The 576,716-nt window shown below is 35.3% G+C and overlaps 1 protein-coding gene and 1 pseudogene across 5 annotated transcripts; both read right to left on the bottom strand.

The window, feature by feature from the left end:
* Window positions 1-162,867: 162,867 nt before the first annotated feature.
* TUSC3 (tumor suppressor candidate 3) lies at window positions 162,868-450,698 on the bottom strand. Of its 5 annotated transcripts, none has more exons than XR_007402703.1 (11): window positions 386,502-386,840; window positions 298,733-298,902; window positions 271,209-271,326; window positions 266,162-266,302; window positions 263,167-263,307; window positions 250,308-250,397; window positions 194,231-194,294; window positions 177,421-177,495; window positions 173,934-174,029; window positions 173,749-173,839; window positions 162,868-164,020 (listed from the first exon to the last, which is right to left on the bottom strand). XR_007402703.1 is itself a non-coding variant. In XM_025474441.2 (11 exons), the coding sequence occupies exons 1-10, from the start codon at window positions 450,681-450,683 to the stop codon at window positions 169,222-169,224; spliced, it is 954 nt and encodes a 317-aa protein (XP_025330226.1). In that variant the 5' UTR covers window positions 450,684-450,698; the 3' UTR covers window positions 162,868-164,020; window positions 169,178-169,221. The 5 variants fall into 5 exon arrangements, 4 of the variants coding, with proteins under 4 accessions (XP_025330226.1, XP_025330005.1, XP_025330069.1 ...); XM_025474441.2 differs by lacking the exons at window positions 173,934-174,029; window positions 386,502-386,840 and adding exons at window positions 169,178-169,240; window positions 450,639-450,698; XM_025474220.3 differs by lacking the exon at window positions 173,934-174,029 and adding an exon at window positions 169,178-169,240.
* A 22,702-nt stretch (window positions 450,699-473,400) lies between these two features.
* On the bottom strand, window positions 473,401-475,562 carry LOC112670940 (synaptotagmin-17-like; annotated as a pseudogene).
* Window positions 475,563-576,716: the final 101,154 nt, after the last annotated feature.

Below are 576,716 nucleotides of genomic sequence, written 5' to 3'. Positions count from 1 at the left end.
TTCTATGTCTCCAGTGCAAGTGAAAGTCCCATAATATATATCTTTAGAGGTATATATTGAAAGAAATGTTGATGAAATGACATACCTGGGAATTGCTTCAAAATGTTCTAGTGAGGCAGTATGGGTAGGATATATATAAAACAGGTATGATCATTGTTGGTATCATTGTTGACATGAGTATTAGGTCCATGGATATTCAATAATACTGTCTTTTGTGTATGTTTGAATATGGTTTCCATATTAAAAAGATTGTTTAAATGAATACTGTAAAATTTTAATGCCTTGATACCAGGTCAGAAAAGTATTTCTAAGTTTGCAGCAATAACAAAAAAAGAATATATATATTCTGTCAATTACAGAACTCAAAATGACAATATAGAAATGGGGGGGGGGAGTTCATTTTATTCCTTGTTTTAGGGCCAAATAGAAATCTTTCCTGAGGGTTCTCATAAAGGAAGCATTGGAAAAAGTAGCAACAAAAAGTCTACAACAACCTTTCAACAGAAACAATGATGAATCTTTTAGAACTTTTATTATACCATCTTTTAATAAAGGCTGATGACATCACACAAAAGTATGAGTCAGCAAAGACACTTAATTGCTTAACGATAGTAGATATCCAATCAGTCAATAAATGAATAGATGTTTATTAGTCACCAGGATAGTGCATATTAAAAATTAAATGAGATACTGTTTCACACACACACACACACACACACACACACGCCTATACCGAGAGTTAATAAAAATAACAACAAATGCTGGTAAGGATCTGGAATAAATAGAACTCTGTATACTGTTGGTAGGAGTATATAAGTTGATATAACCATCTTGCAAAATTTCTTGGCAATATCTGTAAAGGCTGAAAATGTATGTGGTTTATAATACATTGGATAATGTATTCAAATATTGCACATGCATGAAACAGAATGGTAAACAAACAAACATAAACTTGTCATGGTATTATTTGTAAGTGAAAAACAGAAAATAGCCAAGATGTCCACAAGTGGTAGAATGGGTTAATATAGTGTGTTATATCAACAGAACCTTATAGAAGAAGGTCATATATGTGTGAACTACTATTACACTCAACAAAATGAATGGTTCTCAATAATCATAATGTTAAAAATAAGAGAAGCCTACTGCAAAAGGTCACATATGACTCCATTCGAACTATAGTATTTAGGGAGATAAACTGGGAGATAAAAGTGTAAAAGAAATACAGGAAAAGTAAGCATTGTGATTACTTTTGTTGGGGAAGAAGGACACTAACGATTGGAAGGAGGCACAGAAGGAGTTTCTTTGATGCTAACAATATTCCCTTTCTTTTATTTATTTATTTTTTTAATAAATTAATTTTTTATTGGTGTTCAATTTACCAACATACAGAATAACACCCAGTGCTCATCCTGTCAAGTGTCCCCCTCAGTGCCCATCACCCACTCACCCCCACTCCCCGCCCTCCTCCCTTTCCACCACCCCTAGTTCGTTTCCCAGAGTTAGGAGTCTTTATGCTCTGTCTCCCTTTCTGATATTTCCCACATATTTCTTCTCCCTTCCCTTTCACTATTATTTATATTCCCCAGATAAATGAGAACATACACTGTTTGTCCTTCTCCGATTGACTTACTTCACTCAGCATGATACCCTCCAGTTCCATCCACGTTGAAGTAAATGGTGGGTATTTGTCATTTCTAATAGCTGAGTAATATTCCATTGTATACATAAACCACATCTTCTTTATCCATTCATCTTTCGTTGGACACCGAGGCTCCTTCCACAGTTTGGCTATTGTGGACATTGCTGCTAGAAACATCAGGGTGCAGGTGTCCTGGCGTTTCATTGCATCTGAATCTTTGGGGTAAAACCCAACAGTGCAATTGCTGGGTCCTAGGGCAGGTCTAATTTTAACTCTTTGAGGAACCTCCACACAGTTTTCCAGAGTGGCTGCACCAGTTCACATTCCCAACAACAGGGTAAGAGGGTTCCCTTTTCTCCGCATCCTCTCCAACATTTGTTGTTTCCTGCCTTGTTAATTTTCCCCATTCTCACTGGTGTGAGGTGGTACCTCATTGTGGTTTTGATTTGTATTTCCCTGATGGCAAGTGATGCAGAGCATTTTCTCATGTGCATGTTGGCCATGTCTATGTCTTCCTCTGTGAGATTTCTCTTCATGTCTTTTGCCCATTTCATGATTGGATTGTTTGTTTCTTTGGTGTTGAGTTTAAGAAGTTCTTTATAGATCTTGGAAATTAGCCCTTTATCTGATACGTCATTTGCAAATATCTTCTCCCATTCTGTAGGTTGTCTTTTAGTTTTGTTGACTGTATTCTTTGCTGTGCAAAAGCTTCTTATCTTTTTTTTTTTTTTAAAAGCTTCTTATCTTGATGAATAGTTATCTTGATCCCAATAGTTCATTTTTGCTTTTGTTTCTTTTGCCTTCGTGGATGTATCTTGCAAGAAGTTACTGTGGCTGAGTTCAAAAAGGGTGTTGCCTGTGTTCTCCTCTAGGATTTTGATGGAATCTTGTCTCACATTTAGATCTGTCATCCATTTTGAGTTTATCTTTGTGTATGGTGCAAGAGAGTGGTCTACTTTCATTCTTCTGCATGTGGATGTCCAATTTTCCCAGCACCATTTATGGAAGAGACTGTCTTTCTTCCAATAGATAGTCTTTCCTCCTTTATCGAATATTAGTTGACCATAAAGTTCAGGGTCTACTTCTGGGTTCTCTATTCTGTTCCATTGATCTATGTGTCTGTTTTTGTGCCAGTACCACACTGTCTTGATGACCACAGCTTTGTAGTACAACCTGAAATCTGGCATTGTGATGCCCCCAGATATGGTTTTCTTTTTTAAAATTCCCCTGGCTATTCGGGGTCTTTTCTGATTCCACACAAATCTTAAAATAATTTGTTCTAACTCTCTGAAGAAAGTCCATGGTATTTTGATAGGGATTGCATTAAACGTGTAAATTGCCCTGTGTAACATTGACATTTTCACAATATTAATTCTGCCAATCCATGAGCATGGAATATTTTTCCATCTCTTTGTGTCTTCCTCAATTTCTTTCAGAAGTGTTCTATAGTTTTGAGGGTATAGATCCTTTACCTCTTTGGTTAGGTTTATTCCTAGGTATCTTATGCTTTTGGGTGCAATTGTAAATGGGATTGACTCCTTAATTTCTCTTTTTTCAGTCTCATTGTTAGTGTATAGAAATGCCATTGATTTCTGGGCATTGATTTTGTATCCTGCCATGCTACCGAATTGCTGTATGAGTTCTACCAATCTTGGGGTGGAGGCTTTTGGGTTTTCTATGTAGAGTATCATGTCATCGGCGAAGAGGGAGAGTTTGACCTCTTCTTTGCCAATTTGAATGCCTTTAATGTCTTTTTGTTGTCTGATTGCTGAGGCTAGGACTTCCAGTACTATGTTGAACAGCAGTGGTGAGAGTGGACATCCCTGTCTTGTTCCTGATCTTAGGGGAAAGGCTCCCAGTGCTTCCCCATTGAGAATGATATTTGCTGTGAGCTTTTCGTAGATGGCTTTTAAGATGTTGAGGAATGCTCCCTCTATCCCTACACTCTGAAGAGTTTTGATCAGGAATGGATGCTGTATTTTGTCAAATGCTTTCTCTGCATCTAATGAGAGGATCATATGGTTCTTGGTTTTTCTCTTGCTGATATGATGAATCACACTGATTGTTTTACGGGTGTTGAACCAGCCTTGTGTCCCAGGGATAAATCCTACTTGGTCATGGTGAATAATTTTCTTAAAGTACTGTTGGCTCCTATTGGCTAGTATCTTGTTGAGAATTTTTGCATCCATGTTCATCAGGGATATTGGTCTGTAATTCTCCTTTTTGGTGGGGTCTTTGTCTGGTTTTGGAATTAAGGTGATGCTGGCCTCATAGAACGAATTTGGAAGTACTCCATCTCTTTCTATCTTTCCAAACAGCTTTAGGAGAATAGGTATGGTTTCTTCTTTGAACGTTTGATAGAATTCCCCTGGAAAGCCATCTGGCCCTGGACTTTTGTGTCTTGGGAGGTTTTTGATGACTGCTTCAATTTCCTCCCTGGCTATTGGCTTGTTCAGGTTTTCTATTTCTTCCTGTTCCAGTTTTGGTAGTTTGTGGCTTTCCAAGAATGCGTCCATTTCATCTAGATTGCCTAATTTATTGGCGTATAGTTGTTCATAATATGTTTTTAAAATCGTTTGTATTTCCTTGGTGTTGGTAGTGATCTCTCCTTTCTCATTCATGATTTTATTAATTTGAGTCTTCTCTCTCTTCTTTTTAATAAGGCTGGCTAATGGTTTATCTATCTTATTAATTCTTTCAAAGAACCAACTCCTGGTTCTGTTGATCTGTTCCACAGTTCTTCTGGTCTCGATTTCATTGAGTTCTGCTCGAGTCTTAATTAACTCTCTTCTTCTGCTGGGTGTAGGGTCCATCTGCTGTTTTTTCTCTAGCTCCTTTATGTGTAAGGTTAGCTTTTGTATTTGAGTTCTTTCCAGTTTTTGAATGGATGCTTGTATTGCGATGTATTTCCCCCTTAGGACTGCTTTTGCTGCATCCCAAAGATTTTGAACGGTTGTATCTTCATTCTCATTAGTTTCCATGAATCTTTTTAATTCTTCCTAAATTTCCTGGTTGACCCTTTCATCTTTTAGCAGGATGGTCCTTAACCTCCACGTGTTTGAGGTCCTTCCAAACTTCTTGTTGTGATTTAGTTCTAATTTCAAGGCATTATGGTCTGAGAATATGCAAGGGACGATCCCAATCTTTTGGTATCGGTTCAGACCCGATTTGTGACCCAGTATGTGGTCTATTCTGGAGAAAGTTCCATGTGCACTTGAGAAGAATGTGTATTCAGTTGAGTTTGGATGTAAAGTTCTGTAGATATCTGTGAAATCCATCTGGTCCAGTGTATCACTTAAAGCTCTCGTTTCTTTGGAGATGTTGTGCTTAGAAGACCTATCAAGTATAGAAAGAGCTAGATTGAAGTCACCAAGTAGAAGTGTATTATTATCTAAGTATTTCTTCACTTTGGTTATTAATTGATTGATATATTTGGCAGCTCCCACATTCGGGGCATATATATTGAGGATTGTTAAGTCCTCTTGTTGGATAGATCCTTTAAGTATGATATAGTGTCCCTCTTCATTTCTCACTACAGTCTTCGGGGTAAATTTTAGTTTATCTGATATAAGGATGGCTACCCCTGCTTTCTTTTGAGGACCATTTGAATGGTAAATGATTCTCCAACCTTTTATTTTCAGGCTGTAGGTGTCCTTATGTCTAAAATGAGTCTCTTGTAGACAGCAAATAGATGGGTCCTGCTTTTTTATCCAGTCTGAAACCCTGCGCCTTTTGATGGGGTCATTAAGCCCGTTCACGTTCAGAGTTACTATTGACAGATATGAGTTTAGTGTCATCATGATATCTATTCAGTCCTTGTTTTTGTGGATTGTTGCACTGAACTTCTTCTTAAAGGGGAATTTTAAGAGTCCCCCTTAAAATTTCTTGCAGAGCTGGTTTGGAGGTCACATATTCTTCCAGTTCCTGCCTGTCTTGGAAGCTCTTTATCTCTCCTTCCATTTTGAGTGAGAGCCTTGCTGCATAAAGTATTCTTGGTTGCATGTTCTTCTCATTTAGGACCCTGAATATATCCTGCCAGCCCATTCTGGCCTGCCAGGTCTCTGTGGAGAGGTCTGCTGTTAATCTAATATTTCTCCCCATAAAAGTCAGGGATTTCTTGTCTCTTGCTGCTTTAAGGATCTTCTCTTTATCTTTGGAATTTGCAAGCTTCACTATTAAATATTGAGGTGTTGAACGGTTTTTATTGTTTTTAGGGGGGGATCTATTTCCTGGATCTGAATGCCTCTTTCCCTTCCCAGATTAGGAAAGTTTTCAGCTAGGATTTGTTCAAATACATATTCTGGCCCTCTGTCCCTTTCGGCGCCCTCGGGAACCCCAATTAAACATAGGTTTTTCTTCCTCAGGCTGTCGTTTATTTCCCTTAATCTGTCTTCATGGTCTTTTAATTGTCTCTTTTTTCCTCAGTTTCCCTCTTTGCCATCAATTTGTCTTCTAGGTCACTCACTCGTTCTTCCACCTCGTTAACCCTCGTCGTTAGGACTTCTAGTTTGGATTGCATCTCATTCAATTGATTTTTCATTTCTGCCTGATTAGCTCTAAATTCTGCAGTCATGAAGTCTCTTGAGTCCTTTATACTTTTTTCTAGAGCCACCAGTAGCTGTATAATAGTGCTTCTGAATTGGCTTTCTGACATTGAATTGTAATCCAGATTTTGTAACTCTGTGGGAGAGAGGACTGTTTCTGATTCTTTCTTTTGAGATGAGGTTTTCCTTCTAGTCATTTTGCTCAGTGCAGAGTGGCCAAAAGCAAGTTGTATTGGGAAAAGGAGAAAAAGAGAGGAGAGAAAGAAGGAAAGAAAGGAGAAAAAGAATAAAGAAAAAAGGAAAAAAGAGAAGAAAAAGAGAAAAAGAAAGAATAAAAAAAGGGGTGGGGGAAGCAAACAGAAATCAAAAAGCAAACAAAACAAAACAAAACAAAACAACAACAACAAAAAAACCACGGGGGAGTATCTTCTGATTCTGTGTACTTTAAGTCCCTTGACTTCCCCTGGAACTTGTCCGTCTCCTGGTCTTCTGGGGGAGGGGCCTGTTGTGCTGATTTTCAGGTGTGAGCACTTGGGGGAGCTGCTCTGCCCCCTGCCTGGTGCAGGGCTCAGTGGGGGTTGTTTACCTCGTGAGGGCCCAGGAGGAACAACCCCAGTGGCGGGGCCAGCTCTGCAGCCCTGGATTCAGCCCCCGCAGGAACTCCGGAGCTCTCCGTCTGCAGGGCCTGGAGGCTCCGGGGCGGGGCCGCTGATCTGCTCAGCTGGGGCAGGAGCGTCCTCGCTGTCCTGGGCCCTCCCGGCCTCTGCCTGTCCCGGGGGGAGGCCGGATCCTGGGCTGTGTCCCCGGCGCCCTGGTCTCTGGGGCCTGCGCTGTTGGATTCGCGCTCCCGCCCCGCAGCCCCCTCCGCAGAGCCTCTGCCCGAGCACCCCCGAGCTGCTCCCGCCCCGCAGCCCCCTCCGCGGAGCCGCCCCCGAGCCCCCAGAGCTGCTCCGGGTCCCGCCGTGCGCGCTGCAGCCCTTAGGGAGCTCGGCGCACTCTCCCGGGGCGCAGGTGACTGTTAGTGTCCCCGGGAGCCCGAGGGCATCCCCGCCCTCCTGGGTCCTGCTCCACCTCCCTGCGAGCCCCTTTCCCCCGGGAAGGTCGGTGCAGCTCCTGCTCCTCCGGGACGGGGCTCTCCTGTCCTGGGGACCCTCGCCCCGGCCTCAGCCCGGCTCCTCGCGGGGCCCCTCCCCCTTGGAGGCCTTTTGTTTCTTTATTTCTTTTTCCCCGTCTTCCTACCTTGGTAGAAGCACGAACTCTTCTCACTGTAGCATTCCAGCTGTTCTCTCTTTAAATCTCAGGCCGAATTCGTAGATTTTCAGGATGATTTGAAGGTTATCTAGGTAATTTGGTGGAGAGAGGTGATTTGGGGACCCTACTCTTCCGCCGTCTTGCCCCTCTCGCAGCCTTTATTTTTTTTTTTTAATTATTTATTAATTTATATCTAGGCAGACTTTGCTTTAAGTTCTCTTTATGCCATTCACTGGATGGAGGCTAGATGAAATAAGATGGACAGATTGATGTCACTCGACAAGATCTGGTCTTCTGATACAGTAAATTGTGAATAAGTCTGCTCTCATGTGAGTCCTCATTGCCTAAAACCCAATATTCCCTTTCTTGACCTGTAGTTATAACACAGGTGTTTGCTTTGTGGAAACCTACTGGGCTATGCATTTTTGATTTGTGGATTTTTCTGTATTGGAGTTGTATTAAGCACACACACAGATGATTAACAGAAAAACTGCATAGTTGAATGAGCCTTTATATCTTGATGGAGAATTTAGCAGAGGGAAATTGAGTGGGAATAATGAAGTGAAAATAATGCAACCATTTATAGGAAAGTGTATAATCAATTAGCTGAAAGTTCGATGAAAACAAACAAATCTTCTTTACCACAGTAGACTATAATTGAGACTTGTTCAAGTATGAGTAAAGCAACTGCTATGGTTTATGCCGATGTTAAATATATTTGTGTTATTATTAAAGGAATTAATACTACAGTGAAAGGAAGCATTGAAACAAAGGAATAGCACTTTAGCTTGGAGAATAGATTCTATGTAGGCTTCTCCCAATGTCGGTAACAATGAAAGGAAGATGGGAGAACATAGTAATAAAATAGAACCTTAAGAAGGAGTTTATAAGGCAAATCCAGAAAAACTTTTCAAGAAAAACATGTCAATCAAGAAATTAAATATTAATTAAGCACCTGCTTTCTGTAAAATTATGCTAAATGTTAATGGATGGAGTGAGATACTTTATGTATGATGGAGAGAAAATTTAACCACCATAGAAACCAAAATATAAATAAATAAAATCTTTAAAAAGGGAGGGGCCACCTGGGTGGCCAAGTCAATTAAGTGTCTGCCTTCAGCTGGGGTCATGAGCCTGGAGTCCCAGGACTGAGATCTGAATAGGGCTCCTTGCTCAGTGGGGAGTCTTCTTCTCCCTCTCCTTCTCCTTCCCCTGCTCATACTCTCTTCCTTTCTCTCCCTCACTCTCTCTCTCAAATAAATAAACATTAAAAAAAAGACACCAAAACTAATTATTGTGTTCCAAATATAAAAGAAATATGCTTTAGTAGGACTCATCTGAGGTAAGCCAAGTGAATTGGTGGAGGAAGTAGGATTTTTCCTGGGCCTTTAAGAGAAACAGAAGAGAGGCTGAAGCATGAAGGCAGAAAAGAACAAAATGACCTTGAGATTCAGTAAGGCAGGGGTTTTGCTAGAGTACATCTTAATCTAGGAGATTGGCGAGAGATAAGATTGGAATAGCAAATCAGGAACATACATGAAAGGAATTTAATGCCTGCCTGCCAAGCAGGGGAAACTTCTTGTGGGAAGACATGCAGTTTTTGAATGGAACAAAATTCTTTTTTGTTTGCTCAATGTTATAACACACTTTTTTTTTCCTTTTCTCATATGATTCTTAAAAATCATACCTTTAATTATAGTTCTTTGGGTATAAGTAGCTTTCTTCTCTACCTTGATTGTAAGCTCTCTGTAAGCAGAAATAGTTTTATTAATCTTATATGCCACAGAATCCAACATATCTACCTGGTTTACTGTGGAATAACAAGACTGGTACTTTTATAATAGTTGACAAAGAATTTGAACATGAAGGAACCAGTAAAAGAAGTGACTAATTTTTTTTTTCTGAATTTAAACTAGAGTGGTAGCCATTAGAATAAAAATTAACTGATAAATGAAGAAGGCATTGTGAACATATAGTTAGTCCTTGAATATATGCATCAAGAAATGATTCCAAAATGGGTAGCTTGTGGAAAATTTTGGTATCACTACAATATGATATTTTCTTCTATCAAAGATAGCATGTATTAATAATGGTGCACCTGAGAAATATCAATAATTAGAAAAATGATGACACATCTCCAGTGCCTAAAATATTTCTTGGCACTTAGACATTATTCAATAAGGCTATGTAATGAATGAATGCATAAGCAAATGCCAATTTTAGTTTCCAATATTATTTTATTTAGTAGCTGGTAAAATTTTTAATTTATATTATTTATATTTATATATTTATATTATTATAAACTTAGATCCAAAAAGCAAATATAAACATTTTTCTTCTTATATAAATGAAACATGAACATTTCTTTTTTCTTAAGGAATTAAATTCACTGTTCTAGAATATATTAGGTCATATTTTATGTTAAGTATATTGGTAAGTTTTATTATAATCTATATAACATATACTTATGATATATTTGTGATATATACTTAAATTTAAAGCCCATAAGATCTTATATACTAGCAAAACAAAATTGATGCATGGTATGTGTTTTCTATGTAATGTATCCAATAATCAATTTTTAGTTTTTATCCATACTGCCAGAAATAACCAGCCAAATGTTAGGGGGGCAGAAATGGAATTAATAGGCTTCCAAGAATTTAAAATCATACTATCTATGCATTCTTCCTAAAAAGAAAATTCAAAGAAATATTTTTTATCAATATCACTGGTAATGATATTACCATTATCTTCCATAGGGAAGATATGACTTAAGAACTGAACCCCACTAACAAGTAGGATTAGGTAATCATTTTATATTTAATGACTATAAAACTCTATGTAAGTGTTAAGTAATAATCTTGACAGAGAAGGTAAATAATGTAAACACAATAATAATCTGGATCTTAAAATTTAGATTATTTAAATAAAAATAGATGGAGGAAGGATGAAAAATGAAAAGATTTTCATTAAATTTCTTATCTATTATAGAGAGAATTGATATGTTTTGTTTTAACCTTAATGTTGAAATTGAGATAAAGACACTATTTAGACATAAAAGCAAAGTCTAGGAGAATTATAACACTATATTGTTCTAATTTTATGTAATTGTATTTTTTTATTTTCAGCATCTTTCCATATCTTTAGGAATATTTTTTTTTCTAGAGGCGTGAGGTATAGACATATTTAATTTGATATCCTGCATTCTTATATAATAACAACAAACATTTAGAGCTAGAAATTAATCTCTGTCTGTGTAATCTAATAGTATTCTCATACTTCTTAGTCCCTATCTTATGTTATTTTTCATTCAATAATTAGAAACACAAAAGCAATTACTATTCAATGCAATGATGCAAACCATACAGAAGCTTTCAAAACAAAATTTTATAGTTCCCATTCTTCTTTATTGAACCATTGTTAGTATTTTGATGGGTATCAGTTCATAATACCATTTGCTTACAAGTGCAAATATACAGATTTTTTTTCCAAAATTTTATATAGCATATTTACTGATTTATTTTAATTTTATTGATTAAGAATATAATGGCAAGATCTAATCCATCAAAATGCTGCCTTATTTTAACAAGTCACTGCAAAGTAATTCATATTATACACAAACCATATACAATTTATATTTATTCCCTGTACCATCATTTATTGAGTCTTTCTACAATTGATAACCAACCAAGTTGTTTCTAGGTTTCTGCTATTACATTGTCTTTTGTTTCTAAATAGTCTGTAGTTATAGTTTTAAATGCTTATTTGGATCCTGAGTTATTTTGGATATTTAAAAAATTGTAAATGGTTGAATAACTTATTTTTGTTAGGAAATAATTCCTTAACATTTAGAAATAGGGATCCCTGGGTGGCGCAGCGATTTGGTGCCTGCCTTTGGCCCAGGGTGCGATCCTGGAGACCCGGGATCGAGTCCCACGTCGGGCTCCCGGTGCATGGAGCCTGCTTCTCCCTCTGCCTGTGTCTCTGCCTCTCTCTCTCTGTGTGTGACTATCATAAATAAATAAAATTAAAAAAAAAACATTTAGAAATAATATTCATTCCCTGTGTATAGTGTATAAAAGTAAGCATAATTTTCTAATATCAGACTCATGAATTGTTTTATCTGATTATTTGTATACCACTAGATCTATTCAAAGACTGAGAAGTTATTCAGGAAATTTTCTTTGTTTTATATATTTTGATGCTTTGTTTTATAGTACATAAATATTTATAACTGGTTTGTCTTTACCATGATTAGTGTATTTTACTAACATCAATATATCTCATTTATAATGCTTTGGTCAAATTCTATTTCATCTCATATATTACTGTCAACCCAATTTACTATATATTTTCCTATTACATATTTGCAGATACCTTTACTTTTAAACTTCATTTCAAGAGTATTTCTTTAAACAGTATATAGCTGTACTTGTTAAACCACATCTAAGAACCTTCATCATTTTTTTCAGAAAAATAACTTTATTTTTTTATATCTTGTTTTATTTAAATTCAATTAATAAACATAAAGTGTATCATTAGTTTTAGGTGTAGAGTTCCGGTATTCATCAATTGCATATAACACCCAGTGCTTATTACATCACATGCCCTCCTTAATGCTCATCACCCAGTTTCCCCATCCCCTCACCCACTACCCCTCCAGTGACCCTTAGTTTGTTTCCTATAGTTAAGAGTCCCTTATGGTTTATCTCCCTCTCTGATTTCCTCTTATTTTATTTTTCTCTCCCTTCCCCTAAGATCCTGTTTTGTTTCTTAAATTCCACATATGAGTGAAACCATATGATAATTGTCTGTCTCTGACTGACTTATTTCACTTAGCATAATACCCTCCAGTTCCAACCATGCTGTTGCAAATGGTAAGATTTCATCCTCTTTGGTGGTTGAGTAATATTCTACTGTTTATATATACCACATCTTCTTTATCCATTCACCTGTTGATGGACATTTGGGTTCTTCCCATAGTCTGGCTATTGTGGACATACATCGCTGCTAAAAAATTGGGGTGCAGATGCTGCTTTGGGTCATAATGTTTGTATCCTTTGGGTAAATACCTAGTAGTGCAATTGCTGGGTCACAGGGTAGCACTACTTTTAACTTTCTGAGGAACCTCCATAGTATTTTCCATAGTGGCTGTACCAGTTGGCATTCCCACCAACAGTGTAAGAGGGTTCCCCTTTCTCCACATCTTTGCCAACATTTGTTGTTTCCTGACTTGTTCATTTTAGCCATTCTGACTAGTGTGAGGTGGTATCTCACTGTGGTTTTGATTTGTATTTCTCTGATGCCAAGGGATGTGGAGCATTTTTTTCATGTGTCTGTTGGCCATGTGTATGTCTTCTTTGGAAAATGTCTGTTCATGTGTTCCTCCCATTTCTTGATTGGATATTTGTGCCTGGGTGTTGAGTTTGATAAGTTCTTTATAGATTTCGGATATTAGCCTTTTATCTGACATGTCATTTCCAAATATCTTCTCCCACTCTGTTAGCTGTCTTTTGGTTTTGTCTACTAATTTCCTTTGCAAAAGCTTTTAATCTTGATGAAGTCCCAATAGTTCATTTTTGCTTTGTTTTCCTTTCCTTTGGAGATGTGTCTAGTAAGAGGTTGCTGCAGCCAAGTTTACAAAGGTTGCTGCCTGTGTTCTCCTCTAGGATTTTGATGGATTCTTATCTCACATTTAGGTCCTTTACCCATTTTGTGTCTATTTTTGTGTATGGTGTGGGGAAATGGTCCAGTTTCATTCTTCTGCATGTGGCTGTCCAATTTTCCCAACACAATTTGTTGAAGAGACTTTTTTTTTTCCCTGTGGGATAGTTTTCCATGCTTTGTAGAAGATTAGTTGACCATAGAGTTGAAGGCCCATTTCTGGGTTCTCTCTTCTGTTCCATTGATCTATGTGTCTGTTTTTGTGCCAGTACCATACAGTCTTGGTAATTACAGCTTTGTAATAGAACTTGAAGTTTGGAATTGTGATGTCACCAGATTTGGTTTTCTTTTTCAGCATTCCTCTGGCTGTTCAGGGTCTTTTCTGGTTCCACACAAATTTTAGAATTATTTGCTCCAGCTCTGTGAAAAATACTGATGGTATTTTGATAGGGATTGCATTGAATATGTAGATTGCTCTAGACAGCATAGACATTTTAACAATATTTGCTCTAATCCACGAACATGGAATGTTTGTCCATTTCTTTGTGTCTTCCTCAGTTTCTTTCATAAGTGTTCTATAATTTTGGGAGCACAAATCCTTTACATTTTTGGTTAGGTTTATTCCTAGGTATCTTATGGTTATCGATTATAAATGGGATTGGCTCATTCATTTCTCTTTCTTCTGCCACAGTGTATAGAAATGAAACTAATTTCTGTGCATTAATTTTAGATGCTGTCATGTTGCTGAATTCCCATATGAGATCTAACAATTTTTGGGTGGAATCTTTTTGGTTTTCCACATAAAGTATCATGTCATCTGTGAAGAGTGAGAATATGGATGCCTTTTATTTATTTTGTTGTTGTTGTTGTGTGATTGCTGAGGCTAGGACTTCTGTACTAGGTTGAACAACAGGAGTGAAAGTGAACATCCCTGTCAAGTTATTGACCTTATGGGAAAAGCTCTCAGTTTTTCCCCATTGAGAATGATATTCACTGCGAGGTTTTGGTAGATGGCTTTTATGATATTGTGGTATGTTCCCTCTATCCCTACTTTGAAGAATTTTAATCAATAAAGGATATTGTATTTTGTAAAATGCTTTTTCTGCATAAGTTAAGAGGATCATATGGTTTTCTCTCTCTTTTTTTTTAAGATTTTATTTATTTGAGAGAGAATGAGAGCGAGAGCAAGAGAAAGAGAGCACACATGACTGGGTTGAGGGACAGAGGGGGAAGGAGACTCCCTGCAGAGGAGGAAGCCAGATGCAGGGCTCAATCCTGGAACTCCATGATCATGACCTGAGCTGAAGGCACATGCTTAATTGACTGAGCCACCCAGGTGCCCCAGATCATACGATTCTTGTCTTTCCTTTTATTAATGTGATGTATAACATTGATTTACAGATATTGAACCACCCTTGCATCCCAGGGATAAATCTCACTTGGTTGTGGTGAATAATCCTTTCAATGTACTGTTGGATCCTATTGGCTAGTATCTTGTTGAGAATTTTTGCATCCACGTTCATCAGGGATGTTGGTCTGTAGTTCTCCGTTTTGGTGGAGTCTTTGTCTGGTTTTGGGATCAAGGTAATACTGGCCTCATAAAATGAGTTTGAAAGCTTTCCTTTCATTTCTATTTTTGAAACAGCTTCAGAAGAATAGGTATTAATTCTTTAAATGTTTGATAGAATTCCTGTAGGAAGCCACCTAGCCCTGGGCTCTTGTTTGTTGGGAGATTTTAGATTACTGTTTCAATTTGCTTGCTGGTTTTGGGTCTGTTTAGATTTTCTTTTTTTTTTTCTCTGTTTCAGTTTCAGTAGTTTATATGTTCCTAGGAATGCACCTATTTCTTCCAGATTGCCTAATTTTTTGGCATATAGTTGCTCACAATATATTCTTATAATTGTATTTCTTCACTGTTGGTTGTGATCTCTCCTCTTTCATTCATGATTTTATTTATTTGGGTCCTTTCTCTTTTCTTTTGATAAGTCTAGGTAGGGGTTTATCAATCTTATTAATTCTTTCGTAGAACCAGTTCCCAGTTTCGTTGATCTGTTCTACTGTTCTTTTGGTTTCTATTGCATTCATTTCTGCTTTAATCTTTATTAATTCTCTTCTCCTCCTGGGTTTAGACTTTACTTGCTGTTCTTGTTCCAGCTCCTTTAGGTATAAGGTTAGGTGTGTATTTGAAACTTTTCTTGTTTCTTGAGAAAGACTTGCATTGCTATACACTTCCCTCTAGGGACCACCTTTGCTACATTCCAAATGTTTTGAAAAATTGTGTTTTCATTTTTGTTTTTTCCATGAAGTTTTAAATTCTTCTTTAATTTCCTGGCTGACCCATTCATTCTCTAATAGGATGTTCCTTAACCTCCAAGTGTTTGAGTTCCTTTCCAATTTCCTCTAGTGAATGAGTTCAAGTTTTAAAGTACTGTGGGGGATCCCTGGGTGGTGCAGCGGTTTGGCGCCTGCCTTTGGCCCAGGGCGCGATCCTGGAGACCCGGGATCGAATCCCACGTCGGGCTCCCGGTGCATGGAGCCTGCTTTTCCCTCTGCCTGTGTCTCTGCCTCTCTCTCTCTCTCTCTCTGTGACTATCATAAATAAATAAAAAATTAAAAAAAAATAAATAAAGCACTGTGGTCTGAAAATATGCAGGGAATAATACCAATCTTTTGGTATTGGTTGAGACTTGATTTGTGATCCAGTATGTGATCTATTCTGGAAGATGTTCCACGTGCATTTGAGAAGAATGTGTATTTTGTTGTGCTTTAGGAGGAAATGCTCTGAAATATCTGTGAAGTCCATCGGGTCCAGTATGTCATTAAAAGCCCTTGTTTCCTTGTTGATTTGCTTAGATGATCTGTCCATTGCTATGAGTGGGGTGATTTTGAGAGGGGTTCTCTGTGCTTCCTGGACTGGAATGTTTGTTTCCTTCCCCAGATTAGGGGAGCTCTCAGTTATAACTGTTCAAGTAAACCTTCTGCCCCCCCTTTTCCTTATCTTCTGGGACCCCTATATTCAAATATTATTGGGCTTTATGTTATGACTGATTTCTCAAAGCCTTTCATGATCCAATAGTCATTTTACTCTCTTTTTCTCAGCTTCCTTACTTTCCATCATTTTGTCTTCTATATTACTCTCTCTTCTGCCTCCTTCATCCTAGCGGTTTGAGCTTGCATCTTTTACTGCATCTCAGTAATAGCATTTTAAATTTTGGCCTGATTAGATTTTAGTTCTTTTATTTTTGCAGCAGGGGATTCTCTAGTGTCTTTTATGTCTTTTTTCAGTCCCAGCTAGTATCTTTATAATCATTGTTTTGAATTCTAGTTCTGATATCTTACTTATATCCATATTGCTTAAATCTATGACAGAGAGTACTCCCTCTGGTTGTTTCTTTTGTTGTGAATTTCTCCTTCTAGTCATTTTGTCCAAAAAGGAAAGGAGGAAAGAGAGAGAAAGAAAAAAGAAAAGAAACCAGCAAAAACAGCAATAATATCAACAGCAACAACAATATCTTTAGGAAGTGATTCTGGTGTGTGCTGTGTACATCCTGCTGTTGTATTTTGGCTGCTTTTCCCTGCTGGTCCTTCCTCTACAGAGTTCCTCCTTGTTTGCAGTAGGGAGTGTTTATTCCTTTAAGTAGGTATGCCTTGATTTGTTTGTGAAGTTAAGCCAGAATCTTCTTTAATCAGTAGACTTGTTATAAGCAGGGGTTTGTGTTGATCTTCTGAGGGATAGGCCTGTCACGCTGACTCACAAGCTGATTTGTCCTTGTAAAGATGCTCCTGCCAGGTCAGGGGGTGGAGTTTGGAGTAGGGGACTCTTGCTTCCACTAGAGGCGCTGTGTTTCTCTCTGGAGTCTGACTCCTGGTGGGCGGGAGGAGAGAGGTGTTGGAGGAGGTAGACTATGGCATTACCTCACCCTTTTGTCCCTTGGGAGCAGAACTCCGGGCAGCCGCTGCCAGGAGGCCCTCTAAGAAAAGGGAGCAATAACCTGTGACCCAGCCTGTCATCAGTTCCCTGCCCTAACCTGTCTGTGTCCAGTTTGTTGGCATGCCCACCGCCACAGATCTTCTGCATTTTATCTCTGGCTGGTGCCTGGGATTCAAAACTCCAAGTTTTAAAGGGCCTGGCAATGTAGTGCCCACTCCTGTACCCTGGCCGGGAGACTCAGGGCAGCACCGCCCTGTCCCCAAAAAGCCTTTGCTCAGTGTACCCGCAGAGGCTAGAGTTTACTGTAATGCTCAGCTGCAAAGCTGAAGTCAGGCTGTAGCCATCTGCACTTGACTCAATCTACTACTCCCCTTTGTCCCAGAAAAACCTTCACAGAGACTTGAATCTATTATAGCAGAGAGCAAAAAGCAGCAGCCAGGTTATCTGCAGTCTGCTCCAGTCTCTGCACTCTGCTCTGTCAGTCCCAGAAAAGCAGCTTTTTGCTGTGCAGGCACAGAGGTTTAAGCCTATTGAAGCTCACCGGAAAAGTTAAGAGGTTTTCTTCCCTCCCTGTGCCCCTCTGACCCCGCTGCTGAGCTCCCTCCCATATGCCTCCGCAAATGCCCTGCGGGAAGGGGAGCAATCTCTCCCTGAGCAACCCAGGGAGCCAGTCACCCCAGCTCCCTGTGGGGTCCAAACCCTTGCAATCTTTCCAACTTTGTCTTCTTCCCGACTTTGCTCTGGGAACCAGGCTTCCTTCCCTTCTGGGCCAGTGGCTTCCCAAGCCCCCAGTTCAGGGCTCCCAACCTGGCTTCTGCCAAATTCATTCCTTCCAACTGTGCAGATTGTTTCTGTCCTCCTCTGATTCTCTTCCTAGTTGTTCAAAATCATTGAAGGCTGATCTAGTTGTACTTGAGGATAAGGCAGGTTCAGGTCCTCTTACTCTTCTGCCATCTTGGACTGCCCCCCCACCCCGCCCACCAATCTTCATCATTTAATATGTAATAAAAATGCTTATTCATGTGGATTGTTATTACTGAAATGTTTAGTCCAATTATTTAAAAATATTTTGACGTTTCTGTTTTAAGACTCCTTTATTCTTTAATTAATTCAAATTCCTTTTCCCCCCTGATTTTCAGTATACTCATCAACTTGGTTTCCTTTTTCTTTAAATTTTGTATATTGATTAAATAGAGAGAAATTTGAATGGATGGGTGGAAATACTTAATGTCATATATATTTTTAACATTCCTTGTGTTGATTTAAAAATAAAATACAATCTTAATAAAAATCACTATGAGATAATCTTGGCAGGATGGCTCTTGATATTTTTGAAAGGATATTTCTACTGCCTGGGGAAAAAGCAAAATGAATGTATTAGTACAGAACAGAAAATGTTGAAACAGAGGAAAGATGCTTTACTAATTATAACATTAAATGTATTGTATCTAAACATTTGGAACAATAAATTGAGCTCTATAAATATAATTCCCAGGTAACAACTAATCAACTTTCTCTTTCTATGGATTTATCTATTCTTGACATTTCATGTAAAGGAGATCATTCAATATGTGGCCTTTTTTGTTTGTTTGTTTTTGTCTTTTTGATACTAGCCATTCTGACTGATGTAAGGTGATAGCTTTTGATTTGCATTTCCCTGGTGATTAGTGATGTTGATCATCTTTTCATGTGTCTGTTGGCCATCTGTCTGGCCTCATGTGTCGGTTGGCCATCTGTATGTCTTTGCAAAACATCTATTCAGATTATCTGATTAGATTATTTGTTTTCATTTTTTTGATGTTGTGTTGTATGAATTCTTTATATATTTTGGATATTAACCCTTTATCCTATATATCATTCGCAAATATCTTCTCCCATTCAGTAGCTTGCCTTTTTATTTTGTTGATGGTTCCCTTCCCTCTGCAAACCTTTTTAGCTTGATGGATTTTCAATTGTTTGTTTTTGCTTTTGTTTTCCTTCTCAGAGGAGACAGATCCAAGAAATATTTCTAAGATTGATGTCCAAGTGCTTACTGCTTAAGTTTTCTCTTAGGCGTTTCTTAAGAAGTTTTTAGTTCATTTTGAGTTTATTTTTGTATATGGTGTTCTAACTGGTCCAGTTTCATTCTTTGCATGTAGCTGTCCAGTGCACCATTTGTTGGAAAGACTATCTTTTCTCCATTGTATATTCTTGCCTTCTTTGCTGTAGATAGATTGAGCATATAAGCATGAGTTTATTTCCAGGCTTTCTATTCTGTTCTATTCATCTACATGTCCATTTTTGTGCCAATATCATACTGTTTTGATCATTATAACTTTGTAATATAGTTTAAAAACAGGGACTATTATGCCTCTACATTTGCTCTTCTATCTGAATATTACTTTGGATATTCAGTCTTTTGTGGTTCTATACAAATTTTACTATTTGCTCTAATTCTGTGAAATAATGCTATTGGTTTTGATAGAGAATACACTGAACCTGTAGATTGCTTTGGGTAATATGGACATTTTAACCATATTCTTCCAATCCATGACACAGTGTATCTTTCCATTTGTGTCATCTTCAATTTCTTTTATCAGTATTTTGTAGATTTCAGAGTATAGGTCTCTTACCTCCTTGGTTACATTTACTCCTAGGTATTTTATTCTTTTTGATGCAATTGTGAATGAGATTGTGTTCCTAATTTTGTTTTCTACTAGTTTTGTATTAGTGTATAAAAAAGAACACAACAGATTTTTGTATACTATTTTTGTATTCTGCAACTTTACTGAATTCATTTATTAGTTTTAGTAGCTTTTGGTGGAGTCTCTAGGGTATTCATCTGCAAAGAATGACAGCTTTACTTCTTCCTCACCAATTTGGATCCTTTTTGTTTGTTTGATTGGTGTGGCTATGACTTCCAGCACTATGTTGAATAAAAGTGGCAGGAGTGGGTACCCTTATCTCATTCCAGACCTTAGAGGAAAAGCTTTCAGCTTTTCATAATTGTGCATGATGTTAGTTGTGAGTCTGTCAAATATGGTCTTTATTATGTTAAGGTACATTCCCTCCGTACCCACTTTGTTGGGAATTTTTTTATCATAAATATATGTTGAATTTTGTTAAGTTCTTTTTCTACATCTAATGAGATGATTATATGGTTTATATCCATCATGCTGTTTTAAGTGGTGTATCACATTATTTGACTTATATGTATGGAATCATCCTTGCATCCCTGGAAACAATCCCATTTGATTATAATGTGTGATCCAATTTAACGGTAATATTTTTTGGAGGATGTTTGCATCTATGTTTTTCAGGGATATTGACTCATTATTTATGGTAGTTTCTTCATCTGGTTTTGTTATCACATTAATGCTGGCATCATTGAATAGATTTGGCAGCATTCTTTGCACTTTAATTTTTTGGAGTAATTTGAGGATACACACTAACCCTTCTTTAAATTAAATGGTAGATTGATCTGTGAAACCAGCTGGGCCAGGACTTTTGTTTTTTGGGAGGTTTTTGATTACTGATTTAATTTTATTACTAGTCATCAGTCTGTTCAGATTTTCTATTTCTTCCTGGCTCAGTCTTGGAAGATTATATGCTTCTAGAAATTTATCTATTTCTTCTAAGTTTTCCAGTTTGTTGGAATATGATTGTTCATAACAGTTTCTTATAATCTTAGTATTTCTGTGGTGTTGGTTGTACTTTGCTTGCCTATCTAATTTTATTTATTAGCCCCTCTCTTTTTCTTGGTAAGTCTGGCTAAAGGTTCATCAATTTTTATCTTTTTTTTCCCTAAGATTTTATTTATTTACTCGTGAGAAATACAGAGAGAGAGGCAGAGATATAGGCAGAGGGAGAAGCAGGCTCCCTGTGGGGACCTCAATGTGGGACTCAATCCCAGGACTCCAGGATCATGACCTGAGCCAATGGCAGATGCTCAACCAGGCACCCCTTGTTTATCTTGTTATCAGGCTCAACCTGAGCCACCCAGGCATCCCTTGTTTATCTTTTCAAAGAAACAGTTCCTAGTTTCATTGATCTTTTCTCTTTTTTTAATCTCAATTTATTGCCATTTTAGTCTTTATTATTTAATCTTTACTTCTTTCTCATAACTTTGGGCTGTATTTGTTTTTCTTTTTCTAGTTCCTTTAGGTGTAAACTTAGATTATGTTTTTGGAATTTTTCTTGTTTCTTGAGATAGGCCTGTGTCACCATAAACTTCCCTCTTTGAACTGCTTTTGCCATGTGCCATAAATTCTGAAAAGTAGTGTTTGCATTTTCATTGGTCTCAAGGTAATTTTTGATTCTTCAATTTCTTCAGTGACTCACTGGTTGGTTAGTAGTGTGTTGCTTAATCTCCCTTTGTTTATGTTTTTCCATTTTTCTTTTTGTAATTGATTCTCAGTTTCATACCATTATAGTCAAAAAAGATGCTTGATATAATTTCAGTCTTCTTAAATTTATTGAGATTTGTCTTGTGCCCTACATGTGATCTATCCCATGACCTTGAAAAGATTATGTATTTTGCAGTTTTTAGATGGAATGTTCTGTATTTATCTATTAAGGCCATCTGGTCTAATGTGTCACTTAAGGCTTTTGTTTTCTTACTGACTTTCTGTCTGGATGACCGTACATTTGGATGAGGTAAATGGAATGTTAAAGTTCCCTTATGCCTGTTAACATTTGTTTTATACATATATAAGAACTGCTATGCAGGTGTATGGGTATTTATAAGTATTATATTCTCTTGTTGGGTAAATCCCTTTATCTTTACCTATTGCCCTTTTTTGTCCCTTGCTATGGTTTTTGGTTTAAAGTCTAATTTGTCTGATATAAGTATTGCTAACACCCAAATTTCTTTCCATTTCCATTTGCATGGACTGTCTTTTCCCATACATTCACTTTCAGCCTCTCTTTAGGTCTGAACTAAGTCTCTTGCAGGGAGCAGGAGATGAGTCTTGTTCTTTTTATCCATTTATTTACCCTACATTTTTTGATGGAAGCATTTTCTTAATCTACATTTAAATTAATTATTGATAGGTATATATTTGCTGCCATTTTGTTAATTGCTTTCTGGATGTTTTTGTAGTTCTCTGTCCCTTTCTTTTTCTCCTTTTTGCTTATGATTTGATGATTTTCTGTAGTATTATGTTTGGATTCCTTTCTCTTTATTCTTTGTGTATTTATTATAGGTTTGCTGTTACCATGAGGTTCATATATAACACTCTCTATGTAGATAGTTATCCATCTTAAGTTGATGGTTGCTTACATTCAAACACATTCAAAGAGCATATTTTTACCATCCCCACAAACACATTTTATGCTTTTGATGCCATTCTTTTGCCTATTTTAAAATGAAATTTTTTGTAAAAAAAAAAAAAAAATCAATGAATCAGATGATTTGTGCTTTTATTGGTGAGTTGCAGGAGATCTTTATATATTTTGGACACAAAGCCTTTGTCAAACATATGGTTTGCAACTGTTTTTTTTTTCTATTTCCTGAGTTATTATTTCACTTACTTGGTAATTTCATTGAAGCACAACTTAAAAAAAATTTTTGTTGATATTCATTTATCTATATTTTCTCTTGAAACTTGTGCCTTTGGCATCATATAAAAAATGCCAATTCCAAAGTCACAGAGATTTACTCATAATATTTCTTCAAAGAATTTTTCACTCCAAGCCCTTACATTTAGTTCGGTGACCCATCTGAGTTAATTTTTGTATTTGGTGTGCTAGAGGTCCAACTTCAGTTTCTGGTATGGGGATATCTAGTTGTTCCACAACTATTTGTTGAAATACATTTTTTTCTTATTAATTATTGGTACTCTTTTTGAGAAAGCAATTGACTGTAAATATAAGTGTTTATATCTGAACTCTCGATGCTCTTCCACTGGTCTGGGTTATTTCCTTTTCTTGCCAGTACCACACTGTGCTGATTATAGCAGCTTTATATAAAGTTTTGTAATTGTGAAGTGTAGGCACACCAGTTTCGTCCTTCTTTTTTTTTTTTATTATTTATTTATCTATTTATGATAGTCACACAGAGAGAGAGAGAGAGAGGGGCAGAGACACAGGCAGAGAGAGAAGCAGGCTCCATGCACCGGGAGCCCGACGTGGGATTCGATCCCGGGTCTCCAGGATCGCACCCTGGGCCAAAGGCAGGCGCTTAACCGCTGCGCCACCCAGGGATCCCCAGTTTCGTCCTTCTTAAAGATTGTTTGGCTATTCTGGGTTACTTGAAATTCCATATAAATTTTAAGATCAGCTTATCAATCTCCGGAGAAAAATAAACTGGGATTTTAACAGAGATTGCATTGAATCTGTAGATGAATTTAGAAAATATCACCTTCTTAAAAATATTGTCTTCTAATCCATATATATGAAATTTCTTCTATTTGTTCAGATCTTAATTTCCTCCAGTGATGTTTTTTGATTTAATATATAATTTTTAAACTACTTTTATTAACTAATTCCTAATAATTATTCTTTTGGATGATATTGTATAGGGAATTTTTTCCTTAGTTTTATTTTTGTATCATTCATTACATGTGTATAGAATTATAACTGCTGTTTGAATATTAATCAGAAACATTGCTAAACTTATTAGTAATCATGTTTTCTTTTGTTGCTTTTCCATTTACTTATGATTTTTCTGTACATGATCATGCCATTTGTGAATAGAAATAGTTTGACTCCTTCCATTCCAGTCTGGGTAACTTTAATTTCTTTTTCTTGCCTAATTTTCCCAGCTAGTTAGAGTACAATGTTGAATATAAATGGTAAGAGAGAATATTCCTTTCTTATTCCTGATTTAAGGGGAAAGCATTCAATCTTTCACTATTAAGTATGACATTAGCTATGAGTTTTTGTAGATGGCTTTATTAGATTAAAAACTTTCCTTCTGGGATCCCTGGGTGGCGCAGCGGTTTGGCGCCTGCCTTTGGCCCAGGGCGCGATCCTGGAGACCCGGGATCGAATCCCACGTCGGGCTCCCGGTGCATGGAGCCTGCTTCTCCCTCTGCCTGTGTCTCAGCCTCTCTCCTCTCTCTGTGTGACTATCATAAATAAATAAAAATTTAAAAAAAATTATAAAAACTTTCCTTCTATTTCAAGTTTGTTGTGTTTTTATCATAAATTTTGTCAAATGTTTCTTCTGTCTCTATTGAATCACTTGTGTAGTTTTTTCCTATGTTCTATTAATGAGGTGTGTTACGATGGTTGATTTGTGTATGTTAAGTTAGTCTTACAGTCTTGGGGTAAATCCCACTTGGCCATAGAGTACAATTCTTTTTATGTTACTGTATTTTTGCTAATGTTTTGTTGAGGATTCTGTCTCTATATTTATAAGATCATGGTCTATGGTTTTGTTTTCTCATGATTTCTTTGCCTGGATTTGGTATCAAGGAGATACCAGCCTCATGGAATAAGTGGGAAAGTGTTTCCTCCTCATCATCCATTTGTAGGAAGAGTTTGTGATGGATTGATGTTAATATTTCTTAAAGCTTTTAGTTGAATTCTCCACTGAATCCATTTCGGTTTAGGATTTCTTTGGAGAAGTTTTTTGTTGTTGTTTTATATTACTAATTCATTTTCTGTACTTGTTTTATGTCTATTTAGATATTCCTTCCTTTTTTAAAGTATCTATTCATTCATGAGAGAGAAAGAGGCAGAGACACAGACAGAGGGAGACTCAGGCAGAGGAAGAAGCAGGCTCCATTCAGGGAGCCCCACGTGGGACTCGATTCCGGGTCTCCAGGATCATATTCTGGCCTGAAGGTGGCGCTAAACGGTAGAGCCACCTGGGCTGCCCTAGATACTCCTTCTTAAGTCAGTTTTAGTCTTTTTAGCAATTTATACATATCATATAGGTTATCTGAATTTTGAAGTACAATTGTTAATAGTGCTCTAATAATCTTTTCTGTTTTTGTAAAGTCAACAATAATGTCCCTTCTTTCACTATTGATTTTAGTATCTGGGTCCTTTTTGTTCTTAGTCCAACTAAAGTTTTGACAATTTTGGTGATCTTTTCAAGTACCAATTTTTAATTTTGTTAATTGTCTTTACAGGGTTTTTCTCGTTTTTTGTTTGTTTTTGTTTTTGTTTTTTTGTTCTAATTATTATTTTCTTCTTTCTATTTGCCCACATCTAGTTTGCTTTTTGTGATTATTTAAGGGAAATACTAGGTAATTGATTAGAGATATTTCCTTTTTTATATATGCATTCATTTCATTTAAAAAAAATTTTTAAAGATTATATTTATTTATTCATGAGAGACACACACAGAGAGAGAGGCAGAGACAAAGGCAGAGGTAGAAGCAGGCTGCATGCAGGGAGCCTGAGGTGAGACTCAATCCTGGGACCCCAGGATCAAGCCCTAGGCCAAAGGCAGGCACTCAACCACTGAGCCACCCGGGCATCCCTAGACATTCATTTCTATAAATTTCTCATTAAATACTGCTTTTGCTGTATCCCATAATTTTTGGTATATTTTGTTTTTATTTTTGTTTTTCTCAAAAGATTTCTTAATTTACCTTGTTATTTCAATTTTGTTTCATTGGTTATTTAGGATTGCATTTGTTTAATTTCCAAATTTCTCATTTTTTCTTGTTACTAATTTCTTAATTCCATTGTGTTCAGTGAGCATACTTTATGTGATTGCAATAATTCTAAATTCACTGATACTTGTTTTATGGCCTAACAGTCTGTCCTGGGAAATGTTTCATATATTTAAAAAATATATAAATATACGTATTCTGTTGTTGTTGGGTAAAGCATTTTAGAGATGGCTATAGTTGGTTTATAGCATTGGTGAAAGCTTCTTGTTTTATTGGTCATTTCTGTCTAGTTCTGTTATTGAAAGTGGAGTATTAAAGTCACCAACTATTATTTTCTTGTCTATCTTACCCTTCAATATTGTCAGTTTTGTTTCATGTATTCTAAGTTTATATTATTAGGGGCACAGATATTTATCATTTTTGTGTCTTTCTGATTAACTCTTATAACATGATACCCCCTTTGTTTTGTCTCTAGAAACCATTTTTGCCTAAAAATCTATTTTGTCTGCTATCAGTATAGCCACTTAAGTTCTCTTTTGGTTACTGTTTGCATCCTTTTATTTTCAACCTATTTGTGTACTTGAAGCTAAAGTACATCTCTTATAGACAGCATATGGTGAATTTTATATCCATTGTGCCAATCTCTGCCTTTTGATCAGAATGCTGAGTCCATTGATACTCAATATAATTAGTTATAGTAAGGTAAGATTTACAACTGCTATGTTTTGTTTTATGTTCTGTATCTTATGCTTTTCTATTCCTCCTTTCTTCAACTACTGACTGTTTTGTATTAGATAAATATTTTTAGTATCTAATTTTTAAAAAAAATTTATTTATTCATGAGAGACACACAGAGAGAGAGGCAGAGACATAGACAGAGAGAGAAGCAGGCTCCATTCAGGGAGCCCTATGTGGGACTCAGTCCTGGGACTCCAAGAATCATGCCCTCAGCTAAAGGCAGGCGCTTAACCATTGAGCCACCCAGGCATCCCTTTAGTGTATTATTTTGGTTCTCTTATTTCTTTTACTGTAGGTTTTGAGTTATTTTCTTAGTCATTGCCCTGGAAATTATAGATAGCATTACTTTCACAGAACCTAGTCCATATTTACAATTTAATTTCAATAGCATTTGAAAATTTTACCCCTATATAGATCCATTCCCTTCTCACTTTTTCATGTTATTATTATCATACAAATTTCATCTTTATACGTTATAAGCCCATCAACAGTTTTATAATTCCTAATTCATGTGATAGTCTATTACTACATGGATCATTCTTCCTATTTCTCAAACTAGATAATTTCCGTGATTGAAGTTTAGTTTTTTCAATTTTCTCTTCAGTCTGCTCAAACCTATTGTATCCTGCATTAGTTTGGTAGAGCTGCCATTACAAAGTATCATAAACTGAATGACTTAAAAACCACAGAAATTGTCTCACAATCCTGGAGGCTAGAAGTCTGAGGTAAGTGGCACCTGGGTGATTCAGTGTTTGAGTGTCTGCCTTTGGCTTAGTTCAGGATCCCAGGGCCCCGGGATCTTGGAAAACAAAAAAAAGTCTGAGGTAAGATGTTGGCAAGGTTGGTTTCTTCTGAGAGTTGTTAGAATTTGTTCCATGTGTCTCTCATCTGGCTGTTTGCCAGCAATCTTTGAAATCCCTTGGCTTGTGAACATATCACACCTGTCTCTGCTTTGATGTTCACATGGGTTTTATATATGTGTGTCTATCTCTAAGTGTGCTTTTTCTATAAGGAAATCTATTGTGTGTATATATGTATTTTTTTGAAGATTTTATTTATTCATGAGAGACACAGAGGCAGAGACATAGAGGGAGAGGCAGGCTCCCCCCACCCCCAGGGAGCCTGATGCAGGACTCAATCCCAGAACCCCAGGATCATGACCTAAGCCAAAGGCAGATCCTCAACCACCGAGCCACCCAGGCGCCCCAGGAAATCTATTGTGTTGAATTAAAGTCCAACTGAATCATTCTTTTAAAACTTGATTACCTCTGTGAAGGTACTATCTCTAAATAGCGTCTCATTCTAAAGTATGGGAATTGGGACTACAGCAATAAATGGAGGGAGGAGAGATACAATTTAATCCATAAAAGATGATTTTCATATCATTATTGTGCTTTCAACTCTAGAATTTCTACTTGTTTTGTTTTTACTAATTTCTATCTCATTAATTTTCTCTTTGGTGAGACATCATTCTCCTATTTATTTAAGTCTTTAGACATGGTTTATTTACTTTTTATTTTTTTTAAGGTTTTTATTTATTTATTTATTCATGAGAGAGAGAGAAGCAGAGACATAGGCAGAGGGAGAAGCAGGCTCCATGCAGGAAGCCTGAAGCAGGACTTTAGCCTGGGACTCCAGGATCATGCCCTGGGCCGAAGGCAGGTACCCAACCACTGAGCCACCCAGCGGTGTCCATAGACATAGTTTAGTTTATCTATTTGAACCTATTTATAATAGTGATTTAAAGAGTTGTCTAGTAAATGATTGCTGAGGGATAGTTTCTATTGATTACTTTTTCCTCATGTATGGGCCATCAATTTTGACTTCCTTGTGTGCCTAATAAATTTTTATTGAGAACTAGATATTTAAAATAATATGATAAACTTTGAAAAACTCTGGACGCACTTGTAAGCTCTGGAGATCAGATTCCTCATCCTTCTCCACCAGATTTTGTTATGGGTAGTGCTATTTATTCAGTGACTTTCCTAGATTAATTCTGTAAAATCCTCATTCCTTGTCATATATAGCATTGCAGTCTGTGCTCAGTTTAGTAGTTAGCTAAGGATTGGATGGAGATTTACTTAAATGCATCGACAGAGATTTACTTAAATGCACTGAACCAATAGGTCTCCTTACTTTGCCAAGGGACTCCTTGTGCCTCTGTGTGTGTGTGTGTGTGTGTGTGTGTGTGTGTGTGTGTGTGTGTGTTGGGACATGTCTTCAATACTTCTGCAGGCAATTCACAACTCCGTTTTAGCCTTTACTTTCTGCCTGTGCAGAGCCCCATAGTCAATAATAGTTGAAAGTTTAATGCCTTATGAGGTTTTCCTGGGCATGTATATAGCTTTGCATGTGTGTAGCATTCAATACTTTCAGGAATATGTTGAAACTTTTCAGAGCCCCCTACAATATCTCATTCCCCAGGTTTTCTTTTTAAGTTTTTTGGTCAATCTTTTGTTAATCTCAACTGATATTACCATGTTGGGCAGCTATAATATTAAACAACTGACATTGATATTTTTCAACAAATACTCCGAGGATAAGATTGGTCTCACAGAGTGAGTTCTGAATTAGATCAAATAGAATTTGAGCTTTTCCAGAGCTGCCAAACAGGGAAAATATAACAAATTTGTGGATATGGCTTTTTGGAAAGCTGCAAACCTATTCCGTTCCACTCAGTAATTGCTAGGCTGCTAGTTTTCATAGCTACTACGGTTGAAAAACTGCTACTTTTCAAAGCTGAGGCAGAGCTGGAGAGAGGGGAATGGGAATGGGTCAGGTCAAAATGCTGTGTTCTTATGGAGATTCATCTGTTTTTCTTGAATAAATGCTCCTTGAATTGATGCAAACTTCTGGTTAATTTCCAGAATCCTTAAAAGATCGATTTTTCAGTTTTTACAAGTATTTTTACTACTTTTATAGAAGAGTAGATTTTCATAGGTCTTTATTCCTCCAGGCCAGAGTGTTCAAGCAGAGCTGTTCTAAATTAATTTTTCTAAAATTAATTGTTTTGCTATTACAGTTTTATATAATCATTCTTGAGCCACTTTTAAGATAAATTACATATACTTACAAAATTCCATAATATAGGTTACTTTCTTCTTCTGAAATCTTTCATTGATCTTTTTAGTTATTTGGCTAAAAGTGTGTATATATCTATATAAATGGCTGCAACAGAATAATCCCTTAGCATAGTGTGCTAAAAAAATGGTGGTGTCATTTGGGAGATAAGTGTCATGTTGATAGACAAAGTAGTAGTATTTTACAGGGCTTTATTTTTGTATGGATTTACTGCATATTACAGAATAAGATTTCCAAACTACTATATTTTGTGAAACTGTTTAGGATGATTATAACATTTACCAAGGATTCAAAATTATTTATCAGATCTGATCAGATTCAATAAATCACCATATTTCATGTAGCTTAATAGTAGAATTTATTATAAAGGTAAGATATAAAATATAAATGTAATATCATCATAAGAAAAACAAAAATTAAAGATATTGCTGTTTCTACAAATCTTCATCTAGTTGTAGAGATATAGTTTGTCCTTGCTTCTGGTCAGTTTTTGGGCTCTCCACTCTTACTTTATTTAGCAAACTGTCAAATTGGAACATCAAAACAAAAATAACAATGTAAAGATACCATCATCATATCAAAGCCCCAATTATCCTATATGGAATTTTTAGGTTAGCTACACCTACACACATTCTACATACTGTATATTGTAATTCCTTGTCTACTTCCCTATGCTATATTCTACCCCTTGTATTACATGTACATATCTCTTTTCTAAATTCTAAATTTCTTTGATTGTAATTAATGTGTACCTAACACCTATTTTACAAAATTGCTCATCTAAGAACTTCCCTTAAATATAAATATGTAAAAACAGTTTACTTTTGAGGCTAATGTCTCAGTTAAGTTTTTAGCATTAATAAGAGTAGATATACACAAATGGTCAACAGACACATAAAAAAAATGCTCAATATCACTCAGCATCATGGAAATACAAATCAAAACCACAATGAGATACCACCTCACACCAGTCAGAATGGCTAAAATGAACAAGTCAGAAAACAACAGATGTTGGCAAGAATGTGGAGAAAGAGGAACCCTCTAAAGCTGCTGGTGGGAATGCAAGCTGGTGCAGCCACTCTGGAAAACAATATGGAGGTTTCTCAAAAAGTTGAAAATAGAGCTATCCTGTAACCCAGTAATTGTGCTGCTGGGTATTTACCCCAAAGATACAAATGTAATGATCAGAAGGGGCACCTGCACCCCAATGTTCATAGCAGCAATGTCCACAATAGCCTAACTATGGAAGGAGCCCAGATGTCCATCAATGGATGAATGGATAAAGAAGATGTGGTCTGTATATACAATGGAATACTACTCAACCAGCAAAGAAAATAAAATCTTGCCGTTTGCAATGATGTAGATGGAACTAGAGAGTATGATGCTAAGCAAATAAGTCAATCAGAGAAAGACAATTATCTTATATCTCACTCATATGTGGGATTTAAGAAACAAAACAGAGGATCAGGGGCAGCCTGGGTGGCTCAGCGTTTTAGCGCCACCTTCAGTCCAGGTCGTGATCCTGGAGACCTGGGATGGAGTCCCATATCGGGATTCCTGCATGGAGCATGCTTCTCCCTCTGCCTGTGTCTCTGCCTTTCTCTCTCTGTGTCTCTCATGAATAAATAAATAAGATCTTAAAAACAAAAAACAAACAAACAGAGGAGCATGGGGAAGGAAGGGAAAAATAAAAAAATACAAAATCAGAGAGGGAGACAAACCATAAGAAGCTCTTAACTATCAGAAACAAACAGAGCTGCTGGAGGAAAGGTAGGTGGGGGAAATAGGGTAAATGTGTGATGCACGTTAAGGAGGGCATGTGATGTAATGAGTACTGGGTGTTATACAAGACTGATGAATCACTGATCTATCTCTGAGACTGATAATACTCTATATGTTAATTAATTGAATTTAAATTTAAAAAATTACTCAAAGTGTGGAGAAAAGTATAGAGAACAAAATAATACTCATATTTCTATCACCCAGTTTTGGCAAATCTCAACATTTTTCTATACTTACTTTAGATGGTTTAAAAGTAAAACATAGTAGACATATTTGATGCCCTATGAACTCTTTCCTGATTGTATTTCTGTCCTTTTCTCCTCAGAGGTAAACACTCTGTGATTTATTATCTCTGTGACTGTTTTTATACTTTCATTATTTACTTCTGTAGCTATAAAGTTTAAAGTATTGCATTTTTTTACACTTGATATAAACAATAACATTCTATAAATACTGCTGCTACTTGCTTTTTCTAGTTCTGTAGTATGCTTTTCAGGTTTATTCATATTGGTCATTAGCTCTACTCATTTATTTTAATAATTTGGCTGGATTACACCATAATATTTTTTAAAAAGTAGGGATGTATGTATCATGTAATTCATATCTAATTAATGCAAGATATTTTTCTAAATGATATTAAATCAATATCCCTATTACCTGACACAAAGCAAATGTGTTTTTTATCTGACTACTTAAAGATATTGGCTTGAAAAAGTATTATGCATATTATAATAGTCCTCAATTCTGAGATTCTTTTTCAGATAGTTTTGTAACTTTGTGTAATTGACAATACTCTTCATGTTTCAGTTCATTAATCTAAAAAATGGAAAGGATACTTAAATGGATTTCAAACTGCTTATAAATTGAGAATCTTTGTCAGAAAACCACATAATCTAGCTTAACAAAACAAAAACATCTAATTGAAAGTATACTGTGGTATATCATGAAATAAAATAGAATGTTGAAAATAGGACTCAGGAATGAGAAAAACCAGAAAGTTCTGGAACCTCAGGAGCAGACACCTATGAATCTGTATTTTATTGTTTTGCTATTAACATGACTTCTGAATCTCTGTACCTCTCAACTCAAAATTGTTGAGAAGGAACCTGTTTTTTCTCATCTTGTGTCTACATCAGTATTGCTACTGGCACCTACTCCTGTTGGGAGTGGGGGATGATTTTTAAAGGAGAGTTGAGAAATGAATAAACAACTCTAAAAAGTTATCTTCTACAGTCCACTTGTTGGATGCCAAAACCGGCTCTTCTTTTCTTCACATGTGCCAAAAATGTGCTCATTTGTCATGATTTGATTTTCTAGTGCACAAACACAAATGCACACATTTCCTCCCCATTGAAATGCAATAAAAGGACATTCATTCAGTGCATCCATACGAGATGTCATTGAATAATTATCTTTGGAGTCTTTGATTCCCAGGTGATGTTCATTCTCCCTTAGTTCCATTGCCAACGCTTTATTATTTTTGGAATCTATGAACTAAATAGTTAATTTAGTTGCAGTAGAAGAAAAATAAGAAAGAAATATATGCATGGTTTATTTGTGAAGGCAGTTCCTTTGCTCCTTTAAAATCTATTACATTTTCCAATGAATAAAAAATAAATACAATGTTATCCATTAAGAATTTATACAAAGTTTGAGTTTCCAGGTTTTTATAAAATAGTGAAAAATGCATTTCTTTGTTTATATTTTAATTTATCCCATTTAAAAATATTTTTAAAATATACTATATATAATAGTTATAGGAAATATCAATATTAGAACAATTTAAAATAAAACAATACTTAAAATTCAACTGTTTTCTTGCCTGTCTCCATCCCTACCCTCATGGAATATTTAAAGGATAAAATAAATTGAAACAAAATAGGTGGAGAAAAAATGTTGACTGCTAAGAAACCAAGCAGTAACAATTAAGAGATAATTATCTGAAGAAAATCAATTATTAATTTTTCAAATAAACCATCCCACTATCCATTTCTCATGGATAGAATCTTTAGTTTCTCATAAATTAAATTTAATTTTTTCCTTCATAGAAGCTTATTATCAACATTATTATCATGATCAATATAAAGCATAATAGCTAATATGTATTATGCCAATATATCCAGCATTCATATTTAAATGCTTTTTGAGGTTTAAATGATAATCAATCAACAAACCAATGTTCTTTTCCAATCATCTTCAATATTCCTTACTTTTCTAAACTATCATCTATCCAAGTTTCTTTTTTTTTTTTTTAAGATTTTATTTATTCGTGAGAGACAGAAAGAGAGGCAGAGAGACACAGGCAGAGGGAGAAGCAGGCTCCATGCAGGGAGCCCAAGGAGGGACTTGATCCTGGATCTTCAGGATCATGCCCTGGGCCAAAGGTGGCGCTAAACACTGAGCTACCTGGGCTGCCCTGTTTCTTTAAGCCTTTGCAGAACTGGTTTTTCAGAGAGCCTAAATTCTACACCCCTGGAGCAGTAGCTCTTAATATTGGCTAAACATTGGACTCATTTGGGAGCTTTAAAAAATATTGATGCTTGGGTCTATTCCTGCACATTCTAATTTAATTGACTTAGAGTGCAGCCTGGATGCTGGAATTCCTAAAAGATCTTGAGATAATTCTAATATAAAGACAAGAATAAGAACCACCATGTGTTTGCTCTTGCTGTAACAAAAGAACACTGGGTAAACCACATCATCATTCTTTTCTTTAAATCCATCTAAGAGCTATAGATGCAAAGAAGTCAAAAAATGAACTGAATTCTGGAGAAGGATGAGAACTTTTTAAATAAGAAAGCAAGCTGTTCACATAGCTGGGAGTTGTAACCTAGTCTGTTTCAGTCTGTTTTGGGAAGGACAGAGGATGAGTCTTGTCAGAGGCAGGGAGACTTTCTTAGGACAAAGAAGATCAGCTGGATTTTTAATGAACATGTGGGCTATCATAAGGAACTGAAATATGGAAGAGCTCTACAAAACTAATAATCTCAATATTCCAGTTCTCTCACAGAGTATGTCAAATAAATAAGGAATATGGAGGGAGCTAAGGCATGGAGGAAGATATAGTGGTGTTTTAATCCCAAAGTCTTGCTGGAAGAAGGCATCTGACCTCAACCTCAAAATAAAAATTTCCTTAATAAAATGAATGAAACTCTAACTAAAGCAGCAATGCAGTCTCTACCCATTAAATTTTCTCATAAGATCAAAGATATTAACACCTTTTTTTTTTAAAAAAGATTTTATTTATTTATTCATGATAGACACAGAGAGAGAAAGAGAGGCAGAGACACAGGCAGAGGGAGAAGCAGGCTCCACGCTGGGAGCCCGACGCAGAACTCGATCCCAGGACTCCAGGATCGTGCCCTGGGCCAAAGTCAGGCACCAAACTGCTGAGTCACCCAGGGATCCCCAATATTAACACCTTTTAAGTGCAGAAAGCTGACTGCTTTCTTAAAATTGGTGCTCAGACCCCAAAGACCTTTTGGAGTGACAAACCTAACCAAAATCTCAATATATTTGAAATCAGAAATAAAATAAAACTAATCAAAGTTGCAAATAACTCCTACTAGGTTCAGTGGCTAACAAAGCCATAAGACCTCTCTGGGGGGAAATATATTTCTATCTATATGCTACATTAGACTTCAATATCAACTGTTATTTCATATATAGCATCTAGAATACTGTAAAACATTTTGAGACCTTTGAAGACATATGAAGAAGCCAAATAAAAACACATAAGCAAGAAAAAAAATCAATAGAAGCATTATCAAAAGATGAACTACTATGTATGCTGATAGATGTTAACTAGATTTCCTGTGATTATTTTGCAATATAAACAAATATCAAATCATTATACAACTGAAACTAATATTATATGTCAATTATATCTCAATAACCAAAAGATGAGTTTTGAGTTAGCATATTAGGACTTAAAAATACTACTATAAATATGTTACTGGGTTTAGAAGATACACAAAATGGATCAATAACTGTGGCATTGTTTAAAGAAATGGAAATTTATAAAGAATCAGATGATTTAAAAAAAAGAATCAAATGATTATAGCAATGAAACATACAATTTTTAAATGGAAAATTCATTAGGTTGATGTAAGAGGATGTTACATGGTTTAAGAGAGGATCAGTGAATTGAAGTCAACTGAAATTGACCAAAGTCAAGTGAAATGATCCAAACCAAAACAAGCAAGAAAAAACAATAAATAAAATAGAGAATCAGTGACCTGTAGACTAATAGAATAATAATAGAGCCCTCGGAGAAGAGATAAACAATAGAACAATGAATTGTTCTTTGATTGACTTTTTTACAAAATGTGTAAAGATATCAATCCACAGATCCAAAAAGCCCAGTGAACTTCAAGCATTTTAAATACAATGAATACCACAAGAAGGTATATCAGAGTCAACCTATTGAAATATAAAATCTTAAAAGCAAAGAAGGAGGCTAAAAGTGTCCAGAGAATAAAGGCACATTACTAAATGTAGGTGAACCTTATTAAGAACAATGACTGACTTTGCATAAAAGACATGGAAATCAAAAAACAATAGGATAGTTTTAATGTGTTTTAGAAAAGATATCAACTCAGATTTCTATCTCCAGCAAAAGTATTTTTCAAAACCAAAATCAAAACTAAAACCAAGAACTTCTCACAGAAGGCCCATAATATTAAAGGAAATCCTTCAGATTTAAGATAAATGATTCCTGATGGAAATCCCTATTGTCAGAAAGGAATGAAGAGCACCCATAAACAGCAAATAAGTTGGTAAATGTAAAAAAATTATGTATAAAGTTTCCTTAAAAGATTCTTATTAGATGTTTGAAGCAAAAATAGCAATAATACATGGCAAAGTTTTAAATATATGTAGAAATTAAATGTGAAGTAGACAAATAATAAAAGAAAATAAATGGAATTATACTGTCATACAGTTTTTACAGTGGACTGTGATAAATTGAGGAGACATAACTTAATCCCTGAAGAAACCACCAAAAATATTTTTCTTTTAAAAAAAGGAGTAACTTGGGATCCCTGGGTGGCGCAGCGGTTTGGCTCCTGCCTTTGGCCCAGGGCGTGATCCTGGAGACCTGGGATCGAGTCCCACTGAAACAAATAGAAAACAAACAAGATGGTAGATTTAAGCCCAACCATGGGCCTCTTTGAAGTAAAAAAAAAAAAAAAAAAAAAGAAAAAGAAAAGAAAGGAACCAACATACCCAGTTCAAATTTATATCAATACAGTGGTATTTTTTTTATGCATATAAGATCAATAATCAGTAGTTGGTGCTTTTCCACCCACATTTTTACAAAAATATTTTATTCTACTAATACATTTGTACCTGTGTATTTCTTCAGGCAACATCTCCCCTCATTGTTATCATTTGGGTAGAAATGCTGCTGTGAAAATCCCATTGGTTATGTTGCACAACTTTTTAGAGATATCATATTCTGAGCCTTAAATTTGAGAAGATAGAAATGAAAGATTTCAGTCTACTCTAGCCCTAGGTACAAGAAAAAATTATTTGACTACTGAAATATTTCTATGAATCAGGTTTGCAGAAACCAAATGTTAAGCTTCAAATTATAAGTTACCTTCCAAGACACAAACATGAAAAATAGGGATGCTACAAGTATCTGTGAGAAGAATAGTAGCTACCATTTCTCTTATGAGAATAAAGTAAAGGATAGGGTAAATTTCAGTGAAGATATACATAATTTTAATCATGCTATCCTAATATTTATTAAGCATTAATAAGTTTTTATTATATTTATTCAGGTTGAGGCTGGTAATTTTTTCTACTGTAGCAAAAAGTGTGTAAATAATTATTAATCAAAGGTCAAACAGAAGACAATCAAGCTTTCTTTCCTGGTTAAATATACTATAGTCTGAATACATATTTACTTTTTATACCTTTTAGATCTTGCTTGATTATATTGGACTTTATGTAAACTACAAATGTACTTTATTGTTTTTAACCCACTGAGTTTTGGGGGTTATTTGTTTGAACAGTTAGTTCACTCTAATAAGCCTAGAGAATGTTTGCTGAGGGAGATAACTGCACTTTTTAAAATATAATATTAATATACATTAACTTGATTGAATATGAATTATTCATTTTCATAAATATGAAATAGGTCTTGAAGAAAAGTGTCATCTGTGTTCTTATAAAACTAACATGAATGAGAGTAACAAAGGGAATATGTCCAGTTTTGATGGATACTTTCTATTTCTTTATAAAATATCAATTGAAATCATTGGAATATGAGGGCTCCTGAGTGGGAAAGAAGTGAAAAGATTCTAATTTAATAAGAGAACTGTTTTTCGTGATCAGCAAAAGTAAAAGCAACAAGGTTTACTATGAGCATTTCTAAATAAGTGGGTGACAGTAGCGTGTGAAAGACTCAAATGCTAGTTGTGTTAAAAAGCATAGCATTACTGTGGCCAGATGGGTTACCAAAACTTGCTCCACCTCTGCCTGGACCACAGCTCACCTTTCTAACAAGGTGAATTGGAAGAATTAAATCAGAAGCTGACCACCATTAACAGCTAGTTTGATTAACTGGACGGCTTTTCATGGGGCAGGAAGACAATCAAGTGCAATGCCACATAAAGAAAGATAGGGCATGTGAAACAGGCAGAAAATGGTAGTGTTTTTCCTAAAGAGCTGAATCTCAACTAGACTGACCAGGGAAATATTGTTTATTCAATCTGACTTTAGGCTGTTTGTCTCAAACAAACAAACAAACAAAAACCCACTTGTTTTGTTCTGTATGTTTATTTCACCAGTAAACTAACATGCCTTGATGTACTATTCATACAAAAGAACCCTTAGGTACAAAACTCTACTCTTGTGGAAAGAATTGAAATTGACCCACAGCAAAGAGTCAATTGATTGACAAAGAGACAGAGATGTTGGTTATGGCCAAGTCGTCACACTGAATATGAGAGAAGAATGAAATGCAGAAGATGACAGATAAGAGCCAGGCAACAGAGACAGTGAAAGTGATTTCTGATTGCCCCTCAGTTAACAAATGTTGCCCCGGAAAAGAAAGCCAGACCCAGAAATACTCAAGTCTCTGATTTTAATCTCAATGGGAAAACATGACTCTTTCTTCTTAGCTTTTCTTCTTTTTTTTTTTTTTTAAGGTTTTATTTATTTATTGGAAGAGAGAGAGAAGCAGAGGGAGGCGTAAAGGCACAGGGAGAGAGAAGAATCCCAAACTGACTCCATGCTGAGCATAGAGCCCATTGTGGGGCTCAATCCCAGGATCCTAAAATAATGAGCTGAAATCAGAGTCCATGGCTTAACCCACTAAGCCTGCCTAGGCATCCCTCTCTTCTTGGCTTTAATACATGACTATCAATATCCTAAATGATAAAAATAATAAAGTGTTAAATAATACCTCTCAGATTTACAGCCTTCTTGACCATCCAGCTATTCATTTTGTTTTAAAAACGTTCTCTATGGGGGCATCTGGGTGGCTCAGTTGGTTAAGCATCTGCTCAGTTCATGATCTCAGGGTCCTGGGATCAAGCCCTGAATTGATCTCTCTGCTTAGCAAGGAGTCTGCTTCTCCCTATACCCCTGTGCTCATTCTCTCTCACTCTCCCTTGCTCTGTCTCTCAAGCAAATAATATATATATATATAAAGTTTTCTATGTTAGGCCTTAGGAAATCAGAAATGAATGAGCCCCTAACGTCAAGTGGCTGCAGTCTACTAGCAGGTAGCAGGCATGAAAAGAGATCCATATAATGCATAATGCTAATAAATATGGAGCAGGACACTCTGTCTACATATGGAATGTGCAGGATGGAGAGATTAATCCCTTCTGAATCAGGAATATAAATGCTAGAGAAAATTGTATCTTCACAAAATCATGTTTTGTTCTTTTGCCTTTGGCTACTAATTCCAGCTTTATTCTCATCTGAGCTGTTTCTGAAAGTCAAATTATTAGGAAGATATTCTAAATATAGTAATATAAAAATCATAATCTGTTGCCAATGTTTAAATCTCTGGGGGGAATATTGAGATCATTTATACAGTTTCCTCCTAAACTCTTCTCCTGAGGAGTGCTATTACTGGCACTGCTATTCCCCAAGCCCTGTGGATTTTGTTAGGTATCCTAGTCGTAAGCAGCAGAGTAGCTTTGCACAAAGCCACTCGACTCAGGGCTCAGAAAGTCAGATAAAGATGCTGCTCAGAATCATGCCCAAATGTGTGGCTGTGGCCAGGGGTGAGATTTTTATGCATTGACTTTCATCACAGATACAGCTTTCTCTTGGTCATCAAAAAACCAGGAAAGGAGAGGAAGTGGGACAGAAATAAGCTTTAAAATCCACAAATGCCTGTGCAAAAGTGGTATTGTTATCCCAGTGCTCCAGAGAGGAAAGCATCATTTAAGTAATAAATAATTTGTAAGTGACATAGATTAAAGAAGTGGCAAGGGAAAAACTGGAATGGAAATTCAATGGAATTTGACTGGAAGCCTCTTCCTAAGACCTTGGCACCACCTTGCCCCCAAAGTGGCAGTAGATCTATGTGAAGAGATCAATTCTGCAATGAATCTGTGAAATCTGTCAATAAAGTGTCCTGTCAATGCCATTGCCAGCCTTCTACATTTCCATGTATTTGTTTTTAGAAAAACTCTGCTGATTGACTTTATTCCAATGACATACACTTTTCATAGTAAAACTATCCATGAATATCTAAAAATCAATGCCATCTTGAGTGTCCAATGCCAAAATGCCTTTGTAGCCTAATGAAGAATAATGGGTTGCTAAACTGTTTTAGGTGATTCAGATAAGGTTTGGAAAGTTTAAGTACCTTGTTCAGGATTACATAGCTGCTAAGTGAAAGAACCCACAAAATATTAGATTCCGAAGTCTATATTCTTACCATGATATTACACTTCCTCATTCACTACAGCAAAGACTACAAATCAATACTTAAGCCAGTTATCATAAATAATAGAATTACTAATAGCAAATAAATATCATAAATAATAGAATTACTAATAGCAAATAAATTTTAGCAAATAAAATTTAACAAGTTTTAAATAATCCTTTCATTTTCTTTTTTTTTAATGATTTGTAGTTTATACATAAAGGGTAAGTGTGTTTTGTTTTGTATTTATCACCAACCTGGGTAGGGACCATAGAAGCTTGTAGAACACATTCAGAAGTTCAAAATCTGGGACTCAGAGAGGTGGATGAAAGGAAAATTTTGATCCATGAAGCAGCTTATCCACATTCAAGGACTTATAGTAGGCATGACTGTTTTTGCTGACTGATGAAGTTATCTGTCAGGTGAAAGAATGTGAGCTTCCCTTGCACCTGGCTCTTTTTTGGAGTTCTGCCTGCTTGGAAGTCCTCTCCAAACCAGAGTAAGGAAATAAATCCTACACATAAGTCAATCTCTGGACCTTACTAGATAATTTTTGTCTTTGGGTTCTCATATAGCATTAGGAAAATTAAAGCAGCTCAAAACCTTATTTCTTTTCAAATAATTTACATTTTAAGCTGATTCAGAGAATTTCCTTGTGCCAGTTCAATTAGTGAGGCCCAAGAGCCAAAAATGAGAGTGTCAGGGACATCTTCTCTCATGGATCAGAATGGATAGGCAGGTAGGGATTCCTGAATCACAAATTTAGTCTGCCATCCCACTAAGGTAGACTATGCAGAGTCAATCTTAACATAAATTTGAGTTAATAAATCTCAGATTAATTTTTCTTGTGGCCTATCTAAAAACGCCACAGAAATTTGTATTTGATTGTATAAAACAAAGAAGTAGGGAAATGTACAAGCTGTTCATATATTAAAGTTTAAATCTCCCATTTGTTGTAAAGTGATGTTTTCTGCAATCCTTCTATTATAATGGTGTTATTACTCTAAATGAAGATCATGTGCAGCAGCAACAAATGGTAAAAATGACTACATATACTATTTTTTTATCCTTTTTGTTCATTGGGAAATTTTGCACTAAATTCATCCATGTCCATTTATTTTTATATAGGTAACATTAATATGATCTATTACTCCATTAATGAGGGACACTTTGTTCAGAAATAGAACTCCATTATATATCTTTTCTTTAGCTATGCAAATTCCAACAAAAATAATTTGATGTTTTTTAATTCTCACTATTACATTTACAAAAAAGAAATAATTTTATTCATCCATGAATATGTATGAATAAAATTATCTTTTCCTCTCTGAAGAATAAGGGTGGCTATACTATTATTTATTTCAAGGTCCTTCAGTGCATCTTTTTTATTTTCTTACTAAAACATCTGTTATTAGATGACAATTCAATTGCTTGCTAACTACTTGAGGAAAAGGCCATGACAATATTTTAAGTGAATTTATACTTTTACAACCTAACATGAAGAAGCAAACAATTATAATTGTGCTAATGAGGAGACTGTGTTTTACTTGTTCCTCTTTCCCTTCTCCTGCCAACTCAGGCAGTCTAGGACATGGTAGGCAGTGATAGAAGGAGTCCCATGGATTGACATGAATGAAGCTCCAATGATAAGAGGTGTTCTCTGTGGAGCAGTTAGAGAATTCAGAATCTCACATACTTATATTTATTGTGTATCTTTGTTCAGTGAGGTTGAGGACAAGCTCTTACTTGACCCCTAGTAAACTATGGCATCTGTCTATGAAATGGTGGCCAAATTGGAGGGACAGAGGGAAGTCAACTAAATCGTGGAGGAGGCATCTCTCAATCAAATTGAAAGCCTCTAGCAAGGTTTCATTGAAGTCAGCTGTGTTTAGAGTTGTGAATGAGAGGGAAGAAACAAAAGTATTCCTGACTCCATTTTCTAAAAGCCTTTTTAGAATGCAAAGGCCATTAACTATAGATTTCTTGTACATAACAAAAAATAGCTTATTTGGTACATAAATTGCGTGAAATAAAATGTCTAGATGAAGAGTATTAGAAGCCTAAACTATCACAGTTAACACATCGGAGCACTTTTTTTTTTTAACAGAAGTGGAATCCTGTCCCCCCAAACCTAATGGTGACTCCAATGGCCTGAGGCAAGGACCCTAGATGGGAAAGGATCAGGGATGCACCCCCAAAGGATCAGAGGGTAAGAAGCTGTACAAATAGCTAGGAACATGGTTTGTTCTAGCAGCTACCTAGATGTATCATTCCTTTTCTCATAAGGCTCCATGATGGACTTGGCTTCCTCCCTTCCTGCTGGCAGTTGTAGCAGAAAGCCATAACAGGATCAGAGAATTGCCTTTGGGGCCAGGCTATCTGAGTTTTTATCCTGTTGCTTAGTATCTGTATAATTTGGGGCAAATTTTTTACTTCCTCTGTGCCTCAGTTTCTGCATCTATAAAATAGGAATAATAATAACACCCACTTCATTAGATTATTGCAGTGATCAAATCATATCTAGAAAATGCTATGAACATTATTTGGCAGATTCTTAGCAATTCCTATCTTGTCATCTCAATCAATACCAAAAACAAATATTTAATTCTCTTTGGTTTTTTTTGTTAAGATGACATGGTAGATAAAAACAAAGCCATACATGGATAATTTACTTATTTTCTACATGGATTTTTTTTAAAGACAAATTTTTACTGTATTCTTAGTGGTAAGAAAATGAGACTTGAGCTGGAGTACTGGCAAATCTGTTGTAAAAAATCAGATTTGAACTGAGCCTAGGGTCAGGAGAACAAGGGAGGATAAGACAGTATGGGGCTGGGGGTCATCAGTCGAATTAGAGAACCAATGGCAAAAGGAAGGATAAGGAAAAAAATAAATGAGGGTTTTGAGTTTCCCTTCTGTTTTCCTCACCACCACCTGAATTGTCAGCACATCTTCCTAAGACAAATGTTGGGGTGAGGGGAGAAAGAGGAACCCAGGTGGTAGGTTCCAAGGCAAAGTAAACAAGGGGTGAAGTGGAAGAAGTATAAATTGCCACATACTGAAAGGAAAATGGAAGTATAGGGGTGAGAAGGGAACAACCATTCAGAGTCCAAGGAATTTGAAGAGTAGTTGTAGTGATGAGCAAAGAAGACAATCCTATGGCTGTCTGCTATTCAGGTTGGTTTTTTATGCATAAGAATCACAACCACCTGGATTATAAATGTTGGAACTTACTATTCCTAAAATAATATCTTGCAAAGGAAGTCACAATATATAATGAGTTACAGGATAAAGTTTGAGACAAGAGATTGCAATATGAACCAGGATGTTTAATGGAATGGTGGCTTTTAAGATAGGTTGTAATAAAAGAATTCTATATGTGTGAGCCAGACTCAAAAGGTAGGATTTTCATGTTATATTTAGGAAGACTGAGAATGGTAAACATTGAATGAAAATAAGATAGATCAGCATGACATTGAAGAGATTCTTGAAAACCAAGATGAAGGTTTCAAAAGACAATTGTACACAATGAGAAGTTGCTAAAATATGAAGAAATCATAAATGCACTGCCTCAAGGACATACTCATTGTAATGGAAAGGCTAGACCATAAGAAGGAGATGTTAGAATTATATGTAATGAGGGAGCAATCAGGAAGCTAATAATGGAATACGAACTACAAAAATGGAAAACAAGGGTCTATCCAAGTTGTTGGGAAAGTATACAAATGAAGTCAGTTAACCTTGAACTCTTACAGTAAAGGACTGTAGTCATAGTCTTAGGATATGGAGTCAGAATGATGAAAGTTCAGTCCCTAATCAGGCTGCTCACTTGTCCTTTGTCTTTGGAAAATTATTTAAACCTCTCTAGGCACAGTTTCTTTGCCTAGAAAATGAGGATAATCATACCTCATACTCATGTGTATGTTAAAATATACTTTTAAATAATTCACTATTGTCTCTGACAATAATAAATTACTCAACAAATATTTATCATCACATCACTATAATTTCCATAAAAGAATTCTATTGTATATGATTTCTTTTCTCTACAATGTAAGATCTAGAAGAGCAGGGATTTTGTCTGCTTTTTCACTGATGTATCCCCAGCAACTAGAATAGTGTCAGAAACATAGCAGATGGCACTAAATAATAAGTTCAAGAAACTATCATTATGATTTGATATTGGGAACTGAAAAAAATAACAGAGCTTTGGTCAAGATAGATAAAATAGAAAGAAGAAACTACGCTGGAGGCCAGATGATGAAACATGGTTTTAGATAATGACTTTTGAGGTGTTATTAAAGTGTTACCTTCCAGCAAACACCATCCATTGCCTTATACATGTTACACTTGTTTACCAGAGACAATAAGTGAACCCACTTTAGTCACTAAAATGAAGACCTAGAATGTAGGATGAGTATGCTTGCCGGCTCTCGGTATTCAGAAAGGAAAGAGCTTTTGCAGTGTATGGGAGCACAGTATTTGATAACAATAGGAACACAGAGAACAGAAATTCCAAGAGGGTTTCAATTCAGAGAAGATAGAAATGAAAATGACCTGTTTCTGAAGATTATCTGGCCTTTTCTGTTGCTCACAATATATAGCGCAATCTCTCTTTTATTTATTTTTGTCTCAATATTATCTCAAAACCTTTATTTAAAATTCTTTTTACAGTATCCTCTTAAAATTAGTTGGTTATCATTCACTTCCATTCCTTGCTAAGTCATTTCATTTCATTCTTTTAATTAATAGTGGTTGACAATTTGGGGCAGACAAATAAAAATTTTTAAAGAGCCAATAATAATTCATGGCTATGGAACTGAAACAATGGGAAAGAGTTAATAAACACAAACCTCTTCATATGGTGAGAAGGTTGAAAACAATATGTGAGAAATGATCAAATTAAAATAATGAGTATGTTAATAGAATAATATCACTAGTGAGCTAAATAAGTAGGAAATAATTATATAAATGTCAGCAAACAAAATTTATTATATCGTGAATAACACAACTCCATTGGAATAGCCATTTATACCATCAACTATGGAAAAACAACCCAAAATAGAAAAACTTACTGAGAACAAATATTCCCTTTGAGATTGTAGATGCTGAAACAACATTTCTGAGTGAAACATAACATGTTTATGTGGCTACTAACTCTACATAATAATAACTGATTTAATATTTAATTTCATAGCTTGAGAGTACCATAAGCCTTATATATAGAGAGACAGGTTAAATTGGACATTTCAGAGACGTAATGTTTGAAAAACAAGCCATCACACAATCGGATAAACAGGATCTAACAGTTTGATAAATCACCACCAGGGCTACAATAGGACAAAGAAAGTAGATGTAGAAATAGAGACCCCAAGGAGACAGAGGAAGCTGAAGATGAATGGTATCAAATGTTACCTTTAATGGAAAACAACTTGGACAGAATGCTTTAAGCACTCCTACTTCTTTATTGCCTCCTTGAAACTCTTGTCTCCATTTTCTTTACGACTCTGAAACTGATGCACCTGCATGTGCCACTTCTCTGAAGGTCAGCACTGTGGGGAAACACACAAAGTGTCTTGTCAAGCTCTTTAGCTTTCCTTCCTTAGGTTTCAATCCAAGAGAAGGTCAGAACAATTCCTTGTGGTGGGTGGACGGCTGAGTCGATGAGCTGACAGGCACTATGCAGGGCTCTTTAGAGCCAGGTTCAGAGTTGACTTTGTCCTGATCTGTCAGCCCTCCAGCAGGGTCTGTGAGTTTGAGGGGGAGGATGAAAGACACAGAGTACTATATTGCATCTACTGATATCAAAATATTTGGGAGTGGATTTCTTTGATTTAGGTTTTATATATATATTTTTATTGTACTTCATCTCCTACAAATTTAACATAATTCCGTTTCCCACAACCAAGTGTGCTTAATTATTAGGTTCACCATGTAGAAACGTTCTTGCTTGGAAACAGATGGATCTCTAAAAGAAAGGTGTATGTCTTTCATAAAGTGAATTCCAGGGTGATAACATTTATACATGAGTGAGTCCCCTCTGTGAAATAAATATTATTCTTAATGCATGATTTTAGGTGTAATGTATATAATATAATCACCCCCAAATATTTTGATATAAGTAGAAAACAATATAGTTTTTTAAGTGTCCAAACTAAATATTCACACCTTGATTTTTGACTACCACCTCTTTGATTTTTAAGTCTTGGAGGCTGTTACATAAATCTGAAATATTCTGTATTCCCATTACTATTTAAGGAACAAGGATTTGAACTCTTCATTAAAAAGAGTTCTGGGCATGTAAGGGATATAGAAACACTTGTGATAATCTCTCCCCATAAGAAGCTTTCCACTGAGGTAAAGAAGTATGACTTGAAGTAAAAGAAAATACTACATGACACTCAGTGAGATTAAGTGCCAAGTAAGTTCTGGAATTTAAAACAGGAAGTATCCTAGAGACCAATCATTCAACCTCCTTGTTTTATAGAATATAAATATTAGTCCCAGAGACGTTATCTCCAGAGGAACACAGAAATCTACTCAAACCAAAAGCTACCCAATTCTGAAATGAGGGCCCTTCCTCTGCTCTCACTATCGCCCTGCTCTAACAGCAGAGGAGGTTTAAAGCGTGTGCTCAATCCATGACCCCTGAGGTGTTGGATAAATTGGCTTCCTGTGGTGGACCACAAACAGGGCATGTATTTAACTCTGCTTATGGAGTGGCTAAGGATGACCACACAAGAGGCCAGGATTGACACTGGGAAGTAAAGGGAATGCTCCCAGCACCCACATACAGTGCGTTGTGGAGACAGTAAAGGAAGAAGAAAGCAACCTAACAAGTATTGTCTGTCTTCTGCATTCCACCACACTGACTGGTGCTTTGTACGCAGCAATTCATATTTGGTGAGTGAAAGGCTCAGTGTTCTCGTTTATTTATCATAATTCTGCAAGGTGTGTTCATTCTAGCTTCAATAAGGACATGGAGGCTATTCACTCAGCAAATGTTCACTCATACTCTGTTGAGTAAAAGGTCTTGTGTTAGACACAGGTATAGAGAAGCCTCTAATTCCCTACTCAATTAGAAAATCGATATGTTGGAGATTGAACTTTGATATTTGTACATGCACTTTGCCTCTGAGCTTTGTTTCTACACACTCAGAGAAATTATCTAACTCCTTAAAGATCACAAAACTTAAAAGTGGAAGGTAGCTTTCCTTTTAATAAAAAGCTTTTAATAAAATGCTTTAAAATTCCTACCCTCTCCATTACAATTCACAGCCTGCCATGTGAGGATGGCAGGGAAAATAGTGGTGTCCTCTAGGTAGTGTCAATTTTGGTTAGAAAATGCAGTTGAGAAGAACAGAAGTCAATGGGGATAAGAGCACAGAGCACGAGAAAGAGGTAGCCTGTGCTCAAGACAAGGACACAGGGACAGCTGTTTAAATGGATTCAGATCCAAGTACCTTGAGTGAAAGATCTGTGCCAAGAGAGAGAATGTTAGAAAATTAGGAACAACCAGGAGAAGAATGGATACTCTTTCCAGCAGACCAAAAGGAATTAAAGAGATATGAATTGAGTACACCCAAGATAATTTTGTCTTTACTGCAGAATCCATATAAAAACACACCCTCTTTTCCCCCATCTCATACATACCTTCACATACATACCAGTATCCTGTGGTTTATAATTCTTTCTCTGCTTCTCCCTCCTACCTCCAATCCTTGATGATCTATGCAAACTTTCCAGAAATCTCTTTGAAATCCATGCAACAGAATAGTGATATGAGAATTTATGTAATTTTCAAAAATTATGGGTCTTACTTTGTGCTTAATGTAGGTGGGGGTTTACAATGAGGTAGCCCAGAGACCCTTTTTAGGTAGCAGGGCTCTCTCCTGAGAGCTGGGCCATGTGTGTGGTCTCTGGGGATCAGGACACACTATTATGGAATCTTTTTTTCCTCTGGCTTAAATTTGTGGGTTTATTAGCTGTCTGCTGATATGTACCATGATTGATTAAGTGAAGCACTCTTTTTCAAAACTGAGGCATATGAACTTGTGTTGCATAAGTAAATGTATGAATCTCAATCTCTATATCTAAAAGAACTACCATGAAAAAGTAGATGAGTCCTAACAACATTGACCTATAATGTTTGCATTATAGGTATACACATACCTATAGTAAAATAAATAAAATGGGAAAGAGTAAAGGGCTTGTGATTATTGTGTTTACTTTTCCAGACTCCTAGAGCAGAGCAAAATACTGCTCCCCCCTAAAAAATGACAACTCAAGACTTCAAATGGATCAGTTGTTTAAGGGATCCAATTTACTCCAAACACTGCCAGTGCCAAGAAAATGTTACTAAAATATTACACTGTAAAAAAATCACAGAACCTTTAAATGTTTTAGACGATGTTCAAAATGACCTGGTTCGGTGGTTATTAACCATTCATTGAAGAGAGAAGAGAATCTAATATAATTTGGAATTACTCCCTAAAAAAATACACATGCATATTAATCTAGTTTGCATACAATTTTAGGGAGTGCAGGAATTTTTTTTTTTTTAATTCATGAGAGACACAGAAAGAGAGGCAGAGACATAGAGAGAGAGAGAAGCAGCAGGCTCCCTGTGCAGAGCTCTGTGTGGGACTTGATCCCAAACCCCAGGATCACCCCCTGGGCTGAAGGCAGATGCTCAACCACCGAGCCACCCAGGCATCCCAAGTGCAGCAATTTCTTTATCAAACTAAGAACTCTGAGCTAGCAGAACCCTCGATTAACCTAAAATTTCATTTTTCAGCAATCAAGTGCTTTTCCCAGGATCACATGGCTAACTGGTGTTGACATAGGGCAAGAACCAAGTAGTTCAACACTTAGCCCACATCTGATTAGAGATACCACTCAAATTACAGGAAGTCATTACCTGAGGGACTTAAAATTACCTAATAAAGTTAGCCATCAGGTTTTTATTTCTTTTTGTAATTCAAGATTATGCCCTAATGACACCACTAGTAACATTCTAGAGGAATTCAAATTAAAGGAAATTTATAATTAGGTTGTACTATTTCCATTTCATAAATTGCTTTTTCTGATCTGCTGTTTCCCTGATACTTTAATTTTTTTTCTTATTATTTTGAAATGTCAGGGTAATATATCACTTTAAGGGATGGTAGAAAAAAATTTAAGACCACTCAAGATATCCCAAGGGGAGTTCTCAGGATATCAGGTATTCCTACTACTTGATAATTATGTTAAATTAAAATTAGATTCTAGAATAAATAGGCTTTAAAGTATCTGAGCCAGTGTCACTTCTATTGAAATTCATAGGATGGTAGTCTAAAGTTGATATTGTTAGATTTTCTGATGAGGTAGGCATATTTTATTTTAGCACAGAGATTCCGAGAATGACTTTCTTAGAACTAGTAGACAAAAAAAAAAAAAACTAGTAGACAACTGGAGGTTTTAAACTTATGTGTCGTCTAAATAACAGAGATTATCAATATAACAATATGTAGCCATTATTTCTTGGTTATTTAACAACATCATCAAGTAGAAAAGAAGTGACATAGTTCTCAAGTATGGGCACGTGGTCTTCCTCAACTACACTCCTGTCTTCTCAGACAGCACTTGGGTTCATCATACCTCTCCTGTCCTTTCCCTGTCATAGAGGATTCTGTCACAGAGGATTCTGCTGCATTAACAAAGAAAAGAGAAGAAGGGATCCAAGCTCCTTAGAGATAGAATAATTTGGGCAGATAATAAACTTACAGATTCACTGAAATTGATTAGGACATTTGAGAAGGTATATCTAATGGATTTGCTAGATACTAGATGTTCTTTCTATTCCCCAATAAACCAGAGATTGATTTACTAAACACAAATATTTCACATAGTGCTTAAGATGGGATTATCCTGAGACTTTATGCAATATTTATGAGATTTGAGTAACAGTTCAAGACAGATCTTATGTAGACATCCAATCTTCAAGGGCAAAACCATGTCTCATAAGACATTTCTGTGTCCTCAATAGTCAATATGAAATCTGGCACATAATAAAATAAAACTTTTTTTTATATCTTTAAGATATGTATTTTATGTGTAAAATACATATCTAAAAATTGTGTTGAATTGATGTTTACTTATATGTCAAGTGATTTTTGAGGGGTTCTAGGAAGGCCCTGCTGTCAAATTTATCTCTTCTGTGCTTCAGAATCTTCTGTGCTTCCCTTAAGTTATGTTTCTTGCACTTGGAATTTTGGAAAATTATTAAACACTTCTGCAAAACTTCTCAAAATATACACCATGGTTTTGTCTTATGACTGGCCAATAAAGGAGGTACATGCCACAGCCTTTTCCAAATTTATTTGGCCTGGAGTCTTTTTTCAAGAAATCTATTTCTGGACTAGTGTTGCAGTAGTATCATTGGTAATGGGTACTATGAACTTAGTCACACATGCATTATGGTTTTATTGCCACAGATAAAGTTAGGGTGGGGGGCCCTGGTGTGTAGACAACCCCCATGATGAGGTATTTAAAATAGAGAAAAAGAATATCATGAGAGTTATCATTTTGCAGATGATGGGTCACTTCTCCAGAGCCCTTTCTCCTGGGTTTTTATCCTGCAATTGCTGCTAATAATGTTGAAAATGGTAATCATTAGTGGTTATGAACATTGTCAAAAAAAACCATGAATACTTTTTTGTTTCTTCATGGTCAAAGCTTTCCAACCAAAAATTACTGGCAACCTAGCTAAAAGGATAAGTAAATGGTAAAAGCCCTGAAAGTTCAAGATCGTTAAATATCCTACAAAGATGTACAGATTTCTCTCTCTGTAGCCATTTGTTTACATTCCAAAGGGTTCTCAACTTTGTCCTTTTCTTCCTAGAGAGGACCTGTTTACATTCTACATTCAAGAACAAAGGCTTTTTTTCCAGTCTTTTAGGAGGGAAGCTGGGGCAGTGGTCTTGCTCTCCATATAAGCTCTGAGATTCATAATTTCAGGGCTTCTCTTGTATGCACAAATCCCACTATTGCCTGCACAAGATCTGCCCTCCTCATGTTGCCCTGTGAGGGATTAGGGCATAGAAAACTAATGCTAAAATCACCAGTAAATAAATAATCAGTTTCCCTCTGATGCAGAAAGCTTGTGGTTACTGTCAGAATATAATAAATAAATGTAGATATTAAAAATATGTCAAACTTTATTATGTTCCAGTGACTGTGCTAAGTGATCTGCATACAACATCATATTTAATCTTCACAATAGCTACATGAGGTAGGTATTAGCATTGATTGATAGATGAAGAGACTGAGGGTCAGAACCAAAAAATAATCAGCCTAAGTGCACTCTGCTCTTATTTAGTTGGGACCAACTTCTACTGTAAGTTAGACTAAGTTTTACTCACTCTGCTAGGATGTAGCATCTTGAGACCAAAGATTTTGTCTATTTCATTCATTAATGTATCTCTAATGCCTAGAAAAGTGCTTGACGCTCAGTAGGTGCTCAGTAAACATTTGTTGAATACTGCTCTCAGGGGTTCAGAATGTGGGTGACATTCTTATGAGTTAAATCTCAAGTGGCAAGTCACTGACAGAACCTTCTTATGGGATAATAATTTAATTTAATTATGCAGTTTTTACAGTTTTTAAAGAATAGATTGTAAAATATTTAGGACCTTAAAATAAGCCACAAGTAGAAAATGCTCAGATTTCATAAGAATTCAGTGTAAACTGAATTCACTACAATGAAGTACCTGAAAAGCATTTGTGTTACACACCTAACAAAAGAACAGTGTTGTCTACTAACAGAGTAAAGATGTGTTTAGTTGTGTAATGATCAGTTTAACAGTTTCCTAAGAAAGTAATAAAATTTAGTTTAGTTTGGCTGATGATATTAGAATACAACTTTGAATAAAATTTACATACAAACAGAATGAAGAGAAGATTCTGACCTTGAGTAGTACCCATATTTACTGCCCATTTCCATGTACTTCATTAATTACTACAATGAATTGTGTTAAAATATGTAATCCAATCCCCACCCTGGTTAACCTATACAATCCTGAGTTTGAACCTATATCTGTGGACATACAGACACTGAAACAAACTGATTTTAAATTTTATTTGAATAACAAGATAGCTCTGTGCAATTTTAAGATTTGCAGAAGCTGGAGAGCAGATGAACAATAAATTTGGATACTGGCTACATGGCTATGATAATTAATGCCAAACTAGGGAACAACTCCAGCTAATGGAAAATATAAACAGAGGTTTTAATTGGACTAAAGGGACTCCTAGTGATGTTAATAATGGATTATGAAACACAAAAAATAAATGTCCTCCAGCAACCACTTTCAATAAAACAGTGGACCAAAAAGAATGTTCTGCTTCAACCTAATCCATATACGCACACTGCATTTGCCATTAAATTAGTGACTTTACTTCTTGTTTATTATATCATTAACTAAGCTCAGGGACCCACATACATTTTTAATTATCACTTTACCAGTGGCATCTTGTTGGATGTACAATTAATTTAGAAAGACAGAGACATGATTGTTTGTTTCACATAGAGGAAATCACGGGCTTGATAGAATTTTCTCTGGAAAAACAAACAAAAATTATGACATTTGTTCTGATTCTTTCTGAGCTGGTCTTTTTATCCTATATTGTTAAAAAGCTATAGAGTATTAACTAGAAATTAACCTTAAGGGAATTCGAAAAGTAAAAACATTTTTCACACTTCTTCTCTTTCATGTCTTATTATTATCTTCTTTCTATTTATCACCATCTTCTGCTTTCACTACATTTGCATTTTTAAATATAAAAATTTTAAGCTCTTCACTCCTGGACTTAAAGTTTATATCTTACCAAGTCTTTAATATTTTTCATTCTTTGCTCTGTTCCCCTGAATTTTGTTGTTAAGTAATGGTTCCCACTGAATAACATGTCAGCTTCCTGGAGCTGGAAATGGTCAGACTTTGGGTCTGAATATGGAGGAGATTTTACCACTCAAAAATCTGGTAAAAGAAGTGATGGAAGAAGGCTGTTCATAGTCATGATATATGGTTAAGTCTGGAAATTGAACATCTTTACATTATAATTGTGGCTTTGATTAAAATAGGAATTATCTAAAACTGAGATGGCTTTGGGATAATCTAACCAGGGTGCAAAATGAACTAGACTGACAACACGTTGGTTGTGTGATGCTGTTTGATAGCATTTTACCCACAGTAGAACTTGTTTCAAATTTGAAGTCAATCCTTTCAAACCCCTTTACTCCTTTATCAACTAAGTTTATCAAATATTCCAAATTCTTTGTTGTCATTTCAACAATCTTCACAGCATCTTCACTGGGAGTAGATTCCATCTCAAGAAACCACTTTCTTTGCTCCTCCATAGAAGCAGCTCCTCATCCATCCAAGTTTTATTATGCAATTGAAGTAAGTCAGTCTCATCTTCAGGCTCTATTTCTAATTCTAGTTCTCCTGTTATTTCTGTCGCAGCTGTGGTTACTTCTTCCACTGAAATCTGGAACCTCTCAATGTCATGAGGGTTGGAATCAACTTTTTCCAAATTCCTATTCATGTTAATATTTTAACCTCTTTCCATGAACGGTGAATGTTCTTAATGATATCTTGAATGGTGAATCCTTTCCAGAAGGTTCTTGATTTATTTTGCCTAGGTCTATCAGAGGAATCGCTGCCCACAGCAACCTTATGAAGGGTATTTCTTAAGTAATAAGACTGGAGAGTTGAAATTACTCATTGATCCATGGGTTATAGGGTAGATGTGTTAGCAGGCATGAAAACGTTAATCTCATTGTACATCTCCATCAGAGTGTTTGGGTGATCGTGTGCACTGTCATTGATCCATCACCGTTTGAAAGCGACTTTTTATTTCTTCCTGAGCAGATCTCAACTGTGAGCTTAAAATATTCTGTAAACCATGTTGTAAAAAGATGTGTTGTCATTCAGGCTTTGTTGTTCCATTTATAAAGTACAGACAGAGTACATTTAGCCTAATTCCTGAGGGCCACAGGATTTCTGAAATGGTCAATGAGCATTGGCTTCAAGTTAAACCACCAGCTGCATTAGCCCCTAACAAGAGAGTCAGTTTGAGCTTCAAAACTTTGAAGGCAGGCATTGAGTTCTCCTCTCTAGCTATGAAAGCCCTAAATGGCATCTTCTTCTAATAGAAGGTTATTTTGTCTACATTGAAAATCTGCTGTTTAGTGTGGCCACCTTCATTAATTCTCTTAGTTAGGTCGTCTGGGTGACTTTCTGTAGCTTCTACATCAGCACTTGCTACTTCATCCTGCACTTCTATGTCATGGAGATGTTCTTTCCTTAAACCTCAGGACCCAACCTCTGCTGGCTTTCAGCTTTCCTTCTGCATATTCCCCATATCTTTCAGCCTTCACAGAATTGAAGAAATTTAGAGCCTTGCTCTGGATTATGCTTTGGCTGAAGGGAATGTTGTGGCATTTTTGATCTTCTATATCGACCATTAAAATTTTCTCCATGTCAGCAATAAGTCTGTTTTGCTTTCTTATCATTCATGTGTTCACTGGAGTAGCACTTTTAATTTTATTTAAGAATTTCTCCTTTTCATTCACAACTTGGCTCTTTGGCCCAAGAGACTTACCTTCCAGACTATCTTGGCTTCCAATATACCTTCCTTGCCAATATTAATCATTTCTAGCCTTTAATTTAAAATGAGAGACATGCAACTCTTCCTTTAACTTACACATCGAGAGACCATTGTAGGGGTTATCAATTGTCCTAATTTCAATATTGCTGTGTCTCAGAGGATAGGGAGGTCTGAAGAGAGGGAAAGTGATGAGAGACCGGCCAGTAAGTAGGGTAGTCAAAACACTCCCAGCATTTATTAAGTTCACTACCTTACATCGCTATGGCTCATGGTGCCCTTAAATGATTACAATAGTAACAGTAGAGATCACTGATCCAGATCACCATAAAAAATGCAATAATAATTAAAAAGTCTGAAATATTGTCAGAATTACCAAAAGTTACAAGAAACAGGAAGTGAGCAAAAGCTGTTGGAAAAATGGCGCCAATAGAATTGCTCAATTCTGAGTTGAGAATTGCTCAACAATTGCCACAAACCTTCATTATGGTTGCCACATACCTTCATTATTTAAAAAAAAAAAAAAAGGTAATACTTGCCAAGTGCAATAAAGCAAAAATAAAAATTGGGGAGAAATTGATTTTTAAAAAGCATGAGTTGGAAGGCTGTTATGGTTTCTATTAGAATTGGATGCATCCTGCTCTTTTGTCAACATGGAAAGCTACCATTTAAATGTTTAGTGAATTTGTGTATTTCCTCTCACTCCAACTGCTGTTTCTTTGGCTTCCCTTCCTCCCTCAGTGACAAAACAAATGGCACAAAAGATTTAATACACAAAGAAAGAAAAACAAAAGAAACAGTTTCCAGCCTTAATGAGTTTGTTAGTCAGCCAGCATCTAGCATGGTCACCACCAAGATATAATAACTGGCAAAAATTGTTCTGGCTTCTGTCTCTGGTATTATAGTTTAGCTAAAAAGTCAAATATTAGATATTACTTTGAATACTTAAATACCTTTATAAGGAAAATATTTCCTGTTTGCTAACATGTCATTCTTTTTTGATCCAAAAGCAATAGTAAATACATGCCTTTGTAATTCAGCTTCTCCAGTAAAGATGTGAAAAAAAATCACAATTATCATCTCTGTTCACTATTTAATATAGTAAAAGTTTGGTAGCACACTTTAAGAAAAATTTTAAAATTTTAGAAAAAAATTTAAGAGTAGCTTGTGAAAAATTTAAAAAGAGTACAGTCAGAATCTTGAGTCAAATAGCAGTCTGTTAAATGGGAAGGTAACTAGGACATTAACCGAAAGGTCTGAGTATAAAGGTACCTATAGATGTTAATATAAAACCTAATGGCACAAATTGCAGATTAAAAAATGGTTTCAAAATCTGTATTAGTTTCCTAGGGCTACCATAACAAAGTACCACAAACTATGTGGCTTAGACCAAAGAACTAGTCCCCCAGTTCTGGAGGCCAGAAGTCTCAAGTCAAGTTGGCCCCAGGGCCACATTTCCTCTGAAGGCACTAGGGAAGGATCTCTCTAGGCCTCTTGCCTAGTTCCTAGTAGCCTCACATGCTCTTTCATTTGTAGATGGCTGTCTTCTCCCTGTGTCCTTACATCATCTTTTCTCAATGCACATCTGCCTTTGTGTCTAAATTTCCCCCTTTATATAAGGATAACAGTCACAACATCAGATTAGGGCCCACCCTCATGACTTCATTTTAACTTGATTAAGTCTATAAACCCTGGTTTGCAATTAAATCACATTCTGAGGTATAAGCACTAGGATTTCAAAATGTTTTGAGGGACACAGTGTAGCCCCCAGTAGTCTACCCTCTGGCTCCCCAAGTCATGTCCTTCTCACATGCAAAATATATTCACCATCCCAACATCCTGGAAAGCCTCTGACGTTCTAGCATCAAGTTTCATTTAAGCATTATCAACAAAATCAACTCAAAGTCCCAAATCTCATCATCTGAATTATTCCAATTAACTATGGTGAAAATTAGGGTATGATTTATCCTGAACTAAATGATTAAGTTTACTGATAAAACTTATAAGAAGCATTCTGGCTCTGAAACATCTAAGTCCAAAAACCAAAAGCACAAAAAATGGGGTGCAAAATAGCAAAATCTGGGGTAAAATATTTTTTAAGTGCTGCAGTGGTAAAAACATAGCAACAATTTCCAGCCAAAGCTCTAGAAATGAATGATTTTCATTTTCTAGTTCTCTGAAGCTATTTGACTTATATTAACCTAGAAAGAAAATTTTATCTATATAATAATAAGAAAGTTATAATCTATCTTTGTATCACATAGCAAAGCCCAATTGAAATTTACCACTCTTCCCTGAACCCCTCTTAGTACACCCTACCCAGTCCGTTCCAAATTTATACCCAGTTGTCGTCAAGCTTAGTTGTAGAGGAGATTTCTCTCCTCCTTTTGTTTAATAGAATATCCGTGAATATCATATATTATACTAAGGTTGGTGAAATGTGATTTAATAAATATTTTTCTAATGTAACTTAAGTAAGATATTATTTCCCCATAAACGGTATTTTTTTCAGTCTGACACAAGTTAGAATTTAGTGTTACACAGGAAATATCATGTTTATTTTACAAATGCTCACACTGAAAAGCCCACTGGTACTCCATCAGTTATGGAGAATCATACAGAAGCATGTGTTCAGGATTCTTAATTTGCCTTTTCATCAGGTTGAGACAATAGACAGTAGCAATCTAATGTGAGAAATGTGGAGAGGAATTCAAAGAGAGAAACTGAATATACAACTGGATAATGAGAAGATCATATGTAAAAACAGAACTCTGACCGCAGCCTCTGCAGCAATCAAGCCTAGAATGGTCAGGACCTGATCAAGGCCTTGGACTTCCCTAGTTTTCACCCCTTCTTCCAACTCAGGACAAACCAGAAAAGGCTCAGTATGATCCTCAAACCAATTAACTAAGATGTGTCCTTTCTAGTTAATGCATCTCCAGCTTCCCCATGCCAACAACTTTTAATCAGTATATCCACATCCTTCCTTTATTTCACTATAAAGCTTTCTTGCTTCTTTGCCTGTCTTTGAATCTCTGCCAAATGCAAGTGATGGTAGCTGACTTCTGTGCTATAGCAGTCTCTGAATAAATAGCCTCTTCTTGTTCTCATTTGGGTGGTCTTCATTTATTCCGATAGAACACTTCATGTTAAAAGCAGAAGAAAATGGCTCAGATGAAATCCCAGAGCTGGGATCGTTTACTCTTAAGTGCAGCAGGACACAGCTGCCCACACTGGTGAGTTGTGTTCACTAAACAGCACTGCTATAGTTTGTGTACCATTATAAAGCTAAAAGAGCCTTATCTTTTGTATCTGTATTTTCAGTAAAGAAAATGCTGAAAAAGAAATTAGAATCATTTTAAAAGCATAGAAGGAGCTAATTGGTATTCCACTTGTCACATATTTGCTGTTTGAAAGATGAAGGGTAATGATGGTTGACTGAGGTGGGCAGGGCAAATTCTATGAGTGCTCAAAATAATCTAAATGATCCAGAGTAAGTTTATAAATTTCAAAATGCCCACTGTAGCTAAAAATGCCATCCTTCAGAATTACATTCTTAAGTGATCTCTAAAATCTTTTTCAAGGATGCATGAATTCTGTTTAAACTCATCAGTCATGTATCACGCTTATGCACTACAGGCTCTGAGCTCAGTTCACAAGCCAAGATATCTGTACACAGAAATACGATATGAGGTGGAAAATGCCATGCTGATGGCATTTTACCGAGAACTAAAAACTGAATCACATCAGCAAATTTTCATTTTAATGTGTTCAAGTTTGTGAATTTTCCAAGGTAAAGAAACTCTTTAAGTGTGTTGAATGTTTTTGAAGAATTTTTTTAAACTCTTAAATGATTCAGTAATTGATTACTATGGATTATTTTATCAGAGTCCTTAAAGAGAATGAACTTAAGGTAAAATAGCTAAGGTCTTACCAATAAAATATTTGAGTAAAAGGTGCATAGGAGGTTCTTTCTGCCTTGTAACCTAAATGTATATATCTCCCACAGGATCTATAATATTTCAAGGTATATATTTATATACACGCCTACCTTTTCCTAATGGGTCTCAATTTCCTCAAGAATAAACATAGTGTCTTATTAGCGCTTGAGTATCTCAGCACCTTTTTGCCACACTGAAACACAATAGGCATTTAATAAATGTGAAATGAGTGAATAAATAAATGAAAGAAATAACTATTGTCTTTACTTCCTGCCCTTGGCATTGACTACGCTTTCTGGCAGTAGATACCATGAGTATCTACAGGAGATAAAAGTGTGGCCATAAGATTTGGTAAAAACTGAGTTACCAGTCCAGTGAATATTAGCTTTGAAATCTTAAGTGAATGAACACAAAAAGGTGACTTCTGTCTTAAGTTTCTAGTTCCTATGGAGAGGCAAACATACAGTTGAGCAAGGCAGAAATGGCATTCTAAAGCAAATTTTGCCAACAGGTACTAAAACCGTTCCTTCCAATTCAACAGAGGCAGGAAATACTGTACTTTGGGAGAATTAAGAGATTGGCTTGAATTTGTAATAGAAATTCTGTTGACAATTACATAGGAAAGATACAGGAAAGTGTACAGGTCCATAGATTTTAAAGAACCCTAACACAAAGATTGTACATATTAAGGCTCTTAGTTAACATTTATGTTTTGCTGATAAATAGAACTACTTTAGGAAAATGCTGCTGGGTGTTAAGTATGTTTACTTATACTCTATATATGAACAGATATTTGAAAGGGCCTTATGGAGGAGAACATGAGGGTGATTCATGCATCACATAATAGTTGGACATTAGTAATAACAAAATATCTTCCATTTATGTGATTATTATATTTTTTAATTTTTGGAGGACAACAGAATGGTTCTTAATTCAGTGTTGCCATGAGTTAGGATCACTCCGCTGATTGAATCTTGTCTTCCTCCTCTTTCCAAAAGACAAGGTCATACTTGTTGATACCTTAAAATATTTTCTTGCTCTAAAATTTTAAATTCTTTGAGAACCAAAGCTCTAACATAATAGAAAACATTGTTTCTTGCATCTAATCTTCCTAATGCTGAGCCAATATAGGAAAGGCATCCTTCAATTCTGAATTATATTGTCCCTTGATGGAAACCAAATAATAAATAACACTGGGCAGAAAAGATTTATAATAGAAAGATTATTGTTATTTACTGCTTGTGTGCCAATAACATGGAGTGGTTTTTCTTTAAAAAGCTGAACTATCCAGTCACAGTTTGATTTGACTATAGGATTAGAAACCTGATTTCTACATTGTTATTTTAGATCCAATTATTAATAATAGAAATGTTTACATCAGTTTTACAATTAACTACAAACATTTACATGGATCTTTGTCAACATTTTTAAAAAATATTTTATATATTTGCCTAAGAATTGTGTAAATTTTTATAAGTCAAATACACAATGGTATCTTTTATTTGAAAACATCTACAAAAATGAATAAGTAAAGCTCCCTAAATTCTATGATACAAAAATATCAAAATTTAGAGAAAGAAATGTTGTCAGGTTTCTTTATAAATAGTATCCTAATGTAAAGGCATAAAATTATAGAACTTTAAAGATGAAAGTAACTTGAAATTACAACGTCCAAAATTCTTACTTTTCATAAGATAAAACTGAGATTGTGGCTACTTGAAAAAAAAAAAAAAGATAAAATTGGACTTCAGAGGCAGTATGATACCTTGATGGCGTCTCAACTATTCAGTCCGGTCTTCTGGAGCTCCAGATACCCTATTGTGTTGCCAGAAGATCAGGATTTATCAGGATCAGAGAAACTGGCTCAGACTAGCCTAACTTTTAAGAGACTGATGCCCTAAAGCAAAATCTAATATATTAATTTGAACTAAAGATTTTGTAACTATAAAGCAAATGGAAAAATCACACTGGTTGATCTGCTTATTTACTTCCTTTAGAAAATCTACAATACCTGTTGAGGATAACGCTAGAGCAAAGGATTTTAGTGACTGGTGTCACTGAGCTACAGGAACAGTAATCTTTACGCTATTAGGCTATGACTTAAATCTGCTGCAAACATGCTATTGCCCCAATTCTCCAACAAATCTGATACTGTAAAGGTTACTAATAATTTTCACATTGGTAAATACAATAGTCAATTCTCAGTTCTTGTTTTACTTGTCCTATCTGCAGCAAATAAAAGCTGATAATCTCTCTTCAATGAAATAGTCATTACCAGCACACCATTTTCCTGCCTTGCAGACTGCTCTTCTATGCTGTTTCTTCATCTTTTTTTTCTTATTTCTTAGCACAAGTTCCCCCAGAGCTCAGGCTCTGAACTTCTTCTCTTCCATATCTACATTCACAATAGGGCAGTAGTTTCCAAAATGTGGTCCTCAGACTAGCAGCATCAGCATGACCTAAAAACTTGTTAGAAATGCAAATTTTCAAGTCCCTCCAAAGACCTAATTAATCAGAAACTCTGGGATTGGGGCCCAGCAATTTAGTTTTAATAAGCATGTCAGGTGATTTTCCTGAATGCTAAAGTTTGAAAAACATTTCCCTAGGGAATCTTATAGATTTTTAATTTACTAATACCATTTGTAAACTTTGGATTCTGGTTGTTTTAATATATGTAGCTTAGTCTTCTCTGAATTCTAGGTTTATATGTCCATTGCTAATATGATTTTCTATTTGTATGTATGATAAGTGCTTCAACAGTTTTTTGCTAAAGCTAAGCTTCTGATAATACAATTTTTCCCATTTATGGTATTCTCTATCTCAGCTAATGGGCAAAACTTCCTTCCAGTCTTATAAGCCCAAATTCTTGAAGTTGTCAATGATGTCTCACTTTCTGTCATGCTTTATATATAATTTATCAGAAAGTTGTGTTGGTTCCACTTCCAAAATATGCACTGAAAAAAGACCAGATCTCATTATCCCTGTTACTACTGGCCTGGGCCAGTCAGCAGCAGCTTTCATCTGGATGTATGCAATGGCATGCCAATAGGCTTCCCTCCATGCCTATCTGTTTGCAACAGAGCAACTAGAATGATCCTTTTAAAATAGAATTTGGAATTTCAGTTCTACTTTAATGATACAGTACAAGCACATTAAATCCAATCTGCCTCATTACAACAAAGATCTCTGAACAAAATATGAAAAGAAAAAGAAAACAAAGCTACCTATAGACTCTCAAAAGCAAATAAAAGGGAGCAGGTTATGGAAGGGAAGATAAAATTTAGAGAAGCAACCTGGCTAGGGGTGTTTGCTTTTGTTTCTTGTGTGATTTTGCTTCAATTTTGTGGCAATTTTTAATCACAAAGAAAACTACCAGCATGGGCAGACAAAACTCCCCCCAAAATCTCATCTTTCAGCGGAAAGGGTAAGAAGGTAATCTTGTTAGAGAGAAAAAAAAAAAAGAGATAGGACTAGCCTAATTCTGTATATGAACCTGAACATAGCCAAACCTTGTCTCTGAGTTACTGAGGCATGAGATGAACCTGAAACAGTATGTCAAGGGCTTTGAGAAGTGATGTAAAATTTGAACTATAGCCAAGAGAAGGCAACACAGAATTCATGTTTGAACCTAACTCAGTTGATTGACAGGTAAAACAACAATGTAAATGTTATACAAAGGATTATAACAAGACTTAGAGTATTTATTTTTTAAGATGGTATTTATTTATTTGAGAGAAAGAGATCATAAGCATAGGGGAAAGGCAGAGGGACAAGCAGATGCCCCACTGAGCAGGGAACCTGATGCAGGACTTGATGCTGGGATTTTAACTGTGCTTCATAATATAAATAGAAATACTCTTGAGATGAATTTAAAAAATGGAAGGTCTCAGCAGGGAAACAAAAAAGAGTAATGAAAAACACAATATCAGAAATAAAAATAATGCTGGATGAGCTCAATGTAAAGATGAAAATGAAAGCAGAGTCAATGAACTAAAAGATATATGTCAATATAAACTCTCCTATCTAAAGAACAGAAAGAAAAATCTTAAATAAAGATTCAAGGACATATGTGACAGTTTCAAAAGGTCTAATATATAGGTAAGTAGAGTCCCAGAAGGAGAAGCAGATGGGGAGAAAAATCTTGAAGAAATAATAGTAGAAAACTTTCAAATTGTGTAGAAGACATACATTTACAGCTCAGTAAATCACAAATAACGGGATCCCTGGGTGGCTTAGTGGTTTAGTGCCTGCCTTTGGCCCAAGGCATAATCCTGGAGTCCTGGGATTGAGTCCTGCATCGGGCTCCCTGCATGGAGCCTGCTTCTCCCTCTGCCTGTGTCTCTGCCTCTCTCTCTCACTTTCTCTCTCTCTCCATGTCTCTCGTGAATAAATAAATAAAATCTTTTGTAAAAAATCACAAATAAGATTAACTGAAAGAAAACTTGCCAAATTATATCATAATCAAACTGCTAAAAAACAAAAATAAAGAAAGAAATCTCAAATTTCTCTAGCAAAGAGAGACATAGCAAACACAGGAATTTGAATAACTGAAATTTCTCATCAGAAATCATGGAGTCCAAAAAGCAATGAAGCAATATCTTCAAATGAAGAAAGGAAAAAACTACCAACCCAGAATTGTATATTCATAAGTATCCTCCAGAGATAAAGACAAAATGAAGATATTTTTAGATGAAGGAGAACTAAGAGACCATCAAATCTGAACATTCAGATTTCTCCAATAAAGAAAAAAGTAAGGAAATACTTCAAGTTGAAGGGAAATAATATCAAAGAGAAATCTGGATGTTCAGAAAAGTTTGTAACAAAAATTAACTCTTGTAACCAAAATGGTAATAGCCTGTGAGGTTAAAAGTTACATAGATGTAAAAAAAGTTTACAGAGATGAAATATGTTATAATAAAATTATAACATAAAGGTGAGTGTGAGGATGTTGCAAGTTTCTAGATATTACTTAAGTACAATATTAACTCTGAGTAGATTTTGAAAAGTTGGTATGTGAACTGAAATTCCAAATCACAGCTATAACTATGCATTTTAAAACATATAGTTAAAAAAAATAAGAGCCAAGACATAAACTAAACTGAAATATGGGGAAAAAATTAAATAATACAAAATATAGCAAGAAAGAGGGGAGATGGAGGAACAAAAAAAACAAAAAATTCTGAAGATAAACAGAATACAAATAACTTGATAAATGTAAATCCAAACATCTCATTAATTACATTAAATTTTGGTGGTCAAAATATTTGAATTGAAAGGCAATGTTGACACAGTATATCAATAGGAAGGCACTATTTTATGCTACCAACCAGAGCTTAAGTATAAAAACACAAAGAATGTGAAAGGAAATGGATCAAGGATGTCAGTATTATGGTGGCAAAAGGTATCTCTTTTTTCCCCTCATCAGCAACAAAAATTCAGCGTCCAGCCACACACAAAGTGCCTTTGAGAGAATTGTGGGATTCACTGCCACATACTAAGGGACCCAGGAAAACCACCAACCCCCCCCCTCCACACACACACACACACACTGCCCAGTTCATTGGGTAATAGGCAGAGAGACTTTGAATCCAGTTACAGACCCTAAATGTCCTATGAAATATCTCCAGCTCTCTCAACCACAGTCAGAGTCCTTGCAGAACACTGACTTAGACAGTCACCCATGGATGAGAGAGGCTTATCAATCAAACAATTACTGTGAGTGTAAATGGATTGAATTATTCAATCAAAAGGCATAAAGTATTTGGATAGATAAAAAATAAGACCGGATTGTATGCTGCCTAACAAGAGATTTACTTCAGCTGTAAGGACAAACCTTGGCTCAGAGTACAAAAAATAGAAAAAGATATCCAATGCAAGTAGAAATTAAAGGAGAGCAAGAGTAGTTATACTTATGTCAGACAAAATGCAATTTAAGCCAAAACTGTAACTAGAGAAAATAAGATCATTATATAATGCTAAAGGGATAAAAACACCAAAGAAATATAACAATTTTAAGTATATGCAGCCAACATCAGTACACTTAAATATTTAAAGCAAACATTAACATATCTGAAAGGAGATATAGAAAACCCAATATAGTTGAGAATCCCATTACTTTACTTTCGATAGTGGAGAGACCATCTAGTCAGAAAATCAACAAGAAATTTTCAACTTGAGTCATAATTTAAACCAAATGGACTTAAAAGACATATACAGAACTTTCCACCCAATAGCAAAATACATAGTCTTCTCAAGTGCATGTGGAACACTCTCTGGGATAGACCTATGATAGGTCACATGACAAGTATTACACAAATTTAAGAATATTGAAATCATACCAGGTATCTTTTTTGAATATAATGGCATGACACTAGAATCAATAACAAGATAAAAGCTGTAAAATTTATGAATATGTAGAAATTAAAGAACATACCCCTGAACATTTAATGGGTCAAGAAGTAAATAAAAGTGAAATAAAAGTTGTCTGAAACATCTGAAAATGGAAACAAAACAAAAAAACCTATACAAGGGCATCTAGGTGAGAGAGTCAATTAAGTGTTTGACTCTGGTTTATAACTCATGTTGTGATTTCACAGTCATGAGATCAAGCCCCATGTCAGGCTCCATACTCAGCACAGAGTCTGCTCAAGCAGAGAGTCTCTCTCTCTCACCCTCTACCCCTCCTACTTGTGTGCTCTTTATCTCTCTAAGATAAATAAATAAATCTTTTAAAAATGTAGAATGCTGTAAGCAGTTCTAATAGAGAATTTTATAGCAATAAATTCCCACATTATGAAAAAAGAAAGAAAAAGATCTCAAACTGTACACCTTAAAGAACTAGAAAAATAAAAATAAAATAAGCTTCAAAATTAGCAGAAGGAAGGAAATAACAAAGATAAGAGCAGAATTAGAGATTTTAAATAATAGAAAAGATCAATAAAACTGGCTGCTTTTTTGAAAAGATAAAAAACATTGACAAAATCTTAACCAGACTAAGGGGGAAAAAAAGATTCAAATCAGAAATAAGAGAGGAGACATTAGAGCTGATACCACAAAAATACAAAAGATCATAGAGACTACCATGAGTAATTATATGCCAACAAATTGGATAACCTAAAAGAAATGAACAAATTCCACAAACATACAACCTACCAAGAATGAATCATGAAGAAATAGAAAATCTGAGCATAACAATTACTAGTAAAGAGATTAAATCCATAATTAAAATGATCTCAACAAAGAAAAGCCCAAGACCAGATGGTTTCACTGGTGAATTCTACCAAACATTTAAAGGAAAAATAAAGCCAATCCCTCTCAAACTTTTTTGAAAAATTAAAGTGGCAAGAACACTCCCAAAACCATTCCACAAAGCCAGCATAACCTCATACAACAGCCAGATAAGAAAACTACAAGAAAAGTAAGTTACAGACTAATATCATTGAAGAATATAAACCCAAAAATTCTCAACAAAATATTAGCAAACTGAATTCAACAATACATTTAAAAATCATACAATAGGACAACCCAAATAGTAGGATTTATCCCTACAATGCAAGGATGGTTCAACACATGTAAAGGAATAATAGTGCTATGTCACATTAATAGGTTGGAAGATAAAGTCATCTGAACATTTCAGAATAATCATTTCATATAATTCTTCATCTTTTCCTGATAAAAACTCAACAATTGGGTGTAGAGAGAAAGTACTTCAACATAATAAAGGCCTTATGTGACAAGCAGTAATACTCAGCAGTGAAACATTACAAGCTTTTCCTCTGAGTACAAGACATAGGTGCCTATTCTCACCACCCTAATGCAATATAGTATTGGAAGTCCTAGCCAGGTCAGTTAAACAAAAAGATATCCAAATTGGAAAATTAAGAAGTAAAATTGTTTGTGTTTGAAGATGATCTGATCCTATATCGAGAAAATCCTATCTATTCCACCAAAACACTACTAGAACTAATAAACAAATTCAGCGTAATTGCAGGATACAAAATAAAAATATAAAAATCAGTTGCATCTATACACTAAAAATAAAACATGTGAAAAAGAAAGAAAACAATTCCACTTACCAGGGTATCAAAGAAATAGAATTAAATTAAATAAGGAAGTGAAAGATCTGAACACTGAAAACAACCAGTTTTTGATTTAAGAAATTAACAAAACATAAATAATTGGAAATTATTTCACGTTCATGGATTAGAAGAGTTAATACGGTTAAAAAGAGATTCAATGACATCCCTCTCAAGATTGCAGTAGTGTTTTTCACAGAAAAAGAGCAAGCAATCCCGAAATTTGTATGAAACTAAAAAAAGACCCTGAGTAGCCAAAGCAATCCCGAGAAAGAACAAAGGTGGAAGCATCACACTTTCTGATTACAAACTATATTACAGTCCATAGTAACCAAAACAGTATGGTATTGGCATAAAAATAGACACATAGACAAATGGACTGGAACCAAGAGCCCAGAAAGAAACTCAAGCATATTCATCAGCTAATATTTAACAAGGGAAGCTAGAATACCCATCAAGGGAATGATAGTCTCTTCAATAATGGTATTTGGAAAACTAGATAATCACATGCAGAAGAATAAAATTAGACCCCTACCTAACACTATTCACACACACACACACACACACAAAATTTACTTGGAATGAAATAAAGACTTAAACATAAGATCTCAAGCCATAAAATTCTCAGAAGAAAACATAGAAGGAAAGCTCTTTGACATTGGTCTTGGCAACAATTATGTGGATAGGATACCAAAAGGATAGGTAACAAAAGCAAAAATGAGTAAGTTGGACAACTTCAAACAAAAGCTCTCTGCACGGCAAAAGAAACAATCAACAGAATGGAAAGGTAACTTACAGAATTAGAGAAAATTTTTGCAAATCATATATCTAATAAGAGAGTAATATCCAAAATATATAAAGAACTCACACAATAGGAAAAAGAATCTGATTTTAAAAATGGGCAGAGGAACTGAATAGACCTTTATCCAAAGATTTACAAATGGCCAAGAGGTACATAAAAAGAGTTTCAGTATCACTAATTATCACAGAAATGCAAATCAAAACCACTATGAAATATTACCTCTCAGCTGCTAAAATAGTTATTATTGAAAATGACAAGAAATAACAAGTGTTGGTGAGGATGAGAAAAAAGGGGTATCTTTATGCATTGTTGGTGTGAATGTAAATTGATACAACCACTATGAAAAACAGTATGGAATTTCCTTAAAAAATTAGCATATATTATATATAGTGATAATATATGTTATATATATTATATATATTATATATATGAAGATCCATCTGAATTCCTATATTCTATATTCATTACAACATTATTCACAATAGCCAGCATGTGGAAATAACCTAAATGTTCTTAAACAGATTAACAAATAAAAAAGATGTATTATATATATTATGCACACATACACACACACAATGGAATACAGCCACAAAATGGTAGATGGACCTTGAGAACATTATGCTAAGTGAAATAAGTCAGACAGAGAATGACAAGTACTTATATGTAAAATTTATGAAAGTTAAAAAGAAATTATGAAAGTTAAATTCATGGAGAGAGTATAAAGGTAGTTTCCAGGGCCTAAGGTATGGGAAAAACGGGGAGGTATTTGTCAAAAGGTAGAAATTTCCAGTTATAAAACAAATAAGTTCTGAAGATCTAATGTACAGCATGGTGATTATTGTTAATATACTGTATTTTATCCTTGAAATTTGCTGAGAGTAAACCTTAAATGTTCTCACCACCAAAAAGAAATGTTAATTATGTGATGTGTCGGAGGTGTTAGCTGAAGGTTTATTGGCAATAATTTTATAACATAAGTGTATTAAATCAGCATGTTATACACCTTATCCCTATACATTTTATATTTTGGTAATATCTCAAAGCAGAAAAAATCCAAAACAAAGAAGAAAAAAAAAAAGAAATAAATGGATCAAAAACATATGGCATGGAAACTGTAATAAAAAAGCTAGAGTTTCTATTTAATATTATATAAAATAAACACAGAGAATATTACTAGAAGTTATAAAGAATATTTCATAATGATAAGAGACAATTTATCCACCATGCATAGCAATTTTAAATCCATCTGTGTCTCAAAATACAAAACAGAAATTGATTAACTAAAGGGGAGAGATGGACAATTTTGCAATTATAGCAGAAAATTTTTATACCCCTTCTCAGCACATTACAGAACAATAAGAAAAAATTAGTACATACATAAAATATCCAAAAACATTATCCATAGTGTTTATTTTTTTTTTTAACTTGGTCTATCTTGTTTTCTTTTTTTTTTTTTTAATTTATTTTTTATTGGTGTTCAATTTACTAACATACAGAATAATACCCAGTGCCCGTCACCCATTCACTCCCACCCCCCCGCCCTCCTCCCCTTCTACCACCCCTAGTTCGTTTCCCAGAGTTAGCAGTCTTTACGTTCTGTCTCCCTTTCTGATATTCCCCACACATTTCTTCTCCCTTCCCTTATTTTCCCTTTCACTATTATTTATATTCCCCAAATGAATGAGAACATATAATGTTTGTCCTTCTCCGACTGACTTACTTCACTCAGCATAATACCCTCCAGTTCCATCCACGTTGAAGCAAATGGTGGGTATTTGTCATTTCTAATAGCTGAGTAATATTCCATTGTATACATAAACCACATCTTCTTTATCCATTCATCTTTCGTTGGACACCGAGACTCCTTCCACAGTTTGGCTATCGTGGCCATTGCTGCTATAAGCATTGGGGTGCAGGTGTCCCGGCGTTTCACTGCATTTGTATCTTTGGGGTAAATCCCCAACAGTGCAATTGCTGGGTCGTAGGGCAGGTATATTTTTAACTGTTTGAGGAACCTCCACACAGTTTTCCAGAGTGGCTGCACCAGTTCACATTCCCACCAACAGTGTAAGAGGGTTCCCTTTTCTCCACATCCTCTCCAACATTTGTTGTTTCCTGCCTTGTTAATTTGCCCCATTCTCACTGGTGTGAGGTGGTATCTCATTGTAGTTTTGATTTGTATTTCCCTGATGGCAAGTGATGCAGAACATTTTCTCATGTGCATGTTGGCCATGTCTATGTCTTCCTCTGTGAGATTTCTGTTCATGTCTTTTGCCCATTTCATGATTGGATTGTTTGTTTCTTTGGTGTTGAGTTTAATAAGTTCTTTATAGATCTTGGAAACTAGCCCTTTATCTGATATGTCATTTGCAAATATCTTCTCCCATTCTGTAGGTTGTCTTTGAGTTTTGTTGACTGTATCCTTTGCTGTGCAAAAGCTTCTTATCTTGATGAAGTCCCAATAGTTCATTTTTGCTTTTGTTTCTTTTGCCTTCGTGGATGTATCTTGCAAGAAGTTACTGTGGCCGAGTTCAAAAAGGGTGTTGCCTGTGTTCTTCTCTAGGATTTTGATGGAATCTTGTCTCACATTTAGATCTTTCATCCATTTTGAGTTTATCATTGTGTATGGTGAAAGAGAGTGGTCTAGTTTCATTCTTCTGCATGTGGATGTCCAATTTGCCCAGCACCATTTATTGAAGAGACTGTCTTTCTTCCAATGGATAGTCTTTCCTCCTTTATCGAATATTAGTTGCCCATAAAGTTCAGGGTCCACTTCTGGATTCTCTATTCTGTTCCACTGATCTATGTGTCTGTTTTTGTGCCAGTACCACACTGTCTTGATGACCACAGCTTTGTAGTACAACCTGAAATCTGGCATTGTGATGCCCCCAGATATGGTTTTCTTTTTTAAAATTCCCCTGGCTATTCGGGGTCTTTTCTGATTCCACACAAATCTTAAAATAATTTGTTCTAACTCTCTGAAGAAAGTCCATGGTATTTTGATAGGGATTGCATTAAACGTGTATATTGCCCTGGGTAACATTGACATTTTCACAATATTAATTCTTCCAATCCATGAGCATGGAATATTTTTCCATCTCTTTGTGTCTTCCTCAATTTCTTTCAGAAGTGTTCTATAGTTTTGAGGGTATAGATCCTTTACATCTTTGGTTAGGTGTATTCCTAGGTATCTTATGCTTTTGGGTGCAATTGTAAATGGGATTGACTCCTTAATTTCTCTTTCTTCAGTCTCATTGTTAGTGTATAGAAATGCCACTGACTTCTGGGCATTGATTTTGTATCCTGCCACGCTACCGAATTGCTGTATGAGTTCTAGCAATCTTGGGGTGGAGACTTTTGGGTTTTCTATGTAGAGTATCATGTCATCGGCGAAGAGGGAGAGTTTGACTTCTTCTTTGCCAATTTGAATGCCTTTAATGTCTTTTTGTTGTCTGATTGCTGAGGCTAGGACTTTCAGTACTATGTTGAACAGCAGTGGTGAGAGTGGACATCCCTGTCTTGTTCCTGATCTTAGGGGAAAGGCTCCTAGTGCTTCCCCATTGAGAATGATATTTGCTCTGGGCTTTTCATAGATGGCTTTTAAGATGTCGAGGAATGTTCCCTCTATCCCTATCCATAGTGTTTAAAAACAGCTATTTATAGAACACTATACCCAACAACTGTAGAATACAAATGTTTTTCTTTTTTTTTTTTTTAATTTATTTATTTATTTATGAGAGAGAGAGAGAGAGGCAGAGACACAAGAGGAGGGAGAGGCAGGCTCCATGCTGGGAGCCCGACGTGGGACTGGATCCCGGGACTCCAGGATCACACCCTGGGCCAAAGGCAGGCGCCAAACTGCTGAGCCACCCAGGGATCCCTCCACAAGTTTTTCAAGTACACATGATGTACTCACCAAGATAGACCACACACCCTAGGCCATAAAAAAAGTCTTAAAAAAGTTATAAAGGATTAATATACAAATTGTATCCTTTGGCCACAGCAAAATCAAATTATAAATCCCTACTGCTACTAAGATATCTCAGAAACCAGCTAACTAGATCTGGAAGTTAAACAACATACAGCTGACCCTTGAACAATACAGGGGCTAGGGTTGCTAACCCCTCACGTAGTTAGAAATCCACGTATAACTTTTACTCCCTGAAAACTTTACTACTAATAGCCTGTTACTAGAAGCCTTACCAATAACATAAAGTTGATTAACACATATTTTATATTTTATATGTATTACATATTGTATTCTTACAATAAAGTAACCTAGGGAAATATTTTAAGAAAACACATTTACTATACTGTATCGAAAGAAAATCTGCATTTAAGTGAACCTATACAGTTCAAACTGAGGTTGTTCACAAGTCAGCTGTATTTTTAAACGATTCATGGGTCAAATAAGAAATATTGAGGGAAAAAAGGAAATATTTTGAACTGAGTAACAATGAAAGTACATCACACAACATTTGTGGAATCTACTCCTAAACCAGTGCTTGGAGTTAATTCTAGCATTTTAAATGATGACATTAGAAAAGATTATTGACCTAGAATTACACATTACAAAACTAGAATAGGGAGAGCAAAGTACATTCAAAGTAAGTAGAAGGAAAGAATTCATAGAAAAAAGGAAATGATAAAACCAAAAATCAATGAAATAGTAAGAGTGACATCAGCAGAATAGTGGGATAGGATGTTCCAGGTCTACCCTCCACCAGAAACACTTATTTCACAGCCATCCACAGAATAAAGCACCCTCACGAGAGCTCTGGAATTCAAGTCAGTGGTTACAACACCATGGTGGAGCACAGAAATGAGAAATAATGCATTGAAAGGTATAAAAATGGTTTCACTTTCCTGGCATTACCCCTCCCCCATGCCAGCACAGTACAGCACTGAAAGAGATCCCCTCTGCCAAAAAGCTGTGTAGATTAAATAAATAAATACATACATAAATAAATATTATTAAAGTAATTGAAAAGACATTAACATAGAAAAACAATAGCAGAAAAAATGAGCAAAGCTAAAAATTGGTTATATGAAAAGATAAACAAAATTAATAAATCCTTTTTAGATAAATCAAGGAAAAGAGGAGAATGAGAATCATCAATATTATGAATCAAAAAATTGTTATTAGTACAGTTAGCATAAACACTAAAGGGAAAAATATGAGTAGGCCATTAAAACTGCAAGCTAATAAATTCCCTAATTTTGGTGAAATGGACAAATTTTCACCAAAATACCACTTGAGAAATTGATTCAAAAAGAAAAAAAATCAGTTTAGATCTGTATCTAATTTAAAATTTGAACTTTTAACCTGTAACGTTCCTTGAAGAAAATTCCAGGTCAAATGGTTATGTGGTTCAAGGAAGAAATTGAAGACCAATATTCTCCATGAATTTACATGTAAAATTCTTAAGGAAATATCAACAAATTAAATCCAACAATATATAAAAAGCATAATACATCATGAACTAATGTTTATCCAGAGAATGTGAGATTGGTTTATCATTCAAAATTAATCAATGATATTCAACATATTAAAAAACAATGGAGAAATACCATATTATCTTTCAGTAAATGGAGAAAGAGCACTTGACAAAATTTACCAGCAATTCATAACAAAAACCACAGCAAACTAGGAATAACCAGGAACCTCCTCAAATTGATAAAGTCCATGTAAGAAAAACCCATAGCCAACATCTACTTGGTGAAAGTTTGAATTGTTTCCGCCTGAGATTGGGAACAAGTCAACAATTCCACTTCCATCCAACATTGTAGTGGAGGTCTTAACTATTGAGTAAGGGGTAGGGGAGGGAGAGCTGGGAAATATGCAAAGCATAAAGATTAGGAAAAAAGAAAACCTTTCCCTTTTTAGATAAGTTGAGTAAGCAGAAATAACTAGATCTAATAAACTGAGCAAGTTCAAAGAACATAAAGTTATTTTTAAAATATAAATTTTAATCTTTTCTAGAATTCTTAATATAGAAAGATATTATTAGAAAGGCAAATCTCAAATTGATCAATAGATTCAATTCCAGAATGTTTTCAAAAATTGACTCACTGATTCCAAAATACATATAGAAATGCAAAGGACGTAGAAGGCCCAAAAACAATTATTAAAAGAAGAATAAATTTGGAGAACTACCTTACATAATTTCAAGACTTATAAAGCAACAGTATTTAAAAATTGGTATTGCTTACAGTTAACATGTAGATTAATAGAACAGAATAGAATATCCAGAAATAGATCCACACGATATGGTCAGTTGATTTTCAATAAATGCAGAAAGGTGATTTAGTGGGGAAAGAGAAGTTCTCTCAGCAAATACTGAATCAACTGATAATGTATATTTTTTAAAATCAATCCTTATCTAACCCATACACAAAAATCAGTCAAAAAAGATCACAGACCTAAATGTAAAACATGAAACTATAAAAAGGTTTAAAAGGGAACACGGAGAAAATTTTTCCAAACTTGGGATAGGAAAAATTTTCTTAGAACAGCAACATACTCACATACAGTCATACAAAAATGATAAATTGTTCTCCATTAAACTTACAGGCTTTTAATCTATAATAGGTAAGATTAAAAAGGATAAGGTAAGCCACAGACTGAGACAAAAAATTTACAAAATCTATATTGATAAAAGTCTCTTACAGATATATAATAAAACAATAAACTTAAAGTGGAGAATTGATTTGAGTAGATTTTGCATAAAAGACACAGGAATGACCAATACAAAATGCTCTACATCGTTCATCATAAGAGAAATACAAGTTAAAACCACAATGAAGTATGATACACTTCCGTTAGAAAAGCAAAATTACAAAGATTGACCAGACATAGCATCTCTAAGGACATAAAGCAATTAGTATTTCTCCTATACTGCTTGCGGGGATTTTGAATAAAGCCATTTGAAAAATTAGCAGTTTCTTGAAAAGTTTAACATACAACTTCCTTGCATCTCCAGCCTTCCCATGCCTAGGATACAAAAAAACAAATGTTCATACAAAGACTTAAATCTTCAAGTCATCTCAGTAAAACCCAACATGGCCACCCTATATAAAGGTTCAGTCTTCCCTTCTTCCCTGCAGTCTCTATCCAATGTACCCATCCTATTTATTTTCCCCCAGGAATTATTGTCTTGTAACATTTATTATGTGCATTATCTGTCTAACCTTATTAGAATACAAACTTCATGAGTATAGGGATTTTTCTGTTTTATTCATTCCTGTATCTCTAGAATCTAGAATAGCATTTGGTGTATAGAAAATGATAACTAATATCTGTTGAATTAGCTAGTATGGAAATAAAGGAGCTGATGGAGTGTCATCATGAGAAGCTGATGGGACAGTCAAGTAGATATGCCTGTGACAGTTAAAAGTGAAGACTAGCACTCAGAAAAATTTTGAGATGTAAATATAAATGAGGAATAGCCTGCCTCGAGGTAATGTTGAGAAGGTTGAGATAAATTAGTTATATCATGGATGATGGTGATAAATTAGTTCTAGAGAGCTCAGCAAAACCAAGAAAACTGGAAGAGGAGTCAGAGTGGAATAGTGAACAGTAGTACTTTAATTTTATGAAATTAAAGCATAAGAAGAAAAAAATAACAAATACATCAAATGGTGCAGAATGGAGATGAGGTTGACAATGAATTAAAGATAATGATTGATGTTCAGTCTGTTGACATTACATCTGGGAGAATGCTAATTTAAACATAAACTTCCAGAAGAACCATCAATGAATTTTCAGGATGGAGGATGAAATAAACTCTATCATCAAGAATGCTCTGAATTTTCACCAGGTAAAAGAAATTATTTCATTCATATTGACTTATCTTAAGAAAGACAAGGTGACCATACTACATATTTAAATAAAGTCTTCACCATTAAGTTATTATTGACACAAGAACCACAAATAGATGATTCTACTGAATTGGAACAGCAACAATTTCATTTTGATAGTGTTTAAAAGAATAGACAGCATGAAACATATGTTTCAGTTGTCCGACATCATTGTGGTTGCCCTTCATATCTATATACCTAAAAGGTAAAATAGTCTCATTTGTAGCATTCTGCTTAAATTTCATCTTCAGATCTTCAATGTCAATCAGAGAAGATTTGGGAAATTAAAGATTTTTGTGCTCTTTAAAAGCTCGTTCTTAATGACCTGTCAAATGTAAAGGCTGTGGGGTAAGAATGAGGAAAATGATTAGATTCAAGCTGTACGATCAATGATCTAAGAACATTCAATTTTGCCAATTTTATGAAAATTAAAAATAGAGTACATTTGAAGGTATTTTAAAGAGGCAAATGAAAGTACAATAATAATTTAAACAGGAAGACAGCTCTAAAGAAAGTCATGAAAAGCTGTTTGAAAAGATTTCTATTGAAGTTGTACAATGATACGTGAAATCATTGCTTGATGTTTGCTCTGAATACATCTTCTCTCAATCATTGAAAAGGATAATGAACAGCATATGTCATTTTTTTCTTAGCATATCAACTGAGGAAAGAAAACTTTTTAAAAGTTTGTCTTGAAATCATCCTGTGACTGGATCTCCTGATAATCCAAGTTCTTCCACTACTGAATCTCCCTCATCTCATCTCTGCTCCTCTCCAATTTCTGGAAATTGAAAGCTGAAATTTTATGCTCCCTGTGAGCCCCATCCCTGTCCCTCTTTTCCCACTTCCGTAACATTCTGTTCAGCTGCCTCTTCCTTTTATTCCTAGGGTCTCCAGTGAGAGTCATGGCTTCTGACAATTCTAGCCCTAGTGGCAGCCTGCTGGATCTCTCTGTGCCTCATCTTTTTTGTTTGCTTTCAAAGGTCAAATCCTTTGGAAGAAGATCCTGAGACAGAGTTTGGGGGCAAGATCTTTATTAGGGGTCAACATCTGTGAAAGAAAGTTCAAAAATGCCAGAGTGGAGAGGAAGGAGGCAAATCATGAGAGAGGCCCTGCAAAGTCTGTCCCAACTACTCAGAGCTTTCCAGAGTGTTAGCTCTGAGAGTTTCCCCATTGGGCTTATATTACACAATCCACACATCACATTCCATCTAGATCAGTGAAAAGACATGACCTTGGGGAGACAGCTTTTTGTGCTGACCAGACCTTGAAAAAGGTGACAGTTTAAGACTGAAGACTATAGTTTCTACAGTTGGGCAACATTCATGTCTGACATATTAGACATATTCGTTTCCCAAAAAATATATTCAAAAAAATTAGTCATTTCAGTAACATGGATTTAGGAAGCAGAAAACAAGAATGTGAGTCCCCAAACTTTCCAGTTACTAAAGGATTTACTCTGGGTGAATTATTTAATTGCTCCAAGTGTCCCTCTGTTCACAAGTCAAAAAATGATTACACATACTGTTTTTAGTTGTTATGTAGATTCAATGAGACCAGGAATGCAGATTTCATTTATTATTTTTTTTAAGATTTATTTATTTATTTTAGGGAGAGAGAAAATGTGTGTATACACACATGAGTAGGGGAAAGGGCAGAGGGAGAAGGAGAGATAGAATCCTGCTTGAGGATTCTATCCGTCGAGCATGGAGGCTGACTTGGGGTTTGATCTCAGGACCATGAGATCATGACTTGAACTGAAATCAAAGTTGGCTACTTAATTGACTGAGCCACCCAGGTGCACCAGGAATACAGATTTCTTAGAATACTGCTGTCATATAATAGATCTTAAATCAATGTCTATATCCTCCTTGGCCATCTTAACATATTAAATACCGGGAATTAGCCTCTCTTTCTCAGGATATTATAATATCACCCCTTTTATGAAAATGCAATTTCCTGGTTCTCCTAAAACATCACCGAATTCTTCTCCATTATCTTTTTTTTTCAACCTTTTTAGCTATAATCAATATGTAACATTGCATAAATTTAAAGTGTACAACATAATGATTGATACACTTACCCATTATGAAGTGATTACAATAGAGTTATTTAACACCTCTATCAGCTCACATAATTAATTATCTTTGTGTGTGTGTGTGTGTCTGTGTGTGTGTGTGGTGAGAACATTTAAGATTTACTCTCAGCAATGTTCTGACAACTACCATTCTACTTGCTGTTTCTAAGTTTCATTTTTCTTTTATTTCCACATACAAGTGAGATTATATAGTATTTCTTTTCCTCTGACTTATCTCACTTAACATAATGCCCTCAAGGTACATCCATGTTGTCTCAAATGTCAGGATTTCCGTCTTTCTCATGGGTGAATAATATTCCATTGTGTATATATATATCTATATATTTATGACATCTTCTTTATCCATTCATATATTCATGGACAATTAGCTTGTTTCCAGATCTTGGCTATTGTGAATAATGCTAAAATGAACATGGCAGTGAAGATACTTCTTCAAGATCCTGACTTTATTTCCTTCGGATAAATACCCAAAGTGAGAGTGCTGGCTCATATAGTACTTTTACTGTTTTCACAGTGGCTGTACCAATTTATATTCCCACCAACAGTGCACAAGGGTTCCCTTTCTCCACACCCTCACCAGTACTTGTTATCTCTTGCCTTTTTCATGACAGGCATCCTAACAGTTGAGAGGTGATATATCATTTTGTTTTTGAATTGCATTTCCCTGATGGTTAGTGATATTGAGCATCTTTTCATATGCTGGGTGGCCATTTGTATGTCTTCTTTGGAAAAATGTCTATTCAGGTCCACTGCCCATTTTTAATTAGATTGGTTTTTGCTTTTAAGGTGTAGGAGTTCTTCATATATTTGAATATTAACTCCTTATCACATATATGGTTTAAAATATTTTTTGATTTTGTAGGATGTATTTTCATTTGTCGATTGTCTTTTGCTGTGTGGAAGCTTTTCATTTTGGTGTAGTCTCACTTATGTACTTTTGCCTTTGTTGCTTGTGCTTTTGGTGTCATACCCAAAAAATCATTTGCACAACCAATATCAAGGAACTTTTCCCCTATGTTTTCTTCTGAGAATTCTACAGTTTAAGATTTTTATGTTTAGGTCTTTAAGTAAATTTCTGTGAATAGTATAAGACAGAGGTTCAATCTCATTCTTTTTTTTTTTTTCAATCTCATTCTTATGCACATGATTAAACAGTTTTCCAAACACCATTTATTAAAGAAACTATCCTTTCCTCATTGAGTATATTTGGCTACTTTGTCAAATGTTTATTAATTGTATATGTGAGGGTTTGCTTATAGGCTCTCAATTCTGTCATTTATCTGTCTTTTAATGCCAGTAAATATACCATATAAATTACAATTACTGTGGCTTTGTAGTATACTTTGAAATCAGAAAGTGTGATACCTACAGCTTTGCACCACTTTCTCAGGATCCCACTATCTGGGATCTTTTATGGTTCCATATAGTTTTATGTTTGTTTGTTCTAGTTCTCTGAAAAATGCCATTGGAATCTTGTTAGTAATTGCTGTAAAACTACAGATGATGGCTTTGGGTCACAGTGACATTTTACCAATATTAATTCTTTTGATCCATTAACACAGGATATCTTTCCATTTATTTGTGTCTTTAATTTCTTTCATCAAAATCTTATAGTTTTTAGTATATAGCTTTTTCATTTCCTTGCATAAATGTATTCCTAAGTATTTTATGTCAATGTTACTATAGATGGGATTGTTTTCTTTAATCCTTTTAAAATATTTGGTGGTTAGTATGTAAGAGACACAAATGATTTTTGTATGTTGATTTTTTATCCTGCAATAATACTCAATTTGTTTATTGGTTCCAACAGTTGTTTGGAGTAGTCTTTAGGATTTTCTATACATGAAATCATATTACCTGCAAACAGAGAAAATTATACTTCTCTCTTCCCAATCCATGCCTTTTATTCCTTCTTCTTGCCTAATTTCTCCAAGTGGGACTTCCAGTACTATGTTGAATAGGAATGATGATAGTAGGCACCCTTGTCTTGTTCATGATCTTAGAAGAGAAGCTTTCAAATTTTGTCATTGAATGTGATATAGTTGTGGGCCTTTCCTATAAGGCCTTTATTATGTTGAGGTATGTTCCTTCTACATCTAATTTGTTGAGATACTTTATCATGAAAAGAAGTTGAATTTTGTGAAATGCTTTGTCTGCATCTATTGAGATGATCCTATGATTTTTATCTTTCATTTTATTAATGTAGTGTATCACATTTATTGATTTGCATATATTCAACCATCCTTGTGTCTCAGAGATCTATCCCCTTTGATCAGGGTGCACATGCTAATAGTGGACTACTGAATTTGGTTTGAAATAGTCTATTGAGAATGTTTATGTCTATATTCATAAAAGATATTTTTCAATAGTTGCCTTCATTGTAGAGCCCTAATCTCACTTTGGTATCAGGATAATGCTGGCTTGGAAAAATGAATTTGTTCCTTTCTCCTTAATTTTTTTTTTTAAAGTTCAAGAAGGATTGGTACAGTTCTTCTTTAAATGTTTGCTAAAATTCACCAATGAAACCATGTGGTGCTGAAGTTTTTTGGTGGGGGGAACATTTTTGATTACTGATTCGATCTCCTTACTAGTAATTGTTATGTTCAGATTTTTCATTTCTTCATAAATTCATTCTTGTCAGGTTTTGTGTTTCTAGGAATGAAATATATCCATTTCTTCTAATTATCCAATTTGTTGACATATAATTACTGATAGTAATGTTTTATGAGCCTTCCTATTTCTGTAGTATTAGTTGTAATATTTCCTCTTTTATTTCTTTGAGTCTTCTCTCATTTTTTTTTTTTTTAGTCTAGGTAAAAGTTTGTCAATTTTATCTATTCTGAAAGGAACTCTTAGTTTCATTGATTTTTTTCTATTGTTTTTCTGGTTTCTATTTCATTTATGTCTATTCTGATCTTCATTTTTTCTTCCTTCTACTAATTCTGCACTTAGTTTGCTCTTTTTTGAGTTCCTTGAGGTATGAAGTTAGGTTGTTTATCTGAGATCTTTTTTTTCTTAATGCAGGCATTTATTAGAACTTCCTTCATAGAACTGCTTTTACTGCCTCTCACATATTTTGCTATGTTGTGTTTCCTTTTTCATTTGTTTCAAATTTCTTATTTTCCCTTTGTTTTCTTCTTTGATCTTTTGTTTGTAAAGGACTGTGTTGTTTAATTTCCATACATTTGTGAATTTTCCAGCTTTCCTCCTATGTTGATTTCCGGTTTCATACCATTGTGGTCAGAAAATATATTTGGTATGACTTCAATTTTCTTAAATTTGCTGACTTGTTATGTGACCTAACATATGATGTGTACTGGGTAATATTTCATGTGTGCTTAAGAAAAATCTCTATGTTCTGCTGCTGTTGGATGTGATGTTTTGCAGATGTCTGTTACATCTATTTGGTCTAAAATGTAGTTCAAGTGCAATGTTTCCTAATGATTATCTGTTTAGATGATTTATCCATTATCAAAGTGTGCTATTGCAGTCCTCTACTATTACTGGGTGGTTGTCTACTTCCCCATTCTAAATGGCTGGCATTGGCCTAATATATTTAGAGTTCCAATATTGCATGCATTCACATTTACAATTGTTATATCCTTTTGATTAATTGACTTCTTTATCATTATGTAATGACCTTATTTGTCTCTTGTTACAGTCTTTGGCTTAAAGTCTATTTTGACTAAATATAGCTATCTTTTCCCTCTTTTGTTTTCTACTTGCACGAAATATCTTCTTCCATCTCTTTGCTTTGAGCCTATGTGTTCCTCAAAGGTAGAGTGACTTTCTTGTAGGCACTATATAGTTTGGTCTTTTTTTTTTTTTCCTTCAGTAATTCTAGATTGATAATCTAATCCATTTACCTTTACAGTAATTACTGTTTGGTAAGAAGTTACTAATGCCATCTTATGTTTTCTGGCTATTTTACAGTTCCCTTGCTCCTTTCTTTCTTGCTATCTTCCTTTGTGAACTGATGATCTTCTACTGATACGTCTTGATTCCCTCTCTCTATCTTTTGTGTATCTACCTTAATTTTTTTCTTTGTGGTTATCACGAGGCTTATGGAAAAATCTTATGGACACAACAGTCCATTTTGCACCAATAACAATTTAACTTCAGTTGGATTAAAACTACCCTTTTATTCACTTCATTTATGTTTTTGATTTCACAATTTGCCTCTTTTTATGTTATATATTTATAAATTATTATAGCTATGGTTATTTTTCATATTTTTGTCTTTTAATCTTTTTTCTAGAGTTAAGTTTTTAACACACCAACATATTACAGTATTTAAATATTCTGAACTTGACTCTACATTTACCTTTACCATCATATTGTATATGTTCACAAGTTTTTATGTCACTAATGAGCATCCTTTCATTTCAGCTTAAAGAACTCCTTCCAGCATTTCTGGTAAGGCAGTTCTAATGATAATGAACTCCCTCAGTTTTTGTTTATCTGAAAACATCTTCTTCATTTCTGAAGGACAACTTTGCTGGATATAATAACATTCATAGTTGGTATTTTTGTTTCAGCACTTGGAATATATCATCCCACTCTTTCCTGGCCTGTAGGCTTCTGCTGAGAAATCCACTGAGAGCTTTACAGAGGTTCCCTTACAAGCTTTTCTCTTGCCACTTAAGATTCTTGCTTTTGCTTTGATTTCTAATAGTTTTATTATAATATGTTTTGGGGAGATCGCTTTTGGTTAAAGTTTTGGGGAGACTTGCTAACTTCATGACTTGATTGTCTAAATCTCTACCCACATTTGAGGTGTTTTGGCTATTTTTATTTTGTCTAAGTTTTTTTGCCTCCTTCTTCCTCTCTTCTCTAGTAATTCACTGATTGTTTCTTTTCTTTCTGTACGACTTTTCTACTTCTCCTGTCTTGACCTGATCAATACGCTGGTAGAGATGGTTTGAATCAGGTCATCAGTTACCATGTACCACTATTTAGAATATCAGGTATTATGCTAGGCTGCAAAATGATGCTCATAAACATGTTTCTAGGTTAATCACTCCATTAAGTCATTCTCTAATGAACTTCTTGTTTATAAATATTGTGCTCTTTGTGTATTTTTATCCTAACTTGTCTTTTTAAACTCTATCTATTTGATAGCAACCAATTGCCTACATTCTTAGAGCTATATCAGTCAATTGCTCTACAAGAATGGATTTGTCATCCTGGATTCCAGATTCTGCTTCTCTCTCAGTTCCCCATTATCACATCCTGACTGTCATAGTCCATTGGAATGATTTAGATTGCTTTCTCAGTCTTAGACCATTATGACTAGACTCACATTCTTGCTGGCCTGTGTCCAGACCAACAGCTCTTTGGATCTATGTTTAACACCAAGAATTTCTCTGGCTTCTTGGTTCTGTCCTTCAAAATTTTTCCCGTCTAGAAGTATACAAATCAGGATAATTATAGACCCAATTGTAGCCCAGGGAGCCTAAAAGTTGCCTCCTTGTTTTATGTAGCTTTTTTCCCCCAACTTGAATCTCTCCTACATATTGCTGTTGGTTTGAACTTCAAAAACAGAATAGTCACCATGATAGTGCCCTACTCAAAAGTTCACACTAGAGCCTATTAGCTTCTTGCATCTAGTAAAAATATTTCTACTATTTTAAAGGTCTCTAAAATCTGGCTTTGTCTTATCCATTCAATACTAGATTTTTTTGGTGATTTTTCTCCATAAAATCCATCTAATTCAGCTCATTGCTTTTTTATACTCTCCCCAACCCACCACCATAAATCCTGTGATCTTGTCCAAGAATACATTCTTCTCTTTATTAAAATTCTCTTCCATCTTCTATCCATTTTTCAATTTCCTTCCAAGCCCAAAGACACAGTACCAGTTCTTCCTCCTGTGTATTACTTTCCCTGTTGCCTCAGCTTACATAATCTCTGTTCTGATAAGCATTTTTTGTATTAAGCATTTACTTACATTTGTCATATGATTAATATCTTTTTATATATATATTATTATCAAAATGTCTACATCAGTAGTCTTCTAATTATAGCAGCATTTTATGTAGGTGTATATATATATGTGTGTATTGTATAATCTTATTTGTTTCATATATTCATCTTACCATTAACTAGCTTCTAAGCATTTTATGGATAGCCAATATTTCTCATATTATTCTTATGCTAAAAAGTACTTAGTGAAGACATAACTTTATCATTAGCATTGAATATGTAATATGCACTCAAACACTTGAACCATATGCCATTGGGTTTTCAGTACATCCCAAGATATTCATGAGTATTTTTTGTACAATTAGTTATATGACACTATTTATCCTATACTTTTAATCATGATATGATTTATTTATCCTGTACTTTTAATCATGATATGATTTATTCATTCTCTGACAATAAATTTATAGGCATGAACATGGTATAAAATCTTTGATTTGTGCTGCTGATAGTTAGCATACTTTAAAATTTCCTGTTTGGTAGGTTCCTTATATTCTAGCCTTTGCCATTCATGTAAGGCAGTGGTTCTCAAACAGCACACATTTAGAATCACTTGGAAGGCTTGATAAAGCACAGATTGCTAGGCATACCTGAGAGTTTCTGATTCGGGGGGTTGGGGATGGCAGCTGAGACTTCACAGATTTGACAAGTTCACAGATGATACTGCATCTGCTACTCCTGGGACCACACTTAAGAACCACTGATCTAAGAAATGAGAAATCCAGGTATAGAACCAAATTCTTTATCATTGAAGGGTATCATAAAGAAATTTGGGAAAAATGCCAAAACTAAAATGCTAGAAGCAGAACACATTTCAAGGAAGAACATTGCTCTCCTATATTAAAAGTCTACATCTATTAATTTTTGGATCCTCTCTTTGCAGCCTATCTTCCCAGCCTATCTGCAGCTAAAAGTTTGCTACTTTTAGCTATGTGTATGTTTGTCTATGTTGTGTCTTTGTTGTCTATGTTGTGTGCTTTTATTGGAAGGGACTAATTTTATACATTTTTTGTAGCAAACATTTTCAAATAAATGAATAAATATTTTCTTATTATAACACTTTAAAGTAAGTGTGATTTTGGTTAAAATAACTTTTCAACTTTATATATTTGATATATCAAATGTTATCAAATGTATTATTTATTTGGCATCTGTTCGTAATTTAAAACAGCAATAATTTTCCTGGAGGTACAATATATATATGTATCTTACATGCATTTAACTATGATTTCAGCACATATGCATATATACTAATATACACACATAAACATATTAGTGCAATCAATAGAAGAAAACAGAGTGTATGGGATAGAGTCAGTATTTGGTTTTTGAGGTTTCTTAACCTAAAGTTCAGCACTGTAGTTTGTAGGCTATGAAATGTTAAGCAAGTTACTTCACCTCTCTCAGCTTCTATTTCTTCATCCATAAAATTCAGATAATAATATTTTCTTCATAGACAATCTTGTAAGGAATAGATGAGGGAATGTACTTAGCCAGTGTCTGGTACATAAAAAGTATCTGAGAATTGATAGCTATTATTATTCTTACTATTAATAAACAGTATCTGTGGAAGATGCTCAGTAAATGTTTAGTGAGTCAGTGAATGAAATAATTCATCTTAGCAGGATTTTAAAAAATATAATACAACATTCAAGGGAAATAGATGATAATTATTTACCCCAATATGTTAACATATATCAACAAGCTAAAAAAATAAAGAACATTACGTGATAGCATAAATGTGGAAACTGTGGTTTGTGATGTTTACTTTTAATGTTTTAGTTCATGTTTGTGTTTTGCATGCATTTGTATTTAATCATGGCTAATATAATGCTTTCCATGTGATAGAGTTCAGTGAATGTTGGCTAATTACCTATAAGCCGTTTGGAACATGAGCATATTTTCTGCTTCTTTTATTTCAACTCATTTTTTGTGTATGCGAAATCTATCATATTGCTGTCCTTTGAGCATGTACATTTCAAGACTTGATTTCTTTGTTCTTTGGTTGTATAGAAACCAAAGTGCTAACCTGGTGGAGAGAACAAGTAGGACAATTACCCTTACCATGAACAACCTAAGTCCTGATGAATATTTTCACAGTTGCACTTACTTCACTACCTCATGGTTCCAAATAGCAAATGGAAAAAAACCTGACAAGAGTTCTTAAAAGAGAAATTCCATAGGTGCCTTGGTTAATAGTAGTAGTCAGCAATGAGTGGTGGTCTTACAGCTAATGATGACTTTATATGGGAATTTTTGCTGAATTTAATATGTTTCTTGTAACAGCAAGGTCTAAAATACTAATTGGGAATTTCATTTCTGGCCTTCACATTTAGATTTCATTATTTAATGAGATAAAATACAAAGATATTTTGGAGCAACAAAAATAGAAATAAAAGATTAACTTTTTCCCTTTCATGTGTAACTTTAGAGATCTAGTGTTCTTAGGCACAGTTTCTTCTATAAACACAAACTCAGTCTAAACTATATGACAACTCCCCAGTATATCATTTGATGCCACTGAATTATGGACAGCTACTCTGTGAGGGCTTTTACTTATTGGGAAAGCTCTAAATTGTGAGTTTGTGAACAAGTATTTATGTTCCAGGCACTAGAGGTTAAAATGTGGATGAAAGCCTTGACCTAAGAGTTGTACTAAATGAACTGTTATTTGTGAGAAATCACCATTTGAATTAAGTTTCCCAATAGATGGCACCAGAAAACTGCACAATCCTTACGATAGAAGAGGCTGCCCTTCCAGGACTCATTGCTGAGAGCTACCCATGCCAGGGTACTTCGAAGATCTATCTTGTCCCATTATATCTCCCTTCTCATTTTATTCCCTGAATTTTCACCATAAGCATTATTACTGTATCCAATGACACAAAATGGGCATTTGTTCTCAGGAGAATAGTTAAAATGCATGTATTGCTATTCTGTCCATTATATCATCAGTATTCAAGTATTCCCAGAGTACAGTTATACAATGGGTGGCCCAAAACAAAGAATGAGGCCTTCTGTTATCTCTCTCCAAACTCATCTTCAATTCTCTTCATTATCTAAATCTGTTGAGATAATTTAGGAATCTGACCCATAAACTAGGGCAGAGCCAAAGATTGAACCTTGTAAAAGCCCCTAGAGACCTTCCTCTGGGTTATATTTGTCCAAAGATGGCTGCTAACTGAGGAAATGCAGTCCCTTGTCCTAACTGCCATTCACAATGAAAGTTCACCAGATACACTGGGTATACCGCCTCCCTGAAATTTAGATTCAATTTATCTAACATCTCTTCCTCTTTCTTCTGAAAATGTTACCAGAAGAGGCAGAGAGGTTGTCCTGTGACTTGTTACTTATGGGCTTGTTTTAGCACTTCCTCCATATTAAATACTGTAAGCCAATTTATTCTGGAATTTTCCCCCAGAAGCCATGCTAAGTTTGCTATATTATAATTTGTAGCACTTGTTCTTAGAAAACATTAATGATGCTATCTACAAGTTCTCTAAGAAGGGGCTGAGATGTAATTTATCTGAATCAAAAGATTTGAACTCATTGCTCAAAGGATAAGAAAAAGAGAGGCAGGATGCCAAAAGAAGTGGAATTTGCTGAACCTTAGAAAGGCATGACTCTAACATTTGCTCTGGAATAGGTATAAATTATCTTGCAGAAACTGCTGAGACTCTTCTGTTCCCAGTTCTGGTTGCTCTTCCTATGCTTCTCCTGTCCTTGCTACAGTTTCTCCTAGACATTGCTATTGGTTTGAGCTTCAAATCGACTTTTCACTTTTTCATGTGACTGCCCCATTCAAAAATTACAATCATTCCTAATAGTCTACTGTACTCATTGAAAATAATTTACCTCTTTTAGGGATCTCTGAATTTTGACTCGATCTTTAATATAGTTGTCTCTTGAAGAACACAGTGGATAGGGGTGTCAAATCTGTGCAGTCGAAAATCCACATGTAACTTTTGACTCCCTAAAAACTTAACTACTAATAGCTTACTGTTGACCAGAACATAAACAGTTGATTAACACATATTTTGTATTTGGTACATATTCTCACAATAAAGTAAGGGTAGAGAAAGGAAAATTTTATTAAGAAAATCATAAGGTTTACTCAGCTGTAAAAAAGTATGAAAACATGGGGCACCTGGCTGGCTCAGTCAGAAGAGAATGTGACTCTTGATCTTAGTTTTGTAAGTTTGAGCCCCACATTGGGTGTAGAGATTACTTAAAATCTTAAAAAAAAAGAAAAGAAAAGAAAAGAAAAGAAAAGAAAAGAAAAGAAAACTTGCCACTTGCAACAGCACAAATGGAGTAGAGAATATAATGCTAAGTGAAATAAGTCAGAGAAAGACAAATACCATAGAATTTCACTCATGTGGAATCTATGAAACAAAACAAATGATGAAAAAGAGACAAACAGACTTAATTATGGAAAACAAACTGGTCATTGTCAGAGGAGAGGTGGCTGGGGGGATGGGTTAAAATGAAAAAAAAATCATAAGGAAGAGAATACATTGAAAGTATTGTACTATTTAAAAATCCATGTAAAAGTGAACCAGCTCAAACCCATTGTTCCAGGGTCAACTGTACTAAATATTGTATATCATTATTTCCTCCAGAAACTCCATCTGATTCAGGACGCTGACTTCTTCCTATCTCTCCCTACCCAACCCCCAAGAACCTTTCATGATTATGTCCATGGGTTTGCTCCTGCTCTTTCCCCCATTAGAATTCTCTTCCATTACCTCTCTATTTACTAATATTCTATCCATCTTCCTGACCCACCTCTTGCATGATACATCCCTTAAAGGTTCACAGTCACTTTCCTCCTAAGATCTTTATGTGCAAATCATTTACTGATTATGTAGTTTATTATTCCATTAGTATCTTTTTATGCCACAACATTGTCTCATTATCTGTATTAATTGTGCTTTAATTATTGCAGCATTTAATTTGTGTGTTTGTGTGCATCCTATTTGTTTCTTGATGTATTTTCTTAGCAACTAAATGATAAAGAATCTGTAGATAAGCAACATATATTTTCTTATACTTAGTAACCAATATATCATACTTTTTTTTACATACCTAGTAACACTTTACACAGAGAGAACTTTACTGTTATTATTAAGCATTCTCTGTATACTTGAATTCTGGGCCACTGGGCTTTTAGCATATCTCTAGGTATTCATGAATATTTTTATGCAATTATTTATTTGTTAATACTTAACATTGGTGAATCTCTTAAATACAGAAGCCATCTGAAATCTTTGGTTTGCTCAAGGCAAGTCTTTAGATAATTGAAATGAGCAAACAATAGAACACATTATGTATTTGGGTGTTAACATACATGCAAATTTTTCATTCAACTTCTGGGCAAATGGATATTTATGGACTTGAACAAATTCAATCACTTAATGTATATCAATAACCAAAATGCCCTAAACAACTAACTGTTGAATTAAAAGCATATTTCCTAGCAAAACATTGCATGGAGGTGGTTAAAAATGAAGCATCTATATTTACATCTTAGTAGAATGAAAACTACATCTTTCTCACATCTCCAATTTACTACTCATATTTCAATATGAATTTGTTCTTGCAAAGGGTCAATAAAACAAACAAACAAACAAAAACACGTTAATTTATTTTGGTCAGCTTGTGTCTGCATCCTCCTAAAAATTTTTGTTTTGTTTTGTTTTTAATGGAACTTGGTAGGAATACCACACACATACTCTGTCATGGAAAGACCAAACATAGCTTAAACCAGACAAAAATTAAAATGGGTTCTTAATCCCTTAATTCTGGCAGGAGATGCCTGCTGATGTTAAATTAGACTAAATAACAGTGATAAGTAAATTCTTTTAAAAAGTCCTAAATTGGGACGCCTGGGTGGCTCAGCATTTGGGCATCTGGTCATGATCCCGGGATCTGGGATCCAGTCTGCATTGGGCTCCTCACAGGGAGGCTACTTCTCCCTCTACCTGTGTATCTGTCTCTCTCTGTGTCTCTCATGAATAAATAAATACAATCTTTAAAAAAAAAATAAAAGTCCCAAATTTCCAGATAATATGTAGATAGTTTTCTAACATAGGACTAAAATAATACAAAATCCTCCTATGTTTAGGCACTGTTCTAATTATTTTATGGATACTATCTCATGTAGTCCTCACAAGAACCTAATGAGGTAGGTACTATTATTATGAGAGAACTGAGACACAGAGAGGTCAAGTAATTTGCTCAAAGTCACAAAGCAAATAATGGCAGGGCCAGATTTTAGACCCAAGTAGTCTAGCTCCAGAGAGATTGTACTCTTCACACTTTGTTAGACTGCTTTGACATACTGCTTTTTCAGCATTAATGTTGAATGACCAAAGAAAAATATTGAATGACTAAAAGGTAAAATCTCTCACATCAGGGAATAAGCTATTTTGATCTATTCCAGGAATATATAGATATCAGTACTTAATATAAACTTGTCAAGTGAAAAGAATTCCACTTTCCCACATATCATATTTCATAGGTTCTAAGAAACATAATTTTTACATTTCACTCATTTACATTTTTGTTTGGCATCACTTTTAATGTAAACATTAAAATATGCCTTAAAATCTACAGCATTTTCCAATTACTGCCAGCAAGAAAATAGTTGTAAGGTGGTTGCTATTATCTGATACATTCTGATAAGCTCAAGGAAGAATTAGTATGAGAATTTGTAGGATGGCATCAGAGGCTCAGAGAAAAACCCAAGACAGGAGTGATATATTTTGTTTTTTCAGTTTTTAATTTTTTTTAAATAAATGCTGCAGCATTAATACTCTTAAAGGTGCAGAGGACTTAGCTACCTTAGGTTGAAAGCTATTTCAGATGACTCAAATTGGAAGAATTTTTAGGAACATTTTAACCAATCTAGTTCCATTACATTTTCTTTTGGTTGCGTGTACAATGTCTAAGTCTAAGCAAACTCTTCCAGCAGGTATAAATTTTAAATTCTGTGAGAGAATCATGTCCTGTATTAATGGCAGCACTTTTTTCTTTCTTAGCATTCCTGAAATTCGCAGTCCATCTTACTTTCCATGGGATTTTGGAATCAATGGAATAAAGCAAAAGATATTTTAAATATCACCATTCATATACTTCTAACAATAGTTATCTGTTGATTTTCTACCACCAGGAGTGATTTGAACACCTACGGTTCTTCTAAGCTCAATAAGCTGCCCTTCATGGGACCAATGACCGCTATTGAGGTGTAGATGGCCAGGAATACATTATTTTTTCAGTAAGAACCTAATGGAGATAGACGAAGCCTGTGACCTAACTACAACCTCGCCATATTTCTATAGCGGTCACATATCTACCTATTGTTATCTCTGAGACTATTTCTTTAAAAAGCAAGTGGACATATTAGAACCAAGCACAATTTTTCAAAATTGTGCTACTAGTTGTATCAATGTGTACACTATCATTTCCTTCAGATTTTGAGTCCTATAGAAACAGTTAAAATACAAAAAGTTCTTCAGAATTGTGTTACTTTCCACAACATTTACTGTTTGTGATTCTTTTGAAACTTTGTCTACAATCTGCAGAGTGGAAAAACTCAGATAATTTTACATTGAGTATTTAATTGTTTATAAGCTTTATATTCATGGCAGCAAATACATTTCAACTTAAGATGCACTTTAATGCCTGCTGACAATACAATTAAAACTTCGCATCTAAGTTGGATGTCCCCAAAACCTTGACAAGAAAACCAATAAAAGTAGTCTTGCATCCTGCGTCCTATTTCTTTGGAGAATAAAAGGAATGCAAATTAAGTCAATAAGAAACCATGGGCAAAATATTTTAATGGATCATCATCAAAGAGAACATAAAATCCTCTGTTCTTCAAATACCTATTACTGGATTTTTTTTTTTCTTTTCTATTTTTAATCTTGCTGAAATCAGCAACTAGAGAATGGCTCTGCCATTTTATGCAGGCTTTTGTGAATCAGTTAAATGTGACAGCCCTCAATGAAACTTGAAAACATAATTAACGTCAGATAGTTCTTCTAACCTTTACCCCATTGTCAAGACACTATATGCTTTTTAAAAAAAGTCCTCGGACCCTGCCACCTGTTTACTTCCTCCAGTCTCCCTCCTCACCCGCTTTCTTTTTCAACTGAAATTCAAAAGCCAATTATAATAGTCATCTGGCTTTTTCCTTGCCTCTCACTTGCTTCTTTGTGCTTGTCCTGCAAACCCCAAATGCTGGTCAAACCCAACTCTGTATATATGCATCACACCATCCATGCAGCTGAATGTGTCTGGAAAAACACAACCATATGGTCTGATTTCACTCTAAATTCATGTCTATAGCCTACACTTCTGTGTCTTCATCAGATTCAGTTTCCTCCTCCTTCTGGGCACATAGCTTGACCACATCTCCTAATCTTCTTTGCAACTGGCAGAAGCCCTGGGATTTTATGCCCAGCCAGTGGAATGTGGAAGAACTGATGTAAACTATTCCCTGGTAGGACTCCTAAAAACCTGGGAACTGTTTTTTCCTTTCCCTTTCTTTCCCTCCCCTCCCAACCCCTCCCGTCCCCTCCCTTCCCCTTCTCTTCCTTCCCTTCCCTCTTTTGATCTTCTTTCTCTTCCTTTCTTTCTTCCTTCCTTCCTTCCTATTTCCATCCATCCACCCATCCATCCATCCATCCATCAGATCCATGAAGAAATTTTAGGGAGGACTTTGAATTTAGGAGTGGGTTGGGAGGAATTCTCAATGAAAAGACTGTGTGGAACAGAGCACCTCTTTCTCCCCTTAAACCTTTCCAGAATGTAACAAGGTAGAGGGAATAAAAAGCCTTTAATTAACTTCTGAGACTTGGGAAGTGTTTGTTAGAGTCACCTCCTTACCCTTATAATTACAAAAAAATTAGTCCTAAGGCCTCAAGACAACCATGCTGAATTTCCCAAGCCCTTTCATAGGTTTATTCTCCTAAATGATTATTTCACACTTTTTCTTCTCACCCAGTGCTCACCCAGAGCTCATGTCTAAGATGACCCTCCAGTATGCACTAGCCCCCAGGCCTCTCAACTGCTCAAGCATATTGCTCCACTGAGTCTCCCATCTTTTGCAAAATCAATTTCTCTCTATTAAATTAGTCTTACCAACCAACCAACATGCTATTATTTCTTTCAATAATATAAAACACAAATTGGGGTGCCTGGGTGTTTCAGTCAATTAAGTGTCTGCCTTCAGCTCAGGTCATGGTCCGAGGGTCCTGGGATCGAGTCCCATTATAGGCCTCCCTGCTTTTGCTTCCCCCTCTCCTTCTGGCCCTATCCTCCACTCATGCTCTCTTTCTCTCTCCCTTTTTCTCTCAAATAAATAAAATCTATTTTTAAAATCATGCAAATTATCATGACAGAAACATGTCTAAAAGATCAAGAATTACAGTAAATATGATTGACTGATTTCCAGTTAAAAGTCAAAGAGTAGGGCAGCCTGGGTGGCTCAGCAGTTTAGCACTGCTTTCAGCCCAGGGCCTTATCCTGGAGACCCAGGATTGAGTCCCACATCAGGCTCCCTGCATGGAGCCTGCTTCTCCCTCTGCCTGTGTCTCTGCCTTTCTCTCTGTGTGTCTCTAATGAATAAATAAATAAAATCTTAAAAAAAAGTCAGAGTATCAGATTGAATGTTTTAAATTCCAGTTATACTCAAATTATCAGAAAAAAATCCTAAAAATACTTACATTTCTGATTTTTATTTTTTATTCATGCAGATTTTCTTAAAACTGCTCCTGTCAACATTTTCTCCCTTCACTCCACTGAAGCTGCTCTTTCCTCTGACCCCCATATTACTAGTGTGTGGTCAAGTCATTCATATTAGCTAGAAAAGAAGCAGCATGTAATGTAATTGGTTGGCTCTCCCTTTTGGCTTCTAGGACACTTCAATCTCATGGTTTTCTCCCTATTTCACCGTCTTCCCTGCTACTTCATCACCCTGATCTTTTTTGTAGGTCACTCAGGGACTAAGTCCTTGGTCCTCTTCTATACCTACACTCACTCCCTTGGAAGTCCAATCCAGTCATAGTTGTAAATACTCTTTTTCTTCTTAAGATTCCATGTATTTTTTCATGAGAGACACACAGAGAGAGGCAGAGACATAAGCAGAGGGAGAAGCAGGCTTCCATGGGGAGCCTGATGCAGGATTTGATCCCAGGACCATGGGATCACAACTTGAGCTGAGGACAGATGCCCAACTGCTTAGCTACCCAGGTACCCCAGTTGATGGCATTTCTATCTTTCCCACTTGTTCAAGCCAAATTCTTTGTAGTCAACCTTGACTCCTCCCTTTTTCTCAGACCTCATGTTCAGTGTGTCAGCAAATCCTATTGCTCTGAAGTGGACTGCATCTCACAACTCCACCAATAACCTTTTGGAATACAGATAAGAATCACATCTTGCCTGGATTATCCTAAAGACCTCAGAACAAGTTTCTCTGCTTCCCTCTTTGCCTCCCTGCATCTATTCTCCAAATAGAAGGCAGAATGGTCATTTTAGTGTATAAATCAAATTGCCATGCCCTTTGTTCCTAATCCTACAATATCTTTCCATTTCTCCCAAAGTGAGAGATTGAATATATAAAGACAATGGCCAGACTGTTTATGACAATAGAACTTTGACCTACAACCTCTGCAGCAACTGGACAAGGAGGATGAACCACAAGTTTTGCAGTAACCAATCCAAGCAGCCATACCACAACTTCTGCAGCAATTGATTCAGAATGGTCAGGATTTGGTCAAGCACTGAAAATTTCCCTATTTTTTTTTTTTTTTTTTTACCATTCCCTTCTACCTCTGATTCCAACTCAGGACCAACCAGGAAAAGCCAAACATAATCCCCAAACCAATTACATAAGGTGTCCCACTCCTACTTAGCCCACTCCAGCCAATATCCTCCAATCAGATCATATCTGAAGATATCTCTATTTTTTTTAAGAGTTTATTTATTCAAGAGCAGCACAGAGAGAGAGGCAGAGACATAGGCCGAAGGAGAAGCAGATTCCTTGCAGAGAGCCTGATGCGGGACTCGATTCCGGGCCCCCCGGATAACAACCTGAGCCAAAGGTGGATGCTCAACCACTGAGCCACACAGGTGCCCCCTTTTTTTTACTGTAAAGTTTTTCTACTCCCCTGGATACCTTTGGATCTCTGCTAAATTCAAGTAATGGTAACTGATTCCTTTGTTACAGCAAGCTCTAAATGGATCACCTCTGCGTACCCCCCTTAGGGTGGTCTTTGTTTATCTTCATAAGAGTAAGTCCCCAAATTTCTATGGCCTTCCAGGCTCCCACTGATCAAGAATTGGGCTACCACTTTGACTTCATCCCCTGTGCCTCTGTTTCTGTTCCATCTTCACAAGCCACACTAGTCTCTATGCTGTTCCTTGAACACATATGGCATGGTCCTGCCTTAGGGCCTTTCCACTGGCCGTTTTTCCATCTTTGAATGATTTTCCTTACATCTCTCATATCCACTGGTTCTCTCATTACTTCTTTCAAGTCTTTGTTCAAAGTGACTTTCTCAGTGAGGTCTTCTCTAATTACCCCCACCCGTACTCCTACATTTAAAGTATTATTCTTTGTTCTACTTTGTCCCATCTTGATTTTTCCTGTCTTTACTGTCTTCTAATATAATTTTATTTATGACATATTATCTTTATATATGAATTTTTAAAAAGATTTTATTTATTTATTCATGAGAGAAACAGAGAGAGAGGCAGAGACACAGGCAGAGGGAAAAGCAGGCTCCATGCAGGGAGCCCAATGTGGGACTCGATCCCAGGACTCCAGGATCAGGCCCTGGGCTGAAGGCAGGAGCTAAACTGCTGAGCCACCCAGGGATCCCCTATATGTGAATTTATATATGCCATTATATATATACACAATAGAATATATGTTGTCAAATATTTATTTTGTATCTACACACAATATGATGAGCACAAGGAAGTATTTTTGTCCGGGGTTTTTTTTTTTTTCTTTTTTTTTGCCATCATACCCTAGTGCTTGAAACAGGGGACATTTCATTTCATTGCATGTGCTAGGATGGAAGACTTTCCCTTTATCTCTTCTAGGTTATTTGGCTTGTCTAATAATTAAATTGAAATAAGACAGATTCACAGGAAAGAAGTTTAATGTGTTTGGGAGTCCCAAAAACATGAGACTCAAAGATGGTCAGCAGTGTAGTTTTATTTATAGGCCATGCTGAGCTAAAGGGAAGCCAGTAAGAGTCTTGGGCTTCAAAGAAGATGAATAGAGCAAATGTTTGGTAAAATATGCTTGCCATGTCATGCAGATAGGTCTTTCTGATTATCTTTGGTATTAGCTTTCTCCTGGTATAAAGGGGCCCTCTATCTAAATTATTTTAGGCAGTTAGGGAAAGGTAAACAGGTCTTTCTGAGTCTGATGGGTCTTATCTTCAAATCAAAATAATGCACATGCCAAAATGTCATATTTTAAGGTGTGTATTCTGTTCTTCCTCACTTAGGTACCTCATACCCTATTTGCACGGAGTGATTCTTGAATACTTTGGTCTATTTTCATAACATGGGAGCAAAGTTAGCATTCAGATATCAACTCTCCATAAAGAAAGTGACAACTGAAGGTAGTCAAATGGTACACATTTACAGTTATGAAATAATCCTGTACACACACCAGAAAAAGACATTTAAGGCAGTCATACAAAAATATATCCAACATAGGAATGAAGATGTAATGTACAGCATGGTGACTTTAAAAAGAATGTTTTTAATTTTAAAAAAGAAAATGAATGGGTTCCTGTGTGGCTCAGTTAAGCATTTGTCTCTTGATTTTGTCTCAGGTAATGAACTCAGGGTCCTAGGACCAAGCCCAACGTCATGTTCTATGCTCAGCACAGAGTCTGCTTGTCCCTCTCCCTCTGTCCTTCCCCCGATTTGCTCTCCCTTTCTCAGTCTCCCTATCTCTAAAATAAATAAGTAAATAAATCTTTTTAAAAAAAGAAAATGAAGATTGCAGATTATTTTTATCTGTTCCACATTGTAGTCTACTGTTTGAATATGAGGCATATTTTGGTTTCACACTGCAATGTGAGTTTTGCTGCGATATTCAACATCTTGTGTCTAATGACTTTGTGTGGAAGAAATACTTTAATATATAATACTCAAAGCCAGAAATCCTCAAACTATAAGAGTGCACCAGAATCACCTGCAGGACCTATTAAATTACATGTTGCTGGGCCCCACGCCCAGAATTTCTGATTCAGTAAATCTGATGGAATTTGACAATTTGGAGTTCGAACAAGTTCTCAGGTGCTGCTGCCGCTGCTGCTGGTGATCCAAGGACCACATGTTGAGAACACTGTTGCAAGGTTTGCTACTGAAAGTGTGATCCATGGGCCAGCAGGATAGACATCACCTGGGAAAAAGTTAGAAACTCAGAAGCTCAGCCTTTCCCCAGTTCTATTTAATTAGAATTTGCATTTTAACTAGATGATTTAACAAGGTGCATTCTCCAGATGATTCGTATGCATATTAGAGTTTGCAAAACATTAAGGTCTAAAGAATAGGAAGGAAGTAGGGTCAAATGTTTTCCCTCAGGCTGGATGAAGGCCAGAGTTACCAGGTGTAAAGATAGCCAAGTGGTGGGAACCCTTAAATTACATATGATTATATATATATGTTTGTAGTCTACAAAAACATACTTTAAAAAGGCAATTTGTTGCAGGTGGAGGAGCTTCAGGTTCAACACACAACCAGCAGCAGGCAAATCAGAAATAAAGCTGAGGTTTCTAGGGGCATTAACAGGCCCAACCAAGTGAACATCAACACACACTTGAGCCTAGAAATTGTTTAAAACTAGGAGCCATCAGGCAAGTTTCCATCTACTATCTCCAGTATTCTAACTCTTGGAAAGTATGAGACTTTTATGTGAACTCCTTCTGTTTTCCATGTTCTTAGTTTCATGGAAGAAGTAACAATGACAGGTCTGAAGGCGATAAGTTAAAGAGTAATCTGAACAATCAGGAACTCAGGCTGGAGGTAGAAATGGCCAATGAAAGGCATATATACAAAGAAATTACCTATCTTCTCAATTTTTCTTTGTCTAACATCAAAACTTTTATGTGCAGTGATAAAATGCAAAGGAATATCAAGGAAGGCTTACATCTCAAAGTAAATGTATTCATTTTATTCCCCCACTGCTCATGATATAGCATTTTTTCTAAATGATTATGTTCATTTTATGTTTAATATTTTAAAATAAAACTCAGTATTAAAATGGTAATGGGATAAAATTTGTGACAAAAGTCTGTGCAATGCTAGTGTGTTTCTTAGGGAACATTTATTACCAGGTAAAGGAAGTATGCACTGAAGATGGTAGGTAATTGTTATGCAATCAAATCTTTTCTAATACAGATCAGAACATAAAGCATTCCTAACCTCTACAATAAAATGATACGGGTAGTGCATTCATGATATGTTGATAAGCTAGTATATGTAGGAGGCTTTAAGAAGATACCAGTACAACTAGGTACTTACCCAAAGATAACAAAAACACTACTTTGAAAAGATAGTATGTGCCCTTATGTTTATTGCAGCATTATTTACGATAGCTAAAATATGGAAACACCCCAAGTGTCCACGGATAGAAGAATGGATAAAGAAGACATGGTACACAAACACACAAACACACACACACACACACACACACACACACACACACATGTACGTGGAATATTACCCAGCCATATAAAGGACGAGATCTTGCCATTTGTGACAATATGGATAGACCTAGAGGGTATTATGCTAAGTGAAATAAATTAGAGAAAGACAAATACCATATGATCTCACTTATATGTGGAATCTAAAAAACAAAAGACACAAACAAAAAGCAGAAACAAACTCCTAAGTATAAAGAACAAACTAATGATTGCCAGAGTGGAGGGAAGGGTGATGGGCAAAATGGGTGAAGGGGATTGGAAAGTACAGGCTTCCAGTTATGGAATTAGTAAGTCAAAGGGATGAAAAGTACAGCATGGGGCACGTAGTCAAGAGTGCTGTAAAGGTGTTGTATGGTGACACACTGTAGCTACACCTGCGGGGAGCACAGGTAGCCTAAGATATAGAGTTTTGGAATCACTATGTTATACACCTGAAACTAATGTAACATTGTGTGTCAACTGTACATCAGTTTAAAAAATAGTACTGTAAACATTTTTAAGAGTACCTGTTTGGTCTCTTATGCTACTGAAGTTTCCTATGGATTTTTATTTCAACCTGGTCTAAGGGAATATATTTGGCTATTTTAGTAAATTGCTCAGTTCTCATTTGCTGAATGTGACCTTTCTTATCTTTAATTAGAAATGCTTGATGTGATTACAGAAATTATAATGTTGAAAGAAGTTAGATTTTTACAGTCATATACAGGCTTGTAAAGTTAGTTTATAGCCTTATAACAGTAACAGATTTCATAATGGTTTAAACTGCCTTCTCTGTGTCAAATTAGGATAATACTAAATTTACTAAGACATGCAAGCAGTTCAATGTAATACTTCTCATTAAGCTTTACCTCTCTTCCCTGGAAAAGAATTGTCAAATGTAGCCATGAGAGTATATTGCCTAAAAGAGAAAGCCCATTTCAAAAAATGAAGTGCTTTTTAAACAATTTGAAAATGACTTGTCCTCATTGTTTATTTGCTGCCATGATTATGGTGCTGTAAGGAAAGTAAACTTTCAGAACAAAGGAGTGAAACTCAACATCAACCGTGTTCTTAAATTTTTTTTCTGTCTTCTCCTGGCCATCACCGCTGTGCGTTGTTTGTAAGGATCACACACTTCCTTAAAGTGAATACTGTTTTTATCCAGCGATTATTTGCAGGTGACATGGTACATACATAATAATTGCTTATGTTTATTAATCTTTAAAATTGTAATGCTGGAATGACCACTGAGCGGGACTATAATTAGCAATTTTCTGCTACATTTAGCCAAATTTTGGGTCTGTGGCTACACAAATAGCTTTTCTTTTGAGAAGATATGCTTCATTTGTGTTCCCTAAGAACTCTGTCTCCTGTCTGATTAATGGTTCCCAGACTGACCACACTGTGGGTTATATGACAGAGATATATTTCTGGGTCACAAAAAAAGTGATTAACCCTGTGTTTATTCAGTAGATGCAATTACAGCCATGCCACACATGAGGAACGATGTGGCTTTCCATGTAGGTCTACAAACAGAGGAGATACCACTTACAGAGATGCCATCTCTCTTCTCATCCAGTACACCACACAGATGTCAGGCTCTATGACGACAGGAAAACCAGTGTGTTTCCTCCTCAGCAGCAGCATCTCTAGATGTCTCCCATTCATCAGCCTAGGGCTTCTGCTCTATGAAAGTTCATCAATTCTTTCAGACACTCCAAACACCACCACGAAGAGGCCATGTGAGGACATAGTGAGAAGGTTCTGATGGAGAGTGAGGAAGAGAGCTTTTGCCAGATCCTGACCAGGCTCGTGCTTTGGTTTTGGGCTTCCAGCCTCCAGAACTGAGCAGAAGGAATGGTCTGTTGTTTGAATCCTCCCAGTTCATGGTATTTTGTTATGGCAGCTTATGCTGACTGAGACCGCATCCGGTCAAAATTCTCTAAATTTGAAGTTCAGTAAAGATGTCCAATCTCAAGCATTTTTTAAAATATTTTATTTATTTATTTATTCATGAGTGGCACAGAGAGAGAGGCAGAGACATAGGCAGAGGGAGAAGCAGGCATCCCTTGGGGAGCCTGATGCAGGACTTGATCCCAGGACCCTGGGTTCACAACCTGAGCCAAAGGCAGATGCTTAACCACTGAGCCATCCAGGTGCCCCTCAAGCATTTTTTTAACTTCATTTGAAGCTTGAAGGATCAGTTCCTCTGTAATCTAATAAAGATATCTTTAAATAAGCAAGTTTAATTTCTAGGCAAAGAAAATTATTTTATAGGAATTTGCAATTACTCATATTTCTTCCCATGTTACAATGTGCATAATTAATATTTGGGAAGGGGCACTTGAATCTTGGAATTTGCTTGAGAACCATAAACCACCAGCACGGTTTATTAATGCCATGTGTTTTCACAAGAAAGAAGTGTTAATTACCTGGTGATTTCTGAGGCTCTTCATGACGGCAATGTGGGATTTCACCCACTGTCTTCCAAACACCCTCCCACTCTCTATTATGGATTAAAATATGTGTAATGAATGTTGTGCTTTAACTGAGAACTCAAGCATTCCTCATTGTACTCCTGGATGGTAGGTCTTCAGAAAAGAAAAAAAAAAAAGTGCACTACCTGGAGTCGCCTTGAACAGCCCTACAGTTTTTGGGCTCTAATACCATCTCTTATGTGGGCATTATCCAAGATTTTTTTCTAAGGTGAACAGTTGTCAGGTTTACTAAAAACCACAAGATCTATGGAAACGGAGAGGTCATTTTGTTTTCTCTCCTCATGAATGCTAAAGGATTTAATAAGAAATAATAGCAGAGCTCAATTATCCCTACAGTAAAATCCGTGATGCTGTTTTTGCATACAAACACTATTTCTTCAGCAATTATGCTCTAGCAACTGCGTGAATTGTTGAATTCTCTGAACTGTCCTTCTCCCCCTGAACACATCACCGGTCTTCTGGAATGTTCTCAGGATTTAGAGCACGAAGATACATAGTAAAAATTTATCCCTGAAAAGTTTAGAAACACAACAGGCATCAGACTCACTGAAGGGTTTAATGGATAGAGAGATTGATTTGATATCCTCACTAAATACTTCTCTTTGCAGCAACGTGGGAGTTTGTGACTGTTTTGTAAACCATCAGGAATAATTGCAGTTATTATTTTATTAGTAGCTGAGGGATACTGTTATACTTCTTCTCATCTTGATTTTTTCAGGGAATTTGTTGTGGAGTTTTCTGCATCTTAATTTAGTAAATGAGCTCAGAGCACACCCTTGCTATCATCCATTAACAAGCACACACTGGTCAACTAGGCATTATTTACGGGAAATTTTTGATACTCCTCTCATGCTTTCAAGATCTTACCAGCTAGGCTTAATGGGCCTCTTTTAGTCATTCTCTTCAATGTAAAATGTAAAATTAAAATTTAGGGCAGCCTGGGTGGCTCAGCGGTTTGGCGATGCCTTCAGTCCAGGGCCTAATCTTGGAGACCAGGGATCAAGTCCCACGTCCGGCTACTGCATGGAGCCTGCTTCTCCCTCTGCCTGTATCTCTGCCTCTCTCTCTGTGTGTCTCTCATGAGTAAATAAATAAAATCTAAAAAAATAATAATAAAAATAAAATAAAAATCTTTTAAAAATTAATTAAATTAAATTAAAATGTATTTAAAATTTTTTATTCCCCTCACATAGGAAGTCAAATGTGGACAGAGATATTCTTACATGAATTAAATCCTCGTAAAACTGTGCTTTTCAACTTTATAAATTTGGCAAGTGTATCTTTTGTGCCTTTATTGTTTTGTTTTGTTCTGTCTCTCCTGTGAGTTGTCCTCCTGCATTCTGAGGCCCTCCAGGTTAGATTGTGGACATGTGGATGACACATCTCAGTTTTAAGCATCTCTCAAGCACTGGAGTATTGATTGATTTTTTTTTGTTTTTTTTATTTTTAATATTTTATCCATTTGAGAGAGACAGCAAGAGAGAGCTAGAGTGGGGGAGGAGAGGGAAATGCAGGCGTGTCATGAACAAGGAGTCCAATTCAGGCCCCGATCCCAGGACCCCAGGATCATGACCTAAGCCAAAAGCAGCAGACACAACTGACTGAGCCACCCAGGTGCCTCTCAAGCACGGGGTTTTATTTTATTTTATTTTATTTTATTTTATTTTATTTTATTTATTTTATTTTATTTTATTTTATTTTATTTTTTTGATTTTCCTTATTTTTATTTTTATTTATTTTTTTTAATTTATTTTTTATTGGTGTTCAATTTACTAACATACAGAATAACCCCCAGTGCCCGTCACCCATTCACTCCCACCCCCCGCCCTCCTCCCCTTCTACCACCCCTAGTTCGTTTCCCAGAGTTAGCAGTCTTTACGTTCTGTCTCCCTTTCTGATATTTCCCACACATTTCTTCTCCCTTCCCTTATATTCCCTTTCACTATTATTTATATTCCCCAAATGAATGAGAACATACAATGTTTGTCCTTCTCCGACTGACTTACTTCACTCAGCATAATACCCTCCAGTTCCATCCACATTGAAGCAAATGGTGGGTATTTGTTATTTCTAATAACTGAGTAATATTCCATTGTATACATAGACCACATCTTCTTTATCCATTCATCTTTCGTTGGACACCGAGACTCCTTCCACAGTTTGGCTATCGTGGCCATTGCTGCTATAAACATCGGGGTGCAGGTGTCCCGGCGTTTCATTGCATTTGTATCTTTGGGGTAAATCCCCAACAGTGCAATTGCTGGGTCGTAGGGCAGGTATATTTTTAACTGTTTGAGGAACCTCCACACAGTTTTCCAGAGTGGCTGCACCAGTTCACATTCCCACCAACAGTGTAAGAGGGTTCCCTTTTCTCCGCATCCTCTCCAACATTTGTTGTTTCCTGCCTTGTTAATTTTCCCCATTCTCACTGGTGTGAGGTGGTATCTCATTGTGGTTTTGATTTGTATTTCCCTGATGGCAAGTGATGCAGAGCATTTTCTCATATGCATGTTGGCCATGTCTATGTCTTCCTCTGTGAGATTTCTGTTCATGTCTTTTGCCCATTTCATGATTGGATTGTTTGTTTCTTTGGTGTTGAGTTTCATAAGTTCTTTATAGATCTTGGAAACTAGCCCTTTATCTGATAGGTCATTTGCAAATATCTTCTCCCATTCTGTAGGTTGTCTTTGAGTTTTGTTGACTGTATCCTTTGCTGTGCAAAAGCTTCTTATCTTGATGAAGTCCCAATAGTTCATTTTTGCTTTTGTTTCTTTTGCCTTCGTGGATGTATCTTGCAAGAAGTTACTCTGGCCGAGTTCAAAAAGGGTGTTGCCTGTGTTCTTCTCTAGGATTTTGATGGAATCTTGTCTCACATTTAGATCTTTCATCATTTTGAGTTTATCATTGTGTATGGTGAAAGAGAGTGGTCTAGTTTCATTCTTCTGCATGTGGATGTCCAATTTGCCCAGCACCATTTATTGAAGAGACTGTCTTTCTTCCAGTGGATAGTCTTTCCTCCTTTATCGAATATTAGTTGCCCATAAAGTTCAGGGTCCACTTCTGGGTTCTCTATTCTGTTCCATTGATCTATGTGTCTGTTTTTGTGCCAGTACCACACTGTCTTGATGACCACAGCTTTGTAGTACAACCTGAAATCTGGCATTGTGATGCCCCCAGATATGGTTTTCTTTTTTAAAATTCCCCTGGCTATTCGGGGTCTTTTCTGATTCCACACAAATCTTAAAATAATTTGTTCCAACTCTCTGAAGAAAGTCCATGGTATTTTGATAGGGATTGCATTCAACGTGTATATTGCCCTGGGTCACATTGACATTTTCACAATATTAATTCTGCCAATCCATGAGCATGGAATATTTTTCCATCTCTTTGTGTCTTCCTCAATTTCTTTCAGAAGTGTTCTATAGTTTTGAGGGTATAGATCCTTTACATCTTTGGTGAGGTTTATTCCTAGGTATCTTATGCTTTTGGGTGCAATTGTAAATGGGATTGACTCCTTAATTTCTCTTTCTTCAGTCTCATTGTTAGTGTATAGAAATGCCACTGACTTCTGGGCATTGATTTTGTATCCTGCCACGCTACCGAATTGCTGTATGAGCTCTAGCAATCTTGGGGTGGAGGCTTTTGGGTTTTCTATGTAGAGTATCATGTCATCGGCGAAGAGGGAGAGTTTGACTTCTTCTTTGCCAATTTGAATGCCTTTAATGTCTTTTTGTTGTCTGATTGCTGAGGCTAGGACTTCCAGTACTATGTTGAACAGCAGTGGTGAGAGTGGACATCCCTGTCTTGTTCAAGCACGGGGTTTTAATACACACTCAAGCAAGCCTCATGTGGAAATGGAAGTAAATTTTTTGCTGGGGAAAGGTATTTCCTAGCAAGATAGAATCAAACTATGTCTTTTCTGCAACATATAAATGCAGCCTCATCTTTATAATCAGAACAACCTGACTGTGAAATTATATTGAAATCAAACTAGCTGTGTATTAGGAGAATGAGAAATACTAGTGTTAGATGCTCCTAAAACTAAGCCATGCCCTCTAACTTAGTGCTAACATTAGTATTTTGGAAAAATGAGAAATTGTTAAAAATAAGACAGCAGGTTCAAAATGGAGTCACTAATGCTAAGCCCCATGTCACCAAACTGACTTAATTACATTAATTACTTAATTAATTAGTTTCAAAACTCCCAGAAATAAAGTCTTAAAACCATCAATCAGGACTGTCCTATGCTAGTCACCTGATCAGCATTAGTTAGGTAATCTGTCTGATGGGCCCCTCTTTTCCCTACAAGGGAATTAACCCTGCAATAACCAGTGCAGTTTTTGCCTCATACAATTTCCTCATTCCTACTTCCTCTGCCTATAAAATCTTTTCTCTTGCATACCTCTTTGGAGCTTCTTTCTACCTGCTAGCTTCGGTGCTGCCCAATGATTCATGAATCATTGAATAAAGGCAGTACAATTTTTAAAATATTCTCAGCTGAATTTTTTAACAAAATGTAGTGGTTATGTCCACAGATTGTGAACCAGAGGGATCTGGGTTCAAATCTAAGTGTAACAACCCTCATGACATTGAGTGAGCTCTCCTGCCTTTCTTGATCCCTTTTTTGCTATTGTTTGTCTGTTAAGTGGAAACAGGCAATAAGCATATCCACCTCAAAAGGCTTTTGTGAGAGGTGAAGGTGAGGAAATGTGCAGAGGGCCTAGCACAGACTCAGGCTCGGGCTGTGGAATATTCCTGCAGACCCAGGAGCAGCCACAGGTTAAGCACCTACGGCCACTCTGGAACTCTGGATCCAGTCCCCTCTCACCCTCTCAGGACACTGCTTCAGCAATGGTACCTCTCCTACCGCATGACTGCATGAGGTCTCTCTTATACCATCAAACATATGGTGATATAGCACATGTTTTAAAAAGCTCTCTCTTGACCTCATGTCATGTTCTAGGTACTTTTAGGCAACTTCCTTGAGCAATGGAAAGCTGAGTAAGGTAAAAGGGCCCAAGGGATCCCCAACCCCCCTAGTTGAATACAAACAGGGCCATTAGGCGACCCACCAGTTACTTACACCTGGACACAGTGACCAAAAAGGAAAATCCCACAGGTTCTAGTCGGAAGAAAGGCAGGCAGGGGCAAGGCCCCCCTCCCCTCCTAAGAGGAAACTACCCTACAAAGGAAAAAGACCCCATCCTGTTGTTCTACACCACCCTGGAAGGATCCCTCCACCCTTTCCCATGTGAATAACTCCCTGATCAGTAGAGAAGTGTGCGGCAGAACCTGATTGGGAGACAGGTGCACATGGTGGGGATCAATCAGATTAAAACAGCCCAAACCAAAGAGCCAATAGAAACTCCTAGATTTGGATGCCAAATTCGCAATCCTCTCAGGTCTCTTCCCTCCGCCCAATAAACTTTGCTTTGCTGCCCACCACTCTTCCTCTGGTCTCCCTCTTCATTCTTTGAAGCAGCAGGACCAGAATCATGGGCACTACAGGGAAGGAAATCCTGCGGCCATACCTTTACCTCTCCCCTTAACTACAGCACCCCCACCCCCACCCCCGACACTCTCCTGGCAGACAGTCTCTCTTCTGCTGTCCCACCGGCTGCTCCTTTGTAGTGTATTCAATAAACTTCTATTTTCTTTGCCTTGGGTGAATTCTTGCCCCCACGCCCACTCTGTGCTACCAGCCTCCACCTGAGCAGAATGCCCCACAGGTACTACCTATTTCTTTGCATCTTTCAGCAGAAAAAATCAAAACAATTGTCTAATTTCACTGCTTCCAAATACTCTGGCATTGTTCCTTGAACTAACTTTAGTCAAGGTTTTGCCCAAGTCACTTTGCTGAACTTGCTTTTGTCAGAGTGACCAAGAGCCTCACATCAGCAAACCCAAGGAGCAGTATTTAGTCTTTGCCTTCTTGATCTATCGGCAACATTTGATTCAGCTTAGGACTCCTTATTTTCAAAATATTTCTTTCACTTGGTTTCCCGAACACCATTTTTTTGGTTCTCGAACAGTCCATGCTTGAGAGCTAGTTTGTGCAAGCATACCCAGAATGTCCTTGTTAATCACTGTCTTGAGAATGTGGAAATCCTGTCCTCCCTCTATATTCTTGTCAAGCAGAATGTGTTATTTGGTGTTCAAGGTCAGGAGTTCTGGGGGTGGCCTGCCTGGAGCATCTCTCTTGTAACAAAGAGTTTTCAAGTGCCACACCTTCATCTCCTTAGCAACAGCAGTGGATGCTCAGTCCAGTCAGAAGCTCCTAGACTCCCTGTATGTAAGTTCCCTCAGTAAACCTATGTCTCAGTTGCTGTCTCCAGATCTTTTCTTTGTCCTCACTGGACCATCACTCACCCTGGGTGTGGCTTCATGGTTCTCTTGCTCACTTGAGTAACAGCTGATACCAGAAGGACAGTCTAAATCCCCTTTGACTCCCTGAAAGTAGGAGATAAATCTCTCATGTGACAGTACCTTCCTGTACAGGAAGGCATAATGCATCTTTACCGGAGAGAGGGAATTTAGGACCAAGGAGACTGTATAAACAAACTTGTTACTTCTTCACCAATTTACTACTCCATGCCCAAACCCCTCTGTCTTGTCAATTCTTCACAAAGTTATTGTTTCTTTCTCTAAAAGTTTTAAAAGCTACCTGTTTTGGTCACTTCTTTGAGTTCTGTATACCTATAAAATTATTTTTTTTCTCCTGTTAATCTATCAGTATCGATTTAAATATGAGACTGGCCAAAGAACAAAGGAGGAAAGAAGGAAAATTTTTTTCACCCCTACAGTTTCTCCTCTGATCTCCAGATTCACTGCCCACCAGATATGGCATCTCAAAATTGTCATACCTAAAACCAGGCTCCTGATTCCTCACTCACCCTACCTGCCCATCTCAATTCTGGCAATTGTCCCCAAATCCAAATCCATATATGAAAACTCTTGGCAAGCCCTCAGCAAACCCTCTTGCTTTACACACAGGGTTCCTCCTCCCATTCCAGCCTCCATCATCTCTCATCTAATTTAATGAAATGCCTCTTTATTGGATTCTCTGTATCCACATTTTTCCTCTTATTTCTCCCTTGACTCCTTTTCTATCTCCTTACAATAGCCAGTAATCCTTTTAAAATATAAGTATGATTATGTCATGCTCAAAACCCTCTGTTGACTTTTCACTCAGTAAAATCCAAAGACCAAGACAAGCACCTCCACAAGCACCCTGCCCCCTGCTGCTACCTCCTGCACTGCATGTTCTACTTCCTGTCTCAGTCCTCATTTTGCTCCAGCCACACACTAATATGTTGTAACTCAAAAACACCAAGCAAGCCCAGGTCCCGAGGCCTTTCATTTGCTGCTCCATTTGCCTGAGATAGCAGGTGACATGGCTTACTTACCGTTACCTTAGCTTTGCATTCAAATATCACCTTACCATAGATGACTTCTTTGGCCATCTTATAAGATAGCCTCTATCATCTAATTCAGCTTCCTTATATTGCTTTATTTTTTTTCCATTACACTGGCCCTATATTTATTTGATATTCACTCCCATAGAATGCACACTCACAGTAATAAGAATATGGCTGGTTTTCATAGTTTTATCCTCAGTGACTAAAACAGTGTTAGCCATATATTAGGAGCTCAGTCAATATTGTATGGTTGATTAAATGACTGGAATAGTCCCTAACTGCATTGTTTGGAGTTTTTAGACTAAGCATGTAGGAATCTTAGGGTGTATGGAAGAATTCAGCAGAAACCAAGGAAAAATGTATTAAATTAAGAATAAGATTGTGCATGGTTTCTTGTGTTAAAAAATGGTAGTTTTTGGTATTTACCCAAAGAAAACCAAAACACTGATTCAAAATGATATATGCACCCCTGTGTCTGTGGCAGCATTATTTATAATAGCCAAGATATGGAAGCAACCCAAGTGTTCATTGATAGATGAATGGATAAAGAGGATGCAGGGTGTATATATGTAAAATATTTCATTGTATGTATGTGTGTGTGTATATATATGTGTATATGTGTGTGTATACACACACACACATACAATGAAATATTAGTCATCTATTAAAAAATGAAATCTTGTCATTAGCCACAACATGGATGAATACCTAGAAGGTATTATGCTAGGTGAAATGAGTTAGACAAATTCCTTATGATTTCACTCATATGTGGAACCTAACAAACTAAACAAATGAACAAATAAAAAGCAGATAGAGGCCCATAAATACAGAGAAGAAACTGATAGTTGCTAGAGGGGATGGGCGAAATGAGTAAAGGGGAATGGAAGGAACAGTCTCAAAGTTATAAAATGAATAAGTCATGAGGATGAAAGGTAAGAGTGGTGTTACTACAGCTATGCCATGGGAATGTCAAGATGTGCATGAATTATTGAGATGGCACCTTTTGTATGTCTACATTCTATGGAGCAGGTTGGCAAGTTGGCAGCTGGTAGAGGCTAAGGATCAGTAGTCATATAATCAGCATGATGTTAAAGAAGGTTCATCTCAGAAGAACGTGTTATCAAAGCAGTTTCCAAGTGATGTTGTCAGGGAAGAGCTACAAAGAGCTGATTTTGACTCTCCTGGTTTTTTTAAAGCAAGGCACTAACTGCCCTTTGTTGTGAACTGCCTATTCAGGAAATAGCCATAGAGATATGTACAGCAAACAACAAATTTTCTTACAACCTTGGAAGATACTGTGTCTCCCTGGAACAAAGGTCAAACATGCCTACTGCAGGTTATAAAAACTTTGGTTTTGCGGGTCCTCTTTTGCAGTACAATCTACCACATTGGCTGGTGTCATCTGGTCTTCTTTGTGTAGCCCTGTGGGAACTGGAGCTCAGGAAACTGGCACAAAAATGCGAACACTCTGGCTACTGCTATTACTTTGAGTAATAATTTATCTTTCATCTCTGACCCGAGAATTCATGTCATCTGCCAATATCTATAACACTGTGGCAGGCTAACTTGTTAGCTTCAAGTAGGGTAATATTTCAGACCATTCATAGTCCTTGACAGTTTTGGCAATGAGAGTGGGATGCTGACAAAGTTTTGCCTTGCTAGAAGATAAGGAACAAGGACCTCATGGGCTGATTAACAACACCTGAGGGGAGTCTGTGGTAATTGGTACATGGAAATTGAACATGTTGACCAAATTGTGTGATCGGTTGGACAATAAATGGTTCTCCACCACTGAGCATTACTGAGGGGAAACTGGGGAAGTGGTCATGGGCTAAGCATACCAGGAAGCAGGCCAAAACCAATTGCCTATGTGGTATGTCATCATGGTTGACTTTCCTCAAGGCAGAGGAACTTCCTTGAGAGCCTATTGGTCAGCCTAAGTCCATTGCATTGTAACAAAGAGGGCAAAGACTCATCCCAGGCAGACAGAAGTTTCCTACCCTTTTCAGGCAACATTTAAAGAGTTGTGCATCTACAGTGAGTGTGAGAAGAGGAAAATGTGGGACTACTCCAAGGAGAAACTAAGCTAATTTTTAGAACCTTGGCTGGTTCCCCTGGGATGTGAGAGCAAGGAGCTTATATACAAAGACTGGCTTTCTATATAAAGAAAAGGGTGGCTCAGTGGTTTGGCACTACCATATCGGGCTCCCTGCATGGAGCCTTCTTCTCCCTCTGCCTGTGTCTCTGCCTCTCTCTCTATCTTTCTCTGTCTCTCATGAATAAATAAATAAAATTAAAAAAAACAAGAAAAGAAAAAGAAAGAGGGGCAACAGCTGGGCCATTTTATAGCCCAATCTCCCTGCAGGCTGTGATGTCAACTGTAGAGGACAACAGTATAGACCATACAAGTTGGCTTGTTTGTTGGGGTGGGGTGTTTTTGTTTTTTCTTCTTTGCAGTGGATCCTGGCTGTGATAAAGTGTTAGTCCTTTCAGGCAGGTCTCTCTGAGACAATTAAAGTCCTGGGACAAACATAGAAGAGACATTGACTAGTATTCTCAATCTTGCTGCCCTGGATTAGATTTACAATGCCAATAAAAAGGACCCACTGGGGAATGAGAAACTGACCCAGTGAAATTTAAGTAAATATCTGTGACTAGCCCCACCATGTTGAAAATTTCCTTAGCCCTTTTGTTGGGCAAAAGCTTGAGATGTTATGTGTGGAAGTAGGGCCCCAGGTGTCCCACAATAAAGTGGGCACATTTAAAAAGTGGCTACATCTGAGCCAAGCATGTATCAGCTAGAGTCAAGCTTGGGGGTGCTGCTGGGAAGCTGTGCGATGATGACGCGGGAGCAGAAGGTAAGCTGAGGGCAAAGTACAAGCTAACATCTCCCCAAACCCCCACCCCCCAAACACCCTGGAGGTGGGATATGTGTGAACTTCTTCAAGAAACTGTGGCTGCCTTAATATTAATGTTTTGCTAGAGAATAAAAACTTTATCTTGACCAAAGCACAGGCATCCTCTAAGTCGTCTTTAAGGTGCAGAAGTCCCTTTAGAGGCCTAGGTTATCTCTAACCCTCTCCCTCCCTCCACAGGCTTAATGGTATGTAATCAGTCATTTCTCATAATTCCAGTGCAGCTTTTTCTGCCCACAGGGCTGTAATAAAAACACCTTTTTCACCAAAAACCTCTCAAGAGTTCATTCTTGGACTGCATTTCGAATTCCATCTGTGGTGCTGCTGAGTGGAGGGGCTCCCTGCTATGAACAAGAGGTTCTCACCCACCCTCCCCCACATTATCTCCTTCCCCCCCATAGAGTACTGGGTGAGGTAAGAACACTGAAGTTCATTTGGTGGAGTGAGAGCTGCTGCTACACCTCTCAAAGCTACAGGTAAATGCAAAGACTTGGTGAATGGCCCAGAGCCCCGCTCTCAGTGTTGCCCCTGCCCTCCAGCTGCCTCCTGTGCTGACCTAGGCTACTTTGAGGAAGTCATCTAGGGGTATACTTGAGGTCTTCCCAGCCAGCGGGGCTCAAAGACTATATGTACCCACCTGAGTATGGTTGGGAATTTTGAATGGGGAAGAATTGAAACGTTCATGGAATTTGGATCTAGTTGCCCTGGGTATAATCATAAGCAGACCAATGGAAGGAAAAGGTGCCTAGATGCAGCTGCCCAGGTTTGCTGAGACTTAAAAGCAGGGAAAGGAACTAAAGTGACCTTGTGGGCCTATCCTATGTGCTCTTGTTGATGTTTCTACATCTGTTTGTATAGAAGAAATCGATGTGTGAACTTTGTAGTTCCTGGCCCATAAGGTTTTTCACATGTAGAAAACCACTAGTGGAATGTGAAAATTCCTTCCCCCTTTGCATCCTCATCTTCTCCTGGCTGGTCTAACAGAGGACAGCATCTCAGAATGGGGAAGAAAAATGGCAGGCTTGACGAAGGGCTGAAAAGGAAAGAAGTAAAATAAGAGCTACAGTAGCTGAATACGACAGTCTTGTACAGTCGTAGGAAATGCTCCCTGGAGCTAGAGGTTTGCAGCAGATTATCACCAGTAGAATTCAGTTGTTCCTCCCACAGCCTCAGCAGATGCAGACTTTGTAAGAGTAGTTGACTCCATTACACAGATCGAGAGCCCTTGGTATGTCTTGTTTCTCAAACATCTGGGCCTGGTTCATTGATGGTTTGGCCGAGCTGAACCCCATAAGTATACCTGGGCTGCTGGGGCTCTTTAATCTCTGTAGTAGCTATGCAGAAAAAGCAGGTGGGGGTAGCCCCCGTGGCTCAGTGGTTTAGCGCCACCTTCAGCCCAGGGCGTGATCCTGGAGACCCAGGATCAAGTCCCACATTGGACTCCCTGCATGGAGCCTACTTCTCCCTCTGCCTGTGTCTCTGCCTCTCCCTCTCTCTGTGTCTCTCATGAACAAATAAATCTTTAAAAAAAAAAAAAAAAGCAGGTGGCTCCCTGCAGTCAGTGGACATAACTCCCAGTCCTTCATCTAGCTCTGGCTGCACCAATCCTTGGTGAACTCATCTTGTTTTTACTGAGTCTTAGGTTGTTCCCAATGGCATGGCTGTTTGGTGTGACATCTGGCAGGCTGTAGACTGACAGATTAAAAATACCCCTTTTTTGAAGTCCAAAACTGGGCGACTAATCACAGCTGCTAATCAGACTGTCTGGGTCACTCAGGTAGACACATACTAAGAGCCCTTTCTTGATGAGACTAAATGGAATTAGCACCAAATTGTCCCCTTTGTTTCCTGAACCTATCATGATACCGGGTATGGAATCACATCTACAAATATACCCTTGGGTACCAAGGAAGAGCTTCTGTGTTTCTGACACAGAGACAATTAATACAAGTCAGACATGTGACTCTGGCTGAAAGTTTGTCTCTGGGTGAGGGATGTCCCATTGTTTGGAGTATTGGTCCATTCCACTCCTGATAGATTGACTGTATTGAACATTGACCCCCATCTCAGGACTGGTGATGGTGCTTCAGCACTGTTGATGCATTTTCAGTTTGTGTTGCTGCTGTTCAGTCTGTTCATTTGACTTTGGGGCATTCTTTGAGGTAGACAAATAGCACTCAGCTGGTGGTATAAACCCAAAGGATAGGTTGAAACCACTGACCTCAAGCATTACCTCCCAAAGAATAATTGATTACATTATTCGAACAGAACTGGAAAACTTGGCATTCACCAATCAGTTGGGAGGCCAAGTAAAAGGCCCTGTAACCTTTGCACAAAAACTGGTATAGCTATTACTAAGGGCACTCTAAGGTAAAAATAACTCTTTCCAGAGGCACTGTCTTCCAACGTCCATGCTGCTTATATAAAGACAAGCATTTCTTGCCTCCCTCCTGAAACTATGGTGACTCATACCTTACAGGTACACTTGAGAGTTCTCAGATGACCTCAGATCTCTCCAAAACGAGGCTGCCCTTGGTTAATGAAGGGTGTAAATGACATTATTTATATGCAACCTGCAGGCAGTAATCTATACACAGGGAATCCTCCAATTAGAAGTGATAAAATTTATCCCTGACTTTACCTGAAGTGATCAGTGATGGCCCTGGAAGACCATCAGATCAGTTTCTGCTCACCGGTCAGGGTTTTTATGAGGACAGAATTGCTCTATGCTTTCTACCTGTGGGCCAAGGCAGAGTGTTGTGCAAATGCTAATACATCCTGCTGTGTATGGATCAATGTTTTCAGCCAGATAGAAAAATCAGTACAGAAACTTAGAAAGCTATCTGGCCTCTGTGGTTAACCCTGATGGCCTATGAATCTGTTTAAGTGATTGGGTCTGGCATTCCTGAGGCCGTGATTAGGATCACTACTGCTGCTTGGAGTCCTGTTGCTAATAGTCTCAATAAAATGCTACATAAGATGAAGGATTTGTCCCAGCTTCTGTTAGATGGAAGAGTGGCTATCAGAGAGGCATATGGAAGGTTTATCAAAAGCCAGGATGGGATAGAAATGAGGAGATAATTCTTCATGGGCCTCACATTTCTGTGCATTTTGTAAGGCACTAATTTCCCTTTGTTCCAGACTGGCTTCTAAAGAATGTTTGTACAGACAACAGCCATGGAACACAGAGACAGATTGTCTTTCTGGAGCAAAGGTCAGGCATATTCATATATTTATCAGTAGAATAAAGGTAACATCTTCCTCTGGAGCAAAGGGCAAACATGATCATTGCCCATTATAAACATTTGAGGTTTCGAAGCTTAGGGTTCCTCTCCTGTAATTCAACCCACGTACAGGCCTCCTCTGGCCCTCTTTTTGGTGCTCTCTTGATATTGGAACTTAAAAAACTAGCAGAAAAGATATAGTTGATCTGGCTACAGTTACTGCTTTGAGTAATAAACTGTCCTTTATGATGAGGAATCTGATGTCTTCTACCTATATCCATGAGAATATGTCAGGCTAACTTGTTAGCTTGCAAGTAAGATAAAAATCTCAAATTCTTTACAGTTCTTGATGACAAATTTCAGTTAATTCAAACATGCTAGAACTGTTCCTCTATTGGGAAAGGATCATCAATTTTATATAATAAAAATGTAATCTTATTTTCTAGTTAGAAGGAAAGATGGAAGACCCAGTAGTGACCTCCCTAGAATAGTTTATGAGAAAAATAAGATGTTTTATACTGGCTATGTCATTGTAGGAAAAAGTTCACTCTTAAAAAATGCCTAGGTTTTCAGAAAAATGTGACGAGCAAGGAAAGAAAGGCAGAACCCAGGAGGAAGTGATTCTCAAGGGCCAGGGTAGTATTGTGTAGTCCTGCAGCAGATTCTGTAAGGTCCCTTATGTAGTAGGATGTATGGTGTTCCAAAAGTGCCACAATTGAAATGAACAGTTCATTCCATACTCAACAACAGGAGGCCCTATCTAGTGGAGGGGGAAAAGCATCAGAAATGGCCGCCAATGGTCAGGGTCTAAGAAAAACCAGGGTCAGGTTTTTTTGACACTTCTTCAAGAGGAAGTACACTAGACTACTCTGTCCCTCTCCTCCTCTGCTCTAGCCATGTTGGCCTTCTCTAGTTTTCTCAAACACTCCAAGCTTTTTCTCTTCATTGGGACCTTTGTTTGAGCATTCCTTCTGCCTATAATATTCCTTCCCATGATCCCTGGAAAACTAACTGCTTCTTGCACACATGCAATTAATATAATAACCACTTAATGAGACACTATGCATGCCAGGGATTTTTTTCTATGCTGCGAGGATAAAGTAATAAAACTAAACAAAATGATATTAAAAACCCTGCCTTCAGGGTGCTTGAGGGGCCCAGTCAGTTGAGTGTCTGACTTTTGACTTTGGCCCAGGTCATGATCTTAAGGTTGTGAGATCAAGCACCTCATCAGGCTCTATGCTGAGCATGGAGTCTGCTTAAGACTCTCTCTCTGCCCCTCCCACTTCTCAAAAAAAAAAACAAAAAATCCTGCCCCCATAGAACTTATATTCTAGTGGAATGTGTGAGGGTAAACTGTACATAATATAAATAAATAGAACCTACTCTGTTTCAATTAATGATAAATTTGAAATGAGAAAACTAAAACTGGCAAGGAAGATAGTAAATGCCAGGGTAATAGTTTTAAACAAGATGTAGGGCATATCTCACAAGTAACATTTGAACAAAGAACACAGGAGGAGGGGTTGAGTCACATAGAAATCTAGAGGAAGACAGGTCAAAGCAGAAAAAAAAAAAAAAAAAAAAAATCCAAAGTGCAAAGGCCCTAAGATGGAAGTGTGCTGTGCCATGTTCAAAGAAGAGTCAAGAGGCTATTGTGGCTGGAACAAGGTGAGACAGGATGGCAGAGAAAGAGCTAAAGTCCTCAGGTACCAAAGCCGCATCTTGGTGAGCTTTGTGGTCATTGTTTGGACTTGGGCTGCTACTGTGTGTGTGGAAAAGCAGGTTCCATTTTCAGACAGGCTGAATTGATGATTGGATTGATTAGAGAGAGAAAGAAATAGAACAATGTAGAAGAGACTGGGGAGGGGAGCTGAGGCCATCTTAGGGAAAGCTGCAAGGCAAAGGACCCAGTGCAGAAGTGGAAGGAAAAGCCTTGTGTGATAGGCCAGAAGGCTCATGCAGAGCAACGGAAGAAAGGCAGCATGAGTGGGCAGATGTGGTGTGGGCACCTGGAGAATCTCTTGTTCTCCAAGCAGTTTGTGACTGCTTCTATCTTCTCAGTGAAATAAGCAGCTGGGGTCTCAGCAGAGCATGAGGAAGGGAGGTATTAGAGGTTTGGAAAATAGTAGGTACATAATGGAGTAGAAAAATGTGATCTCATCACCAGCAATGTCAAGGGTCCTGTAGAAATCTGTGATCATGAATTTTAAATGAGGCTCCCTCAGCATGGTCATGTGTTTTTCTCTAGGCTAAATTCAGCTGTAGGTACAGCCGTGAAATGACCTAGTCTTTGCTCATATCCCAGCTTAAATGTTACCTCCTTGGAGATGTCTCTGTCCCTTACTCCACAGTGGCCACCCAGTGACATCCACTTTAATTCCCTGCGTAGCATGTGTCATTGTTTTTCTTGTTTACTTAGTTGTCTAAATTTCCCACGTGGAAATGTGAAAACAGATGTACCTTCTACCTCATTCCCTGCTAAGCTTGGAAACATTGCTTGGCACATATTAGTTGTGCAATAAATAATGAATGAGTGGTCACTCCCTTTATGTTGTGTGTGCATGAATGTGTGTGTGTTGAAGGTGGGTTAATAGCAGATTCGCTTGATTTCTAAATCCTAAATCCAGACTGGAAGGTGCCGACAGATAACCCAGGAACCACGACACTCTCCTTCCTCATCCAAACAGGATCAATAACCCAAATGGAAACATCTATAGCCGCCTTATATTTGAGAATGGAAAGTCTTGGGGACAGTTCAGTATTTCATTTTTTTCCTCAATAGGTGAGTTCTTCTACTGGAAAAAGGGATAAAGCTTGGCCACAGATGTTGTCACAGAATGAGATTTGTTACTTAAAGCAGTTTATAAACTGGAGTGGAATAGCATGTATACAACATGAAGATAAAAACACAGCTAACAGAAGACTCGTGGTTTTATCAAGAGGCCAGACTAGCAAATTTCTAAAACTATAAATGGCAGAGCTCTTTGACTTCTTACCCTCAAAGTTTTGTTTTTAGTGTGTAAAATAAAAATGATATAGTTTTTTATTTCAGCATTAGCAATGCTGCGAAATTTATTGGGAGAAAGTAGGTCTAATGTAAAGGGAAAAAAATTCTAACAAAGCTGGCCAATAGTGGGACAGTATTTCTCAAGAGTGGATTCCCTTGTTCTGTTATCCAAGCAGGAATCATATTAGGTGATCTCTAGTCCAGGTTTACAATTAAACCTGTGTCATGCATTCAGGTTGGATGATCTGTACATATAAATATAAGAACAACTTCAAGGGTATGTTCTATTTTTGTTCCTGAATGATAGGATTGCCACTATTTACCAAGACACATATTCCTATTTAAAGGCAAACACTGGGGCTGAGGGGGTGTCTATGTGTGTGCATGTGCATTTGTATAACCAACACCAGACACTAAGAAGGGGCTGGTTATCCAGTTAGCCTATTTTTATCATTATATTAGTATCTATCCTGGCAAATGGACAAATTAAAGACAAGACAGATTCAGTAAAGGTAATTCTACGGGAGGTTCTCATAAAATATTTGGTTGGGGTAAGGTTGGTAATTTTTTCTTCCCTAAGATCTGTTTTTTTTTTTTTTTTCTTCCATCCCTACTTCCAACACCCAGGTTGAAGTTCATCAATTTTTTTGTCTTTGAGTATTCCAACTTCTTCCATTCCTGCCCCGATCCATTCTCTGTATGGTAGGCAGGGTGCTGTTTCAAAAAAACAAAAAACAAAAAAAAACAAAACAAAAAAACACCTGTGCTTCTCTCTTGCTTAAAATTTGCCAGTAGCATGCTGACAGACTCAGCATCAACTCCATAAGAAGGCTTTTCAGGTTCCTGTGTGATGGGAACCCCATAGAGGCTTCCAAGCACGTTCCTGCCCAACACCCCCTTTTCTCATGACTTCTCAGCCATGTTGAACTAATCTCAAGTCCTCAAATACACCTTGATTCTCCTCAGGTTCCAATTTCTACCAGGAGTTCTCATTTGTGTGTTTTTTCCTGACCACCTCCTTGTATCACAAGGCATTTGTTTCCCCTGCCCTTCTGGAGGTGGGTGTCCTCCCTGCATGCTCACTTAGTCCTACCATTTTCTTTTTCCTTGTCATTTGTAAGCTCATCAGAGCAGAGACTGTATTTGTCTTGTTCCTTATTGTAGCCCCAGTGTATGTCCTAAGGCTAGGTTGATGGTAAATGTGCAATCCATCTTTGTGGAATGAATAAATTTTTGTTCATGATAATATATTTAGCACTGATTATATTTTATTTCTATATCTGCATATATAATTGATCTGTACAATCATAAGTGATGTTTATTTTTGTTAGAAGCATTTGAATTTTCAGAATGTTTTTAATTCATAAAATTTCATGGCTTCGTTATGTTAATGGCCTTAATTAGGCATCTGCAGGAGATCCTCTGTCAGTAAACTTGCGAGCTGTCTCTTAAGACTGGCTGATAAATCAAATGAGCCCACCATTAAAGAGTAAACATAGTGTTACCCAAGTGGACTGGGTTCAGACAATAGGAAATAGTATTCTTGGAAATTATATTTCCTGTTACTTCCTTGTGCAGAGACTTGAGACTTGGCTGCTCGTGTTCAGGTGACAACATAGGGCATCAGATCCATTTTACAGTCTGCTGAACACAGCAGACAACTCCTGAGACCCACACTTTCTTCCTCTGAGCCAGAGACAGAGGGTGCCTCAGTGGACTCCACTGTGGCAGGTGTGAGTGACACGGAAAACATCAAGAGGTTTTTATTTTGCCTACCAATCCGGGAAAATGCGGATGATGCTATTAGTTCACAGTTCTGGGCATGCTTGAATGATGACACTGATTCTCCTTCCTTGAAATGGCAGGAACTTTATTAAACAAACATATGTGAAGCTAAGCCTGAGGGTAGGAATTCCTGGCAGCGGAGGAAAAAGGGGAGCCGTGGTTTGCCAATGCCATCTGCTTAATTTTCCTAATAATCGAACACCTGCCAGTGAGACTCATCTTGTATCCCAAAATGGCTGAGCATTGTGGAAGCATCAACAATAACTTCTTTCAAGGCCCTCACTGTCATTAGTAAGACAGTGGTTTTCCAACTTAGCCCTTTTGCTCTAAAACGAAAAGGATGCTGGTATCTCACGGCCACACCATTGCTGCCATTAAGTCCAGTTTCCTGAGTGCCTACAGCACTCTTGGAGCACTCTGGGGTAAAGCACTGATTAAATAAGAGGCACCAGAGAGAAATTAACCTTTCACCTGATCATATTCTTCATTAATGTTTCCATCAGCTTCCAGACAGACTGCCTGGAAGAAGGCCTGATTTTTCTTTTAACCAGCATTAAAGTTTGACTCTTAGGTAAACACTTGCCTCCCCTACAAGGATGGAAGAATGCCTATATTCTTTTTTTTTTTAAGATTTTATTTATTTATTCATGAGAGACACACACAGAGAGACAGAGACATAGGCGAAGAGAGAAGCAGGCTCCCCATGGGGAGCCCGATGTGGCACTGGAGGGCACATGTCAACCACTGAGCCACCAGGTGCCCCAAATGCCTGTACTCTAACGTAGAAGTTACCAGGACTTAGTTTTCTTAATGTCTATTTTATTTAGTGATTTTTAGACCAAGTTCTTTCAAATAAGAAATTTTCCCCAAATATTCTTGGCTGTTTTCCAGAGGTCCTCGCAGCTACGGTCTGTGAACACCCAATGACTCTGAAATTGAGGACTGACTACTGAGGGCAGAGGGGGTCAGGCCAGGCAGTTCAGGGGAGTTTGGAAACCCTTCCCTGAAAGTTACATACCCCTCCTGAGTTACTCTTGATGAAAGAGCCAGAAAAGGAACATTCAAGAAATAAACATGGATCTGTTGTGACTACATAACTCCACTCACTACTCCAAATGAAAAATGGTGACTTTGCTTAGCAAACAGCTTCTGACTAAAATCAATCTGGCAAGCATAAACTCTTTAAAGCATGAGAAGGAATGACTATGTTTTTAGTATTAACCCTGGGAAGTGGGTTCTATCTTCAAACATTTCAGTCTAGGATAAAGGGGAGTAAGGAATCTAACAATAGATGGATTGTTGCGATTGGCTTTGTTACATATGAAGATTCAGTGCAGGAAAGGGCTCTTAGGAGGTGAAAGCATCAAATTTTAATCTGGTGGAATATGTATCACAGGAGAAAGAAGTGACTTGGTAGAGTGAGAAAATAGCAGTCACTAATATTGGTCTTATATTCTAAGAAAGATTTTCACTGGCAATATAAAATCCATTCAAATGTAATTTTCTTCGAAGTTTTACAAGACTTTGACCCAAACACTCCAAGAAATATGATCAATGATAAACACCTAAGCTATTGGCAGGATTTTACACAGACCAAGTCATCATCTGCTTTGTCCATTGCCTTTCATATTTCTTGCCTAGTTTCATTATCAAAGATTGGTTCTAATCCGCTCTTAACCAGCACATTGATGTTTTCACGCTATAGTGTGTATGATGCTGATAGTAAAAGCAACTTACTTACTTTACTTTTGAAACTATGTTGAAAAATATCTCTGAATGTAACACTATCTGTATACAAAGATAATTAATTTCTAAGGTAATTTATTTTTCTGAAAAAGGTATAACTGATAGCCTAATTTTAGCCACAGCAAAATTATATATTCTAGGACAGAAGAAAACTAGAATAATATATGTATCTGAAATATCTGGAGAATGCCGCAGTTCTAAATTTTGAGGTGCAGTGTGATGGGGTAAATGAATAAGAAGACAAGAAAAAAAAATAAGTAACAACACAAATCAAAAGCCGTGAAGCTTCATGACTCCATTTCTACCTTCCCTAACCCCATTTCTCTCATTCTACCCTAGTCTCATTTCTGTTTTCTAGTATGTTCTAAGAGTGTCTGCATTTGTGTATATGCAAGTGTGTTTGTGAAGACTAGGGGTGTTAGAAATGTATTCTTTCCCCCCTTCTATTGGACTTACCTAATTAGTTCCAGTTTTTTCCAAAAGTGAAGAAACTACTGCAAATTCATGTCATGGAATAAGAACCACTTTGCTTTCTGTTCTTTTAGCTACTTTCTTTTTACCACGTTCTGTTTCATTTTAAAGATGCATTAAAATGTTTTATCCTAAAAGTGGTCTGTACAGGAACATATTGTGTCTTTAAGACAAATGTTTCAATAAAACATCTTTGCAGATGTTAAATTATAGCTCTGATCATCTTTAAATGAGTGTTGTTTCCAAAGCTAGACTACTTGAGGTAAACTTCAGAGAAATGGCTTTTCTATTTCTGCACAATAGCTCGTGTACAAGATAATCTATATGCTTTTTATTCTATGGGGATAATAACAGGACCCCATGAATATATGATTATTTAAACAACAAGAAAATGGGATTAATTCCCCAGCAATTGTATAACTCAACTAGCTCGTAACCAATTCTGTATGGCTGGAATGACAAAAATCACTCCTTTAAAGCCAGAGCATACCTTACTACATGGAGTCAACTATGGGTTTATGAAGATAATGGATAAGCATAAAGTGAGGTCCACTTTATAATTAGATTGAATGATGTACTTGGGAATGCCCTTATCTCTTGAGACAAGTTTTCTCTTAATGCTAGTGATTCCTTGTAATTATAATACTGTTCAGGCTAGACCTCAAAGAGGATTTCTTGGTGTTTTCCTTAGTCATATTTATCCTAAAAGACACCTCTACTGAGGTACAATTACAAAGACTATAGCTAAGTAAACACTGGCCCTCATGGTTAAAAACAACAACAACAACAAAAAAAAAAAAAAAAAAAAAACAACCCTCAAAGCTAACTATGGGACTTGCAGGACTTACGTTAGGACTGTAATATAAAATAAGCAAAACTATTTGTTTGCTCAGCAGAACCTTAAATGACACATCCCAAGCATTAGATACTCTATATCAAGAACTGAGTGAAGTTAGGGCAGGATTTTTAGAAAATAGAGCCACTATTAATTATTTACTTCAACATCAGTTAGGTTGTAAAGAGTTTCCACATATATGTTGTCTGACAATTCTCATAAGGTCTCACAATTAATAAATGACATTCGAGCTCAATTGGACAAAATCAGAGTCTCTCCAGGATTCATTGGTTTGGAAACTGGGGTCAATATTTCAGAGATGCTGTTTTATTCATAAATAATTGTTGGATTTTGTGTTTTTCTCTTGTTTACTGGTGACTGTGTTGCTTCATGCCTTCCAACATCTCTCCAGAGTCATACTATCCTCTTGACCAACCTCTGAGAATGACTGCCATTCCTCCCCCCCCCGCCCCCCGCCACCAACACCATCCCTTTTCAGCTTGAAGCAGCCAGAGTGGTCATCATCACATTCCCTAATGGCAATTAGGGTTACTATTCCAGGGGGAGGAACGATGTAGGAATGATTTAGGGGCAGACGGGGCTAGGGAGGGAAAGATAAAGGCCCAGTGTCAGGCTCCCAGAAATCTGTGAGCTCCCATAAACCCGAAGGACACAGAAAGGCCCAGAGTCAGGCTCCTACCCATCCCAGAAAACAGAGATAAGACAGTAAAAACAGAAAAAAATAAGTCTGGCTCCCTAGCTTCGAAATCATAGGGAGTATCTCCCTTTAATGGCTACTAAGTAATCAGAGAAACTCCCCAGACCACAAAGAAATATGTCCTTCAGGTGTTATCAATAGTCCCTGCTCAAACCAAGACTGCACAAGAATCTCAAGGCCATGGGCTCTCTGGTTAGGCTCTCAGTAAGAGACTTCCACTAAAAGCCCTCAGTGGCAACCCTGTCAGGACCCCTGTCACTTCTGAGAGCTTTCTCTGTATCTCTGCTTAATAAACTTCTGTTGCTTTGCTCACTCTGTTTTCAATTCAAAACGGTTTTAAAGGTAACCTTTAGTAACTTTCTACTTCACTAAAATAGTGTCATAAGGTCTAATAAGTTTGGTTACCAAACATAGTTAACTTTTATCCTAGCCTACCTTGGACCTTGCCAAAACCTTTGAAAGCTATCTTAACAATATCTATAAACACTTTGAGACGGACAAGATAAACCATCATGTTATTTTTTGCTAACAAATTGCAACAGAGATAACCCCAGCTTATTTGACCTTTGGCAAACCTTGATAAAATTAAAAGTTTCATATTTAATGCTGATAACCTTCAAAGATATGCCTATCTTAATTAAACCAACAAACTTAAATTAGTTTACTCAATGTTTCACCTGGGCTCACTTTTAAAAGTCAGTGTGTTTGCCATTTGTTAATTTTTACCTGTGACCCTGGTGGGGAAATCTGAAGTGAACGTTATATGCAGGCGGCACCCAAGGTGTTGCAGAGACAGGAGCAGGGGAAGGGGGGAGACAGAAGAGGAGAAGTGCAGCCAGAAAGCAGAGAGAAAAAGGTTCCCAGTTTTAAAGCTCATCCACTTGGACAGCTGAGCAACGCCATGTTTTTCCACCAACAAGTGGAATTAGGCAGTCCAGGCCAGGCCGGAGAAGACAGGCAACTTCCCCAAAACAGAGAGTTTCAGCAGCTGCTTGAGAATGTTCCTTAAAGTCCCCATCCTGAGGTAGACTAACCACAGTTGGCTCCATTATAACTATTAACCTGGGAAATGAAAGGGAGAAGCCCCCACATCGATTAGGAGGAGGAACAGTGAGAGGGAGAGTGTCAGCATCCCCTTTGCTAGGGAGGGCCTGTGTTTCCTCCAGCAGCCTGGGTTTCTTCAGAGGCCTATTTAGATAATCATCCAATAGGTCAGGAGAGAGTTACAGGAGATCAGTCCTTCCCTAAATTTTGCAATCCATATTGGTTTCCGGTGAGTTAAAAGGTCCCCCAAGGGAGAGTCCTTGAGAACTGAAGAAGAGACCATGCCTTGCCGCAAAGGTCATATCTTATTTTACCTTGCCTTGAGGAACCTGACGTTTTTAACCCATGGAAAAAAACTAGAAAAGTTTTACAAAATGAAATTACCCAATCCAGAGGGTCTCCATGGAGGATGGTTTGTTCCCCATCTTGTGATCCTGGTAGGAGTCTCTTACCCTATACCTGTTACAGAGAGGTGACCATTGAGGGCATCCCTACATGTCAACTCTCACCTAAACCAAGGCATCCCTTGGTTTGCTGCCTACCCAAGGTAATAGAGTGGCCTAATATCTTGGGATGAGGAGGCATCAGGCCAGCTGGAGTAGCCACTCTTACCCATCTGCCACTTAATCCTCTTGCCTCCTCTGGGTCTTCTGAAAAAAAGTCTGGCCTAATCATAGAGCTTAGCAAGGTTAATAATTTAAATGGTGATATTCCTTTTAGAAGGCTGAGGAAGCAAGCAAAACACCTAGGGTCTCTCAGCGGGAGGCATGTGCTGCTTGTGGATGAGGCTTCCCTGGGGTGTGACCCCCAGGGCCAGTCTCCATCCTTTTACACATCTCAGAGACCCCAAGGCCACCAGTGGAAACCGAAGGGCAGGTTCAGAGCACTGGATTGCCAGTCCTTATGTATGTCCTCTGGATGAACCTTAGGCTAGCAGGGAATCCTATAAATGACCTTATTCTTTGGAGCTCTCTTACATGAGCCCTCATCATTTGGTCATGTAAATTCGCTTGCATTCTTAGCTCCACGGTGCCGGATCGGTCAGGCTGGTTATTAGCCGATTTCAGTTAAATTTCCTCACCTCATCCTTGCTGCTTTTCTGTTCCAGTACCTGAGGTTCCATTTGCAAACATCACCCCACAGTAAGCAAAGCCCCTGAGGCAGGGCAAAGCCAACTAAGAAAGCCAGAAAGAGGAACTGGTTAGGGTTAGGCCAACATTCCCTTCCTTTGGGGAAGGGGGTTGACCAAACCTTTCTCCAGAAGCCTGTCACCTGAGTCTTAAGACTGGCAGCTGTGCTATTCGCCTTCAACGGGCTGACAGGTGCCCAGTTTTGTTGTTTGTTACATGAAGAGGTTATCCGAGGGAGAGCCAATGCCTAGGAAAGCAAAAAATAGAGTCCACTTTTACTCACCCTTTGGTGGTAGTAATCCAGGTTTCAACACCAAAATGATGCAGAAGAGGTAGGTTCTTGTCCCACGGAGTCAAAGAATGGATCTCATGGACAGCAGAGTGAGCAAAGCGATAGAAGTTTATTAAGCAGAGATACAGAGAAGTGAGAGGGGTCCTGACAGGGTTGCCACTGAGGGCTTTTAGTGGAAGTCTCTTACTGAGAGCCTAACCAGGGAGCCCATGGCCTTGAGATTCTTGTGCAGTCTTGGTTTGAGCAGGGACTATTGATACACCCGAAGGATGCATTTCTTTGTGGTCTGGGGAGTTTCTCTGATTACTTAGTAGCCATTAAAGGGAGATACTCCCTATCATTTTGGAGCTAGGGAGTCAGGTTTATTATTTTTCTGTTTTTACTGTCTTATCTCTGTTTTCTTGGGATGGGTAAGAGCCTGACTCTGGGCCTTTCTGTGTCCTTCGGGTTTATGGAAGCCCACAGATTTTTGAGAGCCTGACTCTGGGCCTTTCCCTTATCTTTCCCTGCCTAGCCCCATCTACCCATAATCACTTTTTTTTTTTTTTTTTTTTTTTTACCTAGCAGACTGTGATGAGCATATTTCACATCTTTATATCATTATATTTTCTTTTTTAATAAAAAATTTTTTATAGAAATTTTAAAAGTAACATGAATATACATTAAAGAAAATTAGATACTCAACCATCAACAAAGTTTGCCTAGTGCAGAGGAGCTATAAGCGGGAGAGGACGTGGACTCCCCACTCTAAGTTCTTCTGAGTTAACTGGACTCTACATCAGAAAGAATGTAATACTGTTGCAAAAAGACTACTTAGGAAAGTAGGTAGAAATTCTTTTCCTTGTATTAATTTTAGCCAACTCAAAAATGGATGCAAGTAACCATTATCAACTACATGTATGTGCCTACACCTTCCTAGACCTCTGAAAAGTGCACTTAGGTATAGTATTTCAGTTATTACTTTAGAGTAATAGAAGAATTTAGCAAAAACCTACTAAAACTATGATGGCATAAAAATGTAACCCCCTCCTACTTGCTTTCCCCTGTAAACCTCCACTCTGTGTCTCAGGTGTCTGTCTCCTAGGCATACTTTATTCATTGCTTTTTGAATTATTTCTCTAATTACCAAGTTTCTAAAGGAGTTTTTAATTTTCTGTGTCCTGATTGGTCAACTTGAGGTAGCATCAGACAGAAGCTGGAGGCAAGGACAGTGATAAACAAGTTACACATTAGGAGTCTAGGGGTACGACCTCCTGACCTTGTGGCTTCCAAGGCCTTAGGCCTAATAGACTAAAAGCCACAGGTGCAGGACATGTGATCTCCCCTATCCAGGATATCCCCAGGATAACCCTAGTCCCATTATAATGCATTTGCTTTGAGGTTTTAGCTCCCATCCCCCACGTTGTAGAAGGCTGCCATGGTGGTTCTGTACAAAATTATAACGTCAAAAACTCTCCCTCTCAGGGCACCTGGGTGGCTCAGTGGTTGAGTGTCTGCCTCAGCTGAGGTCATGATCCCAGGGTCCTAGGATCAAGTCCCACATCGGGCTTCCCGCAGGGAGCCCGCTTCTCCCTCTGCCTATGTCTCGGCCTCTCTGTGTGTCTTTCATGAATGAATAAATAAAATCTTAAAAAAACAAAACAAACTCTCCCTCTCAATGTGTGGGAGGAGTCTGTCAAATTATTAGAAACAACCTCCATTAGAGGCCACCCTGTCCATGACCCAAGACCCCACACACATAAAATATTTCCATAGCCTTCAGGGCAGTTGCCATCTCTGGGCTTGCCTACTCCCTTCTGGAGAGAGTAGTGCCCTTAATAAATTTCTTAGTGCTTGATACTTTCCTTCTGGCTGTCTTCATTGGAGCACAGATCCTCACATATATCTTTCATGGGGAATCAAAGAACTGGGACCTCCATTTACACAACGCAGAATCTCCCACAGGTAACACAACCTCCCCCTCCTCCTAATTGTATCTGCTCTTGTTAATCTGATAAGATCCCAATAACTCTGTGTCTACTGAAATCAGTTAAAAATTAAAAAAAAAAATTTTTGCTGCTGTTGATTAACTACTTGTGGTTATCAAGCCTGTTTCCACTTTTCTTTTTTTTTTTTTTGCATGTAATGAAGTTTCCATGGCGTCTTAAGAGGTGTAGAAAATACATGCTTAGTGTCCCATGTTAAGTACGATATTTTTTAAATCATTTTATTATACACAAATGTTATTAGCACACTAGTAGCCAATGTAACTACAGAAACAATACATTAATACATCAAATTAATTATTTGGACATGGAGATTTTTAAACTATTATTGAAGTTAAACTGCAATTCATATTGTAATTTAAATATTTTAACAATGTTGGAAAATCATAACTTACTAGATTAACACATCTTTTTTGAAGCTGGTATAAAATAATTCTACTTTGTGAGATCAGAAGATGAAGAAAATTCAAGGAAGTTTAAGGCTTTTCTTTTTCTTTAAGAAAATTCATATTTATCTTCTAAATGTTTCCTAGATGTTCATAGTCTCTCTTTAGAAGGTAGAAGTTATGTCCTTTGTAATATTAACCACAAAAAATTTAAAATTATACATAACATTTTACATTTTCTATGCAAAAAGATAGATTATTGGTCAATATTTTCTTTATCTTGGTTATACTACTTGAGATTGCAGAGGGTTTTTTTGATAATGGGATAAAAATGAATATAATTAGAGGCAAATTCCATAAAGATAGTAATTTTAATTAAACTCTCCTTTTGTAATATCTGGGGTAGAGGAGTGATTAAACTTCACAGTAAAAATGGCAATCAAAATTGCTAGGTAAGTCATATGGAAAGTTTTGTATTTGAATTAAGAAGATACTCCTTACAGAAATTGAGATGGTCATATTTTAATAGCAACTTTTCACCTGTTTTTTAGATACAGATGAGAATGCCAAAAAAAAAAAAAAAAAAGATGGTACATAATGAAATTGAACAAGCTGAATTCTGAGTTTTAACTAATTTCTATGTGCCAGATACACAGAAATCACAGTACATGCTATCATGATAAGTAAAAACATTTTTACAGAGATTGGAAGGAACGGGCAGTGACAAATAGTTTAGAAAGCCATTTGTCAGGAGGTGTGTAACCAGCTGGATGTGGCTGACCCATCTGCTTATCTAATGGGTAAAATGGTGATATTTGAGCAATAGAATCATAAGGGGGATCCCTGGGTGGCGCAGCGGTTTAGCACCTGCCTTTGGCCCAGGGAGCGATCCTGGAGACCCGGGATCGAGTCCCATGTCGGGCTCCCAGTGCATGGAGCCTGCTTCTCCCTCTGCCTGTGTCTCTGCCTCTCTCTCTCTCTCTTACTGTGTGCCTATCATAAATAAAATAAAATAAATTAAAAAAAAAGAAAATAAAAAAATAGAATCATAAGGATTCACAGACTGAAATGTGTATTTTGAATATTTTAATGTATATACATAATAAATGCATACATAAGGACAAACAATATTTATGTTAATACCTAACCTTTCATTAAGAAGAGTATCATTCTAAACTGTGTCAGAATAGTTTATTTTCTTGTTAATCAAGGAAATTTTTGGTTGTACATTAAATACTTGCAATATACTAATTTTGAAGTCTATATTTAGGTGCCTTCTAGAAACAACATCTAGTAAGTCTATTGAAGTAACTTAAAACAGGAGAATTAGTAATCTGTAGATCAATAAATTATCAAAGAACTACATTCAAAGAGTTTCTATAATAATGTTCAACTGCAACAACATACCTGGGATCTTAAAGGCCATTGTCTTTTCTTTCTTATTCTTCAGTCATGGCTTTATTTCTTTTTCCATGACTGCATTCCTTCATTTATTTTATTTGCCTTGGTGACGTATTGTTAAAACACATGGGTATGCAGTATTTAGCTCAGATCCCAGCTGGGGGCTGTGTGGACTGCAAGTAAGAGACCACAGGACTTTTAGCACACTTCAGGGCCATTGGTTTTCCAGCATACAGTAGCTTCCTAAAGGAAAAAAAAAAACACAAAACCACCCTAATTCTACTACTGTATGGTAATCATTTAACATTTTCATTCACTTTCTTCTGGTTTCTTCCATTTGTATATAAATATATGTACAATTCTTGGGCTAAATTATTTTAATGAAATTTTTAACTATTCATAGAACTGAATAGATGCTGCATAGTGACATCTAAAAATGGTACAATTATAATTTTGTTGGAATTAGAAATAACTGACTTCTCTAAATTGCTCAGTTTTCTTGTCCAAAAGTGAGGGATCTCCATTTATTCTTCTATAATTTCTTTCCAAGAAACCCACATAATTCTGCTTAAGGTCAATTCTAAGTGTTCTGTTTTTGTAAATGAGCTTTCTTGCCTTTCATATTCACTGTGGTCGATCTCAATAAATAGCAAAGAGTTTTTTATATTAATAAATACAAAGACTTCTGCAAATGCAGTACAGCTGGACACTATATAAAGCTCCCAAATTGTTGGAAGCTTTTTACCTGATTCTAGATGTTTAATCCTTTCACGTATCCTCTGCACACATTCATACTTTCAAATAATTATCAATGGTATGAATTTTCAGGAGAAAGTTAATAATTATGAAAACAATTTGTAAAAATCCAGAATGGGTACTGCCCTAACAAAGATCTTTTCTACAAAAAAAAAAATTGTCATATTGTACATGCACTAATAAGCCACCTTAAATTTGAGATGAACTCTATTATTCTGTATTGAACATTTTAAAATTTGCCTTCCTATCTATTAAAATATCTGTATTACCATGTGTAGTTTTGCTAACTCCCTCCCCACAACCTGATTTGGTCATTGTTCACTGCTTTTTTTGCTGTTCTTGTTTTATCACCAAAAGAATATCTCTATTTGTTCAGTTATTATAGGTCTGTAGTTTGTGCTTTCATTCTTCCTGTTTTCTTTATTCATCTATTTCAATTTCTTCAGTTGAATTGATTGAATGATTTCATAGTTCTTTGAAACTGAACAGGCTTAAGGAGTATGGTTTCACTGATTATAGTAAGTTTTGGATTCTAAAGCTTTTATATAAGGAATTCTAAACACTTGGAATTTTTTTAAGATTTTATTTATTCATGAGAGAGAAAGAGAGAGAGAGAGAGAGGCAGAGACACAGGCAGAGGGAGAAGCAGGCTTCATGCAGGGAGCCCGATGGGGTACTTGATCCTGGGACTCCGGGATCACACCCTAGGCCAAAGACAGGCATTAAACCGCTGAGCCACCAGGGATCCCCACACTTGGGAATTCTAAAACAGATCTGTAATTGTAATTTATCTTTCATAACTTGACATTTTTAAGTTGAAATATAGTTGACCTGTAACACTATAAGGTATCCAACATGTTGATTTGATTAGATTTAGATATTGTAATACAATTATCATTGTAGCAATACATAGCACCTCTATCATATCACATAACGATGTATTCTTTTTTTATGGTGGGAATACAGAGCAAGTTTGATAATTGTAATAAGCTATTATCTATATTTACTATAAGGTCAATTTTTTACTATATTTTGGATTAGATCTCCAGGGCTTATTTGTCCACTAGATGCAGATTTGTACCTCTTGCATTGAACAACAGCTTTCCTATTTCCCTACTCCCCACACTCTACCTTTGGTAATCACCATTTTACTCTCTCTTTAGGAGTCTGGCATTTTTAGATTCCATATATAAGTGTTGCTATGCAGTATTTGTCTTCCTCTGACTTATCTTTGCATTATGTCCTCAGGATCCATCCATGTTGTGGTGAATGTGCAGGACTTCTATCATTTTTATGGCTGAGTAATATTTCACTGTGCATATATACTGCATCTTTATTAATTTATCTGTATGTGGGTACTTGGGTTGTTACTATTTCTTAGCTATTGTGAATAAAGTCACAATGAACTTAGGAGTGAATGTATCTCTTGAAGATCTTGATTTGGTTTCCTTTGTGTATATACCCAGAAGTGGAATTGCTGTATCACATGATAGTTTTATTTTCCATTTTTTGAAGAATATATTGTTTTCCTTAAAGGTGAAATAAATTTAATCCCTACCAAAATTATACAAGGATTCCTTTTTCTCCATCTTGTGTTCTTGATGATAGCCATCCTAATAGGTGTGAGATAGTATCTTATAAAGGTTTGGAGTTAGATTTCCCTGATAATTGGTGATGTTGAGAGTCTTTCCATGTACCTGGTGACCATTGGATATTGTCTTTGGAAAAGTGTCCACTTAGTTCATCTGTCCACTTTTTTTTTAAAGATTTTATTTATTCATGAGAGACAGAGAGAGAGAGAGAGAGAGACAGGCAGAGGGAGAAGCAGGCTCCATGCCTTATGAGGAACTCGATCCCGGGACCCCAGGACCACGCCCCAGGCCAAAGGCAGGCGCTAAACCGCTGAGCCACCCAGGGTTCCCCCATCTGTCCATTTTTTAAGTCAGATTTATGTTTATTTTTTTTGTTATTGGGTTGTATGAGTTCTTTATATATTTTGAATATTAACCCTTTCCCAATATATGGTTTGCAAATATTTTCTCCCATTCTTCAGGTTGCTTTTTCATTTTTTAGTTGTTTCTTTTGTGTAAAAGCTTTTAACTTCGAGGTAGTCTACTTCATTAATTTTTGCTTTTGTATGTGTTTTTGGTACCTTACCCAAAAAGTAACTGCCAAAACTGATGTTGAGGAACTTCTTCCCTGTGTTTTCTTCAAAGAGATTTGGTCTTCTATTTAAGTCTTTGTTCTATTTTTACATAAATCTGTGAGCAGTGTAAGATAAGGGTCTGATTTTATTTTTCTGCATTGTTTATCTAATTTTCCCAACATTGTTGAAGCAACTATTTTTTTTCCCTGTTGAATGTTCTTGGTTCCCTTCTCAAATGCTATTGGATATATATATGAGGGTTAATTCTGGGCTTGCCAGTTTTGGTCTATGTGATGTTTTATGCTGGTACCATGCTGTTTTAATTACTGTAGTTTTGTAATATAATTTGAAATCAAGATTTGTGATGCTTCCAGCTTTATTCTTCTTTCTCAGGATTGCCTTGGTTATTTGTCTTTTGTGGGTCCATACAAATTTTAGAATTGTTTTCTATTTCTATGAAAAATACCATTGGAATTTAGATAGGAATTGCATCATATCTAGAAGTGGATTTGGGTAGTATGAACATTCTAACAATATTTCCAATTTATGAATACAAAATGTCTTTCCATTTGTTAATGTCTTTGATTTCTTTTGACAAAATTTTGTAGTTTCTGTTGTACAGATCTTTAACTCCCTTAATTAAATTTATTCCTAGGTATTTTACTATTTTGATACTGTTACAAATAAGATACTTTTCTTTATTTTCAAATGTTTTATTAGTAGTATATAGAAATGCAACAGATTTTTATATATTGATTTTTATATCCTGCAATGGTACTGAATTGATTAGTTACAGTGCCTTTTTTTAGTTGATTTTTTGGGATTTTCTGTATACAAAATCATATCATCAACAAACAAGGACAATTTTACTTCTTCCTTTCTGGTGTGGATGCCTTTTTTTTTTTTTTTTTTTCTTGAATTGCTGTATCTAGGACTTCCGATACTATGTTGAATAAGAATGATGAGAATGTGCATTCTTGGCTTGTTCCTGATTAGAGGAAATGTTTTCAATTTTTGAATGTTAACTATAATATTTGCTATAGGTTTGTTGTAAATGGCCTTTATGTGTTGAGGTATGTTCTTTCTATACCCAATCTATAGAAGGTTTTAATTATGAAAGAATATTGTATTTTGTCATGATTTTTCTACATTTAGTGGGGAGCTCCTATGACTTTTATCTTTCATTCTGTTAATGTGGTGTATCACATGTATTGACTTTCACATATTGAACCATCCTTGCATCTGGGGCATAAATCCCACTGGTCCTGCTATTCAATCTTTTTAATGTGTTCTTGAATTGGGCTTGCTAATATTTTGAGTATGCTTGCATCTATATTCATTAGGGATATTGGTCTATAGTTTGCTTTTGGAATCCGATATTATCTTGCTTTGGGATCAGAGTAATGTGGCCCAGTAGAGTAGGTTTGTCAATGGTCCCTCCTTTTCATTGTTTTCTTCATTGTTGTTGCTATTGTTGGATATGTTTGAAAAGAAGTGGCATTGATTCTGCATTAAACGTTTGGCAGGAATCACCAGTGAAATCCTCTGGTACTAGGATTTTCTGTGTTGGGAGTTTTTTGATAGTTGATCCCATCTCTTTGGTGGTTGTTGGTCTTTTCAGCTTTTCTTTTTCTTCCTTATTCAGTCTTGGTAGGTTTTGTGTTTCTAGGTATTTAACTATTTCTTCCAAGTTATCTAATTTGTTGATATATAAATGTTCATAAAAGTCTTTTTGATCTCATGCATTGCTATAGTATCAGCTATAATTTTCATTTTTAATTTTACTTGAATCTTTTTTTTTTCTTGGTTAATCTGGCTAAATGGTTGTCAATTTTATATTTTTTAAAAAGGAGCTCTTAGTTTCATTGATTCTTTCTATTATTTTTCTGGTCTCTATTTCATTTACTTCTATTTTGATCTTTATTATTGTCTTCCTTCTGCTAAATTCCAGCTGGTTCTTTTCTTAATTCCTTGAAGTGCAAAATTAGGTTGTTTATTGGAGATCTTTCTAATTACTTAATATATTCTTTTATCACTATAAACTTTTCTCTCAGAACTGTTTTTGCAGCATCCCAGAGAACTTGGTATGTTGTATTTTCATTTTCATTCATTTTGTGATTCTTTTTTTTTTTTAATTTCCCTTTTGATTTCTTCCTTGACCCACTGGTTGTTTAGAGGTATGTTGTGGAGTTTCCACATATTCGTAGATTTTTCCAGCTTTCCTCTTGTTTTCTGATTATATACCATTGTTCCCAGAAAAGATGGTATGATTTCAATCTTCTTATATTTGCTAAGACTTGTTAGTGTTTTATTATATAATCCTGGAGACTGTTCCATGTGTACTTAAAAAGAATGTGTATTCTGTTGCTTTAAATGCAATGTTCTATATGTGTCTGTTATGCTCATTTGGTATAAAGTATGGTTCAAGTCCAATATTTCCTTGGTGATTTTCTATTGATTGTTCAAGGTAGGTTATTGAGTTCCCATTACTGTATTGTTGACTATTTCTTCAGATTTATTAGTTTTTGCTTAATATAGTTAGGTGCTCCAATATTGGGCACATATATATTTATCTTCTTGGTGTAGTGACCCTTTTGTCATTATATAGTGATTTTTATCTGTTATAATTTTTGGCTTGAAGTCTATTTTTTTCTAATCTAAGTATGACTACTTCTACATTGATTTGATTGCCACTTGAGTGTTACATCCTTTCACTTTAATCCTGTGTGTCTGTAGAGCTGAAATGAATCTTTTAAGGGTGGCCTATACTTGGGTCTTGTCTTTTTTAAAATCCATCTAGCCACTCTGTGCTTTTTGATTGGTGATTTAAATCCATTTACATTTAAAATAGCTATTGCTGTGTAAGGATTCCTACAGTCTTATTGATTACTTCTGGTTGTTTTGTATTTTTATTTATTTTTTCTTCTTGTTTCTGCCTACCTTCTATAAACTGGTGGTTTTCCATATTGGTATGCTCTATTTCTCCTATGTTTCATGAATCTACTCTATACTTTTGCTTGAGGCTTACAGAAAACAGATCAAAGAGTCAATCTTATGATGATAGCAACTTATCTTCTTTTGTCTATAAAGTCTCCACTATTTTACACCTCCCTTTTATAATTTTGAGGTCACAATTTACTTCTTATCTGTGTATTGGTTAAGTTATAGTAGCTTTGGTTACTTTTAATATTCTCTTCCTTTAACCTTTATATAATTAAGTAGTTAACACACTATCCTATTAAAGAATTGGAGTTTTTATGCTATATATTTTTCACCTTTACCAGTGTGTTGCATACTGAGTCTTATTAATTTTAGCCATTATACAGGATGTGTAGTCCTATCTCACTGTGATTGAACTTGCATTTCCTTATGATTAATGATGCCAAGCATCTTCTCATGTGCTTATTTGTTAATAACATGTTGTCTTTGGTGAAGTGTCTCTTCAAATCTTTAACATTTTTAAAATTAGGTGGTTGTTGTGAGCTCTTTATGTATTCTAGATACAAGTCCTTTACCAGATATATATATGCTTTGTAAATATTTTTTCCTAGTGTACAGATTGTCATTTCATTCTCTTAACAGTATCCTTTGAAGATGAGACACTTTTTATTTTAAATGAATTCTAATTTATCATTTAGGGTTCTTACAAATCATATTTCTGGTGTAATATCTATGAAGTTGTTTAAGATTACAGACATTTTCTCCATGTATTTTAGGTTTTAAATTTAGGCCTTTGACTTAGCTTTGACCCTTAACTCATGTCATATATAAAAATTAATTTTTAGGGATGCTTGGGTAGCTCAATGGTTGAGCGTCTGCCTTGGGCTCAGGGCATATCCTGGAGTCCCAGGATTGAGTCCCACATTGAGCTCCCTGCATGGAGCCTGCTTCTCTCTCTGACTAAGTCTCTGCCCCCCGCCCCAATCTGTGTCTCATGAATAAATAAACAAAATCTTTTTAAAAAAAATTAATAATTAATTAAAATTAACCTTTATGCATAGGCTATCCAATTGTTCCAGCAACACTTGCTGAAACTGTCCTTTCTCTATTGCATTGCCTTTGCAATTTGTTGCTTTTGACTTCTGTAGAAAATCAGTTACCCATATCTTTGGCCCTAATTATGGGCTCTTGTTCTGTTGATGTATATGTTCATTATTATGCAAATGTATTTGGTTACTGTAGTTTTATATTGTTTTGGAATTAACTAATGTAATTTCTTCCTTTTTATTAAAGATGTTTTAGCTATTTTAGGTTCTTTGCATTTGTATATCAACTTTATAGCCAGCTTGTCAGTTTATATCTCAAGAAACAACAAAACAAAACCAAGTAAAACCAACTGGTCTCCTCGGATTTTTATATTATGAATCTATAGATATATCTCTGGGGAGAGGTAAATTCTTAATGATAATGACTCTTCCAACCACAAACACCATGTATCTCTTGGCATTTAGATTTTCTTGAATTTACATCCACAATGTTTTATAGATTTCAGTATACAACTCTTTTATCAGATTTATTCCTAAGTCTTTGAGATGTTTTGAAAGTATTGAAAATGGCCTTTTTGCCTCAATTTCATTTTTTCTCCCCAGTGCTTATATGTAGAAGCATAACTGATTTTGGTGTATTGGTTATGGTATATTCATCTTATATCCTATAGCCTTGCTAAGTTCTTCTAATAACTTTTGTTGGCAGTTTCTTTTTTTTTTTTTTTTTTTTGGCAGTTTCAATCAGATTTTCAACATAGACAACCATGTCATCTGCAAGTTGAGATGATTGCACTTAATCTTTTCTAATCTAGGTGACTTTTATTTATTTTTCTTGCCTAACTAGAGGGTAAGGCTTCTTTCTTATAATTGACTATAAATAGTGGGAAATACAACTTTCAACATAATGTATAACATTGGCCATAGGGTTGCCATAGATGTTCTTTATCAGTTTGAAGAAGTTCTTTTCTGCCTAGTTGGACAGTTTTTAATCAGAAATAGATGTGATTTTTCTCCAGTGGCTTTTTGAATTTATGATGTTAAAACAATTTAAGGTCACTACAATTTTTAGGGTCACTACGCTTTGAAACTATAGAATGATAGTATTTAAATATTACTTTTTACTTGATGTTAGCTGGAGAGAGTTTAAAGAAAAACCTGATTTCTGTTCCTTTTTTAAGTTGCTTTTTCTAGGCTACAGAATTTTCCCCTTTTAGTCTTGAAATTTAATGATTTCTTTATATCTTAGGATCACTTTACTAGCATATTCTATAACCTGTTGAGCTATTTGGTCCTATATATCTAGATTACTTTAGTACAAGAAAGCTTTCTCCTATGATATATTTGGTTATTCTTTTAATATCAGTTTTTTTATAGTCTTCCTTAAGGATGGTCATTATTTTTTTAATATCCTTTTTTAAAGTTTTTATTTATATTCCAGTTAGTTAACACACTGTGTAATATTAGTTTCAGGTGTACAATTTAGTGATTCAGCATTTTCATACAACAGCCAGTGCTCATCACGAGTGTCCTCCTTAATCTCCATCATTTATTTAACCTATCCCCCTGCCTACCTCCCCTCCGGTAGCCATCGGTTTGTTCTCTATAGTTGAGATTCTGTTTCTTGGTTTGCTTCTCTTTTTTTTCTTTCCCCATTTGCTCATTTGTTTTGTTTCTTAAATTCCACATAGAAGTGAAATCAAATAGTATTTGTCTTTATATGACTGATTTTGCTTAGCATAGTACTCTCTAGCTCATCTACATTGTTGCAAATGGCAAGATTTCATTCTTTATGGCCGAATAATATTCCATGGTGTCTGTATACTGTATCTTCTTTATCCATTCATTAGTCAGAGGATATTTGGGCTCTTTCCATAATTTGAATATTGTTGATAATGCTATGAACATTGGGATGCATGTATCTCTTTGAATTAGTTTTTTTTTTTTTTTTTGTATTCCTTGTGATACTAGTGCTATTGCCAGATCCTAAGGTAGTTCTATGTTTAACTTTGTGAGAACCCTCCATACTGTTTTCCAGGGTGACTGTACCGGTTTGCAATCCCAACAGTCCAAGAGGGTTCCTTTTTCTCCACATACTCACCAATACCTGTTGTTTCTTATATTGTTGATTTTAGTTTTTCTTACAGATATGAGGTAATATCTCATTGTACTTTTGATTTACATTTGCCTGATGATGAGTGATGTAGAGTATCTTTTCATGTGTCTGTTAGCCATCTGTATATCTTCTTTAGAAAAATGTCTGCTCATGTCTTCCATCCATTTTTTAATTGGATTGTTTTGGGGGTTTTATAAGTTCTTTATACATTTTGAATACTAATCCTTTATTAAATGATGTCATTTCCAAATATCTTCTCCCATTCCATAGGTTGTCTTTTAGTTTTGTTGATTGTTTCCTTCACTTGTGCAGAAGCTTTTTATTTTTAGTCTCAATAGTTTTTCTGTTTCCTCTGAAGAATGTCCATTATTTTTTGACAGAATATTTGCATATTTTATGTCTTTTCTCAGTGTTCTAATTGTCTTAATCTCTGCTGGGACTTCTTAGTCTCAAGTTTTTCTCTACCACATTGATTTGATTTCCTGTAGATTCGCTTCTATTTGTTAATCTCTTCAGTTTATAATTCCATTTTGCTTTGATTTTCTGTGCTGTCTCAGCACTACCATCTCTTTTTAATATTATCTCCTATCTTAATTATGTCCCCTTTCATCTTAATTTACACTGCTCCAGGCATGGTCTGTTTTGTTGTCCACATTTTTTTAAAAACACAAAGCAGATTTTTCTCTTTTACTTTTAACTAGTCAGCCTATTGGATAGTGTAGCATCACAATTCAATGAATAAATCAATGACCAATCAATTGAAATTTAGGGCATTTGTTCATATATATGGACAAATTTCTTCAGCATGTTAAGGGTCTCACTAGTGTCATAGGATAATCTCCAAAAATATTGTGAGGACTTTTCTTACCACTCCTATATTTCAGAAGATCTACCAACATGTCACTGAAAGAAATGGTTTCCCCATTTAAACAATTTGCATCACCACTTTTGTTCTTTATACTTCTGATCTCTCTATCTCAAAATCTTTCTAGGTGGATGCTGAGATTCCAGGCTGCATACCTTATACCTGTTGATGTATGAAGAGACAGAAGTCTAAGACTGATGGAAAAACATGGAAGCTAAAGGTAATGTTATCTTTTGAAATTTATCCAAACAGGTATCCTCTCAATACCTCAGATAAACTCTTGGCCTATACAGATAATTAATTTCAAAGCAAAGTTTGGTTCTCACTGAACACTTGGATTGAGATTAGATATAGATATGGATAATAGACAAAAGAAAGAGCATTCTAATCCATTTAAAAAACTAGTAAACTTAAGGAAAACAAATTATTTGTGGATAAAAAAAGACTGGGAGGGAAGTTAATATTTAGAAAGAAATGACTCATTCTTTTTTACTTTGAGAGCAAGGTTAAAAGAAATTAGCCAGGCTCCCTCTTCAGTGGAGATTCTGCTTCTCCCTCTCCCCTTGTCTCCCTCCCCACTAAAATCTCCCCCCACCCCCCTCTCTCTTTCATTCTCTCTTAAATAAATAAAATTAAACAAACAATTTGGCTTAGAGAATGAAATATATTGTTTACATATTGCAACACACTTTTTGATGTGTGGCTTTTGTTACATCTTTTATTTTTGTTTTGTTTTGTCACAACTTTTAAATATACAAGTGACTCTCTAAATATCTTTAAAAACAGATGATAGTTGTGTGTGTTTGGTGTGGCCTATCTAAGTGTTAATAATAACACCTTAGGCAAACTATTCCCAAGGTTCCATTCGTTTTTTACTTTCTAAAAAATAAATATACTATTTAATATCAGATTTTTCTCTGTAAATTTGGTCTGATATTATTTTTTGTGTGTAACACAAGCTATTCATAGGCTTCATGATATTTTTATTGTAAATATTATTAAATTATGCATTAATAAATCAGGAGTCTTTATTGGCAATACATTTAATTCCAAGGTCTCTAGGATCATTCTCCAATTTTTCTCTGTCTTCACAATGCAACCACAAAGGCTTGATCCAAGATCCTGGTTCCTTGTGTTGGAGATACATGGACTTTTCCTTTTACCCCATTATAATAGTATTTCTTTCCATATAATCTAAAACCATGTGCCATTACTCTTTGGCTAAAAGTAATGTGAAAAAAAGGTAATGGTGGGGACGCCGGGGTGGCTCAGCGGTTTAGTGCCTGCCTTCCGCCCAGGGCGTGATCCTGGAGTCCCGGGAACGAGTCCTACATCAGGCTCGCTGCATGGAGCCTGCTTCTCCCACTGCCTGTGTCTCTGCTTCTCTCTGTGTGCCTCTCATGAATAAAGAAATCTTAAAAAAAAAAAATAGGTAATGGTAAGGATACACTACTAGTAGTAGTTTTCCAGGATGTGTATGAACATAACTGAAATAGGATATCCCAAGTCCAGCTCTACCAAAGTATTATTAAACTTACATAAAAATGATGTTAAAGTGAACTAAAAAAAAATATCCGGTGTTTAATATTCAAAGAGAAATAATACAAATTCAGAGAGACAGAAAACTTTTAAATGTCTTATTTTATATTAATTGTTGTATATTTAATAATTCAAGGCAAAATGCTGGAACTTTCACTCCCAGATAACTTCATTATGTGAAAACTGCCTTTTTTTTTGTGACCAGTTATTGTTTTTTCTATGAGGAAAAAATCCATTTTGGAAGAAGTACATTTGGAAATATATCCTTCCATCTAGGTAAATAATGATTTTAAATGAATAGCATAAGGCACCTTTTATATTGTGCTCAGCCAGTGATGATAAATTTTAACAGCAGGATAAAAGAAGATGCTTGCATTTATAAACTCTTTGTTAATAGTTGCCTTTTTTTGAGTTAAGCTTGAATTTTAGTCCCCTGGCATGGTGGATGCTGATTAGTTGAAAACCCCTAATATTAAAGCCCAAAGATGTTTGCCTGTCTTCTTGTCTATGTTATTTCCCGGACCCTACATCATTATTGGAAAAATGATATCTGTTACTTTTAGCACGTTCTCTTTCTCACTTTATGTTGTTACCTTAGTGCTGATTAGTTTCCAGAATGAAAGTAATAAATTGGTCCTTAGAAAAGGAGGTGGGAGAAGCAACTTTGGTACCTGAGAAGCAGTTCCTCGTTAGTTGAAAACAAGGCTGGTGTTAGCCACTTTTCCCGCCTGACGATATGGGGTCAGAATCTCTGATATGAGGGAGCATATTGGGATTGTTAGAGGCAAGAAGAGGGAAATGAGGATGTTCTTCAATGCTCTTTTCATTTCAAAGATGTAGGCATAGAGTCTTTGATCATTCTGAATCTGATCCACTTACCCTCAATTTATGCTAATTCCTCCAAGAAACTTACAAAACTGTATATGAATAGCCTTAATTGTTAAGAACTCTTATGAATTTATACTTTTCATATATTTATGTATATGGACGTGGTATTTTAAAGGGGAATTTCAAGGAGAAAAAAGGGGTAAATCAGGAAGAGTTAGTGAATAGGCCTCACAGTCCATCAATTTTTGATCATTTTTTTCTCTGTGCCTTAGACATCTATAAAGCAAATAGTTACACCTGCCTTATTAACTATATGAAGCTGCAAGGATCAAATGAGATAATTTGCAAAAATTTCAATAAGTAAAGATGCCATGTTAAAACGTATTATTTATATACTATTTGCTTGAGCTCTAGGACTGTCTTTCCTATTTGACCCCCTAACATGAAACAGTGCAAAATTGAATTACATTTTCAAGTTTATATTTATAGCAGAATACATAAAGATGTCTATCTTCTACCCATTAACTTTTGTGCATTGATACCATGATCTCATAAAACAAAATCTCCCTTTATAGATAATCATGACTGAGGTAAAGAATGTGTAAACTAGAGGAAGCTCATAAAGCCAAATTACGCCCTTTTTCCTTCATCTTTAGGAACAGCTAGATGATACTACTCCCTGTAAAATGGGGATGGAAGTAATCAAGATACTTTGAATTTTCTGGGTATTGGTATACTTTCCTCTGAACTGTTATTTTTTTATACAACTGGAAGTTGGAGATGTTAAATAGCAGTTGACTTATCTAATTCCAATTTCTAAGAAAAGGCTGGAAAAATTCTTTTTTTGTGCCTCTATTCTTCAAAGTCTCTAGCTAGAAAAACATTGAGACCTAAACAAAGAAAAACATAAAACATGTTTTCTGGATTTCACAGCCTGTCTGCAATTGGTACAGTGTCACTACTGTATTTTAAAGGCTTATATAGCAATGACCAGAAGTTAAATTATTTTTGAATAAACATAAAAATATAACCATGTTACACTTAGGTCTCAAGTTGTTTTCATCCTGTTACTCTGCCTTTTTCATGTAATAGTAACAAGTTTTATCTTATAGAGATTTATAGAATCTCTTTTTGGAACACACCAATTAAAATGATTATAATTGACCCTTGAACAACAATGGGTTTACATGGGTCTACTAATGTGTGGATTTTTTCCAATAAATACAGTCCTGCAAATGTATTTTCTTATTTTGGTGTTTTTCTCCTTAGCTTTATTTTAAAAACATAGTACCTAATATATAAGCAGTCAAAATGTGTTAATTGATATCCATAAGGCTTCAGGTCAACATTAAGCTGGCTATTAGTTAACGTCTGGGTAGTCAAAAGTTATGTAACACATTTTCAACTGTGTAGGGTTGGCACCTCAACCCTCCAGTTTATTCAAGGGTCAACTATATGATATTCAAAAAAGGCTTTAAAATCATAAGTATTTTGCAATGATAGAATGTAAAACCATTTATGAAATAATATTTAAAAAACAATTTGGCTCATTGCCAATTACAGACAGTAGAATAAGGGGAAAACATTACTAAAAATCCCCTAATGTTAAGAATTGATTTGAATATCTAACACAGTGATTCTAAATTTTAATATTTCTTAAACTCTAAAGCATAGTAAGACAGAAGTTTAAAAAGCTAACTGTATTGAAGCTTATGAATAGGAATAATTATACAAGGCAAATAGATCTAAGACCTGCATTTGAGCTATGATAGGACTAGACTTGAAAAAACCAGCATATTGACATGTTAAGTATTGCAAAAATCTGTCAAAAAACAGTATTCCCTACGTATCATGCCACAGCCTTCTCTCCCAGAGGAATGGTGGGCTATGTGTTCACATTTTAGGATATCTGTCCTTTAATAAAGAAATCTGAAAATACAGGCTAAAATAGAAATATCTTCGTCCTTGAGGGTCACAGAAAAAAAAAGTGATCCTAGGTGAGAATGAGACACCAGGAAAAAGAAAATTTAAAATAGAGTGACTCTTGTTTCATAATAGGAGTTTGAAAAGCTGCTGATATAAAAGCAATCACCAGTTAAGATATTCTTCAAGGCTACTGTCCTTTGCATAGTGATAAGCTAAAAGTGCTTTACTATACAGAAACTGCTATGCATTTGAAAAGCAGTGAATTAGATAAGCATATCTTTTCTGTATCTAAATCTCATACAGTAAAACTTAAGAATTGAAAAACCATTGATTAACCTCATTCCCGATCATTTAATTGGATTTCTTCTTCTTCTTTCTTCTTCCTCGGTTTATCTTGTTTTTTGCTCATTTTCTCTTGGTTTCCATACCAATCAACCTCTTTTCTCCTATCCAACAACATATTGCAATGGAAAAAAGAGACACATTCAGGAGTAATGATTCCCTTTTCTAAAAAGATTAAATGTTGCCTTTCATCATTATGGATATTTTATTTGTGTGAGTGTGTGTGTGTGCACAAGCAAGCGTGCATGTATACACATAGAACTTTTGTCACCTCAGAAGGAAACCCTGAACCCATGTCACTTCACATCTTCCTCCTGCCCCTGGCCTCTGGCAACCACTAATCTGCTTCCTGTCTCTGGATTTTTGCTATTCTGGTCATTTCATATAAATGTAATCTTATAATACATGGCTTTTGGTGTTTGGCTTCTGTCACTTAACAAAATGTTTCAGAGTTCATATGTATTATGTATCAATAATTATTTTTATTGCTAGACAATGTTTCATTGTGTGGATATACCCATTTGCTTATCCATTTATCAGCTTTTTGAGTTGTTCTATCTATAGAGAATTATAAATAGTGCTGCTACATTCACGGACACATTTTTGTTTGAACATCTGTTTTCAGTTTTGAGGGTTATATACCTACAAGTGAAATTGCTGGGTCATACAACAGTTATGTTTAATTCATTGAGAAACCATTACATTCTTTCCAAATGAGTTTATTCATTTGACCTTCCCAGAAGCAATGAATAAGGGCTCCCGTTTTTCCACATCCTTGCAGACATTTATTTTTCTTTCTAAGTGACGGCCATTCTGGTTGATGTGAAGTGGTGTTTCACTCTGATTTTGAGTGGTATTTCCTTTTTTTTTTTTTTTTAATGAGTGGTATTTCCTAATAACTACAGACGACAAGCATCTTTTCATGTTTTTTTGTCAATTATGTTATTTTGCCCTAATGTTTACTCAGGTCCTTTGCCCATTGAAGTCATTTTCTAGGGCTCCTGTAACAAAGTACATGAACTAGATAACCTAAAACAAAAATTCATGGTCTCAATGTTCTGGAAGGTTAGAAGTCCAAAATTAAGGTATAGGCAGGACCATATTCTTTCTGAAATCTCGAGGGAAATATTGCCTTGTGCCTTCCTAGGTTCTGGTCACTTGCTAGGTATCTTTAGCATTCTTAGCATAAAGATGCATCATTCCATTTCTCCATCTTCATTTGAGGGTCTCCCTTTGTTTTCATATAGTGGCCTTTGTATGAGGGCATCAGTCATTGGATAGGGGGCCCACCCTGTTCCGGTATGAATTCGTTTTAACTAATTACATCTACAACAACTCTATTTCCAACTAAGACATCTGAGGTACTAGTGTTAGGATTTTAACATATCTTTTTTTGGGAGGGACACAATTCACCCTGTAACTTCTATGTTTTATTTGGGACTAGCTTTTTTGGTTTTGATTTATGAAAGTTTTTATAGATTCTAGATATTGCATCTTGATCAGATTTGATTCACAAATATTTTCTCTATTTCTGTGGATTGCCTTCTCATTCTCTTGATATGTTTGCACAAAAATTTTTAATTTTGGTAAAGTCCAATTTATGTTCTTTTTTTTCTTGCATTTTCAGTTTCATATTAAGAAACCATTGCCAAATCCAAGCTCATGAAGATTTACACCTATGTTTAGTTATAAGAGATTTAAGTTTTGCTTGTAAAAGTTTTAAGTTTTAGCTCTTTATAACTCTTATATGTAGCTTTGGTTCCTTTTGAGTTAATTTTCTGTATATGGTGCAAAGAAAGTGTTCACCTTTATTCTTTTGATGTGATTCTTTTATTCAATCGAGTTGTCTCAATATCATTTGTTAAAGAGACCATTTTCACTGAACAGTCTTGGCACCTTTGTCAAAAAATTAAAAGAAGAGAGATTACGGGTATATTTTTGAGCTCTCAATTCTATTGCATTAATCTATATATTTCTCCTTATGCCAGCGTTTAATGTTTGGAAACTAGTTGTTGGTGCCAGTGTTTCCATTACTGTAGCATTGCAGAAAGTTTTAGAATTGGGACATGTGAATCTTCCACCTTTGCTCCTCTACAATATTATTCAGGCTATTTAGGGCCTCTTACAATTCCATTTGAGTTTTACAATCAGCTTGCTCATCTTTGCAAAAAGGACACTGGATTTTAATAAGAATTCTACTGAATCTGCAGATTGTTTGGGGGAGTATTACTATCTTAAAAATACTGAATGTTCCAATATATAAATACAGAGTGCTTTCCCATTTATTTAGGTATTCTTTATTTTCTATCAGCAATGTTTTTCTGAATTATCTTCTTTTTGATCCTGTTATAAATAGAATTGTTTTATTTCTTTTCAGATTGTTCATTGTTAGCATATAAAAATCCAACAAGTTGACCATGTATCCTATAACTGTGGTAAACTCATCTATTTTAATAGTTTTTAAAAATTTCTTAGGACTGTTAATAGTGATAGTTTTAGGTTTCTATTTCAAACTTTGTGGTCTTTTATTTTTCTTGATGAATATTTTAGCTTAGAACATCCATAATGTTGAACAGAAATGGGGAAAAGGGGTGTCTATTCATATTCCTTAGGGATAAGATTTAAATCTTTCAACGCTGAGCATGATGATAGCTGGCATTTCTCAGAAATGTCCTATATCAAATGGAAGTTGTCTTTCTAGTTTGTCTAATCTTTTTTAAATATGAATGGGTACTGGATTTTGACAAATGCTTTTTCTGCATGAACAGATAACATGATGTATCTCTTCCCTCTTCTATCAATGGGGTGTGTTGCATTGATTAATTTTTTTATATGTTTAATCACCCTTACACTCCTGAATTAAATCTCACTTGGTCATGATGTATAAAACTCTTAATATTCAGCTGAATTAGGTTCAGCAGTAATTTTATTTTATTTATTTTATTTTATTATTTTATATATATATTTTTAGCATTTATGTATAGTCCTAAGAGTTACTGTTCTGTAATTCTATTTTCTTATATTGTCTTTGGTATTGGCATCAGGGTAATGATAGTTACGTAGAACTAGTTAGGAAGAGCTTGTTTCTCATCCTTTTGGGGGGCGGATTTAGAAAGATTGGTAACCAATCTTTGAAAATTTGGTAGAATTTACCAACTAAGGCATTGCGGTTTTTTTGTTGTTGTTGTTGTTGTTTTTTGTTTTTGTTTTTTTTTCTTTATTGGGAGGCTTCTGAAAACCGACTACATTTTGTGTTATAGGTCTGTTCAGATTTTCTATTCTTGGTTCAGTTTTGGTATTTTTATGTTCTTAGAATTTAATTACCCAGATTACCTAATTTTTTGTTGTAGAATTTTTTATAGTATGCTTTGGGGTTGAATTTCAATTTTTTAAAAGATTTTATTTATTTGAGACACAGCATAAGCAGGGGGAGAAGCAAAGGGAAGGTAAGAAGTAGATTCCCCTGCTAAGCAGGGAGCTCGATCCCAGGGCCATGGGATCATGACATGAGCCAAAGGCAGACACTTAACTGAGTGAGCCATCCAGGTGCTCCAAATTTCTATTTTTAAGTTGCCATAAAACATATTTTAGGTGTACCACATCATGATTTGACAATTATACATTACAAAATGCTCTTAAGAATAACTGTAGTCACTGTTTAAATTATATAATTGACTGTATTTCATATGCTATAGTTTTCACCCCTCTGGCATATTTTATTTGCCCATTTGTACCTCTTAATCCCCTTCACTTATTGTCTCTGCCCACCAACTCCCACCCCTTTGGAAAACATCAGTTTGTTCCCTGTTTGACTTTTGTTGTTGTTGTTATTTATTCATTTTTTCCAGATTCCACATATAAGTGAAATGATATGGTATTTGTCTTTCTCTGACTGATTTATTCCACTCAGCATAGTACTCTGTAGGTTCACTCATGTTTTTGGAAATGGGTAAGATTGCATTCTGATTATTTCTCATTTATTTATTTTTTAATTCCAGTATAATTAAGATACAGTGTTAAATTAGTTTCTGGTGTACAATATAAAGCTTCAACAATTCTATATATTATACAGTATTTATTACACTAAGTGTACTATTCATCCTCTTTGCCTATTTCATCTCTCCACCCACCTCCTCTTGGCAACCACCAGTTTGTTCTCTATATTTAACAGTCTGGTTTTTTGTTTATCTCTTTTTCTTTCTTCATTTGTTTCTTAAGTATCACATATTTGTGAAATCATATGGCATTTGTCTTTTTCTGGCTTATTTCACTAAGCATTTTACCTTCTAAGTCCATCCATGTTGTTGCAGAGGGCAAGAGTTATTCTTTTTTGTGGATGAGTAATATTCCATTTTATCTGTATATTACATCTTCTTTATCCATTCATCTATCATCGGACACTTGGGTTGCTTCCATATCTTTTCAATTAGTGTTTTTGTGTTTTGGGGTAAATATCCAGTAGTAGGATTACTGAATCATATGGTAGTCCTGTTTGTAATTTTTTGAGAAGCCTTCATGCTGTTTTCCACAGTGACTGCACCAGGTTGCATTCTGACCAACAGTGTGGAAGGCTCCTTTTCTTCCACATTCTCACCAACCCTATGTCTCTTGTTTCTCATGTTGATTTTAGCCTGTCTGATGCATATATGGTGATATTTCAATCTTCTTTGGAAAAATGTCTGTTCATGTTTCTCATTTTTTTAACTGGATACATATTTTTTTTGTTTTTGTTTGGTGTTTGGGTTGTACAAGCTCTGTATATATTTTGGTTATTAACCCCTTATTAGATACATCATTTGCAAATATCTTCTCACATTCAGTAGGTTTCCTTTTTGTTTTGTTGATTATTTCCTTTACTGTGCAAAAGCTTTTTGTTTTGGTATAGTTTGGGTAGTTTATTTTTGCTATGTTTAGGAAACATATCTAGAAGAATGTTGCTATGGCCAATGGCAGGATATTACTGCCTATGCTCTCCTCTGTATTTTTATGGTCTTGGGTCTCACATCTTAATCAGTTTTGAATTTATTTTTGTGTATGGTGTAAGGAAGTAGCCCAGTTTCACTGTTTTGCCTGTAACTGTCCAGTTTTCTCAACACCATTTGTTGAAGAGACTGTCTTTTTCTCACTGGATATTCTAGCTTCCTTTATCTAAGATTAATTGACCATATAATTATGGGTTTATTTCTAGGCTCTCTATTCTATTCCATTCATCTGTGTGTCTATTTTTGCATCACTACCACACTGTTTTGATTATCACAGCTTGGTAATATACCTTTAGAACTGTAATATACCTTCAGAATTGTGATGCCTCCAGTTTGCTTTGGTTATTTGCTTTGGTAGTTCCATAAAAATTTTAGTACTATTTGTTCTACTTCTATGAAAAATGCTGTTGGTATTTTGATAGGGGTTGCATTAAATATTTAGATTGCTTTGGGTACTATGGACATTTTATCCATGTTTGTCCTTCTCATCCATGAGCATGGAATATCTTTCCATTTGTTTATGTCATATTCAATTTCTTTCATTAGTGTTTTATAATTTTCAGAGTACAGTTCTTTTGACTACTTGGTTAAGTTTATTCCTAGATATTTTATCATTTCTGTTGCAATTGTAAATAGGATTGATAATTTCTCTTCCTGCTGCTTCATTATTGGTGAATAGAAATACAACAGGTTTTCTATATGGATTTTGTATCCTGCAACCTTTCTGAATTCATTTATCAATTCTAGTGGTTTTTTTGGTGGAGTCTTCAGGGTTTTCTATATATCATGTCATCTGCAAATAGTGATGGTTTTACTTCTTCCTTACCAATTTGGATGCCTCTTATTTCTTTTGTTGTCTTATTGCTGTGATTAGGACATCCAGTACTGTGTGGAGTGAAAGTGGTGAGAGTGAGCATCCTTGTTTTTTTCCTGACCTTAGGGAAAAACTCCGTTTTTCTTCATTTAGTATCATATTAGCTATACCTTTTCCATATATGGCCTTAATTATGTTGAAGTATGTTCCCTCTAAACCTACTTTGCTAAGTGATTTTATCATGAATGGATATTGCACTTTGTTAAATGCTTTTTCTGCATCTATTGAAATGATCGTGTGGTTTTTATTATTCCTCTTACTGATGTCATGTATCATGTTCATTGATTTGTCAACATTTTATCCCATAAGGAAATCTAACTTGATTGTAATGATTTTTTGAATGCATTATTGGATTCAATTTGCCAGTATTTTGTTGAGGATTTTTGCATCTGTGTTCAACAGAGATAATGGTCTGTATGAATTCCTTTTTTATGATATCTTGATCTGGTTTTGGTTTGAGAGTAATGCTGGCCTCAGAATGAATTTGGAAATTTTCCTTCCTCTGTATATTTTTTGGAATAATATGAGAATATGTATTAACTCTCCTTTAAATATTGGTAGAACTCATCTGTGAAGTCATCTGAGCCTGAACTTTTGTTGTTGGGAGTGTTTTGATAACTGATTCAGTATCCTTGCTAGTAATTGGTCTGGTCAAATTTTCTGTTTCTTGCTACTTCAATTTTTGTAGGTTATATGTTTCTCAAATTTATTTCTTCTAGGTTGTCCAATTTGTTGGCATATAATTTTTCGTAATATTCTTACAATTGTTTATATTTCTGTGGTGTTATTTCTCCTCTTTCATTTGTGATTTTGTTTGAGTCCTTTCTCTTTGAGTCTGGCTAGAGCTTGATCAATTTCATGGATTCTCTCCCCCCCCCCCCCCCCCCCCCCCCCGCCAGAACCAGCTCCTGGTTTCGTTGACTTGTTCTATTGTGATTTTTATAGTGTGTTTTTTTAATTTTGTTTCATTTTCATTTTGTTTTTTAGTTTCTATATCATTTATTTCTGGTCTATTCCTTCTGCTGTTTTGGGGGGTTGGCTTGTTCTTTTTGTAGCTCCTTTAGGTTAGGGTTAGATTGTTTGAGATTTTTTTCTTGCTTCTTGAGGTAGACCTGTATTGTTTTGAACTTCCCTCTTAGGACAGCTTTTGCTGCATCTGGAAGATTTTGGACTGTTGTGTTTTCATTTTCATTTGTTTCCATATAATTTTTTTAGCTCCTTAGTTTCTCAGTTGGCCCATTAATTGTTTAATAGTATGTTATTTAACTTCCATGTATTTGTGGTCTTCCCAAATTTTTTCTTGTGGTTGATTTCTAGTTTCATAGTATTGTAGTCAGAAAAAGATGCATGATATGATGGGAGTCTTTTTTGAATTTGCTGAGACTTGTTTTATAGTCTAACATGAGATCTATTCTGGAGAATGTCATGTGCACTTGACTGTTTATTCTGCAGTTTGGAGATGGGATAATCTGAATATATCTTAGATCCATCTGGTCAAATAGGTCATTCAAAGCCACCATTTCTTTGTTAATTTTTGTATGTTCGGGTGATCTATCCATTGATATTAGTGGGGTGTTAAGGTCCTTTACTATTGTAGTAATGTCAATCATTTCCTTTATGTTTGTTATCAGCTGCTTTATGTATTTGGATGTTCCTATGTTGAGTGCACAAATATTTACAACTGTTATATCTTGTTGGATTGTTCCTCTTAGGATTATATAGTGTCCTTCTTTGTTTCTTGTTACAGTCTTTGTTTTAAAGTCTATTTTGTCTGATAAGTATTGCTACCCTAGTTTTTTCACTTCGATTTGTGTGAGAACTGCTTTCCCATCTCTTCACTTTCAATCTGCATGTGTCTTTAGGTCTGAAATGAGTCTCTTGTAGGCAGCATACAAATGGGTCTTTTTTTTTTCTTTTATGTGTTCAGTCACCCTTTGTCTTTTGATTGGAGCAGTTGGTCTATTTACATTAAAATTATTTAAAGATATGTACTTATTGCCATTTTGATACTTGTTTTATGGTTGTTTTTATAGTTCTGTTCCTTTCTTCTGCTTTCTTCTTTTGTGCTATCCTTGGATTCCTCTGTCCTTATTTTTTGAATAACTGTTAGAGATTTTTGATTTGTGGTTACTATTAGATTTATTTTTAACATTATACATATAGCAGTCTATATTACATTGATGGTTGATCAAGTATGAACCCATTCTAAAAGCACTAAATTTTTATTTTTCCCTCTCATGCCCAACACACACACACACACACACACACACACACACACACACACCAGTTTAGGCATATGGTATCATACTTTACATCCTTTTATTTTGTCAATCACTTGACTGATTTTTATAGATATACTTGATTTTATTGCTTTTGTGCTTTAGCCTCCACACTGTTTTATAAATGAATGATATACTTTGTGTTTATATGTACCTGTGAAATTTTTTTCCTTTCCTACTTTTCTTACTCCTGCTTATGGTCATTCATTTCTACTCAAAGAATCTTCTTTAACATTTCTTGTAAGGCTGGCTTAGTGGTGAACTCCTTTAAATTCTGTTTGGGAAACTATCTCTACTTCTATATTGAATGATAGCCTTGCTGGATAAAATATTTCTGATTGTAGGTTTTTTTGCTTTCAGCACTTTGAATAGATTATGCCACTCACTTCTGGCCTATAAAGTTTCTGCTGAAAAGTGAGCTAATAGTCTTATGAGGTTTACCTTGTATGTAACTCTTTTCTTTTGCTGTTTTTAAAATACTCTCTTTATGACCACTTTTTGCTATTTTAGTTACTATGTACCTTGAGGTGGATCTCCTTGGGTTGATTTAGTTGGGACCTCTCTGCCTCCTGGATCTGGATTTCTGTTTCCTTCCCCAGATCCAGTTTTTAGCTATTATTTCTTCAAATAAGTTTTCTGCCCCCATTTCTCTTTCTTTTCCTTTTGAGGTCACTATAATGTGGATGTTATACTTGGTGGTGTTGCTGAGTTCTCTTAACTTATTCTCATTTTTTATATTTTTTTCCTTTTTCCTATCCAGCTTCATTGCTTTCCTATCCTGCTTGTCCTACAGGTTGCTGATTCATCCTTCTGCTTCCTCTAGTCTACTATTTTCCACTCTCTATTGTATATTTAATTTCAATTATTGAGTCCTTCATCTCTCTTTTTTTTAAAAAAAAAATATTCTCTATCTCTTTGTTGCGGGTCTTACTGAGATTCTCTATTCTTCAAGTCCAGTGAGTATCTTTATGATCATTACTTTTAGTATATGTGCTGTTGAAGTGAGCATGACGACCATTAATTTTATTTATTTTTATTTTAAATTTATTTTAGAGAGAGGGTGAGCAAGGGGAGGGGCAGAGTGAAAGGGAAAGAGAATCCCAAGCAAACACCCCACTGAGTATGGAGTCAGATGTGGCGCTCAATCTCATGACCCTATAACCATTACTTTTAATTCTCTATCAAGCATAATGCTTATCTCCATCTCATTTAGCTCTGCTACTAGGACTTTGTCCTATTCTTTCATTTGAGACCTATTCCTCTGTCACTTCATTATGTCTTTTTCTTGATTTCTCTGTGTTAAGAAGTTCAGCAAAGTCTCCTGCTCTTAAAAGTAGTGACCATATGAAAAAGAGGTCCTGTAGTGCCCTCCTATGCAATTTTCCCTGTTCACCAGATCCTGGTGCTTCAGGAATGTCTGTCTCCCATGTCTGTTGCATGCCCCATATTGTTGTGGTTGTGCCAATTTTGTTTTTAGTCCAGTCATCTTCTGTGGCTCTCCTGCTTATAGCGGGCAGTGTTTAGTCTCTGTATTGGGAAGGGGCTAGTCTGTAACTGCCTTGGGCTTAAGTTGTCAGATGAGACATTTGACAGAGATGCCGTTATTGAATATATAAACTACCTCTTTATCCATTCATCTATTGATAAACACTTAGCAACTTAGGTTGCTTCCACATCTTGGCTAAATAATGTAATAAACAAAGGTGTACATATATATATCTTTTTAAATTAGTGTTTCATTTTCTTTGTGCAAATACTCAAAATGAAATTACTATATTTTACAGTATATCTAATTTTAATTTTTTGAGAAAGTTCCATACTGTTTTTCCATAGTGACCACCAATTTGCATTCCCATAAGTATTCCTCTTTCTCCACATCCTCACCAACACTTTGTTATATCCTGTATTTTTGGGAATAGCCATTTTGATAGGTGTAAGGTGATGTCTCATTATGGTTTTAATTTGCATTTCCCTGATGTGTGGAGCATCTTTTTATGTGTTGATCATCTGTCTGTCTTTAGTGAAATATGTATTCAAGTCCTCTGCTCGTTTTTAATCAGATGTGTTTTGGTGTTGAGTTGTATAAGTTCTTCATATGTTTTTTATTAACTCCTTATTATAGATATATCACTTGCAAATATCTGCTCCCATTCAGTAAGTTGTCTTTTAGTTTTATTGATTTTCTTCACCGCGCAAAGGCTTTTTTGTTAGATGTAATCCCAGTTAATATTTTGTTTTTGTTTTCCTTGTCTGGGACAAAAGATCCAAAAAAATATTGCTGAGGCTGAAGACCAGTTTACTGCCTACGTGTTCTTTCAGAAGGTTTATGATTTCAGGTTTCACATTTAGGTCTTTAATCCATTTGAATTCTGTTTTTATTTATAGTATAAGAAAGAGGTCCAGTTTCACTCTTTTGCATGTTTTTTTTTTTTCCCCCAGCGCCATTTATTGAAGAGAATTGTCTTTCCACTTTAACTTCTTTCCTCCTTTGTTGATTACTTGACCAATAGGTGTGGGTTTCTGAGTTCTCTATTCTGTTTCATTGGTCGATGTGTCTATTGTGCCAGTAACAAATTTGTCTGACAACTATAGCTTTGTAGTGTGAAGTCTACCATTGTGATACCTGCAGCTTGTTTTGTTTTTACTTTTTTCCTCTAAAGATTGCTTTGGCTATTTCAGGCCTTTTGCAATTCCATATAAATTTTACAATTACTTGTTTGAATTTTGTTGAAAAATACTATTGGTTTTTTCATAGGGATTATATTGAATTCTTATGGGCATTTTAACAATATTCTTCCAATCCATGCATGGTATATTTTTCCGTGTGTATGTGTGTGGTCATCACATTTTTTCATCATTGTCTCATAGTTTTTCAGAGTATACGTCTGTCTTTCACTTTTTTGGTTAAATTTATTTTATTCTTTTTCATGCAATTGTAAATGGAGTTGTTTTTAAAATTTCTCTCTGCTAGCTCATTATTAGTATATAGGAATGCAACAGATTTCTATGAATTAATTTTCTGTCCTGCAACTTTATTGAATTCACTTATTCTGTAGCTTTTGTTGGGATCTTTAGGGCTTTTTATGAATAGGTTCCTGTTACCTGTAAATAGTGACAGTTTTACTTCTTCCTTACCAATCTGGATGACTTTCTAATTGTTGTGGCTAAGATTTCAAATTCTATGTCTGACAAGGTGGTGAAAGAGGACTTATCTTGTTCCAAGATAATGAAAATCTGTTTGGATTTTCTATTTCTTCCTGATTCAATCTTGAGAGATTATATGTTTCTAAGGAACACGTCCTTGTCTTCTTCCTGATTTCAGAGTGAAAGCTTTCAGCTTTTTACCAGAGTATGTTTTTTGCTGTTGTCAAATATGACCCTTATTCTGTTATGTTCCTTCTGTATCTTCCTGGTTGAGAGTTTTTTTTTTTTTTTCGTTTTTTGTTTTCATTTGAATGGATGCTAAATTTTGTTAAATGCTTTTTCTGCATCTATTGAGATAACCACATTTTTAAAAATCTTTTATTTCACTGATGTGTTGATTTGGGGGGTTAAACCATGCTTGTGTTCCTAGAATAAATCCTACTGATTATGGTGAATAATCTTTTTCATATATTCTTAAATTTGGTTTGCTAAGATTTATTGAATTTTAACATCTATGTTCATCAGGGATATTGGTCTGTTACTTGTTTTTTGTTTGGTATGTGTCTTTGGTTTTGGTATGAGGGCAATGCTAGCCTCATAAAATTAAAGTGGAAGCATTGTGTGTATATATGTATGCACATACATGCATATATGTATATGTACATATACATGTGCATATATATATACACATATATGCACATATATGTATATTGGTGACAGGATAAGTATTAATTCTTTAAATATTTTATAGAATTTACCTGTGAAGCCATATGATCCTGAACATCTGTTTGTTGAAAGTGTTTTTGGTTCAATTTCATTAGTAGTAATCAGTCTTTTCAGATTTTCTATTTCTTTCCAATTCAGTCTCGGAAGATTATGTTTCTATGAATTGACCCATTTCTTGTAAGTTTTCCAATATGTTGGCATATAATTTTTCATAGGAGTTGCTTATAATCCTTTGTATTTCTGTAGTGTAGGTTATAACTTCTCTCTCATATCTGATTTTGAGCCCTCTTCTTTTTTATGACTCTAAATTTTTATCTTTTCAAAGAATTAGCTATTAGTTTCATTGATTCTATTTTCTCTTCTTTTGAAGTTTTTATTTATTTCCACTCTATTGTTCCTTCTACTAACTTTGGGCTTTGATCTTTTTCTAGTTCCTTTAGGTGCAAGGGTAGATTATTAGATTTTTTTTTTGAGGTAGGCCTATATCATTATAAATTCTCTGAGAAGTGCTTTTGCTGCATCCCAAAGATTTTGAACCAGTTTCTATTTTCATTTGTATTCAGGTAATTTTTAATTTCCTCTTTGCTTTCTCTGACCCACTGGTTGTTTAGTAGAATGTTTAGCCTCTATGTGATTTCTTCCCAGTATTTTTCTTGTAAATCTAGTTTCATAGAGTTGTGATCAGAAAAGATGCTTGATATGATTTCAATCTCTTGAATTTATTGAAACGTTTTGTGGCACAACATGTGTCTATCTTGGAGAATATTCCATGTGCACTTGAAAAGAATATGTATTCCATTTTTTGAATCAAATATTCTGTATGTATCTCTTAAGTCCATCAGGTTAATGTGTCATTAAATGCCACTGTTTCCTAACTGATTTTTTCCTCTGGGTTATCTATCCAGTTTTTCTCTGGGATATCTATCATATCCACCCAAGAGGGGTGTTAAAGTTCTCTGCTCTTATTTTATTACTGTGAATATCTCTTTACTTCTGTTAATATTTGCTTTATAAACTTAGATGCTCCTATGTTGGATGCATATTTACAATTGTTATATCCTCTCGTTGAGTTGGTCCCTTTGGCATTATGTAATGGTCTTCTTTTTCTCTTGTTACAGTCTGTTTTAAAGTCTATTTTGTCTGATATAAGTACTGCTATTTTATTTTTTAATTTTTTGTTTCCATTTATATGGATAACTTTTTCCATCCCTTCACTTTCAGTGTGTTTTAGTACTGAAGTGAGTCTTAACAGCATACATATACATATATAAAATTTATCCTTTTATGTGCCCTGTGTCTTCTGATTAAATGTAAATGGACTTACTGCTTCAAAGTAATTATAGGAAAAAAAAAGGTAATTATAGGTAGCTATGTATCTTTTGCCATTTTGATAACTGTTTCTGGTTGTTTTTATTCAACTGTTCTTCTCCAGCTCTATTCTCTTGTGATTAATGCCTTTCTTTAGTGTTATGCTTAATTTCTCTTTATTTTTATGTGTCTATTATAGCTTTTTAGTTTGTGGTTAACATGAGGTTTATAAATAACTTCCGGCAGTAAGTTGATCAGTTCGCTTTGAATATATTCTAAAAGACTATTTTTATTCCCTGCTCCTGCTATGTTTATATAAATATTTACATCTATTTTGTGTATCTCTTATCTAATTTTTGTAGATATAATAGATTTTACTACTTTTGTCTTTTGACGTTTATACTAGTTTTATCTTTGATAAACTACCTTTACTGAATATTTGTTTTTACAAGTGAAATTATTTTTCATAATTTCTTCCAGTTATGTAGCCCCCCCCCCCCCCTCTTTATTTCACTTAAAGAAATCACTTTAACATTTCTGGTAAAGCCAGTTTAGTGGTGATGAACATCTTAAACTTCTGTTTTCTTAGAAATTCTTGCTATCCTCCAAATCTGAATAATAACCTTGCTGGGTAGATATTTTTGGTTTTACGCTTTTTTCTCAGCACTTGTATCATGGCATTCCTTTCTGAATTGCAAAGTTTCTGCTAAAAAATGAGTTGCTAGCCTTAATAGAGTTTCTACTGTATGTAACTATTTGATTTTCTCTTTTGACTTTTAAGATACTTTATTAATTTTTTACTTTATTATTAAGTATCTTGGTATGGACCTCTTTGTGTTCATATTGTTTGAAGCTCTGTTTCCTGGACGTGGACTCAATCCCTCCCCAGGATAGGGAAATTTTTAGGTACTATTTCTTCAAATTTTTTGCCCTTCTTTTCCTCTGTTCCTTTTGGGATCCCATAATGCAAATAATAGGACACCTAATGTCACAAAGATCCCTTAACATATCCTCATTTTAAAAATTATCTTCTTTTCTTGCTGTTTGGGTTGGGTTCTTTCCATTACCCTGTGTTCCAAATCACTCATATGTTTTTCTGCATCCTCTAATCCACTATCAATTCCCTCTATGGTATTTTCCCTTTTAGTTATTGTATTCTTCAGCTCTGAATAGTTTTTATGTTTCCTTTGTTGAAGTTCTGAGTTCATTCATTCTCAAGTCTAGTGGGTATAATTCTTCTCTCAAGTCTCTCTTACTTTGAACTTTGTATGAGGTAGATTGCTTATTTGTTTCATTTAGGTATTGTTCTGAGATTTTTATCTTGTTCTTTTGTTTGGAACATGATCTCATTTTGTCCGTCTCTATTTCTACGCTTTTTGGAAGTCAGCCACATTTTCTAGTCTTGAAGGTAGTGGCCTTATGTAGAAGGCATCCTGTAGGGCCCCTCCGGTTGTGACTGGGTTGCAACTGCTGTGGGAGTGCTGGTTGATGGGGTTGGCTTCATCCTCTCCAGGGAAGGAGTAGGTCTGGAAGAGAGCTGGTCCTGGTTGGGGCTGCCTGCCAGGTGAGGTGGTGTGGTTGTTTCTTTTGGGGAAAATACCAGTCCTGATTGCATTTAGGTGGCGTTAAGCCCCACTGATTTGCAGAGGTCCCAAGTTAAGCCTTGCTAGGTGTTATGGGGTCTCACTTTCCTGGCCCAGGTCCCCAGGGCTGGAGGTGTGCCATATATGATTTGATCCCTTTGTCCCTCATGGATGACCTCCATACCTATACTGTCCTTCCTACTTGTGGGTTCCTACTGTGTCTCTGTTTTCAGTCATTTTCACTATGTCACTTTCAGAGAGTTGCATTATATGTGGGTCATGCTTTGGTTTGTCTGTAACAAGTGAGCTCAGGATTGTTCTACAATACCATTTTCCTGAGATGTCTTTATACAATTTTTCGATAATCCTTTTTATTTCTGTAGCATAGGTACTAATGTTCATTCCTACTCTCCTTTCTAACTTCAGAAGTTTGAGAACTATTTTTTTTTTATGTTGTGGAGACAACCACCTTAGCTCATTTCCACTTTTTTAAAAAAATATTTATTCATGAAAGACACACAGAGAAAGAGAGAGAGAGAGAGAGAGAGAGAGAGAGAGAGGGGAAGAGACATAGGCAGAAGAAGAAGCAGGCTCCCTGTGGGAAGACTGATGTGGGACTTGATAACAGACCCCAGGACCATGACCTGAGCTAAGGGCAGTTGCTCAACCACTGAACCACCCAGGTGCCCCTATTTTGTTTTTCTTAATCTAGCTAAGGTTTCTCAATTTTATTGTTCTTTTCAAGGAACCAAGTTTTGGTTTTATTGACTTTTTATATTGTTCCTTTATTCTTTATCATAATTTATTTTTCCTCTAATCCTTATTTTCATTCTGCTATGTTTGGGTTTAGATTGCTTTTCTTTTTCTAGTTCCTTAAGGTATAAAGTTAGGTATCGATTTGAGATTTCTTTTGGTATATAATTTTATATAGTTACATCATACTTTAACAATCCTTTTGACAGATCTCTGCTTTTAGTTGGAGTGTTTAATGCATTTATATTTAAGGAAATTACTGATATGGACTTATTCTACAACCTATATCATGTATATCATATATATATAATATATATATACACACACACATATATGTATACACACACACTCAATTCTTCCTTTACTACTTTGTGGTTTAAATTTGTAACAGTTTAGTTGGAATTAATAGCAGTTTACATTCAACAGTATACTCAAACTGCTCCTATACCATTAGCTTTTAAGGGATTATTGTCAAATTACATTTCACACACTGATCTATGTGTTCTTCTGAGTCCCTCTAGCAAATTTTTCAATTATGGTTTTTCAGCTTTAGAATTTGTATTGGACTCCTTTTATAATTTTCATTTCTTCATTGATATTTTCTATTTGGTGATGCATCGTCCATTTGTTTCCTTTAGTTCCTCTGTCTATGGTTTTCTTTAGCTCTTTGAGTTCGTTAAAGACTTAAAATCTTTAGCAAGTTGAATTTCTGCTTTAAGGATATTGCCTAACTTCTTTCCTGTGAATGGGCTATACTTTCTAGTTTGTGTGCATTTTCCAAATTGGTCATTCTAAATATGTAGCAATTCTGGAAATTGGATTCTGCTCCCTCTCTAGAATTAGTTTTTATAAAAATTGTATTCTTTGTCATGTGTGGTCTGTGACTATTAGTTTAGTGGTTAGCTAGTGCTCTGATGGAGCTATCCTTAAGTGCCTGTAGACAAAAGAATGAAAAAGAAAAGAAACTAGTCCCTTGGGCTTTGCAGATTGACTCTGTTGAGTCACTGCTTCAGTATTTATCCAGGGTATTTACCATTCTCCTCTAGCCTTCACCATCTTGCTTGGGCTGGGTGTAAATATCAATAAAAGGTGAAAGCTTAGGGTCTTCTCAGATCTTTTTTTGAGGAAGCAGCCTGATCTGGATTTTGGCATGTGGCAGCTTTGAAAGCCTTTATTCCCCAAATATTCATTCCCCTTTATTTCATTCTCGAGTTCTTCCTTTCATCCAGGCTTCAGCCATGTGTCTATTATTTGTCACAACTGTTAATTCTTTTTCAGGCATTACCATGTTCATTTCCTTTTCAGTATTTTCGAGAAACACCCTCTGTAGCAACACCCTGAGAAACTTCTGAGTTAGGTGAAACAAAGGCAAACCCCTTGCTTGAACCCTTCCAGGAGCCCTCAGGTCAAAACAAACGCTATTCCTTGGGAACAGGAGCATCCTCTCTCTCCTGTAGAACCAGATCCCCATACCAGTTAACAGGCTGCCATTTTCAAGACCACTGCTGACTGGAAGGAATGGGGCAAGACTGATAAAATGCCATTAAGCTAGCCATCTGAGGTTCCATCACTTTTTGTTTAAGCTTTCATTCAATTTGCTACATTATCTTTCAGACTTTGAACAATACTGAGTGATAGTTTTTGCCAGTCTTTCGAGTGTTTCTGTGGAGTGGAGGAGTCCTCATTCTGCCATTTTCATCATCTATATGTATGCATAATTTTTAATGGAAGTCGACACACCCACATTTGGCTGAATGTGAGCTGATTTTTCTATTATAGTCTGAATGCGTGTTGCTTTCTTAAAACTTTGTAAATACTTAGACTCTTAGTTATATGATAAAAACACTGTATATATTTCAGATATAAGTAGGTAAAGTATAGAAAAATTCATAAATGACATATACTCATGAATTATATAAAGGAATTTTGGGGCTAATATGAACATACTTATACCCTTGTAGTGTGACTACTATGCTTACCTTTATCCCCACTATTAGAAAAAAATGCTATTAGATAAATTATTAGTTGACCCAGTACAGCTTCTTGTATAGTGTGAAAAGCCTCATTTTAATATTTTAAACTGAACATTAATGATCTCTGAGGAACATCGTCTCCAAAAAGTCCATTCAAATATTTTGTTGCTAGATGCTCTAGTTAACATGTTTGTCTTTGTTACCAGTACTTTTTAAAACACACTGTTTACCGTCTTTGATCTCAAAATAATATGTCATGCTTTATTTAGAAATAACTACTCCCTTCATGTACCCTTAGGGAGGTTCTCCTAAATAGCAAGAAAGGGAATACTTGTCAAGCTATATGGCTACAAGATCTAATCTCCCCAAATCACCATGCTTGCTGAACTGTTAATTGACAAGGGATATTACTATATATGCAAAAGAAAATTATACTAAACACACAACACTACTGAGCTTACTCATGTGAATATCTGATGCAAGGAAAAGTATGCTGAGCAAAACGCAACACTTTATTCATCAGATGTTTGAAATTAAACTCCTTTAGATAGAATTTTATGTTAAGATTTTTCCTCTAAGCAGGAAAGCAATTCTTTTTATTCTAACTGGAGACTGTTCAACATATAACCAGTTTTTAAGGGAGTCTTCAATACAGTAAATCCGGTTGAAAGTGACATTGGAGGATACAGCATACCAGATAAGAATTTTTCAATTTAATTTGTTTGACGGTAAAGATAGCCTATTTTACATATATGACTTTCCACATGCTAAATTCTAAAAGCAAGCTACATTTTAACCACTTTTTGTAGTTTTGCCTGTAGCACTTTCCAGTAACAACTTGTCTTGAGGAAGTTTATTTCCCTCTAGAATCACTTCCCTACAGCAACAATAGTCTATAGAAAAATAACAGCTTTCTAGCTATAAAATTCTAAAAAAAATTGTTTTTGTAGTAGGCATATAACTTAATATTGAGAGGAAATTACATAATATAGGCTACAAAACTTTTACTAACTTGGGATAGGGAAGTTCTCCTTACCTTGGTCATTGTCTGACTTTGGTCATGACTGAACACTACATTAAAGCTTTATAGACAGACTAGATGTATGTTGTTTAATAACAATTTGAGCCTTAAAGGGACAAACAAAAATAATTATAAAGATGTGTTTACATGTAAAATTTGGTCTCAGACTCCAATTGTAATGTCCATTTGGAATGAACCTTAGAAAATGTAAAAATACTCAATGGATTTAGATTTACAGGTCAAGTGCTACTGAGGGACAGGCATTAAACAAATGATCATGATCACTTAATGCTTTTCCATAAATGCCATCCAAGTACTAAATTTATCAAACTTTGAACAGAAAGTAGGGGCCTTAATGTGCTTTTAAATAACAGATTTGGGAATATGTCATAAGGTGTACAGAGTTCTGAATTATGCAATTTTCACTGAATATCATGTTTTGACAAGATAACTTATTGCTAGCACACATATTGCCCTGGAATTTAGTTTCATGTGCCCCTCTAGGTTTTTATATTTCCCATTCTTAATTAAATTTCATAAAGGTATGAAATAAGTAAATTCAGTAGATGTATACTTGGTTCCTATTTGAGACTGTACACCTAAAACTCCTAAGTTCTCCATATTCTATTATTTAGATCTTAATGAAAATCAGATAACAAAACCTTAAAAGGAAAAAGAAAGTTTATTGAATTAAATTTTTTCTAAATTCTTCTAAATTCTAAAGTTTATTGAACTAAATGTGTTTTCAAATTCTTCCTTAGCACCACAGAAAATAAAAATTCAGGTTTGAGAGTCTGAAGGCCCAGCTATAAGCTCTATTTTTCTGTTCTTTTTGGCTTTTAGCTCTCATACTTCTAGAAGTCAGACAAAATTTATATTTCCTGTCTAATTTACAGGATTATTGTAAAGAAAAAAAATAACATATTAAAAAGTGCTTTTTAAACTTAAAGAGGATAAACAAACAGAATACTGATTAGACTCTCATAATTTAGTTTTTGAGAAAGCTTCATGAAGTCACTCATATAGGGTATTAATATTAGGGAATGATGTTTTGATGGCAAACTTTTTCCATATAACATATGGGGGAATGGCCATCCTGGATTAGTTTTACAGTTACAAGTCTGGATTCCTGGGTGACCCTACTAAAGTTAGAGAGGAATTAAAATCTTCTGGTATGTTGCTTCCATCACCTGATGGCTTCAAGCTTATTGATTTAGTCCTGTTTGCTTTAAAATTTACAACCTGGGAAAAACCTCCATTTCCCAGGTTAGGCTTCCAAGTTGTAGGCACTATTCATACAGCTCCCTCTTTATTTAATTGTGATTAATAAGAACAAAACATTTGTAACCATACACACATCCTTTATACTGAAATGACAATGAGTATATTTTTCAGTATGTGACATATTTTCATGCATATACCTTATCTCTGTACAACCTTAAGGGTTCTTTAACATATATTTCATAGTTTTCCCTTACTAACATTGTGGTTTTCTTTACTAATGAGTGAACAGTTCTAACACATGAATTCATAATTACATTGTCATTTATTTCAGTCCTATGACATATACTGAATATAATATGCTTGAGAAACTTTGTTCTTTCCAGTGCTAATATGAAATATAACCATCCACTTCTATAAATTAAATTCACTAGGAAAGCTCACATTTAAAAAAAATTATACAAGAATAAGCTAGAATTGTCACAATCAATGTGGAAATGAATTCAAGAAATCAAACTATATCTCAGGAACACTTTATCTTCATGGTAAACATTCACTTTATGCAAATCCCACTTGGCTTCATTTAATTAAAAAGCTGAAAAAGAAAGAAAATCATATGCTGAAAATAAGGAAAACACAATATGCTCTTTATTCATTCTAAATTAGTACATGTAAATATATAAAAATAATATAAGTATATTCATTCATCCCATTCTAATTTTTTATCAGGGCAATTTCTCTGAACTAGTTCCTGGAGTGAGGTCACGCTTATGGTGAGAAGAGGCCAAGAGTGGGAGAGGGCGCTGATAAGAACTTGTACTAGTGATGTTTAAGTTTGGGCAAAATACCCTAGTTCTTTCTGTGAGACACTCTCACTGCTGCTTAGAGCAGTTAAACTTAGAGTTTAACTTATACTGCTTAGAGTAGTTAAACCAGCATTTAAACTGGCAACATAACTAAGAAGAATAAAAACTATGGATTAAAACAAAGATTTGAAGTGGGTCATTTCATTGTCCTAAAAGAAAAATCTTTCTCTTCAATCTATAATTCTTTCATATATATGAAATAACTAAATGCTTGATCTTTTTAATGAAATTTATAGCTGGAATATACTGCATAATCAAAAATGTTTTTTTATAAATCATAAGTGTCATCAGATTCTGAATACACAGATGCTTGTACAGATAGAAATAAAAGGGAGTTATTTTTCTTTACTTCCCTAAGCAAAGTTTTAATCTGAACAGAAATATAAGTTGTAAAATGGTAAGTCAATTTAAATAACATTTACTAAGTTTCTGTTTGATATTTGTACGTTTTTCTAACACGTGGCAAGGTTTTCTTTTTTTGCTTTGTCTTTTTTTGTCTTGACAATATAACTTTGCAGGACAACCAGAGACAAACCATGTTTTAACCAAATATTAAAACATAAATGAAATTAATGGTTGCTATATTTGGAAAGCTATCATATAGTTGGAAAACTAGTAAGTTTTGTAATATCTGGATGTTTAAATCCTAATATCCTAGGAATATATTTCTTTGTCTTTCTGAACCTCGGTTTCCTCATTAGTGAAAAGAAAATTTGTTTGGCTGATCTCCAAAATTCTTTCTAGTCCTCATATTTATCAACCTAGTGACTCTAGTGAAACTATGTGGCTAAAAGTAAACACATTTTTACATTTATATATATATATATTAATATATATAAGACATTACATAAAATATGTAATAAATACTTAAACTGTTATGTAATATAAAGTAAAAAAGCTATACAAACTAAAATAAGCACTCCTTTTCTGAGGAATTATTAAAGGCTAGAAATTATGTGCTGATGCCTCAGTACAACAACACCTTGCTTGTATTTTTTCAAAATAATAAGTTATGACTGAGGTCCTGCAAGAGTAACCATCTTCATGAAGAAGAGTATCAGCCGGGAAACTTTCTCGGAGCAGTAGGCAGTGGCTGCTATTCAATCCACATAATCCCTCACACTGATGGCAGTGCACGGAGATGTGTCTGTCCTTTGTAGATGAATTCTTTGACATTTTCTGCCTTTAATTTTAGCTTCCCCTAAAGATTACGTTAACTGAAGAATGAAGGCTAATGATAAAAAGAAGACTTGATCATAACATACTTAAAACTTAAGGTTGAAAAAATTATAACTTAAACAGAACTTAGAGGGTTTACTAATTTACTTGTTTTTGAACAAGTGGTCTGAACATTTATAGCTGTGGTGCACTAAAGGTCACCTTTTATCATTATGAAAATATTATGCCATATAAGCAAAAAACTGTAATCTGACCCTTATGATCATTTTATGCTTCCTAATTTTTCGGACCTAGAAAAGTAAAACATATTCTATGATTTTTAGATGTTGTAAAATTCACAAAATAAAAGGATCTCTGTATCTTCTTAATACTAAATTAAGAATCCTCAGTTACCACACTATTGGTTCACACTAGGGATTTTTCCCAAACTAAAATACTTTTTAAAGAGCTGTTAAAACGATCCTTTTTTTTAATATTGTATTATGCAAAGACAAATATATATTTTATATTGAACTGATCCTATTGTCTAACAATACAGGGTAAGATTAGCAGACTACTTCCTGTTCTTTTATATTTAAAATCTTTTTCATAAAAAGTTATAAACTTTATGAGTATTTGTTTAAGACATGGAAAGATTGAAGTGTGTCAAAAATGTTTTGTTAAAAATCTTTCTTAGAAAAGCATAAACTATTATTCCCTAGGTAATCATTTAATATTAATATTAAACATCCAAGGTATATTCCAGTATGAATGTTTTATATGGATTTCATCACTCAAGAGATTAGTCCCTCATTCCTATCTGTCAGGTTCTGACAAGTTTTCTTTTCACATTTACCTGTCTAGTAATTTTGATGTATAATGTAACAGTTCTCCTATATTTATATTTCTAATAATGCTTGGATACTATCTTTCCTGGTAATACTTATTGTAAAAATGTATAAAAAGACTTTTATAACATGAAAACTGTTTAATACCAAAACCAAACAAATATACTCCTCTGGAAGTATAAGCACACTGGAATGTGCTTTAATGTGGTGGCTAGGTTCCTCAGAGAGGGAGCAGCTGCCCTGGGTACCATCATCAGCTTCTACCTGGGCTCCCCTCCACCCTCCATAATGAATGATTCTTTTCACAGGTCACGGTAGCCTGTAGGTGTGTAACACTGACTACTATGACCAGTTTATTTTGAAGTGAATGCATGTATGGTTGACTGACTCAAGTAGCAACAGAAGATGGAGGCTACATTGCAAGGCTAGAGAATTATACACAGAAAGATTAGATAGCAGGGTAGAACCAGCATGAGTATGCTCCAGAAACTCCCCCTTTTATCTAGCTTAAAAGGATGCAACTATTCCCTTTATTCTGTAATTTGATTATTGCCTAAAGTACATCAGAAATGCAGCGGGGCATTGTGTATATAAAGAAGGAATGGGAGGAAGATCTTCAAACACTTCCAAGTTTGGCTCTTTCTTAATTACTCCCACACACTAGCAAACATTCAGGATTTACATAAAAATGTAGCCCTTGACTCTGGAGAAGTGATATTCCAAAAGTTTATAGCAAGGTTATTATGTGAAATTCCAAGTAAGTCTTTCTAGAGAAACATTATTTAAAATGGTGGTTATTTTCTCAAATTTGAGCCAAAAAATGTGTGTCTCAATCAGTATTCAGCAAAGATATATGGCCCACCTATTATGTACAAGAATATCATGTAGAGAAGAGTGTTGTAAGACAATGACTGAAAGTCATGGTGATTGTTTCTTTCCTAGAGGAGAGTAAGACTTGGACACAATTAAGTATAACACAGGTATACTTGATATGATGGCAGGTTGAAGTGTTAGAGGAACACAAGCAAACAAAGCAAAACTGACTTTGAAAACAAGTTAAATGAAGGGATAGTAGCATAGGCTACAGGAGCTGAGTGAAGAAAGATGCCAAAGAACAAAAATAACATGTATAATATGGGGAGTATGTTCAGTATGAGGAGTCCATACACTTTCTGTAAAAGGCCGTGAAGTGAATACACACTGTGGGCTGTAAGTCTCTGTTGAAACCACTTAACTAAGCTATTGTAGAATGAGAAGAGACTTTTGGATTTGATGACTGGAGACAATACCATACATAAAGCATGTTTATTCTTTTTTCTTCCTGTGATATAGCTACATAGGCATATTATAGTGTCTTACATTTTGTTTTTACTTATCTTAAACTAATTATCTGTTGGTGTTTTTTAAAAAGTGTCTACACAGTGCTCTTACATGAATGAATTCTGTCCAGTTGGGAGCTGGTTAAATTCTCTGAGCTCTTCAGATGGACAGACTTTTCTTGTGTACTGTACTTACTTCCTATTCTCAGCCTGGGGAAGAGTCAGAGAGACCTGATGGTAACATGACACTGTCATACAGAAATCATTTACTGAATTGCTCAGTATTGAAAACAAAGTATGGAAGGAAAGAAAAGCCTTGCTCCTTTACTTAGAGCATGGATCGTCCACTAGTTGAATTTTCACTCCTGTTCAATTGACCTTGCAGTTAGCAGAACTCAATGACTCACTGTTCTTAGGGTTTTCTAAACCTTTACTTTATATTCATAAATGTTCAAAGGGGGTGCAAGAGAGAAGTACATTACGGCTGTTAGCCGGGCCTCTTTTCTTTAGCCTGATTCTCTGTTTTGTATAAAAGATTACTGAACCCAGAAAAATTTTCAAGTCTGAAGTAAACAATCTAAAAAGGCCTAAAGAAATTGAGGACTTCATTAGGAGAAGGGAACAAGATCTTTGGGTATGGAAATCTTTTCGTTTCTATGGTTGCACAGGGCAATAGCTGTCAAGTCTCACTACTGCTAAGGTCACTTCTCCACAGCCTAACCTGAGAGAGACTTAGTAACAGCTTTCATTGTATGGTTATTAATAACTAGGCATGATCAGGAAGGTGGCTACTATCTGGGGAAAAAAAAGAATAAAAAGGAGCTGCCTATACTTTTTCTGTTTTCAATGGGTTGCTGAATGCTGGAGTTTCTGTCAGAGTAAAGTTGCATTTTCAAGACGGAACTCACCCTCTAGAACTATCTTTGTGTATATCTGCTCAGGCTAATGTGCTGTGAGGTTGGAGGGGTTGAATGAGCAGTATAAAATGTAAAAGAAAAACAAAGAACAATTCTCTACAGAAATTATTTTGGATTTATACAGAGGTTCCTGGTATCTATTTCAAAAATGATCAAATGTTGATTAAAAAAATCTTAACATATACTTAAAAGACTTGTATTTTGTTTTATTATCTTGAAAACTAAAATTTATACTGTTTGTTAGTGGAAAGAGAGATGTGACTACATTTGTCCTAGGAAGAATTAAATGCATTTCTGTCATTTGTCTTAGTTCTGCTTTCTTTCCTAAAGAAATGACATAAGTAAATAATGAAATTACATTTTTTTGGAGGGCATATGCATATATGGGGATATTTTTAAAAACTAGTTTGTCAAGTGGTTAATTCCATGGATCAAAGTCTATTGCTTAACGTTTGTATCTGAGGGCTTATCTCTAAAGCAAAGCACAACAGCCTAAGACTGGAATGTAGATTCTCACAATTAAAAGTTATCTTACATCTGTAAAGCAATAGTTTGCTACAACTTGTCTTACATATGAGAGAAATATTATGTCTTTATTTGAAAGATGAGGAAAACTGAGGCTCAGAGAAGATTAAAAGACTTGCCTGAGGTTATAGTTTTAAAGTGCCATGGTCCAAATCACATCTTCTCACTCAAAGTCCAGATCACTTTCCAATACACCACAGTGAAATACAACAATATGGAAAAAATAGTCCTTAAGATTCAATTTCCATTTGCAAAATATTATTACAAGATTTAGCACTATATTCCTTATCTAGATAAGATAGGGGCCAGACAATGGTGCCTTTAGAGCATTCCAGCTCTTCTCCGAATCCTCTCTAAATCTTCGGTCCTTTATGTCATTCTTCAAAGCTGGAACTCAGCAGGAGAAAGACAATCCCAGTGAAATTCTTATCAGTGATATGTACTGTGGGTTGATTACCACATCATTTTGATATTATTTTTCTATTTGTACAGCTCAAGATTATATTTAATATTTTTTCTACAGATGAAAGATCTACATGTAAGATATAGAAATGAGTAGGAGATCACTATACTGTATACCCTGGGATTTTTTTTCTCTTTTGCCTTATTATGCTTATTCACTATCATACTCTTCTTAAAACTCATATGAATGTCTCTCATTCTTAGCTATTATTCTGTACTTTCCATTACTGAATGTCATTCCATTTTTCATTATCTCAAAATAGCCAAGGACATCAAGAATCACAGAAATTTTTTAAGACAATAGAAGATAGTTTCTATGTCCATTATCAGCTTAATTAAAAAATATTTTTATTATTTGATGCCAGTTAAGAATCAATCTGAGTTTGCATCTTTATAGCTCAGGTTTCTGAAATAATTATCTTTCCATACACCACACATCACTTTAGGTGTGTGGAGTAACCTGACAACTCCATGAGGTGTCATGTGACGTGAATTCCATCTTCTGGAGTTGTACAATGTGGCAAACCAGTACTCTTCTTTTCATTGTTTCTATCCTAATGGTTCCTGTTGCATTTAGATAATAAATAAAAAATGTTTTTGAGTTAAATAGTCAATTAATATGATGAGCACCTACTATGTGCACAGCACGTTGGAGATACAAAAAGGACTCTTCTCTAAAATGCCTCAAAATATTACAGAATGAAAATGACTTTTTTTTTTGAAAATGACTTTAATACGTAAATAGTTATGTATGAATATTTAATGAACAACGTAATGAAGTAAAGTGCAAAACAAAAATGTAATGAGGTGCTAAAGTTGAAGGGCTTGTACAGGTAAGAAGTGGGTGAAGAAAATATCTTTTGAGAACCCACTACATTTCAGGCATTACAAATTGATCATATAATTTATCCCCACAAAATTCTGAGATAGGTGTTATACCAAGTTTACAAATCAAGAAAGCAGCTCAACAAAGCTAAATATCTTGGCAAAAGACAGAGAAATAATGTGAGACAAATAACAATTTGAGCCTGTCTCCAAATCTACAAAAAAACTAAAAGTTTTCAAAGTGAAGTGAAATGAGATCCAGAACTTAACTCCAAGTCCCAAAGTTAGTGAAGAGAGGATCTGAGATTTAAACTCAGATTTCTTAATTACAAAATTATATGCTGAACATGAATTCTGCTCTTCTGATTGTAAATATTTTTCCATCCAGCTACTCTATCTCGCTAAGACAACTAAAGAGTTTTGTAAACAGAAAGCAAAGTGATAGAATTAAAAGAGAATGTTTCATGTCATTTGGATCAGAAGTACTTTCATAAAATTCTTTTGAATTTTTGTAGGTCAAACTGCATCAGAAGAAAATAATGGGAAATTACCTATAAGTGAAGCCTATTATATATCACTACTAGCTCTTCACTTTTCTTTGAAAATCGAATGAGCCTAAAGTTAGTCTTTATTTAATATACAAAATGAATGCAGTATACCACTCTAATAAAATTTTTTTTGAACTATGGCTCAGATGGTAATTAGACCAAATTCTTAATAATCGTGATATTTCACTGGTAGTTTCAAGGGACTCAGGAGCCCAATTAAGTTCATCAAAAGGTTCAGGGAAAATCTGTTCTTCACTCAACTGAATCATGCAAATATAAAAGTTACTTAATCTTCAGTGTAAAGAAAATCTTACTTAGAAAAACATATGTAAATATTTCAAACTCATTTATATTTAATCTGAATTAATAATAAGCATCTAACATTTACTGAGTAATTAATACTATGTGCTATTTACCATGTACTTGGCAATGTGTTAAGTAATTTACATGCATTTTCTCATGTCATCCTTACAATAGTCAAATGAAGTATGTAAATTTTTTTTTCCATTTACAAATGAGAAAATCAGAATGTAGAAGAGTCAAGTAACTTGTTCAAGGTCACACAGTTAGTAACAGATCAGTATAAAATTGCTGATATGGGACATTTAAAGTACTACTTGGCTCCCAAGATTGAGGATGAAGAAGGATCTTAGGTATTATTCTTAAAATCCAAGAAAATAAAATTAAGCTCTTTAAGAACTGCTTCTGAGATGCCAACATGTACTTAAGTTTCTTCTGTCATCAAATTTGTACCTCTGAGTACATGTGTTGATATTTTCTGTAAATAACCTATTTTTTTCCTTCATTCTTTACAATTTGTTTAAAGAATAAAGTCAAATCTGGTCTTGTTAAATGTTTTTTTTTTTTTTTTTTCAGATCAGGTGTTTAAATCCACCAAGTCTGCTTATTGAAACCTAAAAGAATCTGGGAGAAGTCAATGACAACATGAAACCTACTGGTACTGTAGAAAAAACACTCTTATGACTAAAATATGAGAGAGATTTAAGGAGATAGAATAAATATTTCAAGCGGACTTATCCCTTTCAACAGTTACAAAGATCAACAAAAATAATAGTGTTAAGTACTGAGAAAATATAATGAAGGGCATAAATAAGGCTTTGTGAAGCTTAAGATTAAAAACAAAAAATAAACACATAATGATCCACTGTATAGAAGAAATTAGAAGTTGTAGATTAAACAGAATTCAAAATTATGTAGAATAAATAAGTTAGAACTATGTCTAGGATTACCTTTAAACTACCAGTAGTATTTCTTAGTACAAAAGTTATAATTCACAGAAATTTAAAAGGAAGAAATCGAAGACTATAAGAGGCTAAGGCATTACACTCGAGACAATATTCTGGCATTGGAGCTAAAGTTCTAGGCTAAAGGTGATGTTTAAATTAGTATATGGTGTTATGTTCAAATGTGCATTTGCACTGAGAGGATAGCTCAACAGTTTATCCAAAGTACAGGTATTACCTAAAGTAGGCAGAAGTGGGAAGTTTTTTCGTTCTTTTTAAAGGGAAAAGTGTGTTTGTCTTTGTAGTTCATCTCAAAGTCAAGGGTATATAGCCTTGGTCTTTTGCAAGCCCACTTCAGTGTATGTCTGCTGCAGCTGATTGCATTAAGTTAGCTCTTGGTGCCCAGGGTTAACGGTAGGTAGGGCCTCGCTCTCTATGAAGACAGATGTCCACAGACGTCTTTTCAGAAGTACTTAGGCCAGCATATACCTTCGGGAATATTTTGCATGCTTTTCTTTCCCTAGAACAAAGGAGTCCTATATCTCATCCTCTCATTCCTTACAAACTGCTCTTATCTGAGATGAACAAGGTGGATTTTTTTCTTTTTTCATCAAATACTTTAATGCTTGTGCATTTCAGGGAATACAAACTGCAGTGCTATGTTATGTTCATAACTGGCCAAGCTTCTTACACAGAATAATTCAGTGGGAAGAGAGATCTTTTCCCTCTTTAGCAACATCTCACATTTCCACTCTACTCAGAATTCTGTCTCCCACTCACTTATTACCTCTCTCTTGCTTGCGCTATCACCTTTACTTCTCCAGTGAACTAGTTGGATAGATGTATATTTTTCCCCTGTGCTGTCAGGTTTTTAGGATTTAGCTCAAGATTTATCCAAATCTCTGGCATGTAATCTCTGCAGACCTTTTAGCAACACTTGCTCTTGATGTTTATCATCTATTTCTTACCACATTCACAAGACAACTGATTAAAATTTCTGAGAAAAAAAATAAAAGATCATTCAAAAGGAAAATGATGCAGTCCAATAATAAAAAATGAAACCCCAAGCAGGATCTACCACAACCAGGATAAGTTCAGCATAAATCCATGTGCTAGACTAATTAAGGTAGAAAGCTTGTCAAATGTAAAATTGGTATTTTTTGGGGGGCGAGGGGGGCACATACTGCTGCCTATATACTGTATTTTTTTAGTTCCAAGAGATGCATTTATGTAAATGTCATGAGAGGAAACACATATCCTATATATACCTGAGGAAGCCAAAGAATTTGAACGTGAAGGATTGGATGGACAGACAAAAGAAAAAAAATTGATGAATTCCACAAAGCTAAAACCCACTGTATTATATGTACATATATAATACATATGTATCTCAAAAATGAAAATAATCTGTCTGGGAACAGGGCCCTTGCTTTATAGGTCCTCTGCAAAGTCTGAGCTAAACACATGGCAGGTGCTCAAAAACTTGCTTAACTGAGTTTAAAATCACTTGGCAAATGAATTAGCTACTTTATATTAGCCTTTAAATATACATTAACCATTGAAATTGTTTAGTTAAAAATAAGAACATTCACATTAGTATAATGATATTACCTATAAGGATAGCCGTGGTATTTGGAACGAAATATTGAAAGTAGAAAACTGAAGAAGAAGACCACCAGGCCTAATCCCACTAGGCAAATTACTAGAAAGAGACAGAAAATGCCATTAGTGTCTAGACAATGCAACCCAAATGCATATGTTTTTTAAATGCATTCAATTAATAACAGTATACTTACATTTTAATAGTTCATGGCACATACAGGCACAACAAACCAGATAATCCAAAATACAATGTATTCATTATTTTCCACATTCTTCTCAATGAAAATGTACTATTTGGGGTATGAAAACAACAAGTGACTGATCTAAGTCTTCTGGTGGTTTTCTTCTCTTACAGAGTTCCTACAAGTACTAAAATGCCTCAGAGGGATCAAAACAAAGCAAAATATATGATAAACCACAAACAAGATTATCAGCCCCTGCCTTATAAAGCATTGGCTATATTAGCCTAGACATTTGCATATAGAATAGTAAATAGAATTTTATTCTTTTCAGATGCCATGCAATATTTACAAAAGAATGTCATTTTAGATTATTGGCTAGATTATTGCTTTGGTTAAAGCCTGTTACTTAGAAATAGTCATCGTAGTGCACAAAAGCTAGGAATAAAACTTTCAGGAATGAAGTAATACGGATTCTGGAGAGCCAAAGAGGCAACCCCCGCCCCCTCCCAAGTAGATACTTGTGTCAAAGTGCTGTTGTCTGTTTTAACAAATGAACAGAAGGCTAATATTAGAGTTGAATGTGCTGTGGTCCAGGTTTTCAGTATCACTTTATCCCAGGCAAGTCAACAAAAGGGAAAATACTTTTTTCTTTTCCTTTGTGTTACAGTTAGGAAGACTTTAAAGTCAAAGAGCAATAAATATATGTAATATATACAATGGAAATATATTTATGTAAACATAGAGTAGTTAAACAAGATTTATTACTATTAGTAAAATACATGCTTATAAAATTAAAATGCTTAAAAATCTGAGCCAATTAAATGCAAATGTTTGGAAATAAAGAAATATATTTAAAGAAATTGAAATTGACTTAAATCTATGCCATAAATAGAAAATAGTGTTAACTTTTAATAAGAAAATCTAAGCACTTAAGAATGAAACATTTGCACAATACTTGTATTCTTCTGTTAGTTTTAGAGAATTCTTATAAAAATACTCAAAATATCTGAAATAATTAGAAGACCAGAGTAAAAAAATGAAACACATTAAGGCACAGGAAAACAAGAAGTTAGCAGTTCAGTATACTTCTAAAATGATATATACTGGAAAAAAAATTCTTCTAGCAGGTCTGAGACTAGGTTTAATTATAATCCTGGAAATTAAGGAGTAGATAAGGTATGACACTGTCAGAAGATGGTCTAGAAATCTGTCAGTTTTCATTCAACTCTGCAGGAATATCATTCTTTCAGTTTTGAGTATAAATTGTTGAAAGTCATAAGTGCTTAACAATATTCAATTGTAGCCTCTCTGACATTTCATTTCAGACAAAGTTCATACAGTTGAACTTCAAATGAATACTGGCAGAAAATAAAGTAAAAGAGCAGGTTGCTGACTATCCCAAAATGAAAAACACCTTTATAAAAATGTGTAGACTATCCAAGTATGACAGACAACCAGGCACTAGATACAACAATAACATCTCTGCTTACAACAATCTTATTAAACCTAGAATTAATTATCTAATGCTTTACATTACCCCTTAACCTATTTGATATCTTTATCAAACACTTTGTCCTTTCCTTTTTTTTTTAATTTTCAGAATCTAAACAAAACACTTTTACTTCTTTGAAGCTCAAAGTACATGATTAAAGAAAACAACAGACCTCCTTGATTCTGTGCAGTGGAACAAAACAGTGATACTCAGGTCCGTGTTTACAGTGAAGGGAGCAGCAGAATCGAGTACTGTGTGAGGGGTTAGTAATTACTGGATGAACCACTGCAGCCCGTACAAGGTAACATACTTGTAAGAAAATGCTATGATGACACAGAATCACTCTGATCTGAGCAATAATAATAGTAGTTGTACTATATATCAAAAAGGAGTAATTGTAAAATATATTTTCCATGTCTCTCTCTTTCTCTCACACTATCCATGAATAAATAATATGACAGTGCTGGGCGCTGGAGTGATATGTAGAGAAATATCTACCAAGAGGAAAGTGATTTTATGAACAATATTACAGTTGATGTAAGATAAAACATTTATGTATATCTTACTATTACTTAAGACAGGATATATAATAATGCATCTGTCTTCATAAACATTATTTGTCAATTCCAAGAGCATCACATTGTTTATTCAAAAGATGTATCATAAAATGATATTCTGTACAATGCTTAACTGAAAGTAATGCATTAGATTATTTTGTAGTTTCTTTACAATAGTGTATAGATCCCACCATGGGAAAACAAAGGACAGATTAAACTGCATATTACATCTAAAATATTTTAACACTTAAGACAACTACTTAGAAATCACTTATTTATATATAGGTCACCATAGCTAATATATTTTTTAAAGATTTTATTTATTCATTAGAGACACAGAGAGAGAGAGAGAGAGGCAGAGACATAGGCAGAGGGAGAAGCAGGCTCCATGCAGAGAGCCTGATGTGGGACTCGATCCCGGGTCTCCAGGATCATGCCCTGGACCGAAGGCAGGCGCTAAACCGCTGAGCCACCCAGGGATCCCTATACTTTCAAGAAGAAAGTAAGTCTGGATTTTTATTTTAAACTTCTTAATAAACTGTGTTTCTCAGATACCTACGCTGCTCAAACATAAATTCTGGGCTTAAAAATGTTCCAGAAATGCAAAGCATACTGAGAAAAAATTTAATTATAGGTTTAATCATAAAATTATATAGGAGCTTGATAATTATTATAAAAAGGTCTGTGGCAGGAAGTTTAAGGCCCTCTCTTCATTTCTAACCAATGTTCTTAATGGTAGATTTTTCTCATGTGTTCTTCCCTTGTCTTGCCACAACCTCTTACTTCATAAAAACGAATTATTTTTCTATAACCCCCCTGAAAGGAATAGTCCATCAAAGAATAAAATGTAGTTAACTTGCTTAGAAACAATGCTGGAAATTGGTGGAGTTGTAAATCTTGGATACCACTGGAAAAGGCAAAGAGCTTGGAAAAGATACTATTGACAGGTAACTCCTTTTCAACTGTTGATCAAAAGAAGTTTGGAGGTAATTAGAAGGTGTTATATTTCATTGTACAAAACCTATCTGAAAACTATGAGTCCTTGAATGTGTACCTGATTCTTGTAGCATAAGGAACACAGCATTTGCCAATAAAATCTCTGAAGACTGACCACAAACTTTTGTGTCTCCCTGTAGTGTGGACATTACTATGGGGACTACAGCTTCAGTAGACATGAGTCGGAGCACCCCTGACAAGCATTAACAGCTTTCCTTTATATGCAATTCCACAGAAAATCACCCAATTCCATTTTGGAAGAAATCTATTTTTAAGTATTTGTACACCCATGTCCAAGAAACAGAAAAAAGTAAAACAAAAACAAACTGCAACCTTTCTCATATCAGAACATTTCTTTAGAAATTTATGTTTACTAAGGACTTATATATTTCCCATTTTACTTAAATGAATCTTAAGACTAAAGCAAAACTACAAAAATAGCAACCAGACTTACTCCGTCTTTTACCAACATCTCCCTTGGATGTTGCTGCTTCATTTAGAAGAACCATCCCCATGGTGATAGCAGCATCTATAGTAGTTGTCAAGGAAACCGTAGAAATACATGCGAATAAAATCTATTAATTTTTCTGGATCTGAACACAATGTGTTCTGTTCCAGGATGTGAGTAAGTTACAACTGTACACAGAACTAGATATGATTTAACTCTCTCCATCTAACACAAAATTACCATTCTTCATGTATTTGAATATGCCTTAATTTAAATATAAATAACCTGACACTGTGAGATTTTGAAGGTCTAACTCTAAACATTAAGTTTCAGGATTTCATTTTCTTAGCACATAGGAGTTATATGGATTCCCATAATCAGTTATGCCATTTCACATTATATATGAAGATATGTACTAATTATAGTCACGGGGCAACTTTCATCAGCAATCATAGAAAATCAGAATATATTATTTTTCCCCTCAGGGCTTGTGTGCAAAACTTTTTTTCTTGGCTTCTGTTTCATGTGTTGTTTCATAGATTATCTTGTTTAAATAATATTTATTAAGGTCTGGTATTGTGTCACTTGGAAATTTTTCTTACCAATTATAAGTCTTACAAAAGCAACAAGCACATTATAATAAACCACTCTCACAAATTTAGCAGGATCTTAATTTAGTTAAATTGACATTTTAAGAATGAACACACAAATCTGTACTTAATGTCTGCTTGTGGCAGGATGAATATATATATATTTTAAAGATTTTATTTATTCACGAGAGAGACAGAGAAGCAGAGACACAGGCAGAAGGAGAAGCAGGCTCCCTCCAGGGAGCCTGACACAGGACTAGACCCCAGGACCCCAGGATCGCGACCTGTGCCAAAGGCAGTCGCTTAACCACTGAGCCACCCAGGTGCCCCTGGATGAATATATTCATATCATACTGAAAGATGCCAGAGATTAAGAAAATGATAGGAGCTTTCCCTTTTATAAGAACATTCTTTGCCATGGTATTAAAACATGTTTGACATAGACGAACTCATCAATTCTGGAAACATATTCATTATGTATTCTGCCCAAATAACTAATGGATTTAAAAAAATAAAGATAAAACTAAAATAATTTTAGCCCAGAAATTCCTCAGTTTGTTCACTTTTATTGTCTCCTTTTATTCATATCTACTGCTATATATGTACAATCACCATCAGCAAGCCTGCTGTACAGATATATCCAAGTGTCTTCTATTATTCCAAACAGTGAAAGCTCAAAAAGAATTTTATCTGGATACATCTATACAATTAAGTGAAGGTCAGGGAAAATTCTGCAGAGTAAATACTTCCACTCTATTTTCATAACCATTATATCAAAGTATTGATAATTATAAAATAATTGAGTCTTTCATGACCATATTATCCAACTTCTGGAAAACAATAAATGCCTGACTTCTCCAGTTAGATATTTATGCTTATAATAACCTCTTTCTATAAAAATGGTTTTCAAACTATTCTATTTAGCAATCCCTTATGGAATCCTTCCTGGAGAAAACCAACCAACTAACCAACCTTGATTAGAAGCCTACTGCATAGAAGAGAAAAGCCACTGTGCAATACCAGCCTCTCTCACTCCACATTTTCAAACCAAGACCAATACACATATATACCATATACTACCACTGAACTTTTAGGGGTTGATCATACATAGTTTGAGAACCACTGAAATCTGGGTAATTACTTGAGTTCCTTGACTTTCAGTCATGTCACAATGGCCTGAAAAGGGTAGTGTAAGAGAACAAATATTTCATTTTACCAGTATGGTAGTCTGTGGACTTAAGATTCATTCTTAGAATGTTTTGGACAATCCACCCATATAAATTCCCTTGAGTCTAGAGTCTTAGGACTATGCTTATAATAAAGTGATAGAAAAAAAAAATAAAAGCTCCTATCGCTCAAACTGTTGCTATGCAGGGCATTTCTATTGCTTAGCTCATTGGAACAAACTACTCTGACTGTATACGTCCTTAATAAGAATTTAAATTAGGCTTCCCTTTCATATTTCTCCAGTTACATCTATCCTAAGTCCAGAAATAACAAAGCTAAAACCACCAAATCAATAAATAGTATAAGTTTATTGGGAGTGTAAGAACAGTTCTTAAACTATGAGTCCCCAAATTCAAGGACTAATATAAAGATCAGGGACATAAAGTTACACAATGGCTTGTAAATAAAAATGAAGAAACTGCTGACCTTTACAATGATTGGTTATTACGATGGGGATTTCATGACAGCAGGGGATTGGTTACAAGTGATTATCTCTCACACCATTTTTAGGAAGATGACTTAAGCTTCCCTTATGATTATCAGAGTCATTTATAAGAAATACCCAAGTTTCTCTTCTATTCATGAAAAGGTTTAGTCTTGTTTATGTAGCTTTAGTGATTTTGTATGCTCAGGGAATTACGTCTGGTTTCTAAGCTGCATTTCATCTTAACATTTTTTATTATATTCAAGTATAAATTTTAATCTACACATTTAAATACATATATTTGATCTGAAAATTCATACAGAATTCCAGGTTATTTTAACTCTAAAAAATACTTTTTGCCAATATTAAAAATATAAATAACCTTTTAAGATGATTTTATATAGATGTTGTAGGTAAAATAAATACTTATCAATTCCAAGCAACATAGCTTCTGAAATTCCACTAATAAAATCATGGGGAAAATGGCACTATTTCTATTCCTGGGGAAAATAAGTTTTACAAAATTAAATGCTTAAAAATTTTAATAAAAATATAGCCATATGTAAAAATATTTTCAGGATAAAATTTTATACAGACACAAACACCCATGGGCACATAGATATGTGTTATAAACACAACCATATACAGAATCTCAAGAAAAAGTATGTTTTATTAGGCAAAAAATATTAGATATTAACTGTAGTCACATAAGTATAACTTATCCCTATTAAAAGATATACTTTTTTTTACTATTTCTTTTACTATTTTTCCTCTGCAAATAGTTAATTACAATGGAAAACTATGTGACCAACATGCTTCTCATTTGAATTGTTTTTGAATTTCACACAAATTCAGTTTGTGACAGAAAATTATAGGATTTTCATAAGCATAAACCACATTTTATTGTTTTATTTTGCTGATGAACAATTTTTTTCCAAATGTTTGCTATTATAAATATTCTTACAGGGATATCTGTTTACATGTATATGTGCAATATTTTCTGTAAGATCTACACTTAGAGATGGAGTTTTTTTACAGGGGGCATAAGTATATTTTTAAGTTTACTAACGTATAATCATATTGTATTTTTCTTTTATTTCACCAACAGTATTGCCAAACTATTGATTTTATCAAACTGATGAGTAAGAATCTGTATTAATAGGCTAAGCATCTTTTCTTGTTTAATCTTTTGTATATTGCTCATTTTTTTGCCCATATTCCTATAAATCTTTTCCCCATATTTGTATTTTTCTTAAGTTAATTTGTAGGATACTTCCTTTTTCTGGACGTGAATTGACTGAAGTATTGCATTTGGATTCTTCCTTGATGTGTTCTTGTGTATAAGTATCCCTGTATTTAATACTAGTAGCCAACATTTATTTACCCCAACTATGTGCAGGCAACTGAGCTAAGCACTGTACATGGATTCTTCTCATTAAGCTTTGTAATAGTGCTATGAGGTGGGTGCTGTTTTAGTCTTACTTATAAATTGGGATGATGAAACTTATAGAGATTAATAATTGGAGCAACCTGTTAAGTAGTGCTGGAGCCAGAATTCAAACCAAGGCTATTTGAGGCAATGCCCATTTGCTCTTAACTACAATGCAACAGAAGTTCTCTTTTTTTCCTTTTATATATTAAAAAAAACTTAATATGGTTGACATGTTATGTAAATTCAAGGGGTACATGTTAATTTGATAGTTATACATTGTAATTTGATTGCCATTGTATCAATAATTATCACTTCTGTTACATTACATAATTATCCCTTTCTTAAAGGTTGAAATAATTAAGTTCTAAACTCTCGGCAAATTTGATTACAGTACAATATTGTTGTCTATATTCATTTCACTGTGTATTAATTCTTTATGGCTTATTTATCACCCATTGCTAAATTTGTACCCTTAACTCTCTTATTACCCTACTTCCAATCCTGTGGTAACCACCATTTTACTGTTTTGACAAGTTTGGCTTTTTAAAATTCTGTCTAGAAGTGATATCATAATCATAAAATAGTTGTCTTTCTTTGATCTCATTTAGCATATTGTGCTCAAATTCCATCCAGACTGTTGCAAACAGTAAGATGTCCCACTTTTTCATAGCTTAACAATATTTTAACCCATTTATGTACCAACAGACACTTAGGTTGTATCCATGTCTGGCTATTCTAAATATTGCTGCAGTAAAAACAGGGGTGCGTGTATCTATCTAACAATGATTTTGGACACATACCCAGAAGTGCAACTGCTGAATTATATGGTAGTTTTATTTTTAATTTGTTTAAGATTTTATTTATTTATTCATTCATTCATTCATTCATTCATTCATTCATTCATTCATTCATGAGAGACAGAGAGAGAGAGAGAGGCAGAGACAGAGGCAGAAGGAGAAGCAGGCTCCATGCAGGGAGCCCAATGCAGGACTCGATCCCGGGTCTCCAGAATCACACCCGGGGCCGAAGGTGGCGCTACACTGCTGAGCCACCCAGGGATCCCCCTATTTTTAAGTTTTTGATGCAACTCCATACTGTTTTTCCATAGCGGCCGCACCAGTTTACATTCCCATCAACAGAACACAAGGGTTCTGTTTTCTCTACAGCCTTGCCAACATTTACTTATCTTTTTGTCACAAATTCTAACAAGACTGAGGTGATATTTCAAGGTGGTTTTGATTTGCATTTCCTTGGTGATTAATGATGCTGAGCATCTTTTAATGTATCTGTTGCCTATTTGCATGTCTTTTTTGGGAAGATGTCTATTTAGTTCCCCTGCCAATATTTTAATCAGGTTGTTTTTTTGTAATTGACTTGTATGAGTTTTTAATATATTTTGGATATTAACCCCTTATCTAATACTTGGGGGTTTGCAAAAGTTTTCTTGCATTCTGTAGGTTGCCTTTTCATGTTGTTTTTTAAGCTTTGCAGAGCTTTTAAGTTTGGTGTAGTCCCATATGTTGAATTTTTTTCTTTTGTTGTCATGTTTTTGGTAACTTATCCAAAAATTCACTGCCATCAAGACCAGTGTCTATGAGTTTCTTCCCTTTGTTTTCTCCTATGAGTTTTATAGGACCAGATCTTTTATAGGATCAGTCTTGGATTCATTTTAGTTCATTTCTGTGAGTGGCACAAGATAGGTATCCAATTTCATTCTTCTGCATGGGCTTATCCATTTTCTCAATGCTATTTGTTGAAGTGACCATCTTTTCCCCACTGAGTGTTCTTGACTCCCTTGTTAAATATTAGTAGGTTGTATATGCAGGAGTTTAATTTTGGGCTCTCTATTCTATTCCTTTAGTCTCTGTGTCTGTTTTTGTCCCAGTACGATACTGTTTCTATTACTATAGTTTTGAAGAATTGTTTGAGATATGGAAGTGTGATACCTCTGGCTTTGTTCTTTTACCTCAGTATTACTTTAGGTATTTGGGGCTTTTTATGATTCAATACAAATTTTAGGATTGTTTCTCCTATATCTGTGAAGAATGCCTTTATATTTTCATGAGCATTGCATTGAATCCGTAGATGGCTTTTGGGAAGTGGGGATATTTTAACAATATTCTTCAGATCCATGAACAGAAAATGCATTTCCATTTATTTGTGTTTTGATTTCTTTCAGCAAAGTCTTATAGTTTTGTTGTACAGATTTTTTTTCATTTTGTTGGTTAAATTTATTCCTAAGAATTTTTTTTTTGTTCTGTTTTGACATTATCGTAAATTGGAGTGTTTTATTTCTTTTAGAGGTTTCATCATTAGCGTAAAGAAATGCAACGGATTTCTGCAGGTTGAGTTTGTATCCTGCAACTTCACTGGAGTTGTTGACTAGTTCCAACAGTTTTTTGGTTAAGAGTTTGGGATTCTTTCTCTGTCTATATTGATATCAATTTCTGTAAACTCATATCATCTGCAAGTAGCAACAGTATTCCTTCTTTCCAATTTAGATGCCTTCTAGGTCTTTGTCTTGATTGCCCTAGCTAGGAATTCCAGCATAGTTTTGAATAACAGTGGTGAGAGTGGGTATCCTTGTCTTGTTCCTGATCTTAAAGGAAAAGCATTCATTTTTTTTTTTCATTGCATACAATGTTAGCTATGGGTTTCTTTTATGGCTTTCATTATATTGAGGTATGTTCTGACTATACCTAATCCACAAAGGATTTTTATCACAACAGGATGTTGTATTTTGTCAAAACTTTTTCTGCATCTATTTAGATATACACGTGATTTTTATCTTTCCTTTTATTGATGTTTTGTATTTATTTATCGATTTTTGTGTTGAACCATCCTTGCATTCTAGGGATAAATCCTACCTGGTTATGGTATATAATTCTTTTTAAGAGTTCTTGAATTTGGTTTATTGAGTTTGTGGACTACTTTTTGTATCTGTAGTTATCAGGGCATATTAGTCCACAGTTTTTTGTTGAGGTGTTCTTACCGAGTTTTAGTATCAGTGTAATACTGCCTCATAAAATGAGTTTGGAAATCTTCCGTACTATTTGGAGGGATTAAGAAGCTTTCATATTGGGATCCCTGGGTGGCGCAGCGGTTTGGCGCCTGCCTTTGGCTCAGGGCGCGATCCTGGAGACCCGGGCTCGAATCCCACGTCGGGCTCCCGGTGCATGGGGCCTGCTTCTCCCTCTGCCTGTGTCTCTGCCTCTCTCTCTCTCTCTCTCTCTCTCTCTGTGACTATCATAAATAAATTAAAAAAACAATTAAAAAAAAGAGAAGCTTTCATATTAATTCTTATTTAAGTGTTAGGTAAAGTTCTCCAGTGAAGCCATTTGGTTCTTGGGTTTTCCATGTTGGGAGGCTTTTGATTACGGATAGAAAATATGAACAACAAAAAAAGAAAACATGAACAGATCAAATATGAATAAAAATATTTTTTTGAATAAAAATATTCTATATCTTCCTGTTTCAATGTTGGCAAATTATGCTTCTAGGACTATATCCATTTCTTCTAAATTACGTAATTTTTTGGCATGTAATTATAGAAGTCTGTTATGATCCTATATATTTCTGAAGTATCAGTTCTAGTATCTCCACTTTCATTTCTAATTTTGAGTCTTCTCTTTTTTTCTTGTTTTAACTAAAGGTTTGCCTATTTTTTATCTTTCTTGAAAAATCAGCTCTTAGTCTCATCGATCTATTCTATTGATTTTCTGGTCTTTATTTCTACTATGTACTTTATTTTCTTTCTGTTAAATTTGGGCTTAATTTGTTGTTCTTTGTTTAGTTCTTTGAGGTGTAAAGTTGTTTACCTGAGATTATAATTTCTCAATATATGCATTTACTGCTATACACTTATCTCCCAGAACTGCTTTTACTTTATCTCATAGTTTGGTATGTTTCCAAATATTTTGTTCGAAGATATTTTAAAATTTTCCTTTTGATTTCTTTTTGACCCACTGGTTGTTTAGTTTCTCCATATTTGTAGATTTCCTAGATTCCCTCTTACTGATTTATAGTTTCATACCATTGCAGTCAGAAAGGATAGTTGGTATGATTACAGTCTTCTTAAATTTGCTAGTATGTATTGTGGGTCTTGTCAAATGATTTATCTTGGAGAATGTTCCATGTACAGTTGACAAGAGAATGTGTTTTATGCTGTTGAACGGAATGTCCTATATATGTCTGCTATGTCCATTTGTTCTAAAGTATAGTCCAATTCTACCATTTTCTTGTTGATGATTTATCTGGATAGGTCTATACATTACTGACACTGAGTTATTGAAATTCTCTACTCTTATTGCATTGAGTTCTATTTCTCTATTCAGATCTGTTAGTATTTGCTGAATATATTTTGCTGTTCTGATGTTGGGTGCATATATATTTACATTTGTTACATCTACTTGATGTACTTTATCATTATATAATGATCTACTTTGTCTCTTGTTAACATTTTTGGCTTTGAAGTCTATTTTGTTCAATCTCAGTATGGCTAATCCCACTTTCTTTTGGTTTATACTTGCTCAGAATATTCTCTTCCACCTCTTTATATTGAGCCCATGTGTATGTTTAGAGCTGAAATGTCTCCTACAAGCAGCATATATTTGGACCTTGCTTTTTAAAAAAATCTATTGTTAGTCTGCCCCTTCTGATTGGTGATTTTAATCCATATACACTTATCATGATTAGTGATATATAAGAACTTAATATTGCCATCTTGTCTTTTGTCTTCTGGTTGTTTCTATCTCTAATGTTTCTTTTTCCCTGCTTCTCTCTCTGTAAATTTGTGGTTTTCCATGGTGATTTGTTCAGTCTTCCCCCTATATCCTCCTCTATTTTTTTTTTTGTTTCCTGTCTTTATTTTTTTAGCTTGTGGTTACCATGAGGCTTAGATAAAACATCTCAGCTAAGCTGCTATCAGCAGGAAAAACAAAACATTCTTTTCTTGATCCACCTATAAAAGTTCTACCCTTTCACTCCTCACCTTTTATATTTCTCATGTCACAAATATCTTTCTATGCTGTGAATTCATGAACAAATTGCAGTAGCTATAATTATTTTTAATGCTCTTTCCTTTAAACTTTATAATTAAGTGACTAACATGTGTAGTATGTTAACTATCCTAATATAAAGTTACAGTTTTTTAATTCCAACTATCACCTTTATCAGAGTTTTTTGAACTTTCATTTTTTTCTGTGTCTCTAATTAGCATCTTTTCATTTCGACTTGAAAAACTCCTTTCAGCATTATTTGCAAGGCATGTCTGGTGGTGTTGAGCTTCTTCAACCTTTATTTCTCATTCATATGTGAGGGATAACTTTACCAGGTAAGTATTCTTGATGGGCAATTTTTATCTTTCAATACCTTGAGTATATCATTCTACTCTCTCAAGGCCTGTAGAGTTTCTGCAGAGAAATCTATTGATAGCTTAGTGGAGGTTCCTTTCTAGATTACTTTCCTTTTTTTCCCTGGCTGTCTTTAAGATTATTCCTTTATAATTGATTTTTAACAGTTTCTTATAGATATTTTGGCATTGTGATAAGGTGTTCCCTTATTTTTCCCCCAGGTTTGGGAAGTTCTTAGCTATTACTACCTTAAATAAACTCTGTCCCCTTCTCTCTCCGGTATGCCATTTTTCTGATGTTTGTCTGACAGAATAACAACTCTTTAGGGTTTCTTAATTTAAAAAAATTAGTTCTCTCTTCTTCTGAGTCATTTCTAAATTCCTGTCTCCCAGCGTGCTTATTCTTTCTTCCATCTGATGTGCCCTATTTTCTATGCTTTCTAATGTATTCATTACCTCATTTATTAAGTTCCCCAGCTCCAAAATTTCTCTCATTTTTTTTTATAATTTAAATATCTCTGGTAAAGAATGCCTCCTCTTCATTAATTTTATTCTTGAGTTCATTGAATTAGCTAAGTTTTCTTGTAGCTAATTCAATTTCTTCATTTTTTATGAAGAAATTTTGAATATTTTATCAGTTAAATTACAGTATTCCATGTCTTGAAGTTCAGTTGCTGGAGTATTATTCTTTTTGCGATACCATATTATTGTGATTTTTTCATAATGAAAAATGAAAAACGTGCTTCTGCTGTCCCATTTGAAACAGTACACACCTTTCTTGTGTACTTCATTACAATACAGCAGGCTGGCAATTAGAAACCTTTATCCTGTTTTCCAGAAGGTGGTGCTATAGCACAAGTTTTGGGGCTTTCTTTTGCTGGCTTTTTCTGCTACCCTTAGGAGCAGGCCAGTAAAAAGAACCAGGATTTAAAAACAAACAAAACAAAACAAAACAAAAACTGGTGGCAGAGTGGGGGTAGGTGTGGGCTGAGCATCTGAAGCTTTGGGAGTGTCCTTGGGCCAATAAGAGGATTCTCCAGTGGGGAAATCCCAGAGGTCCATGGGCTGACCTGCTCAAACACTGGAGACCTCTAGCAGGAAACACTTTTCTTTCAAGACGCTTTGATGTTCTTGTCTGCTCTTTTCCTTTATTCTTCCTCCTCCGAGGCATGAGGTGCCCCCTCAGAGAGCTGGGTGTTGCTGTTCCCTACAGCCTGTACTGCCAGGTCATCTGTCCCTCACCACTTTCCTTTTCTACCTCTTCTGTCAGAGGTGTAGCTGCTGCTGCCCACCACCCTTCAAGCCTAGTAGGTGCAGTGTTGCCCTGGGGCAGATGGGTGTGTTTCCTCTTTTCTCTGCTTCCAAACTTGTCTCTGTCCTATTCAGACAGTTTCTCCCATCAGGCTGGCTGGATCCCCAAAATACTTCATCTCTGGTCCCTGTACCTTTTTTCATTCTCCACATTACCTTTCCTAATGGCAGCCAGTGTGTATGGGGCAAGCTCACAAACTCCTTTGGATCTAGCCCTCTGACATCCTATTCACCCACTAAAGAAGGTACAGAGGAGTGTCGTGGTGTATTGAGCAGAGGTACTTTTGTTTGGTTACATATATCCAATTAATTGTAAGTCAAAAAGACAGAAGGAACAACTCCCATTGCCATGATGCTGATGTCATTCTTTTAAAAATTGCTTTGCAGGTTGCTGTCTTAATGTGGTAATTTATCTTTCTCTGTGAATTTTGGTGGTGGTTTCTTGCTTATGAAATTCCTACCCTTAAATCTTATTCTTTTTCTTAATATCTTTTTCAAGTAATGTCACTCTTCTGTTCAGAACAATTTAAAAGCTTTCCATATCACTCTGAATAAATAAGACTTCAAAATGGCCTCTAAGCCATACATAATTTGCACCCTGATCCACAGCCTATATTTGTCTGCCCTTGTTTGATCTTATTCTCGTCCTACTAGCTATTTTTCCAACAAGACAGGAATCTCTCTGCCTTGGCATCTTTGTACTTGATATTACAAAGCAGATATTCCCTGCTTAATACTCTTTTCCCAAATATCCACATAATTCACTTCTCTTTCAGTTTCTGCTCAAATGACATCAGAAAAGCCTCCTCAAATCTATTCCTTTTCCTTTTCAAACCATTGTTTTGAAAGAGATTTCACATTTTTTTTTAATTACTGTCTTTCTCCTGCCACTACAATGTTAGCCCCTAAAAAGACAGGAAATTCTTGTTCATCATCTCACCCACTGCCATAAGACTCTTTGACATGGATTCCTTCTTCAGTTTCCAAATAAGGAAAATAAAGCCCAGAGAAGTCTGAATAACTTATGCAAAGCCATAAAACTAAGTAAGTGACAGCTGCCAATCAAAAAAGCATAAAAGAAATGAGGGAGGATATTACAGGGTTAGATTAAAATGATGACAGAAGAGTATAAGAACTGGAATTCCATGCAGGGAAATATAATAAAGTAAACAGCAACTATCTTGAGGTAATAAGGTTGTGGATATTTACTTTCTTTACTTACTACATCCTACAGAGCAGTAGTTTGTAAATTTTATGTAAAGGCATAGAAAGTACAGTTGACCTTGAAAAACACAGGTTTGAACTGCTGGAGTCCACTTGTATGCAATTTTTTTCTGTTACTGTAGTACAGTATTATGTACTTTCTCTTGGATTTTCTTAAATTTTCTCTAGCTTTATTTGTAAGAATACAGTATATAATATATATAGCATTACAAAATATGTATTGATTATTTATATTATCAGTAGGACTTCCAGTCAGTAGTAGGCTATTAATACATTTTTAAGGAGTAAAAAGCATTATGTGGGTTTTCAACTGTGTGTGGGGGATTCAGAACCCCTAACACATTGTTCAAAGTTCATCTATAAATACTTTGGTCTGTGCAAGCTGTTGGATGTATGGCTACTACTCTGCTGTGGTAGTGCAAGGTGATCATAGACAATAAGGAAACAAGTAGTTGTGCCTATGTTCCAATACAACTCTATTTACCAAAATAGTAGACAGATTAGATTTAGCACTCATTGGTCCTAGTCTGTCAACCGTTGTTACAGAGGATCCAAGGCAGTGCCTAAGGCACTAAAACTGTTATATCTGAGAGGAAGTTTTACTGTAAATTGTTATATCTTAGAGGAAGTTACACTATAAACTGTTACATCTGAGAGGAAGAGAGTTTTATTTATTTGAAAATAATGCAAGAACTTAGTAAATGCAGTGCATACAACTCCAAAGTAGGCTTTTAAAGCAAATGAATGACTAGTTCTATGGTTGTGTATAAACCCTAGGTAAAGTACTCTATTTGAAGGCAGTAGGGCCAAGAAAGAAATGTGATTTTATCCTCAGAATGTTTCCTGCAAACTTGAGTTTTCTAGGCTTTACCAAAATATAAGCTGTGAAACTACTTTAAACTTGATAGTTGTAATTAAGATGTATGAATTAAAGTGGCTTTAAACTAGCCAACTTTCCTTCTCTTTTATTTAAAGATCCTTTTTAAGTTTCAAGGCCTTGAGTGTTGAGAATTATCATTTAACTTATTTAACTGAAATTCTAACGTATCAATGAAAAGGTTTTGGTTAAAAAAGAGCCTACATAATACTTACCATTTGGAAAAAGTTGCATTTGTAACATAATTTTTAGGTGAAGCATTAATTTTTAGAAAGAGGTAAAAACTAGATGATCATCTGTCAGATTTGATTTATAGAGCTTACTTCACTGAGTAGAGGACTGAATGACTAATGAATGCCTCTACAAATCTGAGAATCTCTATGTCTAACTCTGGGATAACAGCTGATTTTCTACCATTAAACTGTGAGCATAGCCATTCTGGCTGTGTAACTGAAGAGTCCCAGCATTAGAATAAAAGATGGAACTATACAGTAGATGAGCTATGTTTCTGAGACTTTTCTATTGTTCTGAGTTTGCTAATGCCTATGCCTACACACATACACACCTCTAGTCTACTTCATGTATTACTTTCACATTTGTATTGAGTAATGTCACAGCAGAATATACTTACTACTGTGCACACTTTTCTCTGCTGAATATGTCAATCACCTATTACTGCTTATAAAGTCAAAATATTGACATAAACCCACATAAAATAGAAGTTGCTATTTGTATAAATTATATACAATACCCAGAGGCACTGAGCATCTTACTGAACTAGTAACAAATATATTTGCACTATATTATAATCCATTCTCAGTTGTACATGATGTTAAGTTTACTGTTGCTCCTAGGAAGAGAACGAAGATTGTCAATTTAAAGATAAATGAGAACAGATGTGAAAAAAAAAGCATATTATAGAAGACTTACAGAGATCTAAATTAAAAATTATCTTCAATTTACATCCATCATTAATTTTTGTATGTAGTATGGCTTTCCTTGGATATAACATACTAAAACATTTGCTCTCTATCACAGATTGAAAACAGATGCAAAGTAAAATAATATTCATTCATAAGAAATGGAAAACAAATGTATTTCTCATAAGAAAAGCAAATGTGATCATTACAAGGATTTATATGTATATTTAAATATTTTAAAATTATTGCTAGTGTATGCTTTGCCTTTTAAATTAGCACTTTTACTTCCAAGAGATGTTTATCTCCTGTCATCATCTTGAGGCCCTATAACTTGAAGGATATGGAAACTAAGCAACATATCAGAGTTTAAAAAGTCAGTCCTAAAACTCATGTATTCTGTATCCACTAGCACATGTATCTTTTTCGTAGCAAGATACCGTAATATTTTCATTATCTATCCAAAGTAACCTTTCATCAATCTTCTCTTAAGCATTTGTGAATATTCACTCTCATTTTATGTTTTTGTACCTGGCAGACCTTCTACTAGAATATTCTCATTCATCCTCTGTCTGGAAAACTCCTTTTTTTTTCCATTTTATCAAAACCAGCTGAAAAGTCAGTGCAAGTTCTCTAGGTATTAAGTTGTTCTTCCTCCTTTTGAGCTTCCAAGTACTGATTATAACATCTGTCATGCTGAATTACAATTATTTTTCTATCATTCTGCCTTCAAATATCTTACTTTTGCATGAAAAATAAATAACAATGAATTTTTACTGGGAAAAATAAAAGGATTATGTAAGTTATTCTTAGTTCACATATTCCATATTAAAATGTCATGATATTTCTTATTCCTTTTTTATATAGTTTTCTCTCATGAAATACTTAAGACTTTTTTTTTCTTTTCCTAATCAAAGTACTGAGAAAATAAAACACTACTAATAGGGAGAAAAATCTTATTTTTAGTGAATACGGATCTATAACCTATGACATCAAATGACTCCATCTGTTCTTAGATTTTTTTCAACAAAATTTTGCACATAGCAATTGCATTTAATGATTTGGCTTACTAAATCAAAAGGAGAAAATAAAAAAGCAGGCATATTCTCTCCAGATAAATAAAAAGTGACCATCTGGAATTTACAGGTTTTTTTTTTTTTTTGTATAAAAAATACACATGCAAATTACAAAACAAAAATACATGCTAAGTTTAAAAATAAGTGAAAGTAAAACCAGAAATTAATTACTTTTAACTTTCACCAATAAGTTTAATAAGTCCACCATTTTAAAAGATATTCTCTTTTATAGTTATCTATAAAACAAACCAGGAGAATAAAGCAACAAGTAATTATTGGTAGCACAAAGGGAAAATAAGTCCTTTTAATTCTGTTAGGTATCACTGTTAAAAATCTATATGGAAGACTTCATACTGTTTGTGAAATTTCTTTGCATCCTAAATCTCAGCTTGATGTCAATGAGCCATGAAATGAAACCTTGGAGAATTCCTGCCATACAATGATGGTCTCAACATAGCTTTTTGCCAGATACCCGTGTTTAATAGACTAGCTGCTTTGAATAAGTACAGTGCTAAGGTGCTATTTCATGGATTGAAATAGAATAGAAAAGAAAAGCCTACGATAAAGAAGAGCTAAAATGCTACCCATGATAGTTTGTTTCCTATCAATGTGCTTCAACACAAATGTATAAATACATTTATATAATGTAGAGATAACAGTAAAGATGGCCTTCCTTTAATTTCCAATAAGGAGAAGGAGATGTTCCAATACAAAGATTTGGAAATATTTCATTTTCTTACCCAAGGCCCCTCTGATTGCAGAAAGTATTAATCTCTTACCATGTTAAAGTAGAAAAGAGAAGCCTGGTACAAAACCTGAGAATTTTAATTCAGATATAGATATTTCCAATTGTAATCTATGAGACAAACTACAGCAAAAACATACTCATACTAGTAGCTTCTTAATAAAGGATACAGATAATTAACTGCATGCAAGCAAGAAATGGTCTATAGATATGCACACTTCCACATATGCACACAGTATGTGTAAAGGGTGGAAGAAATACAAATGTAGAACTGATGGGAATATGGGAAAAACAGCCAAAACAACCTGTAGTGAGTATACGATGCTTTTTCTGTGCTCATTTACTTCACACAGAAATGCCATGGTTACTTCGCTAATCCTCATTTTAAAAATGAGGAAGTTTGTGAGGTTCTTGAGAATTGAAAGTGCTTTAAGCACCCATACCCCTTTCCTCCACTATAATTAATAGAAGACTCAGTGTATACCAACACCTGATGTACTGTCCAGAACATATTATGCAAATAAAATAGATTACTTAAAAAACTGAAAGTAGCAAATATATGTTTACTAGTGAATTAAAAACTGTATTGTTAGGACATAAGGTAGAGAAAAATAAAAACCTTAAGGATATTAAAGATAGTCATTTCCTCCCAGATTAAAAATAAAAACTTTAAGATGGCATGACTGACATTTATTCATGAAATCTTAGAATATAGACCATAATAACATATTTAAAACTTAACCAACAGACCATGAAAAAGAAAAGTGAATTCTAATCCTAGTTCTTCCTCCAGCCTAAAGTAAGTTAATTAAATTTTGTGGGTTTTAGTTTTCCTACCAATAAAGTGAGGTTTGGCCCTAGACGGGTTCTAAGATACCTTAAAGGTTTAAATAGCTCTGATTATGTAAAATACCAAAAATTTGGTCTAGATTACTTCAGTTGAATATGAATCTTAATAACCAGGAGAGTAATCAAATTTTATAAATGATACCATAAGCATACTTTAAATCCTGATGATGACTCAATATGTTCAACATTATAAACTGAACCTTCAAATATTTTTCAAGACACACAAACATCTGTGTTCCCCCCAAGATAGTTGTTTACCAAAAAGTAACTTTATTTCATTCTCAGAGTATTATTTTGTATTTAATTAGACACTTTAACCTTACCTCTTTCCTATTCTATCCTGTCTTCTTTATCACCAAACCATAAATTGTAATCCATTAATTCATCCTCTTCTGACTTACCATAATGTTTAAGGGAACTAGTACAAGTTTTTTAAAAATCCTGCTTTTTATATTTTCGGACACTTTCTTCTCTCTGTTAGAATTTTTACAGGGTAAGACCACACAAAACTCAACAGAAAGATGTTAGCCAAAGACAACCAATGTAGAACAAAAGATATACTCTGCAGTTCAACAGTAAAAAAAAAAAGAAAAAAGAAAATTATAGTTTGTTAATGACTCAATAAAAATTATGTAATAGGAAATAATTAGCATAGGAACTAGAAAGTTAGTAACATAGTAAAGTTTAAAATTTAATGTCTTTTAAAATCTTGATATTTATTGTCATGAAAAAAAAGTCAATTTGATAGCATGCAACTTTTGTTCTTTTTAATCCATCAGTATTTTAAAGGATACTTAGTACCAGAATGATGTGGGACTCTGCCACGAATTGAGCCTGGCTGCTTCCGTGAATGTAGCTCTATAAAAGAAGACAAAAAAAGCAAAAAATTACAATCTAGGGAAAAACAGATCTTTTGTTGTAGGTTTTTCTTTTTCTTTTTTTTATACTTTTAATTTTATACCATGAACGGAAAAAACAGAATAATTTAAGCTCCCATTTATAATTCTTTTGAATAAAACAGTTAACTGGAAATAACAAATGAATATAGCAGTTGATATTACTGTAATTTGTAGAAAGCAACTTAACATCAAAAGTAAATTTCATATAACTTGTTAAAAGGTTTAACCACAGGGGCACCTGGGTGGCTCAGTGGTTGAGCATCTGCCTTCAGCTCAGATCATGATCCCGGAGTCCTGGGATCAAGTTCTGCATCAGGCTCCGTGCACGGAGCCTGCTTCTCCCTCTGACTATGTCTCTGCCTCTCTCTCTGGGTCTCTCATGAATAAATAATAAAATCTTACAAAAAAAAAAATAAAGGTTTACCACAACATAAGCATACAATGTAATGATTATTCCACAGTTACTGTAAGATACAAATTAGAGCAAATAAGTTTATCTTTAAGGAAAAAAAAATTACCTATCAAATATTAAATTGTTATTTTCCACAGTATCAGAGTTTTAAAACAAGAAGATCGCTTTAAAAATGTATTTATTCCATTAGAGCATTTAAATTGGTCTTTTTCAAAAAAAATTAAAACTGCTTTAACACACTGAGAAATGTAGAGTTTCTCATTTCTCAAGTACTATTAATAGTTGACACCAATCAATTACAGAAAACATGACACAAATCTCCATCTAGTATATTCCACTAATTTTTTTTTGTCATTTCTGCTGTTAATCTCTTATGAAAATTAACTGCTATGCAGTTGCTTTAAATACAAATCCTTTTCTAGGTTTTCTGATTAACAAAAAAAAGTGGAGAAAAAATAACTAATATAAATCAGTGTCCTCAATTTTACACCACATTTGAAGCATACTTATCATTTGAGAGGACTACTTTGGTCCTCTCAAAATCTTTTGTTTTTATTTTTGACAATAAATACAGATGAAAGCATATATAAGAGTATACTCTTAGGAGGAGGAACTAGGAGTCAGAAAATTATTCCTTCTTGGCCTTAATCTTGAACAGGTCAACAAATTTCTTAGAAATTCAATATCCCTTCATCTATAAAATCAGAAACAGAATTAGATGATTTCTGCGATCTTTTTGAAGTACATGAAGGCTTCTGTGTTTTGTCACAAATGGTGTTTTGGTATTTTCATTAAAGGCTGGTTTTTCTATTCTGACCTAAACAGTCTTTATTTCCATCTCTAATATCAGTAATTCATAGGGCAGCTGCCTTATTCAAAGGTATTTTGAGGTGTTCTTTAAGCCCAGCTTCAAGCAAACTGACTAAAAAAAAGAATCATTTCTGGTTGACTCCATTACAGCTCCCGAGGAAGCCTATTACATTAAGTGTTTTCTTCTTTTTTTTTTTTTTTTTTTTTTAGTCTTTTTTTTCAATTTTCACTTATTTATGATAGAGAGAGAGAAAGGCAGAGACACAGGCAGAGGGACAAGCAGGCTCTATGCACCGGGAGCCCGATGTGGGATTCGATCCCGGGTCTCCAGGATCGCGCCCTGGGCCAAAGGCAGGCGCCAAACCGCTGCGCCACCCAGGGATCCCTAAGTGTTTTCTTCTAACTCTAACCATTTAAATTAACTTATATAAACATAAAAATAGCTTTGAAAATCATACCTTAGCTGCCAGCTAATCATTTAAGGTTTTTAACATTACTAATGAATGATAATAGTGAAATGATGAAAAAAAAAAAAAACACAGAAAAACAAATAGAAACACCATAAGCTATGTTTGGCATCACTTCAAGTCTGATTAGAAACTAAGACCTCCAAAACTAAGAAAGTCTTTACCATTCTAATAAATGTAAAGTAAATAAAGTGAATATTCACATAACTAAAAATTCAAATTTAACAATACTGGATAATATGTTCAGATATATAGAACAAATGCAAGGTAGCTTGCCTGTGTCGGAATAATAAATTTAGAGAAACAAGATCATGAGATTGTCTAGATGAGTGGTTTCAAAATATTTGTGTTTAATTTTTTAATTTTTTAAAGATTTTATTTATTTGACAAGAGAGAAGTATGCATGTGCATAAGCAGGGGGAACCAGCAGAGGGAGAAAGAGAAGTAGGCTTTCTGCTGAGCAGGGAGCCCAATGTAGGGCTCAACCCCACGGCCCTGGGATCATGACCTGAGCAGACATTTTTCTGACTGAGCCACCCAGGCGCCCCAAAACATTTGTGTTTAAATAAAAATTTTCTCTGGTGAATATCATCAGTAGTCTTTTATGTTTCAAATCCTATGTTCTTATTTCAGCCTTACTTTACCTGAAGAATCTGCTACATGTGATCACTCTCCTGTTTTGGTAATATTTTATTGACCTCTAGGATGCCAGCCCCCCTTTTTTAGAAAAATTGAGGTATAATTGAGACACACAATGTTCTATTAGTAACAGGTACACAACACTAATAATGACAATTCTGTACATACTCAAAGTTCACCAAGTAAGTGTAGTCACCATCTATCACCATACAATATTAATACAATATTATTGACTATACTGCCCATGATGTGCTGCTTTTCATCTCCATGAGTTATTTTATACCTGAAAGTTTGTACCCCTTAATTCCCTTATCTATTTCATCCATCTCCTTCCTCACCTCAATCTGGCAACCACCAGTTTCTCCTCTATATTTAGGAGTCTGTTTCTGGTTTTTGATTCCACATATGTGGAGTCATGACATATTTATCTTCCCTGATTTACTGCAATTAGCAGAATACCCTGCAGGTCCATCCATATAGCTACGCATGGCAAAAATCTCATTATTTTTTATGGCTGAGTAATAGTCCACTGTGTGTGCCTGTGTACAGACAACACAGCCACTTTTTTTTTTCCTTTTTCAAATAGGAATACATTTTCATTTCAACTGTTTTTATTGTAGTAAAAAGCATGAAATGTAAAATTTACCATCTTAACCTTTTTTACCCCTCGTTATGGTAAGGCTATTCTTAATCCAATTCATCAATTTCACCTATCCTCCCACCCATTTCACCTCTAATAACCATTTACAGAGTCTGTTCTCCATTGTTAAGTCTTTTGGTTTGTCTCTTTTTTCCTTTGTCCCTTTGTTTTGTTTCTTAAATTCCACATGAGTGAAATCATAGGGTATTTGTCTTTCTCTGATGGGCTTATTTCACCTAGCATTATATACTATGTCCATCCATGTTGTCACAAATGACAAGATTTCATTCATTTTATCAATGAGTAATATTCCATTGTGTATATATACCACCTTTATCATTTCATTTTTTGATGGGCACATGACCTGCTTCCATAATTTGGCTATTATAAATAATGATGCAATAAATCTAGAGGTGCATACATTTTTTTTTTTTCAAATTTATGTTTCTGTTGGCCATCTGGTAGTGTTCTTTGGAGAAATGTCTCTTCAGGTCTTCTTTTTAATGGGATTGTTTTTTGGGGTGCTGAGATGTGTAAGTTCTTTATATATATTTTTCTTTATATATTTATATTGGATACTCATCCTTTTTTGAATGTATCATTTGCAGTAGCTTCTCCCACTCACTAGGTTGTGTTTTAGTTTTGTTGATTGTTCCCTTTCTTGCAGAAGCTTTTTATTTCAATGAAGTCCCAATAGTTTGGCCTTGCTTTTGTTTCCCTTACCCTAGGAGACATACCTAGAAGAATGTTGCTATGGCTGATGTCAGAGAAATTACTGCCTGTGCTCTCCTCTGGAACTTCTAATTTTAGCTCAAGTCATGATCTCAGGGTGGTGCATGCTCAGCAGGGAGTCTCCCTCTGCCCTTCCCTTGGCTTGCACTCTCTCCATCTAAGATAAATAAATTTATCTTTAAAAAATTATGCCCAAGGATAAGGGCTAAGATGTATTGTCTGGTCTAAGCAGTCACCATCTCTTGCTTGGATCATTGCAATATCCTTCTTTTTTTCTCTCTGCCTCTGCCCTATTGTCTATTGGCCAGCCAGATTAATCCTGCTAAAACTAATGAGAATTTATCATTACCCTACTCAGAAATCTTCAATTCTTAAATGTGTGAGAACAATATTATATGATGTAATCTATTTTCTGCTTCTAATCACAATTCCAAAGAATCTACATATCTCTACCTAATTAAAACATACAGCTACAAAAAGAAATCTAAAGTTGGTCTTTAGAAACTTACTTTACTATATCTGATCTATAATACTCATAGGCTTACTTCTTATATACATGAAGCAATACAGAGTAAAGGCTTGGAGATAGTCGAGTCTGCTAACTTGCTAGCTGTGTTATCCTGAACAAATTAAATTATTTAACCTTACATCTTTAATAGGAATAGGAAGATATTACTCAAAATATTGTCTTAAAAAGTAAGTCAGATAATGTCATTGTAAGTAATAAGCATAGCATCTGGCTTTCTTTGTAGTACATAATAAAAAATAATCAAGGACAAATCATTTCAAACTTTCTATTCCAAACCATTTGTATCTTTTAAACATTAGACAAAGATACTTAAATACCATTCAGAAATTATTGTTTACACAGGTGAATTTAGTGTGTTGAAGTGTAATTTTAAAAGATGATATTCAGAAACCTGTACTAACATTTGACTTCTATCCATCTCTTTAGTCACTGAAATCACTTCAAGACCAGATACCCTGAAAGACTTCAGGATTTAATGAAGTAGAATTCATTTGATAAATTTTTAGTGTGCAATTTTTATGTACCAGGTATAAATTTAGGAAATGGGGACCCAGTATAACAAAACAGAAAACAACCAAAACGCCCTAAAAACTATGTTTTTATGACTTACAGAAACTGTGAGACCATTATTTGTCTACCAAAGTAAACAGAGAGATTATTAGAGCACACTAAGAGCCATAAGAGCAAGCACACGAATACAAACACAAATAAACATTCCAAAGGTCTTAAGCACTGATCTTAGAAAGAGTTATCTTTCATTTACAGAGCCACCCAAAGCAATGTCTTAATCCAATTAAAAATGAACTAAGGTGCTTGATTTTTAATCTGGTCTTAAAGTATTGTATTTATCCACACACTTTCAAAATCCTCTGAAAGAAACATCAAGTAATAAATTCTTTTGTAGCTTTAGCATGATTAGTATCCTTTTCCTCTCTGATTTTTACTAATTCTGATGAAGGAAATATTAGTAACTAATGGTAATTTCATCCTAAGTATATATTAAACTTGTATTTATAAGCACAGCACATTTATAGAATGATGACTGGACAAGAAGAAAATCTGTATGGTCTCAGACACTCGATACATATCTATTTCTTTCATGGAGATGAAATGTTTTAACAAACAATAAATATAAATATTCTTCACTTGACCAGTCCATCAAACACTTATTCATAGAGCATATAAGTAAAAATTAAACACTTGCTCATAAAAATTATTTTACCAGGAAGTTCATTATCATAGTATCACCTAAAGGACAATTTTATTTAGAAGAAAAATTAGAGGAACTGAATTTTGCATAGCATAAGTAAATAATATATGTGAATAACACTCTTCTCTCAATTTCAAGTAATAAAAATTAGTATGTTTTGTTTAATATAATAGTTCTAATACCTATTCTATACGAATATCAGAAAAAGAGAAATAAATATAATATAGGTCACTAAATGAAAGGAACCTGACTCCATTTAACTTAATCCTAAATTCTTGGGAAAATAGTATCTTTCTGCTCTGTTTTCTCAATATTGTTTTAAAATTGTGTTGGTACTGAGTAATCATTAAGGGGTCCTTTTATACACTTAAATATTCTGAAAACAACTAGTGTGGACTAACAATTTATTGTCTGAGAAGGAAGCTATTGTAATGAAAAGTCCACTGAACTTAGAGTCAGGAGTTTTGGTTTCTAGTGTTTAGCCATTCAATTTAAGAAACTAGTCATTAATCTCAGTCAATTCAATCATTTGGATCTCAGTTTCCTAAATCTGAAGAAGAAAGACACTGAATTGATTAAATCAAGATAGTACAGTAGTTTATAAAATACATTTCAATCCAAATGCCTGTGTTGGAATCTCTATCCTGGATCTGCCACAAGTGTGACCTTGAGCAAAATTACTCTAAGCCTCAAATTGTTCAACTGGAAACAATTATTTCCAGTTGAAAAAAAAAATGTGTTTCCAGTTGAAAAAAAAACAAAATGTGAGAAGTGAATTAGCTAATACATGTGAAATACTCAGTATCAGCCTAAAACCCAATAAGTAGTCATTAAAGTGTTATCATTATTACCATTAGTTATCTAAAATTCAAATGAATTTTAACATTTTACTCTGAGTTATGTGACTCACAGAAGAATACAATTAATAGTAGATTATATCTGGGTTAAATATTTTCCTGTCAGTGAATAATTATTTTTTAAACATCTAAGATGCTATTAAAATTACCTACCTTGGAGCAAACCAACCAACCTGTTTGATGAACCTGGACAAAGACTGTTGCAGTTTAATGGGCTTTGTAGCAAAACCAAGTATTAATATAAGCAGAATACAAAAAGTTGTTCACTTAATGTATAGAAGCCAGGAAATAACTCTTTTGAAGACAATAATGCACAGGATTCAATTTCCTTAATTCATTGATAAAATGTATATTGGTATCTACTGTTTGATGAACCTGGACAAAGACTATTGCAGTTTAATGGGCTTTGGAGCAAAACCAAATATTAATATAAGCAGAATACAAAAAGTTGTTCACTTAATGTATAGAAGCCAGGAAATAACTCTTTTGAAGACAATAATGCACAGAATTCAATTTCCTTAATTCATTGATAAAATATATATTTGGTATCTATCTGCTTTGGCATAAGTTCCTTGTTGGGAAAAAAGTACAAAAAATTGTACTTAAACCAATCCCATATAGATATAAGTGGTTTTGAATTAAGATCGTTTTTAAAAATGTATCTATTTTTAAATAAGAATTGTTTATGGCACCAAGAAAATGGCAAATGTATGAAGTGAAGATTGGACATTGTTGGGTGTCAACCCAAATGGCAATCTATCTCCGTTCAAGGTCAAATCCACGAAAGTGCTTTTGGTCCCATCTTTAATTTTAAAATACATGATTGTATAATGAAACAAGAACTTGTCAAGTGCCAGAAGAAACACTGCTGGGATTATCTTTCAGCATCTATATGATTTTTTTCTGTCCAATTTTTTCACGCAGCTTGATTCAAATAACATGTAAATTTCCTTTCTGTCTGCTTATTTTCCCCCTTCTTGTACATATTGTGAAAAACTACCTACATGAATCCTTTTAGCCTTTTTCAGTCCCTTACTCTCAAGTACAAGAATTCTAAGTGTAAACTTAGAATTTAAGACAATCTTTTAAGCGATAATAATTCTTACTCTGTAAAAGAAGGATTGCATTAGCAAGGAAAGGAAACGCAATTTATTATCAACATAAAAAAAGCAGGATGAAAATATTGTATTTTCTTTGACAGCACTTCCAAGAAATCAAAAGAATTGATTGCCTCAGTACTCTTAAATGTTTGTCTTTGAAATTAATCTTGGCTATTTAAGAGGTGCCAGTAGACGAACCACTGCTTTCCTGATCAAAGCCTGTGTAGAATGTAGAATGACAGATCCATTTTTTTGTGTTTGGTAGAATCAATCATTTTTTTAGTATGTAAGTATGTAACTCTTAAGTAAATAAGATGGTATTTCAAAATACATATGCTAGTAGGTCTGCAGTAATGACATCTTCATCCTGAGTTTCCTTTGTGTGCTAAGGTACACAGAATACCAAAATGGAGTAATTTTTGGTATTTCCTTTTCGGTTTCTTTCTGGGAATTCCAATGTCCAGGAAAGAGTCCTTTATTTACTTATTTTGAAGATTTTACTTATTAGAGAAAGAACTTACGTGCACATGTATACCATGAACAGGGGGTGGGTGTGGGGTGGGGGGGGTGGCAAGGGAGAGGGAGAAGCAAAAACAGCACTAGTTCTCAGGACAGACCTGGAGATCATGATCTGAGCCAAAGGCAGATGCTAAACTGAGTCACCCAGGCACCCCAGGATAGGTGTCTTGTACACTAGTAAGATACATTATCTTAATGTTAAATAGAAATACTTAAAGGCATCCTATGATCTTCCCCTGACTGATACTATAGCCTTGCTTAAAATGAAACCAGTTAATTGGGTCTCTAGCAAAAACAAAGTGTGAGAGAAGGAAGAGTGTAGGAAGGCAGACAAGCTTCTGTTTAGTGGCAAAAGTGTCCTGGGTCCCCACTGTTACTGCACAAAACAAGTTGAAATCCCAAGGTACTTATCACTCTGACATTTAATAAAATATTTTTTATTTCTTGATAGTTACACATTTCTAGACTTTTCCTTAGGGGGCTGTCTTTTTAATTCATCATCCTACATCAACTTTTCTAAGGTAGCATCAGTTTTTGCTAGGCTGCTATACTAAATGGCAGATGTGATATAGATAAAAAAAAAATAGCTAGGGTGAGTCCTTCTGGATTTGTCTGAAAGAAGAGATATAAATAGGAATTATCGACATCTAGGTGGCAAAGAATGCCACTGTGTGTGATTTCTCCAGAGGGTGCACATATCTCCTGCTTGAAATTCCTAAATACTTCATTAAATATTTGGCTTAAGCTAATAATTACAATAGACATAAAACAGTTCTTCATGAAAACAGTGAGTAATCTGCCACTCGAAGTATTTCATTTGTCAGCTGTTAGCAATAAGCTACCATTCTTCTGTTAACTGAAATTTTAGGACATCTTTTAGCCCTATTCCAGTTGAACTTACTGCATGACCAGTTGTGGAGTGTGAAAACCTTACCTGCCTCAGCCATACAACAAAAAGGATTTCTTCAGTTTTTCTTGTGATATTTGAAGATGAAAAAGGATGACCAGTTAACCTAGTCAGTGATTCTCAAAATGTGTGTGCAGGACATTCACCTGGGATATCTGTTTAATAAAACAGATTCTCAGACTTCATATGTGAAGATTATCAAGCAACAGGTCTGTAGTAGTACCAGAAATTTGTACCATTCATGGGTTGAAAGCCATTTCTACACATCTGCATTTTGTAAGAGGCTGTATAGGAAGAAGATAATGTGTAATCTTTTAAAAGTGGTTAGAAAAGCTATATATTGAGAAAAAAAAGTTTGGTTTTCTTTAAATAATAAAATAATTGCTACATATTCCAAGAAAGTATCTTACTAGTAAGACTTTTTTTTTTGATAATAAAAGAATTGCTACATATCCATAGAAAACATCTTATTAGTAGGAGTAGTTTTTGTTTTTATAAACAATAAAGAATTGCTATTTCAAATGTAGTCATTTAGCTCTATGGATGCAAGCCTATAAAAAGAGTGCTGGCTGCAAACTGAACCCAAGCAACAGGCAGAGGTTATGACAACACAAGTCTAAAAATTCAAATTTCAATCATCCTGTCCAAAATTAGGAGATATTTTCTAGAACGATACAAGTTACTGAGAGGTGGAAACTGAGCATATTAGAAATGGCAGAACCAAATGGTGGGCTAGCAGCTCCTAACTGGGGACATAAGAGAAGTTGACAGTTTTAGAATAACTGTGGCCCCAGGCTAGAAAGGGTGTACTTGGTCCTATTTAAACCCTCCTCTACAAAAAGTTGTGAGCCCTAATAGTAAAGTGGAGAAATCTCTCCCATTATGAGCTTTACCTGAATTTACAGTGTCAATAAGACTGGAAGTTCATGTATTGTAAGGCAGTGGGGTGAGGAGTGGGGCTGGTAATAACAAAATAGAAGAAAGAAAAATCTCACATAATCCAATAATAAGGAAATCCTAAGCAGAATATGCTGTCAAACAGTTCATTAGAATTGCCCCTTCCTAGAAGGTCAACCAATGAGAACACAGACTGTAGGGCTAGAAAACTTCTAGGGTAAGAAAAACATGCCTAAGCCTCAGATACTAGTGAGATAAACCATGTTTGGAAAGGCACCTTTTACTTTCTGAACAGAACTGGTAATATGCTCAGCCATTAGAAATGACAAATACCCACCATTTGCTTCGACGTGGATGGACCTGGAGGGTATTATGCTGAGTGAAATAAGTCAATCAGAAAAGGACAAACATTATACGGTCTCTTTCTTTTGGGGAATATAACAATTAGTGAAAGGGAATAAAGGGAAAGGAGAGAAAATATCAGTGAGGGTGACAAAACATGAGAGACACCTAACTCTGGGAAATGAACAAGGGGTAGTGGAAAGGGAGGTGGGTGGGGGGTTGGGCTGATGGGCACTGAGGCGGGCACTTGGCAGGATGAGCACTGGGTGTTATGCTATATGTTGGCAAATTGGAACTCCAATAAAAAAAAATTTAAAAAGAAAACTGGTAATATGATCAATGAGGTAAAGATCTCATTTGTATTTTCAAAATGTTGAGATATTAAAATTGTAACAAATAAGACTTTTTTTCCAAGGACCTATGACTTCTGTTCTAAGTAATTTTTGTAATATTTTATTGACAACACATTTTCTAGGCTCATAGTTTTAATTTCATTAAGTGACTAAAGAAAACTTGAAATGCATAGTATAATTATTCTTATAGAATTTCTTTTGTAACCAAAAATGTTAGAAAGAAGCTGTTATATTCAGCATTTTAAAGTCCAACTGAGGGACCCTGGGTGACTCAGCGGTTTAGCACCGCCTTCAGCCCAGGGCCTGATCCTTGGGGACCTGGGATCGAGTCCCACATTGTGCTCCCTGTGTGGAGCCTGCTTCTCCCTCTGCCTGTGTCTCTGCACCTCTCTTTCTCTGTGTGTGTCTCTCATGAATGGATAAATTAAAAAAAAAAAATCTTTAAATCAATACTGCAAAAGCTTTGGTAGTTCTTTCATATCAGGTGTATGTGAAAAGTATAATATATTTAAAAAAAAGTATAATATAAATGTATGTTTTTTTCTTTATATCCTCAAAATAAGCAACTATCAAGGAAGATTAATATTCCCAAGTCATTATTATAGAAGTAATCTAAAATGTAATGACAAAAATCAAATGTAGCTTAAATTTTACATCATTCTGTGTTAAGAACAAAATCACTCCTTTTCTATCACCAAGTATTTTACACCTGTGACGGGTCTAAGACTTGTATGAGGAACAGAACTTCTCTGTGCCTATTCCAGTCTTCCAGTTTTGCCAACAAATTGAATGATTTTCCCTAGGAAAGCCATTTAATGTATCTATAATTCATTTTCCCAGTACAGATAATTTTTTTGTTACTTACGAAGCTATTAGGTGATAAAAAAGATGTTGTTATGAAGCAGTCTATAAAAGACACATAAAATAAACAAGAATCACTCTTTTGAAGCATAGATTCTTACATTTCTCTTTTTTTCATGTGTCAATGAAAATGGATGTCCACATATCCACTCTTAGGACTCACATGATAGATAATATTTTGATAATTCTATATACATAAGCATATTCCTGTAGATAACAAATGCCCTGGGTGGCTAGGCAGTTATTCCTTAATAATGAATCTTTTAGCATATCTATTAAATCATCCTCTAAACATTATTTGTACTTCGTATTTATTTATGTTGCTGCCTCACTGATTGCAATATGAGCAAAATATTGCTGAGTCTGAATCCCATTACATCATGCTGGACTATCTGCTATGACAGATTTTCTAGTCTAGTTCTTCAGGAAGCTTTAGTTTATATCCTTGAAACTTATATTGTCTTAATAATGACACTTTCTCTGAAGTTTTCCAATTGCTTTAAAAGTCCAGTGTCATCCATTTTCTCCATATGTCTAGGACCACTGCATCTTGATGAGTGAAACTGGGAAATCACTGCCTCTAAATCTTTGACATCAGAGACTCTATCTTGACATCTGATATGAAATATAGTACAAAAGTATGATAAATGAAACCTGTCTAAGAAATGAAAATGAGACTGATAAGGATTCAGATATTAGACCCATATAACATAGCTGACAGTACCATGGCTTTGAAGGCCTTGAGAATGGGTTTAACTAATGATGGATGTTACTGGTTGAACTTGCTAACCTGCCAAATGAGACATTAAATTCTTGGTTTAATTTTCTATTTCTTTAAACTTACTATTTGAAGGCTATAAATTATCAACATGCATCTTTATATTTAATCAGGATGCTATCAATGTGAATTCAGTTACATAAAGAAGTATTTTGCATATAATAGGCTGATAGACAGTTTGAGGTTCTACTATTAAAACTTTATAGCACCAAACATGATCATCTTTAACAGGAGTACTGTACTCTAATGCTAATGGTTGGGAGGTCTAGTTACAAACCAGGTTGCTAGGTTTGAATTCTAGCTTGAGGGATTGGGCATGTTATTTAATCAACCTTTGGGTTCAGTTTCTTCATCTATAAAACTAGGTTGTTACAAAAATTTAAAGCTTTTAGGAAAGTATAATATGAAGTAAGCCTTAAGTGTTAGCTATTGTTGTCATTATATTCATTCCAATATTTACTGAATGTCTAACATGTAGTGGGTACATTTCTAGGCACTTGAAATAAAATAGTTAACAAATAAACCTGGCCTCAGGGGCTTATGGTGTGTGTATATGTCTGCGTTCTGGGGGCAGGAAGCTGAAGGAAGATAGACAAGAAACAATGAATGTATAAATAATATAAAATAAATTGTACATTAAGGACAGTAGTTAGCCATACTGATTTGGGGGCAAGCACATACAAGGCAAGGGAATAATGGTCAGTACAAGAGCCTTAAGGTAGAGATATGTTCAGAGTTAGATCAATACGTTGGTGGGAACTTAGATTCTACCCTGAGTTATGTGGGAAGCCATAATAGGAAGGTTTTGAACAGAAGAGTAACATGATCTATGCTGAGAACAGATTACAATGGAGCAAGGATAGAAGCAAAGAGACCAGAGAGAGGTTATTAGAGTAATCCACACATAAAATGCTGATAGTTTAAAGAAGGTTGATGGCAGGTGTTTAAGAAGTGATCTGAGCCTGGATATATTGTGAAGAATGAACAGAATTTTTTATTTCCAATGTTTTTATCCAAAATGAAACTAACTTTTTAAATAATATAGAATGAATGTGTAGTAAAAATGTAAAGTAAAAATTCATAGTAAATATAAACTAATACAAGCATAAACATTTACATTCAGTTAAAGAAACAAATTTAAAACAAAATCTACAGGTTCAGTTATGAGTTTATTACAATACAGAGCTCTCACTCAACTGGTAAACATACTTTATAAAAAAGAGATGTAAAAAAAAAAAAAAAGATGTTACATTATGTGCCCATGAAGTTCTATTCTCTTTTTATGTTTTCTCTCTTGAATGATTCATACTTCTCAATCCAATAGTTCTGCTGTATGAAAGACCCCTTCTCAGCCAGGTCTGTATCTTCACATCTTATTAACTATTAGTTGTATATATTTATTTGAATATACCACTTGAATATCCTAATACTTTAAAATATTCTCAAGTAAATGTCAATATTCTCCAAACAAATTAATCTATTCTTGCCAGAATTCCATGCTTCTATCAATAATACATGCATTCTTCTGATCTCAGTTTCAACTTTGACATCTGTGCCTACATGAATCACAAAGCCAGTGAACAACAAATTCTATATTTGCCAATTTTTCTATTACTTTGACACAACTGATTCTGAATGCTTATCATATCATGCTTAGATTAATCTTTCATTTCTGCTTAAATCTTCCAAAATCACCACTTTCATATCTACTGCTCACAAACCTTAGAAAATTTAAAATTGCTAAGAGGCGTTGGCAATATCAGCCAGATATCTTTGAGTCAATCAATCAGTTAATCAGTCAATACAACAAACACCTATTCAGTACTTAGGAGTAAGAGCTACTGCACTTCATAAAATGAGAAAAACAAGTAGAAAACATGGTGTTTGTGCTCAAAAGGAAATACAGCGTATGTGCATACAGAGATATCTAAGCACAAAGGCAAAAGAGAGTGAGAACACTGTGCTTAACACTGTTGATTTAGTAGACCAAGATTTCAATCTGTGCTTGAGTTGCCTTGTAAGTGGGGATAATAGTAGTATCTTTCATATTGAGAAGTGCTATGGGATTAAACATCATAAATTAGTAAAAGTAGTTATTAAGTTGTGTGGCATTTAGTTAAGGATTCTATAGTTTTGGTTATCAATGTACCTACATGTACAATGACTTTTAGAGAACTATATAAAAGATGAAATTACTGTATGCTGAAATGGAAAAAAAAAAAAGACTCTAAAGATAGTTAACTGCAAACAGGTATTTCAATGTATTTTATGTTAAAAGAACTGGGGACATTAGGAGAGAATTTCACACAGGCACAATGTAATAAGGAGATCAACAGAGAATGGGTAGCAAAATTGTGTGCCTGATCTTACTGGGAGGGAGTCTGGAGGTGGCCAGATCAAGCACAATTTTTCTCACACTATTTATATAACAAAATCATGTTTTCAGTAAAAACGCTGTTCACAGCCCTCAAACATTCTCTCCATGTTTTCACCTCTATACAGGTTTTTAAGGCTGTTTTCTCTTTTTTCCTGACCCATACCAAGGAATGAGTTTTATCCTTATTGGTTAACCAAACTTCGCCGTGATTTTAAAGCAAATTCAAATTCCCCATCTTTTAGTAAAACTTGTCCTGAGAATTTTGCCTGGGGGTAATATTTATTGCTCTTAAACTATGATAATATTTATTGTCTATATAACATTTAATCTGTATCTTAGTGTTATTCATGTGAGTTTTAAGTCTATTTGTTTCAGGGAAAAGGGTCTATTATAAAATACAAACAGAAAATGTATTTTTTAAAGATCTGAGAGTGTGTGTGTGTGTGTGTGTGTGCGCACGCGCGCATAAGCCTGTGCAGTGTTTGACTGGGAGGGGCAGGAGAGAATCTCAAGCAGACTCCTCACTGAGCGCAGAATCCATGGGGGGAGGGGGGTTCGTTCTCATGACCCATGAGTCCATGACTTGAGTTGAAACCAAGAGCTAGCTGGACGCTTAATCGACTGAACCCCCCAGCTGCCCCAGAAAACATTACTTTAAAAAAGAGAACAGTCGGGACGCCTGGGTGGCTCAGTGGTTGAGCGTGACCCCAGAGTCCTGGGATCCAGTCCCACATCGGGCTCCACCCCCACCCCACACACCCCCGCAGGGGGCCTGCTTCTCTCTCTGCCTATGCCTCTGTGTCTCTCATGAATAAATAAATAAAATAAAAAAAAGAACAGTCTTCAAATACTTCAATGTATTTTAAAACAATTTAAATATAAAATACATTAAAACTCTAAAGTATAAAAGGATTATGAGAATCTATTATATATGGAGTAGTTAGGAACTTAAAAACCTAGAACATCTATTAACAATTCCTTATTTTATTCAACTTCTCAAATGAAGATAAAACTGAAGTAAAATCCCTCCAACTGGAATGAAGAACAGTTAAACTCAGACTTTTACCTGTATAAATATTAGAGAAAAAGAGTATTTAAAATTAATAATATCAGAGTTGACTTTTTAAATTTATAGTTAGCTTGTTTAATAATTTTAAAGTAAGCAGTTTTTTTTTTTAAGATTTTATTTATTTATTCATGAGAGACAAAAGAGAGGCAAAGACACAGGCAGAGGGAGAAGCAGGCTCCCAGCGAGGAGCTGAATGTGTGGGACTTGATCCCAGGACCCTGGGATCACGACTCGAGCCAAAGGCAGGAGCTCAACCACTGAGCCACCCAAGGGCTTCAAAAGCCAATACCCTAAAGTAATCACAAATTGTGCCCTTTTAAAACCAACAAAATTTTTTTTTTAAGATTTTATTTCTTAGAGCAAGTGAGCGAGCAAGTGAGGGAGGGACAGAGGGAGAGGGAGAAGCACATTCCCTGATGATCAGGGAGTCTGTTCTGATCTGAGGCAGGATCCCAGGATCATGACCTGAGCCCAAGGCAGACGCTTAACCAACTGAACTACCCAGGGTCTCCAGAAGCCAATACAATTTTTAACAAAGATGAACATTTGGTGCTTATTAGTCTGTACTACAAGCATATAATTAAAAAAATATATTTCTTAGGAGACTTCAAAAGTGTATTCCATCATTAGTAATTAATGCATTACAAATATATTTGTGTATCAGTGTATTACAAATGGGTACTTGTATGCACTTAACCAATTTATACACACAAATTGGTTTTGTTGTACATGCTTCTATTTTTAAAACGTCAGTTGGCTTTATAGATTTGAAAAACTTATATTAGCTTGCAAATATCAAAATCAGAATTTAATTTCACTTATTGAGTATGATACTATTAAGTAGACCTACTCTAAACACTAAGAGCACTTCTCTTATAACTGTAAGCTTTACTTTTTTTTTTAACTGGCTAATTCATAAGAAATCCCTCAGATTTGTCCTTAATTAATTAGAAATACATATTAGGGGGAAAAGGGCTTTCACAGATTTTCCATTGGGGAAGCATAGTTGAAACTCATCAGCAATTATAGTTTCTAGTCTTTGTAATTTTTTTTCTTGCAAGTTTTTATTTAAATTCCAGGTAGCTGGGCAGCCCAGGTGGCTCAGTGGTTTAGCACCGCCTTCAGCCTGGGGCCTGATCCTGGGGACCCCAGATCAAGTCCCATGTCAGGCTCCCTGCATGGAGCCTGCTTCTCCCTCTGCCTGTGTCTCTGCGCCTGCCCCCCGCTTCTCACATGAATGAATGAATGAATGAATGAATGAATGAATAAATAAAACTTTAAAAAAAATTCCAGGTAGTTAATGTGCAGTGTATGTAATATTAGTTTCAGGAGTAGAATTTTAGTGATTCAACACTTCCTTAACAACACTGGGTGCTCATCACAAGTGCCCTCCTTAATCCCCATCACCTATTTCACCTACTCCCCCCCACACACTCCCCACTGGTAACTATGTTTGTTCTCTATAGTTAAGAGTCTGTTTGTTGATTTTCTACTCCTTTTCCCCCCTCCCATGTTCTTTGCATTTTTCTGTACACAAATCATGCATCAACATGAAAGAGAGGTATTATTTTCAAAGAAATATCACTTGGAAAAAAAATGGGCAGAAAAGGAAATAAGTCTTTCCATCATACCTATAGTAAACTCCTTCCATAAGTTTTTTATTTATAATCAAGAAGCACCTTTTCTAAAACAGAGAACACTGCTGAGGTAATGTGAAAGGACCTTCAACTATTTTTAATAAAACTATAAATATATTAAAAGAAAAGTTAGCAAGTAGAGAATAAAAAATATGCATTTACCATTCAGGCTAAGAATAAATATAACCTAGGCTTTTATTTATTCAGAATTGAAATAATCTTCTTTGGATTATTACCAGATGCTTTAGGATAACTCACAGCTTTATCACTAGCATAATTATTTCAGAGCCATGTTGCTATCAACTCTAAAACCTCCTTGATAAGCAATTTCAGCAATTATAGTTTACTAAATAAAACTAACAATATAGTATCTGTATGATAATGTATGTTAGAATTTAAATGTTTTCTGGGTGGAAAGAAGCTAAGAAGGCTATCTGTTTCATTCCTCTGTCTAGATGATTGTGTAATGACCTCAATAAACTTGGGCTTTAAAAATAAAAGTTTCAAAATGAAATTAATTCTGCATTTCCAGTACTTTTTCTTTACTGAAATTTATATATTACCTAAATCCTTTGTAAATGTGTTTGAGGTAAAGAGCTCTATTGTCATACTCCCAGCAATAGAACACTTTAAATAATGGGAACATCCAGAATGTTAATACTTTAAGATGTACAGTGTGCTTTATGCACACTATCTCAAAACGCCTTACATCACTAGTAGGGATACTTACCCATTCTCAGCAAGCTAGGTAGAAGTTACTGAAAGTTACTCAACTGTGAACAACAGGTAAAGCTTCAGTGAACAGGCAATCTCCTTCAAGACACCACCTTCACTCAAAATGCATTTAACCTGTAGGACACTAACGTGAAATTTGTACTCACTTTTCAAATGATGCCAAGAGCATGAATAAGTGACCAATAGTTTTTATAAGAAACATTTTTAACCAATGTTTCTAATGGATAGTAATGCTCTCTATGGGCTGAGCTGTGTCACTATCCCCCAAATTCATATATTGAAGTACCAAACCCAAGAACCTCAGAATGTGACTGTATTTGGAGACAAGGTCTTTAAAGAGGTAAATAAGTCACCATGAGGTCATCAGGGTGGGCCCTAATCCATAATGACTGGCAACCTTGTAAGATGAGAAAATTAGACATAAAGACAAAGAAGGGAAGAAGAGAAAGCCATCTTCAAGCTAAGGAGAGAGAGGCCTCCAAAAACCATCCCTGTTGTCCCCAAGATCTCACACTTCTAGCCTCCAGAACTCTAAGAAAGTAAGTTTTTGTTATTTAAGCTACCCAATCTATGGTACCTTGTTATGAAGTCCTGGAAAAATAATACAAGTTCCAACTGACAAAAAATTATTGCTAGTTTTCTTAAACTCTTTTAATTGAAATTGATGGTTGAAATTCTCATTGTCAGTTTCTTTTTGAATAACAGCAATATTACATTTGGATTTTACTCTTAAAAATGTAATAATATTTATTGTTGTTTAGGGCATGAGCAATTTTATTCTGTAGACAGTTTATTTTTTATTATAATTGACATTAATTTTAGGTAAACAACATAGTGATTTTTTTTTTTAAAGATACATTTATTTATTTGAGAGAGAGTGTGTACAGAGAGGAAGGAAGAGAGACAAGCAGACTCCACACTGAGCATGGAGCCTGATGCCAGGCTCGGTCTCAGGACTCTTGAGATTATGACCTGAGCCATAATCAAGAGTTCAGCACCCAATCAACTGAGCTGCCCAGGCACCCCTTGCTGTTTTTTTTTTTTTTTATATATATATACATTATGAGATGATCATAATAAATCTAGTTACCATCTGTCACAAAGTTACTACAATACTATTGACAATATTCCCTGTGCTGTACTTTAATATCCCTGGTGAGGCCTACTTTATATTGGAAGTTTATACTTCTTAATCCTCTTCATCTGTTTCATCCCACTCCCTTCCCCTTCAGCAGCCACTAGTGTGTTCTTTGTATCTATAAGTCTGTTTCTGATTTTGTTTTGTTTAGATTCTACACATAAATGAAATCGTATGGTATTGACTTTCACTACCCTATTTTACCCTCTAGGTCCATTGATGTCACAAAGGCAAGATTTCATTCCTTTTTATGGCTAATATTCCATTATGTATATACACTACATCTTTATTCAATTCCTGATGAAATTGAATAAATGTCTGTTCAGGTCCTCCTCTCTTTTTCTAATCATTTTTTGTTGTTATTGACTTACAGGATTTATTTATAAATTGTGAATATCAAGCACTTAGGTTGCTTCCATATCTTGGCTGTTCTACATTATGCACACAGGGGTGCGTTTATCTTTTTGAATTACTGTTTTTGTTTCCTTTGGATAAATATACATGAGAACTGCTAGATCCTACGGGAGTTCTATTTTTAATTTTTAAAAGAACTCCATACTATTTTCCACAGTGGCACCAAATTTACATTCCCAGTAACAGTGTATAGTGAGTTCCTTTTTCTCTACATCCTCGCCAATACTAGTTATTTCTTGTCTTTTTGATAATAGCCATCCTGACAGGTGTGAGGTGGTATGTCATTTGGTTTTGATTTCCATTTCCCTGATAATAAGTGATGTTGAGCATCTTTTCGTATGTTAGTTAGCTATCTAGATGTATGTCTTTTTTTGAAAAATGTCTGTTCAGGTCCTCCTCTCTTTGTTAATCATTTCTTTTTGTTATTGACTTATAGGATTTATTTATAAATTGTGAATATCAATGCCTTATCAGATATATTTGCAAGGATCTTTGCCATTTTATGAACCTCAAATGCTTATAAATTATACACATTACACATACATATATATTTGCAAGTGGACATGTGGGGGAAAGTACTGGTAAGATCCCCACAAAACTATAAACCACTGTTAACTTATAGCACAAATTTTACAAACTGACAGGAGACTAATGAAAGGGAGGCATATATGTTTTAACTAAAGTTATGTACTGAGTCTTTTTTACAAGTGTTTACAAAAAAAGTATTTGAGTATCCTGTTGGGTTCAACATATTCTTTTAAATATGGCACAAATACTCTTGCCATCAAATAGTTTATAACATTGTAGAAAAATAAGAATTGCTTGTGAATGGTGTAGGACAAATCAAATTTCAAAAATGATTGAAAAATGTCCATCTAATTTAACAACATGGAAATACCTGATAAGCTTATTAGTGAATGTGATTTTCAGTGGGTACAGGAGTCAGATGGAAGTGCATGGAAGAGTAAACAAGAAATGAAGTAGCTTCATTGACCCAAACAACTCTTTTGATATCTCACACAGTAGATAATGTCATTTAACGAGTGCAAAGACTGGGATAGAAGTGTAGTGCTGAGAAACTTTAGAATAAACACTGTGGAATACATTATCAAAACAAAATTTCATAATTTTCAATGCTACTTTACAAGTGTTTAAGCCAAAAAAAGAGTAGAGCTTAACAGGAATGAAGACTAGCAAGGAAGATATGGTTGACAAAACAAAAAGAGGCTAGAGATTCTAAAGAAAAATTTATTTTATTTTTTATTTTTTTTAAAAATTTTATTTATTTATGATAGTCACACAGAGAGAGAGAGAGAGAAAGAGAGGCAGACATAGGTAGAGGGAGAAGCAGGCTCCATGCACCGGGAGCCCAACGTGGGATTCAATCCCGGGTCTCTAGGATCGTACCCTGGGCCAAAGGCAGGCGCTAAACCGCTGCACCACCCAGGGATCCCAGAAAAATTTATTTTAGTGTCTTTGGGAGACCAGTTAAGTCCCTTAAAAGAGACTGACAGAATAGGAAAATATAGGAGAGATCCAACAAAATGGATAAGGAATAAAGATCAGAATAAGCAAAAATCAGAGAGTGGAAGAAATTGAATTCAATGATTAATTTCAAGTTTGAGATCTTGGTTTTGGAATTGTTGTAAGTTTTGATGAGATGTCAAGTGCTAGCTCCCAAATGAGCAGTTTAATTGGAATGGAAAGGAAGGTTATAGAATTTAAAGAGAAAATGATAATATGAAGTCAGTGTGCTAAAAGAAATGACAGCATGGGTGTTTTCAACAAAAGGACTTAAAAAAACTTTTTTTTTTTTTGTCATATCTGAAGACAGAAGAATGAATTAGATAACCTTTAAAAGTCCTTTAAGACCTTTAATCTCACTTTTCAAAAAGTTACTATGTGATTGTCTTCAACATTGTAAAAAAAAAAAAATGTGACACTTTCAAAAAAGAGTATTACTGACACAAAGAACAGTCAATTCTAAGGAATAAAAAAAAATGTAACATCATTTACAGAAACTGTAAATCAACTTATTTAGATTTTTTTTCTCTTGAAAATGTAAAAAAAAGGGCTGAACAATTATGATTTCTCTTAATTGAAACTAATAGCTACTGTAGTGTCTGTAACAAAATCATAGCTATGTATTCATAAAGTCAGTTTCTTGTTTATGATTTCCTTTAGTTCTTAAAAATATAGTGAAAACTTGACTATATCAAATTGGGGAAAGGAGGAAGATACAAATTTTAAAACAGATTCTTAAGTAGTAAAATACCTCTAATTGTCAAATGAAATTTTCCAAATAGAAAACTTACTTCAGTAAACAAAATATATTGGCAATTAGCATCATCCCTATGGATATAAACAATTAAGGTACTATTGTTCACTAAAAGATATTTGCTTGCACAAATTAAACAAAACTCAAAGTGTTTACAGCCTTAATTTGCTTAGTGAAACAGGCCTGCACAGTACAATGATAAACTTATCTAAAGATAATGTTAAACTATCACAAATTCCAAAATTAAGAGTACTTGATTAATACTTAAAGCAACTTAAAAACCCTACTTATGTCCCTTTTTTTTTTTTTTTCGATCTAGAACATAGTATAACCTCTTTAGTAAGCTAAGTGTTTGGTTTAGAAAATTAAATAGATTATCAGTGGTATAGGCACAGATACTCTGAAATTATGCTTATCCTCTCAATCTTCCAAATAATGTTTGAGAAAAAAGGCAGAATGTTCTATGCCTAATGGACTAATTATGGAATACTACAAGAGAAGAGAGAGCAGTGTAATCTTAGAGCTTAAGGGGTTCAACACAGAGGACAAACTTAGATGAATTATTCAGAAGAAATTTTTCATGATTTTTTAATTACAAAGGAGGACAGCTAGTAGGGAGGGGAGATAACAGAAAAACAAGAGGAGGAAGAAGAAAAAGGAAGCAGTAGGTTTTGGGAATAATGTTTGTTATGTCTGCATTACCAGAAGCAAGCCTGCATTTAGGGCAGAAGTTCTTAAATTTCAAGTACATAAGACTCTGGAAACCCTTGGGTTGGTGGGTAGGTTGAGGTGGTAGATGAGTTGTGACTACAGAGGAACGAACATAGAATGGCTTCTGGAATACAGGTTACATTCCAGTTCTTGATCTGGTGTTGGTTATATGGGTGTGTTCTTTTCATGAAAATTGATTAAACAGCATACTTAGGATTTGTGCATTTTTTCCAAATAGATGTGGAATTTCTAGAGAAACAATTACTCAGATAAATATACAAGTAAATAATCTGGAACTTGTGCTACAAAAGTAGAAATACACTGTTTCTGGAATCTGTATTTTATCAAGTACCATGGGTGGGGGTCCATGCAGCCAATCTCCAGAACATAACTGGAAAAACAACAGCTGAGAATTTCAGAAGTAACTTCTTTATCAGCTCAGCAATGCTTTTTCCCTCCATAGTCATTTCTAGATCATTCAATGAATCTGCTGATTTTAAACCGTTCTACTACAGTTGTCCAGCAAGAAGATTCATCACTCACCATAGGTTAAGGGCTCACTTTAGGTCAGAACTCATTTCTACTCTTAATCTTTTATTATATCTAAGTTTAAAAAAATACCAAGCCCTATACTAGATAATACAAAATTAAGCTGAGTTTTTGCATTCAAGGAGTTTATAATCCAGTTTAATTAAATATTACCTAAAATACAAAACAAAAATTAAGTGGCATTAAGTGGTAGCAAATAAAGCCCTTTATAAAAAAGAGGGAGAATAAGGTTTCTTAGAGGATACCATTAAAGCTAGTTAAAACCTAAAGTAAAATTTCAACAGAAGAAAAGAGAAAAGCTAGTTAAAACCTAAAGTAAAATTTCAACAGAAGAAAAGAGAATGGAAAACCTTTCCAGAGAGGGCAGGTACGAGAACACTGAGAGAAGGAAGCATACAGTCTACATAGAGACCAGGCTAGAAAGGTAGGTTGTCACTACATTTGGAGGGGCCTTGAATAAAAGGCAGAAATAACTATACTTTAATTTTTCAGGCATAAAAAGCCACAGAAGACTTTGAACAGAAAAGAGATATGACTTTAGGAAGCTGAATCTGGAAGCCATCAACTTAATGGATTGCAACAGGAACAGGATGAAGGTGAGTCACCATGCTGTATCAGAGTGATTGCAAATCTAGGCTACACAGTTGGACAGATCTAGGTTCCACGCAACTCTACTTTGATCAAGCTGCTTAACCTTTCTGAGTCAGTTTCTTACTTGTAATTGGGGGATAACAGTGACTACTTCACAGAAGAGCACCATATAGTCTGAAGGAGCTAACACAGAAAGCTCTTACTACATTAGAGGTAATTTGTCATCATTGTCATTATCACTTGCTTTTTCACATGGGTCGTGGCTTTTCCTGTGCTCTTAGATTTCGTGGATTTAGACAGCTGATGTGAGTTTTGCTTGGACTAAATTCTGATGGGGGAAATAAAGGGTAAATGAGAAGGGAAAAAAATGGAAAAAAAGAAAATATGCAAGAAGACAGATGAACTAAATCTAGTTCAATATGCCAAAGGAGAACTGGAAAACCTATGGAATAGCCAAAATATACAAAATTCACCTTCTCTAGTAATGCTTGTTCTCATCATCTCATACTTGGATTTGGGCAAAAGCTCCCAATTGGCTCTCCTCCCTCCTTCTCCTCCCTGTAAATTACTTTCACGTTAATACTACTAAAAGAAAACTCTTTTCAATGCTAACTAACTAATCAGCTAAGCAGGTAACCAATCTGCCTACCTGACCTTGCAAGATAGATTATGTTGGCTGCAGTGTACCTTTCCAAACTTAATACAATCTAATATTTGGCTGCCTTCACACCCTCTTTCCTGTATTACACATACCACTGTCATGGCTGCCTGCTCATCTTAATGTATGATCACCTATCATTTTGAGTGTTTCCTGTCCTCTTTTGAACCAGCTTAAATATGACTTAACAAAACTAAATTACCACTTTCTCAATCAAGCTTTTCATAGCACTCAACTCCACACAGATATTTTTCAAATCTGAAACTCTGAAGTATTTATAAATCAGAACCACTAAGTTTATACTTGCTTATAAACTGATTTGAATTGTTTTCTGCTTCACTTATATTAGTCTCATGACACCAAATGGTTTGCAAAGTTTTTGAAATAGGATCATGATTATGCATATGAATCTCCAAAGTACATACGATAATGCTAGACAGAAAGTGTTCCTAAATAACTGCTGATTGATTATTCAACCAAATGCTGTATCTAAAATATCAATGTTCTTTCCTTCCCCACCAAATCTCAGTTATGACATGCATTATCAATCTGTGTCTCAAGCCAATGTGAAAATCATCTCAACCCTCTCTTTCTGACTCTGTTCCTTTTACTACCTATGAAGTTCTGTAATTATCTATCTACAGTCACGACCATACTTTTATTCATCTGTTGCCTCAATCTCCAAACGAGACTTTCCACAATTTTATATGTCACTTTCCTAAAATACAAATCTGCCTGTGTAGCTCAAAGGCTGATAGGCTTCTGAGAGCCCAATGCCTACAAAAGGTAGTCTAAACATCTGTGTAGCCTCCAGGGCTTTTCCAAGTCTGCCCAGTCAACTTTCTGAGCGTCACCTGAACAGTACTGTTTACACTACTTCCTCTAAATTTATTACCTAGAGCCTTCCAATGACTTTTCGTGCCTCTGTGCCTTTAGGCATTTTCTTCATGCTCCTTTGCCCCATGTTGAGGGGGTAGTTTGAATATTGACTCCCAAAATTCATGCTCACCTAGAAATTCAGTGTGATCTCATTTGAAAATAGGGTCTTTATACATGTAATTAGTTAGGATCAAAATCATACTGAATTAGGATGGGTCCTAAATCCAATGACAATATCACTGCAAGACACAGAAACACAGAAAACAAGATGATGTGAAAGTGGAGACAGATTGGAGTGAAACATGTATAAGTCATGGAATGCCAAGGGCTGCCAGAAATTTCCAGAAGCTGGGGGAGATGTATGGCATGGTTTCTCTCTCAGGACCTCCAAAAGTCTCAGACTTTGAACTTCTAACTGTGAGGGAACAAATTTCCATTAAACTATTCAGTTTGTGATACATTGTTATGGCAGCTCTACAAAACTAAGACACCCAATTACCTGCTTGTGAAAATCCTACTTAAACGTAAAGGTCTGGGTTCTTCCACTTCTTTCCTCATCTCCTGAAGATGCATCCAGGTAGTAAACTGTTGCTACCTCTTTGCTCCCAGGGAAATGTATCAACCTTGTATCTAATTAACTAACTAGTTGCATGGTGGTTGTCCTTTTCTCTGTGGGTCTGAGAGCCTATCAAGACAGAAAACGAACTCTTTTTCTTTGATTTACAATGTTTATTGGTACTTGACATAATAGAAAATTACTTGCTGAAAAAATAAAAAAAAATGTAAGTTTTAAAAATAACAAACCATTCAACTTACAAACTTTTGTATTATATTCAAAACTATTGTTACAGTGCTTGTCACAGATATTCGGGGAAGGAAGCAAAAGCCCAACAACTTTAACCTAATTAGTTCAGTTTTTCTTCAAAAGGTAAATTTAAAGCCTTTGAGAATAACTTGGCAAAAGCATTTTCCAGTTGTATATGCATTTTCATTAACCTATTATCAAGTTCAGTTACTCTATGTAGGCACTATGAAAGTAGTAGCTGAATCTCAAAGTGAGTATCACCTTATACAGAATTAGGTTAGCTGGGAAGACTTTTTAAAAATTTTAGTTGACATTTAATATTATTTCCAGGTGTATAACAGTGATTCAATGATTGTAAACATTATCAAATGCTCAGCATAGTATGTGTAATTACCATCTATTACCATACAAAGTTCTTATAGTGTTTTCGACTCTATTCCCTATGCTGTAACTTAATGCCTGTGATTCATTTATTTTATAACTAGAAGTTTGTACCTCTTAATCCCCTTCACCTATTTGGCCTATCCCACCACCACCCTTCCTTTTACAAACGCCTAGTTCTCTATATTTACACTTTTAATAGTAAACACAGTGGTAAAACTTGGAGAGACTTAATACTGCAAAATCAGTATTCAGAAAAAAATGAAGAAAAAAATTCAGAATTCAGAAAAAATTCAGAATTAAAAAAAATCAGAAAGAAAATGAAGCTCATGAAATATACTTTTTATAGTTAGCAAATGATGACTGACTGAATGGCCAAAACTAGCATTCCTCCAGTTATTGTTTTAATGTTGCTCTGGGTGCCTGAATCAATTTCATGAGTTCCCTTACAACTTAACTTCTCAAAGTTAAAAGCATAAAGATAAAGAATAAAGACCAGAATACAGTTGACAACTTAATGTATGTTTGAAATTATTTTTGTTCAAAATATATATTTTAAAATATATATTTAAAATATCTATGCCACCACAACATCCCACTCACCATCAATAACTAGGAAAATATTCTAGCAAGTACTCTTTTCATCACCAAAATACTGTCTCTGTCCTCCTCCTTTGGAGTAATTACTCTGGTGACTGCGGCTCTAATTTCCGTTTTTTTTTTTTTCTATTTATTTATTTATTTATTTATTTATTTATTTATTTATTTATTTATATTGGTGTTCAATTTACTAACATACAGAATAACACCCAGTGCCCGTCACCCATTCACTCCCACCCCCCGCCCTCCTCCCCTTCTACCACCCCTAGTTCGTTTCCCAGAGTTAGCAGTCTTTACGTTCTGTCTCCCTTTCTGATATTTCCCACACATTTCTTCTCCCTTCCCTTATTTTCCCTTTCACTATTATTTATATTCCCCAAATGAATGAGACCATATAATGTTTGTCCTTCTCCGACTGACTTACTTCACTCAGCATAATACCCTACAGTTCCATCCACGTTGAAGCAAATGGTGGGTATTTGTCATTTCTCATAGCTGAGTAATATTCCATTGTATACATAAACCACATCTTCTTTATCCATTCATCTTTCGTTGGACACCGAAGCTCCTTCCACAGTTTGGCTATTGTGGCCATTGCTGCTAGAAACATCGGGGTGCAGGTGTCCCGGCGTTTCATTGCATTTGTATCTTTGGGGTAAATCCCCAACAGTGCAATTGCTGGGTCGTAGGGCAGGTATATTTTGGATGTCCACTCTCACCACTGCTATTCAACATAGTACTGGAAGTCCTAGCCTCAGCAATCAGACAACAAAAAGACATTAAAGGCATTCAAATTGGCAAAGAAGAAGTCAAACTCTCCCTCTTCGCCGATGACATGATACTCTACATAGAAAACCCAAAAGTCTCCACCCCAAGATTGCTAGAACTCATACAGCAATTCGGTAGCGTGGCAGGATACAAAATCAATGCCCAGAAGTCAGTGGCATTTCTATACACTAACAATGAGACTGAAGAAAGAGAAATTAAGGAGTCAATCCCATTTACAATTGCACCCAAAAGCATAAGATACCTAGGAATAAACCTCACCAAAGAGGTAAAGGATCTATACCCTAAAAACTATAGAACACTTCTGAAAGAAATTGAGGAAGACACAAAGAGATGGAAAAATATTCCATGCTCATGGATTGGCAGAATTAATATTGTGAAAATGTCAATGTTACCCAGGGCAATATACACGTTTAATGCAATCCCTATCAAAATACCATGGACTTTCTTCAGAGAGTTAGAACAAATTATTTTAAGATTTGTGTGGAATCAGAAAAGACCCCGAATAGCCAGGGGAATTTTAAAAAAGAAAACCATATCTGGGGGCATCACAATGCCAGATTTCAGGTTGTACTACAAAGCTGTGGTCATCGAGACAGTGTGGTACTGGCACAAAAACAGACACATAGATCAGTGGAACAGAATAGAGAATCCAGAAGTGGTCCCTGAACTTTATGGGCAACTAATATTCGATAAAGGAGGAAAGACTATCCATTGGAAGAAAGACAGTCTCTTCAATAAATGGTGCTGGGAAAATTGGACATCCACATGCAGAAGAATGAAACTAGACCACTCTCTTTCACCATACACAAAGATAAACTCAAAATGGATGAAAGATCTAAATGTGAGACAAGATTCCATCAAAATCCTAGAGAAGAACACAGGCAACACCCTTTTTGCAACACCCTTTTTGAACTCGGCCATAGTAACTTCTTGCAAGATACATCCACGAAGGCAAAAGAAACAAAAGCAAAAATGAACTATTGGGACTTCATCAAGATAAGAAGCTTTTGCACAGCAAAGGATACAGTCAACAAAACTCAAAGACAACCTACAGAATGGGAGAAGATATTTGCAAATGACATATCAGATAAAGGGCTAGTTTCCAAGATCTATAAAGAACTTATTAAACTCAACACCAAAGAAACAAACAATCCAATCATGAAATGGGCAAAAGACATGAACAGAAATCTCACAGAGGAAGACATAGACATGGCCAACATGCATATGAGAAAATGCTCTGCATCACTTGCCATCAGGGAAATACAAATCAAAACTACAATGAGATACCACCTCACACCAGTGAGAATGGGGAAAATTAACAAGGCAGGAAACAACAAATGTTGGAGAGGATGCGGAGAAAAGGGAACCCTCTTACACTGTTGGTGGGAATGTGAACTGGTGCAGCCACTCTGGAAAACTGTGTGGAGGTTCCTCAAACTCTAATTTCCGTTTTTAAAAAGATCAGGAAAAAAAATCATGCTTCCAGGGCATTTTAAATTATCTTTGAACAAATGGGTCATAAAAATACAAGAATGTAAATAATATACTAATGAAATAAAGCCATACAATATGAGATGCAAACTTGCTATGTGGCTTTGGGCAAATCATTTAACCTGTTTGATTCCTGATTTCTCACCTAAAAATTTAAATAACTGAGTAAAGATCCTTCCCATTACAAAATTAATGCTGATAAAGTTTAGTCACAGAGGAACAAACACTGCTCATGTGTTCACTTCCCAAGCATCAGAAATCTGCTGCAAAAGAGGGAGGGTGATGAGGATAGAAATAGGGAAGAAGGAGGGAAGGAAGGGAGGGGGGAAGGGGGAATAAAGGAAATTTCCTTTAAGTGGCATGCGAGTATATCTTGGTATTGCTCCAGGGCAGTGTTACTGAATAGGGCACAACATTTGGTGTGGGACAGTTTTTGAGTATCCCACACACTGCAGAACATTTTGCTTCTCTGATCCTCGGTCTCTAAAAGTCAGTCACTATTAAAGTAAAAATATGTCCCTGCACTTCCAAAATGCATCTCTGTGTCAGAGAGGGAGGAGCAGTAGGTGTCCTCTGGAGAATCAGTGTTAGAAGCCACTTTGTGACTGTCTTTTTGAAAAAGTGATTCTTTTAAAATGTCAGTTCATCTCACCATTCTGCTTAATATCCTCTGAGGATACCACCCCGCTTAGATTAAAATCCAAGATCCTTACCATAGTTTACAGGGCCATACAAGGTAGGCATGCTAACCCACACTCTCACTTGGAACCCTGCTGTCATGCTAATCTCTAACACTCTCTCCTTCACTCACTGCTGCAACCACATAGCTTCCCTGCTGATCCTACAAAACGTTAAACATGTTTCCATCTCAAGTTCTTTGAACTTATTGCTGCTGCTCCTCCTCCTTCCACGTATCACTACAAATTGTTCTCTCATTTCCTTCAGGTCTATGTTCACATGACCTCTTTTTTGTACAGAACTACCCAAACACTATATAGAAAAGCATTATTTCCCAACTCCCAACCTCCTATCCACTTTATTTTTCTCAAAGTACTTGGTACCACCTGACACACTTGCTTTGTCATTGTCTGGTTCCCTTAACTAAGATGAAAGCTTTTAGAGGTCAGGAGATTTATCTGTTCCCCACTTAATTTGCAGTGCTGGGGCACCTGGGTGGCTCAGTGGTTGAGTGTCTGCTTTTGGCTAGGATCATGATCCCGGGGTCCTTGGATTGAATCCCACATCGGGCTCCCCGCATGCTTCTCCCTCTGCCTATGTCTCTGTCTCCCAGTGTCTCTTATGAATAAATAAAATCTTAAAAAAAATTTGTAGTGCCTAGCCAAGATCACTCAGTAGCCAGACTAAGACAATATCTGGCACACAGAAGACACTCTTTAGACTTCTCTTGAATGAAGACATGAATACAAGGCTACCATTTTCAGAATCACTAATAAATATAAAATACATATACATTAAAAACAAGGCTGAAACTTCAAATTCTCCAAGTCATTTGCAACCCACGGTATGCTAACTTTGAAGAAATTCCCACTTAAAATAGTTCAGGAAAAGAAATGAATAGTGTAGGGTAGTTGGTAGTTTCATTTGTCTTACCTCTATCTCCATGATATTCTGTAATTAATTGGGCTCCAGTCACCTATTTCTTTAACGTTTACAGCTATACTAGTATCTCCTGCTATTTCTTCTACAAAGTCCTTGAATTCAAAAAGATTAGAAAGACACTTCCTTCCCTACTAACAGCAAGCCAGGCAACTAGAAGGAGATTTTTGTCATCATTTGGGGAATCAACAGCAAGCATCTCAGCAGTTCTTCCTGTTGTAGGATTTAAATTAAACAATAACAAGAAGATAGCTTCAATGCTGTCTCCTTTACACAAGTGTTTTCAGCTTCAAAAAAAAGGAGAACTAGTAGAGTCAAATGTGTTATATCTCTCCCTGCCTAAGAGTTAATTACCAAAGGACAGAGGCTTGTTTAAATAAATGAGAAATCCAGAAGCTGTCTATTGGACTTCTGCTGACAATATTTTCTAATCTTTTTGAAACTATCAACTCTTTGAGGGGGGATTAGTTCAGAAATACGCTACATTTTTTCTTTTAACTTGCAGAAGTGTAGTTTTGACACCACCTCATTACAGATATTTTCTTCCATCATTCCCTTTCAGAGGCAAATAAGCTTCATTGAGAGAATAGTCTTTACTAAATTAGTAAACAGGGACAATATACTAAATAGGCAGTTCCATCTTCCTTCTTGGCAACTCCATTATCTTTTCTCTTCACCTGTGCCTAGTCATGCTGAAAGCAAGTGAATCATGAGTTTTAACAGTCTGATGTACTTACTGGATAAGCTAAGAGAAAAGCCAGTTTTGTTTTTGTTAATTGTTGTGAATTTTCTTAAGTAATAGAAGTTTGGCAGCCAGTAATAAAACCAATACTTCCTGTCCAGAACAATCTGGAAAGTAGTATTCAAACTTCGGCACTGCAGTTACTAAGAGTGGCGATGACAAACTAGGAAGCAAAAATAGCAGTAGTCAGTCCCATAAAGGCCTGCGAAACAGGTTGCGTAGAGGAGTCCAGACTTGAGATTCCAGGGAGTGGGGAGAAATGTACTAGTACTAGTATCAGGCATTACAAAGAAACTGTTTTCAACTCAACATACAAAAAGCACTTTCTCAAAGAATGAAGCTAAAAGTGGCTATCTTATGAGAAAGCAAGTTCCCTACCATCTAAATTGTTTAAGAGGTTCAAAAGCTATTCTTTAATATGGATGTTGTAAAGGGGTTTCTCACTCAAATAGAGGATTCTGGCTTTCATAACTTCTAGACTTCCTTCCATCCATAAGATCTGTGAAAGGCCTTTGAAGAATAAATGACAAAGCAAAAAATCTATAAAAATAAACCCCATCAGGCCCTGAAAACAGAATCCCTTTGGTTTTACTCCATACATGCTCTATCAGTTCTTACGTAATGGTTCTTCCATTCTCATCACATTGTTATTACCTGGGTCACAGTCTTAATAACCTGAAATTCATCAACAACCTTTTATCTCTGAGAACTGAGGCTGTGTCAATATAACTTAGTAGTTTGTCCAAAGAAATCTTTGCCTAGCAAAGATAAGACTATACACCAATATAAATAAATAAATACCTCACTGTTTGCTTCAGGAAATTCTTACAGATCAATTCATCAGAGGCAGTAGTCTGAACACCTGGCACAACTGCTTACTTTACAATTTCCCGCTTCACTGTGCCCAGCAAACCTAAACTGTTCTAAAATTTTTTTTTGTCTAATCCAAGTTAGCTCCTGCCTTAAAAAAAAAACCCACCTTATATTATCTGAGTCTAGATACCAAGATCTTATAAATATTTTATTTCCTACTTATGAGACAGTGCAAAGACTTTCTTCCTGTGGTAAGTCCTAATACATTTAGCTCTGCTTTAACGACAGGTAATAACACTGTGGGGAGTTAAACATCTCCATATACCTACTTTGACACTGACCCATGAACCACCGTCTCATTCCCCAAATACCTAATAAACCTACTACAAAATTCCTTGCTAAAATACTGTTTTTAATATATTGTTCTATGGTTTAAACATTTTAATAGTAAAAATATATATATATATATATACACACACACACACACATTTTACAAATTCTTTCAATCTCAAACACACTGTGTAAAACAAAAATATCCAGACACATAAAATGTAGTTAAAAAAAAAAAAGTTCTAGTGTAGGCAAATTCATCTATCATGATGAAAATCAGAAAGTAGCTTCCTAGGAGGAGGAGGGTATAAATGGAGGACCTAAAAACAACCTGTTGGGGCAGGGGGGATACAAATAGTTTATATCTTCACTGTTAAAAGATCATATATATTTATCAAAGCTCGTCAAGTTGTACATTTAAGAGCTATTATACTGTTGTATATTTTATTTTTATAAAAAACTGAGAGTTAAATTAAGATTATTCGTTCTGGACATGATGAAGAAAGTGCATTTTCTCTGTTTCTCCTATAAATACTGCCCTAAACCCTGGATGTTATACATAAAGCAAACATAAAAAGACCCGGAAAGGTAAAGAAAAGAGAGCATACAGTCTAGAACCCAGGTTCAACAAAACAGTGAGTTCACTGGGTTTTCTTTGCACTTGATATATTTGGGACTGGATGATACCGGAGAAGCTGGCAAGCCAGGAAATGACAATGGGCCCAGACAGCCCCCATCACTACAATAACAAATACAAAAACAAAATCAAAACTCCAATAAAAGCCTGCTGTTTCTAGCCAAAGGATCCAGGACAGGTATAGCCTAGAAATATGAACAACTTTTAAACAAACATTCTCTCAGGTCATTCTACCCCATTCTTGCTTCACATCATCCCATCATTTCCTATTGCTCACATGATAAAGAGCAAATTAACACAAGGTTTTCAAGATGCTTCATAATCTAGCACAAAGTTATCTTTATAGCCTCATTTCTCAACACTTGCAGGCATTAATCATTTAAAATTATTTTCTGTTCTCTGGACAAGGCATGTAGCCTTTGCTCATTCTACTCTATTTTGAATATACTTTCTGCTTGTCCTTTGAGGAAATTTTACTTTTCCTACAATACTAGGCCACTGAGGTCTTTCATTACTCCTTATTCTGCTCATTTATCATTTTGCTTTCATCATTACTATAGCTCTTTGTCACTCTGTATCAGAACCAAACTGTGTACTTACTCACATCCTTGACTAAATTGTGAAATTCGTGAATGTAAGAATTAAGCCCAGATTATTGTTACAACATCAGAGCAACACAGAGTGAAAGGCACAAAGCAGTTATTCATTGAATTGAACTGGAATGATTTCAAATATAAGTATTTCTGGTCGTACAGCATGGTGAATTTCATTTTTTTCTGAGTCACTGCCATTAGTTTCCTAGACTCTGAGATTATTTGGATTTGAGTGGACTTGGATACTTATTATATCATCACCTAGGCTTACTGTAGTCATTGTAATCTTGGTTTTTTTTTTTTTTTTCACCTAAGGAAATTGCAGAAAATAGGATATTCAGTCTCTACAACTAATAATGGATTCTATTCAAGCGTATTCTGCTGTAGATTGCAGCATGAGAATACTCTTTATGTAGACCCAAATCCTCCTTATGACCTAACAAGATATATTATATGGGTTTTTGTTGTTTATATAATTCTTCAATGGCATTTGTTGCAAGGACAACCACTTCATCAAAAGAAACAAAACACTTTTAAAAGTTCTGTTTTACCTTTTAAGTGCATTGTTTAACATTGAATTAGATTTTTCCAGTGCCTTTAACTATGGCCTATTAATGCAATACCATTAATATATTCACCCTGCTACAAATTATACCCCCAGAATCTCATACATCTTATAACTGGAAGTCTGTACCCTTTGAGCAGTATTTTTCCATTTACCATCCCCAAATGCTGGTAATCACCACTCTGCTGTATCTGTACATGAAACTTTTGAAGGTTCTATATATATTATATATCATACTATTAAAATATGTTCTATCATGTTTGTCTTTGGCTTATTTCACTAAGGGTAATATTCTCAAGGTTCATTCTAGTTGTTGAAAATGGCAAAATTTCTTTCTCATGGCTAAATAATATATACACATCACATTTTATTTATCCCTTCCTCCAAAGACAAATATGTGAGTTGTTTCCATATCTAGGCTATTGTGAATAATAGTGCAATGAACACAAGGATGCAGATATCTATCTCTTCAAGATCTCATTTTCACTTTCTGGATATATACCCAGAAGACTGCTGATCATATGGTAGTTCTATTTTTAATTATTTGAAGAACCTCCATATTGTATTCCATAATGGGTATACAATTTACATCTTCAACAAGGCACAAGGATTCCTTCTTCTCTACTTCCCAACAATTTATCTCATATATTTTTATTTCATTGAAATATAATTGACATAGAATGTTACATTAGCTTCAAGTGTACAACAGTGATTTGACAATTCTATACATTATTTCCATGCTCACTCCAATAACTAGAACCACCATGTGTCACCATACAACATAATTATAATACTATTGACTACATTCTCTATGCTACACAGCAAGATAAGGGGATCAAGAAATGGAAACCTCTAGTTATAAGTAAGTCCGATTATTTCTTATATTTTTTGATAACTATTCTAACAGGTATGAGGTAATATCTTTGTGGTTTTATTCTGTATTCCCCTGATGATTTGTTACTGAGCAATCTTTCATATACCCATAAGCTATCTGTAGGTCTTCCTTAGCTTTTCCGTATCGAGAAACTTTTGATGACTGATTCAATCTACTTACTCATTAGTCTCTTCAAATTTCCTTTATCTTCATGATCCAGTTTTAGTAAGCTGTATGGTTCTAATTTATCCATTTCTTCTTGGTCTACAGTTTTCTGGCATATTTTTGTTCATAGTAGTCTCATTATCCTTTGTATTTCTGTGTTCCAGTTTTAATGTCTCTTCTTTGCAATTTTGTCTTCTCTATGTTTTCTGAGTTAAACTAAAGACTTGTCACTTTTATTTTATTTTATTTTTTTTAAGACTTGTCACTTTTATTTATAAGTTTGTAGAAAAAAATTTTTGGAAGTACTGATCACCAATTCATTATTGATATTATTCTTCCATAGTGTAAATTGTGCCATATAAAGCTTTTTGATAATGTTACACTTAAATGGCAAGCACTATGTAACAACCTCTGTTTGTATGTGAATTTTACCCTAAGAGAATCCAAAATACAACCTTATACTTCCAGTGAACAGCTCCTAGGAATATGTGAACTTGCTTTATCATATTATCTATACAGAGAGAGGCATGAAATAAGTTTAGATCAATATTTTCTTTTAGTTGAGTAAAATAAAGGAAATACATGCCTACATATACATATGTGGGTGTGTTCATCCTTATTTCTAGTCTTTTCTAAATGTTTGCTGATATAACCTATGATGTGTGTGTGTGGGGAGGGGGGGAGTGATAGGACTTGTGTGTTTATTTCCAGTTGGCCTGGTTGCAGACTCCTCAAAGATGCAGTATATCATGCATTCTGTTATTGTAGTGTTGCTTTTTAAGATCAATTTGTTGCATTCTTTAGTATGCATTCTAATAGTGATCTTGTATTAAAAGGGCATTTTTTGCTACTATAAACTCACTTGTTTTCTATAAAACAAGAGTTCTTAGTTTCACTGACATTTTTTTCTAATTTATATTTTATTTCTAGTCTCTTATTTCCTTATTCTACTATGAATTTGGTTTATTCTTCTTTATCTGGTTCCTTAAGATGAAGTTAGCTTGTTTATTTGAAAAAAATATACATATATATTTTAAAGATTTTATTTATTGGAGAGAGGACATGAGCAGAGCAGGGTGGAGGTGGGGGGACAGAGAGAGAAGCAGGCTCCCCGCTGAGCAGGGAGCCTGAATAGGTGCTTGATCCCAGGACCCTGAGATCATGATCTGAGCTGAAGATGGACACTTAATTGACTGAGCTACTCAGGCATCCCCAGATTCTTCTTGTTTCTTGAGGTAGGCCTGTCTTGTTATAAACTTCCCTCTTAGAATTGCTTTCACTGTCCTAGAGATTTGTTTCCATTTAATTTCCTCTTTGATTTCTTCACTGACCTATTGGCTGTTTAGTAGCATGTGATTTATCCTCCACGTGTTTGTGATTCTTCTGTTTTTTTCTTCTAATTGATTTCTGGGTTCATACCACTATGGTTGGAAAAGATGCTTGATAGGACTTCAGTATTTTTTTTTTTTAAGATTTGAGAGAGAGAATGTGCACAAGTGGGGGGAAGGGCTGAGGGAGTGGGAGAAGCAGACTCCCTACTGAGCAGAGAGCCCAATGTAGGGCTCTATCATAGGACTCTGAGAGCATGACATGAGCCGAAGGCAGACATTTAAACAGCCACCCAGGTGCCCCAATTTCAAGTATTCTTGAGACATATTTTGTGGCCTAACATGAGGTCTATCTTGGAGAATGTTCCACATACATTTGAAAAGAATGTGTATTTTGTTGTTTTTGGATGGGATATTTTCTACATACCTGTTAAGTAATCTGGTCTTATATGCTGTTCATAGATGCGACTTCCTTATTGATTTTTCGGTGTGGATTAATTATCTGTTGATATAAGTGAGATTCTAAAATCCCCTCCTGTATTACTGTCAAATTTTCCATTTATGTCTGTCATTATTTGCTTTCTGTATTTAGGTGTTCCAATGTTGGATGCTTAGATATTTACAATTGTTATAGTCTCTTATTGGACTGATCTCTTTATCATTATATAATGCCTTAGTCTCTTACTAATGTATTTACATTAAAGTCATTTTGTCTGATAAAGTATTGCCACCCTGATTTCCCCCCCCCTCCATTTGTGGAGAATATATTTTTCCATCCTTTCAACTTCAGTCTGTGTGTGTGTGTGTGTGTGTGTGTGTGTGTGTGTATATATATATATATGTCTTTAAGTTTGAATGGAGTCTCTTAAAGGCAGCATATAGACGAGTCTTGGTTTGTTTTTTGTTTTGTTTTGTTTTTTTAATCCATTCAGTCACCCTACATCTTTAGATTGAGGCATTGAGCCCATTTACACTTAATTACTGATAGGTTTGCATGTACTGCCATTTTGTTAATTTTCTATTTGTTTTTCTAGTTTTTCTCTGTTCCTTTCTTCTCTGCTTTCTTCTCTTGTGGTTTGATGACTTTCATTACTGTTATGGTTGGATTACTTTTTATTTTTTTGTGTATCTATTGCAGGTTTTTTGGCTACCATGGGATATGCAGATAACATCCTATGTGTATAACAGTCTGTACTGACTTGATGGTGGCTTAATTTTTAACACATCCTAAAAGCATTATGTTTTTACTCCCTCCTCCATGTTTTATGTATATGATGTCATATTTTATATAGTTTCGTGTATCCCTAATATATCCAGTGTACACACACACACACACACACACACAGGATATACATATACTTTTGTGTTTAAACTCATTACTTTTGTTAAGTGATTGATCTATTAACTTTACTAAATGTTTACCAGTAAAAATTTTCCTTTCATAACTTCCTTCTACTTATGGCCTTCTCTTTCTACATACAGTTCTTTTTAACATTTCTGATATGGCTGTTTTACAGGTGATGAACTCCTTTTAGTTTTGTTTGTCTGGAAAACTCTCTCTCCTGTAATTTTGTATGACAACCTTGCTGGTCAGGATATGTTTGGTCACATTTTTTTTTTCTTTTTGCACTTTGAAGGCCAGAGGGAATGGCATGATATATTCAAAGTTTTTGCTGAAAAGTTGGCTGATACAGCCTTATGGGGTTTCCCTTGTACGTAACCATTTGCTTTCTTTTGCTGCTTTTATGATTCTCTGTTTAATTTTTGTCATCTACATTACCATGTATCTTGGTGTGAACCCCCTTGGGTTCATCTTGTTTTGAACTCTCTTTGCTTCTTGTTTATGGATATCTGTTTCCTTCACCATGTTAGGAAAGCCTTTAGCTGGTATTTCTTCAAATAGGCTTTCTGCCCCCTTGTCTCTACTCTCCTTATGGGATCCCTATATATAACACAAATATTTTGTTTAATGATGTTGCAGAGGTACCCTTAATCTACCTTATTTTTTATTATCCTTTTTCTTTTTTGCTATTCAGTTTGGTTTTCATTACCTTGTCTTCATGATTGCTCATCATTTTTCTGTATCCTCTAGTTCACTGGGGATTCACATATTTTTCCATTTAAGTTGTGGTATTCTTCAAATCTGATTGATTTTTATATTTTCTATCTCTTGCTCATGTTCTATGTTCATGCAGTCTTCTGTCAAGTCTGAGGATTATCTTTATGACCATTAGAGCTCTTCATTGGTCATACTGCTTATCTTTGTTTAGTTCTTTTTCATAATTTTGTTTTGTTTTTTCATTTGGGACACATTCCTCTGCTTCCTTATTTTGTCTAATACTCTATCAGGTCAGCTACATCTCCTCATCTTACAAGTTGTGGCCTTACATAAAAGGGATCCTGTGGTGCCCTATAGTGCAATTTCCCCTGTCACCAGAACTAGGAAGTTGATATATGTCTCTGTGTGAGCTGTACATGCCTTCTTGTTATGGCTGAGCCATGACTGCTGTGGGCATACAGCTGGGCATGGTTTGCTCCCTGTGTTGCTAGCTAAAAGGACTCTCTGCAATGAACCACTGTCTGAGTTTGCTCCCCACACTGTTAGTAAAGGGGCCTGCCGATAGCCCCCTTCATGCTTGCTGGTGAGTAGTTTAGCAATTAGCTCTGCTGCCTGCAGTGAGTTGCTATGTGTGCCCTGATGAGCACAATTTCTTCTCCACACTGTTAGCAGAAAGCCATCATCAGCTTGTGGGTATTTGAGTGTTCTTAATCTTAGAATTCTAGCTCATTAGTGAAAGTCTCACTTTGTTCTTGCATTGTTTTCCTGGTATTATTTATCTGTGTTCTCTTATAGTTCATTGATCAGCTTTAGAGCAATTATTTTGAATTCTTTATTGGGCAATTTCTGGAACTTTATTTCTTTGGGGACAGTTATTAAAGATTTGCTCTTTTCCTTTGGTGGAATCTTGTTTCTGATTCTTCGTAATCCCTGTAGACTTGCTTAGGTATCTAAGCATTGTAAGAAATAGCTGCCTCTTCCAGATTTTATGCTCTGACTTTTGATAAGGAAAACCTTTCACCTGTAGGTGGGAGCACACTGGAGTGTGATGTCACCCTGAATCTAGTGGTCCACGGAACCCAGTGAGGGGGGGCATGTGTTAGCATCAGGTTGGGGGTATGCTGTTAGCTCAGTCTACCAGGGCTTCTAGGCTGTCATCTTGCATGGCAGAGCCCTGAACTGGCTGCCAACATGACTCCCCGCTTCAGTGGAGTAGGGTCAAACTTAGGCAGGTGGAGTCAGCAAAAATAAATACCTGTGGGGGGCATCTGGCTGGTTCAGTTAGAAGAGCTTATCACTCTTGATCGCAGGGTTGTGAGTTAGAGCCCCATATTAGGTGTAGAGATTATTTAACAAAACCTAAAAAAGAAAACCTGTGGGGTGAAAAAGGGAAAAATTTGCAGGAGGCCTTTGGTGGCTACCCTGGCCATTGGCTTCACCATTGGCTTTACCCTTTGAGTTTGTGCTCAAAAAAGATCTCTGTGAAACACAATCTCTCCCGCTGAGTGTCAGCTAATAACAGCCTCTTGTCTTGCTTGATCCTAGCTGGTTCTATATGTCTCAGCTTTGTTGGTCTGGGTGGGTAAAATCGAAGGGACCACTGCACAGTACACCAAAAGGCTGAATAAGCTTTTTGCTCATTCCCTCTTCCCTCTTAGGCTATGAGTATCTTTTCCAGCTGGGAAAGTTCTTTCTTTGTCCTGAATAATGCCAGCATGGGATGATGCATGCAAAATGAAGCAGTCTTCCTTCTTTTGTTGTGCTACTATTCTCAGGTTTTTTTGTTCCACTTGCTAACAGTGGACTATATAGCCTCTTGCAGTACTGGTTTTATTTGTGGATAGCTGTCTAACTTTTTACTAGCATTAATGAAATAGTAAATAGTGAAAGAGAGCAGTATAAAGGTTTAAAAATTTCTAAAACCGTGGTGAATGGAAAGAGTGTAAGGAGAAAAATGAGAAAATGAAAACATTCTAAAATGAGAATGCCATTAGTAATGGCTCAGTAATCACTAATGAAGTGTAAATAACTCGTTGAAGAGTTATTACACTTAAGTGACTGCTAGTTATATTTAGTGTATTATAATAAAGCTGCAAGTTGTTTAATATATGTTGAAGACCATCCATGCTTTCAAAACTCAATATATTAACCAATAAGCAAAATGGAGAAAAACAATTATTTCTATTTATCAAAACTTAAAATATAAACAACATAAGAATATCTTGAGGACATATCACAATAAAAAGGAATAGAAATAATTTCATTTTCATGTGAAGTGAGGAAATGGTATTATAAAAATAAACTGTCAGAAACTATAATTACCTAATAGCAAATATTATTTTGAGATTTAATAGTTCCAAACAATTAAGATGCCATCCCATAGAGATTGATGATAATAATGCAGACATCTCTGCTTTATATATGATGCTTGAGATACAAATTGAACAGTTGTAGGACTCCTGAAGAACAATAGAAAGTGATAGCATAAAAAAATGTTTAAGATTGTACAAATAGGGAGTATGCTATTAAAAATTTTTAAAAGCATATACCATTTTTGGTCCCTTATAAGCTTAAGTATATGAGAATAAATTATAGTTATTAGTTTACATGTCCAATTAAGTTGAACCTAAATAGGTATGTACTTCAAAGAAAGAACACAGTAGTGTGACACAATCTCCTATAACTAGAAAAACATTCCCAAAGAATGCTTACATTTTGAGCCTGAAACTGTAACTTAAAGATTTAATAAGTAAATAAATTACAAGCCAAATTTCAGATACAATATACAATGAGTGACGATTTATTTCATAATGTTCCTTTCTGTAGTAAAAAAAAAAAAAAAAAAAAAACTAAACCCAAAAACCAAAAACCTGTTTTTTTCATTATTTTAGTGAAAGTAAACTAATGTTACCTAACTTTCAGAGCTTTTGACAGATTCTTGAGTTGTGAGGTAGGTCACAATAATTTCATTTCTTGGCAGAAATAAAATGTTGCTATTCACAGTAATTATGTCTTTGGGAAAGAATTAAAGCATTTTTACATTATTAACACAGCAGTGCCTCTGTTAGTATATTTATTATAAAACTCAGAAATGAAGCTTAAAATTTTTAAAAAGTTACACTCATGGATAAAATAAAAGATTATACATTAAAGTAGAGGCAATATTTCAAAGTTGTTTTAAAATATTTTATGGTCTATATTAACTCTATTTCAATAAATAATAATAAACAATTACAACCTGTATAGGAAAAGTATTAAGTAGAATATAGTTATAGAGCAAAAAATAATTTCATAATCCTCTCTCTACCCAATTAGTCAATGATCTCCCAGTAAGTGAAAAAAAAAAAAAATAAAGCACTTAGTCTTTAAAGTTAACCTAAAAAGAAGCAAAAAAACAACTAAATTAAAAACTTGACATTTTTATAAACAACTAGGGAAACACAGGCAGCGTTAGTAGCCTAAATATAGAACAAAATCTGAGAGAGATCCATTGTTATTTTAAAATATTTAGCATGCCTTATCCAAAATAATAGATAAGCACTGGAGAACTTTCCCATTGTTTCTTCCTTTTAGAGTTAATTATTCTAAAGTCTTAAACTTACTTAAAAACTAAGGCATAATCTGGTCTAACAACATGACCATATCCTACTGGGACCTTTATTTAATATATTTAAGTGACGTAATATATTTTGGTTCTCTGTTTTGATAAATATTTGTGACATATTTGGTAGTATTTAAAGAATTCACAAAAAAATAAAAACTAAAATAGATTTCACTGAACCTAATACTTGTTTTCTCATAGTTCTTAATCTTTTTTTTAATGTAAATTTTTATCACTGATTAGCATTTTAGAGAATCAAAACATAAATTGTGTTTAAAAAACATACATTAAACAGGAATTACTATGTTATTGACATTTACATTATCTTATTTTGAAGTTACAAAGTTAAAACTTTAAAATGCTTTTTTCAAACCAGAATGTGTATGCCTATTATAAATAAGCTTAATGTAATTGATTCAGTTTTATTGGTAAGATGAGAATAATTTCCTTGGGTTTTAAAGACCGTATTACTCTTTCCAGCGCACTAAATAATTTTCCAAAATTGGAAAAAAATTAAACAATATGATCCAGTTAGAAAGCAGTGTATCCTTTTCTGTGGAAGGGATGGTCTTCTGTTTATTTTCTCCTCTGATACTGCATTTATTCTGGATTCCCAGAATAAGAAAACACATTCTTATTTTGTAGTTCTATAATCCTTTGTATGTGCTTTCAAGGTCTTCATTACATAATACAAAACTTAGGGAAAACAATTTTTTTAAATAAACATTTTTGATAGGCTAAAAATATACCTTGAGTTCCTTTTTGCAAAGAAGGATTTATTCATCTATTCAATTATTTATTTATACTGTCATGTGAAATGCTTTGATTAGAGGTAAGGATACAAATCACAAGGTCCTTGTTAATTTGCCAGGATCGCAAGTAGCAACATCTAAGAGTAGGCATAGTCTGGGTTGGTTCCAGAGTCTGGTAATCAAGGTCAGTCAGCGTTTAGGATTAAGAGTGCATATGATGATTGTGAAGGAAGAGAGCAACAGCAGCAGATGCTGAAGGCAAGGAGTTTTATGTAAGCCCAACTAGACACAAAAAAACTTAAGATGTAAGGCGAAACTTCCAAGAAATAAGATTCGGTGTCATAGCAACAAAGTGACCACAGTATTGAGGCAAACCTAGAAAGCAATTCCAGTTTCTAATACCATGCAATACAATAGTAGGGGAAGCTTTAGTAATGGAGATTTTAGGCAAACCCATATGATACTATCTCTCTCTGTTGGTCTATGAGCTTCATGATGTATTGACACTACTAAGGCAAATAGAATACCTAGCATTTAATGGGCTCTCAGGAAATGTTTACTAGATGGAAAAACAAAAACATGAATAAATGAAAGAGCAGAATCCCAATCCCAAACTCTATTGTAAAGTTTCTTCATATCTTCAATTTATCAATGATGATTATCTAAATGTTTTTTAATTTAGTTGCAAAAAAAATTAGTTGCATGCTGACATTGTCTCTGGTGGAGGTATGTAGATTACAGTAAACTACAGAACACTCTGTAAATATTTGCATTCAAAATAACTATACTTAAGCCTATACAGTTTCCAACTTATGGCTAAAATATAGCTAAAAAAGCTAACACATGCAAAATCCCTGAGGCATAAAAGTATAAAGGAATTGAAGAAAGTGTAAGACATTATGGCTGCCTGAGACACAGAAAAAGTGCTTCATTATGATAAATTCTGTATTAAGCAGCATGCCATTTTTGCAATACAATGTTTTTGCCTGTGCACAGAGAACACAGCTCTTAGTTTCATTCACTGTTGAACTAGCTTTAATACAGTGAAATATTTTAGATTTTGTATGTTAACCCATAGCAATCCCCAGGCAGCAGCTAAAAGCCAAATCTTGGGAAATTAAAACGAAAAGAATACTACATTTATATATGTTGGGAGCTATGATCTAAGTAGAGATTTATTTCACTGAATGCATTTTGTTAAGGATGATTTTTTTTTAACAGAAAATGTCTTTATGTTCCATGTAACCATACAGTTAGTTGTATAGTTCCTCTTTAGCTACACAGTAATAACTGCTTTTGTGATGACTTTCATGCTGTTAAGTGGACCATTAGTACTTGGCTTGTGCCATTACATAGCATCTTAATAGTGACAAACAAACAAACTTGCAAATCAGCACAGCATCATACTGTGTGCATTATTATGTGTCCTTACACTCTGTATTCACATTTAAGTTCAATGCAGTGAAACTCATTCTAATAGCATTTTTAGATCTTGTAGACATGTTTTAATCCACAATATATAAAAATATGAATAGTCACCAATATTACAAATGTTTAATTTTACAAACAGCTAAATGGAGACCCAACAACATATCCCACAGTCTTTAAGTTGTGTCTGATCCGATTAGCTTGGTCCAGTTAAAATATTGGACTATTAAAGCTAGAAACAGAAGTTTGGAGCTGAAAAATGGACCCATTATATATAGATTCTACTGATGGCCACAAACAATGTGCCATTCTCACCAGTATCTCCCTAAGTGTATACTGTTGATTTTAGGGTGAAAAAGGCAGTAGGGGTTCATAGCAAAGAGGACTGCAACACACTGGAAAATACAATTCAAATCACAAACCCTGTTGATAGAGCATCAATAACAAATCTTCTATAACGGAAAAAAATGATTTGTCCATCTATATAAGAATTGCTAAAACTTATAAACAGACTAGATATTCATAAATATGTACATACGCTCTCCTGAATTACTGCTTTTGAGACTGACTTGGGAAGAATCCAAACTAGGACCGAGTGTTTTCCACTTTCACTGCTTATACATTATCATATTTTATTTTATAAAGAATTAAAGAATTATTAGAAAAGCAGGATCAGGCTTATTTTACGGAAGAACAAAGAGACTAAGTAATTTCCCCCTAATGATAATATAATCAGTAAGAGGCAGAGTTTGGGAAAAATTCAACTCCGTTTTTTTTTTTTTTTTTTTCTTGAGAACAAAGGCATAAAACTGAGTCTAAGGGTTTAAGAGTTGTCTTCATTAAGAGTTGTCTTCACTTTCTCTTATGTAAATAGCTCTTTTTAAGCATATAAAATGTCAAACATTAAATTATGTTTACTAAGGCATATTAAAGCTATTATATCAAAAACATATCAATATATTACTGATAGCTTTCAGTATTTACAACCATCCTAAACATCAAATTATAGGGCAGTTGATCCTAAGCACTGGTTGCTTCAATTTATTTACTTTTTTTTTTTTTAAGAGAGTCAACCTTGAGTATAAATGCTAAGTGGAATTTTCTTGACTGCAAAACATCTGAGAAGACAAAATTACATGTAAGGTTTCTGTAGCTCTAAAACAGGGCTGTTTCTTTTAACATTCTGACATTGGGGACCAGATGAGTCATTGTTTTGAACTGTCCTTTGCATTGTAAGATGCTTCCCAGTATCTCTGGCTTCTATCACTAGCTGCCAGAAGTAGGCAGATGCTCCTACAGCTGTGAGAACCAAAACTGTATCTAGAAACTACCAAAAGTCCCTTGAGGGTGGGGGCAAATTCATCCTAAACATCCATTCACTACTAAATGAAAGACAGGCCACATATAAAGGCAGTAAAGCTTAATGTAGCAGTGAAACAGAAATTATTTATACCTATACTGGAATTTTACAAATCAAGAAAATTCCTGATAACACTTATCTAATATTACAGGATTCCAAATTTATCAAGTGTGGGAGAAATAATACTGGGTGTGAAGCTTATGCTTCTGAAACATTACCTATTCGTATTATACAGAAAGAACTATGGCTTTTCATGTAGATCTGTTAACAGCCTGTATTTTCAAAAAATAATTAGAAGAATCAGATAGTAGAGAAAAACAGCCTGGAAGCAAATGATACATTTTAGGATGACACCTAGCCATATATATGTGTGTGTGTGTGTGTGTGTGTGTGTGTGTGTGTGTGTGTATCTCCACCAGAGACACATATAATGTTTTTGCATGTGCACAGAGAACACAGCTCTTAGTTTCATTCACCGTTGAACTAGCTGTAATGCAGTGAAATATTTTGGATTTTATATGATAAACCCATGACAATCTTCAGGCAGCAGCTTAAAGCCAAAACTTGGGAAATTAAAACAAAAAGAATACATTTATATATGTTGGGAGCTATGATCTAAGGTATATATATATATATATATATATATATATATATATATATATATATATAAAATTCCTAAACATTCCTAAAATGTGTGTATCTTTAAATTTTATTAGGTCTTGGTCATGTTTAGAAGGATTATGTTTGTAAGACTACCGAGGCTTCAGGACCTTTCACTCATATTTAATTAGGCAATCTTTAGGCAGAAAATAGGCATTATCTCTGATTCACAGGACTTAGATTTCTTAGCATTTCAGGCAAAATTTTAAACATTAGCCACTGTTACTAAGTATAAATTTAGACATATATATATATTTAAAATAATGGTCTAATTATCATCAACTTAGTCCATGAATGACTTTATCATGTTACAAGACCCACCATTCTAATTCTGGCTATATTCATTCACCTTGAAATATTACTTTTCCTTATTCATAAAATAACTGCTCTCTGACCTCACAGTATTCTTACTCAGTATCTCTAAGATAATGTGCATCGAAAGTACTTTATGCCAGTACTTCTAGTATGTGTCTAGTAACTATGTAAGATGAATGAAGGCAAAAGTAAGTTTGAAAGGCTTTGAATTAAAATTATCAATGAATAAGTATTACTAATTTCTACATGGAAAATATCAGATGCAGTGTTTACCAAACATCTAAAGAGGAAAAGAATTTAGAGAATAATAATTATCTCATTTACTCCTGGGCCACCGGCCCTTTACATTAGACAAATTCATCTACAAAAAAATAGGTGGTAGGGTTGAACTCAGAATTATTAGCTTCTAAAGCATGAAATTTTTAAGGATGTATTTAAAGCCTTTATGTTTTCTAATATTTTGATTCCCCATTAACATTATGAAGTGATCACCATAATAAACAAGCCATATCTGTCACCATACAAAATTGTTAAAATATTAACTATGTCCTATGCGTTCTGCTTATTTTATAATTAGTGTCAACCTCTATTCCACTCATTTCCCAACCCTCACCTCTCCCTTCTGACAACCATCAGTTTATTCTGAGTCTGTATCTGCTTTAATTTGTATTTAAGATTATGGATATGGATATAGATATATAGTACTTGTCTTTCTCTGACTTGTTTCACTTAGCATGATATCCTCTAGGTCCATCCTTGTTGCCTCAAATGACAAGATTTCATTTTTTATGGCTAATATTATTGTGTGTGCACACACATCATATCTTCATCTATTCAACCTAATAATGAACACTTACATTGCCTCTGTATCTTGACTCTTGTAAATACTGCTGCAATAAATATAGGGGTGCATATATCTTCAAATTAGTGTTTTCTTTTTCTTTGGTTACATACCCGGAAGTGCAATTTCTGGATCACATAGTAGTTCTACGTTTTTGAGAAACATGTTTTTCACAGTGGTGTCATTTGGCTTTCCCATCAACCACGCATGAGGATTCCTTTTCCTCCTGCTAATCTTACATCTTTTTGATATTATCCATTCTGACATGTGTGAGGTGATATTTCATTGTGATTTTGATTTGCATTAACTGATAAGTAGTGATTTTGAACATCTCTTCATGTGCCTGTTGGTCATCTGTATGTATTCTTTGAAGAAATGTCGTCTATTCAGGTCTTCTGCCCATGTTTTAAATTTTTTTTTTTTAATACTGAGTTGTAGGAGTTTTCTATATATTTTGGATATTAACCCCTTATTAAATATATCACTTATAAATATCTTCCATTCAGTAGGTTGCCTTTTCATTTTTTTTTTTTTTAAGATTCTATTTACTTATTCATGAAAAACAGAGACACAAGCAGAGGGAGAAGCAGGCTCCATGCAGGGAGCCCGACGTGGGACTCAATCCCAGGTCTCCAGGATCACGCCCTGGACCAAAGGCAGGCGCTAAACCACTGAGCCTTCGGGGCTGCCTGCCTTTTCATTTTTTAATGATTTCCTTCCCTGTAAAATTTTTTGCTTGATGTACTCCCCATTTGTTGATTTTTGTCTTTTTGAAACTGATCCAAAAACAATATTGCTTAGACAAATGTCAAATACTATGTTACCTTTTAAGAATTTTACTTTCTGGACTTGTATCGAAGTCTTAAATCTCTTTTGAGTTTGTTTTGTGTATGTTGTAAGAAACTGGTCCAGTTTCCTACTTTTGCACATTAACTGTGCAATCTTCCCAACACCATGTATTGAAGAGACCATCTTTTTCCCATTGTATATTCTTGCCTCCTTTGTCAAAGATTAAACTCATGTTTATATGGTCAATTATTTTTGGCCTCTCTAAGCTGCTCCACTGACCTATGTATTTTTTTTTTTTGGACCTATGTATTTTTGTGCAGTACTATACTGTTTTGATTACCATAGCTTCATAGTATAGTTTGAAGTCAGGGCTCTTGACATCACCAGCTTTGTCTTCTCAAAATGACTGGTTATTCCATATCTTTTGTGGTTCTATACAAATTTTAGATTTCTTTGTTCTACTTTTGTGGAAAATGCCATTGATATTTTGATAGGGATTGCACTGAAGCTATAGATTGTTTTGGGTAGTATGCACATCTTAACATTAATTCTTCTGACTCATGATATATATTTCCATTTATCTTCAATTTCTTTTATCAATGTCATACAGCTTTCAGAGTATAGAAAAAATGTTTATAGAAGTACAGCATGAACCCAGAAAGTTCATATTTCACAAGTTTACAATTATGGTGAATTTCACAAACTGAGAGTATCTGTGTATCTATCACCTAAATGAAGAAATAGGATATCTAGAAGGTTACAATCCACACAGCTCAAAGGTACCACTTTTCTGACATTTACTATACCTTTTAGTTCTGCCTAATATTGTGCCAGGCTTCCTTCACTTTATATTTTTGAGATTTGTTCTTTTTTTTGTAGTTATATATATTCCACTATTACTTATTTAATCATTTTATTGAGAGATATTTAGGTTGTTGCTACTCTAGGGCTATTAAGAATAATGGTATTCTACTGGGTATTTGCCCTAAAGATACAGATGTAGTGAAATGAACGGACATCTGCACCCCAATGTTCATAGCAGCAATGCCCACAATAGTCAAACTGTGGAAGGAGCCACAATGTCCTTCAACAGATGAATGGATAGAGTAGAATATTACTCTGCCATCAAAAAGGATGAATACCTACCATTAACATTAATGTGGATGTAGGGTATTATGGTAAGTGAAATAAGTCTACTGGAGAAGGATAATTATCACATGGTTTCACTTGTATGCGCAATATAAGAAAAAGCACAAGGGACCATAATGGAAGGAGGGGAAACTGAATGGGAAAAATCAGAGAGGAAGACAAACCATAAGAGACTCTTAACTCTGGAAAACAAACTGAAGGCTGCTGGGACGTGAGTGGGGGGATGGGGTAACTGGGTGATGGGCATTAAAGAGGGCACATTATGTGATGAGCACTGGGTGTTATACACGATAGATTATTGAAAACTACATCTGAAACAGATGATGTACTTAGTATATGTTGGCAAACTAAATTTTTAAAAATGATAAATGCTATTTTTGTACACTGCATTTGGTACTCATATGTATGCATTTCTCTTGAATATATATTCATGAAAAATTTCAGGATCATGATTAATACTTGTTGTACCTTTTAAATTGTTTGAACAAATTCATATTCTAGGTACTGAAACTGCATGGTATCAGTGTTACGGATTTTAATCATTATGGTGAATGTACTATAGCACCTTACTGTTTTAACTTCAATTTACTTAGGTTGAAATCCTTTTCATTTGTATAGTGGCCATTCATACAGCCTCTTTTGATAAAAAGTATGATCAAGTCTTTCCAAAATTTTTGCCACTGAGTTGTGTGTTTGTTCTTTATATATTCTGGGTTCAAGTTCTTGTGAGGACATATGTACTACAAATATTTTCTCTACTCCGTGACTTACCATTTAACATTCTGATGATAAAAGTTCCTAATTATAATGTATTACAATGTAGCATGTTTTCCATTCATAGCTATCTCTATAATCCGTATGGAACTTATATTTATGGCATGTGACAACTGTTAAAAAGTTACATGGGAAAAATGAACCTTAATGACTCTAGCACCACTTACTAAAAAGGCCCTGGTTCCACACTGCATTTTGGTATCACTATTGTCATAAATGCATGCATATGTTTTAAGGACAAATACACCAATTTAACAGAATGAGTTATCACAATTAATGCAGCTTTAATATAAGTTTTGAAATCCAGTGACCTAAAGTTATTTAGCTCTATACTTCTCTTTCAAGATTGTCTCACTATTCTTACACACTTGAATTTCCTAAAGTATAATTTGATAAGTGATAATACTGTCCTGTATCTAATATCAATGCTGAAAATGAAAATTCATCTGAAGAAAAAATAAAATTAAGCCTTTTTATAACTAATGGGGTTTTTATGGGTAAGAAATATAAAACCGGATCTTATAAAGCCAAGTTCTATTAAAAACTTATTTAAACAGGAGAAATGGCAACTAATTATGTAATATTTGGCACAAAAGAACTAATCACAACTTCAGAGAAAAGGAAAAAAAATATTTCGGAAATCAGAGACCTTCATAATGCAATCAAGTATTTACTAAGTTAGTTCACTTTAACATAACGCTGACATAAGTAATTCTTCATAATTTTAACACAAATTCCTCAAAACATTTAACACAGACTGAAGTAAAGCATATTTATGTAATTTAGCAAAAATTACAACTCGATTAGCTGATCTTTGTGTATAATAGTTACCTACAAATAAGTCTCTAAAATGTAAAAACAATAAAAAGTACTGTCTTATATACCTTACTCCAATGTATTTACTTGTACATTGGTCATCAAGAATTAATATCAAGTTATAAAATTCCTTTATATATTCAGAAGATATTCCATACCACTGAAAGAGGCAAATAGCCTCATTGTAATTATTCTCAAAAACAAATCCTACATGGCAATTTCCCTTTAGAAATAAATGCAAGTTAAAATATGAAGAAAATACCAAAGAAGGATAGTACTAATTTTCAAGTTATATCTTGAAATTTAAACACATCTATTATAAAGAAAAACATTTACTATTATCATTGTAATGAACAATCATTATTTAAAGTTCTGTACGAGTAACCATTTCATTTTGTAAAGCAAAGTTAATCTTCTATTTAGTTTCAGTAATATGAAAACACATTATTATGTAAATCAATTCATTAAAACAAAAGTTAAACCGTAATTTCCTATTTCAGTGTATGTTGACATTATGCATATAAAAAGGCAGGAAGAGAAATTTTGTTGGAATATGTTAAAACACAAAACAAGAAAAAAGCTATCTACTAATGGGCAACATTTTGCTGCCCCTTTTCACAGTGCATTAATAGACAGATTAAAGGCTTTGTCTATATCGCTAAGCATATAGCGATATGCTTATATAAACTATATAAACTCTTATATAAACTAAAACTGTATCCACATCTCTGTTGCCAAGAGTATACTCATGCAGTTGTTGCTATAGCAAGAAGCTCCTGAATTTCCAAGACCTTTATATCTTTATAAAATTCAAGGGAGTAAAGAGTTGGGATAAAATTTAACTTTTAAAATACCTGGCTATAGATTTAAATTTCATCATTTCTATAACTTTTTATTAAGTTGCTGAAAATTAAAGAGGTTAAAAGATGTATGTATGAAGGAAATGCTTTTCCCTTTAAAAATACAGAAAATTCTCCTAATGGGTTTCTCTGGGCCATCAGAGTACCTTTTCCTAAGTGCCATGCCAATCACTACCTGAAAAATAGTAATATAAAAATGTGGAATAAGATAAATAATTGTCTAAATAAAGAAAATCTCTCTTCAATCTGAACTTTAAAATAAATGCTCCTGTCACATTAAGGTGAGTAACTGGTTTATGCTGAATTGACAGTGACTGGTTAATCCTATTATTCTTCTGACTAGTGAGAAAATTAAAAGGAGAATTAAGATAAGCCAATTTAAGAAACAAAAATCTTCTAGCATAAGTCCATATAATCATTTAATAAAACATGTACTGAGGACCAGCTAAATGAAAGTTGTAAAGTTGAAAAATAGCTTCAGCGAAACTCCATATGTTTAAGGACTTGACTAAAATGGAATATATGAAACATTAAAGAATTATTATACTAAAAAAACCCAGATACATAAATGGGCTAACTACGTATTAATAAATATGTAAAGGGATGTAGGGGGCACCTCCAATGTAATTAAGAAGTAACACATCTCAGCAGGATGGCAAAATAAGGTGAGATTTGAAGGATGGGGACAATTTGGTAGGTACAGAGGACATTCCAGGATTGGAAGCAGCAAAATAAACGATACTTTTAGGAAGCAAGTAACAATAAAAATAGGTTAACAATGAGTTTCTTTGCAAGATAGTAGAATTAACAGTTTGAAACGAAATATCATAATGGTCAGGAAATGGAAGAGCTATTTGGGATTGTAAACTAGTAACTCAGGTCCATACATATTATTATATGTTACGTTTTAGGATCTGAGAGCCTAAACTATCCGCTCTGAAGTCTACTGCCTCACATGTATTCAGTAAACAAAAGGTCATATCCACTGTCAGTTACTGTCACTGGTGTGAGCTGTAGGAGCTTACTCTGAAGTAAACTACATGTTAGGAGATTAGATGATTTAGAAAAGCAGTAGATAGTAGAGATTACAGTAAACACGAAGAGTGGCAGAACAGGACACTTCAAAATTCACCACTTTCCTGTAAGGATTTTGAACTGAAATCAGTTGAGAAAAAGCAGGTACAAGAAAAGCTCTCTGGCTTCCCCAAACTGCCTAAAAGCAGCATATAAATTTATGAAGGTGTCCCTTCTCCACCCTGTATCAGGAAGGACAAAGGTAAATTCCTACATATAACTTTAGACCCTTATCAACAGAAGGAAGTCACCTGTGACTTAATTCTGTACAATAAATCTTACTTTTACTTACTTTGCTTTTTCTGGCCACTTCCACTTTAAGTGGCCTCCCCTCCACACATTTTTTTCTACTTTTAGCTGAAGATGGTATTTGAGCTTGAACTCTAAGTCACCTCTGAGTGATACTGATTCTTTCCCTGAATATCTCCCTTGTATACAGGAAATATACATGTTAAGGAATTTGTTTTTCTCTTAGCCAAAAACTCAAGAGAAAAACTATTTTTTCTTCCTCTATACAAATTAACACATTTCATAAGAATGTTGATTAATTTTCCACATACTTTAACAAACCAAACAATAATAAAAAGCAATACTTAATGCTTTTTCTACCTAAGGAATATTCTTTTAAAAGAATATTAAAAGACAGTAATGAAAAATTTATAAGATTTTCTAAATTTACACTTTTAAGTAACAGAAACATAATAGTGGATCAAATCTTTCCGTCAGGACCTTATTTAACAAGAAAAGATCAGTGAGTGACAACAACTGATAAGCATCTGACACCATGACTTTTTAGGTTTTACTGATGTCATGATAAAAGACAGACCAAAATAATGCAAAATAAGTAGGTTAGATAGTGCTGTAAAGAAAAAATAAAATGGGAAAGGGGGAGAGTTTGGGTATCAGGAGGAGAGGAAAAGACAACATTTTCTAGTTGGGCTGTTGGAAAGACAGGCATGATAATTATTTCCCATTATTTTCCTATAATTCAATGTGAATACTAAAAACACTCAATTACCCCTCTAAGCCGTGAAAGATCTCAAAAATATATACAAATGACAAAACCCATGTCTACATGACTATAGCAGCTGATCATCCAAAGAGAAATCTGAAAATGTTCACAAAGATTTGAGACCAAACTGATCATTACCTAACTCTGGCAACTAGCAACCAGTCCTTAAAACCTGATTTGGCAGTCAGGAAATGGGCAATGAATGTGAATTATTTCCCAATGTACAGAATTCACAAAGAAGTTCAAAGAAAGTCACAGCATAGGAAGAAGAAATAAGTAACTTGTTAGCTTTAATAATAAAGATATTTGAAGCTCTTTAAGCAATGAAGAATAACCTCAAACTTATGTTATAATCTATATTTACAGAGTTACAGATAATTTATAACATTATGTTTGCTAGATGAAAATTTCATTCAGAACTACAGTTTTAGGAATTAAGAATTTATTTTTTAAAAATTAAGAATTTATTATTCTAGGTGATTGTAGTAACATAGTTATGATTTTCAAAGACCTTGTCTTTTAGGAATACCTACTAAAGTATCTATGTATGAAATGAAATGATATTGAACACTTACTTTAGAAGCATCTGACAAAAGGTAAAGAGAACTGAGTAGAAGAATAAATGAAACAAGTAATGGTTATGAGCTAGTAATTGTTTGGTAACCAGTACACGAGGGCCGTCATTACATTATTTTCTCAATATCTGTATGTTTTCCAAATGAAAAAGTTTAAACAGTTAATCTTCACCAACCTAATAAATATAAAGGCTCAAAAACAGCTGATCTGTTTTTTTCCAAGTTGATATATTTAATAGATCAATTTCACCAAAACCTAAAGTAACAAAATAAGTAAATTCAGTAGCAGTTACTAATGTGAACTTTGTTACTAATTTAACTGCACATAAATTTCACTTTTAATTTGTGGCAAATACTTCTTAGCATTCTAATATAATGACTGCCAGTGTTTTCTTTTTTTTTTTTTTCAAGATTTTTTTTATTTATTCATGAGAGACACAGAGAGAGAGAGAGGCAGCGACACAGGCAGAGGGAGTAGCAGGCTCCATGCAGGGAGCCCGATGTGGGACTTGATCCTGGGACTCCAGGATCATGCCCTGGGCCGAAGGCAGGCGCTAAACCACTGAGCCACCCAGGGATCAACCCAACTGCCAGGGTTCTTAATGATGTTTTAATTAACCTCTTCTTAACTAAATTTACCATTGATGGAAAACCAACTACAAACTGTTCCTATTTCCTAATCTAGCATTACATATTATTGCCATAGCAATAAGTAAAGGTGAAAAACCTAGGTTACGAATGTCTATTTGATAAGGTAGGTACACTAATTTTCTTAAAGAGTAAAGCAGTCCTCACCCTAAAAAAATATATTGTATATATGTGCATGTGTGTATGCATATAGCAGAGGTATTAGAAGAGAAAGGACAAAACTTTATATAAGAATCAGAAATTATGTGTAGTATTTAATGAGAAAAGATTTTATTTATAAACGTAAACACGATTAAAAGGGTGCTTGACTGGCTCAGTCAGTAGAGTATATGACTCTCAATCTCAGAGTCCTAAATTCGGGCCCCATGTTATGTGTGAAGATTATGTAAAAATACATAGGATTAAAGTTCAAAATATGAATGCTTAGAACATGCACTTACCACTTGTCCATTGTGTGGGTTCTTATGAGCATATGGAGGTCCACGGATATGATTCCACATCTGGCCAGAAGTCATAGCAAAGACTATACACTGAAAAACAGGGTGCAATGTTAGATATATAAATCAAAGAGTAGCAGAATACTGCATTTTTAAAAAATAATGATGAAACTAAATTTAAAAAACCATGTGTCACTTCAGCCATTAGAATAATTTATCACTATGTGGCTTTGAGAATTCATCCTAAATGAAAGAATAAGATAAAGCCATTGCCAGAGATAGAAGTAACAGGTCTGATGGAAAATTTAAAGCAATATCCTAAGGATATTCACTGGGCTTGAGAAAAGAAGACATCAGGGAGACCCTTACCACCACAGAGATAAATCAGTTATAAAAGAATCCATCAGGGGATCCCTGGGTGGCTCAGTGGTTTAGCACCTGCCTTTGGCCCAGGGTGTGATCCTGGAGTCCCGGGATCGAGTCCCACATCAGGCTCCCGGCCCGGAGCCTGCTTCTCCCTCCTCCTGTGTCTCTGCCTTTCTCTCTCTCTCTCTGTGTCTATCATGAATAAATAAATAAATAAATACCCCCCCCCAAAAAAAAAAAAACGTAAAAAAAAAAGAATCCATCAAAGATGAAAAGATGAAGAATACAATGAATGAGACTAGAAACAGATTTGATGCAATGAACAGCAGGCTAGAAGCAGCAGAGGAGCAAATTAGTGATGTAGAAGAGAAAATGAAGCTAAACAAACGAGAGAAAGAATAATTATGGAACATGAAGGAACTCAGGGACTCCATTACATGAAATAATATTCATATTATAGGAATCCTAGAAGAAGAAGAGAGAGAAAAGGGAGTAGAATATTTCCCCAATCTGGGGAAGGAAAAAGATATCCAGATCCAAGAGGCACAGAGAATTCCCCACCAAAATCACCAAATGCAGGCCTACACCAAGACATACTGATAAAGAACAAATCTTAAAAGCAAAGAGACAAAAGAAGTCCTTAACTTTTAAGGGAAGACCCATAAAGCTAGCTGAAGATTTATCAATGGATATTTCATGCCTCTCCCTTCTGGCCTGCATATAATCAACATCCTAATGGGAAAAATCCTTAGCCAAGAATACACTATCCAGTAGGGCTATTATTCAGAATAGAAGGAGAGATAAGGAGTTTCCCAAACAAAAACTAAAGGAGTTCATTTCCATTATATCACCCTGCAAGTTACATTAAAGGGGACTCTGGCTGGAAAGACCAAAAGCGACAAAGACAAGAAAGGATGAGAGAAATCTCCAGAAATGACAAAAAAAAAAAAAATATATATATATATATGAATACTAAATACATATCTATCATTAGTTACTTTAATGGACTAAAAATTAAAAAAACACAGGGTGTCAAAATGGATTGGAAAATGGATCCAAAGACCATCCAAAATAGATCCAAGACCCATCTCTATGCTACCTATAAGAGATTCATTTTGGACCTAAAGACACCTACAGATTGCAAGTGAGGGGATGGAGAAACATTTACGATACAAATGGATGTTAAAAGAAAGTTGGAGTATGAATACTTGTATCAAACAAAATACACTAAAGTGACAATGACTATAAAAAGAAGATAAAGAATGACACTGTATCATAATAAAGGGATAATACAACAAGAGGATATGGTTAATTCTAAATATTATGCTCCCAATCTCAGAGCACCCAAATATATGAACAATAAAAATTAATAAAATTGATAAACCTTCAGCCAGACTTACCAAAAAGAAAGGATCTAAATAAATAAAATCACAAATGATAGAGGAGAAACAACCAACACTACATAAATACATACAAATATAAAAGAATATTATGAAAAACTATCTGCCAACAACTTGGACAACCTGGAAGAAATGGATAAATTCCTAGAAACTACCAAAACTGAAAATAAGAATAGGAAAGCCCCAATTAAAAAAAAAAAAAGTCCAGGACCAGATGACTACACAGGTGAATTCTACCAAATATTTCAAGAAGAATTAATACCCATTCTTCTCAAACTATTACAAAAATTACAGAAAATTTCTAAAGTCATTCCGTGAGGCAGGTATTACCCTGATACCAAAACCAGATAAAGACCACACTAGACCACACTAAAAAAGACCACACTAGACCACACTAAAAAAGAAAGGTGTCTGGGTGGCTCAGTTGGTTAAGCATCTGACTCTTGATTTCAGCTCAGGTCATGATCTCAGGGTTGTGAGATCGCTCCCTATGTAGGGCTCTATGCTCAGTGCAGAGTCTGCTTGAGATTCTCTCTTCCTCTCTCTCTCCTTCCTCTTACCCCTCCTTGCTCACATATTTCTCTCAAATAATTAATTAAATCCCTTTAAGGCAGGGGTTGGGGGGGAGAAGTGAAGGGCAGAGAAAGAATCTTAAGCAGTCTCCATCTCACAACTCTGAGATCATGACCTGAGCTGAAATCAAGAGTCAGGCACCCAACCAACTGCGCCACACAGGTGTCCCTATTATATACTTATTCTTAAAGTTAAGCTAGAAGAAAAGATGATGAACATCATGAGGACGAGAAAATACCTTAGTCTAGCTATTTAGTTAAACTGTTATTTATCGAAAATAATCTGTATATAAATGGACCCACACAATTCAAACCTGATTTGTTCAAGGTCAACAGTACCTACTTAATAGAAAGACTAAATATCCTAAATATGTTTTACATAACCCTTTCTATAGTCCATGTATTTAAAATGTCATACTACAAATAATTTAATGACTTCTAAACTTAATAAACAGGTAGCATAATGAATAACGACCAGAGTAACAAGAGAGAATCACATGTGTGAGCAAGGAGGGGCAAAATAAACCACAGAGATAGTACCTGTCTAATATTAAAAGTTACATAATTTAGTTCAAATAAATTTGTAAAAGCGTTCATTCTGAAGTCAGAGCTGCCTTGCAGTTTTGAATAGTCATAAGAAATACACTTGTACTGATACAATACAATGTGCAAATGCCAAAGAACCCTTCAGGAATGTGAAAATTATGTAATAATTTATATTAATATCAAGCTTAAGTTTTTCACAAAACTCACATAATTAAATTGATACAATTTCTTTGAGGCAGAAGGTATGTGAATCATCTTACAATACAGATTATCAGTGTTAAAAGGCAGAAAACAGCTTCTGTCCTACTAAGATTTACTATGATAATAAAGTTTGGGTTATTAGATTTTTAAGATGATGTTTATCTTTCATGTTTTTAATTGCAGATTCTTAGGATGTTTTTCTTTGCATGTGAAATGAATATAACTACTCATCACACTTATATTTCCGCTTTGAAACTACAGCCATCTATGAAGAGCTTTAGGTTGCCATGAAGATCTGTGCTAAGGGCTACAAAACATAACATTTTAACTCATTTTGGTATTCCAAGATCAACATTTATTTCTGAATACCATAAACTACATATTTATATTACACTCCTTAAAGTTATATACCAGTGTAGTTCAATATTTTACCCATTCTACTTTAAACTCATCATAAAACACGTTATGTGGAAGCTCATTATCATCCTTTTTCTTTAGGAGGTAGAGGAAGGGAAAAATTGAATAAAACCAGAATCAATGCTTATTCAGCTCTATAAACAATCATCATCACAGATAAATAGAAATTAATAGCATTTTTTTCAAGACCAGGTGAACTTATGAATACTCTTTATCTATTTTTTTTAACTCAGAATCAGGAAGCTCTACTATTTAAATATTCACCCATCTTCTTCTATATAAGGAAATTGCAAACTTTGTCTCTATCCTACCGTAAAGCACTATGAACAGTTTTCTCTTCCTCTTGTCAGCAAACACTACATTTCTCAGCCTATCTGTGAGTGATATACAAAAATATGAATAATGAAAAAGACAAAAAAAAAAAAAACAACACAGCCACAGAATACAGTTTATAGAACTAAGGATGTAACACTCAGTAATCCCTTGGGAGGTACTTTTATATAAGTTCAATATACAACTGCTAACTATATACAGATTTGCTCTTTACTAAGAAATGGGTATGTGGATAGAGCTTCTTTAACAAACTTTCTTATTCTCATTTTGTATACAATTTTTGGTACTACAGAAGTGCTCTGCTCTATTTTTATTTTAGAAACCTTCCTTTTCTGTGCAATCTGAGGCTTTCATCAGTCTCCACAAATCAGATATTTTGCCAAAAATTAATAAAAAACATTCTCTTTCCCAAAGGAAAATGGGATGCCAGTTCTTTTATACAGACAAATGTCAGAATCTGAATAAATGGATTAGCATTTTGGGTAGCCTCTTAACTTTATAAGGATATCTTAAGAAATGGAGAAGATTAGAAATGAATAAGACAATTTTTTCACTTCAAACTAGCCTTTCTTAAGTAGAGTGAAATTTTGTGGTAGTGGTGGCTGTTAGGCAGAATATGGTAAAGAAGAGTTAAATTAGTTTCCACAAGCTATCAACAGCTAAGGAAAAGACCACAGTTTGTATTTTCTATATTAATGAAAAACAGAAGGAGAAAAGTTTCAAGAGGAGCTTTTCTTAAGTCAACATTTTATCATCAGAGTAGAGCTTTAAAACATATTGTTTGAAAATATGTCTGTTCTCTGCAGCCTGTTACTGACTTCTAAAAGGCTGCCATTGGGGAACATGCATACTTGCCAAGATTTCCTTCTCAAGTATGTGTTTGTGAATGTTAGAATATTTTCTGCTATGCCAAGGTAATTAGCTTCCAAGGATTCAAAGCAGAAATACAAAATCTGCATGATGTAGCACAGGATACAAGAAAATTGATCTGTTCAAGTATTTAACATTTATATGTACCATATAAATATTCTTAGGCATTTATTTGCAGTCATAATGGCTCACTACATCCACTGGTTTAAACATCCAATGTATGAGATACGTGCCCAGATTTAGAAAAGCCCAGCATCATGGAAAGAATACCGACCTTGAAGTCAGACACATGGGATCAAGTTCTAGTTAGTCATTTTCTAGCTGTGTGAGCTGAGTAAACTGTATTTGCTGAATCTTAATTTCCTTATTTATAAAAAGAGGATGATACAAATTCCTTTTCATTATTATTATAAGGAATAAGTACATGAAATATACCCCAAAGAAGGAAGGCTCAGTAAATCATGATGATGATGATGAGCTTACAATAATTCTGGGGAGGAGAATAATATTGTCAATGGAGTCTAATTCAGAGAGATTGTATTTTCAGTTATTTTGGTAGACTGAAATAGTGACATATGGCATGACACTAAGTTTTAACTTCACAAAAACACTGAAACAAGTACTATATTTTCATAAAAAAAAAACTACGTAGCTTTACTGAATGAAGCAACTTGAATACTAGCCTAAATAAAACCCAAAACACTTTGAAACTTACTAAGGTGACTGAGATCACTTCTGGTATCCAATTATATTAGAGTATAATTAATCTATTATAACTCAATTATCAAAAGTGAGCAAATATCAAACTTAAAGAAAAAACCCAAACTTCAAATTTATATTTTCTCTATCTACTAGAGAGAGATTTTCTCTATGTAGTAGAAAGCCACAGAGGTTCTGTTTGAATTTCTAGACATTAGGCATTAAGCAGAAGATGGATTGCAGAAGATGGATGCTACACTATAATGTAACATGCCTGGTCTTCTTAATCTGTTCTATCACATCCAACTCAGTCATAAAGACTGCCCTTTCTTTGTTGAAAATTAAAGCAGAAGGATAAAACACGAAGGATATGAAGATCAAAGGTACAAACCAATTATTAGCTATAAAAACATACACAAAAATAAGTAAAAAAATAAAAATATACACACATATAGTTTCAATTCTGATATTCTATTTATAAATATTTTTATATCTGGTTAGATTTAAGTACCGTACTTTTTCTTCCTATTTCAAAAATTTTATTTTCAAATACGTATCTAAATTGTTTACTGTATAAAAATTCTAATGACTATAGGATATTGACTTTGAATTCAGAAAAATTATTCAACTCTAGTAATAATTTTTATTATTGATTCTTCATAAATGATGACGATTTTCCATGTGGGCAATCATAAGTAAACATGACATGTCTATTCATTTACATTTATTTATTCCTTGCACTTCTTTTTCTATTCTTATATGTTGACTAAGACCACTAATAAAATGATGAATGGTATGTAATTATAGGCTTTATTTTAAATTATCACTACTAAATATGATATTTGCTAGACATTTTAAGATATCCTTTACCTAATTAAGAAAGTTCACTTGTATTTAAAGTTTGCTAACTTTTTAAAATCATTAATGATAAATATTGAGTAATTTCTATAGTAATAGTGATACTATTTCTACCAGTAAACAATTACTGGGATCATTTTCAATTAATCTATACTTCTCCTCTGGCTTAACCAACTATTCCTACACCTTGACTTTTACTATTTATATACAGCTAAATTTGGTTGGTAGTACTATTAAAAAATTTTTGATTCCATGTTCAAAGGCAAGATTTGTCATATGCCATTCACCACCTCCTATTTTCTAGCCATCTCTAAATTCTCATAGTTTTAAAGTCTTTCCTGCAAGTACTTTGTTATTCATTATAGAGTGATTTTTATAATTTCACTTAACTTTCTATCAAAATTTTTCTGGTAAAAGTTTTCAATATCTGTAGGAAAAGCTGCTCTCCTTTGTAAACTATTTCCTTGCAATACATATGCACAGATACTGTGTTTAATACTTTATTGATATTGCTCATATCTGAATAGCATCCATTTTTCCTGAAGTGAACTGATTACAAGCAATAGTCTACATAGCTCAGTGGTTCAATTTTTTATTGTTATGAAAACTGGCTATTTCCTTAAAATATGACACCTCTGTGTGGCCATACCTCCTTTGTCTCTCAAAACCTAACCAATTTCGAGCAGATTTCTTCTCCTAAATCTTCACTCCTCTTCATTTCTTCATGAGCCACTGCCACTAAGAAACACAATCAGTACTTCAAAGGTAAGCCACTCATTGTACTGGGTCAGTCTTTACCTGTATTTTGAAATCTGCCATCTCTGGTTCCTCAGTACTCATTCCCTGAGTACCAACTCCCCATGTAATCCTTCTATATCAAAAAAAGGTCCCAACCACAAGTATTCCTTCTCAGGACAGGGTCCTCACTGTGTGGGAAGAATTTCTTGACATTTTTTGGTACCTGCCACTAACACTACACCCTTTAGCACTTTCTACTCCTCTCAATAACAAAAGGCCTTATAAAAGAGAGCATCCTACAGTAGCTGTGGTTTCAGTAGTTGTTGAATATTTGCTACAAAAGGACTTTGAAACTACCGGAATTATTCACTTTTCAAGGGTTATTTGCAAATGTTAAATTTAATTAATGGTTATTTGTTTACTATGAATTTATTTTTCTTCCTGATATCATTTCAATTGATATTTTCTAAGAAACTTGCTTTCTTCGTGTAATAAAATTGACAGTACTGACTTTTTAAGAACTATTGTTTTGCTTATGTGTAAGCAATATCATCAGGGCAGAATAAGAGCATTTTACCATTTTCTCTCTAAAAAAACACTGATTTAGACAATCCCCTATGGACAACAGTGTCTTTGTGGAAGTTGAGTCCAACGAAGACATGCCAGAGCACCACTGGATTAATGATAAAAATGAATAAATAATGGATGCACTGAAGATAGTTTAAGAAGAATTTTAGTTGCCTAGGTCACTTCCCCCCAAGGGGTACAGCTCAGTGCCCAGAAAGAACTTCTCCTGTGATCTCACATACGGAGAAAGTGAGAGTGTCTTAGTGAGCACCCAGCTTCCTCAGCTGTGTGGAATAGTGACAAAGACACACAATTCTTACACCGCCTAGAATACTGACTCATACAGTGTACAACTAGGGGGCAATGAACTGATGGGGAGAATAGCAGTCAAGCCTCAGAATGGAACACATCAAAAGAATGTAGATTCTACTACCCACTTCATGGAATCCATCAGGAAGCCTGCCTAAGAGCACCCTCAATATCCATGAGCCTCATCTATACACCCTTCTATCCTGTGGCTGTCCCCTGTGCACACTCCGAAGGTAATAAAAGTAGGCCTTTCAGATAACAATTGGGAAAATGCAGAAAACCAACTCAACTCTGCAGGATGAGAGGAAAGGACACAAACCAGAGCATTCAGCACCCAGCCTAGTTCTGCAGGATCAAGAGAAGGTATGAAAAGCTGAGTCCCCCCTCAGAGGGAACAAGAAGTAAAAGGCAGTTTTAGTATGCTGCTGAAGTTAAATTATCAGTGTAAAATAGACTATTATTTCGTAAGATGTAAGCCTCATGGTAACTGCAAAGCAAATTACACAAAGAAGAAATTATTTTACACTGTAAAAATAATCAATTTAAAAAGGAATAAAAAGCAGCCAGAAACAGCTGGCAGTATCCTTTTATATATGGATTGATTTTTTTTTTCTAGGTGGGGAGTATGGAATTATTTATTATTCTGAATCTGGGTTTTGTTTTCTATACATAACAACTTCTGGACAGAGGGGACGTGTCCCACCTCCCAGGCTCGTGTCCCATGGGTCTGTTTGGATTGTTTTCCAGATTCAAAGTGCACTGAGAAAGCTTCACAGTTTTAATAATTCCTAGATGCTCAACTGAGGCAAAGTGACAAAATGCCCCCCACCCTCTCCTGCTAAAAAAATAAAACCTCAAGCCCCTGGCAGCAGAAATTAAGATGGCATTAATAAGTCCTTACCTATCAATAATCACTTTAAATGTAAATGAATTATCCATTCAAAAGGTACAGAGGGGATAAATGGATAAAAAGACTTAACTATAGACATTTCAGCTTCAAGGAGACAAATAATTTCAAAGAGAAGTGTGGAAAAAGATATCCCACAGAAATGGAAAGAAGATAGAGAAAAGGGTAGCTATGTACACATCAGAAAAAACAGACTTGAAGTAAAATTGGTCAAGAGATAAATAGGGTTTTTATATAATGATACATAAGTCAATTCATCCAAAATATTTAACAGTTGTAAATATATATGACTATATCACAGCACCTTTATATATTAAGATAACACTAACATATCTGAAGGTAGAAAAAACTCAGCAATATAGTAATTAAGGACTTCAATACCCCAATTTCAACAATAGATAACTCATCCAGACAATCAATAAGAAAATAGTGGGCTTGAATTATGCTTTAGTTCAGTAGACCTAACATACAGTGAACACTCCATTCAAAAGCAACAAAATACATTTTTTTTTATTTTTTAAAAAGATTTATTTATTTATTCATGATAGACACAGAGAGAGAGAGAGAGAGAGAGAGAGAGAGAGAGAGAGAGGCAGAGGCAGAGACACAGGAGGAGGGAGAAGCAGGTTCTATGCCGGGAGCCTGACGTGGGACTCGATCCCAGGACTCCAGGATCACGCCCTGGGCCAAAGGCAGGCGCTAAACCGCTGAGCCACCCAGGGATCCCCCAAAGTACACTCTTAAGTGTACAATGAACATTCTATGGGACAGATCATATTTTGGGTCACAAAACAAGTCTTAGCTCATTTATGATTGAAATTATACCAAGTATCTCTTCAAATGCAATGGCAGGAAACTAGAAAACTCATAAATATGCTAAAGAACACATTCCCAAACAACCAATAAATTAAAGAAGAAATAAAATATTGTGAAACAAAAGAAATGGAAGTAATATACTAACACTTACCAGATGAAACAAAAGTAGTACTAACAGGTAACTTTCTGTAATAAATGCTTCTATTAAGAAAAAAAGAATATCTGAAATAACCTAATTTTGTATTTCAAGGAAGTAGAAAAAAAAAAGAAGCCAAAAATTTGCAAAAGGAAGGAAACAACAAAGATTAGAGCAGAAATAAAAACTGGAAAAGTCACAGAAAAGATCAATGAAACAAAGAAAAAGTTTCTTAAAAAGATAAAATTGACAAACCATTATCTAGAATGAGAAAAAACTCAAATGGATAAAATGAGAAGCAAAAGGGAAATTACAACTCATACCACAGAAATACAAAGGATTATGAGACTACTATTAACAAGTATACAACAAGAAATTTGATAGCCTAAAAGAAAGAGGACAATTCCTAGAAATACTAGGATTTCCTACTAAGATTGAATCATGAAGAAATAGAAAATTGGAGCAAACCAGTAACAAGTAAGAAGACAGAATCAGGAAGAAAATCTCCCAAAAAAGGAAAGCCCAGGACCAGACGGTTTCCCTAGTGAAATCCACCAAAAATTTAAAGAATATCAATTTTTCTCAAATTCTCCCGAACTCATTTTATGATGCCAGCATTACCTGGATACCAAGTGTCCTGATAGTCCTGATAAGGACACTAGAAGAAAACTACAGATAAATATTCTTGATGAATAAATACAAATGTAAAAATTCTCAAAATTCAATGGCATATTCAAAAGATTATGCACCATGTTTAAGAGGGATTTATTCCTGGTATGCAAAGAGGGTTTAATAAAGATAAATCAATATATGTGATACACTACAGTAATAGGATGAAAGATGAAAATCAATCATATATAATCATCTCTATAAATACAGAAAAAGCGTTTCACAAAATTCAATTTCCTTTCATGAGAAAAACTCTCAATCAATTGGATATAGAAGAAATGTAGCTCAACATAGTAAAAACCCTATTCGACAAGCCCACAGGTAACACCATACTCAATCATGATAGGCTGGGAGGTCTCTCAGATCAGGAACAAGACATCATTCCTGTTCAACATTATAATGGAAGGCCTAGCCAAAGCAATGGATAATGGATATTATGGATAATGGATGATAACAGATACTATGGATAATGGATGATAATGGATATTTTATCATCATTCCTGTTCAACATTATAATGGAAGGCCTAGCCAAAGCAACTGGGCAAGAAAAAGAAATAACAGGCGTCCAAATCAGATAGGGAAAAGTAAAATTGTAGATGATATGATCTTATATACAGAAATCCCTGGAATGCCCTAAAAACCTATCAGAATTACTAAACAATTGCAATAAAGATTCAGGATACAAAACCAGCCTATTGTTTTACTCAGCAGTGTAGGATCTCAATGCAGCAATTCCCCTAAAAGGTACTTATTTCTGCTACATGTTTATTAACCAGGCCTCTTCTCCTTTCTTTCAATGTATACCTTATTTTACAACATTGATATCTTGGTCTCTATAGAAGATCCCACAAGGGCCTTTCATATTTTTCAAGCTCTTAACCACTTTGCAAAGTCTCAAATTATGGGGAGATTAAGAATGGCTACTGAATAACCAGCAGTGGAAGACCGTAACCTCTTTATTTATCCCCATGGTGTAGAACATGGATTTTTGTCTAGGAGTATCTCAATCAATCAATCACCAACCATAAACTGGAGGCTTCTAAGTTCAATATTTTCTTTAACAGGGCCCTGTCACTTTGCCTTAAGTGGCTTACAGGATATATGTCAGTATATAGAAGAGAAGCTTTCATTGGACCACAAGAACATCCAAGCCAGAAGATCTAGGTTCACTACCATGTAACTTTGCATGTTGAACAACTGATGGGCTTTTTTGTCCTTTTTCTAATGCTCTTTAGTCAGGCATCACTTCAAATCTTTTGCCTATTTATTTTCTGAATTATTAAACAGTAAAATTGACTTTTTTTTTCTTTTTACCCTTTTGGTATACAGTTCTATAAATTTTGACATGGTGAGAAAAGTTCCTGTCTTTAAGAGTTTGGCTCCTACAGTTTCCCTGCCTCCACTGTTCTGCCACAGTATTGCCCAAGGATTGCAATACAAGAAAATAGGAAAAAAAAAAAAAAAAACACACACACACACAAGAATCTCTTCTAGTCTCAAGACAGAACTAGAGGTATCTTCTAGCTACCTGTCTGCTCCAAACTGCCCAAATTCAAGTTAAGGAAAACCAATACTAGAGATATATAAGGTTGAAAATTTTTTATTTACTAATTAAATGTCATCTTGCATGTGGGTATTATCTGATCTACCAGCTGACCTTGACTTTTTAGAAACACCAAATACCTGAGGAGCTGAGTCCTCAGCTCCTGACTCCAGATTTATAGTTCTGTCAGTGGGAGAGAAAGATTAGTATGTATATATATATGCCATCTTACCTATAAGCAGACTATTTTTTTTTTAAGATTTTATTTATTCATTCATGAGAGACACAAAGAGAGAGAGAGAGGGAGAGAGACGCAGAGACACAGGCAGAGGGAGAAGCAGGCTTCACACAGGGAGTCTGATGTGGGACTCGATCCCAGGTCTCCAGGATCATGCCCTGGGCTGAGGGCGGCGCTAAACCATGGAGCCGCCCGGGCTGCCCTAAATAGACTACTAAAAAAAAAACAAAAAAAAAACAACAAAAAAAAAAACATAATTTCTATCTTCTAGGTAGCAATAACTCTTCACATATTCTGGATATATGCCCCATACACATATATTTTCTAATTATTTTCTGAGTCTATGGATTCTTTTGAAGAGTAAATATTTTAATCTTGATTAGGTCTAATTTATTATTTTTTCTTCCATGATTAATGTTTGTGTTATAAAGATTCTGTATTCTTCTGAAAGGTTTATAATTTTAGTTTTACATATGGGACCATGAGTAATTTTTATATGTGGTGTGCGCTCAAGTTTTGTGGTTCATTATTTATTTACCTAAAAGTATGTTCCAGCACAATTTGTTGAACACTATTCTTTTCTCACTGAATTGACACCTTTGTTGAAAATCAACAACCATACAACTTGTACTATTCACAAAGAAATAAGGCGAAAAAAGTATAGTATAATAACATACCAGAGATACCATGGCCCAACCAGTCTTATTATAGATGAATTCCAAGTTGTTCCTTCTTAAGTAGAGCAAACCGCCAACAAGTGACACTAACAGGGCCAAAGCAATGGTGCCAGAATAGTTGGGTGGTCTGAAGACTCGAATCTGCAAATGCAAAATGAAAATTTTAAGAGTTGAATAAAAGTAAAAGTGTTTTTCCTCTTGATCATATTCCAGTCCTTCCAATTATTAATACCAAAGCTCTAGAAAATTGCCACTCTACTTTTTTCATTTGTGGAACTAACACTGCTTTAGCTCTTTACAAATCAAAAACAAATGACTTCCAAAATCATGGCTATGCTGTAGGTGAACAGTTAACATACACACATATAACTTATATTTATTTTTTAAAGATTTTATTTATTTATTCATGAGAGACAGAAGGAGAGGGGGGGAGAGAGAGAGAGAGAAAGGCAGGCAGAGACAGAGGGAGAGACAGGCAGAGGGAGAAGCAGCCTCCATGCAGGGCGCCCGATGTGGGACTGCCCTTACAGTCAACTGAAATTAGGAATGGAAATGCAAATATTCGCTCTTGTTGCTACTCCTGGAGCCCATAATCCTGTGTTTTGTTTGCCTGGCATCTATATGAACTGTTCCCCCCATCCCCTGCAGGAACTATGTCTAGCTCTCTAATTGCTGTATTACCTAGCATGTCATTGGGGTCCAGTGAACACGACCCCAGGACCCCAGGATCACAACCTGAGCTGAAGGGAGACACCCAACCACTGAGCCACTCAGGCATCCCCATAACTTATATTTAATCCAGAACTGCTGTGTTTCACCTATAAAACATGGGATCATCTAGTATAGGGGGATGAGTTAGGGATATAATATATTTATTATTTCAAATTGGGACATTTTAAGATCTTTAACATTTTAACATTTTTTAAACATCTTTACTGACATAACATGCACACCAACTGAAAATTCACCTGGTATACAATTCAATGGTTTTTATCATATCCATAGGGTTGTGTAACCATCACCAAAGTCAGCATCAAAACATTCCAATCATGTCAAAAGGAAATCTTTCAGCAATCCCCCTCTTAAACCCCTCACCCTCCAACCCTAAACAGCCATGAATCTACTCTAACTGAACAGATTTCCCTTTTATTGAACTTTTCATATAATATGTGGTCTTCTGTAACTGGCTTCTTCCACTTAGCATGATGTTGTCAACCTTCTTGTTAGAGCATGTTTCCACTTCATTTCTTTTTTATGCCTGAACATTTCATTGTATAGATACAGCACAATTTGATATCCGTTTATCAGTCAATAGGCATTTGGGTTGTTTACACCTTGTGGCTATTGTGAATAATGCTGCTATAAACATTCTTGTACAAGTATTTGTGCAGGCACATGTTCTCATTTATCATGGGTATATACCTAAGAGTAGACTTGCTGGGCTATATAGTAACACTGTTTCTTGATTTCAGGATTGCCAGGATGTTTTCCAAAATGGCTGTACCATTTTACATTCCCACTGCTAGTACATGAGAATTCTGGTTTCTCCATTTCCTTGCCAATATATTGTCTCACTCATTGATTCCAGCCAACGTAATGGGTATGGGATACTAATTCACTGTAGGTTTGATTTGCATATTCCTAATGATTAATGATGCTGAGCATCTTTTCATGTACTTATTAACCACCTGTATTAGTACATTTTGCCTAAAGAAATATCTATTCAGATTCTTTGTCCATTTTTAATTGGGTTTTTCTTTTATTATTGACTTATAAGATTTCTATATACATACTAGATACAAGTTCTTTATCAAAAAATGATTTGTAAATATATTTTCTCCCCTTCTATGGGTTGTTTTTCATTTTCTTAATGGTATCCACTAAAATATAGAAGCTATTTTTTAAAACTAGATGGCATTGGTATGAAATCACGATTTCAAAGTATATAAAGATCTTGGTTCTAATATTTCTCACTAAAAGGAACCAAGATGGGTAACTGAGTGCCACACAGGGCAGATTAGCCTGAAACATTATGTCAGAAAAGTAAGAAAATGCATGAATAAATGTGTTTACACCTTATGGTAAAATTACATATTTTAGAACAAATGTACTTTAAAATTCCTCGTTATAATTGTTCACTACAAAAAATTCTGGTGAGATTAGGGAATAAAGCAGCCTTGAGCTCTCCACATAGACATTAACTACCACCAAGATTCTGGTTTGTTTACTTCCTGAATAAACTGTCCACATATCTATACTCATATTTATGCTTCCTAACAAAGTTCTAGATCATACTATAAATACTATTTTTCTAATCTACTCCTTGTGCTTCTTTCTATGTCAAATATACTTGCAGATCATTGTTGCCTATGTTACAGTACATTGAAGTAGTTTTTAGACATTTTTTTATTTTTAGACATTTCACTTATTTCCAATTTTTTCCCATTACAATGAATGTTATTTAAAAAATATTTCTATTGTTACATATTTGAATGTAATTCAAATTATATCCTTAGGTTAAATTTTAGAAGTAGAACTGATTGTTAAGGTTAAATTACATTACACACACTTAGAATTAGTTATTCCACAGTCCCAAGAACAGTATATGAGAGTATTTTCTCACATGGCTCATGAAAAGTATTATATCATTTTTATTTGCCCAAAAGCTAAATAAAAATTACACATCTTTTTAATTAGAATTTCTTTACTAATACCTTTGAATAATATTCCATATCTATTTTAGCCTCTGAAATTACTTTGTGCCTAACTCATGCACTTTTTAATGGTTCTTAAAATATCAATGTACCATTATTCTAAAAACCACTTAAATTCACCTAATTCAGTCAAAGTTCAGCTTACAGCTATCAGACAGTTTTCTCTAGGTAAGGGAAAACGTTTTATAGAGTAATTTTAAGAATCCTGTGGCCTTACTACAGTGCTATAACAAACCAAACTAATTAGCCTATTATTAACACTGTAGGGAATAAAAACATACATGAACATCCGTTCTGTCAGCAATCCACTTTGCTAGTTGTTCAGCAGCAAATCCAATTCTTTGAAGGTCAAAAGTATCAGCTCTCTTGGGTCTGCCTTTTGGAGGAAAATGCATGAACGTAGGAGCAGAATTCATGTTGAGCTGTAAAACATAAGATAAAAAAATACATAATATCTCACAATCTTTATAAAACATTAATCTAAAATTTTATGGTTTTCTTCCTGCATGAATTTTCAAAATATAGCATTTACTAAGAAAATCCAAGTGGTTTTCCAGAGCTTAATCATTGTATTTATTCACTGTAACATGCTACTGATGGAAAGAGAACTTGTGAATTTGGCTAAGTTCTCTGAACCTTCACATGTAACATACTATTTCACTTAAGCAGTTATTAAAATACTGGCACTTGTTGAAAAATATAAATGCATAACAGAATTAATGTCAGATTATTAAATTCTCTATTAAAAAGTTAAAAATGATGATTATATCAGAAACCAAGATTTCTATTCTAAGCAACCTGCATTTACCAGGCTATGGGAGAAATCCACAATGATGTCTTTTTCTGTTCAACTTCTCTGTTGATTCAACTGTCTTAAGATGGTTATATCTCAAAATTATTTTCTACAGGTAATTCCTTTTGAAGTATATTGAATACAATGCTACTTTAAGATAAATGGCCCTTGGGACGCCTGGGTGGCTCAGCGGTTAAGTGTCTGCCTTCGGCTCAGGAGGTGATCTTGGAGTCTCAGGATCGAGTCCCACATCGGGCTCCCTACATGGAGTCTGCTTCTCCCTCTGCCTATGTCTCTGCCTCTATCTCTGTGTCTCTCATGAATAAATAAATAAAATCTTTTAAAAAAAAAGATAAATGGTGCTTATCAAGAATAGAATACCTAAAACAAATGTTAGGTTAATTTGCATTGAGTAGCAAACTACAAAAATTATACAAATTAAATTCTTGCTGCCCAGGCATTATGAAAACTGTCTCAAATAAAGGCCAACAGATTTTTGGCCTTGCCTTGCAACGTGGCTCTGCATTTCCCAATACTGAGAATGTAAAGAAAAATCAAAGCAAAAATTGTCATTGCAGTTGACATCAAAGTAAAGATACAGCAGTACCCACAGTGGGCTTGCATGTTATGGACAATAGCAAGGCTGATTAAAGATAATGAAACACATGGTCACCAGCTACTTTCTTCTCTGTGGTTTTGCCTACTCCAGACTTTGTTCATTTATGTTTCCATGATGGGTGCAGAAGAAATAGCTATAGCCAACATGTAAATAACATATTACAAGTAAAAAGTCTCTGCATTAGATCAGAAAATTCCTAATAAGGTTTAATACCTAAAAATTTTAGAGTTAAAAAAGAAATCCTATAATTCGAAGCTTGTGCCTTAATTAAAATGTACAAATTCCTCAAGGCCACACAAAGCATGGTACAATACAGATCTTGCTGCTAGTCCAGACCTGCTTCTAGCACACTACCATCATTAACTGGTTGGTCTGTCATCATTCGCTTAGCTTCAACCATTACATGGAAATCACATATAATTGAAATTATTTTCCCCACAAGTCCCCAATAAGTCAGGAGTCATCAAGTTTAAGAATTCATATTATCTTCAGAAAGCACAATGTTTTAAAATGTCAGTTTAGAAAGAGCAGTTCAACAAAATGAGGTTCAATAGTTAGAAAAGAAACAGCATTAAAAATATTTTAGTAGTTCTCAATAAAACATGTACTTCCCTACTTTTGTACATTATAATTCCCCATAATAACCACTAACTGCTACAACTTTTATGCATTTTAAAGTAACTCTTCTTGCTAAGCCAGGGGCTAGGTTTTAGAAAAGACAAAGCAGTTCTATATTCAGAATTCTGCTGAATCTAAATTAACCTGAGGAAACAATCTTGATGTCAACTTTCATATCCATGTCAAACTTAAAAAAATAAACTTATGTATAAACATACAAAAGAATTCAAAGATTATATTTAATGATGTATCTACATGGCTATACACTGGCAGCCTATATAGTTAGTAGTCAGCACACAAAGTTTGAATCAGTTGCCCAAATTTTTAAGATAGAAAAATTTCATATAAAAATTCATATTTGGATTTCCTCCTGAAAAAACAGGTCTAGTTAAATGCATTTGGCCTGCATTTGCTAACCATAGCTGGAACAAGCTATAGCCCTCTGAGGTCAAGTCTGTCTGTTCCAGCTTGCTGGAGTCCTCATCCACACCATACAGTTTCCTCAACAATGAGACCAACAGTCAGCTCCATAGTGCTTTGCTGATTTATTTCTTACAGTAGTTAGAAGAAAAATGAAATAGCAGTATTTCCATTAAAGATTTATTTAAAAAAAAGACTAAGACTTTAATAAAATAGGAGAGAAGATATGTAATTATGCAAGTGAAGAACTAATGTGTTTAATATGTTAAGAATGTACCATAATGCAACTAAGTGAATCCAATCTGCTCTTTTATGTAGTTTACAAATCTGGCCAGGATAGATATTTGGGCTTGAAGCCTCTGCTTTAGAAGACTGGACCTGGATAACCATTTCCTAATATGGCAGAGAGGATTCAAGTATATAAGGAATAACATTTCACCTGATAATCACTAAGGTCAATTCTCCTGAGATTCCATGGAGACCTATAAATTACTTAAAATAATATTTGGTTCTTATAGTACTGTAATTTTTCTTTGTAACATTTGAAATTACAGATAGTCCCTGACTTATGATAATTCAACTTACAATTTTTCAACTGTACAATGGTGCCAAAGTAATACACATTCATCAGAAACTATACTTCAAATTTTGAATGCGGATTTTTTTGTATGCTAGTGATACACAGTACAATACTCTCTCATGATGCTGGCCGAGGGCCTGAGCCACTGCTCTCAGTCAACCATGCAATTATGAGGGTAAACAACTGCTACACTGACAACCATTCTGTATCCATACAACCATTCTGTTTTTCACTTTCACTACCATATTCAATAAATTACAAAGATACTCAGTATTTTAATATGAAATAGGCTTTGTGTTAGATGATTTTGTCCAACTGTAGACTATTTTAAGTATTCTGAGCACACTGAGGTGTAGTAAGCTAAACTATGATATTCAGTAGGTAGGTGTATTAAATGCATTTTGACTTTCAATATTTTCAACTTACAATGGCTTTATCAGGATATAACCCCAATGTAAGTTGAGGAAAATATGTACAAATGTATATGTGTTTTTTATTATTATGATGTTATTACTATCAGCTCCCTGATCTGTAAGTTCTTTATGGGCAGAATTATGTATGTCTTTCTCATGAGCCATTGCACCTACAGAGTATAGACAGTCAATAACATTGCTGAACAGGTGAACAAAAAGAAACATCTCAAAAGGCAAAATAAAGTTCTAGGGGAAGAAATAAGTGAAGAACATTAACAGGAAAGACTAAGAATAAAGGATATTGAAGACAAAAAAAAAGTTTCTCTTATTTAACTAGCAACTGGCAAAGAGGAATGAATAATTGATCTGGAAACAAGTAAGCAAAAATACTTACTAATGGCCCATTTATAATTAATGAGCTAAATTCTTTACAGAATTAAATGCTTTTCAATGGTCTAGTAAAGTATTATGCCAAAGAATGTCACATGTAAGAAAAATAAAATAGACCAAAGTAATCAATGCCAGGTACTACAATAAGTTTTACATTTGAAAGCACCAATCATGTAGTGATAAATACAAAATATTAGTCACTGTAGGGTAACAGTATAAGAACAACTCTGGGAGACAGATTGCTGAGCCCTGAATTACACTAACTTTGTAAACTTAGAAAAGTAACCTCTTCATACCTTAATTTCCTTATTTGTGAAATGAAGATCACATTATTTTTCTCACTGGATTGTTGTAAAACTAACTGAAAGTGTATACATTAAGTACTTCGAAGAGTGCTTGGATCATGTGCACTTAATAGTAGCAATGATGATGACACAACCCATGACAAAATTGATGACAACTAGCATCCTTATGCCACAATTCATTATCTTGCTCTACAGACAAGACTATGTAAATAAATGAGAATGTGTTAGTCTGCTTGAGTTGCTGTAACAGAATACAGACTGGGTAGCTTAAAAAATAAACATTTGTTTTTGCACAGTTCTGGAGGCCGGAAGTCCAAGATTAACATGCCAGTAGAACTGGTCTCTGATGAGACCTCTTTTACTGATTTGTACATAGCTATCTTCATATGATGTCCTTATGTGGCCCTTTTATAAAGACACCAGTCCTATTGGATTAGGGTCTCATTTTATAATCTCATTTAACCTTAATTATCTCCATACAGCCTCTATCTCCAAATACAGTCACTTTGAGGTTATGGCTCCAACATGAGTTTGAAAGGGACACAATTCAGTCCGTAACAGAGAACACTTTTATTTATGTATTTATTTTTTTTAAGACTTTTTTTTTTTAATTTTTATTTATTTATGATAGTCACAGAGAGAGAGAGAGAGGCAGAGGGAGAAGCAGGCTCCATGCACCGGGAGCCCGACGCGGGACTTGATCCCGGGTCTCCAGGATCGCGCCCTGGGCCAAAGGCAGGCGCCAAACCGCTGCACCACCCAGGGATCCCAGAGAACACTTTTAAATAAATTACTTAATACTTTATATCTGTCACATTGGAAGAAGTGAGGGTTAAATAAAACTTACACTGAATTTACATAAATTTCATAAATTTGTGCAAAATATCACCTAAACTCAATACAGTTAAATATTGAACTAAGGACAATCCATGTAAACTACCACTATATGCTTGAAAAAATGTATTTCCTCTATGATGTAAAAGTTAAAATATGTCTACCATACTAACAGCACAAACTATGCAATGTAAAGATAGCATTGGCTAAAATCATTTCAATCACATCACAGAATTTATTATAACTATTTTGTGTTTCTTTACTTATTCAATGAATTGTATTTGTATTCAACTAAATGTATCCACTATAACCAAATTTATTAAATATATTAGCAAAATAGGATGTAACTCTTTTACCTGTTGAAAAACATCTGTTCCCTCATCATAGTCCACCATACTGAAGAAAAGTTTGTTGCAGAAGGCAGATGAATAGCGCCAGGAGTTAGCCAGTATTTGATATTCTTCATTAGCTTGCCTGATAAGGAGAATGGGGCAGAATAAAAACATATCAGTACTCAAGCATTAACAAAGCTGCTAATAAAACCAGTAATTCTAACATGAGGGTTAGCTAATTTCTGTACAGATTGCGAGCACTGATTTTATATTTTCATATGGTTGTAAAAAATTTGCATACATCACATGTGAAAATTATATAAGATTCATATTTTGTTGTTCCTAAAGGCTTACTGTGCCACAGCCACACTGATTTATTTATATTGCTAGGACTGATATTGTGCTATTTAAGGGCAGAGTTGAGTAATTGTAACAGAAAGTATGTGGCCCAAAAGTCTGGCATGGCCCTTTAAATAATTGACAACTCTTACTCTAGTAGAGGTTTGTGGCATCCCCTATATATATATAATTTAAATCTTCCAATGATTTTTGGTAAAGGACACAAAGCAATTTTTAAGAATATGGGCAATTCAGTTTAGCAGAGGGAAAAAAATAGGAATTTTAAAAATTGTAAACAAAGTCATACTGCATCTTTATATATGCCATTTATCTAAAAATGCATTTACACTCATAATTACTAAGGTAATTAGTAAAAATAAGCAAAAATTTCTCTGATAGCTAAACCAAATGCCACAAATAAGCCCACCTCTATGAACATTATTACCTGTTTTGAATTAATCTCTATTGGACATTTTGTTGATTCTCCAGATAATAAAGCTTTATATTTAAGTGTAGGATTGGAGTAGAAACAGAGACATGACGTTGCTAGGAAGGATGTAAATAGAGTTATAAAAACAAGAAGCAACAAGTGATCATTAAAATATGTCTTTAAAAAGTGTGTTACCTCTGTATAATTGAGAAAGGAGTTGATCTCCTCCCTCTCCTGAAAATGGAAGAGATAAAAATGTATAATCTCATAATAACACAAAGACTTGGAGTAGAATCAGCAAAAGATAAAGAGATTTCAAGAAATACCTGGAAAACAGAAAGCTAGAGGAAAAATTTTGATTGAAGAAGGTACAATCACAAAGTGAGATTTCAGTGCAGTAAAGAGTTAGGAAAAAGGCTGGATTAAGAAGCAGCAGAGTCTGGAGATAAGAAATGGTACTCAGAGATCATAGTTAAATTTCTTTATTTGGAATAGAAGACCCAAACTCTTGCCCCACTCCCAACCAGTTCCAGTGTTCGCCTTTCTATTGCTAAGTGACTGGGCTATCAAAAAAAAAAAAAAAAAAAAAAATCACCTATGTGACTGAGGAAAACCTGACACAATTAAAAAGTGTTATTTCCAGGCTAAAAAAAAAAAAAAAAAGGTGTTATTTCCGATTGTTATAGATAAAAAGAAGTTCGGAGGAAAAAAATATGTAACAATGACAAACGATGAGCTTGGGATTGGATTAGTAATTACCAACACTAGATATTGGCAGATAATAGAACAATTCCTTCAGAGTTTTGAGAGCATGCCACTTCAAGGTAGAATTCTGTATCAAGCCAAACAATTAAGTTTGAAATAAACCCATTCTCTGAAATGTAAGGAATGTGAACTTACTTTCAGATATAATTGACAGAAAGGGAATATGAATGAAAAAAAAAAAGAGAAAACCTGAGAGTATAATGAAAACATCTAAGAAAGGGAGAAGGGCGACTAGAATTATGGTTAAGGTATACAGGATATAAGATGTGTAAGAAAACTGATCCAACGAAGAAGCAACAAAGTACAAAATAGAACATAACTTTAATTGGGCTTTAAAATAAAAAGATCCTAACAATCATTAGAATCAGTAAAAGATGGAAGATACTAAGACCATACATAGTATATAAGACATACTAGGACCAGAAAAACTACAAGAAAAATGACTATAAAAGTTCTAAACAAGATGCAAAAATTAAAATGTATCATACTTTTGGCTAATTGGAAATGAGAAAAATTTGAACAATACAGAATGTAAATGCTATCAACTTTTATTTTAAAGATTTTATTTATTTATTCATGAGAAACAGAGAGAGAGAGGCAGAGACACAGGCAGAGGGAAAAGCAGGCCCCATGCAGGGAGCCCGATGTGGGACTCGATCCCCGGACTCCAGGATCACGCCCTGATCCGAAAGCAGGAACAAAACCGCTTAGCCACCCAGGTGTCCCATTGCTATCAACTCTTGATGACAGTCAACAGGATTTGACAAGTAAAAAAGGAAGGGGAAGAGGCAGGGGGAGGGGGGGTGCTTACTAGTGCTTACTAATCTTCATGTGACTAATTAGAGAATCAAGAGAGGTCGTCTATAGATCATGGACAAGAAACAGAAGGATGCTACTTACTGCTAGAATAATAAAAGAACTAGAAAGCTATAAAAATGAGAGATGAAAGAAATGAGAGATGATTAAATCCTTATCTATTATAGCAAGAAACATCAAGATTACATTTGCTTTATAAAATTTTGTTATAAGGCTAACATTTAGAGATATGAAGAAAAAAGTCACCAGAGGAAGAAAATACAAAGAAATAATAGTGATTGCCTGTGCCCAACCATACATGCGGAAGAGCGCAAAGGCTAGAAAGTGTAGTTGTTCACTTGAGGCTCTTTTTATTAACAAGGAGCACATAATACTGCCGTGATTAAAACATATTTAGAAGGGTTAAATACGAAAAGGGCTATAATCTGAGGTCATTTAGTATAAAGACCTCAAGGGCATCATTTTATTGGACCACAGTACATTGTAAGGATCAGCTTAAGACTGCACTGTGCTCAGTACACAGAATATGTTCAATGAAAATGAACACAATCTTTTAAAGCTTTGGTGGCTAAATAAGATTTAATTTACTATAATTCACTGAGAAACTATTTACTGAGCACTTAATAGCAGTAACTAAGCAATCTTCAAGGTCTCTGCTCTCATGAGGTTGATATTTTAGTAAAGAGACATATAATAAACCACCAAATAAGCAATTAAAATCTACAACATACACTGAGAAAATAATATAATACAGAGAATGGTATTACAGAAAATAATGGAGTATCTATGTAGATGGAATATCATGAAAGGTTTCTCAGGTAAGAGTGACTCTAAAGCTCAAATCCCACATCACTGAAGCAAGCTGGAGATAAACATTTCAGGTAGCACGAAGAGCAAACACAAAGGCCTAAGGAGGGAAACGACTTAAGATGATGGCAAAATGAAGCTGTGACACAAATCAGAACATGCTCTGTTTATAAGAGGAATACATGGAGAATACAGAGCTTTTGCCCGCCTTTATTTAAAACAATGCCTCACTGCTACAATAAAAACAGGAAAAACCAGCATAAGTCTTAAAATCTGATTTGAATTTTGTCATATGGAATATAATTTTACCAGCAAGTATCTATCAATGATTTTTAAAGAAGCACTCCACACAGTGAATTGGCACCAACAATTAAGTAGGTCTGAACATCTCTGCATACTAATAAACCTCAAGAGAACAATGGTACCTTTAGAAAAAATCATTACACAGATAACATCACAATTTTTAAAAACCAGTATAATTTTACACAAAAGAACATTTTAACTTCAAAAAATTGGAACTAAGGGAAAAAGCAAATCAGCAAAAACTGGCCTTCTTGTGACAATGATATTCTAAGAAATGAAAACGCTTCGTTCTGAAAAATATGAAGAAAACAATAAAATTTTAGTATTCTTACATCTGTGTATAATATTTTATAGAACGATGTAGCACAGGAATAATGTTGAGTTTCTTTCCCTCATAATGTTGTAACCAGCCCAGACCCACTGGAATCTACTAAATATACATTCATGCATTCATTAATTCACTCCACAAATATACATTAGTGCCACCAAAAATTAATGTAGGAGCAAGGGCTCTTATATTAAGGAGAATACAGTTCAGTGAGAAAGAGAGGCCTCATACAAGTATGCTCAACATTTCTGATAATCTTAAATACTCTGAAGAAAACAAGAAAATGTGACAAAGAGTATTGAGGAGTCAAAGAGGATAAATTAATTTTGCCTTGAAACTCTGTATTCCGTATCACTCCACTTTTTCAACTGAAGTTCCCAATTAGCAACTGTAGATTCTATCTTGTGTTCCAAAGTCTGAGTTACCCACTGTCTATATAAAGAGAAGACAAAATGGCCAAAACAGAAGACAAAATCCTCCATACTCTGGCCGCAACTTAGATCTATGATTTATGTCATATGAACATGTCATACTTAAAGGCTTTCTATTTTATGACATCTCATGTTCATTCTTCAAGTTTAAATCCTTTGCTTAGAATGTCTTCCCTTCTTTCAAAACCTTGCTCAAAAACTTCCTCTCCTTTGGAAGTCACTTCAAATCCCTATGTCCACAGTATTTGTTAAGGCAACTGCCCAAAATGGAAATTCTCAGCTAATGCATAGCACTATTTATTTTATCCACATATCTGTTCTCATCCATGTTATATTATTAATGCATTCATTGTTCAATGGCTGGGGCCTACTACAGAATATGGATCTAACAAAGGCTTGATAATGGTGATAATGAATAACATACTTTCCTAAAAAGTCAATACAGCATATATACCCTAAGTATCACTACACTGGAGATTCTGAATTCTGCAATGAAAAAGCCCACTTAGGTTTACATTAAGGTTAATGTCTCTTTTAAGGCCAATTTACTATACTGGTGGTCTTGGAAGGAAAAAGAAGAAATATTTTAAATCTATTTACATCACAAATATATGCTATTTACCAAAGGAATAGTCGTCATGACTTGAAAGGTAATAATGACTAACTCATAAATCTAACATCATCTAATGATTAAGTCATTATTTAACATCTAACATCATCTAAAACATCATCTAACATAATTCATAATGTTAATTTCATATGCAAATATGGAACCCATATCTTAATCTTCAATGATGTTTACTCATCATTTTAATATGTGCTGCAATAATAAAGAAGTATAACTAACAATCTCCACCTTTAAGAGGCTTCTTAGAAAAATGAATAGAAACGCACTAATACATAAGTAAGATACATACCGTTGACCCTTGAACAACATGGGATTGAACTGCAAAGGTCTATTGAACTGCAAATTTTTAATACAATACTATAAATGTATAGTAAATACAAATATAAATGTATTTTCTCATCCTTATAATTTTAATAACATTTTCTTTTCTCTACCTTTATTATAAGAATACAGCATATAATACATATTACATAGAAAATACTTGTTAACCAATTGTTTGTTATATGTAAAGCTTCTTTTCAACAGTAGGCTATTAGTAAGTTTTGGGGGAATCAAAAGGCATGCACAGATTTTCGAATGCATGGGGGGAGGGTGTCAATACCCCTAAATCCTGTCTGTTCAAAGATCGACTGTATGTTAAAAAAAAAAGAACACAGATTTTAAGGGTGATATATACAGCATATAGAAGAGAATGAGGTCACAGTGGACTGGAATCATTGAACAAAGTGTGAATGTGAAAATATTCAGAAAAGAATGGAAGGGCTAAAATTATAGTAAGAAAGGACATGAAGGGAATATTAAGGTAGCAGAAGCAGTATAAAAAAAGGATTACCCAGCCTAAAATGTGTATTATGTATTTCAAATAACAGAATATAAGCTTCATATTAGAAAATAAGGAAAGAAGAGACTGGAAGCTTTCTTCTAGTAGACAGATAAATAGGACTTTGACTTTATAAACAGTCAACAACTACGAGTGTTCTGAAAAAAGTGTATTGTGCAAAATACTAATTTAAAAAGCAGTATCGGGCAACAGTGTGTACTATATATTGGAGGAGGAGAAAATAAATGTTTGGAAAACACTTAGAATGTTACTATTGGTCTAGCTGGGAAAATATAGGAGGCTATTAAATAGTAAATAAATGAAGTTACGACCTATTTTTTACATATTCTCCTTTGGAATCTAGAGCACCAAAACCACCAAAACATTTTCTAGACAGGTTGCTTCTACTTAATATATCTGGCTGAGTGAGATATATATATCGAGGCTATCAAGGAAGGGCTCCAAGAAGTCAGAAGACCCAACCCCTTCATTTTATAATTGGGCAGACAGGCCCAGGAGGGGGTGTAACTCTTCCAAAATTGAAACCTAAGAGCATTTGTTGTTAGTGTAACTGAAACACACTCACATTATTCACTGCTTCTTGAGATTTCAGCTCAAAATGTCACCTGAGCATCAGCTTCCTTAACTACCCACCCCTTACAGGTCACTGTCACAAATCACCTTATTTACTTACTTGCTTATTTATTTTCACTTCACACTCTATCATTTTCACTTGAATGCTAGTTTGTCTTTCTCACCTCCCCTATATATATATATATATATATATATCCACCTGGGTGGCTTAGTGGTTAAGCATTTGCCTTCCGCTCAAGTCACAATCCTGGGATCCTGAGAAAGAACCCATGGCAGACCACCTGCTCAGCAGGGAGTCTGCTTCTCCCTCTCCCTTGGACCCTCCCCCGCCACCCTTGCTTTCACATGCTTACTCACTCTCTCAAATGAATAAATAAAAAATCTTTAAAAAGAATACATCTAGCTGAACAGAGAATTCCAGAAGCCAAGCAAATTACACTTCTTCAACATAAATATAATACTTAGAGAAAATTTAATACTGACAGGGTCAATGGGGACTTTTTTTTCTGTTGGGTGCAATTCAGTAGCAACAGCATCAGTGAACAAATCTGTCTGTCATGAAATAATTCAATGAGCCTGAGAAATATGTATTTCAATGTTAATGATACCTACTCATAGTAAAAAGGACTCCTTAGAAGGAATGTACCCTAAAAACTAAACCCAGTTCTCCAAACTTAACTCCACTTTCCCTTTCCACCCATATTTTAACTACTCAATGCTTAAGAGATAAACAGAGGAATCCTAACTAATGACAAAGAAATTCACTGGTTTCTTGCATCTATGTTGGTTTAAACGAACAAGACATCACCAGTACTTATTAGCACACTTCAGACCTCACTGCCATCTGAAATTGAAAGGTGAAAACCACAAATGCTATAAGCACTCAACTGTTACCTAAAAAAACTATTGTTTCAGTAGTTCAGAGGAATATTACAGGCCTAATTTTATGAATTTAAAGGACATTGTAAATTCTTCTAATATATTAATATGCAGCCTGAAGAGGGCAGTCAAGGTGCATCAAAATATCCAGAAGGGCTTAGGCAATAACTTCAGGGCAGGCTTTTTCCTGTTAAATCTATTATACATTAAACCTTCTTAAATTTTTTATTATGGGAACAAGTAAAAACATCACTTAATCCAAATGTTGTAACTTTTTAATGTTATAACCCTTTTTTAAAAGGTTATGTAAAACTAAAAGGGATTATTATTAACTCATCTGTAGCTGTTGATATTTAATATATTTCCCATGATGAATGGAATTTTTAATTTCCTTAAAGGGATTATTTAAAAAATATGGTTTCTCTTTTTAATGTTAATCAAACCTCCTATAAGGTAACAGATTCTTATCAAAATTTCAATGTATGCCTTTTGGAGTCATATAGTTATGATGACCTATCTATGTATATAAATATACATTACAAAGTTATTCCAAAGTATTTCTTCATAAAATCCCTAATTAACCAACTTCTGTAGACAATGACATAGGGAGAGAGATGTGATGTGAGAACTGCCTATTATTTATGGTTGTAGTACCCTGAAAACAAACAAACTGGTAAAGAGCACAATATACAAACATTTTAACAGAATGATTTTCCTCTGGCTGCACTATACATTCCCAGGACCCTACTAAATATACCTCAACTCTTCAATGCTTCTGAAGAGTTGACGTATCAACAGTTCAATACTATATTGTAATTGACTTTGCATAATCCATACTTGGTAAGATAAATTAAAGAAGTTGTGTCCATCATGTTCCATGTTTCCTATGCATCTATTTTTTTCCCTTTATCAGACCTAAGTAGATTACTTCTCCTTGGAAAACAACTCTAACATGAGATATGTGATTCAAACATGTATCTCAAGGCAAAATTGTATATGAACATAAGAGACACTAAACTGCATATTTATGCATAATTACCAGTTTATAAGTCAGTAAAACTTTTGTTCTAAAAAAAAAAAAACTTTTGTTCTCTTTAAAAAATAGTAACAATAACATAAAAATGCTTAGAGGTTGTATCTGAAGAAGACTGATACACAATGTAGTAAAGAAACAAGCTGATTCATCCACTATTCACTTAACAAGGTTATAGATTACAGATACAAAAACTGTAGTATATATTTGATCAATATTTGTGGAACTAACAATAAAGAATCAACAGATGGATGAATAAATGAAGTAATACAGTGTTTGGAAGAGGTAAAAGTGAGCAGAAAGACACAGGCCCTTGCCACTAGATATGCCCATTTATTAGGGAAATGTACATATAGTTAAATAATTAATACAAAACAACAAATAAACAAGTTTCGAAAAATGTAAATCTTGTTTACTTGCCTAGGAATTTTTATAATATCCAAAAATATTCGAATAAAAGAATGCATTTTCATCACAAAACCTAACAAGTTAAAAATAGGAAAGCATTAACTTGTAGCATAAACCCCACAGGATTTCTGAACATGTGATAAAGAGCCTACCAGATGCAGCCCTTAGAGAATTTTGTTGAAATGAATCAAAAAGGCAGACATGAGATTAAAAACACCGTGTTCCATGAGATGGGGATGAGGTGTTTTCTACCTAACCAAAAGCATCACCATCACCAGTAATATCTATAGTTTACCGTGTGCAAGAACTCTTAGGTATTTACACCTCTCTCACTTAGTCTCCACAAAGCCTTATAAGACAGGTACTAGTCTTATCTCTGTATCACTTGAGGAATCTGAAGACAGAATCAACTTGCCTCTGTTCTATGGCCAGGAATTATCAGAGACAGCAGAATTTGAACTCAGATAAGAGGTTATAAGTACACCTATAGCTATAACAGAGATACAAACTCAATTCTCAGAGTATTGACTCTGACCACTTGCATCAAAAATCATCTGGGATTTTTTTTCTAGAACTTATTTTTTAAGTAGTTTTAGGTTTATGACAAAATTGGAGGGAGGAACAGAGATTTCCCATATAATCCTTTTCCTCCAGACTCCCCCACTGTCAACATTATTTACCAGTATTGTGTGTGTGTGTGTGTGTGTGTGTGTATTTTTTAACCATGAATGAACATACACTGACACATCATATCACCCAAATTCCATACTTTACCTTGGGGTTCACTCTTAGGGTACATTCATTCTTGGGTGTGGACAAAAGTATTACAACATATACCCATCATTATAATATCTACAGAGTACTGTCACTGCCCTACAAATCCTCTGTACTCTATTCATCTCTCACCACCCACTCCTGGCAACCACTCATCTTTATTGTCTCCATACTTCTACCTTTTCCAGAATGTCACAGATTTGGAATTACACCATATGTAGCCTTCTCAAATTGGTTTCTTTCACTTAGTAATATGCATTTAAGGTTCTTCCAGGTCTTTTAATGACTTGACAGCTGAGGTTTTTTTTTTTTTTTTTTACTCTTGAGTAACATTCCATTGTTTGGATGTACCAGCTTATCTGTTTACTTACTGAAAAACATTGCTTCCAAGTTTTTGGCAATTATGAGTAAAGCTGCTATTAATATGTATATACGTTTTCATGTGGACATTGTTTTCATTTTCTTTAGATAAATACCAACACGATGATTGCTATCATATGGCAATATTATGTTTAGTTTTATAAAAAACTTTTCCAAAGAAGCTCTACAATTTTGGATTCCTACCAGCATCGTATGAGAGTTCCTGTTATTTCATATCCTTGTTAGCATTTGGTGTTCTCAGTTTTTTTAATTCTGGCATTCTAATACATGTGCAGTGGTATCTCATTGTCATCATAATTGTTATTTCCCTGATAACATAGGATGTGGGGTGTCTTTCCATATTCTGAACTGCCATCTGTATATCTTCTTTGGTGAGGTGTCTGTTAAGGTCATTGGCCCATTTTTGTGTGTTTTCATTCTCTTAAGAATACTTTTAATATATCAGATAATAGGAGCTTTTTATGAGTCTTCTGCAAATGTTTTTCTCCCAGTCTGTGGCTTGTCTACTAATTCTTCTGATATTGCCCTTTCATACAGCAGAAATTTTTCATTTTAATAAAGTCCAGTTTATCATTTGTGATTTATTTCAGGAATCATGTCTTTGGTTTCTATCTAAAAAGGTATCACCCTGCCCAAGGTCATCCAGGTTTTCTCCTATGGTATCTCCTAAATTTATAGTTTTGGATTTTATATTTAGGTTTGTACATTTTAAGTTAATTTTTGTGACAGGTATAAGGTCTGTACCTAGATCCACTTTTTTTGCATGTGGGTATCTAGCTGTCCCAGAACCATTTGTTAAAGAGATTATCTTTGCTTCACTGTGTTGCCTTTGCCCCTTTGTCAAAGATCAGCTGTTGATGGAGATCTAGTTCTAGGCTCTATTCTGTTCCACTGATGTATTCCTCTAAGCTTGGATCAAAACCACAATGTCTTGATTACTGTAGCTTTAGAATAAGTCTTAAAATTAGGTAACGTCAGTTCCCAACTCTGTTCTCCTTCAATACAGTGTTGGCTATTCTGAGTGTTTTGCCTCACCGTATAAACTTTAGATTCATTTTATCAACATGCACAAAATGATTTGATGGAATTTTTTTATTGGGATTGCAATGAGTCTATAGATCAAATTGGGAAGAACTGACAATAAATATTGAGTCTTCATGTCCATGAATATAAAATATCTATTTATTTATTCTTTGATTTCACTCATTACTTTTGTAATTTTTCTCATATACATCTTTTACATATTTTGTTAGAGTTATACCTTAGTATTTATTTCATTTTGGGGACTGCTTATGTAAATGGTATTGTGTTTTTAATTACAAATCTCATGTTGGTATACAGGAAAGCAATTGGCTTTTGCATATTAGCCTTGTATCATGAAATCTTGCAATAATTGATCATTAGTTCCAAAAGCGTTTTTGATTCTTTTCGGTCCTCCACATAGACAATCATGTTGTCTGTAAACAGGGATCCCTGGGTGGCACAGCGGTATAGCGCCTGCCTTTGGCCCAGGGCGTGATCCTGGACACCCGGGATCGAATCCCACGTCGGGCTCCCAGTGCATGGAGCCTGCTTCTCCCTCTGCCTGTGTCTCTGCCTCTCTCTCTCTCTCTCTCTGTGTGACTATCATAAATAAATAAAATTTTTTAAAAAAATTTATAAAAAAAAGACAATCATGTTGTCTGTAAACAATGACAGTTTTATGTACATCTGTACACATTTTATTTCCTTTCCTAAGTTCTCACCTCACCTTTATTTATTCCTTCTTTGATGTTCTTCCTTTCTTTATATAGACACAAGTTTTTGACCTATATATTTTCCTTCTCTCTAAAGAACTTCTTTTAAGGCATTTCTTACAAGGAAGGTCAACTGGCAACAAATCTCAATTTTTGTTTGTCTGACCACATATTTATCCTTCACTTGTAAAATATAATTTTACAGGGTGCAAAATGCTAGGTTGTCCTCCCCGCCCCTCGCTCCCTCTCAACATTTAAGTACTTCACTTCATTCTCTTCTTGTTCACATGGTTTCTGTGAAGTCAAATGTAATTTTTGTTACTGTGCCTCTACAGGTAGGGTTCCCTCTACCCCCACCCACTCTGCCTTCTATTAGGAATTTGTTTTTAGAGTTTCTATTGTTTGAAGATGATATGCCAAGGTGTAGTTCATTTGGAATTTATCCTGCTTGGTGTTCTCTGAGCTTTCTTAATCTGTAGTTTGAGATCTGATACTAATTTGGAGAAATCTCAGTCATTGATGTTGCAAATCTTTCTTCTGTTCCTTTCTTCTCCTTCTGGTTATTTCCATTATGCATGTATTGAAATTTTTGTAGTTGTCCCATAGTCCATGGATATTCTGGGTAGTTTGTTTTTTTTTTTTTCAGGCTTTGTTCTCTCTGATATTTAGTTTTCAAAGATTCTACTCATATATCCTCTAGCTCAGAGATTCTTCCCTCACCCATGTTCAGTCTACTACTATAGTCCATCAAAGGATTTCTTCATTTCTGTTAAAGTATCTTTTATTTCTAGCATTTCTTTTTGATTCTCTTAGGATTTCCATCTCTTTACTTACATTGTCCATCTATTCTTGCATGCTATCTTATCCATTATAACTCTTAGCCTATTAATCACGGTTGTTTTAAATTCCTGCTTTGATAATTCCAACATTCTTGCCATATCTGATGCTTGCTTTGTCTCTTCAATTTTTTTTAACCTTTTGTTATGTCTTGTAAATCTTTCTTGACAGTGCCAGGGAAAAAGGCACTGCTATAAATAGGCCTTTAATAATGCAGTGATGAGATGTGAGAATAGGGAAAGTGTTCTATAGTCCTATGATCAGGTCTCGATCTTTTAGTAAGCCTATGCCTCTGTACTGTGAACTTCACAACTGCTTTTCAGTTTTTTTCTTCTCCCTTAGACAGGATAGGATGGCTAGAGTGGGGTGGAGCTGGGGTATTTCCTTGCTTTCACACAAAACACTAAAATTGACTGGAGTTGGGTATTCTCCTTTCCCAGGTCAGTTAGTCTCTGATAATACTCCAGCAGGTTAGAGTCTGGTCAACATATTTCCCCTAAGAACAGACTTTTTTTTAAGAACACAGTATAGTTTAAAATGGTTCCTTACCCCTCTACTTGCTAGAAGCCTGAGGGACTTTTCTCTGATACTTACTGCAGCAATCTGGTCAAGCTCCTAGAGATAAACCTCATAATACTATGGGGGCTCCCCATGACTAGAACCCCCTTGTTTTGTTTTTTTTTAACTCTCAGAGTTTATGCAGTGAACCTCCAGCAATTCAATTACAGTTTATATTTTTCTATCCCGGGACTGGTTCCTACAGGGGTTTCTGCTCATTGGTCTCTGTGCTGGTAAGCTAAGACTGACTGTACTTTCTTTCCCTTCCAATTTTGGATCTCTTGTAAATCTAGGAAGAATTGGTTTTTCAATTCAACTTTTTGTTTGTTGATAGGATGGAGTGGTAACTTCCAAGCAAGCTCATCTTACACAGAACTGGAAACCCAAAATGGGCTGTTTTTTTTCTTTTTTTTAAAATACAAATCACTGATCACATAACATGCTAAATTAATCAGATTCTATTTAGAATGTCTTCCAGAAATATATATTTTAACCAGGTTTCCAAGTATATTTTATGCACACAAGTATGAGAATATCTGGGAAATGAACACTAAAAAACAATGGAAAGGTTTCTGAGATGAAGTACTTTTATCTGATGCTATACTAGTTTCCCCCAAAAACTTTAAACATTAATGTATGTTTAGAAAGGAAAACACTGTAAAAGTATAATAACATGCTGTAAAATAAAGCAAATATAAAATTAACTATAACACTCTCAACTTCCAAATAATGTAATACTACTCTTATTATTATCCTTCTAGCCAATTAGACAATATATACATAGCACTTGAATTCTGAAAATCTGGACTTATATACTGGCATTACATTTCATAATATGCTAACTTGGAAAAAATCATATATTCTTTCCGTTAATTTTTTCCTTTGTAGCATGACAATAATTCCTGAATGTCATGAAATTAAAAGCATGAGATATTACAACATCTTTAGTAAATGGCAAAGGGTTATGCAAATCTCAAAGTATCTGGCATCTAGCTTGAAATCCATTGACCGCATTTTCAAATTTCATCTTTAGCTATTTCTCCTCTTACTCTATACCAGGCCAGAAAGTTCTCTTTTACTTCCCTCAATAAACCAGGCTTACTTTTGAAACTGAATTTTTTTCAGTTTTGCTCTTTCTTCCTTCCTTCTCTTCAACCCTATCTTTTAGACAAGGAGCATAGACATACTTGGCACACACATCACACAGACATGTCCAGGGCATGGGAGCAGATATACATTTCCTGTGAATTCCTACTCATCCTGCAGATCTTACTACCTCAATTATTATTTTGCAAAATAGGCCCTGTTTAAAAATATTTATTTGAGAGAGAGAGAGCGAAAGAGAGCGAGTGGGGTGTGTGGGAGGGAACACAGAGAAAGAGGGAGAAGCAGACACCTTGTTGAGCAGGGAACTCCATGCGGGGCTCTGTCCCAGGATGCTGGGATGGTGACAAGAGCCAAAGGCAAATGCTTAACTGACTGAGCCACCCAGGCACCCCAATAAGCCTTTTTACTAGACTCCAATATTAATAGATAAAACCAGGGTCCTCTCACACATCCCTGTACTTTTTCTTCATGGTATTTATGAGATAGGTAATTATAAGGTTAACTGTGTAACGTGATACTGTTCAGCACCTCAACTAAATTCTGAGATCAAAGAGAGGGGCTGGGTCAGTTTGTTCACATTACCTCCTTAGTATCCAGCACAGTATCTATACATAGTGACTGTTCAATAAATATTGGTTCAAAATAAATTAAATGTCAGGATCAATATAATATTGTATCATCACACTAGTATCCAATTCCATGGGAAAAAGCCCATAACTTTATAAAGATTCTTTTTATTGCCAGTTCTATTTAAGATTCTTAAGAGAAAAACAAACTTTATTCTGCAGACCTGAAAAATGAGAATTTATATTAAAAAACTAAGATGAATATTAAATATATAACTTCCTTGTCAATAGTGTTAAGAAATACTTCATAATTATTCAAAGGTTGTGTACATTGAGGGACTTCAAAACCAACCCCGGTTCAGATATTCACAAAAAAAGACTCACTGGATTTAGCCTCTAGTTATATTCATTACAGTGAAAGGTTAAGATTTATTACAGTGGAAGATTACAAAGCAAAATCAGCAAAGGTAAAAGGCATCTGAAACAACTCTGAAAGAAACTAGATGCAAGCTTCTAAGAGTAACTTCCAATGGAGTCATGTGAGACTCACTTGATTCCTTCAACAGCGAGTTATGATAACTCATGTGGAGTGATGTCTATCAAAGAAGCTTATTAAAGATTTAGTGTCCAGGGTGTGTAAGGAGGGCTGGTCATTGTAGATACCATCTGTCTAGCACAGACCAAAATGCCAGACTCTCAGAAGAAAAGCAGGTGTTCAACATAAACCACACTATTTGTATAAAGAGTTTAGGCACAGTGAGTCACTCTTACCAGTTATGGAACTGCAGGAACATCACTGATATTCAAGTTTCATACACCAATGAATAACTATACTTTTGAGAAAGGCCTTTCTAAGGACAGTAATTTCAAGTCTGCTACATTAGCATGTTTTTGCACAAGTTCACCACCTATGCAAACAAAATTAGGGAATGAGTCATGTTGTTCATTGGATTTTACTCACAAAGATGATAATCTACTACAAAGAATAAATCTGAAGCTATTATAATTGACAAAGTACTGGACTATACAAATTTATTCCCATGGGACCAAGCCTCCTATGCTTCTAAGAGAATTATTTACAGACGAAGGTAGGGAACATAACAAATAATAAACTATATTTAATATATTAAAGGACTAACATCATAAAATCATGGATTAAAAACAACATGGATGTTATAATTTGTGAACATGAATTTATACATATAATATTCCTAGCTTTACAGAGAAAATGTACTTTATTTTGAATGCTTGAGAATAGCTATCAAGATTACAATTGTATCATTTCAGTTATAATCTTCATAAATAAAGCTTAAGGAATAAAATGCTATTTTACAGCCTATTTACTTTCATAACTACATAACAAGAAACTTTTCAATGTGTTTTTTTTTTCAATATGTAGTCAGTTTCATTGATGAGATGAATCATCAGTTTCATTCAATAAAATCCTTAGTACATAGAAAATGCAAAACTCTTAAAGGTATGTGATCCAGCATTAGCACGTCAACATCATATTTGTACAATAGTTTTTCCTTCAAAGAATTTTTTCGCTTGTATGCAGACTCCAAATTTTCCTAAGATTAAGTCTACCTAGAGTTCCATTTTCCTGTCAGATAATAACAACCAATAGCTTCTAAAAACTGCAGATCTAATAGAAGAGAAAACAAAACTATTCCTCCCTATCACATAACTCGGATAGAAAGAAAACTAGAGAATGTGAAGGCATATATAGGTGGGGAGATTAATATCTACAACCTCAGATACCCATGCAAGAACAGGAAGGAGAGAGCATAAAAAAGAGAAGAGAAATCCTCACAGAGGTGGAATGCAAAAAACAAACAAAACAAAAAATACAAAAACCACTAAGAAAGAAAAGATCTTACCTGAATGAGGCAATATTGAGAACAGGTCTAGGACCTGATGGATAAGAAAAGTGGCTGCTGGCTGATGGAAAAGAGGAGGCTTACAAGTAGGCAGGAGCAAACACAGCAGTCTTAAGAATGCATCACTTTCTGGTGAATGAGAAGCAACAGAGAAGAGGCAGACAGTCCTTAGAGGTTTGGTGATACAGTGACAGGGAGAAGCAAGTTATGAAAAGTACAAGATCTATGGAAACATGAAATTATTTCAGAATCAGAAGATGCTACTGCAAGAAAAAAAAAAGGAAAAAAGGTAAAGAAGAAGACTGCTGTGGTTCAACCTATTCTGGTTTTATAAAGAGAAAAGGGTAGTACCTGAATTAAAAATTTTAAAAACTGGTATTCGAAGGGTTCCTAGCTGTCTCAGTCAGTAGAATATGCAACTTTTAATCTCAGGGTTGTAGGTTTGAGTCCCATGTTGGGTGTAGAGATTACTTAAAAATAAAACGTTAAAAAACAAAACAAAACAAAAAAACAGTAAGCTACTCAAAAGTCTCACCATTGCCTCCAGGTATAAACTTATTTCTAGTCTAGAAAAAAAAAATTTAGAAGCAGCAAAGAGCCAGCAGCATCCATGCAGTACGACTATAAAAAAGAGAACCAAAAGAGCATAATCCTTCAACTGATTAAAAATTTACCTGAAAAGAACTCCATGAAGAGAAAAAAAAAACCATAATATTCCAACTTGTATTAGGCATCATTAAATGAGCAGTTGAGGACATAAAAAATCTCAAATCAGAAATTGAAAATCTCAAAATAGAAGTAAATAAAACCAGGAAGATGTTATGTGAGAGCTGACTAAAAACCAATACAAGGAAAAAAAACAAAACTGAACAAAACAGAATTCCTGTAGAAATGAACACTGCATTACAAGGTGCTCAAAAAACAGAGTTGACTGAAACTGTAATAAAGGACACTATTGAAAAGAATTTAAAACAAGAGGACAAAAAGAAAATAAAAATGAAAAAACCACGATATAATTCTATCTTGAAATCCCTCAGTACCATGGTAAACTGTACCTAAGGATGGGTCAGTCATAAGAGAGCACTTAGTATTTAATGTTTAAGAAAGCATATAGCTTCAACCACAGCAATCAGATAAGAAAAAGAAAAGGCATCCAAATCAGTAAGAAAAAGTAAAGATGTTACTATTTGCAGATGACATGATGCTATTCATAGAAAACCCTAAAAATTTCACTCCACTTATTAGAATAAATTAATTCAGTAATGTCCCAGGATACAAAACTAATACACAAAAATCAGTTCCATTTCTATACACTAATAATGAAGTAGAATAAAGAGAAATTAATAAAGCAATTATATTTACAATTGCACCAGAAAGAATAAGAAATCTAGGAACAAACTAACGTGAAAAGACCTGTACTCAGAAAACTATTAAGACATTGATGAAAGAAACTGAAGGCAACACAAACAAATGGCAAGATATTCCATGCTCATAGACTAGAAGAATTAATTTTGTTAAAACATCTTTACTATCACAAGCATTCTACAGGTTCAATGAAATTCCAATCAAAAAGCCAATAGCATTTTTCACATAACCAGAACAAACAATCATCAAAATATGTATGGAGCCACAAAAGACCCCAAAGGACCAAAGCAATATTAAGAAGGAAGAACAAAGCTAAATGTATCATAACCTAGATTTCAAGATCTACTACAAAGCTATACTAATCAAAACAGTATGGTACTACCAGAAAAACAGACACATATATCAACGAAAAAGAACAAAGAACCCAGAAATAAACTCATGAGAATATGGTAAATTAATCTACAACAAAGAAGGCAAGAATATACAATGGAGAAAAAACAATTTCTATATACAAAAGAACAAAGCTGGGGGAACTTGGGTGGCTTAGTTTGTCTAGCATCTGCCTTTGGCTCAGGTCATGATCCCCAGGTCATGATCCCCAAGTCCTGGGATCGAGCCCCACATCAGGATCCCTGCTCGGCGGGAAGTCTGCTTCTCCCTCTGCCCTTCACCCTACTTGTGTACTCTCCCTCTCTGTCTCTCAAATAAAGAAATAAAATCTTAAGAAAAAAAAAAGAAAAGAGCAAAACTGGACTTTCTTATACCACATATAAAAATAAGCTCAAAATGGCTTAAAGATCTAAATGTAAGACCTGAAACCATAAAATTCCTTAAAGATCATATAGGCAATAAACTCTTGAATATGGGTCTTAGCAATGTTTTTTTGCATCTGTCTCCTCAGGCAGGGGAAACAAAATAAAAAAGAAATAATTTGGATTACATCAAAATAAAAACCTTTTACACAGTGAAGGAAATCATCAAGAAAACAATGTAACAAACTGAGTAGAAGAAGTTATTTACAAATGATATAGCTGATAAGGGGTTAATATCCAAAATATATAAAGAACTCACACAACTCAACATCAATAAAACAATCTAATTAAAAATGGGCAGAGGACCTTTCTCCAAAAAGGCACACACATGGGCAAGAGACACAGGAAAAAATGCTCAACATCATTTATCATCAGGGATATGCAAATCCAAATCAAATGAGGTATCACCTCATACCAGTCAGAATGGCTAATACTGAGAAGACAAATAACAAATCTTAGTACGAACGCAGAGAAAAGGAAACTCATACACTGTCGGTGGGCATGTAAATTGATGCAACCACTGTAGAAAACAGAAAATTTTTTGAGGTTCTTCAAAAAATTAAAAGTAATAATATCATATGACGTAGTAATCCCACTTCTGAGTATTTATCCAAAGAAACAGAAAACACTAATTCAAAAGGATATATGCACCTCTATATTCACTGAAGCATTATTTCCAATAGCCAAGGTATGAATACAACCCAAGCATCCACTGAAAGCTGACTGGATAAAGATGTCATACATATAAAATGGAGTATTAGTCTTAAAAGAGAATAAAATATTGCCACTCACAACAACATGGATATACTAGAAGGTATTATGCTAAGTGAAACAAAGACAACTACAATATGATTTCACTTATATGTGTGCAATCTAAAAAACAAAATAAACCAACAGAGAACAAACTGGTGGTTGCCAGAGGAGAGAGAGTTGGAGATATGGATGAATTAGCTGAAGAGGATTAAGAGATACAAGTTTCTGGTGATAAAATAAGTCCTGAGAATGAAAAGTCAGCATTAGGGGCACCTGGGTGGCACAGTCAGTTAGGCATCTGACTCTTGGTTATGGCTCAGGTTGTGATCTCAAGGTCTTGAGATTGAGCTCTATGTTAGGCTTTGTACTCAGAGCAGAGTATGACTGAGTTTCTCTTTCTCCCTCTCCCTATTTCTCTCAAATAAGTACATAAATCTTTAAAAATAAGTAAAAAAAAAAAATCAGGTTTCAAACATTCTTTAAAAAGTATAGCACAAGGAATACAGTCATATACATATACATATTGCAATAACTTTGAATGGTGGCGGATGGTAACTACACTTATCATAGTGAGCATTTTGTAATGTATACAGATGTCAAATCACTGTCACACACCTGAAGCAAATTTATTATATGTTGACTATACTTCCATTTCAAATTTTTTAAAAACTGAAAAAATAAGAAACAAAGACATTTTGAAGACAAATGTAAAACTTAAATATGAACAGTGTAACAAGAATATATCACTAATGCCAATTAATGATAATGAATGTCAATTCTCTTGAAAGTTATAATGTATTCTGATTATTTAAGATAGTCACTTTCCAAAAAGTTGCATAATGCAGTATTTAGTGGTGATATTTCATAATGTCTAAAAGTTATAGATATATTTGGTGATATGGAACACATTTTTGACCTGTACTTAAAAGAAAGATGAAAACAAATGTGGTAAAATGGTAAAAACTGGTGAATGTTGGTAAATGGTAGACTGGTATCTCTGTACTACTATTTCAATTTTTGGTAAGTTTGAAATTTAAAAGATAGGGGACTAAAGCTGGACTTGTAATATGGAAATGGAATTTGGAAATATGGACAATATAAAGAGCTCTAAGAACACTACATGTCACACAGATAATAAGAGTTCATTGAAAACACAAAAAGTTGGGATTATATAATCTCAGGACAAGACACCTAGGAAAAAAAATTAATATAGTAAATTATATACATGCTTTCACTTAAAAAAATTAGACTAGATAGAGCTCAGCAATAACCTGAGACCTTCATTTATATTCTCTAGTCATGGATTCAATCAAACCTGAAACAGTTCTCATTACTCAAGCCAGGTAAAGAATGTGTGAATGGCAACAAAGTCTGCCAGTCTTTCTCAAAGAAGTGAAATACTCTGTCCAGGAGCCAAGCATTTGAGGAAAACTTAAGAATTAAGTCTATAGGGGCAGCCCAGGTGGCTCAGCAGTTTAACGCTGCCTTCAGCCCAGGGCCTGATCCTGGAGACCCGGGATCGAGTCCTACATCGGGCTCCCGGCATGGAGCCTATTTCTCCCTCTGCCTGTGTCTCTGCCTCTCTGCCCTTCTTTCTCTCTCTCTCTCTCTCATGAATAAATAAAAATTCTTTTAAAAAAATTCCTAAGAATTAAGTCTATAGAGAAATATTATCTAAGGAAAAGAGGAAATGATAAGGTTTGTGGTCCCAAAACCATTTATAAAGCACTTACAAGTCCATTAAGTTACATACAAGGGTAATTTGATTTAAATATAATTTTCACCTTCTGTGTTCACTTTAGAATCTAATCTCCTAAGAGATGTAACCTTACTGTAGTAAAACAAAAGGCTGATGAGCTCTTTTCCATATAGTATTGGCCACCATCTAAATCACCAGTCCTTGTTATTAGATCTGAATGAAAGTTTTTCATGATCTAATGAGTTTAAGAAATGCTGGCTGATAGATCTCTACCCTATGATTAATAATCTTAGGAACACAAAATCAAAATGCAAATTACAGTTCACAGGTAAAGGCAATGATGAACATGTACACTTAAGGGAAGCATTAAATTCTAATAGCTCTGGAGTTCCAAAATTCAACCCTGACAAGTAAGCTGTATGACTTTGGATAAATTATAATATTACCTGTCAGCTTTGATATTCTCATACATAAAATCGGTATTTTTCTCAGGTCCACCTTCTTGACTAATGAGAATGACATGAGATACTGTATATAAATGACTTAATATTGGACCCCAATAGTTTATACATAATAAATAATTATGTTTAGAGGAGGAAAGATATTATCCAGGTAACATTCATGTGTCAATATCATAATTTATTCATGTACCTTTTTAATATACCTTTGTAATTGCTAACTTTTTTCACTTATTGAAGTCCAATAACACACTAATCTCCAACATATCACCAAACATTGATTATAAATGTACCCTACTTTATTCTACATGTACTTTTTAATTTTCCTTCACTTGAAATTTTTTTCCTGCATCTACTGATCTACAGTAATAACCTTAGAAAAAGATATTCTGTTCCAATAATTTTTAGTGAATTCTGGAAGAAATGACTAACTTTGTGATAGAATACATCTAAAAGATTTAGCAATTATAGGACATATTCCCTACAGTACAATTTGATAAAGGAAGTCTCGAGTTAACACTTACGGGAGGTGAGAATTGTACTGAGTACTCTTAATTAACAACTTTATTTGGCCAAGGAGTTTGATATTAGCATTGAGGAAGGTGAGAATTGAATTCTGAATGTGAATAAACTAAACTAACTGTGTAAAAAGGAAAAGCAGAACGATTTGGTAAGGAAGCCAATAGCTCATTCATCAGCCTTTCAGCAAAGAAAAGCAACTGGAAAATCTAAATGAGTCAACTCTAAAAGAAAATTTCACTTTTTCTTTAAAAAAAAAAAAAAAAGAAAAGCAAAAACATCTCACAGAAGAAAGCACTAAGATTTTTAAAGTATAGCTATGAAAAAAATTATAGCTATGAACTTCTCAACGATTCTATAGAATTATAAAAATTATAGCAGTACTATAAAAATGGTCCAAAATTACAATGACAAAGAAGGATCTAGGAAAATTCAAGTTCAAAAAAAAAAAAAAAAGATGGCTGCTGATGATGGGTGGCCTTTCTCAATGAAATAGCATCTGCCTTTGAGGCTTAATTGATAATAGAGAAACAAAATTTGAATAATTTTTCTTGAAAAATTTTTTTGAAATTCTTCTACTTCATCATAGTTGTCACCTTGGGATCTGTTTGATCCACACTGCCCACTATCTTGGCTCTATAGTACTAAGAGTACTAAGAGTACTATAGAGCCAAGAGAGTACTCTTAGTATGAGTACTAGTACTCTCTTGGCTCTATAGTAGATCCGACTACTGCTCAACCACAACTATTTAACAAATCTTCCTTTGGGATTTATATTGTCCTACAGTATACATTTGTCATCCTCATCTAACAAAGCCCAAGGCATCCCTCTATCAGCTCATGTAACTTTTTTTTCTCTCCAGCAGTTCCTGAGTAATTTAAATAAATGTTTATAACCCAGACATTACCACAGCCTTATAGTTCCTCAAGTATCTCTACAAGATCAATAATTATACTTCAGCAATTTACTTATTTAAAAAAAAATCTTTTATAACTATTTCTTAATTTTGAATCCCACTCTACTTTTACACAAAAGCTGGTTTTCTTCACTCATGTGAAAATTTCACTTTATTACATCAGCTGTCCCAGCTTCCTTTCACACCCCCATCACTGCATGCAACTTTGAACCCAAAGTTATAGCTTTCAAATATACTCTTCACTAGCACTCTCAAATTTGCCTGATTCACTTCACATCTTAAACCAAACATGTTAACCTCTAAGGAGAGTGTTCTTCCTCCTCCATTACTGAGTACTGGGGAAGAAAACCATTTAATTCTATAGATTCTTCACAAAGAATTGGGGTATTATAGTTTCAAAAAGAGTCTCAATGCTATATGGTCATTCAATTAGTTAAGCCTTCCTATTCCCACTACTCCTCAATGAAAGTAAATAAATAAAAGCTATGAGTCATGTACCTGCTTACCTTCCCTTTCTCTATACTGGTTGCACACTAGAATTACCTAGAGATCATATTTTTAAAATGTCAATGGTTTTGGCCCTACTCTAAAATAATTAAATCAGAATTCAGATGGAGGGGGTGCAAATTTTGTATATGGGAACCATGTCTGCTCTTTACTTTTTGTCTTTAAACTTTCATTTACTTTTTCTTCTCTAATAATCCCACCGCTTCCTTGATCCATGGATTATCTTAACTTTTTCTAATAACTTCAACCTTTTTCTCTTATAATTCTAAAACTTTCCTAAGTTTTAAAGTTTATTACAAAATAGACTGTAATTAACAGATTATTCTGATCTGTCATTAAAAAATTAAGGCTCCATGTTCAGCAATTTATTTAATGACATAATGCATTAAGTAAAATAATACCTAAAGGATACACCATTTAACAATATGTTATAGTTTATGTCATCACAATATATACAGCTTTATGTAATTGTGAAGTAAACACTTGGATAATAAAGTCTTTGTGGATTACAGTTACAAAAAATATGATCAATTAAATAAACTTTTTAATAGGGACAAATACAGGAAATGAATATATTCAATTTTTAAGAGCAAATGATTTTCCTAAAATATATGTGGTATTACAGGATGCCCAAAACACTTAGTTTTAGTGGAAACTTAACTGTTAAGCCAAAAATGCCAATTAAGGTGGTGTTTTTTTTGTAAGTAGGATTTTATGGCATCCTTGAAGGTATGTATACCCTTAACTAAATGTGCTAGCCCAATTCTGACAACTTAATGCCAATTTGACTACTGGCCCTTACATAAAATAGGAGAAAAACAGAATCATCTGCAACATCGGCAATGCAGTTTTTCAAAATACTTTTCCTCTAAAGATTTTATTTTTATTTATTTGAGTGAAAGCAAGAGAGAAAGAGCAAGCATAAGCAGGGGGAGGGGCAGAGGGAGAAGCAGACTCCAAGCTGAGCAGGAAGCTTGATGTGGGGCTTGATCCCAGGACCTTGCTCATGACCTGAGGTTCAAGGCAGTTTAACCAACTGAACCAACCAGGTGCCCCTCAAAATACTTTTGCTCACCATCATCTCTATCCACTTTTAGACATGCTCCCAACATACAATCATTATTGGATCATATTAAGATCCTTCTAGAAAATGTTGAGACACTGAAATTACCTTTCTGCAAATTAGTCTGAGTGAAACTTTTTTTTTCATTAATCCATGTTACTAATAACTTCAGTTTCCACTAGAATTCACAATGATTTAAAATCTAAAAATCTACACATGAATATACGATGTAGAGAGTCAGGATGTGGAAGCACCACATAAAAAGCATTCTTGAGAAGAATAAGTGTTCAGCCAAAAAGACACAACCTGAATTGTCCTTAGCCATTGAGGCAATGAAATATGTAATTTAAAGTCACAAGGCCCAGATGGTTTCACTGAAGAATTCCGTCAAATATTTCAAGAAGAATTAACACAATCTTCTAAAGTTGTGTAATTTTACACAATCTCTTCTGGAAACTAAATGAGGAAACATTTCCCAACTCATTTCATGAAGCCAGGAGTAGCCTAATACCAAACCAGACAAAAAAGCAGTATAAAACATGAAAAGTACAGATCATTATCGATCATTACCTTAGATGCAAATTTCTAATAGATTTTTATTAGCAAACAGAATCCAGATACACATAAAAATAGTAATATACCATAATCAAGTAGGATATATTCCAAAATACAAGCCTGTTCAATATAGAAAACTCAATTACTAAAAAGACCTAGAGATGAAATTCACACTAAAAAAATTTGATAAAATCCAACACCCACTCATGATCAAAATTCTTAGCAAACTAGTAGAGAACTTCCTTAACTTGATAAAGAACATCTTCTAAAATCTTACAGCTAGTACCATCATGGATAATTAAATATTAAATACTTTCTTCCAAGATCAGATTAAAATGCAAACATAAAACTATAAAACTTACAGGGAAACAAAGAGAAAGAAACTTTGGGTTATAGGGCTAGGCAAAGAGTTCAACTGGATAACAAAAATAAGCTATAAGACAGGAAACAGGTAAATGGACTCATAAATTAAAATCTGCAAAAGATCTGTCATCAACATGGAAAGATAAGCGATAAACTAGGAGAAAATATTTGAAAACTACATGTCTGGCAAAGGACTAGTATCTACAATACATAAAAAAAAAACTCTCAAAACTCAGTAAAACATCCAATTAGAAATGAGCAAAAGCCATGAACAGATAGTTCATCAAAGATGTGACATACAGATAACAAGCATGTGAAAGATGTTCAACACCACTGCCATCAGGAAAATGCAAAATTAAACCATGAGATATCACCACATACTTACCAAAGAGACTAAAGTAAAATAGTGACAAATATTGGTGAGGATACGGAAAAACTAGATCACTCGTACACTGCTAGAGGAAATGTAAAATGATACAGCTACTCTGGAAAACATTTTGGCAGTTTCTCATAAAGCTAAACATGCAATTACCAAACAACCTAGCCATCATGGAGAAATGAAAACTTAAATATTTTTATTCCAGAGAAATGAAAACTTAAGTTCATAGGAAAATCCTGTACCAGAATGTTTGCAATATATATAATAGTCAAATACCAGAACCCAGATGTCCTGTAACAGATGGATAGTTGAACAAACTGCAGTACATTCATACCATGAAATTTTACACAGTAATAAAAAGAATGACTGCTGACAAATGCAACAACTTGGATGGATTTTGAGGGAATTATGGCAAGTTATTAAAAGCCAAACCCAAAAGATCAAAGGTAGGATTCCATTCATATCACATTACTGAAACAACAAAATGGGAGTACAAATTCAGGAAGTGGGAGTAGAATGGGAACAGGTGGGTGAGCCTGGCTGTAAAGAGCAAAGAGGGATTCTTATGGTAATGGAACTGTTTAGTATCTTAACTGTATCAATACCAATACCCTGCTTGTGATATTATACTACAATTTTGCAAGATGTTACCACTGAGGAACACTGAGTAAAAGGTATTTAGGATCTCTCTATATTATTTCTTACAATTCCCTGTGAACCTACAATTATTTCAAAAACAGAAAAAAACTTAAAGCATATGTATTTGTACTTCTCTAGAATTTTTAGTACATTTTCACTAAAAAAATGTTTCATTCATTTCAAATGATTTACTTCTGTATCATAGGGTGAAATTTCTTATCATTGGAGGTAATGAAAAGTAAATGGATCCGTAGTAAAAGTTTGTCCTCTCTGTTAAACTGTTAAAATAGAATATGTTTAAGTAAACGACTTCTTTGCTCATAAAATATAATTAGATGACCTGCAAGGCAATATTTGAACCAAATCTATGTTTACCTTCATACAGGACATAAAGAAGCAAATCTATTTTATGATTACACATGAGTTGGTCAGTAAGTATTTTACACAACAAAAGAATATTAGTCTATCAAAATTATTTTCTAAAATACACTGATTTTGAGCTTACTTACTTTTTTTTAAAGAATTTATTTATTTGAGAGCACCTGGGTGGCTCAGTGTTTGAGTGTCTGCCTTTGGCTCAGGTCGTGATCCCAGTGTCTTGGGATCGAGTCTTGAGTCAGGCTCCCAGCAGAAAGCCTGCTTCTTCCTCTGCATATGTCTCTGCCTCTCTCTGTGACTCTCATGAATAAATAAATAAAATCTTTTAAAAATATAAAATAAAATGAAAAACAAAATAAATAAAAATGTATTTATTTGAGACAGAGGAAGAGAGGGCACATGCATGAGTGTGCCCTCACAAGCAGGGTGAGGTGCAGGGGAGTGAGAGAAGCTCAAGCAGATTCCACACTGAGTGCAGAGCCTGACCCGGAGCTCAACATCAGGACTGATGAGATCATGACCTGAGCCAAAACCAAGAGTCAGTTGCTTAACTAACTGAGCCACCAGGCACCTCTGATTTTGAGCTTACCTTTAAATGTACACTTATAGCTAACCATAACCTCGAACAGCTATTGAATTCTATTATGCAGATTTACATATATGTAATAAATATACAAGCAAAGGATAACTGTTCTAAATTTTTTTAGAATACATAACTTACCTGCACACAGAACACTGCCGCTGAGGCTGAAGAGCAGTGAACATAACAATCATAGAATAGTTTCGAGGTGGTGCCTTTATAAATTTTCGGAATTTATCGCCATTCATTCGGAAGATGGAGCGCCTGGAACTCCATTCCATCAGTTGTTCAACTTTTTCAGCTAAAAGATTCTGCAATTAAACATAGGAATTTAAATTTACACAGAGCTAGAGTTCTTCACTTTGTATTTCATGTAAACTGAGTTACATGAGATTGTTTTACCCAAAATTAATTTCTGTAAGTTATTCTTTTAATGAATGTATTCATAATTAATTGACTGTACATGCATAAAATATTTCATTTTATTTTTCCTAACGATTGCAAAGGTTTATAAGACAGATATCAAAAATAAAATAGACTACTTGAAAAATGAAATAGACATGCTTGGGCAGCCGGGTTGGCTCAGCGGTTTAGCGCCGCCTTCAGCCCAGGGCGTGATCCTGGAGACCAGGGATCGAGTCCCACATCAGGCTCCCTCCATGGATCCTGCTTCTCCCTTTGCCTGTGTCTGTCTATCTCTCATGAATAAATAAATAAAATCTTTAAAAAAGAAAAAAAAAAGAAATAGACATGCTTTTCTCTAATCCTCCCACTACATACAGCAAAAACTCTGGCTATTATATAAAAAAACAAATGGAAAAAGGCTCTCAAAAAGCATGTCCAGTTTAAAAAAAAAAAAAAAAAAGAAGGAAACCCTACTTGCAACAACACAGATAAACATAAACATATGCCAAGTGAAATAACCCAGTCACCTAAGGACAAATATGGCATGATTCCACTTATATGACATATCAAAAATAATCAAACTCATAAGAGCAGAGATAAACATGGTGGTTGTCAGGGGTTAGGGGAAGGGGAAATGGATAATTGTTGCTCAGCAGATATCAAGTTTCAGTTATGTATGATGAGTAAGTTCAAGAGATCTGTTGTACAACACAGTATCTAGAGTTAACAAAAGAGTATTGTGACCTTTAAAATACATTAAAAAGGAAGGGTATCAGGTTAAGTGTTTGTACCACAACATACAGACCCAGATAACACAAGGAAATTTCTTAAGATGATACAGGTGTTTGGTACTTTGTGGTCAGAGAATCACAGATGTGTGCGTATGTTAAACTCACTGATATATATATATATATATATATATATATCAAATGTGTTCAATGTTTTGTATATCAATTACAACTGAATAACGCTTAAAAAAAAAATAGGAGAAGAGGGGAGAGGCAGGCATCTTACCCTGAGTTACACTAAAAGACATACTGAATTGCTCTGCACCGACCTGAGAGAGAAAAAAGATAAATCAAAAGAAATGGAAGAGAGGAGAGCAGGAGGGGCAGTAACCTGGTCAAAGAGCAGAATGCTTAACTAGTAACTGGAAAGAACATTCAGGTAAGTGCACAATGGGAGACTGACAGTATGAAAAAGGAAATTATAGCTAATTACTGGGATAATCGTTACTTAAAAAAAACAAAAACAGGCACGCCTGGGTGACTCAGTGGTTGAGCATCTGCCTTCAGGGCAGGGTATGATCCTCGGATAGAGTCCTGGATCAGGTTCCTGCGGGGAGCCGGCTTCTCCCTCTGCCTATGTCTCTGCCTTTCTCTGTCTCCATGAATAAATAAATAAAACCTTTAATTTTTTTTTTTTACCTTAACCAAAAGCTATCAGTTGAAATTCATCCTAATCTCAAACTAATTATCTGGATGTGATTATATTTGATTGTAGGCCTTTAATTCTGACTGCAAATATAATATGAATATATTTCCATGCAAAGATAAAATAATACTTTTGTTAAACTGAAAGTTATATAAACTTATTTTAGGAAATACCTTTCTGCTTCATCAATACACACAAAACAATTAAAAACTAAGCAGAAGGACTTTTATTAGTCTAAATTCTGAGAAATAAAGTTAGAATATTTTCCACGTTAAGCATAATTTACTAGTGTTTGTCTTATAAAAATTGTTGTATATTTAATATGATTTTAAAATCTTCAACTGTTTACCCTAACACTCAACAAGTCAATTCAGTATCTATAAATTCTTCCAAAATAATTTTAAAATAATAAAATATATACTATATAAATAAAATATTTTATTTATAATTAGGACTGTGACCCTCGATGTAGAGACAAAACCTCCAGACTGGAAATTGAGCAAGATAAAAATACACTAATGAGGGCAAAAGGGAATTGGTCTAAAAAACAGCTACTTACCTGCTAGTTCTAGGGTAGTCTATATACTTTACTCATTAAATACAAAAATCCACTTTCCTTTCAAAACTGTATTTCTTCAACAATCTTAATCTACTTGTTCTTGTCTTAAAAATATCACATCATTACATCAATATGTTTCTATCATGGCATTAAATAACTGTGAAAGGCAGATGATTTTGCTCTACTTCTATTTTTTGAGTTATCGCAAGTCAGTTTCATGGATAGTGGCAAAAACAAAAATCCTGAATCAGAAATATACTTTTTTTTCTCTGACAAGGTTATTTTTTCCAGCTTTACTTACGTTATTGTATAATTAACCAAGTATAATTAGCCAAGCTATAAGATATTTAACCAAACTATAAGATATTTAAAGTATACAACATGATTGGATATATATACACATTGTGAAAGGATTCCCTCCTCCTAGCTAATTATTACATCTATCATCTCACATAGAATAACTTTTTTTCTTTCCTTTTTTTTTTTTTTTTTTTTTTGGTGAGAACACTTAAGTTCTACTCTTAGAAAATTTCAACTACACAGTACAGTGTTATTAACTATAGTCACCATGTTTCACATTAGATCCTCAGACCTTATTTATCTTCTGTCTGAAAGTCTGTAACCTTTTACCAACCTTTGCTTGGCCCCCTTCCACCACCACTCTTGTACAGCTCAGCCCTTGGCAACCGCTTTTGTTTGTTTCTATTATTTGGAATTCTTTTTTAAATTCATCATATAACTGACTCCATTTTACACACACACACACACACACACACACACACACACATCTTTTCTTAATCCATTCTAATGATAGAATAGGCACCATGAGCTCCATGTTGTGACCCAAGTCCCAAGGGGCTAATGTGGAATTGCCCAGGTAGATGATCCACAAACAGTGGGCTTATGTCACAAAAACTCAAAAGTTAAAAAAAAAATCCAATCTTTTAAAGGTACTACTAGCAAACCTGTCCAACCTCTGCTCTAGAGGGGAAAAATCATCTTTATTATCCTGAACAGGAAATAAATCCATCCTGAGACTTAGAAGGAAATCTAAATATAAGTCTCAATTTACTATCCTTCAAGGCCGTTTGGTATAACATTCTTGGAAAAATAGTCCAGATAATGCCTGTGTTCAGAAGTGCACAAACATGAACCATCCATGGAGATTTGTTACCCAAAAATATCAATCAATACATTCTCTAAATCACATTATTTGAAAACATAAATCTGAAAAAAAAATAAAAGACCAAGTCAAGCACTAAATACAAGTTGTTTATTGACCTTCTAAAAGTTAAAAACCTGGTTCTGCTACATATGCCTGAAGGAGGGTACGGAAATCAACTTCCTCTTGTCAACAATAATTACCCTCTGAATGGCTGAGACGGGCAGCTGCCCCTGATAGTTTCACAACTGGATTCTGTCACAACACCACAAGTAGCTAGGAAAAACAAAACTAATCAATATATTCTAAAATATCTAGTATCTGGAGTATACCATTTAAAACAATTTTTTAAGCCTTTCCAGAATTGAAATGCCAGATCCAGCACTGACTTTGAGACTCTACAACTAACTTGACAACCACTGTGTTACAGGTTTCAGGTACACAGTCACCCTCAACATCAATGTCAAAATACAACTATTATATAATCATGCCTTGAAAAAGGTAAAATTCTAATTACATGTAGTTTTCCCACTGCAAATAACCTGGAAAATATTTTTTAAAAAGGAAAATACCAAAAAAAAAAAAAAAAAAAAAAAAAGGAAAATACCCATCAGTCCCTTGAGTGTATAGCAGCCTGACAGACTAACTACAGTTGACCCTTGAACAATACAGGTTTTAAATTGCATGGGCCCACTTATATATAAGATTTTTTTTCAATAAAAATATGAGAGATATTTTGTGGAGATGTGAGGCAATTTAGAAAACTTGTAAAATGCATAGCTTAGAAATATTGAAAAAATTAATAAAAATTTATGTATTACTTTGAAAATACAGTATAGAATGCAAACAGCAACAAAATATGTTAACTGACTTCTGTTAACTTTAAGCCTTACCTTTGACATCAGCAATTAACACATATTTTGTATGCTATTTGCATTCTATACAGTAGCTAAGTTTTAGGGACTCAAAAGTTACACTCAGATTTTCAACACTGTGCAAGTCAGCACTTCTAACTCCTGTGTTGTTCAAGGGTCAACTATATCAGTATTTTTGTTCTTACTATGCTTCTTAAAAGCATGGTATCAGTGTGAAATGCTAATGCCACCTGCAATGTACTCGTGTATTTTGAGTGAGTTTCACTATCCCAGAGTGGGGTATTCATTCTCATTCATACCCTCTCTACTAACTCAATAAGTAAAAATGGTATCTCACTGTTCAATCTGCACTTATTTTCTGGCAAAATTGAACAATTTTCCACAATTCTACATACCAGTTCTATGTCTTTTACTAGTTATCTCATGTCCTTTAGCTTTCATCTGCTTACAAACACAATTTATTATATAGAAGAGATTTAGATATATGTAATAAAACCCTTTCCATACTGATCAAATTAACACAGCACTAGGATAAAATTTTATCACTTCTAAATTATCTTCTTTTTGCTTACCAAGGTGAACAGAGACACAATAAGAAAAGTAACACTTAAAAAATACCTTTTTGATTATATCTTATGAATTATTATTTAAAAAGTCTCAATTTACTATATGAAAAATCTTAATCCTTTAAAATCTGAAAAAACAAATCCATGTTCTGGCATCACAATGAATAACAAATGATGGTGCCATTAAAGCATCTCCCTCCTGTTCTAAAATCCTGTTTAATTACTCAAACACACAAGTTTCTCTCTTAATATGATTATTTGAACCAAACAAGTAAAATCCACCTGTACAAATTTCCTATGCACTCTAAGTACAAATCAACTTTTAATATTTTCTTCCAAAATGTAAGCATGAGAGGTGATTGACGTGACTGTGGTGACAGAACCATAACTATGCAATTGTCAAAACCCAAAGAAACATATAATATAAAAAGAATTTTAAGAAATTATTTTTTAAAAATCAATCAGGATTGGGAGAGGAGGTTGCAAAGTAAAATATAAACTTTAAAAAATAAAGCTAACTGTATTACAAATCAATAATATACACATAACTTTGGAAAAGAGTATTCAATTGGATGTATACATACATACACACACATACACATACATACATGCACATAAAAATATATTCATATATTTATAGATAGATACAGATATAACAATGAACATATATGTGAACATTGATTAGTATACTTATATATCCTAGCTCTGTCCAATGAGAAGGCTGGGGAGCAATGACATCCCCATAGTAATGAGTACACGGGGCAGTAAGATTTTTGTTTCTAAATATCATTCTCCATTAAAAAGAATGAGGTTTTTTTTTCTTTAGAGTACCAGCTGATTAAAAGACTGAAGCAGGGTCCCTGGGTGGCGCAGTGGTTTGGCGCCTGCCTTTGGCCCAGGGCACGATCCTGGAGACCCAGGATCGAATCCCACGTCGGGCTCCCGGTGCATGGAGCCTGCTTCTCCCTCTGCCTATGTCTCTGCCTCTCTCTCTCTCTGTGACTATCATGAATAAAAAAAAAAAAAAAAAAAAAGACTGAAGCAGAGAAAAACAACATGCAACTAGATTATCTTGTAGTACCAGAAAGTAAAGAAGTGCTCAAGAAAGGCATGTCAAAGGGCACAGGAACCAACTAGAAAAAGCTCCCAATAATCAGCTAAAAAATATAAGCAACAACAAAAATGGCCATAATATTGAATTTTAAACCATATAATAAAAATGTCCATGAGTCCACATTTATATATATATAAATAACTGAATAAATAAACGGGAGAAAGGGATTGCTCTTCCTTAGAAAAAAATTCCAAATAATAAATGGAATAAGGGTAATAGAAATACCACAATTAGGGGTGTCTGGGTGGCACAGTGGGTCATGTATCTGCCTTCTGCCCAGGCTGTGATCCTGTGGTCCTGGGATAGAGCCCTGCATCAGGCTCCCTGCTCAGTGGGGCAGTCTGCTTCTACCTCTCCCTCTGCCCCTCTACCCTACTTGCCCTCTCTTTTTGGTCTCTCTCAAATAAATAAAAGTTTAAAAAAAAAGAAAGAAAAAGAAATACCACAGTTAGTAATATACACTAATTGGTTCTAAGCTTATTAGCAGGTAAAATTTTGAAGAGAAATAATTATTTGCATAGTCTCAAAGTATCTTCCCAAAGATGTTTATTAAGTATCAATAGAAAAAACAGTACTGATAGTGGAGAAACTCAGCAGCATATTATCCAAATAATGGGTGTTCACAATACCAATAATAAGACATATCAACATCATGTATTCCTTGATACAGTCTACTGAGAAGAACGTATCATTTATATGGTATTCTTGCCAAAAATGCATAACTTCAATCAAATCATGAAAAAAAAAATCACACAAGCCCACATTAGTAACATTCTACAAAATAAATGAGTAGCACTCTTTAAAGATGTCAAGCTCGTGAAAGATAAGGAAAGACTGAGGAACTGTCATAGACTTTGAGGAGACTAAAGATCCATGACAACTAAATACAATGTGGAATTCTGGAATGATTTCTGGAACAGGAAAATGACATAAGGCAAACAATTAGTGACATCTGAAATGTCTATAGGTTAGTTTATAATATTGAGCCAGTGTTAACGTCTTATTTTTGTAATCGTACATATTATTAACTTTGGGAAACACAGAGCAAAAGGCATATGGGACCACCACATAATTTCTGTAACTTTTCTATAAGTTTAAAATTACAGCTGATCCTTGAAAGACACTGGGGTTAGTGACCCTGACCCCCTACATGTCCAAAAATCCGCCAAGAACTTCTAACTCCCCAAATACTTACCTACTAATAGACTGCAGTCGACTAGAAGCCTTATTGATACCATAAACAGCCTTAACAAATATTTGGTATCTTATACATATTATACACTGTATTTTTATAACCAACTATAGAAAAAATGGTAAGAAAATCATAAAAAAAGAGAACATATATTTACAGTACTGTAAGAAATCCACGTATACCCGGAACTATAGTTCAAATCCATGCTATTCAAAGGTAAACTATATTTCAAAAGAAAAAAGAAAAGCTTAAATATATGATACAGAAATATATTATGTGGAGCACCTGGGTGGCTCAGTGGTTAAGTGTCTGCCTTTGGCTCAAGTCGTGATTCTGGGGTCCTAGGACTGAGTCCCGCCATCAGGCTCCATGCGGGAGGCCGCTTGTCCCTCTACCTAGGTCTCTCTCTGTCTCTGTGTATCTCTCATGAATAAATAAAATCTTTAAAAAATATACATTATGCCCCTAAACTTTTTAATGCACACAAGTTTTACCTATTGGTTAGCCTATGTTGGAATGAAAACTTCTGTGCTCAAACTTCAGATAGAAACTTAAAGTTTAGTGTTGCTTTACACTGGCACATTTTCAAAATGAATAATTATTTTTCATTTTTTTTATTTTTATTTTTCATTTTTGAAAGTAGGATTACGATCATGAAGGTGAGAGAAAAAGAAAAATCAGACCAAACTCTCAGAGCAACAGATTCTGATAGATTCATTGGGAAATTCTCAAGACGATACCTGAAGTACACCATGAAAAACTGATGCACGGTTCCAAAAGTGTACATATTTATATGTGAGAAACATTTTCTAATTCAAAAACTATGTACTGAGTATCTCCAATGTGCCAGGCACAGAATTAGAACCTAAGAATGCAAGAGTAAATATGATGAAGTCCCTGATGTCACTGACTTTATAGAGTGATGTTTCTTAAATTTTAATAGTTTGCTGATCCCTTTTTAAAGAAAAGAAATTCTTACAGCTTCTTATCCCAGGTGTCTTAATTATTTTTATTATTCCAATATGTAGAAATATAATGGGTATAAACTTATGCTTCTATATTTAGCTGTGTAACTTTTTTTGATACAGATATAAACTTCTTTGTTTTTTTATTTTAATTCCAATATTGCTGACAGTGTTGTATTAGTTTCAGGTGTACAATACAGTGATTCAACAACTCTATACATTATACAGTGCTCATGAGGATCAGTGTACTCTTCTTTGATCCAATCACCTATTTCACTCATCTTCCCAACCACTTCCCCCCCGGTAAACTATGTTCTCCATAGTTAAGAGTTTGTTTTTTGGTTTGTCTCTTTTTTCCTTTGCTCACTTGTTTTGTTTCTTAAATTCCACATATGAGTGAAATCATACAGTATTTGTCTTTCCCTGACAGGCTTACTTCACCTATCATTATACTCTTTAAATACATCTATATTGTCACAAATGGCAAGATTTCGTTCTTTTTATGACTGAATGATATTCCATTGCTTATATATATCATTTCTTCTTTATCCATTAATCAATTAATGGATACCTGAGTGGCTTCCATAATTTGGCTATTGCAAATAATGCTATAATAAATATAGAGACACACATATCCCTCTGAATTAGTGTTTTTGTACTTTTAAGGGTAAAGATCCAGTAATACAATGACTGGATCAAAGGGTACTTCTATTTTTAACTTTCTGAAGAACCTCCATACTGTTTTCCACAGCAACTGCACTAGTTTGCATTCCCACCCACAGTGCATGATTTTTTTTTTTCCTCCACATCTTTGCCAGTACTGCAAGGCAAAGGAAACAATCCCAACAAAACTAAAAGGCAACCAACTGAACAGGAGAAGATATTTGCAAGTGACATAACTGATAAAGGGTTAGTATCTGAAATATGTGAAGAACTATACAACTCAAAACCCAAATAATCCAATTTTAAAATGGGCAGAACAGATATTTCTCCAAAGAAGGCATATAGATAGCCAAAACACAAGAAGAATATGTTCTACAACACTCATCACCAGCGAAATGCAAATCAAAACTACAATGAGTTATCACCTCTCATTTGTTAGAATGACTAAAATTAAAAACACAAGGAAAAAGTGTTGGCGAGGATACAGATGTACAACTTTTACTTAACTAAAATAAAACAAACTTAAAACTACTTACAAAGGTAATGTCAAAACTTATTCATAAAATCAAACATCAATATGGTAAATGATGATGTTCCGTGAAGCCTAAACAGTACTCAATACTTAAAAACAGCACTGTCAATGAAGGTACATGTTCTTTATACTGGTTGTGTGATGACTTGGAGGGGGTGGTAGTTGGTGAGATAACTGTACCATAAGGAAAATAGAGGCAAAATCATAAAAGCCTTAAATAGTTAAAGGTTAAGTCAAGATACGGAAACAAAGTTTTCACAGATGAATGAATAAAGAAAATGTGACACACACACAAAAATGTATTATCATTAGCCTTTAAAAAGAAGGAAATCTGGCCATTTGCAAACAGGGATGAAACTGAAGGACATTAAGCAGAATGAAATAAGCCAGATACATACAGAAAGACTAATATCACAATATGTCACTTACATGTGGAATCTAAAAAGAAAAAAAAAAAGTAGAAGAAAAAAGTCATAGTCACAGTAATGGAAAGTAGAATGGTGGTTACCAAGAAGTTGGGGTTTGGGGGGAAAGGGTACATATTGATCACAAGGTACAAACTTTCAGTTGTAAGAGAGGTAAGCTCTAAAAACCTAATAAACAGCATGGTGACTAAGCTTAATAATAATAATGCATTATATACTTGAAATTTGCTGAGAGCAGATCTCAAATACAGTTAACACTAGAACAGCAGGTTTGAACTGGGTGGGTCCACTTATATGTGGCTTTTGATTTATTTGCTTATTTTAAGAGTTAATAGCAAAACCCGTAAGTCATGTATTTACAACTGTCTACCCAGGTGACCACATGACCAAATCACAGGCAAATGGTACAAGGGCAACACCTAATGCTCTCTGAGTACCTGGGGAGGCCTGCAGAGACCTTTAGCAGCCTGAAGGGCTGGACCACACAGGGCTACAGGTCAGAGTTGTACCAGGAGTGGTTTGGGGGCATGCCCCAGGCTGGTGGGGCAGCAGGTTGGTCTGAAGAAAAGGGCAAGGATGGCTTCACACCCCACCAACAGCCTTGACCCCCAAGCCCTCCTGCTTAGGGGCTGCCCCCCTGGCCTTAAGGCCTGCCATTCCCAAACAGGGCGAGATACCTGCCTGCTGAGGCACCTCAGCCTGGCAGCCTCTGTAGGCCACCCACTCATATGGCTGCAGATGCTGGCAGCCACTGGATGGTGGTAAACCTCCAGGTAGATGAGCAGCTGCACTATACCTCCAGGCCTCTACTGCCCTCAGGCCTTCCCAGCAGCTGGTGCCTTTGAGCTGAGGCCAGACTAGGAAACACCGCCATTAGATATATACTATAAATTATTTTCTCTACCTTATGACTTATAATTTTCTCTAGCTTATTTTATTATAAGAATACAGTATATAAAACATATGACATACAAAATATGCTAATTAACTTTTCATGTTATCAGTAAGGCTTCTGAAACTAGACTATTAGTAGTTAAGTCTGGGGAAGTCAAGTTATGGCTTTCCAATTGTGTAGGCGCCCCCTAACCCAGGGTTGTAAAAGTGTCAACTGTGTTCTCACCACAATAAAAGAAATGGTAACTATGGGAGGTGATAGATATGTTAATTAGTTTGTGGTAACCATTCCACAATGTATATTTCAAAACATCTTGTTGTACACCTTAAATATAAGTAATTTTTGTCAAAAATAAAATACTTAATTTTAAAAAGTTAAGGGCTAAGGACCTTGGTTTTAGAAAGATTCCTCAAGCTGCAAGGTTGAGGACCAACCAGAGGAGGCAAGAGTCAGCTGAGAGGCTGTAGGGTCAGCTTAAAATGATGAGTGCATAGAGCAGAGCGGGGGCAGTACAAAGGGAGAAGTAAAAGATGAGAGAGATGTAAGCATCTGAATCAATAGAACTTGGTGATAATGAAGGGATAAAAAAGGGGAAAAATGTGGAGGGTGAAGTAAAAAATAATACTAAAATTTCTTTTTTTTTTTTTTTTTTTTTTTAAAGATTTTATTTATTTATTCATGATAGTCACAGAGAGAGAGAGAGAGAGAGGCAGAGACACAGGCAGAGGGAGAAGCAGGCTCCATGCACCGGAAGCCCGACGTGGGATTCGATCCCGGGTCTCCAGGATCGCGCCCTGGGCCAAAGGCAGGCGCCAAACCGCTGCGCCACCCAGGGATCCCAAAAATAATACTAAAATTTCTACTTTGAGCATGGAGGTGAATAATTTCCTAACTCACTAAGACAGGAAAGCACAAATAGAAGAGCAAGTTTGTAAGGAAATGAATTCAATTTTGGATATTGATTTTATGTACCTCCTCCCTATTTAAGGTCAGGGACTGTGTGTGGTCTGTTTGTTCACTCCTAAATTCTAATTCTATGCTAAAACAGTGCCTAGTATATAGCATGCATCAATAAATATTCGCAGAATAAATCAACAAATTATAGCATGCTTAAAAAAAAGGTATCTCTTTGGAAAGTACATTGCTTTAAAGTTCCAACTTCCCTGAAAAATACAAAAAAATACAGAGAATGGGGGGGGGGGGACATCAGAACCTTCAGCAGCTGCCTAGTGGACAGAAGAAAATCTACATGGCACACAGAACCAAGATCCTATTTGGCCCTAAACTCTATTTCACTAGTTTCACCACCAACTGTTACTTTATTCTCTACCTACAGTATTTCATATATCTTATCCTTGAATTGGGAGTATCAAGGAACCAGTATTTTCCTTAATTTTTTGTACAGTTCTAAGATAAAGCCCAGTTGAGAAGCCACTGCTTTAATCAATCTCAGAAACATGGCACTTATTTTTATATCACCAGACTAGCACAGAAGAAATATGTACTTCACCCTTTTCTACTGCCAGTGCCTGTTAAATTTATCCTTGTTCTTAAGGGCCAACTAAAATAAAACTATGTTCAAGGATTCTCTCATAAAGCCCCCTACGGACGTCAGTCCCTCCCCTTTGAGAAACTACCAGACCACCTACCACACTGTATCGTCATGCTCTACCTATATGGCTGTCTTTCCTGTTACCCCAGCTTAAATAGCATATACAAATATATATCACTAATTATAAGCTTCTAAAATAGAAATTAGTCACTATTAAAAGGCAGCAAAGAATACGACCTCTACTTTTTCTTTTGAGTATTTTTAAACATTTCTATATACTAGGTTATTTATTTTTATTCCATTTTCTACCCATAAGAATGGAAGTGATCAGTTTTTATATCTCCTACCTAAACCATCTTTTTCCTGCTTTAAAGTCAACAATCTAAAAGTCAGAGACATTGAAATTAAAATATATACCTTTGTGGGGCACCTGGGTGGTATAGTCAATTAAGCATCTGATCTTAGTTTGGGGTCAGGTTATGATCTCAGAGTCATGAAATCCAAGCCCCATGACAGGCTCTGAGCTCAGCATGGAGTCTGCTTGGGAGTCTCTCTCCCTCTCTCCCTTCTCCCTGCTCTCTCCCTCTCTCTTCTCTCTAAAATAAACAAATCTTTATATATGTGTGTGTGTGTGTATATATATGCATATATGTGTATATATGCATATGTATATGTATAAATATACCTTCTACTCATTTCTGAATTTGTTCATCTGCGCACACAATAAAAACACAAGAAAACATCAGAAGGCATACAGGTAACTATGTTAACTACATAAATGACATTTATAAACAAAAAAATTAAATGTATTCAAGTCAGATTAAAATTTTTCCCCCACCTCACAAATGTCAATATATTAACACTGATAGAGGCAGACAATGATACTTAACCACATTCATTACAGACTATTTATTTATTTTTAAAATATACCATCATCATCTGTATCATAATATAAGGTTCCAAATAAATGAGAAGTTACAAATATTTAATAAGTACTTCTAATGTGTTGGTGCCATATCAAAAACCAATACAGAGAAAAAATTCAGGTTCAAAGAACCTAAATTACTTATCAAAATCAATTAGTTAAAAGGGATTCAAACTTGGCTTCTCTATTATTAATGCCTGTGCTGTTTTTTCCATGTAATGGGATGCATGTGTGTACGCTATAGAGATATACATACATATGTATATTATATATATGTATTTTGTATGATATGCATATACATAAGCAATTTTTTTTTTAGAAATTGGGACTATTTAAACAAAACTAGACCTTTCTACACCCAGTGAGACACTTTATTATAAAAGTTCCTCTAATTTAATTCCCTGACTAAGCCTAGAAAATAATTCTTTGAAAGCATGTATGATGTCTGGCAAGAACTAGGCCAGATAAACAACCTTAAACCAGTAAAATTACATAAATGCCACTCAGAGAAAGGAAAATGTATAATACTTGCAGATCATTCAAATTGGGGTTTGAATCTAGATCTACACATCACAGCATACACAAAATTTGATTCCAGATAGGATTTCAGACATAAATATGAAATGCAAAACTAAATTTTTTTTTTAATTTTTTTTTTAAATTTATTTATTTTTGATAGTCACATAGAGAGAGAGAGAGAGAGAGGCAGAGACACAGGCAGAGGGAGAAGCAGGCTCCATGCACCAGGAGCCCGACGTGGGATTCGATCCTGGGTCTCCAGGATCGCGCCCTGGGCCAAAGGCAGGCGCTAAACCACTGCGCCACCCAGGGATCCCCAAAACTAAATATTTAGAAGTAAACGTAAGTTAGAATCTTCATGGTTTGGGGATATGCAAAGACTTCTTTAAAAAAAAAGAAAAAAGTATTAACCATAAAAGAAAACCATTGGTAAGCTGAACTTTATTAACTTCTGGAAGATACCATAAAAAGGGAAAAGGCAAGTCACAGATGGGACAAGATATTGGCAATACACATATATAACAAAGACTTTGTAAGAAAACTGTATAAAGAACTCCTTACAATTCAATAAGAAAAAGGCAGAGTATGATTTTTTTTTAAAGCACAAAGAGATTTCAACAGGCACTTCCCAAGAGAAAATATCTGCAAACATCAGAAAAGATGCTCCATATGATCATTCATAGGTAAATGACAACTAAAACCATAATATAATACTATGCACCCACCAGAAAGGCTACAAGGGAAAAAAGATAATTCCTGGATGTCGTATATAGTTGAAGGAGGTGTAAAATGGCACAATGGATTTGAAAATTATTTGACGGTATGTATTATGAACCAATAATTTCATTTCTAGATCCATACCTAATAGAAATGCATATAAAAGTGTTCTCCAAAAGGCACATATATGCATATTCATAGAAGCATTATTTTTAAAAGCTCCAGTTTGAATACAACTCTAAAAGTTCATTAACAGAATGTATTAATAAATTGTGGTATGTTCACATAATACATACTATACAGCAATGAGGATGAATAAACTACAACTACTTGAAAAACATGAATTTCACAAATATAATGATCAGTAGAAAAGTACAGCCTCAACTATTCAAAAACAAAGGTAATCTATAAAAATAAAAGTCAAGACTGTCATTAACTTTGGGAATGGGTATGAGTAATAATCGAGGGGGGGCCAATGGCTAGCTGCTAGGATTCTGATGATGTCAGTTTCAGGGGGAAAAAAAATCAAACTATATAGTTATACTTTATAAACTTTCTAATTTTAAAAAGTACCCCATATAAGTACTGTTGAGCATGTTACATACCCCATAAGAACTGACCATTACATATTCCTAAATGATAAGAACAAAGTTACAGAAAAAGTACCTCAGCAGGAAAGAAAGCTTTTATGTTCTGAATTAAAATTCTATACTTAAATTATAAAATTCAAGAAAAATAATGCCTAAAAAATATAAGGAATTTATAATTTACTAAATTTCTATTTGCAGACTTTGAGCTTCAACACTCAAGCAAAACATAATTGATTAAACTTGATACATAGAGTCAGACCTGAGAGAACCAAAGTCTACAAATAAGTGTTTTTAAAAAGGGAGTGGGGGGCTAAGTTTTGGTCACTAAACAGAAACGCTTGGACAAATCACTTCACCTCTTAGAACCTATGAAATCATCCACTAACATCTGACCTGACAACATATAGATTTATTGATAAACACGTAACAGATGATAAAAATCCATCTAGGGCCATACCACCCTGAATGGGCCCGATCTCGTCTGACCTCGGAAGCTAAGCAGGGTCGGGCCTGGTTAGTACTTGGATGGGAGACAGAGGATAAAAATCCCTATAAATTATAAAGTACTATACAAATATAAAGCAGTATTATTAGTAGTTTGCTTTTATTATTGCAAAATACCAAAGGATGATCTTACTACTGTAATCCTACAACTCCTTTTCTGTCAAATTTCCCACATATTCTGAAAATACATTAAAACAACACTTCAGTGAGAACCACAGTTTTAATTCTGGCTATTATGACAGAACCTGAGAAGACCTTTATATTCAGATTAAATAATGGATGACAAAAAAATAATAAGCTATATCTCAAATAAAAGTCTCTATTTCTCTACTTACTATCTCAAAATCTTAAGTGATTTTCATATGCAGAATCTTACTGGTTTCAGAGGTTATAAAAAAAAGTCTTGCAATCAATATCCTAATATTCAAATGCACATGTTGCATTTGAAAATATAAAATGTTAAGCAAGGGAGTCTACATGTTGAAGAAAACGCAACTATGTAAGAGAAATTGTACAGTATCTTTGTACAGAAAAAAAAATGCTCCTGGGAAGGGAGCTTTTCAGGGCATCACGGTTAACTTAAATTTTCAAGAGCATTTGTTATAAAAAGGTTGAGCTAATTCTTCCCCCTCCTCAAAAAAAAAAAAAAAAAAGTTACAAGACAGCATCACAGAAATATTCAGTAGGATAAAAAAGTGACTCATTTGAATACAAGCTTTTAAAATCTCAGAAAGACTCACACTGAGCTATGTCCATACATAGGGATTATTCCACTGCTGCATTTCTCCGTGACAGGAATATGGCCTTGTTTATGGACAAGGTTGAGGACATTTGTCCCTTCCAGTATTTCCCTCTCCAGGGCCATTTGTACTCCTTTTTGCTGGGAGATTTTTCTTCCTGCTACAGTTTCACTTACTACTTCCAAGACTTCACCACCTTCTCTGCTTAGGCATTCTTTTCGGTCTCTTTAAGATAGTGATGCCAATGAATCTGAATCCCTATTCCCACTGGAGAATTAAAAAATACTCATGCCTAAGGGAACACTGTGCAGTTAAGGGAACACAGAAATGTCCGTAAGATGCAACAGAATACAACTTTTTGAAGCTGAGAAAGTGCCATACATCCATTTTAAAAATAGAAAAGGATTTGATGGCTCAAGTTCAAATGGTGATTCTGTATTTACATGCAACGTGACTGGCCCAAATTCCTTCTATAAATCTGTTTCTTCATCAATATCATTGAAAGAATACTTCATAAAGATGTTTGTAAAATTAAAGTAATATTCATAAAACTTTATATATTATATAACTAAATAATATTTAATAAGTTAACATTTATATAATATTTATATAATAAAACAAAACTCCTAGCACATCATCTCGCAAAGGATAGGTCCACAAATTTTGCTCCCTGCCTCGGGTCAGCTTCTAACAGTAACAAGGACTGGGCTCCTAAAGGAACATGTAGAGTAGGAATTTTAAAAATCTCATTAATACCTTCTATCTCAGAGTTACCAAATATTTTCTGAGTACTTATCAAATGACAAGCATTGTGCTAAATTTATTAACAAGCATTGTGAATTACTAATTACATGACAAGCATTGTTTTCAATTTATGGAAAATGAAAAATGAGTACAACAAATCTGTCAAGGCCTGATAGTAAATAATCTAAATTATTTATACTGATGTGCAATGGTTGTGGCTTTCTTAAGCAAATGGCTTACTGCCAACTCAGGAAAGGATGGCATATAAGATCTTATCTCTATGAACACTACCTGATGGATAGTGGCTAATTTAAATTCAGCAAAGAGGAAAATTCTGAAATTCAGACTGGTACGATCAGTGAAGACTGTGTGAATAGATGGGTTTTGTCTGCACTGGCATAAGGATGGGAAACCGGGACATAAGTACCATAAATTGACCATATCAGTAAAAGAGAAAGAAATCTAAAATTTAAATTCTTCAAGGGGAAACCTTGTCCTTACCTGCTACCTAGTAAAAGGCAAGAGATAACAGGTCCCACATATCCCTGAAGTGAAGATAGGCAGTCATATTAACTACAGGGGCCCAGCATTCTGAATTATATTTTTATCTTAATGTTTTTATGAAAATCAATGTTACAATAAAACATTGGCATAAGCTATGTGCCAGTCCTAATATGCGACAGTACTCAGTTTTTTCACAATTCATGTTTTTTTAATCAATTCTTAACAAAAGTACAAAGAAATGGCACATGTAAACAACATGAAATTAAACATGAAATCAAATTGTTCATTGCAAAGCTTAAATAGGAAAGAAAAAACCCTCACAAATCTAATACTTTCATACTCATATTTTCATTGCCACCACCTTATCCTTCAGTACACTTTAATAATAACCAGATGCCCCAAAACAAAAATATGGAATGTGGAATCACATATTTAAAAAAAGACACATCTGCCAGAGGGAAAGCTATCCATGTGTCTATATACTAGTCACCTACATAGTATTATTCAGGTACTACTATGTGTTATCATGATAATTCATGGGATATAGATTTGGAAGGAAGATAAGAAGTAGATGTTGAAATACATCTCTTGGTGGCACACAGACACTGCATGACCAAGATCTTCTTTCCTGTATTTTATAGGAGCCTCTGAGAGGAAAAGAGACTTTACTTTTCAAGACTTTAAAATCTAAGATGTTCAATCAAAGCTCACTGAAAAAAATCAAACAGAAGCAGCCAGATGTGTATTGTTCTACATTTATCCTCCTTCAAATTCTGAAATGATTTGATACTAAAAATCTTTATTCATTCTACTTAATATTAAGTCATTGCTTTCAGATTTGAAAAAATATATAAAGGGTAATTAATGCTTCCAGCAACCAAAATAGAGATTAAGCACTGCATCTCCCCATCTACAATACAAACTGTTCACCAAAGATCACCAACAGGCTTAAGAGCACTCAGACCACCACAATGAGCTACGCAATAAAAATATAAAATGTATGCAGTACACATGCCATTCATAAAGAGGACAAAGATACGAACAAGAGGTTAGTTTAATTAGTTAAGAACTTGGCAAATCATGTATCTCTGCAGGAAAGGTAATCTACATCATTGGAAAATTCCAAATATTATTATTTCAAGGATTCTGGTATGAGGTTCAAAATATATTTAATAAATATACTGAAAGTTCTTTGATATATTTAACATCAAGTGCTTCAAAATTATAGAAAGGACTATGAGAAAACCCCAGACCAATTTCACCTCACAGAAGACCCTGCTCTGTATAATAATATACAAGGTATTCTAGCTGTCAAGACATACATACAAGACATATATCATTATCCACAAGTTTATATGGGGGCTTACATAAGTTTTTAAGCCCAACATGTCAAAAATACCTAATTCAAATCAGATCTGAATAACAAATGTAGAAATAAAGTTATTTGCGAAAAAAATGTATTCAAATGTCCGTGCTTTTTAGAAAGGAAAAATCTTTAGCTGATGGTGCTACAATATTCAGTTAAGTAAACTTTTTCTACGACCTCAGTAAAAATCTTTGCAGTAACACTCTTAATTATTGGCTTTATCAACCTGAATTCTGCTCAGAAAATTTCCCTAAGATCCACATTTTTACTATTTTGTATCCCTCAAAGCATCAAAACATGGCTATTTCCTGATAGACCTTGAAGCTCTCCCATATAAGTTCCCCCATGTATATCATCTATTCAATTAATGGACAATGTAAGTTTTGAAGTTATGATTTAGGAATTGATAATTTATTAACCCTACTCAAATGGGTTATTTTTAAATTTACCTTGAATATATTAAATATTAATATCAAGACTGTCAGAACAGCTAAAATCAAAAACACAGTAAACAAGTATTGGTGAGAATATAGAGACAAAGGAACCCTTTTGCACTATTGGTGAGAATGCAAATTGGTGCAGCCACTCTGGAAAACAATTTGGAGTTTTTTCAAAAAATTAAAAATAGAACTATTCTACATCTAATAATTATACTACTATCTACCAAAATAAATAAATAAATAAACAAACAAACAAACACTAATTCAAAGGGATCCAAGAAGCCTTATGTTTACTGCACCTTTATAATAGCCAAACAATGAAAGTAGTCCACATGCCCACTGATAGATGAATGGATTAAAAAGATGTCTCACACACACACACACACACACACACACACACACACACAGGAATATTACTCAGCCATTAAAAAGGGATGAGATCCTGCCATTTGCAACAATATGGGTGGACCTAGAGGGTATTATGCTAAGTGAAATAACTCAGTCAGAGGAAGACAAATATCATATGATCTCACTCATGTGTGGAATTTACAAAACAAAACAAACCAGCAAAGGGAGAAAAGAGAGAGCAAGACAAATCAATGAAGAATAAATTGATGGTTACAGAAGGAGGGTGGGGGGGAAGGGTGGCTGAAATAGGTGATAGGAATTAAAGAGTATACATATTATGATGAAAAAAATAATAATAAATGGGTCTTTATAAAAGAGCTTCTAAACTTTAGTTTGTCAAAAATTCTTTGCTCTCTTAACTGGTTCAAAACTGGAAAGAATATTATAAAAGTAACAACTGCTTCCTAAACTTACAGATTTATAGTATATATATTTGACATAACCAAAGAATTTAATAACCGTGAGAACTTTAAAAACAGTAATTCAAAGACTTAACATCTATTTTAATTATTCTAAGATTTCCTAATTCACAAAAATAAAGGAGTAGTGCTTTTACATATAAACATACCAATATAAATTCTACATTGAAAAATATGCTGCATTGAAAACTTAACTATCCCATGGCAGTAATCACTTTTAAGAATCCTAATATTAAATGCTATTGTACCTTAATGTTATCAGAGAAAACAGCAGAAAACACGAAATTTTGAGGTATTCTGTATGCGATACTAGTCAATGTATAGAATTATATAATTTCAAGTATATCAGAAAATAAATTTCATCCCTCAAATGCAAGGCCCTTACACAAAAACATTGATACAAAATACATTAAACTGATTATAGTAGTTAATTTATTATACCTTTTTAAATATACTGTAAAAATATTCAAAAGAAAAACATCTAAATAATTATGTGATTAATAGCAATGAAAATAGCCAGAAATAAAGAGCATATTAAAACAATGAAATATTGGGAGCTAAAATGACACATATGTGATCTGTAACTAGTGAAAAAATTCTAACAACATTGAATAAAAAGAGGGATGCCTGGGTGGCTTAGTGGTTGAGCGTCTGCCTTGGGCTCAGGGCATGATCCTGCATTCCTAGGATCGAGTCCCACCATCAGGCTCCCTTCAAGGAGGCTGCTTCTCCCTCTGCCTCTATCTCTGCCTCTCTGTTTCTCTCGTAAATATATAAATAAAATCTTTCTTTAAAAATTGAGCAAAAAGATAGAAGGCAACATGTTTATAGTAATACACAAAATTATATCTAACGGTAAATCTGAAAGTCTTATAAATAGTTGAAGTGGGGGATCCCTAGGTGGCGCAGCGGTATAGTGCCTGCCTTTGGCCCAGGGCACGATCCTGGAGACCCGGGATCGAATCCCACGTCGGGCTCCCGGTGCATGGAGCCGGCTTCTCCCTCTGCCTGTGTCTCTGTCTCTCTCTCTCTCTCTGTGTGACTATCATAAATAAATTTAAAAAAAAAATAGTTGAAGTGGTTTGATTTTTTTTTTTTTTTAGAATTGGAAGTTATTCTGTTTTAATTTTTACAAGTGAAAGTGGGAGGTTTTTTATTGTTTTTAGGGGTTTTCTTAAATTCTTGTGGGTCATCTTTGTGACTTTCATTATAAAATTACTTTCGTATAATACTCTCCTGTCAAGAGACAACATCATTAAAATGGGGACCATGATGTTTTCACTGAAAAATCAAAATATAAAGTCATTTTAACAAAGGACAGTCCTGAAATGGATTAAATGAGCATCTCATTTTCATCCCACCACTGCATTAGTTTCTATCATCATCTTTCTTGAACTCCCTCATATACCTTCTATTGTATAAGTAACTATCTCATTTTAAAACAAGTACCAGATATAAAGAAGCGATAGCAGCTAGTAAGAGCAGAGAAGAAAATCTACTTGTAGCTGTAACAGCCATTTGGCCTTACTCCCTTGAGAGCAATCATGGACGCAGCCATTGGCAGAGTAAATGAGTACAGCTCATACCCTATTATAATAATACATTTCATCATAAAATAATCTTCACTGCTCTAGAAGTCCTTGTATGTAACTTCACTATTGATAGTATCAGTGTGATACAGCTGAGATATTTTTACTGTAAAAATATGAATTAAAACATTATTCATAAATTGCAAAATTGAGAAGTGATTTTTTCCAGCAAGTTTTTTCTTGAGTCATACTAACCAGTAAAATCTGTCATGATTAAATTATTAAAACCAAGAAAATTAAATAGAATCCAACAGGGCAGCCCAGGTGGCTCAGCAGTTTAGCACCGCCTTCAGCCCAGGGCGTGATTCTGGAGACCCGGGATCTAGTCCCACGTCAGCTCCCTGCATGGAGCCTGCTTCTCCCTCTGCCTCTCACTCTCTCTCTGTATATCTCATGAATAGATAAATAAAATCTTCAAAAACAGGAAGAAAAGAATCCAACAGAAAACAAGCCAAGAACAAATCTTTACATGTACTTATAAAGTTTTCCATTCCTTTTTTATTAGTCTAAATTGGATTTGGTCTACCAAATCACTTCCAAATGGCAGGAGCAAATTAAGTTTTTTGGAGAGAAAAAAAAAAAAAAAGGATGTTTTGGTTATTCTGTATAAAATATATGCTATTTAAAAATTATACAGCTACAGAGACACCTGGGTAGCTTAGTGGCTGAATATCTGCCTTTAGCTCAGGGTGTGATCCAGAGGTCCCAGGATGGGAGTCCTGCATTGGGCTCACCACAGGGAGCCTGCTTCTCCCTCTATTTATGTCTCTGCCTCTGTCTCTCATGAATAAATAAAATCTTTTAAAAAATTAAAAATAAAAATTATACAGCTACCTAATAACTGAAATCTGTATTCTTGGCAGAGCTCCAAAGATTCTAGAACACCAAAACCTCCAAAGAAAATTGTTACTTAAGGCTTTATGTAGAAAACATGAAGTACTACTGGAGATAAGATTATAACCTCACACTTTCCCCCAACCCAGGATAGAATGAAATGCCCCTATTGTTCCACATATCCCTACAATATCAAGAACAACATCACACTGAAATCTACTGTTTATTAAAAGTACAAAAATAATGTAAGCAAAAAAAATTTAACAAACTCAGTACACATTAGACCCTCTTGGGGCACAGGAGGGACTGCTTGAGGATAAAAACCAACCAAGTGATAAATCAAAATAAATAACTCATGAAAGAAGAAACTATGGATAAAATCCAGTTAAGAGGTAAATGAGAATGAAGAAGAACTCAAGAAATAAAGAAGCTATGGTAAAGACTAAATGTTGACTATGGTGATTAGTGTATTAAATGTAAATACACTTAACTATAACACTAAGAATAAAACAACTCCAGTTTATGTTACAGACATTCAGGACCACCCTGGTTTACCTGGGAGGCCCCACATTATATACTTGGTGTTGCTACACATTCATCAATAGCACCTCTTTTCTTTCTCAAAAATATCCCAGTCTGGATAAGTTAGTCATTCAAGATTTATAACACATTATGTTTCATAATTAGACACAGTTATTTAATATTTAGAGATGGGGAAAGAAATCTGGGAGGAATGTAAAAATACAAATTTCCATATATACAGCATATAGTCAATCAATATAGGCTCTAATTATAACATGATTTAAAATACTGTTACGCAATGTTGAAGAAAGGAAATATAATTATGTCTGCAACTTTAAAACCCATTAAAAAAAGAAAGAATGATGAATGATAAATATGATGGACACGTGATAAAGGAATCAAAGTGTTAACTATAGAATTTGGGTAGTAAGTATTGGAGTATTCAGTGTAAAATTCTTTTAACTTTCTGTACATTTGAAAATATGCACAAAATGTTAAATATCACTTAACATTAATAAGTTATTTCTGGATGGTGCAATTTTTTTAGTGAATTCTTTTTCTGTTCTCATCTTTGAATATTTTCATTTCATTATAATGTATCAGTTTATAAACATGTACTATTTTACAACTAAAATGCTAGTTTTAAGAAGAGCTGCCTATTATCTATCAGTTCCTACCACTAAATTATTATTTTTTAATTATTAAAATAAAACCCAGAACTTAAAGCCCAGAACTGTGTCTTATTCAACATTGTATCTCCAGTGACTAGTCCCATACCTGACTCGTATATGTAATTAAGTAATTGAAAGATTGATTGGGAATGCAGAAAAAAGAATTAACAGAGCCCCATTATGGCTAACATGATCCTTGGCCCATATACCTTTCCTTCCCCATCTACTTGTAGAAGGAAAATTACTCTTTTTAAAACATTTGCGATTATGATCAGAGACAGCAGCTCAAGGCAAAAGTTGATCATTAAAACCTAGAAGTAGTGTGTACACAGGTCCCATGTTTACTGCTGATAAGTCATCTGGCAAAAATATTATAAACCATTTTGCTTCATTTAACACATAAATATGTTATACTGAAGATGCCACTGAAAATGTTAAGGGACACTACATGGATATACATTGGTATAATCATTCAAGATCACACTACCAATACATATAAAATTTCAATGTGTATATCCTTTAGTACAACAATACCATTTCTAGGAATTTATCCTAAAGAAATAGACAAGACACGTGTTTATACAAAAGGTTATTCACTGCAACACTGTTCATAATTACAAATACTTGGAAATAATTTCCATGCCTATAAAAAGGAGACTTGTTAAATGATAATATAGTATAAAATAGAACACTACTCAAGTCATTTAAGATGGTGAGACAGACTTACCTAAAAGGATATTCACAACTTACCTTTAAGTAATCCAAGAAGATTACTTATCAGAACACTGTGTAAAGTACTATTACACATTTTAAAAATACATGCATATGTCTATTCACTCAACTTATTTTTACATATATGCTAAATGTCTCAAAAGATATATAGCAAAGTGATAATGGCTTATTTCTAAAAGAGATTACAAAAGTATATTTATTTTATAATTCACAAATGTCTGAGATTTTTACCTGTGTTACTTTATACAGAACAACAGTTATTATGAACTGGAAAGAGACACTGAAAGGGATATCCCAAAAAGCTAAAAGATAAATAGTTCTTCCTGGAGGAATCAGAACTTAACACAGCCAGATGTTATATCATGACTGTTCGCCTCTTTGTGTTCCTATCCTTATCTTCCCATCTATTGATCGATCCCACTCTCTTGGAAGCTACACTTACTTCACTTCAGTCTAATCCTTACTTTTGGTCAGGCTGGTATTTGAGAAAATGAGGATGTTTCATTACACAGTAGCCCCCCTTTATCCATAAATGATACATTTCAAGACCCCTAGTTGATGCCAAAAAACTGCAGATAGTACTGATCCCTATATACTTACTGTCTTTTCCTACACATACATACCTTGATAAAGTTTAATTTCTAAATTAGACACAGTAGGAGATTAACAATAGCTAATACAAATAGAATTATAATTTACTGTAGTAAAAGTTATGTGAATGTGGTCTCTCTCAAATTGTCTTATTGTACTATATTCACTCTTCTCTTTCTTGTGTGATGATGTGAGATGCTAAAGTGCCTCACATGATGAGAGAAGAAGTGAGGTGAATGACATAGGCATTAGGACATAGCATTAGGGTACTAATGACCTTCTGACCATGTGTTGACAGGAGATCATCTGCTTCCAGGCCATGACTAACTGAAACCATGGAGAAGGGGGGCTACTAGACTCTAACCTGCACAGTTTACTACTACATCATCTTTACTGACGAACACCTTATTTTATGACCTGGAGAATGTATCACAAATTCTTCCTCAATAACCAGGATTTTATGTATCTCTTTACCAAGAAACTAGAGAAACCAATCCCAGACATTTAAAATCTAATCCAGTAAACCATTAAAGAGAAGAGATACAAGGAACCAATATAAGGTCAAAAAATAAAAGGCCAAAAAATAAAACTGTTTGCCTGGGTCTCGTAATATAAAGATTTGAGCTTTTCCGGTAATAAACATGCCAGAAATGGACAAATTTGGGGCTATTAAGTTATTGCATAGTAACAGTCCTAATCACACTATCAACAGTTTCCATTCTGCTACCATAAACATCAACCACTATTCAAAGGCTTACTTTTACCATCTAAAAGAAAAAGCAAAGGGTAAACCAAATTTGCATTAATCACAAAGTAACAACTGTATAATTATGCACTCAAGTAAGCCATATAGAACTGGAGCCAATGACCCAAATTAATCCCCTTTTCAACTAACCTATCTCTGTACCACTTTTTTTATTGTAATTTTTCTTTATAATAACTACAATATTTTTAAAAATCATTATTTTAAGAAGTTCAAGAACTATTTTCATTAAGAAAGTCCAAAGATTAACAAAGTAAACACCTATGTATCCACTATCTATAAATGACAATTATCAATGAATAATGCATAAGGTGCTTAACATAAAAAATTAAGATACTGCAGGTGTATGTGAACTCTTTTATACCATGTTATTATCTCTCCTATCCAGGTAAAAGTATTATATTTTCAAATCTATCTTTACATCTATACAGACACACAAACAGGCACACAAAATCACAAACAATATAAAACATGGTTTTAGATAGGTTTAAAATTGACATAATAGTCTCTTCTATCATACTCGAACTTCTAAATCAAAAATTTATTTTAGTTACCTATGCATGTTGACATATATAGGTGTAATTCATTTGCATTATATATATATATAAAATTCTAAAGTTTTCTAATTTTTAGTCATTTTGTTTTTTCTCATTTATTTTTTTTAATTCTTATAAACGATGCTAAGATCATATTCATTGTTCAATTCAGCAACTCCCTCTACCAGAGTTCTTAAACTGGATCTCCAGAGCTTCCATGATTAGAATTCAGAGAGAAACCATGAATTTGGACAGGGGAAGAAAACAAGTCTTCATTTTCGACAAATGTCTAGCTGAAATTTAACACTTCAATTATAAATGGAGACAACAAAACAGTAGAATTAACAGTATCTGTGACTTGAAAACCAACAGAAAAAAATAAAAAAATAAAAATAAAAAAAAGAAAACCAACAGAAGTCACAGATATTTTACTATTTTTTTCAATCTGTTACTGATAATTAGTTTATACTACTTCACTACTTTGAAATTGTAGTTGTTATCAGACTAGTCATCAGGTTCCTATTATAAAATGACTTCATAAAGAACCATATTACTGTATCACATTGTTCAATATTTTGATAATTATACTTCAAAATGGTTATCTTTTGTATTTCTATATATTTTATTCATTTAAAAATTATTCTGTGAAGAAGGACATAGGCACCTGTCAAATTTGCCCACAACACAAAAAAAGTCAATAACCAATTTTAAGACATTGCCAAATTGCTTAACCAAACTAATTATAAAAATCTACATTCCCACCAGCAACGTATGAGCTTTCATTTTCCCATACCCTCATCAACACAAGAATTTTCAGACTTTTAAATATTTTTCCAGGCTGATGAGTAACAAATGGCATCTCAATCTTGTTGTTTTCACATCCTTGATGACCAATGGTATTACAGATATTTTAATATGTTTATTAACCACTTGGGTATCCTCTACAAATTGGCCTATTCAGATCATTTACCTATTTTTCACGTGAGTTGTCTCTTCTTATGAATTCATAGTTTTTAACTGGTAATTAATTAGCAATGTACTAGTAATTTACATGAGTAGCAACTATCTTCTATTACCTAAGACATCACATATCATTTTATTTATGGTATCTTTTGTCATACAGAATTTTGTTCTTTAAATTGGTAAAATTCAATCTGCTCCTTTACAATCTGTACTTCTTGTTGTCTTATAAAATTCCTTTACCCTGGTATCATAAAGTAGTCTCCTAATATAAGAGCATTAAAGTTTTATTTAACGTTTAGATTTTTGTTATTTTTATTTATAGTACAAGTTAATCATCTAATTTTATTTTTCTATAGACACGTTCATTGCCTTTTGTACCAGTAACAACAGCTAACATAAATTGGACTTATACTATATTCTAGGCACTATGCTAACAGATATTGTGTGTGGGTGTGTGCAAATTGTTAACAAAGGTTAGGCGATCTGCAAGCGCTATGCTATTCATCTCAATTAACTGAATTACCTTCTCATTCCAGGATAAGAAACTGACTCTACATAAACTCAACAGTATTTATGACAAGTGAGTGTAAAATGTGAAGATATAACTGATAGAATCCATTGGATAAATTGTGGGGAAATAGAGCCTATTAAACATATTTCATCATATTTGTATTAAAATTAATTTAATGGAAACTTTTTCCTCCCCAGAGAAATCAAATTTTATCATATACAGTCAACCCATGAACCACGTAGGTTTGAACTGCCCCATCTACTTAAATGCAGATTTTTCCCCCCAAGAGTTGACAGCAAAAACCTAAGGCATTTATTTACTTACTGCCCACTTCAGTCTCCACAGATCTAACAGAGGTCATGAATGCTGCCTTCTGAGTACCCAGCAAGGCTCACTGAGGCCATCAGAAGCCCCAGGGGGCCAGAACCACACAGGGCTGCTGGTTCCCCTGTATGCCAAGGGGTGTCTGGGGCTGGCAGACAAGGGGAGGAGAGCTCCCAGAGGGCAGGAATGGCACTACACAGAGAGACTCATGCCACTGGTGTCACCCAGCCTCTGCCCTAGTCCTCTGCACACCAGGCTTCAGCACTACATTGAGAGGCCACAGGCCTTGGGCCCAGACAGGCCCTGCACACAAACACCCCATCCTATAGCCTCTCAGAAACCAGCACATTCATGCATGGCCACAGCTGTGAAAGGTCATGGGTTGGTGATATGTCTTCAAAGGAAGCACCTGTGCCACACCTCCAGGCCTCTGTCGCAGCCCACAGGCCCAGCAGTGCTGCCACTGCTGAGCCAAGGCCACCAGGCTGCATTAGAATCACTATCCTCAAAATACCACTAAACATATCTACTTCCTTCATAAAGTCTCCTCAGATTTTGCTTGAACCTAACATTAAAGCAACGTCTCCTCTGCTACAGAACCACAGATTTTAAAAGTGGATGATAAATTTAAGTAGAAAGTATCAAATTTAAATCTTAATTGTTACAGAAGTAACCAAAAATTCTAGCTGTGATCACCTGTGTCCTGGAGAAAGGAACCTTAGCTTTGTTCTAAGTTTTAGGTTACCAGGCTGTGCCACTTGGTAAGTGTGTTAACCACAATGGTCTTTCTTGTTATGTAGGCTAGCATCTCTTCTAAGATCCCTTCAACCTACAAACCTCTTGCTTCAAGCACTTAGACCTCCATACACCCCTACTATGAATGCCTACTGGTCACAGAACACTCTGGAGAAATGTTTGCGTGAGACGTTTTCGTGTTTGGGTTGACGAGCGGTGGAGGTAATGTATTTCATACACCACCAAAACAAAATAGGCAGCCACCATAATTAATGTATACAAACGCTGCTTATTAAAATAATAGTCTCTGAAACTGGTTAAGACCTCATCCTCATAAGAATATTTTGGTTAAATAAACCCACTTTAGGCTTGCTACCCAAGGACACTCTGAGAACGAATTCACTGATGACCTTTAACAAATATAACCCGTATTTTAAAGTTCTTAGGTGTGATAACCTTGTTTTACTTTTCTTGATTTGAGTGAACCTGTATTTTTCCTACTGAAATGTGAAAAAGTTATTTCCACTAAATACGTAAGGTAATTAACACAGTACCTGCACACATACGCTCTCAATACATATAATTACCATTATTAAGTTATTCGGATTAGTCATTTCTGTTGTTATAAAGCAATTTCACACTAATATTCTATTTACCCAATCTACCAGGGACAAATTCCTTTATTAGCAAGATCAACAATGCTAACAAAAAAAGAGTTTACAATCTATAGCAAGTAGCTGAACTATTCATGGAGAGTGAAAGAAGAAAGTGATTTCAGTTCTTAATCTGCATGACAAAAACAGGATCTCACACCTCACACATATCAACCTGTACTGAGTCACCTCCTCAAATGTTAATATATCTTTAAACCTCTCCCACATTGCCCATCCAATTCATTTTATCCTGTAATCCATTAAGACAAAACAAAGATAAAACAATTTCATCTACATGCCTAACAAGAATCACAACAATGGTAAAACCTGATCAAGGGAAAGAAATTTATACGAAAAATAAACTAAGAATCATCACTCAGCTCTAACTTTCCTTAATGTTAATTAACATTCTCTAAGCCTACCTAAATCCTACCCAAATCTGATTATTCTTAAATAAAGCATTTCTGATATTTTCATCTAATTTAACCATTCAACATTTTTCTTAATTACTATTACTACAACAGCATTTTTACTTTCATTGTAAATGTCAGCATTCCCCACACTGCACATTATTTCAACATAAAAAGATGTCCTATTATCCAGCATAACATCCATCTATGATGGCCAGCTTATTTTGTTAAATTTAAAAATATCCTGGGGCACCTGGGTGGCTCAGTGCTTGAGCACCTGACTTTGGCTCAGGCTGTGATCCAGAGGTCCTAGGATGGAGTCCCACATCAGGCTCTCCATAGGGAGCCTACTTTTCTCTCTCTGTCTCTGCCTCTCTTTCTCTCTCATGAGGACCGGACTCACTTGATATTTCCTGGAAGCAGAGGAAATGCTCTAGTCCCTGTCGCATCTCATTTCATCCTTGTCCTTGTAGCCCGTGCAAGGTTCAATGGTAGATTCCCAGTGCCCTCAGAGGGGGGCCTCAAAGACTCCCTGACGCCAGACCTCTTCCCCCCCCCCCAAAGCCAAAGGAAGGAGCACATACTACCTAGAAGTAAGAAGAGGAGCCTCAGAAGAAAACAAAGTTCTATTTTATTAATTTTCTATGTGTTATGTTTGTAGTCTTGTCTTAGATCTGGACGTGAAATACTTCGGTAATAATATTAATATTATTAATGATGATGATGTTAATAATAATAATAAAGATGTAAAAACTCAAAAATATATATATTTTTAAAAATATTTAAAATATCTTCTACTAGTTGAAGTGATAACCAAGTATAATTAGAAGACACATATTTTATGAAACACTCAAGGAAGGGAGAAAAAGAATTATGAATAATAAAATTATATTCAACTCTGGAGTGCATGAGTGGCTTAGTCAGTTAAGTGCCTGCTTTCCACTCAGGTCATGATCCTGGAGTCTTGGGATCAAGCCCTGCACTGGCTTCCCCACTTAGAGAGGAGTCGGCTTCATCCTCTCCATCTGCCCCACTCCCTGCTTGTGTTCCAATACATAAATCTTAAAAAAAAAAAAACAAAAAAAAACACAACTGTATTCAATTCCAAGCAAAAAACAGTATCTACTCATTTAAAGTAATATGTTATCCCCCTCCAAAAAAATATATATATATGTTATCCCAATGCCCACACCATATATCCCATTTTCAAAGCCTCTTCACCAATGAAATTTAGGTTTTTATGGGGAAAAATGTAACTATAACTGATATATGAGGATAACAGCATTAAAAATAGTGGATAAAAATTAAGGATATAACTCATGAACAGAATACCCCATATTTAGCCAAAATTACTATTATAAGGCATGTTAACTGAATTTCCAAATAATCTTTTAACCAAAACATGGAAAAAAGTATTTTTTCCTATGAGCAAATAAAATCAACTTTAAAAGCAATCCATTTCAGAAAATTCATCTCAAGATTACAGACAGATTACATGTGCCCAATAAGAACATGTGACTATAAAATGGAAAGGAATACTGAGGTCTTTAAATGGTTCCTGTAAACATATTCTGAGAAAATAAATGTTATAAGACTTTAGGTGAGAGATTAGAAAATTGTGAAACTAAGTTTGGGGAATATTGCCTATTATCTCCAAGCTGTTTTACACAAAACCTTAATTGTAAGGACCTGGAGGAGTATGTTGTAGATATACCCTTGGAACCTTTATTATTCAATTGGTTGAATTACCTTCATTGACTAAAACCACCAACTCCCTAGAGCATACTGTGAACTTATTAAAATTGTCATTTTAATTCTTACAGCAAAGATAGGTAAAGTACAACTCGTACAGTTAAAAAAAATTTGTTAAGTCCACTTTGATTTCCATACACATACTAGAAAATATTGAACTCCCAGAGATGAAAACTGTAATACCTGAGATGAAAAACATATGGTTGGGATTAATGGGAGATAAGAGATATAGAAGAAAAAAATTAGTGAACTTAAAGATGTGTCAATAAAAGATACCTAAAATGAAATAAACAAACATAAAAACTATTGTGAAAAACAGCTGTGGGACCCATAAATGTGTAATGACAGAAAAAAGCAAAAGACATTTGAAGAAACAAATGGCTTAAATTTTCCAAATTTGTTAAAATTATGTACCCATAGATCTAAGCAATGCAACAAATCCAAAATACAAGAAACAGGATGAAAAATTACACCAAAGCACAATGTAATCAATTTCTCAAAATCAGTATTAGAAAAAATATTTAAAAGAGCAACAGAAAAGGAAAGGCACACTACCTACACAGAAATAAAGATAGGCTGAGTGAAGTAAGTCAGTTAGAGAAGGACAAACATTATATGTTCTCATTCATGTGGGGAATATAAATAATAGTGAAAGGGAATATAAGGGAAGGGAGAAGAAATGTGTGGGAAATATCAGAAAGAGAGACAGAACGTAAAGACTGCTAACTCTGGGAAACGAACAAGGGGTGGTAGAAGGGGAGGAGGGGCGGGGGGTGGGAGTGATTGGGTGACAGGCACTGGGGGTTATTCTGTATGTTGGTAAATGGAACACCAATAAAAAAAAAAAAAAAAGAAAGAAATAAAGATAGGATGACAGCAGATTTCCAACTGGATACAATGCCAGGAAGAAGAAACCACAGTGACATCTTTAAAGTACTGACACATTATATAAAATCACCCCGGAATATACATTAAGTTATACAGAGATGTTACACTAAATCCCAAAATCCTCATGCTTATTCCAAATCAGGAAATTTTATGGTTCTAAAATGAAGTTCACCATTAAAAAAAATGGGGGTTTATTTCCATTCATCCTCAAACTTCTTTTTAACATGTGAATCAATAAACACACATCAATTCTGATTCTCAAGTAAATACCATTAGCACAAAAATAGCACATGTTAACAAATCATACCATTCAAGAACAGCATATCACAAAAACATCAAAGTGTGACCTCAGATACCAACATAGCTATTACAGATTCGATTTCTTGGCTTGCTCTTACCTCGGTGCATGAAAGAACTCAAAATAAGACAAACGCTTTGATTTTCTCAAATTTAGAAGGTGTTTCTAAATAAGGATAACTGGATTGAGAACTGGATTTTAAAATAAAAAGTACGTACATATAATCAATGGCAATTTTATTTCCTTAAGTCAATTCAACAATCACAAGTTCTTTAGGGAGTGCCTTCAGTGGACACAATATTATGCCAAATTCTGAAATTAAAAGAAATTTAGATACAATTTCTGCCCTTAGGAATCACATAAATAAGGGAGAAAAGACGTACATGTAAAAAACATCTCATAATTTAGTTTTTTTAGTACATGCCCAATTGATATTGAATAATATAAAGAAGATTAATATTGGGGCAGCAGTAGCGCAGCGGTTTAGCGCCGCCTGCAGCCCAGGGTGTGATCCTGGAGTCCCGGGATCGAGTCCCACGTGGGGCTCCCTGCATGGAGCCTGTTTCTCCCTCTGCCTGTGTCTCTGCCTCTCTCTATCTCTCTCTGTGTCTCTAATAAATAAATAAAATCTTAAAAAAAAAAGAAGATTAATATTGGCTATAATGATCAGAGACAATTGAGTAGGCCAATGCTTTCACTAGGTCTTCAAAATTGGTAACATTTTGATTGATGGAGAAGAACATAAGAGATAGCAGTAATTAAAAAGCAAGAAAGACAAAAAGAAAGTTGGGACTAAGCAATGATAACCAATAATGCAAAGGGCATAAAGAATAAAAGAATTAAAAGAGTCTTAGACATAGAAAGGAGAAAACCAGCAAAAAGTGCCAGAGTAATTTCAATATGATGGTGAAAACTAAAAAAAAACTACAAGAAGTCATGAATGTAAGGATAGCAGAGAGAGAAGGAAATAAAAATCTGACCATTTGAATTATAACGGTATTAAACTAACTGAACTAATCTTTAGGAATGACAGGTAGCAAATCCTAACTCAAACAGTTTTTATTTTAAACAAATTTTTAAAGCAACAATGAAACTCATAAAGCAGATGATAATATATTAGTGACTTAAATATTACTAAATACTAATGCTCTGACCATGCTACTGGCAGGGTAAAATGTATTTTATACCACTTCAGTAAGTGGTAAATATTATTTAAAAGCATGTTAATGCATAATGAAGAGTCTATATTGATATTATCTAAAGGCTAATGAACCCCAAAATGTTCATATCTCCAAACTTGACCTTTCCTCAAACTCCAAACTCATAAGCATTACAGTTTAGTGCTTTACTGCATGGGCTCTGGAGCCAGAAATTCTGAGTTTGAATCCTGATGACACTACTTATTGCCTGGATGACCTAAGGAAAATAATTAATCTTATATTCTCAGTTTCTGAAGATTAACTATAGTATCAATATAATGTTGTGAAACTTAAGAGTTAATGTTTGTAAAATCACAACAGTGCTTTTTATTCAAATAGTAGAGAATCAATAAGCATTAGCTATTACTATTAGACTACATACTATTAGACTGTATTTTAATTTTTTTTTTTTTTTATGATAGTCACAGAGAGAGAAAGAGACAGAGGCAGAGACATAGGCAGAGGGAGAAGCAGGCTCCATGCACCGGAAGCCCGATGTGGGATTTGATCCCGGGTCTCCAGGATCAAAGGCAGGCGCCAAACCGCTGCGCCACCCAGGGATCCCCAGACCGTATTTTAACTACTACTATATAACTGCCTGCCTTGAGAGCTACAGTATGTTAAAACATAGAATAATAATTATATCTAAACTGAACTTTTGACTTTTCAAAGCCAACGATTTCTTTCCTACTTTAGTTAAATGCTTACAGTTATTCAAATCAGAAATCTAGTAAACATTTCAAATTATTCTCTACATCTCATATCCCATCACTGGTGCAGAGGATTCAATCCTTCCAGCTCTTCTTTCCATTTCCATCTTAACTGCCTAGTCAAGCCACCAACAACAGCTCTTAACCTAGGCTAGTGCAGCTGCTTCCTAAAAGGTTTCCCAAACATGTCACTTTTTTTTTCCTCAGAATCTTTCTCTATATTATCATGAGAGTAATCATTTTAAAATGTCTAAGAAATCATGTTACCTCCTTGCTTAATACTCTTCACCTTTGGCACCCAGAATAAAAATTATATCTCCTTTTAGATTAGGCACTACCTGTTCTGATCTCTGCCTACCACTCCAAACTCATTCATATAAGACCATTCTCCCTTCACTCACTCACTGTTCACTGTGACTAAATGTTCCTCCCAAGTGTATTTTTCCCACTTGGTTATGTCATATCTTCTGAATGAATTATAAATACTTTGCTATATTTCTCTACACAGAGGTTCCCTCAGACTAGTGTTCAGAGAAATTCCTTCCATTGAAAATATCTAGAAGTAGTAAAACAAAAACTAAAATTTAATGCATGACAGAAGTGTCAAGAAAATTAAGTTATTTCATAGATGCAAGAAAACAAAATCAAAATCCAGGGGAGAAAGAAAACATGGAAGCTAATGACCACCCAGGAAATATTTCACTATACTTGGTAGCCTAGAGATTGCCTTTTATAGGACATCAAGATAGAATTCAAGAGTTAAAACCTCAGGCCAGAGTCAGAAATCCAATGAGAAACCCAGAAATAAAGCTTTATTAGCTTTACATCATAATTACCTAGGAAATGTTAAAACACAAAAATATTTAGGCCTGTCTCACACTAATTAAATCAGAATCTCTGTAGAAAAGAGCTTAAGAATTGGTTCAATCTTCCGAAAAAGAGCATGTAAATATAGATATGGTAGTTTCATGCATCCAAAGGAGGTATGTATTTTCTTTTCAATTGTTCTTGAATAAATCATACTTAGTATTTCCCAAATATCCTATTATTTCAAATGCATTGCCATAGAAAGTTATTACAACTATAAAATGCAACTGCCTGCCTTGACAGAGAAAAGTATGCCAAGGAGATTTATTCATTAATCTCAGAACATGAGATGGAAGGACAGGGATCTTTAGCAGATACCACCCAACTACAAGCCCACAGTGGTCTAGTCTAAGGCCCCTCAACAGTGTAGGGACCATACCTGTCCTGTGCATATATGGCAAACTGGCCGATGTATCCTACTAGAGTGAAGGTAAATGTGGCTCAGCCACAATAATAGGGTTCACAGAGCCCACACAGGAGACACCCTGAAGCTCCTGGTTCTGATGATCATTTTCATTGAAAATGAGCAACAAAATGACAATAAGTACATACCTATCACCAATAAGTACATACCTATCACCAAGTACTTCAAATATAAGTAGGCTAAATGTTCCAAAATCAAAACATATACAGTGACTGACTTAATAGTGTTCACAGAACACTACATGATCGCTTAATCATAAAGCCACTACTTTCAAGATTAGGAGATATAGCTAACCCTCCTAATACACAGAAACAAACACAGAGAGACAAAATGAGGAGACAAAGGAATACATCCCAAATGAAAGAAAAGCACAAAACTACAGCAAAGGAGCTAAAACGAAGATAAGCAATATGCCTGACAAAATATTCAAAGTAATAGTCCTAAAGATACTCACTAGACTTGAAAAAACAGTAGAGGATCTCAGTGAGATCTTCACTAAACAGAAAATATAAAAAGGAAGTCAGAAATGAAGAACTCACTAACTAAAATAAAAGTACACTAGAGGGAATCAATAGATTAGAGGTTGCAGAAGAATGGATATGTGATCTGGAAGACGGGGTAACAAAAATCAAAAAAGTTGAACAGCAAAAACAAAAAATAATAATGGATCAAGAGAACTTAGTCACATCATCATGCATAATAACATTCCCTTTATAGGGATCCCAGAAGGAGAAGAGAGAGAGAGAAGGGGGCAGAAAAACTCATTTGAATAAATAATGCTGCAAACTTCCCTCATCTGGTGAAAGAAACAGACATCCAGATTCAAGAGGCACAGAGAGCGCCCAAAAAAATTAACCCAAAGATGACCACAATGAGGACACATAATAATTAAAATGGCAAAAACTGTGATAAAGACAGAATTTTTAAAAGCAGAAAAAAAAATTACATACAAGGGAAAGGCTTTAAAGGTAGTAGCTGATTTTTCAGCAGAAACTGCAGGCTGGAAAAGGGTAGCATAATATATTCTCAAAGTGCTGAAAAGAAAAAAAAAAAAGCAACTAAGCATACTCTACCAAGCAAGGTTATTATTCAGAATAAAAGGAGAGACACGAGTTTCCCAGGCAAACAAAAGTTAAAGGAGTTCATCACCATTAAACCAGTCTTACACGACATATATAAAGGAACTGTTTTAGTGGAAAAGGCCATCACTAGAAGAAAATTATGAAAGAATAGTTTCACAGGTAAATGCAAACATAATAAAAGTACTAGAGTAACTTATAAACCAAACTGGAAGTGAAAACACAAAAGCAGTAAAATCAATTTTATCCATGAAACTAAAAGGATTCATAAAATAGAAAGATGTAAGATATGATATCATATACATAAAACAAGGGAGGGTTAAAATATTGTGTTGTTAGAATGAGTTCAAAATTAAGCAACCATCATCTTTTAAATATAGACTGCTATACACATAAGATGTTATAAATGAACCTAATAGTAAACACAAATCAAAAATCTATAATAGATACACACAAAAGGAAATCCAAGTATAACAATAAAGAAAGCCATGAAGCCACAAGAGAGATCAAGAGAAGGAACCGAGATCTTCACAAACAATTGAAAATAAGTAACAAAATGACAATAAATACATACCTATCACCAAGTACTTCAAATATAAATAGGCTAAATGTTCCAAAATCAAAACACATACAGTGACTGAATGGATAAAAAACCAAGGCTCCTCTATATACTGCCTATAAGAGACTCACTTCAGACCTAACATAGGCAGATTTAAAGTGAGGGGATGGGAAAACATTTATTATACAAAAGAAAGAGAAAGCTATGATAGCAATGGTTATATCAGACAAAATAAACTTTACAACATAAATGTAGCACAAGACAAATAAGGACACTATATATAACAAAGGGAAACATCAACAAGACAATCTAACAATTGTAAATATTTATGCACCCAACATGGGAGCACCTAAATACATAAAACAATTAACAGACTTAAAAGGACAAACTGACTGTAATACAATAAGAGGAAACTTTAACACCGCACCTACATCAATAGCTACATCATCCAAACAAACAAAAAAAAAAAATCAATAAGTAAACAGTGACTCTGAATGACACATTAGACAAGATGAACCTAAAATATATATACAGAACACTCCATCCAAAAGCAGAATAGACATTCTTCTCATGTGCACATGAAACACTCTCCAGAACAGATCACACATTAGACCACAAAATCAGTCTCAATTAATTCAAGATGACTGAAATCACATCACGCATCTTTTCTAACAGTAGGAAATTAGAAATCAGTTAAAAAATACAAAAAGAATATAAATACAGGATTAATAACATGCTATTAAACAGAGAATGGGTCAACCATGAATCAAAGAGCTAATTAAAAACACACGGACAGAAATTAATATGAAAATGCAATGATCTAAAATCTTTGAAAGGAGTTAAAGCATTTCTAAAATCAAACTTTATAGGAACACAGGCCTACTTCAAGAAACAGGAAAATTCTCAAACAACCTAACCATTCACCTAAAAGAGCTAGAAAAAGGAGAATAAGGGTGCTCGGGTGGCTACATTGGTTAAGCATCTGCCTTCATTTCAGGTCATGATCCCAGTGTCCTGGGATCAAGCTCCAAGTCAGACTCCCAGTTCAGAAAAGAGTCTGCTTCCCCCTCTCCCTTTGTGCTCCTGTAGGCTTTCTCTCTCTCAAATAAACAAATAAAATCTTTGAAAAAGAAAGAGGAAAACAATGCAAAACAAGGAAGGAAATGAAAAAGATTAAGGCAGAAATATATATGAAATAAAGACAAAATAAACAAAATTGATACACCTAAAGCCAGATTCATTACAAAAAAAATGGGAGAGGACTAAAAATCAGAAATGAAAGCAAACAAATAACAACTGACAGTACAGAATTACAAAGGATTATAAAAAGAATACTATGAAAAATTATATTCCAACAAACATTAAGATCTTCCTAAACTGCATCAAAAAGAAATAGAGAGATGCCTGGGTGGCTAAGTGGTTGAGTGTCTGCCTTTGGTTCAGGACATGATCCCAGGGCCCCAGGATTGAGTCCCATATCGGGTTCCCCACAGGGAGCCTGCCTCTCCCTCTGCCTCTATCTCTCATGAATGAATAAAATATTTTTTTAAAAAAAGAAATTTTGAACAGACCGATTACTGGCAATGAAATTGAATCAGTAATCAACTCCCAACAAACCAAAGTCCAAGATCATATGGCTTCACAGGTAAATTCTATCAATTATTTTTTAAGTTAATATCTATTCTTCTCAAACTATTCCAAAATATAGAAGAAAGCATCTAAATTCATTTTACAAGGCCAGCATTACCTTGACACCAAAACCTGACAAAGACACTACAAACCAGTATCTCTGATAAAGACAAAAAGTCAAAAATATCAGCAAACCAAATCCAACAATACATTAAAAAAATCATTCATCATGATCAAGTGCTGTTCATTCCAGAGATGCAAAGGTGGTTCAATAACCACAGATCAGTGTGATACATCACCTTAACAGAAAAAGGATGAAAAATATATGATCATCATCATCATCATCATCTCAACAGATAGCAAAAAAGCATTTAACAAAATACCGTATCCATTCATGATAAAAACTCTCAACAAAGTAAGTTTAGCAGGAACTACATTTCAACATAATAAAATCTATCTATATATGAAAACTCATAGCTAATATCATATTCAATGGTGGAAAACTGAGAGATTCCCATAAGATCAGGAACAAACACAAGTACGTCCACTCTCACCACTTTTATTCAACATTGTACTGGTGGTACTAGATGCAGTGATCAGACAAGAAAAAGAAATAAAAGACATCTAAATTGGAAAAGAAGAAAAACTGTCACTGTAGATGACAGGATCGTACATATAAAAAAACCTAAAGACTTTCAAAAAAACCTACTAGAACTGTTAAATGAATTCAGTCAGTAAGGTGGCAGGATATAAAATTAATATATAGAAATATGCTATATATCTATAAACTAATAATGAAGTAGAAAGAGAAATTGAGAAAAGAATCCTAGTTACACTTTCATGTAAAAGAATAAATACCTAGAAATAAACTTAACCAGGAAGATGAAAGATCCATACTCTGGAAACTACAAAACACTGACGAAAGAAATTGAAGATGACATAAACAAATGGGAAGATATACTATTGTCATGGACTGGAAAAAAGAGTATCATCAAAATGTCCACACAAAAATAAACATAAAATGGACTGAAGACCTAAATGTGAGGCCTGAAACCATAAAACTCCTAGAAGAATATACAAATAGTAATCTCCATGAAATAAGCCACAGAAATATTTTTCTAGATAGGTCTCCTAAGGCAAGGAAAACAAAAGCAAAAATAAACTACTGAAACTACCAAAACCAAAAGCTCTGGCACAGCAAAGGAAACCATCAAACCAAAAAGGGAATGTACTGAATGGGAGAAAATATTTGCAAATGATATTCTGATAGAGTTAATATCTAAAATATATAAAAAACTTATACAACTAACATCAAATGAACAAATATTCTGATTAAAAGTGGCCAGAAGACCTGAATACAGATTTTTCTAAAGAAGACATACAGATGGGCAACAGATGGAAAGTTGTTCAACATCACTAATCATCTGGGAAAAGCAAATCAAAACCACAATGAGACATCACCTAACATCTGTCAGAAAAGCTAGAATCAGAAAGAACAAATACAGGCAAGAATTTGGAGAAAAAGAAATCCTCTGTGCACTGTTGGTGAGAATGCAAACTGGTGTAGCCATTATGGAAAACAGTATGGAAGCTTCTTTCTCCAAAAATTAAAAATAGAAATACCACTTGATCTAGTAATTCTACTACTGGGTATTTACAACCAAAATGTCCATTGGTAGATGAATGGATAAAGAAGATGTGGTGTGTGTATTTATAAATATATGAATAATACTCAGCCATAAAAAAAAAAGAATGAGATTTTGCCATCTGCAACAATGTGTATGGAACTAGAGGGTATAATGCTAAGTAAAATAAGTCAAATACAAAGACAAGTACTATATGATTTCATTCATATGTGGAATTTAAGGAAGAAAACAAATGAATAGAGAGGTAAACAAAAAGCAGAATATTAAATATGGAAAGCAATTAGGCAGTTGCCAGAGGGGAGTGGTAGGGGGAATGGCTGAAACCGATAAAGGAGATTAAGAGGTACAAACTTCCAGTTAGAAAATAAGTAAGTCACAGAGATAAAATGTAGAGCAGAGGGAATATAGTCAGGAAGATTTTAAAACTGCTATTGCTGACAGATAACACTTACTATCATGAGCACTGAGTAATGTATAGAATGGTTGCATCATTATGTTGTATATCTTAAACTAATACCTCAAAAAATATTTTAAAACTCTGCCAAGACAAAAATAGTATTAGAAAATCCATTCTTACGCTTCATGGTTGAAGTGATTGGAACATTTTAGTAAAGGTGAGGCTCACATAAATAATTAAAAAAATTTTTTAAATAAAAGTGTAAGAAATGGCTGAGGCCAAATACTATATCAATTTTTAACAGATACATCAATTAACTGAGAGGTAATAAAATAAAAACAATGATGAATATTTGAGTGGGAAACAACAAAGATTGAAGGCATATACCAAAGAAATGCCTGGTCAAACAAAAATTTGATTTTTTTTTAAAGATTTTTAAAATTTATTTATTCATGAGAGACAGAAAGACAGGAAGAGACACAGGCAGAGGGAGAAGCAGGCCCCCCGCAAGGAGCCAGATGTGGGACTCAATCCCAGATCCCAGGACCACGCCCTGAGCCAAAGGCAGCCACTCAACTGCTGAGCCACCCAGGCGTCCACAAAAATTAGTTGTAAATATTATTTAACTATTAAATGTTTAAAGTGAATAAGAATGTAATTATCTCCTTACCAGACCTACCAAAATAATGGTTCATACCATTATGAAATGGTATTAAGAGAAGGCTATACATTTCTGGTCTATCTACTTAATTTTTGCAGCTGAGGAATTTCAAAGAATTTCAAAGAAGAAAAGTAACTTTTGAAAAGTCTCACTTTTCAAATGGTAGTGAATGGTAGTGAATAGTAAAGCTATTTTTCAAGCTAAGTTTGGTATACAAAGTCCAAGGTCCTGTGTGGTCTCTATCATTGCCATCATAAAGTAAATTCTTTAAAAAAAAAAAAAAAAAAAAACAATTCCAGTTATCTCAGAATACACATGCAACCACTCAGGGATTCATCAGGGAAAGCAAAACTTACTACTCTTTTTAATTGGTTATTAGCATGATTAAACATTTCATTAAAAATGGGAATTTCACAATTCCCTTATTTGAATGGATCAATAATTTAAGATTTATCTCCTAAGATGTATCTTCACAGAGGAGAAATCAACAGAATAACCTACAAGTATTTTGGAAGTGGTAAGGGTTTGTAACTTTTTATACCCCTGACTTATTGCCAAAAGACATACAGAAATCAGTTACATATAGTCAAGGAGTAGAGGTCCACATAAGAGCGAGAGTGGGAATGTTTCTCATGTAAGTATCACAACAGTTGAAGAAACAAAATATTAAAACCTAAAGAAAACAAAGACGTGAAAAATAAAGCAAAACTACACTATTAGGGAAAAGAAAAATTAACAAAAATAATGAAAGAGTTTATTTTCTATACCATCTAGTACACATACATAAAATGTAAGTAATATAGTCAGTGAATATATACATACACAAGTGACCTTTGAACTGCACAGATCCACTTATACATGGACTTTTTTTTTAAATACAGTAAAGTATACTTTTCTTGGGCTTACTATATTGCAAGAATACTACTATACTATTTATGACATACAAAATATGTAGTGACCAACTATTATGTTATCAATAAGATTTCTGGTCAACAACAGGTTACCAATAGTTAAGTATGGGGGAGGTCAAAAGTTATACACAGACTTTTCAACTGCATAAAGGGGTCAGTGCCCCTAATCCTGGCATTGTTCAAGAGTTAACTGTACTAAACTAGTAATTATACAACAAAAATCTAAGCTTTAGAAAAACATAATAATTTGAATAAACATAATTATTTTGGGAGAAAATGGAAAGAAACTCTAAGATGACTAATTTTAAAACTGAAATGTCCATAAAGGTCATTCATCCATTTTATTACAATATAATATGTGGCTGCCTACACCTAAATCAGAGACTTTTAACAGAGCATTAATGAAGTTGAGTCTAATTCAAAACCTAAATAGTTATAGGAATTAGAGATACATTAAGAAGTGAAATTTATCCCACCAAACAAGCAAGTTTACCTTAAAGAAAACAAGTTTATTAGTTCTTTTCTATTCTATCCTTTCTTGAGACAGTGAGATCTTATACTTATTTGCTCCTACATAGAAGTAGGTTTTCCCCCCAACTTTTCCAAGGGTCAGAAGAATTTAATCATGAATTATCTCAATCATGAACTCATGCTGGGACACTGACTATATTACTTACATTGTCTAAGGCTGTCTACTTGTGTGTAAGATGATGACGATGGTCTAAGGCTGTCTACTTGTGTGTAAGATGATGACGATGGTTAAGTGACCTACCAAGAGGCAAATACTCATATCGGTACTTTTTCCGTTTTTTAAGCAGTAAAAGTGTGTCTAAATTTTTTTATTATTCTTTTCCAATTTCATTATCAGTTTTGAAACTTCCAATTCAAATTTGCACATATTGTCCAAGTCATCTAAGGCTACAAAGTTTGGAATTATACATAGAATTTTAATATGATCTAACAAAGAATGTAATAACATGAGCTTAGTGATCCAGCACACTATTTACAAATCCCAATGTGCCAGCAGGCTTATTTTCTATCTCATAGTAAATTTAATGTTAATTTAAAATTTAATTTTTAATTACCCACTAATGACCCCATGTGAAATTAACATCTATGAACCACACTTTGAGTAATGGTCAAAATACTAGCAACCTCAGAATAATGACCTGGGAAAAAAAAGTTTTGTTTCTGAGGCAAAAACTTAGACACTACGTTAATTTGAAAATAACAAAGTTAACTAATCATAATAAACACGAACACCTAATGAATTTAGAACATTTTTTAAACAGTGGTGTAAATAGAGCATTTATATATAATTATGCCACAAATACTATCAACTTATAACATCTTTGGTAAGGCAGTTCAATTGAGAGACTAGGTTATCTAAGTGTCAATTCTATTTTAAAGGCCATGAACAAAACTGCTCTACAACTTTACTTATTTTATTCAAGAACTTAAAACACTACTCTGAGAAGTCTTCCTTTTAGCATGTTTCCGGGTAGTAGGGTGAAACAAGATATACCTTTAGTAAGGGCTATTCAAAAATAATGGAGGTAGGATGCCTGGGTGGCTCGGTCGGTTAAACATCTGACTCTTGGTTTTGGCTCCAGTCACAATCTCAGGGTCATGAGATCCAGCCCTGCCTCAGGCTCAGCACTGAGTGTGGAGTCTGCTTAAGAGTCTCTCTCCTAAATATGCCGGAGTGCTGTCTAATCCTGCTTCACATCAGGTCCCAGTGTCCTGGCAGCATGACCTAGGACATGCAGCAACAGGCCCAAGAGCTCCTTCAGAAATATGGCAACACTAAAGTTTACAAAAGATACTGCCAGACCTTCTGCCGTGAATTTTCAAGAACCTTTAAGAAAACTATGCCAAATTCAAAACATATAACATCCTTCACCTCTGTAGTTACGTCATGCCAGACATTCACTTTGATCCCTAGATGTTTCTGCAGTCATCCAAATAATACAAATGGAGGTCAATTTTGAATTGACTCTATTCTACCTTTAGACATAGTGTAATTGGACTTTGGACTCAGTTATGGTTTCCTACTGGAGGAAGGATCACGAAAAGCCAGCAGTAGGTATTCAGAACTAATACCTGCAGTGTGATTGTTGGTCATCTCAAAAGCCTTATGTAAGTTTCATCCAAAGAGGAGAAACTTTTTAATTACCCAAAATGCTATATTCTTAAACACAAACTACCTTCATAAATACTTAACCTGATGGTAAACATGTCATTCTTGTTGGAGACAGAACTGCTACATTTTATGACTTGGTATAAATTTTCTTATTTTTGTTAATTTGGGTTCTCCCCTTCTATTCTTTCAAAGACTTCACTTAGAATATGAAATAGGCCTTTACCCATCATCATGTTGACTCAACCATCCATCTGAACTTTAGATCAAAAATTTGGTTTTATTGTTTCATGTAATTGCTTATTTGAACAAATCATTCACTAAAGTGTTAGAAGAACAAAAAAATAAATAAATGACTCTCCCTCTCCCTCCACCCTTCTACCCCTCCCACACACACACAGCTCATGTGTGTGCTTGCACTCTATGTAAATAAAAAATACAATAAAAAACCATGGGGTATCATTTAAGATTGAATGGCAGATTCTTCTGTTTTTACTATAAAAGAAATGGTAATAAAACAGTGTTGTAATAACACATTAAATGGAAAAAAGTGCATTTCTGGCAAGCTAATACAGGTATACCCAGAAAAAAAAAGATTTTTTAAAATAAACTCAAGATCAGGATAGATATAGAAAGGGCAGTGTAAAGAATAAAGTCCACAAACATTTTCGTTACCTTCAGTTCGTGCCATATCTATTAATAAACCAGTACGTAAGTAATAAAATCTGAATATAGTCAGTTGATCATGAAATTTCTGTTAAATAATTGTTTCAGCACAAGGTGATAAACAGCCACTACAATAGAAAAAAGGACTGAGAAAGGACAATTTGGTATTAATAAGAGTAGTGTTTTTCAAAGTGTAATTCCCCCAAACAGCAGAGGTTCCCAAATGTTACCATATTTCAGAATTATTAGGAGGACTCATTTTTTAAAATTAAGAGTTTTAAAGTCAGTATGGCCCAAGAACTTTCATTCTAACAAACTCCTGGTTGAAACATCACACTGAGAAACATTACATTCACTGATGTTGGTACCAATCAAATATCTACTGACACAGCTACCTCTCCATGTCAGCACTGGCTCTACACAATAGATATGTTTGGCCTTGAGTGATGTATAATATTTGCTACACAGATGACTTGCCTCCTACTTCATGGAGAAAAGTGAGGCCATGTTACATAAACCCTTCAACTTCTCACCCCTAAATTATTTATATCCACACTAATTACTCCAGACCTCCTGATCCAAGATATGTGTCCCACCAAGGACACAGAAATCAAATCATTCTAGGATTAGATATATCCTTTAGCCTTCTACTAACCTATACCTTCATGACAAAGTGCCGGCTTCTTGATGTTCTTCCTATAGACAAGTTCTAGGCTGTCCCATACAAAACAAAACATTTATCATTTGAACTCACATTTGCTTTTTTAACTGTGTTCTTCTTCACCTCCTGCTCTTTAAAAAGTAATCTGTCCAATTGTTTCTACACCTTGAATTCACTCCTTAACCCACAGCACTCAATCCTCTGTACTTAACTATTCTTGACAAACTAAAAATGACTGGGCAAATCTGATAGATACTTTTCTGGCTTTACCTTACTTGAACAAAGTATTTGGCAACATTAATCACTCCGTCCTTAAAACATTTTTTCTAGTTTCTACACACCACCCTCTCCTAGTTTCCTCATTCCACCCTAATTTTTCACAGCATTCTTCAACTGTTTTTTTTCCCCTGAATTTTTTTTTTTCCTGGCTAACTGGTCTCCTCATTCTATATGAATTCCCTGGGTGATCTCATCTACATTCATGGTTTTATCAGCTTACACGTTTATAACACAAATTATGGATTCCAAGTCTATACTTCTCTCTTGAACCTTAAATGAAATTGCCAAGGACTTCATACGCCATGTGTCGAAAGCTGAATTCATGTCTACCCTAGTATAATTCCCACATTCATATTCCTAATGTCAGTAAATAATTAGTTGCCTAAGCCAGAAGCATAAAACCCATTAACAGTCCCTATTCACCTCCATTCCTATATTCTAGCAACCATTACACCTCCTAAAACATTTGGCTCTATCTTCCCCTCCCCCCTTTCCTTTTATCATAATATCATAGACTTTAATTTTCTCTCCCAAACTAATACTTTCATAGCCTTGATTGGTCTTTACTCTAAGAGTGTTATATTTAAAAAACACATGCAACCCAAAATCTCTTCTATACTACTGAGTTATCTTTCTAAACCCAGTATGTAGTATTTAATATATCTGTGTATGATCCTTCAATGTCTTCACAACTCCTACAATGTAAATTTCAAACACTCTGTATAGCATTTCACACCCTTCAAGTTTTGGCTTCCGTTTTGCCTGTCCATCCTCACCTCACACTAAGTCCAACAAAACCCTGCACAGGCAAAAGGCCTCACATTGAAATTCCCTGAACTCATGCTTTCAGATGGTTGTACCTTTAGGGAATGCTATTCTCGCCAGCTTAGATTCTCGATTTCCCTCCCCATCCCAGTTACATGTTGCAGATGTTTTATTCTGGGCAGATAAGTCTGAAAAAGAAGAGCAGGAGGCTCTCTTTCCTTACCATCCCCTGTCTGTAAGGCATAAGGTGGAACTCCACACTAGTGGAACTCCTCCTCACAGAGTGAAGGTATTCCTCAGGGAGAAACAGGCCATCTTCTACCCCATCCCCAGTTCCAAGACAACACAACAGAGGCTGTCAGGAACCATGAGAACTGGCAATTCCACAGCACTGCCTGAGATATTAGTAAAACAATAGAGATTATATTAGCAAACAATTAGAGAAAAAAATAGATACTAGTAGTAGCAAGAAAAGCAATATACTAGTCATAAATTTAACAAGGATTCAGGGAAAGATACAGCCAAAAAGGGCCTTCACCCTTAGTGGTATGGACAGCTGCAGATATACACTATACTGTAACTCAGGAACAGCTAGAAAACGTACTTGCCAGCTGCTAATTTCTGGGTAAATGTGGGCAAAACATAGAAACTCCCTGAAATTTGAAACTATTCCTCAAACCACATACTGATCCATTGGCAAGCGTGGAAGACTTATTGGTCTGGGCTCTTAATCACAACCTCTAACCAATCATTGCCAATTTCTAAGAAGCCAGGCTTTAAAAAAAGAAACAGGAAAAAAAAAATGAGTTTTAAAATCAGAGGAGGAACACTGCAGGGAAAATAAGACGCCACAGAATTAATCCAGCAAGCCACTAAACAAATAAGCAAAAAAAAAAAGAGTAAACTGGGGAAAAAGTAGTAGTCTGAATCCAGCATTGCTAAAATATCTTTAAGATATCCAGTTTTCAACAGAAAAAAAAAAAAATTACAGAGAAACACGAAACTGCAAACCTAGCACAGGAAAAAAAAGGGAGAGTGAAAAACTGCCTGAGTGGGTCCAGATATTGGACTTAACAAAGACTTCAAAGTAGCTATTACAGACATGTTCAAACCAATCGATCAATCAATCAAGCCACATTGGAAAATATAAAGGATGAGAATAATTCATCAAATAAAGACTAAAAACAAATTACAGAGCACGACCAAATGGAAAAAAAAAAAAAAGTTTGAAACATGTTTTCTACCTCAAAAAAAATCTAAGTAGAATTAAGCTATCCTGACATGATTAACATCAAATTATTTTGATTATTAACTCTAGGATGCACTGTGTAAAAAGGAAAATACACATTTTAAAAATTTCTATACCAAAATATACTACTTATATCATCCTTAAGAAATAACATCATTCGGGGTACTTGTATTAGACATGCTTGAGCAGTCCTAGATTACTCCTATTACCATAAGATAATTATTATGAGCATCTCCATTCCCAAATGTGTTCCAAATCTGATGTTAATTTTATGATCACATATAACAACCTATATGTATCTTTCAAGTTTTTTACAGCATCTTAAAACTTTTGTTCTTTTAATCTTTCATTATTTAATTGTCATCTAAAATACTAATATGAACTTTTAGAAACTTAATACAAAGTTGTGTACAATCAAAGTAGCCAAATGCATGAATGTATTCCTCAACCCAGTTAGGTGGGCAAGTAACAATAAAGTGTTGGAACAATAATAAAAAATAATTTATAAAAACTGGATAAAGTTTCATTCTTCAAGAGAAACAACATATTCAAGTCTATTTTCACATCTGATAGAAAAAGCAGCAGATTCCTAACTGCCTAGCAAGAGGAAGCTGATCAACTAATGAACTTGTAATTTAGTCTCTCACAGTTAAGAAAGCAAGACTTCTGCATAAACCATTTGAAAACTGATTTGTTGGGCACCCGAGTAGCCCAGTTAGTTGAGTGTCTGCCTTGGGCTCCAGTCATGATCCTGGGGTCCTGGAATACAGCCCCATATCGAGCTTTCTGCTCACCAGGGAGCCTGCTCCTCCCTCTCCCTGCCACCCCCCTGGTTTGTGCACTCTCTGTGTAAAATAAATAAAATCTTTTTAAAAAATAAATTTAAAAATCTGTTGATTTAATAGAAAATCTTTATTTAGAAAAATGAAAATGAAAACTCTGTGCAACAGAGGTTCAAATAAGTAACCAAACGAAATTTTCCTTTTAAATTTCAACAGGAAAAAAAAAAACACTAAGATGAGTCTCAAAATCTGAAATTGGTAATCTTACTCAGTTGCTACCATACCCACTTAAAATTAATACATATTTTAGCATCTAAATCACAAATTTCCTTTTTTTTTAAGATTTTATTTATTTATTTATGAGAGACACAAAGGGAGAGGCAGAGACATAGGCAAGAAGGAGAAGCAGGCTCCCTGTGGGGAGCCTGATGGGGACTGGATTCCAGGACCCTGGGACCATGACCTGAGCCTAAAGCAGACGCTCAACCACTGAGCCACCGAGGTGCCCCTAAATCACAAATTTCTGACTTTTATAACCCTTCCCTAAGTTTAAAGTTTATTTTAACCTGGGGTGTAAAAATATCTTTAAGAAGTCTAAAACACTTATCATTTCCACCAAAAATAAGAATTACATATTTGTAAAAGAAGTATTATCACAAAGGAATTTCTGAAATAAAATATTCTCTTACTTAATAAAAGTATGTAGAGACATTAGATATTTAACCTAATATTTTAATTAGTTGCCATGAAAAGATTCCATTGCAGTTGAAAACTGTTTGAATAATCATTGCAAAATAAAACCAAATTATTCCAGTTCAGCAGCTTTTTTATACTACACTGGCTACTTCACAAGAAAGCTTTGGTCCTTTTTAAAACAAAGCAAAGTGTTAAGAATCACACATACAAATAAACCTTACCAAAAAAAACAACTTAATAAAATTCCTATTATTTCCTAACAGAGTATATGTTTATATATAAAATATGTATATGTAAATATGCAAACATTAATCAACTGATCGAATATTTCCCAAGAAAGATACCACATTGTCATTTATAAAATGCATTTTTAAAATCACTAATTGCTTTTAATGAGTAAGGTTACAGAAAATATCAAATTTTTCTAAACAATAAATTCAAAAAAATGTAAATAAAAACGAAATATTACATAGAAATTAAAAAATCCCAAAAGTTAAACCATCTTTTCTCCTTCAAGATAATTTTAAAATATACGAGGCATACCTTAAGAGATATTGCAGGTTCAGTTCCAGACCACCACTATAAAGCTAATATCACCATAACACAAGTCAAGACAATTTTTTGTTTTTTTCTGGTATATATAAAAGTTAAGTTTACACTATACCATAGTCTATTAAGCATGCAATACATGATGTATAAAAGTAAACTGCATACATATCTTATACATATCTTAATTTTAAAAAATTTTGTTATAAAAGCTAAACATCAATTGAACTTTCAGTGAATTATAATCACTGATCACCATAACAAATATAATGAAAAAGTTTGAAATATTGCAAGAATTAGTGAAATGTTAACAGAGACAAGTGAGCAAATGTGGTTAAGAAAAATAGTGCCTGGATGCAGGTTTGCCATAAATGTCCAATTTGTAAAAAAGTGCAGTATCTGAAGCAAAATAAAGAGAAGCACAAACTAGATGTGCCTCTAATAACCTGGGGACAGTTAGCACCACAGCAGGAGGTATGCCTTAAGGCTGGAAGTATTAAGTTAGACATACTTAAAAGGTCCTAACTGGCTGATCCCTCTAAATGTTTTACAAGTGAATCATACTTAAATGAAAATCCATTTGGACAAAAGGATAACAACTAGCTTAAAACAACGTTTGAGTGATCTAGTTCTCTAAGATGGATGCAATGGACTGAAAAGTTGTATCTCCTAAAATTCGTATGTTGAGATCCTAACTCCCAATGTGACAGCGATGCCATCAGGAAGTAGGACCTCTGGTAGGTAATTAGGTAAGGTGGGTGGAGTCCTCATGAATTAGATTAATGCCTTTTAAAAGAGACTCCAGAGAGTTCTACTGCCCTCTTTTCCACCTTGTAAGGATACAATAAGTCAGCCATCTGCAACCCAGTAGAGGGCTCTCATAAGAACCCAACCATACTGGCACCTAGTAGAACTTTCAGACTCTAGAAGAGTGAAAAACAAATTTCTCTTGTTTATAAGATACCCAGTCAATGGTATTCTGCTATAGCTGCCCCAACTAAGATAGTGTATAAATATTCCCAAGTCTGAAAAGAAAAGGAATGAGACAATGCTAGTCTAGCTCTATGGAAACACCTTGAGTAAAAGCCCTAAGGTAGGCTTTGTGAGGCAGAGTTACCACAACTATCAATAAGTTAATTACTCTCATGGGATTGAAAGATGAATGCTTTACTAAAGCACATCTATTGTCCAGGCCCACCATAATCTAACTGGTAAAGTAGAAAAGAACCTCTTGCTTTAAAAAAAAAAAAAAGAGCCTAAGCAAGAGAGACAAGCTGATTAAGTCTGTCTACATGGGGGAAGAAATAAGGACAGGATGACAACAAAACAGAAGAAGTTGACTGCTAGAAAATAATGCCTTCTGACATTTTTATAACCTATGCAATTTTCCCATCCTCATCATATTCATATTTACAATCACAATTGTATGCTTTTCGTAGCGGTGAGGAATGCAGAAGGTTATACCTCTATAGATCTTAATGGTAGGGTTCAAATGTACACAACAGCAAGAGAGGGAGGCACAGATGGAGAGAGCTATCAAATGAGTGCATAAAAAAACTAAAGAGTGACTATGAAGTGTGCTAACAATTTGAATGCCAGTAAGGCTTCTTTAATAGAACAATTCTGAATTTCCCTAAGTGCATATAACCCAGATAAAGGATTAAAAAAAAAAGACAAGACTGGAAAAATTTCCAGAACAAAATACCACCCCAAAAAAGGCAATGGAAATTGCTAAAATTACCCCCCACCCCAAAAAAGGGATTGGCCGATTGATTCTCCACCTTGCAAAGGAAAGAGAATTGTGTTTTCTCTGTATATTTGGAATTGCCAAGGAAGTTGCAAGACGGCATGTGTTTGAGAGACAAATCTCTAATATCTGCATGTCCTATGACAATTTTTCTTCCAGACTATCTTGTCAGTAATGTTTGCAAAACAAGTCTCAAAAGCTAGCAACATGGATTCCTTCTGGGTCAGAGAACAGATTTGTTTCCCAACCATGGCAAAAGAAGTTAGGACTCCTTTAAAACACAGGCTTCCTAAATTCAGGGTTCCTCAGCTGTAACACAGCCTCACTGAGTACACAGCATCTACCGGGATCCACCTCTGTATCATCCCCATGGGTGGAGAAAGAAGAGCCTTGTAGAATCTGAAAGTCATAATGCCTTCTATGTCTAGAGTAATGAAATTATCTAAATCCATTTGGGCTCCCTGATCCCCTTACCAGCAAATTCTATGGAAGTGTGGCAAGCGAACCTAGCAGGTGCCACCACACTGATGTTTAGGAACTGTTTAAATGCTTAACATACACAAGCTCTGTATGGATGAAGCTGGTAATAACTATGAATAAAAACTCTATTGGAAGGCATGATAGCTCTTATTCTGTTTTACAAAGAGAATAACCCTAGGTACTCTACGAGTGACTTGACAGGATGCCAAGAAAAACATGGTATACCATCCTGAAGCCATAGTTATATTCAACAACTGAGAGTACAAAAAACACACAATATTCTCAAAATTTAAAAAACCATAACAGATAATTCAATAGAAGGCAAAGTTGTGGCATGTTTAATATAAAATCTAACACCACATAAACATTTTGAACAATCGGGCAGCATCTTACTACACCTCCAGATCCCCCAAGGTATGCATTCACTCTTCTGTCCTGGAAATGAGAAGCACAAATAAACTAGTACTTAGTTAAAACGCACAACTTAGAAGTCAATGGTGCATCTGAATACTGTTAACTGCATGATTTGGAGCAAATTAGTTCAACTATCTGAACCTCATCTATAAAATTACACTAAATTGTTGTATTTAAATGAGATGACATATAGGGATACCTGGGCGGCTCAGCAGTTTGGCACCTGCCTTTGGCCCAGGGCGGGATCCTGGAGTCCCTGGATCAAGTCCAGCGTCGGGCTTCCGGCATGGAGCCTGCTTCTCCCTCTGCCTGTGTCTCTGTCTCTCTCTCCCTCTCCCTCTCTCTCTCCCTCTCTCTCTCTCTCTCTCTCATGAATAAATAAATAAATCTTTAAAAAATAAAAATAAAAAATGAGATGACATATATAAAAATAGCACCTGGCAGGTATTTAATTAATGTTAGTTACTGTCATTTGCTTATTATAAACTGCAGTGAAACATACCAATAAAATGTAAATATCAGTGCCTGTCTTAATTAAATCTAAACAGTTGCATTTTTTAAATAATTTCCAAATTTCTTCTTCTAAGCACAAAACTACTAGTAATTGCTACTCACAAGAATTTTGAGTTTTCTTAGATTAACAAAGGAGGGGGAAAAACACAAGTCTACACTTGAGTTTACTTCCACATGCTATGTACTTCTGACACATTTCAAGCCAACAAATACAATTTTTAACCAATTTCTATCAAGCATCATCAGAAAGATCAGTTAACATTCAAGAGAAGTGTTTCAGCACTCAACATGTGTGTGTGTGTCTGTAGATAAAATATTGTTTAAACACTCCAAAACAGAAGCATGTGCATGTATTTTATGAAAAGAATGAAATAAATTGTAGTGAAGATAATATGATGTACAAAATCACCTTCAGTATACAGAAAAAGTTATGAAGAAGGGCGCGCGGGTGGCTCAGCTGGTGAAGTGTCTGCCTTTGGCTCAGGTCATGATCTCAGGGTCCTGGGGTTGAACCCTGCATCAGGGGCCCTGTTCAGAAGACAGCCTGCTTCTCCCTCCCTCTCTCTCTCCTGCCCACTTGTGCTCTCTCTCTCTCAAATCTTAAAAAAAAATTTAAAAAGTTAGGAAGAACTTACAGTGTTAAAGACAAGTTGTAAATGAGTAACAAGAATGTGGGTAGCTTTTTTATACCTATGGGCTCTTTTAAGAAAACTTATACCTCAATGTTTTATATATATAAATCAAAATTTATTAATAAATATATGAATAAAAAAAATCCCTCTATTTTAAGTGAAAATGAGTTGCTTCTTAACTAATGAAAAGACAGAAGTAGTATGAAGTATTTAAAAGCAGAGTTTAAAAATTAGAGAAATACTACATTTTGGGAGTTTTTTGATTACTGATTCAATTTCATTGCTACTAATTGGTCTGTTCAAATTTTGTATTTTGTCCTGATTAAATTTTGGTAGGTCATATGTCTACAGTCACTTATCCATTTCTTCCAGTTGTCCAATTTTTGGCATATAACTTATCATAACATTCTCTCTGTATTTCTGTGGTATCAGTTATTATTTCTCCTCCATTTCTGATTCTGTTCTTTTTTTTTTAAGATTTTATTTATTTATTCATAACAGACACAGAGAGAAGCATAGACATAGGCAGAGGGAGGAGAAGCAGGCTCCATGCAGGAGCCCAATATGAGACTCAATCCTGAACTCTGGGATCACCTCCTGAGCCAAAGGCAGATGCTCAAATGCTGAGCCACCCAGGCATTCCTCCATTTCTGATTTTGAATTTCTTCTCTTTTTTTATTGATGAGTTCAGCTAAAAGAGTATTAATTTGGTTGACCTTTGAAAGATCGAGTTCTGGGTTTCACTGATATTTTCTATTGCTTTATTAGATTCAATTTCATTTATTTCAGTCTAATCTTTATTACCTTCTTTCTTCTACTTCCTGTGGGCTTTGTTTGTTCTTTTTTTTTTTCCTAGCCTCTTTAGATGTAAGATAACTATTTTGGAGATTTTTTTTTTGTTTCTTGAGGTAGGGTCACATTGCAAAAATTCCCTCTTGGATCAGCTTTTGCTGCATCCCAAAGATTGTAGACTGTTATGATTTCATTTTCATTTGCCTCCATGTATTGTTTTATTTCCTCTTTGAGTTTTGATTGACCGATTCATTGTCTAGTAGCATGTTATTAAAACTCCAAGTACCGGTGTTCTTTCGAGAGTTTTTCTTATGCTTGATTTCTAGTTTCATGCCACTGGTCAAAAGAATTGCATGATGTGATTTCAATGTTTTTCAATTTATTGCGACTTGTGATCTATTCTGAAGAATGTTCCACATGCACTTGAAAAGAAATTGTATTCTGTTTTCAGGATCAAATGTTCTGACTATATCTGTTAGGTCCATCTGTTCTAATAAGTTATTCAAAGTCACTGTTTCCTTGTTGATTTTGTCTCTGGATGATCTATCCATTGATCTAAGTTGAGTGTTAAAGTGTAAAGTGCAGTGTGAAATTGAATCAATAGTCAAAAAAACCCCAACAAAAGTCCAGGACCAGATGACTTCACAGGCGAACTTTACCAAGCATTTAAAGAGTTCATACCTATTCTTCTCAAACTATTCCCAAAATAAAAGAAAAAAATAAAGAGGAGGAGGAAGAACTTCCAAATTCATTCTATAAGACCAGACAGAATTACCCTTGTACCAAAACCAGACAAAGATATTACAAATAAAGAAAACTGCAAGCCAATAACTCCAATAGAAGATAGGTGAAAAATTCTCAACAAAATGGTAGGAAACCAAAATCCAAAACCAAAACCAAACCAAATCCAACAACACATTAATTATTCACCATGATCAAAGTGAGGTTCATTCCATAGATGCAAGAGTACTTCAATATTCCCAAGTCAATCAATGTAATAGATCACGTTAACAAGAAAAAGAACAACCACAAGATCATCTCAAGAAAAGCAGAAAAAGCATTTAACAAAATGTAAAATCCATTCATGATATGATATATGATTCATGATAAAAACTCTCAACAAAGTTGGTTTAGAGGGAACTATATCCCAACATAATAAAGGCCATAAATGAAAAACCCATTATACTCATACTCAGTTCATACTCATACTCCTACTCAGGCTTACACTCTAGCTAAGGGCAAAACCCCTAATATTTATACTGGTAGTATAAGCTTTGAGGTAACTCATGACTTTGTAAGAAGCAAGGTTATCTTACTCTAATGGAAACAAGATTAAAAATGCTTTAATATCCAAATTATTAGATGCCATACTCTTACCAGCTACTTTAGCTATTATAAGGTCCCTGGAAATCCCAAACTTGACTTCCTAAAAGCAAACGGGAACTATCTTGATGATTTTTCTGTAAAGATTGCTGCTCTCAAAAAAGCCAATGACCAAACTTCTGGCATGGTCCAAAGGAACACTCCCTCAAATGATAATCTAGAAAAAATGACCAGAGATACCCAACAAGTGGTCCCAGAAAAAAAAAAAAAAAAACCTATTATTGGAAACCCAATAACTGTTGGTTCTATTTAAAATTATATATATATATATATATATGGCTATGTAACTACCCAGTCCTGAGAGATTCTGAATTTCCCAATGCTGACTACTGTAAATGCATTAAATCACTGATCTACGATAAAATGGGAAACTTTATGAACCAATTCTGAAGGAAGAATATAATATGGCCACACAAGGTACTCACTTTGTTTGCTCCCACCCGCCCAAAATACAGTTCAGGAAAATCTGTCCATACTGCTTGCATAATGGACAAATCAAGGTTTGGCAAGTGAAATTCATACCACTAGCTCCATCTCATTGATATAAATATGTCCTGGTAATGGTTTGTATGTTTTCTCACTGGGCTGACTCTTTTATGACCAAAATTCTATTAGAAAAGATTATCCATACCTAGGTAACTCCCCTTGAACATTACAGTGACTAAGGAACTCACTTCACCATGCGATTACTTTAACAGGGTCTATGCTGTTGGGCAGTTCTACAACACTTTCATTATGCTTACCACTTTCAGTTCTCAAGGCTTTGTTGAGACTCAGTTATTAAAATGTATAGAGAACCCTTCGAAAACCATGGAGAAAAGCACTACCACTAATCCTTCTAAATCTCAGGTCCATCCTCTTTGGACATTATAAACTCTCACCCATTGAGATAACCACAGAATGCCCGATGTACCTGGCTTCTGCCTCTTTTGATCCACAACTGGTAAAAGGGAATATACTTCAATACTGCAAAGGTCTATTTGCTCCTGTTAAAAATAACCAAATTCTAGTAGAACAATATTTCTGTAGCATGCTTCCAGGACACAAAGACCTTAAGCATCACTCCTTAATCTAGAGATTCCATTACTGGAAAGACACCTCCAAAAAAGCTTTCTTCAACTCATTGGAAAGGCCCTTATTAGATGCTGGTAACCAGCCTTTATGACACTGAACTCCAAGGAACAGACTCAGATCTACATGTCACACCTAAAGAAAGCATTAAACTCTGATTGGACCTACATACCAACTGATAACCTGAAAATACAAATTTCAAAGAATTGAAGCAGCTGAAGGGATCACCTTTCCCAACATGATAGCAATAGACCTCTACATCTTCTCGTTATTGATTTTTGCCTTATTTTCTACTTTCTAGCTCTTTTTTCTTGGAAAGACAATGCTCTTACACATACTTCCCAATCTACTGAAAAACACAACAAAAAACAAAAAACAAAAAACAAAAACAAAAACAACAACAACAACAACAAAAAAAAACCCTTTCTGACTGCTGGATCTCACACCAGAAACTCCAATCTGTTTATAATGTTGGGAGACCCCCTTGGTCTTACCCGTAACCAATTTCTCCTTACTCCCAACTGCTATTGTTGTTATATCTCTGAGCCTATGGATGTCACCTACCAGGCTAGACTATTATAGCCAGTGTCTCCATACTTTGTTTCAATCTTTTCTCAATCGTGGGTATATAAGCCCAGCTAAATACCGCCATCTTTGCCAACAGTATAATCTTCACTCCCTAATGTTCTTTCCTTATCTAAGTGTGATCTGTCTCCCTCCACTCAAGGGTAATAGAAACAGACTAAATCTTCTTTAAAATTTTAAAACTTCTTTAAAATTCTTTAAATTTTTTATTCAGAAAAAAATTATTTAGAATGAGATGATCTCACAGAATGTCATTCCAACTCCTCTGATCCCTTACTTGGAAGGGGTCAATAGAGAAATTCTGGCTAATGAGTCTATCAATAACCAGATGTTAGCTGGGATAATCTGCACTAGACCTGGTTTCATTTTTGTCTGTGGTGGATGGCATTTTCCTTGGGCATATGAATGTTTAGATAACTGGCAAACTGAAGGTGGATGTTTATTGGGATATTTGTCCTTGTTAACCACACTAACAAATAAGAAACCACCACCCCCCACAATCTGGTCCACCCTATTGGATCTTCATGGCCACCTTAAGTGGGAACTTTCAGGAAACACATATAATACCACATCTAGTTCCATGGGGAGAGTTCTTCTGTGAGTCAGGGTGAATAACAATGAATCAGAAATTTCTAATATTAGGGACCTAACTGATTCCAGAGCAAAAGCAGTAGGAGCCCCACAACAATCACTTGATTCACTGGCTGAAGTAGTTTTGGACAATCACATAGTCACTGATTACCTACTTGCTGAGCAAGGAGGTGTTCCTGCAGTAGCAAACACCACCTGCTACACATCAATCGATTCCTCTGGAAAAGTAGAAACCCCAAATATAAGCTCAGGAAACAAGTGCACTGGCTACAGCAAACTTCATCTAAATATCCATGGTTCCTCTGATCTCTTTACCTAATTCCTGTTGGGTCTGGGCTGCTGATTTAGAATTATTATACAAACTGGGATAATTATTCAGCTCATCTTATTTTGAAAATTATTTTTAAGCTTTATACCTGCTGTCAAACTCTGCAGAAGTGCTGTACCAAATAGTGATGTTCGCTCAACACTACAAGATCATCTCCAATACTTAAGACCTGAAAAGACAGAGGCTTTGGGTAAGAAATGTAGGAGAATTCTCTCTCCTACTCTTGTTATTTAAATGTGGCCTCAATAGTTTCCAATCTGTACATCTTCCCTCCAAAATGGGACATATCAACCAGGAAAGGTCCTTCCTAGTCAAGGGACAATAGTAATTGTAGAAAACCTGACCCTTGATCAGCAATGCTTTTGAGCTAATATTTTGATCAACCTGGGAAATGTAAAAATGAAGACAGGAAAAACGTCATTCAAAATGGAGTCCATAAGTCTTGAAGGGAGAGCTCTCACGTATGTACCACTTGTCACAACTTACTTTACATACCCCAACATGAAAAAGTTTACTTTATTAACCAGACAGGAAGAAGGAATATTTTCCCCTTGCCCAGCAATAGCTCAGCCAATATGGAACCAATGCAACTCAGCCAATACAAAGTTGCCATGACCCTGAAAAATCTCATTCTCCTCCAATTGACTTTCATTCCATACTGTCTGTCCAAACTTCCTTCTTTCTCTATTCAAAAAAAAAAAAAGTTCTCTACACTTGCCTATGGCTTCCCATAGTTTTTATGTCCCAAACTGCAATTCCCCTGCTATTCCCGAATAAACTCATTTCGCCGGTAAGCTAACTGGATATTTTTAAGGTTAATAAAATTTTGCATGAAAATACGTTGTCTATACAATTTTCCAACAGGTGCCAAGAAAAACTATATAAATGAAGATAGTCTAGTGCAACAAATGAGAGCCTGAGAGCATTGAGCTGTTTATGTATCCTATAGTACTAGTGACAAATACAGAAGCATCTAGAATAAAAATATTTCTTTTAACAATTTAGTTGCAAGAGCGCTAATAAACTTGTTTCACATATCCTTAATCATATAATAAAAAATTAAGGAATTAAACTTAAAATTCCTCAAAATTGTCTCAATACATAAGTAATCACACAATAATACTCTCTGAAAATGGTTTAGAAAAAACTATGGTGTCTACAGCAGGTCTACTTATAAATATTTATAAACAAATAGTTACAACTTCCTGAATGACTAAAGAAAGTAGTCTACCAAAGAACTTTACCAGAAAGCCATAAGCTTAAAGCCCAGAATGGAATATGAAAAATAAATGAAGGACAAGATAATTTCCACTTACCAAAAAACTAAAAACTAAAATAAAAATGCGACAAAATTTTACCCAAATTTTCCAGTTTGAATTTTTTTTTAATTTATGTATTTTAAAATCTGTATTTTCTTAATAAAAGCTGAAACAAATTATAAATGGCTTTCAAATTTATCAAAATGCCTTTAATTAAAAATAAAAATAACAAAGATCACTTCAACATAGTTTGGCAAGAAGGAATTAGAGCATAAGTACAAAGAACAAGGAAAGATGGTGTTACATTTGGTATCAGGGCTGACTAGATCCACTAACTTGGTGTTGTCACTACTCCCTCTAGCCTTAGAAGCTCTAAGAAGACAACATTTTTTATATGTTTTGTTTATTTCTGTATTGATGGCACTGAGAACAAAGACTAACACAAAGTCAAAACTCAAATATTTACTGAATCAGTGAAAAATCTCTTCAGTCTTTTTGTGTATCTGCTTAGTTTCTACACATCAGTTTTTCATGCCAGAAATGATAGGCAACCTAAAATCACATCCTTCCAATTTCATGCACCAATTAACAAAGTAATTATGCTACTAGTTCCACTTAGAAAAATCTGTGAATGACTCTAAGTCACCTGCCCAACCCTGTGCCAAATATGACAGGTGTAATGATTAGTATGACTAGCCTGGCCATATACTAGCCCAATAACAGACTTACCTATGGGATCATAAAAAAGAATGTTAAGAGGAAAACAAAGAAAAGGAAAGGGAGGGGAGGCCTACAGAGGACAAAAATAGGTATATGTTATTTAATCTGTCCTTCCTTACAGCAACCCAAACACAAACCATTGAACTCAGCAATTTCATAGCAGTCTTCAGTACTGAATATGCCACAAGAGATGTTCCTTATCTAAGTACTCAATAAGTGCACACGCGCAAGACACAAAGTTACAGAGAGAGGCAATTTATGTTTATTTATGTTATACTCACTAATGAATCAACCACTTATAAAGGTATTCCCTATGCAGATATACGTCCTTATTTCACCCCAACATCTATCCCAACACACCATGTCACACTATTTTTTGGTCATTCTCACACCTGACTACAATCTTAGTAATAACAAAGAATTTGCAGGAGAACTACTCAAATTATATGCAAAATCAGTGACAAATGAGGACGTGTCAAAATTATAACAATTAACATATAAAAAGAGAAAAACCAACAAGGATGAGGACATTAGGCACATCAAAAAGAATATGAATATCAAATAACAGATATGCCCCTGAGAAAATCGATAAACCTGAAAATATTTCTGTAAACATAACCTCTAAAATCATACTTCAAAAGTCAAGCATTAACTGGAGATGTATGCTATCATGCTATCATATAATTATATTGAGAAAAATCACATCAAAAAATATCAGCATTTATTCATTCACTGTTATTCTCACAAATCATGACTTCTTGGAATTAAAAGTTAAATATTAAGCACATGATAAACTAAATCAATTTTTGTAATTTGGTTTAATTTTATATGGATAACTCCAAAGCTTTTTTTCACTTATGAGATATTGTTCATCATTTTAACAAGATTCATAAACTGGCCTCTTTCTCAGTACTATTTAATTTCAGTTAAGGGGGATCTTATATATCTAAGAGAAGTTTGCTATTACTTTAAGTATTAAGTAAGCACCTGTTCTGGGCAAAATACTAGACTAAGTTCTATGGGAAATCTGAAGATTATATTAAAGGACATTATGCTAGTAGTTGAAAAACGAATTTAAAAATGTTCTATGAGAACACATGTGAAATTTGAAAACCACCCTTGATCTAGCTCAATTCTAATTCCTTTTTACTGACAGAAGTCTCATGTCCTGAAAAGACAGAGTGGCTTATCAAGAAGACAAAGTGAAGAGTTAAAAGAACTATGACCTGAATCTTTGCTACAGATTCCAATTTGGCTGCACCACTGTCTTAGCCAAGAGCACATTCAATAGAAGACCTCCTGGTATCCCATACTAAGTTAAGACCGATACAGAACACAATACAACAAATCAAAACAAAATATGATGCATGTTACAACTTCCAGAAATATGTGACTTCTATTACTCAAGGTAAGCAAGCAAGACTACTCTGAGGCATATATGATGGAAGAATAGTGAGCTTAGAGTCAGAGGATGAGTGTGTGAGGCCCAGCTCTTTCCCCTACCTGCTCTTTCCCTACCTGCTGTGTCTCCTTAGAACAAAAATCTTTAAACTTAGTTTCTTGGATCTTAAAATGGAAACATACTTGGGACGCCTGGGTGGCTCAGCGGTTTAGCACTTGCCTTCAGCTCAGGGCATGATCCTGGAGTCCCAGGATCAAGTCCCACATGGGGCTCCCTGTGTGGAGCCTGCTTCTCCCTCTGCCTTGGCCGCTGCCTCTCTCTTCTCTCTCTTGTCTCTCAAGAATAAAAAAATAAAATCTTAAAAAAAATGGTAACATACCACCTGTTCAAAATCATCCTATGAAAAATAAATGATATGATGCAATGGTTTTAAAGCTGTGTTCCTCAAAATGCCACTGAGATTTGCTTCTGAGAAACAACATTTTGAGTATGACGATGAAAATATACTGGCAATCAGACTGTTGCATCCTGCATAAGGGAGGGATGTACCTGTAAAGAATAGCTACTGAATTATCGCTTTAGTCTAGACACTGCAAAAAGTATACTGTATGAGTACATGGTTCTAAAAAGGCAAGCAGTACCATCATTTGATAATGTACCAAAGAAATTGAGAATGCATACCAATGAGTTCAACAAATGAGACAGTAATTTCTTAATAAATGATGGTCACAAATGTTATGAGTCCGTTTTCCTTGTACAATATATTCATAAATGTAAACACAAGGAAAATGTACTACTCTAAGAATCACATGTATTTAAAATACACATGAAGAAATGAGACTTTAGTATTCAATTTTTAGCAACCATGTCTATTAGTAAGAGTAAAATAGGCTGTAGTAGTCTAGCACCAAATATAGCCCAAATTTTAGTGACTTATATCTACATAACAGTTCAGAAGATAATTCAGGACAACAGGGAGACACTCTTCCACACTCACGGACACCTAGGGTGAGAGATCCTCTGCCATCACATGGCTTGCCAGGCCACTCTTTACATTGCCAAAAGTCATACAGAAAGAGGTTTGTAAAAGTTAGTTCAGTTGGGAAAAACAGAAACCATCCCATGTGTTCCAAATCTGAAGGTATTTAATACAGGGAATTAGAAGAAGCTTAGAGCATCACTAAAAATACAAGGAAAATGAAGGTTTGAGGAAAGCAGCTACCAACAATCTCAGTGTGAAGCACCAATGCAGGTGATTCTCAAAAGCTCTGGAACTCTTAGATTTCTTAAAGGATTCCACCAAGTATCTTGTTCTGCACAAGCTGAGTGGGTAGTTGTGATAAACTAAACAAGCCACTCCCTGCCATGACCATGTCCTAATTCCTAAAAACTTGGAGCATGTTATCTTACATGGTAAAAAGAACTGTGGAGGTGTTATTAAGTAAAGGATCTTGAAATAGGGAGATTATCCTACATTGCCCAAGCTTCTAATATTGCTTAAGGTCAAATCATTAGAGTTTTATAAAAGCAAAACAAGAGGATTACTCAAGAGATATGAAGATGCAATGAAGCTGGAGTGCTACAAGTAAGGGATCATCAAGAATTCAAGCAAAAGACAAGGAAATAGATTCTCCCCTCACAGCTCACCAAAGGAGTCAGTCCTGCAGACACCTTGACTTTATTTAGCCCAGTAAGACTGATTTTGGACTTCTGATCTCCACAATTATAAGATAATACATTTGTATTATTTAAGCCACTTAAGTTTATGATAATTTGTGACAGCATCAACAGAAAACTAATACAGTGGTCATCCTGGACTTCCCTGAATAATGCTTTAAACCTTTATCTTCCCATGAATCTGACTCAACTATTTCTGAAGAACAGGAAGCTCTCTCCTTCTTTTCTACTTTCCCAATCTCAGTGGCACACTAACATAGATCCTCACAGGGATCTTGTGATGCAATGCAGATGAGTCCTCTGGACAGGGTGGTAATGGACAATCAGCACAAGCCTCGGGAAAATCTTCAGGAGTCAGGTTGCGATGACATGCATCATTTCCATTCCCATTCCACTGCTCAGAGCTTCAGAGCTTTGTCTCATGGCCCTAAAATAAATGTGGAGGAGGTGGGGAAATGTAGTCCAACTTGTGTTGTGTCTATGAAGAAGAAAAAATTTATGTGGTAAACAGCTCTGGTATACTATCAAAGAATTTAGAAAAAAAATATAAGAAAGCCTGATAATTATGAAAGCTACAAAAGGAAAGTAACATGAGAAGTAGCTCCCTAAAAGTTGTTGACAAATATGTTCAGGTAGTCATTGTATATGCACAAACAAAAGTAGCTAATAAAAAGATATATGCGTCTTACAAAACAGTATAGGATAATACCATATAAATTGTCAATTTTATTAAGGTTATTATCTTTAAATTCTACACTGTTCAGACTTAGTAATAAGAATGTAGACAATGGATTGCATAATTTACTTTTTTGTAATACCAGTCTGTTGGCAACTGAATGGAGGCCTAGTATGAATATTTCAAATGAGATAAAAAATCATTTTTTAAATTTTATTTTAGCTGATACAGAAATGTTAACTCAAAAACAATACAGCTGTCCCAACTTACATATCTTCCTAATATTCTCAATAATATTAATAAATTCAGTCTGAAAATGCAGGGCCTACTGCTATGAGGCTTACAAAGATAAAATATTTAGCATACATAAGAAAAAACAGGGATCCCTGGGTGGCGCAGTGGTTTGGCGCCTGCCTTTGGCCCAGGGCGCGATCCTGGAGACCCGGGATCGAATCCCACGTCAGGCTCCCGGTGCATGGAGCCTGCTTCTCCCTCTGCCTGTGTCTCTGCCTCTCTCTCTCTCTCTCTCTCTGTGTGACTATCATAAATAAATGAAAAAAAAAAAAAAAGAAAAAACATCTGAACTTAAAGTTCAAAATAAATATTTTTTCTCTTTAGAAACTGCAAGTAAATATCTGATAGAAGAATAGTGGTTTATCCTATAATTTGTATGTAAGAAAATATATTTTCAAAATATATTTCACCTAACAAGTTTTAGACAATTTCTTTTTATTTTTAATTTTGTTTCCCCCATGAAGAAGAAAATGTCTACTATTCTTCCAAATTTCTTTACCCAGTTAATAGATATCCTGAGACCACAAGATAGGTGAGCTGTTTAAAATAATTCTCATTTCCAACTATTCATGAATAACTTCTCAGTACTGTGCAATTCCAAACTATGAGCTTTAAAATCACTCTAAGAATGTTTTCACTTCATCCTCAGAGGCTTGTTCTTCTTCCCTAACTTATAGCCATATTCTCATCCCTTGGACCACAAGCTCTAGCATCCAACATGCAAACAGTATTGTTGCACAGACTATTTAAACAGCTCTCACTACTGCAGAAGGTCAAATCTCTGCAAGAAATCCAGATATAAATATACATTCATATTCCTGTGGTTCCACTTCTCTGATTAAACCCTGACTGATACATAATATTACCATTAATTTTATAGCCATTGCTAAATGTCTTATGTTAAATGTTATCCTATACACTATCATACTTGTTTTGTTGACTTTTTAGGCCACCACTGAAGTATATAAAAATCTAAAAGTGCAAGTTTGCCCAGGTTAGTAGACAGAAATCTAAAATAAACCCTAATAGCCACACCCTTACATAATTTTCTCCTTTGAGTACTGATAAGACCTGGAAATGTGAGACAGTAGCACTCCCATAATTATGTTACCTAAGATGGCAAAGATTTAAGGATGTAAAGTCCCTAAGCATGCTAACTTGGAGTTAACTCAAAAGAGAGATTATACTGGGTGGGCCTGAGTTCATCAGGTGAGCATTTTAGAAGAATGTGAAGCATCAAAGAGACTGGCCTAGAAGAAAGCAAACAGTCATGTCTTAAACTGCCTATGGAGGGCCCCCATGGCTCAGACATGAGGATGGCCTCACAGAGCTAAGAGAACACAGCCAGCAAGAAGGTAAAGAACTCGGTCCTACAACTGCCAGGAACTGCACTCTGCTAACAACTATATAAGCTGGGAAGAGGCCTAGAGATCCAGACGAGAATGGAGCCCAGTCAGTCACACCATAACTTAACACCCTGAAAAGTGACTTATGTCATGCCTAGATTTTCAAACTATAGAAATTATGAGATTTAAAAAAAAAAAAAGTGCTATTTTAATTCACTAAATCTGCACTGATTTGTTATGTGTTGATAGAAAACTAATATACTCAGAAACTATCTTTACATTTACATCGTATTTTCTAACACTTTTAGTAGATTACTCATCTTAATAGAAGAATGATGGAAAGATAAAATGCAACACAGTTCTATTTATTATTAGCTACACCACACTTTCTAAGAGACAAGATTATTCTAAACAGGACTTTTATATACAATCCACAAACAGTAACACATCAGAAGAAAATCATGAGACAAGTGGTAAATCACTATAGTACATCACCTAGTAATTCTGCAATAACACCTCTGGTTATAAGAAAATGCTGGGAAGAGTTTTTAATCTCCAAAATCTCTGAAACCACAGTTTCCTGCCTAGTTGTTACTGCTGCCATTTTTCTATTTTTTCCTTAGGTATGAAAGCTTACTTAAAAATTGATTCTAACTTCTACTTGTTAATGGTTTTGACCCTTTGTAACCAGAAATCATGCATTATTGATATATTTTTAATCAGAGAACTATGAATTATTATGGATTCGTACTGGCTTGCAGCTCCTACAATGATCTATAGATGAAACAATCCGTAAGGAATTTAGCTGAAGTTCATATTGTTAAACAAAAGGCTACCATTTGCAAATCAAATGTTGCCAAATTTCTATAAGATCACCTAAACTGAAGCAATATTCTACACATTTGTGAAATAATGCAAACATGAAAAAATTTATCGTATTCATAAAAATGTCCTAACTTTCGGAAATTGGTCCTTGGAAACGAGATACGAGAGAAATGGTTACCATTACCTGCCTAACAATTTCTCATTTCCAGACTATAATCCTGCCACCTAATCAAAGGAAAAGGCATTTGTAAAACGTTAACAATCATGACTAATTCCTTCCATCTTCTGCATCTGTGATGCATGCGTCCTTAATGTCTTTGCTAGAACCACTAGAGCTACGAAGATGGAAACTATATTCATTCTTAACTTTCCCTGAGGGGCAAGGATACAGTTAGCATTCTTTTAGTGCTGTACCTTCACATAAAAACTCCTTTTTTTTTTTTTTTTTTAAGATTTTATTTATTTACTCATGAGAGACAGAGAGGCAGACACACAGACAGAGGGAGAAGCAGGCTCCCTGCAGGGAACCCGATGTAGGACTGGATCCCAGGATCCTGGGATCACACCCTGAGCCGAAAGCAGATGCTCAACCACTGAACCACCCAGGCATCCCTCCTGCTCCTTTATAAATCATGCCTTCAAAATGTAGCATTCTCTATTTTCTTTAGTCATTGTCACCTAATGAACTCTAGGTCACTACCCTTCATCCTCCCATTATTCTTAGTGATAAAGTCCACATAAACATCTCACACCCTAGCTTTCAGCTCCTATCTCATCATTTCTAGTAACTAAGCTCAACTCCACTTCAGCCACACACCAGCAGGTTCTCAGCTTGTACTACTTCATCTCTGAAATAAGTTCATATAAGCTAGTAATGACAAAAATGTATTCTTCTGGTTCTCTCACTTTTGTTGCCCCCCCACAACATACCTCTCCTTTCACTCCCACAGGGACATTTCTTCTTTCCCCTAGCAGCACTTAAGAGTCTTTATTTTCTATATTATTTACTCTATAGCAGATCTTCAACTTTCCTTGCTGTTCTTTTTGGTTCACCCACCTAGGAGCCTCCAACCCTGAATCAATCCAACTACCTACCTTTCTTGTCCCTATAGCCCTCCTTCTGAGTTGTCCCTATAGCCCTCCTTCTGAGTTCAGCTAGAGGAAAACAAGAAAAATCAAGTTAGAATTGCATAAAACACGTAATATCCAAACTTCAATGGTGCTTCCTATGAAGAAGGAGGCTTCCTAAAGAAGATCTAACAATTCTTTTTTTTTTTAACAATTCTTTTTTGTTTAAATATAGTTACCTCTTCTAGCTATTTACAATTATATGCCTGTCCTAAACATCCCAATCCTACCAGCTTATTCCTACTTCCCAGTTCATAGAGAAAATATGTTTCTGCCAACAAATGAATAAATTTATCTATATCTGCATCCCTTCTTTTATCCATTCCTATCAAAATGTAAGAGGTCAATATTCCATGTAACACTCCAAATAGCTTATACTGTAATACACTAAGAGCTCCAAATCTAAATTTTTTTAAAGATATATTTCCCCACCTTATGGGTTGGTAGAGAGATTCTGCTCATTCTAGTCACCAGAAATCCAGACTGTCATGGCATCTAGCACATCAAACATTCCATTACCATGCCAGAGAATGGCAAGCATGCAGTGACACTTCAAGCTTCTGCCTAGAACTGACGCAAACACATCAGTTCATATTTCACTGGCCAAAGTAAATGATGTAGCCATGTCTGAGTTCTCAAAGGTAGGAAAATGCAATCTAATCATATGCATGGAAGAAAACCAAACAGGTGAACAGCCCTAAGAACTATCAGATTTCTATCCAAAACTAATTCCACCTGATGTTCTCTGATTCTTATTCCTTCCTCGTACCTTCTCAGCCACCTAACTCTATACAAGTTATTTTCTCTCTTTATTCCAACCTCTTCTCCAGCCATCACCCACTTAACTCTCCACTCATTCACAGCACAAGTGCTTGATAAGAAGTGTTGGCTGTTTCCACTTCCTCGTGACCCACTTGCTCATTAACCTACTACAGTCTCATTCCACCACCACCCCCAACATTGCGGTTAAACTGCTCTCACTAAATCCAAAGGACTCTACGGTTTTTATTTAGCTTCTTGGTAATCACCATTCCTCACTATTGGTCTCTCTTTCTGACTATTCTACTCCTGTGACATCTTAAATCTACTGGATTTCTTTCAGGATCTCTAACAGGACAGTCATGGTCTCTTTTGCAAGCTTACTTTCCACAGGACACTGAAATATTGGTACCACTGAGGGCTTGTGTTAGTTCTATTTTCCCTGTATATTTCTGGCTGAGTGATTTTTAGCCACCAACAAAAATGTAATTCTTATTTATGCTAATGATTTCCAAATCCATTATATCTTCAGGCCAGATCAAAGGTCCATATTCATACATCCTGGACTGTCTCTCAAACATCTCAGTTTAGATTTCACACAGGCATCTCATACATTTTCAAAAGTGAACTATTATCTTCCTTCCTTCCAATTCCCATTACAGTAAATAGAACATCCTTTTTACCAAGAAATGCAATCATCATTCTTGTCTCCTTTCCCCTCATCCCACGCATAATGAATTACCAATAATTGTCTCATCTGGCTCCCAAACAGCTCAAGAATCCAATTATTTTTCTTCATCTCCAACTACCATAACTATGTCATCATTACCTCTCACATTGGTTTCTGCAGTGACCTCTTGAGTAAACTGTTGCCCTTTCTCCAATCTTGCATTCCTCCATAAACTATTTTCCATAGGATTTCAAAGTAATCTCTCTAAATATAATTCCCATCTCCTCTTCTCCAGGATAAAATCCTTCAAATCTTCTCACTCATTTCAGGATCAATCTAGATTCTTAAACATGGCTTACAGGGTCCTTTAGGACTTCACTCTGGCTTCCATTCCAGCCTCAACTCCTGTCACTCTCCCAATCTGTGCACTCTAAGCCTAGACATAATGAACTCCCTTGAATTCTATGAATTTATTGTTGCTTTTTCCACCTTCTAGACCTTTATTAGTGTTATTTCTTCTGCCTATAACACTCTTCCCTTCATTATTTCCTATATATCTCTACAGTTTTCAGCTTACCCTAATGAGTTAACCTAACACCACAGCACCCAATAGTTCCCAGTTGATGCATTTCTCACAATACACTGTAATCGTCTGTTTTCCTATCTGAATCTCCCCCTGGGCTCAAAGCTAAAAAATATATGAGAGATAGGGGATCCCTGGGTGGCTCAGCGGTTTAGCACCTGCCTTTGGTCCAGGGCATGATCCTGGAGTCCTGGGATCAAGTCCCACATCAGGCTTCCTGCATGGAGCCTGCTTCTCCCTCTGTGTCTCTGCCCTGCCCCCTCTGTGTGTGTGTGTCTCTCATGAATAAATAAATAAAATCTTTAAAAAAAGAGAGATATATGAGAGATAGTGGCTGTCTTATTCACCACACTACCTCCAAAGTGCAGGATGGTATCTGACATGCAGCATTCATCAAAAATGTTTGTTGAAAAAAAGGAATGCCAGATCACATTTTACAGAAACATAATGCATGGCCTTTGTTCAGTAACCTACGCCACATTTGGTGGAGATGACACCCAAATATACTTATTTTATATTGCTTACTTCAATAAGATTTCTATTTAAAATAATCGAAAAGGGCAGGATATGAAAAACATTTACAACATACTTAAGAAGTAGCCACATATACAGTCATTAAACATAAAAGACTAATCTAGTTTGGCCCTCTGCCATGATTACAATGGCATAAAAAAGACTAAGAAGTTTAGATTTTTAGCAACAAGTAAAACACAATATAGAAAGGTCCCTGGGGATCACCTGCTTACCATGACATGATGGGATCCTATAAAAATGCAAAGACAAAAAGACTGCAATCCATGTAGAGAACTGACACAAGTCTAATTTAACTTTCCCTGAGTGCCTTTAAAAGGCAAAGGGATATGGAAAAAAGAAAACAATACCCCATTTCCCTCACCAATTCCTTTTTAAGTTATGAAATATGTTCTTTCTGTACCACTTATATGAACCTTGACCACTAAAGACCACTGCTAAGGATTACATTCAAATTACTACTACTCTATGTATTCTTGTCTATATGAGTTACTACAGATATAGCACGCATGTGGTACTTTGAAAAGTACTGCAATACACAAAAACTAGCTTACTCTTAGCAGTAAAAGAAAAGAAGGCTGTGACCTGGGATGCCTAGGTGGCTCAGTGGTTAAGCATCTGCCTTTAGCTCAGGGTGTGATCCCAGGGTCTCAGGATCAAGTCCCACATCGGGCTCCCTGCTCAGCGAGGAGCCTGCTTCTTCCTCTGCCTATGTCCCTGCCTCTGTCTGTCTCTCTCAGCCTCTCTCTCTGCCTTTCATGAATAAATAAAATCTTTTTTTTAAAAAAAAAGAAGAAGATTGTAACTGACAAAGAACCCTATTAGGGTATGAACAGATTTCTCAGCTCAAAACTTACAGGCCAGAAAGAAGGAGATGATACCTTGAAAGTGCTGAAAGAAAAAAACTGCCAACCAAGAATACTTTATCCAGCAAGATTATTCTTCAGAAATGAATAAAGACCTTCCCAGAAACATAAAAGTTGTGAGAATTCATAACCACTACACCTCTCTCACAACAAAGGCTAAAAGGTTTTTAAAGCTAAAATAAAAGTATAATAACACAAAAGAATGAAAATATACAACACAAAAGGTAATATACAGTCAAATTCATACTACTCTAGTACTAAAATATGGTGGTGTGTTGACTTTATTATAATATAAAGTTTAAATGACAAAAGTATTAAAAATAACTGTAGCTACTATAGTTTGTTAATGAATACAGAATATAAAAGAAGGTAACTGACATTATGAACATTAAATGGGGAGTAAAAGGGTTGTTTTTATATGCATTTGAGGTTAAATTGTCATCAGCACAAAACAGACTATAATATTTGAAAGATGTTTTATGTAAGCCTCATTCATGACAACCACAAAGCAAAAACTAATAGTTGATTCCCAAGAGATGATGAGGAAGGAATCAGAGCATGCCACCGTGGAAAATCAAAAATTCCCAAAGAGAAGAGTGGGGGAAAAGAGAATTACAAAACAACCAGAAAACAGTAATCTAGCATTATTAAGTCTCTATGATCAATAATTCCTTAAAATGTAAATGGATTGAATTCTCCAAAGTCACAGAGTGGCACAACAGATTTTTTTTAAAGGGACTCCCCTCCCCAAACCACTCACTGCCTATAAGAGATTCACTTCAACTTTAAAGTCAAATATAGACTCAAGCGAAGGGATGGGAAAAGATACTCCATCCAAGTAGAAACCAAAGATAGAGGTAGCTATACTAATATTACACAAAACAGATCAAGCCAAAAAAGGAAAAAAGAGGCAGGAAGGTTATTTTACACTCCATAAAAAAGATCAATTCATCAAGTAAATAGGATAATCATAAATATATAGGGACCTAACATGGAAACACCAAAATGTATGAGGCAAATACTAACAGATTTGAAAAGAAAAATACACAATAGCAGAGAATTTCAATAATCCCAATTTGAATAATGGATAATCTGGACAGAAAATCAATAAGGAAGCATTGGACTTGACTTTACATCAAATGGACCTAACAGATACATATGGAACATTCTATTAAACAGAATACATATTTCTCTCAAGCATGCATGGAACATTCTCCAAGATAGATCATATGATAGGCCACCAAAAAACACATGCAAAAAAAGTCTCAACAAATTTAAGACTGAAATCATAACAAACATCTCTATTGAATACATGAATTGAAACTAAAAATAACTAGTAAGAGAAATTGGAAATTTTACACATATGGAAATTAAACAACCATTGAGTGAAGGAAAAATCAAAATGTGAAACCAAAAAGTATCTTGGAACCAGTGAAAACAGAAAGACAACACTCCAAAACCTAGATGATGTTTCAAAGAGTTTTAAGAGGGAAATTTATAGTGATAAGCCTACGTTAAGAAAACCTAAATATCTCAAACAATCTAACATTACACCTCAAGAAGGAAAAACAAAACAAAAAACAAGACCAGAATTAGCAAAAGTAAGGAAATAAAGATCAGAGCTGAATAAATGACAGAGATCACTAAGACAACAAAAAGATCAATGAAACTAAGAGGTGGTTTTCTGAAAAGATAAAATTGGCAAACCCTTTCCTAGACTATGAGAAACAAGTAAAGCTCAAATAAATGAAATCAGAAGGGAAAGAGGAGACACTATAACCAATACCACAGAAATACACAGGGTCAGGACAGACTACTATTGAACACCTTACACGCCAACAAAACTGGATAACCAAGAAAAAAAAAAGTATAAATTCCTAGAAACATACAAGTTACCAAAATTGAATCATTAAGAAATAGAAAATGTGAACCAACCAATAATGGGTAAGGAGACTAAATCAGCAATCAAAAAAAAAAAAAAATTCCAACAAAGAAAAGACCAGGAACAGATATTTTCACTGAATTCTACCAGTCACTTAAAGAACTCTTACCAATCCTTCTCAAACTCTTCAAAAAAAAAAGGGGGGGCGGACAGGGGAACCCTCCCAAACGCATATATAAGGCAAGAATTACCCTCATACCGAAGCAGATAAGGACACTAAAAAGAAAACTGCGAGCACTGATGCCACCAAGATAGCAATATAGGTCATTCCTGACTTTACTTTCTCTCACAAGAACTAACAAGTATTCGTGGACAAAATTCACTGAGAGAAACCTAGTGCTCAAGAGTAAGGTATCTCCATGCACAAGACCAAATGGACTGCACTTAAAGGATAAAGGGAATGTGCTATCCACTGCCCTTTCCCCAGGCCAGCACACACCATGATGAAAGGTCTCTCCTGAGCCTATAGTTCCTCCAATGGAAAGAGCCCAGAGGGGACATCCAATTCCCCCAGCACTATGGGTCTATTTGTTAGAGCCCTCATATGGCTTTATACTACAGGGATCACAGAAGAATCTGCAGGACACATTCTCTTGTCATGGAGAAGAAAACAGAGACTTCCAATGACCAGCAATAGGGTGTTAATGCACCACGTTCCCACCTGCAGAGCCCAATGAGTAGTCCTGATCAGTAGTTTTATTCATTTACAAACCAAGTTTGGTGGCACAATTTGTCTATGATATATGAGGCCCAAAGAACCCCAAATAGGTTAGACCCAAATATAGCTAAACAAAGATGCATTTTACTTAAACTGTCAAAATTCAAAGAATTTTAAAAGCAGCAAGAGAGAAATTACATACATGAGAACCCCCATAAGAGTACAGGTTGATTTCTCAACAGAAACTTTTCAAATCAGAAGAAGAGAATGTCATGACAAATTCAAAGTACTGAAGGGAAGAAACAAAAACAAAATAAAACCTCACCAAAGAATACTATACACTGTAGATATCCTTCTAAAATAAAGCAATAAAGACTTTATCAAAAAACAAAAGCTTAGGAAATTCATTACCATGAGAAATGCCTTACAAGAAAAGTTAAAGGAAGTTGTCTGAGTAGAAATCAAAAGATGCTAATCAACATCGTAAAAATATGAGAAGGCAGTATAAAACTCACTGGTAATGGTCAATATACAAAGTTGGATTCCATAACAGAGTAATGGTGGTGCATAATTCACTTACAACTCTAGTTTAAAATTTTTAAAAAAGGTGTAAAAATAATCATAATTAGGAAAATCTGTTATCAGCTACATGGTATAAAAAGGCCTGTAAATTACAACATCAATAATCTAAAATGTGAGAGGGAGAAGTAAAAATGTAAATCTTAAGAATTTCATTGAAATTGGGTTGTTTCTAGTGTAAAATACAGTGCCAAAATTTTAAGATCTTCTAGTAAACTTCAAAATAACCACTAGAGAAAAATCTATACTAATTACACAAAAGAACACAAGTAACTCAGAGCATAATGACACCACAAAACAATAACACACATAAAAAGACACCACATTAAGAAACAAGGAACAGTGGATCTACAAAAACAGAAAACTAATAACAAATGGTAATAATAAGCCCTTACTTATAATACTTACTTTAAATGGAAACAGGTTAAATTTTTCAACCAAAAGACACAGGATGGCTGATGGATTAAATAAACAAAATTCAACAACATGCTGCCTACAAGACACTGATTTTAGATTCAAAGACATACAGAGACTAAGAATGAAGGGAGAAAAAAAAATTATGCAAGCATAAGAAAGAAAAAAAAAGCAGGATTTGCTATACTTGTATTAGAAAGGGGACTTCAGGGGCACCTGGGTGGCTCAGTAGGTTAATAATCTGCTTTCAGCTCACGTCATGATCTCAGGGTTCTGAGATCAAGTCCCACATCCGGCTCCCTGGTTAGTGGGGAACCTGTTTCTCCCTCTCCCTGCCACTCCCCCTGCTCATGTTTTCTCTCTCTTTCTGTCAAATAAATAAAATCTTTTTAAAAAGTGGATTTTAAACTAAAAATGGTATACAATGATAACGAAGAGCACTATATGATAAAGTGCTCAATAAATCAAAAATTTATAATAACCATAATATTTATATGCCCATTAACAGAGCATCTAATTAAAGAAAAAAGAGTTAAAATAAAAAAATAAACACAGGTACAGTACTAGTTGTGGACTTTAATACCTCTTAGTCAATGGATAGATCACCCAGCCATAGAGTAAGAAAAGTAGATTTGGAAAACACTGTAGACCAAATGAGGCTAACTAACAACCATATACAGAACATTCTGACAACAAGCTACACATCCTTCTGAAGCACACATGGAACATATAAAAAAAAGTCTTAGCAAATTCAAGAAGACTAGAATCATATCAAGTATCTTCTCTGGCCATGATAACAGGAAACTAGAAATTAATAACAAGAGGAAAACTGAAAAACTCACAATTATATGAAAATTATTAACATACTGCTGGACAATGTACCAAAAATGAAATCAAAGCTAAAATAAAAAAGTATCTTCAAACAAATGTAAATGTAAATACAATCTACCAAAACCTATCGGATGCAGCAAAAGCATGTCTAAACGAGAAATTCATAGCAATAACCACTATATTAAGAAGATACCAAATAACCTAATTCTACACCTTAAAGAAAAAGAACAAAATGAGTGCAAAGTTAGCAGAAGGAACAGTAAAGATCAGAGCAGAAATAAATGAAATTGAGAGCAGTAAGACAATAGAAAATACTAATCAAACTAAGAGTTGGTTCTTTGAAAATGTAAAATTGACAAACTTTAGGTATATTAACCAATGAAAAAGAGAGATGGCCCTAATCAACAAAATCATAAATAAAAAAGGAAATATTACAATGTATACCAAGAAATACAAAGAATTGTAAGAGGCTATTAAGAATAACTACATGCCAATAAACTGGACAACCTAGAAGAAATGGAAAAAGTCTTAGAATGACACAAACTGCCAAGCCTGGATTTAAAAAAAAAATAGTCTCAATACACCAATTACTAGTAAGGAAATTTAATAAAAAATCAACAAAGAAAAGCCTAGGACCAGATGTATTCACTCATGAATTTTACCAAACATTTAAACAATCAATGGATGCTTCTCAAAGTTTCCAAAAAATCAAAGAGAGAATGCTGTGAAATTCATTTTACAAGACCAGCAGCACCCTGATACCAAAGCCAGAAAAGAACAGTATCAAAAAATGACAGACCAACATTCCTAACACCAATGCAAAAATTCTCCATAAAATACTAACAAACTGAGTTCACAACACATTTAAAGGATCAATCATCATCATGGTCAAGTGAAATTTTTACCTTGGATGCAAGTATGGGTCAACATGCATAAATCACTGTGACACATAATAGAATGAAAGAAAAATACCATGATTATCTCACTAGATATAGAAAAGGTATTTGACAAAATTTAACTTCATTAAAAAAAAAACTCAGCAAATTATAGAAAAAATATACTTCAACATAATAAGGCCTTAGATAATAAGCCCAAAACTATTACCATACTCAATGATAAAAGGTTAAAAGCTTTCCCTCTAAGATCAGGAACAAAACAAAGTGCCCACTCTCATCACTCTCAGTCAACATACTCCTGGAAAGTCCTTGCCAGAGCCATCAGGCAAGAAAAATAAAAGGCATCAAAATGTAAGAAGTAAAACTGTCTCCATTTGCAAGTGACATAATTTTATACATAGAAAGTTCTAAAAGGCATCAAAATGTAAGAAGTAAAACGGTCTCCATTTGCAAGTGACATAATTTTATACATAGAAAGTTCAAGTGACATAATTTTATACATAGAAAGTTTTGATGGTTTATACTCCATCAAAAAACTATTAGATCTAATCAAATTCAGTAAAGTTGCAGGATACAAAGTGAACATGTGCAGATATCTTTTCGAGTTGTGTTTTTGTTTTCTCTAAGTACATTCTCAGAAGTGGAATTGCTGGGTCATAGGATGGTTTTGTTTTTATGTTCATTTTTTTGTTTTTAAAGATCCTCCTCAAAATGAACATGCAAGATCCTCCATTCTGTTTTCCATAGTTTATGGAAAAACATACACCTATACACCTTATATAATGATGTATACCAATTATTTCTAAGTGAAACTAGAAAAAAATAAAGACATGCAATAACAAATGCTGGTGAGGATGTGGAGAAAAGAGAACCTTCATGCACTACTGATGGGACTGCAAACTGGTATAGCTTCTACAGAAAACAGAATAGAGGGCAAAAAAGAAGAAGGAAAACACAATAGAGGAGACTCAAAAAATTAAAAATAAAATTACTATGTGACCCAATAATTCCACACCTGGAATACATCCAAGTAAAATGAAAACACTAACTCAAAAAGGTATCTACACCCCTGTATTCATAACACCATTATTTACAATAGCCAAGACATGAAAATAATGTGTCCACTGATAGATGAATATGAAGCAGCAATGGTGAATGTGCATAAATATGTATTACATACAATGCATATATACCATGTCATACACACACACAAATACACACACACAGGAAAATATTGCATTTGGCCATAGTAAACCTAAGAAATCCTGCCATTTGCAACAATGTGGATTGACACTGCAGGTATTATGCTCAGTGAAATAAGTCAGATGAAGAAAGACGAATACTGTATGATTTCACTTTTATGTGGAATCGAAGAAAAAAAGGTTTGTAGAAACAGAGTAGAGTGTGGTCACAGGAGGTGGGGGTGGGGGAAATGGGAAGATACTGGTCAAAGGGAACAAACTTCCAGTTAAAAAGTAAATTCTGGTAATCTGATGCTCAGTATCGTGATTATACTTAATAGTAGCGTATTATTCGCTTGAAAGGTGTTTTGAGAGTAAATCTTAAATGTCTCTCCACAAAAGGGGAATGGTAACTATGTGATGTGATGGAGGTGTTAGCTAAGGCTATGGTGATGATCATTTTCCAACATATAATTGTATCAAGTCAGCATGTTGTACGCCTTAAACGTTCAAAATATTATGTCAATAAAACTGGGAGTGGGGAGGGTGAGGAAGCAGTAGCCAACGATGTCAAATGCTATATAAAAGTAGTAAAAGTACCCATTATGTCTGGCAATAAAGAAAATGACAATCTCAAGAGCCCTAACTTGTCAAATAGGAAAACAAAATATTTATCAAAAATGACACATATCGGATGCATCAGTTTTTAATTTTTCTCTTGTAATGTCAAATCAATTTGTGCTACTCATGTAAAATAACCCATAATACATCCTACAATTCACTCCCCCAGTATCAGCACCAAAGCAAATATGAAGCATTTACTATGTTCCATGCACTGTGCTGCTAAGTACTTTACAGGATTATCTCGTGTAAGGCTCACAGCTCTACAGTAGGGACTAACATACTATCTCCATTTTGCAGATAAGGAAGAGGCTTAGAATGATTAAGTAACTTGACCAAAATAACTTCAGTAAGCATTTGCCAACCGCAAGGCACTATACTTTGCCTTGTGAGTGCAGAAATGAAGAAAAAAAAAAAAAACAAGCCTCATCAAAGGCTTGTAGAATAATAGGAATGACAGGTGACAGACAACAATTCACATTAAGTGTTATAAAGAAATAAGCACAAAGATCCATTCGTGTGAGCACAGAGGAGTTCCTCATCCAAAACGGGGCAGCGCAGGTAAGTGACTTTAGCTGTCACATAAGGGAAGCATGTAAGAGTGGAGAAAGAACAAAACAAAGTCAGACACAGGCTCACTCAGGAAAAGCACTAGTAGCACACAAAGAACCTTGGGATGGCACCCTGGGGCATTTAAACAGTATGCAAACAGTAGTCCTCAAAGATAGCATCAGGTAAGAGAAGTTTCAGGATAGCTTTAGCTGGGGTGGGGGAAGGAGGGTCCAAAAATTCACAAGTAAAGGTCTGAGACCAAGTGAAATGTGCCCGGGATTTCTGGCTTTGGCAAATAGATCTGTGAGCACACCTGACTTAGTATTAGGGATTACAGGAGGCACTGGTTTGAGTTCTGTGCCATTTTAGAGTTCTGATTCTTGTGACCAAGGTTTACCGTAGCCTAACTTCATTTATTTAAACAGGTTCCTAAGAAACAGATGGCTTAATTTTATAAATTATGTTCTCAAGGGAATCTAAGCAGCATTAACAGGCTTTACTTGCCAAATTTTTACATATTAGGCTTTTAAGAAACAAATATCCATGAAGAGGAAGTTATTAAGTTAAACATCAGCTATGAAAAGACAGCAGAAAATATAGTATAATAAAATTAGTGAAGGTGGGGGGGGGGCAACTCTGACAGCATAACTGAGCATGGGCATATGGAAATATAAACTCTAGTGTCAGGAAACCTAACTTCTAGTCCCAACCTTGTTATTTATCCTAAACCTGACACTCCTACTCTACCACTTCATAATGCAAATATTTTCTTTTTTTTATAATTATTTTTTTAAAGACTTTATTTATTTATTCATGGAGACAGAGAGAGAGAGAGGCAGAGACACAGGCAGAGGGAGAAGCAGGCTCCATGCAGGGAGCCCAATGTGGGACTCGATCTGGGGACTCCAGGATCACACCCCCGGCTTCAGGCAGCGCTAAACCGCTGGGCCACCAGGGCTGCCCTGCAATATTTTCTTTAAAAAAATCTATGGTTATGGGGAACCCTGGGTGGCGCAGAGGTTTGGCGCCTGCCTTTGGCCCAGGCGCGATCCTGGAGACCCGGGATCGAATCCCACGTCGGGCTCCCAGTGCATGGAGCCTGTTTCTCCCTCTGCCTATGTCTCTGCCTCTCTCTCTCTCTCTCTCTCTCTGTGACTATCATAAATAAATAAAAAAATTTAAAAAAAAATCTATGGTTAGGACTCCCTCTTGGAGTCATAATCCCTTTATAATTTGGAATATGCTCCAACATCAAAGCATGTGGCTCATGTATCCATCAAGAGGAAGCTAAATTTAATTAGAGTACCATTATGTTAGTATTACACCTTAACTCAGCCAACTCTTTTTTTTTCTTTTTCAGCCACTCTTTCTTCCCATAAAGTCTCTAAGAGGAAAATGTACAGGAAACAATAGCAAGACACAGCACATCACTTCACTTTCCTGAGCATGAGAAAAATCTTTTATTCACTTTGAAAGCTCCAATGCTTAAAAAAAAAAAAAAAAAAATGCTACAATCAGCATTGCACAATACCCTCATCCTTAGAGGGGGGAGGGTCCCAACTTTTCTTTCGCTTAATTTTCAACTCAAATGTAAACCAAAAAATCATATTAAATATGACCACTTGCAAAACAAAGGTGTCTTCCTCTGTTTTATTAGGTAGTCCTTAAAATGAAAATATGTAGCAATCTATTACATACAAAAAAGCAAAAGAGGTACTTTTTTAAAAGCATTCACGTAGAATATAGCATTCAGTAAATATATCTCAGGCATAATTTATTCATTCTCTTCTTTCTTGGGCTTTTAAGACATGTAATAAATTTCCAATTTCTTTCCTAAATATATCTAAGGCATAATTTATTCATTCTCTTCTTTCTTGGGCTTTTAAGACATGTGATAAATTTCCAATTTCTTTCCTATAAGGAACACATGGAAAAATTCACTTTCAAAAACACCGAAACAGGGATCCCTGGGTGGCTCAGCGGTTTAGCACCTGCCTACGGCCCAGGGAGTGATCCTGGAGTCCTGGGATCAAGAACACCAAAACATATGCAGACTTGTAATAATGACCATTAATATTCAAAGACAAAGGAGAGCTATATATATATATATATATATATATGTAAATAACCTTTAATATTTATTATCTAATTCACAAAGCAGGTCATATAGCTAGGTAATTGTTAAGTTACTATTCACAGTATAGAAAGAAAGAAATCTTTGGAATAAGGCTGTAAACTTACAAGTTGGGTAAATAACAATCATGGGTAAAACTCTTAATCCAAAATAACTTTCCTCAGCAGAATGCTTTCAAATAAAAAATATGAAAATTCAATTCAAAATGTCTTAAACAATATTGTTTATTAGCACATAACAAGGAGTCCAGAGTTACAGCAATTACAAGGCTAATTAAGTCATGTTACTTTTTTCATTTTCTAAGATAATTCGACTTATTTCCAACTTCCAAGTTTAATTCAATGAGTTATCTATCCTAAAGTATCTCAACTTAATATTTAATATGAATAGTGAACAAATTCCACAATTTATAATGAATTCTGTACCCTAAGTTTTACCACAATACTCATATGAACTAATTTCCCAATGGTTTGTTTTCCAAGCACTGACAACTCTGAATTAATATATTTCCAAAAGTTGTGTCAAATGACGTTGACAATGTTAAGCTATCTCTAAGAATACACTTCTGAAATAAACAAAAGAGGTCCATTTAATAAAATCAGTATTACAATTTATTCAACCTATACTCAAGTGATCCTTTTCATTAAAGATAGTTGAGTTCTCGCGGTAACATGAAGTAGAAAAAAATTTCTTTTTTATCTGTAAATGTCAAACTAATTAGGTATCTTTACATGATCAACCAAAACTTTGTAACAATAAACATACTAATAAAAGCCTTCCTTTTATTAACTTTTTTCAGCTCATAAATGGCTTCAGAATTCTACTTTTCTATGTTAAGACTTTTATCATAGATACTGAAGAACTCCATAAGTTCAGATAACAGATAACAAGCGGGGAAGACAGACAGATAGCAATTACTACAAAAAAAAATTTATATTACCTATTGTCTTGAGTCATTTTTGAGATTTTAATATTCAAACTAAATGTTTTTCATAGCTTATATTAAGAGAGAAATCCTAGTTTTCAAGATATTCTCCTTAAATTTACGTACAACTCAAGAAAGTACATAAAGCCATACACTGCAAAGTACAGGATAAGAGCTGCAAAGACATATTATACTGGCAAGTAATTACTTTAAAAAATGAGGTTCTAGTATGTTAAAATTTGTTCCCCATAAAACAGCACCGTTAACAGCCATGAGAAAACACATGCACAGAGAGAAGGATTAGGAGTTTCCCTTTAGATATGCTCAATTTGAGAAGCTGCAGAAAACTTGCCTAATAGGTAAAATAAAAAGTAGATACTTATATAAACAGTATTTGGTCCCCTCATTGCATGATGAACACACGCACACAGGCACACATTCTCACACACGTACTCAATGTTATATAACATATATATTTGTTCCTCAACTATCTGTTCTCTAGCAGGGGATCAACAGCCACTCCCATACTAACCCAAAGGTAAATTTTCTATTTTGGTGGAATTATCATGATGTTCCAGGAGGGAATCTTATGGAAAAATGCAATCGTAAGATAGTCTGACTTGCCAAATAAACCCTGGAGACCACCAAAGTAACTGTCAGTCACTGGCATACAGATCACACTCATCCAAACTCACTGCATATTGAAAAAACGCAAAAGTAAATGTGGCAGAAGATTAACAACTATAAATCTGTGGCTCAGGTTATACATTCTGCTCGTTCCCTTTCTCTGCATCTTCCATGTAGAACACACTACATATATGGGACTGAATATACTGATGGTGTAGGTACATGAAGGAAAATATCCCAAAATTATCTTTTGACAAAGTTGCTCTTTATCTCTTACTTAAGGAGATAATTCTTCATAGATTTTTACATAACATGCAAGCAAACTGACTTTGTTCTGGACCCCTTTTCAAGGATGTATATAGCACACAAGGCTTGGAAGACAGTGTCCTTCCAGAATAAAGAGCAGGTTTGTTTCCAGTTCATGTCACCCTCTAGGTCAAAGGTCAAAAAAGCTTCTGGCCCATTATAAAGGATGAGCAGCTCCTTAAGCTCAAGGTTCTTCTCCTGCCACAGAACTGCCTACACCTGTAGGGGTCATTTAGCCTGCGTCATCAGCACAAATGCTGATACTCTGGCAAATCGGCTGCTGTGAGTAATAAGCTGTCCACCTGTGACCCAGGAGTTCCACACAATCTGCCCTATCTGTGAAACTGTCGCAGCTGAACCTTCACAGTACTTGACAAGCAGTTCTGGCCATTCTGAGTAAGACCTGTTACTCCCAGTTACTCACCAAGGAGTTACTGCACACAAAATCTAGCCTAGAGTCCAAAAAAAAATTAAAAAAAAATAAAAATCTAGCCTAGATGAAACTACCTACATCCCATAATCTGTGGTCTATGTGTATACACATTAATACATAATTACTATGCATTTCTTAAAGTTGTGCTCATATATTTACAAACTTATTCTCCAACTTAAGTTCTTCCCTTAAAGGTAAAATCCACTGCTTACTTCCATACTCTCCCTCTTCTTCATTTGCTAAGACAGTAAAGTATTTCACAGCCACGCCACTAAAAAAAAATAACTGGATATACACATCTCAGTGTAAAATGTGCTTAAAAACGTTAGTGACATACATAAGTTATCTCAGAGGCAATTGAGAAATCTCACTTGGGCGATCATAATACTTCACAAAAATATGAGCTGCTCAATTTTTCATAATTGCGATATTCATTGTCACCTATATGTCATAGCCTACTAATTTAAAAGATAAATTATTACAACAGCTTCATTTGATGATGTCAAAGTTAATAAATCCACTGGAAATTACAGAATTTGTGCTCCTTTTATATTATTAGGTGTTATTACATATCAAAACAATTCTAAATGAAGTTGATTAACTGATGTTAATATAAAAAATACAGAAGCTGTTAATATTTTAAAAAGGTACTACATATGTAAATGATATACCACCAAGAAACTACAGTCACTCACAAATTCATATCACTTTACATGAGGATTCAAAAATTAGTGTAGTGATTGTATTCAATGTAATTAAGGAAAGTGACTATATTATTTTCCTATTCATGTATCTATTGCTTTCCATTATATTCTTAGAGAATATAACAAAATTATTTTTTAATGAATTAAATGTCTTTACGAAGAAATAGATACAAAAATATATACATAGACACACACACCCATGAATACCACCAATTCTTCCACATTGCAAAAGTCTCCTCCTGGGAAGTTCTAAAACAATGTTAAAAGTCTAGAACTCAGTATTTCATAATAGGCAATTTATTCTAGTAAATATTTTACAATAATGATAAAATCAGTTTCTTTAGCAAAAAAAAAAATTTTGACAAGTATTTTATCACATTTTAGGATCTCATGTCTACTGCTCTCATTTAAAGAACACATGATAATAGCTACCAGTATTGATCATCTGCTTATGTTCAAAGCACCGCACTAAGTAGTTTATATACAGTCTTATTTAATCCCACTGACAACTCTGAGATGTAGGTATTATACCTGTGTTTTAAAAGAAAGAAGTTAAAACTCAGGGAAGTGGTTTGCATCTTATACAATTAAATAGTGACTGAGTTGTAACTGGACCATCTGACCCAAAAACCTATGGCGGTAACTATTCCTTAAAAGCAACTAATGTCCAATCTTGGTTCCACATTCAACTAAGGATGCCAGTGTGGCCTCCTCCATATGAAGGGATACACTACTCATGCCAAGTCAACTCCTCTAGGACTTATGACAGTAATATTTATTGTAGTAAAAAGTAAGTTCCAACTGCTGTACTTGCTGGTTCAATGGTGTCAAATTTTGCATTGGGCATCAGGTTCTAAACTCAGCAAAGAATGAAGTAACATGTTCAAAACAACCCTGGAATACCTAGAAATGTACCATAATGATGACCAACCACTTTCCAATATTTCTAATAAAGAATGTTTTTCTTCCAGTATTGAAAGACACCACAGCCCTCCAAATCAAGGACTAAGATTGAAATCAAGTGATCTGAACTTCACAAATAAACTTGTATAACTTAAGTGAGTTTATTCTCACATACTACATTCCACATGTGTGCTCATTGAGTAAAGCATTAAAACTTCAAATATTTGTTATTTTGCTCTTTTCCTTAAATATGTATATTCTGCAATACTACCACGTAGTAGTAATAGACTCTCCAGTTTAATAAAAGCAGTTCTGGAAGACATCCTTTTTCTAATCCTTAACAATTTTCTCCCTAATTTTTCATTTAAAACATCTTTTATAAAAAATGTTAATGGAACAGATGTCATTTTAACTATACTAAATTAACAAATGTTTTCACCTGTTAAAAGTAGTGTATAATTGGATATTAAGATGCCTTGAAGATGTAGGCTTTTCAGATTTTCCTTCCAACTGAAAGTTACTGTGACCACAGTGATTTTCTTTCCTTTTTATTTTTTTTAAGATTTATTTTTAGAGAGAAACTATATCAACATGATGGAAGGTGGGGGAAGAGGCAGAGAGAAAAGGCTGGAGAGAATCTCAAGCAAACTCCCTGTTGAGCACTAAGCAGGCAAGGCTCCTCTCAAGACCCTGAGATCATGACCTAAACTGAAATCAAAAGTGGGATGCTCAAGGGTCTGAGCTACCAAAGTGCCCCAACAGTGATCTAAAAAGTAAAACATCAGAACTTCCATGGAATTCCTCAGCATTTTTTACTGCCCTCCAATGTGGCCATCTGCAGGGGGAGGGACAAAAAATTTTTTTTTTTAATCTCTTCTCCAAGAACTACTTTGGACACCTAAAACTCTTGGAATGTGGTATATAAATACCAAACGCTAAAAAATATACCTTTAAATTATATGTATGTATTAATATGTATATTATATGTATTTGTAAATAGTTTTAACAGGCCTTCTCTAAACCTCTTACCAGATCTCTACAAAGAATTTCATATGGCCTACTTTACCCTTAAAATTAAAAAGCTAAAGGGAAGAAGTTACTATTGAGTTCAGAGATGTTTCAGACAAAAAGTAAAGAGAAACATCATCTTGAGCATGAAGCTGTTTTTTCACTCTCTACCCAGCTATCAAGAAACTTGTGGTACTATTTTAAACTCGAATTAGATTTTGAGTCACGGGTGTAGAATACTTCACGGGGGGGGGGGGGGAACTATCTTGATTGAAAGCCAATACTCTTACTAAAATACTGTACGATTACAAACACTACTCCCATTTCCACACTAATTTTGTTTTTCTGATGCTGCTAGACTGAGTATCCAAGGCAAAGGCGCAGAACTTAAAATCACAAATAACTGTTTTAAACATAGTGACTTCAACCCTCTTAAAGTTCTTAGAGGACTAAGATTGAAATCGGGTGAGCTTCACAAACAAATTTAATCCATGTGAGTTTATTCTCACCATTAGGAGTTCAACATAAACAAAAACCTACAGCTTTAAAAATGCTAAAAATGTGTCACTGTGAATATAAACTACGAAAAAAACGCATTTCTGCTACGCTGCCCTGCTTCCTGAAACGAATAACGAAAGGAACTGGGAACCTGAACGTAAAACCCAGAGAGTCCTCCGGGGGTTTGCAAATACTCCGGAAAGGTTGCTTTTGCACCCAACACACCCCTTTCAGGGACTCAAGAGCACAAAGCTCGGCCTCTGAGGGTCAAAGCCGCCGTGAGTCTGCAAGGTGTGCGAGGCTCAGGCGCACAGTGAAAAGGGGCTGCTTTACTGCTTTTGAGAAAACGCCAGGCTGACCCCACAGCCGCGACCGCCAGGCCCACGGGCCTCCCAAGCCCCGCGCTCGCTCGCCGCAGCGCTTCCGCCGCCGCCGCCCACGCCCCGGTCGCCTAGCAACGCGGCCCGGCTGCCTAGCAACGCCGCCGCCCCGGCCCGCCCCGGCCCGCCCCGGCCCGCCCCGGCCCGCCCCGGCCGCCCCGGCCCACTTGCAAGGCCGAGGGATTCATTCTACCTCTTTCTTCTTCTGTCCTCCCCCGAGCTGGATGCAGAGAAGCAGCAGGAGGAGGAGAAAGGGAAAGCTCCCGGTGGGCAGGTAGCGCAGCCGCCGCCCCGCCTGCCTCCGGCGTGAAGGAGCGCCCCTGGCACCCATCGCCGCAGGGCAGTGTCTCCTCCACGCTCGGTAACCGTGCGCGCCCAGCTCCTACGGCGTCCGACTCCTGCCAGAACAGCCGCCGGGCGCCCCTGCCTGTGCCCTCGCGGGTGCGGGTGCCTGCGGCTTCGCCGGGGAAGCGGAGGCCGCGGAGGACGCGGAGGAGGAAACTGACGGCGCATCCGGTTCAGCAGGAGCGGGGACCCGGGAAGGCCCGGGATGGGGCAGGAAGTGGGCGTGGCGAGGGCGCGGGCGCGGGCGCGGGCCGGGAGCGCGCGGCGGCTGCGGACCCCGTGCGAGGGCCCGGGAGTGTGCGGGGGCCGCTGAAGTGCAGCCAGAGTGAGCTCCTGCTCACCTGGAGCCCCAGATGGACCTGCTCGCCCTCTGCAATGATGCAGGAGCCTGCTAAGGGATTCGTAAAGCCCTGGCCCCTCGGGCCGAGGGGCAATCACGGTTGGTGCCGTTGGGACGTTCTTGGAACCCCAGCCGTGGCCCACGTACGGAGCCCTCCCAGGCCTCTAACCTCATGCACGGAATATAACCCGGTGCATGCGTAGTAGCCGCCTGCGACTTCACCCCTGCTCCGTGCAGTCTCGCGGAGGGGCCTGCGGAGCCGCCCTCAGGCCACGCCCCCCCATTCATTCAGCCTCGGAGGAGGGGATCCTCTGCCCGAGGGCCGAGCCCCCGTACTCGACGCTTGGGGATGCAAAAATGCAAAGGCCGGAAAGAACAATGGAAGCAGACGGTTTACTGAACATCTTTTAGGGGCCAGGTAGTGTTAGGGGATTTCTTTCCCTTCAGTTTTGGGTTCTTGGTCAGGCTGAGTGGAAGGATGAAGAGGTGAGGGAGCAAAGCGAAGTTTATTGAATTGTGGACAGTACAAAGCTCTGAAAGGGAGGGGAGCCAAGAGGGTTGCCAATTTGGGGTTCAGATCTGGGGGGGGTTATGGGCTTGTTGGGGAGCTCTTTTAATCTGATTAACCCTCCACGCCCCCTTCGTCCAATCAGGTTTTTGTCATCTACCTATCCCGTGGGAAAGGGTGGAGGGCTCCTTGCACGTGGCAGGAAAGGCTTTGAAGGGTGGTTTCCTCATAGGACAGGGCCCCTTGTCCCTGCCTGCCTTTCTTCCAACGATCCTCCATTACTGTTCTAGTGTAGCATTGATTCTCCCTCAAGAATTCTCCTGTATCATGAAAACCTCTGATAGTCTAATGAACTCTATTGGCCCAGTCTTAAAACAGTATTTCTAACTGCAAAAAAACTAAATTCATAAGATACAAAGGCATCCCATGAAATGCCATTATCAAAATTAAGACAAGTCACCTCCTTTCAACTGCTCAACAAATATTTGTATTTGGGGAATGCCAGAAAGCAAAGGGAGATGTAAGAACCAACGTAGGGGCACCTGGATGGCTCAGTGGTTGAGGGTCTGCCTTCCGCTCAGGTCCTGATATATCCTGGGAGGAGTCTCTCATCAGGCTCCCTGCGTGGTGGTGGGGGAGGGACACCTACTTCTACCTCTGCCTCTGTCTCTGCTTCTCTCTGTGTGTGTCTCATGAATAAAAATAAAATCTTTAAAAAAAAAAAAAAAAAAAGAGCCAACCTAAAAACATCCAGACTTTGGGGCGCCTGGGTGGCTTAGTTAAAGTCTGCTTTCAGCTGAGGTCATGATCTCCCCTGTGTCAGGCTCTCTGCTCAGCAGAGGGTCTGTTTCCCTCTCTCTCTTCCCCTACCTGTCCTCCCTACTCTTTCTCTCCCTAAAATAAATTAAATCTTAAAAAAATAAATAAACATTCAGACTTTACAATGTAATTATGATTGATCAAGAAGCACAGAATTATAGGATCCTTGAACAATTAAGTAGCATAAGGGTTGTAAATAAATTCTGCAATCATATGAAACCTAGCAATGTATCTAACAGCAATTCTAATAAGTGTGATAATATTGAAACAGCAATGATAATAAACAATATTTTAAACTATCTACTACTGCTATATTATAATATGAAATTATTTGTAATTTTTACAGAAAACAAAACCATATGTACTGCTAATACTACCATGCTTTGCTTTCTGCTTTATAATTGGAGAAAAAAAAAGAGCTTTATGAGTGGTTAATAGAAATAGGGTTAAATTTCTGTCAATTCAAGTTTCCCAGATCCCCCCAAATTTCATGGACTCCAGATTAAGACCTCCTGTTCCATAACACCCTTATCAGATAAATCCTCGTGTAACAATTTTCATAAAAAGAAACTTAGGCCAGGAGATCTAACTCAATGTCATACAACCAGAAAATGGTATACCAGGAATTTGAACTTTGGCAGTCTTGCTCAATAGCCACTATCATTTACTATGCTATGCCACCTTTTTTAAAAGAATTTACAAATACATCTCTCTTCTCTATCTCCCAAGCTTTTGATTTCCCACTATTATGTGAATGTTTGTGCCCATAGTAATTGCAACCTAAAGACTAGCCCTTTCCTTTTTCCTTGAGACTTGTGAAAGTGACCTCCACTTTTATCTGTCTGGAGACAAGAAGAAATTTATGGTCTATATCAACTAAACATCTATATCAAGATACACTCGACAAAATCAAAATTCACCATCTGTTCCTTTGTATTCCAAACTTATTTTATTTTATTGTAATTAATAGTACCACTGTAACCGAACCAATGTGAGTTCACTCCTTGCTGAGTCACAGATGGAAACTACCAAGTGAGTTGTTGCATATAGGAAACTATTTTCAGTAAATACGGAGATTGTAAGAAATAACTTCTGAAGCCCTCACTCTCTGAGCAAGGGCTGATGGGTTCCTTTTATTCAGGGTCAGGAGGATTATTTTAAAAGGGGATCCTTGTCGTCGTATGTAGATGTGGGCATAGGGTCACACATGCATCTTAAGGAAACATGCCTATACATGCATTGTATATTATGTAAATGAGGCTTGTGCTCCTCCTAGAGCAGAGGTTTAGTATTATAATAAGATAAAGATAATTACTGGTCATTTTAAAGGTCACCCTGTGGCCCATCTGCACAGGTGCAAGTCAGGGACTCATGCTCAAACTGGTCTGAGTGGTCTGGGCTGACGGGAGGTCTTGTCAGGGCAGTTGCTGGTGTTTGAGGGGTGGTTTTGCTTTCCATTTGCCAGAGTTAAGAGATAAGGAAGAAGGAAGAGCTTAATAAAATGTAGGACAAAGGTAGGTGGCCATGAGCAGTAAAGGTCAGGTCTTGGATCTGGTTGATGACACCGTCATCCTCCTCATTACCAATTTTCAGAGCCTCCGAGCTGCCCATCCACTCCAACCATTCTGCCATCCATATTTGGTTTCCAAGTTACTCAGCCTCTATAGTGACTTAAGAAATCGTTTTCTTTTTTTTTCATTTTGTTACTCTAGCATTCATTAGAAAGGCATTGGACATCATTCCTAGTCCATTCTCCCCTTGCTTCCAGTCTTACCAAATTCCTCTACTAGCCTAATCCAAGACTTTTGAATCCTGCCTTCTTATATTCTGTTCTTGGTAAATGAGCCAGAGTGATCCTTTTAATACATAAACCAGTGTAAAGTACTTTCTCTGGGGGATCCCTGAGTGGCACAGTGGTTTAGCGCCTGCCTTTAGCCCAGGGTGCAATCCTGGAGACCCAGGATCGAGTCCCACATCAGGCTCCTGGTGCATGGAGCCTGCTTCTCCCTCCCTCTCTCTCTCTCTCTGTGTGACTATCATAAATAAATTAAAAAAAAAAAAAAAAAAAAGTACTTTCTCTGTCCTCAGCATACAAAGCTATCATTTTCTTTTTTTTAATAATAAATTTATTTTTTATTGGTGTTCAATCTGCCAACATACAGAATAATACCCAGTGCCCATCCCATCAAGTGCCCCCCTCAGTGCCCGTCACCCATTCACCCCCTCCCCCTGCCCTTCTCCCCTTCTACCACCCCTAGTTCATTTCCCAGAGTTAGGTGTCTTTATGTTCTGTCTCCCTTTCTGCCCATTTCTTCTCCCTTCCCTTCTATTCCCTTTCACTATTATTCAAAGCAATCATTTTCACTCTTAGGGCCCTACCGTTACTTTGTGCCTGGCTACCTTTTTCCTACTTTCCATTTTCTCACTCTGCTCCAGCCAGGCTAGTTTCTTTGTTTTCCTTAAATATGTCAAACATACTCCCTCTGTTCTTCACACTGTTGTTTCTTCACCTTTTTCACAGAGCTAGATGTTCACATGGCAAACCTTATCCCTTTATTCAGATCTTCTAAGATGTCATCCTGCCATAGGGAAGCAGAAAGGGAACCCATGGGGGGAAAAAATTGTTTTTTTAGCTCCTTTTCCTACTTTCTATTCTTTGCTAGGATCTGCATCCACAAACACACATACATGCCTTAATGTATGTCCTCCTTGTAAAGGATAAGGAGTTAATGATTTCTTTAGAGATAACACTTCAGGAATGACTGGTTAAGAATGACCAGGCAAGGCCATCATGTGTCTGTTTGAATGACACTAGACATTTCAACACCAAGATCTCCTGGTTCCAGAGAATAAGTGACTTATGATGAACATCTAGATCCTGTGCTTGTTCAGACCAGTTCTAGATACCTGAGAGGACACATGCACCAGACTACAATTGTTAATAAAAACCCCAGGTCCCAGAGATTCTTTTTCCTTTGCTTTCCCAGTCTTCTGAACACTCTGTCTATACCTGTACTCTCTATATATCTTCAATAAACTCTGCTGCACTTCCTATTGGCTCACATTTGATTTCTATCCTGCTGCACCTAGCCAAGGACCCTCTGGGCTGGTCCTGCTGGTCCCTCTCTGGGTCTTGAGGCCCAGCCTGCCTGCATTAGTCTCATCTCTTAGACAACCCCTTCTAAAAACTAAACTCCTTACTCTTCACACACACACACACACACACACACACACACACACACACTCTTAACTTTCATATAGCACTCATTACCTAAAATTATGCAATTGATTCATTGCAGGATTATGCAGGATTCAAATGTAAGCTTGGTAAGATAGGGCTTTCATCCACACTGTCTAGAATAATCCCTGTTTTTCCTTTTTTATAGTATCTATCACTAACTGACATTATACTTTTGCATTTATTTGTCTTTCCCCATATTGGAATGTAAACTCCAGGAACGTAGAGACTGTTTTCTTTGAGTCCACACTACACAGAATAGTGCAATTTTTTAATGCATGAATGAACAAATCCAGCCATTCTCTGTTTAACAGTAAAGTACAACACTAAGCATGTCACTGTCTTTAGTCCACAGACTCCTAGTTTCCAAAGGAGGTCCAATCTGGGATAATGACTTGGAGCTAAGTCAAACCCTTTACCTTTGCTGTAACATAACAGACTTCAAACTGGAGTTTACCCCAAGGACTACATAGGTAAATGGCTTTAAAAGAGCTCACTCCCAGGACACCTGGGTGGCTCAGTGGTTGAAGGCTCTGTCTTCGGCTCAGGGCATGATCCTTGGGTCCTGTGGAGCCTGATTCTCCCTCTGCCTATGTCTCTGACTCTCTCTGTGTCTCTCATGAATAAATAAATAAAATCTTTTAAAAAATATTTTGAACTCCAACAAAAAATACACACACACAAAATTCATTTCCAAAATCTCAACAATCCTGTGTTCTTTCCTAAAATTGATGAACTTGGAAGAAGTGCCTAAGATACAGGCTAATCTTATTTGTTCTTGCCTGACTTTGTTAGGACAATTGTCTTTTATCTTAGCTAAGAAAAGAAAAGAGGTCTCTCCCCTTCTATCCCCATTTTTTTGCTTTCAATAGTATTGAAAGAGGACAGGCTCTAGTTGTCAGCTATAGATCATTTAAAAATTGTTTTGTGAATAGATCACTATGCAATTTATTCAAAAGGAGTTCAAACAATTAGATGATATTGTGATAATAAACTCCTATTCCTGTCTCCTTATTGTGATCATAGTTCTTTAATACTTACTATAAGCAAAGTTAAAAAATAAAAATAAAATGTTCCTGTATATTATCTTATTCTAGCAATAAATAGTACTAATCCACAGACTTGCAAACACATTTTTTAAAACCTTATTTATTTCTGTAAGTAATGTTTTACCAATACACTTCTGCTTTTCACTTTTTCATGTTTACTACTATTTTCTCAAATTCATAATATATGTTGTTATTTTGATCAATTGGGTACAACTAATAACTAATGATAACTCAGTGCAAACGATAAATTTTAATATAGCCTCATGGTCAGAGGCTTATTTAAATCAAATTTCAATCCATACAACTTTTTTGCAGAGACTTTGAAGCATAAAAAATATATTAGGATAAAATTCTATCTGATTACACTGCCAGTAGGAGGTTAAATTGGTTTAACTACTTTATCAAAGCAGCAGTATCTACTAAAACTAAATACACCTATCTATGACCCAGCAGTTCCAAAGAGACATATGTTCACAAAATGACATATATGAATGTGCGTGACAGCCTTATTCATAAAAGCCCAAAGTTAGAAAGAGACCAAATATCTATAAACAGTTAAACAGATTATTTTGTGATGCAGTCATACTATATATCAATAAAAATGAACTGATGACCTCTATACATAACATGAATGAATTTTACAATATAAGGATCCAGACACAAAACTAATATATTTGGGTTTGTGGAAATAAAGACCAACCAAATGAGAACAGGCCGAGGCTATTTTTTCTTAGCTTACCATATAACAAGGGAGTAAGCCACTCCCACTTGAGTTTTGACAGACTTTTTTTTTTAAGAGATTTTATTTATTTATTCACAAGAGACACACACAGAGAGAGAGAGAGAGAGAGAGGCAGAGACATAGGCAGAGGGAGAAGTAGGCTCCACACAGGGAGCTGGATGTGGGACTCAATCCAGGGACTCGATCTGGGGACTCCAGGATCATGCCCTGAGCCAAAGACAGACACTCAACCAATGAGCCACCCAGGAGTCCCTAGTTTTGACAGACTTAAAGGCAGGTGGAGGAATAGCAAAGTGTAATAGTAGAAAAAAAGGTAGGCCTCAGGTAACCCTCGATTGGAGGTTATGGCTTGGAGGAAGCTGTAGGTGAGCTAAATAGAAGGAGGGCATCTTGGGGCAGCCCTGGTGGCCCAGCGGTTTGGCTGGGGTGTGATCCTGGAGACCTGGGCCCGAGTCCCACGTCGGGCTCCCTGCATGGAGCCTGCTTCTCTCCCTTTCCCTTTGCCTGTGTCTCTGCCTCTCTCTCTCTGTCCGTCATGAATAAATAAATAAAATCTTAAAAAAAAAAAAAAAAAAGGAGGGCATCTCTGTAATTGGTTAGGGCTGCATATTTGAATTTCTGTAGTTGGTCCTAAGTTGGAAACAGGAATAAAAATTAGGTGGATGTCAGTTTTTAATCAAGTCCAGTTGGTTTGGGACCAGTTGTTAAAGAAGTTCTTGTTTGGACTCCTGGATTGACTAGAGATAGCAGTCTGACCTCCTACAGGTCCAGGCTGGCTCCCTGGGGTGTTTATTATACACAAGGGGTTGGTTTCCTAGACATACTGAAGGTTATAGGCTAGAGTTCTATTTTTATATATGATCTGACCATGAAGTTGGTTGGTGTATTAAATATCTCAGGTAAAAAGTCAGGATAGTGGAAGAGGGCCGAAGAGGGCTCTGGAGTACTAGAAATAGTCCATGATCCATTTCTTGTTTTGATTGGTGGTTATTATATAAGTATATATTGTTTGTGCATATTTATTGAGACATTAGTTTGTGATTTATATATATATACTATATTTCAATAGAAAATTTACTTTTTAATAAAAAGTTTCATTAAAAATATAATTTCAGCCAATCAAAAAAAAAAATATATATATATAATTTCAGGGCACCTGGCTGGTTCAGTCAGAAGAGTGTGTGACTCTTGATCTCAGGGTTGTGAATTCAAGTTCCATGTTGGGTGTAGAGATAACATAAAAAAAATTAAATCTTAAAAAAAATAATGATTTTTTAGAAAGTATAATTTTCAAATCCCTTGGGGGCAGCGTAATGGAAATAGAAGTTCAGGAAGATAAAAAGATAATATAAAATATTCAATTGTTAAAAAGAGGAGTTCCTTCTTGTTTGTGAGTTTGTTTTTTAATGGATAATGATGGCTCTGATTTCCATTCCTTTGGAAATATTTATAAATATTTATAGGAATGCTGTGAATTTTATTTTGTTAATGTCAATATAACTTGGTGAAAATTGTAATCTTTGCAACATTTAAGCTTATAATGAAGACTTTTAGATGTTTACTTTAAGATGCACAAAGGGATATCCAGTCTTCTAAATTCTTTTGAAAGGATGTGATCAAACCGTTTTGAAGACCACATTCTACACACTCCTGCCTTTGTTACCGTTGCATCTTCGTAGAATGACTTTGTCTACACTCCTTATACTTCAAAATCTTGCTCATTCTTCAGTGCACAACTTAAATGTCATCTCTGTGATGTGCCGTGTCATAAAATAACATGGTGATTTTAGAGAAAGATTAAAATTATAATTTTAGGCCTCCTGAATACTATTCTTGAAATAATATTATAATAAAGGATTTACTAACACAGCTTACCATATATGTATTTAGGCATTCACAGAAAAAAAAATGAAGAAATCTGAAAAAAAAGAATAAATCTGTAAATTAAAACTTTTAACTGTAGCATTAAAATATAACCTATTAGTATATTAAATAAAACAATGCATATATCATAATAAACATATTGATAAACTATAATAAGTGTTAATAAACAGAAAATTACATGCATTATTTTGTATAAATATTTATATATCTTTGTAATGGGAGTGCCTAGAACACTCTAACATTTGTATTAATTACCAAATTTAACCAAAGTAACCACTCTTCTCTCCAGGCACAGGAGAAAAATAGAAACAGAAAGCAAGAACTATTTAGCTATCTTTTCTTTACGAGTGTTACTGTCTTATTTACATCTATTTCCAAGCATAAATATATATGCATATATATATATATATAAATTCAAATGCATTTGTATACTTTGCTCATCAATAGCTATTCTACAAAATTTAAAATTATGTTAGTGATTGTGATATTATGATTTATAATAAGACATGTATATCCGGCCTTTATCCCCATTTCTGGCACAGAACTCCTTAAAACACTTGAAATTTCCTAAGTGACTTAAGTGATAAAGATGTCTTTTATTATGTTAATAAGGTGACTTTTGGACTCCACCTAAGGGTGGGGGCTGGTTGCCTGGAGGAATTAACCATGTGATTAAAGGGTTGGAACTTTCAGGCCAACCCCTCCTCTCCAGGGAAGGGAGAGGGGATAGAGGTTGAATCAATCATGCCGATGTAAAAGCCCAAAAAGAGTGGATTCAGAGAGCTTCTAAGTTCGTGAATATGTGGAGATTCTGGGAAAATGGTAGTTAGAAAGGGCATGGAAGCTCCATGTCCCTTTCTTTATACAATACCCCAAGCATCTTTTGCATCCAGCTGTTCTTGAGTTAAATCTTTTATAATAAACTGGTAATCTAGTAAGTGAAATGTCTCTGTGACTTTTGTGAGCCACTCTAGCAAATTAATCAAACTTAAGGAGGGAGTTGTTGAAATCTCCAATTTAGCGCCAGTTGGTCAGAAGAACAGGTAATGTTAACCTGGCCTTGTGACTGGAGTTTGTGAGATGGTGGGGGAAAAGATGAAGTCTTGTAGGACTGAGCCCTGAACTCATGGGATCTGACACTATCCCCTAGTAGGAAGTATCATAATTGAGTTAAATTATATGACACCTACCTGGCATCTGAAAATTGTTTGGTGCTGTGGAAAAATCCCTGCCACACACTGGAATGTGGTGCGGAATCCTTTTAGTGATCAGTGGTGTGTTTTTGGTTTTGTTTTTGTTTCTTACTTAAAAATCATACAAGCACCCAAAGATTATCAACTAGTTTGCTTAATCATATGTCTAAAGCAGTCCTATCAATAGAACTCTGTGATTATGGAAGTTTTCTTTATCAGTGCTGTCCCATATGGTAACCACTGGCCATATGTAACTATTAGACATTTGAACTGTGGTTAATGCAACTGAAGAACTGAATATTTACTTTATCTAATTTTAATTAACTTAAATTTAAATAGCTACAGTGTCTATTATAGTAGTTGCTACTGTCCTACATAGTATAAGTTCTTAAAATTATTTAAGAGCCTGAAAGATAATCTTAGTTAATATATTAAGTCTTTGTGATTGGAGGCACTATAAGAATTTTATAAAATTAAACTTTACCACTTTTTTAAAGATTTATTTATTTATTTTAGAGAAAGAAAGAGAGAGCATGTGAGCATGAGCAGGGAGAAGGACTGAGGGAGAAGGAGAGAATCTCAAGCAGACTCCCTGCTGGGCCTACAGCCAAATGAAGGGCTCTATCTCAGCATTTAACCCTCATCTTGTATATATTTAAATATTGGGCTGATGTTATTTTTATTGGTAAACTAAATTTTATAGACTCGTTAAATAATGACAGAAGTTTTCTCATATGGGAACCAAGGTCTTTCTTAAACCTCATAATTATAGTAATGAAGGCTATTAAGTCAATGTACCTTTCAGCCACCACAATTTTGAAGTTAATATAACAATAATGTCTTTATTTCTTCAAAAAAACAACGTTCAATCTTTGTCTACACTAGATATTCCCAGAGTGCACATAAACCAGGAGTGATTTTTTCTTATCTATTACTCTAAAATTTCCCAGCGTTAGAAAACAGAGAGGCAGAAATAGAAAAATTAGAAGTTCAAAGAAGCCAACTACAAACAAATATTAAATTGTCACTATAAAGAGCTAATTATGTCCTATCTGCAAAGGAGGAGACAAAGTTTAGATGCAGGAAAACCCAGTTTGACATATATACACAGAAAAGAGAAAGTCCTTGGCAATTTTTTCAAGCTGTACAATTTAAAAGCCTGGGATTTTGGAACCCCAAAGAATAGAGCTGAAATGGAAAAGGAGTCTTCTACATGAAATAAAGTGACCTCTCTTTTGTACACAAAACAATCTTCTCATGAGTATTTCTTCTCCTTTTGTTCTAAGATAGCTACTGGATGATTGTCCTGCTAAAATCAAGTGTGTGGGAAATATCAGAAATGGAGACAGAACATAAAGACTCCTAACTCTGGGAAACGAACTAGGGGTGGTAGAAGGGGAGGAGGGCGGGGGATGGGGGTGAATGGGTGGCGGGCACTTAGGGGGGCACTTGACGGGATGAGCACTGGGTGTTATTCTGTATGTTGGCAAATTGAACACCAATAAAAAATAAATTTATTATAAAAATTAAAAAATAAATAAATAAAATCAAATAAAATCAAATGTTTCCCCCAGTGGTCACTGCAATTCCAAATTGCCTCTGCAAAATACTACCAGTTGGAGGATAAGTATGCATTATACTTAGAAAAAAAAAAAAAAAGGAAACAGGGGTTTGGCCAGAAAGATCTGTAGTTTCAGACAGAGAAGACCCCATGAGAACTCTAGTGGTTAGTAAGGTTGGTGCTTGGAGAACCTGTGCTGATTGGGGGCCAGACAAAACTGACTATGGGCATGTGACTCTGAACAAATCATTTCTTACAAAACTGGGAGGACCCCTTACAAGGTTCTGAAATGCTGGCCTAAAGCAACCTCTACCCTAAGAACATCAGTCTGAGGATGCCTTTCTGAACTCCCCTCTCCCTCAGCAATGGCCTAAGGATAGACTTCCAGACTCACCAGATCTATGTCCAGACCCCCATCATAGACTGTTCTTTGTATAGACGAAATCGGCAAACCTCAGAAGTCAATACCACAAGGCAAAAGAGCAATTCACCAAAAATGCAATATAAACCCATCATATGACCAAAAAAACCCAAAAGAACTTATTCCTAAGAAGACAAAAGCCCAGGGCAAAAAAATCATGATGAACTATTAATTAGAGCTCAGCTCAGAGTAAAACTTACCTCCCACCTGTGGCCAGAGTGACATTTTGAACACTTAAACAGAGATTTCTAGGACATTATTACTGAGTCTAAAGTTCTGGTCCAACAGTGAGAGTCTCAGCTAAGCCTTGGTGGAATCTCTGTTTCTTTTATTATCTACACAACACAGCCAAAGTCAGACTGTGCTGGGTTTATTGGCTGATTGCAAATGTTCCTTCCTCATTCCATGAAGAGTTACGGGGAATCTAAGTAAGAGAGTGTTTGAATGGAAATGTTACAGCATTTAGATTTGTTTCTAATCTTTTGGGGAAGATTCGAGGACGTGTGGTTCTGTTCTGGACTCAGAACTGTCATGAGCAGGAGAAATTCCATGGAAGGGTATCTTAATAATTTTTGCCTAGAAGATGAAAGGAAAAAAATAAAATTAAATATAAAATCGATCAGAAAAGTAACAGTCACTTATATTAGCTGAGAGAGGTGGATGTTTGGTCATTTTTGTGGTTTATGCAGTGCTCTTGTGTCAGACAAGATTATGGAAGAGACTCATATTTGTCTCACTCTGTCATGGTCACAGTGGAATTCAGTGGAATTCTTTTTTTTTTTAAGATAGATTTATTTATTTATTTATTTATTTATTTATTTATTTATTTATGATAGACATAGAGAGAGAGATTGATAATGGCAGAGACACAGGAGGAGGGAGAAGCAGGCTCCATGCAGAGAGCCCGACTTGGGACTCGATCCCAGGACTCCAGAATCACGCCCTGGGCCGAAGGCAGGCGCTAAACCGCTGAGCCACTCAGGGATCCCCGGAATTCTTTTATATTCAGCAGAGAAATACCAAGGCCTGTTAGAGCCAGATCAGCTCCAGGCTGACTATAGTCCAGGAACAGATTGGCTCTTTCTCATTTTAGGCAAAATTATCTTAATTTCCTAATCAAAAAAAACCCTCAGAAACAAAAAAACATAGAATTCTTGTGAGGATCAAGTTAACCAATAGATACAAGAAAATTATTAGAAAGCTCAGAATATATGAACTCTTCATTAATATTTGCTGGTGTTATCATCATTTACCATCACATTGAACATATGTTTGCTTCTTTCCCACTGAACAGTAAGCACTTGGAGCTGTATTTATCTTTGTATTCCCTACACCAGTGTGTACGCCCTACACCAGCACTATACAAAGCCGACTATTTGGGAGCATGGGCTGTGGAGCAGGACTCTATCACTTAACTAACCACATGTCTGTAGGCAGATTACATCACCTCTCTGTTCCTCAGTTATTGTAAAATGAAGATAGTAATAACACCTTGAAGGTGAAAGAAGGGGATACATGCCACGTGTTCAGAAGAGTACCTGACACATTGTAAATGCTATACATCAACTCCCATTGTGGGTGTAGGTATTCAATAAATATTTAACTGACTCCAGACATTAATTCTTCTTTCTACCAGATACTAGGGTCAAAACAGGAGTAAGGGAAAGACAGATATGAGAGGATAGTCCATTTCTAAGAAACATATATATATATATTTAGCATGTTTCCATTGGAGGGATGAGGCAGTCAGTGACATATCTGTGTCTCAAGCTGCTGTGTGGTGAATAGACTGGCAGAGGGGGGAAGGGGGTGACGGGAATGAAAGTACAAGGAACTGACCTTACATTTCAGCCTCACCTCCTAGTACCACATATGATATAATACAGGAGCATCAAAAAAATTTTAACCCATAACTATTATACAGATGCTTTTATGGAATATACAGAGGAAAATGTAAAGGGAAAAACCCTAGAGCTCCAAGAAACACAGTAAAAAACCCTGATGGTTAAAAATATCAGGCACTAATATGTAATCCTAATTGCCTTTTCTCGTTTTTCTAAATATATTCATTTATTAGATATATCTAAATAATTTTAGTAATTTGCAAACAATTGACTACTTAAAATAAGTTTTTTTATAATTAGTGTGTTTCCTAGAGATATTCCAAAATAAAAGTAATTTTGTATATTATTATAAATTATATTCAATTATTTTAAACTTTATCTTAATAAGTAACGGGAGCCTTGAAGCATTATGTCTATGTAATCAACAGAATTTAGATTATTTTTATAAATATTGCTAAACTTCAACTAATACCACTTCCCGTGGCATTAACTAAAACATTTTCCTTTATTCATAGAACCTAGCTGCATTTATAAAAATTCATTGCACGTGATCTTTTAATTATTGTTCAATTTCTGCCCTAGAATTTCTATTAAAATCAATACAAATTCATATTTGAAACACAGAATTAAGGAAGAGTCTAGTAAAAGATTTACCAAACAAATTATAGTTCTAAAGAGCATGTACCTGCACAATTACATTCAAAACCCATGTTTGGGATATTTTCAGAAACAACCCTCAACATATTTCATTATGTTGAACATATGGTTAACTCAAACAGCCTTTCACTTATTTGTTCAGCATGCTCCATGTATCTGAAAGGTCAGTGGAGCACATGTTAGCACCAAGAAATATCGTTTCAAAGGACTGTTCATTGGCTAGTAATTGGGGGCCCACTCTAGTAATTGGGGAGCAAGGGAAAAGGCATTATTTTTTAAAATTCTTACGTATCAGATGCTGTGAAGTCAAAGTCCAAAATCTGGCTGCTTTTTGGCAGGATGATTCCAGAGCTTTCTAGACTCACTAAGAAAATTCAACTTATCTTAATGAAATTATATATCGAAGCCAGGTACGGACATGGACAAATGATCGAAGCTATTTAATTTAAGCAATCTGTAGCAAGGTTTTAGAAAGAGAAAAGAATCCAAGGGGGTCACAGGAATGTGTAGAGAGTATCTCTGAGATTCTAAAATAATCAAAGAAGTGTTCTACAGAGCCAGGAAAACATTGGAAAAGAAATTATGAAAGCAGTTGAGCTTAAGAGATAGTTTCACTATCTTTATTATGCCAAACATTTGAGCTTGGACACATGTGAGTTTGCTGCAGAATACTTAACAGTGTTATTTTCATTTGTGGTTCTCATAGTTTTAAAATGCTATAATTTCTTAGATACAATGACCAAGTTAACTTATGTTTTATTTCCTTTCAATTTCCTGTTCTTTTGGACATATAAAAAGCTGAATTGAACTTTTAAAATTAATGAGCAAAAATAGATTGAATCTCCAAATACATGACTTTCTTCCTAATTTATCTCCTAAACTCACCAAATAAGGCAACTTCTATGCTTGTATTCATATGCCAATAATTGTATTTCATTGAATAAATGTTCATTTTAACCTTGTCATTTTTAAGGAAAGAAATGTTGCATAGTTTTTTGTTTTGTTTTGTTTTTGTTTTGCATAGTTTTCTTTAAAGAAATCACAAATGCTGGGTTATGTGGGTGGCTCAGTTGGTTAAATGACCAACTCTTGATTTGGGCTCAGGTAGTGATCTCAGTCATGAGGCCTTATGTCGGGCTCTCCACTCACTGTAGAGTCTGCTTGAGATTTTGTCTCTCCCTATCCCTCTGCCCTTCTCCCTGTTCAGTGTGTGCCCTCTCTAAATAAATAAAGAAAGAAAATTCTTTAAAAAAAAAAACACAAATGCTGAGCTAAGCATGGATTTCTTTCATATTAACATGAAGTTTTTAACTGGAATTACATTCAGTAATTAAGTTATATTGGTAGAATTATGACAAATTCTATTGGTTTCCTGCAAAAGTTCATTGTTTATTCCAAGGACTAAATTAGTTATTAAGAAATATGTTAAAGGATATTACTCTGGGCTAAAACCAGGAAGCTTTAAAATTAGTACTCCAGTTTATTAATTAATGGTGTTTAATCTACTTTGATTTCATTGCTAAAAAAATATCAGTTTACTCATTAGAATTGTATATCAATAAATACAGGATAGGAAGAAGATAATGATGCATACGAAACATTTAAAGAATAAGAGAAAAAGCATTCCAAGTCAGGGATTTATTTTGTCCAATGATATTGAAGCTGTTGATCAGTAGCAATGCTTAGTAATTGTGTATGATAACTTTCCAACTGAGAATAAAGCAAACTTCAGGAGCATTTGTGCTTCATATAGAAAGGAGTTAATGTGTGAATCAGCAATTTCTTTTTAAAGATTTATTTATTTATTTATTTATTTATTTATTTATTTATTTATTTACTTATTTACTTAGTTACTTGTTTATTTGAGAGAGAGAGTGTGCTCGAAGGGGTGGGGGGAGCAGAAGGAGGCGGAGATTAAGTCTTAAGTAGGGGCCATGCTAAGCACTGAACCCAATAGAGGCCTCCATCTCAGGAGCTACTACTTGCTTTCTCATTACAGCCAAACTTACCTAATTTTTCTACCTTCATCACTTGGTGATTGGCATTTGTGTCTTTGTTCTTTTTGACTTCTTTCCATTCTACAATGCTCAAATCTTTCTGTGTCATTTAAGACTCAGCACAAGTTTGTGTTTCTCCAAGATGTCTTCACAGAATCTTCCAATCCATCATGAACTCTGAGTTCTTTGTCCAATAAATTGGACATTTTATTGATATATTGTCACTCTTTTTAAACTCTTGAAAATCATTCAGGACCAAAAGGACTTTTGTATATGTGGGCTGTATATATCAGTGTTTGTCATATTATAAATTAAAATTGAGAAAAATTTAAACGAGTTATTTCAAAATAATAGTAAGTCCATTGCTTGTTAACATAAATAACATTTTTATTTTTTAAAGCATTAGTGAAAATAGTGATATTGTTTTACATTTTTGCCAATCTTCGTAATATCTGCCTTAATAAAAGACAGCTGTATACTCATACTGTTTCTACATTTAATCTGTTATGATATCACACATCATATAAATTCTGGAAAATCCCACTGTACACTCATGAGAGAATGTTAGTGAAAAGACTTTTACTGTAGATTAAACAAGGTTTGTATATCTAAAAATGTGTCCTACATGAGGTTTTCTATCTACTTTAGAAAAATTAAAAGAAATGGTGAAGTTATATACGGCCACAATTATTCAAGCAAGCACAAATTACCCTTCTTGTGTCTTTAAAGTTAGGAATCAGAGGCTAGTAGGTTAGAATGTTAGAATATGCTTCTCATACTTCCAGATCCAGTGGTGTGGATTACCTGCAAAACCTGCTAATCACTCACACACACACAATTTGAAAGGGCAAGGAAATTAAAGTCCTGGATTAGCCTTGACCAATGGGGAAGGGAACCAATGAGAAAAAGGAGTCTGTGACCAAAACAGGACATCAATTCTGAGTCATGTTTCATGAAGTGCCTCAGAAGGTCCAAAGAGATGATGTGCCAGTCTCCAACATTTGGGGCCAAGTAGATAATATATCCTTGTAAAGGATTTCTTTCTTCCCTGTTTCATTCCCACTGCCCGTCACTCCTCTGTGATCAATTCCTAAATAAACTACCTATACATAGCCTTTGTTTCAGGTTCTGCTTTGGTGATCATCTTCATCATTTTATGATAAGCAGTGGTTTACTTTTCTTTATTTTTCTCTCCCAACAAGACTATATGGATGGTAATTTGACTTACTTGTTTCTGTATCTCCTAAGCCTAGCACATAGTAGAACTTTACTGTATTTTTGATGAATAAATGGTAGCATTTTCAAGAAATTTCCTGTGGGTAAAGGCAATAACAGGTTGCAGGCTGGAATTAGATAGTTAAAGAGAAATATGAACGAATGGGAAAAATTATGGAGGTGGAGGGATAAGCCCATGAATCTCCTCTATCATTTGTATATCTCTATGTACACTGAAAACTTTGTTGAGGCATCTGGGTGACTCAGTGGTTGAGCATCTGCCTTTGGCTCAGGTCATGATTATAAGGTCCTAGGATTGACTCCCACATCAGGCTCCCCAGAGGGAAACAAACTTTATTTGCTATCATATAATGCAGAGGTTTCATACGATGCAGAAGAAATGTTTCATGGCATCCTATTTGACTCCTTTGATTTTGTAGAAATGAAGATTGATGTTTAAATAGCAAGTATCTGGATGGGTCAGTTGGTTAAGCATCTGCCTTTGGCTTAGGTTATGAACCCAGGGTCCTGGGATGGAGCCTTGCCTTTGGCTCTCTGCTCAGTGGGGAGTCTGCTTCTCCCTCTACCCCTCTACCCTGCCCTCTCTCTCTGTCTCTCTCTCATGCTGTCCTAAAATAAAATAAAATAAAATAAAATAAAATAAAATAAAATCTTTAAGAATAAATAAATAACAAGTATCTAAGGAAGACCAATTATTTTTTAAAACTGTGACAGGTACTCGACCAAATGGTTTGCATAAATGATCTCCTTTATAAATGAGGCAATAAAGGCTCTCAGAAGTTTAGTATATTATTCAAGGTCCTAATGTTAAATAGTACAGCTGGAAGTAAAATCCAATTTAGCATTAAACTGTTTTCATGATGTTAAAGATATTTAAATATGCCTACCTACTTACAAAATCAAGAATCCTTATTGGCAAAGACCATGCCTTTTTTTTTTTCTCTCTCCCTCAGTGTTTCCATAATGCCTTGCAAAAAGGGAGTGTTAGTTGAATTTGAATTCATCTAAAATGTGCTAAAAAAGATAGCATGCAACTCCAGAAAAATGAGGTGATAAGCAGGATGAAGAGGTAAGTTGGAAGGATGCAATTTTGGAATCTATTTGAATCCAATTAGTACACTGTAAGGGAGGGGCCTGCAGGAACATTGACATGTTAGTTTGACATGGTAGTTTTTGAGAGCCACCAGGGAGCAGTCTCCCAATTGTTTAAACCATATGCACTGCCAATTTCTCCATGTAACTATAATAAAGGTTATAGTGGTTATAACCACATGCCAAGACTATAGCTTCCTACTGAACAGACTATTTAGTCAAAAATTTAGAGACTTTTTACGTATAAAAATATTTTAAAATAGAACAAGTATCCAGTTCCCTTTGATGGTAGATATAGACCTTGCAACAAACACTATGACCACTGATTTTACTATAGCTTCAAGGTTCTATAATTTATGAGTAGTAAATTAGTTGAAAGCTTCCATGGCTATCACTCAGGGAAGAGCTATGAAAAATGCTGATTACATAAAATAGACTTCTGGGATTATATCAAAAAATATTAATGACTTCACAATCTTTAATAAGTTTCAATTAGAATTTAAGCTCCAAAAAAGTTTTAAAACTATCCTAAAATTAGCCAAATAAGAGAGTAAAAGGCAATCATTATTCTCGCAATCATGACTCCTCCATCATGCCTCAACAATTTAATTAAAAGATGGGTGATAAATCTTATGTCAGCAGATGTGTATATGAGAGTGAGCAGGGAGCCAAATCAATGAGCCAAAATACAGGACCGCACAGTACTGTTGTAATAATCTTTTTGTTGTATAAGCAAATGCTATTTTGTGACTTTTTTGCATACAAAGATTTCATTTATTGATTCAATTTTAAGATAGTTTTGTAGTGTCATGGGCATAGTTCAATAAACATTTTTGAACACAGAGAAAAATATAATTTAGATTTATTCTATTTTTTAAAATGAAATTATTTCACATTTAGATGCAAATTTGAGCATAAAACCTATGTTTAGTTTTATGGAAAGATGAGAGATGATTAACATTGCTAACTTTAAATCCTTACTTAAGTATGTACTAAAACTATCTTTGAATAAACCTTTAATGATATACGCTGCTTTAACCCTGGGTTATTCTCTCAAAGTTCAAATTTACTGCCATGACTAGTAACCATTCCTATAAATAAATGGCCTATTTAATGCCTGTTTACAATTCTATGGAAAAAAAATTATAGAAACTGAGAGTATCTTTTGATAAGAAGTGACTTGATATCCTATCTAATTCAATTAGTTAAAAAGAAAATTATTCTATATAATACATATGTGTATATATGTGCACACAATATTCTATATATAATACATATTATAGCTATATATTACTAAATTATTTTATACATATTGACCTATAATATATGTATATATACCCTCCATTATAGATATCAAATAAAGATTTGAAAAAAATTTTCTATTTCTCTTTATTTATTCATGAGAGACACAGAAACATAAGAAGAGGGAGAAGCAGGCTTCCCTTGGGGACCCAAACGTGGGGATCCCAGGACTCTGGGATCATGACCTGAACCAAAGGCAGACACTCAACTATTGAGCCACCCAGGAATCCCTTCTATTTCTTTTTATATTTCTATTTTGCATTTAATTTTCTCCTTATTTTTTCTTGGTACCATACACTATATGAATAAAACCATAACTTGCAAAATGTGAGATTACTTTAGATATAAAAGCATATATTATTGTGTAAAATACTTTCTTTTAAATGATAAAAAGTAAAAATTATGAAAATACTAAACAAGTCACAAAACTAGAAAAGGGAATTGCAAGAGATAAGCACAAGGTTATATTAATTGAGAGAAACCAGATACAAAGGGCCAGTGTGTGATTCCATGCATATGAAATCTATAGTATAGGTAAATATATCTAGACCAAAAGCAGATTAGTAGTTAGCAGAGGCAGAGGCTAAGGGAGAGTGGGGAATGATGACTAATGCATACCAGTTTTCTTCTGGGGGTCATGAAAATGTCTTGGAATTAAACAGTTGTGATGTTAATGAAACTTTATGAACTTGGTAAAAACCATTGAACTATATACTTTAAAAGGGTAAATTTTAATTTATGTGAATAACATATCAATTAAAAATAAAAATGAAATTTAAAACTGTATTGTTTACTCTTTTATTTCAAGATGACACACATCCACCATATACGTACAACATTGGTAGAAACCTGCCAATTATGTCTTGGGGGAAAATATAATCAAACAAGCATAAAATCTTGAAACACATAATTGGAGGTGGAATATTTATAGTATAGATTATACTTAACAATTGATATAATGTTTAGCAATATGTAAGGTACAGTACAAATTGAAGTTCAAAGAAAGTTTCTCTTTGAGGAGTACGTTGTTGAATTTGATAATTTTTCCAGAAAGTGCAATTATTCAATAACTATGTGCAAGACTTAAATGTGAATATGGTATCTTTTTGCTTCATACTACCTATGAGGAAGCTCTCACAATCATTGAAAGTTTGAATTGTTGTTCACCTTAGCCCTGTTAGGGGTAAGGTGTACGTATGTGTACGTGTGTGTGTGTGTGAGAGTCTGTCTCTGACTTCGCAAGTGTGTGAATGCATGTGTGTGTGATTGGCAATAGAGTTAATACAGAGGAAGGAATGGGGTGGAAGTCAGCTTGATGAGGTACAAAGAATTCTGCAGTAGTGAGTAGGTGATTGAGTTCTCGTTTAGCTTTAGTAATAACTTTTTATGAACTTACACAAATCAATTTACTTCTTTATTCCTGTTTCTTCAACCAAAAAAAAAAAGGTTTGGATTAAGATAGTGATCTCACTTGAGGTCACAAGGCCAATACTTGTGACCTCAAGTGACAACTTTGAGCTACAGATAGAGGCTCTCTAGAATTTTTTGTTCAGCATAAAGTTCAGGTTCCCATGGAAAGTACAAGTATTGATTAGCAAACTTCAATCATGAGTATAAGGGAAGAAATGAATCTAGGCATTGGTACCATGAACTAAATGATCTTTAAAAACCTTCGTATTTCTAAAATTTTATCACATTTTATTGATTTTTTTCACAGCATATAATTCAACTAATTGTATAAAAAATATAAAATTAATCAGCTTACTCCTTAAAATTAAACTTAAATAATATGAACATTTTAATATTATATACTACCATGAAAGCCATAGGCTCCCTTGGAAATATATTCTTCTTGATAGATAACCACCATTTTTATATTTTGTCTATTATTCATCTTTTTTATTTTTCAACAAACATTGAGGGAATAGTGAGTAACCTATTATATTTCACAGAATTAATTGTCTAAATATAGCCCATCTAACTCAGAAGCATTTTTGCCCTCTGGTTAATGGTAGTGTGAATGTGAGAGAGAACACTTCAAGTAATGAATGGCAGAACAGAGTTTCATGGAAGAGCCAAATGCTTTCAGTTCCAATTTATAAACCTACCTACTTTAATTAAGAAAAGTAATCTTCATGGTAATGGAAACCCAAACCATTTTGGGGGGAAAAATCACCTGCCATAGTATCAAGAAGCTATGTATGTATCAAGAGACACACGGTCCAAGTGTAATGTATTGGAAATGACTGATGCCCTAGGGTAATCAAAGTGAAAAGCAACAAAGAGAGCTAGTAAACAAAATGAAACTGTTAGTAATTAAGGTCAGGTGAGAACATTAGAAATATGTTAATAACTTGCTTTAAAAAGTTGAAATAGATCATGAATTCAGCATATTGATTGGCAATGCATTCTTCTGTAATTGTTTTAAAGTCCACTATATGCTAAATATATGAAGGACATAATAATGTAGGAAACATATGTCAATTCTAAGATCAGTGAAGCATTTCTGAGACGGTAGAGGAGGATGAGTCAAATTCAGTTAACTCAACCATGAAAGTCATTAACGATGAGTAACTGTAAAAATCTATACTAGCCTGACCTCTTTACACATTCCTCTGAAGTCCCCTAAAACTTTTCAGGTTCATTTTAAAAAACAGAAAATTATAGGAAAGTACTAAGGATATAGGAATAATTTTTGAATAATGAATTTCTTGTACAAAATGTACTGTATAAATTTTTGTATCTGAAAACAATTAATTAAAACTCCATTGTCACTTTCTCTAGGTTGATGTTTGAACAGTCTCCAAATTTGATTTCAAATGCTCCATCAAATCAAGGAGCAAGGAAAAGGTAAATTGGCTAGAGTCAGGAGGATGCTGAATGACCTTTCATACTAGAACTGAGGGAGTAGAATTTGAGTAAAATGCACAGATTATCAGTCAATCTTCCGTGAATTAGTGCATCATCCAAAGATCTTATCTTTAGTCCTCAGCATAGCAAGTTAGAAAAAAAAATGTATGCTTGACTTCAACAGTATTTATATCTCACTGAGGATTAGCACCTGACAGAACTGGATTTTTTAAAAGTCCTTTAAAAAAACATTGAAGTAGAAGTTGACAAGCTCATGCTAAAATTCGTATGGAAATGCAAGGGACCCTAAATAGCCAAAATGATCTTGAACAAGAACAATCTGTGGACTCACACTTTCTTATTCTAAAATTTTCCACAAAGCTGAAATAATCAAGACTGGTTTGGCCAATATATTAACATATAGATTATCAATGGGAAAAAAAATGGATTCCAGAAGTAAGTCCAACATCTGCAGTCCATTGATTTTCCAACCAAAATTAAGTAAAAATATTATCATTTATGGAGTAAATGAGATATCATTGATCAAGTAAATTTATAAGCCAGGAATTAAGTGGGAATATTTACATTATTTTCTTCCATTCTTAACCACAGCCATGCAGGCAGCTTTTATTTACCCATTATATAGATAAGATATTTGAGGTGGAGAGAGGTTAAGCCAACCTACTAGTAAGTGGCTGAATCATAATTCTGAATGTAGGTTCCCCTGATTTTGGAGCCTGATTCCAAAGGAATCATGAATGCCACCTTATGTGACTGCTTTGACATCTCTTTAAAATAAATAAAATAAAATAAAATAGATATTAAAGAATATTATTAACACCAAATAAATATATTTATAAAAATAGTTCAACAAATAAATATAGTAGACAATTCCATACCAAAAATCAAAGTAAAACCCAAAGGCTGTGTACCCTAAATGTGCAAGAGGCATGGAACTCTTCCCAAGGAAAGGGTAGAGTTCTGCCTTCAGTGTGATTATAATGTGAATTTAAGATCTCATAATCTACCTTGTCATTTAAAATTTCTAAAGGTATTAAGCATCCAAAGGAATATATTTTATTTTGCATGCTTTGTAATTAATAGCAATTTTTTAGTACCCTGTTATACATTAACTTTCTTGCTCAACTCACTTTTGGCACTGTTGTACAAAAATTTAAAATCTAAAAATAAATTATCACTACAAACACAAATGTTATTGTGAAAGAAAAAACTATTGTGTCATCGTACATCTAATAACTCTTTCATCATTTACAGCACACAAGAATAGAATAGATCTAAGGATCTATATAATTAGAAGAGCATAGTACTCCCTTAAGTAATGCTGCAGAGAGTGAAGCATCTAAATGATATGACATTAAATCCAGTTAGATTTTACAGTGGAAATTATAAGTACCAACAAAAAGTAATGTTCTTTGTTGAGAATATTTGAGAAATTGTGTTATATAGAAGGGGGTTCCACACTGCTAGGGTACAAACCATTATATATTCCCATATGCTGTAAGAGAAGCACAGCTATACATAGAAGGGACGAGGAAGAAAGCTAAGAGCAGAAGAGAAGCAGGAGGAGGAAGAAGGGATGGAAAAATAAACCAAGGCACCAGGCAAAGGTAATGTAGATGAGAAAAGAAGAGAGAAAATTGGTGAAAAGTAAGAGGTGGATTGAAAAAATAAAGAACCAGGGGTGCCTGGCTGGCTTAGTTGGTAGAGCATGTGACTCTTGATCTTGGGGTTGTAAGTTTGAGCCCCACTTTGAGTTAAGCCCCACTTAAAGTAAGAAAGAAAAGGAAGGAAGGAAGGAAGGAAGGAAGGAAGGAAGGAAGGAAGGAAGGAAGGAAGGAAAAGAAAGAGTGAGGGATGCCTGGGTGGCTCAACAGTTGAGTGTCTGCCTTTGGCTCAGGTCGTGATACCGGGGTCCCAGGATTGAGTCCCACATCAGGCTCCTTGCAAGAAGCCTGCCTCTCCCTCTGCCTATGTCTCTGCCTCTCTCTCTGTGTCTCTCATGAATAAATAAATACAATCTTAAGAAAGAAAGAAAGAAGAAGAAAGAAAGAAAGAAAGAAAGAAAGAAAGAAAGAAAGAAAGAAAGAAAAGAAAGAAAGAAAGAAAGAAAAAAAGAAAAAAGAAAAAAAGAAAGAAAGAGTGAGACTGCTCAGTCATCATAGTAAGATATAGGTGCAGTCAACTCCTGACATCTACACATGATTCCTACTCTGTCCCCAGAGCCAACCTGCTACTTCCAAGTGGAGGAAAATCTGTTCATAGACCCAGGGACACAATGCACTCTACCACAAACTACTCTAATGTTCATTTGTAACTTGCCTTCTTTCTACAAGTATTTAAAGCATCTTGGCAATGAAAGTGTCAATAAGATAATATTAAAAATCTCAGTGAAATTACAGACCCACAGCTTCATAAAGCACTTTCTGAAAACTTTGAATATAATATTGTTTTATATTAGCTATCGCCTTCATATCTTTAAATGATAGTCTACAATTCTCAGTTTATAATCAACAGATTTCATGGTCACTTTTTAATTTTTCCTATGGAAGATAAAAAATGGAAATGTTACCTCCAACCACCAACTCCCCTCTCTTTCCATTAATGGTCATTTTAAAAGTGTTTTGTTTTTTTTTCTGAGTTATTTTTTAACCGATTACTATTCCAGTTATTGTTGATCTATTGTGCAGTTTTCCTTTTATGAATTACAATGACTATGCTACATTTCTAGCTACCAAGTCATTTATACTTAATCTTATGTTTGTTTAGTAGTTACTTTCATGATCATTTTTATGTATTATGACACTCAATTGCTGGTACTTTATTTTCATTGACTGTTTGGATGGTGCTGACTGCTGTCAGGGCTGCTTGCACACTGCCAGGTTTTGGGCCACTTAGGATAGACTCTGGCCCAGGGCATTTTAGAGGGGGCAGGTCCACAGCAGAACATGGGGGAAGGGCACCATGCCAGCAAGGTCTGTCAGATGTGTAATGAAAGGGGGCCTGCAGCTGTCAGGACCAACACAGGCCAGGTGGAAGGGGGTGGATCCGCAGAAGTGGGTGAAGGTGGGGTGTGTGGTATTAACAAGGTTTGCTAGAGCTTGCTATAGAAGGAGATCTGGACCAAGCCTGGCTAGAGGGGCTGTTTCTGCAGGAGAAATGTGTGCATGGGGCACCATGTTAGCAAGTAGGTAGCAAGTGTTGGCAGCCACACTAGGTCCTGCAGGGGGGCCCTGTATCTAGGCTGGGGGACAGGGGGATTGAAATGGTACCTGTTTGCCAGCTCCTTTGTTCCTGGAGAAGTCTCCCAACATTCTCTGCCCCTCCAGCAGATAACCCGCTGAGATTAGTAAATCCCCGTCCTCCTACCCCAGGCATTTCTCAAACTGCTACTTCTATGTTGTATTTCAGGACTCTTTGTTGTGCTGTCTCTTTAAGGGTGGGAATCCGGTTTCCTCTCAGCCTCCTGCTCTCCCAGAACTGAGCCCACTGATTTTTGAAGTGCCAGGTAGTAAGACCTGCTGATTGTAAGAACTTACAAAAATCGGCCCCTCTGGTTTTCAAAGTCAAATGTTATGGGGATTCATCTTCCCTGTGTGGGTTCCACATGCCTGGGGTACCTGGTGTAAGAGTCTGGTTTTTTCCCTCTCTCCATGCTTGCAGCATCCCTCCCTCCCACAGGCAACAGTCCCGTGGGTCAGGGTCCCTTTAGCTCTCAACTGGATCTTTGCCCTTCCTTCCCCCTTCAATGCAGCCTCTTCTCTACATATAGCTATGGAGAGTCTGTCTGGCAGGCTTTGGGGCATTTTCTGGGTTATATACACCGATGGGGGTGTTATCTATGTGTATGCATAGGACGAGCAGGATCTTCCTACTCTGTCATCTTTCCTGGAAGTCACCTAGAATAAAATCTAGTAAGCAGTCTTAGTGAAGTCTAGGCTAAAGAAGAGGTGAAAAGTGGAAGGTAAAGTGAGGTAGACAGCAAGTGATCTGCTGAATAGTATTTTTGAGCCTCACCAGGTCTACCTTCCATCCCTTTCTCCTAATCTGTGGCCTAAGGCTGGTCTCCAAGGTCTGTATGAACAGATCCTCTTCTGCTCTCTGCCTTCCGGTTCAGTTCACCAAAAGCACTGGCAGAGAATCAGAAGGTGAAAGTAGAGACCTGTTTATTCCTCTGTTTCTCCTCCCTGATGGGGAGCGGTTAGGCGGTGGCTATAATCTTCCACTTAATGCCGCTGCTCGTGATGCACAGTCTCTCTCTTGGCTACAACTCTGTCCTCGTTACATGAAGAGTGCCCTCCCCCAGCTCCAGCAGGAAACAGGTTCCTGATATTGTTATTCCCTATGAGCCTCACTATCACTTCCTTTTCATTGAGATAAAAATCCTCACACCATAAAATTCACACTTTCAATGTATACAATTCAGTGGTTTGTAGTTTCCTCACAGGGTTGTGCAACCATCACTATGACCTAATTCAAGCATATTTTCATCATCCCCAGAAGAAACATATCCATTAGCAGTTCTTCATTCTTCCTTTCCTCCCAGCCCCTGGCAACAACGAATCCACTTTTGTCTCTTTGGATTTGCCTCTTCTGGATCTTTCATATAAATGGAATCGTGTGATCTGTGGCTTTTTGTGTTTTTAAGGTTCATTCAAGTTACAGTATGTATTAGAACTTCATTACTGCCAAGGCTGAAAAATATTCCATTGTATGGATATACAACATTTTATCAGATGATGGATATTTGGGTTGTTTCTACTTTTTAACGAGTAGAAATAATGCTGCCTTGAATATTCATCTACAAGGGTTTTTTTTATTAGCAACTTCTCAAAAATTAAAATTGGTGCTGTATTATTTGCAATAGCCAAATTATAGAAGCAGCCCAAGTGTCCATTGATAGATGGATAGTCTGTCATATATATTAGTCAGCCATAAAAAAGAATGAACAATATGGATGGATCTAGAGAGTATAATGCTAAGTGAAATAAGTCAGTCAGAGAAGACAAATACTATATGATTTCACTCATATGTAGAATTTTAGAAACAAAACAAAGAAAAAAAGAGAAAAACTGAAAAACAGACTCTTAACTATAGAGAACACACTGATAGTTACCAGACGGAAGGTGGGTCAGGGATGGGTGATACAGGTGAGGGAATTAAGACTACACTTATTAAGATGAACACTAAATAATGCATAAAATTATTGAATCACTATATTGTACACCTGAAACTAATATAAAACTGTATGTTAACTATTCTGAAATTTTAAAAAATTCCTGAAAGCATGTAGTTCAGTGCTGGGCATACACCATGGATTTAATAAACATTGTTTATAATATTATGTTTATTATTATTATATACATATTATATGTTTATTATTTATTATTTATGCATAGCCTTCTGCTATTTTTTCTATATATTTTTTGGCCTTAAATTTCCCCATTAATGCTTTCTTCTGTGTCAAGTAGATATTTTCTAGTGAATCACTTCAATTTCTTTGTTATTTGTTATATAACAACTCTTTGAGAATAAGCCTTTGAAAGAGCTTCAGAACTGGATGTTCTTTTTCCAGGTTACCACTGATCTATAGAGCAGGAGATGAACTAGGGTTAGTTAAAATACCATCAAGATTTCTGCTCGTACCAAGATTCAGCTATCTTTTTAAAAAATAACATCCCTAGTTTGCTGCAGGCCTTTGGTTAACTTCCACAGTTTTGAAGAAGTTGGTTCTGACAATTTTTGCCAGTTTTATTGTTAGTTTTATGGAGAGGAGAATCTTTGGAAATCTTTATTCCACCACTTTTGTTGACCTCGCTATTTTTTTCTTTTCATAGAATTTTATCTTTTTTTTTTTTTTGATGTTTCATACATCTTCAGTTTTGTTTCCTTTGCACTACAGTTGAGAGGAGATTTCTTTTTATGATGCTATTCCTTTCCCAGCAATAGAATATTATTATTAGTCAACAGTTTTTAGCCTCGTGTGTGAAGGAATAGGAAGAGGTGTTCTCCATTATTCTGATTAAACCTGTCTTGGGCACTGTGTACCTAACTCTTAGTGGGCTTTGTGGCTGTGATCCAGCCCTGATCTGACTTGTAGGTCTGAGTCCAGGATGTGTTCCTACCTATCATCTCCCCAGGAATAGAGACATTTTTTGTTACTTTCTTCCATCTGCAGTGGGTGCTCCACAGTGCTCTTAGAAAGATAGGATTTGTTCACCTTCTTCCAGCAGTATAAGGCGTTGCAGATCCAGAAAGAGTATCATGCTATCATGCTTTTTCTCTAAGAGCTGGTGTTGCTCTCCTTAGTACAACTGCCTGAGTGAGCCTTTCTCAGTTTCTAATCCTATAACCATTTTGTTTTGTTTTGTTTTGTTTTTGTGAGCACTTGGTGAAATCTGTGAAGATGAGCCTGTGAATAGATGCATATGCCCCTGTCTGCAATTCTCAGGACTCTGTATTCCCTCATTAGTTCACATTTGACTTTCAGCAATTCATTAGAAGTTTTAGCCAAAGTTTTACAGACAAAAAGCAGTTTCTGTCCCAGGTAAGTTCTTGCATTGTCTCTCCTTAGATTGTTTGTCTTCTCTTACAATTCAAGTTGTGTGACTGCCGTGTAATTTTGGTTCTGTGATGAGTTCAAGAAAACTTGTGAATCTGCATGTTATCTAGATTTAATTGCTGTCGTAGTGGTAAAGGTAGGAGGATGTTCTACATCCTAAGTGAAAGCCAGAAGCCTCACTTACTTTTTTGAATGGATAACTTGTATCTAGACCCATGAAGAATAATTCTAGTAGTGTTTCTTTATCACTCCTCAACAGTTACTCAAGCGTTATTTTTGGTTATGAGGTCTGGGAAAGATTTTCTAACCTATCTATGTTTTAGTTTCTTGGTCCCTAAGGTGACATATTAAAATTACATTCTTCAAAGTGCTATTGTGAGGAACAAATTAAGTAATAAATATGGACAACTCAGTATAGTATCTGGATGGAGTGTACATTTAATTTAGCAGGTTATTACTATCACCTTCTCCACTGCTTCTCATTTAAGAGAGCTAATTGAAGGAGATAAATATGACAATGTTGTTTCTTCTTCCACCTAATCTATTCACTGCTCTTCAGTTGAAATGGGCCTCTAATCAGGTCCCTCTAGTCGGGACCTTCTCTTGAGGTCTACTCATGTTGCTAAACCCCTTCTTTTTAGCAAGAATTCTTTTTTTTTTTAAAGATTTTTATTTATTTATTCATGAGAAGCAGAGAGAGAGAGAGGGAGAGAGAGAGAGAGAGAGAGAGAGACATAGGCAGAGGGAGAAGCAGGCTCCACGCAGAGAGCCCGATGTGGGACTTGATCCCCTGACCTAAGCGAAAGGCAGATGCTCAACCGCTGGCCACCCAGGTGTCCCAGCAAGAATTCTTTATAAGGCCCTGGGTTGCTGTCTTTTGCAAGTTCAGTAGAAATGTACAGTGTATGTTTGTCAAGAATTGTGAAGAGCTAAGATTTCACTGTACTTGCAAGCTAACAAATTAGCCAACCACAGTTTGACTGATGCTAGACAGAGACATAACACTCCAAAGTTATTAACACTCCAAACTCTCCTAGTCAGAGACAAGGACTTTATTCCTCATGGCACAGTGAGCAGCATGAACTCAATGTTTGAATAAGTTCTTGTCCTGAAATCCCACAAGGGCAACGACACAGAATGTCTTAGGTGGATACTATGCACACAGCTGAGGAAACTGGAGTTTAAGAAACCACCAATTTAATAATGGGCTGCTAAGAAACCTGTCCATCCTTTGCCCTGGAAAGAGAAAGTGTCTTTATTATTCTGGTCAAGAAACAAATCTACCCTTGAGCCTAATGAGAGATGCCATCGCTGTCTCCCAAAGGTATTTGGTATACAAACATTTATGAAAAGAGTCTGGAGCAAAGCTGTCAATTTTTACTCAGAAAGGAAAGAGGAACACAAGTGATCCATGAAGAATTGCCTTCCAAAACTCGACCTCATTGTTCAATTTGTTTCACATTTTAGGATTTTAGTTATCTGTGACCCTTCCCCACCCCCACCTTCTGTAGGGTTTTTTTTTTTTTTTTTTTTTTTTTTTTTTGTATGTTTGTTTTGGTACATTTAAAGAGGAAAAGTTACATACATATCACTTTAGTCCTTGGAGGATGGGATCTTCCTGATGATGAATCTGGTTCAAGATCCAGGAGTGCCCGATGATTGTAAACTCTGTCTTATGTTTCAGAATGGTGATCTAAGCCTCATTACAAAGAACTGTTGGGTAGTGAGATATCAGCATTTTTCTCAACTCTGAAGAGTTACAGACAGGTATACATCTGTTCAGGGACTAACGACTATTTACATAGATAATCATATTATCCACCAAGGGAAAACATGTTCTAAAGAGAGCCTCATCATTCCCTGATCTGTGTGACTGCTTTGCTCTGTTGTGATCTGTACTTCAGGCCTCATAAATCCAGAATTTATAGCAGGAGTGAGAATATTGTCTTTTCCTAAATCAATAACCCACCTACCATGTAGCAAACACTAACGTAAGATATGTGAACATTCTTTGGTAAGCAGTATAGAGCCATTAAAGATTTCAGTATGTTTCAAGTGCTACATTAGAAATGTTTAAACAGAAACAGATATTAAAATAAATTGGAATATGAGAGATGGTAGATGGAGAAATAATTTTGAAAACTTTGAAACTTGAAATATGATACAAAAATGAACAATCTTAAAAAAATGAACAATTTTATGTATTCTTGTATTTTTTGCCTCGTATAGAAAAAATATTTTCGTTTTATTTTCAACTAATACACACTTACTTAAAGAATTATACAGTGCCAAAAGCACTTTGTTAAAATAAGGCAATCAATTGCACCTAATCCTACATAATTTTTGCCTCTTAGAATATTCAACTCTTTCAGCTATTTCTTTGGGGGATTTTAAACCAATCTTCTTAAAGTATAATTGAGAGAAATAAAATGAATATGTTTAAAATATAGAATCTGACAGTTTTTATATATGTACACACTATATATGTACACACTCAGTATCACCATAATGAAGATAATAAACATACCCATTACTCTCAGGAGATTATTTATTCCCCTTTATAATCTCTTCTTCCTCTTTTATTCCTTTTCTCTTATCATAATGTCTCTTTGTGGTTTTACTTTGAATTTCACCAATGATTAATGATGTTAAATATATTTTGGGCGATTACCTGCAATATATTGCCATCTTTGATGAGTATCTGTTAAAATCGTTGCCCATTTTTCACAGGCTTTTGTTTTCTTAGAAAATTTTTAGAGTTATTTACATATTTTGGAAACAGAACATTTGTTATATCCCAGGCTGTGGTTTTTGTTGCTGTTCTCTTAAGAATATCTTTTAAAGTTAGAAAGTTCTTGGTTTTGATGAAATCCAATTTACTCATTTTTTATGGATCATACTTTTGGTGTCATATCTTAAAAAGTTTTGCTCTACACAAGGCCCAAAAGATTTTCTCCATTGTTTTCTTACAGAAGTTTTATAATTTTTACATTTAAACTACGATCTATTCTTTTTTTTAACTACGATCTATTCTGAGTTAATTTTTATATACAGTATGAGGTATGAATTGAAGTTTATTTTTTGTGTGAGGTCCAATTTTTCCATCATCATTTGTTAAATAGAATTTTCTTTCTTAACTAAATTGCCTTTTGTGCCTTTGCCAAAAATCAATTTGCCAACATTTGTGAATCTATTTCTGGAAACTTTTCCTGTTTCGTTGATCTACTTCTCTATATTTTTACAAATATCTCTGAATTATCGTAGTTTTATTAAGCCTTTAAATCACATAGTAAAAAATCTTCCAACGCTGTTCCTCTTTTCAAAGTTGTTTTGGATCTTCTCAGTTCTTTGAATTTCCACGTGAACTTTAGACTCAGCCTGTCAATTTCTACATAATGATTTCTGATGTTTTGATGGGGATTACATTAAATCTATAAGAAAGTTTAGGGACATATAACATTTTAGCAATATTGAATCTTCTAATTTAAGAAGAATGTATATCACTATTCATTTTGATTTTAATTTTTCTCAGTATTGCTTATTGTTTTCCGAGTACAAGTCTTGCACATCTTTTGTCATATTTTTGATGCTATTGTAATTGGTGATATTGTCTTTTAAATTTATATAAACATTTTATTTTATTTATTTTTTATTTTTAAAAAGATTTAATTTATTTATTTATTTGACAGAGAGAGCAAGAGAGAGCACAAGCAGGAGGAGTGGCAGGCAGAGGAAGAAGCAGCATCCCTTTGGAGCCACCCAGCACCTCTATATAAACATTTTCTAACTCTTCATTACTAATGTGTAGAAATAAAATACATTTTTTATATATTGACTTCCATTCCTGCAACAATGCTAAACTCATTTATTGGTTTTAATTACTATTTTGTATATTTTTTCATATTTTCTACATAGATGATCATATCATCTACCAGTAATGATAATTTTACTTCTCCTTTTTTCAATTTGGATGCCTTTTGTTTCTTATTTTTGCTTTATTGCACTGGACAGAACTTTCAGGACTATGTTGAATAGTAGTGATAAGAGTGGACATTTCTTTTCTTTCTAAACTTAGGGGAAAGCATTCAGGATTTCATCATAAAGGTTTTGATATTAGTTGTAAATATTTGTGAGTGCCCTCCATCAGGTAGAGGAAATTCCCTTGGATTCTTAGATTGCTGAATATTTTCTCAGAAATTGATACTGCATTTTTTTCAAAATATTTTTCTGTATCTATAAAGATTATTAAAATAATTAAATGATTTTCTTTAGTTTTTTTTGAGTATAGTTGACACACAATGTTACACTAGTTTCAGGTGTACAACAGTGATTCAACTTCTCTATATGTGATGCTATGCTCATCACAAATGTAACTACCACCGGGTATTATACAATGCTATTACAATATAATTGACTATATATATTCCTTTTGCTATGCTTTTAATTTAATTTTATTTTTAAAATACTTTATTTTTAGGGAATCTCTACACCCAATACGGAGCTTGAACTTAGAACCCCAGATCAAAAGTCATATGCCCTACTGAGCCAGCCAGGTGCCCCTGCTATGCTTTTATTCAAGTGACTTATTTCATAACTGGAAGCCTGTGTCTCTCACTCCCCTTTACCCATTTTGCACATCCTCCAACCCCTTCCCTCTCACAATAATCAGTTTGCTCTCTGTATTTGTAGATCTGATTCTTTTTGTTTATTTACTCATTTTCTTTTGATTTTTTAAGATTCTTCATATAAGTAAAACCATATGCTATTTATCTTTCTCAGTATGACTGATGTCACTTAGCAGAATACCCTCTAGGCCCATTTATGTTGTTGCAAATGGAAAGATCTCATTCTTTGGTATGGCTGCATTAATATTCCATTGTACATACATGCCATATTTTTCTTATCCATTCCTCTATTGATAGATATTTAGGTTGCTCCCATATCTTGGCTATTGTAAATAATGCTGCAATAAACATGTAGGCCCACATATCTTCTTGAATTGGTGTTTTTGTTTTCCTTGGGTGGAAATTGCTGGATCATATGGTCATTCTATTTTTAATTTGGGGGAAGTTTCATAATGTTTCCCACAGCAGCTGCACCTACTTACTTGTATTCACAGCAACAGTGCACAAGAATTCTTTTTGCTCCACATCCTCATGAACAGTTCTCTTTGATAATAGCCAATCTAGTAGGTATGAGGCATTATCTCATTGTGGTTTTGATTTGCATTTTCCTGATGCTAGTGATGGTGAGCATCTTTACTTGTGTCTGTTGGACATCTGTATGTCTTTGGAAAAATGTGTCTGAGTCTTCTACTCATATTTCAATTCATAATTAATTTTTTTGGTGTTGAGTTGTATAAATTCTTTACATATTTATATAGGAACCTCTTATTAGCTATATCATTTGCAAATAACTTCTACCTTTCAGGATATTGCCTTTTTGTTGTGTTGAATTTTCCTTCACTCTGCAAAAGCTTTTTGTTTTGTTGTAGTCCCAGTAGTTTGTTTTTGCTGTTGTTTCCCTTGTCAGAGGAGAAATTTCTAGAAATATGTTGTTATGGCTGGTACCAGGGAAAGTACTGCCTATGTTCTTTACTAGGATTTTTATGTTTTTTAGGTCTCACATCTAGGTCTTCAATTCATTCTGAGTTTATTTTTGTGTATGGTGTTAGAAAGTGGTCCAATTTCCTTCTTTTATTTGTAACTTTCCTGTTTTCCCAGTACCATTTATTGAAGAGACTGTCTTTTCTCTATTGTGCATTCTTGCCTCCTTTGTTATACATTAATTGGTCATATAAGCATGGTTTTATTTCTAGGCTTTCTGTTCTTTTCAATTGATCTATTGTCTGTTTTTTGTGCCAGTACCATACTGTTTTGATTATTACAGCTTTATAGTATATCTTGAAATCTGGGATTGTGATAGCTCCAGCTTTATTCTTTCTCAAAATTGCTTTGATTATTTAGGGTTATTTAGGGTTGTGACTCCATACAAACTTTAGGATTATTTGTTCTAGTTCTGTGAAATATTCTATTGGTATTTTGACAGGGATTTCATTGAATCTGTGGATTGCTTGGGGTAGTATGGACATTTAACAATATTAATTTTTCAAATCCATGAGCATGGAATAACTTTTCATTTGTTTGTATCATCTTCATATTCTTTCATCATCAATATTTTATAATTTTTAGAATAGAGATCTTTCATCTCCCTGGATTTAATTCATCTGTGTTTTATTCTTTTTAGTGCAATTGTAAATGGGATTATTTCTTTAATTTCTCTTTCTGCTAGGGGATCCCTGGGTGGCTCAGCGGTTTAGCGCCTGCCTTTGGCTCAGGGTACGATCCTGGAGTCCCTGGATTGAGTCCTGCCTCCGGCTCCCAGCATGGAGCCTGCTTTTCCCTTTGCCTGTGTCTCTGCCTCTCTCTATCTATCATGAATAAATAAATAAAATCTTAAAAAAATTTCCCTTTCTGCTATCTCTTTATTAGTATAATGAAAAACTACCAATTTCTGGGTATTTATTTTATATCCAGCAACTTTAAAGAATTTATTTATTCCTTCTAATAGTTTTTTGATGGAGTCTTTAGGGCTTCCTATGTACATTATCATGTCATCAGCAAATAGTGATGGTTTTTACTTCTTCTTTACTACTTTGGATGCCTCTAATTTTCTTGTCTATTGCTGTGGCTAGGAATTCCAGTACTATGTTAGTAAAAGTGCTAAGAGTGTACATCCTTGTCTTTTTCCTGTTCTTTGGGGGAAAGCTTTCAAATTTTCACGACTGAGTATGATGTTAGCTGTTGGTTTGTTATATGTGGCCTTTCTTATATTGAGTAACGTTTTCTTTAAATCCACTTTGTTGACAGTCTTTATCATCAATAGGTATTAAATTTTGTCAGATGCTTTTTCTGCATCTATTAAGATGATCACATGATTTTTATTCTTTGTTTTGTTGGTGTGATGTATCACTTTGATTTATGAATATTGAACCATCCTTCATTATGGAATAAATCCCAATTGATCATGATAAATGATCGTTTTAATATATTGTTGAATGCAGTGTGCTAATATTTTGTTGAGGATGTTTGCTTCCATGTTCATTGGGGATATCGGCCTGCATTTTTCTTTTTTTTTGTGGTGTCTTTGTCTGTTTTGGTATCAGGGTAGTTCTGGCCTCATAGAATATCTTTGGAAGCCTTCCTTCCTATCTATTCTTTGGAATAGTTTGAAGAGAATATGTATTAACTCTTTACATGTTTGGTGGAATTCACCTGTGAATCCATTTGTTTACAGACTTGTATTTTTTGGTAGTTTTTTTGATTACTGATTCAATTTTATTACTAGTAATTGGCCTTTTTGATATTCTATTTCTTGCTGATTCAGTTTTGGAAGATTGTATCTTTCTAGGAATTTATCCATTTTTTCTAGGTTGTCCAATATATTGGCATTTATCTTTTCATAATACTCCTATAATCCTTTGTATTTCTGTGTCATTTATTCTCTTTCATTTCTGATTTTATTTATTGATATATTTGGGTCTTTTTTTTCTTTCCTGATGAGTGTAGCTGTGGGCTTATCTACTTTGTTTATCCTTTCAAATAACCAGATTTTGGTTTATTGATTTTTTTCTATTGCTTTTTTAGTCTCTCTGTCATTTATTTTTGCTCTGATCTTTATTTTGTTCCTTCTACTCATCTTGGACTTTGTTCCTTTTTTCTGCTTCCTTTACAGTAAGGTTAGATTGTTTATTTGAACTTTTTTGTTGTTTCTTGAGGTATGCCTGTATCACTATCTATTTCCCTCTTAGAACTGCTTTTGGAGAGTTCTAAAAATTTCTCTCTATTGTGTTTTCATTTTCATTTGTCTCCGTGTATGTTTTGATTTTTTTCTTTGATCTCTTCATTGATCCATTGGTTATTTAGATAATGTTGTTTAGCCTCCATGTGTTTATGTTTTTTTCCAGTTTCTTTCTTAAGAATGATTTCTAGTTTCATACTACTGTGGTCAGAAAGGATCCATCTATGATGTCAATCTCTCTAAATTTATTGAAACTTGTTTTCTGGCCTGACAGGTGATTTATTCTGTAGCATGCTCCCGTGCACTTGACAAGAATGCATATTCTGCTGTTTTTGGATGGGACGTTGTTAGGTTCAACTGGTTCAATGTGTCATTTAAAAGTATTGTTTCCCTTATTGATTTTTTGCCTAGATAATCTATCCACTGGTATAAGTGGGGTGTTAATGTCCCCTACTCTTACCCTACTCTTATTGTATTACTCAACTTCTCTCTTAAATATTCATTATTATCTGCTTTATGTATTTAGATGCCCCCATGTTGGGTGCATAGGTATTTATAATTGTTATAAACTCCTTTTGGATTGATCTCTTTATTACTACATAATGCCCTTCTTTGTTTCTTGTTATAGTCTTTATTTTAAAGTGTATTTTGTCTGATATCCGTATTGCTACCCTAGCTTTTTTTTTCACTTTCATTTGCATGATAAATGTTTTTCTACGCCTTTCTTTTCTTTTCTTTTTTTTTTTATTTATGATAGTCAGAGAGAGAGAGAGAGGCAGAGACACAGGCAGAGGGAGAAGCAGGCTCCATGCACCGGGAGCCCGACGTGGGATTCGATCCCGGGTCTCCAGGATCGCGCCCTGGGCCAAAGGCAGGCGCCAAACCGCTGCGCCACCCAGGGATCCCTACGCCTTTATTTTCAATATGTATGTGTCTTTAGGTCTGAAGTGAGTCTCTTGCAGGCAGCATGTAGAACGGACATATATATGTATATATATATTTTAAAGATTTTGTTTATTTATTCATGAGAGACAGACAGAGAGAGAGAGAGAGGCAGAGACACAGGCAGAAGGAGAAGCAGGTTCCATGCAGGGAGCCCAATATGGGACTCTATCCTGGGTCTCCAGGATCATGCCCTGGGCCGAAGGCGGTGCTAAACTGCTGAGCCAGCTGGGCTGCCCTGGAACTTATATTTTTTATTCATTTTGACACTCTATGTCTTCTGATTGGAGCATCTAGGACATTTACATTTAAAGTAATTGTTGATAGGCAGTCTTATTGCTATGTTGTTCATTGTTTCCTGGCTATTTTTACAGTTCTTCTCTGTTCCTTTCTTTTCTTGTTCTCTTTTTTTTGTGAGGATGTATTTTTGTGGTGTTATGTTTGGCTTTCTTTTCTTTACTTTTTGTATATATATTATTATTTTTTTGTATTTGTGATTATCGTGAGATTCATATGTAATATCCTAGCAATATAACAGTCTATATTAAGTTGATGGCCATTTAAGTACAAATATATTTTTAAAAAAATTTTAAAACTCCTTCCTCCATGTTTTATATATATACATATATATATATGCTATCATATATATATGCTATCATATTTTACATCTTTTTATTCAAAAAATTTTTATGGCTAAATATGGTTACTTATTTTCCACTTAAAGAAGTCTCTTTAACATTTTTTATAAGGCTGATTTAGGGATGATAGACTCCTTTAATTTTGTTTGTCTGCAAAACTCTTAACTTCTCCCTCAATTCTGAATGATAATCTTGCTGGGCAGAGTATTCTTGGTTGTAGGTTTTTCTTTTCAGCACTTTGAATATATCATTCCACTTCTTTCTGGTCTGCAGAATTTCCCTTGCATGTGTAACCTTTTGCTTTTAAATTTTTCTCTTCATTTTTAAACTTTGATATTTTAATTATTGTGTGTCATAGTATCAACCTTCTCAGGTTCATGTTGTTTGGGACTCTGTGTGCCTTTTGAATGTGGAAGTCTGTTCCTTTCCTAGGTCGGGGAACTTTTCAGGTATTATTTCTTCAAGTAAGTTTTCTGCTTCTTTCTCTCTCTCTCCTTCTTCTTCTGGGACCCCTATCATGGAATGTTTGCTCATTTGATATTGACTAGATCTCTAAACCTATTCTCATTAAAAAAAATTCTTTTGTCTTTTCACTCTTCAGCTTGGATGCTTTCCATTACCCTGTGACTTTCTACGTTTGTTTCTATGGATTAAGCTAAACAACTACTCCTAAACTTGAGGTAATGGTCTCATGCATGGTCATTCCCTATGTAGACGCGTGTGCTTGGTGACTTTTTGCTGGCTGGCTAGAGCTGTGGCTGGTGTGGGCTGAGGGTCTGAGGGCTCTATACATAGTAGGCACCCTGGCAGGATGACTAAGACCTTTAGTGGGCATAGGTCAGTGAGATCACTGGGCTCACCACATGATGGGTGCTCTGGCAGTACATTTAAAGCTGAAGTGGGTCAAAGTGGGGTGTCCCAAGGCTCTACACACAGAGGGCACCTTGGCAGGACAACCGAAGCTGAAGTGGTGTAAACTGGACTCTGCACAGAAGGTCCTGTAAAGGGAAGCTGGAGCCAAGGTGGGGTTGAAGCCGTGGGGTCCCAGAGTGCTCTGTGTAGGCAGTGCCCTTGCAGGACAGCCAAAGCTAAAGTCAGTGCAGGGCCTGGGCTCTCTGTACAAACGTGCTCTGGTAGGATGGCTGAAACAAAGTTGGGTCCAAGCTGGAGTGTCCTGGGATGCTGAGTGCAGGTGGTGCCCTGACTGGGTAAAGGAGGTTAAGGCATGTTACAAGGTGCTCTGTGTAAGAGTCACTTGGTGGGTGGCTGGATCTGAAGCAGATATCATCTGGAAGGTTCTGCAGCACTAAGAACCAGGGTGCAAGCTGTGTGAAGCTGAAGTGGCACAGGCCTGGAGTTTTCTTCGGTGTTTTGTACTTGTGTCACCTTGGCATGCAAGCTGGAGCTGTAGTGAGTGCTAGCCAGAGATGTCCTGGGGTGCGCCATCCTATGGCCACCCTGGTAGAATGACTGGGGCTGGTGTGGGCTGGGGCCCAGGGATCATTGAGGTGGTAGACCAGCTAGGGCACCTGGACCATAGGCTGGTCTGTGCTTCAAGGTGGAGGGGGAGCATAATTCATGTTACTGTTTAGTCCCTCTGATCCAGAGAGAATTCTAGAAGCTCCTCCACTGTTCAGCAGAATTCTAGGGCTGAATCTTTCATTAATTTAAATCACAACTTTTTTTCTGTGTCCAAGGACAGACAAATCTGCTCTCAATCCCTCAGTACCATCCCTCTTCACTGCATAGCACAGCATCGAGGGTGGCAGTTTCCTTAGTTACCGTGTCTCCATCTCTCTTGATGTTCTCTTGTGCTATTCCATCTTTCATTGCACAGAAGCTAGTCAGCTCCAGTTCTTCAGGAGCTCTATCAATATGTGTAAACTGGCATGTTCTGTCAAGGGAGTGAATTTGAGGTCTTCCTATGTCACCATTTGGATGAAAAAGCCCAATAGTTTTCTTTTTTACCTAATAAGGTAATTTGCATTGATTGGTTTTTCAAATATTAAGCCAGTTTTGCATTCCAGGAGTGAATCTCCTGTCAGTTTCATAAGGAAGCATTATCTCTTACATATTACATCAAAATAAATTTGCCAAAATTTTATTTAGTATATTTGCATCCATAGTTATAAGGGATATTGGTCTCTGGTTTAATTTTTTTAAATAATCTTTGGTTTTGTGATCAGGATAATGCTGATCTCATGGGAAAAGTTGGAAAGCATTCTTTCCTCTTCAGTTTTCTGGAAGAGTTAGTGTAAAATTGGTATCATCACTTCTTCAAATGTTTGATGAAATTCACCAGTAGAACCATCTGGGTTTGGAGTTTCCTCTGTAGGAAAGTTTTTAACTACAAATTCATCTTAGAAATAGATACAGAATTATCTACTTAATTTTTTTATTGAAGTATAATTGATGTACAATATTCTATTTTTCAGTTGTGTATCACACTGATTCAATATTTGTATACAATATAAAATGATGCCCATAATAAGTCCATTAATATCTCCTTTTTTTTCCCCAATCTGTCTTCTTCTTAAGTGAGTGTTGGTAGTTATCTCTCAAGTAAATTGTCATTTTGTATGAGTTGCTGAGATTATTAGTATGTGTTTCTACATAATATCCCCCATTCTCACTGTAATATCTATAATTTCTGTGATGATGTCACTTCTCTCATTTCTGGTATTGTTAACTTGTATCTTTTCTTTTTCTGATTAGTCTTTTTGAAAGTTTATTAATTTTATTGATCTTCACAAAGAACAAGCTTTTGGTTTCTCTGTTTTTTTTTCTTATTTTTTTGTTTTCTATTGCTTTTGTTTCCACTTTTATCTGTAATATATACTTCTTTCTGTTTACTTTGGATTTAATTTGATTAACTTTCTAGATTTTTTTTTTTTTTTTTTTTTTTTTTTAGATTTTATTTATTTACTCATGAGAGAGAGACAGGCAGAGACACAGGCAGAGGGAGAAACAGGCTCCATGCAGGGAACCTGACTGGGACTCAATCCTGGGTCTCCAGGATCATGCCCTGGACTGAAGGTGGCGCTAAACCGCTAAGTCCCCCGGGCTGGCCAGCTTTCTAGATTTTGAAAGTTTGAAGCTGAAGACTTTGATTTGAGGTCTTTTTTCCTTTTTCTATTATACATGTATCATGCCAAAAATTTCTCCCTAATTACTCCTTTAGCAGCATCCCAGAATTTTGATATGTATATTTTCATTTTCATTAAGCTCAAAATATTTTCTAATTTCCCTTGTAATTTCTTTTTTGACTATGTGTTATTTAATTTCTAAATATGTGGGAATTTTCCAGATATATTTATGTTATTGATTTCTAACTCAATTCTGCTTTTTTTTTAAAAAAATATTTTATTTTTAAAATAAAAAGAGAGAGAGAGAGGCAGAGGCAAAGGGAGAAGCAGGCTCTCTGCTCCAATGTGGGACTCAATGCCAGGACCCTGTGACCTTGACCTGAGCCAATGGCAGATGCTCAGCCTTTTAGCCACCCAAGCACCCTCAATTCTGCTTTGATAGAGAATATACTTGGTATGATTATAACCCTTTGAAATCTATTGATAGTTCAGAATATGATCTGTCCTGTAAATGTTCCATGTGCACTTGAAAAAAGCACATGTATTCTATTTTACATTTATTTTTGTTTATAAACTAAATGAGTTTAGTTGTTTCCCAGGGTAAAGCAAGACAGAATCTGAGTTATAACGTTCTAGTAAATAATTTTAGCTAAGGAGAAACTTACCCTACAGGTTTCTTGAAGATGCTCATCTTTTTCTTTTTCTTTTTTTTTTTTAACTATTTTTTTTTTTTTTTTTAGATTTTGTTTTATTTACTCATGAGAGATACAGAGCGAGAGAGAGAGGCAGAGACACAGGCAGAGGGAAAAGCAGGCTCCATGCTGGGAGCCTGACGTGGGACTCCATCCTGGGCCTCCAGGATCGCGCCCTGGGCTGAAGGCGGTGCTAGCTAAACCGCTGAGCCACCCGGACTTCCCCAGGATGCTCATCTTCATTGAAACTTTACTAAATAGGATTTCATACCTCCTATTTTTGGTGACTTTTAAACATTGAGCTTCCTTTTGTCTTAATGTTTAATTTAAAATCTGACTGCTGTTAAGTTAGAGATGAGATATTTAAGAAGATAGAAGATGAATTGTCTTGTTAATCTAAGCACACATATAATACAAAGATTAATTTTATTACTATTTGCCATGTTTGAACTGTCAAGGCTTTCTAGAATCTCCTATTCAGCATTACATAATGAGAAATAATTTATTAAAATAAAAAATGTATGCATGTGCACATTTTGATTAACTGGTACACAGAAAAATAGTCCCTTCATGTATTTACATTCATTTCATTTTTAATTTACTAGGTCAGTTAATTTATGGGGATGAAATGTGAGCTTCAAAATCATCTGCATTTTAAAGATGAGGTGAGGTCCATGGATATTAAAAATTATAAAGCCAAAGTTAGGACTATAGTTTGTTCTGATAATACTTAATCTGACGTTCTTGCACTATTACATCATGATTTCAAATTTCACAGATCATTAGATTTTAAAAAAAGGAAACTGACATAAGGTATTATTGACAAGTAAGAACTTTGATAAAAACCCACAAAAACCAAAACCTCTGTCACAACTATTCTCCAATATTCATTCTTTTCTCTCTAATTGGAAAATAAGGTTGGTTTTTATCAAGGTAAAGAAATTTCTCCTTACCTGGGTCCCTGGTATTCCTTAGCTGTTCTGTTTCCTCATTAGCTGCTTCTTCCAGTCCCAAGACAGTTTATCCACACCATTCAAAGCTTCCCCTAAGTATCCCTCTCATTCTGAATGGATGCTCTTATCTTGAATTATAATTCCACCAGCCAAGATTTCTATAATCATTTCTTAAATTTTAAAATTCCTATTTGGTAAAATGGAGACAGTAACAATACTAACTCTTTTGAGAGAAATTAATTAAGGGAATGCATTTAAAGCTCTTAACACAATGAGTGGTATACGATGGTCAATAAACTGTTTTTTTTTTTGTCTTTATTAGTATCTATTTTTCCTTATTTCACTTTGAAAGGAAGCCTTAGATTCCTAAACTACCTCAAGGTTTTATCTTTGGATCTATACCTTTTCTATAATTTCACTTAATTCCATTTCACCATCTTGTCCACTAAGGAAATGAATGCCATGCTTAGTTTTAGCTAATCTGATCTCCTGCTGTTAGATCCTATGTCCTCCTTCCCTCCCTCCCTGAGATCTTGTCAATCATCCATCCCTCTTGCTCTTCACAGGGTCCTTCATTTTAGTTAATAAAATATCCTCAAGTCTGCCCCATTAAGAAATAATTTTTTATTACCCACAGTAAGCCCAGAGCAAGTTTTGACTCATCTTTTATTACTCTGGTTCTCTATTAACATTTGTTCACCTCTACCCCTTCCTGTCTGGCTCTACCTATTAGTTCGGCAATTTCTCCCTTTCATTCCCTTTGCATATTTCTCACATAACTATAATTCTTCCCTTCTCTTTTGCTCTCTTTTTTCCCCTTAGTAGATTGTTAACTATAAGAAATTAAAAGACTTATTCTTTGAATCTCCAGCAAATATCAAATTGTCAGTACTTGGTGCTCAAGAAATAATTTAGAATATGGGAGGTTATAGAAATTGTCCTGATTTACATCTTTTTTCCTATGCTTTGTCTATCCTTAGAGATTCCTTTAATTTTAAAAGAGTTTTATTTAAGCTTTAAAAAAATTGATAAAACACAGAAAGGGCACAGACTTTAAGGGTAAAAATGTAGTTGGAATCTAAAAGATAAAAGAGGGGCACCTGGGTGGCTCAGTCAGTTGAGCAACAGCCTTAGGCTCAAGTCATGATCCTAGTGTCCTGGGATAGAGCCCCATGTCAGGCTCCCTGGTCAGCTGGGGGCCTGCTTCTCCCTCTGCCTCTGCTGCTCTGCCTACTTGTGCTCTCTCTCTCTCAATCTGTCAAATAAATAAATAAACTCTTTTTTAAAAAAGATACAAAGAAAATGGATGTTTCCTCATCCTTTTTTTGCCAGATTACCATCTGTCTGATTTTCACAAAATTCTGCTTTCAACTGTACAGATCTATATGAAAAGAAGTTTGGTAATGTATGAAATATAAAGGGATCAGAATTTTATATATATATATATATATACACACATATATATATAATATGTATTTTACATATAATTATATATATAATATCTAAAAAAAACCCAACACTCCTTTTCTCAATTATAAAGGATCCTGAAGCCAAGGAATTAATACATACACTAAGAGAATCATGTTTTGAAATGATAAATTATAGTTTACATTAACTTTCTTTCTGTCAACTTAATAAATGTGGATCCTGGGTTCTTCTACAGTTTGGATAATATATAATGTGTTCCAGTGTGAGGTGGAAGTTATTAATTTCCACTCAAAGCATTTTTACAATTATTGATGTAGAATTTCTCATCTAGAAGCCACCGCAAGTGCTAGTACCCCAGGTTACTGTGGACAAGGATCAAGAATTTGTAAAATAGATTTTTAAAAATTGGTGTTAGCCTCTTCACAGTGTCTTATTGCTTTTGTGGCCAGACTGGGAAAAAATATGTTCCCTAGGATTTTACAGAGATCTGTATTCAGGTTCTGGAAAGGAATGTTTTCACTCAACCAGGGAAGATTATCAAATCCTCTCATGTTTTTACTCTCAATCCTTCTGGCCTCTAAGGGGCTTAAAACAAACAAACAAACAAACAAACAAACACACAAACAAACCAGACTTGTAACATCACAAATATAATATTTTTAATTTGCCAAATCACTGGGTTCATCAGTTAAAATTATCGTTTTTCTGGCCCCCACCTCCCAGACCTGCTAAATCAGATTCTCCAAGGGAGAACCCTGAGCATTTCTATTTTTAGTTGATGATTCTTAGGACACACAAGTTTCGAACATACTGTGGTAAATTACAGAAGCCAGAGAATGGGAAGATATAACTAGTGTGGTAATGGAACTCACAACTGGGAAATGTCCTGTTGCTCTCTGCTGAAGATTTTATCAACAGGAATAATAATGTTGCTAAGATTATGCACCAGCAATTAACACTCAAATTGACTGATAAGAAATAGACATGGTACATTAAGTACAAACTTAAAAATATGTCAGAAAACAGCTAGACTTGGCACAGTGCCATAAGAACAGATTAAAATCCCAGCCTTCAAAACAACATTCTGGTTCTTTCTTCTTTTCTTTTTTTCCTTCTCCCTCCTTTTTTGTCTTTTTCTTTTTCCTTCCTTCCTTCCTTCCTTCCTTCCTTCCTTCCTTCCTTCCTTCCTTTCTTCTTTCTTTCTTTCTTTCTTTCTTTCTTTCTTTTTTTTTTTTTTCTTTCTAAGAATTGACAGTGCAGTTTAACTTACTGATACAGTTGCTTTCTTTGGAAGAAGTATTCCTAAAATATTTTATCACCAAAATGTTAGCTGTGGCAAAGGATCTGAGCCATATAAGAAAATAGTCATGAAGTAAAGCCAGTTCTCAGGTTGCTTAGAGGGATGATTTATTCCAACCAGTAGATATTTTGTAGGCTTACTGAATGGATGGCAATTTGTCATATTTTCATAATGTGGGAGGCAATATTTCCAGACTCTTGCTACTTACCAATAAGATTTCTATTATTTTGTTTAATATTTAATGGATGTTGAAATAGTATTGTTTAGAAAGTCACTAACTCTTCTGAAATGGAAAACACATGAATTACAAAAAAGGAAGAAAAAAATTTCCCAAATGGAGCTTGAATATTGCCATTAATAGAATTCCTTTTGGGAACCTGGGGACATAGTCCTAAAGAGTAGTAATGCTACAGCAGTAATTGGAATATGTTTTCTTTTGAGTAATTTAATAAACTGATTTTAATATTAATAGTGATAACTAATACTAATTATAACTTACCCTTGTTGAGTGCTTATACCTATTTTGTGCCAGGCATTGTGCTAAGTAGTTTATATCGATTAATTTATTTAATTCTCACAAAATCTCTACAAGGAAGGAATTCTATTCTTTATTCTACAATTCAGGAAACAGGGGCTTGTAAATTTAGAAAGCTGGCAAGTGGTAGTGTCAGCATTTGAACCTAGGCAGTCTGGCTCTGAGACCTATGTATTAACTATTACTCTGTAGCATTAAAGGCTTGTCTTTGCTGGAGGCACTGTGTGCCTGACTGGACTCTTGTCCGAGGTGAGCAGTGGATAGGGAAAAATAAACTGGGCATTCTTTTCCATAGCAATTCTTTTTATATTCACACCTCTGGGTTCTATATCCCAGGATGTAGTGAAAGTTCAGTATATATCTCTAAAAAGAGATTATTACAAAATTGTTCAATAAGTCCTACATTATAATTATGTGTCAAAGTCAGATTAATATCAATTCTAAAACTGATGTGCTATAAATTAATATATTATTTCCTATTGCTACTGCAACAGGAAAACACAATTTTGGTGACTTGAAATAATGCAAGTGTATTTTCTGATAGTTCTGGAGGTCTAAAAGTAAGCTGGTTCCCTCCAGAGGCTCTAGGGGAGAATGTTTACTTTTCTAGCTTCTAGAGGCTGCCTACATTTTTTGGTCCATGATCCTTTCCTCCATTTTCTGAGCCAGCAACAGAGCATATTCCTCCTCTCTAACTTCTGATTCCATCATCATATCCCCTCCTTTCATTCTAGCCCTCCTGTCTCCCTCTGATAAAAATCCTTATGATTATATTGAGCCCATCCAGATCATTCAGAATGATCTTCCCATCTCAAGATCCTTACTTTAGTCACATCTGCAGAGTCCCTTTGCCATGTAATATAACACATTCACTCTAGGCTCTGGAGCTTAGGGCATAGACAACCCTGGGGACCATTACTCTGCTTACTGTGATAGATTAATATATTCAGAGACTTGTATATATATTTTATTTACCCAACAGAATTTAACTGAAGAAAAAGACTAATTATTTTTAATGGAGAAACTGAGACCCAGAAAAAATGAGAAAGTGTTAAAGGAAAACAGCTTAGATTCTTCAAAGTTTCTTTTTCTTTTTTTAAAATATCAAATTAGAAAATGGAAACCATGTGAAATAGCATGTTTGCATAAGTGCCAAATAAAAATGAAAATAAGAGGCCAGCCTGTGCTTGGAGAGTCAATTGGGCAAAAAATACATTCTAATTCCTTTTTCTGCCCTAAATGCTTTTACTTGTGGAAATTTTACGATGATAAGATCCTGCACTTGACAATTCTCTTAAGTCTTTCACAAAATCACTAAAAACTGGTAAATTGTATGCATCCAGTCACATTTGGGAAAGAAAGCATATGAGGCCTTAGATTTAACACACACTTTCAGAGCCTTGCACAGTAAATTTAAAAGACCTGTGTCAAGGCATATAACTGTGGAGCATTTGGGGAAAAAATTAAAATGTATATATTAAACTAAGCAAGCAAAGAAGTAAGGAATTTATAGGTTCCAGCAAAAACATGTACAGAAAAAGACACAATTATAGTTTACTATTTGGCTTAGATATGAACATTGTCAAAACATTCTGCTGGATGGATGTTGGCAAAATATAAGAAATGGCACTATAAAGGGATTAAATCCTCAGAAATACAGGAAATCAATAGATGGTAACTAAAATTGAAAAATCAGGAAATAAATAATGTCATGAGCATATTAGCTGAAAATATGGAGGTGGATATCAGAGGAAATAGATTAAAAGTTATCAGTGGTTACTTCTAGGAATCAGGACAGGAGGAAGGTAGAGATAGGTAAAATAAGAGACTGTATTTGGAAATATATTTTCAACTATAATTTGATTTTTACCTTTAAACCAGTATGACTTTGATAGAAATAAAAACTTTTTAAAAGAGCACTAGAAACAAATAAGTAAAGCAATCAGGATCCTGTTAGGTATTTATCAAGCATTCAATAAGTGTTATTCTTACTATTACCGTTTGCTGGAGGGGGATGACAGGAGTAGGATATAAGATGAATTACAGACTCTCATCAGCATTTTTGGGTGCCTTTGGAAGTCTTCCCTCAGATTAGGACCACTACCATAAATCAACCTGACTTTCTGCTCCCAAAATATTGTGACCAACTTGAAAGATGAAAAAACATACCTACCACCATTCCAGATTTGATATTCATTTACTAAAGCAGCTACCATCTTCAAGGCACTAGTGATTCACAGATGAATAATATGACATTGTTCTCTTTTCCAGTAATGTAAGGTCTACGAGGCATGATAAATATGTATTAAGTTTTGTTAATTGCCAAAGTGAAGTACAAGCAAAATACCACGTGTGCATTAAATATAGAACAATTGGTCTAGATTTTGAGTTCACAGAAGGACTCATGGAGGAGGTGGTATGTATTTTATTTAAGGCTGGAGAGTGTGTTCATAGATTTAATTAAGGAATGGAAAGAAGGTAAGTCCAGAAAGAGAAAATGAGTAAAGCAAAGCCTCAAAAGGTAAAACAAAATGTGAGAAAAGCCTTATGGTTTTTGTGGCTGAAGTTCAGGGTAAAGGAGTATAGAGATACTAAAACTGATGAAGGTAGAATATTCCCAGTTTTCATAAAGTATCTCAGTCTTAAATTTGGTTGGACCAAGGAAGGTAGGGAGAATAGATAGGAAAAGTGTTATATGAAATATAACAGAGAATAGATTTGAAAAGTGTTACATTTTAGCTATACTGAAGATTTAAAATTTTAAAAGTTAATGTTTTTGTTGTTGTTGCTTTGGAAAAAAATGTTAACCAAGCCAAGGCTAGAGAACCAGTTGAAAGAAAGAGAACTGGAATTCTTCCATTTTGGCTACTGCTGAAGGTTTAATGTGCATAAATAGAGAATAAATCATGGAACTTTTCAGGTTCTAGAATTCTGTTAAAATAATTTATCTAATGATATTTCATGTCCCATTTTTCTTTGAAGATTAATAACTTTAAATATTTATTTAATGATGTGATTTAGTGGAGTTTCTTTTTTTTAGCCTACCAGGTTCAACTGAAGCCTACACTATTTTCAATATTTTTAGAATCTAAGCAAATGAAAAAAATATTTCCTCTATGAACTTTCTCAAACCAGTTAGAATGTTGATTGTCTCTTCTTTGTGACAACAGTGACTGATTTATGAAGATCTACACTTTTGATTGGCAGTTAAATCTTTGATTGACTAAAAAATGCCAATGTATTTGATTTAAAAAATAGTTTCAAAATGTAAATACCGTAGAGGAAAAAGAGTCTATGGGAATCTTGGTGAAAAATTAAGCTGAAAACAAATAAGTTATGAAATAGTGGCTCTTGTAAAAATTAAACATGGGATAAGGGAAAGCCTGACTTCCCTTGATCTGTTCACTTCTATCAAGTTAGTTCCTTTGAGGTTGGAGTAAAATCATCAGCCCAGGCCTCTTTGTATCTGAAAGGTAGCTCTCAGACATTCAATATTTCTATCCTCAACCACCAGAGCCTCTCTACCATGGTCAGTCTGTAGTCCAACAGAACTAATTCTCACTAACCCCATTATATTTATATATGTGGTTTCAAAATCATCAATATCCCACCTCATCCTCCATACTTGCATTCTAATTTCCAATTAACTGGTTGCATTCTTTATTTTGTCCTAATCACCAAAGCCTCTCTATCTACAGAAACACTTTTGCTATTCCTACCTAAATTTATGCCTTGTCATAGTTTCTCTAAATGTTCCTTTTATCCTCTTGCTCTAAAAGAAACTTGGCTTTCTCTTAAGAACCTTGTTTTCCCTACAGTTCTCTCAAGAGATCCCGTGGTTGCTTTGTACTGGGCCAACTGAGCTAAAGTGGAACTATGAATCTCAGAATTCTCTTCCTTGTAAGGCTTTTGGGGAAGGTTGGCTACAAGAATAATTTGCATGGGATTTGAAATACAAAAGCGAAGCGGTAGCCATTATGCTCTGAAGGTCAGTGAAGTGTGCCAGTACCATAGTTTCACTGCTCTCCTGGCTCATCTTATTTTCATGGGGCAGCATGAAATTCTTCCTAATCACCTTTAGTTTCTCCAAGTTCTGTGCCAGGTATGTGTGTAGCTCCATGGAGAAAATCTTCATCTTCTGCAGGTCACCTGTCTTGTCAATCTTGGAGGCAATGAGAAGGTGATGGAGAAAATCTTCATCTTCTGCAGGTCACCTGTCTTGTCAATCTTGGAGGCAATGAGAAGGTGTCAAGGGAGAGGATAGGCAAGAGGGTGGTTATAATGATGGCCAGGATAATTTAAAATGGGCAAGGAGATGGAAGAGGACATTTTGGAGATGAGGAAAAATAAATGGTGATAGTATTAATGAATTATTTTCTCTAATAAAATTGAAGGATTATTGCAGTGAGGATATAATAATGTGTTGGCTGGAGAGTTGTGTGGTGGTGACTGGAGAATGGGATACATGGAATTAAGATTTTAAGGTAAAGATTCTATTATTGGTAACCACCAGGCTAGGGTTAATAGTGGAAGTGAAGGGATAAGATGGGTCAGAAAAAAAATCATTGAAGGAAAGGCATTCAAAATACAGGGTATTAGAACTATTATCTATATGGATATTGAACTTACCAAGAGTTAATATTGGATTGTAAATTATGGTAAGTGATAGAATGCAAATGCAAAATGCAAAAGAATACATATGATTCCATTTATATGAACTACAAAGAACAGGCAAAGCTAATCTAATATGAGAGAAACCTGAAAAGCTATTGTCCTGTCTGTGTGGTAGGGTGGGTAGTGGATGCTGACTGAGAATGGACACAGGTGAATTTCCTGGAATGATATAAAAGCTCTATATCTGATTTGGTGATGGTAACATGGATGTATAATCTGACAAAACTAATTTAAATGCACACCTTAATCTTTACATTTTATTGTATAGAGTATACTTCAGTGAGGAAAATATATCAAAAACCAAAAATGTTTAAAGAATATGAAAGAGAGAGAGAGGAGGAAGGAAGGAAGAAAAAGAGGCTGGCTTGGCATTGGAGGGAGTGACAGTGAACCAGGAATGAAAGCATCGAGATGAAAGCAATAAAAAAGGTAGTGGGTGATATAATATAACATGAGATTTTATAATGAGATGAGGGACAGAATTTAGGGAAGAATAGGGAGAGTAATTACAACCAATAATGACAAACAAAGATAACACCTAGCTGACCTCCAGACACAGTTTCAGAAGATCTGTGGGAGAATATAAAAAGCTACTAAGCTCGGCTGAGGTTCAATTAAGTAAACAGAAATACTGTGAGCAATATAAAACAAGGACATTTATTATACAGATCAGATTTTACACTTTTGCAAGAACTAGTGAATGAGTCTATGGAAGGCTCTAGTGTTTGCCTCTGGGGGTGGCTAAGAGTCACTGTAGGTCTGCAGGACCAACAATTAGGAGAAAAAAGCTTGAAGGTAAGAAAAACAAGTAAAATTAGAATGCATAAAGATAAACCAGAACCTATATATTTGTCATTGTCTTGCTATCTTGACAGTGTAGTTGATGGGAAGGAGCAGGAAGATGGAAAAATCTAAAACACCATCCACTTAATCCACTAATTCAAGACTGGGAAAAGAAAACCATGCTGAGTGATTTAACTTCAAATTCATGGTTAGGGGACTTAGGTGAATTCCTTGACAATCATAGTATAGTTTTCTGGTCCATGTATTCTCCCACTCTTGTATAATACTATTTTATACTTACTCATCTCTGCTCAAATCTCCAACACATCTGATTTTCAATTTTGGCTTTTGCTTTTGGTTCCTACTGCACTGAGAAAATTGAAGCAATCAAAAGGAAGCTTCCACAAACTCACCACCACATCTATTCATTTATTCTATCTGTGTTCTTATGATCTCTTCCCCCTTAAGCTATAATCTTAAGGTTGAGACCTACATTTTAAAATAAATCTCATCTAATTTCTTTACCCAAAGGCACTATTTCAGTAATTTTGCATCCCCTTTCCCAAATTACCAATTTTTCCTTCTCTAATAGGTCATTCTCATCAGCACACAAATACTTTTGTCTCTTACATCTTAAAAACCAAAAAGACATTAAAATGACCTTAAAATGCATTCTCTTTGAATGCATTTCTCTTCTGTTATCCTACTTATCTGCCTTCCTTTACATGAAGCTTTTCTAAAAGAATTTTCTATATGTAATTATTGTCTCTAAGTCTTCTCCTTCCATTATCTTTTCCAATTAGGCTTTAAATCTCATTGCTCCCATGAATTGCTCTTGTTAAATAAGGTCTCATTCACAAAAAGACCATTCCTTATGGGCCTATAGCATTTCTGTAAGTTTTGTGAGAAGAGACACTGACTCCCTTTGTTCTAGAATATGTTTTAAGGATGTGTGTGTAGCAACCAACCTGGAAAGATAGAAATAGTGTCTCCCCATGGGATAAAAGTCAAGCAGGAGTACTGCTCATTATAAAAGATCAGGATACCCTAAGCTTAGGGATTTTTTGCTCTAATGCAACCCACTGTCCATGGACTCATCTGGGCCCTCTATATCATCCTGTGAGAATTGGGGCTTGAGGACAAATGTATACCATAGTTCATCTGTCCATCAAGTCTCTGCTTAAACTTAAACTCATAGATGCTTACAATGAATATACCTCATTCATTTGAGACTATCATCATGGGACATGTGGATGGCTCAGTGGGTTAACCATCTGCTTTCCACTCAGGTCATGATCTCAGGGTCCTGGGATCGAGCCCTGCACCAGACTCAGTCTGCTACTTATGTAGTATGTTTATTTATTTTCTGCCTCCCTCATCTTCTTGGGGACAGAGATCTTTTTCTGTTTTGTTCACCAACATAATCCTAGTGTCTAAAACAAGATTTGGTGCATAGTAGCTGTTCAATAACTATATGTTAAAAGGATAGGTAAATTCACTTTTTATTCCTCTGATATTTCTACCAGTTGCTTCTTTTTATTTCTTTTTCTTTTTTTAAAGTGAGCTCCACACTGAGTGGAAACTGCCCTCCTCCACTGGGTGAGGGCCCAACGCGGAGCTTGACCTCACAACCCTGGCATCAAGACCTGAGCTGAGATGAAGAGATGGACACTTAACCAACTGAGCCATCCAGATGCTACTCTACTAGTAGCTTCTTTTAATTCTGCTATGAAAATTATTTATGCACATCAGTCAAGGTTTTGAAAATTCATTCAAAACAAAGTAAATTTTTAAGGTTTAATGTAATATGTAAACATTGAAAGGGACTTGTCAAATTTTCCAGTATTTTTCTTTTTCTCTGGTAAAATCTTATACATTTGATAACATTTAAATTAGTCCTATGGTCATGATCTAAAACAATAGAAATTCTTTCAACAGAAATTGAATGGATCAATTTCTGTTCCACAGGTGTTGATCTCAAAGGCACTTTTTAATGAACATCCTGCCTACTAAACTCCATTTAGGAATTTGCTTCATAGAGAGCCCAAACTGACCTGTGATACTTAATAACAGGAATGTTTTAAGAAAGCAGGTGCTAAGATGGGAATGTGGAACTGCATCACTTACTGTCTGCTGGCAATGAGGACCCTATAGAACAGAAATAGCTCCTAGCTATCTAGCCCCCCTATCTAATTGTTAGAACTTTTATCAGTAGTGATTTGGATGGCATGCCAATGAAAGGACTGAATTAGCTTTTGTGATGTATCATGAGTCTAATAAATATGGAAGAAATGGTAATTTGAAGGATTGTGGGATGCTAACATGACTCACCCTTCCCTATTGAAATGACCAACTCTGTTTTGCTTGGAGATAATATAGAAGCTTTTTCCATGCAAGACTTGTTCTTTCCTCAGGATCTGTTTTAATTCCCTACTAAATTACTGGGTCTATATCTAGGCTACATCACAGAATAGCTGAGTTAGGAATGTGCTGAATCTGATAAAGGAGGAAAATGACTCTATCCTTTTGGATGGACTCTGAAGATCTTGTCAGCAGTGTGCCAACAAAAGCCAAGAAAATATGTGTTGTCTTTAATTTTGAGGGCTTTTGACCAAAACAGCCAGTGCATAAGATTGGATAAGGGAAAGTTTATTAATTTAAAACCCCTCTCCCAGAATACTAGATTTAACACCTTGGTAATAACACTAGGAGATGGTATAAATTTACTTTTAGGATGTCTCCAAGAAGCATTGAATAATCAATGACCTATGCTAACTTAAGTTGAAGTGCCAGATATCACTTTGGCAGAGAGCAAAAACTGTTTAAAGGCTCAAGGAAGTGGGCATGCTATGTAAGGCAAAGAGATATTACAGGTGATTAAGTGCCATGCAAAGACCCAGAAGGTAGAACATTTATTAAAGCTATAAGAAATGTGCCATTGAAAGGGTGACCAGCATTGCTAAAATTAGTAGTGCTCATTTCCCTCTGTAGGACAAGGTTGACAATGAGAAGATATTAGAGAATTAGGATCACTGATAGCAATAGGGATGATAAGACTGGAAAAATAGAGGCAATTTGGTAGAGTTAACTATTAGAAGTTAAGTAGATGAAATGTTCATATCTAATGGTAAAGTAGAAGGAGAAGCAGGGCTTTGCAAATTTAATAGAACACGATGACTCTAGAGATAAAATAAGTGAGTAGAAAATAAGGATATACTCATTTTTATGAGAAACTAAAGGTGGGTGATTATAAGTCTCAGGACAATTTCTCCAATATAAGGCTATAATTTCCTTCCCAATTTCTATAACCTGAGCTACTTTTTGGATCTGGAGCCCACTCTTAAAGAAGAGGCCACTCCCCCTGGAATAATGACCCTGAAAAATTATGGCAGGCGTGCTAGGTAAAGATTTCCATCCTTCCACAATGGGATTTATAACCATTTTCTTGGGTGAAATTACACAGTAGGGAAAAAGAAATGCACAAACATTTCAAGATCTATAAGGCACAAAATCTGAGTTGTTGCTAATACCTTGAGACTGAAAACATCATTACAGGCTCCTGCTAGAGCTGAGGCATATATAAGACAGGTTAAAAGTGAAATTATGGTAAACATCCAAGCATAGTGGGTCCACTGGTTCTGTGAACCTACCTAAAGGTCGTTTCTATGGTTTTTGATTGTATATTCAGAATATAAATAATTTGTATTTGGCAAAACACCATCATTGGGTTCTTTTGGGAAATAAAATCTATCACAGTTGGGAAGGCCAAATGAAAGTCTTTGAAACTGCCCTCCTTTCTTCCCCAGTCCAGTCAAGAAAGAAATCAAAACAAATATTTTGCCCCAGAAGGATTATAACAATTAGTGCCACTCTAAGAGATCTAAAGGGTTTAAGACTGGTGATTTCTATCATATCTCCATTTAACTTATCAGTTTGGTGCCCAAGCAACAATCAGAAGGATCCTAGAAAATGACTACCACCAAATCAATTAAAAGAAATCCTCAATTACATCTATGCCATGTATTGTATGCTCTATTTTTTGCTAGAAGAGATTAATATGACCTCAGCTACATGATATGCAGCCACTGATTTGACAAATGAGTTATTTTTCATTCCTAGAAAAAAAAAAGAGGATCAGAAATAGTTTGGATTTATATAGAAAGGCCAACAGTATATATTTACCATTTTGCTGCATGACTACATTATTTCTCTTATCCTTTACTATAATATAGCCCCAAGAGATCTGTTCTGTCTGGACATTCTGCATGACATCACATTGATCCATGACTTAATGCTGATCGGATAGGATGTGCCAAAGCTGGCTAGAGTGTTGGAAACCTTGGTAAGAATGTGAGAGATAAGCTCTATAAAGATTTAGAAGCCTACTTCATTGGTAAAATTTTTAGGGGTCCAGGGATTAGGGGCATGCTTCAATATCTCATCAAAGGCAAATCACAAAACAAATAATTTCATCTTTCATTTCCAGTATGGCAAAGGAAGCACAGCACCTTTGTGCTTCCTGTTGAATTCTTTGGATTTTGAGGCAGCATATTCCATACCTAGGAATAATGATCTGATGCATAATCTGGATGATTCTAAACACTGACATATTTGAACGCCTCTCAGAGCAGGAAAATGGCCCTGCAGCAGGTCTAGTCTGTGCTGCAAGCTTCCCTGCCTGTTGGGTCATGACCCTGCAAACCCTATGGCACTAGTCATTGTAGCAGTAGGAAAAGGTGCTGTTCAAATGAGAAAGTCACAATTTAGACTACTAGGTTTCTAGAGCAAAGTCATGGTATCTTTAGCTGACAATTATATATCTTTGCAAAACCACTTCCAGGCCTGCTACTGGATGCTGGTAAAGATAAAGCCTGACTGTGAATGAAGTACTACAGTAGGCTGAAAAATTGCTCCCTTAAAGATACCTACATTCAAATTCCTGGAACCAGTGAATGTTTTTACAGGCAAAGTCTTTAACAGATGCAATTAAATTAAGAATTTTAAAGTAGAAAGATTATTCTGGATTATCTGGGTGGGATCTAAATACAATGACATATATACTCATAGGAGGGGGACAGGAGATAATGCAATTGTGAAGGCAAAGATTAGGGTGATGCAGCCACAAAGCAAGGAATGATGGCCACTGCCAGGAGCTGAAAGGTAAAGAATAGATTCTTCTGTACAGCCTCTAAACAGAGTGGTCTTGCTGACACCTTGATTTTGGCCCAAAGTTACTGATTTTGGACTGCTAGCCTCCAAAAGTATGAGAGAATACACATATGTTCTTTAAGCTTAACATTTGTGAGAATTTGTGACAGCAGCCATAGGAAATGAATGCAAATACTGAGTGACCTGATAGCCATAACTACTTATTGTAAGTTGGTTTCTGTCAGAACTACCAAGTCATAAGGTTGGGCAGGCCCAACAACAATCTACTGGTATGTGGAGGTGGCATACTCAGGTTCAAGCAAAAGCAGTACTAGATGGCATAGGAGCAAGTACCCAAGACACTCATGTCACTTGCCACTGTTGAAGTAGTACTTCTCCATTAGCTTATACCTATAGACATGTGGAGAATCTTTGAACTAAGCCTCTGTCTGGTTCACAATTGGGTTAGTTCAATGGATACAAGTTGAAAATGTCAGGCATCTGCAACACAGTCCAACTTATGAGTGGACACTGGGAGACAGTACCAAGATTAATGTGTTTGTTAACTTTGTGTGAAAAGAGAAGTGGCACATATATAGAAAATATTAGCACTCATGGATAGTAGTGAATTGCTTGGTTATTCAGGTACATGTTATACAGCCTGGTCTCCTCTGTCAGAGTCCAAGAATGAGAAAGAGTAGAAGATTGGAAAAGTAGGTTTGGGCTAAATGTATCAGTTTGGAAATAAAGGAATGGGCACAAAGTGTGAATATTTCTATCACATGATAGATAATTCCCTGCAGTGAGTGAGCATCCACCAGGGAAGAGACAACAACTTGACAAAAAGATTTGGCCAACTGATGTGAGACAGCTTTTGCCATTAGTCATTCTCATACTGGTACAATGGCACATGAATGAAATGGCCATGGGGGCAGGTATGGAGGAGGAAAAGGATCAATATTAGTTTTGGTTTTGAGACCTACTAGAATGCTAGAGGCTGTAGTTTTTTCCATTGATGTCTCTCTTATAAGTTTCCTTAAGAAAAGTGTTCCACTGGATTCAAATATTATGTAGGAATTGTTCTACAAGTGGCTTAAGAAAAGGGCTATAATGGACACTGTGATGTGTTGCCCAGGTCCTCTTCAGTGAAATACTTGTTATTCTAGCTGCTGTTGGGAAAGTCTTTGCTATTTAGTCCTCTTCACTCCTGAAAGCCTCTTTGCCCAAGATCACAACCCTTCCTGATTAGATTACAGGCAATGGCTGATCTCAGAATGACTTGTGACTGGTCTGAAGGGACCTTCTAGCTCAAGATTCCCCCTTGGGGATAGCTAAAGCTGTTATTTGGCTGCATCAGAGCTAAATTTCTCTTTCTGTTTATTCTTGATTCTTCTCCTTTCCACAGACAACCCTTAATAAACGTCTTGTGTGTAAACTCAATCTCAGAGTCTGCTTCTCAGAAAACCTAATCTGCAACAGGTATCTTTAAATATCTATTGGTAAAAAAGATAAAAGAATGATAAACATGATAAAAAATGATTTTAAAAAAATAAATGAAAATAGGTAAAGGGAACTCAGAAACATCATCAAGCATAGCATTCCATTATAGAGATCCCAGAGAAAGAAGAGAGAGAAAGGGGGCAGAAAATTTATTTGAAAAAACGATTGCTGAAAACTTTCTTATCTGGGGAAGGAAAAAGACATCCTTCAAGAGGCACAGAGAGCTCCCAACAAAATCAACCCAAGGAGATCCACACCAAGACACATAATTAAATTGGCAAAAACTAATGAAAAACAGAATTTTAAATGCAGCAAGAGAAAACAGTTACATGCAAAAGAAACCCCATAAGGCTATCAGTTGATTTTTCGGCAGAAACTTTGTAGGCCAGAAGAAAGTGGCATGATATATTCTAAGTGATGAAAGGAAAAAATACTCTCGCCAAGAACACTTTATCCAGCAAGGCTGTCATTCAGAAAAGAAGGAAAGATAAGAGTTTCCCAGACAGATGAAATTTAAAGGAATTCATTGCCAGTAAACCAGCCTTGAAAGAAATGTTAAAGGGGATTCTTTGAGTGGAAAAGAAAGGTTATAAGAAGGAATAAGAAAATTGTGAAAGCAAAGAATTTCACAGGTAAATATAAACATAATAAAAGTAGATTAATCACATAAGACTGGTGTGGAAGTTTAACACAAAAGCAGTAAAATAAATATATCTATAAAAATCAGTCAAGGGATTTGGAAAATAAAAAGATGTAAAGTATGACACCATAAATCTAAAATGTGGAGGAGGAAAAAAAAATAAAAAAAAATAATAAAATGTGGAGGAGGAGGAGTATATATTTTGGTGACTTTAGAATGGGTTCAAACTTAAGTGACTGTCAACTTAATAAATGACTACAATATGCGTTGGATGTTATATATACACCTAATGGTAACCACAAATCAAAAACCAGTACTAGCTATGCAAAAAATAAAGAGAAAGGAATACAAGCATATCAGTAAAGAAAGCCATCAAATCACAAGAGAAGAGAGCTAGAGAAGAAAAAAAGAGAGAACTACAAAAACAACCATAAAACAAGTAACAAAATGGCAATAAATATATACCTATCAATAATTATTTTGAATGTAAGTAGACTAAATGCTCCAATTAAAAGATATAGGGTGACTGAATGTATAAAAAAGCAAGACTCATCTATATGTTGCCTATAAGAGACTCACTTCATGTCAAAAATACATGCAGATTGAAAGTGAAGGTATAGAAAGACATTAAGCATGTAAGTGAAAGCAAAAAGAAAACTGAGGTAGCAATACTTATATTGGACAAAATAGACGTTAAAGTAAAGAATGTAACAAGAGACAAAGGAGGGCGCTATATAATGATAAAGGGAACAATCCAAGAAGATATAACAATTGTAAATAGTTATGCACCTAATGTGGAAGCACCCAAATACACAAAGCAACTATTAACAGACATAAAAGAAGAAATCAATAGTAATACAATACTAGACTTTAACACTTCACTCACATCAATAGATAGAAAATCCAGATAGGAAATCAACAAGGAAACAGTGGCTTTTAATGGTACATTGTACCAGGTGTATCTAACAGATATATTCAGCACACTCTATTCTAAAACAATAGAATACAGGTTTTTTTTTTTTTTTTTTTTTAGAATAGAGGTTCTTTTCAAGTGTACGTAGTACATTCTCCAGAATAGATCACATGTTAGGTCACAAAACAAGTCTCAATAATTTTTTTTTAGATTTTTTTTTAAAAAGATTTTATTTATTCGTGAGAAACATATGCACAGAGAGAGAGAGAGAGAGAGAGAGAGAGGCAGAGACACAGGCAGAGGGAGAAGCAGGCTCCACACAGGGAGCCCAATGTGGGACTTGATCCCGGAACTCCAGGATCACTCCGGGCCATAGGTAGGCGCTAAACCGCTGAGCCGCCCAGGGATTTTTTTTTTTTTTTTTAAGATTTCATGTATTTATTTGACACAGAGAGCACAATTGGGAAGCAGAAGGAAGAGGGAAAGGGAGAAGCAGGCCCGGTCCCCACTGAGCAGAGAGCCCAATGTGGGGCTTGATCTCAGGACCCTAAGATCATGATCTGAGCCAAAGGTAGATACTTATCCAACTGAGCCTCCCAGGTGCCTCCAAGTCTCAACCTATTTTAAAAGATTGAAATCTTATGAATTTTTTTTTTTTTTTACCACAAGATTATGAAACAAGAAACCAATTACAAGAAATCTGGGAAGTACACAAATGCACAGAGGTTAAATAACATGCTGTTAAATAATGAATGGGTCAATGAAGAAATCAAAGAAGAAATTTAAAAAATACATGGAGACAAAAGGAAATGAAAATGGTCCAAAAATCTTTGAGACACAGCAAAATCTATTCTATGAAGAGATTTTATAGCAATACATGCCTACCTCAAGAAGAAAGAAAAATAAAGACCTACCTTTAAATTTAAAGAAGCTAGAAAAAAAAAGTACAAAGAAAGCTAAGCCAGTAGAAGAAAAAAATAATAAAGACTAGAGCAGAAATAAATGAAAGAGAGACTAAAACCAATAGAACAGATCAATGAAACCAGGAGCTGGTTCTTTGAAAAGGTCAATAAAATCAATTGACCTTTACCCAGACTCATTAAAAAAAAAAAAAAAAAAAAAAAGGACAGAGGACTCAAATAAACAAAATAAAAAATTAGGGACGCCTGGGTGGCTAAGCAGTCAAACGTCTGCCTTTGGCTCAGGGCCTGAATCCCAGGGTCCTGGGATTGAGTCAAACATCAAGCTCCCCATGGGGACCCTGCTTCTCCCTCTGCCTATGTCTCTGCCTCTTTCTGTGTGTTTCTCATGAATAAATAAATAAAATCTTAAAAAAATGAAAGTAGAAGTAACAACCAATACCACAGATATACAAAGGATTTTAAGACAATAGTATGAAAAATTATACGCCAACAAATTGGACAATCTAGAAAAAATTTTTAAATTCCTAAAAACATATAACCTTTCAACACCAAATCAGGGAGAAATAGAGAATTTGAACAGACCAATTACTAGCAATTAAATTGAATCAGTAATTAAAAACTCCCCAAAACAAAAGTCTAGAACCAGATGGCTTTACAGGTAAATTCTACCAAACATTTAAGAAGAGTTAATACCTTTTCTTCTTAAAATGTTCCAAAAATAGGGGTGCCTGGGTGTCTCAGTTGGTTGTGTCCAACTCTTGATTTTGGCTCAGGTCATGATCCCAGGGTGTTGGGATCAAGCCCCATGTCAAGCTCTGCGCTCAGACTGGAGTCCGCCTGAGATTCTCTCTCTCTCCCTTTCTTTCTCCCTAACCCCCATAAATAAATAAAGAAATAAATAAAATATTTTTAAAAAATTGTTTCAAAAATAGAAGAGATTTCAATTTTTTTAATGAGACCAGCATTACCCTGATACCAAAACCAGATACAGACACTACAAAAATAAATAAATAAAACAAAACAATATGAATACCCACCATTTGCTTCAATGTGGATGGAGTTGGAGGGTATTATGCTGAGTCAAATAAGTCAATTGGAAAAGGACAATCATCATATGGTTTCACTCATATATGGAGTATAAGAAATAGTAAAAGGGATTATAGGGAAAGGAGGGGAACTGAGTGGGAAAAATTAGAGAAGGAGACAACCATGAGAGACTGCTAACTCTGGGAAACAAACAAAGGGTTGCAGAAGGTGAGGTGGGTGGGGAGACGGGATAACTGGGTGATGGGCAATGAGGAGAGAACTTGATGGAATGAGCCCTGGGTGTTGTTATACTATATGTTGGAAAATTGAATTTAAATTTTAAAGTGTCAAAAAAATCCCCAAAACCCAAACAATAAAACCAAACAACTACAGGCCAATATATTTGATAAACATACATGCAAAAATCCTCAACAAAATATTAGCAAATTGAATCCAACAATACATTAAAAAAATAATTCACCATGATAAAGTGTGATTTATTCCAGAGATTCAAGGATAGTTCAATATTCACAAATCGATCAATGTGATACAACACAATAACAAAAGAAAGATAGAAACCATATGATCATTTCAATAGATGCAGATAAAGCATTAGACAAAGTCCATTTGTTCATGATAGAAAGTCTTAACAAAGTAGGTTTAGAGGGAACATATCTCAACATAATATAAAGGCCATATATAAAAAATCCAGGGCAGCCCTGGGGGCGCAGCGGTTTAGCGCCGCCTGCAGCCCGGGGTGTGATCCTGAAGACCCAGGATCGAGTCCGACGTCGGGCTCCCTGCATGGAGCCTGCTTCTCCCTCTGCCTGTGTCTCTGCCTCTCTCTCTCTCTCTCTCTGAATAAGTAAATAAATAAAATATTAAAAAATCCACAGTTAACATCATACTTAATGATGAAAAAGATTAGAAAGACTAAAAGATTAGAAAGACTAAAAGATTAGAAAGACTAAAAGATTGGGTATATATCATATAGTTAAAAGAGCAATTATAAAAATAGCCTTGAATGTTCTGTAGTGGTTCAAACATATTAAAAAAAGAGTGCTTGGGAGATCCCTGGGTGGCTCAGTGGTTTAGCACCTGCCTTCCGCCCACGGCGTGATCCTGGAGTCTCAGGATGGAGTCCCACATCGGGCTCCCTGCATGGAGCCTACTTCTCCCTCTGCTTGTGTCTCTGCCCCTCTCTCTTTCTCTCTGTGTCTCTCATGAATAAATAAATAAAATCTTAAAAAAAAAAAAAAGAAAAGAGTGCTTGGCACGCTGATATTCAACTTCTTTCTTAATTATATTAATTTTTAATCATGAAATCACCAGTAGAATCTGTACCTTATTTTCTTAACATCTTGAAAAATGAGATCTTACAGAATGAAGCTGAATGCACAAGAATCCTTGTGAATGCACAAGATTTCAAGTGAAACATCTAATTCATAAAATTTCATATACACCTTTCATTAATCAATAAAATAATTCAATTTACTGTTTTTTTAAAGCCAGTGTAAACAAAATCAGGAACTCCATTTTTACTCTTAGAATACAAAGAACCACAAAAGACAACAGAAGTCAGTGATATGTATGTACATACGTATTAATCAGAATAAGTTATGTGCTGCAGAAACAAATCATCCTCACAAATATCAGTGGCTTATATCAACAAAAGTACACTTCTTGCTCACCATAGATAACCACTTAAGGTAAGTTGCTGATTGGCTGTAGGTCATCTTCTGGGATCCAGAGTGATACGGTAGTCTTTATCCACAACACTGCCTAAGGAAGAGAGATCCTGTGAGTCATAATGTGCCTTTCAAAAGTTCTCCTTATATTATATTGGCATATTAAGGACCAAAAGGCAGGAATATATAATGACGGGCGGCCCCGGTGGCTCAGCGGTCTAGCGCGGCCTTCAGCCCAGGGTGTGATCCTGGAGACTCCGGATCGTGTCCCGAGTCAGACTCCCTGCATGGAGCCTGCTTCTCCCTCTGCCTGTGTCTCTGCCTCTCTCTGTGTCTCTCATGAATAAATAAATAAAATCTTAAAAAAAAAAGAAATATATAAGGATAATCTCCCCATTAGGAAGGATACTAGAGTGAGGGAATGTAGTTTCTTTGGTAAAAGAGTAATTAGTTATGCAGTGGACTGATTTGTGTCTTTCTCTCCACACCCTCCCTCATCCCCCCATACATATACACAACCTGCAAATTCATATGCTGAAGTCTAATCCTAGACCTTAGACTGTGACTATATTTGGAGACAGGGCCTTAAAAGAGGTAACCAAGGGGATCCCTGGGTGGCGCAGCGGTTTGGCGCCTGCCTTTGGCCCAGGGCGCGATCCTGGAGACCCGGGATCGAGTCCCACGTCGGGCTCCCGGTGCATGGAGCCTACTTCTCTCTCTACCTGTCTCTCTGCCTCTCTCTCTCTTTCTCTATCATAAAAATTAAAAAAAGAGGTAACCAAGATTAAATGAAGTCGAGTGGGTAGCTATCTTCCTGAGAAGAGATTAGAACACACTTATGGATATCAAGGGTGTGAGTGCTCAGAGGGACAGCCACGTGAAGAGGGAGCATGAGGATGGTCATCCGTAGTTCATGGAAAGGCCTTAGAATGAACCAATCCAAACAACATCTTGATCTTGGACTTCTGACCTGTGAGAAAATGAGTTTTTGTTTAAGCCACTCAATCTTCTAGGACAGTCCTAGAAGACTAAGACAAAGATAACATCTTTTCATGATAGTTTCTGTGGAAATTGTACTGGTTTGTGTAGCATTATGGAGAAACGGTAAGAAAGAGGAAAATGAGAAAAAAAATAAAGTGAGAAAGCATGGAGATAATTTAGCCAGTATCATCTTATTTGTGATCAAAATTCTTTGACAATTTGTACAAAAACACCATGTGTGTATATACAAATACATATCTCACTGTATTTATTTCTTCTAAGTTGCTCAATGTGAAAAGTGGGGTCAATCTTCCAAGTTAGTTAATTGGTTGCAAGTCATTATTTGCAGAATGACACTGTCTCTACAATGAAAATTTGATGTTATATTACAGGCAAAGTTTCATGGGTATTGATCTGAGAAATCTTAAAAATACATAAAAGTTGGGGGAAGGGTAGATGTAGCCCCATAGACAATTAGTTGGAGGTGCACTTACCTCTGGTCAATTGGATTGGGAAATTCCAATTTTTGAGCACACTATAGGATAAACTCTTTGGTAAATAAAATTTTAAAAATGTAAGTGAGCCATGTCTTAAGTCTTAATACCTGAAGATTAACAACCTTTGATGATATAGCTATTGTGCTCCTTAGGGGGGAAAATCACTTTGATTAATAAATAAAAAGACTATAATGTGTTAAATCAAAACACTCTGTAAACCTCTGAACTATACCAAAAAAACACCATAAAATAGAACACAAAAGAATATAATACATTTCAAAATAAGATACACATTTTGAGTGATTAAATGCATTTCCTAGGAATTACTATATATATTTTTTATATTATGCTCTGTTAGTTTACATACTGAGTTAGGTATTACTAGTTTTTTTTTCTTTAAATAGATTTTTTTCTTACATAAGAGCATAAAACCTATTTGAAAAATCACACAATTACTTAGTCATTCTTTGGGTACAGGCTGCACTTTGGTGTGTTAAAAAAAATTCACTTTATTCAGAATAAAATTTCTAAGTAGGAGCAAACACGTATTGTAGGAATAATTTTAAAGATATCTTTGAAAGCTTGATGTACAGAAAGCCAAAAAATATCTCATTATGTTGTTAAAGTTCCAGAAGTTCTATTCTTTTGAGCTCTAAATGTTCATCAAACTGAGTTATCCTTGTTAGAACAATCTAATTAGAAAGGAATATATTCTGGAATCACTTAAATCTATCAGGGGAGAAGAATTAATGCAACTATATCATCTAGACTTTCAGAGTGCATACGTCCTATTAATGCTAATTACATTTATAAAATGCAAATTACTTACTTCCCTTTGCTCTGTGTATTTATGTTAATGTGCACAATTTAAACTAAGGCAAAAACACACTTAAGCCAATAATCTTCATATAAAACTAAAATGATTAGTTTATTTTAAAAAGTGGCTATTGTAACGGTATTTATGCCCAAATACTTCAAAGCTCCTATCTTCTGATTTATCTATTTATATATATTTTTTCAGCTCTATGAAAGTGAAAATATCTGTACAGGGTTAAACAGTTTCTGATCTCAAAGTTTATCTAGGGGAATTTAAAAATCGCTTATGGGATTTGGCTAAGAGGCTGAGAGATAAACAGAAAACTGACAGATGGGAAGAATAATATTGGTACTAATTAACTGAATTCAAAGATGATACTAACTAAAAATTATCTCAAATGCAGCCTTAACTGTGTAAGCACCATAGAAAGTGCATAGGGAAACAGTGTAGAGTCATAGCTCTTTCTCGGGACAGACTGATTTGGATTCTGGTCTTAGCTCTGCCCTTTACCATTTCTACAACTTTAGGCTAGTTTCTTAGCATCTCTAGACTCAACTATAAAATAGATCAAGTAATCATGCAAACCTCTTAGGGTTGTTGTGAAGAGTAAATAGGATACTTAAGCCTATAGGAGTTAGCACAGTGCCTAACAGTATAATAATTGCTCAGTAAAATTAGGTATTATTATAATGTAGCAGAAGTCATCCATAAAAAAGACCCCTATAAATGCAGTAGTTGGATTGTAGCAGTTGATAATTATCAAAACATTTAAGTAGGTAATAGCAAAATAAAGAAGTGAGTCTCTGTATCAGCATGTATCAGAGAAAAGAGGGATGGCTCCAAGATAGATTTAAACACTCTGCTAATGATGCCTGTGTAGAGGCTGGGCAGGGATGCTTAGGGTTAGAGTGGGATGAAACTGGGGTGTTTGTATGTGAGTATGAAGGAAGAATAAAAGAAGTGAGATTATGAAGTAAATCCCAAGTTCTGAACTGTTAATATTTCCTAGTAATTCCTCTTAATTTTTTTATTCTTCTCAATCTTTTTTCTTTGAACATTCAATTTCAAGTTTTTCTATTATGACAAAACAAATGCACATATTTGCTTGATAAAACATATTATCCCCACCCTTGCAAGCTGTGAAATTGTGCATTATTTTCAATTTTCTCAGAAATGAAGTTAAATTCCAGGATGCATGCAGCATTTCTATACCTGTTCTATTTGTTCCTCTAGTGAAATTCACTTATTGTGTCAATTAAATTAGTCCTCTTTGCTGAGTAAAACCAGAGTTCTTTACTTGCTCTATGAATCCATAACTCCAAATCAGTGCTTTGATTGACTGCCAACAGGATTTGAACTTGAAGAGCAAATTCAGAAGAAGCCAACTCTTTTTCTATAATATTTTCATGTGAAAGTGACATTTATTCTATTAGCAAGGACAAAGTAAGGGCTGTACTATTTCTTTTCATATAAACTCAGCAGAAATTAGTTTTGTAACAGTGTTGAAAGCAGTCCAGGTTGTACCCCTCATAATCATTATCAGATGTTTTGTTCCAATAGTTATAAGTTACACATAAATGTCACATCTTCCAAATATAATTTTAACAATTCACCATGTTGAAAATGGATGTTAAGTCAGAGGTCAGACCTCATATGAGGGACAGTAGGAAGAATGAGAAATATAGGCCCGACTTAAGACTTTTTCCATCCACCTTCATGAAGGCAGCACATGCTGCAAAGCCCTTGGGTTTGGCCTTGCCCCCAAATCATGGGCTCAAATCCTACTTCTGTCATTTGCTGGTTAGGTAACCTCGGTAGGGTATCTAACCTCACTGAAACTCTGCTTACCTGGTCTGTAAGATGACAAAACCATAACAACTCTCCATGTCAAGATGTGGAGGTGATTTTATGAAGTGTTCTATGTGTGATGCCTATACACAAAAGCCACTTACTAGTGTCAGGTTTTTTTTTTTTTTTTTTTTCTCATCTCCTTTATGAGGGCCTCTTTCATGACTTGTTTTGTAAAGTTAGTATTGTAGTTTACTATCACTTTTTTTCAACATCACCTCCCTCAACTTATCTGTGCAGCAGCCCCCATCTATATGACTAGTTTAAAATTGTTTCCCTCATTTTCCATCTCTAAAATGACATATTACATCTTTTACTAATGTTCAAGTGCCTCATTACTCATTTCCTCCGAAAGAAAAAGAAATAAAAAATAACAAACGTTAAATCCCACTCCAGAAAAATAGACTTTTTGTAACTGTTTTAAGAATATTTAAATCTAAGAATATTTTAATAAGTACTTAAATACTGACTAAAAGAATCTTTGTAATTAAGTATTAGCTTATTAGCATTTTGAAAAAGAAATATGAAATATGTAAATACATATATATAATGTAAAAACATTGAAATATGTAAAATGTAGAATTCCTAAGAGAGTTGCTTTATAAAGTCATTGAAGAACTTAAATTTAATAGAACATGGGCTATAAAATGGTACTCTCCATTCTGTCTAGGTTCAAATAGGCAAGTACTACACTTATTTCACTTAGCTGATATTAACGATACAGTTTCTTCTATCTCTTTCTTACTCTGAAAGAATGACAGAGAATTGAACACAAATCCCTAAGCAAGAGTTAGGCATCCATACTTTTAACAATATCATTTGGGTAACTAAATGAAAACTATTCTGGAGCAGCTGGTGGAGGAAAGGCTTTTTGCACTGGACTTTAACTCAAGGGAAGTTTTAACATGGAAACATTTTTTTAAAAAGATTTTATTTATTTATTCATGAGAGACACAGAGAAAGAGTGGAAGAGACATAGGCAGAGGGAGAAGCAGGCTCCATGCAGGCAGCCGGATGTGGGACTCGATCCTGGGACTCTGGGATCACGCCCTGAGCCAAAGCTCAACTGCTGAGCCACTCAAGCATCCCAGCATGAAAATATTTTTTAAGAGGATCTTATTGACCTACTTAGGAGCAAGTATGATTTGCTCTGTGTGTGTATATGTGTGTGTATAGATATAGATAGTATATTTTATTTTATTATTTTAAGAGGGTTTTTTTGTAATTTAAGTTAAATTAATTAGCATATAATGTATTATTGGTTTCAGAGGTAGAGGTCAATATAGTATATTTTAACTTCTAACTCGCTTTGACTATGCCTTTTCTTCTTTCTAATAACATACTTGGTCTGCCAAAATTAATATTTTTACTCTTAAATCTGTCTATTGATGGTAATATTTTGGTTTTAACCTTCATTTAAACCATTTGAGTAACTGATATATATTTGTAATGGATATTTGACCCTTAATAAGTACACTTTTTATGTTTGGGAGTTTCCCCAAACTTGTGAGCCTTGCTTCTTAGCACAACCCAGAGCCTTCCTCTGTCTACAGAACCTGAAAAGGGCAGATATTTACTCTCTTGGTTTGGTGAGATCATACATGATCTATGTTCTCTATTCCAGGGCATTTATCTCAGATTTTGGATCTAGAGGTTTTGGTGCAAAAACGGAAAGCTAGCACAGAGTTTGTTCTAGGGCAGATTGTGGCAAAAGCGTCAGCAATATAAAATACAAAGAAACAGACATTCTGTGGTTTCATCATTGCCAGGTTTCTAACATTCATGTCCAGAACCAACAGAAGAAAGGATATAAACTCAGGATTTATTGGTGCCATCTTCAGTGTCCTCATTGGTGTGGTTTTTGTGTGTTAAGATTTTAGCTGTTGTTCTGATAAGTGCCTAATTCCTTCTGGATCTTACCCATTTCTTTCTTTTTTTAAAGATTTTATTTATTTATTTGAGAAAGAGAGTACAAGCAGGGGGATGAGCAGAGGGAGGAGAAGCAGACTCCCTACTGAGCAGGAAGCCTGAGGCAGGGCTCAATCCCAGGACCCTGGGATCCTGACCTGAGCCAAAGGCAGACACTTACCTGAGTGAGCCACCCAGGTGCCCCTGGACCTTGCCCACTCTCTAAACTGATTTTTTCCTTCCTCTTTCTGTCTTTTTCTTCCCTCTCTCCCTCTCTCTTACCTTCCTTCCTTCCTTGTACTGGTAGACAATTCTCCATGGATTTTTCATACTTCTGCATAATCTGGGACATCTAAACAAAGGGCAGCAAACATGCTTTAGGATTAGAGATTGTGTCTCCCTAAAGGTAGAGGTCCTTGGAGATATTCTAGGATGGTAAAATTTCCTTCCACTTTCTGGGGACTTATGCTTACATTTTAGGCTAAAGAGTTTCTCTCTCTCTCTCATTTTCTTTTTGGAGGGGAATACGGGCAGATCTGCCAACAGGCTACATAAGACTAGAGTTTCCCTGATTTTGAACTTCCTTTCTTGTGATGCAACCCTGCCGTATGCACAGGTAACATCTGGCCTTCATTATGCTGCCCTGTAGGAACTGGGGCATGGGGAATTGCCTCAAAGAAGAATTCTAGGCCAAGTTAGAGTAAAGCTAGTAGAACCTCTCCCATCAATGGTTTACAGCTAAAAACTCAGAACAAAATGATAAAGGAAAACTCTTAGTTATCTGAGAATTCTGAAAAGTATATATGAGCAAACATTCAAGGAAGACAGTAAAAACCTGAAGAAACAATTGTATGAAGGTAGTTTTATTTTGTTTTTTACTTTTTCTTCATTGGGTATTGTCCTGATGGCAGTCCTAGTTGCAGAATTGTGCAATGGGCATCAGAAACCCTGTTTTGTTTTTTTTTTCTAGCAAAAGACCCAGGAAAAGGGCCATTGTAGGTGAAGGCTGTGGGTATAATATCCATTTGTTTTCTCTTGTTTCTCTCATGGTCAGCCTGGAGGTAGCCTCCATAACAGAAATATAAAGTGATAGTGAGGGCATCTAGAACTGAGAGAAACTATTTTTCTGGCCAGAGAAATCAGGAATAAAGCATCCTATGATATGAAGAGTGTGTGTGTCAGGGGCTTACTGTTATTTTTTTCTTTATCTTTTCTATTGCTGTTTTGCCCTTAGGGTTGCCATAGTCACACTGAACTAATTGTATGTTGGCAGAATGAGCAGCTAAAATTCTGAGTGAAACCTCATCTTTCAGGCCAGAGGGCTGGGGAAAATGTCTATTGAGATCCAAGGAGGTAGGCACAATCATGGAGGTGGAGAGGGATATGCCCTAATTCTGGGTATAAGCCAGCATGTGTCTCAGATAGTCTCAGATTGTACATATAAGGGACAAACCCAAAGAAACACAGCAAAAGCACTGAGATATAACATAATAAAATTTCAGACTACCACCTTAGGGGTACACAAGCAGGAAAACCCAAAAACTGTTGGAAAGGCTTTTAAAACTGAAGTGACATATAACCATTGCCCCAGAAGGCGAGACAAAACTGTGGTCTGAACCTAACTGATTTGATTCCCTGCTAATAGAAATATCAGAATTCTGCAGAGGATTTTAGTAGAACTCAGAGTCTCACAACATAGTATTTAAAATGCATAGGATACAGTCCAAACTTACTCAACATAGAACCAGGAAAAAGTGACCAATTCTGAAGGGAAAAGACAATTAATATGTTTTAATCCTGAGATGGTCCAGATGTTGACTTATCAGGCTGTAGAATATATGTTCTAAAAGATAAAGGTAAAGCACAGGAATAAAAGATAGAAGTTTTCAGCAAATATATAGGAACTATGATAAGAATCAAATAGACAAACAATAACAACAAAAGCCAATCTCTGGAATAAAAATATTCACTGAATGGGATAAATACCAGAACAGAGATCAGAAAAGAAAGTGTTAATGGAAGATAAAACAGTAGATCCCATCCCATCATGGAAGATAACACAGTAGATCCCATCCCATTTGAAGAATGGAGAGAAAAATATGAAAAAATAAACTCAGCAATATAAAAATGTCTTCAATTAGTGTCTTTGGAATCACAGAGGACAGATGAGGTAAAATTACTGAGAAAAAATGGCTCTAAATCCCCAAATATGGTAAAAGACATACATTTATAATTTCAAGAAGCTCAGTGAATGCCAACAGGATAAACCTAAAGAAACCTCTAACCAAGCTCAGATACATCATACCCAAACTGCTAAAAACTGAAGAAAAAAATATTTTGAAAGCATCAGTAGAAAAATGGCACATTACTTATAGGGCAGCAATGACTTGAATGACTTTAAATTTGACATTAGAAATACTGGAAGCTAGGGGGCAATAAAAACAAGTTATACTTGATGAATTTAACACTCCCCCCCCCCCCCCCCCCGTAGTGAATAGAAGCATACAGAAAATAGAGAACCCAACAACACAATCAATCAACTTCACCTATTTGACATTTATACGATTCTCCATCCAACATCAATAGTAAATTTTACTTCATTAAAATAAAAGAAATTTTATATGTGAGAGTCAGTGTCAAGAAAATAAAATGTAAACCACAGACTGAGAGAAGATATTTGCAAATTACATATTTGGGAAAGTAAATGTATTCACAATGTATAAAGAACTCTGAAATCTCAGTAATAAGAAACCAAACAACCAAATTAAAAGACTCAAATAGATACTCCACCAGAGAAGGTATACAGATGGCAAACAAGTGCATGCAAAGATGTTTAATATTAGTCACTAGGGAAATGCAAATTAAAAGCATAATGAAATATAACTTCACACCTATTAGAATAGCAAAAACCATCCAAATGAAAAACAACCCCCCTGACAAGACCAAGTTTTGGCAGGGACGTGGGACAACTGGAACTGTTACATCACTGGTAAAATGCAGAATGGTACTGATTATAAAACAATTTCTGTGTAGCAGATCCTTATAAAGTTAAACACGTACTTACCATGTGACCTGACAATCCCTCTCAGGAATTTATTCAAGAAAAATTAAAACATCCATTCAGGAGGCGGGGCAGGATGGCGGAAGAGTAGGGTCCCCAAGTCTCCTGTCCTCACCAACTTACCTAGATAATTTTCAAATGCAAATTCGGCCTGAGATTTAAAGAGAGAACAGATTGGAAAAAAAGAAGATTGGAAAAAAAAAATTAAGAAATAAAAAAGCATCCAAGGGGGAGGGGCCCCGCGAGGAGCCGGGCTGAGGCCGGGGCGAGGGTCCCCAGGACAGGAGAGCCCCGTCCCGGAGACGCAGGAGCTGCACCGACCTTCCCGGGAGGAAAGGGGCTCGCGGGGAGTTGGAGCAGGACCCAGGAGGGCGGGGATGCCCTCGGGCTCCCGGGGACACTAACAGTCACCTGCGCCCCCGGGAGAGCGCCCCACACCCCGCGGCCGAGCTCCTAAAGGGCTGCAGCGCGCCCGGTGGGACCTGGAGCGGCTCGGAGGGGCTCGGGCGGGGGCTCCGCGGAGGGGGCTGCGGGCCCCAGAGCGCGACTCCAGCAGCGCAGGCCCCAGAGCCCAGGGCGCCGGGGACACAGCCCAGGATCCGGTGCTCCCTCCGGGGTAGGCGGAGGCCGGGAGGGCCCAGGACAGCGAGGACGCTCCCGCCGCCGGGTGGCCCCGAGCTGTGCAGGTCAGCGCCCCACCCCGGAGCATCCAGGCCTCTGCGGACTGGGAGCTGCGGGAGTTACTGGGGAGCTGACTCCAGGGCTGGGGAGCTGGCCGCCACCAGGGTGGTTGTTCCTCCTGGTGTCACCTTGTACCTGGGACTGAGCAGCGGCCTCACAGGATAAACAGCTCCCAATGAGCCGTGCACCTGGCGGGAGGCTGGGCAGCTCCCCCAGGTGCACAGAGAATCAGCACAGCAGGCCCCTCCCCCAGAAGGCCCCTGGAAGGACGGGAAAAGCAAGTCATTGACCAAGCAGCGCTGGAAAGATCCAGGGGAAGTCCAGGTATTTACAGTATATAGAATCAGAGGATACTCCCCCTTGTTTTTTGTTTTCTGTTTGTCCCCCCCCCCCCCCCCCCGCCTTTTTTTTTTTTTTTTTCCTCTCTTTTTCTCCTTTTTCCAGTACAACTTGTTTTTGGACACTCTGCACTGAGCAAAATGACTAGAAGGAAAACTCACCACAAAAGAAAGAATCAGAAAGTCCTCTCTCCCACAGAGTTACAAAATCTGGATTACAATTCAATGTCAGAAAGCCAATTCAGAAACATAATTATAAAGCTACTGGTGGGGCTAGAAAAAAAAGCATAAAGGATTCAAGAGACTTCATGACTGCAGAATTTAGATCTAATCGGGCCAAAATTAAAAATCAATGAAATGAGATGCAATCCAAACTGGAGGTCCTAACGATGAGGGTTAACAAGGTAGAGGAACAAGTGAGTGGAATAGAAGACAAGTTGATGGCAAGGAAGGAAACTGAGGAAAAAAGATAAAAACAATTAAAACATCATGAGGATAGGTTAAGGGAAATAAATGACAGCCTCAGAAGGAAAAATCTACATTTAATTGGGGTTCCAGAGGGCGCCGAAAGAGACAGAGGACCAGAAAGTGTATTTGAACAAATCATAGCTGAGAATTTCCCTAACTTGGGAAGGGAAACAGGCATTCAGATCCAGGAGATAGTGAGATTCCCCCCCTAAAATCAATAAAAACCTCTCAACACCTTGACATTTAATAATGAAACTTGCAAATTCCAAAATAAAGAGAAAATCCTTAAAGGACCAAGAGAAAAGAAGTCCCTATCTTTTATGGGGAGAAGTATTAGATTAACAGCAGACCTCTCCACAGAGACCTGGCAGGCCAGAAAGGGCTGGCAGGATATATTCAGGGTCCTAAATGAGAAGAACATGCAGCCAAGAATACTTTATCCAGCAAGGCTCTCATTCAAAATGGAAGGAGAGATAAAGAGCTTCCAAGATAGGCAGAAGCTGAAAGAATATGTGACCACCAAACCAGCTCTGCAAGAAATATTAAGGGGGAACCTTTAAAAGAAAGAAGTCCAAAGAAACAATCCACGAAAACAGGGACTGAATAGGTATCATGATGACAGTAAATTCATATCTTTAAATAGTAACTCTGAAAGTGAATGGGCTTAATGACCCCATCAAAAGGCGCAGGGTTTCAGACTGGATAAAAAAGCAAGACCCATCTATTTACTGTCTACAAGAGACTCATTTTAGACGTAAGGGCAGCCTGAAAATAAAAAGTTGCGGAATGATTTACCATTCAAATGGTCCTCAAAAGAAAGCAGGGGTAGCAATCCTCATATCAGATAAATTAAAGTTTATTCCAAAGACTGTAGTAATCAATGAAGAGGGACACTATATCATATCATACTTAAAGGATCTATCCAACAAGAGGACCTAACAATCATTAGTATTTATGCCCCTAATGTGGGAGTATATCAATCAAATAATAATCAAAGTTAAAAAATACTTAGATAATAATACACTAATACTGGGAGACACGGCGCTTTCTGTAAATGACAGATCTTCTAATCACAGCATATCCAAAAAAATAAGAGCTTTAAATGATACACTGGACCAAATGGATTTCACAGATATTTACAGAACTTTACATCCAAATGCAACTGAATACACATTCTTCTCAAGTGCACATGGGGCTTTCTCCAGAAGAGACCACAAACTGGGTCACACATCAGGTCTTAACCGATACCAAAATGTTGGGATCATCCCCTGCATGTTTTCAGACCATAATGCTTTGAAACTAGAACTAAATCACAAGAAGAAGTCTGGAAGGATTTCAAACACATGGAGGTTAAGGACCATCCTGCTACAAGATGAAAGGGTCAACCAGGAAATTAGAGATGAATTAAGAAGATTCATGGAAACTAATGAGAATGAAGATACAACCAACCATTCAAAATCTTTGGAATACAGCAGAAGCAGTCATGAGGGGGAAATACATCGCAGTACAAGCATCCATCCAAAAACTGGAAAGAACTCAAATACAAAAGCTAACATTGCACCTAAAGGAGCTGGAGAAAAAAACAGCAAATAGATCCTACACTCAGCAGAAGAAGAGAATTAATAAAGATTCGAGCAGAACTCAATGAAATAGAGACCAGAAGAACTGTGGAACAGATAAACAAAACCAGGAGTTGGTTCTTTAAAAGCATTAATAAGAGGGCAGCCCCGATGTCTCAGTGGTTTAGCACTGACTTCAGCCCAGGGCGTGATCCTGGACACCTGGGATCGAGTCCCACGTCGGGCTCCCTGCATGGAGCCTGCTTCTCCCTCTGCCTATGTCTCTGCGTCTCTCTCTCTCTCTCTCTCTCTGTGTGTGTGTGTGTCGCTAATAAATAAATAAAATCTTAAAAAAGTTAAAAAAGAATTAATAAGATAAACTATTAGCCAGCCTTATTAAAAAGAAGAGACAAAAGACTCAAATTAATAAAATCATGAATGAGAAAGGAGAGATCACCACCAATACCAAGGAAATACAAACGATCTTAAAAACTTATTATGAGCAGCTATACGTCAATAAATTAGGCAATCTAGAAGAAATGGACGCATTTCTGGAAAACCACAAACTACCAAAACTGGAACAGGAAGAAATAGAAAACCTGAACAGGCCAATAACCAGGGAGGAAATTGAAGCAGTCATCAAAAACCTCCCAAGGCACAAAAGTCCAGGGCCAGATGGCTTCCCAGGGAATTCTATCAAATGTTTAAAGAAGAAACAATACCTATTGTACTAAAGCTGTTCCAAAAGACAGAAAGGGATGGAATACTTCCAAACTCATTTTATGAGGCCAGCATCACCTTAATTCTAAAACCAGAAAAAGACCCCACCATAAAGGAGAATTATAGACCAATATCCCTGATGACACAGATGCAAAAATTCTCAACAAGATACTAGCCAATAAGATCCAACAATACATTAAGGAGATTATTCACCATGACCAAGTGGGATTCATTCCTGGGATGAAAGGCTGGTTCAACACTTGCAAAGCAATCAATATGATTGATCATATCAGCAAAAGCAAAAACAAGAACCATAAGATCCTCTCAATGGATGCAGAGAAAGCATTTGACAAAATACAGCATCCATTCCTGATCAAAACTCTTCAGAGTGTAGGGATAGAGGGAACATTCCTTAGCACCTTAAAAGCCATCTACGAAGAGCCCACAGCAAATATCACTCTCAATGGGGAAACACTGGGAGCCTTTCCCCTAAGATGAGGAACAAGACAGGGATGGATGTCCACTCTCACCACTGCTTTTCAACATAGTACTGGAAGTCCTAGCCTCAGCAATCAGGCAACAAAAAGAAATAAAAGGCATTCAAATTGGCAAAGAAGAAGTCAAACTCTCCCTCTTCGCAGATGACATGATACTGTACGTAGAAAACCCAAAAGACTCCACCCCAAGATTGCTAGAACTCATACAGCAATTTGGTACCGTGGCAGGATACAAAATCAATGTCCAGAAATCAGTGGCATTTCTATACACTAACAATGAGACTGAAGAAAGAGAAATTAAGGAGTCAATCCCATTTACAATTGCACCCAAAAGCATAAGATCCCTAGGAATAAACCTAACCAAAGAGGTAAAGTATCTATACCCTAAAAACTACAGACCACTTCTGAAAGAAATTGAGGAAGACACAAAGAGATGGAAAAATATTCCATGCTCATGGATTGGAAGAATTAATATTGTGAAAATGTCAATGTTATCCAGGGAAATTTATACATTTAATGCAATCCCTATCAAAATACCATGGACTTTCTTCAGAGAGTTGGAAAAAAAATCATCTTAAGATTTGTGTGGAATCAGAAAAGACCCTGAAATAGCCAGGGGAATTTTAAAAAAGAAAACCAGAGCTGGGGGCATCACAATGCCAGATTTCAGGCTGTACTACAAAGCTGTGGTCATCAAGACAGTGTGGTACTGGCACAAACCAGACACATAGATGAATGGAACAGAATAGAGAATCCAGAAGTGGACCCTCAACTTTATGGTCAACTAATATTTGACAAAGCAGGAAAGACTATCCACTGGAAAAAAGATAGTCTCTTCAATAAATGGTGCTGGGAAAATCGGACATCCACATGCAGAAGAATGAAACTAGACCACTCTCTTTCACCATACACAAAGATAAACTCAAAATGGATGAAAGATTTAAATGTGAGACAAGATTCCATCAAAATCCTAGAGAACACAGGCAACACCCTTTGTGAACTTGGCCACAGCAACTTCTTGCAAGATACATCCATGAAGCAAGAGAAACAAAAGCAAAAATGAATTATTGGGACTTCATCAAGATTAAAAGCTTCTGCACAGCCAAAGAAAGAGTCAACAAAAAGAAATGACAACCTATAGAATAGGAGAAGATATTTGCAAATGACATATCAGATAAAGGGCTAGCATCCAAGATCTATAAGGAACTTATTAAACTCAACAGCAAAGAAACAAACAATCCAATCCTGAAACGTGCAAAAGACATGAACAGAAATCTCACAGAGGAAGACATAGACATGGCCAACAAGCACATGAAGAAATGCTCCGCATCACTTGCCATCAGGGAAATACAAATCAAAACCACAATGAGATCCCACCTCACACCAGTGAGAATGGGGCAAATTAACAAGGCAGGAAACCACAAATGTTGGAGGGGATGCGGAGAAAAGGGAACCCTCTTGCACTGTTGGTGGGAATGTGAACTGGTGCAGCCACTCTGGAAAACTGTGTGGAGGTTCCTCAAAGAGTTAAAAATAGACCTGCCCTACGACCCAGCAATTGCCCTGCTGGGGATTTACCCCAAAGATGCAGATGCAGTGAAACGCCACGACACCTGCACCCCGATGTTTCTAGCAGCAATGTCCACAATAGCCAAACTGTGGAAGGAGCCTCGCTGTCCTTCGAAAGATGAATGGATAAAGAAGATGTGGTCTATGTATACAATGGAATATTCCTCAGCCATTAGAAACGACAAATACCCACCATTTGCTTCAACATGGATGGACCTGGAGAGTATTATGCTGAATGAAATAAGTCATTTGGAAAAGGACAAACATTATATGGTCTCATTCATTTGGGGAATATAAAAATTAGTGAAAGGAAATAAAGGGAAAGGAGAGAAAATGAGTGAAAATATCAGTGAGGGTGACAAAACATGAGAGACACCTAACTCTGGGAAATGAACAAGGGGTAGTAGAAGGGGAGGTGGGCGGGGCGTTGGGGTGACTGGGTGATGGGCACTGAGGAGAACACTTGGCAGGATGAGCACTGGATGTTACGCTATATTTTGGCAAATTGAACGCGAATAAAAAAAATTAAAAAGAAAAGACATAGCAAAAAAAAAGATAAAAAAATCTATTCAAACAATAATATGTATGTGAATATAGCAGCTTTCTTCATAATTGCCAAAAGTGGAAAAAATACTCCAAGTGTCCTCAATTGAGAATGGATAAATAAATGGCGGCACATCCATATAATGGAGCATTATTCAGTATGAAAAGGAACAAACCATTGATAAATTTCAACTGCATATGCTAAGGAAAAGGCATCAGATATAAAAGGTCATCTACACTACTTTATGATTCCATTTATATGTCATTCTGGATAAAGAAAACTATAGAAATGGAGAACATAGGGTTGTTGAGAGATGGGAATTGGGTAGATTGACTTTAAAGAGATAGCGAAGAGGGAATTTTTTTTGAGAGGGGATTTGTCTTATATTTGGGAGTGGTGGTCACACACTGCTATTCAGTGTCAAAACTCATAGGACTAGGTACTAAAATGATAAATTTTGTTCAATGTACATTAAAAAGTAAAGACATGATTTTTTTTAAGACCTAAAAATTTTTAAAAACAATGCTAACTGCCAAGAGATGGGCTAAGCTACTCTAGGTTATCACCACTGCCCACCAAGGCCTTCCACAGTGTACCAATTAGATTAGACTCCTGTGGAGCTTACCAAAACTCTACTTTTTTTGATTTGTAATGACCAATCTGGCTTTAGCATGTGAAACCCAAAGCATTCCACCCACAGACCTAATAAAGGCATGTGTCCCAAGTCCTGCCTCTCAATATGATTGTAAAGGCTGTATGGTAGAACAAAGGTATGATAGGCATAATACTTGTAGAAGAATAAAGCCAGAGAAACTTCCCTGAGAGATATGAAAGCATAATATAAAGCTATATGACTTCAGAGCAATGAGACCTTGGCCGTATTGATCAGTATAATAGAGTAGAGCTCTTCAAAATAGGCACATACATCTCTACATAAATAGAGAAATTTTATATATCATCAAGTGGACACTCAAATCACTAGGATAAAAAAAGCCATCCTGAAACAACGGGTGTTGCATGAAAAAAAGAAAAATAAATCAAATTCCTATTTCAATCCATATCAGATGCCACATAACATCATGCAACCCTTTAAAAAAAATGGTGTGGCAAGAGTTCAACATTGGTGTTTCTCTAACAACAGATGATCTTTTGTCCAGTTATAGTGATAGTTCATCTGGAGGTCCCAGATGGCCCAATATATTGGCTCTAACTTAAAATACTACTATTTGTGTTCTATGGAAATGAAAATATTCCTGGCAAGTAATGTTTTAATCTACTGAGTATCATTTATATCATATTAGGATCAAAGAATATGAGAGTTGGTTTTTATTGAGATAGGTGGAACAAAGACTTCAAATTATCTTATTCTTTCTTGGAAGTCAATGAGAAATCAGTATATTTTCATTTACAGTTCTATCCTTTCCAAAAGACTTTTAAAAAATCTGCTTATTAAGAGAACATAAGTTTTTGGTTTCTTCCTTTACAAGTGTAAAGTATACTGTATTGGTTTTTCTCATCCCTGACTGAGACATGTTCAGCCAAATATTTCTGAAAACAAACTATAAAGATTAGTTCTTAGTAAGTTTGGGAAGTCCTTTATTGATGTCATGGCCAGGAAAGGCTCAATAATATTTTTGTCTCTAGAAAAAATTTCTGTATTTGAAGAATTTATAGAATGAAAATATTATTTCTCACAACAACTTGACACTCAGATGATGCAATTTTTTCAAGTTCACATCCTCAGTGAGGGTCACATCTGAGATTTGAATCCAGATCTGCCTGGTTGCAAAGCCAGTATTGGTTTTCCCCCTTTATCATTCATACACAGAAGGAATGAAATAGCAACTATGTCATGCAATTTAGGTAAATAACCAGGTGAAAATGCAATAAGTTTTTTTTGGTTTTGCCTTAGAAAGAGATATGGAGTTCATGTATGAGTTCAGGTACAATTTCATATTATGTAACTATAAACTAATGTTTGTATCTGATTGGTGTATATATTCCATCTTAAACATGTGTATTCTTCCTTCCTATATGCATTTACCATTCCATTGCATAAAATGGATTTGAACAGATTTTTATAGCATAAAGTATTTGACCGGGATGCCCAGGTAGCCCAGCGGTTTAGCACCTCCCTTAGGCCCAGGCCGTGACCCTGGAGACTCCAGATAGAGTCCCACATCAGACTCCCTGCATGGAGCCTGCTTCTCCCTCTGCTTGTGTCTCTTCCTCTCTCTCTCTCTCTCTCTGTCTCTCTTGAATAAATAAGTAAAATCTTAAAAAAAAGAAGTAAGAAAATTAAAATTAAAATCATTTCCAGTTTATATTGGAGAGTCTTAGGTAAATTACTTTCTTGTGTTGGTCCTTATGCTATCCTGGACATCACTGAAGTGAGCTTTATTTCAGAAGAAAAGAAATTTGATTCACTTTGATGTCCCACTCTGAACAGAAAGCTTGGGCTTGGCAAATACTAAGGAGATTAAGATGTGAAAGATATTTTGGCTAATTTGAATATACTTTTGTTCATAATGGAAGGAATGGCCAGCCAGAGTCAAAATTTAGATCTTCAAGAATCTCTGAAAAAATGACATATTCATAGAAATATCATAAATTGATTCAAATATGCTATAGAAACTTTAGTTCGACCTCATTGATGACAAAGTTTTAGGAATCTATTTTATGTTCATTTTTGTGGCCAATTATCCTTGGTCTGAAAATATTTTTTTTACCATTTCTTAGGCTTTAAATTACAGAAATCACTTGAGGCAGATATTTTGGCAAATCATGTTTTGGGCATAAGTTAGAGAAATTTTTATTTTGCCTTTTCCATATGTTATTTGAAATAGGCTAACTATGATTTGGAAAATTCCTTCCAGATATTCCCACTGGATATACACCAAAGAAATTTTCTCAAAGCTAAGAATTATATTATATATTTCACATGTATTATTAAGTATTTAAAAATGTGTTTGTTACATTTTTGTAACTTGATTGAATGGGGTAGCCTATCTTGATTAATTTTTTCCTTATGCACATAGCTAGAGGACACACAGAAATAGGAAACTAATACAGGAATATTGGACTTTTTCTACTTTCCCACGTAATGAAACAGTGTTATTGAAACTTTTCAGAGCCATCTAATCCCTAAAAATACAATAGCCATTATAAGAATTTAGATAGATGATTGATAGAAAGATGATAGATAGATAGATAGATAGATAGATAGATAGATAGATAGTCCCTCTTTTTAGAGAGGTAACTCAGAGATGTAAAACTTCACCTATTTGGGCATCTACAGGAAGAACTAAGGATTTTAAGAAATTTAAACTGGCTTATTTGCTCTTGGAATTTGGATAGGTATAACTTTGCAACCTCCATGGAGAGGTTTATCAACAAATTAAACAATTGGTTTTGCATTTGTTATCTATTTGCTATTATAACAGGTCACCCCACACCTTGGTGGCTTAAGACAGGAATAATTTATTCTTCACATGGTTTCTGCTGGTTAGGATTTTAGGGAGGATTCGACTGGAAGTTCTCTCTCAACCAGGATCTTTTACGCAGTCACAGGCATGTGTTGGCTTGGACTACAGAAACCTGAAGTCTGACTGAGGGTGAAGTATACCCACTTTGAAGATAGATCCCTCATATGGTTGGCAATTGACACTAGTCATGGATTGGGGGCCCCTGTTCATCTTTCAGGACTGCTTGGTTGTCTTCACAGCAAGGAGGATACCTTCTCCAGAATGGTCTGAAAAAGAATGAACCAAGTAGAAGCCTGGTTCTAATGACCTAGTCTCGGGAGTCACACAAGTCACTTCTGCTGCATAAAATTAGTTGAAACAATTACAAGAAGGAAGGAACATAAATTGCTGCTGGGTGGAACGATGCCAATGTCAGATTGCAATGAGAGGCAGTGGGATGGAATGTATATTGGTTTAGTCACCTTTGTTAAATATAATCTGCTACTGTTCTGAATTTCAGATTCAATAAATGGTGAGCATCCACCATGTTCCAGGCCTCTGCTTTGCTGTTTTGTTTGGCTAATTTGAACTTTAAAATGACCTTGTGAGGGACACCTGTGTGGCTCAGTGGTTGAACATCTGCCTTCAGCTCAGCACGTGATCCTGGAGTTCCAGGATTGAGTCCCACATCAAGCTCACTACATGGAGCCTGCCCCTTGTCTCTGCCTCTCTCTGTGTGTCTCTCATGAATAAATAAATAAATCTTTAAAAAAATAAAACAATAACCTTGTGAGCTAGATATTATTTTCTTCATTTTATGAAGAGAAAACTGAGGTTAAGATAAATTAACTAGTTTTTTCAGTTCTTCACATAAGCAATATAGAGGATACAGCATGATTATTTAGGTTAACATGAGTTCAAATTCTTGTTCCATTACTTACTATATGATTGAAAGCAGTATCAATAATTAGTTACAAATACCCCCAAAACTTTTATAAAAATACATATTTTGTAATGATAAAACACATCACTTATATTGTGTTTCATGGTTTGCAAACGTCATTCACTTAATTAACCATTGTAAATTGTCTGACAGATGGGGAAACTGAGTGAGGCTAAGTGATATTTTCATGTCTAGGAAGAGGCACAGTCAGATTTAGAGATGCTTCAGGCAAGAACTACATCTGGAGTTACATGTACTAATAAATTCCCTATCATTATTGAAGCTATTTGAGTTGAGTTTCTCACATGCAACTAAAAGTAAAATAATGAATGAATGAATGAATGAATGAATAAGTAAATAAAACTAAATTAAAAATTCATGTGAAATCTGTTATTATGTCCTATAAAAATTAATAGTTTACTAAATTTGAAAGACTTGTTTACCTCCAACGAATATTAGTTATATTCTTGGAGCACAGAATTTGAATGGAAAGAAATGTCCACCAACATGGAGAATCATTACAATACATAGTAGGTTATGTTGGGAATTAACAAAAAGACAACTGTGAGGCAGGTTCTTTTAACAAAGTGCTGAAAGAAAAAAGAAACTTGCAGCCAAGAATACTGTACCCAGAAAGGCTCAGAATTGAAGGATAAAGAGTTTCCCAGACAAACAAAAGTTAAATTCATCACCACTAAACCGGCCTTACAAGAAATGTTAAAGCAGCATCCCTAATGAAAACTAGTGGCCATAACAAACAGTAAGAAGATTATGAAAAGAAGAAACTTCACTGGTAAAAGAAAACATACAGTAAAGATAGCAGAGCAATCACTCATAAAGCTGATATGAAGGTTAAAAGATATAATGTAGTAAAATAAGTTACATCAACAAAAATTAGTAAAGGGATACATAAAATTAAAAATGCAAAATTTAAATAACCATCAACTTAATATATATTGTTATATACATAGGATGTTATATATGTACCTCATAGTAACCACAAACTAAAGTTTATAATAGATTCACACAAAATAAAGAAAAAGAAATCCAAGGATAACACTAAAGCAAGTCATCAAATCATAAGGAAAGAGAGCAAGAGAAAATAGAACATAGAACTACAAAAATATCCAGAAAACAATGAACAAAATGGCAATAAGTACATACTTATCCATGATTAATTTATATATAAGTGGACTAAATACTCCAATCAAAAGATGTAAGATGACTGAATGGATAAAAGAAAACAAAATCTAGCTATATACTGCCTGCAAGATACTCACTTTTGATCTAAAGACACATAGAGACTGAAAGTGAAGAGAAGAAAAAACATATTCCATACAAATAAAAGAGAAAAAAAGGTGGAGTAGCAGTGCTTTTATCAGACAGAAGAGACTTTAAAACAAAGACTGTGGCAAGAGAAAATAGGAGTACTACACATACAATCGTGAAGGGATCAATAAAAAAAAAAAGGATATATGATTTTCAGTATCTATGCACCCAAACCTGGAGCACCTAAGTATATAAAGCAAACATTAACAGACATAAAGGGAGAAATTGACAATAACATAATAACAGTAGGGGACTTTACCATCCCACTTTCATTAATGGATAGATTTTCCAGACAGAAAATTAATAAGGAAACAGCAGCTCCAAATGACATATTAAACTGGATGAGTTTAACAGATATAAACAATATTTCATCCCAAAACAGCAGCATACATATTCTCTTCAAGTGCACATAAAACATTTTCTGGGTTAAGCCACATATTAGGCTACAAAACAAATCTCCATAAATTTAAGAAGACGGAAATAATATCAAGCATCTTTTCCAACCACAATGCTATGAAACTAGAAGTCAATTACAAAAAAAAAAAAGATTAAAAAAATGTGGAAGTTAAACAATATTCTACTAAGCAATCAGTCAATGAAGAACATGAATAGACACTTTTCCAAAGAAGACATACAGTTGACCAACAGACACATGAAAAGACGTTCATCATCACTAATCATTAGGGAAATGCAAATCAAAGCAGCAATGAGATATCACTTCACATCTGTCAGAATGGCTAAAGTCAATAGCACAAGAAACAAGAGGAGTTGATGAGGATGTGAAGAAAGGGGAACCCTCTTTCACTGTTAGTGGGAATGTAAACTGGGGCAGCCACTGTAGAAAACAATATGGAGTTTCCTCAGAAAGTTAGTACTAGAACTACCCTAGGATCCAGCAATTGCATTATTAGGTATTTACCCAAAGAATACAAAAATGCTACTTCAACAGGATACATGCACCATGATGTTTATAGCAACATTCTCTACAATAGCCAAATTATGGAAACACCCCAAGTTTCCATTGACTGATGAATGGTTAAAGAAGATTATATATATGTAGAATGGAATATTAGCTATAAAGAAGAATGAAATCTAGCCATTTGTAAGACATGGATGGAGCTAGAGAGTATAATGCTAAGCAAAATAAGTAAGTTGGAGAAAGACAAGTACTATATGATTGAACTCATATGTAGAATTTAAGAAACAAAACAAACAAGAAAAGATGGGGGAAGAGAGAGGCAAACCAAGAAACAGACTCTTAACTACACAGAACAAAACAATGGTTACTGGAGGAGAGATGGTGGGGGAATGGGTTAAATAGATGATGGGGATTAAAGAGGGCACTTGGGATGAGTACCAGGTGTTGTATGGAAGTGCTGAGTCACTATGTTGTACACCTAAAACTAATATTTCACTGTATATTAACTAACTGAAATTTATTATTTTTTCAAATCTTTTACTTTCATAGCTATTGTCTTGTTTCTTTATGCCACAGCAATATCAGTTTCCAGGTCTGTTCACAGGCTGGTCACAGAGTTGTTCTATCCTGTAAACACTAAGTTGGCATTTTTAAGTTCTTCTTGGGGAACTTTGATGCTGAAGGATTTACTGTAAACAGGATCAGTTATGCCTCTTTAGAAGGAAGTCTTCTTTGTTTTCACAAGCCTGAGTCCATATATCATTGGATTTCCACATATCATTGGATTTCCACAAAGGAGGCTGAACCTTGGCTCACATCTGTCTGAAGAAGTTGCTTGGCTCAAATGACATCAACATTCCATCTCCCTGCACTTGGGAGATAGTTCAGAGACAGAAGCAGCTCCTCCAGCTCTACTTCATTCTGAGAACTGGGAATTAGCACCTTCTACCAGTGCCCATCCTTCACCAGGTCAGCTTCTGACAAAGGTAGGGAAACCTTTCCAATGACACAGTGGCAGGAGAACTTATCAAAATCTACCACGGTTAGCAGCAGGATCCTCCTCTGCACTTCCGGCATGGGGGTCCCTAAGGTATAACACTCCTCAAACAAGAGTTTCTGGGTCTTGCATTTGACCCACCTCTGTTTAAAGTTCTTTTGGTCTGTTAGGAGACAGATCTTAATATAAGGGTTTGGGTGGGCCTTATCCTGGCATGAGTCATCATGGGAGGTGGGGGTGGCAGGTCCTTGGCCTAAATCACCCTCACTGTCGGGTGGTTGTGCATCAGGTCATACAGAATGCTGAAGTGCAGCATACCCAGCTGATATTTGGACAAGCTCTCCTTATCTGTCAGAAAGTCCACATCATCACTGTTGGAATTGAGGGAGTATAGCTTGGGCTCAAACTTTCTGAAATAGCCAGCTGGAGCATAGGTCTGTCTGAGCATAGGAGCTAGGTGGGCTCCTTTTTGATGTTGAGAACGCCAAGTTCCATGTGTTTAATATCAATGAGTGGGGAGCTGGGTCATATGGATTTAAGACTTGAAATCCTCCAAATCAGGCTATACATAGACTTGGATGTGTCTGAGGATGAGCATCTTTGACCTATTGTAACTAATTAGAATTCAAATATAAACTTAAAAAAAACAAAAATAATCTGTGGTATGCAGTAAAAGCTGTTCTAAAAGGGAAGTATATAGAAATACAGGTCTGCCTCAAGAGAAAAGAAAAATCTCAAATAAACAATCTAAACGTATGTAAAGTTCAAAGCCCCAAGTTAGTAGAAAAAAAGGAAATAACAAAGATCAGAGTAAAAATAAATGTAATCAAGAATAATGCAATAGAGAAAAATCAGTAAAACCTAGAGCTGATTCCTTCAAAAAATAAAGAAAATTGATAAACATTTAGCCAGACTCATGACAATAAAAAGGACTCAAATAAATAAAATAGAAACTGAAAAAGCAGAAGTTACAGCTAATACCAAAGAAATACAAAGGATTATAAGAGACTACTACAAAAAATTATATGCCAACAAATTGGACAATCTAGAAGAAATAGATGAATTCCTAAAACATACAATCTTCCAAAACTGAATTAGGAAGAAATAGAAAATCTGAACAGACTAATAACTAGAAATGAAATTGAATTGGTAATCAAAAAACTCCCAGAAAGTACAAAAGTACAGATTGAGATGGCTTCACAGGTGAATTCTACCAAACACTCAGAAGAGTTAATATTTATTCTTCTCAAAATATTCCAAAAACTAGAATAAGAAGGAGAACTTTAATCTTTTGAGGCCAGCATTACCTTAACATCAAAACCAGATGAAACCACTACAAAAAGAGAAAACTATAGGCCAATATCCCTGATGAATATACACACAAAAATCCTCAAAAACATATTTGCAAGCCAAACTAAAAAATACATTAAAAAATCATTCATCACAATCAAGTGAGATTTATTCTAGGGATGCAGAGAAGGTCCAATATATGCAAATCAATCAATGTAGAAACTACAATTATAAAATGAGGTATGAAAATTGCATGATCATCTCAATAGATCCAGAAAAAGTATTTGACAAAATTCAGCATCCATTCATAATAAAAACTCAAAACAAATGGGTTTAGAAGTCACATGACTCAAAATGATAAAGCCCAAAATGACAAAACTATAGCTAATATCATAATAGTGAAACACTAAAAGTTTCTCCTCTAAAATTAGAAACAAGATGAGAATGTCAGTTCCCATTTTTATGACTAGGACTTCACCTTCATGTTCTGTGCCCATGGCTTGCTGAACCCAGTTTTACTGAGTATCCTCTGATCCATGATATGTGAGCATAATCCTTATCCCCCTATTCTTGATATCTAGGTCATTAATCTGCCTTTAGTAGGAAATCTGTTAAACCAGTTAAGGTTGATATCTCTTAGCATTTTTTTTCATTCACTGACCTCTCCATTCTGCTTGTAGGCTATAAATCCCTACTGTCTTTGCTGTATTAAGAGTTGAACTCAGTTCTCAATTGAATTCAACTGAACTAAAGTCTCTTTCCTCTACTTCAACAGTTTGAATAAAATCTGTCTTGCCATTTCTAACAAGGGTCTGATGCAAAGCTTTATATTAGCAATTGATTGATGCAATTGACGCATGCAAACATACACTTACATTTTATTCAGCCTAACCATATGACACATTGCATCTTTGCTTCATGAAATAGACTACTTGAAAAGTAAGAAGAGGCTCCATGTCATGAAAGAAAATTATTCATGAAACTTTTTAAAGAACGGTGAGGTAGGTTTTATTTAGAAGGACTCTTGCAATAGATGGGGCTACTGCATGGTTTAACATTAGGAAGAGTGGGCTCAACTGCAAAAACAAGGAAGAATGGAAATTTATAGCCAAGGAGCAGGGTGTGTGTGTGGTCAGTGGATGCAGGGTGTGTGTGTGGTCAGTGGATGTAAATTACCAAAAGGAAACACCAGGGGTAAGGGAGTATTTTCTGGCTAAACTGACCTATCAGAATTTTGCTGTGTGCAAGCCAGTGTGATCAAATATCACATAGGGGATCATGGAGAATGAGGAACCTGATCAGATATTGAGCATGCTTAGATATTGAGGGTGGGAAATCTGGCTAAGCTGATGTAGTAGGATTTCCTCTAAAATTAGACAAAGCAGAAATAAACAGGAAAGCCCCAAATTAGGTCCTACTCAAGAAGAGAGTTCAGAGAGAGAAACCTCACCAGAGTTTGGTCAAAGAGAAAATCTTTGTCAATACCTCCAAATATTTCTTCTCTAATTCAGAAATTTGAAATTTATTATATGTAGAAAGATAAATATTTCCCTATAATCTTAAAAATGATATTCAATGAAGCAGGTAGCTATTACTCTCCTGTCCCTCATCTCTCTGCTTGTTAGTTTCCTTTATTTTAAGAGAAATGCAAAAATCCCAGCAAACTATTGAAAATAAAGTAGGAGTGGATTGCTGATAAAGAACTTTCTGGTAACTTCACACTCAGGAGAAGGACAAATGGAGAAACTTACTTTTTCCTGCACCATGTCAGTTTAGGTACCAGAGGACTGGGCAGTGGAGGAAAGAGGCAGATTAACCAGGAAAAATCTTATTAGAAACAAGAAATTTGACATGAAGACATTAACATCAACAGCCCTACAACTGTAGAGGATAGAGGTCAGGAACAGAGAATGAAGGTAAATGAAACAATCCCATGTCTGTATAGATTTCCTTGGCTCAAGGATAGGTAAGAATAGAAACTAAATGTAGGCTATTAAAATCATTGTATAATGAGGAGGAAAAAAAATGTCTCCTGGGAATCTGGAAAAGCAAAACTCTGCAAAATGATTTATTAGAGGATCTATTTACAAATTCCAGGGAGATGTTTAGAATAATCTACAGAATAAATAGAGATATGGTCTCTTTAGAAAAGGAGCAGCAGGTCACACAGAGAGAACAAACAGATAAAAAGTGAAGAAAATGGAAGTGTAGGTAACAGAACAGCATGAAAAAGAAGGTAAATGAAGTAAAGTAAGGATTTCAAATAAATAAAAATACAATATTTAAAGGCAAATTCATACTGGCAGTAAGAAATGGAAATGCTTCAGAAGAAAAATCAAATGTAAGGCAGATAACAACTTCAATAATGTTTCTTAAATGCAGATGAAGAAACATAAAATTAAACTAATGAGATGACAGAGAATGTAGAGTGTTCATATGCATAATAGATGTTCCTAAATTTAGTTCAAAACAAACTAGAGGGAAATCTTAAGAACATCTGTATTAGTTTGCTGGGACAAGTAGTGTTGTTTTCTGGGAGATACCTCCTCCTGGCTTGCACACAGCTGCTGCCTTTTTTTTTTAAGACTTTATTTATTTGAGAGATAGAGAGTGGGGAGGGGTAGAGGTGGAGAGAGAAAGAATCTGAAGCTGACTCCACACTGAGCTTGAAGTCTCACTGAAGCTCCACAACCTCAAAATCACTACCCCAACCAGAAACAAGAGTTGGTTGCCTAGCCTACTGAGCCACACAGGTGCCCACAGGGCTGCGTTCTTGCTGAATCCTTACATGGCTTCAGTTTTCTCTGTGCATGGAGAGAGAATCTCTGAACTATCTTCTTGTTTTCAGAAGACACCTGTCCTACCTACTGGATTAGGGTCCCACCCTATGTCCTCATTTAACTTACCTAACTTACCTCCATAAAGGCCTTATCTTCAAATATAGTCACATGAGCATTAGAGTTTCAATACATAAAATTTAGAGGAAACAATTCAGCCCACAACATCATCCATTTAGGAAAAAAAAAGTTTCAAAAGTCTCCCAAAGCAGTTAGTATCATAGTTGAAGAATTCAACCTTAAAATCCAGAAAACAGTGGAACGAGGCATAAGAAGTTTTGATGGGAAAACATTATATAACTCAATTAATTTATATGTATGTTAGTACTTCATCTGTTAGAAGAACAAACATTAAAAATAAATAAAAGCACACAAATGAGGAAGATATGACATTAATGGAGATTAAAGACACAAATAAAATGACTATTATACACTTCATTATAAAGCTAAAACTAAATATTAAAAAGTTTTCTAGGATGAAAGTTTAAATGTGGTAAAATATTTCTTAATTGAAATACTCAAAGACTGGAGAGTTGGTAACTAAGAAGCAGCAAAAAGAAGAAATAAAAATATGCCACATGCTTTGTTTAAAGTAGGTTTGACACAAAGATTCTCTGTCATTTTTGATACTCTTGATATTAACAGACTCCAGTAATTAGGCTAATGATTACCTGTGAAAACATAAAAATAATTATATCACTTCTTTAGCTATTTTTATTTTTCTTATCTGGGAGAAGTTATATTCAACTTTCTGCAGGAAATCAAGTGTATATGATATAAAATATAAAAAAAATCATTGCCAGTAAAGGAAGTGGTAAAGGGTGCCATGAAAGAACATACAAAAACAGAGGTAGCCTTATAATATTCATGTAAGATAATGATTAAGAAAAAAAGTCATAAAAGATGTAGAGCTGCATTGTTCAACATGGTATAAATATGGGTATTTAATTTAAAATAATTTAAAATAATTTAAATTAAAAGTCCTTTCCTCAGTCATACTAGCAACATTTCAAGTGATCAATAACCATGTGTGGTTAGTGGCTACTATATTGTATAGCATAGATATGGAATATTTTCATTATGGCAGAAAATTCTATCATATGGTGCTGTTCTAAAGATAGACAGAAGATGAAATATACATATTATATTCGCCTTTGAATTCTTTTCCTATTTCACAGAGGGACCCACTCAGTGTTTTCCTGTTCTAATATTTGAAGAAAATACTAGGTGAAATGTGAAAAAAGTATACATAGAAGAGTATTCATTATGCTATTATTTCCAATATTGAAATATTAGAGACAGTTTTTTGCACATTATATAGTCTTGGCCAAATAAATATGTATCTAGCACCATTAGGTATGCAGTAAAATTAGTTAGACTTTTTAACTGAAGTGAAAACATATTTATGATACCTTGTTACAAATAAAAAGAATAATGCTAAAAGAGGAAGTACTTCTACAAAAAGTCCAGAAAAGAACTATGAAAAATCTAGAAAATGATTAGCGAAATGGCAAGAAGTACATATCTATCAATAGTTACTTTAAATATAAATGAACTAAATGCTTCCATCAAAAACCATAAAGTGCATTCACGACCAAGACCTAACTCTATGCTGCCTACAAGAGACTCACTTTAGACCTAAAGACACACAGAGACTAAAAGTGAAGGGTGGAAGAAGATACTCCATGCTTATTAAAGCTAAAAAACACTTGGGACACTTAGAGTAGCAATATTTACATCAGACAAAATATAAAAATATAATATATATATATATACAATGCATACTATGTATAATGTATTAGACTTTAAGACAGACTGTAACAAGAGAGAAAAAATGATATTACATAATGATAAAAGATAAAGGGATCAATCCCAACAATGATCAATAATAATAGTAAGTATCTATGCGCCCAACCTAGAAGCACCTAAATACATCCAGCAAATAGTAGCAGACATAAAGAGAGAAATTGACAGTAATACAATAATAATAAGGGACCTTAGCACCCTAATTACATCAATATATAAATCATCCAGACAGAAATCAATGAGGAAACAGGGGGCTTTGAATGACGCAATTAGAGCAGATGGATTTAATAGATATACACAGAACATTCCATTAGAAAACAGCAGAGTACACATTATTTTCAAATGTATATGAAACATTTCCAGGACATGTTAGCCCACAAAAAGTGTCAGTAAAATTAAGAAGATTGAAATGATATCACGTATATTTTCTAACCAAAATGGTATGAAATTAGATATTAGTTACCAGTAGAAAACTGGAAAAAACACAAACATGTGTAGGCTAACCAATATACTATTAAACAATAAATGGGGCATAAAGAAGCCAAAGAGGAAATAAAAGAACGCCTGGAGACAAATGAAAATGGAAACGCAACAGTTCAAAATCTTTGATATGCAGTAAAAGCAGTTCTAAGGGGGGGAAGTTTATACTGATAACAGGCCTACTCCAAGAAAAATGTTGAATAAACAATCTAACATACACCTAAAGAAACTAGAAAAATAAGAACAAACCAATCCCCAAATTAATAGAAGGAAGGATATAATAAAGATCAGGACATGAATAAATGAAATAAATATGAAAACTACAGTAGAAAAGATCAATAAAACAAAGAGCTATTTTTTAAAAAAAATAAACAAAATTGATAAACCTTTAGCCAGATTTATCATGATGAAAAGAGAAAGGGCTGAAATCAGAAATGAAGGAGGAGAAATAACAAGCAAATCCCAGAAACACAAAGGATTATGAGAGACTACTATGAAAAATTTTATGCCAGTATATTGGAAAATTTAGAAAAAAATAATAAATTCCTAGAAACATACAATGATCCAAAACTGAGTCAGAAAGAAATAGGAAATCTGAACAGACCAATTACTAGTAATGAAATTGAATGAATAATAAAAAATTCCTAAGCAAACAGACCCAGTTGGCTTCACGGATGAATTCTACTAAACATGTAAGAAAAGCTAATACTTATTCTTCTCAAACCGTTCCAAAAACTAGAAGTAGGAAACTTAATTTCATTCTTTGAGACCAGCATTACCCTGATACCAAAACCAAAAAGACACCACAAAATAGGGACAACTATAGGCCAAAATATCCCTGGTGAACATAGCTGTAAAAATTATCAATACAGTATTGCAAACCAAATTTAAAAATATATTAAAAGAATAATCCACCCCGATCAAGTGAAACTTATTCCAGAGGTACCAGAATGGCTCAGTATCTACAAATCAATCAATGTAGTACAGCACATAACAAAATGAACGATGAGAACCACATGATAAAATTGATAGATTCAGAAAAAAGTATTTGACAAAATTCAACAGCCATTCACGATAAAAACTGTCAATAAAGTGTGTTTAGAGGGAACATACTTCAACATAATAGAAGCCATATATGAAAAACCCACAGCACACATCTAGATAATGGTGAAAAACAGCCTTTTTCTAAATTAGCAACAAGGATGTCCATTCTTGCCACTTTTATTCAACATATTACTGGAAGTCTCAGCTACAGCAATCAGATAAAAAAACGAAGAAGAAAAAATAAAAGGCATCCAAATTGGTAAGGAAAAAGTATAACTGTTACTATTTATTTATGATATGATAATTTACATACAGAAAACCCCAGACTCCACCAAAACACTATGAGAAATAATAAATGAGTTCAATAAAGTTGTAGGGTACATAATTGACATATAGAAATCTATTGCATTTCTATATGCAAATAACAAAGTAGCATAAAGAGATATTAAGTAAACAATCCTATTTGCAAATGATATATCCAATAAGGAGTTGATATCCAAAATATATAAAGAACTTACACAACTCAACACTAAAATAAAAACAACAATCTGATTAAAAAATAGGACTTGTGGTTGACTTTTTTTCCTGCTTAAGAAATACTTTTTTTAAAAAAACACAGTGTTAATATATTATCATACACTCTTATGAAGAGGGCTTCAATAATGCTCAAACTCTATTAGTCACAGATCTTAATTATACCTAAACATAAATTGATGCTGACTGATTTTTTTAAGCAGAAAAGAAGGATATTAAAAGGATATTGGGTAGCTTATAGAACCTCTAGAGGGTTAAGGAGGAAGCCTTAGAGTATCTGCAAACAGAAAAAATGCCTGGAATCACCCATCCTGAGGATACTGCTGAATTCTGAATGGCCGGCTTGCTAGGCTGACTGTATGGGCAGTGAATCAGACACAACAATAGCACCATTGCCACTCCTATCTGATGACTGTAGTGGCCCGTGAAGATGCACCACAAACCTCTTTCCTGGATATCATTAGCTCTTGGTTGAAAATCTACTTGATGATGTTGGGTCATGAGGCTGTGCCCAACCTGCAAAGGAAGTTCAAGGGAGCAAGTATCTTTGGCTTTTATGCTGTGTTTCTAGATCATGGGCAGCCCCCAAAGAGTGATGATGTCTCAAAGAGTATCTAGAATAAAATATGAAGGTATTCAGCACCATCACCATTGTATGCCTCCTTCCAATTCTTTCATGTGCCTACAGCAGTTATGAATTAATGGTGATAGCATTTTGTTTGAATTTAACAATGAAATCATTAAGGATTTGCCTTGCATGTAAAATTTTTTTTTTAGTTTTAAATGTAAGATTACATTTAATTTCTATAAACAAACATATCAAGTAGTTTTTATTAGAATTCTCATACAGAGAAGTTATGAAAATTGGCCAGAGTCACAGAGCTAATGAGCAATATAAGGATTTTAATCCAGGAAATCCAGTGAGCATTGGTACTGGATCTGAGTACTAAATCTGAGGCTAAGCTGCCTCCCATATATCTTAAAATAACTTTTTTTTTTTTTTTTTGGTGGTGATGGTGCTGGGAAATATACATATATTTATTCTTGACCAGATTTATTAGACGGAGAGGTTTTTGTTTTAGTTTATCTTGGACATAAGACTGTGATATCCATGGAAAGTGTTGGAATTTTTTCCCAGGGAAGAAAACATTTGTTAACAATGGAACATTTTCTTTACTGATTTTCTTCCCAATTCCTCTCCTTTCCAAACCTGTATAAAAATGTTTTGACTTCTTGGTTTAAATACTGCATTTCTCAAGGTCAAAAAAGAAATTTGGATAAATTTTAAATTAAATATTAAACATCAGAAGACCCATTAATGAAGGCAAAGGGCAACTGACTAATTGCAAAAGGCAATGAATGCCTTTAATTAAATAGATGTGGAAATTACCCTCCCATCCCCCAGAGTAAGAGTTCACAGTTGGATATATTTACTTAAATGCTACAACTATCTCAAACTTTAAGTGAAGGCAAAACATATTAGATACTTCTTTTCAACTAAAGGTACTACAGTATACAGATGAACTGTAACTAGAGTTAGTGGCTAGGATATAACGTAATATACAAATGGACTGGTGACTGGTGTACATATGCATGGGTGACCAGGTGTACCCATTTTGCTTTCTGGAGATGGGTGATTTGCAGAATGGCTAATACATGTGATTGCTCAAAAACTGTCCATAGAGACAATGGTTTTAAAGAATGTCTGCCTAAGTGACTTTACATTTGTATGGTAATGATTATTATTTATCAGAATTATTTCAAATTGTAAGAATGTCCCTAAACTATGAAAGCAGTAGAGTCTTATTCCTCAGCAGTAGACTCTTATTCCTCAATATTTAAAAAATAAATTGAGTATTGGGACAGCTGGGTGGCTCAGCAGTTGAGTGTCTGCCTTCAGTTCACCATGTGATCCCAGGTCAGGGATCAAATCCTACCTACCTCAGCCTCCCCACAGGGAGCCTGCTTCTCCCTCCGTCTGTGTCTCTGCCTCTCTCTGTGTGTCTCCCATGAATAAATAAATAGAATCTTTTAAAAAATAGAGATTCTATACTTACTAAATGTCCATTTCAATCTCAATAATTTTGGCTATTTACTTTTATGGCACCACTAAAATAACAAGTAGTTCCTTTTCTGCCAGCATCTCAAGAAAAGTGAGTTTTGATCAGACTTTTGACTGTCGACTTGTGTACATTGACTTTGATGCAACTGCTCTGAAGCATTTAACAAATCACTTTCTTTTATTATCCATTTACAGTTTCATTAGCTATGATGGCCACATTTTCAATACAGGCATAAATGCATGGATTTCCTGAATAGCAAGATGCAGACAAACAAGATTTAAATATATTCATAGAACATTCTACTTGGAACAATCACTTGGGACTTTATAAAATTACATACAGGACTAGTTCTCAGGAATAGGGTAACTATTCCCAATATAGACCCTCTAGGTTATGTATAGATTATATTTAGCTAAAGGAATCTATTTTGTCTTGCCAGATTTTCTGTCAGGTATTGATGTTCCAACTAGCTTCCAGCTAGCTATTTGTTTTAATTCTGTTCTCTATCAGGAACACAACTTCTCTGGCTAGCTGTTCAATTTCTTTTCTTAGGGTTCCTTTTACTCTGTAAATTCAATCAAATATTGCTATAAATCAAATGGGGCCCTTATTGTATATGCATTATGTAACCATAAATAATTTGGAGGAAGTATTGAACTTGCCTACTTCATTCTTACAGCCAATTAGGCAAAGTTTATTTGGAAAATTACAGCCTAAACTTTGTCAGGATATGACTCCATCAGTGATTTAAACAAGCATATCAATTGGCTTGTGTATATTTTTGATACTAAATATAAACTTTTTATGTATAATTTCTTTTAGCAGCTGTTACTGGCTCCCTCGTCCAAGATGATTCCAAGAGCAGTTGAAGACAAAAAAAAAAAAAAAAAAATACCAAGAAAATTGTGGGAAAACCTTAGGTCAAGGGGTGGGGATTGAGATAATTGGATAAAGTGATGACTCTGATCTGGGCAGTAGATAGCCTCATTAGGCTGTGGTAGAAGTAGTAAAGGACATATTTCTTGGAGTTCCTCTTTGCTTATCCACATATTACCTTGAGAAATACACCTGTAAATGAAGATCTCAGAAAAATAAGTGCTTCCTAACTGATCTCTAGTATTTTCTTTTCCAAATTCTCAGGGCTGACAAATCATAATCTAAGGAGTGCCTTCTCTTTGGGAAATGAAGAGTAAAATCCTAATATGTAGATCTGTTTTATAGACTGAGGATCTGGTGACTAGCTTTCTAATGCTTAGGTTTCTTCATCATTGGGCCTGGAGGTCAAAATGATAAGATATTTAAGGAGCCTAACTATTTAAAAGGGGAAAAGAGCATATTAAACCACAGATATCCATCGGGAGAAGACATATTAGAAAGATAGACCAAGAATATAAAACTAATCTAATGAAATATTCTACAAAATTATTAGGAAAAGACTAGCAGTATGTCTATGGACAAGAAAACATGTTAAAAGAACAAGAATAGATATTAGGCAAAACTTTTTTGAAAGAATGAACAATACATATGAAGTAAATATCTGAAAACATAAATTTGAATAATGAATTAATTAATTGAAAGTAGATTGAGTAAATCTTCTAGAATAGGATTTGGGGAACTTCTTCTGTAAAGGGCCAACTATTAGAGTTTAGGTCTTGTGGACCACACCTGGTGTCTGTCAGATAACTATTTAAGAATGTAAAAACCAATAAATAAACAAATACAATGTAAAAACCACCTAGTCTCTGGCCATATAGAAATAAGTTTCAGGCCAATATGGCCCCTAGTTTGCTGACCACCCCCCCTCAACTAGAAAGAAGAAGAAAATAAATTGAATAGAAAGTATAAAAGTACACCCTAAAATATACATGGAAAGTAAAGGAATAATAATAGCCAAGATATTACAGAAGAATAAGAGCTGAGAGGAAGACTTGCCCAGTCAGCCTTAAGTTATGAACTTAAGGAAGAGCGTTATCAGGATGCCTGGGTGGCTCAGTGGTTGGGTGTCTGCCTTCGTCTCAGGGCATGATCCTGGGGTCCTGGGATCAAGACTCCTTCAGGGAGCCTGTTGCTCCCTCTGCTTATGTCTCTGCCTGTCTATGTCTCTCATAAGTAAATAAATAAAATCTTTTTTTTTAAGAGTGTTATCTCTTAAACATTGTTTTCCATGAAGGAGAGTGCAGAGCCTGGAAATATAGTCATCCTATGGAAGTTTGATATAGACAGAGGCAAGGAAAAGAGAAACTCTTCAGTAAATAAAACTGGAATAAGGGTAAGTTGTCCATGTGGATAAAGACGAAAAAGGATTCCTGTTTCACAGATATGATTAGGTAAAACAAATTAAAATGAAGAAAAAGGGAAAGAAAAGAGGAAGAAGAGAAGGCAACTCAACATCTTTAAAACTATCAGAAGAAAATTGGTTGTGTAATGTTTACAGCTGTGGCAGACAACTATTTCTTTTTTTTTTTCAGACAACTATTTCTTAAAATAAGATTAAAAAGCATTGTCCTAAACAAGAAAAGATAGATATTTTTGACTAAATTAAAATTAAGTACACTTATTCACTGAATAAAACCTTTATGAAAATGAAAAGAAACTGCAATTTCATAGAAGATATTCATAATACAGAAAACTGGCAAAGGATTAATATCAAAGATACATAAAGAACTCCATAAACTAATTAAGAAAATAAAAAACAGCAAAGTGAATTTCCGTGAAGAGAAAAACATATGGCTAGTAATCATATATGATCAGTAAAATGCAAATCAAGACCACAATGAAATATTATTTTATAACTCTTTTATGGTCAAAATTTAAAAGGTGCACAATGCCATGTTTTGGAGAGAGTATGGGTTTACATCTACATACCCTCTGACCCAGTAATTTTTGTAGCCAAGAGAAATTTTTGCACGTCTACAGCATAGATGTACAGAAATGTTCATAGTACTGTTATTCATAATAGCAAAAACCCTGGAAACAATTCGGAAGCCCATTGTTGGAAAGTGAAGGAAGATATAGCATTATATTCACAAAGTGGAATAATTTATAGCACTTGAGTTATGAATAAATCTTAACTATATAGTATTAAGAAAAAATGTTTGAGATGATAATATGCATCTTGAAACACTTTCTAAAATGGTAAGAAAACCAAATAAACCTTAATGTTTAACAGCATACCTTTTAGGAATATGTGTAGATGCATTAACACTATAAAAAAAACCACAGTGAAATGGGGAACATGTAATTCAGGATGATGATTATCTATAGTCGGAGGAGGGCAGGGATTAGATGAAGTTGAAATCATAAGGAAAAATATGGGCTAAAGGTCAAGACCTCCAATTTTATTTGGGATGATGTGATTTTAGGTGTTTATTTCATTATTATAAATAACCAGTTAAATAAAATCATGTCATGTATAGGCCAACGATGAATGTGTCATGTACCAATGACTAAGATACATTTATAACCCAATTTTTGCACTAGAGGCACCAATTTAAAAAGGTAGACTGTATATCCCTCCTCTCAACTTTTCTTTTTTTTTAAGATTTTATTTATTTATTTATGATAGACATAGAAAGAGAGGAGGGGGGCAGAGACACAGGCAGAGGGAGAAGCAGGCTCCATGCAGGGACCCTGACGTGGGACTCGACCCCGGGACTCCAGGATCACGTCCTGGGCCAAAGGCAGGCGCTAAACCGCTGAGCCACCCAGGGATCCCCTCCTCCCAACTTTTCAAATAAAAACTCTGTTTTTCTATAAAATTCAGAATGATAACTTGGGACTGAAAACTAATCTTCAGTAGGGAAAAATCATCAATTTATATTTGTTAGGACAAAAGACCAGTTCCTTCTAAGTAAGATTTTAAAAAAATCTTAGACTTTAGCTTTGAAGATGACAGAGTGTTAATACATAAGATCTTCTACTTCTTTGAAGACTGTCTAGTGTTAATACATAAGCTCTTCTACTTCTTTTAAAAGACTGTTCTACATCTACTAGTTCCATAAGCCCATGGACATAAAATAGGTTTAAGTTTGTGAGTGAATCTTGGAAAGTGTTAAAACGGCTTATTTTTGCCTTTCCTAATATAAATTTGACTGAATCTTTTCATTTTTATTAAATACCTGTTGAGGTAGCTAATCTCTTTTATGATCTCCTCAAATGTACAAGATCTGATAATTCCTTGAAAATCTATATCCATAGTCTTTTCACTCAGTTTATGTTTTGTAGATTTTTTTAAAAGCCCTGGAAATAACCTTGACATGGCAAAAGTTTCATCAGTACAGTATTTATCATGCTTAGTTTAAGTGATCAAAAAAGTCCTAACTGAATTATAAACTTGCATCCAATAACTGTGCTGACTTTCTAGTTCTGAAAGTTCTTCAGTTCTAAAGTGATGATGAATATTGTTTGAAATATGTATTTAGTTGGTATTAATGACTGTCAATATTCTTGCTTAATTGAAAGTTGAAGAAACTTTTCTTAATAAGAATTATTAATTAATGTAGACATTTGTATGTGTATCAAAGTTGCAAAATAGATTGGTATATATGTTCAAATTAAAAGATAAAAACTATGTAAGATTTTATTTTAAAATAAGTTTACTTAGTTCAATATAAAGAAAAAAATTATGAAAATATAGTGGTTATATGGAAATTATAGCAAAGTCATGAAGGTGAAAAGTAAATGGATGGCTGATGTATGGCTGACATTGCTTCAGGTGATGGAATGGCATCAACTATTTTGCCAAAAAGGTGGTCCTTGATAATTCAACTTATGATTCTTTGACTTTACAATGGTGCAAAGTGATATGCATTCTATAGAAACCATACTTTGAATTTTGAGTTTTGATCTTTTTTGGCTAGCAATATATTGAGCAGGCAGCCACCACTCCCAATCAGCAACACCATCACAAAGGTGAACAAACAATACATTTACAACTGTTCTGCTTTCACTTTTAGTGTAGTGTTCAATAAACTACATAGATATTCAACATTCTGTGTTAAATAATTTAACTGTAGGTTGATGTAAGTATTTTGAGCATATTTAAGATCACCTAGGCTAAGCTATCATGCTCAGTAGGTTAGGTGTATGGAGTACATTCTCAATTTATGATATTTTCAACTTATGATGGGTATGTCAGGATGTAACCTTATTATAAAGTCAAGGAAGATCTGTGACTTTTTCTCTTCCTTTCTTTTCTTCTTTCTTTCTTTCTTTCTTTCTTTCTTTCTTTCTTTCTTTCTTCTTTCTTTCTTTTTCTTTCTTTCTTTTTTCTTTCTTTCTTTCTTTCTCTTTTTCTTTCTTTCTTTCTTTCTTTCTTTCTTTCTTTCTTTCTTTCTTTCTTTCTTCTTTTCTTTTTCTCTCCCTTTTCTTTCTTTACCCCATTCCTTCCTTCTTTCCATTCTTTTCTTCCGAACAAGTTGTATTATAAGATTCTAGGATTCTATGAAATTATCAATGGGTTTCTAATTTTTTAAATTTATTTATCAGAGACACAGAGACAGAGAGAGAGGCAGAGACACAGGCAGAGGGAGAAGCAGGCTCCATACAGGGAGCCCGACATGGGACTCGATCCTGGGTCTCCAGGATCACTCCCCGGGCTGAAGGCAGGCCCTAAACTGCTGAGCCACCCGGGCTGCCCTATCAATGGGTTCCTAATAGATGAAAGTGTTTAGGGTTCAGGAGGGAAGAATTTAATAACTTTTAGGTTACTAAGAGCACCTGGTCCAAGCTTCATAATAATTAATGCATTCCAAATGTCAGACTAAATTGTAAACAATTTACATGTCTTAAATCATTTACTACAACAATTTTATAAGGCAAAAATTTTTGCAAAGTATATATCTGGTATTTGACTTGTATCTTAAATATGTGAATAACTATTACAACTCAATAGTAGAAAGACAACCCTGAAAATTGGGCAAAGGATCTGAGTAGACATTTCCTGTAAGAATATACTGCTATTTTCCTTATATAGAAAAGGAAACTGAGGCACATAGTGATTGAAAAGATTTTCCATAGTGACAGAGTCAGGATTGAATCTATGCAAACTGGATCATAACTTATACAGAGATTAAATCTTGAAGATATCTCCCTTATGGTATTAAATCCATTTTCAGATTTTAGGATGATATTTCTCCAGAAGGATCCAAGTATCACTGTCCTAAAAACCTGCATTATTTTGACTACAAGCCAATGTTATGTTTAAAACAAGATTTTTGTTGCTGTTTTTGTTGTTCTCTAAAGTCATGGCAAAAAGTTGGTTTAGAGGCATTTAATTCTTAAAATTCAGTCTATTTTAGCAGCATGTGATGGTACTGATATCTATTTCCTGCCTACCAATTTACCTTTGCACCCGTACAAATCTCTTAAAGCTCTGGCTTCAAAACTACAATCCAACAATGAGCAGAAGGGATGCTGTTATCTTAACAGCAATTCTGAGTTACCAACTCCCTAGATCAAAGAAGCCAAGAGAAAGAGATTTTTTTTTTTTCCTAGCAAGTGTGGAAAAAGTCCAAAATCAATTTCTCAATTGTAAAGGGACAGCAAAGGGAAACAATAAAATGAATATCTTTGGGTAATGACTTAAATTCTTTTCTCTTTTCTATCCTCACCCTTTCCTTTTCATTCTTTTCCTCACTCCCCCTCTCTGGTTTACAGATATTTAAGAGAGCATTGTACACACAAGTACCACAACTGAGTAGTTATGGAATATATAGAATAAAAATCTTCAGCAGGAGACTGATTTACTACAAATCACTTGGTATGAATTTTAAATAACTATACATATTGGTAAGACAAACATGTATGCTGTTATTTTAGCTGGTCTAAATTTAGAGAAGTCTTTCATCTCTATGATTCACATAATTAACTAGCCTCAGAGGATTTTTTTAGTGGCTTAGAATAGTATCAATATAAACATTGAGAAAATAATTATCTTGATAAAATTGTAATAAAATATAATACTTATTATTGGCACCAAAATTGGACTAGATAAATTCACCTGATTGTGCAATTCATGTTATTCTCCTTTTATATGCTCTTAATTAGAAAGCATCTGGCAAATGAACACCTGAGCGGCAGAAAGGTAGTAGCATGGAATAATAGCTCTTCATATTGTTTAATGGGCTGTACTGAAACAACTTTTTCAGATCATGAAACCTTTTGATTATTACCAAATAATTAGTGCTGCAAAGCACCATTAAGTTAAGTTTTTTTGTTCATCTGCATTAAAGAGAATGACGAAGGGAAAACTCACAGAGCTTAGCTTCCTTTCTGGTGTCAGAGATGGTTATCTCAGTTTATAGTTTCCCTAGAACTTGATTATTATACTGCTACGATGAAGTGATTTATTCTTGTTTCTAAGTGTCCCCGAGTTTGCTATGACATCACATCTTTTCAAAACTGTACATACCAATTTCTTTTATTTTCTTCCTGTCAAGACCTACTTACCTTTTTGATAATTAGTGGACTTGTGTGTTTTTAAAGTAGTGTATCTTGACTACAGTCTTATTGATGAAGGAACTGTTGGGCTTGTGAAAAAAATTCCTGAAGTTCCTATAAGATGTCATTTAGCAAGAGTGTATAAAACTTCATCCAAGCCTCAAAGAGTTAACCAATCCATAAGTCTTATGGTCAACTGGAGCATAGGATATTGGTCATATATAGTTTACTGATTACCAAAGTTATTGATTTTTTTTCTAAGATTTTATTTATTTAAACATGAGAGACACAGAGAGGCAGAGACATAGGCAGAGGGAGAAGCAGGCTCCCTTGGGAAGCCCAATGCAGAACTTGATCCCAGGACCCAAGGATCATAACCTGGGCCAAAGGCAGACACTCAACCACTGAGCCACCCCAGGCATCCTGACTTTGAGATAAGAAATAGAGAATATCTCAGAGCAGATATGGAGTGACTATTGTCAGTCAGGTTGATGGTTCTGCTTACTGAGTTGAAGTTTCATTAAATTGACCAAAGCATGAAAAAAAGCACAGATCCAAGTTTCAGCCACTCAATAATTCAGGAGGAACTATATGATACATATAAAAATAACTATGCATCATTGGATATAATTTGACCCATTAATTAATAAGGCAACAAACTGTATCCAGAAAACTGGATTTCCATTTACAAAATAATAAAATTGGACCCTTAGCTTACAATCAAATTGAATGAAAGACTTAAGTATAAAATCTGAAACCTGAAAATTCCTAATAGAAAACACAGGAGGAAACATCCTTGACATTGGTCTTGACAGCATTTTTTTGGATTTGACACCAAAACGTATATATATATATATATATATTATATATAACAAGCTGAGAAGTTTTTGCACAGCAAAGGAAACAAGTGACAAAATGAACAAATCACAGAATGGAAGAAAATATTTGCAAATCACCTATCTGATAATGGGTTAATATCCAAACTATATAAGGAACTTATACAACACAATAGCTAAATAAATAAATAAATAAATAAATAAATAAATAAATAAATCACCCTATTTTAAAACAGGCATAATATCTAAACAGACCTGTTTCCAAAGAAGACATACAAATGTCCAACCGGTATATAAATGAAGTTCAATATCACTATTAATCAGGTACATGCAAATCTAAAGCACAATGAGCTGTCACCTTACGCTTGTTAGGATGGCTATGACCAACCAGTGAAGAAATAACAAGTGTTGGCAAGGATGTAGAGAAAAGTGAGTTCTCATATACTGTTGGTGGGAATGTAAATTGGTACAGCCAATTGTATGGGAAACAGTATAGAGCTTTCTCAAAAAGTTAAAAGTAGAACTATTATATCATCCACCAATCTCACTTCTAGTTATATGTCCAAAGGAAATAAAATATCAAAGAGATAACTGTTCTCCCATGTTCACTGCAGCATTATTCATAGTAGCCAAGACATGGAAACTAACTGCTAATCAACAGATGAATAGATAAAGAAAAGGCAATAAAAAGAGAGAGAGAGAGAATGGAATATTATCCAGCCTTTTTTTTTTTTTAAAGGAAAGGTGTTTTTTTTAATATTTTATTTATTTATTCATGAGACACACACACACACACACACACACACACACACACACACACAGACAGAGACACAGGCAGAGGGAGAAGCAGGCTCCATGCAAGGAGCCCGATGTGGGCTCGATCCTGGATCTCCAGGATCACACCCCAGGCTGCAGGCAGCGCTAAACCGCTGCGCCACCGGGGCTGCCCTAGCCAGCCTTTTTAAAAAAGGAAATTGTCATTTGCAACATGTATGAATCTGGAGGACATTATGCTACGTGAAATAAGTCAGACACAAAAGACAATGCTGCATGTATCACTTTTATATGGAACCTAAAGTAGTTGAACTCATGGTTACAGAGTAGAATGGTGGTTACCAAGGGCTGGGGAATGGGGGCAAAGGAGAGTGTTAGTGAAAGGATGTAAACTTTCAGTTCTAAGATGAATAAATTCTGGAGACCCAGAGTACAGAATGATGACTCTAGTTAATAATAAGGTACTATATACTTGAAATTTGCTGAGAGTAGATCTCAAGTGTTCTGAACACACACACACACACAAAACCTGGTAACTGGGGCACCCAGGTGGCTCTGTGGTTGAGTGTCTGCCTTTGGCTCAGGTCATGATTCTGGGGTCCTGGGATTGAGTCCTACATCGGGTTCCCTGTAGGGAACACAGGCAGAGGGAGAAGCAGGCTAAACAGTTTGTTAAAGAGACTACATGTCGGCCTACTTGCATGGAGCCTGCTTCTCCCTCTGCCTGTGTCTCTGTCTCTCATGAATAAATAAATAAAATTTTTTAAAAAAGAATAAAAAAATAAAAAAAATAAAATGATCTCAGTATATCCAACAATGATTGAAAGACACTATTGATTATATAATGGAAACTGATTTAAGAGATACTAAATATTAAAAATACATCTTATATTTAATAAAACAAATTTATGCTGCATAAAACTACATATATTATTTCTAATATTAAATTATGAAAGACTTATTTTTCAGATAAGGAAGTCAAGTTTCTGTAAAACTTCCATCTGTAAATACCTTTTTATCAAGACATGTTTAAAATAATTTATAAAATAATTTGTAAAATTTTGTAACTAAAGATCAAACATAAATGCACTTTATGAATTACTTTTCTGTACTGCATACCTATTTATTTGTTTAAAGTAATTTATACGTTGAATTGGTTAGTTTTCTCTTAACCCTGCTTGTATTCTAGGTGCCCTCAAGGTTGGCAAGCATTTTTTTTTTCATTTCCTGTCAACAGTCTACCTGGTGGCCTCTAATTCAGTGAAGAATACTCAGGGAATTCTGAGTTTATAAAATGGAGTATTTGCTTCTTTTATTTTCCATTAACAACACCTAACATTATATACAGTTAAATAGTTCAGTTTTACTGAAACAAATTGTAATGAGATCACTATAATTTTTTTTTTTTTATGATAGTCACAGAGAGAGACAGAGAGAGAGAGGCAGAGACGTAGGCAGAGGGAAAAGCAGGCTCCATGCACTGGGAGCCCGATGTGGGATTCGACCCCGGGTCTCCAGGATCGTGCCCTGGGCCAAAGGCAGGCGCTAAACCGCTGCGCCACCCAGGGATCCCGATCACTATAATTTTGAAAGGTGGATTTTGAAGTTGCTTTTCTCTTAAAGATAATATATTTTCTACCAGAGCCTAACTGTAGTAGATACATTCCTTTGGAACATTTCAATACGTCTAAAGAACTGTTAACATCAAAAAGAAATTGTTTACAAGTGGAGGATTCAAGATGGTGCAAATCAAAGCTTCAATGAGGTATCACCTCTCACCTGTCAGAATGGCTAAAATCAACAACACAAAAAACAACAAGTGTTGGTGAGAAAGGGGAACCCTCTTGCACTGTTGGTGGGCATGCAAACTGGGGCAGCTGCTCTGGAAAACACTATGGAATTTCCAGAAAAAGCTAAAAATAGAACTACCTTACAGTCCAGCAATTGCACTACTAGATATTTACCCAAATAATATAAAAATACTAATTCAAAGGGACACATGCATCATGATGTTTATAGCAGCACTATCATCAATAATGAAATTATGGAATCAGCTGAAGTGTCCATCAACTAATAAATAAATAAAGAAGAACCGGCATATATACACAATGGAATATTACTCAGCCATAAAAACGAATGAAATCTTGCCATGACATGAATGGAGCTAGAGAGCATTATGCTAAGAGAAAGAGATCAGAGAAAGACAAATTCCATATGCCTCTCATATGTAGAATTTAAAAAACAAAACAAATGAGCAAAGGGTAAAAGAAAGAGAGAGAGAGGCAAACCAGGAAACAGACTCTCAACCATAAGGAACAAACTGATGTTTTCCAGAATAGAGGTGGGTGGAGGGATGGATTAAGTGGGTAAGCAAATTAAGGAGTGCATTTGTGATGAAGACCAGGTGTTGTTTGGAATTATTGAATCACTGTGTTGTACAGCTGAAAGTAATATTGTACTGTATGTTAACTAATTGGAGTTTAAATAAAAACTTTTAAATTTTTTCTCATAGAGTTGGAAACCATCAATGAAACAAAAAGGCCACCTACAGAATAAGAGATGATATTTCCAAGTGATATATCTGGTAAGAGATTATCATCTAAAATATATAAAGAACTCATACAACTCTATACCAGAAAGAACAAATAATCTGATAAGAAAATGGACAGAAGACTTGAATAGACATTTTTCCAAAGAAGACATATAGTTGGCCAGGAGATATATGAAAAGATACTTAACATCACCATTCATGAGGGCAATGCAAATCAAAACCACAATAAGATATTACCTCATAATATCTTTTGGCTAGTATCAAAGACAAGAAATTTCAATTATTGTTGAGAATGTGCAGAAAGGGGAACCCTTTTGAATTGTTGAAGGGTATGTAAATTAGTGCAAAAACTCTGGAAAATAGCTTGGAGATTCCTTTAAAAATTTGAAATATAGGCGTTATGATGGTGGAGTAAGTAGGAGGAGGACTCTATGCTTGTCTTGTTCCTTGAACACAGCTAGATACATATCAAATCATTCTAAGCACCCATGAAATTGATCTAAGGACTGACAGAACAAACTACACAACTAGAGGGAAAGAAGAGGCCATATCATGCAAGGTAGGAGGTATGGAGGCAGGGTCTGGGGGAGAAAATGACTGTGGGTACTGTGGAGGGGCAGGAGCCCTGATCACAGAGAGATAAAATAGAGACACAGACAGACAGACAGACAGAAGAGAACAGCGTACAGGCATCACACAAGGAAAAGATAAAACCATTGTGTAAAATTTGCAAAATACAGAGATACGGAAAAAATCCTAAAAACAGCAAGGGAAAAGAAATCCTTAACTTATGAGGGAAGACAAATAAGGTTATTGGTGGCAGATCTTTCCACAGAAACTTGGCAGGCCAGAAGAGAGTAGCATGATATATTCAACATGCTGAATGGGAAAAATATGTAGCCAAGAATACTTTATCCAGAAAGTCTGTAATTCAGAACGAAAGAGAGATAAAGAGTTTTCCAGCCAAACAAAAACTAGAGTTTGTGACCACTAAACCAGTCTTGCAAGAAATATTAAAGGAAACTCTTTGAGTGGGAAAGAAATACCCAAAGCAATAAAGAGTAGAAAGGAACAGGGACAATCTCCAGAAGAAATTACTTTACTGGTGATACAATGGCACTAAATTAATATCTATCAGTAGTCACTCTGAATGTAAATGGACCAAATGCTCCAACCAAAAGATGTAGGGTATGAGAATGGATAAAAAATAAAATAAAAAAACAAGAGCCATCTATATGCTGCCTACAAGAGACTCATTTTATTTTATTTTTATTTTATTTTTATTTTTTTATTTATGATAGTCACAGAGAGAGAAAGAGAGGCAGAGACACAGGCAGAGGGAGAAGCAGGCTCCATGCACCAGGAGCCCGATGTGGGATTCGATCCCGGGTCTCCAGGATCACGCCCTGAGCCAAAGGCAGGCGCCAAACCGCTGCGCCACCCAGGGATCCCGAGACTCACTTTATACTTAAAGATACTTGCAGACTTAAAATGAGATGGAGAACCATTTATCATTCTAATGGATGCCAAAAGAAGTTAGCCATACTATATATAACTAGATTTTAAACTAAAGACTGAAACAAGAAATGAAGAAGGACAATAATAAAGGGGTCTATCCAACAAGAAGATCTAACAATTGTAAATATTTATACCCCCAACCCGGGAGCACCTAAATATATAAAACAATTAATAACAAACATAAAGAAACTCATTGATAATAGGTTACTTTAATACCCCACTTACAGCAATGAACAGATCATCTAAACAAAAAATCAACAAAGAAACACTGGCTTTGAATGACACCCTGGACCAGATGGACTTAACAGATATATTAAGAACATTTCATCTTAGAGCAGCAGAATATACATTCTCTTCAAATGCACATGGGATGTTCTCCAAAATAGATCACATACTGAGTTACAAATAAGTCTCAACAAATGCAAAAAGATTGAGATCATACCATGCATATTTTCCAAACACAATGCTATGAAGCTTGAAGTCAATCATAAGAAAACATTTGGAAAGACCACAAATACATGGATATTAAAGAGTATCCTACTAACGAATGAATGGGTTAACCAGAAAATTAAAGAAGAAATTAAAAAAAGACATGGAAACAAACGAAAATGAAAACATAACAGTTCAAAACCCTTGGGATGACCAAAAACAATCATAAGATGCAAGTATATAGAAATACAGGCCTATCTCAAGAAGCAAAAAAAAAAAAAAAAAAAAACCTCAAATACACAAAATTAACCTTATATTTGAAAGAGCTAGAAAAAGAAGAGCAAATAAAGCCTAAAGCTCACAGAAGAATGGAAATAATAAAGATTAGAGCAGAAAGAAATGATATAGAAACAATGAAAAAAAATCCCAATAGAACAGATCAATAAAACTAGGAGCTGGTTCTTTGAAGGAATTAATAAAATTGATAACCCCCTAGGTAGACTTATCAAAAAGAAAAGAGAAATGACCCAAATAAATAAAATCACAAATGAGAAAGGAAAGATCACAACCAACATGGAAGAAATACAAGTTTTGTTTTTAGAGAGGAAGAGAGTGAGTGGTTGGCGGGGGAAGGGGCATTTAGGGGGAGACAGGAAGACAGAGAATCTTAAGCAGGCTTCACATCCAACCTGAAGCCCAATGCTGGGTTTGGTCTCATGCCTCTAGATCATGACCTGAGCTGAAGAGTTAGACACTTAACCCCCTGAGCCACCCAAGTGCCCCAGGAATACAAACAATTATAAGAGAATATTATGAAAAATTATATGCAAACAAATTAGGGAATCTGGAAGAAATGGATAAATTCCTAGAAACATAAACTATGAAAACTGAAACAGGAAGAAATAGAAAAGTTGAACAGATTCATAGCCAGCAAAGAAATTGAATCAGTAATCAAAAATCTCCCAATAAACAGAAGTTCAGGGCCAGATGGCTTCCCAGAAGTCTACAAAACATTTAAATAAGAGTTAATATCTATTCTTCTCAAAGTGTTCCAAAAAACACAAATGGAAGGAACACTTCCAAACTCATTTTATGTGGTCAGCATTACTTTGATTCCCAAATCAGATAAAGACCCCATTAAAATGAAGAATTATAGGTCAGTATCCCAGATGAACATGGATACAAAATTTCTGAACAAAATACGAGCAAATAAAATCTAACAGTACATTAAAAGAATCATTTAACACAATCAAGTGGGGTTTATTCCTGGATTTGCAAGGGCAGTTCATTCACAAATCAATCAGTGTGATACATCATATTAATAAAAGAAAGGATAAGAACTGTATGATCTTCTCAATAGACACGGAAAAAGCATTTGACAAAATACTGAATCCATTCTTGATTTAAAAAAACCCTCAACAAAGTAGGGGTATAGGGAACGTACCTCAACATCATATATGAAAGACGACAGGTAATATTATCCTTAATGAGGGAGAACTGAGAGCTTTTCCTCCAAGGTCAGGAACATGATAGGGATGTTCGCTCTCACCATTATTTGACATAGTACTGGAAGTCCTAGCCTCAGCAATCAGACAACAAAAAGAAATAAAGGGCATCCAGATCAGCAAGGAAGAAGTCAAACTTTTACTATTCATAGATGACATGATACTCTATGTAGAAAACCGAAAAAGACTCTACCAAAAAATTGCTAGAACTGATACAAAGTCACAGGATACAAAATCAATGTACAGAAATTTGTTGCATTTGTACATACCAATAGTGAAGCAGGAGAAAGAGAAATCAAGGAATTGACCCATTTATAACTGCACCAAAATCCATAAGATACCTAGGAATAACCTAATAAGCCTACAGAGGCAAAAAATCTGTACTCTGAAAACTATGGAACACTTATGAAAGAAGTTGAGGATGACCTAAAGAAATAGAAAAACATTCCATACTCATGGATTAGAAGAACAAATATTGTTAAAGTATCAATACTACCTGAGGCAATCTATACATTTAATGCAATCCCTATTAAAATACCACCAGCATTTTTCACAGAGCTAGAACAATCTTAAAATTTGTATGGAACCAGAAAAGACCCCAAATAGCCAAAGCAATATTGAAAAAGATAAGCAAAGCTGGTGGCATCACAATTCCAGGCTTCAATTTATATTACAAAGCTGTACTCATCAAGATTGTATGGCACAGGCACAAAACCAGACACATAGATCAATGGAACAGAATAGAAAACCCAGAAATGGTCTCACAACTACATGGTCAACTAATTTTTGACAAAACAGGAGAGAATATCCAATGGAAAAATGACAGTCTCTTCAAAAAATGTTGCTGGGAAAATTGGACAGTAACATGCAGAAAAATGAAACTGGACCACTTTCTTATACCACACACAAAAATCAATTCAAAGTGAATGAAAGACCTAAATGTGAGACAGGAAACCATCAAAATTCTAGAGGAGGAGGGATGCCTGGGTGGCGCAGCAGTTGAGCGTCTGCCTTTGGCCCAGGGCATGATACTGGGGTCCCAGGATCGAGTCCCACATCAGGATCCCTGCATGGAGCCTGCTTCTCCCTCTGCCTGTGTCTCTGCTTCTCTCTCTCTGTGTCTCTCATGAATAGATAAATAAATCTTTAAAAAAAATCCTAGAGGAGAACATAAGCAGCAACTTCTTTGACCTCAGCCATAGCAGCTTCTTACCAGACGTCTCCAGAGGTAAGGGAAACAAAAGCAAAAATGAACTATTGTGACTTAATCAACATAAAAAGCTTCTGCACAACAAAGGAAACAATCAATAAAACTAAAATGCAACCTGAAGAATGGGAGAAGATATTTGCGAATTACATAGCTGATAAAGGGTTAGTATCCAAAATCTATAAGTACTTATCAAATGAAACACCCAAGAAACAAATAGTCCAGTTAAGAAATGGACAGAAGGCACGGATAGACATTTTTCCAGGAAAGATATGCAGATGGCTAATAGGCACCTGAAAAGATGCACAATACCACTCATCATCAGAGAAATACAAATCAAAACAATGAGATACCATACCATCTCTTTCAGAATGGTTGAAATTAGCAACACAGGAAATAACAGATCTTGGCAAGGATGCAGAAAAAGGGAAACCCTTTTTACACTGTTGGTGGGAATGCAGTCTAGTGCAGCCACTCTGGAAAACAGCAAGGAGGTTCCACAAAAAGTTAAAATTGAACTATCCTACAACCTAGCAATTGCTCTACTAGGTAATTACCTAAAGGACAGAAAAATACGGATTCAAAGGGGCAGATGCACCCCAATGTTTATAGTGGCATTATCAGCAACAGCCAAATTATGGAAAGAGGTCAAATGTCCATTGACTGAAGAAAGGATGACGAAGATGTGGTATATATATAAATAAATATATATATATATATGATGGAATATTACATATGATAAAAAAGAATGAAATCTTGCCATTCACAATGAGATGGATGGAGCTAGAGAATATTATGCTAAGCAAAATAAGTCAGTCAGAGAAAGACAGATACCATATGATTTCACTCATATGTGGAATTTAAGAAACAAAACAGGTGACTATCGGGGTAAAAAAGAGAGTGAAACTGTAAAAGAGACTCTTAACTATAGAGAACAAACTGAGGGCTGCTGGAGACGAGATGTGTGGGGAGTGATGGGCAAGATGGGTAATGGGGATTAAGAAGGGCACTTGTGGGGGTGCCTGTGTGGCTCAGTGGTTGAGCATCTACCTTTGGTTCATATTGTGAATCCCAGGGTCTTGGGATGGAGTCCTGCACTGGGCTCCCTGTGGGAAGTCTGCTTCTCCCTCTGCTTCTCTGTGTATCTCGTGTTTAAATAAATAAAATCTTTAAAAAAAAAAAAAAGAAAGAAGTGCACTTGTGATGAGCACTGGGTGTCATATGTAAGTGATGAATCACTGAATTCTATTCCTTAAACTAATAAACTAATAAACTAATATTCCTTAAACTAATAAACTAATATTATAAGTTAACTAAGTAGAATTTAAATAAAAACTTGAAAAATTAAAAAAATTAAAATATAAGTGCCATATGATCCAGCAATTTGCTCTTAGATATTTATCTGAAGAAAATGAAAACATTAATTTGGAAGGATATATACCGCTTTGTCCATCACATTATTCACAATAGCCAAGACGTGGAAGCAACCTAAATGTCCATCGGAAAATAATTAGGAAAAAAAAAAGATGTGGTATATAATATATATACATATATATATATATCCATTGAATATATATATGTGTATATATATTCAGTGGAACATTATCTAGTCATAAAAGGAATGAACTCTTGCCATTTGCAGCAACATAGATAGACCTAGAGGATATTATGGTAAATGAAGTAAATCAGACAAAAAAAGGCAAATATCATATAACTTTACCTATTGGTGGAATCTAAAAAATAAAACAAAACAGAAACAGACTAACAGATACATACAGAGAGCAAACATTTCTTTGCCAGAGGGAAGAGTGGTGGGCAGATTGAAGAAATAGGTGAAGGGATTTAATTTACAATCTTCAAGTTATAAAATAAATAAGAAACAGGGATTTAATGTACAACCTAGGGAATAGTCAATAACATTGTAAAAACCATGTATTATGCCACATTGAAACTAGACTTATGGAGATCTTTTTATGATGTATATAAATATCGAGTCACTATATTGTGCACCTGAAACTAATATAATATAGTGTCAGCATGCTTTAATCAAAACAAAAAAGCAGTAATCCTTTAAAAATTACCTTCCTCAGGACGCCTGGTTGGCTCAGCTGTTTAATGCCTGCCTTAGGCCCAGGGCGTGATCCTGGAGTCCCGGGATCAAGTCCCACATTGGGCTCCCTGCATGGAGCCTGCTTCTCCTTCTGCCTGTGTCTCTGCTTCTCTCTCTTCTGTCTCCCGTGAATAAATAAATAAAATCTTTTAAAAAAAAACACCCTCTAGGGAATTTCTTTGGAAATGAAAACAGCTTTATAAAACAGCACAGAATCTTAACACTGAAAGTAATTATATGACTTTGTGTATATTAGAGTCTTATATAAGTTATAAAAAATTTCAAAATTATAAAACCTAATGTTATTATCAAAGAAGTATGTCCAATATAAGAAAAGTGCTTACATAAATTTTAAAAATCATTCTTAGCTTATTTTTATGTAAAATCCAATAGTATATGCTAAATTAAGTATTAATAATCTTGAAGCGGTTTTTATTCTCAACTTCTGAGTTGAAAGATTTTCAATCTTTTTTCAACTTAAATACTAGCTATCTAACTTAAACGGGGCATTTTTAAATATTGTTTTGCATTCATCTGAACAGTAGATGAAGACTATTCTATGACTTTTCATTTAATTCCTTGCTTTAAAATGAGTTAAAAAAAATTTTTTTTTGTTTGTTTGAGAGAGACAGACTGTGAGCAGGAGTGGGGGCAGAGGGAGAGAGAGAATCCTAAGCAGGCTCTACCCTAGGTGTGGAGCCTATTGGGGGTGAAGTGGGGGGCTTTATCTCTGGAACCTGAGATCATGAGTTGAACTGATATCAAGAGTTGGATGCTTAACTGAGCCACCTAGGTAACCCTAAAATGAGGGTTATTAAAAATTTGTTATTTATTTTTCTTGTTTTCCTTTGAAAGAATGTATTTCTCCATGTTCTAATGGAACATAGCTATTCTTAATTGTTTCACAGATCACTGAACACTGTTTCTTTTTCATTCATAAAGGACACTTCTCCTTCAGTTAAATTAGTTTTTGATATTTAAATTTGTGCCTTCACCCTCATTTTGATAGTAATTTCATTTACATTTGAGAGGTAGTCTTCCCAGTGTATTCAGCAAGGATAGGCCAGGATATGTGTACAGTTTTGGCTACACAATTTAAGAGTTTGGAGTATTGAGAAAGGATTCAGAAAAGGTCTCTAAATTTGATGAAAAAGTAATAAAATAAAAGCTATGAGGAATGATTGGAAGGCAACGTGGATAGGTTTTCTAGTATTCAAGAATATTTAATGTGAATTATGATGACATTTTATTGGTATCATCCAAAGGTATTAAATAGGAGAGTTCTTTAGTAAACAAAAAAGGTAAGTCCAAACTACTCTCTATTGCTTTTCTTTTCTTTTGTCACTGTAACCATTCTGTGTCTTGGACTCAAAGTGAACAACTTGAGTTGAAACTATGTTATGAAGAAATTCAAGTGAACCCACCCTAATCAGAATCAATTGCAGTAAATTATAAATGCAGATCCATGGGATAACTCTGTTTTAGGCTAGCACACTTTTCTGATCCCTAAATCTTATTGTTGCTGTTCTTTGCTCTAATTTATCTTGCTTTCACCATCCAGTTTCAATGAAAATTACTAGTATTGGCCCTTAAAGAGAAAAGCCATTTCTTATTTGGCTCATAAGAACACATGTATTGGGAAACTTCTGCCAGTATAATAAATAATAAATTCCTCCACTGAAATTAGCAGTGGTCCATGGTTTTGACTTGAACCCTTCCTAAAGTCTTTTAACCTCTAAGGGTTTCATATGTATAGTCAATCATCTTAAATTATCTTTCTTCTCAGTTTCTCATTTTTAACTCTGCATTTTTGCAGAGCACTGTATTTTATTTTTCATGCATCTGCTTCTCATTTGGACTTGTTATTCACAAATATATTTCTACAGTTTTCTTATTTAGAATCTAAAAGTATACTCACTGTCTTTCCTGTGGAAGAAGCTTGTAGCTTTACACAAATAAATAATACTTAAATCTAGATTTGATGACAAGATGGTGGTGCCAGCACAGGAATTACAAAATATATCATAAAATAGAGAAAATATTTAGAAGTAGGTAAAATATAGATTGGAAATTAAAAAGAGAATGAGTATCATGTGCCTATCAGAAATCTGAAATGTATCTGCTAAATGTATTGTGGATGAAACTGTGTGAAAAAGCAAAATTGAGGACCGCTGTATAATTATCTTCCTGAGAGAAAAAGAATGTTCTTCATTTATTCCCTGCCCTGGAAAGAGGGAAACAGATACCTAGAATCCTGTAGACAACTCTTTTGTCTGAGAAGTAAAAACTGTGTTTTCCTAAGAGATGGAAGCCCACAGGGAGTTCAGGAGCTAATCAAAGATTTCCATTTCACTATCACATACCTCTGTGAACAAGGGCATTGTGGCAGGCACATTAAGAGTGAGCTACTTCTAAAGAAGATAGACCAGTCATAACGATGGATTCTTCTCTAAGGGGACTGTCTATATTTATGTAGCGATGTAATAACTCATGATCATGGCTCTGCCAATGATTAATGTTTCATTTTCCTTTCTACTCTTTTAAATGATATACTGTCAGATTTTTCTTTTTCTTTTTTTCCCTCCCTTAAATTAAGACCTGATGTGTCCTTTAGGAAAAATTCAGATTTTGAATAAAGCAATGCTTATCTTGGTTTTAAGTAATTTAATTCTTGCCTGACTGTAAGACAGCTCTGGATCAGCATGGAGACTTCTCTCTCTCTTTTTAAAAAGATTTATTTATATATTTATTCATGAGAGAGAGAGAGAGACACGTAGAGACACAGGCAGAGGGAGAAGCAGGCTCCATGCCGGGAGCCTGACACGGGACTCAATCCTGACACTCCAGGATCACACCCTGGGCCAAAGGCAGGCACTAAATCACTGAGCCACCCAGGGATCCCCAGCATGGAGACTTCTAAAGAAGGATGAATAAACAAAGTGAAGTGAAAATAGGCATGAAAAAAGCCTTCATAATCAGTAGAAGGGCTCCTGCTAGAGATTCAAGACATTTATCCCTTTTAAATATATAATTTAAGATATATTCACAAAAATCCTTCAACTTTGTTTTCAAGATCATTTAAAAAATTATTTTCCATGAAACTTCTCAATGAAAACATAGGTATAGTTGTATAGAGTGAGGCAGATGAATAGAAGATGTGATTCAGAAAAAAAATGAATTAATGAAAAGACAAAACACACAAATTCTCAGAACACAGAAGAAAAAAATGAAAATAAAGACAAGAAAATAATAATAAAATAGGCATCTCACTCTGTAGGTCATAAGTTTCTTAAGAGATAACAAAACAATTAGAACCACAAAGACATGATCTATTAAAAAATGGTAAATTGGACTTCATTAAAATTAAAAATCTCTTCCCTGCAAAAGATAATGTTAAAAGAATAAGATAAACCACTAATGGGAGAAAATATTTGAAGAAGACACATCTGACAAAGGACTGTTATCCAAAATATGCAAAGTACTCATAAAATCCAACAATAAGAAAATGAGCGATCTGACTAAAAAATGAGCAAAATTTTTTTTTTATTTTTTATTGGTGTTCAATTTACTAACATACAGAATAACCCCCAGTGCCCGTCACCCATTCACTCCCACCCCCCGCCCTCCTCCCCTTCTACCACCCCTGGTTCGTTTCCCAGAGTTAGCAGTCTTTACGTTCTGTCTCCCTTTCTGATATTTCCCACACATTTCTTCCCCCTTCCCTTATATTCCCTTTCACTATTATTTATATTCCCCAAATGAATGAGAACATATAATCTTTGTCCTTCTCCGACTGACTTACTTCACTCAGCATAATACCCTCCAGTTCCATCCACGTTGAAGCAAATGGTGGGTATTTGTCATTTCTAATAGCTGAGTAATATTCCATTGTATACATAAACCACATCTTCTTTATCCATTCATCTTTCGTTGGACACCGAGGCTCCTTCCACAGTTTGGCTATTGTGGCCATTGCTGCTAGAAACATCGGGGTGCAGGTGTCCCGGCGTTTCATTTTGCATTTGTATCTTTGGGGTAAATCCCCAACAGTGCAATTGCTGGGTCGTAGGGCAGGTATATTTTTTAACTGTCTGAGGAACCTCCACACAGTTTTCCAGAGTGGCTGCACCAGTTCACATTCCCACCAACAGTGTATGAGGGTTCCCCTTTCTCCACATCCTCTCCAACATTTGTTGTTTCCTGCCTTGTTAATTTTCCCCATTCTCACTGGTGTGAGGTGGTATCTCATTGTGGTTTTGATTTGTATTTCCCTGATGGCAAGTGATGCAGAGCATTTTCTCATATGCATGTTGGCCATGTCTATGTCTTCCTCTGTGAGATTTCTGTTCATGTCTTTTGCCCATTTCATGATTGGATCGTTTGTTTCTTTGGTGTTGAGTTTAATAAGTTCTTTATAGATCTTGGAAACTAGCCCTTTATCTGATATGTCATTTGCAAATATCTTCTCCCATTCTGTAGGTTGTCTTTTAGTTTTGTTGACTGTATCCTTTGCTGTGCAAAAGCTTCTTATCTTGATGAAGTCCCAATAGTTCATTTTTGCTTTTGTTTCTTTTGCCTTCGTGGATGTATCTTGCAAGAAGTTACTATGGCCGAGTTCAAAAAGGGTGTTGCCTGTGTTCTTCTCTAGGATTTTGATGGAATCTTGTCTCACATTTAGATCTTTCATCCAAAAAAATGGGCAAAATTTTGAACAGATACCTGCACCAAAGATGATACACATATGGCAAGTAAGTTTATGAAAAGATGTTTGACATCGTATGTCACTAGGAATTTGAATGAGATATCACTGCACATCTACTGGAATGGCCGAAATCAAATACACTGTTAATACCAAATACTGTTGAGAATGTTGGGCAACAATGTTCACTGTTGGTGGGAATGCAAAATGGTACAGCTACTTTCCAAGAAAGTTTGACAGTTTATTAAAAAAATAAAACTAAACGTATTCTTACCATATGATTGCTCTTTGGTATTTATTCAAAAGACTTGAAAACTTATGTCCACAAAAAAAACATGCGCAAGGATGTTTTTGAAGCTTTATTCATAACTGCCAAAACTTGTAGGCAAACAAGATGTTCTTCAGTAGATGAATAGATAAACTGTGTTGTATGCAGACAATGGAATATTAGTCATCTCTAAAAAGAAATAAGCTAACAAGTTCTGAAAATTTATGGAGAAAAGTTAAATGAATATTACTATGTGAAAGAAACTAACTCGAAAAGGCTAGTGATTGTATGATTCCAACTATATGACATTTTAGAGAAGGTAAATATGGAGATAGAAAAAGATCAGTGATTTCAAGGAATTATGTGGGGAGTAAGGGATGAATAGTCCAAAAGCAAAGGATTTTTAGGGCAGTGAAACCATTGTGTACGATACTACAATGATGATACATGTCACTACAGATCTGTACAAACTCATAGAAGGTACAGCACCAAGAGTGAACGAACCCTAATGTAAAACACGTGAATTCTGGGTGATAATGGTGTGTCAGTGTATGTTATCAGTTGTAACAAATGCACCACTCTCGTTGGGGCTGTATTAATAGTATAAGGAAGTCGTGTTTTGGGGGCACCAGGGATATATGGGAATTCTCTGTACTTTCTGCTCTGTTTTGCTGTGAACCTTAAAACTGCTATAACAATTATTTAAAAAAGAAATCATTCATAGTCTAAAAGTTTCAGTGAAGTTTACTGCCATGATAAGGATGATGGCAGTGTGATTGGGCTACCTGTATTTATCCTTATTCTGTTTGTCATCATTAGGAGGAAATTTCTAGAGAATTACAAAACAAAAATTCCAGTGTTTTCACTCTGAACACATAACAACCAGAACTGACCACTTAGATGAGGCACACATCCTTGAGAGGATAGAATTATCACAGGAGAGAACATGCTGGGGAAGGAGTTGATAATATCTATATGGCTGGAATGTGTAAGAATGAGTACTTTAAGTATTGAAATGAATATATTTGCATATTTTAATTGTGAGTTGTGATGTAGAATACGTTGCTGATATTTGTCGGAAGGTATAGGCAATCAGGCAGTCTGGCACAACCCCTATCTTTTTGTAGGCTGTGTTAACTGGCATAGAAATTTCCAGCCATAAAAACAAGGCCATTAGAAATTTTTCTCAGTAAAAGGTAGAGAACAATATAATCTTTGGTTCTGGTCCATGAGCCTTCAGCACAGAGACCCTTGACATTGATGCACTAAAAGCTCAGACTCAGCACTATGGATTTACACAAAAACATCTCTTTCCCCAAGGTCTTCCCATTGTGCCTGAGGGATGAGTTTTTCCAACTAACAGACTATTTGAATAATCATCTCTCTTGCCTTCTGCATCTTCTAATTCTCACCCAATTCACAAAATCTCCTTTTCTTTCAGTCCAGAAATCTTCCCCTAATTTTTGTCCTAGGATTATGGCCCCTGTTCTGTGAGGAAATTTTACCTTGCTGTACATCCATTTGTTGCTACCAATCCTAAATAGATGCTGCTAAAGCATTCCTAAGGAAAACAAAATCACACAACTATGAAGGTTGTGTGACATGACAAATGACAAATTTGTGTACCATGACCAATTTAGTTCCCAACCTCAACTGGGCACTGAATAAATACTGCTTAGTAGTTTTTTTATTTATTTTTTTGCTGCTTTCTTTTTCTCTAGATTTTTTATTGCAAATTAAAACTTTACTACTCCACTTAATCCTCCATTTCCTCACTAGCAGGAGATGATCTTTTATTTTAACCATGCTATTTCTTTGCTTACCTTAGCAAAGTTTACTTATTCCTAATAAGATCTCATTTTTTACCTATTTCTGGAAGATAGTTTTTTGACCTCCACAAGCCTAACTTAATTGAGCACTTCTACCCCTGAGGAAATAGCATATTTTTAACACCTTTGTTATAGCAGCATCTCTGAGACAATTATTTTGTACATGTCTATTCAATCCCTAAAGCTAGTAATGGAGGAGTGTGCTAATGAATTTTTATTCAGCTTGCATCCCTAAGGCTGAACATTGTAGGCCTGGGTATATAGATAGTTACAATGGGCAGATGGCCCTATTGTTGCCCATTAACATTCATTGGGAAAATCACATTTATTTCATTTCCTATTGGTTTTGTGGGTAGGATATCATTTTTTTCTCCCTTTCTTTAGAAATAGTCAAGATTTGGTTTGTGATGTTCTATTTTGAGGTTAATAAACAAATCCTGGGAAAGGAGAAAAATCCTTTCATGTGCTAGAGTTGATAAGGTAGGATGATTTAATTCTAGAGCTACCAGTGACTGCCTTCATTGATTATATAAAAGGTGAAGACAGAAAGAGAAAAATGAAATTCCCAGAAACATCTGGGGACCAGTAAGAAGACCTAGACAATAGGAATGATCTCATCTTCTCCCAACAGGAATACTAAGCTCTATGAATGGGGACTTGTCCTTCTTTTGTTATAAGGGCTTGAAGGGGCAAGAAAGGCTATGGAGCTCATAAAATTATCCTTAGGTGTACTTTTTAAGAAAGAGGGCAAAGGTAAATCTCTGACTTGTCATTTCACTTGGAGAAGCCTACCCTACTCCTTTAGGAGGGTCAGGAGTGAACCTTTAGAAGGACTTCAACTTTCTTTTTTTAGAATTTAAATTCAATTTGCTAACATGTAACACCCAGGGCTCATCACGTTATGTACCCTCCTTAATGCCTGTCACCCAGGTACCCCACCCCCCCTCCTCTTCTGCAACACTTTGTTTTCCAGAGTTAGGAGTCTCTCATGGTTTGTCTCCCTCTCTAATTTTTCCTCAGTTTCCCCCCTTTCCCTTATGGTCTTTTCCACTATTACTTATATTCCACATATGAGTTAAACCATGTGATAATTATCTTTCTCTGATTGATTTATTTCACTTAACATAATACCCTTCAGTTCCAACTAGGTCAATGTAAATGGTAGGTATTCATCCTTTCTGATGACTGAGTAATATTCCAATGTATATATACACACCACATCTTCTTTTTCCATTCATGTGTTGAAAGACATCAAGGCTCCTTCCAGTTTGGTTATTGTGGACATTGGCTGCTATGAACATCGGGATTCAGGTGTCCTGTCATTTCACTACATCTGTATCTTTGGGGTAAATCCCCAGTAGTGCAATTGTTGGGTCATAGGGTAGCTCTATTTTTAACTTCTTGAGGAACCTCCACATTGTTTTCCAGAGTGGCTGCACCAGCTTGCATTCCCACCAATAGTGCAAGAGGGTTCCTGGGTTCCTCTTTTTCCACATCCTTGCCAATGTTTATTGTTTCCTGTCTTGTTAATTTTAGCCATTCTCAGTGTAAAGTGGTATCTTATTGTGGTTTTGATTTGTACTTCCTGATAGCAAGTGATGTGGAATATTTTTTCATGTGCTTGTGTAGATCTTCTTTGGAGAAATTTCTGTTCATGTTTTCTGCCCATTTCTTGGCTGGATTGTTTGGTTTTTTGGGTGCTGAGTTTGGTAAGTTCTTTATAGATCTTGGATATTTGCCCTTTATCTGATAGGGACTTATACTTCTAACAGTGGTGAATAGCCATTTCTGGCTTACTTTCCTGCTTAAAACAACTGGAAAAACTGAGTAAAATTTAACAAACATTGAGAGCTAACAAGGAATTGCAAAATTATTAGACCAAAGCCCAGAAGATGGAAATTGAAAGAAACAAATTTAGAATTTATATATACTGTTCCCTTGTACAGTACATTGCTGATTCCCAAAGAAGCCAATGAATTTATGGCACTTGCAGAACCCACCATATAGGGGAAAGGCTAGTGTGAATACCCTAGAAATAAGGCTGATCTTGAAGTAGAAAAGGAGAGTACATAATCTGATTCATCTTCAAGTTAGCAAGAATAATCTTTAAAAAATTTCTTTAATAACATTTCAAGAAAGGATAATTACAGACTAATCTCTCTCATCATTATAGATGCAAAAATATTAGCAAAGCAAATCCATGTATATATATGTATACCTTTATACAAATGTGTATGTATATAAATGCACATATTAGTATATGTGTATTACAGGTGATGGCATGTATATACATTCATGTGTATTTGTGTATGTGTTATTGACAGGCTGATTTTAAAATGGAAATAAATACAGGGGTGCCTGGCTGGCTCAGTTGGTTGAGTGTCTGACTTTTGATTTCAGCTTAGGTCATGATCTCAGGGTCATTAGATCAAGTCCTGTGTCAGGCTCTGTGCCTAAGATTCTCTCTCTCCCTCTCTCTGCCCTCTCCCCATTCACATACTCTCTCTCTTTACAATCTTTAAAAAATAAAATAAAATAAAATAGAAATACAAAAAGCCGACTTTAGAAAAGACACTCTTAAAGAACAGGAAAGTAATAAACTCTCTACTCGATAAAAAGACCTTTATAAAATGATAGAAATTGAGACAGTGTGCTATTGAGTCAAGGGAAAAAAATAGAGTAATAGAAGAGAATAGGCCAAAAGACTTGCTGAGGACATTGTCTCTTTACTAGTCTGTATCATAAATTCATGTGAAAAAAATAATAGTAACACAATACTAATGTAGTTAGCACATAAAAATATTATCTTATATACTTAATTGGTTATAGTTTGAATTCACTTAGCAAAATTTAGAAAAACAAGTATTTTAACAGAGTAGAAGTAAAGGAAAGAGGTACATTAGAATGAGGAAATAGAAAAGAATCCAGAGACAGTTAAAGCACAATATCCTTTGAAACACAGGGTAAGTAATAAATATAGTTAGTAGATGTGTTAGTAGGATGTTCCTAGGAAAGAGGGGAAAATGGTCTTTAAAAAGGAAAAGAAGAACAAATTAAGTTCAAGATGCATTTGACAAATAATTATATGTTTAATTATAAGAAAAAATAGTCAAATTAGTTATACTAAATCAGAAAATTTTAAATGATATAAATCTGAGCATATGTCACCTTATCATAATGCCATGTATGCCCATGATTGAGGGTCTCAAATGACATACATATCTTTTTCTCTTTTTCTTTCAGCTCTATTTCACTCATGCATGTGTGTAATGAATAGGTACCTGTGGTGTTCAGTACATGCTCTGTTTTTTGTTCAGTGTCACATGAATGCACACGACTGACAAAAATTCCCATTTGTGTGGAGCTTTCATTCTAGTTGTGAAATAGAGAAAATAACAAATAATGTAATAAATAAACTTTATCATCTGTTAGATGGCATTAAGTAGTAAAAAACAGAATGGCATGAAGGAGACTGGGAGTACAGGTTGCTATTTTAAATAAGATGGTTGAGGATGCTTCTTTGAGCAGGTGATAGTTGAGCAAAGACATGGAGCAAAGAAAGTAGAAGAGTTGACAATTAGCATATCTGAAAGTGTATCGCAGCCAGAAAGAATATCTAGGATAATGGCCTTAATATGGCCAGTGCTTCACGCCTTCTTTGTAGATAAATAAAAAGTAGTAGAAATTCATTTGAAAGATAATGAAGTATCAGACTTGGTAGGTCCCATGAACCACCTAGAGGACCTTGGCTTTTTCTTTGACTAAGATGGGAGGATACTGGAAAGGCAGAGGAGTGACAAGATCTAACTTGTGTCTTTAAAGGATCACTCTGGCTGCAGTTGAGAATAGGCTGCAGAGGAGTCAATGTTAAAAGCAGTAAAACTACTTTGAAGGTTATTGGGGGGTGATCCAGCTAAATGCTGATGGTGGCTCTAATCATAAAGGGAACAATGCAGATAGTGGCGTGAGTTATTTATTCCACATATGTTTTGAAGGTCATAACATTTTTTTATGACTGATTGGATCAGTCATAGTCACCTTAATGAAGATGATTGAGAATTTTAGCTTGAGCAACTGATAGGATAGAATTGCCATCAAGTATGATAGGGAAAATTATAAATGGAATACTTTGGGAAAGGGGGCCAGAACCAGTGGTTTAGTTTTGGACACATTAATTTAGATCTGGCTATGCCATATTCTAGCAGAGATGTTGAGTGAGCAGTTGGATATATAAGTCTAGAGTTCAAAACAGAAATCTTGGTAGGAGATTAATAAAAATTAGAGCCATTTGTGTATAAAGGATATTAAACCAAAGAGACTAGATGAAATTACCAAGAGACTGTGCATGAAAGAAGAGGAGAAGATATGACTGAGTCCTTGGCCCCTCCAAAGTTAGGGTGCCAGGGAGTAGAGTGGGCATTTGCACAAAAGGCCAAGAACCAGGGACCTACAAGGTAAAAACAAAGGAGAGTAGTGTTAGTCCAAGTGAAGAAAGTGTATCAGTGAAGAGAGAGTGAATCTCATTTTTCAAATCTGCTAATAGGGATGCCTGGGTGGCTCAGTGGTTGAGCGCGTCTGCCTTTGGCTCAGGGCATGATCCTGGAGTCCCTGGATTGGGTCCCACATCGGGCTCCCTGCATGAAGCCTGCTTCTCCCTCTGCCTATGTCTCTGCCTCTCCCTTTCTGTGTCTCTCATGAATAAATAAATAAAAATCTTTAAAAAATAAATTAAAAATTAAACTTGCTATTAAATTATATCAATGGTAATACTGACAGAAGCACTGCTTAGAAGTGTGGAAAAGAAGCCTGATTGGATATGATCTGAGAGAGAACAGAAAGAAATGAAGTAAATAGAGAAGTTATAACATTTAGAGGAATTTTGTAGGAAAGGGGAGCAGCAAATGGGTGATAGTAGGTGGGAAAATGAGGCCAGAGGAGGTTTTGTTTGATACAGAAGCAGATTCTGCATGACTTTTACTTAATGTGACCTTTATAAAAGTCAACTATTTTATCACTAAAATATAACTTTTCAAAGGTGAATCTTCAAAGGCCAGCACAATATTCCACTAAGTACATATAAGATTGGTTAAAATATTATCTTTTGTAACATTACATTAAAAAATTAAAATACTGATTATATGCTATCCACAGCTACACTTTATTATTTGTTAAAAAATGAATACTTAAACTGTGTATATTTTGAATGAATCCTTTGAAATATATTGACCTTTACCTGGTGATTTTAATTGAATATGTGGAACAATTTGAGATATACAAGTTGATGGTTTTATAAAAGACGGTACAAATATTCTCTAAAATGTAAATGATTTTGATGTTTTCAATATGATGCATTGTGTTAAATAATCTTACTTTTACTTTCCAAAAACAATGGGCTGACAAAGATATGATATTAAACACATATCCTCATTTTACAGGTGGAACAACTGATGCTTATCATATACACAAGTCAAATTGTATAAGTTTGTACAGATATTCTAGTCTTCTTCCTAATACTCTATATTCTAATTATATGGAATAAACATCTTTGGTATTGACGTTTATGTGAGTTCATTGCTTCCATTGCTTTGCATTTTTTCATACATATACCTCTAGACTGGAAATTTTTGACAGGAGAATTGGATTGCTCTTTATTTTTCGTAGGTTTACCACACAAAATTTGGTACCATATGTGTTTAACAAATATTGCCTAAATTTATGAATAAACATTCTAAAATATTATTATTGATATCTCCTCATAAAAGCAAAGACTAAAAATTAGAAGATAACTGACTTCAGATATAAGATACACAAAATTCACACTGTCCTTTTAGGCATTTAGTGTAGCAAAAGTTATACAGGGACATCTGGGAGGCTCAGTCAAGTAAGCACTTGACTCTTGATTTTGGCTCAGGTCATGATCTCAGGGTCAGGAAACCAGCCCTGAGTTGGCCCCTGCGTTAGGCTCTGTGCTCAGAGCGAAGTTCACTTCTCTCTCTCCCTCCCTCTGCTCCACAACCCGCCCCCCCAACACCATGCTCTCTCTCTCTCTTAAATAAATAAATATCTTTTTAAAGAAGAGTTATGCAAACAGCTAAGATAATGCAATAGCTCAATCTTCTCTATCAGCTGCTGTGACACTCAATAATTGTTGAAGGTATTTTCAGTGTCTTTATGCCAAATCTTTTATCATGGGACAGAAAGTTTTTCTCCTTTCTTACCATTACCTTCAGTCTCTTGTTCACTGGGCTGAGATAAAATAGAGTTCTTGACAGAGAGACTTCAAAAGGAATGTTTGGAAAATGAAAAATGCATAATCCTTTTGTCTTATGATGCCCAGATTAAATTTAACTGAAAACATTTTTAACATTTTGTTCCTAATTTTAACTCTAAGATATTGACAGAAACAGTAGTGAGCTCTTATTCTTAACCGTATTGACTTCCCTCATTATACCCCTTCCTTTCCCGCTATTTTACATTTTTCTCATTGCCTTTTGGGGCCAGTTTTATCAATTTTTATTTTCTGACATAAAAATCTTCTGACTACTAATTTCTCCTCTTTGCTATCTATTAATAGTGTTTCTTGACAGCCCTGTGTGATTAATGACAGCTTTGTAAAATAAACGTTTCACACGCAGCAGTAATTTGAGAAGTACTGCTTGAAGTAAATACTTGTAAAGACCTAAAACTTTTAGGACTTTTGGCAGATGAAAAGGATTTTGTTTGGAAACTTGTATAATATAAGTTGGAAAATGTGCATTCAGGAAGTGCTTTTTGTTGCCATTTCTCGGTCTGTTCAGATATGAATACTACCTATCTTAATAACAGGAGAGACAAACTAGGTGCCTGTTGCTAATAGACTACCACAGGAGCTGACCAAATCACAGGAGACCCCAATACATTTAGTGATGAATTTCATAGTAGGTTCTCAGTGACTACTGTTGACTAGTTGACTTATTGCATTTATTTGTTACAGATGATTTCTTTTTCTCCAACATGAAACATGTGGTGCTTTCTATCTCTTTTATTAAATACGAAATTCTCATACCTATTTATCTAATGGAACAGATACCTGGAAAGCTTTACTTTTTAAGTGTTATAAAATGTCAGTTACCCAGCCTTCTAGAGTTTTAATAATTAGTTCCGCAATGTTGTTAATAAGCCTTCACAGCTTATTAATATGGGCAGGTTTCTATATTTTCTCCCTTTTCCTGGACTTCATTAAGATAGCTCCATACTGAGAGTAGAAGAAAAAGACAAGCCTTATTTAGCAGTAAAACAACTTAACCATAAGCCAACACTAATAAGGAACCTTAACTGTTCCTTAAAATGTTACAGCTGGCTCCCTCAGGGAACATCTCACCAATTGTGCATGCCATGTCTTTTAGGATCTTGGAGCATAGCTTTCAGATCAAGGCTGCTTAGCATTTCGCTGTGAATGTGTAGTAATATTTCCTTAGTGCAAATTTACTCTAACTCTTCCTCCTCCTTCTTCTTCTTCTTCCTCTTCTTCTTCTTCTTCTTCTTCTTCTTCTTCCTCTCCTCCTCCTCCTCCTCCTCCTTCTTCTTCTTCTTCTTCTTCTTCTTCTTCTCTCCTCTTCTTTCTTTCTTTCTTTCTTTCTTTCTTTCTTTCTTTCTTTCTTTCTTTCTTTCTTTCTTTCTTTCTTCTTTCTTTCTTTCTTTCTTCTTTTTCTTTCTTTCTTCTTTCTTTCTTTTCTTTTCTTCTTCTTCTTCTTCTTTCTTCTTCTTCTTCTTCTTCTTCTTCTTCTTCTTCTTCTTCTCTCTTCCTCTTCTTTCTTTCTTTCTCTTTCTTTCTTTCTTTCTTTCTTTCTTTCTTTCTTTCTTTCTTTTTCTTTCTTTCTTTCTTTCTTTCTTTCTTTCTTTCTTTCTTCTTTCTTTCTCTTTCTTTCTTCTTCTTCTTCTTCTTCTTCTTCTTCTTCTTCTTCTTCTTCTTTCTTCTTCTCGATTTCATTTATTTATTTTAGGGAGAAAGAGAGCATGTGTGAATGGGGGAAGGGGCAGATGGAGAGGGAGAGAATCTCAAGCAGAATTCCTGCTGAGTGCAGAGCCCACACAGGGCTTGATCTCATGACCCTGAGATCACAACCTGAGCCAAAAACTAGAGTTGGAGTCTTAATTAACTGAGCCACCAGGGTGTCCTCAACTAATTCTTTACATTATTCCCTGGTTTAAGAGTTTTGAGTCCTAATTAAATAAAAATCCTGCAGTGGCTTGCCATCACATACTTCTTAGCTGAATATACATAATTTTGCTGGTTAGAACCCAAGTTTATGTTCTAGCCTCACCTGACACTTGACCTTATTTAGTCCACTGTAGCATTAGCCCGAACTACTCATTTTGACTATACATAATCTGTTTTCTGTGCCTAGATGTTCTTCTCCTTCTTTAGTTGATGAATTTTTGCTTCTTTTCAGTTCCAGTGTTGACACTACTCTGAAGCACTTCCTATTTTCCATGAAGAATTAGTCACTCCCTCTTTTTTTTTGTATCATATACATGTCTCTTATAGCCATAATTAGTTGCTTGCCTGTTTTTCCCTCTTCACGTGTGGAAATCAGAGCTTATACCTTGTCCATTTCCAAGTACAGCACTTGCATAGTATGAAGTCTCCTCAATGTTAATAAATAGATGGCTCTTGTCAATATTTTAATTTTGGTATTATTTTATAAACTACTACTATCTTATATCTGGGACACTTTTCTTAAAATACTTTATTAAATAAAATAGCATATAATTTGGGATGCCCTTTTTGTCTTAAAAGCTTGAAGCTGACATGTAAATATAGGATCAAGAAAACAGGAAGGATAATGAACAATAACCAGCCTATGCAATGACTATGGATTATATTTCACATCCCATACAGAAAAGTAGTCTCTGCAAGTCACGTAAGAGTCATCCATTCTCCAGAGAAGCAATACAATATCCTTTCCTAGTGGTTAGGAACCTTGAAAGTCACAGAAGTCTTCTTATGGGCCAAATGAAATATTTCTTAATGAAGTTTAATTTTGTTTCTTGGTTCGTTCCTCAAGGGTAATTGATAGTGGCTGAGTCTCATCAATCAATTAAGAAATCAGTAAGTACTATTTATTGAGTTATTACCACACAGTCATCACTGTAATTACAAAATTGGGAAACATAAGATGTATAAGACACCACAGTTGTTCTTTTGCAGTTTTGATCTCCTTATGATATGCTCCATGGAAAAATCATTTAGTAACTAATCCAAAAATATTTGCTGAGAACCTGATTTGTTCTAGGGACTCAGCAAAGCACTAGGGTTACAGAAAGATTTAATCTTTTTAAGAAATATGAAAGAGTCTATCCTCTCCCAAAATGCAACCTTCTTAATATGAATACTTGAATCAAAATGACATGAGTTTTGTTTGAGGCATGGATGCTGACTATATTCCATAGTTACAGAAGTCAGGGTTGGTAGAGGAGCATTGATTGTTGCATGTATCTATTATCCGTTGCCACTATAATACTATATATCAAAGATCCACAAAATTTAGTATATTAAATCAATAAGCATTTATTATTTCTTTCAAACTTATAGGTAAGTTGCTTTTGCTGAAACAAAGCTTAGCAGTTTATTCTTGTATCTTTGGTTAACTATGTGTTGGCACAGTCAGTGGGCTGATGTTGGCTAGGCTCTCTCTATTGTCTAGGTTTCCACTTAAGACAACTGACTGGGCTTTGCTTAACATGTATTACATTCTAGCAACTTAACCTGGGCGTGTTGACATGTTATCAGGGGAAAGGCAGAGGCACAAAATGGAGAGAGAAAGGGAAGAAATGTGCAAGGATTTCTTTTCAGATCTTTACTTGAAAGATCAACTTACTAATATCCCATTGGCCTAAGCAAGTGACTCTGAACAAGCTAGGAGTCAGAGTATATATAAAAGGGCAAATATGCAGAAAAACATGAAAAATTTGGCACTAGTGGGATGCCTGGGTGGCTTAGTGGTTGAACGTCTGCCTTTGGTTCAGGGTGTGATCCCGGAGTCCTGGGATCGAGTCCCAAATTGGGCTCCCTGTGGGGAGCCGGCTTCTCCCTCTGCCTATGTCTTTCATGAATAAATAAAATCTTTAAAAAAATTGGCACTAGTGTGATCAATCTGCCACACTAGAGTAGCTCATCATTGAAAAGTGGATTCCAAGTTAATGTGCCCAGAACCCTTATGTTTAAGATTTTTATATCTTTTTTTTTCCATTTCAAATGCAGGAGGTAAAGGAGTTTGGACTGACTCTGATTTAAAAAGATGATGATGGATGTGACCACAGAATCATTAATTGCATATGAGCATACTGTAACAAGTGAATCTTTTTGCCAAAGATGGAGGCTATAGGAATATGAAGGACCTAACTATACCACAAATCTATCCACAGAGTTCATGTCTACACTATAGCAATAATGGATTTCTCTGCTCCAGCTGCTATCTTTACTTGGTTCTTTTTGGAAGGGTGATTTCCCATGGTCACACTTAGTTGAAGGGCCATTGTGCCTAGAAGGCCTGAGTTAATGGCATTTTTTGAATTATATCTTGTTGTAAGTTGAATTGTGTTTTCCAAAGAGATATGTTGAAGATTTAATCCTCAGTACTTCACAATGTGATCTTATTTTGGAAATAGGGTCATTGCAGATCATTACAGGGTCATTGAGGTCATACTGGAGTAGGGCTAACCCTTAATTTAACATGACTAATGTCCTCCCAAGAAGAGGGGAGAAAAACACAGAAAGGAGAGTGTCATATGAAGACATGGAGAAGCCTAGGGGGAAAATAATCATGAGATGACAGAGGCAGAGATTGGAGTGATGCTTCTACAAATTGAAGATTGCCAGGAATTGCCAATAACTGCCAGAAGCTGGGAAAGAAGCATAAAATAGATTCTCCAAGCTCTCAGAAGGAACCAATCCTGCTGACACACTGATTTTGGATTTCTAGCCTCCAGAATTGTGAGAGAATACATTTCTGTGGTTTTAAGTCATGCAGTTTGTGGAATTGACTTTGGAATTGGGAAATGAATAGGACTAGTTCCAGGAGAAGTGTTTGGGGCATATTATAAGTGTCTAAAGCTCCCTAGAACTAGAACGTCTATTTGCTCTTCCTCCTCTGTAACCATCTCTCTAGGTATGGCATAGCTTTCAAAAATTCTCAAAACTCACATATTATTCAGACCATTTTCCCAAGACTGTTGAAACTACTCACTGTGTACCATGTCTCTAAGAGAATGCTAACCCCAGTGATTTCAGGGTGATTGGCCCAACTTATTTTTATTGTGAAAATTTTTTTGTTATTATTCTAGCTTTAAAAATCAAACATTTAATCTCTGACTACTCTGGTAGGGCCATATGGTAACTATACATCCAAAAAACTTTACCTTTTGAAGGTTTGAGCAAGTCCCATGGCCTCCTACATTTCCTCAGGTGCCAAACTCTCTGTAGAATGCTTCTTTTCTATAACCCCTTCAGCCTTTATTACAAGTACCCCTAGAGGAGCCTGTTGGCTTATTTTGTTCTCTAGTTGTTATCGGGGATTAGGATTCTTGTTTTACAACCACTATGAGCTTTGACTTCTTTTTATATTCCCAAGGTGCCTAGCACATTGTAAGGAACATATTGGTGCTGTTAGCTTGCTGATTAACTGATTCTTGACCTTTTTATCAGAACAGTTATTGTCATAAATCCATGGAGAAAATTCTCTGGAGGTTTATTGGTGGTGGCGGCAAGGAGGAAGGAGTTGAATAAAAGGGAAGGAAAGCATTACACAGGGCTGGTGAGGCAGCTGTCTCTATGCTCCAAGTACTCTCTCATCCTAGCCATTGGCCAAAGGGCCTGAAATGATTACGATTAAAGTTATTTCTGATTATTTTTGAGAGATACTAAATTCTAACTGGTAAATGGAAGATCTAATGCATTGAGAAACCAGAACAGGAGACATGCTATGAATAGGTATTAACTCTTTGTTCCATAGAGTCCAGAGGGAGTAGAATTGGGGAGAGAGGTTTCAGTCATGGGGGTGTAGATGTCTAATAAAAAGCATCATCCTTTGCTCCAGAAATTTGTTTTGAATGACAGGAGGTAGTTTGGGGGCAGCAAGGGAGAAAAGAGGTTAATCAGCAGGAAGATATTAAAAGTCAATAAATAGAATAGGATAGGGGAGAACAAATTTTGCCAGTTTCTTAAGGTGAATCCATAGAGAGAGAATTGGAGTGTTCATCATGAGGATAATTTTCTTCCCCCATTGTAGTTCCCAGTAGTTCTGACAGGAGGGCATGTATGTCTAGATTCCTGCTTCATTTATGAAAGCTTTTACATGACAGAAAATATACTTTGAATATATTTTAATTTTTTTAAGAGCCTAAGGAGGTTTTCACAGAAACAATTAAAAAGATCTGTAGCTTTGATTCACTCCTTTGCAATATTTTGGTTTTAAATCAGACATTTGAATCCTCTATGAAAATAGCAGACAAATTTCACAAACACAAATATACATTTTAAAAAAAATTTTTTTTATTTATTTTTATTTATGATAGTCACAGAGAGGGGGGGGGGGGCAGAGAGACAGGCAGAGGGAGAAGCAGGCTCCATGCACCGGGAGCCCGTTGTGGGATTCGATCCCGGGTCTCCAGGTTGTGCCCTGGGCCAAAGGCAGGCGCCGAACCGCTGCGCCACCCAGGGATCCCCAAATATACATTTTAAAGTCTCTAAATGTCGTCAAATCATATTTAGGATAAATCAGGATTAGCTTCATTTTTAAGTAAAAAAAAAAAACCCAACCCTATACTTTATGAATATATTTTGATTTAGAATTATTAAATGACTTAAGCAAATCAAAGTATTTTTATGCCAACATGAAACTTTACTATAAGAAAAGTACTTTTAGTGCCAATATTTTTCTTCATGTTTAAATATGAAGGGAAATTAAATCTTTGAAATAGCAAGTAGCCCTCAAGGTACTAACACTGCTTGACAAAGAAAATACCTCCTTATTTCAGATGTGGATTCTAAGAAATAATCTCAAGAGGTTAAGGACTTTAGAATTGAAGGCCTCTGACCCAAAGGGATTTTTAGTGTTTGCCCAAGCTTGTGTTTTATGGAAATGGTGGTTAGAAGCAGAATTACTTAAACAAGATTGAGAATCTGTAATTTGTAAATCCAGACAGATAAAACTACTCTAAATTCTTGGAATAGCTATGGCAAATAACACAGGCTTTTGACAGGCAATCATTTTATCCTGTTGATGCTCTGTTATCTAGTAAGCACCTTAACTGTTTCCTAGATACTAGAAGTAACTAAAAAATACACTGAACATTTCTTCTACAGTTTCTTCAACCATCAACTGAAAGAAAAAAGAAATTTTATTTGAAGACCTACCTTTAAAACCTCTTAGAGAACAGGGTTCAAGATAGTAGCATATGGAGACCCTGAACACACTTCCTCTCATGGACACACTGAATCCACACCTAGATATATAGAAATGCCTCTTGAAGAAGAACCAAAGCCTAAACCAACAGCTTCTGCACAAGAAACAAAAGAGAGACCATATACAAAAGGAAAAGGCAGACATGGTAACAATGGGGACACTACTCCCAACACTGCAATCTATAGTGGGAGATGATATTACTGAGGGGCCTGCATGTAGATTTGTTCACACTGGGACACAGTGGAAAAATCGTGGTTTAGAGAGCAACTAGACTATGAGTGAAGAAAATCTACTTACTAACCCTAGAGGTTCTGCCAAACAGGTGGAGAAGTGCTGGAATTCCTTCCAGGATTGTAGATTCTGGCTAACACTATTCTACATTGCCCCTCCACCTTGATAGTGTGGTAGGAGCAGGATACAGTTGCTCTAGCCAATCTGCTATGGCCACCCTAGCAGCTCCAGCCACCTGGCCCACATCAGCTTATGCTTTCCCCCAAGGTGACTCTGGCATATTTCACCCTGGTGCCTATCCTAGCTGCTGCAATTCCACCGAGGTGACCCCAGTACTGTATGCTCTTAGACTCCCTGGACTGCACTGGGTACAGCTATCCTACCAAGGTAGCCCCAGTGCAATGTGCTCCAAGACCTGTGCCTGATGCAGCTCTAACTCTCCTGCCAGGGTGACCCCAGCCCACACCTGCTGTAGCTGAGCAGTCCCATCAAGGCAGTCATAACACCTGTGTCTGTGCCAGTCCCACTTGTTCCACCTAGGTGGCCCTGGCAAACTGAGATTATCCAACTCTTGTCACTCTAGTTCTACCTATCCCACAAAGGAGCCAGGCACATTTGGTCTACATAGGGTACACTCCTATACAAAGTGACTCCCTTGAGACTGAGAGAGGTAGCTGTTGCTACCTATTCATAGAAAGAAAACATAGAAAGTCAAGCAAAATGAAGAGACAGAAAAATGTGTTCTAAACAAAATAAGATAAAACCATAGAGAAAAAGCTCTAATGAAGTGGAGATAAGCAAACCATTTGTAGAAGAGTTCAAAGTAATGGTCATAAATATACTGACCAAAAGTGGGAGGAGAATGGAACAACACAGTGAGAACATTAACAATGAGTTAAAAAATATAAGAAATCATCAATAAAAGCTGAATAATACAATAACTACAATGAAAAATACAATGGAGGGAGTGAACAGCCAATTAGATGATATAGAAAAGTGGATCAGGGATCTGGATGATAGGACAGTGGAAACCACCCTATCAGAAAAGCAAAAAATAAAGATAATTAATTAATTATTTATTTATTTTAATAAAGAGAATTTAAAAATATGAGGGTAGTGAAAGGGACTTTAGGACAATATCAATTGTACTAACATTCACATCACAGGAGTCCCAGAGGGAGAAGAGAGAAAGAAAAGGGTAGAAAATGTATTTGAAGAAATAATGGCTGAAAACTTTCCTAATCCAGGCAAGGAAACAGACGTACAGGTTCAGGAAGCACAGAGAGTCCCAAATAAGATGAACCTAAAGAGATCCACATCAAGGCATAGTAAAATGGAAATGACAAAAGTTAAGAATAAAGAGAGAATTTTAAAGACAGCAAGAGAAAAACAAATAGTCATATACAAAGGAAACCTCATAGGACTGTCAGCTGATTTTTCAGCACAAATTTGCAGGTTAGACAGAAATGGTGGGATATATTTAAAGTGTTGAAAGGAGGATTAGCACTGAGTAATATATGGAATTGTTGAATCACTGTATTGTACACCTAAAACTTAGATAATACTGCACGTTAACTACTCTGGAATTAAAATTAAAAAAAATAAAAGGGGGAAAATTGCTGAAAAGAGAAAACTTATAACCAAGAATACTGTATTCAGCAAGGTGATTATTCAGAACTGAAGAAGAGATAGTTTCCCAAAGAAGCAAAAGCTAAAGGAGTTCATCACCACCTTATAAGTTATGTTAAAGGGTTGTTTTTAAGCAGAAAAGAAAAGGTCATACTAGACATAAGAAAATACATGACAGAAAAAAATCTCACTGGTAAAGGCAAACATATAGTAAAGACATTTGATCAGCCATTTAAAAGTTAACATGAAGGTTAAAATACAAAATAGTAAAATCAACTATAACTACAGAAAGTACTTAAGAGATATACAAAATAAAAATGTCAAATATGATGTTAAAAAAATAGGAGGAGTAAAAATATAGTGCTTTTAAAATGTGATCAAACTTAAGCAACTAACACTTAAAATATATGTCAATACATTAATGTCTTGATAACCACAAACTAAAAACCCACAATAGACACACACACAAGAAATAAAAAGTGTGGAGCCCAAACATAACACTAATGAAAACCATCAAAACACAAGTGAAGAGACCAAAAAAGAAAGGAACAGAGAATAAATACAAAAATTCCCAGAAAACAACAAAATGACAATAAGAATATACCTATCAAAAAGTACTTTAAATGTAAATGGGCTATATTATCCTATCAAAAGACACAGTATTTAGGTGGATAAAAAAAGCAAGATCCATCTATATGCAGCCTACAAAAGACTCATTTCAGATCTAAAGTCACAGACTGAAAATGAAGGGATGAAAAAATATTCCACGCAAACAGAAATGAAAAGAAAGCGAGGGTAGCTTTATTTATAACAGAAAAAATAGACTTAAACACAAATACTATTACAAGGGATAAAGAAAGATATTGCCTAATGATAAGAGGTCAATCCAGGTAAAGCTGCAACATTTGTAAATATTTATGCACCCAAAACAAGGGCACCTAAATGTACAGTGCAAATATGTACAGACCTAAAGAAAGAAATTGACAGTAATATAATAACGGTAGGGGACTTGAATACCATATTTACATCAATAGATAGATTATCCAGACCAAAAAAGTCAATAAGTAAACTTTAGCCTTAAATAACTCATTAGACCAGATAGACTTCATAGATATAAACAGAGCATTTCATTCAAAAATACACATTCTTTTCAAGTGTACATAGAACATTTTGTGAGCTAGATTATTTGTAGGCACAAATCAAGCAGCAGCAAATTCAAGAAGATTGAAATTATACCAGGCATCATTTCCAATCACAACAGTATAAAACTAAAAATCAATTACAATAAAAACTGAAAAAAAAAAACCCACAAGCATACGGAAGCTAAGTAACATGCTACTAAACAATCAATAGGTCAACAGAGAAATCAAAGACAGAATAAAAAAATACCTGGAGACAAAATAAAATACAATATTCCAAACTCGAGGAGAGACAGCAAAAGCAGTTCTAAGAGGGAAATGCATAGTGATATAGACCTATCTCAAGAAACAGACATCCCAAATAAACAATGTATGTTTACGCTTAAAGGAAGTTTAAAAAGAAGAACAAAGCCCAAAATTAGTAAAAGGAGGAAATAATAAAGATCAGAGAGGAAATAAATGAGAGACTTTAAAAATAGGGGAAAAAAATCAATGAAACTAAAAGCTGGTTCTTTGAAAAGATAAACAAAATCAACAAACCTCTAGCCAAATTCATCAAGAAAAAAAAGAAAAGAAGGCCCAAATAAATATAATGAGAACTGAAAAAGAAGAAGTTACAACTGACACCACAGAAATACAAAGGATCATAAGAGATAATTATAAACAATTATACGCCAACAAATTGAAAAATCTAGAAGAAATGGATACATTTTTAGGAACACATTACCTTCTTAGACTGAATCATAAAGAAACAGAAAATCTGAATAGATCAATTACAAGTAATGAAATAGAATTAGTAATTTAAAAACTCCCAAAAAACAAAAGTCCAGGACCAGATGGCTTCACAACTGAATTCCTTCAAACATTTAAAGAAATTAGTAACTATCCTTCTCAAATTCTTCCAAAAAATAGAAGATGGAGCACTTTGAAATTCACTTTAGGATGTCAGTGTTATCCTGATACCAAAACCAGACAAGGACAGCATAAAAAAAATTACAGGCCAATATCTCTGATGAACACAGATGCAAAAATCCTCAAGAAAATGCTAGCACACAGAATGTAACAATACATTAAAAGGATCATACGCCATTATCAAGTGAGGTTTACTCAAGGTATACTTCAACATTTGCTAATCAATCAGTGTGATACACCAAATTGACAGTGTGAAGGATAAAAATCACATAAGTAGATAAACCATTTGACAAAATTCAACATTCATTTATGATTTTACAAAACCCTCTTTTTTATAGAAGATTATTTATTTACTTATTTGAGAGAGTGAGCAGGAGCACCTGGAGCAGCAGGCAGAGGGCAGGGCAGAAGCAGACTCCCAGCAGAATAGGAAGCCTGATGCAGGAATTGATCTCAGGACCCTGGGATCATGACCTGAGCCAAAGACAGATACTTAACCAATTGAGCCATCCAGACACCCCAGGATAAAAACTCCTAATAAAGTAGGTATAGGATTATTGCATCAGGGTAAAAAAACAAAAAAGCTAAAAGCTTTTCTTCTAAGATCGGGAACAAGACAAGGATATCCACTCTTGCCACTTTTATTTAACAAAATACTGGAATTCCTGGGCACGGTAATTAGAGAAGAAATAGAAAGCATCCAAATTGGAAGGGAAGAAATAAAACTGTCAGTACTTACAGATAATGTGATACTATATATAGAAGTACAAATTTAACCAGAGAGGTGAAAGACCTGTACTTTGAAAACTATAAGACACTGATGAAAAAAATTAAACATGACAAAATGAATGGAAAGATTTACTGTGCTTATGGATTGGAAGACTTAATATTGTTAAAATATCCTTTCTACCCAAAAACAATCTACAGATTCAATGCAAAACCCCATGAAAATGCCAAAGGAATTTTTTTTTTCAGAACTAGAACATCTAGTCCTAAAATTTGGATGGATCCATGAAAGGCCCTGAATAGCCCATACAAAAAACTAAAAAAGAATGAAATTAGACAAACCATGAGAGACTCATAACTCTGGGAAACAAACAAAGGGTTGCAGAAGGGGTGGAAGGTATGGTATGATTGGATGATGGGCAGTTTGGAGGGCACTTGATGGGATGAGCACTGGGTATTATACTATATGTTGGCAAATTGAATTTAAATAAAAAAATTTTAAGAAAGAATGAAATTAGACCACTATTATACCATATATCAAAATAAATTCATGTAGTCAGTGAGCTGTTTGATATCAGTCTTAGCAATATTTTTTCTAGACCAGTTTCCTCAAAGGCAACAAAAGCTAAAATAAACAAATGAGGCTATATTAATCCAGAAAAGTTTTGCACAGTGAAGAAAACTCAACAAAATGTAAAGACAATATACTGAATGGGCACTCCGGTTGGCTCAGTGGTTTAGTGCTACCTTCAGCCCAGGGCTTGATCCTGTAGACCCAGGATCGGGTCCCACGTGGAGTTCCCTGTATGGAGCCTGCTTCTCCCCTCTGCCTGTGTCTCTGCCTCTCTCTCTCTCTGTCTCTCATGAATAAATAAATAAAATCTTTAAAAAAATATACTGAATGGGAGATGATATTTGGAAATCATATAAGCGGCTAATAACCAAAATATATAAAGAACTTACACAATTTAATATTAAAAAACCCCAACCCAATTAAAAAGTGGGTAGGCAACTCCAAAAGATATTTTTCCAAAGAAGACTTACAGATAGCCAGCAGGCACATGAAAAGATGCTCAAAATAATTTACCATAAGGAAACTGCAAATAAAAACCCCAGTGTAATATCATCTCATATCAATCAGATGGGCCATTATCAAAAAGACAAAATAAAACAAGTGTTGGTGAGGATGGAGAGAAAAAAAGGGAAGCCTTGTACACTGTTCATGGGCATGTACACTGGTGCAGCCACTGTGGAAAATAGTATGGAGTTTCCTTAAAAAATTAAAAATAAAACTATTATACAACACAGGATTCCACTTTTGGATATTTATCTGAATATAACAAAAATATCAACTTGAAGAGATAACCCCCATGTTTATTACAGCATTATTTTCATTAGATAAGGAATGGAAGCCTTACCTTATCTGTCAATAGATCAATGGGGAAAGAAGTGTCTGTCAATAGATGAATGGAGAAAGAAGATGTGGTATATGTGCACAATGAAATATTAAGTCATAAAAATAATGAAATCTTGCCATTTCTGATAAACTGGGGGGGTCTAGAAGGTGTTATGCTAAAAGAAATAAGTCAGATGGGGAAAGACAAAAACTATACAATTTCACATATATGTGGAATCTAAAAAAGAAAGAACAAACAAAATAAAACAGAAAAGGACTCTTAGATATAGGAAATGAACTGTTTGTGAGCAGAGGGGAGAGGAGTTGGAAATGGGTGAAACAGGTAAAGGGAATCATGGGGTACAAAGTTCCAGTTGTAAAGTAAATAAGTTATGCAGATGCAATGTACAGCCTAGAGAATACAGTCGATAATATCTTGCTTAATTTGTATGGTGACAAATGGTACCTGAGGTTATCGTGGGGATCATTTTGTAATGTAAACAAATATCAAATCACTATGAGGTACACCTCTAATTAATAGGATATTGTATGTCAATTACACTTAAAAAAATCCCTCAGACCTCTTTAACGGTCTAAGTCTAAAAATACTGTACAGAAGATCACTAAGAAAATTAATGTGCCTTGCTTCAGCAATGATAAAACATGATGTAAATGCTTAATAGAGAGACATAATAGTGGCTTCGGCCCCTTTGCTGATGTGAAACTGCTGATGTTAAGCAGGCATGCCATTTCACTCCCAAGGAAGGCAGTCCACTCGAAGAATCCCTCCTGGCTATTTTGTAAGCCTAATACAATTCTTTCTGTTTTCTTGACATTTGCTTCTGACACCCCAACCAGTTTCTTGTCTTGTTTAGGATCCCTGTGGAGTCAATCTGAAGGCAGAAGGAGAGGGGAAGGAGTCCAGTTGTTAGGCTGTGGCCAATATAGATGACCTACATTCCTGCTCCCAGTGGTTAGGCCTATAAACCTGGAGTGGGTCTGTGTAGGTCGTTGCAAGGAATGCAAGACATAGAACTTGTCTACAAGAAAATCATTTTCAAGAGGCTTTGGGAATAGTTTCTCTTACTGAAAGAAGCTACTTCTAAAGGAAGGAAGAGAGAAAGCTTTAGAAATAAAGCATAAACTCCCTCCTGTGCGTTTAGACACTAAAGTCTGCAGGTAAACAAGGCAGCAGGGAGCATCCGCACACAGGGTGAGACGAGAGGCAGGCAGGGGGAGATTACCACTTGTTACAGCACTTGACATTAATTAAGCCTGCTTTAAATAAAGAAGGTGTTGGATTATTTTTCTATTGCGTGCAATATTTACATTAATTATGCCAAATGCTGAAACTGTTTTCTATAACCAAGTCATCTGCCCTCTTAATAAATTCATGCATTTTGGAGACCAAAAGGATATACTAGGAGAGGATTCTAGGATGCTGTACTCTGTGCTTGTGAAATTAAACTGCTCTGCTCCAGAGAGCTAGTCCTTCGTTTCCACATCAGATACTACTCCTCTTTCTTCCTCCCCTGTGGAGTCGTTAGTGAGCAAAAGTCCTCTATAGCATACTGGCGTAAGGACTCATCTCTTCTATTCTCTCAGTTTATAGTCTGAAATGTTATTTCCTGGGGCTGAAACTTTGGCCAAGGCCTGTTTGGTTTACACAGACAGGAGGTGGTTCTGGCAGTTTCCTCTCTGTTTCTTGTTGGCCTGCTCTATCTATTGATTTCCAGTGCTTCTAATTATAAGCCAGTTAAGATGGCAATGGATGGCATTCCATAGAAATCCATGTTTCTCAACTCTTTCGTCCATCCATATAGGAGGCCTGCTTCTAGTCCCTTGTACCCTTGTTCCTTCTCCGCATAGATTTTTGCACATGTCAATCACTTGAACAGGAAGACTATTCTTTCACACTTTGCCTGGTTACCTCTATTCTCTTCCCATAGACACCTTAACCTCTTTTTTGGCCATAAAGCGATGACAATTATACATTTGTGGTGTGATTATTTGAGCAACCTATCTCTCTTCCTAAAATATGAGCCTCAAGGGGCACCTGGGTGGCTCAGTGGTTGAGCGTCTGCCTTTGGCTCAGGTCATGATTCCAGGGTCTTGGGATCGAGTCCCGCATCGGGCTTCCTGGGAGGAGCCTGCATCTCCCTCTGCCTGTGTCTCTGCCTCTCTCTCTCTGTCTCTCATGAATAAATAAAATAAAATAAAATAAAATAAAATAAAATAAAATAAAATAAAAATATGAGTCTCAAGGGACAGGAGTATATCTCTTTTGTCTACCAGTGTGTCAGAGTCTTTCACTGATCCCAGAGGATCTGGCATAGAGAAGCTATATAAAAATATATGTGAATTAACTGAATAGATGAACAAATGGAGTGATTGAACTAATGAAAATAAAAAAGTAAATGTTATATCCATATTTTGTCTTAAATCACCCTTCTGCTTAGAATACCTTCTGGTTTTCAATCTTTTTATTACCTTCTTCCTATAACTTGAGATGTCAAGTCCCAGGTCCTGCATGAAGAAATTTTTAGCTATTAAATCCTCACCAAATCCCTTTTTTCTCCAAATGTCACATGCCATGAATATACATGGCCTTGCATTTTGTGATCATTTTTTTTCTTCTCACATCTGTAAAATATGTCTTCCCCACCAGATTGTAGGTCAGTGATGACACACAGAAATATTTCCTACCATGCTTAAAACACCTAACATACAGAAGATATAGAAATAAATTGGATTTATTTCTGGATTCATGGAGATTCTAGCTCTTACTATACAAAACAATGCGTTCATGGCTCTGGGGATGACTACTCCACTCTTAAAAACAGTGGACTAGGTTGAAAACAAAGTGAATTTGGTTGGGTTAGGGAAGAGGACTGGGAATAACGGTACAGTGAGAAGAAGTGTATCTGTCTAGGTCCAGTCAGGACAACATAGCCACGCCAGTTATTTTAACAAAGTATTTAATACAGGGCATCAGTTAAACAGGTATGAGGGAGCTAGAAAAGTGAAAAGGGGACCCTTAGGTAGCATAGAGGCAGTAAACATAATCAACTACCATCCTCAGGGGTAGAACAAAAGAGATGAGTTTGAGATCATTAGAGCTAAAGCTTGGAGGAAGCATCCTGAACTTGAAAGTCAGATCTCTGAGGGGAGTCTGCTACTCAAAGGGGCTGGTGTCCCAAAGAGGTCACAAAGAGGCCAGTCCTGGGAGTGAGGAACCCCCCTGCTATGGGAGTGACCCATGGCCACTCAGCCATGCTGGTAATAATAGGGAGCATTGGTGGGTTCTAGCTCCCACCTCCTGCCCGCCGGTCTTCATCCTGGCAGTGGCCAGCTATCAGGGAGAAGGGATAAGTGTCCCTTGAAGCATCCCAGCTCCCGCATCACAAAGCACAGTAAAGGCGAGGAGGTTCAGAGCTGAGAGATAGTAGCTTCACAAGGGCACAGGAGTAAGAGGAGCAATGGCATTCCCTGCTACATTCAACTGCCCAGAATACACACGTATTTGCAAAATACATTTAACATAGTAATCCTTATTTAAGTGATAACTTAGGATTTAAAAATGACCTTTAAAAAAAATTAGCTGGTTTTAAAACAGCTCCCTATAATGGTTATTTGGGGACTAGTTTTTTTTTTTTTTTTTTTTTTTTTCAACTCTTACCACAGAATTTACTAGTGGGCCACAGAATCATCGGTAAATTTCATCACCTTGAGATACTCTGGGGCGGAGGAACGTCTGGTATTTAAGAGAAAATAATTCTGCGCTCTCCCTTGGCATCTTTCCCTTGGCGGCAACGGGGGATTGTCCACACATGGCCAAGATGAAGCCTCCAGACCTTCCAGGCAAGAGGCAGGAGCTGCTTAAGCAGCGGGAAGACCAGAAAGTGGAGCTGTCCCAGGTGCGCATCCCCAAAGTGACTGTCTGCTGCGTGGCTTCCCAGTTCTCTGAGATCTGAGTTGTTTGCAAATCTATCCCGTGTTCTCAAGTCATCAGCCAGATTCAGAAGGAGAGCCTCAGGAAATTCTGCAAGGGCCTAGAAGCGCAACCCTCTGGATCTGCAGCTCAATAAGATATGTACTATGTGCCCCCAGCTGAACACTCAACAAGGAAAACGCGAATATGGAGAAGCAGCAGCAGAAGGAGCAGGGAGTGCTTGGTCAAGGCCGGAGCATTGGCATCAATAAAACACAAACTGAAGGAAGGGATGACAAGGGGAAGGTAGGAGGAAGGGGAAGGGAAGGAAGAGGGAAGAGAGAGGGAAAAGAGAAGTAGATTTTTTTCTTTTGGTCAGATAAAGGTATATATTTCAGGGTTGTGAACAAATGCTTAAATTATGATAATAAAAATATAAAATTAAACATTAAAACTGCATAAAGCTTAAGTGACTTAATTCTTCCCTTCATTGGGATCATTGTCATGATGCTAACACTATATATAAATCAATCTCTACTACAATATTGTTCAGTTCTTTCAAGTCTTCTTGACCATTCTCTGTTCCCAACTCCTTTCTACACTCCATTCCTCGACACAAACACTCAAAATGTAGTCTTCACCTTTCCCTGCTTTGTTTTGTGCCCCAGAATGTTGACACCTGGAAACTTCATCACCCTTATTCTCTTGCTACCTGGATTCCTGTTGGATTTGGCCAGCAGGATGCACAAGCAGAGGATGGAGAAGAGTAGGGACATTAGGGTGTAACCCCCTGATCTTGATTCATATTTGGCTATATCTCTGGAAGTGGCTACCATCTTTTTTATTACCACACTTTTGTGGTCCATTTCCACAGCTTCAGTCCTTACTGGTTTCCAAAGATACTGTTTGTTCTCTTTAACCCTTTACTCCTAAGGGCAGCAATGGCTTTCTGAGCTGGGTGATCTTTGAATATCTCGGGTTCTTTGTCCATTCCCTTAGTGCTTACCTACCTCTGTAAATATTCCTTTATTTAAAATCTTTTGAATCATTGCAGTTGGATTCTGTGTGTTGATAAGAATCTGAATGATTCACAGGTGCACCAGAGCATCATCTAGATGGTAGTCGCAACATCAGAAATAAAATACAAGCTTTCTACATTTATTTCTTTGGCTTTTTGGTTAATATTTGTTTCAATTACTGGACTATAAAGTTCATGAAATCAAGGTCCATAACTACTGTACTCCTCATTATATACCCAGAAATAACATTGTACCACATACAGGGTACTTGATAAATATTAATGAGTGAGCAATTTCATTCACTTAGTATTTATTGTAGTTATTATATACTATGAACACTAATTGATATTGGGAAGACAATAGTGAGGAGACAAAGGGCTATGAAGAATAAGGTCTCATTATAAAGGGATAGAGAGTAATAATGGAACAGTTGACTGAGTTCAGAGTTATCTTCGATGGGGTCAGTGAGCATCTCTTTATGAAAGATGATATTTGAACACAACCTAATATAAGAGATAAGTAAGCTAGATCAGGTGGAAGATGAACAGCCTCACTAAGCTTGAAAGAGCCTGGTACACCACTGTGGAAAATCACCAATTCATAAAGAAAGACAGGAATAGAAGAAAGGAAGAAGGAAACTACAAAACACTTAGAAAACAATTAATGAGATGTCATCAATAAGTTGTTACTGACCAATAATTATTTAAGTGTAAATGGATTAAATTTTCTAAACAAATGGCATAGAATGGCTGGATTAAAAACAAGACCCAAATATATGCTTCCAGGAAAAGATTCACTTCAACTTTAAGGTCACACGTAAGGTCAAAGCAAAGGGATGGTAAAAGATACTCTATGCAAATGAAGACCAATACTGAGCAAGGGTAGCCATACTTTTATGAGACTAAATAGACTTTAGGTAAAACACTAATAAGAAATGAAAGGGGGCACATGGGTAGCTCAGTGGTTGAATGTTTGCCTTTAGCTCAGGTCATGATCCCAGGGTCCTGGGATCGAGTCCTGCATTAGGCTCCCCACAGGGAGCCTGCTTCTCCCTCTGCCTTTGTCTCTCCCTCTCTCTCTCTTTGTTTCTCATGAATAAATAAATAACGTCTTAAAAACAAAAGAAAGAAAAGGAGTCAATTCATTAAGAGTATATAACAATTGTAAGTACATATGCACCCAGTATCAGAGCACCTAAATATATTAATTAAACAAATACCAACAGATCTGAAGGGAGGAATAGACGACACTTCAGTAATAGCAAGGAACTTGAAAACCTCCACTTTCAATAATATCTTAGACCAAGTGGACCTAACAGACATAAAGAGCACATTCCATCCGACAGCACTGAAATTCACACTCTTCTTAAACACACAAGGAACACTGTCCAGGATTATCTCAACTATGCAGAAAAAGCATTTGACAAAATTCAACATCCTTTCATGATAAAAACTCTCAAAAAACTTGGCATGAAAGGAATGCATCTCAATATAATAAAGACCATATATAACAAACCCACAGCTAACATCACACTCAATGGTGAAAGGTTGAAATTTTTTCTTTCAATATCATGGATAAAAGTAAGGAGCCCAGTCTCATCACTCACTCCTATTTGACACAGTAGTAGAAGTTCTAGACAGAGCAATTTAGCAGGTAAAAGAAAGAAAAGCATCCAAATGAGAGAGGAAGAAGTAAAATTATCTCCATTTGCAGGTAATGTGATCTTATGTATAGAAAATTCTAAACACTTTACCAAAAAATTATTAAATAAGCAAATTCAATAAAGCTGCAGGATACAAAGTTAGCATACAAAAATCAATTGCATTTCTATACACTAATAAAAATCTATCTTAAAAGAATAAAGAAAATTCCATTTACAATAGCATTGAAAGTAATCAAATACTTAGGAATAGATTTAACCAAGGAGGTAAAAGATCTGTTCATTAAAACCTATACAACATTGATGAAAGAAATTGAAGAAGGCACAAATAAATGTGTCCTGTTTATAGATGAAAATATTTAATATTGTTAAAATATCCATGCTATGCAAAGCCATCTATGGAGTCAATGCAATCTCTGTCAAAATTACAATGGCTTTTTTACAGAAAAAGAAAAATCAACCCTAAAATGTGTATAAACTTCAAAAGATCCCAAATAAGCCAAAGTAATCCTGACAAAGAACAAAGTAGGAGGCATTACATTTTCTGATTTCAAACTTTGTTAAAAAGCTATAATAATCAAAATATTATGGTACTGGCAAACAAAAGAAACAAACAAAAAAAACCCAGAAACATAGACTGATGGAACAGAATCAGGAGCCCAGAAATAAACCCATGCATATACAGCCAATTAATATTTGACAAAGCAGCCAAGAATATGCAATAGGAAAAAGATAGTCTCTTCAATAAATGGTGTTGGAAAAACTGGATATTCACATGCAAAAGAATGAGACTGGGACCCTATATTTCACCATTCACAAAAATTAATTTAAAATGGATTAAAGACTTAAATGTAAGACCCAGAATCATAAAACTCCTAAAAGAAAATACAGGGGAAAGCTTCTTGATATTGTTCTTGGCAACAATTCTTTTGGATGACACCAAAATGGCAAGCAAAAAAAAAAAAGCAAAAATCAATGAGCAGAACTACATCAAAATAAACTGTTTCTGCATAGCAAAAGAAACAAAATACAAAGATGGTCTACAGAATAAGAGAAAATATTCATAAACCATCAATCTGATGAGGAGTTAATAATCAAAATATATAAGGAGCTCATATAGCTTAATAGTAGAAAAACAAATAATCTAATTAAAAATAGGCAAGGACTTGACCAGACTTTATCCCAAAGAAGACATATAAATGGCCAACAGATACATGAAAAGATGTTTAGTGTCACTAATTATCAAACTACAAATCAACACTGCAGAAAGGTATCACTTCACACCTGTTAAAATGGTTATTGTCAGAAAGAGATAAATGTTGATGAGGATGTGGAAGAAAAGAGAAACTTGGTGCACTTTTGCTGGGAATATAAATTAGTATAGCCACTAAAAAAAACAAAAAAACAAAAAACAAAAAAACAAAAACTGTATGGAGTTTCCTCCAAAAACTAAAACTAGGACTACCAGATAATCCTACAAGTCCACTTCTAGGTACATATCTTAAAGAAATGGATTCACTATCTCAAAGAGATATCTGGGCCTCCATTGCTATTGCAGCATTTATCACACTAAATATGGAAACCACTCAAGTGTCTATCACTAGGTGAAGGGTTAAAGAAAATGTGGCACGCACACACACACACACACACACACAGACACGGGAATAGTATTCAGCCACAAGAAAGAAGGAAGTCCTACTATTTGCTACAACATGGGTGGACCTTGAGTGCGTTGCACTAAGTAAAATAAGTTGGACAAAGACAAATACTCCATGTTCTCCCCCAACCTTTAAAAAGTTCTCTATGCTATGCTTTTCATCTCCATGACTTATTTATTTTATAACTGGAAGTTTGTACCTCTTAATCCTCTTCACTTATTTTCCCCTTCCTCCCCCTCCCCCCACCTTCCCTTCATGTTCTTTCTCCCTTCTATGTGAAATCTTGAAAAGCAGAACTCATAGAAATGGAGACAAGTAAAAATGGTTGCCAGGGACTTGGAAATGAGGAAAATGGAGAGATGTTGGTTAAAGTAATTTTTAGTTATAAGATAAATAAGCCCATGGTATTTAAGGTGCCATACAATACTGTATTAATACTTAAAAGTTGCTAAGACAGTAGATCTTAAGTGTTATCAACACACACACACACACACACACACACAGACAAATGACAATGTGGGATGTTACAGGTATTGACTAAACTTATTGTTGCAATCATTTTACAATATATATTTGTATCAAATCATCGTGTTAATCATCTTAAACTTATATATGTTACATGCCAGTTAGCTGTTAATAGATCTGGAGAAAATACATTTAAAGCTCAAAATTTATCCATTTCTTTTTCAGAAAATAACAGATATGATTTGTCCTAATGGGACCAAGAGAATATATCTATATCTATATATCTATATATCTATATATCTCTACATCTATATATCTATATCTATCTATCGATCTCTCCAAAAAAAACCCTACAATAGGCAAGATACTGTGCCAAGCATTGAATATAAGAAAATAAATGCAAGAAATTCATGGCTGTGAACATGAACAACAGTCAGTATAAAAGGCAAAGACAAAGTGGAGTGTTAACTGCTCACAGTTGAATCCCTCTCCTGGAATTGTCATTTCGAAAGGATGCTGCCACACTCCTAGGGCATCCCCTTGCAGGGGCTAGTTGGCAACTAGTGACTGGTCAAGCATGGTACAAAGTCCCAGACCCCTTTCTTTGATTCAGGACAACTCTGATGAGCTATTCTAATTTCACACATCCACGAACTCTGCAATAGCATTGCTAGTCAACTCTTCCCTCTCTCAAATTCTGCTTCTTTCCTTTATAAGCATTGCTCTGAAGAACATGCATTATACTCTTTTGGGGGATTGGCTTGCCCTGAGAGGCAACACAGAGATGTTCCATACATCACACTTCTTAAGAGGAAATAATAAAATCATGGGCTGACTGGGTTGGCAAATGGTCTTAATACCTATTCTTGATCTTCAAAGACTTCCTGTAGGAAAATTGACATAAAATTACATAACTTGTTGCACAACTTATTTCAAATAGGGAATAACCAATCATCTCCAAATTTCCTAGTCTTTTAGAGTGAGAAAAAAAACCCTACTGTTAACTCACGTTTCCATTTCATTTTTTAGTACAAGTACTTAAAGAAAATTCAAATATGCTAGTTCATCTATCCTTTGAATGCCTTGCAGTTCAACATTGCTCTGATTCTGCCTCTTTTTAGACTTGGTGATCCTAACAATATGATTGCTTTGAGTGAGAAGGCACTAACAAAATAAAATATTATATCTAAAAACTATAGAATGTTAGAACTAGAAAGAATCTTCAAAATAATAAAAACTAAAATAATTCTAGTAAAACAGTCATGATATAACTGTCACAATGTTTTTTCTAGATCAGACATCATTTTTATGAGAACATCTGTCTATAAAATAAATTCTTCTCATAATTTTGGGGTCTTTCCAGAAATTACTCACATGTGTTTTGTGAAAAAAGCTTCTCTTGGCTTTGCCACAGCATCAGACATTTTCTTCACTCCTCCCATCTCATCTTGGAGCCTAAAAGTGGAGGCTTTGAAGCATTGTTTGTACTACCACCAAAGGTGCCCTCCAAAGACAAGACTGCTTATGCTGGTGTGTTTTAAAAGTGACTCCTTTGCTGGCTCTGCCTGTGATGGGTGTCTCAGGTCTTCCAGGGCACCCAATATCTGCACACAGAGTGCTATCTCGGGTAGCTGTGAAGGCTGCTTGCCAATGCTAATCCACTACTACAGAGTCCATATTTTTAAAGCCTTTTATTGCAGTCCCCTCATTCTAGAGCTCAAAAAGCAGTTCAAGAAAACTGAGATAGGAACACTCTGAAGCGTTTTTACAAATTGTACAGAAAATCCCTGTCCCCCACAATGTTGGCCCTTCACATGGGAACTAATTAATATATCTGGCCTTTTATCATCTTATCATAAAATAAGTATAGTATAGTAGCTGGGAGGAGGGACACTCATTTAAACCACTTGTGAGTTTGAGACCTGCTCTTCTACTGATTCACTACATGTGTTTGGATAAGTTTAAGTCAGTCGGAGAAGGACAAACATTATATGTTCTCATTCATTTGGGGAATATAAATAATAGTGAAAGGGAATATAAGGGAAGGGAGAAGAAATGTGTGGGAAATATCAGAAAGGGAGACAGAACGTAAAGACTGCTAACTCTGGGAAACGAACTAGGGGTGGTAGAAGGGGAGGAGGGCGGGGGGTGGGAGTGAATGGGTGACGGCACTGGGGGTTATTCTGTATGTTAGTAAATTGAACGCCAATAAAAAATAAATTAAAAAAAAATAAAAAATCTCTCAAAGGCTCAGTTTGCTCAAGTGTAAAATGGACATAATAGTTTTGAACATTAAGTGATATATTGTGTTATTTGCCCAAACCTTAATTTAATGAATCACTAAAATAACACAAAAACATTGAAGGAGAGAGAGAAAGCTTAGCCAAGAAATATCATTTACTACTGCCTCAATTCTATGAGTGAAATCACATTTTAGTGTCAAACACATAGAATATAGAACTGGCAATTTTATATGGCTTCCTTTCTGTCATATGTTTATGTATCTATCTTTATTTAGTCATGTGAAGTTATATATGCCTTTGGATGTGGTACTCTTTGGAACAGGTTATGATCCTTTTCAGAGAGAAGATCTACGAACCCCATATCTCCCTTTTAGAATGATGTTTTGACTTTTCCAGGACCTGTGAGTTTCTCTATCTCCTGAGGTATCCTAAACTTGAAGTAACATATTTCCCACACTAGCCCTAAACTACTCTACTTTATCCTAACCAGTCTCAGGTTAAATTGCGGGTAAAATTTAAATCAGGTCACAGTCAAGAATGAGAGCCTGAATATGCTGACTACTCTAAATTCTAAGATCCAAATCATTGTTTTAGATTCTGTTTATGGTGACTAATTTCATCATATGTCTTACCACAATGACAGTGATGTAAGACTCTACATAACAGAATGAAGTAAGACAATTTTAGAATTAGAGAAAAAGCTTAATGGTATTTAAGGCATAAATCATAGGTGCGGGTGGTCCAGATATTGATAATGCATCAATTTATTTTCTAATAAATAAAAAATGCTTAGAGGTGATGGTTAGAGTGCTTTTCATCTTGAGAGCATTTTATGAGCATTGACTAATTTATCATTATTTACAAGCCAATTAATTTTCACTACCCTGAGGTAGGAATTGTAATTATGCCAGACTGGCAGATGGAAAAAAGAAATTGGGGAGAGAATCAAAAAAGAATTATGAGTTTAATAGTCCTGAATTAAATGGATATTTACTGTTTAATTTAAAAGCCATAAAACAGAATGTGCAGTGGATATTTTGGTAGGACACTTTTACTAAATACTTTAGGTCATTCATGTACTTACTCTTATCTTCACATGCTCCCTCCCTCTCCCATTTATTTACTCAATTCATCCATTTAACACATGTTTATTGAGGCAAGTACTAAAAAATATAAAATTAAGTAATATATATTAGCAGTTCTTAAGAATTCTATAGACCCCTAAAAGAAATATGTAAACAGATAATGGCAAAGTGGTATTATAGGGACACTGGGCAAGTTACCAAATTGAACTAGGGAACTGAGGACAGTAAAAGCTTCTTAGGTAAGATGTTGCTTCCATTGGATCTTGAAAGATGATGTTTATTATACAGACATGCTAGCAGAGGGTAACCAAGACAGAAGAAACACTATGCTTGAAAACCCAAATAGTAATGTAGGGAGAAGATTGAAGTAGGCTGGAGATGAAACAACATTTGGGCAAGAAGATTGAAGTCTATTTCAATTGTTCAAAAAGAGAAAGTTTGATCTAAAGTGGTCACGAGGGTTTAGAAAAGAAAGTTTACTTTAAGGAACATTTAGGGAAAGGGCTAGGGATTGACTTAAGGTAAGGGGATGAGGGGAAGAGAGTTTCAGATTATTCCTAAATTGTTTAAACACAGTTCTGAATGGTTCTGGAAGGAGAGAAGATCTGTGCTTCCACACAGGCTGCCATTAAGTACATGCTTGGAAGAAAGAATTCAAATCTCAGATGTGTGTATATCTGTGTGGAGCAGAATGAATGGCTACAATGGGCGCCATTCCACCTGAGTAATAAGACAGGTGAAGCCATTTTATTTGTTGGGTTGTAAATAAGAGAGACCATAGGGAAAACAGTTAGTTGACTATTAGGATTATCACTGAAGTAATGACTATAATCATCATGATAAATGATAGAAAGGGAGTGATATTTTAGAAATATTTCATTTTTTAAAAGTTTTATTTAAATTCCAATAATTAACATATAGTGTAATATTAGTTTCAGGTGGAAAATTTAGTGATTCAACACTTAGGAACAGCATTCAGTGCTCCTTACAACTTCATCCCCAACAGCTATTTCATCCATCTTCCCACCCCCATCCCCACTCCCCTGCTTACCATCAGTTTATTCTCTATAGTTGAGTCCGTTTCTCTGCCTGTCTTTTTTCTTTCCCCTTTGCTCATTTGTTTTGTTTTTTAAATTCCACGTATGAGTGAAATCATATAATATTTGTCTTTCTCTGGTTGACTTATTTTGCTTAGCATTATACTCTCTAGCTCCATCCATGCTGTTGCAAATGGCAAGATTTCATTTTTTATGGCTGAATAATATTGGGCTGCTTTCATAGTTTGTCTATTATAAATAATGCTGCAATAAACATAGGGGTGCATGTTTCCCTTTGAATTAGCGTTTTTGTATGTTTTAGGTAAATATCCAGTAGTGTGATTACTAGATTGTAGGTGATGTCCACTCTCACCACTTATATTAAACATAGCACTGGAAGTCCTAGCCATAGCAATCAGACAACAAGAAGAAAAAAGAAGGCATCCAAGTTGGCAAGGAAGAAGTTAAACTTTTACTACTTGCAAATATTTTTTTAAAAAAAGACAGGATTTAGTAGCTAGAGATGGTTGATTAAGGAGATGAAAAATAAAATTAACATTCCAGTGCAAATATTAAGAAGTTGGAGGAGATGAACAACTAGAGTAATTGGTAAAGAGAATGAGTTAAAGTGTGGGTGAGCAGCTGAGTTTATTTTTGGAAATAATGATGTTGGGATGATAGTGGGATATTTAAGGGGATGAAGAATCAATAGGCACTGGACACTACCAAACTGGATCCCTGGTGAAAGGTTTATGTACAGGTTGAGAGGCCTCAACCTGTAATAGTGATACTGCTTCAGCATGAGAAAGTGGGATTACCATCAGTTACAGTATGGTGGCCAGCTAGTTTATTAGAGGACACTGCTATTTACAACAATTGAGAAAGTTACTTCCTTTTGATGCCCTTCCAGTTGCTAAATTAAGAATAGCATAGAATATTAATCAAGAATATGTGTGTAATATTTTTGGAGGTGAATCATTTTTTCTTTTTATATAGAAAACCTCTAACTCAAGGTTCTTGTTTTCCCTTTGTATTCTATCAGCAGCAGTAAGTAACTGACTTCAAAAGATCTGTGAGTTTAGATGATTTCTTCAAGGCAAAAGTTATCCTCAAACCTACAGGGATAAACCTCAAATGATTTCCTGTTTCAAATAAAAGAAAGGGTTGAGAGGCTTATCTAGGCACAGGTCTTTTAGAGTGGACTTACATAGGAATATAAATACAATTTTACCCACTTCTAATTTATTTTTTAAAAATCATATTCACCCAAATGTCAAGTTAAAACATATATCCTATACAGATTGAAAATGATAAAAGAACACTGCCAGGATCTCATTACTGATTAAGAGACTTAAGACAAGGAGTTATAGGAACGTCTATTTCATTGTTGCCTTGTGGGTTATTACCCATACCCTCTCAAAAAATGAAGCTCACTCCATTCCCAAGCCGGTGAAATATTTACAGTACAAAAACACATTTGTACTTTGGGTTTGCTAGTGATAAAATCTTCTCTAGTGAATTTCAATTATTCTTTTCCAGGCTATTTTGAAAGAAATGTAAATCTGTTTCATGGTCTCCATGTTTCAAAAGTGGTTTCTACCAATTTATTTCGATCCAAATTAGGGCTTTTTGACCTGGCTGCGCCTGGTGCTATAACTTTAGCTATTCCAGACAACCAAGGGGTATGATTGCTAGCACTTAGATCAGTCAATTAAAACAAATTACTATGAATTTTAAAACTTAATTGTTTTCTATCTGAAGAATCTCTCTGAATACCCATGAAAAGACTTTCTAAAAACATTTATCAGCTGAGCAAATGCTACATGTCTGTTCTCTGATGACATCTTTACCCAATAACTGCAATGGGAAAGCTATTTACCAACAAAAACCTAGAGTTTACTGTCTATAATCATGAGATTATAACCAGACTATATTCCTTTTTGTGTATTAGAGTAACGTCAATGAGATTAGCCCATAAATGAATCTGCACCATTTCATATTTAAAGAATTTACTTAAACTTTTCAAATTTCATTTTGCTACTTATGCATGTGAGTACAAACTGCTAAATTGATGAGAAAACAATGATGATAAAAACTCCTTATTGCAGATTTCATATTATAGTGTAAGCCACTTTCACATACCTGATCTCATTTGTACATTAACAGGTATACAGTGGTACAGATGCTACACTAGTGAATTTATGTTCCAGATATTTCCCACATGCTTCACTACAATCTTCCTCACAGACTGATTATGAATGTGCACTCTAGCATTAATCATTAGGTCATTAATCTTAATAACTTTAATGTGTTGTCACTGCATGTCAAGTAGATTAAAAATGGTGAAGACCACTTAATACAAAATAGCAAGCTGCTAATCATGTCTTATGGCCTCTGTCTCAACTTAATCTTACAGTCGTGAATTCGTATTGGAGTTTCTCAGTATTTGAAAGGAAGAAAATCACAGGTTATCCACTTGTAACTATATAGACCATGATCAAATTTAAAAGGATCATGCTTTGTATATTAGCTAAATATAAGAAGAAAAATTTAGTGGAAATTACCTGTGGATATCTCTTGATTATACACAAAAGATGTAGAAAGTTGTTACAATATTCCTGGACACAGGTGATTACAAAGCAGTGTGCTAAGTATGATAGGAAATATAAAATAGAGCAAGCCCTTAGGTATTTTTGAGTTAACTTATTCTGTGTCCTATATAAATTTAAAATTAGTGATAAACTTTTAGTGATAAATTTTAGTGATAACTTAGTGATAAATTATATCATGGGGTCCATGGGTGATCCTCAAGGATCTGTAAAATCCTTAAAATTTATATACATATAATTTTATGTATAAAATTTTGTATACAGAAATATTTTTCTCAAATGAGTACTATTTTTTAAAAGACTTTATTTATTTTTATTTGAGAGAGAGAGCATGAGTTGGGGGTAGGTGCAGGGGGAGAGGCAAACTCCCTGCCAAGTGGGGAGCCGGATGCAGGGCTAGGTCCTAGGACCCTAAGATCATGACCTGAGCTAAGGCAGATGCTTAACCAACTGAGCCACACAGTGCCCATCTCAGGTGAGTACTTTTCACCTCAAAGGAGTGGAGGTGTTGAAAGCTATTGAACTAGATATGTAATTTCCTTCATAAAATTCAAGAAATTACTCCTTTGTACCTTTAATGAATATATAAAGTGAATTAAATACTAAATACCAAAATTTTCTGTTGAATAATACTTCCGTCAAAGTAAGATAACCCATAGACTCAACTTTCTTCCAAGTTTTATCTATCGATTGTTGTGTACTTATTGTTCTGGGTGCTGCATTCTCTGTAATAGTTTCACAAATCTCCTTTATCTGTTTCCATACAAAGTGTATGGTACACTCATTCATGTCATTGACTTGATTCACTATCAGTTTCAACGTTACACTTATTAAAAAAATCTAAAGATCTTTACTGTTTAAACTAGCACAAAGAATAGGCTTTATTTTCAGAATCATTTTAAAGGGAACACTTCACAGGAATTTATGAATATAGAGTGATGGGAGAGAAGAATAAAACCCCTGCATTGAGTTATGGATACTGGGCACTCAGGTAAGTTTGCTCATTGGCAAAGGAATTCACTCCTACATGGCAATCTTACAATATACTACTCATTTCCTTTGAATCATAACTTCTGTGTATCACTCATAATATTTAAAGTTATAAAGTTAATACAGGAAGACTATGGTCTACTATTGTCTTAAAATAATGATATGCCTATAAAAAATGACGAAGAAAGAAACAACCAAATGACAATTGTCAGTAAAATAATTTATTTTGGTTTTAAGATGGACTCTGATGGAATTTCAACATAGAACTTAAAAAAAGTTTTAAGCTATGGTAAGTAATCTTGTTGTAATAGATATAGATAGATAGATAGATAGATAGATAGATAGATAGATAAATAAATAAATAAATAAATAAATCATGACAAATGTTGTAATAAATGTAGACATTCCCTAGGTTTTCCTTTGTAGAAAAGTGATTCTGGAGAATTAGGGTGAGAACAGGTTGTAGAGTCTCATTCTAATTCTTCTGGGCATTTTGTATTCACTCAGGTTAAGATCTTTTTTTCCCCTTTAACCCCTAATAACATTTTTTATCTGTATTATTCACAGACATTTATTATTTATAGTGTTCTTTTAAAAAATATTTTATTTATTTATTCATGAGAGACAGAGAGAGAGGCAGTGACACAGGCAGAGGAAGAAGCAGGCTCCTTGCAGGGAGCCCAATGTGGGACATGATCCCAGGACCCCAGGATCATGCCCTGAGCCAAAGGCAGATGCTCAACCACTGAGCCACCCAGGTGCCTCTATTTATAGTGTTCTGCATCAGTTATCTTTTCCTATATATTTGTCACTTCTCTAACTAGATCATTGTGTTTTGTTTTGTTTTTAAAGGAAGAGCTGCTTTTATCTTTGTTTGCAAGCGGTACGGTACCTAGCTAAGTGTTTGGTATATTTTATTAACGAAACAAATATATATGGATAGAAAACTGCCTTGTTCTTTTGAAAAGTCATCAATTTTTTAGAATCAATCTACGTAGCACAATCTCTGCCTTATCCTCTCCAAATCATATGCGGGGACAAGTAAGATATTACATGGTATAGGAGAAAGATTACTGGCTTAGATTTATATTCGGGGTTCTAATTTTAGTTATATTGCTGGCTTTCATTTGAACTTGGGCTTATTGGATACTCCTCTGCCTTCTCATTTGTAAATTTGGGTTACTGCTACCTGTCTCTTATTTCAACAGAATGTTCTTCCAGTTAGGGCTGACCAATAACAAAAAATGAGATGGACAAGCATAGGCATGAGGGGACACAGAAAAGACTGCACTGTACAAGAGGTAGTGTCTGGAGTCACAGCAGACAGAGATTTTGTGATTTTATTATTTTGAGTGATAAACAGCAAAAGCTCAGCAAATAGTGACAGTTTCTGCAAATCAAAGACTGACCTTTAATCCAGTACTATGAAGAAAGAACATGTGAGCACACTCCCATCTGCTAAGCCATACTGGCATAAAGACAATGGTCACAAAGTTACAGGACAAGGAACATTGAAGATTAACCTCTTCAGATGGCAATTTCTTCACCTGTAAAATAAGAGAGGTGGGGTGGGAACCTTCAAAAACCCTTCTAGTTCTAGAATTCTTCAGCACCTATAGGATTTCTGCTAGAGAAATGGGGGAAAGTCTAATTTTGCCTTTTATTGGTAGAATTGGCGGAGTCAGCTTGCACTGCCTAGTGAGAGAAGATTGTTCATATTCTAGGAATTTAGCAAGACAGTTGACATCACATTGGTAGCTGGAAATCCACCAGATTACAGCACAGAAATCAGCAACTCTACAGGACCTCTCCCCAGCCACTAAACTTTCAGTAACCCAACACTGGTTCTACTTGATCATGTCATCCTGACTGAGAAAATTACACAGCTGTAGATAGAAAAACAGATGGCAGTTTATCTTATTTTTATTTTTTTGAAAATTTTTAAAAGATTTATTTATTTATTTTTAAGATTTTATTTACTTATTCATGAGGGACACACAGAGAGGCAGACAGAGACACAGAGACAGGAGAAGCAGGCTCCACGTAAGGAGCCTGATATGGAACTCTATCCTGGGACTCTGGGATCACACCCTGAGCTGAAGGCAGACGCTCAACTGCTGAGCCACCCAGGTGTCCTTAAAGATTTATTTATTCATAAGAGGCACAGACAGAGAGAGACAGAGACATAGGCAGAGGGAGAAGCAAGCTTCTTCCAGGGAGCCCCATGTGGGACTTGATCCCTGATCCTGGGATCATGCCCTGAGCCAAAGGCAGACGATCAAACACTGAGCTACCCAGGTGTCCCAAGATGGCAGTTTAGAAATACCTCAGAGGCTACACAATGTCCAAGAGGAATAAGGCACTGTTGTCAGAAAACAAAAAGCTCAGGTAGTAGAAGAATGGATTTCTGACTTGAATGTTAGAAAGTATAATCTTTAGGGGCTCCTCAGTCAGTTGGGCGGCCAAGTCTTGATTTTGGCTCAGGTCATGATCTCTGTGTCCTGAGATAAAGCCCATTGTAGAGCTCTGTGCTCAGTGAAGTCTGTTTGAGATCCTTTCTCTCCTTCTGCCCCTCCTTCAGCTCACACACATACTCTCTCTCTCTCTGATTAGCACAATATATGTCAGGCGGTGGACCCCAGTGCTAGTTTGCTGGTTTATTTACACAGTTGTAATTGCTTGAGTTTCTAAAGTTTAGGCTTTATTGTTCTTCATCTGAGTATAAGCATGATAGTTCTTTAAACACCTTTTAATACTTAGTCTAGTCAGCAGCCACCATAGATATTAATAAAACCTATATGTGGTGACAGGCCTGCTCCTTCTTTTTGGTTGACTTGCTGTACCAGTTGGTAATAAACACTTCCTCCTCTGTGGTTAAACACCCAAGTTAGTCAAGTCAGTTACCAGTCATTAGGAAATGGAAGTCATATAAATATAAAAATGTTTTAAAGTAGCAAAACTTGGATTGTGACATAGCTCATTCATAATTAGCATGACAGATTATATATATATATATATGTATATATATACATATATATGAATTTTAGGCTAAAAGTTGAATATTTTCAATTCATGCTCATCTGTTGTTCACCTCTTGGTACTGGTTCTACTTTAACTTTCTTTTAATACTTAAAAAAATTTCTCTTCATTAGTGGGTATTTACACCTTGCTACTTAAGGTCAAATTTAATTCATGCATAACTTTTGGAGTACCTGCCTTTCAAAGGTTCAGGTTTCCAGTCAATTGAACATTATTTTCTTATTTGATGTGTTCATTAATTATAATAGGAGATTGGTAACTGGACAAATCTGGCCCAATTTTACCATACAACTCTAAATGATTATTCAAATAAATGACTTGTATACACAGATTATACTTTTAACTCTTTTTAGGAACTGCATATTTTATAAATTACTTTTAAGAAGAAGCTGCAGTTAAAATATAGACTATTTTCAGCATGAGTTCAGGTCTGCCACAATTGGTAAGCTCATGAATTTTTTTCCTCAAAATCTACTTCTTCATGGTCAAAACTATATCAGTTATCATATTTTTCCCTATACTTCATCATTTTGTTTTCAAAAATACTTAAGTATAATTTGAAAATCTTGTAACATTACATTTTCAAATGGAGTTGGTCTGAGCCAATAGAAATAAAAAAATAACCAACTTTTAATATGTTCTTGCTATGTTCCAGACTTTGTACTAAATATTGTATAACTGTTATTTTATTTAACTCATATGGTAACCCAGTGAGGTAGATACTTGCTATGGGTTGAATTATATGTCTCTCTAAATAATATGACTGTGTTTGGAGATAAGGCTTTGAAAGAGATAATTAAGGTAAAATCAAGTCATAAAGTAAGCTCTAACCCAATATGACTGGTGTCTCTCTCTCTCTAGGACACAGATGACCATGTGAAGACAAAGGAGAAGATGGCCAACTACAAAACTATAAGACAAGGAAAGAGACATCAGAATTAAGTCAACCACATGACACATTCGTCTTGGATTTCTAGCTTCCAGAATTGTGAGAAAATAAATTATTGTTACATAAGCTACTCAGTCTGTGTTAATTTGTTATGGCAATCCTGATAGACTAACACAGTAAGATTATTATTCCCATTTTATAAATGCATCATCTGAGGTTTCAAGAGATCAAAGTGTCAAGAACCACATGGATAGAAAGTGGTTGAGTTGGGGTTCAAATCCTGGTTACTTGCTAAGTAAATATCTCCATCACATCCCAAGTGCAGTCACTATGTCCAAAGGCACAAACATAAAGAAAAAAAATTCCAAAGTGGAGCAGGACTAAAGGGTATAAATTATGAATTGCTAAATAGTCCTTGTATCAAAATCAAGCATTGCATGAAAACAGTGTGGATGTGGCTAATGGCAGTAATGGTATTCTCAGACACCATGTCCTTCCTGTTATTATAAAGCATTTTTACTCACTGCCCACAAGTCCCAAAGTTGTTCTGAAAAGTACAAGGTCCATAAACAGATGCTTATTTATTTATTTATTTATTTATTTATTTATTTATTTATTCATGAGAGACACCCAGAGAGAGGGGCAGAGACATAGATAGAAGGAGAAGCAGGCTCCATGCATGGAGTCCGATGTGAGACTCAATCCCAGGATCTCCAGGATCACGCCCTGAGCTGAAGGCAGACACTTAACTGCTGAGCCACCAAGGCATCCCCAACAAATACTTCTTTAAGGAAGTAAAGGGAAGATAAGAAGGAATTCTTAGAAAATAAATTTGGAAAATTCTCTTTATCCCCCTTTTGGAGCATCTTGTTGTGTATTACCATGTTGAAGATTCTAGAGTAAAGAAATATCTTTATCTAATCTCGTGTTTTCTAACTTGATTGATCATAAGACTCATTTTCTGCAACAGCTATTTACATTCTACAGTGTTCATGTTCCTCAGCACGAATTAAAAAAAAAATGCTTACACAGAAGTGATGGTAGTGATAGCTAATGCTATGGTGGTAATCATACTGCTATATGTAAGTGTATCCAGTCAACATGCTGTACACCTTAAACTTACACAAAGTTCTATGTCATTTATATTTCAATAAAGCTAGAAAAAATGCTCGCATAAGTAATAGGCTCTTTGAAGTAAGAGGGTGTTAATGGCAAACCATGTATTTCACAATTAATTACTTGAACTAAATTTTACATTACAATTTACATTGCTATTTTAAAATCTCACAAATATCAAGCATACGTGTTCAATCCCAAATAAGATTTCTAAAGAGCACTTTACACTTAAATGGGAGAAGTATTAAGAAAGGTTATATGCTTACATGCATACAAATTAGTTTTAACAAAACAAACTTACATCTATCCTTTGAGTCAGGTTATCAAACTCATTCATCTGAATGAAAAAAAATTAGAATTTTCAACATAATAATTTTCATGTTTTTCCATTGCATCAGAGATAATGTTATCTCTATGACAGAAAAGGACAAGTACATATTCTGTTGGAAGCTAATTATAGTAAACATTATGAAAGTACTACCTCATTTTATGCCTCATCGTTAGTGCTGATTGTTTACCAAAAATCTATATGCTAAGGGTAGTTCTCCAAGCCTTCACACATTCAAGACAGGCATGCAAGTGACCTGAAGAACCCAAGGAAAGGGTGGCTTGGTAACATTTTTACAATGTGGAAATATCACATGCTATTTGATCTATTTGTTTTTACATATTTGTTCTTAAAAATGCCAACCCCATTACACAGGCAGGTTTAGCCTACATCTTTTCTCTCTGAGCTTGGTAGGTCCAGCATCAGTTCTTGTGCTCAATGATTGAGAGATAACACTACTTCCTGTGTGTCTTATTTAAGAAAATTCAGAAATTTAAAAGAAGAAATTGAGACTTTCATTTTACAAAGACATGTAAACTTTAAAAAATCATTTTATAGAGAGATCAACAGTTTTTTTCCTTAGATATTCTTTCAAATACACTTCAATTTGCACACAACTTTCCAAGAAAGTATTTTTTACTTAGAATGTAGTACATCAGCATTTTAAATTTTCTCCCACAATTATTTTACATACATTTAATTATAATTTACACTTAACCTTGAGGGCACAGAAAGTTACTTAGACTATTTTAAAGTTATAATTATTTTGTGCCATAGATAGATTTTTAATTAAGAGGATAACTCTATACAGTCTAAATTATGATCTTTACTATATTATAATAGTTTTATATTTTAGGGGAGAATTAATTTAATTTTAAAATAAATAATTTGATTAATTAGTGATAAAATATTTGTGTATGTAAATTAATGTCTTTTAATGCAATGATCTTTTTGCAGATCAGAGAATGCTAATAATAGGACACTAACTATAAATAGTTCTTTTATACATATTAATGATCCATAATAAGAAAATAGTTTGTTATTTTAACAAATCATAATAGTATTCCCTTCTTTGTATAATAGTAAATACAAAGAATATTTTCTAAAATTTATTTAAATTCAGACACATTTCCTTATTTTAAACCTAATTATTATTCTTTGAGCTTTCTAAAACTTTATCTTACTTGTTAATATTGTTATCTAAATCTCCTGTGCTACATATAGGCAAAGAGGCATATGTAAGTGAAAAATATCTCTAGAGTATATAGGACTTGATATTAAACTAAATAATGTGTAACCTAATTATATTTTATAATAAAATTTTAATAAAATTTTGAAAAATAATTTGTTAAAAAAATATATTTTTTTGCTAAGGAAAAAAGCTACATCTTTTGCTTAATAGACTTCTATGCTTTGCTTTTTTTCCCTGAAATTACAAAAAACGAATTTAAAAATATTTATTTTGTGGCTTAAAAACTTTTGGAAACATTTCAAATGGGGTACATTGACAACTTGAAATTATTTACTCAAATAATGAGAAGAGGGATCCCTGGGTGGCACAGCGGTTTGGCGCCTGCCTTTGGTCCGGGGAGCGATCCTGGAGACCCGGGATCGAATTCCACGTCGGGCTCCCTACATGGAGCCTGCTTCTCCCTCTGCCTGTGTCTCTGCCTCTCTGTCTCTCTCTGTGTGACTATCATGAATAAATAAATAAAATCTTTAAAAATAATAATGAGAAGAGTTTTTTTAATATTAGATTTTTCCAGAGCCTGAATTTCACATTAAAAAAATAACAAAGAAACAAAATATAAATGTTTGTTAGTTTGTTTTTTTTTTTTTTCAGTTCCATAGTAGATAAAAATGCATCTAGCGTTGTATTTTAGGGAAACCACCTCTCCCTTTCCCTTTCTAGAGAAAGCCAGTGCTGTTCACGTAATCCTGACATGTGTTTGTTCTGATTGTGTCTCACCCCTTCCCAGGCTCTTAGGGTGGGGCTTGTGATCCAGGCCTGGCCTAACATATTATTGTCAGAGTATGATCGGCTCTGTCCCAGTCCCTCACTGGGACTTTTGAGATGTCATGGTAATCTCTGGGATCTAAAGATCATGTAAACCTAAAACAGTCTTTGCCCATTGCTCGTCTAAGGGGGAGACCTTCCTGGACAATGAAGCAAAAAGGTAGGGGAGTCCAATAAAAAGATAGAGGTAGAGCCTTGTTGTCCTTCTTTGAGATTCAGCTGAGATTGTAACAACTCTAAATCGTGGACCATCTTGTTACATGAACCAAACCAAACCAAACCAGACCAAACCAAAATAAAACAGAGACAAAAAATAAACAAATGAACCATTGTTGCTTCAGTTGATTGGAGTTAGGTTCTGTCACTTGAAATCAAGAGTCTTTATCTGATATAAGTACATTATTTCATCTGAACACCAGAGCTTGGGAAATTGAAAGTAAATTCAATGTGTTTAACAAATATTGAGTTTCAAATATGTTCTAGGCACTATTCCAGAACATAGGATTTAAAAAAAAATCTCTGTCCTTTACAAACCTGTATTTTACTTGGGGGACATAGCTAATAAAACATAATCACAATTAATTAGTAAATTTAATGTATACGTGGAGGAAGAGAATTCCAGACAAAGCAAAAGCCAATGTCATTGCACAATCATATCTATTATATCCAAGGAGCAATAGGGAGAGAAGATTTCTATAGAAAGAGAAGCAGAGAGTCTGGGTCAGTAGCTCCTGGGGAAATTGGAATCAAGAAAATACTTGGGTGGGGGGGACACCTGGGTGGCTCAGCGGTTGAGCGCCTGCCTTCGACCCAGGGCGTGATCCTGGAGTCCTGGAATTGAGTCCCACATCGAGGTCCCTGCATAGAGCCTGCTTCTCTCTCTGACTATGTCTCTGCCTCTCTCTCTCTCTCTCTGTGACACTCTCATGAATAAATAAATAAAATCTTAAAAAAAAAAGAAAAAGAAAATACCTGGGGGAATCAACCAATGTAGAAGGAAACACTGATCACACAGGAGAGAAAAGGCAGAGTTGCTCACCAGGAAGACATTGGTTGAGGTCTAGTCAATAAGAGAAGGATATTGGAACTATTCCCTATCCTTTTCAAAGCTATCCTTGAAAAGGATATGGAATAGTTAGGAATGCCGAGTGGATGGGAACAGATAGGTGGGAGAATGTGGTGGAAGTCAGATCAACAGCTAAGAGAGAAGACACAGAGGATGGGTTGGAGATTTAAGGACACAAGATAAGGGGTAAGATAGGTCCTAGGACATTGGGAGAATAAACTGGTTAGTGCACTACAGTATATACATGCTTTGCAAACAGTTTGTTATTTATTGAAAGTGAGAAGAATTGATGTAGCTGTTTTTCTCCAACTATAGTTAGCTGTGTTGGTGCAGGCATGGAGAAGGCAGAAGGATGAACTTACCCAGTGTGGTGGCTTTGCTGAGAAAGCATGGCACATTGACAGACAGGAAGTGAGTTGGGGCTGTATTCAAGAGATGATTATATTTGATAGTGAGTTTTTAGCTGAATGAGGAGATTATTCGGGACTTGAGGGGATGAAGAGTAATTAAGACTAGAGAATTGGAAGAGCCAGTGATGGTTTAGAGGAAGCACCTGGGGAAGTGGACCCATGGTGGCCAGGGAGTGGGATGCACTGTGGATGACAGGATGCAGGAAAAGACCTTGACGGTGATCATCAGAATGTGAGAAAGGGAGAGGCATATATTGAATTTGCTCCTTTTTCTGGCTGGAATGAAAACATATTGTTGGGTTTGAAACACCCATCTTGGTTGGACCTTGATGTGATTTGGTAATGGCACCCATGTAAAGCAAAGCTGCCGCACAGAAACGGTGTAGGCCCCTGAGGCCTTTGACAGACTGAATCTAAATATTGGGTGACCTGGACCACTTGCTTCTGCACACTGCTTTCAGCCACTAGTTGGTGATGCCTGTTAGTCACAGCTCGGTCTAATTCAAATTGCTATACTGTGAGCCTCCTGCTCTCCACACCATTTTCTCTCTCACCTTACTTTATCCTCGTCGTTCATTTAAATGCCAGAATTAGCCTTTTAAAAAGTCTCTTTCATCCCTAAAGACTAAATACTCCATAAAGCATTACCTGACTCCCTCAGCAGAATGAACTACTTCGCCTTCCACATGTTTATGTGTCTCTGAATTCTGAGTTTTAAATTTTTGAATTCTGAATTCATTGTATGTGAAGCATAGACTTGTATAATCACTGTGCATGTCTCAGCGTGGTATTCAGCGGATAGTAAGCTTTCAAATACTAGAATGGCTGATTTGACACCAGCCAAGCAGAATGAACTCACCACAGATCTCTGCTATAATAAAGGGCAGTTTGAAGAAAGAGTTGCTACAGCTCTCACCAATGGTAGCAGATCAGAAGTGAAATGGACTTTGGCTACAGAGACATAAATCAGAGAGATCTCAGAGAGAGGACTGCTTCAAAAGGACAAAACACATCGCTGAGGTCTGCTTCAGAAGTGACAACTTAGTCTGTCCCGAGGGGGGAGAAAAAGCCTGGCTATGATGAAATGCCAAAGTAGAACTTGACCAAGGGCATTTTCTGAACTTGTAACTATTTCTTAGTAGGGTGGTTTAGTATAAAGGCAACAATGGCATAGAACTCTCCATGGGATATTATTAAAAGTCAGCTATTAACCGGTGTGTGCAAGTGTTCTCAGACAAGTCAGAGAAGGCAGTGCAGGCAATCCTTCATCTGAGAATATCCAACTTAAAAAGACGCACAGATAAAAATAATGCCACAACAGGAGATGTGCCTCAAGTTTGCACAATATTTTGCCAGAGTAACACTATTTAAATGCTATTTTCTTTCTTTCTTTCTCTCTTTGTTTCTTGCGCACACGTGTGTGTGTGTGTGTGTGTGTGTGTATGTGTGTGTGTGTGTGGTTTATCCCTGGAAAATAACCACCACTGGTAGACTCTTCTGGGTTCCAATTGGCTAGTTTCCCTCCACTCATGCTCAGCAAAATGCCTGCTGCTTGCTCTACTTGTCCTTAAAAAGGGCTTTGTTTTTGTTTGGCTCTACAGCATTTTTTCTAATCTGAGTCCTCAATCCTGTTTCTATCCTGTGTCAGCTACACTCTGATAATTCACTGTTTATTTTATCTTTTTTTTTTTTTATCTCAAAAGAGGAGATTTATTTAACTCCTTTTGAATAAGAAGATAGGTTTTTCCTTGGGATTCAAGTTAAAAACAACTCCCCACCCCCGCTGGTTTAATGCTATGACACTGCTGGTGAGTCATATCCATCGTATTCTCCCCACCAGTGACAGACAATAGGTATAATTCAGCACTTCACACCATTAGCAATACAGGAATGAACAAATTTCTGACAAAAACCAATCTGATGTAAATTTTCATAGTTTTAAGCTTTGTATAAGCATTGGAATTAGGGGGATATTCCTTTACTTCAGTTTAGGTCATTATAGCTCCAAGACTCCACTTTTCCTAGAAAACTTGATTCCTCATCACCTGCTGCTTCTGTTTTATCTACATTCATAGGACTTGTCTAGGTAACTGAAGTTCAATTCCAAAACACTGGCATCGTGTTATTTCTTCTAACTTCCCTGGGTGTCTTCGGGATGGATAGGATTCCACATGGACAGGTCTAAGGTAACTTGGAGTTGGAAGAAGACTATCTTCACCTCTGTCTGAAGTTTTGGAGCTCACTACAACCACACTGACATGAAAGGAGAAGTAGGGGAAATTACTAACAAAACATATAACTTTCATCACAGCATTTCACAAGCTGTGCTGGAAAGGGAGAAATTAATTTTGGTAGCATGGCCTAGTTTGGCAGAAATTGATCTGGATCTTCTAAATAACTGCAAAATTATAAATGCATATTTCCCATTTCCCATTATATAGGTTCCGCTTCCATTGTACTCTAACAAAGCCTTGTTTTTCATCCATCTAATCATTTGACACTCCGAAAGCCATCCAGTTGCCAAGAAACAGACTGACAAATCACTAGCAGACACATTTTATAAGTCTATCATACATCTCATGGTTGAGGATAGTTTTGTAAAAACGTGTGTATCTTTAAGGGTCTCATCTATAGCAAGCTGATGATAAAATTATTGTAAGTTATCCTCAGATATGTAATAAATAAAGGAATTGTAAATTATGGAAATGAATACTAATCATTAATCAATATCTTTCTAGAGATTCAGCAGAAAAACACCAACCAACACCAGCCCATTCTAACACACATACATATACATTTTGTATCATTTGTGTAACAAAGGGCCACAGATTTGGGTGAAATTAGAACCTCTCTGGTTGTATTAGTTTCCTAGAATTGCAATAACAAAATATCACCAACCAGGAGGCTTAAACAATACAAATTGTTCTGAAGGCTAGAAGTCCAAGATTAAAGTGTTGGCAGGTTTGGTTTCTCTCTGTGTTCTTGCATGACCTTCCCCTTGAATAAGCACATCTCCGATGTCTCTTCTTGTAAAGATACCAGTCAGATTGGGACCCACACCCTAATGACTCCTTAAACCTTAATTACTTCTTTACAGGCCCTGTCTTAAAAAATAGTCACATTCTGAAGTACTAGGGGTTAGGGATTCAACATATAAATTTGGGGGAAGGGAGGCAAAGTTCAGTGCATGATAGTGTTTGTTTGAGTTTACCAGGGAATCAATGAATTCTTCTAGGCAGTTTAAAATATTATGTTGTAACATGGTACATTGTGATATGTAGCTACAGCTGAAGTGAGACTGTGAATGAATGATGCCTTTGAAATGCATGACCTCTTTCTCTAGTAGCCCACAAATATTTTGCATAAAAGGAGATTGGTTCTTCATTTTTAGAATAAGAGGAAAGTTTGTTGTGCCTTACTGTTGTAAGACTTGCCTATGCAACACCTACCCTAACATTTATTACCTATTTCTAGCATGCACTTTCTTTTTTTTAAGATTTATTTATTTATTTGAGAGAGAGAGAGAGAGAGAGAGAGAGGCAGAGACACAGGAGGAAGGAGAAGCAGGCTCAATGCCAGGAGCCTGACGTGGGACTCAATCCTGGGACTCCAGGATCGCGCCCTGGACCAAAGGCAGGCGCCAAACCGCTGAGCCACCCAGGGATCCCCATGTGCTTGCTTTCTAAGGGAAAAGAGGCATTTGGCCAAGAAGTAGAATTTGTGGAATTTAGTGCGTTGTAGAACAACTGGGTGGCGGTGTGAGGGCGCATTGTGGTGTGGTAGGATACAGGAGGTAAGTGTGTGGATGGTATGGTGGTGGAATGGGAGGAGGAGGGACATCAAGAAGACTTGGGCCTGCTTAAATCTTCCTGGTTGCATGACCTTAATCAAATGAAATTTCAGTTTTATTTGTATCACACTATCATGAGAAATGATAAATTTCTGAAAAAATAATAATATTTTACTCAAAATAAGCTCATTATATCACCTAGATCCATCTTAATGACAGTCTGTATTTACTTCATAAGTGTTTTATAATCTTCCTTCACTGACTGTGAATTATAAGCATTTATTAAGTGTTTACTGTTTACCAGCATTAAGCAGACTGTTGGATATATTAAAAAAATGAATGCATATTTTCTGTTTTCAGGAAGCTTGTATATTTTATTGATGGAAAGGGGAAATAAATAGAAATGGTCCACGTACTACCTGCATTGAACATTTACAATGGTACCTAAATTAGATGCAAATAACTCAATAAATACTGAAGTGTCTACTCTATGCTAGATCCTATATTAGAAGCCATGTTTCAAAGACTATGGCACTTGGAGAAGAATTACTGACCTTGTTTTTAGTGAAAACACAAGCATTACAAATAAAAAAATTAAGTTCTTATATGTCAAATAGTTTATTCTCTATTTATGTTCTAGTCTATAATAGTCTCAAAGTTACAAACATATAAGTGAGTCATTAATATTCTGAGTTTGTCGGGGGATCCCTGGGTGGCTCAGCAGTTTAGCGCCTGCTTTTGGCCCAGGACACAATTCTGAAGACCCGGGATCGAGTCCCACGTCAGGCTCCCTGGATGAAGCCTGCTTCTCCCTCTGCCTGTGTCTCTGCCTCTCTCTGTCTCTCTGTGTCTTTCATAGATATATAAATAAATAAAATCTTAAAAAAATATTCTGAGTTTGTTTAAAGGTCCTTGGGTATGGACACAATTTGGATTGACACTTCAATCAATTACATAATTCACAAATTTGCATTATTTTTATTTCATAGAAATCTTTTAATCATTTCAAAGTATTTCACGGTGTTAAAATATTAATAAAATCCCATTGCATTTCTGCTAATACTAAGTTTATATGGATATGCTTTAAAATTAGTCTATGGAGCACTATAGCAGAAGTTAAGAGCGCTTTCAATTAGTTAATGCTTTTCATTCAAATTGCACTTTACAGAAACTATTTTGTGTCATAAGAAATATGTTAATTAATGATTTTTTGGATATAGTGGCTACCATTAATTCATTAATTCCTTCAATCACTTAACAAGTACTTTTTGAATGCTTATTATTTTCTGGAAACTGTACTAGGCACCACCTTCGGTGACTGAAAAATAGGCATAGTAAGGTTTTCATGTAAAGTACAATTATCTTTTTGTTTTGTTTTGTTTCTAAACGACCACCACATATAATTATTGAAAGATAATATTTAATATTTAGCATAAGTTATTCTAATTATGAAATTCACTTAATAAATTTTATATTCTCAAATTTATTTTTAAGATTCTATTTATTTATTCATGAGAGACACAGAGAGAGAGGCAGAGACATAGAGGGAGAAGCAGGCTCCCTGAGGGGAGCCTGAGGCGGGACTCGATTCCGGGACCCTGGGATCACGACTTGAGCCAAAGACAGACGCTCAACCACTAAGTCACCCAGGTGCCCCGATATTCTCAAATTTAACCCTTGTGGGCCGGTACACCATTGCAGTACCCAATCTTGCCAGAAGATGGCACTATATGGTGAATGACAGCTATGCTGGAGCCAAGTTACCTGTTTCTCAGCCTTCATTCCTATTTGTATGCCTTCTAACAAGGCTACACCATTACCCCAGACACTGACTAAACATTTGAAGTATATTAAACTTTGATAAAATTCATAAAGATATTTTTTTACATCGTAAGATCCATGTTTTTGAAGAGCCTAATGTGAGAAAAGGGGACTCTTCTATTTCCCAGAATTTGTTATAAAAATAATCAAAGTACATTTAGGCAGGATTAAAACTAAGCCCCCTGTACAACTTTTTTTTAGAGGTAAATTGTTTTTGCTTTTGTTCTAACAACACAAATCCATACAAGAAAAAAGAATGAAAAAGGTTAATGGTGGTTAACATAAAAGTCATGTAATTTTGTTTGGTAGGGAAATATGGAATGACATTAATGAAAGAGCTATAAAATAAATATTATAAGAGTACAGAGTAGCTATTTGATTATAAATTGATCTTAGAAAGGTTGACCTACTTTTCTCTGAATTAAATACAACCACCTGAAGGTATTTTGAACACACACAGTACTTTTAGAAATACAGTTATCTATTTTTTTCTTTAAAATTTTTAATGCAGTTTTCCTAAAATGCTATATGTTGAATTTTGTGCTCTTAGAATAACTCAGTCACAGACAATAGCACCTAATTAGGACATGTAAAAGAGAATAAAATAAGTAAATTATAGAAAGTAGAGATTCCTTGAAAGACAGAATATTATAAAAATCCTCATAAATAAGAAACACTAATACGTTATCAGTAGGAATGTTGTTGAATTATCTTACTTAGCTTTCCCACAGCTGGGAGCAAAGGAGTTAGTTATTAAGCAAGTTCATGTATGATAGTAGGCTCTTGCTTGTTCACATTCACAGTTGAAGGATAGTATACACCGGCCTGCTTGCTTCTCAAGGGGTCTTATTGCAGTTTAATACCTGACTCTATCAACATACCAAAAGGAGATCCATCTCTTTGAGATGGACTCATTACCAAATCCCTGAGACAGGTGTATAAAAACATACTGCGTATTTATTTCATTCACAATGAGAAGTCCAATTGTCACAGAAACTAATGGAATATATAATTTTCTCTCTGTAGACAGAATTACTGGGGATGCCAAATTATAATCAGAAGGCTTCTGGGTAATTATGTGTTTTAAGACATTGTTTAAATCAGAGGTAATCCTAATTTTGGTTCTTTTAAAGCAGCAAGATAACAAAATAACAAGAAACTTGATGATGAGTCAAAATGCAATTATGCTGCTCTTTCATTTTCTATTCAAAACAATATTATCAAGTATCAATCAACAGGAAAATGGATAAATAAATTATTGTACATTTATACCATAAATTGTTAGTCACAATGAAAATGAACTAAAGCTACATGTAACCCATAATGTATCTCACAAGACACAAAATGTTATGTGCATTGTGATTTAATCTACATAAAAGTAAGAACAGGAACAATTGTATATTTATGAAACACATACTTAGGTGTTAAAGCTTAATCTATGGATAAAGTGAATAAAAAATAATCATTACAAACATTAGGAGAGTTGATACCTCCAGGGAGAAAGATTCTACAGGAGGGATATATATGTTGGGAATGCTCTTTTTTCTTTTAAACTGAGAGGAATTACATGGATATTTGATAAACTATACAGTTTTATTTCATACTCTTCTGTATATATTAGATTGCACCATATAAACTTGCTGATACTTGGCCATTTTTGACATACAAAATAGCAATTTCATATAATTTGATGTAATAAGTTATATTTCATTAATTAAAACCTTCATTACTTAATATACCATCTCTATCTATACAGATGGTTAGGTAAATAAATGTAAATATGTATTTATATATGCATGAGTTTTTTGTATACACATATATTTCCTTGCTCTGTCAGTTGAGAGAGCCTAAAAGCAATGACACCCCAGTGTCAATGAGCATACCTAACCCAATGATCTTGGCCTCTATTACCATTCTGCAATAAAAGGACCAGGGCTTCTCAGAGAAACTACTGGTTATAGGACCATAACAAGAAATATATGAGATGAGTCTGGAGTATCTGGTAGTGCCAGAATATAAGGAAATGCCCATGCATGGTAATGAAGGTAGCTCAAAGTGACCTGAGAGCTAAACAAAATAGCTCCCAATGGCCAAAACTGAGATAATAAATCAATAAAGTAGTACTGGCTTATAACCCTATTTATAAACTATTCATGATCCATGCTGATACAAATTAGTAGTTATATAATAAATAAATAGCATAGATAATAATGATATGAATACATAAATGGAGGAGAATAGACAAATATCACACATAGAAGAATTACAAATAATTTATGCAGATACTCCACTCTCAAGGAGGAGAAACATAACTCCTCATTCCTTAAGTGCTACACACAAACGTTTTAAGACATTGCTTAAATCAGAGGTAGTACTAATTTTGTTCTTTTATAACAGCAATGAATTTGATCCTTCAGCCTAGTTGGAGAAGAAGGTCTTCATCAACAGTGAAACATCATTGGATTATATGTACTTGACATAATGTAATGAGAATGGCACTCATCCCTGTATTCTTCCTTCCCAAACTCATAAGCCCAATATAATTATAAGAAAAAAATCATATAAATATCATTTGAAGGATACTCTATAAATCACTATTTTAGTACCACTCAAAACTGTCAAGGTTATAAAAAAAAAAAAAACATGAAAAATCTGACAAACCATCACAGCCAAGAGAGGTCTAAGAAGAGATGATGACTAACTAGGATGTGATGTCTTGATTGAGATGTTGGAATAGAGAAAGGATTAGGAAAACACTAATGCAATCTGAATAAAGCATGGGCTTTTTAGTTAATGACAATGTGTTGATAGTGGTTTACTGATTGTGACAAATGTACCATACTAATGTTGGTGTTTTAATGAGGGAGTCTGGATGTGCAGTTTATGTGAACTCTCTATATAATCTTTGCAATTTTTCTGTGGGAAGTAAAACTGTTCTAAAATATAAGTTAATTAAAACAGAGGTGCCTGGGTGGCTTAGTTGGTTAAGTGCCCAACTCTTGGTTTTGGCTCAGTTCCTGATCGTAGAGTTTGAGATCGAGTCCCATCATCAGGCTCCACGTTCAGCATGCAGTCGGCTTGCCCTCTCTCTCTGCCCCTCCCCCTGCTCACTCTCCCTCTCTCAAATAAGTAAATAAATAAAATCTTTTTAAAAAGTTAATTAAGACAAAACAAGTCATTGTATGTTCTTATGTTTTCCCCTCCCAAGTATCTTAACAAATTAGTACTTCTCACTTTGAGGGTAGTACACAGAGACCATCGTCCATAACTGGATGTATTTTTTAAAGCAGGGAGGTGTTCTGATCTTATTTATAACTTATTTGATTGGCTGTGGTGAAATCCAATCAAAATTCCACTATAATACAATGGGCAGAACATTTACTGATATCTGTAAGCAAAATTAAATAATTTAGTTCAGGCAAACCATGGTCACAATGGGTTGACAGCATGGCATTTCTTATAAGTCATACTCATTCTAAAAGGGGATTTGTTGACTCACAGAGCATGCCTGTGATATTGAGGTAGGGGAAAATAGAGTCATTTTAGTGTCTCTTCATTGGCTCAGCAATATTGGGTTGAAGGAAATATTTTTTACTGGCTCTAAAAATTCTAAATAAAAATATTCAGCCAGTGGGACCAAAGCCAGTTTTCCTTGCTTGCAGGTGGTGCTACCAATGTGACGGATAGCTGTAATATGCTGAAAATGTTCAAATTCACATTGGTTGATATTCTAACTCCTCAAACTACTACTAAGAGTTTGGGAAAAGATGCCCCAGTCAGGTGGCCAGAGTTTATTGTTATTTGATGTGACTATGAGGGTTGAAATTCTCCTAGACACAATTATATCTGTGTAGGACCTACAGTGAAATTGAAGATGCTTATATGCAGGAAGTGGAATTGTCAGAGGATAAATATACAAATAGGTGAATCCCACATGAAGATGACCAAAGAGGCGCAGAATTGTTTAGACACAAGAACAGTTTCTCTTCACTTTGCACCAGTCAGCCTACAACTGAGTCCTATGCTCACTTCGGGGCAACACTGTGTAAAAGATCCACTGTGTAAAAGATGACCAAAGTGGCGCAGAATTGTTTAGACACAAGAACAGTTTCTCTTCACTTTGCACCAGTCAGTCTACAGCTGAGTCCTATGCTCACTTCAGGGCAACACTGTGTAAAAGATCCACACACTGACCTATGTAAAAAAAGCAAATGAGGACTTGAAAAAACTGGGAGCCATAATATTATACGAGGATGTGTGCGATATCCTTAGCTTGAAGGACAGGCATGATTTCTATTCTCAAGTTTTTTAGAGTTGTTAGAATGATGAAGAATTAGTTTTATTTTATGTTGCCCCAGAGAGATCAAATTAGTAGTATATCAAAGTTACAGAAAAACAAATTTTGGAATACTGTAGGGAAGCAATTTATATTTCTTTTTGGAGAGACGTTAGGTTATCTTACAGAGTAATGAGATGCTTGTCTTTGTAACTTTCTAGGTAAAAGTAAAACAACTTCTTGAGAACATCGGAGGACATCGGAGGGCATCATTTGTCCTTATGGGATGAAAGGACATTATGTAAGGAGGTGTTGGCATAAAGAAAAAGGAGAGGAGATATGAGAAGTCCAGTGCAGGGGACCAGAAAGCATACTTCTGCATCTGGAGTTCACTGTAAGTGGGCAGTTCAGCAACCATGACTCCCCAGGGCAAGGCAAGGATACTGCCATAGTCAGGATTCTCCAGAGAACAAGTCCTAACTAAGATCTGTAGTCAGCAAGCTGGAGATCCAGGAGAGCCAATGATGTAGCTCAGCCCAAAGACTGGCAGGCTAGAGGCCTAGGAAGAGCTGATGTTTAAGTTTAAGACAAAAGCAGGAAGAAAAATCAATTTTCCAGCTTGAAAGGTAGTGAGGCAGGAGGAATTTCTTATTTGGGAGAGGACCAGCCTTTTGCTCTATTAGGCCTACACACAGAGGGCAATCTGCTTTACTTAGTACTGTGTTAAATGGTAAACTTGTCTAAAGACACCCTCACAGAAATGCCTAGATTAATGTTCTATCAAATTTCTGGGTGTCCATGGCCTAGTCAAGTTGACACATAAAACTAACCATCACAGATACAAGCCACTAGGAGATGAAGGTCTGGATCAGGCTGCAGAGTCTATAAAATTAACACTTTTGTGAAACTCTTCAACAGTGAAGTTTAAGGGAAGAAAGACTTAAAATTTTTTTCTGTAGGTATCTTGGTACTCAAAGAAAATACTGTCTATTTTATATTCACAGATTTCCTTCCAAAATGGTTCCCATTCTTAAGACAAGGACCAGCATCAATACTTACAGTCAGAAATAGAATTCCACTCTGTAACTACAAAATATGGAAATTTGGAGTGAAGATAGCATACACTTCAGATTTGAGAAATATTAAAGTGTAAATGCTTCGTATTTGTGCTGTATGCAAAATACCCTTCCACGGAGAATTTCATGCAACTGACTGGTCAGCAATAGATGTATTTAAAACTGATGCGCTTATGGCATAATCATTAAAAGTGTGTCACATACAAAACAAATGCCTCTAAATGTAGTATCAAATTCTTAACGTTCAAAGTCAACTTTTTCAACTTGTTCTGTACGCTTGTAGTCATTTATTGACTTGAAGCTTGGAAAGGAGGATACAGACTGGTTTTGAGTTAATAGGTTACACCAACTAGAATTGCTCAGTCAATAAAAATCAAACCTTAAAATTTATGCCTTGTTAGTTATCCAGTGAGCTCCATCACAGTTTTAGGAATGTCAAGGTAAGAAAAGTCCATACCAATGAAATTATAAAAATATATTATTACTTTTTGATGTTTTGGAAAGAAATCTTAGTTTTCTCCTGAAAGTTCTGTCTAGCAATAACTTAGTATTCTAGGTAATAAGCTGAATATTTTGGGGTATTCTAGTTAGAATAATTCTAGTTAGAATTTCCTTGGCTTAAACACTAGATTTTAAAATATTAATAAAAGCTATTTAAATGAAACTCAGAACATTTGAAACTCAAGTTTTAATTAAATATTAAATTCTAACTTAAGGGGAAAGAGCTAGTCAAGTTTGACCATTACTGTGATCTATGAATGAAAATTTAGCAGCATTAATTTTCCTCCTTCCTTCTCTCTCTTCCACATCCCTTCCTTCCCACTATCTCTCCTGGGTGGGTTATACAACAGAGATTTACTTTTTTTACAGTTCTGGAGACTGGAAGTCTAAGGTTAGCGTAATAGCAGCATTGCTTTCTCCTGAGGCTTTTCTCCTTGGCTGCAGATGGCCATTTTCTTGTTTACATCCTCTGTGAGCATGCATCCCTGTTTCCTCTCCCTCTTCTTAGAGGAACATCAATCCTATTGGATTAGGGTTATGCCCTATGACTTCATTTAACCTTAATTACCTCTTTAAGGCCCCATCTCCAAATACAGTCATATTGGGGGTTAGGATTTCAACATATGAATTTTGGGGGAAAACAATTCAGTTCATAACATATTTGTAAATAACATTTCATCAATAGGTTTTCCACTCTGTTATGCCTATATAATCTTCTTTAGAAAATTATAAAGTTGAAGATTAAATGAAAATTATATGCAACAGAATCATTACGGAAGAAAAGAAATCAATGTCCAGATTTTGGATGTTGCCGTGTTCATTAGGCTTCATCTGGTTAATACGTAAGCTATGTAAAATTTGTTTCTAATGTCTTCCTCTCTTTATTTTTGTATCTTCTTTCAACATTGGTATCTTCAGTAGATTTGTTCTTCTGCTGATTCCTTATTTTCTTCTAGGTTCAACTATCTTATCTTCCTTACTGAGGACATAACTAGTCCTTAGCTTCAATTGTAGAAGACACTGATTGTAAGTGTCTGTCCATTTGAAAAAACACCTAGTTCAAACAAATGTTTCCATCTCATTTATTTAAAAAAACGTATTTATTTATTTATTTATTTATTTATTTATTTATTTATTTATTTATTTTTATTTAGACAGAGTGTGCTTGAACAAGGGGAGGCGTAAAGGAAGAGGAAGAAAGAATCTTAAGAGGATTCCCACTCAGTGCACAGAGTCCAAGTCCACTTGATCTCATGACCCTGAGAACATGACTTGAGCCAAAATCAAGAATCCAAGGCTTAACTGACAGAGCCACTGAGGAGCCCATTTCCATCTTATTTAATCATTTAGTACTATCTGACATGGTTGACCACTCTTTCATTTCTTTTGTCAGTTTCATTTTCACGCATATTCTGAAATTTTCCCAAATCCTCTTTTTTCATTGTCTAGGTTTTATTTATATATTTTTATTTGAGTATGGTTGACACACAATATTGTATTAGTTCAGGCATATAACATAGTGATTCAACACTTCTATATGCTACGCTTTGCTCACCAAAAATGTATCTACCATCCATCACCATACAACATTATTACAATACCATTGATTATATGCCCCAGGCTGTGCCTTTTTTTTCTGTGACTTACTCATTCAATAACTGGAAACCTGTACCTCTAACCTCCTTAATCCATTTTGCCCATTTCCATATGCCCCTCCTTTCTGGTAACCATCAGTTTGTTCTCTGTATTCATAGGTCTGATTCTCCTTTTCATTTGTATATGCACTTGTTTTGTGTTTTATTTTATTTCTAATTTAAAAATAATTTTTTTTGGATTCCACATATGAGTGAAACCATATGATATTTGTGTTTCTCTGAATTATTTCACTCTAGGTCCATCCATGTTGTCACAAATAGCAAGATCTCATCCTTCTTTATGGCTTTATCATATATCTTCATGATATCTCATTGTATGCGTATGCTACATCTTCTTTACCCATTCATCTACAGATAGACATGTGGGTTGCTTCCCACATCTAGCTATTATAAATACTTCTGCAATAAGCATAAGAGTGCATATAACTTTTTGAATTAATGTTTTTGTTTTCTTTGGGTAAATACCCAGTAATATGGTATTCTATTTTTAATTTTAGGAGGATAGTATTGGCTGCACCAATTTGCATTACTATTAACAGTGTGCGAGAGTTTCTTTTTCTCTACCCCTTCACCAATACCATTGTTTCTTTTGTTTTTTATTCTAGCCATTTGTAAGGTGATAATCTCAGTGTAGTTTTGATTTGTATTTCCCTGATAATGAGTGATGTTGAGTATCTTTTCATGTGTATGGTGTCCATCTGTATGTCTTCTTTGTAAAAATACATATTCAAGTCTCATTTTAAATTAGATTTTTGTTGTTATTATTAATTATTATTATTATTATTATTATTATTATTCTGGTATTGAGTCATATAAGTTCTTTATATATTTTATATACTAACCCCTTATCATATATATCATTTACAAATATCTTCTCCCATTCAGCAGTTTCCGTTTTTGTTTTGTTGATGGTTCCCTTTGCTGTGCAAAAGTTTTTTATTTTAATAGAGTCCCAAGGGTTTATTTTTGCTTTTGTTTCCTTTGCCTTAGGAGACATCTAAAAAAATGTTGATATAGCTGATGTCAAACAAATTATTGCCTATGTTCTTTTTTAGGACTTTTCTGGTTTTAAATCGCACGTTTAGTTATTTAACTCATTTTGAGTTTATTTTTGTAGAGACAGTGTAAGAAAGTGGTCCACTTTCATTTGTTTATAAATCTTTTTATCTCTGGTTCAGATCTCCATTTAAACTCTAAACATACATAACAAATTGAGTGCTAGACATTTCCACTTAGATATCACACAGACAGTTCAAATGCAACATATTTGAAATTGAGTTCATTATTTCTCATGCCCCTCCTACCCATTCTTCACATTTCTACCTCAGTTGACCATTCTTTCATTTCCTATTCAGTTGCCTCATCCCACTTTTGACTCTTTCTTCTCTTCCTACATCCAATCTGTCTTTCAGTGATTCCACAACGTGCATTTCCCCACACATTTTATGTCTCTGAAGCTGTGGTGCTTCTAAACATCAATGGTTTTAGATCATATGTTATTAACTAGCAAGTTTTTCCTTCCTAGTGCTATATAAAATGCTATATTTTAAATCAATGGAGTTTTAGATTTCACAAAATGTAATATTGTCACAGCCAGTAGATTGTACAACCTCATATCATTGAAATATGTCCACTTTTTTCCATTTTCTCTGCCACTTCTCAAGGTCACACTATTATCATTTCTCCTGAGGATTATTGTAAGAGTTTTATAATGGGTCCTTCCACTTCTGGTATTGTTCACTAGCCACAAGGGATACCCTCCATTCCCAACTGTCTACTTTGAAACTGAAATGATCTTTTCAATGAAATTCTGATTCATCTTTCCCAGACTGGAAACATTTTTAATGACTTTCTATTGCTCACAGAGTAAAAACCAGACTTTTTACTATGGTTTACGAGCTTCTACAACAATCTAACCTATGTGTAACTCTTCAGTTCATCACTCAACATCTCAATTTGTAATCTGTAGTATTATTGAATTCACTCCCATGTTTCAAGCATGCTTTATTTCTTTTCCCAGAAACTACACACAGCTCCTAACCCCCTCTCCTTCCCTGGTTAACTCTTATTTATCTCCTACATTTTAGCTGAGATATCACTTCTTCCATTGAAATCTCCTGAGTCCAGGTTAAAGACACTTCTATAATACTTGATAATACTCCAATCACATTTTACCTCTGTTTGAACTACCCATTTCTCTGTGGAACAGGATAAATTGTATATTTATTACCATGATTTCTATTTCCTCTGCTTCATTTCCCTTCTCTGTGTACAAAGGTAGATTTTTTGCATAGGTTTTCCCTTGGACATTTTTGCAGGACTAAAACCTAAAATCACTGAAGTGGTGATAGAAATGACTTTAGGATAGCCTTGGAAATTAAGGAGATTTCCCTCTGTAGATGCTGCAAGAAGAGGGGATTTGTTACTCATTCTCTAAAAACATTTAAGAAAAGTGTCAAGATTTCAGATGCTCCCACCGTTCTGAGAGCTGCTTCTTAGACACAGACCTCCAGCTTCACCTAAAACTTTAAGGACCTAAGGATGGTAGATATAGATACATCAAAGTGGTTGACATGAGGTGGGAGGCCACATGGAATGAGCCAATGGGACCTACTGCATGCAGCCAGGTAAAGATCATATAATATTTATCTTTCTTTGTTTGACTTATTTCACTTAGTCTCTGCTTCCCTGTTTTCAAGGCTTTTCTTGTCCTCTTTCTCACTCCTTTCCTTTCCTCTCCCCTATTCCTATCTCTCTCAATGAATCTTTTAATTCTTAATCTCTGAGCTAAAATATATTTAGGGGTGCCTGGGTGGCTAAGCTGGTTGAGCATCTGACTCTTAATTTTAGTCAGGGTCATAATCTCAGGGTCTTGAGATCAAGTCCCAGGTGGCACTTCATGCTTAGGGCTGAGTCTGCTGGAAATTCTCTCCCCCCCCCCCCCGTTTCTCCCCCTACTCTCCTTTCTCTCTCAAATAAATAAATATATCTTTTAAAAAATATTTAAATTTCCTTAAATTTAAAACATCCCCTGGGTATCCCCTGGTTCCAGACATACTTTTCCTTGACTGGACTGGATCCTGAAACAGAAAAAAAACATTAGTAGCAACACTGGTAAAATTTAAATAGACTCTGTAGTCTAGTTACTAGCACTATATCAATGTTGATTTCCTGGTCTTGATAATCAGGCTAACGTTATGTAAGTTGTTAACAATACCGAAATTTGAGTGGAGAGTATACATAAACTTTCTGTACTACTTTGTAAAAGTTCTTTGTTCGATAGGGGACTTCTAATATTTTAGATTTTGTGCTATTTTGTTTTTTAAATAATAGCTTTGTTGAGATGTAATTTATCTGCCATAATATGCACTCTCTTAAAATATACAGTTCAGAATTGTGCAGCCATCACCACTATCTAATTTCAGAACATTTTCATCACACCAAAAAGAGATACCATATTCATTAGGAGTCATTTCTCTTTCCTACCTCCCATTCCCTGGCAACAACTAATTTACTTTCTGTCTCTATAGATTTGCTTGTTCTTTGACATTCACATAACACATGTCTTTTTGAGACTGATTTTTATCACTTAGTATAATGTTTTCAAGAAACTTTGATACTGCAACATGTGCCAATACTTCATTCCTTTTTTATGATGGAATAATATTGTATTATATGGATACACCATATTTGTTAACCTATTCATCAGTTGATGGGCATTGGAGTGTTTCCATTTTTCTGGTTATGATAAATACTGCTACTGAGAACATTCATGTGAGTGGGTTCTTTTTTTAAAAGGTTTTATTTATTTATTCATGAGGGATACACAGAGAGGCAGAGACATAGAGGGAGAAATAGGCTCCCTAGGGGGACCCTGATGCAGGACTCAATCCCAGGGCCCTGGGATTGTGACTTGAGCCAAAGGCAGACACTCAACCACTGAGCCACCCAAGTCCCTCATGTGAGTGTTTTGGTGTGGAGATTTATTATTATTATTATTATTATTATTATTAATTATTATTATTATTTTTATCTTGGGTATATACTAAGAAGTGGTATTGAAAGATCATGTGGTAACCCCATGTTTAACTTTTCAAATTATCAAACTCTTCCAAAATGGCTGCAACATTTTATATTTCCACTGGTAATATGGGGGTCTTAATTACTACATATTCTCCAAAACACTTGTTATTGTCTGACTCTTCATTTTTAGCCATCCTAGTGGATGTGAAGTGATAACTCTGTGGATTTGACTTACATTTCCCTAATGACTAATGATATTGAGCATCTTTCCTCTGTTCATTGGCCATTTACACAATTTTTTTTAAGTAATGGCTATACAAATCCTTTGCCCATTTTAAATTGGATTATTTATATTTCCATTTTTGAGTTGTAAGAATTATTTTTATATTCAGTGCATAAGCTCTTTATCTGATATATAATTTGCAAATATTTTCTCTCCTGTGAGTTTTTTTTTTTCATTTTCTTGATGAGGTTGTTTGAAACATAAAAGTTGATCATTTTGATGCTGTTCATTTTATGTCTTTTCTCTTCTCACTTGAGCTTTTGGTTACATCATATTTAAGAAAATATTCCCTAATCCAAGGTCATATAGATTTACGTCTATATTTTCTTGTAAACACTTTCTAGTCTTAGCTATTACATTTAGATTACTGATTCTTTTTGAACTATCCCTTGTATATGTTATGAAGTAGGAGTTCTATATCATTCTTTTGGATTTAGCTATCTAGTTGTCCCAATGCCATTTATTAAAAATATTTCTGTGCTGTTTTTGCAATTTTCCTGTATGTGTAAGGTTTTTTAAATAAATAAAAAGTAAAAAAATTAAGAAATTATTTTTGATTTTCAGTACTACCTCTTGGCTCTGCCATCCTGGAATCTAATCTTCACAATGATTCTAGGAAGCCCAGTGTCTTGAGACAATATTCTGTTGGAAACTACAGAAGGTTACCATTATCAAGTTTCTCAAAGATGGTAATGTCCACTTACCACTGTAACCTTTTTTTCCCCAACTAGCCCCTGGGCCATCCAATAGAACATAGAGAAGCATGCAAAGAATCCCTCATTCTCATATGGTAAATCCATTCTCACAATCCCACCACTCTGGGATTTTTTAAAAAAATATTTTATTTATTAATGAAAGAGACAGAGAGAGAGAGAGAGAGAGAGAGAGAGAGGCAGAGACAAGGCAGAGGGAGAAGCAGGCTCTATGCAGGGAGCCCGATGCAGGACTTGACCCCGGGACTCCAGGTGCTAAACTGCTGAGCCACCCAGGGATCCCCCCACTCTGGGATTTTTGACCTACTTTTGAGTGTTCTATCAAAGCTATTATCTAATTTCTACCTCATTTACTATAGACCATTGTCATGTTTAAACTTTAAAAAACCATACCAGCCATGTTAGGGAATGTTGCAAGTATTCTTGCCATAATGTTGAATACTGAATTGCTTCAATAAATCCTTCCTTATCCATCTTATAGTCTACATCCACCCCAGTCCACTCCAATACATACACTCACATATACTCCTAAGTATTCTGTGGCATTTATTAGCCAGATCTTAAATTTCATTTCTTTTAGAAATGCTTCCTCCTGTGCCATAGATTGTTTTCCTTTTCAGGCTGTGCTGAGCCCTGATCATCGTTATTTTCCTATAGGAAGTGAGGAATGCTGGAAGCAGATGTTGAGTAAGAGAAGCATTATATCTCAAGATATTTCCTAAATGTTTGGAACTCCAGGCAAGGGAGACTACACTCCTTCATCAGGAACTAGGTGACTTAACTAAATACATAATTCATTTAGTCAACCAGTACTTTTGAGTAATTGCCACTCTTAGGACCTCTGCTTGTTTCTGTTTTCTGGAGATTCCTATCTACTGTTAGATGTAATGATCTGCCAAATAGTGTCAAAATTTCTTGCCAAAATTCTATGAAAACAATTAACTGGTGATTTCATCTTTTATAACTAGATTTAATGAGTGGTTTAAACTTTAAAGTAAATGTAGCTCTTACAGGAGAACAGAAAACCAAATAGAACTGTGATTTTATTGGTATATTTTACAAGACCTTGTCCCTGATCAATTGATACCTACTGTTATTAACTCAGAGTTTATGCTTGTGTTCATTAAGAAAGCAATCATGTAACAGGAGAAAATTGGTTGAAGAAAAGAAAGAAGGAAATATAAAATCCATTTAAATATATAATTACTGAACTGATTAAAAAAGACATAAGAAAGCCAAGAATAAGAGATATTGATAATGAAAATCTATTCAAACTCAACTCTGAAGATGTGCCAGTTTTAGGATGCCTTTTTGCTCTATCACCATATTTCTAGAATTATTGTCACATATTGAAGGAAAAGATATGGGGGAAGAAAAAAATCAGTCTCTAACCTATCCTTCATTGGAGAACCAAACAGAAGAATTAAAAAAGAGATATTTAATATATTTACTTGAGCTCAGTGACCTAAGAAAAATGACAATGGAAAAGAGAGTATTCTTGACTTATTTTTGATCCATGGGAATTCATTCATTTTTGTATAGGACACACACTTTTTTCTTGTGTATCTAAATTGGAAAATTAGTCATAACCCATATAATAAGTGATTTTTCTTTTGAGCCATACAGTACATTTGTGGTTATACTTTGGAGAGTTCAGAATATTTGCTGGTTTATTTTTGCTTTTGGTTGTTGTCAATAGTAACTCTCTATGCCACTCTGGCTCACACTGAAGTTTTCTCTTCAACCTACTTTTGAAAGTGTCATAGGTGGTAGGGCAGCAATGTGAACTACACCAGTTTACAAGGGATATAAATGCAAATGGAACCTTACTTCATAAGAAGTAATCCAATTTTAAAGTGTTTTCTCTCCCTGAAACCCTAAATTCCTCTTACTAACTGAGCAAATAACAAAGAGAGTTACAGTATAATCTTAATTAGCAGGAAGAATTAAGTTTGCTTATATATAATGGGAGAAGAAAAACTCTGCCCAGTTCTAGTGCTTCCTCTGGGGCACTTTCTAATTTTGCTACGCCCAGGGAATAAAAAAACTATAGCAATCACAAAACAGCAAGCTACCAAAACCTGACATCTTTTAGAAGTCAAAATTTGAGTCAGTTTGTAAAAACATATTGACTGGCTACGAAGTTTACTGAACAAATGAAATATGGAATGGCAAGTAGAGAATAAAAATAACAAACATTAGTTTGATTCCAATGGGAATCAGTGACACACCTAGGATATTTGAAACCCCAAGGCAGATAATTTGTCAACATCTACCATGTGGCAGAAAGCCTCTAAGATGGTACTCAAAAATTCTTGCCTCTTGGTATTCATAATATTATATACTCTTCTTCCATACTGTACTGGTAGGCTAGCCTCTAGGAGAGACTGGAGGATGTTAGAGGATGAGTGTCCACCCTTAAAGAGACAGTATGACATAGCCCACAGAGATACAATGTGGAAGCAGAAGTTTAAAATATGGAGGGAGAGTGACTTACGCATCTTAGAGGATGGCCACAGAGGCAGAGATCATGGAGAAATCTCTCCAGGAACAAAGTACCCAGCATGTACTATTTTCCTCCCTTAATCACATGGTCATCCTTGGGAATGAGTTCAAAGCCCACACTTGTTACCTCACTTGTTTATACCAATCCCTGCTCCCCACACTTCAGCAGCTCCACCTTTCTCAGTCCCAGGTGCAATGTGACCATTCCCCCAGAAGATCAGTACAAACTCTGCCAACATGATATCTCCTGACCCATGCACTTTTCAGGAACTCAGTTCCTATAGTGAGGGTGGCAGGTCTCATTTAACAAACAGACCGGTGCATACATTGTTAAAATGTGCTCCACCCATCTGGGGACCAAATGCTGCCCATACCAGGCAAAGAGAGACTCTACAGACAACTAGACTGAAAGAAAGAGTAGCCAGGACTTAACAGCCGGGCACACACAACACACATAGAAGACACTCCCTGAAGTAGAACAGGGGACACTGCAATGTAGGGCACAGTAGGACCTCTCTTTTATAAAGACATTACCTGGAAGAGCAGAAGACATAGGTGATTTTCCTAACACAGAGAAACAGGTGCAGAGAGTTAGACAAAATGAGAAGACAGGACTAAGTCTCAAATGAAACAATAGGACCAAACCACAGCAAGAGACCTAAGTGAAATGAATATAAATAATATGTCTTATAGAGAATTTGAAGTAATGTCCCTGGCATTGAAAAAAGGAGTCAAAGACATCAGTGACACTCTTAACAAAGAAATAAAAAAAAAACATGGGATCCCTGGGTGGCGCAGCGGTTTAGCGCCTGCCTTTGGCCCAGGGCGCGATCCTGGAGACCCGGGATCGAATCCCACGTCGGGCTCCCAGTGCATGGAGCCTGCTTCTCCCTCTGCCTATGTCTCTGCCTCTCTCTCTCTCTCTCTCTGTGTGAATATCATAAATAAATAAATAAAATTTTAAAAAAAATTAAAAAAAAAAGAAATAAAAAAAAACAAAAACAAATCAGAGATGAAAAACACAATAAATGAAATTAAAAATACACTTGATGGAATAAATAGTAGGCTAGACAAAGCGAAGGGGTGAATAAATGACCTAGAAGACAGAGTAATGGAAAGTAATCAAGCTGAGCAAATGAGAGGAGAAAAATTAAGAAAGTTGAGACTAGTCAGAGAACTCATTGACTTCATCATGCATAACAGCATTAGCATTATAGGGATCCTAGAAGAAGAGAGGGAAAACTAGGCAAAATATTTATTTGAAGAAATAACAGCTGAATACTTCCCTAATCTGGGGAAGGAAACACATATCTAGATCCAGGAGGCACAGAGATCTCACTAAAAAATCAACTCAAGGAGGTTCACACCAAGACACATAGTAATTAAAATGGAAAAATGTAGTTATCAAGAAAAATTTTAAAATATCAAAAGAAAAGAAGATAGTTACGTTCAGGAGAAACCCCAAAAGGCTATCAATAGATTTTTCAGCAGAAATATTGCAGGCCAGAAGAGAATGGCATGATACATTCAAAGTACTGAGAGAAAAATCTGCAGCCAAGAATACACTATCCAGCAAGGCTATCATTCAGAATAGAAGGAAGGATAAAGGATTTATCAGACAAACAAAAACTAAAGGAGTTTATGACCACTATGCAAGCCCTACAAGAAATAATAAAAGTGCTTCTTTGAGTGGAAAGGAAAACGAGAAGTGAGAATATGTAAGTAAGAAACACAGATGTAGTAAATGAAAGTATATCTGTATAAATTAGTCAAGGGATTCACAAAATAAAAGGATGTAAAATACAATACAATATACCTAAAATATAGGGGACGGGAAGTAAAGAATGGGTTTAAACTTCAGTTAACATCAATTTAACACAGATTGCTATATATGCATAAGATGTTATATACAAACCTAATAATAACCATAAATAAAAAAACAGTAATAGGTTTGCAAAGAGTAAGGTAAATGAATCCAAGTACATCACTGAAGAAAGACAGAAAACCATGAAAGGGAGCAAGAGAAGAAAGGATCACT

The sequence above is a fragment of the Canis lupus genome, chromosome 16 (genome assembly GCF_003254725.2).
Source record: "Canis lupus dingo isolate Sandy chromosome 16, ASM325472v2, whole genome shotgun sequence".
NCBI lineage: Eukaryota > Metazoa > Chordata > Mammalia > Carnivora > Canidae > Canis > Canis lupus.
The sequence above is the reverse complement of the archived record's forward strand: the minus strand, read 5'-3'. Positions and strand labels throughout refer to the sequence as shown.

Bases quoted from the DNA above. Each gene is read 5' to 3' on its own strand.
- TUSC3 (XM_025474220.3), bottom strand. From the start codon at position 386,639: ATGGGTGCCAGGGGCGCTCCTTCACGCCGGAGGCAGGCGGGGCGGCGG. The intron at 266,303-271,208 runs GTAAAAGAGTTA...TATGTTTTACAG, and splicing joins GAACAGATGTTTTTCAACAG to CTCAACATGAATTCTGCTCC. The intron at 263,308-266,161 runs GTATGTTTTTAT...TTGCATTTGCAG, and splicing joins CTGACAGAACGGATGTTCAT to ATTCGAGTCTTCAGACCACC.